The sequence below is a fragment of the Oncorhynchus clarkii genome, chromosome 17 (assembly GCF_045791955.1).
Source record: "Oncorhynchus clarkii lewisi isolate Uvic-CL-2024 chromosome 17, UVic_Ocla_1.0, whole genome shotgun sequence".
In the NCBI taxonomy this organism is placed as follows: domain Eukaryota; kingdom Metazoa; phylum Chordata; class Actinopteri; order Salmoniformes; family Salmonidae; genus Oncorhynchus; species Oncorhynchus clarkii.
Genome location: NC_092163.1, coordinates 28,452,794 through 28,981,289, shown reverse-complemented (window position 1 = coordinate 28,981,289; position 528,496 = coordinate 28,452,794). Strand labels below are relative to the sequence as shown.

The 528,496-nt window shown below is 42.2% G+C and overlaps 7 protein-coding genes and 1 pseudogene across 15 annotated transcripts; 5 read left to right on the top strand and 3 right to left on the bottom strand.

Moving 5' to 3' along the window:
* Positions 1-10,484: 10,484 nt before the first annotated feature.
* Positions 10,485-20,915, bottom strand: LOC139369381 (nuclear factor of activated T-cells, cytoplasmic 2-like; annotated as a pseudogene).
* Positions 20,916-32,091: 11,176 nt separating this feature from the next.
* LOC139370674 (1,25-dihydroxyvitamin D(3) 24-hydroxylase, mitochondrial-like) lies at positions 32,092-44,271 on the top strand. 2 transcript variants are annotated; one of them, XM_071110291.1, is made up of 12 exons: positions 32,092-32,557; positions 32,708-32,898; positions 33,016-33,109; positions 33,198-33,291; positions 33,560-33,651; positions 34,140-34,251; positions 36,604-36,755; positions 37,471-37,637; positions 38,600-38,678; positions 38,786-38,983; positions 40,364-40,475; positions 43,302-44,271. In XM_071110291.1, exons 1-11 carry the CDS (start codon positions 32,297-32,299, stop codon positions 40,472-40,474), a joined length of 1,551 nt encoding a protein of 516 aa, XP_070966392.1. In that variant the 5' UTR covers positions 32,092-32,296; the 3' UTR covers position 40,475; positions 43,302-44,271. The 2 variants fall into 2 exon arrangements, with proteins under 2 accessions (XP_070966392.1, XP_070966393.1); XM_071110292.1 differs by lacking the exon at positions 43,302-44,271 and adding an exon at positions 41,717-41,940 and having other exon boundaries at positions 32,186-32,557.
* A 28,820-nt stretch (positions 44,272-73,091) lies between these two features.
* On the top strand, positions 73,092-374,273 carry LOC139370672 (solute carrier family 12 member 5-like). Of its 2 annotated transcripts, XM_071110290.1 has the most exons (25): positions 73,092-73,544; positions 259,111-259,208; positions 260,114-260,254; positions 271,207-271,353; positions 315,786-315,840; positions 316,495-316,625; positions 321,338-321,585; positions 322,273-322,484; positions 323,071-323,238; positions 323,764-323,862; positions 324,285-324,342; positions 324,635-324,809; positions 325,252-325,370; positions 336,300-336,398; positions 336,756-336,875; positions 337,497-337,601; positions 339,660-339,828; positions 341,798-341,993; positions 342,371-342,540; positions 343,381-343,512; positions 343,825-343,932; positions 346,544-346,675; positions 354,653-354,852; positions 357,127-357,260; positions 374,010-374,273. In XM_071110290.1, the coding sequence occupies exons 1-25, from the start codon at positions 73,394-73,396 to the stop codon at positions 374,099-374,101; spliced, it is 3,459 nt and encodes a 1,152-aa protein (XP_070966391.1). In that variant the 5' UTR covers positions 73,092-73,393; the 3' UTR covers positions 374,102-374,273. The 2 variants fall into 2 exon arrangements, with proteins under 2 accessions (XP_070966391.1, XP_070966390.1); XM_071110289.1 differs by lacking the exon at positions 374,010-374,273 and having other exon boundaries at positions 357,127-359,562.
* A 13,473-nt stretch (positions 374,274-387,746) lies between these two features.
* Positions 387,747-418,972, bottom strand: LOC139370670 (phospholipid transfer protein-like). Of its 3 annotated transcripts, XM_071110288.1 has the most exons (17): positions 418,826-418,916; positions 406,712-407,003; positions 403,487-403,607; positions 403,127-403,226; positions 401,887-402,015; positions 399,569-399,724; positions 399,250-399,313; positions 398,858-398,921; positions 398,619-398,710; positions 398,079-398,255; positions 397,610-397,669; positions 397,333-397,497; positions 396,671-396,738; positions 396,497-396,539; positions 389,249-389,312; positions 389,028-389,104; positions 387,747-388,675 (listed from the first exon to the last, which is right to left on the bottom strand). In XM_071110288.1, the coding sequence occupies exons 3-17, from the start codon at positions 403,596-403,598 to the stop codon at positions 388,580-388,582; spliced, it is 1,467 nt and encodes a 488-aa protein (XP_070966389.1). In that variant the 5' UTR covers positions 403,599-403,607; positions 406,712-407,003; positions 418,826-418,916; the 3' UTR covers positions 387,747-388,579. The 3 variants fall into 3 exon arrangements, with proteins under 3 accessions (XP_070966389.1, XP_070966388.1, XP_070966387.1); XM_071110287.1 differs by lacking the exon at positions 406,712-407,003 and having other exon boundaries at positions 418,826-418,972; XM_071110286.1 differs by lacking the exons at positions 406,712-407,003; positions 418,826-418,916 and adding an exon at positions 404,433-404,783.
* Positions 418,420-469,696, top strand: LOC139370669 (mRNA (2'-O-methyladenosine-N(6)-)-methyltransferase-like). The gene is made up of 16 exons (XM_071110285.1): positions 418,420-418,517; positions 426,628-426,771; positions 429,979-430,103; positions 430,309-430,440; positions 430,710-430,852; positions 439,690-439,844; positions 440,348-440,495; positions 440,940-441,023; positions 441,574-441,673; positions 441,880-442,042; positions 444,804-444,973; positions 447,035-447,121; positions 447,373-447,557; positions 447,899-447,992; positions 459,249-459,424; positions 467,059-469,696. The coding sequence occupies exons 2-16, from the start codon at positions 426,648-426,650 to the stop codon at positions 467,408-467,410; spliced, it is 2,238 nt and encodes a 745-aa protein (XP_070966386.1). The 5' UTR covers positions 418,420-418,517; positions 426,628-426,647; the 3' UTR covers positions 467,411-469,696.
* A 2,433-nt stretch (positions 469,697-472,129) lies between these two features.
* Positions 472,130-486,476, top strand: LOC139370667 (deoxynucleotidyltransferase terminal-interacting protein 1-like). Of its 2 annotated transcripts, none has more exons than XM_071110280.1 (13): positions 472,130-472,523; positions 474,264-474,334; positions 474,565-474,661; positions 475,069-475,167; positions 475,267-475,335; positions 475,758-475,811; positions 475,926-475,987; positions 476,434-476,479; positions 476,704-476,762; positions 476,921-476,981; positions 482,594-482,665; positions 485,384-485,439; positions 485,677-486,476. In XM_071110280.1, the coding sequence occupies exons 1-13, from the start codon at positions 472,446-472,448 to the stop codon at positions 485,789-485,791; spliced, it is 939 nt and encodes a 312-aa protein (XP_070966381.1). In that variant the 5' UTR covers positions 472,130-472,445; the 3' UTR covers positions 485,792-486,476. The 2 variants fall into 2 exon arrangements, with proteins under 2 accessions (XP_070966381.1, XP_070966382.1); XM_071110281.1 differs by lacking the exon at positions 472,130-472,523 and adding an exon at positions 473,265-473,601 and having other exon boundaries at positions 485,677-486,472.
* Positions 486,477-491,236: 4,760 nt separating this feature from the next.
* LOC139369699 (ubiquitin-conjugating enzyme E2 C-like) lies at positions 491,237-493,485 on the top strand. Of its 3 annotated transcripts, none has more exons than XM_071108961.1 (7): positions 491,237-491,434; positions 491,989-492,093; positions 492,285-492,312; positions 492,419-492,505; positions 492,695-492,899; positions 493,096-493,155; positions 493,303-493,485. In XM_071108961.1, the coding sequence occupies exons 2-7, from the start codon at positions 491,993-491,995 to the stop codon at positions 493,338-493,340; spliced, it is 519 nt and encodes a 172-aa protein (XP_070965062.1). In that variant the 5' UTR covers positions 491,237-491,434; positions 491,989-491,992; the 3' UTR covers positions 493,341-493,485. The 3 variants fall into 3 exon arrangements, with proteins under 3 accessions (XP_070965062.1, XP_070965060.1, XP_070965059.1); XM_071108959.1 differs by having other exon boundaries at positions 491,302-491,434; positions 491,986-492,093; positions 493,303-493,481; XM_071108958.1 differs by lacking the exon at positions 491,237-491,434 and adding an exon at positions 491,835-491,856 and having other exon boundaries at positions 491,986-492,093; positions 493,303-493,481.
* Positions 493,486-501,169: 7,684 nt separating this feature from the next.
* LOC139369698 (E3 ubiquitin-protein ligase RNF182-like) lies at positions 501,170-516,583 on the bottom strand. 2 transcript variants are annotated; one of them, XM_071108956.1, is made up of 2 exons: positions 516,568-516,583; positions 501,170-502,976 (listed from the first exon to the last, which is right to left on the bottom strand). In XM_071108956.1, the coding sequence occupies exon 2, from the start codon at positions 501,978-501,980 to the stop codon at positions 501,174-501,176; it is 807 nt and encodes a 268-aa protein (XP_070965057.1). In that variant the 5' UTR covers positions 501,981-502,976; positions 516,568-516,583; the 3' UTR covers positions 501,170-501,173. The 2 variants fall into 2 exon arrangements, with proteins under 2 accessions (XP_070965057.1, XP_070965058.1); XM_071108957.1 differs by lacking the exon at positions 516,568-516,583 and adding an exon at positions 507,936-508,068.
* Positions 516,584-528,496: the final 11,913 nt, after the last annotated feature.

Below are 528,496 nucleotides of genomic sequence, written 5' to 3'. Positions count from 1 at the left end.
ATAGAGAGCCCTTGGTTCTCTATGGTGTTGAGGTCAGAGCGTGACTAGGGGGGTGTTCTAGTTTTCATATTTCTATGTTGGTGTGCTTGGTATGGTTCCCAATTAGAGGCAGCTGGTAATCGTTGCCTCTAATTGGGGATCATATTTAGTTAGCCTTTTTCCCCATCTGTGTTTTGTGGGATATTGTTTGTGTGTGTGCTAGTTGCACCACCTATGTTACATTTCGTTATGTCTTTATTTGTTTTGTTCCAAGTTTCACAAAATAAAATATGTGGAACTCAGAGCACGCTGCGCCTTAGTCCGTCTCTCCTCACGTTCATGACAGTCATAAAGATGGAACACTTCCTAATTTAACTAAGTGGTTGTTGGGCACGAGTACTGCAGGCAATGTGTTGATCAAATCAAATGATGTCACATGCGCTGAATACAACAGGTACCTTACAGTGAAATGCTTACTTACAAGCCCTTAACCAACAATGCAGTTTTAAGAAAAATAAGTGTTAAAGTATTTACTCAAATAAACTAGTAAAAAATTTAAAAATAACAAAATGAAGGAGCAGCAATAAAATAACAGTAGCATGGCTATATACAAGGGGTACCGGCACAATGTGAGGGGGCACATGTTGGTCGAGGTAATTGAGGTAATATGTACATGTAGGTAGAGGTAAAGTGATGATGTTGGAGGCGGCTTATGGTAGAGAAGTTAACATTACATTATCTGGCAACAGCTCTGGTGGACATTTCCTGCAGTCAACGTGCCAATTGCACGCTCCCTCAACTAGAGACATTTGTGGCATTGTGTTGTGTGACAAAACTACACATTTTAGAATGGGCTTTTATTTCCCCCAGCACAAGGTGCACCTGTGTAATGATCATGCCATTCAACCAGCTTCTTGATATGCCACACCTGTCAGGTAGAAATATTATTTTGGTAAAGGAGAAATGCTTACTAACAGGGATGTAAACATTTGCACACAACATTTTAGAGAAATAAGCTTTTTGTACATATGGAACATTTCTGGGATCTTTTATTTCAACTCATGAAACATGGGATAAACATGTTGCGTTTATGTATTTTTTCTCTATACATAAGATTAAATGGAAGCTTTTCTCCTGCATCATTTTGTAAATAGGGTAGAATGCACAGGTTTGTGTTTTCTGACACCTACATTATAAGCTTACCAAGGGCATTGTGTCCTTGTTAATGAACCACATTCTGTAGCAAACTCACTATCAATGTATTATGACATTATCCGCACCGCTTCACAGAATTTTGTTTTTTTCTTGGTTTCTTTGAAATACCGTCCATGTTTCATCTACTGGTATGTTTCATACCATGTTTCATCTACTGTCATTGAGCAAGGCACTTAACCCAAATTGCTCCTGTAAGTCACTCTGGATAAGAGTGTCTGCTAAATGACTAAAATGTAAACATTTGTAAAACATATGGGTTGATGTGCATTTAAAACAGGCTGAATCAATTATACCATAATATATGGCCTTGCCTCTTTTTCTTTATGCTAAATACTGTATGTCAATTTTGTCCAGATCACATGCTCGACTTCATTTATATATATATTTACCTCTGAAAAGCAATGAACCATAAATTAACACACAAGGTAACAGGCATCAGGATTCATCAACACAACACACATATAACACTCAAATTACTAGACGTAATGGAGTGTATAGCCATGATGGAAGCATGCTGAATCATCATTATCTGAATGCCAAAGCACATTTTAAGATTAGGGGGATCTAATTGTACCCATTATGACATGATCAATAGTGTGTACTCTCACTGACCTTTCCAGGCTTAGTGTTGATTCAAACACAGAGATTGGTTGGTGACTATGTAAAGCTTTGACCCACATACTGTCGCTGGATAAGCATGGGAAAGGGAGAATTCACTAAAAAGAGTTACTCTCAATCTCAAGTCAATCCCTACACCCTTTCACCCTACCTTCTAGGTACAGTGGGGTCCAAAATGATTAGATCCCTTGATGAAGAAGAACAAAAAAAACTATACAATAAATACATACTGAGCTATATTTTATGCTCCACATTTTAATTTGATCATTTTATACTGACTCAATTGCTCAGAAAGAGCAAGGTGTCAACATTATTGGACCCCCTGTTTTTAATACTCCAGCGCAGACATAGGATGTCAAGAATCTGGGAAGGTTATGTATGGAGGAATGAGCTGAGTTCCCTCTCATTGTGTCCTCCACTCTCATTAAAAAAATGTTTTAAAGGCTGTGTCGTTATCCTCAAATGGGAAGAGTGCTGGAGTATTGAAAACAGAGAATCCAATAATTTTGACTTAACTTTTTGAGAATACTTGAATAAACAAAATCTATTTCTCTGAGCAATCACATTAGCATAATATATAGAGTATATAGAGCACCAGTCAAAAGTTTGGACACACCTACTCATTCAAGAGTTTCTTTATTTTTACTATTGTCTACATTGTAGAATAATAGTGAAGACATCAAAACTATGAAATAACATATGGAATCATGTAATAACCATGTAATAACCAAATCTGAGATTCTTCAAAGTATGTCAGGTGATTGTGGTGGCCAGGTCATCTGATGCAGCACTCCATCACTCTCCTCCTCACCAGCAAAGCACCCCAACACCTCCTCCTCCATGCTTCATGTGGGAACCGCACATGCGGAGATAATTTGTTCACCTACCCTGCGTCTCACAAAGACACAGCGGTTGGAACAAAATTCTCTTATTTGGACTCATCAGACCAAAGGACAGATTTCCACTGGTCTGATGTCCATTGCTCGTGTTTCTTGACCCAAGCAAGTATTTTCTTCTTCTTGGTGTCCTTTAGTAGTCGTTCCTTTGCAACATTTCGACCATGAAGGCTTGATTCACACAGTCTGTAATGTGTCTTGAACTCTGTAGCATTTATTTGCACTGCAATTTCTGAGGCTGGTATCTCGAATGAACTTATCCTCTGCAGCATAGGTAACTCTGGGTCTTCCTTTCCTGTGGCGGTCCACATGAGAGCCAGTTTCATCACAGCTCTTGATGTTTTTTGTGACTGCACTTGAACAAACTTTCAAAGTTCTTCAAATTTTCCGGATTAACTGACCTTCATGTCTTAAAGTAACGATGAACTGTCGTTTCTCTGCTTTTTTGAGCTGTTCTTGCCATTATATGGGCTTGGTCTTTTACCAAATAGGGCTATCTTCTGTATACCAACCCTACCTTGCCTGGTTGAGAGAATGCCAAGAGTGTGCAAAGCTGTTATCAAGGCAAAGTGTGGCTACTTTGAAGAATCTCAAATATATTTAGATGTTTAAAACTTTTGGGGGTTACTACGTGATTCTATATGTGTTATTTCATAGTTTTGACTTCACTGTTATTATTATTATTATTATAGAAAATAGTAAACATAAAGAAAAGCCCTTGAATGAGTAGGTCTGTCCAAACCTTTAACTGGTACTGTATACAGTTGAATCGGAAGATTACATACACCTTAGCCAAATACATTTAAACTCAGTTTTTTACAATTCCTGACATTTAATCACAGTAAAAATGCCCCGTATTAGGTCAGTTAGGATCACCACTTTACTTTAAGAATGTGAAATGTCAGAATAATAGAGAGAATGATTTATTTCAGCTTTTCTTTCTTTCATCACATTCCCAGTGGGTCAGAAGTTTACATACATATTTGGTAGCATTGCCTTTAAATTGTTTCACTTGGGTCAAACGTTTCGGGTAGCCTTCTACAAGCTTCCCACAATAAGTTTGGTGAATTTAGGCCCATCCCTCCTGACAGAGCTGGGTTAACTGAGGCAGGTTTGTAGGCATCCTTGCTCGCACAGGCTATTTCAGAACTGCCCACAACTTTTCTATAGGATTGAGATAAGGGCTTTGTGATGGCCACTCCAATACCTTGACTTTGTTGTCCTTAAGCCATTTTGCCACATCTTTGGAAGTATCTTTGGGGTCATTGTCCATTTGGAAGACCCATTTGCGACCAAGCTTTAACTTCCTGACTGATGTCTTGAGATGCTGCTTCAATATATCCACATAATTTTCCTACCTCATGATGCCATCTATTTTGTGAAGTGCACAGGTCCCTCCTGCAGCAAAGCACCCCAAAACATGATGCTGCCACCCCCGTACTTCACGGTTGGGACGGTGTCTTCGGCTTTTAAGCCTTCCCCTTTTTCCTCCAAACATAATGGTCATTATGGCCAAACAGTTCTATTTTTGTTTCATCAGACCAGAGGATATTTCTCTAAAAAGTACGATCTTTGTCCCCATGTGCAGTTGCAAACCATAGTCTGGCTTTTTTTATGGCGGTTTTGGAGCAGTGGCTTCTTCCTTGCCGGCCTTTCAGGTTATGTCAATATAGGACTTGTTTTACAGTGGATATAGATTTCCTGCAGCATCTTCACAAGGTCCTTTGCTGTTGTTCTGTGATTGAATTGCACTTTTCGCACCAAGTACGTTCATCTCTAGGAGACAGAACATGTCTCCTTCCTGAGTTATATGATGGCTGTGTGGTCTCATGGTGTTTATACTTGCGTACTATTGTTTGTACAGATGAACGTGGTACCTTCAGGTGTTTGGAAATTGCTCCCAAGGATGAACCAGACTTGGAGGTCTACAATTTTTTTCTGTGGTCTTGGCTGATTAATTTTGATTTTCTCATGATGTCAAGCAAAGAGGCCCTGAGTTTGAAGGTAGGCCTTGAAATACATCCACAAGTATACCTCCAGTTGACTCGAATTATGTCAATAAGCCTATCAGAAGCTTCTAAAGGCATGCCATCAACAGCTTGGAAATTCCAAGCTGTTTAAAGGCACAGTCAACTTAGTGTATGTAAATTTCTGACCCACTGGAATTATGATCCAGTGAATTATAAGTGAAATAACCTGCCTGTAAACAATTTTCGGAAAAATGACTTGTGTCATGCACAAAGTAGATGTCCAAACCGACTTGCCAAAACTATAGTTTGTTAACAAGAAATTTGTGAGTGGTTGAAAAACAAGTTTTAATGACTCCAACATAAGTGTATGAAAACTTCCGACTTGAACTGCATATATATATTTTTAGCATACAATTTAGCTCAGTATTTGTGTTATTTTATACAGGATTTTTTGCTATTCTTTTATCAAGGGATCCAATCATTTTGGACTCCACTCTACTTGTTGATCTGATAGGTTAAGTGTAAGCAACACTGTGGCACGCCATCTTGCCCTCTGATACAAAGTGGAATTGTCACCATATTGCTTATTCCTATTCTATCTTGTAAGATCTCAAAAAGTGGATCTAGTGTTGGGGCTAGGGGTTGATTTGGGATTCAGAGATAAGAGACCAACTCATACGGAGTGTCAGAGTAGAAGTCCATATCACTCCTCTGTCTGGCCCAAAGTGAAGGGGCCAGCAGCTTATTCTGGCAGGCTACTGCTGACAGACATTTGCGTAATGAATACATGCATACATACACACATACATACAGTGGGGCAAAAAAGTATTTAGTCAGCCACCAATTGTGTAAGTTCTCCCACTTGTGGACACCTGTCCACAACCTCAAATCAAATCAAATGTATTTATATAGCCCTTCGTACATCAGCTGATATCTCAAAGTGCTGTACAGAAACCCAGCCTAAAACCCCAAACAGCAAGCAATGCAGGTGTAGAAGCACGGTGGCTAGGAAAAACTCCCTAGAAAGGCCAAAACCTAGGAAGAAACCTAGAGAGGAACCAGGCTATGTGGGGTGGCCAGTCCTCTTCTGGCTGTGCCGGGTGGAGATTATAACAAAACATGGTCAAGATGTTCAAATGTTCATAAATGACCATCATGGTCGAATAATAATAAGGCAGAACAGTTGAAACTGGAGCAGCAGCACAGTCAGGTGGACTGGGGACAGCAAGGAGTCATCATGTCAGGTATTCCTGGGGCATGGTCCTAGGGCTCAGGTCCTCCGAGAGAGAGAAAGAAAGAGAGAATTAGAGAGAGCATATGTGGGATGGCCAGTCCTCTTCTGGCTGTGCCGGGTGGAGATTATAACAGAACATGGCCAAGATGTTCAAATGTTCATAAATGACCAGCATGGTCGAATAATAATAAGGCAGAACAGTTGAAACTGGAGCAGCAGCACAGCCAGGTGGACTGGGGACAGCAAGGAGTCATCATGTCAGGTAGTCCTGGGGCATGGTCCTAGGGCTCAGGTCCTCCGAGAGGGAGAAAGAGAGAAGGAGAGAATTAGAGAGAGCATACTTAGATTCACACAGGACACCGAATAGGACAGGAGAAGTACTCCAGATATAACAAACTGACCCTAGCCCCCCGACACATAAACTACTGCAGCATAAATACTGGAGGCTGAGACAGGAGGGGTCAGGAGACACTGTGGCCCACTCCGAGGACACCCCCGGACAGGGCCAAACAGGAAGGATATAACCCCACCCACTTTGCCAAAGCACAGCCCCCACACCACTAGAGGGATATCTTCAACCACCAACTTACCATCCTGAGACAAGGCTGAGTATAGCCCACAAAGACCTCCGCCACGGCACAACCCAAGGGGGGGGGGGGGGGGGGGGGGGGGGGGGGGGGGGGGGGGGGTGCCAACCCAGACAGGATGACCACATCAGTGACTCAACCCACTCAGGTGACGCACCCCCTCCAGGGACGGCATGAGAGAGCCCCAGTAAGCCAGTGACTCAGCCCCTGTAATAGGGTTAGAGGCAGAGAATCCCAGTGGAAAGAGGGGAACCGGCCAGGCAGAGACAGCAAGGGCGGTTCGTTGCTCCAGAGCCTTTCCGTTCACCCTCCCACTCCTGGGCCAGACTACACTCAATCATATGACCCACTGAAGAGATGAGTCTTCAGTAGAGACTTAAAGGTTGAGACCGAGTTTGCGTCTCTGACATGGGTAGGCAGACCGTTCCATAAAAATGGAGCTCTATAGGAGAAAGCCCTGCCTCCAGCTGTTTGCTTAAAAATTCTAGGGACAATTAGGAGGCCTGCGTCTTGTGACCGTAGCGTACGTGTAGGTATGTACGGCAGGACCAAATCAGAGAGATAGGTAGGAGCAAGCCCATGTAATGCTTTGTAGGTTAGCAGTAAAACCTTGAAATCAGCCCTTGCTTTGACAGGAAGCCAGTGTAGAGAGGCTAGCACTGGAGTAATATGATCAAATTTTTTGGTTCTAGTCAAGATTCTAGCAGCCGTATTTAGCACTAACTGAAGTTTATTTAGTGCTTTATCCGGGTAGCCGGAAAGTAGAGCATTGCAGTAGTCTAACCTAGAAGTGACAAAAGCATGGATTAATTTTTCTGCATCATTTTTGGACAGAAAGTTTCAGATTTTTGCAATGTTACATAGATGGAAAAAGCTGTCCTTGAAATGGTCTTGATATGTTCTTCAAAAGAGAGATCAGGGTCCAGAGTAACGCCAAGTTTTATTTGAGACGACTGTACAACCATTAAGATTAATTGTCAGATTCAACAGAAGATCTCTTTGTTTCTTGGGACCTAGAACAAGCATCTCTGTTTTGTCCGAGTTTAAAAGTAGAAAGTTTGCAGCCATCCACTTCCTTATGTCTGAAACACATTCTTCTAGCAAGGGCAATTTTGGGGCTTCACCATGTTTCATTGAAATGTACAGCTGTGTGTCATCCGCATAGCAGTGAAAGTTAACATTATGTTTTCGAATAACATCCCCAAGAGGTAAAATATATAGTGAAAACAATAGTGGTCCTAAAACGGAACCTTGAGGAACACCAAAATTTACAGTTGATTTGTCAGAGGACAAACCATTCACAGGGACAAACTGATATCTTTCCGACAGATAAGATCTAAACCAGGCCAGAACTTGTCCGTGTAGACCAATTTGGGTTTCCAATCTCTCCAAAAGAATGTGGTGATCGATGGTATCAAAAGCAGCACTAAGGTCTAGGAGCACGAGGACAGATGCAGAGCCTCGGTCCGATGCCATTAAAATGTAATTTACCACCTTCACAAGTGCCGTCTCAGTGCTATGATGGGGTCTAAAACCAGACTGAAGCATTTCGTATACATTGTTTGTCTTCAGGAAGGCAGTGAGTTGTTGCGCAACAGCCTTTTCTAAAATTTTTGAGAGGAATGGAAGATTCGATATAGGCCGATAGTTTTTTATATTTTCTTGGTCAAGGTTTGGCTTTTTCAAGAGAGGCTTTATTACTGCCACTTTTAGTGAGTTTGGTACACATCCGGTGGATAGAGAGCCGTTTATTATGTTCAACATAGGAGGGCCAAGCACAGGAAGCAGCTCTTTCAGTAGTTTAGTTGGAATAGGGTCCAGTATGCAGCTTGAAGGTTTAGAGGCCATGATTATTTTCATCATTGTGTCAAGAGATATAGTACTAAAACACTTGAGCGTATCTCTTGATCCTAGGTCCTGGCAGAGTTGTGCAGACTCAGGACAACTGAGCTTTGAAGGAATACGCAGATTTAAGGAGGAGTCCGTAATTTGCTTTCTAATAATCATAATCTTTTCCTCAAAGAAGTTCATGAATTTATCACTGCTAAAGTGAAAGTCATCCTCTCTTGGGGAATGCTGCTTTTTAGTTAGCTTTGCGACAGTATCAAAAAGGAATTTCGGATTGTTCTTATTTTCCTCAATTAAGTTAGAAAAATAGGATGATCGAGCAGCAGTAAGGGCTCTTCGGTACTGCACAGTACTGTCTTTCCAAGCTAGTCGGAAGACTTCCAGTTTGGTGTGGCGCCATTTCCGTTCCAATTTTCTGGAAGCTTGCTTCAGAGCTCGGGTATTTTCTGTGTACCAGGGAGCTAGTTTCTCAAACAGTCACACTCCAAACTCCACTATCGCCAAGACCAAAGAGCTGTCAAAGGACACCAGAAACAAAATTGTAGACCTGCACCAGGCTGGGAAGACTGAATCTGCAATAGGTAAGCAGCTTGGTTTGAAGAAATCAACTGTGGGAGCAATTATTAGGAAATGGAAGACATACAAGACCACTGATAATCTCCCCCGATCTGGGGCTCCACGCAAGATCTCTCCCCGTGGGGTCAAAATGATCACAAGAACGGTGAGCAAAAATCCCAGAACCACACGGGGGGACCTAGTGAATGACCTGCAGAGAGCTGGGACCAAAGTAACAAAGCTTACCATCAGTAACACACCACGCCGCCAGGGACTCAAATCCTGCAGTGCCAGACGTGTCCTCCTGCTTAAGCCAGTACATGTCCAGGCCCGTCTGAAGTTTGCTAGAGAGCATTTGGATGATCCAGAAGAAGATTGGGAGAATGCCATATGGTCAGATGAAACCAAAATATAACTTTTTGGTAAAAACTCAACTCGTCGTGTTTGGAGGACAAAGAATGCTGAGTTGCATCCAAAGAACACCATACCTACTGTGAAGCATGGGAGTGGAAACATCATGCTTTGGGGCTGTTTTTCTGCAAAGGGACCAGGATGACTGATCCGTGTAAAGGAAAGAATGAATGGGGCCATGTATCCTGAGATTTTGAGTGAAAACCTCCTTCCATCAGCAAGCGCATTGAAGATGAAACATGGCTGGGTCTTTCAGCATGACAATGATCCCAAACACACCGCCCGGGCAACGAAGGAGTGGCTTCGTAAGAAGCATTTCAAGGTCCTGGAGTGGCCTAGCCAGTCTCCAGATCTCAACCCCATAGAACATCTTTGGATGGAGTTGTAAGTCCGTGTTGCCCAGCAACAGCCCCAAAACATTTTATTTTTATTTTATTTAACTAGGCAAGTCAGTTAAGAACAAATTCTTATTTTCAATGACTGCCTAGGAACAGTGGGTTAACTGCCTGTTCAGGGGCAGAATGACAGATTTGTACCTTGTCAGCTCGGGGGTTTGAACTTGCAACCTTCCGGTTACTAGTCCAACACTAGGCTACCCTGCTCTAGAGGAGATCCGCATGGAGGAATGGGCCAAAATACCAGCAACAGTGTGTGAAAACCTTGTGAAGACTTACAGAAAATGTTTGACCTCTGTCATTGCCAACAAAGGGTATTTAACAAAGTATTGAGATAAACTTTTGTTATTGACCAAATACTTATTTTCCACCATAATCTGCAAATTAATTCATTAAAAATCCTACAATGTGATTTTCTGGATTTTTTTCCCTCATTTTGTCTGTCATAGTTGAAGTGTACCTATGATGAAAATTACAGGCCTCTCTCATCTTTTTAAGTGGGAGAACTTGCACAATTGGTGGCTGACTAAATACTTTTTTGCCCCACTGTACATACACATACATATACACACACATGATTTACATGTGCTCTATATTTCCTGTTTATCATCTGTATCTCCTTTGAACAAGCTTAGTGATACGAATAAATGTGTTTCCTCTCTCAAACACATGAGAGTTTCTTTAAAGATGTTGCTGGGTACTGTATAACATTGTTGTGCATCTACATTTCCAGCATCCCCACCAAAATAACAATAACCATTTAACCATAGTCATTCTCACCAATTCAAAACAACAAGTGAGAGGAGCATGGGGTTAGGGTTGGGCAGTATCCAGACTTTCATAGCGTCATACCGTTTCTACCACACCGGAGTATACGGTATTACCGAATGTGCACACAAGGGGCACTATTTCAAAACCATTTCGGCAACAGGGATCTTGATCCAGGAAGGGATTGAATGTCTCTGCTGTAACCAAGACGTTTGATATTGACCACTTAGCTAGCAAGTTAGCAAACCAAATGCATAGCTGGAGCCCTGAGCTGGATATAAATTATTTCACACATCTTAGATTTCGTATAGTTATAAGCAACCCCTGCCCTCAACAAATTAATTTGTATTTATTTTATTTTAAATTAAACTGTATTGAAAATCATACCGTCTGAATCATACCGTTTCAAAATACCCCAGTATACAGTATAAATGGTATATCGCTCAAGACTAAATGGGGTACAGTACATTTCTGCAGTATCCACTATGTTTTTCACTCACCATCATCCAGATAGACTTGGTTCAGGTTTTCTTGCTTGACCATCACCTTCTCCAGGACTGGCCCACTCTTGATCCCCGTTATTGGACCCCTCTGGGCCAGGGTAGGGATATTTCATGGTGGTAGTCGTGGAGACGTGCCCAAGACCGGCACCACCATCTGCATGAAGTTCTGGTCCTGGCCTTCTGATGAACAGGCCTCTGGCGAGGCCCCAACCTTCCATGATGAAGGTGCAGCCCGGTACCCATCACCCACCATGGTGACATGCTGGTGTTGGGCCAATGGGACCGCAATGTTGACAACTCGCTGATTGGTGGCAGAGTGAGAGTGGTTGAAAGGCTGGAGACTAGGGTAGAGTAGTGCTGGCTACCGATATAGGACATCTGAGATGGGGAGCCATAGTGGATCATCACCGGGTGGTGGTGGTTCATATCTTGATACAGAACAGGGCTACTGCCCAAGCTTCTGATTTTACTGGGGTAATAGACAGATGGGTCTTGTTGTTGATAGGCTGACAATCTGACAACGGAGTCGTGGTGGCTCGCCTGCTGGCAGGCTGCTAAGGTTGTCAAGCCAGCCTCGTGGCTATTAGGGGTAAGGTGGCTACTGGGGGTGTCGTGGTAGGACTTGGGTGACACTCCTAGGACCTTGGACACAGTACAACCCAGCTGGCCAAACTGGAAGTCATCTATGGGTTCCGTTTTAATGGCGGGAACTGAAAAGAACAGTAAATCGGAATTAGACTTTGGATTATCTGAGTTTTAAATGACAGTTGGCGCTAAAAACAAGTTAAATGGATAGTTCACACAAATTACAAAATTATATATTGTCGACAGAAAGCCCTCTAGCCTTTTAGGTTTAGGTTGCCTCTGGGCACGTGCCTTGCCTTGACATGGGCTAATTGATTGACTGACATAACGAGATGAAAACTGCTGATGCACAACCACATTTCTAAATTGCACGTTGTGTATTGTACTATGCTATCTCTCAACAGTAAGTTCAGACCCTGACTGACTTCCTACACACAGCACGCTGCTTACTCTGTGTTTAGGCAGAGGCGGCACCGATTGCCAATATGTAATTTTGTAATTTGGGGGAACTATCCCTTTAAATAGTAAGCAATGGGATAGTGATAAAGTTACTGAAATTTAAGGTGTGGCCGTATCCAGTTCTAATAACGACAAAAATATATAAGGCGTATGGATGGACTCACCTGTTAAAGGAGTGTAGGTGAAGTGCTGCGCCTGACTGCGTTTCCTCCTCCCGTTGATCACATAGAAGTTAACTTTAGCCGTGTGATAAATGGTGTGATCTCGATATGGAGGGATCTCGACAAACAGCATGCTCTTGATATAATATGGTACAGTAGAACATCAGTCATTTGTCATAGAATATCACTGGGCGACAGTGTGAACTGTGGATATACCATGTCGCTATACTGAGGCTGTGTGAGATGCACTACAATATCAAAAGTATGTGGACAACAGGTATTCGAAAATCATGGGCATTAATATGGAGTTGGTTCCCCCCCTTTGCTGCTATGAAAGCTTCCTCTTCTGGGAAGGTTTTCTAATAGATGTTTGAACATTGCCGCGGGGACTTGCTTCCAGTCCTGGCTCGCAGTCGGTGTTCCAATTCATCCCAAAGGTGTTTGATGGGGTTGAGGCCCATGGTTCTCTGCAGGCCAGTCAAGATCTTCCACACCGATCTCGAAGGAACCATTTCTGTAAAACCTTGCTTTGCGCACAGGGGCATTGTTATGCTGAAACAGGAAAGGGCCTTCCCCAAACTGTTGGCACAAAGTTAGAAGCACAGAATTGTCTAGAATGTCATTGTATGATGTAGCGTTAAGCTTTCCCTTCATTCGCCAAACCTAGATTCTCCAGATGGTGAAGCGTGAATCATCATTCCAGAGAACGTGTTTCCACTGCTCCAGGGTCCAATGGCGGCGGGCTTTACACCACTCCAGCACCACTCCAGCCGACGCTTGGCATTGCGCATTGCGCATGGTGATCTTAGGCTTGTGTTCGGCTGCTCGGCCATGGAAACCCATTTCATGAAGCTCCTGACGACCTGTTCTTGTGCTGTTCTTGTGCTGACGTTGCTTCAGCACTCGGTGGTCCCGTTCTGTGAGCTTGTGTGGCCTACCACTTTGCGGCTGAACCGTTGTTGCTCCTACACATTTCCACTTCACAATAACAGCACTTACAGTTGACCAGGGCAACTCTAGCAGCACAGAAATTTGACAAATGTACATGTTGGAAAGGTGGCAACCTATGACGGTGCCATGTTCAAAGTCACTGAGCTTTTCAGCAAGGCCATTCTACTGCCAATGTTTGTCTATGTATATTGCATGGCTGTGTGCTCGATTTTATACAACTGTCAGCAATGGGTGTGGCTGAAATAGACAAATTTACTAATTTGAAGGGGTGTCCACATACTTTTGTATATATGTAGAAGAAGAGGAGTTAGGTAGTACTTTATAAAGCCAGTAGTATTTTAATGTCACTGTTCATAAATGTGTTAGGACAGTAACTCACTGATTGGCTTTTGTCTCGGTCTACTGATGCTTCCACTTCCCAAATCTGCAGCCCATCTGAAAGAAACACAATGCAATGCAGTGTACCATTAGCATAAATGGAATAAATTGAATTAAATAATAGGAGTGTAGAAGAGATTGATATGAACAAACTCTAAAAAATAGCAGGGAGGGATGTGAAGGCAGCTAGAGTAGTAAAACTGGAGTGACATTCTTGTATTTATTTAATAAATATTATCTTAAACAGGAGCTAACTAGTGTATTTATAATCAAATGGAACCTTTTGGATCCGACCAAAACACAAATGGCACAAACAAAGTAATGTGGTGGTAGCAACAAACTTAGCAATTACATGTTTTATACTCAGGATGTTAAGAAAGCCTTTGTAAATCTATCAAGGTCATGAGGTTTTATGAAAACCCCCTATCCACCCCCAGTTTCTTCTCAGTAACTGGCACGTAGGCAGTATCAGTAAAGATTCTCTGTCATCTCTGCTCTAGTATATTCCCATCTCAACTTTTACCTACTGCTCACAGCCCACGTTTTGAGTAAAGTGAGACAAAAAAAAAACTTTGCTTGAAGATGATATCTGTGGTTTGTCTAACCACATCCTCTCGCACTAAACCACATGGTAAACAAGAGAGCAGTTTACAAACTCATAATGGTACTTATATTCTGCACCCACACCTTGTTACGTGACACTACAGAGGCATCATAATCCTGTAATGACAATACAATGATGGAAAATAATCATTGCAATATGTAGGCCCTATGTGGCTCAGTTAGTAAGAGCATAGATCTGGCCATGCTAAGATCATGGCTTCAATCCCTACAGGGATCACATACATACACTGTACTGTAAGGTTGCTTTTGACAAAATGGTCTCCTAAATGGCATATGATTGAATATTACAGAACATTTTGATCTAGTCATTTTTTTTCATTTCTGCTGTTATTTGAGCATGTGCAGTGCATCCCTATTTTGTGACTGTTTGAACTTGGGAGTAGTGCGTCACTGTAAACCTGTTATCTAGAGCAAATGTTCTGGGAATTGACTTCTCAATAGGACAACTATTACACAATAGTTATCAACTACTGCTGTACAAAGTCAGTGGCCTTGTGGTTTGAGAGTCAGAGATCAGAAGGTTGGGATTTGATTCCTGGCAGTCATACTAAAGATGCCATTACTAGATACAATGACTTGCTTTTGCTTGCTCTTTGGAGTCTAGACCAGGTTCATGTAAAGCACAACTGCTGATGTAAAAAGGGCTTTGTATATTTGATTGATTGATTGGAAATTCCTCACCGAGTGTATTCTTCGTGAACACCACCTTGGAATAAGAGGTGAAGTTCTGTCCGGTCAGTATCATCTGCTGTCCCCCTAGAACCGAGCAGCGGTCTACGTCCTGACTCTCTACAGTGGGAAGCTGGTGGGCCAACCTCTGGGCTGTGGAACCACAGTAGAATATCATTAGGAGAACGTTAGAAGAACCATAGGAGTACATTATTTACAATCCGGGGGTGACATTTTGCACAGCAAATCGCTGTGAGCAAAATAACTAATATTTCAAAAAGACAGGAAGAACAATAGACAGGAAGGCAGTTTACTAAATTCCAGTCATATAATCCTTATATAACATTACATTACTGAAGAAAAGGTTTGGATTAAATTGCTCTGCAGATTATTATTATTATTATTATTATTTGCAGTAGTTATAAATCAGGTTGCTGGAACAAAAGTTAACTTACAACACTCAATGGGAAGGGAATTGGAATTTCACTTGAAGAGAGACATACTGTCCTCCTGGATGGGGAATATGGACCCGGAATACCAGACGGACACAGGTATTCTTCCTTCCGATGTATGTCTCTCCTGTCCTCAGCTCAATGTCAGCGTTTCTCAGCTTTAGGATCCCAGCACAGTCAATCCTTTACATGGGAAGTGAACATTTATTTGATTAATTATTTTATAACCTAGCTCTGAAAACATCTGTGTGTGCACTGCACTGTCTCTAATGTGGCAGCTCTCCTTACACTGCTCTCATGTTGTTCTTGGGCTCCAGAGGGATCTCCAGGATGTTGGTGCTATTGACCATTATCTCGTTGCTAGGGGTGGTGACGGTTTTCCCTGTGATGCGGTGCACATGGTAGAAGGCATGGAGCTTGAGGAGCCTCTTGTCAGCTGTTCTGATGAACACCAGCAGACCCAGTGGAGCTTTGCCTCTGTACCCATGAAGCTGTCAACAACAAACAAACAGTTTAACCATTAATACTGGAATCTGCCACGTCCGTTTGGGATTGGTTTGACAGAGGGCATAGCGGGATATCTTAAAAGCTTCCTTACTCTAACCCGGAAGCTTATAAGAAATCCCGCTATGCCCTCCGACGAACCATCAAACAGGCAAAGCATCAATACAGGACTAAGATCGAATCATACTACACCGGCTCCGACGCTCGTCGAATGTGGCAGGGCTTGCAAACTATTACAGACTATAAAGGGAAGCACAGGCGAGAGCTGCCCAGTGACACGAGCCTACCAGACGAGCTAAATTACTTTTATGCTCGCTTCGAGGCAAGTAATACTGAAACATGCATGAGAGCGCCAGCTGTTACGGACAACTGTGTGATCACACTCCCCGCAGCTGATGTGATTAAGACCTTTAAACAGGTCAACATTCACAAGGCTGCAGGGCCAGATGGATTACCAGGACGTGTACTCCAAGCATGCGCTGACCAACTGGCAAGTGTCTTCATTGACATTTTCAGCCTTTCCCTTTGAGTCTGTAATACCAACATGTTTCAAGCAGACCACCATAGTCCCTGTGCCCAAGAACACTAAGGTAACCTGCCTAATTAACTACAGACCAGTAGCACTCATGTCTATAGCCATGAAGTGCTTTGAAAGGCTGGTCATGGCTCACATCAACACCATTATCCCAGAAACCGTAGGCCCACACTCAATTTACATACCGCCCAAACAGATCCACAGATGATGGAATCTCTATTGCACTCCGCACTGCTCTTTCCCACCTGGACAAAAGGAACACCTACTGTATGTGAGAATGCTATTCATTGACTACAGCTCAGTGTTCAACACCATAGTTCCCTCAAAGCTCATCACTAAGCTAAGGACCCTGGGACTAAACACCTCCCTCTGCAACTGGATCATGGACTTCCTGATGGGCCACCCCCAGGTGGTAAGGATAGGTAACAACACATCTGCCATGCTGATCCTTAACCTGGGGGCCCCTCAGGGGTGCGTGCTCAGTCCCCTCCTGTACGCCCTGTTCACTCATGACTGCACGGCTAGGCACGACTCCAACACCATCATTAAGTTTGCCGATTACACAACAGTGGTAGGCCTGATCACCAACAATGACGAGACAGCCTATAGGGAAGAGGTCAGATACCTGGCAGTGTAGCGCCAGGACAACAACCTCTCCCTCAATGTGATCAAGACTAAGGAGATGAATGTGGACTACAAGCATAGGAGGACCGAGCACGCCCCCATTCTCATTGACGGGGCTGTAGTGGAGCAGTTGAGAGCTTCAAGTTCCTTGGTGTCCACATCACCAACAAACTAACATGGTCCAAGCACACCAAGACAGTCGTGAAGAGGGCATGAAAGGATTTGGCATGGGTCCTCAGATCCTCAAAAGGTTCCACAGCTGCACCATCAAGAGCATCCTGACTGGTTGCATCACTGCCTGGTATGGCAACTGCTCAGCCTCCGACCACAAGGCACTACAGAGGGTAATGCGTACGGCCCAGTACATCACTGGGGCCAAGCTTCCTGCCATCCACAAGCTTCCTGCCTCCGCACATTGACTCTCTACTGGTACCCCCTGTATATAGCCACGCTATTGTTATTTTACTGCTGCTCTTTAATTATTTGTTACTTTATTTCTTTTTTGGGGTGGTATTTTTCTTAAAACTGTGTTGTTGGTTAAGGGCTTGTAAGTTAGCATTTCACTGTACGGTCTACCCCTGCTGTATTCGGCAAATGTGACAAATAAAATTTGATTTATTAAAACAAAGATGTTACCGCAAACAACGAACACGGTTCTTCCCCCCGCCGACATCATTGCACGCGCGATAGAACAGCAGAATATGTACTGTGTCCTCTGTACTGCACAGCTCTGGCATTCATTAGGCTTTTATACACGAGGGTAAATAATCATATCTCTGACCATTTCTTTTTTCATTTTGAACTGTGCACCACATTCTAATGTGTAATCTACAGTAGCACAATTCATTCTAGACACCTACTCATCAAAAGATGAAATTGTTGAAATCAGAGACATCTATAATTACTTAGGGAACATCGAGGGATAAATACTCAACAATATCACAGTTCTTATCCATTACGTCATGAAGGAAAATTACTTCATTAGGTTACGAAAGGCCAACTCTGACATAATTATTTGCATATGTAGCAGATGGCTGATGATTAGCGGATGGTTAGCGTTGCTACTGTTGCCCTGGACCTAGAAATTCCTTGGCTTTCACGTCACGGAATGAGAAGACCGCTCATTAATTTAGTAACTATACATCAAAACCAACATGGCTTAGTCAATATGTCCCTGAAATATCTTCTACCGGATTTTCCATCAGATGAAAGTTAACCTCGATCCAAGGCTCAATTGCTTGAGAGCCTGCTGGGGATGAGATAAGTTGAAAGGGTTCACCTTTACATCAGTAAAGGATGATTCCAGCAGGTTTTGAGTGTGAGATGCTAGATCACAAATCAACTTACTAAACAGGGAGTCTCCTTTACTTAAGACTCATGTACTCTTCCTCTCAAACTACTTGAATAGAACATTGTACTAAATAACTTATTGTAAAGATGAGTGCATGAGAGTATGGGCGCTTTCACTAATCCCCTGTATGATCTGGATCCAAGAGTGTTTGGTACGCTGATCTGTGCAATAAAGCATGTGTGAGTAGTGAGTCCAAGATCCAAGACCAGAGTACTAGGTATTGTGAGGGGCAGTGCGAATCGCGTGTAACTTTTTTGCTCGTTACAAACAAGCTAGCTTGCTAACGTCATGTAGAATGAGCATCTTGCAAATCCTACCCTGAAACAATTATTGTCAGGTCTTGTAAAAGCTAAACTTATTTTGTATAATTCTCACAAACACTCCAGGAAACCGATTTCATATGTGAAAAAACCCTATGTTGGTTTAACTGTGCTGTGCTGGTTTTGTGGTTGAATGGGTGTAGTCATAATAACGCAGGCTGATACAAGGATGTTCATTTACATATTGCAGCTGGGCACATGAGACAAACAGGGTGACACAATGACAAGGAAACACCACCACAGACACATATTGATACACATGGGAGATCAAGCTGCACTATACATTTACACACTCAAACATCCACACAGGCACATTGTCAAAACCCATCCCCACAAACATACATACCTAGATTAAACACACACCTCCCCTCCCCACACCCAGTACCTGAACCACAGTGTGTCCTCCACCAGGTGCTTTGACTGCTCCCCTGCTGCCCTATGTCTCATAGTGGGCACGGTGCTCCAGACAGAGCTCATATTGGTCTGAGTGACTGGGCAATTGCAAATCTAGAGGGGGCAGAGATGGCACAGGAATGAAGAGAGAGATTTCACTGGTTATAGCGGAGTAATATCATTAGTAACATTACAAGAATTACAAAACACATATCAGAACATGAAATCACAATTTCAAATGCAATAGGATTTTCCTAATACTGCTTCTTTACATAGCCTGTCATTAAAGAGTCATTCTTATGAGGGATCATCATTCCCATAGCACATTATACCTGATTGCTCCGTGGGCTAGTGGAACTGGCCAGACAGATGTAGGGAGGATGTAGGTCTCAGCCCCAGCTTTGCCTCTCCTCCCCTGCTCCATGAGGTGCACATAGCCATCCCCCTGGCTCTCTCTGTACGTGTAGCACTCCTCATTGGGCTGCACCATCGTGGAGGGCACCGCCCTGGGCAGGCTGGAACTGGGGCTGCTCAACACCTCTTCAAAGCTGGGAGTCTGCTCAGGGGCATTGGCCTGGGCCTGGGGTCCTTGGGGGTGGTGGGGCGAGGGGCTGAGGCTCCGGGAGCTCTGCTGCTGGCTGGTGGTCCCCAGGCTGGGGCCGCTGTACTGGTCATAGGTGCGTTTGCCCTGAGGAGAGGCGGAGCGAGAGCGCGGGTGGGTATGGGAGTGGGGGGAGGATGACCGCTGACTCTGCAGTACCAGGAATGTCTCCTCTGTGATGCTGGTGCACGGGGAGGTCCCTGGGGAGGAGTGAGCCATGGACATGTGGATGCCTTGGAGGTGGTCCAAGGTGGTCAAGCCTACCGCCCCCCCATCACCACTGGGAGATACACAAGGAGAGACCCAGGGAGAACAAGACTCGGACAGCCAGCCCGTGGAGGAGTTGCTTCTGGCAGGGCTTGGGCACTGAGGCTCTCGATAGGCTGTATTCTCATAGCCAGACACAGACAGGGCCGTCGATCTGGGGCTGGCATCCAGGGGCTGAGTCTGGTGAGGGTCCCCAGATGGGGTGATCTCAATCCTGGGGCTGGGGGAGGGAGCACCCTCTGGCCTGGAGGGGAGATCCAGCGAGTTAAACCCAGGCCCATACAGGATGTCAGTGACAAGCCCATGGTAGTAGGACTGACTGGAGGTTGTATGGGCACAACTGGAACTGTCCTCACAAGAGTAGGGCACCATAGATGGAGGGTTGTGATCATCGTGAGGGGGAACCCCTGAGTTGTCTGTCAAGAATATGGAAGTATGAAGGGATTACTCATTTAGGCGAGTGCATTGTGGATTGCACCATTTCACGATCAGAATGGAGATTTTTATTCGTTTTACTAATTACCATACGCTTTCCATTTTAGTGACAATATGTTTTGTTCTTACAATTTTTTTTATGGACATCAAGCAATTACACGTAATAATAGGAAACATGTTCCTAAAATAGCATGCATGTCTAATTGATGGAGTGACTCATCATTCACCACTGGTTCAACCTGGCTTAATATAAACTCAGTCACAAAACCATGGATTTGAACAAGCAAGAAAAAGCTAATCGAAATATATTATTTTACATTTCGTTTTGTGACTGTAGCCTTTTCTGAGTAGCGTACAAAATATGATTTATGATAAGGATACTTTTGTTTTGTAAATCCTGAATAAAAATCCACGTTATAAACTTTAACCCCAAAAGATTCGTTCACATGATTGACTGCACTTCTGGAAAATGCTTGCAGCCTTACCTTCATTCCCGCGAAAGTCATCCTCAGATGGGTTGTACAAAAACAGGTAGGAAAAGTCCAACTCCTCTTCACTGTTATCTTGACCAAGACCTTCCACAAGCTCCAAAGAATTTGGATCATTCTCTTCGTAGATGGAAGTCATCCCACGCACGTAAATTGTTTATCAAAATTAAAAGAATGACAAAACACCAATAGTTACATTAAACGTGTTACTTTCCCAACGATATAACCTGCACGTTCTCTCAACCAAATTGCAACATCAAAAGTCAAGGCTAATGGTTCTAATGAAACTTGACAGCGACATTTTTTTTTAAATCTGTCGATATGGCTTCCTGCTTTTAAGCTGTTGCATAGACTAATTGAGGCAGATGATTCAGTGGTGATGCAACGTTGTATCAAATGTTTTGGAATGTTGCTGAATAAAATAAAAGACACTGAAATAGCTACTGCATTTTGCATTTCAGGTGTAACAAAACTCTAGACCTACTTCACTATTAATAGGCCTATTATTTCAGAATCATTTGACACAGTTACCTTTATGTTTTAGATGCGACATGATATGATTGACTGAGCCTAAAAACATCATGTTCCATTTTGGAAGCATTAACATAATAGAACTGACTTGGCTGCTTTCTGTCACAAGTGGAATTGATAAACTTGCAGTATATGTAAAGCTGGTGGCCTATTTCATTCATGACATACAACAAGTTACTAATCCAGTGGGTGGTGCTACTGTTCACATTGGCGATTTTAGCATGTACATCTTGGTGGGGAAAACTCAAAAAAAGAGTTTAGATGCATGCCAGCAAAGACACTATACAACAAACACAACACTAAACAATACAATAATTGCACTATAATGGTGACATACAGTGCCCACAAACTGTTAGGGCCTACATAAAGCTGTCCCAACAGCAGAGGCCCAACAGCATTCCCAAAACCTTACCACTGCTACACCTGGCTATCAGTAGATCTTTGTCTGACAGAGGAACAATTAATTCAGCTTAATTTATTGCCTTTAAAAAAACATAGCTGATTCGGCTGACTTGCTTAAACAACTGTTATTTCTATTGTCAATTGAGACCTACAAACTATGGCATAAGGGGGATTAAAGGCAATCTGTGATTTTGATTAAGACATTAATGAGCGTGCTATATATATTGACGTAGTCAATATAACTATTTGTTCAGCACTTTTGAAATGTACAGCAACAGAATTCAGAACATGGGCCGTTCTTACAGTATTCTCCCTGTACACCAAGTCAGAACCAAATTATAAATAAAGGGGGCATATAAGCAGACAAGGACATTTCTCTAAAACAGGCTATAGGCTACATGTGCACCACCAAGTCAGAACAGTAGGTTAAGTTAAGAGGGGAAAAGGGACAAAATGATAAGGGTTAGGCACATGGGCTACTAAAAGCTTACTACAGAAACATACACTTAGCATTACTTTCTTAGCTACATTATACATATCTACCTGGCATATTGCATAATTTATGCAGCAGCATGCAATACAGTTTTTACTCACCTTGTTGTGCTGTGCTCACTTGAACAGGAAGTTGGAGCGGCGGTCCTTCGTGGGGAAATGTTGTCATCAAAGTCTGGCATTCTCTGGATTTATGGTGCTTTCAAGACAACTGGGAACTTGGAAAAAAAACAAGGTTGATCCATGACGTAGGTCATCTTCAGGTCGGAGCTCTAGAAAGAGGCCCGAGTTCCCAACTTAGAATTCCAAGTTGGATGACCATTCAAAACATATTTTCCCAGTCTAATTCTTTCAGAGTTCCCAGTTGTCTTGAACTCACTGAAGTCTGAGATTTACCAGTTCTGAGTTTCCAGTTGTTTTGAGTGCAGCAGAAGTGATGCTGGATTGACAGCATGGCCAATGTTGAATGTTTATCCTTTTAAACTTGGAAAATAGACCCGTAAACCCAGACTTGGACCACACACCCACTCCACTGAAGGCTAGTGATTGCTTTGCAATGCTTGCAGTTTGCCACTGATTCTCATTAGTGAATTTCTGATTTCCAACTTATTGTGTAATATTTTACCAATGGCCGATGAGCACCGAAGTTTACATACACTTAGGTTGGAGTCTTTAAAACTTGTTTTTCAACCACTCCACAAATTTCTTGTTAACAAACTACAGTTTGGCAAGTCGGTTAGAACATCTACTTTGTGCATGACACAAGTAATTTTTCCAACAATTGTTTACAGACAGATTATTTCACTTAATCACAATTCCAGTGGGTCAGAAGTTTACATACACTAAGTTTAGTGTGCCTTTAAACAGCTTTGAAAATTCCAGAAATTGATGTCATGGCTTTAGAAGCTTCTGATAGGCTAATTGACATAATTTGAGTCAACTGGAGGTGTACCTGTGGATGTATTTCAAGGCCTACCTTCAAACTCAGTGCCTCTTTGCTTGACATCATGGGAACATCAAAATAAGTCAGCCAAGACCACAGAAAACAAAATGTCGAACTCCACAAGTCTGGTTCATCCTTGGGAGCAATTTTCAAACACCTGAAGGTACCACATTCATCTTTCCAACGATAGTACGCAAGTATAAACACCATGGGACCACACAGCCGTCATACTGCTCAGGAAGAAGATGTGTTCTGTCTCCTAGAGATGAACGTACTTTGGTGCAAAAAGTACAAATCAATCCTAGAACAACAGCAAAGGACTTTGTGAAGATGCTCGAGGAAACAGGTACAAAAGTATCTTTATCCACAGTAAAACAAGTCCTATATCGACATAACCTGAAAGGCCACTCAGCAAAGGAAGAAGTCACTGCTCCAAAATCACCATAGAAAAGCTAGACTACGGTTTGCAACTGCACATGGGGACATGTTTCATCAGACCGGAGAACTCTTTGGCAAGCCAAAGAACACCAGCACAACCGTGAAGCACGGGGGTGGCAGCATCATATTGTGTGGGTGCTTTGCTGCAGGAGGGACTGGTGCACTTCACAAAATAGATGGCGTCATGAGGTAGGAAAATTACGTGGATATATTGAAGCAACATCTCAAGACATCAGTCAGGAAGTTAAAGCTTGGTCGCAAATGGGTCTTCCAAATGGACAATGACCCCAAGCATACTTCCAAAGTTGTGGCAAAATGGCTTAAGGACAACAAAGTCAAGGTATTGGAGTGGCCATCACAAAGCCCTAACCTCATTCCTATAGAAAGTTTGTGGGCAGAACTGAAAAAGCGTGTGCGAGCAAGGAGGCCTACAAACCTGCCTCAGTTACACCAGCTCTGTCAGGAGGAATGGGCCAAAGTTCACCCAATTTATTGTGGGAAGCTTGTGGAAGGATACCTGAAACATTTGACCCAAGTCAAACAATTTTAAAGGCAATGCTACCAAATACTTATTGAGTGTATGTACATTTTTGACCCACTGGGAATGTGATGAAATAAATAAAAGCTGAAATATATAATACTCTCTACTATTATTCTGACATTTCACATTGTTAAAATAAAGTGGTGATCCTAACTGATCCTAATTTTTACTAGGATTAATTGTCAGGAAATGTGAAAAACTGAGTTTAAATGTATTTGGCTAAGGTGTATGTAAACTTCCGACTTCAACTGTAAGCATCACAAATAACGTATTATTAGCAACGCTAGCTTGCTTAGCCGGCTAACTAAAATCTCATTGGTTGAAGAGTTGTGCCGAATACAACGGCACTCATGTCATAGTTATGACTTCACCAACCTGGAGACACGAGAGCCAGAGGCTCAAGGGGTCTCAAACTACCGGCCTGCGGGCCAAATGCTTGTCTTAGTAAATTCCGCTCACTGCCTGCATAGTTCCCTTAGAGGTTTCTCAAAGTGAACCCTGTTCTGGTTTGATGTTGCGGCAAGCATGTTGTAATCGTAGCGATTGGCACACAAAGCATAATAGCACTTTCCTATTGGGGAGCACAGAGGATGACTTCTCCTACTCTGGAGATACACCTGGCACCAGCTCTCCCTTATCACAGGTGAGGGGGTTTCAATGCGGGAGGGGATGGGTGTTGTTGTCACATCAATGCAAATGAGGCTAGAGGCCAGGTGTGGAACATATCACAGATGGAGGGGCACAACACCACAGTTTTCCACTCCGTTGGCAGCAAGGTCAAACGGTGCATGTTATCTTACTCACTCACTCACCCTCTTTCTCTCCCTCCCTCTCGCTCTTGTTCGTTAAAGGGTGCAGGAGTTCAGAGCAGGGAACACAAGCACCCTCCTGAACCCGGTGCTTCGCAAGCGCACACACAGGGCCTCATAACAAAGTATTGTCTCCATTACCCCCCTCACCCCCACCCCCATCACCCTCCCCAAGCTTAACTGCGTGGGAAGAGTTGAGCAGATGCAGCCTGCACTTTAAAAAACAACTTGCCATGTCACTGCTAGTTAAAAAAGCATGAAACACATTTTTATCTGATCAACAGAATGACCTAAGGGCTTTCTGTGCCTCTCTGGCCATATCAACACAGCCTTGGCATTGCCTGCTTTCTAGCACCAAAGTCAGACAGGTGTTGTAACTAACCTGTGCTGTGAGTGGTGGGGAGTTTTTTTGGTTGCCAGAGAGGAGATTGTAAACACACATGAATTATGAAAGAAAAACGGGTTGGGGACAATGCCCCACGTGTATATGTGTTTATACTTACATGGAACACACTTCGGTGCACATGTACACACATGCTTCCATGGTGGGTCTCTGAGTGGGGAATATGCATGGCTGGGTTATTGTACTGTCCCAACATGTTTGTCTTCTTTTGTCTGTAAATCTCACTTTCTGAGCATGTGCGTTCCTGAGCATGTGAGTTCCTGAGCATGTGAGTTCCTGAGAATGTGAGTTCTGAGCATGTGCGTTCCTGAGCATGTGAGTTCCTGAGCATGTGAGTTCCTGAGCATGTGCGCTGTAATTATTTACTACCACATTGAGCAACATTTTCCACTCCCCCAATTAAACCTGAGATTGTTACTGTACACACCAAGGAATGTTTTTCACCGAGCGAGTGACAATTGTCCTGCCATATTTGTCCATCTCTGAAAAGTCCCCTTCGTAGTAGTACTTTTCTTTTATCTCTTTATGAATGAGACACCAAATACAGAAGAATCTCAACAAAGCTTAAATGAGAAGTGTAAGCTATGTTACACAGTACACCAGTTGTCATAACACTGTTATCTGAACTTGTCTGTCACAATGAAGTAAACAACCCTCACTTTCCAGCATGCAACATGAAGCTCCTAAGCGCTTTCATCTTTTAATGAGGCGGTCATAAAGAGAGAAAAAAGGACATCTGACAGAGGTGGGCACTGTCACTCTCAGGGTAATACTGTGTTTGTGTGTGTCATGTCAGATGACGTTCTGCACTGGTGCTACATTAAGAATTAACTTCAGTAAATTAGGCATGTGACTTTCAATGGGCCTCTTCTGTCAATTCTCTACGACTCCCTCGAGAAGACCCCAGTCCATGTCAGTAACTGTGTATCTCTTCTCCTCATTGTCACATAACCTCTTCAAAGTGAGAAAGAAAGCACACCTACTCAATGGGTCATTGACCGTGTAGAAAAACAGAGTGGGAAACTGGGAGTGCTTCCAAAACAGCCGAGACAACATGCAGCGTCAAAGCTTGCCACCCGACAAAAGGTTAATGATCCTTGCGGAAAAACAGGTGACAGAGATCTATTTTGTTTCCTCAGTCAGGTGGCGAAATGCCTATTAATAGTGTGTGGAACGACCTCCGATGATGTAGGATGATATCGGAATAAGTGGGACATCTTTTGCATTTCTGTCTTCTGTGACCTCTTTCGACATCTATCCAAAATAGTATCTCAACACATGAAACATTTCTGAAATCCTTAAGATGTTTCCTAATCACACACACAAAAAACAAATGTTTGATATCATATTCACAGGAGGCATGACACACCCATTTGTGTACATATTTTCAGTTTGCATTTGGTAGACTGGGACAGCAGATTAGATAAACTGAGACACCATTATTGTAGTCCTAATTGTACCCCAATGGTAATTTAACGGAACAAAAATATAAACACATGTAGTGTTGGTCCCATGGTTTCATGCGCTAAAATAAAAAAAATCCCAGCAATATTCCATACTCACAAAAAGCTTACTTCTCTCAAATGTAGTGCCCAATTTGTTTACATCCCTGTCAGTGAGCATTTCTCCTTTTCTAAGATAATCCACCCACCTGACAGGTGTGGCATATCAAAAAGCTGATTAAACAGCATGATCATTACACAGGTGCACCTTGCGCTTGGGACTATAAAAGGCCGCTTTAAAATGTGCCGTTTTGTCACAACACAATGCAACAGACGTCTCAAGTTGAGGGAGTGTGCAATTGGCATGCTGACTGCAGGAATCTCCACCAGAGCTGTTGCCAGAGATTTGAATGTTAATTTCTCTACCTTAAGACCCTTCCAACATTGTTTTAAAGAATTTGGCAGTACGTCCAACCAGCTTCACAACCACAGACCATGTGTAACCACGTCAGCCCAGGACCTCCACATCCGGCTTCTTCGTTGGCGGACAAGCTACTTGGACAGCTGATGAAACCGAGGAGTATTTCTGTCTATAATTGTCACGCTGGTATAAAGGATTTGGAAACAGGCGCAGGAATACACAATAGGGGTTTTTAATACACCCAAAACTAACGTGTATACAAAAACACTGGGCTGTACCCAAACACAAGAGTGAGGGTAAACCTTGTTGAACGACCTGGGATACCCATAATACACAATATATAAAGCACGCAGCATAATAGCTGCACCAATGCATAATAGCTGCACCAACGCATAGGTACTCTCACGACCAACGGACATGGGAACAATAACCGACAAAGACAAGAGGGCACATATATAACATACTAATCATGGGAAATGGGAACCAGGTGTGTGTGATCAGACAAGACAGTCCGGGGTTGATGATAATGAATCCCGTTCAGTGAAGCTTAGAAAGCCAGTGACGTAGACCTCCGGGAACTGGTGAACAGAATGAGCAACTGTACCGGAGGGATCTGTGATAATACCATTCTCCCATTCTTCTCTGCGGATCCTCACAAGCTCTGTCAGGTTGGATGGGGAGCGTCGCTGGACAGCTATTTTCAGGTCTGTCCAAAGATGTTCGATTGGGTTCAGAGACAGAGACTTGTCCCGAAGCCACTCCTGTGTTGTCTTGGCTGTGTCCTTAGGTTCGTTGTCTTGTTGGAAGGTGAAACTTTGCCCCAGTCTGAGGTCCTGAGGTTTTCATCAAGCTCACTGTACTTTGCTCCGTTCATAATTCCCTCGATCCCGACTAGTCTCCCAGTCCCTGCCTCTAAAAAACATCCCCAAAGCATGATGCTGCCACCACCATGCTTAACCGTAGGGATGGTGCCAGGTTTCTTCCAGACGTGACGCTTGGCATTCAGACCAAAGAATTCAATCTTGGTTTCATCAGACTAGAGAAACTTGATTCTTATAGTCTGAGAGTCTTTAGGGAACTTTCGGTAAACTCTAAGTGGGCTGTCATGTGCATTTTACTGAGGAGTGGCTTCCGTCTGGCCACTCTACCATAAAGGCCTGATTGGTGGAGTGCTACAGAGATGGTTGTCCTTCTGGAAGGTTCTCCCATCTCCACAGAGGACCTCTGGAGCTCTGTCAAAGTGACCCTCGGGTTCTTGTTCACCTCGTTGACCAAGGCCCTTCTCCCCTGATTGTTCAGTTTGGCTGGACTGCCAGCCCTGGGATGAGTCTTGGTGGTTCAAAACTTCTTCCATTTAAGAATGATGGAGGTCACTGTGTTCTTGGGGACCTTCAATGCTGCAGCAATGTTTCAGTACCCTTCCCCAGATCTGTGCCTTGACACAATCCTGCCTCGGAGCTCTACGGACAATTCCTACGACCTCATGGCTTGGTTTTTGCTCTGAAGCACTGTCAACTAAGGGATCTTAAATGGACAGGTGTGTGCCTTACCACAGGTGGACTCCAATCAAGTTGTGGTCAATGATGGTCAATGGAAGCTCAATTTGGAGCAAAGTGTGTAAATACATATGTAAATAACCTATTTCTGTTTTTTTTTTATACATTTGCAAAAATATCTACAAAACTATTTTCTCTATGTCATTATATGATATTGTGTGCTGATTGTTGAGGGAAAACATTTATTCAATCTATTTTAGAATAAGCGTGTTATGTAACAAAATGTGGAAAAAGTGAAGGGGTCTGAATACTTTCCGAAAGCACCGCATCTACACATGTGGCAGTGTCGGTGGCGACCTGTCATTCAGGGCAGGTGGGGTTTTGCCTGTTTTGCATGTTATTTTGGCATTAATACGTGTCACATATCAGTTTGCAAACTATGTAAAAAATATATATATATAATTGAGTTAATAAAGCCACATACAAAGATGGTCTCTTTTTTGTTTTCTTGAGTAAGGCAGCTCCAAAGTGCAGGTGTTTCAGCCTAGCTCAGTGTTTTCTGTGGTGGTGGGGCAAGCCTGCAGAAAATAGAAGCATTGTGCCTGATTGGCTAAGTGTTCTGTCACTCATGGGAACTCATGGGGACACTAAGTTGCAGGCCAAGTCTAAGTCCTTAGTAAGAGTAGACATTGAACATTTCAGCCCTTTGGTTCCTGTCATATAGTTTTATTATAAGTGCCCTTCCAAGAAGGCTCAAGGTCCATTGGCCACAGATAAAATTATTTCAAATCACCTTATATGTACAGTAGCTTTGATTGGATTGATCATGTCAACATCTTACTTTGAAAATCTTAGCTAACAGTCATCATCATGAATCAAGTGGACAATCTACTGGCAAATCCTATTTAATCCTTGTCATTTGAAGAGAAATAATGAAGATACATTTTTGATAAAACGTATCAGTGCTCATCGGCCATTGGACATGGACCCATTACACAACAAGGTGGAAATCGCTAATTCAACAAGGAATCAGTGGCTAACTGCAAGCACTGCAAAGCAATCACTAGCCTGCTATTCAGTGGAGTGGCTGTGTTTTTTCCCCCCTGAGTTCCCACCATAAATACAGAGAATGCCAGACTTTGATGACAAAGTTTGATGACAAAATTTGCCCACAAAGGACCGCCTCGCCATCTTCCTGTTTAAAACCAATACGGGATCGGTGTCCCTATTTCGGGATGGTTGAGTGGCTGTAAGTAACAGCCAACTTTCCAGGACATAGTCATGTCTTATAAGGGCAGAAAGCTTACATTTTTGTGAATCTAACTGCACTGTCCAATTTACAGTAGCTATTACAGGGAAAAAATGCCATGCTATTGTTTGGGGAGAGTGCACAACAACAAAAAAGAACTGGTTTGTTACATTCACCTCCGAAGGTAAATAATGTACTTACATTCAGTAATCTTGCTCTGATTTGTCATCATGAGGGTCCCAGAGATAAAATGTAGCATAGTTTTGTTTGATAAAATCAATTTTTATATTCAAATGTAGGAACTGGGTTCTACAGTTTGAACCGCTGCTGTCTCTGGCTCCACACTGACCCCGCCCGGCCATCTAGATGTGTGAAAGTGAGTGTATATGTCAAGGCTCAGGAGAAAATGTATCAATTGACCAATTTGGCACATTTGGGCAGACACAATATTGTCCAGTATTACAATGCTTCACTGGATCAATCTGAAACTTTGTGCGCATACTGCGCAAATCCAAATTGCACCTAAACTGCAATATTATATTATGGCCTTTCTCTTGCATTTCAAAGATGATGGAGAAAAAAAATGCAGGTTTTTATGTTTGTATTATCTTTTACCAGATCTAATGTGTTATATTCTCCTACATGAATTTCACATTTCCACAAACTTCAAAGTGTTTCCTTTCAAATGGAATCAAGAATATGCATATCCTTGCTTCAGGTCCTGAGCTACAGGCAGTTAGATTTGGGTATGTCATTTTAGGCAAAAATTAAAGAAATGTTACAATCCTTAAAAAATGTATTGTATGCTGCTGCATAAATGATGTAATATGCCAGGGCGATATGTATTCGATATGTGTAAGAAAGTAATACTAAGTGTATGTTGTGTTGTATGCTGTTAGTAGCCATGTGCCTCACACTAATAATTTGGTCTATTTTCACCAATGCAGTATTGTAAACACATCGTTCATGACCGGTGTGTGATTGTTTGCAGACTTTCTTTTGTACAGCTTTGACAGTCCTACTGATAGTAGTGGTGGCGCTTGGCTTGCATGTGCAAATTCAGCACACACAACATTCTATAATAGAATTGTGTTATTTGACGTGTCAAAATAAAAGCTTATTTAATGAGTCAAATAGTGTTATTTGACGTGTATCTTTTTTGACATCCAAATACCCAAACAGCGTTCAATGTGCCTCACCCGAATCATTTGGTATTTTTTCACCTCTTAAATTCACCTACTGTTCCAACGTGGTGGTGCACATGTAGCCTATAACCTGTTTTAGAGATATGTAGTCATCCAATATTGTAAGAGCTTTCATTGGCTGCTTATTTGCCCCCTTTGTTTATCCTATGGTTCTGGAACACTGTAAGAACGGCCCATGATCTGAATTCTGTTGCTGTACATTTCAAAAGTGCTGAACAAATAGTTATATTGACTACGTCCGTCGTCACGCTCGCATGTAATGTCTTAATCGAAATTACGGAATGTCTCTTATCCGCTCGTCGTCCCCTTATGCCATAGCAAGTACATCTTAATTGTCATTAGAAACCACATTTATTTAAGCAAGTCAGCCATATCAGCTATGTTTTTTTTAAAGCAGGAAACGAGGCTGAATGAACTGTTTCGCTGTCAGACAGGGCTCTGCTGATAACCAGGTGTAGCAGTGGTTAGCAATTAATGTATTGTTTAGTGCTGTGTTGTGTAGTGGCTTTGCTGATGCATCCCACTTTTTTTGTGTGGCCCCACCAAGATTTACATGCTAAAATCGCCACTGGTCAGTGTCATGCATGTGTGTTTGTGTTTTGTGCGCACTATGATTGTACCCATGTGTGTGCTCCTGTGTTAGGGGATTACAAAACCCACATGCTCCCCCTAAGCACTCCAGTAAACATTTCTCAAGGTTCAAGGTTATTACGATGGCAACTGACACTCAGTGAGTAAGCACTTTTATAGGGCAACAACATGGTACTTCAAAACCCCAAAACATGCCATCCTCATCGCTGACATGCTCTCATAGTGTGACTGCTGATGGTTCAAGCGAACTGCGTCACCTTCAGTTTAGGCCGATATGTTTATTTATAAGTGATGAGGCAAGCGCACTTTCTGCGTCTATCTGGGGTCATGCGATCCTCACAATTTGGATCCATAAATGAATGGTGTGGGCTCGCCGGCCACACCATGCAAGCCCAATCCCTGATTGGTTATGAATAAACATTGTCAGAGTATATATATTGTGGTAGGCGTCACAGTTCCAAGAAACGAGAACACTGAAACTTCCAAGTTTCCAACAAAGCAAATACATTCATTCGTGTCCCAGTATTTATTCTTTATTAGCCTATCACAGCACGAGAATGAGGGCACAAATCCAAAAGGTACCACAGATAGTAGAATTGTTAAAAAAGAAAACGGTTGGTTTGCAGCACTTCAAGCCAACATCTTCAGTGTGCGTCCTGGACCCGAAGGATGCTACATTGGTTGCGCCTTGTCGACACAGTCTTCCCTCGCAGACTCAGAGCCTGGACTCGATACCTGGACCCACCAACTGGCCCTTATTTGGCAGTTTGATAGAACTACTACTCAAAGGAGGGCTGCAAAGACAACACAATGCATTGGTAAATTATAACAAAAATATATTATAACGAGAAGAATAATACAAACTAAAAACAATTCGACAGATGTTTTATTTTATTTCATTTTAATAAAGAATTAAGTTGTTTTATTTGTGGATTAAATGTTTTGTGTCTGATATTTCTTCCTTTTAGATTGATTACCATAAGAAATTCGGAAAGATTTTCCGGATGAAACTCGGCTCCTTTGAATCGGTCCATATTGGCGCACCTTGCTTAGTGGAGGCACTCTACAGAAAGGAGAGCGCTTTCCCACAGCGTCTGGAGATCAAACCCTGGAAAGCATACCGAGACTTAAGAGACGAGGCATATGGACTTCTCATTCTGTAATTGGCACTTTTCAGTATTCCTATGATATCATGCTATTTGCTCAACAGAAATACACAGGTATCTATTTTAACAGACGTAGCCTACTAATGAATATATTTCCTGATGATTTTCAGGGAAGGGGAAGACTGGCAGAGGGTGAGAAGCACGTTTCAGCAGAAATTGATGAAACCCACAGAAGTCGCGAAACTTGATGGAAAAATAAACCAGGTTTGTAAGATCATTTATCTGCGTTAAAACTGCAAATTTCAAGGTGAATTTGATCAAATAATGACTTTGTATTGTCTCCGAAATGTAGGTGTTGGCCGATTTCGTTAGTAGAATTGGGCAAGTGACTGACAATGGACAATTTGTGGACTTGTACTTCGAATTGAATAAATGGTCAATGGAGAGTAAGTAGCCTATTGTTTATAATATAAATAACATATTTGTGGCTAGATATACATATTTACAATAAAGATTGTTGCTTATATGTAATGTGGATGTATTAAATCATTTGAATTATTCTAATGATAATTTAATTGTTTTAAAAACAAAATTAAGTAAAAGTCTTATTAGAATGAATGGACATTATAATTGATTTGCTACTGAGGAAAAGTTAAATCAATAACACATTAATGCATGTTGTTGCTCAATTAATGTTTTATTATCTAATTACAGCCATTTGCTTAGTGCTCTACGACAAACGCTTCGGACTTCTGCATGACAATGTCAACGAGGAGGCTATGACCTTTATCACATCCATAAAGACGGTAAGTGGTCATTGATTTTACACATCCAGTTACTATCTGCATATAGTGATTCAGGTATTGTGGGTCCCCTGGCTTGGGGATGATTTTAGTGATCTTTTTGTGACAGAGCTATACTGCGATATCGCTCTGAGCCTATAGATAGAGTGCAGTTCACTTTAGTGAGTGGGTTAATCACCACTGCTACAATTACTGATGAATCAGTAGACTATCTGAAACTGGTCTCAGGGCAGGCAGGAATTTACCGGGGCAAACTAATATCTTCAGCAGCCAGGAGACATGCATGTATTTACAACATCTTTTAAACAACATTTTGTTATAGTAACCATGGTCCTGTGCTATAAGTTGATATTGAAACACTGGAGGTAATATTTGAAAATGACTGGTTGCAACTATAAATTGTTACATTGTCATGTACTGTATGTCTTTATTTGATTGTTACATTTAAAGTCTCTCTCTCTTTCCCTCTCTCTCTCTCTGTGGATGTGTAGATGATGAGCACATTTGGCGCCATGATGGTCACGCCAGTGGAGCTCCACAAAAAACTGAACACCAAAACATGGCAGGACCACACCACGGCATGGGACCGTATATTCAGTACAGGTAAAAACTCCTCCTACTCTCGGTCCCCTCCCCATCCCTCTAAAGAAACCTCCCCTCCATGTCCACTCTCTCACCCTAAAACCTCAATGCCCCCTGATCTCGCTCCCAACCACCGCTAAAGCAACCACATCGCACCCAACCACCGCTAAAGCACCCCCCCCTAGTCACTTCCAACTGCCCTCCCTCTAAGTGACCTCCTCTCCATGTCCTCTCTCCCTCTGATGAAACCTCAATGCCTGCCACATTCACTTCCAACCCCTCTCTTGACACCCCCCAATCCTTCCACCCGGAGCGTGTCCAGATGACGTATTACCCAAGAACCGCTTTGAGCAAATTTCCAGTCAGGTGATAGGAGAGAGAGAGAGAGATATGAACCGGGTGCCTCTGCGATCAGTGGTGCAAAAAAGTACCCAATTGTGATATTTGAGTAAAAGTATTGATACCTTAATAGAAAACTACTCAAGTAAAAGTCACCCAGCAAAATACTACTTGAGTAAAAGTCTAAAAGTATTTGGTTCTAAATATACTTAAGTATCAAAGTAAATGTAATTGCTAAAATATACTTAAGTATCAAAAAGTAAAAGTAATTTCAAATTCCTTATATTAAGCAAAGTAGACAGCACCATTTTCTTGTTTTTACTTTGTACAAATAGCCAGGGCACACTACAACACTCAGACATAATTTACAAATTATGCATTTGTGTTTAGTGAGTCTGCCAGATCAGAGGCAGTAGGGATGAATTGGACCATTTTCCTGTCCTGCTAAGTGTTCGAAATGTAACCAGTACTTTTGGGTGTCACGGAAAATGTATGGAGTAAAAGGTATTTTTATTTTATTTATGAATACACTGAAGTAAAAGTTGTCAAATATAAATTATAAAGTACCGATACTCCAACAATTACTTTAGTAGTGTTTGAGCATGTTTACTTAAGTACTTTACACCACTGTCTGCGATCCATGCACTTGGCTCACCCCCTCTTACTCAACACAATCAGAGTTGTAGTAAACCGGATGACCTAAGGGGGAGAACACTGCCAAATATTTGTAGTAGCGGGAACAGGGATGGAGGGGAGGAGGAGACGTGGGAGTGGAATGTTGGCTCAGGGCCTTGCTACGGATCGTTTGTTGTGCTGCTTGCTTGCCGGTGGCTTGTAGGCACCTGTCCACCCTCTCTTACACACACATATATGTATATACACAGGTGCGGGGGGGGGGCTCTATTTTGTGTGTGTGTGTGTGTGTGGCTTTAAGGCCTAATTGTCAAGACATGTCATTGGAAAAAGGAAAAACACAACCTGTCCTGATGTTTTCATCTGATTGTCAAACAAATCACTTAAAAAAGTAGGCTACCTACGCACATTCAGTCCACCCAAATAATTCCTGCATCCAATCAAAAACACAACGTGTAATGACATTTGGCGATTGTCATTAGAACTTCACTCTTGTAGCCTGGATTAATCGATACTCCTTGGTGACAAAACAACCTTCTTGTAAAAAGAAAAGTCGGGACACATGAAAAGGGACTGAAATACAGGACTGTCACGGGATGACAAGTGCAGTCACAATGGGATTTTTCTTTTTAAACCACAGAGGTGGGCTGTATCGCATTAGTGGATACTCACACTGCTCTCAGGTCAGGTCCGCCAGTTTTGACTTGCAGAAGTGACTTTTCATGGCAGGTTAAGAGTACTTACACAGCAGGTTAGGATAGTTAACATGACAGGTTAGGAGAATTAACGTAGCATGTTAGCAGAATTAGGTTAAGGTTAGATAAAAGGTTAGGGTTAGGTAAAATCCTAAAATTGTCCCCGATGCCAAATCGAACATATCTAGCTACAACCAGGCCTGCCCTGGGAACAGTCTTGGGTTCCACTGATTTGGAAAAAGCTTTTACCATTGTAGCAGTTCAAATAAAAAGGAGAATGGTTCAATTAGCATAATTTTGATTTTTGTTGCATTTAAGGGGGCTCAACGCTCATTCCCCTCCTATACGTCATTGTAATTAAGAATTTGTTCTTAAGTGACTTGCCTAGTTAAATAAAGGTTAAATAAATACAAATAATAAACAGTGGCCGTGTATGTTGTCCTTGTTTTGAAAGTAGCGATAGGGACTGGAAGTGAGAGCATTTTATGGCTTGTTAAATATCGTTTACTTGTTTGTAGAAGTTTACAATTATCATTGTTTATGACTGGTTACAGCCTTTCACAAATGAGAATCCATGTTTTGGTGAATAAAGTTGACCATTTAGAATGGCTTTAAAAATGGACTATATGCAGTCATTGTTACCTAGCTTTAAAAAAAACATCTGTCAGTTAATTATTTTGCGTATGTCTCTTGTTGTTGTCCGCAGCCAAAGTCTACATAGACAAGAAGATAAAGCGCCATGCAGGGGCAACAGGGCCCAGTGACGACTTCCTGTGTGACATCTACCGCCACAGTCACCTGTCCAAGAAAGAGCTGTACGCCGCCATCACAGAGCTCCAGATCGGAGGAGTGGAGACGGTAAGGATCAGTTGACAAATGTAACAGAGATGGTTCGGTGAATCACACTTGCATGATGAGTATCCTTGCTAATAATTTAGCGTCACAACACTGAAGTGTGATAGTCCTCAAATTTTTCCGGTGAACTGTGATGAGTTACATTGCTTGTCACCTGAAGACTTGCTTAATGACTAGGTTTTAGCTTAGCGGGACCCGGATTTGAATCTCGGTCGTACAAACAAGGACAGGGACAGATTTTTCATTCACTTGCACCAGCGCCTATTTTGCTCTGAAAAATAAGAGGGGAAAACATGACACTCCTTTATTGTTGATGACTTTCACCTTACTTCATTTCTTGCTCCCATACATTGTTTTAACTAATTTACTCTACGCTTGAAGTGGTATTCCCTCCCTGTGAGAGAAGAAACAAACAGGTGCAAACTGTAATAGTAGTGGTTCAAAGACTGAGGTAATCTGGTCTGCAGTCCAGATGTGACAGAAACAGCCCTTGAGGAACCCCTCACATTCCTCAGCTCCATCTACTGTAGGACCCCCTCTATGGAATGCAGTATATAGTATCTCTCTGAATGAGTCGTCTGACATCTCTCTCTCTCTCTCTCTCTCTCTCTCTCTCTCTCTCTCTCTCTCTCTCTCTCTCTCTCTCTCTCTCTCTCTCTCTCTCTCTCTCTCTCTCTCTCTCTCTCTCTCTCTCTCTCTCTCTGTTGATGTTTTCTAGACTGCCAACAGCATGCTGTGGGCTATTTTCAACCTCTCCCGTAACCCCTGCGTTCAGAAGAAGCTGCTCCAAGAAATCAGAGAGGTTCTGCCTGCTAGTCAGACTCCCAGTGCCAAGCACCTCCAGAGAATGCCCTACATCAAGGCCTGCCTCAAGGAATCCATGAGGTACAGTAAGACATTCCACTGGGATGTGACGCAAAAATAATAACACTGCAGTCATTGTGTACTGTATGTCATTCAAACCGGTACACAAGTCCAAAACAAATGAGTTGAGGCATGGGCGCTTGACTTTGTCTGAAAGTGGGTGCGCAAAAAAACGATAATAATTTTGAATGAAACACAAAAATAAATAAAACATTGGTTGTTGCAATTTTTAAACCATTTCCTGCAATTCTGCACTGTTTCTTCACAGGGGGAATCCATATTAAATATATTGAACTTGAATACTTTTTATCATAACCATGACAGATAACAAATCCTAATTTCTAAATTGCACAATATATATTCAGTCAATAAAAAAACAAGTGCCATTTAAGACTGATTTATTGAAACCACAAAGTCAACTAGTTATATTATATTGTGGAACACAATCTTCAAAAAGGCAGTAACCTCAGCAGTGGAGCTTGCTTGTAGAAGCCTATTACTGTGCAATGGCATAGCCTTGTTTTGTTAATTTAGCAGACAATACACTTTTATTTCCCAAGCCCTTATCACAGTCAACACACACCTAATTTATAGTAAAACAAACTATGTGATATATCAGAATAAAATAGAACAGAATATTTTTTCGAATGAACAAAAATTGGCAGTGTGAAGTGATGCGCATCTCGCGTCGAGAAAAGAGTGATCATTTGAAACAGGGCTCAATTTGGCGAGTTGAAAGAAAAAAATTTTAGGGTTAATTGGTCTTCTTTTTAATATACAGAAATTTCGATTTACAAGTGTTTTTTGTAGTTTAATGCAGAAACTCACACAGATAATGTCTATGAATTTTGACAAATGAGCTATTTTCCTTTCAACTTGCCTTTAAAAAAAGGTTTGAGTATGTTTAACTGATCCTAAATAGCTTACATGTATCCTCCTGCTTCAAGACTATATTTCCAAACACTTTTTTCAAATTCCTGCAGGTTATCGCCGTCAGTTCCCTTCACGAGTCGGACCTTAGACAAAGACACTGTGTTGGGGGATTACTCCATTCCCAAGGGGGTAAATGGATTACTTCGTTTTCCATCATTTAAGAGCTCATGTTGGGGCGATTACATTCTCGGCTCATTTAACATTTGATTTGATTGATTTTTATTTTTCATTTGCAGACAGTGTTGATGATCAACAGCCATGCTCAGGGTGCCAATGAGGAATACTTCCACGACAGCAGCCGGTTTAAGCCAGAGCGTTGGCTAAAAGAGAGCAGTACCATCAACCCCTTTGCCCATGTGCCGTTTGGTGTTGGGAAGAGGATGTGTATTGGGCGGCGTCTGGCAGAGCTACAGCTGCAGTTGGCACTCTGCTGGGTAAGAACAACCTCCTGTGCCCCCAAAGTGGCCACCAAGTTGCCAACATTGTAGTATTACCACAGGTTGGGCTTAACACCTGTGGGCGATATACAGTATATTACTCCGTCTTCCTGCGTCAGGTTTCAATGTGTACAGTCCCTTTTCACATACGTTGTGGTCTAGCCTGAATTGAAAATGGATTCAATTTATATTTTGTGTCACTAGCCAACATACAATACCCCAATAATTATGTTTTTAGAAATTGTTACAAATTAATTCAAAATCAAAAGCTGAAATGCCTCAATAAGTTTTCAACCCCTTTGTTATGGCAAGCTTAAATAAGTCCAGGAGTAAACCTCTGCTTAACAAGTCACATAATAAGTTGAATGGACTCACTCTGTGTGCAATCATAGTGTTGAACATATTTTTTTTATGACTACCTCATCTGACTACCACATCCTGTTTGCAATAAGGCACTAAAGTAAAACTGCAAAACCTGAGAAAGACATTAACTTTATGTCCTGAATACAAAGCATTATGTTTGGCATAAATCCAACACCACTGAGTACCACTCTTCATATTTTCAAGCATGGTGGTGACTGCGTTATGTTATGAGTATGCTTGCTATCGGCATGGCCTAGAGAGTTGTTTTGGGATAAAAAGTAACAGAATAGAGCTAGGCACAGGTAAAAACCTAGAGAAAAACCTGGTTCAGTGTTCTTTCTAACAGACACAGGGAGACAAATTCACCTTTCAGCAGGACAATAACTTAAAACATAAGGACAAATATACACTGGAGTTGCTTACGAAGATGACATTGAATGTTCTTAAGTGGCCTAGTGACAGTTTTGAGTTAAACCGTCTTGAAAATCTATGGCAAGACTTGAAAATGGCTGTCTAGCAATGATCAACAACCAACTTGACAGAGCTTGAATAATTTTCTAAATAACAATGTGCAAATATTGTACAATACTGGTGTGCAAAACTTGTAGAGACTTACCCAGAAAGACTCACAGCTGTAATTGCTGCCAACGGTGACTCTAACATGTAAACATGTATTGACTTAGGGGTGTGAATACTTATGTAAATGAGATATTTCTGTTGTTAAATTTCAATATATTTGCAAAAATTTCTAAAAACATGTTTTCACTTTGTCATTATATTCATGTTGAATTCAGGCTGTAACACAACAAAATGTGACAAAAGTCAAGGGGTATGAATACTTTCTGAAGGCACTGTATAACTTTAAGTTCCAAGAAGACTTTGTCCTGCAATGTGTGTTAACCTTGAAAAATTGTTTCATGTCACCATGTGAGTCTTACCTCAATTGATACTGGTTGTCATTTTACATGCCCTTCATAATCTAATGATTGCTCCTTTTTCCTGTCTTTCTATCAGGTCATCAGAGATTATGAAATTGTGGCGACAGATAGTGAACCAGTTGAAACGATCCATTCAGGGACGCTTGTTCCCAACCGTGAACTCCCTGTGGCTTTCATTAGACGATGAGGTAAGAATAACATTCACCCTTGAATATACCTCAAAATCATACATATACTGAAACTTACAGTGCCTTCGGAAAGTAGTCAGACCCCTCGACTTTTCCACATTTTGTTACCTTAGTCTTATTCTAAAATGGAATACATGTTTTTAATAATAATCAGAAATCTACACACACTACCCCATAATGACAAAGCAAAAACAGGTTTTTAGACATTTTTGCAAATATATTCAAAATAAAAAACAGAAATACCTTATTTACATAAGTAATCAGACACTTTGCTATGAGACTCAAAATTAAGCTCAGGTGAATCGTGTTTCCATTGATCATCCTTAAGATGTTTCTACAACTTGATTGGAGACCACCTGTGGTCAATTCAATTGATTGGACATCATTTGAAAGGCACACACCTGTCTATATAAGGCTCCACAGTTGACAGTCCATGTCAGAGCAAAAACCAAGCCATGAGGTCGAAGGAATTGTCCGTAGAGCTCCAAGACAGGATTGTGTCGAGGCACAGATCTGTGGAAGGGTGCCAAAATATTTCTGCAGTATTGAAGGTCCCCAAGAACACATTGGCCTACATCATTCTTAAATGGAAGATGTTTGGGACGACCAAGACTCTTCCTAGAGCTGGACGTCAGGCCAAACTGAGCAATCGGGGGAGAAGGACCTTGGTCAGGGAGGTGACCAAGAACCTGATGGTCACTCTGACAGAGCTTTAGAGTTCCTCTGTGGAGATGGGAGAACCTTCCAGAAGTACAACCATCTCTGTAGCACTCCACCAATCAGGCCTTTATGGTAGAGTGGCCAGACGGAAGCCACTCCTCAGTAAAATGCACATGACAGCCCGTTTGGAATTGCTAAAAAGGCACCTAAAGACTCTCAGACCATGAGAAACAAGATTCTCTGGTCTGGTGAAACCAAGATTGAACTCTTTGGCCCGAATGCCAAGCGTCGCCTCTGGAGGAAACCTGGCACCATCCCTACGGTGAAGCATGGTGGTGGCAGCATCTTGCTGTGGGGATGTTTATTAGCGGCGGGGACTGGGAGACTAGTCAGGATCGAGACAAAGATGAACGGAGCAAAGTATAGTGAGATCCTTGATGAAAACATGCTCCAGAGAGCTCAGGACCTCAGGCTGGGGTGAAGGTTCACCTTTCAACAGGACAATAACAATAAGCACACAGCCATGAACACATGAGTGGCTTTGGGAAAAGTCTTTGAATGTCCTTGAGTGGCCCAGCCAGAGCCCGGACATGAACCTGGAAAGACCTGAAAATATCTGTGCTGCAACGTTCCCCAACCAACCTGACAAAGGTTGAGCGGATCTGCAGAGAGGAATGAGAGAAACTCCCCAAATATTAATGTGCCAAGCTTGTAGTGTCATACCCCAACAAAAACTCAAGGCTGTAATCAATGCCAAAGGTGCTTCAACAAAATATTGAGTAAATGGTTTGAACACTTTTGTAAATGTGATATTTGAGTTGTTTTTTTGTAGATTTTTTAAAATGTCCAAAAACCTGTTTTGCTTTGTCATTATGGGGTATTGTGAGTAGATTGATGAGGGGAAAAAATTATTTAATAAATTTTAGAACAAGGCTGTAGCATAATTTGTTTTGGAAAAGTCAAGGGTCTGAATACCTTCCGAATGCACTGTAAATCAGAGTAAAGACAATATATACAGTACCAGTCAAAACATTTGGACACACCTACTTTCTTTATTTTTACTATTTTCTACATTGTAGAATAATAGTGAAGACATCCGAACTATGAAATAACACACATGGAATCATGTAGTAACCAAAAAAATGTTAATCAAATCAAAATATATTTTATATTTGAGATTCTTCATAGTAGCTCCCCTTTGCCTTGATGACAGCTTTGCACACTCTTGGCATTCTCTCAACCAGCTTCATGAGGTAGTCACCTGGAATGCATTTCAATTAACAGCTGTGCCTTGTTAAAGTGAATTTGTGGAATTTCTTTCCTTCTTAATGTGTTTGAACCAATCAATTGTGGTGTGACAAGGTAGTGGTGGTATACAGACGATAGCCCTATTTGGTAAAAGACCAAGTCCATATAATGGCAAGAACAGCTCAAATAAAAAAAGAGAAATGACAGTCCATCATTACTTTAAGACATGAAGTTCAGTCAATCTGGAACGTTTCAAGAACTTTGAAAGTTTCTTCAAGTGCAGTCGCAAAAACCATCAAGCGCTATGATGAAACTGGCTCTCATGAGGACCGCCACAGGAAAGGAAGACCCAGAGTTACCTCTGCTACAGAGGATTACTTCATTAGAGTTACCAGCCTTAGAAATTGCAGCCAAATAAATGCTTTACAGAGTTCAAGAAACAGGTCTCAACATAAACTGTTCAGAGGAGACTGCGTGAATCAGGCCTTCATTGTCGAATTTCTGCAAAGAAACCACTACTAAAGGACACCAATAATAAGAAGAGACTTGGTTGGGCAAAGACACATGAGCATCGGTTTTGATGTTTTCACTATTATTCTACAATGTAGAAAAGAGGAAAAATAAAGAGAAACCCTTTAATGAGTAGGTGTGTCCAAACTTTTGACTGGTACTGTATATTGTATAAATAGATATATATCTCATATCTCAAATTAATATAACACACACACACTTGTGGAATAGACACCAGCTAGAATGTGGTTTTAACCAATCAGCATTCAGGATTAGGCGCACCCGTTGTATAAACACACAATATATAACTATAAAAAGGTACATTCAACTCCACAAAAATAAGAAAACATATATTAGCAGGTTGTGAAATGTTGTATTTGATTCCATGTGTTATTTTCTCCAAAACAGGCTTCAAACACAGATCATTTGGACCTCACTACAGAAAGATAATAGTTCTAGACCTGAATGTCCAGAGACTCCCTTTATTGCTGCTCTGTAAATAACAAAGAGAAAATATCAGATCTAAATATATTTGTATGTAATCCTGTCACATATACCTCAAACTAATATAAATGCATTTAAACTATTAACTATGAGAGTTAGCCTACTTGTTGACCAATAACTTTTAGCTTGTGTTGTAAGACAACTGCACTTTACTGCCCACTAATCTTAAACAACTGTTCTTATGTCGAAAATGTTAAATAAATTATGACTTTTGTATATGTTGTCTTTGTATGTTAAAGTATATACATTACATGTATAAAGGCTACTTGTGTATTTTTTTCCCATTGTGTATGAAGTGCAATAATAGTGTCAACATGATGTACATTTAAAACATTGTAATTCTTAGAGAGAATATATTTCATCCACTTTTTCTTTTTGTTGCAGTATGTTTGAAATTGTAATTACTTTGTGGAATATGGTTTAAGATTAGTACAACTGTATCATAGCCACACACCAAAGCTAAGGACCTAATGATTTATGGCTTTGGCATATCATAGTAATCAAGTGCTATTTGCATGTGAAAATGTCATGGAATGCTCCATGGTAATCTTACCAGCTCTTGTGCTCAGCTCAGGGCTCCTATTCAGTCAAACCTGCATTAGCAATAGCTACTTCAACTATCCACACACCATAGTACGTCTATTCTTGCAACAAAACATATTATAGCCATAAAAGGTAATGTACACTGCACCCCTCTGCCAATCAGTGATCTTCTACAGTTGTCTTTAATATTACAAGTAACTGTAATGGTAATAGACGGGTATAATATGAACCTATTATAATAGACTTCATATGTCTATCTCACTGTAAATGTTAAGGCTTTTTTACTAATCTGGTTTCAATCGTCTGAAATACATGATCTGCTGAAAAGTGATACTATTCTTAATTTCTGCTTTGTGAATTTAGTGTATTTGTGGGAGCATGATATAGCATTTGCATGTATCTTACTGATATATCGTCTTATAAAAAGAGAAGATAGAGGTAGGTAAAGGAATACAGGTATAAACTCCATGCCGCAAGGGGCAATGTGTGATCAAAAGTCGACAGTCGACAAACTGATATAACTCTGTTTTAGAGCCTTATTGATAAGAAGAATATGAATGATATTAAATGGTTTTTCAACCAATTGGCATCCTATAGGGAGAAGGTTTCAGTCTGGAGAATATACTGCATCATAGTCAATTATATTATATTGAATGAATATTATTATTTAATTTCACACACACAAGACATTGATTTGAAATACACCGCTGGGTATTCAAGACAGTGTACTTCTGCCATCTACTGTTCAAAACATATACTTTATGGTAAAGTCGAGATGTCTTGTATCTCAATAAGGAATTTATTTGGACTGGATTACATAATAATGTAATTTCTTATTACATCATTTATGTTGACATTGTGAAAATGAATCTGCAGTAATGTTTCATTTAGTTTTCTTTCGGTATATATGGGAGCTAAAAGCTGAATTGCATGCAACGGGAAATTCAAAAAGACATAGCTAAATCAAATAAAATCACAAACACCGTGTTTAGCAGATGTTATAGCGAAATGTTTGTGTTTCCAGCTCCAACAGTGCAGTAATATCTAACAAAAGTAAAATCTAACAATTTCACAGCATTTCACACAATACACAGAAATCTAAAGTAAAGGAATGGAATTGAGAATATATAAATATTTGGATGAGCAATCAGAGTCAGAGTGACATAGACTAAGATACAGTAGAATAGTATACAGTATGAGATGAGTAATGCAAAATATATTAACATTATTAAGTTGATTAGTGTTCCATTATTAAAGTGGACAGTGATTTCAAGTCTATGTATATAGGGCAGCAGCCTCTAATGTGCTAGTGATGGCTATTTAACAGTCTGATGGCCTTGAGATAGAAGCTGTTTTTAGTCTCTCGGTCGAAGCTTTGATGCACATGAACAGACCTCACCTTCTGGAAGATAGTGGGGGTGAACAGGCAGTGGCTTGGGTGGTTGTTATCCTTGATGATCTTTTTGGCCTTCCTGTGACAATGGGTGCTGTAAGTGTCCTGGAGGGCTTGTAGTTTGCCCCCAATGATGCGTTGGGCAGACCGCACCATCCTCTGGAGAGCCCTGCGGTTGTGGTCGGTGCAGTTGCCATACCAGGCAGTGATACAGCCCGACAGGATGCTCTCAATTGTTCATCTGTAAAGATTTGTAAGAGTTTTAGGTACCAAGCCACATTTCTTCAGCCTCCTGAGGTTGAAGAGGTGCTCTTGCGCCTTCTTCACCACACTGTCTGTGTAGGTGGACCATTTCAGATTGTCATAGATGTGTACGCTGAGGAACTTGAAACTTTCCACCTTCTCCACTGCGGTCCCATCGATGTGGATAGGGGGGTGCTCCCTCTACTGTTTCCTGAAGTCCACGATCAGCTCCTTTGTTTTGTTGATGTTGGGTGAGAGGTTATTTTCCCGGCAGCCTCACCTCCTCCCTGTAGGCTGTCTCATCATTGTTGGTAATCAGGCCTACTACTGTTGTGTCGTCTGCAAACTTGATGATTGAGTTGGAGGCGTGTGTGGCCACGCAGTCATTGATGAACAGGGAGTACAGGAGAGGGCTTAGCACGCACCCTTGTCGAGCCCCAGGGTTGAGGATCAGTGAAGTGGAGGTGTTGTCTCCTACCTTCACCACCTGGGCGGCGGCCCGTCAGGAAGTCCAGGACCCAGTTTCACAGGGCGGGGTTTAGACACAGGGCCTCGAGCTTAATGAAGAGCTTGGAAGGTACTATGGTGTTGAATGCTGAGCTATAGTCAATGAACAGCATTCTTATATACAGTGAGGGAAAAAAGTATTGAATCCCCTGCTGATTTTGTATGTTTGTCCACTGACAAAGAAATGATCCGTCTTTAATTTTAATGGTAGGATCATTTGAACAGTGAGAGACACAATAACAACAACAAAATCCAGAAAAACGCATTTATAACATTTTTTACATGCGCTTTGTCTGGATTTTGTTGTTGTTATTCTGTCTCTCACTGTTCAAATAAAACCTACCATGAAAATTACAGACTGATCATTTCTTTGTCAGTGGGAAAACGTACAAAATCAGCAGGGATTCAAATACTTTTTTCCCTCACTGTAGGTATTCCTCTTGTCCAGATGGTATAGGGCAGTGTGCAGTGTGATAGCGATTGCATCGTCTGTGGATCTATTGGGGCGATAAGCAAATTGAAGTGGGTGTCAGGTAAGGTACAGGTGATATGATCCTTGAGTAGTCTCTCAAAGCACTTCATGAGGACAGAAGTGATTGCAACGGGGCGATAGTAATTTAGTTCAGTTATCTTTGCTGTCTTGGGTACAGGAACAATGTTGGACATCTTGAAGCTTGTGGGAACAGCAGACTGGAATAGGGAGATATTGAAAATGTCCGTCAACAATCCAGCCAGCTGGTCTGCGAATGCTCTGAGGACATGGCTAGGAATGCCGTCTGGGCCGGCAGCTTTGCGAGGGTTAACACGCTTAAATGTCTTAAGTCGGCCATGGAGAACGAGAGCCCATAGTCCTTGGTAGCGGACCACGTTGGTGGCACTGTGTTATCCTCAAAGCTGGCAAAGAAGGTGTTTAGCTTGTTCGGAATCAAGACGTAAGTGTCCACGACGTGGCTGGTTTTCTCTTTGTAGTCCGTGATTGTCTGTAGAACCTGCCACATATGTCTCGTGTCTGAGCCGTTGAATTGCGACTCCACTTTGCCTCTGTACTGACGTTTTGCTTGTTTGATTGCCTTACGGAGGGAATAACTACACTGTTTGTATTCAGCCATATTCAATAAATGTGATACAGGAAAGAAAATTATGTTCTATATATCTAGTAATTATTAAATAGTAAAAATAATTCTGTAGTAATGTATTAGTGTTATCAGTATAATATAGTTAGTTACAGTTGAAGTCGGAAGTTTACATACACTTCAGCCAAATACATATAAACTCAGTTTTTCACAATTCCTGACATTTAATCCTAGTAAAAATTCCCTGTTTTAGGTCAGTTAGGATCACCACTTTATTTTAACAATGTGAAATGTCAGAATAATAGTAGAGAGAATCATTTATTTCAGCTTTTAATTCTTTCATCACATTCCCAGTCTGTCAGAAGTTTACATACACTCAATTAGTATTTGGTAGTATTGCCTTGAAAATTGTTTAACTTGGGTCAACCGTTTTGGGTAGCCTTCTACAAGCTTTACACAATAAGTTGGGTGAATTTTGTCCCATTCCCCGTGACAGAGCTGGTGTAACTGAGTCAGGTTTGTAGGCCTCCTTGCTCACACACGCTTTTTCAGTTCGGCCCGCAAATTTTCTATAGGACTGAAGTCAGGGATTTGTGATGGCCACTCCAATACCTTGACTTTGTTGTCCTTAAGCCATTTTTCCACAACTTTGGAAGTATGCTTGGGGTCATTGTCCAATTGGAAGACCCATTTGCGACCAAGCTTTAACATCCTGACTGATGTCTTGAGATGTTGCTTCAGAATGACCATAATAACCATGGTCATTATGGCCAAAGAGTTCTATTTTTGTTTCATCAGACCAGAGGATATTTCTCAAAAAAGTACAATCTTTGTCCCCATGTGCAGTTGCAAACCGTAGTCTGTCTTTTTTATGGCGATTTTGGAGCAGTGGCTTCTTCCTTGCTGAGTGGCCTTTCAGGTTATGTCAATATAGGTCTCGTTCTTCTGTGGATATAGATACTTTTGTATCTGTTTCCTCCAGCATCTTCACAAGTCCTTTGCTGTTGTTCTGGGATTGATTTGCACTTTTCGCACCAAAGTTTGTTCATCTCTAAGAGACAGGACGTGTCTCCTTCCTGAGTGGTATGACGGCTGCGTGGTCCCATGTGTTTATACGTGTGTACTATTGTTTGTACAGATGAACTTGGTACCTTCAGGTGTTTGGAAATTGCTTCAAAGGATGAACTAGACTTGCAGAGGTCTATATTTTTTTTCTGAGGTCTTGGCTGATTTCTTTTGATTTTCCCAGGATGTCAAGCAAAGAGGCACTGAGTTTGAAAGTAGGCCTTGAAATATATCCACAGGTACACCTCCAATTGACTGAAATGATGTCAATTAGCCTATCAGAAGCTTCTAAAGCTAAGACATAATTTTCTGGAATTTTCCAAGCTGTTTAAAGGCACAGTCAACTTAGTGTATGTAAACTTCTGACCCACTGGAATTGTGATACAGTGAATTATAAGTGAAATAATCTGTAAACAATTGTTGGAAAAATGACTTGTGTCATGCACAAAGTAGATGTCCTAACCGACTTGGCAAAACTATAGTTTGTTAACAAGAAATTTGTGGAGTGGTTGAAAACAAGTTTTAATGACTCCAACCTAAGTGTATGTAAACTTCCGACTTCAACTGTATGTCATTACAGAGCATATCATGTTTTTTCTTCTGCCTTTTTAAGTTGAGTCATAACACATCAAGTGAAAAATGTCTTGTATTTTAATTGGTAAAAAACACATACTGCATTTGATGCATCACACTGTTCAACACTATTTGTGTACCTTATTGATGACCTCTTAAGTTAAGTGTATTCACCTATCATGATATTTAACTAAAGTCCAGTTTTAAGTGGACCAGATCTCCATCAGGGCATATTTAAGGACAAAAAAACATGATTTCCCCTTTGAAAATATCACACTGTGCACACATGTACCATGTTTACCTTCAAACAAGGCCTTTAGAGTATGTGTTTTCCCAAAGGGACTGTCTGTCACCACGTGATTGACAGACTCAATATTATCCTCATGTTTTGGTATTTCAAAAGTTTTGAACTCAAAGCCTTGACGGAAAGCACACAAAAACATTGGCAAGTGTTATAAAACGGGTGAGATTATCTTTACCCTTGGTTTCTCAACATGGTCTTTGCTTTGCACAGCTGCCAAGTGTCATTCACCTGAAATGTGTGTGGAGCTGAACTCAAAACAAATATAATTTGTTGCTTTGCAAGTACAAGGCTATGCATAATAAGAGTATGCTGTATGCAACTGAAAGTGATGTAGATGTAGGCCTAGATTAACTACGCTTGCCTTGCACAATGCACAGGAACAGTTCCAAAAATGCAAGTATAGCCCATTTGACAGTCCAGGCAGGTGCGAGCAAACATGCAAAATTGTTTTAAAAATGTAGAATACTATTTCAACCCAGGTCTTGTCATTATGAAGCAGGTTGGCATTTATTGTCATGACTCATGTACTGGAGGCAGCTCTGCAGAGTGGTCAGTAGCTGGCACAGCCACAAAGTCAGAAAATCACATTTTAAACCTAACCTTAACCCTAACCTTAACCAAACTGCTAACCCTAATTCCTAACCTTAACCTTAAATTAAGACCAAAAATCTCATTTTTGTTTTGAATTTTTTTAAATTAAGATGTAGACAATTTTGACTTTGCAGCTGGCCCATCTAGTGGAAATCGGTCAGTTCTGCCTCCAGGGCAAGATTCATGACAATAAACGTTAACCTATCCAATTAGTGTATTTGAGGGAGCACACTATAGCATTTGCATGTATCTTACTGATATAACATCTTGTAAAATGAGGGGAGAGTGATAGGTAGAGGAATACATATATAAACCCAATGCCACAAGGGGCAATGTGTGATCAAAAGTTTGACAGCACTACCACTAGACCAGACTCCGACACACTGATAAAACTTCTGTTTTAAAGTCTTATTGATAAGAATAATATGAATTATATTCAATGGTTTTTCAACCCATTGGGATCCTATAGGGAGACGTTTCCAGTGTGGAAAAATATGACTATATTAAATTATATTTAATTTCACGGTACACTCTTGGAACCCTTTTGGGTTCCATGTAGAACCTTTTCCACATTGAATTCTACATGGAACCCAAAAGAGTTTGGAAACAAAAAGTATTCTCCTATGGGGACAGCTGAAGAACCCTTTTTGTACCCTTTTCTCTAGAGTGTACTTCAAAATACTTAAGCAAAAAGAATAACCACAAATAAACCATTTGAAATGTCTATCTGATATTCATTGCCCAAAACTGCACTGATTTGTAATCGCAGCTCTTCCACCCCGAAACTACTTCCCATGGCTATAAGTGTGTCTACAAATATGCCGTTCCATCACCTTTATGCGTGAGGAAACGATGAATAAGGTTGCCCAAGTGGAAAAACATACTTTATTTCTTTCCGATTTAAATAACACCAATCTCCATGCACTGTAATTTATAAATTGATAAGAGCTATTGATAAGAGCTAGGTAAACTAGTAATCCGTTTGTATAAGGGGATTGTAAATATAAATTACAATTGTTTTAGATATAATTTACCTTGTGATTGCTAGAGACAAGTGTGAAACCAGTCATATTTCAGCAAACTGATAGCATGTCAACATGACCAAATTGGTCTCAGAGCATTTTAACTTATTCTCTATGTAAATCTGTACACACAATTTAGAATGATATATCACATTTGGTATGGTGTGTATTAATTTGTGGATGTCCATCACCCATTTTGTATGATATGCTATGAAATACATGTTGTATTAAATGTTTCAATTTTTCTAAAAACGTACAATATGTTGCAAATTTGACAAACATAGTATATGTTACGAATTTTCTAAATATATGCAATGTTACGATTTCTAGCTAGGTGGCTAACGTTATCTAGCTGGCTAACGTTAGGTAGGCTAGATGTTAGGGGTTAGGGTTAAGGCTAGACGTTAGGGTTAGGGGTTAGTGTTAAGGTTAGAGTTAAGTTTTGGAGTTAGGTTAAAGGGTTAGGGTTAGCTAAAAGGGTTAGGGTTAGGGTTAGGGGAATGGTTAGCTAAAAGGGTTAAGATTAAGGTTAGTGTTAGCTAACACCTAAGTAGGTGAAAAGTTGCTAATTAGCTAAAATGCTAAAGTTGTCCATGATGAGATCCGAACTAGCCGGCTAATGTTAGCTAGGCTAGGGGTTAGGGTTAAGTTTAGGAGTTAGGTTAAAGGGTTAAGGTTAGGGTTAGGTGAAGGGTTCGATCAAATCAAATCAAATCCAATTTTATTTGTCACATACACATGGTTAGCAGATGTTAATGCGAGTGTAGCGAAATGCTTGAGCTTCTAGTTCCGACAATGCAGTAATAACCAACAAGTAATCTAACCTAACAATTCCACAACTACTACCTTATACACACATGTGTAAAGGGATAAAGAATATGTACATAAAGATATATGAATGAGTGATGGTACAGAACGGCATAGGCAAGATGCAGTAGATGGTATCGAGCACAGTATATACATATGAGATGAGTAATGTAGGGTATGTAAACATAAAAGTGGCTAGTGATACATGTATTACATAAAGATGACAAGATGCAGTAGATTATATAGAGTACAGTATATACATATACATATGAGATGAGTAATGTAGGGTATGTAACCATTATATTAAGTGGCATTGTTTAAAGTGGCTAGTGATACATTTTTTACATCAATTTCCATTATTAAAGTGAGCTGGAGTTGAGTCAGTATGTTGGCAGCAGCCACTCAATGATAGTGGTGGCTGTTTAACAGTCTGATGGCCTTGAGATAAAAGCTGTTTTTTAGTCTCTTAGCCTTATAGATTTGGGCGGCGCAGTTGCCGTACCAGGCGGTGATACAGCCCGACTGGATGCTCTCGATTGTGCATCTGTAGAATTTTGTGATTGCTTTTAGTGACAAGCCAAGTTTTTGCAGCCTTCTGAGGTTGAAGAGACACTGCTGCGCATTCTTCACAACGCTGTCCATGTGGGTGGACCAATTCAGTTTGTCCGTGATGTGTATCCCGAGGAACTTAAAACGTACTACCCTCTCCACTACTGTCCTGTCGATGTGGATAGGGGGGTGCTCCCTCTGCTGTTTCCTGAAGTCCACGATCATCTCCTTTGTTTTGTTGACGTTGAGTGTGAGGTTATTTTCCTGACACCACACTCCAAGAGCCCCCACCTCCCTGTAGGCCATCTCGTCTAAAAGCTAAAAGGGTTAAGGTTAACATTAGGGTAATGGTTAGCTTAAAAGGGGTAAGGTTAGGGTTTGGGGTATTTGCAAAATAGATAAAAAGTAATAAGTATTTGAAAAGTGGCTAATTATCTAAAATGCTAAAGTTGTCCGACATGAGGTTTGGGTTGCTCGATGTTCACATTATACATCAACCCATACACCCCAACTAATGTTCATTTTTGCCTTAAGTAACCGTATATCTAATGTAACCATACCAAATTAACATATACTAATTTAAGTGTCTGGATTTACATTTACTATGTTACATCTAGTCTGAGACCAGGCTGACATGGCACATATTTCGGCCTCTTTTCCACAGTGAAGTATAAATAGCTGTGTCATTATTCAGAATAAAATGTTTAGGCCTATGGCTTCATCATTTGCAGGGCTTAAATTTGGAGACCCAAGCCCATGCTGTAGCCTATGGAAACCCATGCACACTGACAGTAGCACAGAACCTACCGAGTTTGAGCTATGTGCTCTTGAATGTTGCCCAATTTCTATCTTAGTTAATATTATGCACTATCTGTAGCCACCATCAGTAATACCCACATACATAATAACTGTCACTTTAGTGCAGTGACTGTTAGTTTCCTTAAATTTGATGCCTACATTTTGCATCATTCCATTACATTGTTACAGTAGTTGACCTTTTTCCCCCCTCTGTCATCCATGTGGTTATTCCTGAGGGTTGCTAAAAATAGTGTATAATATAAGGCTACGGTATTACAATTTGTGCAATAATTTAGGGCAGGAAGCCTATTTGAATCATTATGGAACACAGACCATGGACCTGGAGCCTGGATCATGGTTCACAACGACTGGACGGTTGTCATCACAGTTCCATGATTAGGGTAGATTTACAGGACTATTGTTCGAATCCTATTGTTATCATCTTTTAATATTTAATCGATGGAACAATTTAATATGGCAACTTTCAGGATGAATCCAACCACTGTATTTTTGATTCGCTAATATATTTTGTGCCTAAAGGCTCTCCAACCATGTTTATGTATGATTCATAAATACTTTCCTAACCTTAAATAATCTCATACAAGATCAGAGTATTTTTGTTATCTACCAATTGGTGCTGATATCCATAGGGAGAGTAGCAGGGGGAGTGGAGAGCAAGTAGCGGACTATTGTTGGTTATTCAGTAGTCTGATGATCTGGGGGTAGAAACTATTGGCCAGTCTTCTGTTTTTTTCCATGATGATGCTGCTGTACTGCCCACGTCTGAGTGATGGAAGCGGGGAGAACAGGACATGGCTCGGCTGCCTGGGGTCCTGATGGTCTTCTTGGCTTTCCTGCAACACGTGATGCTGTAGGTGTCCTGGATGACAGTATCACCCTCTGAAGCAGCTTGTGGTCCATGGTGGTGGAGTTGCCATAACAGGCTGTGATGCAGCCCGGCAGTATGCTCTCAATGGTGCTCCGGTAGAACACTGTGAGGGCCCTCAGGGACAGGACACATTTCTTCAGCATAATGAGGTTGAAAAGTTGTTGCCGTGTCTTCTACACCACGGTGTCCGTGTGATTTGACCATTTTAGCTTCTCTGTGATGTGTATGCCGAGGAATTTTAAGTTATTGACTGTCTCCACAGTGGCCCTGTTGATGAGGATGGGGGCATGTCCAGCCTGGTTCCTCCAGAAGTGCATAATCAGACTCTGTTGTTTTGCTGACATTGAGGGAGAGGTTGTTTACCTGGCACCCCGCCGTCAGAGTGCCCACCTCCTCCCTGTAGGCCATCTTGTCGATGTTGGTTATCAGTCCTACCACTGTCGTGTCGATAGCAAACTTGAAGATGGAGTTTGAACTGTGTGAGGCAACGCAGTCGTGGGAATACAGGGAATACAGGATGGGACTAAGGACGTACCCTTGTGGGGCCCCCGTGTTGACAAAGTAAAGTTGCCTACATTCACCTCATGGGGGTGGCCCGTCAGGAAGTCCAGGACCCAGTTGCATAGGGAGGAGTTCAGACCCAGGGTCGTGAGCTTTGTAATGAGCTTATAGGGCACTAGGGTATTGTAGGCTGAGATGCCTCTCAAAGCACTTCATGATGATGGAAGTTTGGTAGTTCTTCAGTTTGGTATTTTCCCTTTTTGGGGCACAGGGAGGATAGTGGACATCTTAAAGTCCTCAGTGGAGACCGTGAGTATATAGCACACATTGTCATCAGGGGCTCTCCTCGGCAGCTTAGAGTCATTGTACTCGAATCATGAAAAAAAAGGTGTTTCACTCATCCGGTAGGGTGGTGTTGGTGACCACGATGTGGCTGGCTTTCTTTTTATTATCCCTGATTTTCAGGAATCCCTGACACATACACCCTGTGTCTGACTGAATTTCTGCTCCACTTTGTCCCTATACTTGTGTTTCGCCATCTTGATCCATCTGCGTAGGTCATATTTGTACTGTTTAACCAAACTTTTTCAGTTTCCCTACAATGCTGCTATCAATCTACAGTTTCTGATTCTGATATGTTTTGAAAGACAATATCGGTATCATGTCATTTATATACTATTTGTTGAATCCGGTGACTGAGTCAGCGTATTCATTGATGTTATCTGCAGAGGCGACCCGGAACATATTCCAGTACATGTGATCAAAACAGTCGTAAATTCAGCATAAATTCTGATTAGTCAGTCCAACGCTGTACAGTCCTGACCACCGGAATGTCCCTCTTGAGACTTTGTTTGTAGGTGGGGAGAAGCAAGATGGAGTCATGGTCAGATTTGCTGAAAGGAGGACGGGAGAGGGCCTTATATCCGTGTCAAAAAGGCGTGTATCTGTTGTCAAAAGTAGAATTTTGGCAATTTAAACAGTCGATGTGTTGGTAATAATTAGTGAGCATTGAATTAATTTGAAGTAGAGCTCAGGTGCATCCTGTTTCCATTGATCATCCTTCATATGTTTCCACAACTTGATTGGAGTCCACTTGTGGTCAATTCAATTGATTGGACATGATTTGGAAAGGCACACACCTGTCTATAGACAGTGCCTTGCGAAAGTATTCAGCCCCCTTGAACTTTGCGACCTTTTGCCACATTTCAGGCTTCAAACATAAAGATATAAAACTGTATTTTTTTGTGAGGAATCAACAACAAGTGGGACACAATCATGAAGTGGAACGACATTTATTGGATATTTCAAACTTTTTTAACAAATCAAAAACTGAAAAATTGGGCGTGCAAAATTATTACTTTCAGTGCAGCAAACTCTCTCCAGAAGTTCAGTGAGGATCTCTGAATGATCCAATGTTGACCTAAATGACTAATGATGATAAATACAATCCACCTGTGTGTAATCAAGTCCCAGTATAAATGCACCTGCACTGTGATAGTCTCAGAGGTCCGTTAAAAGCGCAGAGAGCATCATGAAGAACAAGGAACACACCAGGCAGGTCCGAGATACTGTTGTGAAGAAGTTTAAAGCCGGATTTGGATACAAAAAGATTTCCCAAGCTTTAAACATCCCAAGGAGCACTGTGCAAGCGATAATATTGAAATGGAAGGAGTATCAGACCACTGCAAATCTACCAAGACCTGGCCGTCCCTCTAAACTTTCAGCTCATACAAGGAGAAGACTGATCAGAGATGCAGCCAAGAGGCCCATGATCACTCTGGATGAACTGCAGAGATCTACAGCTGAGGTGGGAGACTCTGTCCATAGGACAACAATCAGTTGTATATTGCACAAATCTGGCCTTTATGGAAGAGTGGCAAGAAGAAAGCCATTTCTTAAAGATATCCATAAAAAGTGTTGTTTAAAGTTTGCCACAAGCCACCTGGGAGACACACCAAACATGTGGAAGAAGGTGCTCTGGTCAGATGAAACCAAAATTGAACTTTTTGGCAACAATGCAAAACGTTATGTTTGGCGTAAAAGCAACACAGCTTATCACCCTGAACACACCGTCCCCACTGTCAAACATGGTGGTGGCAGCATCATGGTTTGGGCCTGCTTTTCTTCAGCAGCGACAGGGAAGATGGTTAAAATTGATGGGAAGATGGATGGAGCCAAATACAGGACCATTCTGGAAGAACCTGATGGAGTCTGCAAAAGACCTGAGTCTGGGACGGAGATTTGTCTTCCAACAAGACAATGATCCAAAACATAAAGCAAAATCTACAATGGAATGGTTCAAAAATAAACATATCCAGGTGTTAGAATGGCAAGTCAAAGTCCAGACCTGAATCCAATCGAGAATCTGTGGAAAGAACTGAAAACTGCTGTTCACAAATGCTCTCCATCCAACCTCACTGAGCTCGAGCTGTTTTGCAAGGAGGAATGGGAAAAAATTTCAGTCTCTCGATGTGCAAAACTGATAGAGACATACCCCAAGCGACTTACAGCTGTAATCGCAGCAAAAGGTGGCGCTACAAAGTATTAACTTAAGGGGGCTGAATAATTTTGCACGCCCAATTTTTCAGTTTTTGATTTGTTAAAAAAGTTTGAAATATCCAATAAATGTTGTTCCACTTCATGATTGTGTCCCACTTGTTGTTGATTCTTCACAAAAAAATACAGTTTTATATCTTTATGTTTGAAGCCTGAAATGTGGCAAAAGGTCGCAAAGTTCAAGGGGGCCGAATACTTTCGCAAGGCATGAAAGAGCAAAAACCAAGACATGAGGTCGAAGGAATTGCCCATAGATCTCAGACACGGGATTGTGTCGAGGCACAGATCTGGGGAATGGTATCAAAAAAATATCTACAGCATTGAAAGTCCACAAGAACACAGTGGCCTCCATCATTCTTAAATGGAAGAAGTTTGGAACCACCAAGACTGTAAAATTAAAGTGATTAGAACCAACGTGAGGCACTAAGGACTGTCATTCTAAATTTGGGTTGTTTAATTTATCAACATTTATAATTATGATTTGGAAAGGCAAGGCTTCTAGAGACAGAGCTATGACCCCAAAATGTGAGGAGAGCCATTAGATTGTAGCTTGGGCTAATCTTTCCCCAATCTCATTCTTATCAAGGTTGGTGTGAAACTGTCATAACATGTGTTCTCTCTCTTCCCTGTGAAAGTCAATATGCATGTGCCCTAGACCAAATTCGGGAGATCTCTAGAGACTGAGAGAAAATTGGCAATGCTAAAATAATTGTGTAAAATGGCCCTGCAAAACAGAGAGGCTCTTGACTATCTTTTGGCAGGTCAAGGGGGCACTTGTGCAATCATTGGCGATGGATGTTGTACTTTTGTCCCAGATCACTCTTCTAATATGACTGATCTCACCGAATACATTGCCACTGTTGCTAAGAATAATTCCCCACAACCAGAGTGGATGCCTGCAACTTGGTTGGAATCCCTGTTTGGAAGTTAGGGATGCCAAGTTGCCAAATGGGCTGCAGCGTGTTTTTTTCTTAATTTTTTAAAATTGTGTCATTTAACATGCTGTGAATGTGTGTGTATTTTTGATCAATTCACTTACGTTAATAGAAGTATAAACTTTATTATGATGATAGTATTACCATAATAATTAGATTGAAATTATGTATCTGGTTTTATGTGTTGATTTCCCTTACTTTAATAGAAATATGATATGGAAGTTCAAATCTAATGCTTCCTTTAAAATGTAATTATCATTATCACACAAGTGACACATTGTCATGTTAGTAGAGGAGTGGCGAAGGGAGTTCTGAGCGAGCTCCGCCCATGGGACGTACCTCGCCCACTCACCAGGCCGGTCCCGGCAATACGACCGCAGAAACCTATCCACATCCTGGTTTACTCTCTCCACCTACCCATTACTCTCAGGGTGGAAACTCGAGGTTAGGCTGACCGATACCCCCAGCCGTTCCGTGAAAGCCCTCCAAACTCTGAACGTAAACTGGGGACCCAGATCAGAAACGATGTCCTCAGGCACCCCGTCGTACCAGAAGACATGGGTAAACAGAGCCTCCGCAGTCTGCAGGGCAACGAGTTGAGACGGCAGGACTTAGAAAACCGATCCACAACGACCAGGATCGTGGTACTTCCCTGAGACGGGGGAAGGTCGGTGAGAAAGTCCACCGACAAGTGCGACCACGGCCGTTGTGGAACGGGGAGGGGCTGTAACTTCCCTCTAGGCAGGTGTCGAGGAACCTTGCTCTGAGCGCACACTGAGCAGGAGGAGACATAAAACCTCCCGTCCTTAGCCAATGTGGGCCACCAGTACCTCCCCCGAAGACTCCGCACTGTCCTCTCGATGCCAGGATGACCCGAGGAGGGTAGTGTATGGGCCCATCGAATCAACTTATCACGGACACCAAGCGGCACGTACTGCACCCCTGCTGGACACTGAGGGGGTGCAGGTTCCAACCGTGACGCCCTCTCAATCTCCGCGTCCACCTCCCATACCACCGGTGCCATCAGACATGAAGCTGGGCTCGATGGACTGCTCCTCGGTATCATAGAGGCGGGACAGCGCGTCGGCCTTCGTATTTTGGGAGCCTGGCCGATATGAAATCCTGAAACGGAAACGGGTAAAGAACATGGCCCACCTAGTCTGACGCAAATTCAATCTCCTCGCTGCCCGGATAATCTCGAGATTACGATGGTCAGTCCAGATGAGGAAAGGGTGCTTAGCCCCCTCAAGCCAATGTCTCCACACCTTCAGAGCCTTGACTACAGCTAACAACTCCCGGTCCCCCAGACGACTGAAGGCTCTGCCCGCCTACGCTGACCAGCGAAAGTGCGCCGGCCCTCCCTTCAGCAGTGAAGTAATGGGAGCAGCCACCTGACCAAACCCCCGGATAAACCTCCAGTAGTAATTGGCACACCCTAAAAACCGCTGCACCTCCTTTACCGTGGTCGGAGTCGGCCAATTATGCACGGCTGTAACACGGTCTCACTCCATTACCACCCCAGAGGTGGAAATGCGATAACCCAGGAAGGAAACGGCTTGTTTGGAGAACACACATTTCTCAGCCTTGACGTACAGGTCATGCTCCAGCAGTCGCCCAAGTACCTTACGCACCAGAGACACGTGTGCGGCGCGTGTGGCAGAATAGATCAGTATGTCATCGATGTACACTACCACCCCCTGCACGTGCAGGTCTCTGAGAATCTCATCTACGAAAGATTGGAAAACGGCTGGAGCATTCTTCCACCCATACGGCATGACGAGGTACTCATAATGGCCCGATGTGGTACTAAATGCGGTCTTCCACTCATCTCCTCCCTGGATACGCATCAGATTATACACACTCCTAAGGTCCAGTTTTGTGAAGAAACGCGCCCCGTGAAATGATTCCACCGCCGTGGCGATGAGAGGTAGCGGGTACCTAAACCCCACTGTGATGGAATTTAGACCTCTATAATCAATGCACGGACACAGACCTCCCTCCGTCTTCTTCACAAAAAAGAAGCTCGAGGAGACGGGTGACGTGGAGGGCCGAATGTACCCTTGTCCCAGAGATTCAATGATGTATGTCTCCATAGCCACTGTCTCCTCCTGGGACAACGGGTACACGTGACTCCTTGGAAGTGCAGCATTCTCCAGGACGTTTATCGCGCAGTCCCCTCGTCGATGGGGTGGTAATTGGGTTGCCTTCTTCTTACAGAAGGCGATAGACAAATCGGCATATTCAGAGGGAATGGGCACAGTGGAAACCTGGTCTGGACTCTCCACCGTTGTCGCACCGATGGAAACTCCCATGCACCTACCTGAACACTCCTCTGACCACCCTCGAAGAGCCCCCTGTCTCCATTAAATCACCGGATTGTGATGAGCCAGCCAGGGAATTCCCAGCACCACTGGAAACGCAGGTGAATCAATAAGGAAGAGACTAATCTGCTCCTTATGGAACCGTGGCCTCCCTGACCAGCCCTGAACCTAATGGTCTAATGGTCTAACGACCAGGGGAATCCCTAGCCTTGACGTGAGCCCACGATCCATAAAGTTCCCAGCTGCGCCTGAATCGACTAGCGCCTTATGCTGTAGAGAGGGAGAAAAAAACAGAAAAAGAAATTAGCAAAAACATATGGCCGACAGGAAGCTCAGGGTGAGTCTGGTGCTGACTCACCTGGGGTGAACGAGGAGTGCTCTGCCTGCCCCCCCGACTCACAGACGAGCTCCTCCAGCACCGATCGGCAGTGTGTCCTCTCCGACCACACCCGGTGCAAGAGGAGCCTCCTCCTCCGGTCCCCCCTGATGCTCCCCCCCTAACTCCATGAGAATTGGAGCAGGAGGGCCTGGAGGTGGAATCGTCAGGGCCCGTTCTGGACGCCCGCGGGCAGCCAGCAGGTTGTCCAGTCAAATGGACATGTCGATCCGTTCGTTGAGGGGGAGGGTGGTGTCCCGACAAGCTAGCTCCCTGCGATGTCCTTCCGGAGGCTACAATGATAGTGGTCCATCAAGGCCCTATCGTTCCACCCCGCCCCTGCGGCCAAGGTCCGGAACTCCAGTGCAAAGTTCTGCTCGCTCCCCGTCTCCTGTCGCAGGTGGAACAGTCGTTCACCCTCCGCTCGGCCCTCTGGTGGGTGGTCGAAGATGGCCCTGAACCGGCGGGTGAACTCGGGGTAGTGATCTCTCACGCTCTCCTCCCCCGAGGGAGTCGGACGAACGGTAGCCAAGTACAGCTCCAGCTGTAGTAGGAACCCCTGGCACCCAGCCGCCGTCCCATCGTACTCCCTGGGGAGCACCAGACGCAGGGCACCGGATCCGGACGCTAAAGGAGGGGTAGGTGGTGCTGGTGGAAGAGGCGCTGGAGGTGAGGTAGGGGGGCCACTCCTCTCCCATCGGTCCATCCTCTCCATCATCTGGTCCATAGCCGACCCATCGATGGGAGAGGAGGTACGGCTGCTCCTGCTGACTCCATAAAACAGGTACGGAATTCTGTCACGGGTTACTAGGAGTGGTGGGTAGGAGTCAGGCGCAGATAGCAGAGGGTTCAGTGATTTGTAGATTTATTTCTCCGGCACAAAATGGTCACGCCAATTACAGGGCGCATAAACAATGACCAGCCCAAACACAGGGCAAACGATCCGAAGAACAATTAAAACACATCCACAACCGACAGAGAACACAAATAATCCCGCACAAACCTAAGTGGGCCTAACAGGCTTAAATAGACCAAAAATCAAGAAACACAAAAGGAACAGGTGCAACTAAAAGACTAAACTAACAGAAAAGGAAAAAGGGATTGGTGGCGGATAGTAGACTGGCGACGAAGACCGCCGAGCACCGCCCGAACAGGCAGGGGAGCCACCTCCGGTGGGAGTCGTGACACACATTTAACTTTGTGAAGAAACAGTCTTGAAAATGATCATCTCGTATTTGGTGTCATGAACAATCCTTGGTTTCTGCCTGTGCCTGGTAAAGATAGGAGTGGGGGCTGTCATGACCATCTGGCAGAATGCCCAGAATATGTTCTTTAAGTTAAGATAGGAGACGGTGCCAGACACATGCCGAGACGGTGCCAGACACATGCCGGAACCAACCCTATGAACTATGCCTATGTAACGTGTCTGTAACCAATATATAAGGGAACAAACGGGACTGCCTCGTTGGAGCTCCTGATCGGCATGTGTACTTGGTGCATTGAGTTAGTTGTAACCTCTCCAGCATGCTGATATAAACAATGATTCAATTAAGATTGACTTTGAGTTTCCCTGTGTAAGCACGACAATAGTAACAATATGGAACATTTTAAGTGTCCAGATAAAAGATACAAATATTGTATAAATACTTCATAATTATTAAATGATGCTTACCCAGACACACTTGTCTAAATTGATAGATAAATGTGAAATAAATGCTATAACCACCCCCCAGCCACACCAAGATAAGTGGTTGGGTCACTATTGTCTAGACATGTACACATGTTCATGAAATGCAATAAATGGCCCTAATCACCCCAGACACACCTGGCTAACTTGGTGGGTCATGTAATGATCTGGCGAAGTGGAGTCTTTTTTTAGGCATGTTGTTAGCTAGCTAGCTATAACCATAATCCCAACCCATGCTACTAGCAATACAAAATGATTGTCATAGCTAGCCACCATGCATGAAATGCTGTAGTATGAATCTGCAGGTAGCTTAAGCCAACCAACTATGTTCAACGGTAGCTAGCTAGCTAACATTAGGCTATAGCCAGTGGTGAAAGTAAGGCGGTACAGTCCGGTATGGCGTCCTGGCAAAATAAATAGTGGGAGTTCGCCGTACCAGTAAAACTTGAGCCTATCACAATAATGAAAACAAAATGCAGAGAAAACTGAAGGCTAATACAGAACTATTTATCATGACCATAAACGGGTGGTAGGCCTATAGCCAACACTGCTAAATGCAATGTGGTTCAACAAGAACACTGACATTTTGGCAAGGCAGAGATGAGTGGCCGAGGCAACGAACAGCAGTGGAGGCAATAATTCTTTCATAATGACAATCGCCAAATGTCATTACACTTTTTGGTGTTTGTGTAACAGATGTCTCTTTCCATTCGCCACTGTTTAGAGGCTGGAAATACGTTGCGAGTTGATGAATTTGCATGGGTAGCTGAGTAAAGGAGCCCTCTGAAGTGATTGTTTGACAATCAGATGAAAACATCAGGACTGGTTGTGTTACTGCCACAATAAAAGGTAAAACATTTTAAAAGTTAAATGACAAATATTTATGACCAGGCCCACAGAGATGCTAATGAATTAATAGGGATTCTAAATAGAATTAAATGATTAGGCACCATGGCTGGCCCTCTCATTAGATAGGATTAGGCAGCCACCTAGAGCGGAAATTTGATGTGGCATTTCCCGAGCTAATCGGATCAAGACACCTCCATCAACACATAACACCTCACAGTATTCTGCCTAAAAACAATGATAACTTCTCTCACCCAGTGGCATGAGGGCTATTTATGTGAGCGCTGGTGGATCTGTCCTAATACATGTAGTGTCAATGGGTTCAATGACGGTTCTTACTTTAACCACCAGAGGGCAGTGTCACTATTCTGGACACTAATAGGCATGCTACTTGGCAGCTCCCGAACGCTGTGACTGCTAGCAGTGCTTAGCATAAGCAATCTTCTACTGGCGGAAAACAACAGATGATTTACATCATTATATTGAGTTTCATTACGCACGGAACATTTTTCACTTCAACAATGTCCGTAGAAGAAGTTTAATCCCATCCTTATCGCCGCTGTAATATTTGTGTTGTGGAGAAAATGACCAGGCAGGAGATGAGAGTACAGTTTAGTGTGGTTTAGTAAAAACATTTTGTGCCCTACAGCCCCCGGGCCAATAGTGCGCATGTGCAATTCCTATTGGGTGTTGTAAAGTGGCACTGCCCTAATACTTTACTGAATAATATAACGTTAGCCATGGAGAACTGCAAAGACATTGCTGCCCTGAATTTAGCAGGTACTATTGGCAAAGATCAGTTGGAAAAAGTTGTGAAGGACTACTTTCTACACATGGTCAGTGTGAACCAGAGTGACTTGACACAACGCGGGCCAATCAAGCTGTACAAACAAAACTGAGTTACAGCGCAGCAGTGCTGCGTCTCCAACAGCACCCTGCCCCATGATAAGCAGTGCCCACTTTGCCAAAGGCAGGGACGCAAAATATTTAGCTTGTCCATGCCCAGGGTGCTTCTCCAGGGTGCTGTTGTGGTTGCAATGATAATCTACACATACTGAGCAGCTCATGTTATAGACAGAAGCATGATATATGGCAGACCAATCGGAACGCATCTCTCGGCATGTCCAACCCATTCATCACCTCAGCCAAGCTAGCGGGAAACTTCCTGTCTTTTTCTGTGGCTAAACCAACTAGGTTCGTAATTTAACCATTTTATTCGTATTTACTGCTGGCATCCCATTTTTTTAATTATTAAGGCACATGAAAGTTAATGTGTCCCAGAATGCATTTCTGCCCCAAAACGCATTTTTGTTACAAATAAAAAACTAAGTGGAAAAATGCCTCTACTTTGAAGTAGTGCCGTGCGACATATGCTTCCTGATTTCAACTCCTTTGTTGTGGCAAGCCTAAGTATTTTCAGGATTGAAATGTGCTTAAAAAGTCACATAATAAATTGTATGGACTCACTGTGTGCAATAATAGTGTTTAACATGATTTTTGAATGACTAGCTCATCTCTGTACCCCACACATAGAATTATCTGTAAGGTCCCTCAATCGATCAGTGAATTTCAAACAAAAGTGCTCCTATTGGTAGATGGTAAAAATGTAAATTAAAAGCAGACACTGAATGTCCCTTTGAGTATGGTGAAGTCATTAATTACACTTTGGATGGTGTATCAATACACCCAGTCACAACAAAGATACAGGTGTCCTTCCTAACTCAGTTGCCGGAGAGGAAGGAAACCATTCAGGGATTTCACATGAGGCCAATGCTGACTTTAAAACAGTTGCAGAGTTTAATGGCTGTGACAAGAGAAAATTGAGGATGGATCAACAACATTGTAGTGACTCCATAATACTAACCTAAATGAAAGAGTGAAAAGGAGGAAGCCTGTAGAGAATACAGATATTCCAAAACATGCATTCTGTTTGCAATAAGGCACTAAAGTAAAATTGCAAAATATATGGCGAAGAAATTAACTTTGTCTTGAGTACAAAGTGTTATGTTTGGGGCAAATCTAACACAACACATCACTGAGTACCACTCTTCATATTTTCAAGCATGGTGGTGGCTGCATCATGTTATGGGTATAGGATAAAACATTGCTAAGCACAGGCAAATCCTTGAGAAAAAACCTGGTTCAGTTTGCTTTCCAACAGACACAAATTCACCTTTCAGCAGGACAATAACCTAAAACATAAGGACAAATATACACTGCAGCTGCTTACCAAGACAACATTGATTGTTCCTGAGTTGCCTAGTTACAGTTTTAACTTAAATTGGTTTGAAAATCTATGGCAAGACTGAAAAATGGCTGTCTAGAAATGATCAACAACCAAATAGACAGATCTTAAAGAATAAAAAATAAAAATAAATGTTCAAATATTGTACAATCCAGGTCTGCAAAACTCTTAGAGACTTACCCTGAAAGACTTCAACTGCCAAAGTCGATTCTAACATGTATTAACTCAGGTGTATTTCATTTTCAATAAATTTGCTACAATTTGCAAAAACATGTTGCACTTTGTTATTATAATTTCTTTATTTAATATTTTTTGAATTCAAGCTGTAACACAACAAAATGTGGAATAAGTCAAGGGGTACAAATACTTTCTCAAGGCACTGTATATAGTATACGGTACATATTTTGTTTGTCATAAAATTTGGTGGCTCTAGCTCTATCAAACTCTGAGCAAATAGGAATAACATGAAGTGTTACTTCCATCCCGGCTCCCCCCTATGTATGTGTGTGTGTTTATTTGAATGTGTGTGGGTTTTGTGTGGGAGTGTCAATGTAGTGTGTGTGTGTGAGTCAATGTAGTGTGTGTGAATAGTATGTATATAGTGCATACAGTGCCTATTCACCCCCTTGTTATTTTTCCAATTTTGTTGCATTACAACCTGTAATTTAAATGGATTTTTATTTGGATTTCATGTAATGGACATGCACAAATAGTCCAAATTGTTGAAGTGAAATAAAAAAAAATAACTTGTTTACATTTTTTAAAATGTAAAACCGAGAAGTGGTGCGTGCACATGTATTCACCCCCTTTGCTATTAAGCCCCTAAATAAGATCTGGTGCAACCAATTACCTTCAGAAATCACATAATTAGTTAAATAAAGTCCACCTGTGTGCAATCTAAGTGTCACATGATCTGTCACATGATCTCAGTATATATACACCTGTTTTGAAAGGCCCCAGAGTCTGCAACACCACTAAGGAAGGGGCACCACCAAGCAAGCGGCACCATGAAGAACAAGGAGCTCGCCAAACAGGTCAGGGACAAAGTTGTGGAGTACAGATCAGGGTTGGGTTATAAAAAAATATCCAAAACTTTGAACATCCCACAGAGCACCTTTAAATCCATGATTAAAAAATGGAAAGAATATGGCACCACAACAAACATGCCAAGAGAGGGCCGCCTACCAAAACTCATGGACCAAGCAAGGAGGGCATTAATCAGAGGGGCAACAAAGAGACCAAAGATAACACTGAAGGAGCTGCAAAGCGCCACAGCGGAGATTGGAGTATCTGTCCATAGGGCCACTTTAAGCCATACACTCCACAGAGCTGGGCTTTACGGAAGAGTGGCCAGAAAAAAGCCATTGCAAACACGTTTGGTGATCGCCAAAAGCCATGTGCTAGACTCCCCAAACATATGGAAGAAGGTACTCTGGTCAGATGAGACTAAAATGTAGCTTTTTGGGCTATCAAGGAAAACACTATGTCTGGTGCATATCCAACACCTCTCACCACCCCGAGAATATCATCCCCACAGTGAAGCATGGTGGTGGCAGCATCATGCTGTGAGTATGTTTTTTTTTGGCAGGGACTGGGAAATTGGTCAGAATTGAAGGAATGACGAATGGCACTAAATGTAGGGAAATTCTTGAGGGAAACCTGTTTCAGTCTTCAAGAGATTTGAGACTGGGATGGAGGTTCACCTTCCAGCAGGACAATGACCCTAAGCATACTGCTAAAGCAACACTCGAGGGGTTTAAGGGGAAACATTTACATGTCTTGGAATGGCCTAGTCAAAGCCCAGACCTCAATCCAATTGAGAAACTGTGGTATGACTTAAAGATCGGTGAACACCAGAGGAACCAATCCAACTTGAAGGAGCTGGAGCAGTTTTGCATTGAAGAATAGGCAAAACTCCCAGTGGCTAGATGTGCCAAGCTTATAGAGACATACCCCAAGAGGTTTGCAGCTGTAACGTCCACAAAAGGTGTCTCTACAAAGTATTGACTTTGGGGGGGGGGGTCAGTGAAGATAGTCTGGGGAACCATTAATTGACTATTTAGCAGTCTTATGGCTTGGGGGTAGAAGCTGTCTCGGAGCCTGTTGGTCCATGTGCTGGTGCTCTGGTACCATATGATGGATGGTAATAGAGTGAACAGTCTATGGTTTGAGTGACAGGAGGCTTTGGCAATTTTGTGATGTACTTGGCTATCCGCACCTCCCTCTGTAGTGCTTTATGGTCAAGAATGGTACATTTGTCATACCAAACAGTGATGTAGCCAGTCATTATACTCTCGATGGTGCAGTTGTAGAATATACTCTCCATAGCAAATCTTTTTGCTATGGAGGGGGAAGAGGTGCTGCCGTACCCTCTTCACGACTTTGCAGTTGTGTGTGTGTAGACATCTCAAAATGATACAAAAAATTAATTACGCTTTAAGGAAAAACCTTTGGTAACAACATAAATGAAGGCATTGAAAAGATAACATCAACCAACTTGGGCTCGAACCAGGGACCCTCTGAACAAAACAACTTCCTGCCACAAAGCATTACCTCCACAAAAGCCACGGCATTGCAGACAAGGGAAATAACTAAATTTACTTCAAGGTCTCAGAGCGAGTGACGTCACCATTTGAAACACTACTAGCACAGACCACTAACTAGCTAGCCATTTCACACTGGTTACATGTGGACCATGTTAAGTCCTTAAACAAAGCATAAAACAATATTTGAGTGAACCCTCAATACAGAAAGTTAATGGTGAAGTCGCTTCCAGACTCCTCCTCGCCATTTTATCAACCACTGCAGTGGAAGGTGGCAGAGTTACAGCAGTGTTTGTCAGTCCGAACTGTTTGGGCTATAAACTAATATGACCCCTCTATAGTAAAATGAGATTCTCACGAGCAAGAAAGGGAGCACATGTGACAATGGACATCTGTGAGAGAGTGTTGAAGTTTGAAATGCTTATTTGAGCAAATAGACATTTTGCAATGTTTAGGCTATGTAACAACTCTGAAGGTGGAGGAGTGTGTCACGTGTGGTGATGCAAAACCAAGAGATAGACAAGGCAATTCAGCACTCAAATGGGATTTATTTACAAAAAAATGGTACACAGGTAGCTTGGGGAATCTCATGTCCCAAAATAATGTTCTCACAAAGAAATAAGACCAATACTCAAAATCAACAACTGGCCCTTTATGGTAGTACCTAAACGTAACCGTAAATCACTGGGGGAGACAATCTTTAACCCCAAGGCAGAGAGAGCTTTAAACATTTGGCATTGATTGGTTACTTGTCTAATGTTTCAAATCAAACTTTATTTGTTACATGCGCCGAATATAACACGTAGACCTTACTGTGAAATGCTTACTTACAAGCTCGTATCCAACAGTGCAGTTCAAGAAAGATTTAAGAAAATATTGACCAAATAAACAAAAGTAAAAAATTATAAAAAGTAACACAATTTAATAGCAATAATGAGGCCATATACAGGGGGTACCGGTACCGAGTCAATGTGCGTGGGTTCAGGTTAGTCGAGGTAATTTGTACATGTAGGTAGACGTGATGTGACTATGCATAGATAATAAACAGCGAGTATCAGCAGTGTACTTAACAAATGGAGGGGGGGATGTCAATGTAAATAGTCCAGTGGACATTTGATTAATTGTTCAGCAGTTTTATGGCTTGGGAGTAGAAGCTGTTAAGGAGCCTTTTGGTCCTAGACTTGCCGCCCCAGTTCCACTTGCCACGCAGTAGCAGAGAAAAAAGTCTATGACTTGGGTGACTGAAGTCTCTGAATATTTTTGGGGCTTTCCTCTGACACCGCCTAGTATATAGGTATTGGAAGGCAGGAAGCGTGGCCACAGTGATGTACTGGGCCATACGCACTACCCTCTGTAGTACCTTATGGTAAGATGCCGAGCAGTTGGCATACCAGGCAGGGATGCAACCGGTTATGATGCTCTCGATGGTGAAGCTGTAGAAGTTTTGAGGTTCTGGGGACCCATGCCAATTTTTTTTCAGTCTCCTGAGGGGGAAAATGTATTGTTGTGCCCTCTTCACAACTGTCTTGTTGTGTTTGGACCATGATAATTCATTGGCGATGTGGACACCAAGGAACCTGAAACTCTCGACCCGTTCCACCACAGCCCTGTCGATGTAAATGGGGGCCTGTCCTTCCCGTCTTTTCGTGAAGTCCACGATCAACTCCTTTGTCTTGCTCACATTGAGAGAGAGGTTGTTGTCCTGGCACCATACTGCAAGGTCTCTGACTTGCTCCCTATAGGCTGTCTCATCATTGCCGATAATCAGGCCTACCACTGTTGTGTCGTCACCAAACTTAATGATGGTGTTGTAGTCATGTTTGGCCACGCAGTCATTGTTGAACTGGGAGTACAGGAAGGGACTAAGTAGACACCCCTGAGGGGCCCCAGTATTGAGGATCAGCGTGGCGTATGTGTTGTTACCTATCCTTGCCATCCTGGGGCAGCCCGTCAGGAAGTCCAGGATCCAGTTTGAGAGGGAGGTGTTTAGTCCCATGGTCTGTAGCTTATTGATGAGCTTTGTGGACACTATGGTGTTGAACGCTGAGCTGTAGTCAATGAACAGCATACTCACGTAGGTGTTCCTTTTGTCCAGGTGGGAAAGGGCAGTGTGGAGTGCGATTGAGATTGCATCATCTGTGGATCTGCTGGGGCGGTATGCGAATTGGAGTGGGTCTATGGTATTCGGGAGGATGCTGTTGATGTGAGCCATGACCAGCCTTTGGCTGTATACGTGAGTGCTTCGGGGTGGTAATCATTTAGGCAGGTTACCTTTGCTTTCCTGGGCACAGGGACTATAGTGGTCTGTTTAAAACATGTAGGTATTACATACTTGGTCAGGGAGAGGTTGAAAATGTCAGTGAAGACACTTGCCAGTTGGTCCGCGCTTTGAGTACACGTCTGGCCCCACGGTTCTGTGAATGTTGACCTGTTGAAAGGTCTTGCTCACATTGGCTATTGAGAGCGTTATCACACAGTCGTCCAGAACAGCTGGTGCTCTCATGCATGTTTCAGTGTTGCTTGCCTCGAAGCGAACATAATAGGCATTTCACTCATCTGGTAGGCTTGCTTCACTGGGCAGCTCGTGTCTGGTTTCTCTTTGTAGTCCGTAGTAGTTTTCAAGCCCTGCCACATCTGACCAACGTCATAGTAGGATTCAATCTTAATCCTGTATTGACGCTTTGCTTGTTTGATGGTTCATCTGAGGGCATAGCAGGATTTCTAATAAGTGTCCGGATTAGTGTCCCGCTCCTTTAAAGTGGCAGCTCTAGCCTTTAGCTCGATGTGGATGTTGCCTGTAATCCATGGCCTCTGGTTGGGATATGTACGTGTACGGTCACTGTGGGTACGACGTCGTCAATGCATTTATTGATGATGATAATGACTGTGGTGGTATACTCTTCAATGCCTGGAACATATTTCAGTCTGTGCTAGCAAAACAGTCCTGTAGCATCAGTGTCATCTGACCACCCCTGTCCTGCCGATGGATGGAAAATCCCGGCAGCTCTATATTATCCTTGTAGTCGTTCAGCCACGACTCGGTGAAACACAAGATATTACAGTTTTGAATGTCCCATTTGTAGGATAGTTTTGATTTGTATATCATCCATTTAGTTTTCCAATGTTAGTACGTTGGCCAATAGACTGGATGGTAATGAAGGTTTACTCACTCGTCTACGAATTCTCAGAAGGCAGCCCGACCTCGGCCCTCTTTTTCTATTTTTTTTTTGGTCTAACTCTAACAGTTCAGAAAGGAACAACGCTTGGTATTTTTTTGTAGAACAACTCTGAGAAAGTTAGTTCTGGGGTGTGTTCAGTTAAATTAAAATTGAATGCTTGCTACGCTGAGTAACGCCTTACTGAATGACAAATTTCCCTAAAACGTTCTTCAATGTTCTTGAACAGATTTTGAGGTAGCCTACTGTACATTTTCTCCGTTTGGTGGGGTGTGGCTTGAGGCAATGGGTGACGTATTTGAAGTGCAGCGGTGCATTTTCAAATAATCAAATCAAATTTTATTTGTCACATACACATGGTTAGCAGATGTTAATGCGAGTGTAGCGAAATGCTTGTGCTTCAAGTTCCGACAATGCAGTAATAACCAACAAGTAATCTAACTAACAATTCCAAAACTACTGTCTTGTACACAGTGTAAGGGGATAAAGAATATGTACATAAGGATATATGAATGAGTGATGGTACAGAGCAGCATAGGCAAGATACAGTAGATGGTATCGAGTACAGTATATACATATGAGATGAGTATGTAAACAAAGTGGCATAGTTAAAGTGGCTAGTGATACACAATGCCCTTCCCTGTTTTTCAAAGGGTCGTTCAGGAAAGCAGCATTTTCGTTTAATTTTACATTACGCATTTTGTTGTTGTACTAAAAGCAGCCCTTACGCCAAAATTAATTAAAATAAAATCATGGTGACAGCATTCAAATATAATTTCCCTTTTAGAAATGAGCCTAACATATTGGTCCATATTATCAGGCTGGTGTGTTATTTAGTAATAAGCATTATCACCTGTAGCCCAACTGATGCAGTGTAGTGGCTAAAGCATGGGGTTGCCCATCTGTATTTTTGCTAATAATTTGCTAGATCAGTAATTCCCAAACTCTTTCAGTAATGGCCCCTTTTCATCACCGGGGAACATCCTATGTCCACCTCCCTCCTTACCTCCCCCAATTGAACGAACTGCTACTATTGTTACACAAAAATTCATCAAGAAACATACAAACACCAGTACCTGGTTTCCTTTCCATATTGAAATCAAAAACAAAAAATGTATATAGGACAAATAAACAAGTTTACTGCTGTGCAATGTCACATGCATCTCTATCAATAAAGACTAGGGTGGGACAATTTATTTTGTAGATTTTATCAATTGAATAAAAATATAACGGTGGTTGTGGAAGTATTCTTTGTGTGATTTATTAGGTTGCATAAACATGAGGAGTGTTTTAATGCCACAATTGTGGCCTTCACATGTGTTTTCTAAACACAAATAAGGAGGATAGGTTGCTCAGCCTCTGACTGGGGAGAGAAACAGGCTTGCTTGAGCCTTTTGCCTGAGGTTCAGAGAAACAGCCCTTCTCTAATTATGTAGCCTACCAGAAACCAGTTGTTTCTAAGTTTCTAATACTACCAAAGTTGTCTTTGAACTATTGAACTCTCAAGAATGAGCCCAATATAACCATTACCAATTATCACTTGTTTTAAGAAATTACACTCACACTCAAGATGCACAGATTGTCACTTTACAACAACTTTCTCCATTTGAAAAATATCCCTTTCTATACAATTCTTATATGTGCTTATGAATTTACCATGTTAAATGTCCCTGTTCTTCTTTATTTGTTACACGTTAGCTCACAGAATTAAGGGTTTGTTAAGAATAGAGAGAGAGAGAGAGAGAGAGAGAGAGAGAGAAAGAGAGAGAGAGATTAGCTATTGCTCAGTTCCCCTTACACGCCTTGCGCAATTGTTTTTCCCCTTCACAATCCAAGGCCCCCGTGGACCAGTTCCGGAACATCATTTCCATTTAGAGAGACCAATTTGACTTCCTGAATAATATATCATGATGAAATTGATGGATTGGAAATTATTTTCCCACCGTAGCTACTGGCTTTATACTATGTAGTACTACTCTAGCCTTGTTGTATGATTGGATCCCCCCGCCTCCAATTATGGTTTTGGTTTGGCCCGGTGCTCAGCGGGCGAGTGTATTGCCGGCTGCATAGGATGCCTTTGGAACGACTCAATATCGCCATCTGTCGGGCTTTAGGCTACTGTCTATCCTACATCTTTGCTGATGATCCACCGCCTCTAGGATCCGTATGCGTAACCGTTTCCAGACACCGGTTGACATGATAGCATTCTCATCATTCAATATCTCATATCAACGAACAAAACGCCGCAGTTTCCAAATACAAGACAGAGGGAAACTTGTTGTTGCTGGTCAATAATACCAAGGACAATCACTTGAGTCGGTGAACAGCCCTCTTAATAGCTGACAGGAGTGTCTGTCTGCATCTGCATCCTTGGTGAATTCCTCCACCGTGTCGCCGCCAAGGCAGGAGACCCGCCGCTTGTCTCAACGTTGTGAGGTACTGCCGACGACACCATGAGCCAGAGGTTTACAGTGACAGCCTTTTCCAAGAGCGACATGTCAGACATCCAGGGCGAGGTGAACCAACTGTTCGAGGGAGATGAACCCACGCCGAGCTATTCAAATAAAGAGGTGTCTTTCAATACGGAGGTGGTGGTCGTGGAAGGTAGGATGCGCGCTGCTACTGTATTGTATGCTACATGGTAATGCCTGGACTCTTGGTGGTTTGCTGGGTGCCACCATAGTGTCTGTGAACAGATAGAGATGTCTGTGTGTGACTTGAATTTTAAATGACCGTAGGGGCACACGGTCAACAATGTCCTATTTGCAACCATTATCTCAATAGGGTATAAAGCCACAGGTGCATTGCGCAAAATGTCAACCTAATGGCATTTTCTATATACCAATTTTTTTTTTTAAGTTAATTGAAATGACAGAGAAAACAGACAAATGTTTTTTTTTATAGCAAATAACTTCCCCAATAACATAATTTACATGCATTATTATGGAACTGTTTGTTGCACATTAATGATTAGTTGCAATATTGTGCTTTTGGTTTGAAACTATGGTGTCTTAGAATGTTGAGTCACAGCAGCTAAACCATGCAGCTAGACAAGCATGGTATGTTACTTGCTGAGACTCCATGAGTGTGCGTTAATCTTACTGAGATTGTCTGGGTGCATGACAGGTGGATGGTAATTCCAAGCATTGCAATGATCTCCTTCCATTACCATACAAACCCATTCCCTCAAGTTGAAATGAGTAAACCCTTTGTTTTCAAATATCTGTTGATGGTAGTCAATTTTACAACATAATTTAGAACATTATCCATTCAGGATTCTAGCAGTTCACCATTACCAGAGGCACCATGCTATAGATTACAGTTGTTTTCAGGTCCTGTACAGTTCAGTTCATATAAATTATTTCCGAACAGACCAATAGTCGTCATACATACTTTAAGGGCTGGTTCAGGGTAAACACTAAAGATACACATAGATTGCACTTTTTCAAATTCGATTTTGATTGCTCATTCATCACTTCCCAAGGGTGAATTCAATCAGATCTGCATTGCAGTATGAATGCAGTGTGTGTGTGTGCGTGGCATAACATACCTTTTTCCTGTACTTAATGAATCTTAACATGGTTTAGAATGGTTTTGAGTACTCTACAAGTGGTAGGTAGAATGTCCCCTACCAATTTATTCTTCCAGTTTTAATATTAAAACCCTCCTGTATGCAGGAAGTAGACAAACAAATATAGGTCTGCTTACTGCATAAAAATTCAACAATTATTGAATCATGCTGCCATTTGTGACTCGTTTCAGGAAACTAGGCGTATGTCGCACGTCACTACTTCACAGGAGTGATGACGTGAACGTACTCTTAAAAAAAAAAGAAAAAAAAGTTTTTTTGGCAAATGCCTTCTTGAACATGTGAACTTTCATGTGCCTTAATAATAAAATACGAATACAATTGTTAAATTACCAGCCTAGTTGGTTTAGCCACGGAAAAAAGGCAGCAACCTCCCGCTAGCCATGATTGGCTGAGATAATGAGTGGGCTGGACATGCCGAGAGATGAGTTCAGATTGGTCTGCCATGTAGAACGCTTCTGTCTATAACATGAGATGGTCAGTATGTGTAATCCTTTCTAACATTTTTTTTTTTTTTTTTAAGATATCATGTAGTAGAACTGCATAAGTGTTGCTCTTCACTTTCTGGAGGACCGAGTTTTGAAAGAGTATTAGAGTATGATAGCTAAGGAGAAGGAGGAAATTCTGGTGTTTGATTGCAAATATTCAGACAGAGTCAAAAATGGAACACACAAGGCTGTTGTACAAAACACCTGTCTCCGGATTACATCTTCAAACTAAGGGCAACCATGGCATCTGTGACAGAGAGGGAGAAGCGTCCGTCCATGTATACACGGGTAAGATAGTCTAGCTAGCTACATTTTCAGATATTACACATTTCTGACTTTGTCAGGAGGTCATTTTCATTTCAAGTTAAAGTGTACTGTTAGCTAGCTAGCTAGCTAATGTTAGCTGGCTGGGTAGCGAGCTAACGTTACGTGTATGATATGTAGTAATATTATTCATATCTCAGATCCATTTGCATTGCTAGTTATAGCCTAATGTTAGCTAGCTAACATTGAACCTGGTTGGTTAGCTACCTGCCGATTCATGCAGGGTAGAAACATTATGAGTTGGGATTATGGTTAATTCTTTAGTTAGCTAGCTATATGTCTAAACAAAAGACTACACTATGGAAGTAACTATTTCAATAGAATGTTTATGATGTCACTGCGACAACTGCCTAGAAGGCGAGCATCCCGAAGTCGCCTCTTCATGGTTGACGTTGAGACTGGTGTTTTGTGGGTACTATTTAATGACGCTGCCAGTTGAGTACTTGTGAGGCATCTGTTTCTCAAACTAGACACTCCAATGTACTTGTCTTCTTGCTCAGTTGTGCACCGGGGCCTCCCACTCCTCTTTCTATTATGGTTAGAGCCAGTTTGCTCTGTTTTGTGAAGGGATAAGTACACAAGGTGGTACGAGATCTTTCGTTTCTTGGCAATTTTTCGCATGGAATAGCCTTACTTTCTCAGAACAAGAATAGACTGACGAGTTTCAGAAGAAAGGTCTTTGTTTCTGGCCATTTTGAGCCTGTAATCAAACCCACAAATGCTGATGCCCAGATACTGAACTAGTCTAAAGTATGCTAGTTTATTGCTTCTTTAATCAAGACAACAGCTTTCAGCTGTGCTAACAGGATTTTCTAATGATCAATTAGCCTTTTAAAATTATAAATTTGGATTAACTAATACAACGTGCCATTGGAACACAGGAGTGATTGTTGCTGATAATGGGCCTATGTATGCCAATGTAGATATTCCATAAAACATCTGCTGTTTCCAGCTACAATAGTCATTTACAACATAAACAATGTATACACTGTATATCTGATCAATTTGATGTTATTTTAATTGACAAAAAAAAAAAAAAAAAAGACATTTCTAAGTGACCCCAAACTTTTGAACGGTAGTGTATTTAATCCATTTTGAAATCAGGTTGTAACACAACAAAATGTGGAATAAGTCAAGGGGTATGAATACTTTCGGAAGGCACTGTATATCCCCTACTATGTAAACTTAGTATGCAAAATGCCTTCTCAATACTTCAAATTTTTCACTTTGATACACATAGCAGTATTTATTTTGCAATCTCTCTCTTGTCCAGCGCCTGCACTCGCTTAGTCCTCATGAAGCGCGGCGGGTTCACAGTAGGGGTGTCACGAGTAATCGGACAAAACGAGTATCGTAACATGTATGGGCAATTTTCTGGATACGATTATGATCCAAGTATGTTTTGTAATTATCCATGATCAGAAAAAAAAGTTATTTTCGGGTGGGGAGAGGCAAAGGTCGAGAGCCGTGCATCCTCTGAAACACAACCCAACCAAGCCTCACTGCTTCTTGACACAATGCCCACTTAACCCGGAAGCCAGCCGCACTAATGCGCAGAGTCACTAGTGCGAGATAGGACAAAGACATCCCTGCCGGCCAATCTCTCCCCTAACCTGGACGATGCTGGGCCAATTGTGCGCCGCTCCATGGGTCTCCCAGTCACGGCCGGCTGTGACAGATGATCCTGCTTCTCCGATTGGATAAAGTGAAGCTGTATTTCTCCTTCCAGTCGCTTCATAATTTCATCCAACCACTTTTCCTTGCATGTTTTGGGACTAATGATTTAGATTGCTGGTGCCTGCTACTATGATAAATCACGCAGCGATGATGTTTGCTATCAAGCTACACTATATACACAAAAGTATGTGAATGCCCCTTCAAATTAGTGGATTCGGCTACTTCAGCCACACGGGTTGCTGACAGGTGTATAAAATCGAGCACACAGTCATGCAATCTCCATAGAAATTGGCAGTAGAATGGCCTTACTGAAGAGCTCAGTGACTTTCAACGTGGCACCGTCACAGGATGCCACCTTTCCAACAAGTTAGTTTGTCAAATAGAAACGTCTCGGAGCAACAACGGCTTAGCTGCAAAGTGGTAGGCCACACAGGCTCACAGAATGGGACAGCGTAGAGTGTAAAAATTGTCTGTCCTCTGTTGCAAAACTCACTACAAAGTTCCAAACTGCCTCTGGAAGCAATGTCAGCACAAGAACCGTTCGTTGGGAGCTTCTTGAGATGGGTTTCCATGGCCGAGCAGGCGCACACAAGCCTAAGATCACTATGCGCAATGCCAAGTGTCGGACGGAGTGGTGTAAAGCTCGCCGCCATTGGACTCTGGAGCTGTGGAAATGTGCTCTCTGGAGTGATGAATCACGCTTCACTAGCTGGCAGACAGACGGACGAATCTGGGTTTGGCGGATGCCAGGAGAATGCTACCTGCCCGAATGCATAGTGTCAATTGTAAAGTTTGGTGGAGTAGTAATAATGGTCTGGAGCTGTTTTTCATGGTCCGGGCTAGGCCTCTTAGTTCTAGTGAAGGGAAATCTTAATGCTACGGCATACAATGACATTCTAGACGATTCTGTGCTTCCAACTTTGTGGCAACAGTTTGGGGAAGGCCCTTTCCTGTTTCAGCATGACAATGCCTCCGTGCACAAAACGAGGTCCATACAGAAATGGTTTGTCGAGATCGGTGTGGAAGAACTTGACTGGCCTGCACAGAGCCCTGACCGCAAACCCATCGAACACAATTGGGATGAATTGGAATGCCGACTGCGAACCAGGCCTAATTGCCCAACATCACTGCCCAACCTCACTAATGCACTTGTGGCTGAATGGAAGCAAGTACCAGTAGCAATGTTCCAACCACTAGTGGAAAGCCTTCCCAGAAGAGTGGAGGCTGTTGTAGAAACAGAAGCTGGATCAACTCCATATTAATGCCCATGATTTTGGAATGAGATGTTCGCTGAGCAGGTGTCCACATACTTTTGGTCATGTAGTGTATCAATGTGCATATCTAACTATTGGGGCAAGGGTAGGGGAAAAATGTTGAAATGCTAATGCACATTCTGACTGAGTGACAGCAAACTGACCTCTGAAAGTTTTTCCGATCACGAGTATCATCCGATCCGACTATTAACTGTCAATTACGGACACGATTACAAATACGTGTATGGCCATGTTGGCACCCCCCTAGTTCACAGCCTTATGGAGGCTCTTGTCTCAAAGCAACGATAACATGGTTACCATAGCAACATCACCTTTTCATTCTCATATTTCATTACAAATGGTTTTGCAGTGAAGAGAAAAACACTTAAGATAAAGCAAGTGATAAGCTGTATGAAGCCAAGCTTTCTTTCACATTTAAATAGATTTTGATCCATTACTTGTCTGGTAATCAGTTTAATGCCTTTTAAACAACATTTCAGTAAGAATAATATCCCCCTCTGAGTGGGCTCCAAGGTCTGTTCCACGCTTACCCTCGTATGTATGTCCAATCACAGATGAATAGTATTAAGTAGATGACGATTCTGTACTACACATCAATTGAAAAAATGTATATCTTTCTCCTCACTGTTAAACCATTAGTAATGCAATATGAGAATGATAAGGTGCTGTAGCCATGGTAACCATGTTATCGTTGATCCCGAGACAAAAGCATCCATAAGGCTGTGAACCAACAGTGTCTCCTGGCTGACGACTAAGGGAGTCCCTCTATGAAGAGGTTCCTCATTTACAGAGGAAAATGAAAAGATGGCAAGATTAGATCCTACTTGAAATGCAGGCTCTGGCCAAGCGAGTGATTGATACACACGGCAGTATTTATTTTGCAAATTGAAAGCTGAGAAAGCATTTTGCATTCTAATTTTACATAGTTGTGGATATACAGTGCCTTCAGAAAGTATTCATACCCATTGACCCGTGACTTATTACACATTTTGTTGCGTTATAGTCTGAATTCAAAATGGATAAGATTTTTTCTCTCATCCCTCTACACATAATGGCAAAGTGAAAAGATTCTGTAATTTCTAAACAGTTCACCTGATATGGATAAAAATACCCTCAGATTAATGTTGTCAGTCTTTACTTTAACTTCATAGTATTTGTATCTTTTCAAATCCAAAGGGCTGGAGTACAGAGCCAAAACAACAAAATGTGTCACTGTCCCAATAGTTTTGGCGCTCACCATGGTGTTTTAGTGTGTAACAGTCAAAGTTTGAGATACCTCATCTTTCCAAAAACAGTGTATGTATAGTTGAAGTCGGAAGTTTGCATACACCTTAGCCAAATACATTTAAACTCAGTTTTCACAATTCCTGACATTTAATCCTAGTAAAAATTCCCTGTCTTAGGTCTGTTAGGATGACCACTTTATATTAAGAATGTGAAATGTCAGAATAATATTAGAGATAATTATTTATTTCAGCTTTTATTTCTTTCACCACATTCCCAGTGGGTCAGAAGTTTACATACACTCAATTAGTATTTGGTAATTTTGCTCTTAAATTGTTTAACATGGGCAACCGTTTTGGGTAGCCTTCCACAAGCTTCCCCCAATAGGTTGGGTGAATTTTGTCCCATTCCTCCTGACAGAGCTGGTGTAACTGAGGCAGGTTTGTAGGCATCCTTGCTCGCACAGGCTTTTTCAGTTCTGCCCACAACTTTTCTATGGGATTGAGGTCAGGGCTTTGTGATGGCCACTCCAATACCTTGACTTTGTTGTCATTAAGCCATTATGCCAGAACTTTGGAAGTATGTTTGGGGTTATTGTCCATTTGGAAGACCCATTTGCGACCAAGCTTTAACTTCCTGACTGATGTCTTGAGATGTTGCTTCAATATATCCACATAATTTTCCTCCCTCATGATGCCACCTATTTTGTGAAGTGCACCAGTCCCTACCGCAGCAAAGCACCCCAACAAAATGATGCTGCCGCCCCCGTGCTTCACGGTTGGGATGTTGTTCTTCGACTTGCAAGCCTCACCCTTTTTCCTCCAAACATAACAATGGTCATTATGGCCAAAGAGTTTATTTTTGTTTCATCAGACCAGAGGACATTTCTCCAAAAAGTACAATATTTGTCCCCATGTGCAGTTGCAAACCATAGTCTGGCTTTTTTATGTTGGGTTTAGAGAAGTGGCTTCTTCCTTGCCGAGCGGCCTTTACGTTGATATAGGACTTGTTTTACTGTGAATATAGATACAGTGCCTTGCGAAAGTATTCGGCCCCCTTGAACTTTGCGACCTTTTGCCACATTTCAGGCTTCAAACATAAAGATATAAAACTGTATTTGTGAAGAATCAACAACAAGTGGTGCACAATCATGAAGTGGAACGACATTTATTGGATATTTCAAACTTTTTTAACAAATCAAAAACTGAAAAATTGGGCGTGCAAAAGTATTCAGCCCCTTTACTTTCAGTGCAGCAAACTCTCTTCAGAAGTTCAGTGAGGATCTCTGAATGATCCAATGTTGACCTAAATGACTAATGATGATAAATACAATCCACCTGTGTGTAATCAAGTCTCCGTATAAATGCACCTGCACTGTGATAGTCTCAGAGGTCCGTTAAAAGCGCAGAGAGCATCATGAAGAACAAGGAACACACCAGGCAGGTCCGAGATACTGTTGTGAAGAAGTTTAAAGCCGGATTTGGATACAAAAAGATTTCCCAAGCTTTAAACATCCCAAGGAGCACTGTGCAAGCGATAATATTGAAATGGAAGGAGTATCAGACCACTGCAAATCTACCAAGACCTGGCCGTCCCTGATCAGAGATGCAGCCAAGAGGCCCATGATCACTCTGGATGAACTGCAGAGATCTACAGCTGAGGTGGGAGACTCTGTCCATAGGACAACAATCAGTCGTATATTGCACAAATCTGGCCTTTATGGAAGAGTGGCAAGAAGAAAGCCATTTCTTAAAGATATCCATAAAAAGTGTTGTTTAAAGTTTGCCACAAGCCACCTGGGAGACACACCAAACATGTGGAAGAAGGTGCTCTGGTCAGATGAAACCAAAATTGAACTTTTTGGCAACAATGCAAAACGTTATGTTTGGCGTAAAAGCAACACAGCTCATCACCCTGAACACACCATCCCCACTGTCAAACATGGTGGTGGCAGCATCATGGTTTGGGCCTGCTTTTCTTCAGCAGGGACAGGGAAGATGGTTAAAATTGATGGGAAGATGGATGGAGCCAAATACAGGACCATTCTGGAAGAAAACCTGATGGAGTCTGCAAAAGACCTGAGACTGGGACGGAGATTTGTCTTCCAACAAGACAATGATCCAAAACATAAAGCAAAATCTACAAAGGAATGGTTCAAAAATAAACATATCCAGGTGTTAGAATGGCCAAGTCAAAGTCCAGACCTGAATCCAATCGAGAATCTGTGGAAAGAACTGAAAACTGCTGTTCACAAATGCTCTCCATCCAACCTCACTGAGCTCGAGCTGTTTTGCAAGGAGGAATGGGAAAAAATTTCAGTCTCTCGATGTGCAAAACTGATAGAGACATACCCCAAGCGACTTACAGCTGTAATCGCAGCAAAAGGTGGCGCTACAAAGTATTAACTTAAGGGGGCTGAATAATTTTGCACGCCCAATTTTTCAGTTTTTGATTTGTTAAAAAAGTTTGAAATATCCAATAAATGTCGTTCCACTTCATGATTGTGTCCCACTTGTTGTTGATTCTTCACAAAAAAATACAGTTTTATATCTTTATGTTTGAAGCCTGAAATGTGGCAAAAGGTCGCAAAGTTCAAGGGGGCCGAATACTTTCGCAAGGCACAGTACTTTTGTGCCTGTTTCCTCCAGCATTTTCACAAGGTCCTTTGCTGCTGTTCTCTGATTGATTTGCACTTTTCGCACCAAAGTACGTTCATCTCTAGGAGACAGAGCGCGTCTCCTTCCTGAGTGGTATGATGGCTGCGTGGTCCCATGGTGTTTATATACTTGCGTACTATTGTTTGTTTGTACAGATGAACTTGGTATCTTCAGGCATTTGGAAATTGCTCCCAAGGATGAACCAGACTTGTGGGAAAACAATTCTGAGGTCTTGGCTGATTTCTTTTGATTTTCCAATGATGTCAAGCAAAGAGGCACGGAGTATGAAGTTAGGCCTTGAAATACATCCACAGGTACACCTCCAATTGACTCAATCGATGCAAATTAGCCTATCAGAAGCTTCTAAAGCCATTACATCATTTCCTGAATTTTCCAAGCTGTTTAAAGGCACAGTCAACTTAGTGTATGTAAACTTCTGACCCACTGGAATTGTGATACAGTGAATTGTAAATAAAATAATCTGTCTGTAAACAATTGTTGGAAAAATTACTTGTATTATGCACAAAGTAGATGTCTTAACCGACTTGCCAAAACTATAGTTTGTTAACAATACATTTGTGGATTGGTTGAAAAACGAGTTTTAATGACTCAAACCTAAGTGTATATAAACTTCTGACTTCAACTGTATGTGAATAACAGCAAATGTTGAATGATGAAAGCACTCTTTTTGTTTAGATGAGAAAATAGTGAAATAACATTGATCTAGTGGAGGTGTCCCACAATAAGTCTCGGCCTTTGCATCATTTAAATGTGTGATTTCAAGCATATATAAAAATTGCTCAGCCATTATCTGGTTCCAAAAATTCTACCATGCTTTTCTTTCTAATTTCAATTTGTGACAAAATAAGCAATGTATAGTTTAGAGTCATTGTACAATCTAAACTGCTGTGAAATATCTTTCCATTAACAAAAATATAACATTTTAAGTTGTTTGAAACTGGTTTAGAAAACCAAAGTAATGATGCAAAAGCATAACTTATGGACGGAAATGATAGAAATAGTGCACTTAGAACGGATCTACCAATTATCAGACTTGCTTTCAATGAGAATGACAGATAACTCATGTTTCTATGTGAAGTTGGTCAGGTCATCCACAAAGCTACATACTGGACCTGTAGCCCTTTACACTTTTATCCGTATACAGGTTGAAAATGGCAGATTGGAATGCAGTGGCTGTTCTGTAAGACACTATAAATGACATCAGAGCTCAGGCTCTGCACTTCACAGCCAATGATGTATGTAATCCCTGGATTGCTGATGCTATGTATTGGCCATTTAGAGGCTTTGAAGTCACTATTCGGCCATATTGGCACTCCCCAGTAGAAGCAATTCTCCATTGGAATTCATGGTATTCTGCAGTATTTCAATGAAATGTTTAATTACATGTATTTAAGTATGTTTCTGTTGTAGTGGGGACATTATCATTAGTAATCTCAACAACAACAAAAATACTTCAAGGAAAATTTTTCAAATTGTGTTATTTTTATGTTAAGCTCACAAAATGTAATTTAAAAGTATTAAGGTGTCTGTAATATAATAAATTAGGCAATACGAATATAATCAATGACACATTTATATACCTTGTAAAATATTTTCTACAATGGTGGGGGAATGCCAAGTTGGAGGCACGGTGTCTTTAACACAGTGCCCCATAAGTAATCTAGTGTACAGTATATGGGTCTTTCTAGAAATAAATGGGCCAATGTGTGAAATCAAGGTCAACATTTAAAAATGGTTTGATATACATTTAAATATGATTTTCTTTGCAGCTTCACATGTGTAGTTACAGGAATAAGAGTATAGATAGACACAATGAGACCATAACTCCTAGCTACAACAAAACATCTACATCTCATTCAAAATGTCACATGAAACATGGACACTGCATGTTTTTTTGTATTGCCTAGTAGTCAACCTCACTATCCTTTGTAGCCATGCTAAACCTTCCAACAGCATTTCTATATTTTTTAATAGTTGATATAATAATTTTATACAATGGGTTCTGTCAACAAAATCATTGACAATAATAATAACCAATAATGAAATCATTATTATTAGTGAACTCTTCAAGCAGTGTATATTTAGGCAGCCCTCCGCACCTCTCTCATTCAGAGGGGTTGGGTTAAATGCAGAAGACACATTTCAGTCGAATGCATTCAGTTGTACAACTGACTATGTAGCTCCCTTTCCCTTTATGTGTGAACTAGACATCACATTCCTTCTTCCTCTGTCCTTTTTTCTCTACTCCTTGCCTCTCGTTGAAAGTGCATTGAAGCCCGAAGGGAGGAACCTTCTCTCCTCTCCCCCAATGTGCTTTGAGAGGGAGGTGAGGAATGGAGGAAACAAGGCGAGCATCCTTTCAATTGCATTACCTTCATTCCTCACATCCTCTCTCCTCGCTGCATCCTCAAAACCCATTGAATAAGAAGGTGAGAGAAGAGGGACGGACCTCTGATCTTCTCATCCAATGGCTTTTGAGAAGGAGACAAGGAGAGGGGATGCAATGAATCAAGGATTGCATTGCATGCAATTGAGGACAGAGGAAGCAAGTATTTGACAGCTACAAAAAAAAATGTCAGTGCCAGATAGGGCTGTGGTGGTCACGAAATTTTGTCAGCCGGTGATTGTCAAGCAAATAACTACCGGGCTCACGGTAATTGATCGTTAATTAACATAAACACATTTAGCACATCCTGGCTTCCACACATAGCCTACAAGCCTCTGAAGCAGACCTTTGGAACACCTACATTTAAAAGTCTAATAAATCCATATAATATGGCCTAAATCTTCACAATAAATCCATAATTTATTTTAGACTGGTCTAAAGAATAAAACACATGAGCTGGCGCACACCAATAACATTTTTGTGTGTGGAGGTGCTGACTAAGTAAACTATAAAAATAAAGAGAGTCGCACACTCCTTATATAAAGTCATTTATTGGGTAAATCACCAACGTTTCGGCGTCACTGTGCCTTCATTGGCTGTGAAGGCACATTGATAGACAGGTCTAAAGAAACATGAAGTCTATTTCAGAAGAACAGAACAGCAAACTGTGAGTTGTCCTGAGTTGTTATGTCTTCATCTGGCTATACCAAATGTGTAGCTGTGGGCTACACTAGTTCATTTAGCAGACAAGATTTACTTAGAATTCCGTAGCATCATTTTGTAATATTTTATAGTATGAAGAAAACAATTGAACAAAGCTGAATAAAATACAAATAATATTTTCTCCAAATAATTTGAGGGAGTGTACACATGCGGCTATTCTGTTGTGAGCAGCTAACAAATAAATAGGCAGTCCTATATATGTTTAATTTACAGTTATTAATGTAACATTAGTTGTTCTACAAACGTTGGGTTATATGTTTGGATTTTTAATACATTGTAAATTTGTACATTTGAAAAAAGTTGCAGGAAAGGCATGAGCTCTGCTTAGTTTTTTTGCACAGGCTGTACACACTTCATCAGTCTCTCATTCACAATTTGACAAGCACTTGATAATGCCTCGAATTTCCTGGCGGCATCCCTTTGGTGTGGCCGTAATGCCCCTTTTGTGGCCAGTGGTCGTTGTGCCCTTGGGCTGAAGCACCTCTCACTCACATGGCTCTCCATCACGTGATCGGGTCTTTTTCACAGGCTACAAGTTTTTTTATTTATTTAACCAGGCCAGTTGCGAACAAGTTATCATTTACAGCTGCAACCTGGCCAAAATAAAGCAAAGCAGTGAAACAAAAACAACAACACAGAGTTACATATGGGATAAACAAATGTAGAGTCAATAACACAATAGATAAATCTGTATACAGTGTGTGAAAATGAAGTAAGGAGGTAAGGCAATAAGTAGGCCATAGTGGCGAAGTAATTACAATTTAGCAATTTACACTGGAGTGATATATGTGCAGATGAGGATGTGCAAGTAGAAATACTGGTGTACAAAAGAGCAGAAAAACAAAAACAAATAAGGGGATGAGGTAGGTAGTTGGTTGGATGGGCTATTTACAGATAGGCTGTGTACAGATGCAGCAATCAGTAAGCTGCTCTGACAACTTCAGTGATTTTTTGCAATTCGTTCCAGTAATTGGCAGCAGAGAACTGGAAGGAAAGGCGGCCAAAGGAAGAATTGGCTTTGGGGGTGACCAGTGAGATATACCTGCTGGAGCGCATGTTACGGGTGGGTGTTGCTATGGTGACCAGTGAGCTAAGATAAGGCAGAGTTTTACCTAGCAAAGACTTATAGATGACCTGCAGCCAGTGGGTTTGGCGATGAATATGTAGTGAGGACCAGCCAACAAGAGCATACAGGTCACAGTGGTAGGTAGTATATGGTGCTTTGGTGACAAAACGAATGGCACTGTGATAGACTGCATTCAATTTGCTGAGTAGAGTGTTGGAGGCTATTTTGTAAATCGCCAAAGTCAGGGATTGGTAGGATAGTCAGTTTTACGAGGGTATGTTTGGCAGCATGAGTGAAGGAGGCTTTGTTGCGAAATAGAAAGCCGATTCTAGATTTCATTTTGAATTGGAGATGCTTAATGTGAGTCTGGAAGGAAAATTTACAGTCTAGCCAGACAACTGGGTATTTATAGTTGTCCACATTTTCTAAGTCGGAACCGTCCAGAGTAGTGATGCTAGTCGGTCTGGCGGTTGCGGGCAGCAATCGGTTGAAGAGCATGCATTTAATTTTCCTTGCATTTAAGAGCAGTTGGAAGCCACGGAAGGAGTGTTGTATGATGTTGAAGCTCGTTTGGAGGTTTGTTAACACAGTGTCCAAAGAAGAGCCAGATGTATACAGAAGGGTGTTGTCTGCATTGAGGTGGATCAAAGAATCACCCGCAGCTAGAGCGACATCATTGATATATACAGTGAAAAGAGTCGGCCCGAGAATTGAACCCTGTAGCACCCCCATAGAGACTGCCATAGGTCCGGACAACAGGCCCTCCGATTTGACACACTGAACTCTAACTGAGAAGTAGTTAGGGATCCAGGCGAGGCAGTCATTAGAGAAACCAAGGCTGTTGAGTCTGCCGATAAGAATACTGTGATTGACAGAGTCGAAAGCCTTGACCAGGTCAATGAAGATGGCTGCACAGTATTGTCTTTTATCGATGGTGGTTATGATATCATTTAGGACCTTGAGCATTGCTGAGGTGCACCCGTGACCAGATCGGAAACCAGATTGCATAGCAGGGAAGACCGACTATGCATATATTAGCAACTGGGCCTGAGTAGCAGGCAGTTTACTCTGGGCACACTTTTCATCCAAACGTGAAAATGCTGCCCCCTATCCCAAACAGGATAAACAGTACCAGCACCCAAAATGAGTACGGGAACCTATTTCAGTCCAAGTCAAGCACTGATAAGAAGGAATCAGGTAGGCCTATTTTATGAAGTTTCCACTGGATCAGAGCATGCCATTTTTCCCTTTCATGAGTGGTTATCGAAAGGTAGAGAGCTGGGAAGATTTTTCAAATACATTGAGAAACTATGGCTTCCAGGGTGGGCTATTTTAAAAGGCTAATAGTACCCGCAAAACACCAGTCTCAACGTCAAAAGTGAAGAGGCGACTCTGGGATGCTGGCCTTCTAGGCAGAGTTCCTCTGCCCATCTTAATCTTTTCTTTTTATTGGCCAGTCTGAGATGTGGCTTTTTCTTTGCAACTCTGCCTAGAAGGCCAGCCTCCCGGATGTGCCTCTTCACTGTTGACGTTGAGACTGGTGTTTTGCGGGTAGCATTTAATGAAGCTGCCAGTTAAGAACTTGTGAGGCGTCTGTTTCTCAAACAAGACACTCATTTACTTGTCCTCTTGCTGAGTTGTGCATCGCGGCTTCCCACTCCTCTTTCTATTCTGGTTAGGGCCAGTTTGCTCTTTTTTGTGAAGGGAGTAGTACACAGTGTTGTACGAAATCTTCAGTTTCTTGGCAATTTTTCACATGGAATAGCTTTCATTTCGCAGAACAAGTATTCACTGACGAGTTTCAGAAGAAAGTGTTTGTTTCTGGCCATTTTGAGCCTGTAATCGAACCCACAAATGCTGATGCTCCAGATACTGAACTAGTCTAAAGAAGGCCAGTTTAATTGCTTATTTAATGAGCACAACAGTTTTCAGCTGTGCTAACATACGGGTTATCTAATGATCAATCAGCCTTTTAAAATTATCAACTTGGATTAGCTAATATAACGTGCCATTGGAACACAGGAGTGATGTTTGCTGATAATGGACATCTGTACACCTACAGTGGGGAGAACAAGTATTTGATACACTGCTGATTTTGCAGGTTTTCCTACTTACAAAGCATGTAGAGGTCTGTAATTGTTATCATAGGTACACTTCAACTGTGAGAGACAGAATCTAAAACAAAAACCAGAAAATCACATTGTATGATTTTTAAGTAATTCACTTGCATTTTATTGCATGACATAAGTATTTGATACATCACAAAAGCAGAACTTAATATTTGGTACAGAAACCTTTGTTTGCAATTACAGAGATCATACATTTCCTGTAGTTCTTGACCAGGTTTGCACACATACAGACCTTCTCCAGATCCTTCAGGTTTCGGGGCTGTCGCTGGGCAATACGGACTTTCAGCTTCCTCCAAAGATTTTCTGTGAAACAACATATATGGAATCATGTAGTAACCAAAAAAGTGTTAAACAAATCAAAATATATTTTATATTTGAGATTCTTCAAAGTAGCCACCCTCTGCCTTGATGACAGCTTTGCACTCTCTTGGCATTCTCTCAACCAGCTTCATGAGGAATGCTTTTCCAACAGTCTTGAATGAGCTCCCACATATGCTGAGCATTTGTTGGCTGCTTTTCCGTCACTCTGCGGTCCAACTCATCCCAAACCATCTCAATTGGTTTGAGGTCAGATGCTTGTGGAGGCCAGGTCATCTGATGCAGCACTCCATCACTCTCCTTCTTGGTCAAATGTCCTGTTGAAAAACAAATGATTGTCGCACTAAACGAAAACAAGAAGGGATGGCGTATCGCTGCAGAAGGGTGTGGTAACCATGCTGGTTAATTGGGTCTTGAATTCAAAATAAATCACAGACCGTGTCACCAGCAAAGCATCCGCACACCATCACACCTCCTCCTCCATGCTTCACGGTGGGAACCACACATGTGGAGATCATCCGTTCACCTACTCTGCATCTCACAAAGACACTGCGGTTGGAACCAAAACTCTCAAATTTGCACTCATCGGACCAAAGGACAGATTTCCACCAGTGCAATGTCCATTGCTCGTGTGTCTTGGCCCAAACAAGTCTCTTCTTATTATTGGTGTCCTTTAGTAGTGGTTTCCTCTGAACAGTTGATGTTGAGATGTGTCTGTTATTTGAACTTTTTGAAGCAATTATTTTGGGCTGCAGTCTGAGGCTGGTAACTCTAATGAAGATATCCTCTGCAGCAGAGGTAATTTTGGATCTTCCTTTCCTGTGGCGGTACTCATGAGAGCCAGTTTCATCATAGCGCTTGATGGTTTTTGTGACTGCACTTGAAGAAACCTTCAAAGTTCTTGAACTTTTCCAGATTGACTGACCTTCATGTCTTGAAGTAATGATTGGCTGTCATTTTCTCTTTGCTTATCTGAGCTGTTCTTGCCATAATATGCACTCGGTCTTTTACCATATAGGGCTATCTTCTGTATACAACCCCTACAGTGGTTGCTCAATTAAAGGTTTTGAGATTATCCTTCGGGATTTAGAGGTAATATGTGGTTTAGTACGGTACCCTGCGTCACTGCTTCATTGCTCCAGACAAGCGCAAGGGTGAGTTAGAGCACTGATTATGCTTTTGGTTCCGAAGGTGCTACTGTGTCTCTAACTGACAATGAATGGGCGACAAACCAAATAGAAACTAATATTTGTGCACAAAATTGAATTTCAATGAACTGTATGATGAGGATTAAGAAGGGGATTGAATTTAGAACAATAGTGTAAGAATTGTTATTCCTCTGTCCTGCACGCGCACACCTGGAAAAATACACTTATTTTTTTCTTACTGCTCGTCAGTATTACTTACTAAAACTGTTGTTTACTAAGGTTTTATTCTAAGAGAAATGAAAATGTTCAATTATATTCCATGATATTCTTAAGATTTATGTGTTGACTGAATATAAGCAAGAAGTGATGTTTGCTAAATAATCAAGTTGACTGCGCAGTCATATAGCCTCGGCACCTACAGTTGAAGTCGGACGTTTACATACACTTAGGTTGGAGTCATTAAAACTCGTTTTTCATCCACACAAATTTCTTGTTAACAAACAATAGTTTAGGCAAGTCGGTTAGGACATCTACTTTGTGCATGACACAAGTAATTTTTCCAAAAAGTGTTTACAGACACTTATAATTCACTGTATCACAATTCCAGTGGGTCAGAAGATTACATACACAAGTTTAAACAGCTTGGAAAATTCCAGAAAATGATGTCATGGCTTTAGAAGCTTCTGATAGACTAATTTACATAATTTGAGTAAATTGGAGGTGTACCTGTGGATGTATATCAAGGTCTATCTTCAAACTCAATGCCTCTGCTTGACATCATGGGAAAATCAAAAGAAACCAGCCAAGACCTCAGGAAAAAACTTGTAGACCTCTACAAGTCTGGTTCATCCTTGGGAGCAATCGGCTGAAGGTACCACGTTCATCTGTACAAACAATAGTAAGCAAGTATAAACACCATGGGACCACGCAGCCGTCATGTCTCTCAGGAAGGAGACGTGTTCTGTCTTCTAAAGATGAACGTTCTTTGTTGCGAAAAGTGCAAATCAATCCCAGAACAACAGCAAAGGACCGTGTGAAGATTTTGGAGGAAACAGGTACAAAATTATCTATAAGAAAAAAAGAAATGCACACCTATTTAGGCGAGGTGCTGGCTAGCGGAGTAGAACACTTAAAAATAAAGGAGAGCCGCACATTCTAGGAGCTCAGATGCAAAAATTAAATTACCAACGTTTCGACAGCCAAGCTGTCTTCATCAGGGTACAATCACAAACACTGCGGGATGACTCGTTTATATAGTGTCAAGACACACAGGTGTCTGTAATCATGGCCAAGAGTGGCCTAATATCATTGGTTAATTTCTCAAATATTAAAATGGCATAGAAAGAGCAGCATACAAAAAATACAAAGGGATAGCATACGGTCATAGATTCATTTTAGACTACACAAGCTTACAAACAATTACAATGGCAAAGTCACAATAATCACAAGAATGGCTTCAGATCAAAGTCTACGTTGAGACCGAAGGGAGCAAGGGTCTTTAAGTTAAAGATCCATGCAGCTTCTCGTTTTAACAATAAATGATCAAGGTCACCCCCTCTCCTATGGAGGGTGACATGTTCGATGCCAATGTAACGCAGAGACGAAATCGAGTGGCTTGCCTCCAAAAGGTGAGCCGCAACTGGGTAGGTCAAGTTTTTGCACCTAATGGTGCTACGATGCTCTGAGATACGTACTTTTAATTCACGCTTTGTTTTACCCACATAATTTTTACCACAAGGACAAGTTATAAGATAAATAACTGCCTTAGTGGAGCGCGTAGTAACACCTTTGATTGGGATAGATTTCCCTCTTTGTGGGTGTTTGAAGGATCAGCATTTATAAATGCCATGATCTGCATTTATAAGTGCAATTGCATTGAACACAGCCATTACACTTGTAATTTCCATCCAGTTGGGGCGCAAATAGACGTTGTTCATGAATATCTTGGGGTGGTAAATCAGAGTGTACCAATTGGTCTCTGAGATTTCTGCCCCGCGAAAATACGACCAAGGGAAGGTCCGAAAACACATTACCGAGACTATCATCGGATTTTAAAATGTGCCAATGTTTGTGTATGATTCCCTTAATTTGTTCAGAAGTATCTATATCCACAGTAAAACGAGTCCTATATCAACATAACCTGAAAGGCCCCTCAGCAAAGGAAGAAGCCACTGCTCCAAAACCGCCATAAAAAAGCCAGACTACGGTTTGCAACTGCACAAGGGGACAAAGGTTGTACTTTTTGTAGAAATGTCCTCAGGTCTGATGAAACAAAAATAGAACCGTTTGGCCATAATGACCATTGTCATGTTTGGAGGAAAAAGGGGGAGGCTTGCAAGCCGAAGAACACCATCCCAACCGTGAAGCACGCGGGTGGCAGCATCATGTTGTGGGGGTGCTTTGCTGAAGAAGGGACTGATGCACTTCACAAAAGAGATGGCATCATGAGGGTGGAAAATTATGTGGATATATTGAAGCAACATCTCAAGACATCAGTCAGGAAGTTAAAGCTTTGTCACAAATGGGTCTTCCAAATGGACAATGACCCCAAGCATACTTCCAAAGTTGTGGCAAAATGGCCTGTTAGAGATAGGGCTGACTACTGCCCCCTTTGGAGGAATTGCGTGCCCATAGTAAACAGAAAAAAAATCTGTCAAAAATGTATAATATATGCATATAATAATTATTATTGAATAGAAAACACTCTAAAGCTTCTAAAACCGTTAAAATTATGTCTGTATGTAAAGCAGAACTCTCAGGGCAGCCATTCTCCCAAACTCTCTCTTGTCATCATGAAAGTTGGGCCAACTTTGACGTCATCGCCCACACCCTTCCCAACCAGCTACAGATCTGGGAACAGTTTATATATGTTCAGCGCGGTGTCTCCATTCAGTGGGGCCTCTCTTTGTGAGAATCGCGCGCTCCCTCGACTTTTGGCGGGCTGAAACCTTCGGGTCGCGCGAAAATACATGCACTTTCATGCGCGCGTCGGGTCCGGCTCTCTCTTTGTTCCAGGACTGACGTCGGGTTGTCTGTTCGAGCCAAGGATTGTTTTGCACGTCTAGAACATGCTAAAGCTTGATTCTGCACTTAGTTTGACCAGTTTAGTCGACATATAATATGTAATTTTGAAGTTTTGATGCGCGTCCACTAGAATTCTGGCTGCGTTTCAACCGGAATTTGTCGCGTTTGATAACCTAAAGACACAGACTTGAAAACCAAACACATTTTTTGGTAAGTATAACTCCTTCCACGTCTTCTGATCGAAGAACATCAAAGGTAAGGGAATATTTCTGTGGTTATTTTGGGTTTCTGTGGACTCCAAGATAGAGGAGACATAATGCTAATTTCTGAGCGCCGTCTCATATTATAGCCTAGTGAACAAATTCTGTAACGTTAAAAATAAATGTAACACAGCGGTTGCATTAAGAAGAAGTGTATCTTTCTATCTATATGTAGAACATGTATATTTAGTCAAAGTTTATGATGTGTATTGCTTGTTATCTGACGTTATCTGCCGGAGCTATCATAATTTCTCCGGACATCCGAGTAGCATTTTGTGAACATGGCGTCATTGTAAACAGAGATTTATGGATATAAATAGCATATTATTGAAAAAAACATAAATGTACTGTGTAACATGTCCTATTACTGTCATCTGATGAAGATTTTAAAAAGGTTAGTGAATTATATTTATTTTAATCCTGCGTTTGTTGATAGCATGTTTTGGCTATTCAAATTAGCTGTGTCTTTGGTGGTGGTTTGACATAAATATGTACTATGTTTTTGCCGTAAAACATTTTAGAAATCTGACTTGCTGGCTAGATGAACAATGTGTTTATCTTTAATTTGAGCTATTGGACTTGTTAATGTGTGGAGGTTAAATATTTCTAAGAATATTTTTGCATTCCGTGCGCCACCGTTCAAGCAGAACGTGGGAGGGGTTGTTCCCAAAAGGGAACCCTACCCGTCATCAGGTTAAGGACAACAAAGTCAAGGTATTGGAGTGGCAATCACAAGGCCCTGACCTCATATCCTATAGAAACATTGTGGGCAGAACTGAAAAAGCGTGCGTGAGCAAGGAGGCCTACAAACCTGACTCAGTTACACCAGCTTTGTCAGGAGGAATGGGCCAAAATTCACCCAACTTATTGTGGGAAGCTTGTGGAAGGCTACCTGAAACTTTTGACCCAAGTTAAACAATTTAAGGGCAGTGTTACCAAATACTAATTGAGTGTATGTAAACTTCTGACCTACTTGGAATGTGATGAAATAAATAAAAGCTGAAATAAATAATTATCTCTACTATTATTCTGACATTTTACATTTTTAAAAGAAAGTGGTGATCCTAATTTACCTAAGACAGGGCATTTACTAGGATTAAATGTCAGGAATTGTGAAAAACTGAGTTTAAATGTATTTGGCTAACTATACTTAAGCTGAGTGACTCACTCATTCATGGCTTTGGATCAAAATAAATAAGTACCAACATTCTTTCTGATAGTCTTTAATAAAGAAACGTTTTGGTTATCCTGACCTGGACACAATGTATTTTTGTTTGTTTGTTTCTTAAAGGAAAAATATTACCACCATCTCTTGCGCATGTCAATATATTATGGACTATTAGCAGGACAATAGGCTCTTACCAACACCTGTATTTTTATACTTTTTCAAGGTAATTGATCAGCATTAGAAAGTTTGTGGATGGTGCCTCCCGAGTGGCGCAGCGGTGTAAGACACTGCATCGCAGTGCAAACTGCGTTGCTGCAGATGCTGGTTTGATACCTGTGCCAGCTACAACTGGGAGACCCATAAGGCGACACACAGTTGGCCCAGCGTCATCCATGTTAGGGGAGGGTTTGGCTGGCCGGGATGTCCTTGAAAATGAAATAATCTCAATTTGTCCCTAAAAGTTCTACATCAACATCTTCATGCTTTCATTAATAAAACAACGAGATAAAAGATTCAAAATGCAGATGTTTATTTTAACTACATTTTAGTTGCCCTTCACCCCAGCTCCACGTCGGTTAAAACCTTGCTGAGATGATCAATGTATTTTTTGCATTTTTGTATCGTCAATTTCTCAAGCCAAAATGTCCCTGGCAACAGTGAATTATTGTGGAACGCATAGCAGTTCGTGAGGTGTAGGCAAATTTTTTTTATGTACCTTTTGCTTTGTAAATAGCTAAACTTAACATCAAAAATCAAATATGGGCCTGGTCCCTAGTGAAAAATTGGACTCCACAAATGGAGTTTGAGGGGATGCTTGAGACTTGGCTTGCTTGATCTTCTTCCTTTTTTTCTGTAGCAATTTTGAGCAAATTGCTCAAGGGCCACGGTTGATTAGTCTGTGAAGATGGCGTCATTGACTGTCTCGCCAGATTTGATCTATGCCTGGGCCTGCCGGACTCTAAGTTCTTTTTGGAAAATATGCAGCCAAAGTCCAACGAGAGCGGATACAAATACGTTGCTTTAACTAATTATGACAAATGTTAAGAAAATGTTGAGCAATGTAATTAAGAATTGACATTTCAAATAAGTTACCTTACATGTTATGTTGGCTGACAATTTGTTCGCTACTCTATCCTTACGAACTGCATAGCATGTCATTACAGCAGTATTTACTGGTATGTTAGCTAGCTACCTAGCATTTGTTGGCTACTGATACATCGAACTTGCCAGTATATTAACTATATGCTATCTAACCAACTACCCAATGTTTATTGACTTGATTATTAGTCATTGTGCGTTCTCAATTGACTTTCAGGTGCATTTGTAAATTCGCTCTGGCTTTCTACTCCGATTTCAGAGCACTCTTGTCTGAGTGTACCTGTGCCAGAGCACAGAATAACTGATGAATTTATGAACGCTCAACACCAGTTGAATATGGCCGGTGTCAAAACAGCCAAACCAGCTCTGCTAGGGCGAGTAAAATGGTCAGAGTGAGGTGTTCTCTCATTTGTGTCTGACTGCCGTTGTGAGGTCAGAATGCTCGGATCAACCCTACTCCTCAGCCAGAGCGTCCAGTGTGTGCTCTGAATATACAAATTAACAATCTAACAGCGCTCTGAATTTACGAACGTCCAGGGCACACTCCGAGCGCAGTCTAGCACTCCATATTGAATTTAATAACACACCCAAAGTCATAAAATGTCGAGCTAGTAATTTATGCTAACAAGCTAGCAAGAGGTTGCATAGCAACAGCACCCACTTCCGGTAGACAAGTGAAGCGCTAGTACGCTCAACTGAAAGGATAGTTTACAATATACAAAAACTAACTAATAGTATATAGTATAAAGTATGTTAGTATGGGTATTCGTACACAGCTCCAGTGTTCCATTGCATTAGACTCTTCTCTTTGGTCTTGAACAATGACTTGTCCTGGATAGGAAATTCTTGGGCCATACAGTATAAAAAAAATGGGCATGGAGTAATGCATTCAGTGTAAATCTACAATACTTAAACCAGATGGAAAGTTTGTAGAGAAGATAATTGACCTATTTAAAATAATGCAATCTTTGAGACCAAAATAAAAATGAGACAGTATGTGAGAATAGAACAATTCCCCAAATGCAGGATTGCCACATCTTCTACCACTCCAACCACATAAGCCCCTTTTTGATCCAGGAAAAACTCTAGACCAGTTGACTTCTACCAAGGCCACAGTGTGTGGGGTCAGCCTTGTACCCCAGTACCTCAGTGTCCATCACAAGGGGCACGGAAGCCTGGACCAAGCAACAGATAGGCAAAGTGGTAAGAAATGTGTGTATGTGGCTGTGTATATATTTGTGAGGTTACTCTGAATGACAAATGTGTCCTTGAAACTTTTTCTCCATTTATGAGCTGGTCGATGAACCGTGTGTGGTGTGTGTGCATGTGTACGCCTGTGTGGCATACAGCACAGTGCAGCCTTTTGCACCATTCTGCCCTACCTGTCCATTGTGGTCTTTCTCATCTGTGTTGTTGTTTGTCCTGGACTCTCGCCATTGTGGAGCAGATTGAGCTTGGCCATAACATTGATGCTGATTAGAGTAAGGGCTTTGTTTTGTTATTATTATTATTATCCAAATCAGGATGGAACCATTAGCATACTGGGAGCTGTTGATTACGCCTCCTTAACAATGAGTTGTTGACTGTTGCTTTGACATGAGGATGGCTCTAATTATGCTGTTCTGTCTCCGTGCCACCATTGATGATGTGTGTGAATGGAGGGACTCTTTGATTTGGGAATAATACGCTTCCTGTCTAGTGGAGACGCTGATATCATTCTAATGGCCGTGTTCAGCCCTCTATCACTCCGAGACAGCAGTAATGTTCAGAGTCTCTCTGCCCCATTGTATGGCACCCGTGAATGCATTAATAGGTCGATTATTAAGTCAATGTTGCGGAAGCTCCAGCAGTGAGTTGGGACTCAAGGACTGTTGTCTATGGAGTGTAATATTATCTGTATTCTATCCTTCCTGTATTTTCTGTCATAACATTAACTCCATAAAAGCTGAATAGGAATTGTATGTTAATCCAAAGCAGTGTCCTAGTAATGAATGAGTGTCTGTAAATCACATTTCTCCCTCTAAGCATTATTATCTACCAGGTTATGTATCTGTGTCTTTCCAGTGATTTCATATTCTTAAACATTTTTACTTTACCTTTATATAACTAGGCAAGTCAGTTAAGAACAAATTCTTATTTACAATGATGGCCTACCCCGGCCAAACCCTCCCCTAACCCGTACAACGCTGGGCCAATTGTGTGCTGCCCTATGGGACTCCCGATCACAGCCAGTTGTGATACAGCCAGGGATCGAACCCGGGTCTGTAGTGACACCTCTAGCACTGCGACGCAGTGACTTATGCCGCTGCACCACTCAAGGAACCTGTCTCAACACTTCAATACAATTTGATGCTATTCAATACTTCTGGTCAGCAAACACCCTATTTCCAGAATTTAAACACCAGAGATGGGTTGAAAAATTAAGTGGCAAACAACCTCACAAATTGTAGCCTACCCAGATGGTCCTTACAGGGAATAAAACTTGAGGAAGAACAAAAGGTAAAATATACACTAAGTGTAAACAAACTAAAAGGAATAATTCACCTAAATTACACAATCACTCGTATTTGTCCTCGCCTTCAAAGTAGTCTATCAGTAAGGAGAGATTGGCACATTTATAGTTTTCGCTATCTTAAGTGTCAATGATCATCATGGCACAACAAGACAAAATGGACAGTAATTGTATAACCGTGTAATCGACAAATATGGACAATGATGTGAAAATACTAAAATGACTGTCATAACCATTTGAATACATCAATTAGGTAAAACTTTATAATAAGTAATAAACCAAATATAAGACATGTACAGTTTGTTCACCATTTTATTAATCATTACTCCCACACCAAGGCTGGTCATGACGCACATCAACACCATAATCACAGACACCCCGGACCCACTCCAATTCACATACCGCCCCAACAGATCCACAATTGCACTTCACACTGCCCTCTCCCACCTGGACAAGAGGGGAAATAACTATGTGAGAATGCTGTTCAGAGACTACAGCTCAGCGTTCAACACCATAGTCCCCTCCAAGCTCAACCCCAAGCTTCAAATTCCTTGGTGTCCATATCACTAAGGGCTTATGTCACGTTCTGACCTTTATTTCCTTTGTTTTGTCGTTATTTAGTATGGTCAGGGTGTGAGTTGGGGTGGGCAGTCTATGTTTGTTTTTCTATGATTTGGGGATTTCTATGTTTCGGCCTAGTATGGTTCTCAATCAGAGGCAGGTGTCATTAGTTGTCTCTGATTGAGAATCATACTTAGGTAACCTGGGTTTCACTGTTTGTTTGTGGGTGTTTGTTTCCGTGTCTGTTCACCACACGGTACTGTTTTCGGTTTCGGTTATTCACGTTACGTTTACTGTTTTTGTATTTTAGTGTTCAGTTTTGTCTTTAAAATAAACATCATGAACACTTACTACGCCGCATATTGGTCCTCCGATCCTTCTCGCCTCTCCTCTTCAGACAAATAGGAGGAAAACCATTACAGCTTAACAGGATCCACACACACACACCACCACAAACATGAAGAGGGCACGACAGCGCCTCTTTTTTTTAGGGGGTGGATCAGCTTTAATATATTGCGCATAGATTGTTATCTTCCATCAATGTAATTGTCTGCATCATTTCCAATCCTCCATATTTTTTGGGTAAATATATACACTACTGTTCAAAAGTTTGAGGCTACTTAGAAATGTCCTTGTTTTCCATGAAAACATACATGAAATGAGTTGCAAAATGAATAGGAACTATATTCAAGATGTTGACAAGGTTATAAATAATGATTTTTAATTGAAATAGTAATCGTGTCCTTCAAACTTTGCTTTCGTCAAACAATCCTCAATTTTCAGCAATTACAGCCTTGTAGACCTTTGGCATTCTAGTTGTGAATTTGTTGAGGTAATCTGAAGAGATTTCATCCCATGCTTCCTGAAGCACCTCCCACAAATTGGATTGGCTTGATGGGCACTTCTTGCGAATCATACAGTCAAGCTGCTCCCGCAACAGCGGCAACTCCATTATAGACAGAATACCAGCTGACTGCTTCTTCCCTAAATAGTTCTTGCATAGTTTGGAGCTGTGCTTTGGGTCATTGTCCTGCTGTAGGAGGAAATTGGCTCCAATTAAGCGCCGTACGGTATGGTATAGCGTTGCAAAATGGAGTGATAGCCTTCCTTCTTCAAGATCCCTTTTACCCTGTACAAATCTCCCACTTTACCACCAACAAAGCACCCTCAGACCATCACATTCCCTCCACCATGCTTGACAGATAGCGCCAAGCACTCCTCCAGCGTCTTTTTATTTTTTCTGCATCTAACGAATGTTCTTTGTTGATCCGAACACCTCAAACATAGATTCGTCTGTCCATAACACTTTTTTCCAATCTTCCTCTGTCCAGTGGTCTGTGTTCTTTTGCCCATATTAATATTTTATTTTTATTGGCCAGTCTGAGATATGGCTTTTTCTTTGCAACTCTGCCTAGAAGGCCAGCATACCGGAGTCACCTCTTCACTGTTGACGTTGAGACTGGTGTTTTGCGGGTACTATTTAATTGAGTGATGTTGCTGATAATGGGCGAATATGTACGCCTATGTAGATATTCCATTAAAAAAATTATCATTTTCCAGCTACAATGGTCATTTACAACATTAACAATGTCTACACTGTATTCTGATCAATTTGCAATATGATGATATTTTAATGGACAAAAAAATTCCCTTTCTTTTAAAAATAAGGACATTTTTAATTGACCCCAAACTTTTGAATGGTAGTGTATATATACTACCGGTCAAAAGTTTTAGAATACCTAATCATTCAAGGGTTTTTCTTTATTTTTTACTTTGTTCTACATTGTAGAATATTATTGAAGACATCAAAACTATGAAATAACACATATGGAAACATCTAGTAACCAAAAAAGTGTTAAAGAAATCCAAATATAATTTATATTTGAGATTCATCAAATAGCCACCTTTTGCCTAGATGACAGCTTTGCACACTCTTGGCATTCTCTGAACCAGCTTTGTGAGGTAGTCACCTGGAATGCATTTCAATTAACAGGTGTGCCTTCTAAAATGTGAATTTGTGGAATTTCTTTCATTCTTGAGCCAATCAATTGTGTTGTGACATGGTAGGGTTGGTATACAGAAGATTATTTGTTAAAAGACCAAATCCATATTATGTCAAGAACAGCTCAGATAAGCGAAGAGAAACAAACTACAGTCCATCATTACTTTAAGACATGAAGGTCAGTCAATACAGAAATAGTCAAGAACCATTAAGCGCTATGATGAAACTGGCTCTCATGAGTACCGCCACAGGAAGGAAGACCCAGAGTTACCTCTGCTGCAGAGCATAACTTCATTAGAGTTACCAGCCTCAGAAATTACAGCCCAAATAAATGCTTCACAGAGTTCAAGTAACAGACAGATCTCAACATCAACTGTTCAGAGGAGACTGCGTGAATCAGGCCTTCATGGTCAAATTTCTGCAAAGAAACCACTACTAAAGGACCCCCAATAATAATAAGAGAAACATGAGCAAGAAACACAAGCAATGGACATTAGACTGGCTGAAATCTGTCCTTTGGTCTAATGAGTCCAAATGTTGAGATTTTTGGTTCCAACCGTCATGTCTTTGTGAGACGCAGAGTAGTTGAACGGATGATCTCCGCATCTGTGGTTCCCACCGTGAAGCATGGAGGAGGTGTGATGGTGTGGGGGTGCTTTGCTGGTGACACTGTCAGTGATTTATTTTGAATTCAAGGCACACTTAACCAGTATGTCTACCACAGCATTCTGAAGCGATACACCATCCCTTCTGGTTTGCGCTTAGTGGGACATTTGTTTTTCAACAGGACAATGACCTAAAACACACCTCCAGGCTGTGTAAGGGCTATTTGACTAATAAGGCATGATGGAGTGCTGCATCAGAAGACTTGGCCTCCACAATCACCCGACCTCAACCAAATTGAGATGGCTTGGGATGAGATGGACCTTAGAGTGAAGGAAAAGCACCCAACAAGTACTCAGTATATGTGGGAACTCCTTCAAGACTGTTGGAAAAGCATTCCAGGTGAAGCTGGTTGAGAGAATGCCAAGAGTGTGCAAATCTGTCATCAAGGCAAAGGGTGGCTATTTGAAGAATCTCAAATATAAAATATCATTTTTTTGGTTACTACATAATTTCATATGTTATTTCATAGTTTTGATGTCTTCACTATTATTCTACAATGAAGAAAATAGTACAAATAAAGAAAAACTCTTGAGTGAGTAGGTGTGTCCAAACTTTTGACTGGTACTGTATTGGAGTGGGAGTGGTTTCATCTATTTTCTGAGTGTATATAACCAGCTTCTCGGGCTCCATCTCAGTGTGCTTCATTCTTTCTCTAGAGGACTCCTGATATCTATTTTTTTCTACTTTAAGTGCTGCCTGTCATCCCAGTAGCCTACTTGGTGTGTGAACTGCTGACTGCTCATAACTTGCAGATGATTGTTGCCTCGTCAACCAGGTCCAAGGGGCAGGGCAATTTGTGACTCGTTTTAGTTATCAGTGGTTGTATTGGAGGGGGAGGGGTTTCTCCTCTCCTAGGCAATCAGCAATTAGTACAGGGAGGTGTGCTCTCCACCTCTGCTAGGCAGTTAGCTATTATTGTTATTTCTTCAGTCTCCCCTGGTTGCTCAGCAGCAGCTGTGTCAGTGGCGGTTGAGTCACACAAAAAAAGACTGTCTGCGAAACAACAAAGACTGTTCTGCTGAGTTTTTCGAGGAAGGAAAGACAGGAAGGCTCCACACCACTGTCTCACTTGAGTGTCTTACCTAGTTACTTACAAATGATGTAATTTAGCTCTTTTGTAGCTTTGCTAATTATGTGTGTGTTTTCTATACCTGTTCTCACCTCTCCCTGTAGGCTTTACAGGCGCTCCCAACCCCTTGGCTGCAACCCTTCTAATTTAGTGTACCCTGCGCACACCCCATGTGGAATTCATGGTCTCCGGAATGCACTGTTCATCTGAGCCTATGCTGCCCTTCAGTCCCTTGACTTTTTGGCCCTGACAGAGACATGGATCAACCCAGAGTACACTGCTGCTTCAACTGCTCTTTCTTCATCTGACTATGTTATGTCTCATAGTCGTTACGGTAGTGGCACTGGTTTACTAATTTCTCCTAAGTGGACATTTTCTAATTTCTCCCTCTCTCACCTGTGTTCAAATATTCAAAGATATTCAAAGATGTGTATTTACACATCGCAGGGAATTAACGATTAATGGAAATGGTTGTTTTTCTGTAATGGGGAACTGAAGATTAATGGGTGAGGGACAGGTTGTTTTTCAGTTCCACATCTGTTTAGAATATGTGTAGGGGTTCCAGTCTTAGTATCATAGCTACATATGGCAAGTTCTCATTGGTCCAAATTGTCTATACATTGAGCCTGAATCAGGATACTTGGTATTTGGCCATTGGCTAAATTTTACTACAAGGAATTCTAATTGGTCAACCACAAGCTAGGCCTGGGTATAAACTACATCCTGTCTCTTTATTCGTTGGATAAAATACTGAGAACAGGGGAGAATGAACATCTACCATCCACTTTCCAGCATAACATCTATGATTTTGTTCTCTTTGAATAAACATATATTTTTTCCCCCTGATTGGCTTCTCGGTCTATGTTATTGAAGAATAACATCAAATGTTAACACCTGTCCATCTCCTCATTTGAAACCCATGCTGTTACTGTCACTTGTCCACTCAATATTAACATTATTGTCATCCATCACTCACCATGTGCCCTTGGAGAGCTCCTCTATGAGCTTGACGCCTTGATAATCTTATTTGCTGACGTTGGCTCACCGCTCTTCGTACTTGGCGACTTCAACCTTCCGACGTCTGCCTTCGATTAATTTCTTTCCAACTCTGTCATCCCCTCTTTGCCTCTTTTGACCTCACCAATTCCCAATCCCCTCCAACTCACAAGGCAGGCAATACGCTTGACCTCATCTTTACTAGAGGTTGCTCGCCTACTAATCTCACTGCAACCGCCCTCCTGGTCTCTGATCACTACTTTGTTTTCTTTTCTGTCTCCCTTTCCTCCAACCCTAACCACTCAGCCCCTACCCAAGATGGTCATGCAACATCGCAATCTTCGCTCTCTACTTTCCCACTACTCTCTCCTCTTCTATCCTATCATCTCTCCCTTCTTCTAAGTCTTTCTCCCTCCTGTCTCCTTATTCTGCCTCTTTGACCCTACTCTCCTCCCTTTCCGCATCCTATGACTTGCACTGTCCACTTTCCTCCCGACCGGGTCGGCCCTCCCCTCCTGCTCCTTGGCTGAGTGACTAGTTGCGAGCTTTCAGAACAGGGCTGTGGGCAGCTGAGCGAAAATCGAAAATGGAGGAAAACTAAACTCCCGGAGGACCTATCATCCTTTCACTCCCTCCTCTCTACCTTCTCTTCCTCTGTATCCACTGCTAAAGACACTTTCTATCACTCTAAATTTCAAGCGTTTGCCTCTAACCCTAGGAAACTCGTTTCCACCTTATCCTCCCTCCTTAATCCTCCAACCACCCTTGTGCCTTTCTGCGGACAACTTTGTCATGCACTTAGATTTTTTTTGATGACATCCGCTACGCATTCACTCAGCCTATTGAGTCCACTGGTCTCGCTCACACCAAACTACCCTACACCTTAATCTTTCTACCCTCTTTCTCCAAATGACATCCTGCACCTAGTGAGGTCTGGCTGCCTGACAACCTGCCCGCTCGACCCCATCCCCTCTTCCCCTCTCCAAACCATCTCTGGAGACCTTCTCCCATTCTTTCAAAATGGCCCGAGTTTCTCCCCTCCTAAAGAAACCAACACTCAACTTATCTGACGTCAAAACTATAGAACTGTATCCCTTCTTTCTTTTCTTCCAAAATACTTGAGCGTGCTGTCTCAACTTTTTTTGTCTCTCAGAATGATCTTCTTGACCCTAACCAGTCAGGCTTCAAGACGGGTCACTCAACTGAAACTGCTCTTCTCTCTGTCACTGAGGCTCTCCGCATCTCCAAAGCAGACTCTCTCGCCTCTGTTCTAATCTTCCTAGATCTTTGCGCTGCCTTCAACACCATGAACCATCAGATCCCCAGGGCTCGGTTCTAGGCCCTCTCCTCTTCTCACTACTGTATACACCAAGTCACTCGGCTCTGTCATATCGTCACATGGTCTCTATCATTGCTATGCGGATGACACTCAACTACTTTTCTCCTTCCCCCTTCTGACACCCAGGGTGCGACACGCATCTCTACGTGCCTGACAGATATCTTATCTTGGATGTTGGTCCACCACCGCAAGCTCAACAAGATGAAACTGCTCTTCCTCCCGGGGAAGGCCTGCCCGCTCAAAGACCTCTCCATCACAGTTGACAACTCCACAGTGTCACCCTCCCAGAGTGCAAAGAACCATGGCATGACCCTGGACAACACCCTGTCGTTCTCTGCAAACATCAAAGCAGTGACCCGCTCCTGCAGGTTCATGCACTAGAACATCTGTAGAGTACGGCCCTACTTCACATAGGCAGCGGCGCAGGTCCTAAACCAGGCACTTGTCCTCTCCCGTCTGGACTACTGCAACTCGCTGTTGGCTGGGCTCCCCGCTTGTGCCATCAAACCCTTCCAACTTATCCAGCTCCCACAGCCCAGTCCAAGCTCTTCTCTGTCCTGGCACCAAAATTGTGGAACCAGTGTTCGGAATTTTGGATGACTGACATGCCCAAAGTAAACTGCCTGTTACTCAGGCCCAGAAGGATATGCAAATAATTGGTCGCATTGGATAGAAAACACTGACATTTCTAAAACTGTTAAAATAATGTCTGTGAGTATAACAGAACCGATATGGCAGGCGAAAACCTGAGGAAAATCCATCCAGATATTTTTTGAGGTCACAGGCCATTTCAATGCTAGCCTATGGGATACAGTGGGGCAAAAAAGTATTTAGTCAGCCACCAATTGTGCAAGTTCTCCCACTTAAAAATATGAGAGAGGCCTGTAATTTTCATCATAGGTACACTTCAACTATGACAGACAATATGAGAAAAAAAATCCAGAAAATCACATTGTAGGATTTTTAATGAATTTATTTGCAAATTATGGTGGAAAATAAGTATTTGGTCAATAACAAAAGTTTATCTCAATACTTTGTTATATACCCTTTGTTGGCAATGACAGAGGTCAAACGTTTTCTGTAAGTCTTCACAAGGTTTTCACACACTGTTGCTGGTATTTTGGCCCATTCCTCCATGCAGATCTCCTCTAGAGCAGTAATGTTTTGGGGCTGTTGCTGGGCAACATGGACTTTCAACTCCCTCCAAAGATTTTCTATGGGGTTGAGATCTGGAGACTGGCTAGGCCACTCCAGGACCTTGAAATGCTTCTTACGAAGCCAATCCTTCGTTGCCCGGGCGGTGTGTTTGGGATCATTGTCATGCTGAAAGACCCAGCCACGTTTCATCTTCAATGCCCTTGCTGATGGAAGGAGGTTTTCACTCAAAATCTCACGATACATGGCCCCATTCATTCTTTCCTTTACACGGATCAGTCGTCCTGGTCCCTTTGCAGAAAAACAGCCCCAAAGCATGATGTTTCCACCCCCATGCTTCACAGTAGGTATGGTGTTCTTTGGATGCAACTCAGCATTCTCTGTCCTCCAAACACGACGAGTTTAGTTTTTACCAAAAAGTTATATTTTGGTTTCATCTGACCATATGACATTCTCCCAATCTTCTTCTGGATCATCCAAATGCTCTCTAGCAAACTTCAGACGGGCCTGGACATGTACTGGCTTAAGCAGGGGGACACGTCTGGCACTGCAGGATTTGAGTCCCTGGCGGCGTAGTGTGTTACTGATGGTAGGCTTTGTTACTTTGGTCCCAGCTCTCTGCAGGTCATTCACTAGGTCCCCCAGTGTGGTTCTGGGATTTTTGCTCACCGTTCTTGTGATCATTTTGACCCCACGGGGTGAGATCTTGCGTGGAGCCCCAGATCGAGGCAGATTATCAGTGGTCTTGTATGTCTTCCATTTCCTAATAATTGCTCCCACAGTTGATTTCTTCAAACCAAGCTGCTTACCTATTGCAGATTCAGTCTTCCCAGCCTGGTGCAGGTCTACAATTTTGTTTCTGGTGTCCTTTGACAGCTCTTTGGTCTTGGCCATAGTGGAGTTTGGAGTGTGACTGTTTGAGGTTGTTGACAGGTGTCTTTTATACTGATAACAAGTTCAAACAGGTGCCATTAATACAGGTTACGAGTGGAGGACAGAGGAGCCTCTTAAAGTAGAAGTTACAGGTCTGTGATAGCCAGAAATCTTGCTTGTTTGTAGGGGACCAAATACTTATTTTCCACCATAATTTGCAAATAAATTCATAAAAAATCCTACAATGTGATTTTTTGGATTTTTTTTCTCATTTTGTCTGTCATAGTTGAAGTGTACCTATGATGAAAATGCAGGCCTCTCATCTTTTTAAGTGGGAGAACTTGCACAATTGGTGGCTGACTAAATACTTTTTTGCCCCACTGTATACAAATAGATAGAACCCCGATTGCAGTTGCTATGGCTTCTACTAGATGGCAACAGACTTTAGACAGGGTTTCAGGCTTGTTTCTTGAAAAATGAGCAAGTAGTTTTTCCAAGGTATCTCTCATTAGAAAAGTAGTCTTGTTGGCGCGTGAATGAGGTGCGCACTCGTCTTTATTTATCTTCCCTATTGAACATACTATTCTTCGTCTCTAATATTTTCGTTTATTTAGTTATTAGAGTACCTGAGGATTAATTAGAAACATCGTTTGACTTGTTTGGACAAACTTTACCGGTAACTTTTTGGATTTGTTTGTATGCATGTTGAACGAGTGGATTACTGATATCATTGGCGCCAACTAAACATACTTTTTTGGATAAAGAAGGCCTTTGTCGAACAAAACAACCATTCATTGTGTAGCTGGGACCTTCGGGAATGCAAACAGAGGAAGACCTTCAAAGGTAAGTGATTTATTTAATCGCTATTTGTGATTCTGTGACGCCTGTGCTGGTTGAAAAAGTATTTTGATGTGGGGCGCTGTCCTCAGATAATCGCATGGTATGCTTTCGCCGTAAAGCCTTTTTGAAATCTGACAATGCGGTTGGATTAACAAGAAGTTAAGCTTTTAAATGATGTAAAACACTTGTATTTTTATGAATATTTAATATTACGATTTTTGAATTTCGTGCTCTGCAATTTCACTGGATGTTGTCGTAGGTGTCCCGCTAGCGATTCATGCGCCCTAAGGCTAGGACAGCAGAGTCCCTGCCCATCTTCTGAAAACATCTGAAACAGTATATTAAATAATCCCCCCCCCCCCCCCCCCCCCAGCTCTGACTGTACTGATAGCTACGTTATTGGGGGAAAATGTACTTTCTACGCCTGTGCTATGTGGTTGTCCCACCTTGCTAAGATGAATGCACTAACTGAATTAAATAACTACAATGTAAAACAATGTAAATGTAAGTAGGCTACTCAATACATTTTCAGTGACACTGACTCACCCATTGATGAAGAGGAAGCCTAGGCTATTCACTCTTATTATAAGATGCTTTATGAATAAGGGCTGTGGTTCTTTGTTGAAACAGCAGGGGGCAGTTGTGCTCTATATCTCTCTGCTGTGCTGTGCTGCTATTTCATATCTAGTGAATCATGAAGGTACAGTATATGTGTGCGTGTGTGTGAGAGAGAGAGGAGCGAATGCTAGAAAAAGATATTGCATACATGTGCATGCATGCATGAATGCATGTGTTCAGGGTACATATGTGTGACGGTGGAGGTTGTGTGAGGTGCCCAGTCTATGTCCCTTTGTGTGTGTGTATCTGAGTGTACGTGTGCACGTGTGTGTGTGTGATAGATAAGCCCCGCAGGAGGGAGACAGGCAGTTGTCCTTTAGCATAGCCCTCATAGCCTGGTTATATAAGAGTATCTGCACAAAGAAAGGGGGATGGGGGGATTGATAGAAAGAGAATGTGACCAAATCCCACTCACATGAAGGCAATATAGTGAGAAGACATTGCAACACTAGAGGTACAATATACGTATATTTATTTAACAGTTTCTCCCTTTACATTGCTAATAATACATCTATTATAAGGCTCATAGGTTATGAATTATGATGAAGTATTACTGGGATTTAGGTATACGTTAGCTTAGACAACCATTGGAATAGAGATTCTTCCCCTTGTACCCTCTATGTACCTTTGTACATTCACATACAGTATCTGGTACATCTCTTGTTTCTCTTTCCCACAGTTCTACCCGCCAATAGGTATCTGGGGTTATGATCCTATCTGTCATCATCACTTTGAGTCACGGCACTGGTTTCCCCTATCTACTGGAGGAGAAGTAAGATTGGTTTTGTCCCAAATTGCAGCCTATTCCCTATATCAGGGGAACAAGTACTAATTGAGAAAGTCCGGTCGTACAAATTTCCAAGGTGGCAAAGGTCCAGATGGATATTGTCATTTATCGGCGCAGTAACAAACCCTCACCTTGCAACTCATGCAAAAGACCCTATACTCTTCACTGTTCACACCCCTCTTGTTGGCAGACATTTTGGCCTACCCACCTGCAGTCCATATTGACCCTGTTCTGAGTCTGGATCTGGTCCGCCTGTTGAGTATGGATGCCCTAAATAGTACTCTACTTTTGACAAGAGCCATATGGGTACTGGTTAAAAGTAGTGCACTAAATAGGGAATAGGGTGCCAGGCTGAGATTCAGTGAGGTGTACTGGGTGACTGATTTGGGCTGTGATTTGTGACTCCCTGCACCCTCCTTCCTCCTTCTACCCAGTCTGAAATAGGAGCCCTAGCTCATGATAAATCACTTGACAAACCGATGCCAGTTCACTCGAAAAGCAAGCAAAAAGACAGACATAGGTAATAATTCACTGCGGTGAAAAGAAAACCATCGCTCAAAATTGGCGACATTTGAGCTTCTGTTGTTGAACCGAGGCTACTCAAATGGAAATGTAGGACAACAGCAGCAGGAATCAATTTGAATAACAGCCACCGTGACATTAATCAATAATTTAGCAATTCAAAATCGCAAGGGAGAGAATGATGTTGTAGCTTTTTTCCCTACATTCTTTCCGAGTGAAGAAGGCTGCTGTGTTGGAGCTCTCTCTTGTGTTGTTGGAGATTGTTGTGCGTTTCCACTGCTTTCTCCTCGATGTGTCATGGCATTACGTTTAGTTTCATCTTGCGGTATCTGACCTATTGGGAGGGGAATGAAGTACACCCCCTCTGAATCACACACACACACTTTAATTTGCACCGCAACAGTCTAAGCACTGTCACTACAGATGGAGCTGTTGTCTCGAACATGTCACCATTTGTCAACCGACTGACGGTGCTCGCTCTAGAGATAATAATACCCTGTGTCTGTAGGGTAATCTTTATGTCCATGTTTAAGAGCATGAAGGGAATGTAATGACGCCGGAGGGGATGGCTGCTGTATTACGGGCTCCTAACCAACTGTGCTATTTTTCTTTTTTTCCCCGCATTGTTTGTAACTCATTTTGTACATAATGTTGCTGCTACCGTCTCCTATGACCGAAAAGAGCTTCTGGACATCAGAACAGCGAATCCTCACATCGAACTGGACAAAGATTTTTTCTTTAATGAGTCCGACGCGAAGGATATACTGCTTTGTCAAGACAAGGCCCAAATCCCCGTCACCAGCGTGAAGAAAAGACATAGGAAAAGGGGGAGTAGGGCGGGGTGTCTTTGTAAGAATTCACCACTTCACTTTGTCATTATGCGGTATAGTGTGTAGATACATTTTATACAGTTTAGAATAAGGCTGTAGAAGTCAAGGGGTCTGAATACTTTCCGAATGCACTGTATATAATACTTTCCGAATGCACTGTATATAACGTCAATATACGCTGTACAAAAATATAAATGTAACATGCAAAATTTTCACAGATTTTTTCCCATTTTCCCTGGTTTTCTCTTTGTAGGTCATGATTGTCTGTAGACCCTGCCACATACGTCTCATATCTCACTTTGTCTCTGTACTGACATTTTGTTTATTTGATTGCCTTACGGAAGAAAAAACTACATTTTTTTTAATTCGGCCATATTCCCAGTCACCTTGCCATGGTTAAATGCGGTGGTTCGCGCTTTCAGTATTGCACGAATGCTGCCATCTATCCACAGTTTCTGATTTGGGTAGGTTTTAATAGTCACAGTGGGTACAACATCTTCTATACATTTTTGATAAACTCAGTCACCGTATCCGTGTATTCGTCAATGTTATTCTCAGAAGCTACCTGGAACATATTCCAGTACAGATCAAAACAATCTTGAAGCATAGATTCCAATTGGTCAGACCAGCGTAGCACGGTTACTTCTTGTTTTAGGTTCTGCCTATAGGAAGGTAGGAACAAAATGGAGTCGTGATCAGATTTGCCGAATGGAGGGCGGGCCTTGTAGGCATTTGGAAAAGTTGAGTAGCAATGGTCCAATGTTTTACCAGTGCGAGTACTACTGTCAATGTGTTGGTAGACCTTCGGTAGAATTTTCCTCAAATTTGCTTTGTTAAAATCCCCAGCTGTGGTTTCCAGTTTGCATAAAATCCAGTATAGTTCTTTGACGGGCCGTCGTGGTATCGACTTGAGGGGGAATATACACGGCTGTGACTATAACCGAAGAGAATTCTCTTGGGAGGTAATATGGTTGGCATTTGATTGTGAAGGACTTCAGTTTCTGTATGTTATCTCAATCCACTCCGAATACCTCTGGAAGCAGCCTCTGGAAGAAGTTAAATTGCCCTGGGGAGTACAAACAAAGTTAAATTGCCCTGGGGAGTACAAACAAAGCATCTAATTTGGGAAAGTCGTATTCTTGGTCATAATGCTGGCGAGTTACCGCCGCTCTGATATCCAAAAGTTATTTCCGGCTGTAAATAACTTTTGGATATCAGAGCGGCGGTAATGCATCATATCACTCAAAATTCATCAGACAGGGATGATTTCTGTATTTTGAATTGTTATGGGATTGCTAACAAGCAAAACATTGGGGGACTATGTCAACAATGGACTATTGAAACAAATACCTTCAAGTATATTTTAGCAATTACAATTACTTTTGATAATTAAGCATATTTAGAACCAAATAGAACCAAAGACTTTTACTCAAGTAGTATTTTACTGGTTGACTTTCACTTTTGCTTGAGTCATTTTCTTTTAAGGTGTCTGGACTTTTACTCAAGTTTGACAATTAGGTACTTTTCCACCATTGAATAGTACTGAAAATGTGTGATTAATAAGGTTCGGTTTTGCTAATGCTCACTTCCTGGTTTTCAACGATTTTCGAAAACAGGAATCCGATAATGAAAACCACATGATAATTTTACTAAATGGCATTTGTTGACAAGAAAAAATACGTCCCCAAATATTATTTGTTTAATTGTATTTCAAAATTGGTAGTGAACTGCCCAGTTGAGCTGCCCGTTAAAGGATTAAGTCAGATTCTTTACATTGAAGTTCTGTCATATGATTTTTTTGCTTTTAACCCTTTACACAACAGTTCACCTGTCTCATTACTGAATCCAAACATTTCTGTCGATTGTATGTGCATTTTACATTTACTGTACTTTTAGCATCCTTTGATGAAGAACTCAATCTGAAAATACTCTGGATACATTCAGTAACATGATAAGAATAATCGTGTAAAGTTTGGGGTAGGTGCAACATAAGACAAAAAAAATGACAAGGGTGAGTGAGAGGACTAACTTATTTTTTTTGTTCCTACCCTGTCACAATAACTCCTCCCTGGTATTTTAATTTGTTGTCATCTCAAACAACACTGTATTCAAAGTGCCCACTATTATATTCTAACTATAGATTTAGAATGTTCATTCTCTTTCCATGATTCCAACAGTTTTGCTAATTTGCAAGTCAAATCGCAATTGCAACATTTGGTTAAAAATAAATCCTAGATTATTTGCCCATATCGTGCAGCCCTACGTGGTGGCAGTGTGGAAATTATCTCAATTGAGCAGTGGTGTAAAGTACTTAAGTAAAAATACTTTCAAGTACTACTTAATGTAAGGAATTAGAAATTATTTATACTTATTTATACTTACTTATACTTTTGATACTTAAGTACATTTGATCAATTACATTTACTTTTGATACTTAAGTATATTTAAAACTACTGGGTGACTTTTACTTGAGTCATTTTCTATTAACTTATCTTTACTTTTACTCAAGTATGACAATATGGTACTTTTTCCACCACTGCAATTGAGTGCAGGAAATGCAGAAATTATAAAAGTGCTGAAATATGTTTTGATTGAAGTTGAATTGAATAGTATAAAACAATGAGAATGGAGAAAGATTTATTGAAATCACTTAGAGTGTGTTGTCACCCTAGGATCACTCACTACTCATACAGCAAATGTAAAACTTATTATTCAAAAACTAAAAATACCGTTAAATATCGTCATGCCATCCATTTTTTAAAATGTTAAATACAGTGATATATTATTTTGCCGATATCGCCCATAATTTTCACCATAAAAATGCAACTTTATAATGAAAACATTACATGCATAATCACATTTGTGGTCACTTTTGAGGATGTTGTTTTCCTAATAATGGATCATTCACGCTTGTAGCCTACTGCCGTGTGCATATTTCTGAGCTTATAATGTGAAGAAATAGCCTAATAGTTTATCTACATTTTAAGCTAATCGTTCTCATCTGTTGCGTCAGGCTCATTGCTCAAAACAGTTTTTTTTAATGCTAGTGGTTGTATTAATTTGGGATCTATCGCATTCCACAACTCTTCCAGACTATGTTTGGAATATTTATTTATTGCTCAGAATAAAATAGGTCAACTTTTGTACTATGGGGATAGTAGATTGACATAGGCTAGTGCTTTTGCTGTTCGCTAGGCCTACTCATCTTGTTGGCTAACGAAAAGTAAATGTGGACAGTTCTTCCAATATCTTCAATATGCACCTTGGAATTGGATAAGGAGGCACACATTTGCATCCCCGATGTGTCTGTCTTTACTGGTAGCCTGTGACAAAGACCCGATCACCATGTGAGTGAGAGGGGCTTCGTCATGCAGCCTGGAGAAGGGAATTATAATTATTATATTCAGTCCAAGGGCAAAACGGCCACTGGCCGCTAAAGGCATAAAACATTTTTAGGGGGCATTATTATCAAGGCATTATTAATTGCTTGTCAAATTGTGAATGAGAGACTGATGAAGTGTGTACAGCCTGTGCAAAAAAACAAAGCAGAGCTGGTGCCTTTCATGCAACTTTTTTCAAATCATCATTAGAGTCGCATAATGATACCTTAAAATGTATTAAAAATCAAAACATATAGCCCAACATTTGTATCACAACTAAAGTTACATAAATAACTAAATGAAGCATATAGGAGTAGCTGTTTCTTTATTAAGCGCTAAACACAGAATAACCGCATGTGAGCACTCCCTCAAATCCTTTGGAGGAAATAGATTTCCTATTTTATTCAGCTATGTTCAATTGTATTCTTCATACTATAAAATAATGCTACAGAATTCTAAGCAAATCTTGTCTGCTAAATGAACTATTGTAGCCAACAGCCATATGGCATAGCCAGATCAGGGCCTAACATAAGGACAACTCAGAGTATGCAATTCTGTTATTTTCTTCATATAACGTTTCTTTAGACCTGTCTAAAATAAATAATGGATTTATTGTGATGGTGTAGTCTATTTTACATGGATGTATTATACTTTAAATGTAGATACTACATATACTATTATAGTTTAAATGTAGATGTTCCAAAGCTCTGCATCAGTGGCTTGTAGGATATGCTTGGAAGCCAAGAGATGCTAAATGTGTTTATGTTAATTGACGGTACATTACAGTGAGACCGGCAGTTATTTGCTTGACAATCACCGGCTGACAAAATGTAATAACCGCTATAACTTTAGTCATGAGTGCATTCAGATGCGTGGTCCGTTGCATGGGTTAACTGAGAGGTAGTCAGCCAGCATTGTAAAGTATGAGCAGAAGGCATCTGAAACATTTGTAGTTTCAGTCCAGTTTTAGTCCACCTGCCTCATTTTAGTCCAGGGGGGAGGTTGCAGGTGGGTGTAAGGTTACAAGATTTATAGAAATGGCCTGTGTGTCCCTGTAGGGCTGCCTCTTCCACAGCCCACTTCCCTCCACCTCTACCAGGAGCTTGATCAGTGAGCACGGTCCAGGGTTTACACATCCTCCATCACCATTACTACAGATGCCATGACGCTATCGCAATGTCAAAAGGTGACTGCAGTTTTTGTCGTCTTTTCTTTCTGCTTAAGATGCCAAACGTACATCTTTTAGAGGCCAGGTTTAAACTCCAACTACTAGTAGGCATACTACTACACATACTCATGGTAATGTTTTCGGTACATGTATGGATCTGTAGAGAGTATTGTCACGTAAGGTATAGCGTAGGTTTTTTATATACCGTCATATGATATTTGGGCTATATTGCCGAACTAACAACTACTACTACTACACTAAATACTGTATTTGAATGGGTTGATAGCAAACACTGTGTAATACCCCATAATATAAATTCACAATTAATTAAATCATCCTCCCCAGTCCACATCCACCTGCAGTGCATGATGGCAGATTAAGACTGCGGCCCCTCCTCTACTGTAAACTTCAATCCATCAGTGTCTGCCTGCTCTGCTGTACCCAGCGTGGCATACAGCACCCCCCCCCCCCCCCCCCCCGTTTTCTACCATTTGTACCTAGTGAATGAGACCCAGCACTGCATCTTTCCATGACCTTCTCCACCAGTCCTTTACCCCTGACAACCACCTAGTCCTACCCAGAGTCTATACAGACTCGTGGTTCTTTTGACATATTGCTCTCGATTATTTTCTTTGCTCTGCATTTGTTTCTGTCAGTTATCGGAGAGCGTATTCGCATGTGTGTATCTAAATTCTTCCAACTAACACACCACAAACGCCGTTCTCCATCATTGTTTTCTCCCCAAACAGCTTTTTTTCAGTTTCCAAATGTCGCCTTTTCCCGCCTGTCTTCCTGTTGTACAAATCTGGCATGGGGACCGTTTGCTCCAAAATTAATGGACGGAGGGAAGCAACAGTCAGCAAACAAGCATTTGGCCGGCAACATGTCTGGTTAATCTGTTGAATGGGGAATAATGGGTGGAAATGATAGCGAAGGATTGTATGTTATTTTTATGGCAGGATTGTCATTGTGAATGAAGGTGAAAGAACATTTGAAATATTGATATTTTGGGCTTCAGCCATGAACCCTTTACCCCCACCAGTGAAGTGAGCTTAAGCCAGATGGATTGCAAATATATGTATGTATTGTCTTTTCTCTCTCTCTCTCTCTCTCGCTCGCTCTCTCTCTCTCTCTCACTTTCTCCTCTCCAAAGTATCCTTTTCAATCTCTTTCTGTCTCTCTTGCATTACTGCTAGTCTCTCTCTCTGTATCTCTCTCTCTCTCTCTCTTCCCCCCTCTCACTCTCTTACACCCTCTCTCCCCTTGGTTTTGGTGCAATGCAGTGGCTCCACCACATTGAGACACAACAGCTTTGGCATGCCAGGTCTCTCTGTCTCTCTTTTTCTTTTTCTTTCTCACTCTCTCTCTCGCTTCACCCCCTTCTCTGTCTGGCTCTCCCCCTTCTCTCTTTCTCTCTCCCTTCTCTCCCTCCCTCCCCCCTTTCTCTTTCTCCCTCCCTCTCTTTTAATCCAAAGAGGAGTGTGCATTGAAAAACAGAAACAAGCTGTAACCTCCCAATTTACATATCAAAAAGCATGCACAAGATTTAAAAAGGGAACAAACTGGAATCCTTTGCCCTCATTCTGTTAGAAAGAGCTACATATTGCCATACACAGCTGTATAGTTTCAAAAGCCCCTCTTGAAACTGTTCACGAGGCAATCACCTCTTCCATTTACATTTTAGTCATTTAGCAGACACTCTTATCCAGAGCGACTTACAGATAGATAGCTTGGTAGACGACCACATATCACAGTCATAAGTAAAAAATCCACAAAGAAGTTATCAGCAAAGTTAGTGCTAGTAGGAAAAGACAAGTGTTTTATTTTTTTGGGGGGTTGTGGGGGGGTAAGACTGACTGAGGTGTCTTACGATACTCTTCGAAGAGGTAGGTTTTCAGACGTTTTCGGAATATGGGCAGGGACTTAGTGTCCTAGTGTCAAGGGGAAGCTGGTTCCACCACTGGGGTGCCAGGACAGAGGAGAGCTTTGACTGGGCTGAGCGGGAGCTGACCTCCTGTAGGTGTGGGACTGCCAATAAACCAGAGACAGCAGTGTGCTTCATTCTATAGCTAGAGGACTCTCCAGGGGTGATAAGTATACTTTTTGTCTTTATCTGTTGTCTAGTACTGTCTTTTAGCTAGCTAGTGTAACAGTTTAACTTTAGTCCGTCCCCTCGCCCCTACCCGGGCTCGAACCAGGGACTCTCTGCACACAGACAACAGTCACCCACGAAGCATCGTTACCCATCACGCCACAAAAGCCGCAGCCCTTGCAGAGCAAGGGGAACCACTACTTCAAGGTCTCAGATCGAGCGACGTCACCGATCTAAACGCTATTAGCGCGCACCACCGCTAACTAGCTAGCCATTTCACATCGGTTACACTAGGGCCATCTACTTTAAGTGCTACCTGTCTTCCCAGTAGCCTACTTGGTGTGTGTAATACTGACTGCTCATAACTTGCAGATGATTGTTGCCACATCAACCAGGACCAAGGGGCAGGCCAATTTGTCACTTGTTTTAGTAATCAATGGCTGTATTGGAAGGGGAGTGGTTTCTCCTCTCCTAGGTAATCAACATTTAGAACAGGGAGGTGTGCTCTCCACCTCTGTTAGGCAAATAGCAATTAGTGTTATTTCTTCAGTCTCCCCTGGTTTCTCAGCAGCAGCTGTAAGCGGTGGCGGTGGCGGTTGTGTCAGTGGAGGTCTTGTTAGCAAAACTAAGATGGTTCTTCTGAGTTTTTCTGCATTCTTCGCGGAAGGAAAGAGTGGAAGGCTCCACACTCTCACTTGAACATCTTACCTAGTTATTTTCTGATCTAATTTGGCTCTTTTGTAGTTTTGGAAACTTAACTCAGCAAAAAAGGAAACGTCCTCTCACTGTCAACTGCGTTTATTTTCAGCACACTTAACATATGTAAATATTTGTATGAACATAAGATTCAGCAACTGAGACATAAACTGAACAAGTTACACAGACATGTGACTAACAGAAATGGAATGTGTCCCTGAACAAAAGGGGGGTCAAAATCAAAAGTAACAGTCAGTATCTGGTGTGGCCACCAGCTGCATTAAGTACTGCAGTGCATTTCCTCCTCATGGAGTGTACCAGATTTGCCAGTTCTTGCTGTGAGATGTTACCCCACTCTTCCATCAAGGCACCTTGAAGTTCCCAGACATTTCTGGGGTGTATGGCTCTAGGCCTCACCCTCCGATCCAACAGGTCCCAGACATGCTCAATGGGATTGAGATCCGGGCTCTTCACTGGCCATGGCAGAACACTGACATTCCTGTCTTGCAGGAAATCACACACAGAACGAGCAGTATGGCTGGTGGCATTGTCATGCTGGGGGGTCATGTCAGGATGAGCCTGCAGGAAGGGTACCACATGAGGGAGGAGGATGTCTTCTCTGTAATGCACAGCGGTGAGATTGCCTGCAGTGACAACAAGCTCAGTCCGATGATGCTGTGGCACACCACCCCAGACCATGACGGGCTCTCCACCTCCAAATCGATCCCGCTCCAGAATACACGCCTCGGTGTAACGCTCATTCCCTCGACGATAAACGCAAATCCGACCATCACCTCTGGTGAGACAAAACTGCGACTCGTCAGTGAAGAGCACTTTTTGCCAGTCCTTTCTGGTCCAGTGAATGTGGGTTTGTTCCCATAGGTGATGTTGTTGCCGGTGATGTCTGGTGAGGACCTGCCTTACAACAGGCCTACAAGCCCTCAGTCCAGCCTCTCTCAGCCTATTGCAGACAGTCTGAGCACTGATGGAGGGATTGTGCGTTCCTGGTGTAACTCGGGCAGATGTTGTTGCCATCCTGTACCTGTCCCGCAGGTGTGATGTTCAGATGTACCGATCCTGTGCAGGTGTTGTTACATGTGGTCTGCCACTGCGAGGATGGTCGGCTGTCCGTCCTGTCTCCCTGTAGCGCTGTCTTAGGCGTCTCACAGTACGGACATTGCAATTTATTGCCCTGGCCACATCTGCAGTCCTCATGCCTCCTTGCAGCATGCCTAAGGCATGTTCACGCAGATGAGCAGGGACCCTGGGCATCTTTCTTTTTGAGTTTTTCAGAGTCAGTAGAAAGGTCTCTTTAGTGTCTTAAGTTTTCATAACTGTGACCTTAATTGCCTACCGTCTGTAAACTGTTAGTGTCTTAACGACCGTTCCACAGGTGCATGTTCATCAATTTTTTTATGGTTCATTGAACAAACATGGGAAACAGTGTTTAAACCCTTTACAATGAAGATCTGTGAAGTTATTTAGATTTTTACGTATTATCTTTGAAAGACAGGGTCCTGATAAAGGGACTTTTCTTTTTTTGCTGAGTTTGTGTGTATTTTCTATACCTGTTCGCTCCTCTCCCTGTAGGCTTTACAGGCACTCCCCACCCCATGGCTGCAACCCTTCTAATTTTGTGTACTCTGATCGTAAGTTCATCTGAGCCTATGCTTCCCTTCAAACTCTTGACTTTTTGGACCTGACGGAGACATGGATCACCCCAGAGAACACGGATAATCCAGCTGCTCTCTCTTCGTCTGACTACGTTTTCTCTCATAGTCCAAGAGCATCTGTATAAGGGCTCAAGGCGTGACCCAGATGCAGACACAGTAGGGAGATGGTTAGTCCAAGATGTTTATTAACAATCCAAAAGGGGTAGGCAAGAGAATGGTCGTGGACAGGCAAAAGGTCAAAACCAGTTTTGAGTTCCAGAGGTACAGAATGGCAGGCAGGCTTGAGGTCAGGCAGGCGGGAATGGAGTCCAGAAAAACAGGCAAAGTCAATACTGGGAGGACTAGCAAAATAGAAGAGAAAAGCAGGAGCATGGAAAAACGCTCTGGTTGACTTGAACATGCAAGACGAACTGGCACAGAGAGACAGGAAACAGAGGGATAAATACACCAGGGAAAATAAGTGACACCTGGAGGGGGTGGAGACAATCACATGGACAGGTGAAACAGATCAGCGCGTGACAATCTGGTCGTCTCGGTGGTGGCACTCATTTCTTCTAACTGGTGATTTTCTCTTTTTTCCCTCTCTCACATGTCCATCTCCTCATTTGAATTCCATGCTGTCACTGTCACTTGTCCACTCAAGCTTAACATTGTTGTCATCTATCGCCTACCAGGTGCCCTTGGAGAGTGCCTATATGAGCTTGACACCATGATAAGCTAATTTCCTGATGGCTCACTGCTCTTCGTACTTGGCGACTTCAAGCTTCCGACGTCTGCCTACGATTAATTTCTTTCCAACTCTCTCTTTCCCCTCCTTGCCTCTTTTGATCTCACCCTTTCACAATCCCCTCCAACTCACAAGGCAGCCAATATGCTTGACCTCATCTTAACTAGAGGCTATTCGTCTACTCATCTCACTGCAACCCCCCTCCAGGTCTCTGATCACTACTTTGTTTCCTTTTCCATCTCCCTTTCCTCCAACCCTAACCACTCAGCCCCTACCCAGATTGCACCGTCGCAATATTCACTCTCTCTCCCACTACTTTCTCCTATCATCTCGCTCTTCTGCTAAATCCTTCTCCCTCCTGTCTCCTGATTCTGCCTGTTCGACCCTACTCTCCTCCACTTCCGCATCCTATAACATGCACTGTCCCCTTTCCTCCCGGCTTGGCCCTCCCTTCCTGCTCCGTGGCTGGGTGACTCATTGCGAGCTTACAGAACAGGGCCGCGGGCAGCTGAGCAAAAATTGAGAAAAACTAAACTTCCTGAGGACCTATAATCCTTTCACTCCCTCTTCTATACCTTCTCTTCCTCTCTATCCGCTGCTAATGCAACTTTTTAAATTCAAAGTTAATTTAAATTTAAAACCCTAGGAAACTCTTTTCCACCATCTGCCCCCTCCTTAATTTTCCACCTTCTCCCTCTCTGCAGACGACTTTGCCAACCACTTTGAAAAGAATGTTGACGACATTTGCTCCTCATTCACTCAGCCTATTGAGTTCACTGGTCCCACTCATACAAAGCTACCCTACGACCTCTTTCTCCCTTCACTCTCCAGATTAAATTCTGCGACTGGGCGCCCAACAACCTGCCTTCTCGACCCCATTCCCTTCTCCATACCATTTCTGGAGAGCTTCTCCCATTCCTCAATTCCCTCATCAACTCATCCATGACCACTGGCTGCATCCCCTCTGACTTCAAAATGGCTCAAATCGCTCTCCTCCTCCTGAAGAAACCAATACTCGGCTCATCTGACGTTACATTATTTTTTACTTTTATCCCTTTCTTTTCTTTCCAAAACACTTGAGCATACGGTCCTTGATCAACTCTCTTGTTATCTCTCCCAGAACGATCTTCTTGACCCTAACCAGTCAGGCTTCAAGACGGGTCACTCAACCGAGACTGCTCTTCTCTGTCTCAGGAGGCTCATCGCACTGCCAAAGCTGACTCTCTCTCCTCTGTCCTCATCCTAGATCTATCTGCTGCCCTCTCCACCCTCTCAGGGCTGGGCGTCTCATTCTCTGCACACTCTTGGATTGCATCCTATCTGGCAGGCCGCTCCTACCAGGTGATGTGGAGAGGACCACGTACTCTCACTACTGGTTTCCTCCAGGGGTCAGTTATAGGCCCTCTCCTCTTCTCTTTATACACCAAGTGACTTGGCTCTAACAAATCATCATGTTGTCTCCTATCATTGCAATGCTGATGATAATAAACTACTTTTCTCCTTCCCCCCCTTCTGACACCCAGGCAGCGACACGCATCTCTGCGTGTCTGCTCTTGCTCCAGGAGAAGGCCCATCCGCTCAAAGACCTCTCCATCACGGTTGAAAACTCAACAGTGTCACCCTCCCAGAGTGCAAAGAACCTTTGCGTGATCCTGGATAACACCCTGTCGTTCTCTGTGAACATCAAATCAGTGACTCGCTCCTGCAGGTTTATGCTCTACAACATCCATAGAGTATGACCCTACCTCATACAGGAAACGGCACAGGTTCTAATCCAGGCACTTGTCCTATCCTGTCTGGACTACTGTAACTCGCTGTTTGCCTGGCTCCACGCTTGTGGAATCAAACCCCTGCAACTTATTCGGAACACTGCTGCCCACCTGGTTTTCAACCATCTCAAGTTCTCCCATGTCACCCCACTCCTCCGCACACTCCACTGGCTTCCAGTCGAAGCTTGCATCCACTACAATACCATAGTGCTTGCCTACAGAGCAACAAGAGGAGCTGCCCCTCCCTACCGTCAGGCTATTCTCAAACCCTACACCACATCTCGAGCACTCCATTCTGCCACCTCTGGTCTCTTGGCCCTCCCACCCGTATGGGATGTTAGCTTCCGCTCAACCCAGTCCAAGCTCTTCTCTATCTTGGCACCCCAACGGTGGAACAAGCTAGGGAAGCAGAATCCCCCAACAGGGATGGAGAGCCCTGACCTAAAGACAAAACTAATTTGGTACATCATACTTCTGAGCAGTTCTTCAAAAGTCCTGCTGCTGTAGCTTGGTTTCTTGAGGCATTATTGCACGCATCGCCCAGCATGAATCCCACCCCATAATAATCCCAGCTATTTTCACCCAACACTCCCACTCATCAAAATCAAAAGGTACAGCCTCCGATTTAGTATTCCATGCATGGCGTTACATAATGCCTTTGTCTGTCAAGTTTGATCACCAGCCAGGCACAAACATAGTTTATTAATGAAAGGAATGGCATAAGCGAGAGGGGTGACTCATTGTGCACAGTGCACACAATAGGGACTAGGCAGGGAGGCATGGAGACACGGCAGCCCACCCGAGTTGAGGTTTTTTACCAAGCCATGTAAAAAAAAAAAAAAGAGTATGAATTTCATTCAGACGCTTATGATCAAAATGGCCCATTTGCCATACCAAGATTATTCAGCCTCTATGTAGGTGTGTGTCAGAGGGAAAAGAGTGAGGCAGTGTCAGAGAGAGAGAATGTGTGGGGCTTGTCCTTTGGTATCATTCCAGATTGACTGAGCACAATCGTCAGGCTTTGTTTTGTGTGCCCCTCTAATTGAATTGTGGCCAGACCAATTGAATGCCAGAGCTGCCTCCATTGAATTTAAGAAGTTAAGAAGTTAAGATACACCTCTATATCAGGTTGTGTGAAAGGAAGGCCCAGAAAATCGTTAAAGACTCCAGCCAGCCAAGCCATAGACTGTTCTCTATGCTTCCGCATAGCAAGCGATACCGCTGCATCAAGTCTGACACCAACAGGCTCCTGAACAGAGTATATCCCCAAGCCATAAATAGCTAACAAAATGGCTACACAGACCATTTGCGTTGACCTTTAGTATATATACGGTACCAGTCAAAAGTTTGGACACACCTACTCATTCAAGGGTTTTTCTTTATTTTTTCATTTTAGAAAAATAGTGAATACATCAAAACTATGAAATAGCACACTTGGAATCATGTAGTAACCCAAAAATGTGAAACAAATCTAAATATATTTGAGATTTGAGATTCTTCAAATTGCCACCCTTTGCCTTGATGACAGCACTCTTGACATTCTCTCAACCAGTTTCATGAGGTAGTCCCCTGGAATGCATTTCAATTAACAGGTGTGCCTTGTTAGAAGTTAATTTGTGGAATTTCTTTCCTGCTTAATGCATTTGAGCCAGTGAGGTAGTTGTGGTATACAGACGATAGCCCTATTTGGTAAAAGACCAAGTCCATATTATGGCAAGAACACCTCAGATAAGCAAAGAGAAAAGACAGTCCATCATTACTTTAAGCCATGAAGGTCAGTCAATGTGGAAAATTTCAAGAAGTTTCTTCATGTGCAGTCGCAAAAAAAGATCAAGCGCTATGATGAAACTGGCTCTCATGAGGACCACCACAGGAAAGGAAGACCTAGAGTTACCTCTGTTGCAGAGGATAAGTTCATTAGAGTTACCAACCTCAGAAATTACAGCCCAAATAAATGCTTCACATTGTTCAAGTAACAGACACATCTCAACATCAACTTTTCAGAGGAGACTGCGTGAATCAGGCCTTGATGTTCAAATTGCTGCAAAGAAACCACTACTAAAGGACACCAATAAGAAGAACAGACTTTCTTGGGCCAAGAAACACGAACAATGGACTTTAGACCAGTGGAATTCTGTCCTTTTGAGTCCACATTTTCAATAGGACAATTACCTAAAACACACCTCCAGGCTGTGTAAGGGCTATTTGACCAAGAAAGAGAGTGATGGAGTGCAGCCTCCACAATCACCCAACCTCAACCCAATTGAGATGGTTTGGGATGAGTTGGACTGCAGAGTGAAGGAAAAGCACCAAACAAGTGTTCAGCATATGTGGGAACTCCTACAAGACCGTTGGAAAAGCATTCCTCATGAAGCTGGTTGAGAGAATGAGAAAAGCTGTCATCAAGCCAAAGGGTGGCTACTTTGAAGAATCTCAAATAAAAAATATGTTTTGAGTTAACACTTTTTTTGGTTACTACACGATTCTATATGTGTTATTTTATAGTATTGATGTCTCAACTATTATTCTACCATGTAGAAAATAGTAAAAATAAAGATAAACCCTTGAATGAGTAGGTGTCCAAACGTTTGACTGGTGCTGTAAATATTTTGTTGCACTGTCTATGCACACTCACAGTACTCTACATACACACACACTTCATTTGCACACACACACTTCATTTATTCACACACATTTATACTGAATACACACACGCACACACCCTCACATACAATCATTATATACGCTGCTGCTACTCTGTTTATCATATATCCTGATGCCTAATCACCTTACCCCTTATACATATCAACCTCTATCCCTCCCGTATCTCTGCATATTGTAAATATGGTATTGGAACTCACTCTTTATATAGTTTACTTACTTCTCGTGTTATTCTTATTTCTTATTTTTCTACCTTATGTTGTTTTTAGGACTACATTTATATTGATTACTGCATTGTTCGGTTTAAGGGCTTGCAAGGAAGGCATTTCACTGTACTTGTGCACGTGACATTAAAACTGGAAACTTTAAACCTCCGCACGGCACACTCCCGGGGTAGTTTGGTCCTGGAAATATCAATATGACGTAAAAAAAAAGGAGCATATGCCATGAGGAGGTTAAGGTCAGTGCCTTTGTTGCAGCTGAAATAGTATGATGTATTTCAAATATTTATAGTGCCCTCAAATTAGTTTGCACTAATTTGCAAAAAAGGTGACAGGTGGTTGGGGTTTGTATTTTGGGGATTATTCCATTGGTTCCATTATGCAATGCAAGCTAAATCAAGCCAGACCTGGGTTCCAAATAGTGTTGGTTTCCTTTCAGAATACTTTTGAGTGTTTGATTGAGCCAACCTCACTCTTGGGACTGTTCTATTGGTTCCATTGCACCAGGAAAGGTCTAAACAGCAGAGCTAAAGTATTTGAAAGAAAGCAAATAATATTTGAGCCCAGGTCTGAATCAAGCGCATCCAAATTATTTGAAAGAAAGCAATACTGTTTTGTCCCAGGTCTACAGAAAATTCTCCTGTATCCCTAAATTTATAGTAGCTGAATTCCCTCTTTGTCACTGATTTAAAGTGTGGGAGAGGTGGATAATGATTCATCAGCAATCAACATCTTGCAAAAAGCAGTCTGTCTCATAGGGCACCAGTGCTTCACCTAGCTTACACTTCAACTAGCCTCCCGTGTGTGGGATTGCTGTACCTCAGAATATAACATTTTATTATTTGTGTCTAAGTGTGAATCGAATGGCGAACCGAACTGTACTAAAAACAAAGGTGATACAGAGAATATTACAGACAATTTTATCATCCATGTGATTTAAAAAATGCAAAGTGTCAAAGGAAAATCAAATGACACAAATACTGTCTTCTATTTCATGATGTCGGGGTGCTTCATATAGGCCTAGTTCTTTCATAACAGAAGCATAGCAATACCATTTTACCCTGGTGCAAGCTTCCTGTCAACAACTGAAAATGTTGGCTGTATTTATCTCTCCATCAAGCAAATAATGAAATTAATGAGTGAAGGAATAATTGGTGAGGCTAATTAGCATACTGGAAACTTGCATCTCACCGACTCTGTCACTAGTCTCGCTCCCTTTAGATCATTTCAGCTATTTTTCCCCTGTGGAAGCTTATTAATAAGAAGCTTAATCACTCGCTATAGATTGATTTGGAATTCCCCAATGATGCATGCATGTAATCCTGTTGGGTAAATATGATTAACTGTGAAAGCAGAGCTGGACAACACTGTGTTAACGTTGACAGATGTGCCAAATGGCCTCAGTAATCTAAAGGAGTGGTATTCAATCTGTCCACTACTATGGTTTTTCATACGTGTGGGCTAGGGCGCTATTCAATCACAGCCTGTATTGGGAAGTTTCTCAGTCCAATCAAAACTACATTATTTTTCGGCTGCAAGCATGACAAATTTTATTAAATGTTATTTGTCACATGCTTCGTAAACAGCAGGTGTAGACTAATAGTGAAATCCTTACTTAAGGGCCCTTTCCAACAATGCAGAGAGAAAATAAGAATTAATACAAAGATATCACAAGGAATTAATATATATAGAGTAACGATAACTTGGCTATATACAGGTGCACAGGGTACCAGTACCAAGTTGATGTGCAGGGTAATTGAGGTAGATATGTACAGTGCATTCGGAAAGTATTCCGAACCATTGACTTTTTCCACATTTTGTTACGTTACAGCCTTATTCTAAAATGGATAAAAAATATATACACTACCATTCAAAAGTTTGGGGTCACTTAGAAATGTCCTTGTTTTTGAAAGAAAATCTATGTTTTTGTGCATTAAAATAAGAAATACAGAAATACAGTGTAGACATTGTTAATGGTGTAAATGACTATTGTAGCTGGAAACGGCAGATTTTTTTATGGAATATCTACACTCGTGGCCAAAGGTTTTGAGAATGACACAAATATTAATTTTCACAAAGTCTGCTGCCTCAGTTTGTATGATGGCAATTTGCATATACTGTACTCAAGAATGTTATGAAGAGTGATCAGAGGAATTGCAATTAATTGCAAAGTCCCTCTTTGCCATGCAAGTGAACTGAATCCCCCAAAAACATTTCCACTGCATTTCAGCCCTGCCACAAAGGGACCAGCTGACATCATGTCAGTGATTCTCTCGTTAACACAGGTGTGAGTGTTGACGAGGACAAGGCTGGAGATCACTCTGTCATGCTGATTGAGTTCGAATAACAGACTGGATGCTTCAAAAGGAGGGTGGTGCTTGGAATCATTGTTCTTCCTCTGTCAAACATTGTTACCTGCAAGGAAACACGTGCAAGTGTTCACAGGCAAGGATAATGCTGCCAGTAAGATTGCACCTAAATCAACCATTTATCAGATCATCAAGAACTTCAAGGAGAGCGGTTCAATTTTTGTGAAGGCGGCGTCAGGGCGCCCAAGAAAGTCCAGCAAGCGCCAGGACCGTCTCCTAAAGTTGATTCAGCTGCGGGATCGGGGCACCACCAGTACAGAGCTTGCTCAGGAATGGCAGCAGGCAGGTGTGAGTGCATCTGCACGCACAGCGAGGCGAAGACTTTTGGAGGATGGCCTGGTGTCAAGAAGGGCAGCAAGGAAGCCACTTCTCTCCAGGAAAAACATCAGGGACAGACTGATATTCTCCAAAAGGTACAGGGATTGGACTGCTGAGAACTGGGGTAAAGTCATTTTCTCTGATGAATCCCCTTTCCGATTGTTTGGGACATCCGGAAAAATGCTTATCCGGAGAAGACAAGGTGAGAGCAACCATCAGTCCTGTGTCATGCTAACAGTAAAGCATCTTGAGACCATTCATGTGTGGGGTTGCTTAAGTTGCCTAAGAACACAGCCATGAATAAAGAATGGTACCAACACATCCTCCAAGAGCAACTTCTCCCAACCATCCAGGAACAGTTTGGTGAAAAACAATGCCTTTTCCAGCATGATGCAGCACCTTGCCATAAGGCAAAAGTGATAACCAAGTGGCTTTGGGAAGAAACCATCAATATTTTGGGTCCATGACCAGGAAACTCCCCAGACCTTAATCCCATTGAGAACTTGCGGTTTATCATCAAGAGGCAGGTGGACAAACAAAAACCCACGAATTCTGACAAATTCCAAGCATTGATTATATAAGAATGGGCTGCTATGTGGCCCAGAAGTAAGTTGACAGCATGTCAGGGCAGATTGCAGAGGTCTTGAAAAAAAAGGGTCAACACTGCAAATATTGACTCTTTGCATCAACTTCATGTAATTGTCAATAAAAGCCTTTGACACTTATGAAATGGTTGTAATTATACTTCAGTATTCCATAGTAACATGTGACAAAAATATCTAAAGACACTGAGGCAGCAGACTTTGTGAAAATCAATATTTGTGTCATTCTCAAAACTACTGGCCACGACTGTACATAGGCGTACAGAGGCTCATTATCAGCAACCATCACTCATGTGTTCCAATGGCACGTTGTGTTAGCTCATCCACATTTATCATTTTAAAAGGCTAATTGATCATTAGAAAACCTTTTTGAAATTATGTTAGCACAGCTGAAAACTGTTGAACTAATTAAAGTAGCAATAAAACTGGCCTTCTTTAGACTAGTTGAGTATCTGGAGCATCAACATTTGCGGGTTCGATTATAGGCTCAAAAGGGCCAGGAGCAAAGACTTTTCTTCCTACTTCCTTCACAGAATAGTGCAAGCTGGCTCTAACCGGAATAGGAAGAGGAGTGGGAGGCCCCGGTGCACAACTGAGCAAGAGGACAAGTATGCTGCCTAGAAGGCCAGCATCCCGGAGTCTCCTCTTCACTGTTGACGTTGAGACTGGTGTTTTGCGGCTACTATTTAATGAAGCTGCCAGTTGAGGATTTGTGAGGCGTCTGTTAGAATAAGGCTGTAATGTAAAAACATTTTGAAAAAGTCAAGGGGTCTGAATACATTCTGAATGCAATGTACATATGGGTAGAGGTAAAGTGACTAAGCACCATGATAAGCAGTAGAAGGAGCGTATGTGATGAGTCAAAGGAGTTAGTTCAAAGGGGGGTCAACGCAGACTTGGTGCATTGGTACCGCTTGCCATGCAGTAGCAGAGAGAACAGTTTATGACGGGTGGCTGGAGTCTTTAACAATTTATATGGCCTTCCTCTGACACTGCCTGGTATAGAGGTTCTGGATGGCAGGGAGCGTGGCCCAGTGATGTAGTGGGCCATACGCTCTACCCTCTGTAGCGCCAAGTAGTTGCCATACCAAGCAGTGACGCAGCCAGTCAAGATGCTCTCAAGGGTGCAGCTGTAGAACTTTCTGAGGATCTGAGGGCCCATACAACATATTTTCAGTCTTCTGTTTTGGTGTGTGTGGACCATGTTAATTCCTTAGTGATGTGGATACCGAGACACTTGAAGCTTTTGACCCACCCCACTACAGCCTTGTCGATGTGGAAGGGGCGTGCTTGCCCTCCGTTTCCTGTAGTACATGAGCAGCTCCTTTGTCTTGCTGACGTTGAGGGAAAGGCTGCTGTCCTTGCCCCTCACTGCCAGGTCACTGACCTCTTCCCTATGGGCTGTCTCCTCATCATTGGTGATCAGGCTTACCATCATCAAGTCGTCAGCACACTTAATGATGGTGTTGGAGTCGTGCGCGGCCACGCAGTTGTGGGCGAACAGGGAATACAGGAGGGGCCTAAGCATGCACCTTTGAGGGGCCCCCATGTTGAGGGTCAGCATGGCGGATGTGTTGTTGCCTACACTCACCAACTGGGGGCGGCCCATCAGGAAGTCCAGGATCCAGTTACAGAGGGAGCTGTTCAGTCCCGGGTCCTGAGCTTAGTGATGAGCTTGGAGGCATTATGTTGTTGAAGGTTGAGCTGTAGTAAATTAACAACATTCTCACATAGGTGTTGCTCTTATCCAGGTGGGAGAGTGCAGTGTGGAGTGCATTACCTGTGGATCTGTTGCAAATTGGATTGGGTCCAGGGTGTCGTCCTGGAATGATGGTGATGTCCTTGGGTACAGGGACTATGGTGGCCTGCTTGAAACATGTAGGTATTAGAGACATAATCACTGAGAGGTTGAAAAATATCAGTGAAGGCACTTGCTTGGTAATCCATTTGGTAATCCACACGTCCTGGTAATCCATCTGGACATTCAGGTTGGGATTTGCGCGTATGGTCACTGTGGGCACAGCCTTGTCGATGCACGTATTAATGATGACTTATGTGGTAAACTCCTCAATGTTATCGGATGAATCCCTGAACATATACCAGTCTGTGCTAGCAAAGAAGTCCTGTAGCTTAGCATCAGCTTCAACGGACCTCACTGGTACTTACTGTTTGAGTTTTTGCTTGTAAGCAGGAATCAGAAGGATAGAGTTAAAATCAGAGAGTGCGGTGTATAAAGTCATAAAATCTGCTGTCTCAGCCACTTCCTGTCACCAAGTGAGTACCCCAAGGCTCAATCATAGGTCCCACACTCTTCTCAATTTATATCAACAACATAGCTCAGACATTAGGAATCAATCAAATGTAATCAATCAAATGTGTTTATAAAACCCTTCTTACATCAGCTGATGTCTCAAAGTGCTGTACAGAAACCCAGCCTAAAACCCCAAACAGCAAGCTATGCAGGTGTAGAATCATGGTAAAAAATGTAAAGTTGGCAGGTAGCAAAGTAAGGTTAGCAACAAAATGCACAGCAACACGTAAACAAGTCTACAAGTTGTGACCGGAAATGAAGAAGAAGAAATAACAAGCTCTCTCATCCATTTAAATGCAGATGATACAGTCTTATTCTCAGCTGGCCCCTCTCCGGATTTTGTGTTAAATGCTGTCCAACAAGGTTTCTCTACCCTAAACCTTGTCCTGAACACCGCCAAAACAAAGGTCATGTGGTTTGGTAAGAAGAATGCACCTCTTCCCACAGGTGCGATTACTACCTCTGAGGGTTTAGAGCTTGAGGTAGTCACCTCATACAATTACTTGGGAGTATGGCTAGACAGTACACTGTCCTTCTCTCAGCACATATCAAAGTTGCAGGCTAAAGTTAAATCTAGACTTGGTTTCCTCTATCGTGATCGCTCCTCTTTCACCCCAGCTGCCAAAATAACCCTAATTCAGATGACCATCCTACCCATGCTAGATTACGGATACATAATTTATAGATCGGCAGATAAGGGTGCTGTCGAGCGGCTATTTTCCTTACCATTCGGCCATCAGATTTTCCACCAATGCTTCTTATTGGACTTATCACTGCACTCTATACTCCTCTGTAAACTGGTCATCTCTGCATAACAGTTGCAAGGCCCACAGGTTGATGCTTATTTATAAAACTCTCTTAGGCCTCACTCCCCCCTATCTGAGATATCTACTGCAGCCCTCATCCTCCACATACAACACCCATTCTACCAGTCACATTCTGTTAAAGGTCCCCAAAGCACACACATCCGTGGGTCGCTCGTCTTTTCAGTTCGCTGCAGTTAGCAACAAACACTCAAACCGGACAGTTTTATCTCAGCCTCTTCATTCAAAGACTCAATCATTGACACTCTTACTGACAGTTGTGGCTGCTTTGCATGATGTATTGTTGTCGCTACCTTCTTGCCCTTGCTGTTGTCTGTGCCCAATAATGTTTCTACCATGTTTTGTGCTGCTACCATGTTGTGTTGCTACCATGTTGTTGTCATATTGTGTTGCTTCCGTGCTTTGTTGTCATGTGTTGCTGCCTTGCTATGTTGTTGTCTTGGGTCTCTCTTTATGTAGTGTTGTCTCTCTTGTCGTGATGTGTGTTTTGTCCTATATTTATATACATTTTTCATCCCAGCCCCCATCCCCGCAGGAGGCCTTTTGCCTTTTGGTAGGACGTCATTGTAAATAAGAATTTGTTCTTCACTGACTTGCCTAGTTAAATATAGGTAAAAAATTAAAAAATAAAACATCTGCCAAAGGGAGAGCCTTGTATCCTTTTTTCATTTTGAATGTGCTTTTTCATATGGCCCTATACAGTTCATTGAGTGCGGTCTTAGTGCCAGAATCAGTTTGGAGTGGTAAATAGACTACTACGAAAAAATGTTGATACAAAAATGATCTTAGTAAATAGTATGGTCTGCAGCTTTTTATTAGGTATTCTAACTCAGGCAAGCAAAAACTAGAGACTTCCTTGATATTAGAGATTTTAAGAATGCTCACAGTGTAAATGAGTGGTTGCATGCATAGATGGGGGTTATGAGGGGTGTTGGGAGGTGTCAAAACAAACCAAACACAAAATGCCACAACCAAAAATGAATAGTGTGTCTGCGTGGAGAGAGTCTCCTCAATGAATAAAGTACAGTGAAGTCGTGGAAAGTCTTAACCTGTTATGTAAACATAATAAATACACGTAATATTGCAGTGGTGAAATGGCAGCAGTTGTGTGTTGTGAGGTGCAGGAGTCTCGCTGCAATTCATGCAGGTGCACCAGCGAGGTTGTCCGGAGACCCGAGATAGCTCTCCATTACTCCATGATGTCAAAAATCACTCCAGGTAGATGGGAAGCACCTCTCCCCTTTCTTCAAAGGACAGCCCTTGCAATTTAGCCTGGAGTTATGAGAAAGAAAAAGCTACATGAAATTACAGAATGCAGCCAAATGTTGTGTGATATGATTATAATGTTGTGAAACAGGTAAACAATACCACAGGTGAAAGATTTTTTTACTAACCTTCATCTCGGCTAGCCTTTCAGCCCTTTCAAGGTCTTCCTGTCCAATTCTTTCTACAGCCCTGCCTGTGCCTCTGGACGGTCTGCGGCTCTTCGAAACTGGAATCCTACAGAAAAAATATGTACACTTATTAGGATTGTATTGTATTGTTCGCTACATGTAACACCAATAAGGATTTTCATGCAGAAGACTCGAGTATAACACTTCTACAATCCATAAACAACTTCATAGCCATAGTGCTCGAGAAACAAGGGGCCATGCCAGTAATGTTATTAGCTAGCTAGTACAGCTAAGAGTAAGAAGGGCAAAGGATTAAATGCATGCCCAAAGCCAAGGTTATTTTTCATGAATGATAATCAAAATTAGACTTCCACAATCAATACACATTTTCATAGCCATAGCTCTAAACAATCAATTCTGCAGTTATTCACCAGTTAGCTAGCTAGTATAGGAGTCAGAGAAGGGCAATGGACTTGCCAAAGCCAAGGTTATTTTCCATGAATGCAGAGCTTTAATAGTCAAAATGAATTCTTTAACATTGTTCAAATCTAAATAAAAAAATACTGCATTCTTGCCAGAGGGATCTTCAAAAACACCTGTACACACATAGTTACGCTGTGCAGGTTTAACATTTTGCCCCAACTGGATTTTCATCAAACTGACCACCCAGTTTACCCAAAGGATTAAGCCGCAACTTCAGCACTATCCACGGTTGGCGTAAGCAAGTTGTTTAGTTTTTAAATAAGTTTGATGAAAGACTAACACTGTACTTGTGTCAGAAACGGTGTGTGATGCTAAACAAGTCATGTTCTCTGATTCTGACTCGGGTTTTCTTGTCTCAGAGCAGACCTGAGACAGGGCACGATGCGGTTGATTGATATTTGTGCTGACGGTATCAGACCATAGAGGGCAGTGAAGACAAGTGCTGTGTTCTCGCAGCAACCACCTCTTCATGATTAGATTAGTGCCTTAGAAAAAAAGCACCCAAATTGAGAGTCAGAGAAGATGAGAATGTTGTGGGATGTGAAAGTGAATGAGGCAGAAGGTATGTCTAGCAATGTAACTGGTTTAAACAGGTTTTAGTGACCAATAGCGATAGCACCTTCTAATAACTCCACATAATAAAACATTTATAATGATTTAGTAAATAGTTTATTCATCATTTATAAATAATTCCTCCATCCATAAGATGTTTAATATAAGTACATTTACTTACCATTAGCTAAGCCTTTTTCTGTGGCCTCTTCAACATTTTGGGCTATTTATACTGTCATAAATACTTTATAAATGTATTTTTGAGTGACCAGTATAATTTCTTACAAAAATATTGACATGCCATTGGTAGACTATACAGATTATGTTGAAACATATTGCACATTTTATTCCAAAACAGTCACACTGTTGTAATAGTGTGATGAGTTACTTCTATGCTGAGTAAAATAAGGGTTTTCTTCCGGAAACACTAACATGATAGTTTCTTGGCAGTGACTTTTGTACTAAAACCAACGTGTGGATTGCAGTCACTGGTTAGAGCAGTCCACAGACTGCTTACGATGTAAGGAAACAAAAATCTGAAGACATCATTTCACTGAACTATCTCATTACTTTAAAGAGACACTACCTTCAAAGGCCCAGTTAAAGTGCCGCCGAAAGTCCCGAAAACCCACTTAGCACAGACGTCAATTCAACATCTTCCACGTTAGTTCAACATCATTTCATTGATGCGGAAACATCATTGATTCAACCATTGTGTGCCCAGTGGGAATGGTCTGTGGTTAAAAGACTGGAAGCATTTAAAGGTTATACATGTAACATTTCTACCTGCAAATCATACATGTACCAGTTTTACCTCAATCAGATATCAACGATAATGAAGGAATAAAAATCCACTCGAGAAAAATTGGCCCTGTCTTATGATTAGTTTGTGTTCGAGAGGTTGACAACATTAGCAATACATTCACATTGCACCTCTTCTTTATGCCTTTGCAACAGTTTACCAACAGTTTTATTTTTTCTTAAATATCCTGTGTTGTGTGCTTATTCATTTAACAGTGATATGTTCTAGGCTATTTTCAGACCTTATTAAGGGTGATCAGGTACTGCTGAAATGTCGGCCAATGGCATGTTCATCTTTTTCATAGAAATTACACTGGCCACTCAACATTTCTAAAGTATTTCTAAAGTATAAATAGCCCAGACTTTAAGTAAGGCCATGCAAAAAGACTTAACTAATGCTTGGTAAATTGTTTATAAGGACCTATATGAAACATATTATGAATAGAGTAAGGATTGAGGATGAATAAACTATTTATAATCCATTATAAATGGTTTATTAATTGGCGTTATTAGAAAGTGTTACCTCTGTGCCTACTTTAGGGTTAAATTATGAAACTGAAAAAAATAACATGATTAGTATGAGAGGACGCTCTAAAGAGGTCATAAACAATTATTGTCATTTAGTACTAAAACAAACCCAATGTACCAAAAGGAAGGTGAATTAGAACATTTGCGTCCCCCTTCACTGTTAAGTACTACTTCAATGTGAATAGCATGATGGAAATGTCCAATTATTATTATTATTGTATTGCGGTAAAATGTCTATGTATTCAGCTTGTATTATACTGTATTATTTATCATTGACTGCCAGCGGTAGGCCTACACAGCATAAAGGCATCTGCTATGGTGGTATACCATTATGTCTTAGAATTATTACCAATAGACTTTCGTCAAATAGATGTAGAGACTTCCCACAAAAAAACGTTATTGCAACACACATTTAACGATAATGTTTCATTTTAAACTGGTGTTACCGGGAATGTGATATAAAATTATATAGTAACGATGGTTGCTCCAATAACGCAATGCCGTAAAGTGGGAACCTGGTCCGAGATCTGTTTGTGCCCTCTTGCCAACTCCTATGGTCATTGTCACAACTAACTGTTTGACGTGACAATGATGGCACATGGCACATACACATCTCGGACGAGGCTATCAAAGTGGTGCATGTTTCAATGAATCCCAAAGACAACCCAAATGCAATTATTATGTATAACACAACCAACATGTCCCTTATGTTGGATCAAAATGAAAGCCAGCAATTCCCTTCTGTCTGAAAGTGTATCGCATTTTCCTTTAAAACTCATGGCTAAACAAGACTGCCCAGGAGTCACGCACACAGGACCATGCACATATCTTTCAGAGGGCGCCCCCCCCTTTTTTTGTGAAGAATCAACAACAAGTGGGACACAATCATGAAGTGGAACGACATTTATTGGATATTTCAAACTTTTTTAACAAATCAAAAACTGAAAAATTGGGCGTGCAAAATTATTCAGCCCCCTTAAGTTAATACTTTGTAGCGCCACCTTTTGCTGCGATTACAGCTGTAAGTCGCTTGGGGTATGTCTCTATCAGTTTTGCACATCGAGAGACTGACATTTTTCCCACTCCTCCTTGCAAAACAGCTCGAGCTCAGTGAGGTTGGATGGAGAGCATTTGTGAACAGCAGTTTTCAGTTCTTTCCACAGATTCTCGATTGGATTCAGGTCTGGACTTTGACTTGGCCATTCTAACACCTGGATATGTTTATTTTTCAACCATTCCATTGTAGATTTTGCTTTATGTTTTGGATCATTGTCTTGTTGGAAGACAAATCTCCGTCCCAGTCTCAGGTCTTTTGCAGACTCCATCAGGTTTTCTTCCAGAATGGTCCTGTATTTAGCTCCATCCATCTTCCCATCAATTTTAACCATCTTCCCTGTCCCTGCTGAATAAAAGCAGGCCCAACCCATGATGCTGCCACCACCATGTTTGACAGTGGGGATGGTGTGTTCAGCTGTGTTGCTTTTACGCCAAACATAACGTTTTGCATTGTTGCCAAAAAGTTCAATTTTGGTTTCATCTGACCAGAGCACCTTCTTCCACATGTTTGGTGTGTCTCCCAGGTGGCTTGTGGCAAACTTTAAACAACACTTTTTATGGATATCTTTAAGAAATGGCTTTCTTCTTGCCACTCTTCCATAAAGGCCAGATTTGTGCAATATACGACTGATTGTTGTCCTATGGACAGAGTCTCCCACCTCAGCTGTAGATCTCTGCAGTTCATCCAGAGTGATCATGGGCCTCTTGGCTGCATCTCTGATCAGTCTTCTCCTTGTATGAGCTGAAAGTTTAGAGGGACGGCCAGGTCTTGGTAGATTTGCAGTGGTCTGATACTCCTTCCATTTCAATATTATCGCTTGCACAGTGCTCCTTGGGATGTTTAAAGCTTGGGAAATCTTTTTGTATCCAAATCCGGCTTTAAACTTCTTCACAACAGTATCTCGGACCTGCCTGGTGTGTTCCTTGTTCTTCATGATGCTCTCTGCGCTTTTAACGGACCTCTGAGACTATCACAGTGCAGGTGCATTTATACGGAGACTTGATTACACACAGGTGGATTGTATTTATCATCATTAGTCATTTAGGTCAACATTGGATCATTCAGAGATCCTCACTGAACTTCTGGAGAGAGTTTGCTGCACTGAAAGTAAAGGGGCTGAATAATTTTGCACGCCCAATTTTTCAGTTTTTGATTTGTTAAAAAAGTTTGAAACATCCAATAAATGTCGTTCCACTTCATGATTGTGTCCCACTTGTTGTTGATTCTTCACAAAAAAATACAGTTTTATATCTTTATGTTTGAAGCCTAAAATGTGGCAAAAGGTCACAAAGTTCAAGGGGGCCGAATACTTTCGCAAGGCACTGTATGTGTATAGGTGGCAGGGAAGTCAGGCGCAGGAGAGTCAAACGGAGTGTAAAATGGAGTCTTTTAATAAATGTCCAAGTAACATGCTCCATAACACTAAATAGAAAAATGAATATAAACAAATATGGGTACGAAGACCCGTCGCGCACCTATACAAAAAACACTACACTGACAATAAACAATCTCTGACAAAGACATGAGGGGAAACAGAGGGTTAAATACACAACAGGTAATGAATGGGATTGAAAACAGGTGTGTGGGAAGACAAGACAAAACCAATGGAAAATGAAAAATGGGTCAATGATGGCTAGAAGACCGGTGACGTCGAACGCCGAGCACCGCCCGAACAAGGAGAGGCAACGACTTCGGTAGAAGTCGTTGACAGTGGCAGTGCTTACAAACCATTACAGACTACAAAGGGAAGCACAGCCGAGAGCTGCCCAGTGACACAAGCCTTATAGACGAACTAAACTACTTCTATGCTCGCTTTGAGGCAAATAACACTGATGAGAGCACCAGCTGTTCCGGAAGACTGTGTGATCAGGCTATCCGCAGCCGATGTGAGTAAGACCTTTAAACAGGTCAACATTCACAAGGCTGCAGGGCCAGACCGATTACCAGGATGTGTACTGTGAGCATGTGGTGACCAAATTGCAAGTGTCTTCACTGACATTGTCAACCTCTCCCTGTCTTAGTCTGTAATACCAACATGTTTTAAAACCTCTTCGGCATAGGGGGCAGTATTTTCACGTCCGGATGAAAAGCATGCCCAAAGTAAACTGCCATTTTACTCAGGCCCAAAAGCTAGGATATGCATATTATTAGTGGATTTGGATAGAAAACACTCTGAAGTTTCTAAAACTGTTTGAATGATGTCTGTGAGTATAACATAACTTATTTGGCAGGTGAAACCCAGAGGACAAACCATCTAGGATTTTTTTTTGAGGTCACACTCTTTTCAATGAGATTTCAAAGGGAATCTAGAATTCTAAGGCAGTTGCTTGCAGTTCCTATCACTTCCACTATATCAACAGTCTTTAGAAATGTAATGAAGAAGTAGCCAAGGTTCAGAACGAGGGTCGAGTGAAGTGTACTGTTTGTTAGAGATGCGTGACCCGAAAAGCTCGCTCCACTTTGTTTTCTTCCAGGTTTGAACACAGTTTATCCCGTCTTAAATTGTATCTATTATTTACGTTAAAAAATACCCAAAGTTGTATTGGGAAAGTTGTTTGAAATGTTTGGACAAAGATTACAGGTAATTTATGAGATATTTTGTAGTCATGTTGCGCGAGTTGGAACTGGTGTTTTTCTGGATCAAACAAAAATATATGGACATTTTGGATATATAATGACGGAACTAATCAAACAGAAGGACCATTTGTGATGTTTATAGGACATATTGGCATATTGGAGTGCCAACAGAAGAAGTTCGTCAAAGGTAAGGCATGAATTATATCTTTATTTCTGAGTTTCGTGTCGCACCTGGCGGGTTCAAATATGATTGTCTGTATTTGTTTGATGGAGTGCTAGTCTCAGATAATAGCATGGTTTGCTTTCGCAGTGAAGCCTTTTTGAAAGCTTTAATTTGGTGTATTGCATGTGTGATTTCATGAAAGTTAAATATTTATATAACAGGTTTAAGCAGCGCTCAGCATTCAGCAGGCAACATTTTCACAAAAACAAGAAAAGCATTAAAATAAAATAATTTACCTTTGAAGAACTTCGGATGATTTCAATGACGAGACTCTCAGTTAGATAGCAAATGTTCATTTTTTCCAAAAATATTATTTGTGTAGGAGAAATCGCTCCGTTTTGTTCATCACATTTGGCTAAGAAAACCCCCCGAAAATTCAGTCATTACAACGCCGAACTTTTTTCCAAATTAACTCCATAATATCGGCAGAAACATGGCAAACGTTGTTTAGAATCAATCCTCAAGGTGTTTTTCACATATCTATTCGATGATAAATCATTCGTGGTAGTTGGGTTTCTCCTCAGTAGCAAACGGAAAAGTACTGCAGCTGGAGATTACGCAATAATCTCCAATGATATGCCTACAAATACGTCACAATGCTGCAGACACCTTGGGGAAACGACAGAAAGTGTAAGCTCATTCGTGGCCCATTCACAGCCATATAAGGAGACATTGGAACACAGCGCCTTCAAAATCTGGGGCACTTCCTGTTTGAAATTTCATCTGGGTTTCGCCTGTAGCATCAGTTCTGTGGCACTCATAGACAATATCTTTGCAGTTTTGGAAACGTCAGAGTGTTTTCTTTCCAAAGCTGTCAATTATATGCATAGTCAAGCATAGTCGACAAAATATCTTGTTTAAAACGGGAACGTTTTTCATCCAAAAATTAAAATAGCGCCCCCTATATCCAACTAGACTACCTGTGTTCAGTGCTTAATTCGTAAATCGACAGGTGCCAGAAGAAAAAGTGAGCATGAAAGGTGGGTGACCTGCCCGAGGCAGCTTTGAGAGAGCCTACCGGAATACATGAAAAAAAATGCACCTTTATAATAAAGCATTGTATGGATATCATCGCATTTGCGTAGTAGCATAGAGCAGTAGAGTAGACGCGCTTATAAAGGTTGCACACATCAGGAAATGTTTGCCTTTTTCAAAAGCAAGTCATGCAATTCTACATAATTTTACATGACTGGAGTCTGGAGATGTTGGCATAGAGCAGTAGAGTAGAGGTACATAAAGGGGGGAAAAAAAAAATATATATATATATATATTTTTTAGGGGGCAGCATTCCTCCTACTCAGTCCCAGATGCTAATATATGCATATTATTATTAGTATTGGATAGAAAGCACTCTGAAGGTTTTAAAACTGTTTGAATGATGTCTGTGAGTATAACATGGCAGGTGAAAACCTGAGAAAAAATCCAAACAGGAAGTGGAAATCTGAGGTTTGTAGTTTTTAAACTCAGCCCCTATTGAAGTTACAGTGGGATATTGGTTATGTCTTCCCAAGGCTTCCACTAGATGTCAACGGTATTTAGAAACTTGTTTGATGCTTCTACTATGAAGGGGGGCTGAATGAGAGGGGAATGAGTCAGAGTTCTGTCAGCAGTCACGAGCTCAGTCACGCGCATTCACATGAGAGGTAGCTCTCGTTCCATTGCTTTTCTACAGACAATGGATTTCTCCAGTTGGAACATTATTGAACATTTATGATAAAAACACCCTAAAGATTGATTCTATACATAGTTTGATGTGTTTCTACGACCAGTAATATAACTTTTTAGAATTTTCTTCCAACCTTTCTGCTGGAAGTTGCACGCATGCTTCGATTTGTTTACCAAATGCCCTAACAAAAGGAGGTATATGGACATAAATTATTAACTTTATCGAACAAATCAAACATTTATTGTGGAACTGGGATTCCTGGGAGTGCATTCTGATGAAGATCATCAAAGGTAAGTGAATATTTACAATGCTATTTCTGACTAATGTTGACTGCACAACATGGCGGATATTTATTTTGGCTGGTTTGGGCTCTGAGCTCTGTACTCAGATTATTGCATGGTATGCTTTTTCCGTAAAGTTTTTTTAAAATCTGACACAGCATTAAGGAGAAGTTTATCTAAAGTTCCATGCATAACACTTGAATTCACATCAACATTTATAATGATTATTTCTGTGAATTGATGTGGCTCTCTGCAAAATCACCGCATGTTTTGGAAGCAAAACATTACTGAACGTAAGGCGCCAATGCAAAAAGAGATTTTTGGATATAAATATGCACTTTATTGAACAAAACATACATGTATTGTGTAACAGGAAGTCCTATGAGTGTCATCTGATGAAGATCATCAAAGGTTAGCGATTCATTTTATCTCTATTTGTGCTTTTTGTGACTCCTCTCTTTGGCTGAAAAATGGCTGGGTTTTTCTGTGACTTGGTGGTGACCTAACATAATCGTTTGTGGAGCTTTCGCTGTAAAGCATTTTTGAAATCAGACACTGTGGCTGGATTAACGAGAATTGTATCTTTAAAATGGTGCCTAATACCTGTATGTTTGAGAAATTTGATTTATGAGATTTCTGTTGATTTGCATTTGGCGCCCTACAATTTCATTGGCTGTTGGCGAGGGTTTCCGCTAGCGGAACAGTCTTCCCAGACAGGTTTGAACCTTTATTTAACTAGGAAAGTCAATTAAGGACAGATTCTTATTTACAATGACGGTCCAGCCCGGCCAAACCCGAACGACGCTGGGCCAATTGTGCGGCGCCCTATGGGACTCCCAATCACGGCCAGATGTGATACATCTGAACCAGAGACTGTAGTGACGCCTTTTGCACTGAGATGCAGTGCCTTAGAACGCTGTGCCACAGGAAAATTGTGTTTTTTTCAAAAGCATTTCATACAATTCTACAATATTTTCCATGGCTGGAGTCTGGAGATTTTGGCAGAATCTGTTTTAATACCTCACAGATGATAGAAATAACAAACTACTTTGACAAACTGAGAATCTGAGATCAATAAAAATGACCTTGTCTTGAATCAGTCTATAGCCTAGGCCTAGGTGTGTGGAGACACATTGTACAATATGAGGAAATTATAGTCCTTAAAAGCTTTCCAGTTTCACTGACTCACCCAATGATGCTCAGCTAACTTGTTTTACTTAGTTTTTTTTTTACTTTCTTGAACAATGTTCGCTCTCTAGGCCTATTTGGAAGTTGATAAAAAAAAGTATTCTACAGCAGACAGATTAGTCTTCTCTTTTTAGCAGGAGCCATTTGCTTTCCAACCTGTGTTTTCCCAGCGATTGTATTTGAACATTTAGCGAAAAGCCTGTTTATCAGTAGTGCGTTCACGAATTTAGGCCATGACTTATTATTGAGCTACACACAATCCACAGCTAGGCTAAAATAAGATATTGATCCTCTGAGGCTAAATTATAGGCCTACTCATGGTGTAATAGGCTATTTCATTTATTTCTGAACAGACAGCAGTAATTCTATAACTTTGGCACATTAATATCAATTCATCAGGGGTGCTGCATCTCCTCCAGCACCCTTCATGCCGCTATGATTCTATAATGAAATAAATTATGAAGTGTTGCTGTGCGTAGGCTATCAACCAACCAACCAACTAACCAACTGAATATTGATGATGATGTAGCCTAAATCAGGTGATATCACATGTTATGCTGCTGTGGTAGTACTGTTGATATTTAAACTAGGTAGCTTGCTACGCACACTCAACCAGTCACATCTCAAGCAATTCATGTTTGGGTACCTGCCATGTGCAATCTCTGTAGCTTACAGGGCAGACTGGCACAACCAGGCAGGGCAGACCAACGAATAGGGTAGGGGTGAGAGGTGGTGAACTTGACAACATCACGACGTCTTGGTGGCACTGGGTTCAGAACATCAAAGACAAAAACATTTTTTATACCAACACCCAAAAGGACTCATGGCGAGTGAGAGTGTAAATGGGTAGGTGTTCCTGCACAGGAAGCCCCCTATCTGTGCACATGCCTGCCCGCATATTGGGAAATAAATGGAAGCCAAATTCCCATGTTTTCATTCTGTACATTTAAATCAGTCAGCCTCAGGCCTCGATGAGCATGATAACCTAATTCCCTGGCCGCGAGGGCCTCTTAACCAACGCCACACTCAGCATCCCATTCCAGTCACCTGGGTGAGGAGAGTAGCAGAGGAGGGCTGGACTTCCAAAAGAAGAGCATGGTAGAAAAAGGAAGAGAGGGAGAAAAAAGGAAAGCGAGAGAGAGAAAAACGAGACTGGCAGGCCCGCTGCTTGCTATTTTGGAGAGGAGTGCTGTTGCCAAGGCAACCAGCAGCCCCTGATTGGTATTTGGAGCAGCTAGCGGAATTGCTGCAGAGGATTTGATGTTCTGCCCGTAAGTTTAAAAAAAACACGTCAAATTTGCAATTTCACATGTGCTCCCCCATTTCACTTGCAGTTTCACATGTGAAAGTTTTTCACATGTGGAATTGCAAGTTAAAATGTGAAAATCAACCACGTGAAAAAATAAAATTTGCAGGTCCACTTAAAAAAATGGTAAAACATTAGCATATCGCAATAATTAAAACAAAATGTCAATAAAACTGTAGGCTATTACACCACTTTTTTTTTTTACATTGCCGCATGTCAGAGGCATGATCACTGACAATTTGAAAAGGCTGAGATGATTAGGTGATACCAGTGGACGCATAAATTCTGGCCTAATGACAATGCGCAAATGTCATTACACTTTTTGGTGTTTTGTATAACAAATAAATCTTTCCATTCACCAGTGTTTGGAGTCTGGAAATATGTTGTGAGTGGATGAATGTACACAGGTAGCCCAGTAAATGAGCCCTTTAAAGTGATTGTTTGACAATCAGATGAAAACATCAGGACTGGTTGTGTTTATGCCACAATAAAAAGTAATACATTTTAAAAGTTAAACGATTCTATGTGTAATTTTAGACCCATACATTTTTCTACTTTCTCCCCTGTTCACATGTAAGAAAACTTTCACATGTGGAATTGCATATTCACATGTGAAAATAACATTTGCCGTTTCACATGTGAAAAACTTTCACGTGATTGTTTTTCATGTGTAACTGCAATTTAGATTGTTACATGGTAACTCCATCGCTCAGCTTTTTACCGAAACTGTGGTGGGAGGCGCGCTTTGTAAAAGTTTCAATTAAGGATTGCCACTTTAAACACCTTTAATAGAGTATTAGTGTTATTACTGGAGTGAAGTGCGTACTGGCGGCAGAGAAGTCAGGCGCAGGAGAGCGACAACTGATTTACAACGGTGTCATTTAATATCCATAAACCACTGTCAACAGAACAATACAATAAATGGGTCAAACAAAACCCGGTAAATACCAGCATACCATGCATAAGCACTACAAGAAACAATTACCGACAAGGACATGGGGGGAACAAAGGGTTAAATACACAGCATGTATTTGATGGAATTGGAACCAGGTGTGATGGAAGACAAGACAAAACCAATGGAAAATGAAAAGTGGATCAGCGATGGCTAGAAGGTCCGTGACTTCGAACGCCGCCTGAACCAGGAGAGGGACCAATTCGGCAGAAGTCGTGACAATTACAGTGCATTCGGAAAGCATTCAGACCCACTTGACTTTTTCCACATTTTGTTACGTTACAGCCTTATTCTTTTAGAAATTTTTGCAAATGTATTAAAAATAAAAAACTGAAATATTACATTTACATAAGTGTTCAGACCCTTTACTGAGTACTTTGTTGAAGCACCTTTGGCAGCAATTACAGCCGCGAGTGTATGACGCTACAAGCATGGCACACCTGTTTTTGGGGAGTTTCTCCACTTCTTCTCTGCAGATCATCTCAAGCTCTGTCAGGTTGGATGGGGAGTGTCACTGCACAGCTATTTTCAGGTCTCTCCAGAGACGTTTGATCGGGTTCAAGTCCGGGCTCTGGGCCACTCAAGGACATTCAGAGACATTCAGAAGCCTCTTCTGCGTTGTCTTTACTGTGTGCTTAGGGTCGTTGTATTGTTGGAAGGTGTACCTTCACCTCAGTCTGTGGTCGTGAGCGCTCTGGAGCAGGTTTTCATTAAGGATCTCTCTGTACTTTGCTCCGTTCATCTTTCCCTCGAACCTGACTAGTCTCCCAGTTCATTCTGCTGAAAAACATCCCCACAGCATGATGCTGCCACCACCATACTCCACCGTAGGGATGGTGCCAGGTTTCCTCGATGCTTGGCATTCAGGCCAAAGAGTTCAATCTTGGCTTCATCAGTGTCCTTTAGGTGCATTTTGGCAAACTCCAAGTGGGCTGTCATGTGCCTTTTACTGAGTAGAGGCTTCCGTCTGGCCACTCTACCATAAAGGCCTGATTGGTGGAGTGCTGCAGAGATGGTTGTCCTTCTGGAAGGTTCTCCCATCTCCACAGAGGGACTCTGGAGCTCTGTCAGAGTAACCATCAGGTTCTTGATTACCTCCCTGACCAAGGCCCTTCTCCCCAGATTGTTCAGTTTGGCCAGGCGGACAGCTCTAGGAAGAGTCTTGGTGGTTCTTCTTCCATTTAAGAATGATGGAGGCCACTGTGTTCTTGGGGAACTTCAATGATGCAGACATTTTTTGGTACCCTTCCCCAGATCTGTGCCTTGATACAATCCTGTATCAGAGCTGTACGGACAAATCCTTCGACCTCATGGCTTGGTTTTTCCTCTGACAAGCACTGTCAACTGTGGGACCTTATATAGACAGGTGTGTGCCTTTCCAAATCATGTCCAATCAATTGAATTTGCCACAGGTGGACTCCAATCAAGTTGTAGAAACATCTCAAGGATGATCAATGGAAACAGGATGCACCTGATCTCAATTTCGAGTCTCATAGCAAAGGCTCTGAATACTTATGTAAATAAGGTATTTCTAAGGGGGGGGGGGTTATACTTCAGCAAAAATGTATAAAAACCTGTTTGGAGTATTGTGTGTTGATTGATGTGGAACATTTTTTATTTAATCCATTTTTAAATAAGGCTGTAATGTAACAAAAAGGGAAGTGGTTTGCACTGTATATGTATAACGCAATTAAATAAAATGCCTCCATCTTTCCTGCAATTTTCCCTATCTTTGGTTATGTTACCCTGGCCTTTTCATTTGGTGCCTTTTTTCCAGTTACAAGTTCTGGCATATTCATTCAAGTGACATAGCACCCTGCATCCCACTGCTGGTTTGCCTCTGAAGGTAGGTAGGGTGGGTCCTGGTCGGTCCCTGGATCAGAGACCGGATGTAGCTTGAACATGTAATAATAATCCTGTGACAAATAAATGTAATGACAATATCCTGTGACAATATCCTGTGCCACAGATGTCTCCAGTTTTGAGGGAGCGTACAGTTGGCAGGCTGACTGCTGGAATGTCCACCAGAGCTGTTGCCAGAGAATTGAATGTTAATGTCTCTACCATAAGCCTCCTCCAATGTCTTTTTAGGGAATATGGCAGTATGTTCAACCAGCCTCAGAACCACAGACCATGTGTAGCCACGCCAACCCAGGACCTTCACACTTGCGGGATCGTCTGAGAATAGCCACCCGGGCAGCTGATGACACTGTGGGTTTGCACAACTGAAGAAAACAGGTTGCATGCTCATCGTCATCACCAAGGTCTTGCCCTGACTGTAGTTCAGCGTCGTAACCGACTTCAGTGGGCAAATGCTCATCTTCGATGGCCATTGTCACGTTGGAGAAGTGTGCTCTTCACGGAAGAATCAGCGATATCAGCTGTAGCGGGTAGATTGCAGATGGCAGCCAGCATGTATGGTGTCGTGTGGGCGAGCGGTTTGCTGATATCAACATTGTGAACAGAGTGCCCCAGGGTGGCGGTGGGGTTATGGTATGAGCAGACATGAGCTCCGGACAACTTTTATGGATGGCAATTTGAACGCACTGAGAGACCGTGACGAGATCCTGAGGCCCATTGTCGTGCCGTTCATCCGGTGCCTTCACCTCATTTTTCAGCATGATAATGCACTGCCCCATGCTGTAAAGATCTGTACACAATTCCTAGAAGCTGAAAATGTCCCAGTTCTTCCATGGCCTGCATACTCACCAAACATGTCACCCATTGAAAATGTTTTGGATGTTTTGGATGTCTACGACAGCGTGTTCCAGTTCCTGCCAATATCCAGATACTGCGCACAGCCATTGAAGAGGAGTGGGACAACATTCCACTCTATGTGAAGGCGATGTCGCACTGCATTAGGCAAATGGTGGTCACACCAGATACTGACTGGTTTTCTGATCTACGCCCCTTCCTTTTTTTTAAGGTATGTGTGACCAGCAGATGCTTATCTGTATTCCCAATCATGTGAAATACATAGATTAGGGCCTAATTGATTTATTTAAATGTCCTTATATGAAGAGTAACTCAGTAAAATCTTCTAAAATGGTTGCATGTTGCGTGTATATTTTTGTTCAGTGTATATACAGTATGTTCTTTCAATGTGATTTTTTTATGTGTTTTTTGAATTGTGGGGGTCAGCTAATATGGCGTGAGGCTACTCGCGGCACGCCGTACACACAATCCACTGGGCAGGGGGATGGTGGATGTTCGCAATTGGGCACGGCGCCCCCAGCTGTGTGGACCTCTCCATATTCTGATTGGCGTTCATAATGAGACACATTTGTTATGAGCTCGCTAACGACGCGTTAGCGTAGGTGTGTTTGTTTTTAGCACCTAGAGCTTCACGGCATGAACTCTTGAAAGTTTTGCTTATTTTGTCTTTGTACAAATAACAGTAAACAAAGCAATTGTATCTGGCCATTTTTCTAAACTGCTTACATGCTGATAAATTCATCATCCACCCCATGTTTTGGAAGAATGCTAAAGCTATCTATAAATAATAAGTGTGTTGAAAAATTTGCTTGCCTGAATGTCCTCCCCTCCATCTTCCATTCTCCTTGCGAGTGTGTGTGGGTGTTTGTGTGTATGTGTGTGGGTGTGTGTGTCAGATATGTGGTACAGGCGGTTGTGCATGGCTTGATGCCTAACTACAGCCTGGGGGAGGTTAGGAGCACATGCAAATGTGGGGGGGGAGCCTTCTTTCTCTACAGCTCCTTAAAAAGACATCATATTTACATGTACAATTTAAAATGTTCTGGTTTCTTACGGTAGACATTCCCGACAAACTGAACATTCCTACAACGCTAGGTAAAGTTTCCAATAGACATACACTATTGCCATATATGAAAACGTCATAGTCATTTAATGGAAACATCCTGTGCCAAACCTTCAGGGTTAACAGCAACTTTAGAAACATGCAAAACTACCACTGAGATTTGACCGGTGATCCTCAAAGGATAAAATGTATTGCAGAAATAGAAATGGTGCTTCTTGTTGAAAATGATCAATGAATTCAGATCTCCTCTAACCTAAGGGTTAGAAGAGTGTGTAGGGTAGGCTATGATGCTGACGTTTGTAGGTGTCATGATGAGAAGAGTTTGCACCACTCGCCATGAAAGGCCAGACCTTGCCCAGTAATTTGGATGCTAGCAAAGCTAGCCCGTGGGCAAAATGCCACATATTCCTAATTCTAACCAGTTTTGGGCCATATAGTACATAGCAGTGCCAGTGCCAGAACCACATGTGCCACTAAATATTTGGTCTCACTCTCTCTTTCGTTCTATATCTTTCTTTCATTCTCTCTTTTTTTTGTTCTCTCTCTCTCTCTTTTGTCCTCTCTCTCTCTCTCTCTCTCTCTCCACTCGCGCAATACTCCACGCGTGACCCCAGAGAGTTTCAGAGTGAAGCGTTATAGCCTCTCTTGCTGAACAGCAGAGAGGGGGTAGGGGTCGGGCCTCCACTCCCAGGCATTAGAGTGCTCATTACAGTGTTTACCCCAGAGGCTCTCACAGGTGCAGCAAATACATTCTCGACCCGGTCGTAAAAAACCCAGCAGCATTGCAGTTCTTGACACACTCAAACCGGTGCGCCTGGCAACTACTACTATACCCCGTTCAAAGGCATTTAAATCTTTGGTCTTGCCTCTTCACCCTCTGAATGGCACACACACAATGCATGTCTCAATTGTATCAAAGCTTAAAAATACTTATTTAACCTGTCTCCTCCCCTTCATCTACCCTGATTGGATTCACCTGGTCAGTATTTGTCATGGAAAGTTCCTAATGTTTTGTACACTCAGTGTAGGTTGCCATTTTGGACACCGCCATGATCTTTATCTATTACAATGGGGCCTGAGGGGGAAAGAATCTCAATAGCAGCTCACTCAGATCCCCTTACTGAGCCAGTGCTACAGCACCACCACTTATTGACTAGATCAGGTTTAAATTGAGACAAATTCCATACCCGTTGTCATAATATCGGGAAACAATGTTATTGGATAGTGTCTGGCATTGAGTTGTTCTGTAACATTTCAGTATAATTTTACTCAAAGCAAAACAGGTCGAATTTATACGCCAATGTAATTTAAGTGGTAGCAATACATTTTATTTTTCTAAGACCAAGACACTGAAGTACATTGTTGTCATTGAAACTAGAAATTAGAATATATTTTATCTCTAGATTCTCATTTTCTTTTGCCAGTGGGTATTCAAGATGGCTGCTTCGTGCTTCCTCATCGAGAGTGAAGTGGACTGACCACTCATCAAGGAAGGAGCTTACGGGGCCAGAATTCTTTCAAGACATAGCGTATGCTGAGGAAGCATCAGACCAAATGGGACCGTTGCTGTGTGTTATATTTAACAGTCTAAGGGCAAAGCTAAAGCTGAACAATAAAGATGGGTTACACACGTGTCTCCAACTGGGTTTTTAATGCTTGAAGACCATGTAGAGAGGTTTCCTAGTTCCAATTTATGAGAGTGAAAATTTGACCCCGACTAGGTAGCAACGTTACATTGTAACACAACGTAGGCAAGAAGCACGGTCAATGCCACAGACCCAGAAAGGCATGTGCAGAAAGTGGACAGTCTTTTGATAGCAGTAAGTATTTTACACTCATTGCAGATGGCTGTTGTCTCGTGGATGTCGATTAAGGCAGCCCCCCGCACCTCTCTGATTCACACGTTTCAGTTAAAGGCATTCAGTTGTACAACTGACTAGGTATCCCCCTTTCCCTTTCATCCCGATGCCTTTCTGCCCAAACTCCACAACCACTCCGAAGCGTATACAGTATGCCCTGCATACTGTAAATATTTCATAGATGAAAGTGCTTACATCACCCAGCTCTGTGGGAGATACAGGAGCTCCATACTTCTGTCACTTCACTAAGAAGCCACAACCTAAAAAAAAAAGAAGAAAAAAAGAACCCACAATCTAGTCACACACTACTTGGACAGAGATTCCCACATTGCACACAAAATGTCAGTCATTAAGCCGGCATGCCCACTTTTGCACAGTTTTTCAGTCGATTTGGTATGTTGCTGTACTGTGGTATCTGTCCCTTACTTCCATCCCGTGTCCTCCACCACCCCCCCCGTATTATTCATCATGCAGGACTCCTGCCCCGCTTCCCCAAGCTATTTATACCCAGCAGCCCCTGCTCATTTACCTCATCCCTAGTCCCCTGCTGCTCCACACAGCAAGCCTTTATCCATCTGTATCATGGATTACATCCTCTCTCTCTCCCTCTCTCTCTCTCCCTCTCCCTCTCTCTCTCTCCCTCTCTCTCTCCCTCTCCCTCTCTCTCTCTCCCTCTCTCTCTCTCTCTCTCTCACATCTCCCATTTTCTCCCTTGTGATTCGCTTCACTTCTTCTACTCTCTCTTCACATCCTCCTCCTCAATCCCCACTCTCTTCCTCCTTCCATATTAGTTATCCTCAGTCCAAATGTTTATTACTTTTCTATTCAAAGGATAGTTGTTGGCACAGAGTGGTGACCCAAGCCAGGTTGAATAACCAAGCCATATAAATCACTCACTTGTCGACAATACAATTATAGCACGTTTTATTGTTTTCAGTAAAAGCTGCGATATTGAAATAAAGTCACAAGGATAAAACAGCCTCAACCATCCACATTATGGTTACAGCAATTACACACACCATAAACTGTCCCATCCTGATGGGCTCTACCATGACTACACAGATGCTTAGCCTATGGCTGGCAGCAGTATGTTATTAAACATTTATACCCTCTATATATTAGTGTAATTATACAGTATTATAAGATCTCCTTTCCTTTTCTACTTTGTTATTTCTGTCTTCTGTTTTGATCATTCTCTCAGACTCTACAAATCGTTCCCATCTGACTCCCTCCTTCTGAAGTGCATTTATAGTCTTGAGTGTCCACAACATATACTGATAACAATATGAACGCAACATGCAATAATTTCAAAGATTTGACTGAGTTACAGTTCTTATAAGGATATTAGTCAATTGAAATAAACTCGTTAGGCCCTAATTGATGGATTTGACATGACTGGGAATCTGTTGGTCACAGATACCTTAAAAAAAAGTATGGGTGTGGATCAGAAAATAGGTCAGTATATGGTGTGAGCACCATTTGCCTCATGCAGCACGACATCCCCTTCGCAGAGTTGATCAGACTGTGTATTGTGGCATGTGGAATGTTGTCCCACTCCTCTTCAATGGCTGTGCGCAGTTCCTGGATATTGGCGGGAACTGGAACACGCTGTCGTACACGCCGATCCAGAGCATCCCAAACATGCTCTATGAGTGGTGACATGTCTGGTGAGTATGCAGGCCATGGAAGAACTGGGACATTTTCAGCTGAAACATGAGGTGATGGCGGCAGATGAATGGCACGACAATGGGCTTCAGGATATCATCACAGTATGTCTGTGAAATTAACATTAAATTATCTGGCAACAGCTCTGGTGACCATTCCTGTAGTAGTCAGCATGCCAATTGCATGCTCCCTCAAAACTTGAGACATCTGTGGCATTGTGTTTTGTGACAAACTGCGCATTTTAGGGTGTAATGATCATGCTGTTTAATCAGCTTCTTGATATACCACACCTGTCAGGTGGATTGATTATCTTGGCAAAGGAGAAATGCTCACTAACTGGGATAAAAACGAATTTGTGCACAACATTTGAGAGAAATAAGCTTTTTGTTCATATGGAAGTTTTCTGGGATCATTTTTCAGCTCATGAAACATGGGACCAATACTTTACATGTGTTTATATTTTTGTTCAGTGTACATCGGTCATAACTTTGTGTTTTTATGAATTATCAGTTGTATCTTTAAAAGCTTTGCGTTAACCTCTTTACATTCGGTATCCTTTCTCTGGTTCTAGATTGTACTAGATTCATGCTAGATTGTTGAGAAATTCCATTTGCAGATACACAAGTATTAGCAGTAGTCCCTGGCACCCCGAAATGAAAAATGAATAAATAGACATGGAGAGAAAAAGAGGGGAGAGGGGGGCCAAATCCTATATTTCATCACCAGGTCAATCTTATAAGGTTTTCACAACCACAATAGAGACCCAGTCAAGCGTTTCATGTCTTTCGATTCTAATCTTTGTCAACAAAGAAGGCAATGAATGCCATGTTTATGATCCTACGAATATACACATAAACGCTGAGTACTATAGATATACGTGCAGATGAAGTTAGATGTGAGAGGAAAGAGACACAATGACTGCATCACTATTCCCAAAGCTGTCATCAAGGCAAAATATTTACCACATTATTCCACATGTGTTATTTTATAGTTTTGATGTCTTCACTATTATTCTACAATGTAGAAAATAGTAAAAATAAAGAAAAACCCTTGAATGAGTAGATGTCCAAACTTTTGACTGGTACTGTATAGGTTTTATGACAAGATTGGGTCCGATGTATGGTTGTAGGTTCCTAATTTAATAACTTATTTACTTTGAACAACCACGGGCAAAAGGTGACAGTGAAATTCTTCCCCTCAGAGAAAAGAAGGCGTTTTCAATTCTAATACATTTCCACCATCTCCAAAGAAAACATAATTAATTTGGGTCAAAGAGGTATTCCCCAGTTGTTGTTTGGTTGAAATGTATCAACAAATGTGGAATTACATCCATTGGCTTTTCACACACGTCTCCATGTGAGGTGTTAATAGCCAGAGTAAAGAGTAAAACTCACTGGTCTTTATGTAGTCTCTCTGTCTCTCTTTCTCTCCCTCTTCCCCCCTCTCTCTCTCTTTCTCTCTCTCTCTCTCTTTATCTCTCTGACCTGACTCAGTGTCTGGGAGAGAGGATCACAGGTGCTTCTCCTCAATACAGGTAACACTATAGGGGGGCCGTCTAGCTGACCGTCACCGCGTCATTTCCACTCACGCTCACACATCACGAGATTGGCTGTTCCCTCCACCGCGGCTCCTTTCAAGCTTACGTGAGATGAAGCCTTATGGGGGGGGGGGGAATATCGCTAATGAGGCGAAGATCACTGGCTGTCGTTTTGTGTTTGTTTACAATGACATAAGAGGAGCCCAGCTCCTCCTCCTCCTGTATGGTTGGTGGCCAATGGATATAATTATCATGTGGGGGGAAAACAACCTCAGGAAGCTCTGTCAATGTGATGGTTGGATGTGTTTTTGAAGATGCTAGCTAAGGAACGTGCATGCTGCTGGGAGAGAGATGTATACTGTATGATGTGCTAGTTAAGCAACTAATATGGAGTTGTTTGAAGACTTGCCAGTTGGTTGTTTCGTTATAGAAGAGAAATGGGTGTGGAACGATTTGTGGGATATCCATGCCATTGCCACATGTATGATTTGATTGAATGTGGAAATCATTTTGTTTTATGCATTAATAATGAATGGTTTCTCTAGCAATTATCCCTTTGTTAAATGACATGCTTGTGTAGTGTGGCATGTGCTTTGTTGTTCTGTCTGCTCAACACTCTTGGAATACATACTGCTACTTTTCTTTTAAACTTGATTTATAGACTCAGTTTGTAACCCAGCCACATTCAAATCAAATGTTATTGGTCACATACACATGGTTAGCAGATGTTAATGCGAGTGTAGCGAAATGCTTGTGCTTCTAGTTCCGACAGTGCAGTAATATCTAACAAGTAATCTTAACAATTCCACAACAACTACCTAATACACACACATCTAAAGGGATGGAATAAGAATATGGTAGATGGTATAAAATACAGTGTATACATATGAGTTAAGTAATGTAAGATATGTAAACATTATTAAAGTGGCATTATTTAAAGTGACTAGTGATCCATTTATTGACGTGGCCAATGATTCGAGTCTGTATGTAGGCAGCAGCCTTTCTGTGTTAGTGGTGGCTGTTTAAAAGTCTGATGGCCTTGAGATAGAAGCTGTTTTTCAGTCTCAGCTTTGATGCACTTTGACTGACCTCGCCTTCTGGATGTTAGCAGGGTGAACAGGCAGTGGCTTGGGTGGTTGTTGTCCTTGATTAACTTTTTGGCCTTCCTGTGACATCGGGTGCTGTAAGTGTCCTGAACGGCAGGTAGTCGTTGTGGAGGAGGCGTTGTGCAGACCGCACCAGCCTCTGGAGAGCCTTGCGGTTGAGGGTGGTGCAGTTGCTGTACCAGGCGGTGATACAGCCCGACAGGACACTCTCAATTGTGCATCTGTAAAAGTTTGTGAGGGCTTTACATGACAGGCCAAATTTCATCAGCCTCCTGAGGTTGAAGAGGCGCTGTTGCACCTTCTTCACCACACTGTCTGTGTGGGTGGACCATTTCAGTTTGTCCGTGACATGTACGCCGAGGAACTTAAAACTTTCCACCTTCTCCACTGCTGTCCCATCGATGTGGATAGGGGGGTGCTCCCTCTGCTGTTTCCTGAAGTCCACGATCATCTCCTTTGTTTTGTTGACGTTGAGTGAGAGGTTGTTTTCCTGACACCACACTCCGAGTGCCCTCACCTCCTCCCTGTAGGCTGTCTCATTGTTGTGGGTAATCAAGCCCACTACTGTTGGGTCGTCTGCAAACTTGGTGATTGAGATGGAGGCGTGCATGGCCACGCAGTCGTGGGTGAATGGGTAGTACAGGAGGGGGCTGAGCACGCACCCTTGTGGGGCCCCAGTGTTGAGGATAAGCGAAGTGGAGATGTTGTTGTCTGCCTTCACCACCTGGGGGCAGCCTGTCAGAAAGTCCAGGACCCAATTGCACAGGGCGGGGTTGAGACCCAGGGCCTCAAGCTTAATGATGAGCTTGGAGGGTACTATGGTGTTGAATGCTGACCTGTAGTCAATGAACAGCATTCTTACATAGGTATTGCTTTTGTCCAGATGGGATAGGGCAGTGTGTAGTGTGATGGCGATTGTGTTGTCTATGGACCTGTTGGGGCGGTATGCAAACTGAAGTGGGTCTAGAGTGGCAGGTAAGGTGGAGGTGATATGATCCTTGACTAGTCTCTCAAAGCACTTCATGATGACAGAAGTGAGTGCTAGTCATTTAGTTCAGATATCTTTGCCTTCATGGGTACAGGAACAATGGTGGCCATCTTGAAGCATGTGGGGACAGGAGACTGGGATATGGAGAGATTAAATATGTTCCTAAACCCAGCAACCAGCTGGTCTGCGCATGCTCTGAGGACGTGGCTAGGGATGCCATCTGGGTCTGCAGTGTGGCGAGGGTGAACACGTTTAAAGTTCTTACTCACGTTGGCCACGGAGAAGGAGAGTCCTTGGTAGCGGGCTGCTTCAGTGGCACTGTATTATCCTCAAAGCAGGCAAAGAAGGTGTTTAGTTTGTCTGGAAGAAAGACATCGGTGTCCATGAAGTGGCTAGTTTTCTCTTTGTAATCCGTAATTGCCTGTAGACCCTGCCACATACGTCTCGTGTCTGAGCCGTTGAATTGTGACTCCACTTTGTCCCTATACCGACATTCGGCTTGTTTGATTGCCTACACTTTATTTTCAACCATATTCCCAGTCATCGTTCCATGGTTAAATGCAGTGGTTGGCGCTTTCAGTTTTGTGCAAACCACTATGCAAATGCAGTGACTGTCTCACAGTATGAACATACTATAGATGATTGCACAGTAATTAAAGGGATTTTGTCTTTTGATCATTTGTGAGCTGTCATGGGAGGGCATATTCATTTGTTTGTGATACACTTCTATACATAGGCCTATACCTATAGACCAAAATAGATTCCCATCAGCCTAGTTTCACAACTAAATGGTTCATCAAGATGAAATGGGATCTTGTGAGTTTGTGGGAGGCTGCAAAATGTCTCAAATACAATCTCTCTATCCCTCTTTCTCTCTCTTTCTTTCTCTCTCTCTATGGTTTTAGGTTCCTAATTTAATCATATATTTACTTTGAACAACCACAGGCAAAAGGTGACAGTGAAATTCTTCCCCTGAGAGAAAATAAGTTGTTTTCAATTCTAAAACATTTCCACTAGCTCCAGAGACTCTCTCTCAGCCACACTCCCTCTTTTTCTCTCTCTCCTGTCGATGAAGGCTGCAAGGTTTCTCAATTCTCTCTTTCTCTCTTTCTCTCTTTCCCATCAATGCCAGTAGATGCTGTACATGGAGAAGGCAACACTGTAATCCCACATCACAAAGCCCACATAGTGCTGTTATTATGACTCAAACACAGAATGACGAAGGAGTTCAAATTAAGTGTTACCCAACAAAGTAAGAGGCAGTGTTTAATAAAGCATTCCCGTGAGTATCAACCAGTCAAATGTAAGTTAGAGACACACCGTCCGCACGGAATATTAACCACTGACGCTTTTTTTCTTCTCTTTAAAAATGTACACGCCTAAATATTGCATATATTGTACAATTTCATTAATACGGCGTGAGAGTTGAATAATATGGACGCTTCTTATTGTTTGCGCAAAACATCACTCAAACCTGCTTCCTAAACTTTAGTCTATAGGCAAGGCAAAGCGAAACTTTATGGTTTTCCTTACATATAAATTCCCCACAGCTCCCTAGAGTGACACCTTATGCGAATGGGGCCGTCGACCGATTCACTGCTTTCAAAGACAAACCTTTTGTGGAGAAACGAGTAAAGAAAACATCAACAGATAAAACAGGTGCTCCATACGATACCCATCCCAGATATTTCATCTCTCCGGAAATTCATCTTTTAAATTCAGGAGAGGAGAAGTGGATAGATCCTCTCTTTTAGTCCTGTAGCTACACTCAATCTTGAGTTGGGGAGGCTGGGAGAGGTTGGGTTAGGGGAGGCTGAGGGAGGGGAGACTGGGGAGGCTGGAGCCTTTGGCCCTAAGTGTGGGGAGAGCTCTGCTGAACACGTCGGGCCCAATCGCCGCGAGTGAATTTACTGCCGTTCTACTTCCTGCTCTAGTGGGCAGATAAGATTACAGAATTTAGATTCAGCACCAGTACTCTGCCCCCTCAGCACGGCTAACAAACACACATACACACACTCACACACACACACACACACACACACACACACACACACCAACCACACATACAGGGAGAGGAAGGAAGTCCCGGGTAACCATGGTATTTTGCAGCTGCAATACCATGCAATAGGTGGTATGGGTTGATTCACATATTGTAGTAATGAGACAGGCGGATGATTTTGCAATGTAACATACTGTACTTCACCCCGCCAGTATCCCTATGCGGAGTGCGTAGCCTGCATTTGATCAATCAACGTGGAGAAAAAAATTTATTGGACCACCAATTAAACACTTGACATTTTGTTTGGAGAGCCGACTGTTGACAGCTGACAGTTGGTTCGACAGTATACCTCACATACATCCTCACTGAGCCATCTTGTCAGTTCAGGGTGTGCCACATGCTAAACTAATTGCATATGAATAACACATATAACTAAGTTGACAGATGTTTCAAGAGCCAAAATCTATCCAATGAAATGTAGAAACAAAAAACTGTATTCAATTCATATTTTGGGGTGAAATAACATACAGAGATGCAACAATAATAATAATAATAATAATAATAATCCATTTACAAAAAGGTGTATCTACCTCTTTTATGTTGTCCTAATTCAATCAGAGGCGAGGCGCTAATCTCATAATCTGCGGTTAACAGACCGCGGGCGGCGTGCAATGATGATCTCGACAGGACAGATTACCTGTGAATTATCCACTCAGAAAAGGACTATCACTTATCAAGAGGCTGAAGTGTCAATTGATTTGAATCTTCAGTCCCCAATGTGACGTGTCTCTCTCACACCTCTAGTCAATCACAGGCCAGAAAGACAAATGGTTGGTCTAGTTAACCCAACGGTATATGTTCTAATGATGCAGGTTGCATCCACATGCTCCAGGGAGAAGCTCGTTTGACCTTCGCAAAATGGGGGACAATGTTTCATATTATGAGGCATGTCTTACCTTGCTTCAAAGTAGCCTCTAGCCAAAATCACCACCATAGAAATGGGGAGACAATCATTTTATAAAGACTTCTTCATATTGTTCTCCTGTTGTAATAATATTTTCTTTCAACTTGCTGTCATTGTCCAGCAGGCATTATCCTAGTCATATTACCAACCCATGATAGTTGTTAGATCTTTATATCTCCCCTCAAAGGGATATTTCCATCTCTGTCCATGAAACTGCTTGCAGGTGCGTTGCGCATTTTAGAACTGTGTTTTTCCGCCAATTGCATTTTAGAACTGTGTTTTTCCGCCAATTGCATTTTAGAACTGTGTTTTTCCGCCAATTGCATTTTAGAACTGTGTTTTTCCGCCAATTGCATTTTAGAACTGTGTTTTTCCGCCAATTGCATTTTAGAACTGTGTTTTTCCGCCAATTGCATTTAGAACTGTATTTTTCCGCCAATTGCATTTTAGAACTGTGTTTTTCCGCCAATTGCATTTTGGAACATTCGCCTCTTTGCACATTGCGGCGCTTAAAATGTGAAGAAATAATAGTTTGTCAACGTGTTAAGCTAAATGTTCGGATCTGTTCCATCGGCCGTATTAATTGATATGGTGTATAGCTCCACCACGCTACTTTGATACGCAATGTTGGGATCAGGGAGTATACACAATGCCCACTGAAGAATAAGTGGGTATACGGCATATACCTGCACATACCCTTCACTACACCACTGCTCTTGTAAGCCTGTTAAAACACCTTTCACAACGCCACCATCCACAATGTCAGGACCATTGATGATGACACTCTCTTGACACTGTGAAGACACATAATGTGGCCCGAGGTGGGCAGAATACTGAAAATGTATACTTCAGTACTGTTACTTAGATTGTAATTTACTCAAGTCAAAGAAACTATTCAAGTAATAAGAAGAAAACTACTTAAGCACCAGTTGTACATTTAGTTTGGTAATGTTTTACCTTGTGGTAAACTGTGACAGCAAACAAAAAGAACAACAAGTTAGTGGAATTGATTTGACATTAATGATTTATTTAAGCCTGCCAGCACCATCTTGCAGATATCGTCCAGCCCAGGTAGTATCCAATGAAGACTGAATTCAACTAAGTCCTTAGGCTGTTCATTTTCAATATAATCAATTTCATAAAAAGGGAATTGGTGCTCAAGACATTGGAATAATTTCACAATTCACAATTTCAGTAGCATTAAAGCTGCAATTTGTAACTTTTTAGGTGACACAACCAAATTCACATAGAAATGCGTGTTATAGATGTGTCATTGTCATTGAAAGCAAGTTTAAGAAGTGGTAAATCTGTTCTGCGTGCGCTATTTCAATGCTTCCTGTTCTTAAGTTTCGGTTTTGTACACCAACTTCAAACAGCTGGAAATACAATATTTTTGGTTATGGAAAATATATTTCACAGCGGTTTAGATAGTACATTGAGTCTCTACACTATACTTGCCTGTTCTGTCACATAACCTGAAATGAGGTGAACTATTAGAATTTTAGCAACCAGGAAATGGTGGAGCGATTTTTGCAAAGAAAATGCATTTCACAAAATAATTTCAAGTACATGTGATGGTGAATGCGTACTAAAAAGATTTAGATCAAGTATGATGTTTAAATGTTTACTTAATGAAATATCAAGGAGGATCAGGTTAGTGTTACAACAGTCAAACCAGGGCTGCCGGATAACGTGTGGTCAGGTGGCATTTGCCACAGCACTTTTCAATCAGGTGTGGCAGTGCCATGCTTCTTTTGATTTAGTTTAATAAAACATATTGATGCAAAGCTTTAAAAAGAGGGACAAAGTGATTTTTACCGATTTGCCTCATGATTGGTCAACTCCTTCACAATTTCTCTGTCCTTCACGTCGGGGTGCTGCTGCAGGCTCTGTGCATGTCTTGACCAATCAATCGCAGGTTGCGTGGGCCGGACACAACACACAAAGCTCAAGTGCTCTCCACTTTCTTCAGGCATTTATTTAGCAAGGAAAAGGATGGCTACTTTGAAGAATTAGTTTTTTGGGGGGTTACTACATGATTCCATATGTGTTATTTCATAGTTTTGATGTCTTCACTGTTATTCTACAATGTGGAAAATAGTCAAATAAATAAGCCCCTGAATGACTGTCCACACTTTTGACTGGTACTGAATATATATATATCTATATATCTATATATATATATTCAGTACCAGTCAAAAGTGTGGACACTCATTCAAAGGTTTTTCTTTATTTGACTTTATTATGTTGGATATAAAAGACTGTAAAAACACCAGCTCCAAGTGATTTTAAATTAAGAAATCTGTTCCCAAGCATAATGGAGATACACGTGATCGTATACACATGTAAAAAAGGTTGGAAATTATTATGTTTTAGTCAAACCTTATATCTGTTTGGGCTTCTTGCGGTCAATTTGCAGTCTACAAATTATTTGTAATTATGCTCTGGCCCCCCGACCATCCTCTCGAGAAAAAATCGGCCCGCGGCTGAATCTAGTTGATGATCCCTGGTTTAATGGGTCTGTTTTATTGTCATCTGGCATTTATCATTTTCTCACCTGACTTTACATGGCTAGGCCTAATATCATGAGAGGGACAGCTGGTTGCTCGGTCACTTTTGCTAGCTGGAATGTTAAATCATTAAATCACCCAGTGAAACGTCAATTTTTTTTTTTGCGCATTTAAATCAACTTAAATCAACTTAATAAATATTGTCTTTCTTCAGGAGAAACATATCCGCATTTTTGACCACTCTCGCTTAAAAGGAGGGTGGATCAGTCAGTCATATCATTCTAATTTTCATTCTAAAACTAGAGGAGCAGCCATTTTAATTAGTAAGAACATACCGTTCGCAATGTCAAGTGTAGAGGCAGACTCTGCAGGCCGTTTCATTATTGTAGTAGGAAGACTGTGTACTAAACCTGTTATCTTAGCAAACATTTACGCACCAAATTGGGACAACAGTTCATTCTTCACAAATGTACTTTCTCGATTCCCAAATATGGATGCCCATATTAGATGGTGATATGAATTGTGTACTGTTGCCCAATCAGAATCATAGCTCTCCTAGGGCATCATCTCCATCAAAGACTCGCAATTCATCTCTTAAGACATATGACATATGTTATGCTTGGCATTTCCGCAATCCCACAGCTAGGGAGTATTATTTTTTTCTCGCCAGTTCATAAGACCTTCTCACGTTTAGACCATTTTTTCCTGGACAATAGATTTCTGATTACCAAGCTATCGTCATTTCGGATCATTCTCCCCGTACGATGAAGCTAATTATACCAAATACACAGCCTAATTATCATCCTTGGTGGCTTAACTCACTGCTGCTATCAGAAGAAACCTTTGTTTCTTTTATATCATCTCAAATTGAGATGCTTAATCAAACCCCTGGAATGTCTTCTATGACAGTATGGGAATCAATGCAGGCCTATCTATAAGGGGTCAAATTATATCGTACAGCGCAAGATTAAGGAAGTGCAATATTCAACGCCTTGGGGAATTTACAAACAAAATCTTGGATTTGGATATGGCATATTCACAGTCTTCATCCCCAGACCTACTAAAACAAAGTTTGACACTTCAGAGAGAGTTTGATCTTCTTTCAACTCGTCAAGCTGAAAAGCATATTAGTAAATCTTGATACCAAAATTATGAACATGGAGAGAAATTATGGAACATTTTTGCACGTCAAGGATCTGCAAATCAAACCATACCTGAGATAAATGACGAGCTGGGTAATGTATTGATCATTAGAGATCAATTCATGCTTTCATAACTTTTACTCACAATTGTGACAGACTGGCTCAAATTGGTTTTATGTATCAAAATTTGAAATTGTGTTTTTTACATTGAATAAAAGTAGACTGCATTTTTGTGGAACAAAGGGAAAGTAATTATACTTTGAATTTGATAAACTTAAACTTAAATGGCCTTGAATGTTTTTGTACCTACTGGAGAGCTCTCCTTTGTCTACAACCATTCAGCATTGTTCACACCCTCTTAAGCCAGCCCCACCCATCTCTTTAAGGATTCACATGTGAGGTCATGTGCTAAACAGTGAGTAGTGTAGTAAAGATTAAGACTAAAACATGTAAAAGTAGTAACATACAATAAGGAAAAAATCCAGGTAAACAGAAAGATAAAAAGTGTCCAGATAATATATATATTTTTTTGTATATCTATCAATCTATGTCCTTATCAGTATAAAGGAGGAAATGTTGCTCATTTGTTGAGCAAAATCAAAGCTGTGGATGCATTACATTAGCTGTGGATGTTCGAGAAGGCATTTCTGCCCCCAAAAAACATTTTGATAAAAAAAGACAAAATTAAGTTCAAACGGCTCTCCTGTGAAGTCTTGCAAACATACGCCTAGTTTCCTGAAATGGGTCACATTTATACACTTCGTTAAATACACAGGTAACACTACCTTATTCAACACCTTCTTTGAGAATTTAGATATTCCTACAGTTGAACCTAAGATTTGCTGCTGAATTAATGAATTAATGATAATGAACAATTATCTGTAGAAGAGATTGTGTTGGCAATTAAATCTATGCGGTGAGGTAAATCCTCTGGTCCCAATAGATTTCTGAGCAAAGTCTTTAGAATTTTAAAAATAAACTTTCTCCTCTCTTGCTTTCCGTATTTGAGGAATCATTCTCCTCAAACTCTGTACCCTCAACAATGAGACAGGCATGTATTTCACTTATTCTGAAAAATAAAATAAAACTCAGAGTGATGTTGATATTGGCCAGTTTCTAGATACTATACTTTCTAAGATACTTTCCCGCCGTTTTGAATCAGTCCTTCTTCATTCTTCATACTTTTTTCAAGATTTGATGTATTTATAGTATACTTTATAATCCCTCTTCATCTGACACACAATAAATAGTGTCATCACTTGATGCTGAGAAGGCGATTGATCAGGTGGAGTGGGATTTTCTTTTTTAGACTCAAATTATTTGGATTTGGTCCCACTTTTATATCCTGGATCTTGCTATTATATACAGTGCATTCGGAAAGTATTCAGATCCCTTTTTTGTTATGTTACAGCCTTATTCTAAAATTGATTAAATAAATGTTCTCAGAAATCTACACACAATACCCCATAATGACAACGTTTTAAATTTTTTTTTATGAATAAACATTTAGTAAAAATAAAAAACAGAAATTCCTTACTTACATAAGTATTCAGACCCTTTGCTATGAGACTCGAAATTGAGCTCAGGTGCATCCTGTTTCCATTGATCATCGTTGAGATGTTTCTACAACTTGAGTGGAGTCCACCTGTGGCAAATTCAATTGATTGGACGTTATTTGGAAAGGCACAAACCTGTCTATATAAGATCCCACAGTTGACAGTGCATGTCAGAGCAATGAGCCAATGAGCCATGAGGTCTAAAAAAAATTCCGTAGAGCTCCGAGACAGCATTGTGTGGATGCACAGATCTGAGGAAAGGTACCGAAAAATGTCTGCAGCATTGATGGTCCCCAAGAACACAGTGGCCTCCATCATTCTTAAATGGAAGAAGTTTGGAACCACCAAGACTCATCCTAGCTGCCTGGCCAAACTGAGCAAACTGAGCAATCAGAGGAGAAGTACCAAGAACCCTATGGTCACTCTGACAGAGCTCCAGAGTTTATCTGTGGAGATGGGAGAACCTTTCAGAAGGACAACCATCTCTGCAGCACTCCACCAATCAGGCCTTTATGGTAGTGGCCAGATGGAAGCCACTCCTCAGTAAAAGGCACATAACAGCATGGAGTTTTCCGAAAGGTCCTTAAAGGACTTAAGGTGAAGCCAAGATTGAACTCTTTGGCCTGAATGCCAAGCATCATGTCTGGCAGAAGCCTGTCACAATTCCTACGGTGAAGCATGGTGGTGGCAGCATCATGCTGTGGGGATGTTTGTCAGCGACAGGGACTGGGAGACTAGTGAGGATTGAGGGACAGATGAATGGAGCAAAGTACAGAGAGATCCTTGATGAAACCTGCTCCAGAGAGCTCAGGACCTCAGACTGGGGCGAAGGTTCACCTTTCAACAGGACAACGACCCTAAGCACACAGCCAATACAATGCAGGAGTGGCTTCGGGTGTAACGGTCGGCATATGAAGAAGGTGTGGACCAAAGTGCAGCGTGGTAGGTATTCATAATAATTTTAATAAAGATGAATACTGAACAAAAACAACAAACCGACAAACGAACAGTTCTGTAAGGTGCAACAAAAACACTAAACAGAAAATAACTACCCACACCCATAGTGGGAAAACAGTCTGCCTGAGTATGGTTCTCAATCAGAGACAACGATTTCCAGCTTCCTCTGACTGGGAACCATACCAGGCCAAACACATAGAAATAAAAAACATAGAACACAAAACATAGAATGCCCACCCCAACTCACGCCCTGAACAAACTAAAATAGAGACATAAAAAAGGAACTAAGGTCAGGAAGTGACATCGGGACAATTCTCTGAATGTCCTTGAGTGGCCCAGCCAGAGCCTGGACTTGAACCCGAACAAATATTTCTGGAGAGACCTGAAAATAGCTGTGCGGCAACACTCCCATCCAACCTGATGGGAGTGTTGAGAGGATCTTCAGTGAAGGATGGGAGAAACTCCCCAAAAACGGGTGTGTCACGCTTGTAGCGTCAAACCCAAGAAGACTCAAGGCTGTAATCTCTGCCAAAGGTGCTTCAACAAAGTGCTGATTTAAGGATCTTAAGGATTTACTTATGTAAATGTGATATTTCAGTTTTTGTTATTGTTTGCAAAAATGTATAAAAAACGTTTTTTTCTTTGTCATTATGGGGTATTGTGTGTAGATTGATGAGGTAATACATTTTAAAAAATCCACTTTAGAATAAGGCTGTAACGTAAACATTTTTTGGAAAAAACAAGGGTTCTAAATGCTTTACGAAAACACTGTATGTCTGTCGCTTTAACTGATTTTTCAGGATCTACTAAAGACATTTAAAATATCCGGATATGAAAAAGTAAAATATCCGGATATGAAGTTAATCTTCAAAAAATTTAATTGATTCCTGTTAATCCTTCTGACTTGCAAATTTCTTTTAGGAATGTGCCCTTCAGAGTGATTACACAGAAATGTAAATACTTGGAATTTGGGTTACACACGATTTCAAATATCTCTATTAAGCCAATTTCCCTCCCTTAACACTCCCTTGAATGCTGGCTTTGGGCGGAAATATTTACACTGTGAAAATGGATGTATTACCTAAGTTTTTATACTTATTTCAATGTATTCCTATCTTTCTGACAAAATATTTTTTTATCCCTATGAATAATCTGATATCTGCTTTTATCTGGAGCAAGAGATCTTGCCCCCAGGGTGGTCTAGCACTTCCAAACTTTCAATATTATTACTGGGCAGCTAATATAAGAATCATTCTTTATTGGATGACTGAAATCTCTGATGTTGCAGGCCCAAAATGGTTGACTCTACGAGGTTTCATCCTGTGGCCCCACTTCAGCTGCCTTACTCTTATCAAAACTCACATTAGTCCAGGCGATCATTTGCTCTCAGTAATTTTCAACTTCTGCCCCGTTATTAACATTTTATGTGCGTGATGTCAGAATAGACTCACTGTTCCAAAATGTGAATGTTACACAACAGGACAGTTAACCCCTGCTGCCCTCAATTTAAATTATTTTCTAACAAGTTGTATTTTTTGACAACTGTTTGAATTCAGGTGAGTTCAGTCTCCTCATTAATTCACATAGAAGTAGCCCATTTCACTGTTGTGGACCATTTACGTTTGAGGCTTTACTGAACCCGACAAACTTCTCTCTTTGATGAGAGCCCAAGCACCTCCCTAGTGTTTTCCCAGATCAAGTATGCTGACATTTGCGCAGTCTAGCACAAAACTGTTCCCCTTTGTCACATTTTCTGAATGGCGCTCACATTTCCTTCATTGTTGTTTTCCTTACAAATAATAACTTTGGACATGTGTGCGTTCCAGTCAAATTAAGTGTATATCGTGTTGTCGTTTCTACTAACACATTTGGAATTCAACAAATGTCTGTCTTTTTGAGTGGGTGAATAAATGTTGAAATCTTATTGATGTCAACCAAATATTACCCACTTTTCCACATTGAAATGACATCAGTAAGTTTGCTGACGACACAACAGTGGTAGGCCTGATCACAGACAACAATGAGAAAGTCTATAGGGAGGAGGTCAGAGACCTGGCAGTGTGTGCCAGGACAACAACCCCCCCCCCCCCCCCCCCAATGTGAGCAAGACAAAGGAGATGATCGTGGACTACAGGAAAAGGAGGGCAGAACAGGCCCCCATCAACATTGACGGGGCTGTAGTGGAGCGGGTTGAGAGCTTCAAGTTCCTTGGTGTCCACATCACCAACAAACTATCATTGTCCAGGCACACCAAGACAGTCATGAAGAGGGCACGACAACACCTTTTCCCCCTCATGAGACTGAAAAGATTTGGCTTGTCTTCCCAGATCCTCAAAATGTTCTTCAGCTGCACCATCGAGAGCATTGCATCACCGACTGGTATGGCAACTGCTCGGCATCTGACCGAAAGGTGCTACGGAGGGTAGTGTGTACGGCCCAATACATCACTGAGGCCAAGCTTCCTGCTGTCCATGACCTATTTACTAGTCGTGTCAGAGAAAGGTCCAAAAAATTGTCAAAGACTCCAGTCACCCAAGTCAAAGACTGTTCTCTCTGCTACTGCATGACAAGTGGTACCGCAGCGCCAAGTCTCAGTCCAAAATGCTCCTTAACAGCTTCTACCCCAACCTATAAGACTGCTGAACAATTGATCAAATGGCCACCCAGACTATTTACATTGACCCCCTTTGTTTTTACACTGCTGCTACTCACTTTTTATTATCTATGCATAGTCACTTTACCCCTACCTACATGTACAAATTACCTTGACTAACCTGTACCCCCACACATTGACTCGGTACCGGTACCCCCTGTATATAGCCTTGTTATTGTTATGTAATTATGTGTTACTTTTGATTGTATTTTTTACTTTAGTTTATTAAGAAAATATTTTCTTAACTCTATTTCTTGAACTGCATTGTTGGTTAAGGGCTTGTAATTAAGTGTTTCACGGTAAGGTTTACACCTGTTGCATGTGAAAAATAACATTTTATTTGATGTGCCCTGTGGACAACTTTGAAAGCCAATGGACTTCAGAGTTTTGATGACAAGCTATTTGGAATGCATTTCATTGGTTCAAGGGGAACCAATTGTCACGCCCTGACCTGAGTATTCTTTGTTTTCTTTATATATTTTGGTTAGGTCAGGGTGTGACATGGGTGATGTATGTGTTTTGTACTGTCTAGGGGTTTTGTAGGTTTATGGGGTTGTTTACCATCTAGGTGTTTATGTATGTCTATGGTTGCCTAGATTGGTTCCCAATTAGAGGCAGCTGTTTATCGTTGTCTCTGATTGGGAACCATATTTAGGCAGCCATCTTCTTTGGGTATTTCGTGGGTTATTGTCTATGTGATGTTGCATGTTTGCACTCAGTGTTTATAGCGGTCACGTTCGTTTTGATATTCTGTTTTGTTTGTTTAGTGTACTTCGTGTTTGTTTTCAGCTATCATTAAAAGAATGGATTCACATCACGCTGCGCTTTGGTCTCACTACGACGTTGGTGACACCAATAATGTAAAAAAAATAGACAATCTCATAATTTGGAGTTACAAGGTTTTTATCCGACAGCAGCGATATAATAATATAAATCTATGTAACTGAAGTGATTTAGTCAAATGTAATTAGTAAAGTTACTTCCTTCAAGAAAAAAAGTTTACTATTTTATACATTGTAGAGTCATAGCGAAGACATCAAAACTATTAAATAACACATGTAATCATGTAGTCACCAAAAAGATGTTAAATAAATCAAAATATATTTTATATTTCAGATTCTTCAAACTAGCCACCCTTTGCCTTGATGACAGCTTTGCACACTCTTGGTATTATATCAACCATCTTCATGAGGTAGTCACCTGGAATGCATTTCAATTAACAGGTGCGCCTTGTTTAAAAGTTCATTTGTGGAATTTCTTTCCTTTTCAATGCATTTGAGCCAATCAGTTGTGTTGTGACAAGGTAGGGGTGGTATACAGAAGATAGCCCTATTGGGTAAAAGACCAATTCCATATTATGGCAAGAACAGCTCAAATAAGCACAGAGAAACGACAGTCCTTCATTACTTTAAGACATGGCGGTCAGTCAACCCAGAACATTTTAAAAACGTTGACATTTTTTTCAAGTGCAGTCGCAAAAACCATCAAGCACTATGATGAAACTGGCTCTCATGAGGAATGCCACGGGAAGGGAAGACCCAGAATTACCTCTGCTGCAGAGGATAAGTTCATTAGAGTTACCAGCCCAAATAAATGCTTCACATAAATAACAGACACATCTCAACATCAACTGTTCAGGGATAACTGTATGAATCAGGCCTTTGAGGTTGAATTTCTGCGAAGAAACCACTACTAAAGGACACCAATAAGTAGAACAGACTTGCTTGGGCCAAGAAACATGAGCAATGGACATTAGACCGGTGGAAATCTGTCCTTTGGTCTGATGAGTCTAAATTTGAGATTATTGGTTCCAACCGCCATGTCTTTGTGAGATGCAGAGTAGGTGAACGGATGATCTCCGCATGTGTGTTTCCCACCATGAAGCATGGAGGAGGTGTGATGGTGTGGGGGTGCTTTGCTGGTGACACTGCATGTGATTTATTCAGAATTCAAGGCACACTTAACCAGCATGGCAACCACTGCAGCGATACGCCATCCCATCTGGTTTGCGCTTAGTAGGACTATCATTTGTTTTTCAACAGGACAATGACCCAACACACCTCCAAGCTGTGTAAGGGCTATTTGACCAAGAAGGAGAGTGATGGAGTGCTGCATCAGATGACCTGTCCTCCACAATCATCCGACCTCAACCCAATTAAGATAATTTGGGATGAGTTGGACTGCGGTGTGAAGGAAAAGCAGCCAACAAGTGCACAATATATGTAGGAACTCCTCCACTGTTGGAAAATCATTCCGGGTGAAGATGGTTGAGAGACTGCCAAGGGTGTGCAAAGCTGTCTTCAAGGCAGTGTGGCTACTTTGAAGAATATCAAAATAAAATATATTTAGATATGTTTAACACTTTTATGGTAACTACATAATTCTATATGTGTTATTTTATAGTTTTGATGTCTTCACTATTATTATACAATGTAGAAAATAGTGAAAATAAAGAAAAACCCTTGAATGAGTAGGTGTGTGCAAAGTTTTGACTGTGAATGCATATATTTACACACCATGAGGTTGGAATAAAACTGTGAAATGGTGAAAATGATGATCATGCCCTTTTAGTGTAAGAGCTGTTTAAAAATACCTCCTGAAATTTCAGTCTGTTTTTGTGGAATGGAGTTTTATCCTGCCTGGTGTTAACACCAGGTGCTAAATTAGTTAATAGACCGGTAACAAATTGAGTTACAAGCCTCTCCGCAAATAACCACTAGCTTTCAGTTTTCCCCTTCCACCAGACAGTCAGTCCTAGCCAAAGTCTTGCTTGAGAAATTGCTATTTGCTTAGAAGCATTTTTTTCCTCCTTTTTTATTGAAAACAATCCCAGTAAGTTACTTAATTGTTACCCAGAAATGTTTTGATATTGAGATTTATAAAAAGGCTGCTGTGGACATTACTTGTAGTTACTACTCACCTCTGAATGTGGCCAACCAGGCCTGTGTCTTAAGATGGCACACCTACTCTCCACCTCTCCATCTTTCTCCATGCACCTGAACTCAGGTATTGGCTCTGTTGACTGTTCAGATTGAATATATATTTCCTGAAATGTGAAATTGCAGAGTAGAAAAAACAAGAACTGCTTCTTGATCCACTGTAGTACCCAGTGACCAGCTTTCCCACAGTGAGACCAGCCAGCAGTCACATTCCCTTTTGCCCTCATATGAAAAAGTGTCCTTGCAGCTCTGTGGATTTTTTAAACATATTAATAACTTTTTAACACAAGAATTTTCATTTTGACTCAACATAAATATATTTAATCCTTGACTTTTCTTAAATAAATCTATTTAACACACCTATGTTGTAGGGATGGGCGATATATCGAATTAATTATATTAATTTAAATGTATGTTTTTATGTTATTCCAAATGCCAGTATCACAAGAATCAAGGTTTTTTTCTCTAGTTTTTATGAGCTTTTATGTCCGGTTGTTCTCATGTTGTCTTTTTGGTCTCGTCTCCTTCGCTCCTTCTGTGCTGTGCACCTTCCCATTTACACAAGAGATCTGCATATAATGACGAGACGCACATGTCTCCGACCTAACAATGGGAGTTGTTGTCCCAAAGGCAGGAAGGCAGGCAACACGCTTAGGTCCAAAATAAGCCCATAGAAGTGCATTGTTCTCATTTTGGACAGATCTGAGCAAGAATTTTACACACATACACCAAGCCCCTCCCCTTGCCACTCACACCAACAAAGTTGAAAGATCACATTTTCCTCTCTGACAAGCGGTTTCATCTCACTACTGGCATTTGAGGTTTGGTCCAACAGAATAGGTCATATGGACACCAAATTTTACTGTATTAGAGGCGAAGTTAACCTTTCTAATGACAGACTTGTATGTCTCAACTACTCAAAATGTGGGCAGAGCAGACACTACTAAAATGAGAGTATCAATGAACATTGATCCTGGAAAATGAATGCTCAGTTTGTCCCGTGCGGTATTGCGGTACCAAGTACCGCTAGCAACATTTTAGCCAAACACTGTTATTCAAGCTGTCTAGTCTGTTTTATAAATGTGCAATTTAGCATAAACACAATTCTATAAGGAACTGGCAACTGGTTCTCATTCTGAGAGATAAGGTAGGCCACTTGATTACAAAGTGAACAGGCTAACATGCTGTTCAAAGAGTTGAAGGTGGACAAAAGCTGTGTTTATAACGATTAAACTGTTCTGCCTTTTTAGCTACAGTAGCAAATAGATCCAAATTGGCTAAACTTTAAATATAAAGATTAGCTGGCTACTCACTAGCATGTGGGCTTGTGACTGAGAGATTGTTTATGAGACGTGTTCATTTTCTATAGCCTAATGCCTGCTACGAGAAGTAAGTTATTATTAGTGAATGTGCATTATGCATGGTTCTGGTTACATTTGGAACAACAAAGGGCACTTTCATAGACAGACTTGAAAGCCAGATCAGTGATTATTGCAAGAAAAGCAGGCTAAATTATTTTGATAAAATAATACAATTATTAGTGGGTCTTATGGTTGTGGAAAGCTTATATTTAGCCTAGGTGCTGTATAACTTCACAAGCCCTGAATTCATTAGATTTTGCTGACTGTTTGAACTGCGTTGTATCTGATCTTTAATTGGACAACAACGCTTATTTTGAGAAAACATGAGCATGAGGCAACAGTAACAGTAACATAAACGAATAAGACCTTCATGAACACAACCAAAAGAACATACAGTATATGTGAAATATGAAATATATTTATTAGACTGTCAGAAAGTTGGTCCCTCGAGGCCAGGCTTTTCTAGTGTTAATTGTATTTTGATTCTCTTTTCATCTTTACTTATAACGTTACGAATTGAATTTCAGAAAATGTCCCCTCCCCTGCCCTCCCTGACATTTATCTTTTTCCACCCCCCCCCCCCCCCCCCAAAAGGTCTGTGCACGGCCCTGCCAGCCAATGTTTTAAGGCTGTCTGTGCTTGCATTGTTTGCTATAAATGCATCTGGTCGTTCTTGTCAGTAAGTGTTCTGAAATAATCCTGTCTTTATATGTAATATTTGATTTCTGTGGTGTGTAAGTGTGACGTTATTCCCCAGTTGCCTTAAGACAGCTGTGTGATCGGCTCTTACAGTGCCTTGCGAAAGTATTCGGCCCCCTTGAACTTTGCGACCTTTTGCCACATTTCAGGCTTCAAACATAAAGATATAAAACTGTATTTTTTTGTGAAGAATCAACAACAAGTGGGACACAATCATGAAGTGGAATGACGTTTATTGGATATTTCAAACTTTTTTAACAAATCAAAAACTGAAAAATTGGGCGTGCAAAATTATTCAGCCCCCTTAAGTTAATACTTTGTAGCGCCACCTTTTGCTGCGATTACAGCTGTAAGTCGCTTGGGGTATGTCTCTATCAGTTTTGCACATCGAGAGACTGAATTTTTTTCCCATTCCTCCTTGCAAAACAGCTCGAGCTCAGTGAGGTTGGATGGAGAGCATTTGTGAACAGCAGTTTTCAGTTCTTTCCACAGATTCTCGATTGGATTCTGGTCTGGACTTTGACTTGGCCATTCTAACACCTGGATATGTTTATTTTTGAACCATTCCATTGTAGATGTTGCTTTATGTTTTGGATCATTGTCTTGTTGGAAGACAAATCTCCGTCCCAGTCTCAGGTCTTTTGCAGACTCCATCAGGTTTTCTTCCAGAATGGTCCTGTATTTGGCTCCATCCATCTTCCCATCAATTTTAACCATCTTCCCTGTCCCTGCTGAAGAAAAGCAGGCCCAAACCATGATGCTGCCACCACCATGTTTGACAATGGGGATGGTGTGTTCAGGGTGATGAGCTGTGTTGCTTTTACGCCAAACATAACGTTTTGCATTGTTGCCAAAAAGTTCAATTTTGGTTTCATCTGACCAGAGCACCTTCTTCCACATGTTTGGTGTGTCTCCCAGGTGGCTTGTGGCAAACTTTAAACAACACTTTTTATGGATATCTTTAAGAAATGGCTTTCTTCTTGCCACTCTTCCATAAAGGCCAGATTTGTGCAATATACAACTGATTGTTGTCCTATGGACAGAGTCTCCCACCTCAGCTGTAGATCTCTGCAGTTCATCCAGAGTGATCATGGGCCTCTTGGCTGCATCTCTGATCAGTCTTCTCCTTGTATGAGCTGAAAGTTTAGAGGGACGGCCAGGTCTTGGTAGATTTGCAGTGGTCTGATACTCCTTCCATTTCAATATTATCGCTTGCACAGTGCTCCTTGGGATGTTTAAAGCTTGGGAAATCTTTTTGTATCCAAATCCGGCTTTAAACTTCTTCACAACAGTATCTCGGACCTGCCTGGTGTGTTCCTTGTTCTTCATGATGCTCTCTGCGCTTTTAACGGACCTCTGAGACTATCACAGTGTAGGTGCATTTATACGGAGACTTGATTACACACAGGTGGATTGTATTTATCATCATTAGTCATTTAGGTCAACATTGGATCATTCAGAGATCCTCACTGAACTTCTGGAGAGAGTTTGCTGCACTGAAAGTATAGGGGCTGAATAATTTTGCAGTGTTCATATTTTTAATAAAACAACTGAACACATTATTTGAATTTGCCCGCCCTGTCATATCAAGCTAGAACGGGCCATGCATCTCAACCAATAGCCAATGTAGGCTAAATATCACAAGCAATATCACAAGCGAGCCTCCACAGTGCACACACATAGCCTATAGTTCCTCATCATTCTCACCACCGCCAGAGAAGAAAGGGAAGAAACCTAACTCTAGGCTGCTATACATATTTATTTGGTTTGTCATTCTATAGTTTTTCATGGAATGTTTGTGGTAATTAAATACATTTATTTAGAATTTATCAGAATCCATTTTTCACCCTCTACCCTACTGATTTATGGGGCTATTTATTTCTCTAAATTTTACACTTGTATTTTTGTTTTTACTCTTGTTTTCCAAATTGTTATCCTCTATTTCCATATTTTCTCTCTTCTATTTTCTCTCCCTCCCTATTTATGTCCCAACTTTTCCTGTCCCCACTAGCAAAATTCTCTCATCCAAAAATGCTTGCAACCCTCCCAACCCCTTTATGCAGGTGAATTTCCACTGTTGAAGTGATATTTTCCCTCTTTCCTATGCACTGCACCGGAGGAAGACTCTCACCACCTTTTAAAGAGCTGCTGAGTTTCTGTCAAAGATATCTTCGCCTTGCAATGTTGCCCTGCCAGTAGTAAACTACTACAAGGTGAAATCCCTCACATTAAAAGCAGTTTGACCAAAGAACACAGTGGCCGCGTACGAATACCCATACTTGCGTCCTAAATAATAGGCCATTTGAGTATGCGAAAAAATAAAGTTTCATTGTATTTGACATTTAGAAGATTGAGTATACTTTAAATGTCTAGATGTCATACTCATTTTGGCTTTGACAACAGCTGATCAATTAGATATGGAGATGCGCTCCCGAAATCAACGAATAGTGGGAAACAATGCAAACGTGCATGACACGTTCTCAGTATGCGAAAACAGAATGTTTTATAGTATGTGAATTTTCAAAAAATCAAATGATTGCTTCGATCACGTGGACTGGGATATGTTACGGGAAGCCTCAGACAACAACATTGACATATACGCTGACTCGGTGAGCGAGTTTATTAGCAACTGCATCGGTGATGTTGTACCCACTGACTATTAAAACCTTCCCTAACCAGAAACCGTGGATTGATGGTAGCATTCACACCAAACTGAAAGTGCGAACCACCGCTTTTAATCATGGCAAGGCGACTAGAAACCTGACTGAATACAAACAGTGTAGCTATTCCCTCCGCAAGGCAATCAAACAAGCAAAGCTTGTATAGAACAAAGTAGAGTCGCAATTCAATGGCTCAAACACGAGAAGTATGTGGCAGGGTCTACAGTCAATCACTGATTACAAAAAGAAAACCAGCCCCGTCGCGGACATCGATGTCTTGCTCCCAGACAAATTAAACAACTTCTTTGCTCGCTTTGAGGACAATACAGTGCCACTGATACAGCCCTCTACCAAACCTGTGGGCTCTCCTTCACCGTGGCCAACATGAGTAAAACATTTAAACATGTTAACCCTCGCAAGGCTACTGGCCCAGACGGCATCCCTAGCCTCAGAGCATGCGCAGACCAGCTGGCTTGTTTGTTTACGGACATATTCAATCAATCCCTATCCCAGTCTGCTGTTCCCACATGCTTCAAGATGGCCACCATTGTTCCTGTTCCCAAGAAAGCTAAGGTAACTGAACTAAATGACTATTGCACTTCTGTCATCATGAAGTGCTTTGAGAGACTAGTCAAGGATCATATCACCTTCACTCTATCTGATACCCTAGACCCACTCCAATTGTCTTACCGCCCCAATAGGTCCACAGACGACGCAATCACCATCACACTGCACACTGCCCTATCCCATCTGGACAAAAGGAATAACTATGCAAGAATGCTGTTCATCGATTACAGCTCAGCATTTCGCACCATAGGACCCTCCAAACTCGTCCTTAAGCTCGAGACCCTGGGTCTCTACCCCGCCCTGTGCAACTGGGTCCTGGACTTTCCCGACGGGCCGCCCCCAGGTGGTGAGGGAAGGAAACAGCATCTCCACCCTGCTGATCCTCAACACTGGGGCCCCACAAGGGTGCGTTTTCAGCCCTCCTCCTGTACTCCCTGTTCACCCCGCTATCATCCAGAAGGCAAGGTCAGTACAGGTGCATCAAAGCTGGGACCGAGAGACTGAAAACAGCCTCTATCTCAGGGCCATCAGACTGTTAAACAGCCATCACTAACATAGAGTGGCTGCTGCCAACATACAGACTCAAATCTCTGGCCACTTTAATGCATTTTATAAATGGATTTAATAAAGGTTTCACAAGTCACTTTAAATAACGCCACTTTAATAATATCTACATATCCTACATTACTCATCTCATATGCATATACTGTATTCTATACCATCTACTGCATCTTGCCTATGCCGCACGGCCATCGCTCATCCATATATTTCTATGTACATATTCTTATTCATTCCTTTACATTTGTGTGTATAAGGTAGTCGTTTTTAATTTGTTAGATTACTTGTTAGATATGACTGCACTGTCAGAACTAGAAGCACAAACATTTCGCTACACTTGCATTAACATCTGCTAACCATGTGTATGTGACCAATACAATTTGATTTGATTTGATTTTGGCTTTTTGTCTATGTAGAATTCACTGCACACTTTTGGAGTATTTCACAGCCACAATGCATTGGAAAAGGGGGGCTGCGAGTTTTTAAAGTTAGATCTCTACAAGTAAACAACAAAATAACTTGGACGATGACGGATAGCGCTTTTGCGGTGGTGTTCAAATGTAAGTAGCTTTTGTTCTCCTTAAAATGATCACGACTATTTCATCGTAACGTTACATATTTGAAAACAGATCTGCAGCCTACTGCCTGTCGTGCCTTTAGCTAAGTACGTGCTTTAGTAGGACTAGAAGTTAACGATTTGAATAGTGACATTAGCTACAGGGTTACTTACTTTCTGTTGAGCGAAAACTTCATATTTAACATTAGCCTAGTTAGCTAGCTAGCTACTTGTTGTAAATACCAATACTTGTTTTCAAACTGTTACAGGGTCTGATGACAATATCAGGCATTTAATTCAGTGGCGAACAGTGCTGGAGAAATGCCGCAAAAAAGGTTTTGAGTAAGTTATGCGACCATAATTAGCTCTCTTGCCACTGCACTATGCACAGCCACTAGCTATAGCCAACTAACGTTAGTAACGCGGTAGCTTACATTCCTATTTTCCACAGCGGTGATGTTCCCAAAACTTCGATTTTCTTCTAGTTCTCCTGATTTGTTACGTCGTTTTATCTGTGTTAAGTTGGTATGTGTTTATTTTGTAGGTATTTTATTTGTAGCTATTTATTTATTTTCTACTGTTTTTGGTGAAGTCCTTTTTTAAACCCCTGTTTTCTCATTGAAATGTGTTTCTTGTTTGTAATTAACATTTTTATTTGATACCGGTACATCAACTGATGGTGTGTTTTACTTTCAATATTTCAACATTCAAAAATGCACTTACACATCTGAGCTATCTTGTTGCAGGCACATGGTAACAATTAAATACATTGAAAGAAAAAAGAAACCTGCACACTGCTCTTGCTAGTATTACCTTTTTATTGAAGATAACTTATCGTACATACATTTGGAAGCTACGCTCACGGGAATATGAATACTTTGCACATGAATGACTGCTCATTCGGAAAAGAAATGCAATGTATATATTTACGCATATATGTCTTTGTCGTCTCTCTGTTTAACTCAATGGATAAATGGGAAGTGGTTCGATTTGTAGGCTTCTTCTGTCCGGGAGTATTCGTTAGAATAGATACTTCAGGTGTACGACGCGGTGGTAAGAGGGAGCTGTTCTTCCCTCTCATCTTTGGTCAAATGTCCTAGACTACTTTACAGACACAGCTGAGCTGCAGACTGAATGTTTGGTCTAGTCTTCACCCTCTTCAATCGTTGAGAGTTTCTAACCATTTCAACGTGTGGGCCACGGCCTCACGTTCTCTTGTCTTTAATGGTTGATTTTTCAGGGTTCAGCTCCCGACCACTTTACATGCCAGCAGTAAACCGACATGTTTTGGCCTCATGTAAATTTCTTTAGCGAGTCCTTTGAAGCACACTGGCCTTGGAGGGCGTTCCGTCATGTTAACACTGAGCTCTGAGTTCACTTGGGCGTGGCTACTGACTGGGCACAAGTTTGCATGAAAAACATTTCTCATATAGAAGGCTAAAATCACATTTCTATCTTTTCAAAAATAGTTTAATATTTAATCATATAATCTTTACAACATTTAGATGTAAATCTGATATTTACAGTGTGAAAACTCTTAAAGTTACAATGTTTCCGTTTCCGTGTTTATTTTCAGCTAACTTAACATGTAGAAATATTTGTATGAACTTATCAAGATTCAACAACTGAGACATAAACTGAACAAGTTCCACAAACATGTGACTAACAGAAATGGAATGTGTCCCTGAACAAAGGGGGGTCAAAATCAAAAGTAACAGTCAGTGTCTGGTGTGGCCACCAGGTGCATTAAGTACTGCAGTGCATCTCCTCCTCATGGACTGCACCAGATTTGCCAGTTCTTGCTGTGAGATGTTACCCCACTCTTCCATCAAGGCACCTGCATGTTTCCGGACATTTCTGGGGGGAATGTTCCTAGCCCTCACCCTCCGATCCAACAGGTCCCAGACATGCTCAATGGGATTGAGATCCGGGCTCTTCGCTGGCCATGGCAGAACACTGACATTCCTGTCTTGCAGGAAATCATGCACAGAACAAGCAGTATGTTTGGTGGCATTGTCATGCTGGAGGGTCATGTCAGGATGAGCCTGCAGGAATTGGTACCACATGAGGGAGGAGGATGTCTTCCCTGTAAAGCACAGCATTGAGATTGCCTGCAATGACAACAAGCTCAGTCCGATGATGCTGTGACACACCACCCCAGACCATGATGAACCCTCCACCTCCAAATCGATCCCGCTCCAGAGTACAGGCTTCAGTGTAATGCTCATTCCTTCAACGATAAACGTGAATCCGACCATCACCCCTGGTGAGACAAAACCGTGACTCTTCAGTGAAGAGCACTTTTTGCCAGTCCTGTCTGGTCCAGCGACTGTGGGTTTGTGCCCATAAGTGACGTTGTTATCAGTGATGTCTGATGAGGACCTGCCTTACAACAGGTCTACAAACCCTCAGTCCAGCCTCTCTCAGCCTATTGTGGACAATCTGAGCCCTGATGAGGGATTGTGCGTTCCTGGTGTAACTCGGGCAGTTGTTGTTGCCATCCTGTACCTGTCCCGCAGGTGTGATGTTCAGATGTTCGGATGTACCGATCCTGTGCAGGTGTTGATACACGTGGTCTGCCACTGCAAGGACAATCAGCTATCCATCCTGCCTCACTGTAGCACTGTCTTAGGAGTCTCACAGTACGGACATTGCAATTTATTGCCCTGGCCACATCTGCAGTCCTCATGCCTCCCTGCAGTATGCCTAAGGCACGTTCACGCAGATGAGCAGGGACCCTGGGCATCTTTCTTTTGGTGTTTTTCAGAGTCAGTAGAAAGGCCGCTTTAGTGTCCTAAGTTTTCATAACTGTGACCTTCATTTCCTACCGTCTGTAAGCTGTTAGTGTCTTAATGACCGTTCCACAGGTGCATGTTCATTAATTGTGTTTGGGATCATTGTCATGCTGAAAGACCCAGCCACGTTTCATCTTCAATGCCCTTGCTCATGGAAGGAGGTTTTCACTCAAAATCTCACGATACATGGCCCCATTCATTCTTTCCTTTCCTTTCCTCGTCCTGGTCCCTTTGCAGAAAAACAGCCCCAAAGCATGATGTTTCCACCCCCATGCTTCACAGTAGGTATGGTGGTCTTTGGATACAACTCAGCATTCTTTGTCCTCCAAACACGACGAGTTGAGGTTTTACCAAAAAGTTATATTTTGGTTTCATCTGACCATATGACATTCTCCCAATCTTCTTCTGGATCATCCAAATGCTCTCTAGCAAACTTCAGACGGGCCTGGACATATACTGGCTTAAGCAGGGGGACACGTCTGGCACTGCAGGATTTGAGTCCCTGGCGGCGTGGTGTGTTACTACTGATGGTAGGCTTTGTTACTTTGGTTTTTGCTCACCGTTCTTGTGATCATTTTGACCCCACGGGGTGAGATCTTGCGTGTAGCCCCAGATCAAGAGAGATTATCAGTGGTCTTGTATGTTTTCCATTTCCTAATAATTGCTCCCACAGTTGATTTCTTCAAACCAAGCTGCTTACCTATTGCAGATTCAGTCTTCCCAGCCTGGTGCAGGTCTACAATTTTGTTTCTGGTGTCCTTTGACAGCTCTTTGGTCTGGGCCATAGTGGAGTTTGGAGTGTGACTGTTTGAGGTTGTGGACAGGTGCCTTTTATACTGATAACAAGTTCAAACAGGTGCTATTAATACAGGTAATGAGTGGAGGACAGAGGCCTCTTAAAGAAGAAGTTACAGGTCTGTGAGAGCCAGAAATCTTGCTTGTTTGTAGGTGACCAAATACTTATTTTCCACCATAATTTGCAAATAAATTCATTAAAAATTCTACAATGTGATTTTCTGGATTTTTTTCTTATTTTGTCTGTCATAGTTGAAGTGTACCTATGATGAAAATGACAGGCCTCTCTCATCTTTTTAAGTGGGAGAACTTGCACAATTGGTGGCTGACTAAATACTTTTTTGCCCCACTGTACATGCTCGTCTGAAGTTTGCCAATGAACATCTGAATGATTCAGAGGACTACTGGGTGAAAGTGTTGTGGTCAGATGAGACCAAAATGGAGTTCTTTGGCATCAACTCAACTCGCCGTGTTTGGAGGAGGAGGAATGCTGCCTATGACCCCAAGAACACCATCCCCACCGTCAAACATGGAGGTGGAAACATTATGCTTTGGGTGTGTTTTTCTGCTAAGGGGACAGGACATCCTCACCGCATCAAAGGGACGATGGGCGGGGCCATGTACCGTCAAATCTTGGGTGAGAACCTCCTTCCCTCAGCCAGGGCATTGAAAATGGGTCGTGGATGGGTATTCCAGCATGACAATGACCCAAAACACACGGCCAAGGCAACAAAGGAGTGGCTCAAGAAGAAGCACATTAAGGTCCTGGAGTGGCCTAGCCAGACTCCAGACCTTAATCCCATAGAAAATCTGTGGAGGGAGCTGAAGGTTCGAGTTGCCAAACGTCAGCCTCGAAACCTTAATGACTTGGAGAAGATCTGCAAAGAGGAGTGGGACAAAATCCCTCCTGAGATGTGTGTGCAAACCTGGTGGCCAACTACAAGAAACGTCTGACCTCTGTGATTGCCAACAAGGGTTTTGCCACCAAGTACTAAGTCATGTTTTGCAGAGCGGTCAATACTTATTTCCCTCATTAAAATGCAAATCAATTTATAACATTTTCGACCATCACTGTTCAAATAAACCTACCATTAAAATTATAGACGGATAATTTCTTTGTCAGTGGGCATACGTACAAAATCAGCAGGGGATCAAATACTTTTCCCCCTCTCAGGACGTGATACAATCCCAAACACTGATCTGTATTGTGCAGGATGAGTTGGTCAACTCCCATGTTATTCCCTATTTTAATGCCAGAAACCTCCTTACACTAACCCAACCCACCACTCCCCTCCAGCCCCCTCCACCAATGCCTCCAGAGATGCAGCTGGAGAATGTTGATGTCCTATGTGTTTCTCTCCTGCCTGGTTCAAAGGCCGGCTACCATTGAGGGATTAGCACAATATAAAAAGACAACACCCAAGGATGCCCCAACAGGATCTCTATCAGATAACAACCTCCACCACAACCGTGATTAGTACAAACAAAGAGCCCGATGTGTCGGAATATTTGTGCAACAACTTTTATCTGCTGACAGCTTCCTGTCTTGTCAGAGACCACAACTGCGAGGAGTCTTTTACATCTTTGGATGTTGCCTCCAAATCAAAGTGTTGTCAGATGTGGGTGGTTTCCGGACTGTCCGTGCTACTGGGAGATTAATAACTAGACAACCCCTTGGGTGGAAGTTTGGTGACTTACTCTGTCAAGTTATTTAATACCCTGGGCCTACCATAACGACATGTTGATGACTTTCTCAGTGTATGGTCAATTGCTCACATGTAGTGTAGCCATCTAGGGGGTCGAGGGAACACGTTCACAGATTTCAGAGGCGTTAATTGACGGTATCAAATTGATTCGGTCTCACACAGCACTCTCTACATCTCCCTCAAATTGGACACTGTGCATAAGTGTAACATACCGGCAGGAAGATTGCATTTTCTACTTTGTAGTCACAACATGATAGTATATTGTATGTTTTGTAACAGCTGTAAGTATGAAACCCATGATTCGATCTTGTTTGTGAGAGTGAAGGACACATTTCAATGTGGGTCCATTCAATATAGCCAATTTGCACAGCAGATATAACCTTGTTATTTAGTTTGGCAGTGATAGGTAAACCAGCAGAGCACTTTGAATGGAACCTGGCCAAAGGTGTCGAAACCAAAATAACATTCTCATTATCGAGGAAATCCCTCGCTTGGTTGAAGAAAAACAAGGTTACCATGGTGTAGTTTGTGTGTGTTACTGTACTGAACAGTATGAGCCCTGTGAAATTTGGTGAAGGAGGCTTTATCAGATTTACAGCAGAGATGGGAATGAGACACAGGGGGAATCTAATTGGAAATTGCTCATTCTGAGATGTTTATCGTTTGCATTGTAGGACGCTTAAGTGGCTTTACTAAGACATGGCAATATAAAACTTAGTCCACATAAGTATTACATAATGTTTGTTTTAGTTGTTTTCACATATTTCAATTTTGGAATTGCTTCTACGTACAGTGGGCTTAATCATGCAGTCACATCACAACAACATTATTTTAATATAGGCTTAATAAGTGGTGTTGATATTGCAAGATGTAATATTGGCTCTTGTGTATTGTACTCCAACTACAACATTTTTAGACAAGATAGAACGGCCAACAGGGGCGGTGTTGCAATCAAAGATAGCCTGCAGAGTTCTGTCCTACTATCCAGGTCTGTACCCAAACAATTTGAACTTCTACTTTTAAAAATCCACCTCTCTAAAAACATGTTTCTCACCGTTGCCGCCTGCTATAGACCACCCTCTGCCCCCAGCTGTGCTCTGGACACCATATGTGAACTGATTGCCCCTCATCTATCTTCAGAGCTCGTGCTGCTAAGCGACCTAAACTGGAACATGCTTGACACCCCAGCCATCCTACAATTTAAGCTTGATGCCCTCAATCTCACACAAATTATCAATGAACCTACCAGGTACCACCCCAAAGCCGTAAACACGGGCATCCTCATAGATATCATCCTAACCAACTTGCCCTCTAAATACACCTCTGCTGTTTTCAACCAAGATCTCAGCGTTCACTGCCTCATTGCCTGCATCCGTAATGGGTCAGCGGTCAAACGACCTCCACTCATCACTGTCAAACGCTCCCTGAAACACTTCAGCAAGCAGGCCTTTCTAATCGACCTGGCTGGGGTATCCTGAAAGGATATTGATCTCATCCCGTCAGTAGAGGATGCCTGTTTTTTTAAAATGCCTTCCTCACCATCTTAAATAAGCATGCCCCATTCAAGAAATGTAGAAACAGGAACAGATATAGCTCTTGGTTCTCTCCAGACCTGACTGCCCTTAACCAACACAAAACCATCCTGTGGCATTCTGCATTAGCATTGAACAGCCCCCGTGATATGCAACTTTTCAGGGAAGCTAGAAACCAATATACACAGGCAGTTAGGAAAGCTAGCTTTTTCAAGCACGAAATTTGCTTCCTGCAACACACACTGTAAAGTCCATGGAGAATAAGAACACCTCCGCCCAGCTGCCCACTGCACTGAGGATAGGAAACACTGTCACCACTGATAAATCCACTATAATTGAGAATTTCAATAAGAATTTTTCTATGGCTGGCCATGCTTTCCACCTGGCTACCCCGACCCCGGTCAACAGCACTGCACCACCCACAGCAACTCGCCCAAGCCTTCCCCATTTCTCCTTCTCCTAAATTCAGTAAGCTGATGTTCTGAAAGAGCTGCAAAATCTGGACCCCTACAAATCAGCCAGGCTAGACAATCTGGAACCTTTCTTTCTAAATTTATCTGCCGAAATTGTTGCAACCCCTACTACTAGCCTGTTCAACCTCTCTTTTGTGTCGTCTGAGATTCCCAAAGATTGGAAAGCAGCTGCGGTCATCCCCCTCTTCAAAGGGGGGAACACTCTTGAACCAAACTGCTACAGACCTATATCTATCCTACCCTGCCTTTCTAAGGTCTCCGAAAGCCAAGTCAACAAACAGATTTACCGACCATTTCGAATCCCACCGCACCTTCTCCGCTATGCAATCTGGTTTCAGAGCTGGTCATGGGTGCACCTCAGCCACGCTGAAGGTCCTAAACAATATCTTAACCGCCATCGATAAGAAACAATAATGTGCAGCCGTATTCATTGACCTGGCCAAGGCTTTCGACTCTGTCAATCACCACATCCTCATCGGCAGACTCGATAGCCTTGGTTTCTCAAATTATTGCATCGCCTGGTTCACTTCTCTGATAGAGTTCAGTGTGTCAAATCGGAGGGCCTCTGGCAGTCTCTATGGGGGTGCCACAGGGTTCAATTCTTGGACCGACTCTCTTCTCTGTATACATCAATGATGTCGCTCTTGCTGCTGGTGAGTCTCTGATCCACCTCTACGCAGACGACACCATTCTGTATACTTCTGGCCCTTCTTTGGACACTATGTTAACAACCCTCCAGACAAACTTCAAAGCCATACAACTCTCCTTCCGTGGCCTCCAATTGCTCTTAAATACAAGTAAAACTAAATGCATGCTCTTCAACCGATCGCTGCCTGCACCTGCCCGCCCGTCCAACATCACTACTCTGGATGGTTCTGACTTAGAATATGTGGACAACTACAAATACCTAGGTGTCTGGTTAGACTGTAAACTCTCCTTCCAGACTCACATCAAACATCTCCAATCCAAAGTTAAATCTAGAATTGGCTTCCTATTTTGCAACAAAGCATCCACTCATGCTGCCAAACATACCCTTGTAAAACCGGCCATCCTACCGATCCTCGACTTCGGTGATGTCATTTACAAAATAGCCTCCAATACCCTACTCAATAAATTGGATGCAGTCTATCACAGTGCCATCCATTTTGTCACCAAAGTCCCATATACTACCCACCACTGCGACCTGTACGCTCTCGTTGGCTGGCCCTCGCTTCATACTCGTCGCCAAACCCACTGGCTCCAGGTCATCTACAAAACCCTGCTAGGTAAAGTCCCCCCTTATCTCAGCTCGCTGGTCACCACGGCAGCACCCACCTGAGGCACGCGCTCCAGTAGGTATATCTCTCTGGTCACCCCCAAAACCAATTCTTCCTTTGGCTGCCTCTCCTGCCAGTTTCCTGCTGCCAATGACTGGAACAAACTACACAAATCTCTGAAACTGGAAACACTTATCTCCCTCACTAGCTTTAAGCACCAGCTGTCAGAGCAGCTCACAGATTGTTGCACCTGTACATAGCCCATCTATAATGTAGCCCAAACAACTACCTCTCCCCCTACTGTATTTAATTATTTATTTTGCTTCTTTGCAGGCCATTATTTCTATCTCTACCTTGCAAAAATGGTATTTACTTCGCCACCATGGCCTTTTTTTGCCTTTACCTCCCTTATCTCACCTCATTTGCTCACATTGTATATAGACTTATTTTTCTACTGTATTATTGACTGTATGTTTGTTTTACTCCATGTGTAACTCTGTGTTGTTGTATGTGTCGAACTGCTTTGCTTTATCTTGGCCAGGTCGCAATTGTAAACGAGAACTTGTTCTCAACTTGCCTACCTGGTTAAATAAAGGTGAAATAAAATATTAATAAATAAAACTCCCTTTTTGTATATTTGCAGAAATATACATAGAGTGGGTCAAAAAAGTATTTAGTCAGCCACCAATTGTGCAAGTTCTCCCACTTAAAAAGATGAGAGAGGCCTGTAATTTTCATCATAGGTACACTTCAACTATGACAGACAAAATAAGAAAAAAAATCCAGAAAATCACATTGTAGGATTTTTAATGAATTTATTTGCAAATAACAAAAGTTTATCTCAATACTTTGTTATATACCCTTTGTTGGCAAAGACAGAAGTCGTTTTCTGTAACTCTTCACAAGGTTTTCACACACTGTTGCTGGTATTTTGGCCCATTCCTCCATGCAGATCTCCTCTAGAGCAGTGATGTTTTGGGGCTGTTGCTGGGCAACACAGACTTTCAACTCCCTCCAAAGATTTTCTATGGGGTTGAGATCTGGAGACTGGCAGGCCACTCCAGGACCTTGAAATGCTTCTAACGAAGCCACTCCTCCATTGCCCGGACGATGTGTTTGGGATCATTGTCATGCTGAAAGACCCAGCCATGTTTCATCTTCAATGCCCTTGCTGATGGTAGGCTTTGTTACTTTGGTCCCATCTCTCTGCAGGTCATTCACCAGGTCCCCCCGTGTGGTTCTGGGATTTTTGCTCACCGTTCTTGTGATCATTTTGACCCCACGGCGTGAGATCTTGCGTGGAGCCCCAGATCGAGGGAGATTATCAGTGATCTTGTATGTCTTCCATTTCCTAATAATTGCTCCCACAGTTGATTTCTTCAAACCAAGCTGCTTACCTATTGCAGATTCAGTCTTCCCAGCCTGGTGCAGGTCTACAATTTTGTTTCTGGTGTCCTTTGACAGCTCTTTGGTCTTGGCCATAGTGGAGTTTGGAGTGTGACTGTTTGAGGTTGTGGACAGGTGTCTTTTATACTGATAACAAGTTCAAACAGGTCCCATTAATACAGGTAACGAGTGGAGGACAGAGGAGCCTCTTAAAGAAGAAGTTACAGGTCTGTGAGAGCCAGACGTCTTGCTTGTTTGTAGGTGACCGAATACTTATTTTCCACCATCATTTGCAAATAAATTCATAAAAAATCCTACAATGTGATTTTCTGGATTTTCTTTCTCATTTTGTCTGTCATAGTTGAAGTGTAACTATGATGAAAATTACAGGCCTCTCTCATCTTTTTAAGTGGGAGAACTTGCACAAATGGTGGCTGACTAAATACTTTTTTCCCCCACTGTACATGTCAATAGGATTATTTTTTTACAATATACATTTTCCCTAAAGAGAAGATGCATGAGTGGCACACATGTAGTCATGTATTCAGTACATGTACTTCTATGTCTTCACTCTGTATCCACCTTGTGACATTGCATTTAACGACCAACGCATTTACACTTGGCCACAACCCACAACACGTGTCTTCTGGAGGTGGTCAGCCATATCGTAATGATCTTGGTCCTTTCCAAAAAAACAGTACTATTTACATTAGGGATGCACGATATAGCGGTAAACATATCGGAATCGGACGATATTAGCTAAAAATTCCAACATCGACATTTGCCCGATGTCTAGTTTAACGGTGATGTGCAAAACCGATGTCAAAGCTGAGGTGCATACCTACAGTTCAAATCAAATCAAATCAAATGTATTTATATAGCCCTTCGTACATCAGCTGATATCTCAAATTGCTGTACAGAAACCCAGCCTAAAACCCCAAACAGCAAGAAATGCAGGTGTAGAAGCACGGTGGCTAGGAAAAACTCCCTAGAAAGGCCAAAACCTAGGAAGAAACCTAAGAGGAACCAGGCTATGTGGGGTGGCCAGTCCTCTTCTGGCTGTGCCGGGTGGAGATTATAACAGAACATGGCCAAGATGTTCAAATGTTCATAAATGACCAGCATGGTCGAATAATAATAAGGCAGAACAGTTGAAACTGGAGCAGCAGCACGGTCAGGTGGACTGGGGACAGCAAGGAGTCATCATGTCAGGTAGTCCTGGGGCATGGTCCTAGGGCTCAGGTCCTCCGAGAGAGAGAAAGAAAGAGAGAAGGAGAGAATTAGAGAACGCACACTTAGATTCACACAGGACACCGAATAGGACAGAAGAAGTACTCCAGATATAACAAACTGACCCTAGCCCCCTGACACATAAACTACTGCAGCATAAATACTGGAGGCTGAGACAGGAGGGGTCAGGAGACACTGTGGCCCCATCCGAGGACACCCCCGGACAGGGCCAAACAGGAAGGATATAACCCCACCCACTTTGCCAAAGCACAGCCCCCACACCACTAGAGGGGTATCTTCAACCACCAACTTACCATCCTGAGACAAGGCTGAGTATAGCCCACAAAGACCTCCGCCACGGCACCTAAGTCTGAAGTTTACGTTCACCTAAGCCAAATACATTTAAACTCAGTTTTTCACTATTCCTGACATTTAATCCTCGTAAAAATTCCCTGTCTTAGGTCTGTTAGGATCACCACTTTATTTTAACAATGTGAAATGTCAGAATAATAGTAGAGAGTGATTTATTTAAGCTTTTACTTCTTTCATCACATTCCCAGTGTGTCAGAAGTTTACATACACTCAATTAGTATTTGGTAGCATTGCCTTTAAATTGTTCAACTTGGGTCAAACGTTTCGGGTAGCCTTCCACAAGCTTCCCACAATAAGTTGGGTGAATTTTGGCCCATTCCTCCTGACAGAGCTGCTGTAACTGAGTCAGGTTTGTAAGGCCTCCTTGCTCGCACACACTTTTCCAGTTCTGCCCACAAATTTTCTATAGAATTGAGGTCAGGTTTTTGTGATGGCCACTCCAATATCTTCACTTTGTTGTCCTTAAGCCATTTTGCCACAACTTTGGAAGTATGCTTGGGGTCATTGTCTGCTATTAGCTTCACTACTGACATTTGGACCAGTGATATCAGTCTATTGAGCATGCTGAGTCTGACAACACAGTGGGTCATCTAGGATTACATGCTCATGAATGTGCTGGATGTCATACCGCTGCTTCCATTTCAATGGCATTTGAGAGCATTTTTGAAACTTGGAAACACGAAGACACTAGCTAGCTCCATTCGAACATCTGACTCGAGAAATAAGCTCATCAACTGCGCCTGCAGCAGACGTGATACCCTCTGTCATGGCATTGAAACGCCTGCTCAACAAAACTGCAGACACAGGCTGTGAACAAGCGATTCGGTGGTATTCTCTCTTTACTGTTTCACCACCATGCTCGATGCTATGTACAAGGACCGCTACTTCGATGCAGACAAGAAACAGGGTTTATGTGAAATGCTACATACATATCTGGACAAGATGGAAACGGACACAGTGACAGTGCGCACCGAGAAAGAGAGGCTATGGACAGACAGAGCTGAAACTTCACTGCTTGACGTGTATGATGAAATCCTGGTTTAGAATGAAACGACTGTACAAATAAACAACGAAACAGCACAGCAAGTAAGTGAAATAAATAGGTTTTGATTATGTTTTACTGGTAATGGGGACATACGTAAATGCCAACAAAATAACTTTTTGGTCAGTGTAGTGTGTGTGTGTGTCACCTTTATTTAACTAGGTATTATTTACAATGACGGCCTACCCTGGCCAAACCCGGGCGACGGTTATCGGTATCAGTATGTTTTTTTGGGTGGCAAGGAAAATGTCGGATATCGTTATCGGCCAAAAAATGGCATATCGGTGCATCACTAATTTACATCACACATGACAGATCCGATCGCCCTGTCGCGTTGGTACTGTGAGTGAGCAGTAACCATCAATCATTCTTCCCTCAGCCCCACCTACTCCCCTCCATCCCACCCCTCAGTCCATCCCTTCTTTGACCCAACACAAGGTCACCTGTTCCTACTCAGAGTCATAATAAAAATAAATGTATCAATGTCTTGCTGTCGTAGTATTAGGATGCATTTCTCTTCATTACCCAGTGGAGAAGACTTGAGTACCAGGACTGGGTCGATATGACCGCTTCTATTTACAAAAACATTACGCTTCTCATTCCTGCTCGGTTTAGAGCCACACTTTAAGTTCATGACATTTAAATAAGAGCCAAATGCGATGTGGAATTTGAAATGGTGAGTTTGTCTCGAAGGCCCTCTGAGAGGGTTAGAAATGGGTGCTAATTGGGCTTTGGCACTGACATTGAAGATTATGGTGGCTCATGTGGTGGATCACACATGCAAATGCACACACATAACCATGCGCACACACACATGCTCATGTGCAGGGGCGTCATGCACCCATTATATCATCACCTCCTCCCCTAGAAGTTGGATAATTAAGCATTTTTCAAACACTTGAAACCAAGGTTATTATAGTTAAATAAAAATGTGAAATAAAATTGGAAAGACAGTTTAGTAAACTGAAATAAATTAATTAAGAAAACATTTGAAAAACTAAAACTATACTGAAACTATTATATTTGACTGCAAAACAAACTAAAATAAAAACCATCATGATTTATTGTCAGTTTTATTTTGATATATTTTTAACATTTTGGGGGGCAAAAATGAAATGGGGTTTTCAAGCTTTTTTTTATGGGGTTTAGGTTCAAGCTTGTGGTTCTGGCTGGTAAATGCTGCCCGTCGATGGCAATCTTTCTAAAAGGCCTAGCTTGTGCATCACTATCACTAACTATCACCAGAGAGGAAGAGGCAAAGTGAGAGGATTACCTCCACCCAAAATCTGTCCTACGTGGTCAATGAGAGAGTGAGTTTTATTTGATAAAATGACGTGAGGCTTATTTGATCAAATAGACTAATGTTTAGGTGTAGTAGGATTGAATCTTAGTCCTGTATTGATACTTTTTCTGCTTGATGGTTCTTTGGAGGGTGTAGTGGGATCCGGATTTGTGTCCTGCTCCTTAAAAGGCACCATTCCTCTGAAACTACCACTATACCAGGCAGTGGCAGGGGAAGGCTCTCAAAATTGTCAAAGACTCCAGCCATCCAAGTCATAGACTGTTCTCTCTGCTACGTTACTACACACACACACACACACACACACACACACACACACACACGCTTTCACACTTATCTATTATCTGTTTATATGCACATGGACTCTATCACATTTCAGGTAAGACCCAAATGCAAACTGTGTTGAAGTAACAATGTTTATTTCAGCAACAGGGGCTGGCAAACGACAGGTCAAAACAGGCAGAGGTCGATAATCCAGAGTAGTAGGGCAAGGGTACAAGACGGCAGGCAGGCTCAGGGTCAGGTCAGGCAGAGGTCGATAATCCAGAGTAGTATAATCCTTTACTTTCAGTGCAGCAAACTCTCTCCAGAAGTTCAGTGAGGATCTCTGAATGATCCAATGTTGACCTAAATGACTAATGATGATAAATACAATCCACCTGTGTGTAATCAAGTCTCCGTATAAATGCACCTGCACTGTGATAGTCTCAGAGGTCCGTTAAAATCGCAGAGAGCATCATGAAGAACAAGGAACACACCAGGCAGGTCCGAGATACTGTTGTGAAGAAGTTTAAAGCCGGATTTGGATACAAAAAGATTTCCCAAGCTTTAAACATCCCAAGGAGCACTGTGCAAGCGATAATATTGAAATGGAAGGAGTATCAGACCACTGCAAATCTACCAAGACCTGGCCGTCCCTCTAAACTTTCAGCTCATACAAGGAGAAGACTGATCAGAGATGCAGCCAAGACGCCCATGATCACTCTGGATGAACTGCAGAGATCTACAGCTGAGGTGGGAGACTCTGTCCATAGGACAACAATCAGTATATCAGTATATTGCACAAATCTGGCCTTTATGGAAGAGTGGCAAGAAGAAAGCCATTTCTTAAAGATATCCATAAAAAGTGTTGTTTAAAGTTTGCCACAAGCCACCTGGGAGACACACCAAACATGTGGAAGAAGGTGCTCTGGTCAGATGAAACCAAAATTGAACTTTTTGGCAACAATGCAAAACGTTATGTTTGGCGTAAAAGCAACACAGCTGAACACACCATCCCCACTGTCAAACATGGTGGTGGCAGCATCATGGTTTGGGCCTGCTTTTCTTCAGCAGAGACAGGGAAGATGGTTAAAATTGATGGGAAGATGGATGGAGCCAAATACAGGACCATTCTGGAAGAAAACCTGATGGAGTCTGCAAAAGACCTGAGACTGGGACGGAGAGTTGTCTTCCAACAAGACAATGATCCAAAACATAAAGCAAAATCTACAATGGAATGGTTCAAAAATAAACATATCCAGGTGTTAGAATGGCCAAGTCAAAGTCCAGACCTGAATCCAATTGAGAATCTGTGGAAAGAACTGAAAACTGCTGTTCACAAATACTCTCCATCCAACCTCACTGAGCTCGAGCTGTTTTGCAAGGAGGAATGGGAAAAAATTTCAGTCTCTCGATGTGCAAAACTGATAGAGACATACCCCATGCGACTTACAGCTGTAATCGCAGCAAAAGTTGGCGCTACAAAGTATTAACTTAAAGGGGCTGAATAATTTTGCACGCCCAATTTTTCCGCTTTTGATTTGTTAAAAAAGTTTGAAATATCCAATAAATGTCGTTCCACTTCATGATTGTGTCCCACTTGTTGTTGATTCTTCACAAAAAAATACAGTTTTATATCTTTATGTTTGAAGCCTGAAATGTGGCAAAAGGTCGCAAAGTTCAAGGGGGGCGAATACTTTCGCAAGGCACTGTAGTTGTGTTATTGTTATTTTATTGTGTTACTATTTCCTTTTTTAGCTAATTGTCATTTTTAACTCTGCATTGTTGGGAAAGGGCTCGTAAATAAGCATTTCACGATAAACTGTACACCTGTTGTATTTGGCGCAAATAAATCTAGTGAAGTCTGAAAACTATCTGAAACTAAACTGATTTTTTTTTTAAATAGAAAAACGAATAGAAATAAAAACAAATATAAAATCACAAAACTATAACCTTGCCTTTAACCGTTTAGAAAATTACAGCACTTTTTGTACATATTTTAGTGGACCAAAAGTATTAGGACAAATTCACTTATGTGTGTGTGTATTAAAGTAGTCAAAAGTTTAGTATTTGGTCCTATATTCCTAGCACGCAATGATGACATCAGGCTTGGGACTCTACAAACGTGTGGGATGCATTTGCTGTTTGTTTTGGGTTTCAGATTATTTTGTGGCAAATAATGTATTGTGTCATTTTGGCGTCACTGTTACGTCCGTTGTTAGAAGGAGACCAAGGTGAAGTGTGTAGGTACATTATACATTTATTTTAAATGACACCAAAAAACAACAAAATGCAAAACGAACATAAAGTGCAGAAAGCAACTACACACAAACAAGATCCCACAACTGAAGGTGGGAAAAAGGGCTGCCTAAGTATGATTCCCAATCAGAGACAACGATAGACAGCTGCCTCTGATTGGAGCCATACCCGGCCAACAAAGAAATAGACAAATTAGAATGCCAACCTAAATCACACCCTGACCTAACCAAATAGAGAAATAAAAAGGCTCTCTAAGGTCAGGGCGTGACAGTCACTTTTACTGTTACTAAGAATAGAATATGTTGGGGCCTCCCGGGTGGCGTAGTGCCACCAGAGACATCAGCTGTGCCACCAGAGACTCCCAGGCTCTGTCGTAACCGGCCGCAATCGGGAGGTCCGTGGGGCGAAGCACAATTGGCCTAGCGTCGTCCGGGTTAGGGAGGGGTTGGCCGGTAGGGATATCCTTGTCTCATCGCGCACAAGCGACTCTTGTGGTGGGCCGGGCGCAGTGCGCGCTAACCACGGTTGGATGCGCACTGTGTTAAGAAGCAGTGCGGCTTGGTTGGGTTGTGTATCTCCCGAGCCCGTATGGGAGTTGTAGCAATGAGACAAGATAGTAGCTACTAAACAATTGGATACCATGAAAATTGGGGAGAAAGCGGGGTAATTTTTTAAAATTTAAACACACAAAAAAATTATAGAATATGTTTCTAAACACTTCTACGTTAATGTGGATGCTACTGTACCATGATTATGGAAGGTTCTGAATGAATTGTGAATAATTATTAACCCCAAGACATGCTAACCTCTCACCATTACAATAACAGGGGAGGTTAGCATTTTTGTGGGGTATGATATTTGTGTAGCTAGGGAGAATAGTCAGTGTACCGCAAAATAGGGCTGACAGGTCTTTTTTTTAATAGAAATATTAGGATAAAATGTGGACTTCAATTAAGTTTAGTAATTAATTTAACATCTGAAAAATTCAAAAACAGGACAAATCTGAGGGGGCATATGCCTTTTTGCCCCCTATAGGCATGAGGCCACTCCTCATGCACACACATTCTCTCTCACTCTCTGCCTCTCTCTCTCTGTCTCTCTATAACTCTCTGTCTCTCTCTCTCTCCCCCACTCTCTCTCTCTCTCTCTCACACACACACACACACACACACACACACACACACACACACACACACACACACACACACACACACACACACACACACACACACACACACACACACACACACTCTCTCTCACTCTCTCTCTATCACTCTCTGTCCCCCACACACACACACACACACACACACCATGTGCACTTACTCTACACACACACTCAATCACATACAGTACACACACAGCATTTTGCACACACACACTCATTCACACACACGCACGTGCATGCACGCACACAAACACACATGGTCACGCACACACATACATTCACACACACCCACACACATAGACATGCACACAGTGTGTCATGTGTGCCAGGGGAGCATTTAGAGGGGACATTTAGGAGAGACATGAGTTCCCCTAAATGCAACAAAAGTCTAACTTTGTGCGGTCTGTTAAGAATGCTAATTTAACCATTCTCATATTTGTTAAACATGCTAATTGTACTGCAACAGTGGTAAATATAAAGAATAAAAGCGTAATCCAATGGAAAACAATGGTTTCAACCATTTTCTTTCCATGTGGCTGTAGCGGCTGTCTTAATAAGAAACTGAACACTTCAAAAAATACAAAACAACAAAGTGACAACCGAAACAGTTCTATCTGGTGCAGAATAAAGGTCATAACGTGACAGTGGCTCCCTTTGGTGTCTTGACTTTTCTCTTTACAAAAATGGTCCATTTGACAGCAAGTCGCAGCAATTAATTCAGGCTACAAGCGTGTAGGCCTAATGGCATCGCCAAATGTCATTACACTTTTTGGTGTTTTGTAACAGATGTCTCTTTACATTCATCAAATGCCAGGTGCCCGGTGCACTGTTTGGATGCTGGAGTTTTTTGGGGGAGTGGACGAACGTGCGCAGGTAGACTACTTTTCTAAGTGATTTGTTTGACAATCCGATTAAAACATCATGACTGGTTGTGTTCATGCCCCATTAAAAGGTAATACATGTGTACCATTAAATGACATGCCTTTACTATTAGGCCCATACGTTTAGTTTTTTTGCACACATAGGAGGTGCCGTGAAATAATACAGACCCCCGAATGTCACGGTATAATTCGCACTCTGCATGCACATACTGTACACACATAGCCACCCACTCACGCACACTACTACAAACACACATACAATACCGAGTGACTCCTAGGGACTCTTCTGACTCATCCCCCACCGCACTCAGGCGTGCTAAATGTAGAACACAGGTCTCCGTCTGAAAGACAAGCCTCCCATCACTCCCGGGAGCTGGCGTCGACAGCGTTTTAATCCTGCCGCCCGTCTCTCCCCAAACCCAACGCCAAAGCCACAGCGCCGTTAATGCCTAATCAAATCAAATGTTATTTGTCACATGCTTCGTAAACAACAGGTGTAGACTAACAGTGAAATACTTACTTACGGGTCATTTTCCAACAATGCAGAGTTAAAGATAAGGATTTTTTTTTAAAAACCTGTTATGCCCCGTGTTCTACAACTCTGCCTATCGACTGGAGTGCTGGAGTGCCCAAGGGCATGTTACCCAATACTGCGCATCCAGTCTGTGGGGCTTAAGTTGCACATTTCTTCCCCACAACAGTTCATCTGGACCACAAAAACAGAGCTTTGGTACGGTCTCTTGTTTTAGGGGTTGGCTTAATGATGGAAGAAGGTTCTGTTTTTGAACAGGACTGTGGTTGGCTGGGGTTGTCATAAGCCATGAGGACAAGTGGACAAGACGAATGCTATCTAATGGAGTACCTATAGTGCTGAAGGCCATTGAGAATTAATTGGTTTGGGGGGGGTTGGGTGAGAAAGATGATTACATCCATTGGTTTTTACCAGAGAGAGCCAATGATTTGATCCAGTGGGATTTGCTTTGAAAAGCGGAATGTCATCAAAGAGATGGTTCACATACCACCACAATCATTTCAGTTTCCACAGTTGAATTGGTTGCGTGACTCCTCTCTCCTTTATATTATGAAGCATTAACTGATGTGCTATATGCTAAATGGCTTCCAAGTGGGTTGACCAGAAGTTGGTGGTGGATGAAATGAACAATTGTCTGGTTAATAGCCGTTTTGTATGTGTTCTGACTGGTTTCTTATTGTTATTGATACGCATTGTAGCAAATTCGTTCATTGAAAGTTCAGCAATTCATTCAAATCAAATGAAATTGTATTTGTCACATGCGCCGAATACAACAGGTGTTGTAGACCTTACCGTGAAATGCTTACTTATAAGCCCTTAACCAACAATGCAGTTCAATAAATAGAGTAAAAATAAATCAAATAAATAAACTCAATTAAAAAATACAATAAAAAGTATCACAAGAAAATTACATAACAATAACGAGGCTATATACAGGGGGTACTGGTACCGAGTCAATGTGCGGAGGTACAGGTTAGTCAAGATCATTTGTACATGTAGGTAGGGGTAAAGTGACAGGGGTAAAGTGACTATGCAGTGAGTAGCAGCAGTGTAAAAACGAAGGGTTGGTCAATGTAAATAGTCCGGGTGGACCTAGACTTGGTGCTCCAGTACCACTTGCTGTGCGGTAGCAGAGAGAACAGTCTATGACTTGGGTGACTGGAGTCTTTGACAATTTTATGGGCCTTCCTCTGACACTGCCTAGTATATGGATTGCAGGAAGCTTGGCCCCAGTGATGTACTGGGCCGTATGCACTACCCTCTGTAGCTCCTTACAGTCAGATGCCGAGCAGTTGCCATATCAGGCGGTGATGCAACCGGTCAAGATGCTCTCGATGGTGCAGCTGTAGGACTTTTTGAGAGTTCGTTGGTGATGTGGACACAAAGGAACTTGAAACTCTCGACTCGCTACGCTACACCTCTGTCGATGATAATGGGGGCTTGTTCGGCCCTCCTTTTCCTATAGTCCACGATCAGGTCCTTTCCTTTCTATATTTGAAGTATAGAGAATTTAATTGTGCGTATCACAGTTACATAGCCGCTATTGATTAGTTGGGAAGACAATTATGTGCTAAACATTGTATACATGATTCCTATTGAAAACAGTAAAATTCCAATATGTCACAAAGTGTCCCTAAGATACCATATTAGAGATTGTGACAGCGATTCAATAATTATACCTTGAGCTGTAAACCAAGGGACCAACTCAGCAATAGGAGGAAACTCCACCACTACACTAATTATACCTATCCAGACCCCTTAGATCTGCAAACATTGAAGGGTCAGGGCCTAGGGAGTGGGATCAATTGTAGCTGTAGGTTGTTATGGTGTATAACATTGGTTAACCTCCATGGATAGTCAAGCAAGTTTTGTTTTGTTGGCTAGTTGTTCAGTTTTGCAGCCCCATAGGTGTCACGGCCAGTTGTGATACAGCCCAGGATCGAACCAGGGTCTGTATAGTGACGCCTCTAGCACCGAGATGCAGTGCCTTAGACTGCGGCGCCACTCGGGAGCCCTGCTACGCCACTCGGGAGCCCTGCTACTTGTTTATTAATATCTTATTACACTCGTATAACACAGTAACACAAGCAATAAGGGTTTCATAAATGCTTGATAAATGCTGTTTCATTTCATTTTTTGTTTTTTAACCGAGGTACATCCACTCAATAAAATTCACACTGTTTTTGAGGGAGTTCATGGGATCCATAAAAACAATTTAAAAAAACATACACATTACATAATCAAACATGTTGCAGATGAAATGCATACCATGCCGATGGTATGCCTGGAGAGCCATTTTAAATAATGAACCCTCTTTGCTTTGTGATCATTATCTCCCTTGTGTATCCGAATGAGGAGTTCATATAGAAATATGTTGTGTGCATCTGTGCTACCCAGACGCATTACAGTTAAGTGCTAACTTATCTGTGGAGTGGTATCCCAACCTGTGGCACACACACACACACACACACACACACACACACACACACACACACACACACACACACACACACACACACACACACACACACACCGGGCTGAATATGGTTTTGAAAATCAAATGCTTTTCTCATTTTTGTATGAGCCAACACCTCATGAAAGGACAAGATGTTATTTCTGTCTCAACAACTACACACACGACAGTCTTTCCCCGCTCACCATGTACTGTCTATTAGGATGAAATGACTGATGCTGTTTAGGTTGATCGTGATACTTCAACATTGACACCAGTAGCGGTGTGCGGGTAAAATCACTGGGGATGCCAAAGCCAATAAAAAAGCCATATTACAACCTATGTTGTGATATGTGCATTGTTTGCGCTATAACCCATTCGATCATATGCCACCATGATATACAATAAGGCTGAGACAACAAAAAGACAACGGTCACACAGTGGCGGAATAAATTCAACTACACATAGGGTTTTTTTTTCATCACAAAACCGGAGAGCAACATCTGTTCGGTGAAGTCCACAAAGCAAATATTGTGCGTAAAAAACAGTTACAGTATATGACCTGCAGCATAGTCAAGCAAGTTAATGTTTTCAACAGTTTACTAAACAACTACTGATTTAGAACCATGCAGTTACCGCAAGTCAGGACAAAGACAACAGGAGCACTGCCTTCGCTATTCCAGCACCATTTCAACTTAAACTATTAAGGCACAAGGCGAGACCCAAATGCAGACACGGGAGGCAGATGGTTGGAGTCTTACAATGTTTATATCCAAAAGGGGAAGCAAGAGAATGGTCGTGGACAGGCAAAAAGGTCAAAACCAGATCAGAGTCCAGGAGGTACAGAGTAGCAGACAGGCTCGTGGTCAAGGCAGGCAGAATAGTCAGGCAAGCGGGTACAAAGTCCAGGAACAGGCAAGGGTCAAAACCGGGAGGACTAGAAAAAGGAGAATGCAAAAAGCAGAACGGGAAATACGCTGGTTGACTTGGAAACATACAAGACAAACTGGCACAGAAAGACAGGAAACACAGGGACAAATACACCAGGGAATATAAGCAACACCTGGAGGGGGTGAAGACCATCACATGGACAGGTGAAACAGATCAGGGCGTGACATTAAACATTTAACCCATCATCAAATCAACAAGGCTGTATATGCTTAGTTTAATACCCTGAAAACAAACTTAAAGATACCAAAAACAATTCAGTCCAATCAATGTTGCTAAATTTCATGTGGCTGTCCATGGTGCTGATTTGTGTGTGTGTGTGTGTGTGTGAGTGTGTGCGTGCTCAAGTAAAATAAAAAAAAGTTCACTCACCTTACTTCTAGACTAGTTGAACGCCAATGCCATCCTCCTCTCTTTCATTCATGTTGGCAAAAAGGTCTATGGCTCTGTCATACAGTACACTTTTAGTTTTTGTTTTCATAGGCTACCTAGCTAAAATGCTTGCTAGCCTAACTTCCATGGGCTAAAATGAACCAGCAAAGTTAGCTAGCTAGTTAACGTGAGCCTACTAGGCTACATCTTGGCTTCACATTGAACTTCAATCATCTCAGATGAGTGGCACATCACATACATTTATGGTTAGATCAGAATCACCGTCATAATACTTGGCCTGTACAGAGAATTAGGTCAAAACCACAAGTCCAAATCCCAATTACCGTCCATGGTTTAGGAAAGAGACAATATAACAAGCAAGCTACTGCAAGACATCAACACAAGCATACCAGAAACAGACCCGTTTTTCTGAAAATTACGTTTTTGCTTAGGAAGTGATTTGATTGGTCTGAAGCCAAATCCAAACTGACCTCCCTTGGAGGGCGTTTTGCTGCACCTGGACAACCTACAGTTGAGCTCAGCTCAATTCTGATTGCCTAATTATTTTATAATTATTTTATTAATGGAGGGGAAATGCTTGCTAGCATCAATCAATCAAATGCTATGGCAGCAACTATTTTGGTCCAGACAGCATCAGATACATGGGCTACACATACAGAGACAGAGGGGCGCTGTTCCCCTCATGCGGATGATTTCTCTGGTGAGATTCAGCCACTTGCAAATTGACGGAAAATAATGAAAACACAGAGAGATGAACCTGAATATTTAAATGTTTTTATAATTTATATTGTTTTATGAGTGAAATTTTTGGTCGAAGCCTGGCTTCGCTTGGCATCCCTGATTACACGCCACTGATTGACCCATGAATACGGAGTGTATGGTTTCGAGTCCCCCTGGGTGGGTAGAAAGCTCTCTGTATTACCCTTAAAACAGGATCAAAGAGAGAGGATTAAGATAATATCCATGGAGACCCTCAGTTGGCCGTGTGTGTGTGTTCATGCTTCCATGTGTGTGTGTTCATGCTTCCATGTGTGTGTGTTCATGCTTCCATGTGTGTGTGTTCATGCTTCCATGTGTGTGTGTTCATGCTTCCATGTGTGCGTGTTCATGCTTCCATGTGTGCGTGTTCAAGCTTCCATGTGTGCGTGTTCATGCTTCCATGTGTGTGTGTTCATGCTTCCATGTGTGTGTGTTCATGCTTCCATGTGTGTGTGTTCATGCTTCCATGTGTGCGTGTTCATGCTTCCATGTGTGCCTGTTCATGCTTCCATGTGTGTGTGTTCATGCTTCCATGCATGTGTGTTCATGCTTCCATGTGTGTGTGTTCATGCTTCCATGTGTGTGTGTTCATGCTTCCATGTGTGTGTGTTCATGCTTCCATGTGTGTGTGTTCATGCTTCCATGTGTGTGTGTTCATGCTTCCATGTGTGCGTGTTCATGTTTCCATGTGTGTGTGTTCATGCTTCCATGTGTGTGTGCCAGCACGAGCGTGTGTCTTCATTTGCTGTGACTGCGCTTGAACGCAGATGATATTGATTGTGCTTGTTCAAAAAGCCGTAACTTGTGATGGAAACACAATGTGTTATTTGCATTTGACATTAAAGCGACCAGCGCCTGCGAGCAAAAGTTTATTACAAAGGCGACATGAAGAAACTTTGATGCATTTTGCGTCTGGGTTGGACAGGAACACCAAAGTGGAGTGGCAGAGAACTGAGGAAGGTTAGCGCTCGCTCTTCAAACACTGCCGAGTCGTCCCTCTCCAATCACCTTCCCATATGACAACTGTGAAGAGAGGGAGAGTGAGGGAGACAGGGAGGCAAAGAAAGAGGAAGAGAGAGGAAGGGATATGCAATAATACCCTTTGAATGCGTGATCAATTTGGCAAGCAGAATTACACTGATTATGTTGAGGTGACGTTGGTTGTGCAGAAAGAAAGAGAGAGTGTGTGTGTGTGCTTGTCTGTGAGTGAGTGAGTGAGTGAGTGAGTGAGTGAGTGAGTGAGTGAGTGGGAGGGAGGGAGAGATAGTGACTGTGCTGCTTCTAGGCGTTCCATCATCCACTAAACTATTGCAGCCTCCCTCTCTTTTTCCCTCCTCCTCCTGGAGAGAGAGAGCAATAGAGTCACACTTACAAGCCAGTGAGGAGACGACAAGAGGAGGATCTGCAAAGGGGGAGAGAGAGAAAACAAGGACTCGTTCTTGTTCGCCCAACTCTCTTCTCTCCTCTGCTGAGCATCACATAGGACCAGAGGAGAGCATCTCTGGCTTATTTTTCTACTTTGTTTGTTCTGCATTGTTTTGGGAGGAGAAGACAGGAGAAGGGCTGATACTGTTGTAGTATCTCTCCAGTAGAGCTGTTAAAGAGGAGCAAGGATGCTTAACAACCTGACCGACACAGAGGAAGGGGACGGGGGACCCAACAGCCAGGGTGAGTGATTGAATCTGTCTCAAACACACACACAAGCACATGCACACACACGTACACACAAACTCAAAAACACACACATAGGCTAATCAAACACACACACAGTACACACATACATAAGCACATGCTCACGTACGCATACACATTTGTGCGGTGCATACAGACACATCCAGAAGGTAGCGAACAAAAGTACATTTGAGTGTGTCGCTGCGTCATGCATTTGTCTGCCTACTTGCCTGCCTGCTTGGGGTGATGCTTTTCCTCTTACTGCAAGGCTGCTGTGACAGGAATAGTAATGGGTTTCTCCCCATATACGACGGATGGGTGATTACAGTACACAGACATACACACAGAAATACACACACACAGAGATACACACACTGCTCTGGTGCAGCGGTCCCCATACCTCCCAACCACCTTGTCCACCACCACGGCACCTTAAACACTCAAACTGCATATGACGCCCAGTGCCCGGGCAAGCGTGGGCACACGCACACCGCCGCTCGCTAACACAGATGCCAACTTGTCGCTCACTGCCAATCTGCCTGCCCTAGCTGTCAAAACGAGTCCCGTCTCCAATCCTCCTCCTGTCCCTCACATCAGTCACATCCCGCAGCATACAGTAGGTGCTGGGAAAAGTGGGCTTTCTATAAATACCTAAATTACCTATTGTGTCCTTGTGTAGGATTACTTGTTTTATTAATCGTCTGTTTTCACATGCTTGGGGATTAAGCAGGGTTGGGGTTTTAGCTTGCCCTTTGCTCTCACATGTACTTTTTTTGTTTTCTGTGAACAAATCTCCCTTATTTCTGGCTGGGCTCCAACAGATGCGCTGGAGTGCCAGGTTTCATATGAGGAAACAGTCACAGTGCCGCTGCCGCTCGGAGCTTGCACACCTGCGAGGGCTTCATGATAAAAAATAGACTGTGGCAGCTCGAAACATGAATATTTAACTTAATGCGGGCATCTTTTTGGGAGAATTATGACAGGGCATGTGGGGATGGAGGGGGAGTGCGACCCGCTTAAACATGATCGGCACTTCGCTCCTCGTCAAGGGCAGGTTGTTGAGTGCAAGATAAACCCGCATAACAACAGACCCGCTGCGTCAGCCTAATCTGACTGCTCGAGCGCTGTTGCGTGTGTGTGTGTGAGACCGTGTGTGTATGTGTATGTATGTGCGTGTGTATTAATCTAGCTGTTTAACTACAGTGTGTGTGTGTGTGTGTGTGTGTGTGTGTGTGTGTGTGTGTGTGTGTGTGTATGAGCAAGTGTGTGTGTGCAGAAAAACATATGTGGTCATTGACTTTGCTACGTATGTGCCCATATATGGAATTCAGATTGTCTCAGCGGGCAAGCCGTTTCCTTTTATCCACGGAATGTGCACTTGGCTGTGAGGAGATACATAGGGGATATCTCCTGCTCTGTGATGTACACTGAGTCTCCCCCCATTTTCACCTCAGAACAGCCTCAATTTGTCGGGGCATGGACTCTATAAGGTGTTCGAAAGCGTTCCACAGGGATGCTGGCCCATGTTGACTCCGATGCTTCCCACAGTTGTGTCAAGTTGACTGGATGTCCTTTGGGTGGTGGACTATACACGGGAAACTGCTGTGAAAACCCCAGCAGCGTAGCAGTTCATGACACAAACCGGTGCGCCTGGCACCTACTACCATACCCCGTTCAAAGGCACTTTCATCTTTTGTCCCTCTGAATGGCACGCATACATACACAATCCCGGTCTCAATTCTGTCAAGGCTTAAAAATCCTTCATTAGCGTGTCACTTCACCTTCATCTACACTGACTGAAGTGGATTTAACAAGTGCCATCAATAAGGGATCATAGACTGACCAGGTGAAAGCTATGTCGTGGAAAGAGCAGATGTTCCTAATGTTTTGTACACTCAGTGTATGCACCCCCCACTGCAGCAGATAGAAAAGGTCCACTGATCTCAAAATAGGAGCACACATTTCCATTTAGCCAGAGGCTTCAATATGCATCCTGTGCATACAGGAGTCAGTGTGCGGCAAACCTGAATAACTCTGTGTAGTCAATACTACTACTTTGGAAGGCAGAGCGAGAGAGGTTGTTTCAGCAGGAAACGTCACCGTGGTGCTGGTCTGTGGTGCTGAAATCAGCCTCTTGTTGTATCTGGGTGCATTTGCTGCCGCTGTCCAAGGTGCTGATTTATATCCTTCATTACACGGCTGGGTTTCAGGCAGCACTAGGCTATAGTACCAGGAGATGTATTTTCTGCATCTTGTAATCACTCAAGATGAAAGGCATTGGTCGGGAGAGAAGAAATATATTTAATGCAATTTCTGCGTCGTTCATTTGCATATTTATGAGCTGTAATTTTGCATCTGCCTCTATATTGTTAATTATTTGCAGTATTTAAAAAAAATCAAGAATAGAATAAACAAGGGAACCCCGCAAGTGTGTTTGCTCAGTTTTTTCCTGCATCAAGAGACTTTGACTGTAAAGCCTTGTTTTTTTAAGAGCTAGAGGAATCTGTTTTTGTCTGTGGGAAAGGGGGGGAATGGGAGGGGTGGAGGATGTTGCTGCATCAAATGTAGCTGTCCACTCTCATCAAGTGAAGTGTGTAAGGTGCTGTGAACATGCCTGCTCTTGTTTCTGTTGTTTTTAGAGGACATGATGCCTTTGTAAGGAGAAATGCTCACCCTTCAAGAAAGTACATTTTCACATCTATTTTCAGCCTGGCCATGAACTAGGGACATGCATTAGCTATCTGGCTAACAGCTAACACATTTAGGTCTGAGCTAATTCAGAAACATTGATTACTGTGCATCATTAAATTAAACATTTGAGTATATGAACACATTTTGACTGTATAATCTTATTGATGAACTCCATCATACTCTAAATGGACACTGTTCTACAGCTGCACCATCGAGAGCATCCTGACGTCTTGCATCACTGACTGGTATGGCAACTGCTAGGCCTCCCACCGCAAGGCACTACAGAGGGTAGTGCATATGGCCCAGTACATCACCGGGGCCAAGCTTCCTGCCATCCAGGACCTCTATACCAGGCGGTGTCAGAGGAAGGCCCTGGAGTCAAAGACTCCAGTCACCCTAGTCATAGACTGTTCTCTCTGCTACCACACGGTAAGCAGTACCAGAGCTCCAAGTCTAGTTCCAAGAGGCTTCTAAACAGTTTCTACCCCGAAACCATAAGACTCCTGAACATCTAATCAAATGGCTACTCAGAGTATTTGCATTGCCCCCCCCCCCCCCCACACACACTCTTTTATGCTGCTGCTACACTCTGTTATTATATATGCATAGTCACTTTAATAACTCTACCTACATGTACATATTACCTCAATTACCTCAACTAACCGTCAAATTGACTCTGTTGTTTTAGCCTCTCTATTGTTGTTTTACTGCTGCTCTTTAATTATTTGTTACTTTTATTTCATACTTTTTGGGGGTATTTTTCTTAAAACTGAATTGTTGGTTAATGGCTTGTAAGTAAGCATTTCACTGTAAGGTCTACCTGTTGCATTTGGCGCATGTGATTATTTTTTTTTTGATTTGTTTATTTTCCCTAGTTTGAACATTGATTGTGTATTCCGCAGGGGAGACTGGATATGCAAATGAGGCCCTGAGATAGGGTTCTTGTTAGCATGCTAATGGGTCCAGTGCATATAGGACGTGTCCAAAATGGTTCCCTATTCCCTATATAGTGCACTACTTTGTTGAGCTTTGGTCAAAAGTAGTGCACTATGAAGGGAATAGGGCACCATTTGGGATGCATATTTACTGTACAATCAGAAGATGTTTACTTCACTTGCCTGTTTGGAATGTATCCATTTATTCATGTTTGTATTTTTTTTATTTGTGCAATAGCTTCTCCCACTACCTCAAAATAAAAATCCAACCAGCCAAATACTCCAAATGTACTACTTGTATTTCCAAAATGTTGTGTGTTTTAGACTATCTATTGTATTGCAATATGGTGTGTGTCTGCTTTGTGCACTGAAGGTACTTTTCAAAATTATTGCCCCACCCACAGCCCTAAGGGCTAACACATTTTGTCTAGGTGATTTGGAGTGATGTCACAAAATGGAGATGAGGTTTGTATGTTTGGTTCCAAGGGTGAAGACATACAGGTATTGCGCTAATAAGTAGGTGATTTTTCACTAATATGTAGGTGTTTTTGCGCTTAGTAGTGGTAAGGAGGGAAGAAAAACAGATAGACAACTGTTGAAAAGCCTGGGGGCTTTCTGACAGAGGGGTTAACAACTCTCTCTCATCACTCTGGCTTCATCACAGGGTACCATTTGGGACGCAGCCTCTGACGATCCCCATCCATTCAGACTCTTAGCCTACTGCTGCAAACAGGCCCTTTAATGATCTTTTAGTTATGGCTGACTGCGTAATACTGCCAAAAGTCCCCCGAGCATTCTCCAATGGAGGGAGTTTTTTTGTAGAAGGAACGTCATTATTCTCTGTCTGTTGACTAGTGGGAGACCTGCAACAGAAATGCGCAGTTAGAGATAGAGATTGCTAGCCGCGACAGAATCGCAGACGCTTGTTGTCGTGGCAAGGTGGCAGATGTACTGAACCTGTGTCTGGGTACTCAGACACACACACACACATACACATGCTCATGTTCTTTACTTAGGGCCAGCTCTAGCCTTTGGGGGGCCCTAAGCGAGATTTTGTTGGGGACCCCCCCACCAAGCGGGCAAAAGCTTTAAGTGGCCCCCCGGTAGGTAGCCTAGTGGTTAAGATTGGTTGGCCAGTAATCAAAATGTCGCTGGTTAGAATCTCCAAGCTGGCAAGGTGGAAAAATGTGCCATTCTGCCCTTGAGCAAGGCAGTTAACCCCTAACAACAAATTCTTCCCAGGGGCGGATGATTCAGAGGGGTTGGGCAAAACGTGGAAGACATATTTGTTGAATGCATTCAGTTGTGAAACTGACGAGGTGTCCCCTTTCCATCTTGACGGTGGAGAGAACATTTTTCATTTTAAAGTAATTTCCTGCAATTCTACACATTTTGCCATGAGGTGGAAATACAGCTTTGCAGTTTTAAAGCTAATTGCCTGCAATTCTGCACATTTCACCACGACTTATGCCATGTTAATGATACCTGAGTGAGAGTGACTAACAAAGTAAATGGATGCCCCCCGGAGGTCAGGGCCCCTGTACACATGCCCTGCGTGCCTGGTTGGTTTTCGGCCATGATTACTACATGTTTAGATAGCTGGCTAGACTAACTCACTAATCTAAAAATTGTTATCTGACATGGCTAATTGAGTGACTATTAGTGACTAAATTGCTGATGCACAACCAAATTTCAGTTGCATCTTGTGTATTCTTCTATTCTAACTCTCAACAGTAAGTTGAGACCCCCCCCCCAAAAAATGTAAAACACTTATGTCGCTTATACATGGAGCCGGCCCTGACTATTATACACAAACAAATGCATGTTCACACAGACAAATGTGTATACAGTGCAACACACACACACAGTGACTGATTCAGCGGATGCGACTAGGTGCATCGCGGGTCAGCACTTCGACGGTGATGTCACCTCTGTCTCTGTTATCATTAGTACCACATGGGAAAGCCCCAACGATGCACATAATTACCCGAGAATCATTACTAATTTCTCAAAGTCTCAATTTCAGAAAAACAATACAATGGCTCATAAATCATACAAGAGCACATAGAGCATAATTACATGTTGCGTAATTAATCTGAACAAAGGTAATAATGAAATATGGAAACAATCACAGATTTATAAAGATGGGGCAGATGAAGGCTAATTTTGGCTAATTATGCTAACCCACACCAGTTGAAATCCAGATAGAAAGGGGTGTTATTCACAGATCGGTTTCCCAATTAAAACTCTAAATGCAGGAGTGTGTAATTAGTGACGATGGGGCGGCTCTCTGAAAAGACTGTTGACTCATGCAGCACTAATTAACATATCCAACGTAACCAGTCTATCACACACACGGACACACAAACACACACACATGTGCACACACACATACAGTACCAGTCAAAAGTTTGGACACACCTACTCATTCAAGGGTTTTTCTTTATTTTTTACTATTTTCTACATTGTAGAATAATACTGAAGACATCATAACTACTAAATAACACATATGGAATCATGTAGTAACCAAAAAAGTGTTAAATATTTGAGATTCTTAAAAGTAACCACCCTTTGCCTTGATGACAGCTTTGCACACTCTTGGCATTCTCTCAACCAGTTTCACCTTGAATGCTTTTCCAACAGTCTTAAAGGAGTTCCCACATATGCTTAGCACTTGTTGGCTACTTTTCCTTCACTCTGCAGTCCAACTCATCTCAAACCATCATCTCAATTGGGTTGAGGTCGGTTGATTGTGGAGGCCAGGTCATCTGATGCAGCACTCCATTACTATCCTTCTTGGTCAAATAGCCCTTACACAGCCTGGAGGTGTGTTGGATCATTGTCTTGTTGAAAAACAAATGATAGTCCCACTTAGCGCAAACCAGATGGGATTGTGTATCGCTGCAGAAGGCCGTGGTACCGATTTTGGTTAAGTGTGCCTTGAAATCTAAAGGAATCACGAACAGTGTCACCAGCAAAGCACCCCCACACCATCGCTCCTCTTCCATGCTTCACGGTGGGAACAACACATGCAGAGACCATCTGTTCATCTACTCTGCGTCTCACAAGGACACAGCAGTTGAAAAAAAAATCTAAAAGTTGGACTCATCAGACCAAAGGACAGATTTCCACCTTCATCTCCATTGCTCGTGTTTCTTGGTACAAGCAAGTCTCTTCTTCTTATAGTTGTTCTTTAATAGTGGTTTCTTTGCAGCAATTTGACCATGAAGGCCTGATTTTAAACAGTCTCCTCGGAACAGTAGATGTTGAGATGTGTCTGCTACTTGAACTCTGTGAAGCATTTATTTGGGCTGCAATTTCTGAGGCTGGTAACTCTAACGAAGTTATCCTCTGCAGCAGAGGTAACTCTCAGTCTTTCTTTCTTGTGGCGGTCCTCATGAGAGCCAGTGTCATCATAGTGCTTGATGGTTTTTGTGACTTCGCTTGAAGAAACTTTCAAAGATCTTGCCATTTTCCTGATTGACTGACCTTCATATATTAAAGTAATGATGGACTGCCGTTTCTCTTTGCTTATTTGAGCTGTTCTTGCCATTTTCTGGACTTGGTATTTTACCAAATAGGGTCTATTTTCTGTATAGCACCTTATCACAACACAACTGATTGGCTCAAACACATTAAGAAGGAAACAAATTCCACAAATGAACTTTTAACAAGGCACACCTGTTAATTGAAATGCATTCCAGGTGACTACCTCATGAAGCTGGTTGAGAGAATGCCAAGAGTGTGCAAAGCTGTCATCAAGGCAAAGATGCAAGGGTGATTAGACACATTAAGGATTATGTTCTACTCCCCCAGGCTATCCATATCTCGGTTACACCCACCACATCTTATCTATGGAATGCCAGCTGTAGATTTTTAGGCTCCTCTCATTTCACACCGATATTTGATGAGAAAGTACTCATCAAAGCCATTCAATGCATAAACAGTATAACATAATCTTTTCCTCTCACATGTTCACTTAGCAATGCATTTAAGTTCAAATTTAACTTTTGCGGAATTTAGGATCTAGCTAGTTTTATATTTGAATAATCCTCCTAACCTCTTGATCCGACGACCCAGTCTGATTGATGAAGCTAGGTAGGTTACAGTTCCTGGCAGACACAACAGAGTGCATTGGCCAGGTATGTAACATGCGGCTGTGGTCTAAGGCTTTTGAACATCTTGGGAGAAGCTACAGCTGCACTGATTAAGCAACGTCTGGGTGTATCTATGCGCTACTCCTGTTCCTTTGTGTTTTTAATACAGATTATTTTGATACGGCACGTCCTGTACATTTAAATGGGATTCTATCATTATCCACCACAGTGCATTGGCTGCATTGTATGTTTGTTAGTTGTACAAAGCACCCTCTATATAGGGAAGGTAATCAGGAAAATTATGGAGTCCAGGTGAGTCTGATGACACACAGGTGCGTGTAACAATGATGACAGGTGTGCACCATAATGAGCAGCCTGGTGACCTGGACGCCGGTGAGGGCGCACACGTGACAGTACCCCCTCCCAGACGTGCGACGCTGACCAAAATGACGATCCCGGGGATCAGGAGCGGATCGGTCACCTCTGCTGAGGCACGGGAAACCTGTCAATCCGGCTGATACACGGGATTATGGTGACATAGAGCGCCGGAGAGAGCATACGTGACAGTACCCCCTTCGTGACAGTACCCCCTTCGTTTGGCTCCAGCCGCAGGACGCAAACCAAAGGGACGATCCCAGGGATCAGGAGTGGACTGGTCACCCCTGCTAATGCGCGTGAACTTGTCGCCGGCTGGGGCACGGGAACCTGACAGACCGGCTGAGACACGAGAGCCTGACGAGCTGGTGGAAGCTGGAGCCGCGCGTCGGGGAGTGGGTACTGTCACGTATACTCCCTCTCCGGGTGCTAGGTCATCAGGCTGCTGATTATCCATCACACCTGTCACCATCGTCTCGCGCACCTGTACCTCATGACACTCACCTGGACTCTTCCCTATATCTTTCCTATATTTGCCACTCCCATTGGTTCTTTCCTCAGGTGTTATTGACTCTGTTTTCATGTCGGTGCATTGTTTTGTTTTTTTCATTGTTTCTTTTATTTATTAAAACACTCACTCCCTGAACTAGCTTCCCGACTCTCAGTGCACTCGGCATTAGAGGCATTAGAGTCCATAAGTTTTTATGTAGACAGTTACAGCCATTTTTATCAAATAAAGTCATCCATTTCATCGCAAAAATTTAATGGAAAATATATGTATTTCTAGATAATTAGATATCAACATAAGTTTGAATAAACATACTCCACAAGGCAGAGTTCCGTTGACAATTGTAGTTCATTTTGTCAGCTGTCCACAACGTCACGTAGAGCAAACGCTAGAACCACAATGGGCATTTGTTCAGTGCCAGACAAATCTTCCACTGTTATTCATGTGAGCCTGAGAGCCTATTTCCACCATTTCAGTCCCACTCCCAAACACAAACTCTGAGAAATAACACTGAAATCCACACTCCATTACCAACGGACCACCCTGCCTCGTGCCTCGTCCTCCTAAAGCTGTTTTCTCTTTCTCGAGCTAGGAAAACAGCAAAGTGGGTAATGTGCATTACCATGGTTACAGTCCATGCTGTGGGAAGTGTTCCATAGGATCTAAATACCCGGCCTTTCATGAGTGGGCTAACCTTGAGAAATACCACTAGTCCGTCCCATACAGTCTCCCATCATGCATTGACTTTGATAAGCAAATCAATTAATGGAAGAAAGTCGCCCATTAATACACGATTTGACATTTTCCCCAGTGGATTTATCTAATTTGCATTTCACATGATAGTCACGTTTTTCTGTTCTCAAGCTCACAAGCTTCTTTGTCAATGCTCTGCTCTCACTCTCTCTCTCTCTCTAGAAAAGAAAGGAGGCTTTTTTTGACAGAGGTTTTCGTTCCTGCTGCATTTAATTGCTTGGGTAACTCACCGAATGTGTGTTTCTCCTTTCATACGCAGTCAATTAACTGGATTGGGTGTGCTGGATATCTGTGTGTATGGGAGTGTGCTTATGTACGTGTAGCCAGGTGATATTTATAACAAGACCAACATGAATATAGTCATTGACATGCCTCCTCTCCGGAGACGCTGTATTGAAGTAAGCAATATGGGAACTTAGTATTCGTCTGCTTGGGATGCTGGGGGATCAGGAAGCAGCGGTTACAGCCGCAGGAAACCGAGAACATGACACAGCCTGTGTGGGAGGATCCCTCTGTTGTGTACTGCGGGATTCTGGGATTGCCGCATCTCTATACATATAAGAAAGAGCATTAATTGCTGGGGATGAGTGGGCAGAGGAATGAAAGGCGGATCGGCGGTGGATGTTTGAATTCCCCAAAATAGAGCCTTGGAGGGGAATCAAAAGCACAGGGTTGTAATTGGGTTTGGGAGGGAGGGATGTGAGCAGGGATCAGTCCCGCTAGCCTGCATCACTGCCAAGCCTCTCTCTCTCACACACACATACTGGATGTAGCTGGGCTGTGGCTATTGAGACTGAATGGGGCTATAGCTAACTCCATAGCATCTGTACTACTGTGTGAAGAAAGGGAGAAATGGTGGATGGATGGAGGTGTGAATACATGGAGGATGAACAGATTCATTCATAAATAGATGAGAGGATACTGGACAGTTATTCAAATAGGTTGAGAAGGTTTCAGACATACAGTGCCTTCAGAAAGTCTTCATACCCGTTGACTTATTCCCATGTTGTTGTGTTACAGCCTGAATTCAAAGAATGGATTAAAAAAATGTCTCACCCATCTACACACAATGGCCCATAATGACAGTGAAAATATGTTTTTAGAAATGTTTGCAAATGTATTGATAATGAAGTACAGAAATACTGTATCTCATTCACATAAGTATTCACACCCCTGAGTCAATACATGTTAGAATCATCTTGCGCAGCGATTATAGCTGTGAGTCTTTCTGGGTAAGTCTCTAAGAGCTTGACACACCTGGATTATATAATATTTGCAAATTATTATAATAAAAATTCTTGAAATTGTTTGTTGATCATTGCTAGACATCCATTTTCAAGTCTTGCCATAGATTTTCAAGCCGATTTATGTCAAAACTGTAACTAGGCCACTCAGGAAAATTCAATGTCGTCATGGAAAACAACTCCAGTGTATATTTGGCCTTGGTTTTTAGGCTATTATCCTGCTGAAAGATACCCATAACATGATGCAGCCAACACCGTGCTTGAAAATATGAATCATGGTACTCAGTGATGGGTTTTGTTGGGTTTGCTCTAAACTTAACACTTCATATTGAGGACAAAGTTAATTTCTTTGCTAGATTTTTTGCCGTTTTTCCTTATTGCAAACAGGATGCATGTTTTGGAATATTTTGTATTCTGTACAGGCTTCCTTCTTTTCAGTCTGTCATTTAGGTTAGTATTGTGGAGTAACTACAATGTTGTTGATCCATCCTCAGTTTTCTCCTATCACAGCCATTAAACTCTTTAACTGTTTTAATGTCACCACTGGCCTCATGGTGAAATCCCTGAGCGGTTTCCTTCCTATCCGGCAACTGAGTTAGGAAGGATGCCTGTTTCTTTGCATTGACTGGGTGTATTGACACATCATTCAAAGTGTAATTACTAACTTCACCATGCTCAAATGGATAGTCAATTTCTTTCTTTTTTTACCCATCTACCAATAGGTGCCCTCTTTGCGAGGCATTGGAAAACCTCTGTGGTTGAATTTGTGTTTTAAATTCACTGCTCGGCTGAGGGACCTTACAGATAATTGAATATATGAAGTACAGAGATGAGCTAGTCATTCACAAATCATGTTCAACGCTATTACTGCACACAGAGTCCATGCAACTTATTATGTAAAATGTAAAGCAAATTTTTACCCCTGAACATATTTAGGCTTACCATAGCAAAGGGGTTGAATACTTACTTATTGACTCAAGACATTTCAGCTTTTCATTAATTCATACAACAATTCTGAAAACATAATGTTTATGTTATATAATAATACTCGTAGGAAAGATTTATTTTTAGCTCACAATCTGTGGATACTATACAATTAGAAAAGGTAAAAAATTCAATTTTAAACATCACAGCACAATTGAAAAATATATGGCACATGGAAATTGCAAGAGTGGTTACTCTAAAAGGTCTTGTTTGTTGATGTAGGCACGGCACAGTATGCACTGTACCTGCTTTGCTTACCAACAACAAGCAATCACAAGAGGCTGAGTTGCTATCTCTCAGTCTGTGTTCCATAGGGCGCTGGTCAAAAGTAGTGCACTTTAAGGGCGAAGGGCGAGACCCAGATGCAGACACGGGAGGCAGATGGTTTGAGTCTCTGATATTAATTATAATCCAAGGGGCAGGCAAGAGAATGGTCGTGGACAAACAAAAGATTATTAACAAGGTCAGTGTCCAGAAGTTACAGAGTGGCAGGTAGGCTCGAGGGCAGGCAGTATGGTCAGGCAGGAAGGCGGGTTCAGAGTCAAGGAAGGCAAGGGTCAAAACCGGGAGGACTAGCAAAAGAGAGATAAGAAAAAGCATGTGCACAGAAAACCACACTTGTTGACTTGACTTGACAAGACAAACTTCTATCGATACCCAGGGACTAATGGGGAAAATGGGTGACACCTGGAGGTGGGTGGAGACAATCACAAAAACAGGTGAAACAGTTCAGGGCATGACAGTGCACAATGTGGGGAAAAAGGTGCCATTTGGGATGCACGCTCAAGCATTCAAACCTTTTCCACCCATCAAGACACTTATAGAGTGATTATTATGGGGTAGGTAAGTGTTTCCTGTATTTAAAGGAAATAGAACTTTGAAAATAAGCACAGCAGTAAAAAGAATGAGAATTTTAAAATAACCATGGCTAATGTTCTGATTTCATGCATCATAATAAGAGGGAAACACTGAAATGTTCATGAGAATTACTCAATTAGGCGTATTGTGGCAGTAACATAAAGAGCGGGGCTACACTTTCACCATTTCAATGACAGAACCATCAGGGTTGTTGAGTGAAATAGTCATTTATACCAAATAAGAAGATATTTGGTATTTCATTTACCAGCAGTTTTGCCTCAGTTTCATACCTCAACCAAAACTGTCTTAATATCTGCTCTGTAGATTCTAAAAATCTGTCTAGAATCTCTGTGTGTATTTGTTCTAAAATGATGGTCTGTTTCTGCATGGGTTGGCCATTTTCCTGTGCAAATAGGTCAATGTTTGTCATAGTGTTTATCTTCTATTTGATTATGTCTAAGGGTTTGTGGATGCAGGGCAGAGTTTGTGGGCTGCAGAGTGCGAGGGAAGATGAGTGATAAGACTCGTATTGGCAGATAACCTCTGTGGTTACTGCCTTGTCAAAGACACGCACACACACACACACACACACACACAACAGATTCAGTTTCAAACTATAGCAACAGAAGGCAATATAAGGAGTGTTGTTGCAAGACCTCTGGACTCTACAGCACTGTAACTGCATTATTGATGGAGTCTTGATGCTAAGCAGCACCACAGCATAGTTCAGACATCAACACCAGTTTCCCTATTTCACTGATTCAGTAACATGCATTTCAAAAGCCATTTTATTAAACAGACCACAGTTAAGTGGTGATAGCAATGTAAATATAATCACCCAATCAAATATCAATGCCGCGGGATGAAATGCAGACGTCTCTCAGCTGCGTTCTCGCATCTCTTTCCAGGTTACTCAGATCTCTGAAAAAGCCAGTTTGACATGTCTGCATGCTTTCAGCTGCTGAATGTCTCTGCTGTGTGAATAGTATTTCCCATTTCGTCACAGACAGCCTATCAGCATTCTCAGCGAATGGAAATCAACCATCTGTCAAAATGTCCTCTCCAGGAACCAAAGAGTCACAAACTCTTTTTGTCACATTTGGGCCATCAAAAGAAACCCATTTTCCCTACTGCCACACAGAGAAATGGGACAACATTAAAGGGAGTCTTTCGGGTATTTGGTTACACTAGAGTGGCTGTGGTGGCTGTTGGCTTTTTAGTTGGGATTTAGCCCCTGTCTATTCCCATTTATTCCGACTATTACATGTTTCTACGCAAATAAATTATGTTGATGGCTAATCACTCCGTTTTCATTACTAATTCCAGGATTACGGATTCCTTTGCCTTTAATTATATTACTAAATACAGTTTACAATTATAGCAATTCATACTATTGATATAAAAACCATTCACAACAGATTAACTTTATATTAAAGCCTACATATACTGTATATGAATGCCCATCAACGTATTTGTAAAAAGTGTCACCGTAACCACTTCTATTCTCAAAGGGCTTTGGGTTGAAGGACTGAGTATGTGTCCGTCGCGACCGTCGCTTTCACAGGGGTCTGTGAAAGTACTTCACCCTCTGTCCTTAAGGGTTAAGTCCGATTGGACCTTGCGTCCACTGAAAGGGATCCCCTCTGAATCGCCGTCCAGTAATCCCTCGACCTTGGCTCACACATTGCTGATCCGTCCCTTCTCACACCGTCTTCCTGAATTGGAGATTACGAAACCCCAACACTTCCTAATCCCATCATCCTCATTTTCTACACCACTTCCAGATGATTCATCAAACCTCCACTATTTCAGTTTAACACTGCGTAAGACCTTAGCCCCTTTGGTGCACTGGGGCAAAGCACTAGCTGGTGCTGCCTGTCAACGTGAAACAGATATTTTATTATGTGGTTTCTCTGGAAAATAAATCAGTGCGCTTCAAAGAATTGCCCCAAAAATTCCTAATTCTGGAATTTTCCTCCCGCCCTTCTTTCCAGGGAGCCATAGTCCCTCGTTCTTCTCCCTCTCCTCGGCTTTGGCCTCTCCTTGGATGCGATCCCTGCAGCTCGGAGCACATTTGAGTGGGATTTCATTATCAATGCTTTGCAGAGGGAGGGTAAAAAGCCTTTGATATGGAGGCACAATGTGTGGGAAGAAGAGGAGAGACTCATGGGATAGAGGACGCCATCACTGCACACAGGAGGCACACATCAAAGGCCTCATCAGCAGATGTTCCCAAACAAGATCTATGCCAGGTCATCTTAGTCAATTAGACCAGTAATAAGGACAAGTTGATATATTCATGGTGCGCTCTGGACTATGCAGTGGGTTGTCGAGTGCCACCATGTTTTCTCAGATCTTTCCCTAACCCTTTCCTCTCATTGAATCTGACATTTGTTAGATTTTTTTACCTCGAAATTATCTCTGAAAATGGGCATATGGTTATGTAACAGTAATTTTATATTTGGTCACTAGAGGAGTGACTTTCTACCTTTGTGAGGTTACTGAAGCATTTTTGATGTTGAGCAGTGTGAGGAGGTTTTGGAGAAGTGTGCTCATGGCAGGGCTATGTTGGCTTTACGACAGCTGTCAAGTCCGATGTTTCTGAGGGGGAACTGAAACAACACCAAATTATCCATGTTTTGGTATATTTGGAGCCTAAAGGGGTGACAAAACGAATGGTGCATGGGGTGGCCTAAACAATGCCTGACTGAATGGGGGCATCGGATAACACTTTGGTTTTGTGAGAGGAAAACTTCAAAATAGCCCATAAACATGTCTCACTTAGATGATTATTATTAAGTTATTTAGCCTCAAATATTCCATGGTATACGTTTAAACTGTATTTACTGTACAGTTACCATACACAAACAGAAAGACTAGGCTCCTTGGTTGATACTAGTGCCTTGATGCGGCTCTGCTCTGAACTCATAAATATGGACGCATACGGCATCAAACGAAACGTTACGCAAACGTTACAGGTAACCCTCCAAACGTTACAGTAACCCTCCAGGGTTACTAAATCGAAATGTTTGACTCGCTTCGAGGTCCCAAAATCACCCCAGGTTTAATGCAAAATAACCCAACCACACTGCCTGGACAGGTGCAATGAAGCATTCGTTTTTGGTTAACTTTTAAAGTTTGAGATTTTGTGAATCTCCTGCAAGTGTCTGCCTTTTCCTACAGTATAATTCATGAAGACACATGGCCTGCAAAGTGCCATGTATATACACCCTCCCAAAGACACATAAAGGAATGTTAGCATACAGTCCTAACATGGAGTGAGAATAGAATAGAGATGCTGTCGAGAAGAACATAGACATTATTGACACCCCCACTGTCAATATGGGAAATGACAATGTCAAACGGGCAATATGTTTGATCTGTGGTCTATCCACTGTGAGCATAAGGGAGCCGTTCAGATGATTGAGCATTCTCTCCTTGCCTCGTCCCTGGCACGAGAGAGTGAAAGCCTGCCTGTGACTCCAAGCTTTGTCTTTTGGTGCATGGCTAGTTGCTATAGCAACATGACTTTGCATTCCTTTTCACCTGCTGTTTTTTTTTTCAAATCAATAATCCCTCCCCCTCGCTCACCACCCTCCTCCGTCCAACTGCAATAGCGCCACACCACAGCTACCATACTTCTAGACTAAAACCACAGCTCATACCCAGGGCTGTTCTACTATTGCCATTCCACTTCTGATTCTACTCATTTGTACTTTGCAATAATGACACCATGCCCTGACACATTATCACTACCGTGGTACTCCTGCAGTCGTAATACTATTGTATTATGGATTACCATAACTGATATGTACCCCCCCATACTTTCTTTGCCATCTTACAGTACCACTGCCACTCTGTAGTTGGCTACTGCTGTTGTAACCACTGCAGTGCAGCTTTCTCCATGCAATTAATTACAATGTTTCTACAACTAATACACATCAGTCGTCCTGCCAGTTGACCAATTTCTTTCCATTCCTGCTAGGGCAGAAATATCATGACACCACACCTACTGGTTGCATGTCATTACCGTTCCTGGGTTCAAATAGTATACTGTATGTTTCAAATACTTTAGCTGTGCTTGATGGAGCTTGCCTGGTGCTATGGAACTAGTGAAATAGTTCCAAAAGTAAAAAAGCCCACCCATGTGGCACTTCAGTAAAAATACTTGAAAGTACTACTTAAATACTTTACACCACTGCCTATTTTTTTTAAAGTGTTCCAAAAGTGTTATTCTGCTGTCCCCATAGGAGAACTCGTTTGCGTTCCATGTAGAACCCTCTGTGGAAAGGGTTTATATGGAAAGGGTTCTACCTGGAACCAAAACATTTTTTTCTCAAATGGTTCTCATATGGGGACAGTCGAGGAACCCTTTTAGGTTGTAGATAGAACCTTTTTCTTCTTAGAGTCTAGTGCATTACTTTTGTCCAAAGCGCTGTGTGCCCTGGTCAAAAGTAGTGTACTACACAGGGAATAGGTTGCCATACGAGCTATGGAGATGTGTTAGGACTCCTATCATTTGATTCTTTCTTTTCCTGGAACGACAGTCATTCTAATTGTTTTTTTTATTCAGACAGGATTGAAGGGGTCCTAGTTCCTAGTTAATGGTTCCTGTGTAATGGCTGTGTAAATGGAAAGTGACAGTGGGATCTTGCGTGTAAGAGACCAGGCAGGGCAGGGGGGCAGTATTCGGAGCACTGAGGCAGGCTAATCAATCCCATCAATGCCAGCACACACACATACATTTAAACACACAGCACCTACACATATTTGTAAATACATCCATTGTCACATTTGTACCCTGTACTCAAATTATGACCCACATATACTGCACACACGTGTCCATACACGCATACATAAACTAAGAAATACTGTACAGTACATTGAGGCTCAGATGCAAATACACACACACACTTTCTCAACCGTACTCACATACACAGTCACATTTGCGCAATGAAACATGCCCGTTCCATTCGTCATCCAGGCAGTCCAAAGTATGCAAATCAAATCAAATTGTATTTGTCAAATGCGCCGAATACAACAGGTAGTAGACCTTACCGTGAAATGCTTACTTACAAATATGTAAGTGGTAATTAATGGCCCTGGCATGCCATGGACAAATCATGGCTCCCAGATACCAGCTCAGTGATCATTTGACATCCCACTGGGGACAGACGTCAATTCAACGTCTATTCTATGTTGGTTCAATGCAATTTAATTGAAATGATATGGGAACAATGTGACGTGGAAACAATGTTGATTCAACCAGTGTGTGCCCAGTGGGATGTGATGTAGCGGTAGGCACACTGTACCATACTGAACACAGACTTGATTCCACCTGACGTTAGCATTTCAAGTTCAGTTCAAGCTTTATTGACCATCTTTTTGTAATAATTAAAATGTTTATTTGGAATACAGGCATATGGTTTTAGTGCGTCACAGTACACCCAGATAGAAGATACAAGTCATATCACCATATCAGATATCATAATAGCAAATCTATCTCTTTGAATAAGATCTAAACCAGGACTCTCCAACCCTGTTCCTGGAGAGCTACAGTCCTGTAAGTTTTCGCTCCAACCCTAATCTAGCGCACATGATTCTAATAATTTGCTGGTTGATAGGGTTGGAGAGCCCTGGTCTAAACAGACGCACGTACAGTCAAATCCAAAATGAGTGGAATCCTTGATAAAGATGAGCAAAAAGACAGGTATTAAATAAATAATTCAAATACTGAGCTATATTGTGTATTATGTTATACTAATACAATTGCTCAGAGAAAGTAATATTTGTATCTCTTAAAATATACATTACACCTTACGAGGATAATAGCACTGAGCCTTTTTCTAAAATGGTTTATGAGATTGGAGAACACATTGGCAGGGATATTAGGACATTCCTCCTTGCAGAATCTTTCCAGATCCTTGATAACCTTCATCTGCCCTCTTCATTTCAATGGGGTTTAAGTCTGGAGATTGAAAAATGTTGATTTTGTGGTCAATTAACCATTTCTTTGTAGATTTTGATGTGTGCTTGGGGTTATTGTCTTGCTGGAAGCTCCACTTGTGGCCAAGTTTCAGCCTCCTGGCAGAGCCAACCAGGTTTTTGGCTAAAATGTCCTGGTACTGCGTAAAGTTCATGATGCCGTTGCCCCAGGCCCAGTGGAAGTAGAAGTAGAATATCCCCATGACATCAACGATCCACCACCATATTTTACAGTATTAGGTTATTTTCCTGGGGCCCTGGTTAAAGGTCCAATGCAGACATGTTTATGTCAATATCAAATCATTTCTGTGTAACAATTAAGTTACCTTACTGTAATTGTTTTTAAGTAAAATGGTCAAAAATAAATAAAAATAGCTTCTTAGCAAAGAGCAATTTCTTAAGCAAGAATTTTGCTAGGTCTGTATGGGAGTGGAAAACTGAAAACTATCTGTTATTGTCAGAGAGTTTTGGAACTCTATTTCTTATTGGTCTATTAACTAATTTACCGCATGGTGATTTCACCATGGAAAGGCCAAAGCTCCATCCCACCAAAAGAGGCAGAAATTTCAGGTGATCTTTTCAAACAGCTCTTACACTAAAAGGGAATTATCATAAATTTCCCAATTTCACAGTATTATTCCAACCTCATATATATGTATAAAACCCAGGAAAATCACTTTTTTGCCTGTGCTAGGCCTTTAAGGTCAATGGCATCATGAACATTACTCTCTACCAGGACATTTTAGCAGAGAGAGGAAGAGGTGAAGCGAGAGGGTTTACTCCGCCCAAAATCTGTCCAAGGTAATAAGACCACAAAATTGGGATTTTTGTATGGAGGTCAATGAGAGTGTTCGGTAAAATAATGGCTAATTTGCTATGTGAGGTTTATTTTCTAGAATATAAGTTTTGTAATGGTTAGGTTGTTACGAATGCACTAAAATAACTGGATGCACGTGGCATTTTGGCAACTTTGAAAAAAACTACTTTATATCGGAGTTGTGCCTGTTGTTCAGATGCATATCTCCCCTCTCATTGGCTAGAATGGTCCCACCTGATCTTGCCTCCTCCCACCTGCCTTCCGTCTTTGAGGACATTTATTTTCATTGTTAGAGCGGTCACTCGACTATCTTGTCAATAAAATAGAATATCTTTGATTTTAGCCAAAAACCAAGTTGCCTCTGCCAGGAAACTGAAACTTGGCCACAAGTGGATCTTCCAGCAAGAAAATAACCCAAAGAAATGGTTAATTGATGACAAAATTTTTCTTTTGCAATGGCCATCTCAGTCTCCAAAAACATTTTTGTATACAATATAGCTTAGTATTTTTTTTAGATATACTGTATTTTATACAGTATTTTTTGCTCATTTTGGACCTGAATGTATATGCACAATTTGGCAAACTGCCCTAAATTTAACACAAAACATTCCATAACACTGATGTTTTAATTTCTATTCCAACTGCCATACAATTGTGTTTTGTGATACTGCTGGCAACTTTTTAAATCTCAAACGGATATTGCCAAAAACTGTATCCAGGTTTCCCGCACCCAGATTAAGACTAGTCCTGGATTAATCACTATTCTCAATAGAAAATGACAATTGAAAGTGTGTTTTAGTCCAGGACTAGGCTTGATGTGGGTCCAGGTAACCAACCCCATTGTTTCTGTCTAAGGCTGCGTCTACCTTTCTAACATTCTAGGATTCTCTGAGTGGCGTCAGGAAAAGACAGGCTTTCACCATAATCAGTTTCTCCAAAGCCCCCTGTGTTTTCACACCTATCCAACCCATCACTTAATGAGGTTTAACTAATCTGTTAACTCGCAAATGAAGTGGATATGGCATTGTGTGGAAGGCTCACAGGGGGCCGCATGGACTCCCTTTGAGATGATTGAGAAAAGGCCTGATCTTTGGTGCACCACAAGCTCCCTGACTGGATTTGCCTCGACTGAATTTTTCGTGCTTCGCCACGTTAAATCAACAACTACCGTGCGACAAGCTGGCACTAATGTCTCTGCACATTAGCACATTTTTCCTGTTTTGCAATGTTCCCTCTCAGATTGATTGTTGTTTCGGTGGGTAAGTCTGTCAAGTGTGAGTAACAAGCACTGGCACATTGCGCGATGTAGAACATTTGATTCAGCAACATCTCATTCCCTCGCCGACGTGGCTTTTAAAACAACACCTGGGTCTGCAGAATTGATCTGGGCAAGGTATGTAAACACAAATAGAGTCCTTATTTGAGTGTGTGTCTGTGTGTGTGTGTGTGCATGTGTCTTATTGTGTGTTTGTTCGAGAAAGATTTCTCTTCTTCTATTCTTCTATTAAGCTTTATGCTTACAAAGCACATACGTCAATGTTGTTCGACACGTGTCTTGATATTTTGAGGGCAAAAGACAGAGAAAAGGAGGAATTCACTTGCTGTATCTTCAATGTATTAATGAAAAAGCCCTGCACTGAGCTCCAGCACTGGCCCCTTTACTCCCGGCCAGGCTGAGCCCTCCTCTCCTGCTCCGTGGCTGAGTGACTCATTATGAGCTCACAGAACAGGGCCTCGGGAAGCTGAGTGGAAATGGAGGAAAACTTAACTTCGGGAGGACCTATAATATTTTTTATTCTCTACCTTCTCTTGCTCTGGATCCACTGCTACAGTCACTTTCTATCACTCTATATTTCAAGCTTTTCAACCCTAGGAAATTACCTGTATTTTCCACCTTCTCCTCCCTCCTTAATCCTCCACCCCTTCCCTCCTCCCGTTTTGCGGACAACTTTGCCAACCACTTTAAAAGGAAGGATGACGGCAGCCACTTCTCATTCACTCAGCCTATTGATTCCACTGGTCCCACTCACACAGAACTACCACATGCCTTGACCTCTTTCTTCCCTCACTCTCCAGTTAAAATTCTGCGACTAGTGAGTTCCGGATGCCTGAAAATCTGCCCGCTTGACCCCATCCACTCGTCCCTTCTCCAGACCATCCCTGGATATCTTCTGCCATTCACTTCCCTCATCAACTCATCCCTGACCACTGGCTGTGTCCCCTCGGACTTCAAAATGGCCAAAGTTGCTCCCAGACGGGTAATCCTTCCTCTTTTCTTTCGAGAGCCCTCGAGCGTGCCGCCTCTGACTAACTCTCTTGCTATCTCTCTCACCATGACCCTAACAAGTCAGGGTTTCAAGACGGGTCAGTCAACCGAGACTGCTCTCCTCTGTGTCACGGAGGCTCTCCGCACTGCCAAAGCTGGCACTCTCTCTTCTGTTCTCATCATCCTAGATCTATGCGCTGCCTTCGGCAACCTTGAACCATCAGATCCTCCACACCCTTGGATTGCATCCTACCTGGCAGGCCGCTACTACCATGTGATGTGGAGAGGATCTGTGTCTGCACTCTCACTACTGGTGTCCTTCAGGGCTCGGATCTAGGCCCTCTCTTCTTCTTTCTATACACCAAGTCACTCGGTGCCGTCATGTCCTTACATGGTCTCTCCTATCATGGCTATGCGGATGACACTCAACTGCTTTTCTCCTTTCTCCCTTCTAACACCTAGGTGGCGATACCCAGGTGGCGCCGAAGGAGATGGCTGCCGTTTTACGATCCCATAACCTATTGTGCTATTGTGTATGTTTCTTTGCGCTGTTTGTACGTTTCTTTGTACATAATGTTTCTATCACCATGTCTTATGACCGAAAAGAGCTTCAAGATATCAGGACAGAGATTACTCACCCCATACTAGAGGAATACTTTTTCTTCAAATAGTCGGACGGGAAGGATTTACTTCAGATGCCCTACAAGGCCCTGATCCCCGCAGGTATCATGAACGAAGATCCGGGTGCCTTTTTAGGATCCATCGCTGAGAGGGTAATCTACCTTTACCATCGGTCCTCTTAGCCAACGTATAATCAATCAATAATAAAATAGACCAACTATGATCACGTATATCCTACCAACGGGACCTTAAAAACTGTAATATCTTATGTTTCACAGAGTCTTGGCTGAACAACAATATGAATAATGAATATTTGTAAACAACAGCTGGTGCACGAAATCTAAGGAAGTCTCAAAGTTTTGTTCACCTGAGGTGGAGTATCTCATGATAAGCTGTAGACCACAGTATTTACCAAGAGAGTTTTCATCTGTATTTTTTGTAGCTGTCTATTTACCACCACAAATTGATACTGGTACTAAGACCACACTCAATGAGCTGTATACAGCCATAAGAAAACAGGAAAATGCTCACCCAGAGACGGCGCTCTTAGTGGCCGGGGACTTAAGTGCGGGAAAACTCAAATCCGTTTGACCTAATTTCTACCATGTTAAACGTGCAACTAGAGGGGGAAAAAAACTCTAGACCAGCTTTACTCCACATACAGAGACGCATACAAAGCTCTAACTCGCCCTCCATTTGGCAAATCTGACCTTAATTCTATCCTCCTGTTTCCTGCTTACAAAAAAAACTAAAGCTGGAAGCACCAGTGACTCCGTCAATAAGAAAGTAGTCAGATGAAGTAGATGCTAAGCTACAGGACTGTTTCGCTAGCACAGACAGGAATATGTTCCGGGATTCTTCTGATGGCATTAAGGAGTACACCACATCAGTCACTGGCTTCATCAATAAGTGCATTGATGATGTTGTCCCCACAGTGACCATACGTACATACCCCAATCAGAAGCCATGGATTACAGGCAACATCCACACTGAGCTAAAGGTTACAGCTGCCGCTTTAAAGGAGCGGGATTCTAACCCGGAAGCTTATAAGATATCCTGCTATGCCCTCTGACGAACCATCAAACAGGCAAAGTGTCAATACATGACTAAGATTGAATTGTACTACACCGGCTCCAACTCCCGTCAGATGTGGCAGGGCTTGCAAACTATGACAGACTACAAGGGAAAGCAGAGCCGCGAGCTGCCCAGTGACACGAGCTTACCAGACAAACTAAATAACTTCTATGCTCGCTATGAGGCAAGTAACACATAAGCATACATGAGAGCATCAGCTGTTCCGGACGACTGTGTGATCACAATTTGCATACCGCACCAAAATATCTACAGATGATGCAATCTCTATTGTAATCCGCACTGCCCTTTCACACCTGGACAAAAGGTAAACCTACAGTTCAAGTCCGAAGTTTACATACATTTAGGTTGGAGTCATTAAAACGTGTTTTTCAACCACCACAAATTTCTTGTTAACAAACTATAGTTTTGGCAAGTCAGTTATGACATCTACTTTGTGCATGACACAAGCAATTTTTCCAACAATTGTTTACAGACAGATAATTTCACTTATAATTTACTATATCACATTTCCAGTGGGTCAGACGTTTACATACACCTTGTTGACTGTGCCTTTAAACAGCTTGGAAAATATGATGTTATGGCTTTAGAAGCTTCTGATAGGCTAATTGACATCATTTGAGTTAATTGGAGGTGTACCTGTGAATGTATTTCAAGGCCTACCTTCAAACTCAGTGCCTCTTTGCTTGACATCATGGGAAAAACAAAATAGACCTCAGAAAAAAACTGTAGACCTCCACAAGCCTGGTACATCCTTGGGAGCAATTTCCAAACGCCTGAAGGTTCTGTCTCCTAGAGATGAACTTACTTTGGTGCGAAAAGTGCAAATTAATCCCAGAACAACAGCAAAGGACCTTGTGAAGATTCTGGAGGAAACAGGTACAAATGTATCTATATCCACAGTAAAGAGAGTCCTATATCGACATAACCTGAAAGGCCGCTCAGCAAGGAAGAAGCCACTGCTCCAAAACCACCATAAAAAAAGCCAGACTATGGTTTGCAACTGCACATGGGGACGAAGATCATACTCTTTAGAGAAATGTCCTCTGGTCTGATGAAACAAAAATAGAACTGTTTGTCCATAATGACCATTGTTATGTTTGGAGGAAAAAGGGGGAGGCTTGCAAGTCGAAGAGTACCATCCCAACCGTGAAGCACAGGGGTGGCAGCATCATATTGTGGGGGTGCTTTGCTGCAGGAGGGACTGGTGCACTTCACAAAATAGATGGCATCATGAGGCAAGAACATTTTGTGGATATATTGAAGTAACATCTCAAGACATCTGTCAGGAAGTTTAAGCTTGGTCGCAAACAGGTCTTTCAAATGGACAGTGACCCCAAGTATACTTCCAAAGTTGTGGCAAATTGGCTTAAGGACAACAAAGTCAAGGTATTGGTGTGGCCTTGACCAAAGACCTGACCTCAATCCTAAAGAAAATTTGTGGGCAGAACTGAAAAAGCGTGTGCGAGCATGGAGGCCTACAAACCTGACTCAGTTACACCAGCTCTGTCAGGAGGAATGGGCCAAAATTCACCCAACCTTTTGGGGGATGCTTGTGGAAGGCTACCCGAAACATTTGACCCAAGTTAAACAATTTCAAGGCAATGCTACCAAATACTGATTGAGTGTATGTAAACTTCTGACCCACTGGGAATATGATGAAAGAAATAAAAGCTGAAATAAATCATTCTCTCTACTATTATTCTGACAGTCCACATTCTTAAAAAAAAGTGGTGATCCTAACTGACCTAAGACAGGGAATTTTTACTAGGATTAAATGTCAGGAATTGTGAAAAACTGAGTTTAAATGTATTTGGCTATGGTGTAGGTAAACTTCAGACTTCAACTGTATGTGAGAATGCTACTTATTGACTACAGCTCAGCGTTCAACACCATATTGCCCTCAAAACGAATCACTAAGCTAAGGACGCTGGAACTAAGCACCTCCCTCTGCAACTAACTGCATCCTGGACTTCCTGATGGGCCGCCCCAAGGTGGTAAGGGTAACAACACATTCACCACGCTGATCCTCAACACGGGGCCTCCTCAGGGGTGCATGCTCAGTTCCCCCCTGTATAAAGCCTCGCTATTGTTATTTTACTGCTGCTTCTTAATTATTTGTTACTTTTCTTTCTTTTTCTTTTTTTTTCATCTTAAAAATGTATTGTTGGTTGTAAGTAAGGGCGTGTAGATAAGCATTTCACTGTAAGGTATATTGTATTCGTCGCTCATGACTGATAACATTTTGATCTCTGCGTGCCTAGCAGATATTTCATCTTGGATGTCGGCCAACCACCTTAAGCTGCTCTTTCTCCCAGAGAAGGCCTGCCTGCTCTAAGACCTCTCCATCACGGTTGCCAACCCTAAAATGTCCCCCTCCCAAAGTGCAATGAACCTTGGCGTGACCTTGGACAACACCCTGTCATTCTCTGCAAATATCAAAGCAGTGACTTGCTCCTGCAGGTTCATGCTCTACAACATCCGTAGAGTAGGACCCTACCTCACACAGGAAGTGGCGCAGGTCCTAATCCATGCACTTCTAATCTCCCATCTGGACTACGGCAACTTGCTGTTGGCTGGGCTCTTCGGTTGTACTATCAAACCCCTGCAACTTATCCAGAACTCCACAGCCCACCTGGTGTTCAACTTCCCAACTTCTCCCATCGCCCCACTCCTCTGCACACTCCACTGGCTTCCAGTCGAAACTCACATCCACTACAAGACCATGATGGTACATGCATATGGAGTAGCAAGAAGAACTGCTCCTTCCTACCTTCAGGCTATGCTCAAACACTATACACAAACCTGTTCTGTCATCGCTGGTCTTTTTGACCGTCCCACCTTACTGACTACGGCTGTGATATGTGGTTGTTTCCCCCATCTATCTTAAGATGATTGCACTAACTGTAAGTCGCTCTGAATAAGATAAACAGTAAATTATTCAAACGTAAACAGACTGGTCAATGGTGGGACAGTTTCTGGTGAGTTTCCTTTGGCACTGCCCACAACAATGGGAGGGTGCCTGGCTCACTGCGCCAACTCCCTGCCATGCCAGTCAGCAGCATGCTGCTAAGTAGGTCAGACTGCAATCATACAGAAGGAGGAAGAGAGGAGCATGAGGAGGAAGAGAATGAAAATGGGAGAGAAGGAGAGAGAGAAATACGCAAAGTTCTGATGTTGAGTCGATACTGTCATACCTCTGTCATCTCACTTACCACCCCCTAATCCCAACCCCCACTCCAATTCGCCTCATGGTCATGACGAGGAACATTAAAGGTGTGCTGTTCCTTGCCGGGAAGCGAGCACAATTTTTGTCATTCTATTTATACACGAAACAACGTGCAACCCTGCATGATAGATAGATAGATGCTCTCAACCCCAGCAGGCAGAGAGAGTGCTCTTTAGTTTGTTTTCCTGTGAATTTAGCAACACGAGGTGTATAAAATAGTTTTTTTTAATCAATGTGTCGATCTGCACTAGGTGTTTTTTTTGGGGTGAAGAAATGTGACGTTTACCAAGCTATTAATACTTCAGTCGTGTTTTGGCCATTCGACAGAAATTAGCCCACTTCTCAAGTAAATGTGTTTGGGCTTTTTATACATTTTTATTTGTTCATTCAGCTACAGTGTAACACCTATACAGAGATGCTTAAAATAAGGTGTGTAATCAGATTCCAGTTCAGGCAGATATCTGTGCATTTCAATACGTTTGTCACATCCCTTGAAGCCAGGATTCTGTCACTAAGAGATGGAAAACATGTGGGCACTCATTTTAATAATGGAGTGGAGTGAGAGCCTCTGAAGTTTGTCTCTGCTGTGACAGAACTAGACTATGTTAATTCCGTCTAAATCGCCTATTCGGAATAAATATAACATCAAATCCATTAAAATGAGAAAATAAACAAAGATGTGTTTTGACTGGCTGTCAGACCACACAGCCTTTGAAATGAAAGGGATCTCAATATCGTTGTCTATAGGCTATTTAATCCATGAGATAGCTATAGCCATGTATCTCATTAATATATAATTACATTCTAATTACATCATTATTTTCCCGTTAAGTGTTAATTAGCATGAATATTGTTTTGCAAATACGGTGCATCTCAACAAAAACACAGAGTTTCTACTATGCACCATGTTCATCCCAAACATGATTTAAAACAACCAGTTCATTTTCCTGCGTCATTAGTTGGATCAAAACACACACATCACACTCTCTTTCTCACCAAACACCCATCACACACGCTTTCTCTCTTTCTCACCAAACATACATCATACACACTGGTCGTGTCCGAATACCCATACTAGCATACTACATACTCAAACTGCATACTCATTTTGGCATTTGATCTAGTAGAAATTACTCATCTTTTCCGACTCATGTGTTTGACGACAGCTGATAACCAGATAAATTGACGAGCTGTACCAAAACAAATGGCAGGAGTCAATGCAATCGCGCATTAGATGATACATTCAGAGTACTCTTTTTGAAATTTCACACAATTTAACTTTTTTTTTTTGCATTCTACTTAGTGTGCTAGTATGGGTATTCAGACATGGCCACTTACATTCTCTCTCACACACACACTCACACCCTCCTACGAGTCCACACAGGCCCGGGGAGGTAGCACTAACGACCCCTCACTGTACACACACCCCATCTCTGTCATGCCAGGAAGACCATTACTGCAAATGAAACCCTCTTCCTCCATCACTCTCTCCATCACGAGACCCCCTTAGAGGAGCTGGTAGAGCTCGACGGAGGTAGAGACGGCTAAACAGCCCAACTTATTTTATTAATACCTGCGGCCATGTCAATTATCCTTAATGCCAAAGTCAACGGTGTTCAATTGAATTCAAATCAATTCAAATGTTATTTGTCACATGCACTGAATACAACAGGTCTGTAGACCTTACAGTGAAATACTTACTTTACAAGCCCTTAACCAACAATGCAGTTTTAAGAAAAATAAGAAGTAAGAAATGAAAGTATCAAATAATTAAAGAGTCGCAGTAAAATAACAATAGCGAGGCTATATAGAGGGTGTACTGGTACAGAGTCAATGTGCGAGGGCACCGGTTAGTTGAGGTAATTGAGGTAGTATGTAACTGCAGGTAGAGTTATTAAAGTGACTATGCATAGATAATAACAGAGAGTAGCAGTAGAGTAAAAGGGGAGGGGCAATGCAAACAGTCTGGGCAGCCATTTGATTAGATGTTCAGGTGTCTTAAGACTTGGGGGTAGAAACTGTTTAGAAGTCTCTTGGACCTAGACTTGGTGCTCCGGTACCGCTTGTCGTACGGTACCAGAGACAACAGTCTATGACTACGGTGCCTGGAGTCATTGACAATATTTAGGGCCTTCCGCTGACACCACCTAGTGTAGAGGTCTTTGATGGCAGGAAGCTTGGCCCCAGTGATGTACTGGGCCGTACACAGTACCCTCTGTAGTGCCTTGCGGTCGGAGGCAGAGCAGTTGCCATACCATTCAGTGATGCAACCAGTCAGGATGCTCTCGATGGTGCAGCTGTAGAACATTTTGAGGTTCTGAGAACCCATGCCAAATCTTTTCAGTCTCTTGGGGGGGAATAGGTTTTGCCATGCCCTCTTCACTACTGTCTTGGTGTGCTTGGACCATGTTAGCTTGTTGGTGATGTTGACGCTAAGGAACTTGAAGCTCTCAACCTGCTCCACTACAGCCCCGTCGATGAGAATGGGGGCCTGCTCGGTCCTCCTTTTCCTGTAATCCACAATCATCTCCTTTGTCTTGATCACGTTGAGGGAGAGGTTGTTGTCCTTGCACCACATGGTCAGGTCTCTGACCACCTCCCTATAGGCTGTCTCGTCATTGTCTGTGATCAGGACGGCCACTGTTGTGTCATCGGCAAACTTCATTTTATTTTATTTTGATTTCACCTTTATTTAACCAGGTAGGCTAGTTGAGAACAAGTTCTCATTTGCAAATGCGACCAGGTGAAGATAAAGCAAAGCAGTTCGACACATACAACAACACAGAGTTACAAATGGAATAAACAAACATACAATCAATAATACAGTAGAACAATCTATATACAGCATGTGCAAATGAGGTAGGATAAGTGAAGTAAAGGTAATAAATAGGCCATGTGTAACGGTTTTCTATATGAGAAGAAGAGTCGGACCAAAATGCAGCGTGTAGATTTCGATCCATGTTTTAATAAACAAACGTAAAACACGAATCAATACAAACACTACAAAAATAAAGAACGTAATGAACGTAACGAAAACCTAAACAGCCTATCTGGTGAAAACACATAGACAGGAACAATCACCCACAAACACACAGTGAAACCCAGGCTACCTAAATATGGTTCCCAATCAGAGACAATGACGAACACCTGCCTCTGATTGAGAACCATATCAGGCCGAACATAGAACTGGACAAACTAGACATGTAACATAGAATGCCCACTCAGATCACACCCTGACCAACCAAAACATAGAAACATACAAAGTAAACTATGGTCAGGGTGTGACACCATGGTGGCGAAGTAATTACAATATAGCAATTAAACACTGGAATGGTAGAATGGTCGATACTGGGGTGCAAAAGAGCAAGATAAATAAATAAATACAGTATGGGGATGAAGTAGATTGGATGGGCTAATTTACAGATGCGCTATGTACAGGTGCAGAGATCTGTGAACTGCTCTGACAGCTGGTGCTTAAAGCTAGTGAGGGAGATAAGAGTCTCCAGCTTTAGTGATTTTTGCAGTTCGTTCCAGTCACTGGCAGCAGAGAACTGGAAGGAGAGGAGGCCAAAGGAAGAATTGGCTTTGGGGTTGACCAGTGAGATATACCTGCTGGAGCGCGTGTTACAGGTGGGTGTTGCTATGGTGACTAGTGAGCTGAGATAAGGCGGGGATTTACCTAGCAGAGACTTGTAGATGACCTGGAGCCAGTGAATTTGGCGACGAGTATGAAGCGAGGGCCAGCCAACGAGAGCGTACAGGTCGCAGTGGTGGGTAGTATATGGGGCTTTGACCTGCTCTGTTTGTTCACTTGGCTTTTGAAGACCTTAGAAAGGCAGGGTAGAATAGATATAGGTCTGTAGCAGTTTGGGTCTAGAGTGTGTCCCCCTTTGAAGAGGGGGATGACCGCGGCAGCTTTCAAATCTATGGGAATCTCAGACGATACGAAAGAGAGGTTGAACAGGCTAGTAAGTAATAGGGGTTGCAACCATTTCAGCAGATAATTTTAGAAAGAGAGTCCAGATTTTCTAGCCCGGCTTATTTGTAGGGGTCCAGATTTTCTCTCTCTCAGAACATCAGCTATCTGGATTTGGGTGAAGGAGAGGTGGGGGAGGTTTGGGCGTGTTGCTGTGGAGAGTGCAGGGCTGTTGGCCGGGGTAGGGGTAGCCAGGTGAAAAGCATGGCCAGCCAGCATGGATTTATCAGTGGTAACAGTGTTTCCTAGCCTTAGTGCAGTGGGCAGCTGGTAGGAGGTGCTCTTATTCTCCATGGACTTTACAGTGTTCTAGAACTTTTTTGAGTTTGTGCTACAGGATGCACATTTCTGCTTGAAGAAGCTAGCCTTAGCTTTCCTAACTGCCTGTGTATATTTGTTTCTAACTTCCCTGAAAAGTTGAATATCATGGGGGCTGTTCAATGCTAATGCAAAACGCCACAGGATGTTTTTGTGCTGGTCAAGGGCAGTCAGGGCTTGAGAGAACCAAGGGCTATATCTGTTCCTGGTTCTAAATTTTTTGAATGGGGCATGCTTATTTAAGAATGTGAGGAAGGCACTTTTAAAGAATAACCAGGCATCCTCTACTGACGGGATGAGGTCAATATTTCCAGGATACCTGGGCCAGATCGATTAGAAAGGCCTGCTCGCTGAAGTGTTTTAGGGAGCGTTTGACAGTGATGAGGGGTGGTCGTTTGACCGCAGACCCATTACGGATGCAGGAAATGAGGCAGTGATCTGTGAGATCTTGGTTGAAAACAGCAGAGGTGTATTTGAAGGGCAAGTTGGTTAGGATGATATCTATGAGGGTGCCCGTGTTTACAGATTTGGAGTTTAACCTGGTGGGTTCATTGATAATTTGTGTGAGATTGAGGTCATCAAGCTTAGATTGTAGGATGGCCGGGGTGTTAAGCATGTCACAGTTTAGGTCACCTAGCAGCATGAGCTCTGAAGCTAGATGGAGGGCAATCCATTGACATATGGTGTCCAGGGCACACCTGAGGGCAGAGGGTGTTCTATAGCAAGCAGCAACAGTGAGAGACTTGTTTCTGGAAAGATGGAAGTAGAAGTTTCAATTGTTTGGGTACAGATCTGGATAGTAAGACAGAACTCTGCAGGCTATATCTGCAGTAGATTGCAACACCGCCCCCTTTGGCAGTTCTATCTTGTCGGAAATTATTATAGTTAGGGATGGAAATTTCTGAGTTTTTGGTGGACTTCCGGGTTGGCAGAGTGTGCTAAAGCAGAGAATAAAACAAACTTAGGGAGAAGGCTTCTAATGTTAATATGCATGGAACCAAGGCTTTTACGGTTACAGAAGTCTACAAATGAGAGCACCTGGGGAGTAGTAGTGGAGCTAGGCACTGCAGGGCCTGGATTAACCTCTACATCACCAGATGAACAGAGGAGGAGTAGGATGAGGGTACGGCTAAAGGCGATCAGGACTGGTCGTTTACTGCATTCAGAGCAGAAAGTAAAAGGAGCAGGTTTCTGGGCATGAGAGAATAGATTCAAGGCATAATGTACAGACAGAGGTATGGTAGGATGTGAGTACATTGGAGGTAAACCTAGGCATTGAATAATGATGAGAGAGATGTTGTCTATCGAGACGTTTAAACCAGGTGATGTCACCGCATATGTTGGAGTTGGAATTAAATGGTAGGTTAAGGCATATTGAGCAGGGCTCTACAGTGAAATAAGACAATAATAACTAACCAGGACAGTAATGGACAAGGCATATTGATATTAGGGAGAGGCATGCGTAGCCAGTGATCAATAGGGGTCCAGTGAGTGGGTGGGCTGGCTGGAGACACGGCGATTCAGGCAGCTGGGAGGCCGGGGCTAACAAGCTAGCAGACCAGGGCTAGCAAAGCTAGCAGAAGGGCCTTATAGGGACGTCTCAATGGAGGAAAGTCTGTTTTGGCCTCCACGTGCGGTGACGTCGGTAGATCAGTCGTGATGGATTAGTAGGGTTCCGAGTAGCAGAGGGGTCCAAGTCCAATTGGCAAAACAGGTATAGTGGCTCAAGAAATTGGCCGATTGATCTATACAGCTAACAGTCCAATATGCTCTAGACAGCTAGCAGCTAGTGGGCTGCTGCTATCGGATGGGCAATTCGGGGGTGGTCGCGATGTAGAGGCCAGTTCAGTACCCCCTCGAGCAGATTACGTTGTAGTCTAGTCGTGAAGGAAGGGCGGGGTTCCGTGCACTGTGTCGGCAGTAGAAGGGGTCCGGGGATTGTAGCCCAGGAGCGGCTGATGGGCCTCTTATCTAGCCGGGAGAAAGGGCCTAGCATGGGCTAGCTCCAGGCTAATTGGTGCTTGCTCCGGGACCAACGTTAGTCAGTACTCGGATAGCAGCTAGCTAGCTGCGAAGATCCAGGTGTAAATGACCAGAGCTTGCGGTAGGAATCCGGGGATATGGAGAGAAAATATGTCCGGTATGCTCTGGTTTGAGTCGCGTTGTACAAACTGCCAGAACTTTCCGAGATAAAGGTTAGCTGATGACCGCTAGCAGTGGTTAGTTGATTAGTAGCTAATAGCTAGTGAGCTGGCTAGCTTCTGTTGGGGAATTCCGAATACGAGGTGAATAATACTTTAGAAAAAAACAGATCCGCACCACATTGGGTGTAGTGGTTTGCAGGAGAGTGAGGAGAGGACACGACAAGACGAGGACAAAAACACGTCTGACTGCTACGCAATCTTGGATTGGGGAACGATGGTGTTGGAGTCGTGCCTGGCCTTGCAGTCATGTGTGAACAGGGAGTACAGGAGGAGACTGAGCAGTTTCTCTTTCCTCGTCCCCCAAACCATCAAACCGCGCTGTGATCGTTCAGTCCTCCCACTCCCGCAACAGCAGGGGAGGCAGATAGACTGGAGAGCGAGGATGATGAGAGCACACATTTCCATATACAGAAAACTGTGTTCTGGGATAAATATAGTAGGTGTTCTGAACAGCATGTGGTCATGGAGAAACGTCTATGTGTTGCCTGGCGATATACAGAATATAGCACACTGTATTGTTTACACTTCTCAATTTATTTGTTTAATATTGAAGGTATATTTTGGCTGTTGCTACATTATTTTAAAGGCATACATTGGCAGTAGCCACATCAGGGGTCTACAATAGGTCGATCGCAGACCACCTATGTCTAGCTCCCCAATACAATTATGAAGTACATTCAATTTTCACGTGTTCCACCGCAAACTGTCTTAAACAAATCTCACAAGTACGAGACACCGCAAGCTCCCATCTACAGTACCTTGCAAAAGTATTCATTCCACTGGCCGTTTTTCCTATTTTGTTTCATTACAGCCTGTAATTTAAATTGATTTTTATTTGGATTGCATGTAATGGACATACACAAAGTAGTCCAAATTGGTGAAGTGAAATGTAAAAAAATTACTTGTTTCAAAAAATGTTTTAAAAAAAAACAGAAAAGTGATGCGTGCATATGTATTCATCCCCTTTGCTAAGAAGCCCATAAATAAGATCTGGTGCAACCAATTACTTTCAGAAGTCACATAATTAGTTAAATAAAGTCCACCTGTGTGCAATCTAAGTACCACCAAGCAAGCGACACTATGAAGACCAAGGAGCTCTCCAAACAGGTCAAGGACAAAGTTGCTGAGAAGTACAGATCAGGGTTGGGCTATAGAAAATATCTGAAACTTTGAACATGCCACAGAGCACCATATGGCACCACAACAAACCTGCCAATAGAGGGCCGCCCACCAAAGCTCACGGACCAGGCAAGGAGGGCATTAATCAAAGAGGCAACAAAGAGACCAAAGATAACCCTGAAAGAGCTACAAAGCTCCACAGCGGAGATTGGAGTATCTGTCCATAGAACCATTTTAAGCCGTACACTCCACAGAACTGGGCTTTGCGGAAGAGTGGCCAGAAAGAAATAAGCAAGCATGTTTGGTGTTCACCAAAAAGCATGTGGGAGACTCCCCAAACATATGGAAGAAGGTACTCTGTTCAGATGAGACAAAAATTGTGCTTTTTTGCCATCAAGGAAAATGCTATGTCTGGCGCAAACCCAACACCATCCTCACAGTGAAGCATAGTGGTGGCAGCATCATGCTGTGGGGATGTTTTTCCATCGGCAGGGATTGGGAAACTGGTCAGAATTGAAGAAATGATGGATGGTGCTAAGTACAGAGAAATTATTGAGGGAAAGCTTCCAGAGATTTGAGACTGGGGCGGAGGTTCACCTTCCAGCAGGACAATGACCCTAAGCATACTGTTAAAGCAATACTTGAGTGGTTTATGGGGAAACATTTAAATATCTTGGAATGGCCTGGTCAAAACCCAGACCTCAATCCAATTGAGAATCTGTGGTATGACTTAAAGATTGCTGTACACCAGTGGAACCCATCCAACTTGAAGGAGCTGGAGCAGTTTTGCCTTGAAGAATGGGGAAAAATCCCAGTGGCTTGATGTGCCAAGCTTGTAGAGACATACCCTAAGAGACTTGCAGTTGTAGTTTCTGCAAAATGTGGCTCTACAAAGTATTGATTTTCGGGGGGGATAGTTATGCATGCTCAAGTTTTCAGTTTTTTTGTCTTATTTATATATATTATATTTTGCATCTTCAAGGTGGTAGGCATGCTGTGTAAATCAAATGATACAAACTCCCCAAAAATCTATTTTAATTCCAGGTTGTAAGGCAACAAAATAGGAAAGAATGCCAGGGGGGTGAATACTTTCGCAAAAAAGTATTGACGTTGAGTGACAGGTTATTTTCCTGTCACCACACTCCAAGTGCCCTCACCTCCTCCCTGTAGGTCTTTTCATCGTTGTTGGTGATCAAGCCCACTACTGATGTGTCATTTGCAAACTTGATGTTTGAGTTGGAGGTGTGCATTGCCAAGCAGTCATGGGTGAACAGGGAGTACAGGATGGGGCTGAACACGCACCCTTGTGGGGCTCCAGTATTGAGGATCAGTGAAGTAGAGGTGTTGTTTCCTACCTTCACCACCTGGGGGCGTACCATCAGGGAGTCCAGGACCCAATTGCACAGGGCAGGGTGGAGACCCAGGGCCTCAAGCTTAATGATGAGTTTGGAGGCTATTATGGTGTTTAATACTGAGCTATAGTCAATGAACATCGTTCTTACATAGGTATTTTTCTTGTCCAGATGGGATAGGGCAGTGTGCAGTGTGATGACAATTGCATCATCTGTGGACGGTAAGCAAATTGAAGTGGGTCTATGTTGATAGGTAAGGTGGAGGTTATTTGATTCTTGACTAGTCTCAAAGAACATCATGATGACAGAAGTGATGGCTACAGGGGCGATAGTCATTTAGTTCAGTTACCTTTGCCTTCTTAGGTACAGGAACCATGGTGGCCATCTTGAAGCTTGTGGGGACAGCAGACTGGGATAGGGAGAGATGGAATATAGCTGTAAACACACCAGCCAGCTGGTCTGCGCATGCTCTGATGTCTGGTGGATATGCAGGCCAAGGAACAACTGGAACATCTTCAGCTTCCAGGAATTGTGTACAGATCCTTGCGAAATGGGGCTGTGCATTATCTTGCTGAAACATGAGGTGATTGCGACGGATGAATGGCACGTCAATGGGCCTCAGGATCACGTCACAGTATCTATGTACATTCAAATTGCTACCGATAAAATGAAATTGTGTTCGTTGTACTTAACTTATGCCAGCCCAGACCATTACCCCACCGCCACCATGGGGCACTCTGTTCACAACGTTGACATCGGCATACCATTCACCCACACAAAGTCATATACTGTACGCTGTCTGCTATCTGCCCGGTACAGTTGAAACCGGGATTGATTACACGTGGTCTGCTCCTGTGAGGCCTGTTGGACGTACAGCCAAATTCTCTAAAACGATGGTAGAGAAATTAACATCCAATTCTCTGGCACAGCACTGATGGACATTGCTGCAGTCAGCATGCCAATAGTATACCCCCTTAACACTTGACACATCTGTGGCATTCTGTTGTGTAACAAAACTGCACATTTGTGGTATTTTATTGTCCCCAGCTGAAGGTGCACCTGCGTAATGATCATGCTGTTTAATCAGCTCCTTGATATGCCACACCTGTCAGCTGGATGGATTATCTTGGCAAAGGAGAAATGCTCACTAACAGGGATGTAACCAAATATGTGTGCAACATTTGAGAGAAATAAGCTTTATGTGTGTTTGGTAAACTTCTGGGATCTTTTATTTCAGCTCATGAAACATGGGACCAACACTTGAAATGTTTTTGTTAAGTATATTATTATTTCCCTATATTATATATTTTATCATTCAACATCTGTACCTGTAAATACACCCCACCAGTCCCACCTGGGGTGTCGTATGAAAAGCTGTGTATTGATCTGAGTGGATCCTCTCTCCCTCCCATGCTCTCCTAAACGGCTGTGTACAGGAAGCTGTCATCCAAGACAAATAAGCAATTATTCTGTGGTACTGATTGATGACACGTCCAGCTCCGCTTAATGTTGAACAACCCTCGCTGCACCAACAACACACAATATTCTCCACAGCCCTAGCCCCCCTCCCTCGGTTTTTGTCAAGTCCTATTAAATTGCATCTGGCATTAATTTGTTGGAATTGGAGACTCAAGCCCATCAAAATCCTCCTCAAATGCAAACACTTGCAAAGATGACATATTTCGTAAAATACCAGAGGGAATGGGTACAGTGGTGTGTGTGTGTGTGTGTGTGTGTGTGTGTGTGTGTGTGTGTGTGTGTGTGTGTGTGTGTGTGTGTGTGTGTGTGTGTGTGTGTGCTTATGTTTGCATGTGTGTAAGATAGGGGAGCGCTAATGTTGCATGACAGGTAAACCGAGGACTCCTCCTGAAGGTAAGGGAACCAGACGCACACACACAAACAAACACACACACTGCGGTGCACCATTGACACTCTTCCCCACTGACAATTTCACACAAGGATAATACATTCCCGTTACTATTTAAAATCACATTTGCCAATGTACTAAAGGGGCAATCTGCCGTTCAAACAATAACAAAGGGACACCCCGCCACCTTTTTGGGAAACAGTGTTGGGCTCAATATCGGGATTGAATTGAGAATGCCTCATACATTCCAGTTCAATTATTGAATTTTAATTGAAGTAGTAAACAGGATACAGAATTGCAATTAAAGAAAATAGAGTTGAATTCATTAAATGCAAATGCCTCTTCTATTTTATGTTAGGTGTGGTCTATGCAAATATACATAATGTACATACAACATAAAACGTGTTGTTATATGCATATAAAATATTGTTGAAACAATTGTATGTGAATATTCTAAGTTGTTATATTTCATTAACCACTTCATTAATCATGCTTTAGTTTAAGACTCAAGTTGACCATGAAGCTTTCAAAATGAAGCCAAACAAATGAAACGATTGTTGGAAGTATAATTGTCTATTCTAAGCACTAAGGTTAAAAGTGTATATGAACATTGTTTATGGAGAAAAGTGATATATTCTTTGGTATCTTGAAGTGTGACCTGTCAGATTCAATTAAACTTTCATGTTCTATAACTGAGTGGAATTTCTTTGAATTGCACTGAATTAAATTCCCAAACCCAAAATCAGTCCATTAAAATAAGTCATTTTTGTATGGAGGTCAATGAGTGTCGAATTTGGTCATCAGAAGATGTAACTGCTAATTTGCTACTTTATTTGATTGAATATAAGTCTCATAATGGTTTGGTTGTTACGAATTCACTGATATAAGTGGACACACGCCGCATTTCGGCAATAAAATTTCATCACTAAAAATGCCCACTCATTGGTTAGCATGGTCCCAGCTGATCTCACCTCCTCCCCTTGTTAGAGGGGTCACTTGACTATCTTGTCAATATAATAGAACATCTTTGTTACAACTCATGAGTTAAGGGATGGGGCTAGAGAAATGTAACCACTTTTAAACTCATAGACGGGGTGACCATCCATCATAGTTTAAACCAGGCTCCGAAGCTATGCAGTGTTTGTTTACAATTGTTATTTACCAAAACAAAGCATACATTTTGTCTTCTGATGGAGTTAGACAGTTGAACTAAGCTCATGGGGCATTTATAAGTTATATTATTCAATAATCAATGGGTAGATATCATTCATTTAAAAGTCAAAATATGGATGAAGCATTCACAGATTCCAACTCAATGAATGCATTTAATATGTACATTTCCAGTAGGATCTACAGCGCCACACAACATGCACAGCCAACTCACAGTAGGGGGGATTGGTCAGTCCGTGCAGATAGAGAGGGAAGAAGAAAAATAGAGAGAAATTAAAGAGAGAACGTGTTGGAAAACCACTTACAGAAATCAATAGAGATGGAAAGGTGAAGACAGTGAAAAAGGTGAAGACAGTGAACTAGAGATGAGGGAGGAAGCATATATTGCTTTACTTCCACAATAGGTGGTGTCCCAGATGGCACGCTATTCCCTACATAGTGCACTACTTTTAACCAGTGCCCTGTTGAAAAGTAGTGCACTAAATAGGGAATAGTGTGTGAGTGGCATTTTGGATGCAGTGTCACAGTGGGTTAGAGCTTCTGATCACTGCATACACGTGGGTTGCATAACACTTAGTAGGGGGAGAGAGAGGAGGTAGAACTCCATCGAGGGATCAGGCGTTGGTAGTCCAGTGCAGTGAACCACAGAGCGGAACAGATCAGCCTACAGCTTTGAAGTTCTGGCTACACAAGCCCTTTGAACCGCCCAAGCTTAGATTTTCATGTCTGTTGCAGTGCAATAATTAACATTTTACTGGGATCAATTTTCAAAGACAGGAGGCAAAACATAACAGTCCTTCTTATCAATGGGCCGGAAGACAGATAGGTGAAGTTGCTGTATTTAGCCTGTGTGTCTGCTTCTACTTGTCTCGTCCCAAATGGCACCCTTTTCCCTTTATATACAGTGCATTCGGAAAGTATTCAGACCCCTTGACTTTTTACACATTTGTTATGTTACAGCCTTATCCTAAAATTGATTAAATAACCCCCCCCCCCCCACATCAATCTACACAAAATACCTCATAATGACAAAGCAAAAACAGGTTTTCAATAATGTTAGCAAACGTAAAACAAAAAAATGAAATATACCATTTACATAAGTATTTTGCCCCTTTACTTAGTACTTTGTTGTGGCACCTTCGGCAGCGATTACAGTCTCAAGTTTTCTTGGGTATGATGCTACAAGCTTGACACACCTGTATAACCACCCATTCTTCTCTGGAGATCCTCTCAAGCTCTGTCAGGTTGGATGTGGACTGTCGCTGCACAGATATTTTCAGGTCTCTCCAGAGATGTTCAATCGGGTTCAAGTCCGCGCTCTGGCCGGGCCACTCAAGGACATTCAGAGACTTGTCCAGAAGACACTCCTGCGTTGTCTTGGCTTTGTGCTTAGGGTCATTGTCCTGTTGGCAGGTGAACCTTCGCCCCAGTCTGACGTCCTGAGCACTCTGGTTTTCCTCAAGAATCTCTCTGTTTGCTCCGCTCACCTTTTCCCTCGATCCTGACTAGTCTCCCAGTCCCTGCCGCTGAAAAACATCCCCACAGCATGATGCTGCCACCACCATGCTTCATCTTAGGGATGGGCCCAGGTTTGGTCCCAGGTTTCCTTCAGATGTGATGCTTGGCATTCAGGCAAAAGAGTTCAATCTTGGTTTCATCAAACCAAAGATTCTTGTTTCTCATGTTCTGGGAGTCCTTTAGGTGCCTTTTGGCAAACAACAAGTGGGCTGTCATGTGCCTTTTACTGAGGAGTGGCTTCCGTCTGGCCACTCTACCATGAAGGCCTGATTGGTGGAGTGCTGCAGAGATGGTTGTCCCTCTGGAAGGTTTCCCATCTCCACTGAGGAACTCTGGTGCTCTGTCAGAGTGACCATCGGTTCTTGGTCACCTCCCTGACCTAGGCCCTTCATACCCGATTGCTCAGTTTGGAAGAGTCTTGGTGGTTCCATACTTCTTCCATTTAAAATGATGGAGGCCACTGTGTTCTTGGGGGCCTTCAATGCTGCATACGTTTTTTTGGCGCCCTTCCCCATATCTATGCATCAACAAAATCCTGTCTCGGAGCTCTACGGACAATTCAACCTAATTCAGTTTAAAAGATACCAAAAACTATTTAGTTCAATCAACGTCAGCTAAATATGATGTGGCTTTCCATGGTACTGACTTCTCTGTGTGTGTGTGTGTGTGTGTGTGTGTGTGTGTGTGTGTGTGTGTGTGTGTGTGTGTGTGTGTGTGTGTGTGTGTGTGTGTGTGTGTGTGTGTGTGTGTGTGTGTGTGTGTGAGAAGCATGCGTGGGAGCGTATGTGCTTGCAAGTAGAAAAAAACATGTTGTCTCACCCTACTTATAGAGAAACGCCAGCAATGCCATCCTCATCTTTCATGTTGCCTGAACGTTCTATGACAGTCATACAGTACACCCACGTTTCCCAAACTCGGTACTGGGGACCCCAAGGGGTGCACGTTTTGTTTTTTTCCCTAGCACTACACAGCTGTTTCAAATAATGAAGGCTTGATGATGAGTTCATTATTTGAATCAGCTGTGTAGTGTTAGGGCAAAAACCAAAACGTGCACCCCTTGGGGTCTCAAGGACCGAGTTTGGGAAACGCAGCAGTACATGCCTTTAGTTTTTGTTGTCCTAGGCTACCTGGCTAAACTGCTAGCCTAACTTAATTCTGTGGGTCTGCATGTTGAACTTCCATCCTCTCAGGCCAGGGGCACAATGTATAAATGTATGGTTGGATCAGAATTGCTATTATAGTCATTAGCCAGTAAGGAGAATGTCCAAATCCCTATCTCCATCCATGGCTAATTTAGGAATGGGTTGATTTTAGCTAGCTAGCCACCGGAGGACAACAACACAACGAGATGCAACAATGAAATATTTTTCTGTCAATGACGTTTGAATTCTAGTGATGTGATTGGTGTGAAGCCAATTACAAAATGGCTTCCCTTGGCACTTTTTTGGTGAGCAAGAACCATTCACAGCTGAACTCAATCAGTTTAGCTCAATGCAGATTTGCTATTATTTATTTTTTATCAAGAGAGGCCAAATGCCTGCTGGTTTCCGTTGCATTCAATGTTACAGAAACAATGTCATACTGTTTTTGACCAGAACAGCATCAGTTAGATGGGCTACACATTCAGAGACAGAGGGGCATTGTTCCGCTCGCTCGGATGCTTTCTCCGGTGAGATACTTTCAACCTCTTGCGAATAGAAGGAAAATGATGAAACACAGAGACAAATAGATACATTATTTTCTATGTATTTTTTTTTTGGGGGGGGGGGCTTTGAAGGGCTTCAAGGATAAGTATGTGATCCTTCTAACAAAGGCAACAATCTCATTGGTCGAAAAGCTTTTTTTTTTGTGTTACATAATATCTTATTCCCCCAAAAAATCCTAGCATCATTGATTCAGAGAACTGCTGGCTATACATGTTTCTAGAACAAATTGTCCATAAAGTGGTCCAAATGTGTCAAAATTGATTGCAATGTCGTCATGAGGTTTTACTCTGACTATAAAATGACGTTTTGTAAACGTTGGTTTAGCAACTAGAAAAAAACGTATTAATCTGGTTATAAACTGATTAACCAAATAACAACCAAAGTTTGAAATCTTTCCCATTTGCAAATTGGTGTAAAAATCTGTCTTTGAATGTCGGGTTTCCAATAAATACTACAATTTCTACTACTCCCACTACTAGCTCATTCACTGAGTGTGCGATTTCTCCTAAGACAAATATTTAATAACCACCACTGCTTCTATTGTTGTATAAACTCATACAATTGCTTCAGGCAGTCAAATACAAGCCTGTCCTTTCCGTAATCATAGGGTCTATTCTTCCAGTGTTCTCTAGTGACAGTCTATCAGGCATAGAGAAGCTATACATTTAACTCTCTCTATAGTGCAATACAGTACTTAACTCTCCACACATAAGGAGAGGCACACAGAGAGCCAGGTTCTAATCAAGGAAATCAAACCGCACTTGGGCGACACTTGACAACCAGCTGTTCAGAGAAAAAGGAAAGCCTATTGCTTAGCTGACCTTCTGGGCAGCACAGAGCGTATGGATAGACTAACACATAATGTACCATACGCTTCATGCCACGTGACGTCCATGCATTCTATTCATTGTTGTTAATGTCTGCGCCATATGGAAGGGCTTGTCCAGTTCTGTTATCGTAAAGGCAAGCAGACCTTCAGCCATTCATGCAGTGCGCATGAAGCAAAAAAACTGGGTTTGAAGCAATAACAGGCTAAATAAATTAGCTATGTTCAGCATACTGTATGTACTCATCAAATCAAATTTTATTTGTCACATGCTTCATAAGCAGCAGGTGAAATGTTCATTTACGGGCTCTTCTCAACAATACACAGAGAGAAAAAAAGAGAAATAATAGGAAAATAGAAAAATAATAACACAAGGAATAAATACACAATGAATAATGATAATTTGGCTATATACATGGGGTAACAGTACCGAGTCGTGCCCTCTTCACTACTGTGTTGGTGTGTGTGGACCATGATAATTCCTTAGTGATGTGGACACCAAGGAACTTGAAGCTCTAAACCTGCTCCACTACAGCCCCTTCGATCTGGATGGGGGCATGCTCAGCCCTCTGTTTCCTGTAGTCCACGATCAGCTCATTTGTCTTGCTGAAGCTGAGGGAGAGGTTGTTGTCCTGGCACCACACTGCCAGGTCTCTGACCTCCTCCCTGTAGGCTGTCTCATCGCTGTCGGGTAATCAGGCCTACCACTGTAGGAGAAAGGGAGAAAAGGAGGGGACTGAGTACGCACCCCTGAGGGGCCCCTGTGTTGAGGATCAGCATGGTGGATGTGTTGTTGCCTACCCTCACCACCTGGGGGTGGCCCGTCAGGAAGTCCAGGATCCAGTTGCAGAGGGAGGTGATTGGTCCTTAGTTTATTGATGAGCTTTGACGGTACTATGGTGTTGAACGCTGAGCTGTAGTCAATGAATAGCATTCTCACGTAGGTGTTCCTTTTGTCCAGGTGGGAAAGGGCAGTGTGGAGTGCAATAGAGATTGCATCATCCAAGCGTCGGAGCCGGTGTAGTACGATTCAATCTTAGTTCTGTATTGAGAGTCCGCTCCTTGAAAGCGGCAGCTCTACTCTTTAGCTCAGTGTGAATGTTGCCTGTAATCCATGGCTTCTGGTTGGGGTATGTACGTACAGTCACTGTGGGGACGATGTCCTTGATGCACTTGTTGATAAAGCCAGTGACTGATGTGGTATAATTCTCAATTCCATCAGAAGAATCTCAGAACATATTCCTGTCTGTGCTAGCAAAACAGTCCTGTAGTTTGTCATCTGCTTCATCTGACGACTATTTCATAGACCGAGTCACTGGTGCTTCCTGCTTTAATTTTAGCTTGTAAGCAGGAATCAGAAAGACATAATTATGGTCAGATTTGCCAAATATAGGGCGAGGAAGAGCTTTGTATGCGGCTGATATGGAATTTTGTTATCAATGTTCATACATTTCAATTCATCTACTCGGTATGCAACCCAGAGTTTGTTAAGGTTCTAGTTTAAATTAAATAGACTGAATTTCCAGCTTACAATAGTCAAAATGTTTATTCACGAGCGCACTCTCCAGTTCATTATACAAAGACATCCATTTTATACCATGCTCCTTACTTACGCACACACATGCACACGAACATTAGGAGAGTTATCTTCTTCTCCAGAGTTCTCACCACTGTATATCACTACCCAGCCGACAGTTCCATTCCCCCGAGATTAGGGAAACCTGGAGGGGTACTCCATGTCCTATCATACATTTCTCTGAGTTCTAGCCGGGTCGGTTCAAACACAGTTTAATTGTTCTCTGTGTTTTCTTAGGCACACACACACATTCCTCTCTTTCCCAGTCCAGCCTAGTTGGACTTATGTTTAATATTTTAATTATTCCTTATACATGCTACATAACCTATAATCCCTAATGGTTAAGTTTCAGGGTAGAATTATTTAATCATTATCTTTAAACGTATACATTATTTTATCAGCGACTCTGTGTGGAATAAAGGTGATCTATAATTATTTTCCCTCTGGTTGCGCATTTAAAACTGATTTAAGTTTCCCTGCATTAAAGTCCCCGGCCACTAGGAGTGCCGCCTCTGGGTGAGCGGTTTCCTGTTTGCTTATTTCCTTATACAGCTGACTGATTGTGGGCTTAGTGCCAGCATCCGTCTGTGGTTGTAAATAAACAGCCAGGAAAAATATAAATGGAATCTCTCTTGGCAAATAGTGTGGTCTACAGCTTGTTATGAGATACTCTACTTCAGGCGAGCAATATCTAGAGACTTCCTTAGATTTCGTTGCACCAACTGTTGTTTACAAATATACACAGACCGCCCACCTCGTCTTACCAGAGTGTGCTGTTCTATCTAGCCGGTGCAGCGTATACTCCTCAATGCCATCGGAAGAACCCCGGAACATATTTCAGTCTGTGCTAGCAAAGCAGTCCTGTAGTTTAGCATCTGCGTTCAGCCACAACTCGGTGAAACATAAGATATTACAGTTTTTAATGTTCCGTTGGTAGAACATACATGCTTTCAGTTCGTCCCATTTATTTTGCAGCAATTGAACATTAGCTAGCAGGACGGAAGGCAAAGGCAGATTAACCACTCGTTGCCTGATCCTCACATGGCACATGTTTCCCGCTCCAGCGAATGCCGGGGATCTGGGCCTGGGCGGGTGTCTATAGTATCTCCTTCCCGTCCGAGTCATTGAAGAAAAACTCTTCGTTGAGTAATCGCAATTACAGCTCTTTTTCGGTCATAAGAGATTATGTACAAAACAACTTTCGAACAACGTGAAAAAACAACCAAAATAGCATGGTTCGTTAATGAGCCGATAAGACGGCAGCCATCCCCTCTGGCGCCATCTTTATGATTTCATGGCTACAGATCTGAGTTCCAAGGGGCGATAGTCATTTAGACAGGTTACCTTGGTGTTCTTGGGCACATGGGCTATGGTGATCTGCTTGAAACATGTAGGTATTACAGACTGGATCAGGGAGAGGTTGAAAATGTCAGTGACCTCCCGGGTGTTGCATTGGTTAAGGGCGCTGTACTGCAGCGCCAGCTGGGCCATCAGAGACTCTGGGTTCGCGCCCAGGCTCTGTCGTAACCGGCCGCGACCGTGAGGTCCGTGGGGCGATGCACAATTGGCCTAGCGTCGTCCGGGTTAGGGAGGGCTTGGCCGGTAGGGATGTCCTTGTCTCATCGCGCACCAGCGACTCCTGTTGCGGGCCGGGCGCAGTGCGCGCTAACCAAGGTTGCCAGGTGCACGGTGTTTCCTCCGACACATTGGTGTGGCTGGCAGTGCTTGGTTGGGTTGTTTATCGGAGGACGTATGACTTTCAACCTTCTTCTCTCCCGAGCCCGTACGGGAGTTGTAGCGATGAGACAAGATAGTAGCTACTAAAACAATTGGATACCACGAAATTGGGGAGAAAAGGGGGTAAAATTCAACAGCTCATGCTCTGCATATGCATCTTGGCAATTATTCTGGCCCTGCGGCCTTGTGAATGTTGACCTGTTTAAAAGTCTTACTCACATCGTCTACGGAGAGTGTGATCACACAGTCGTCCGGAACAGCTGGTGTTCTCATGCATGGTTCAGTGTTGCTAGCCTCGAAGCGAGCATATAAGGTATTTAGCTCATCTGGTAGGCTCACGTCACTGGACATCTCGTGGCTTGTTTTCCCTTTGTAATCCGTGATAGTTTTTTATATATATGTTATCCTGGAAGGCTTGCTGGGCGCACTAACACACACACACACACACACACACACACACACATGCATACAGACTGTACACACACACGCACACATGCACAAGCATACACATCAGCTGTCACATCAACCACTGCAGGCTTGTCTGCTGACAGGGTGTCTGAAATCATGTTCAGCTCGGCTGTCTCCACCCGCTGTCAGTCAACTAGGCTAAAAAGATCGGGTGTGGACATGCAGAACAAATCACTCACCACTAAAAACAGAGGAACTTAAGATTCAAGACACATCACTATTAGATAATCAAGAACTTAACATTTAGAATACATACACTGCAAAAAGTTGTAAATTCAAACTGTTAACGGTTTTTGACTGTAAGAGTTGGTAAAAAAAAACCTGGTGTTTGTAACTAGTTGATTATGATTGTGTCATTTAAGTTTAAAAAAAAGTCTCACATGCTTCAAATACAACGGGTGTAGACTTAACCGTGAAATGCTTGCTTACAAGCCCAACAATACAGAGTTAAAAAATTATAATAAAACGTCAAATAGTAACACAAGAGGAATAAAATACACAAGAATGCAGCTATATACAGGGAGTACCAGTACCAGATCAATGTGCAGGGGTATGAGGTGTTTGAAGGCAGGACTAGAGGCATCAGAATAGATAATAAGACTACAATACAGAACAGAGTAGAGCAGCATATTATGGGTGTAAAAATGTGTATGTGTGTGTGTTTATGTTGCTGGTCTGGGTGTGTGTGTTATGCTTGTGGATGCATATGTACTGTAGTGTATGTGCAATTTAAGCCAGACAAAAGAAGACACTCTCAGTCCACCAGGGTCCACCAGGACACAACAGCCCCAGACACATAGATACAGCTCTCTGCTCTCAACGAGCAGAACCTCTGTCCTTTCCTGAGACCAACCAGGTATGTGTCCCAAATGGAACCCTTTCCCCTATTTTGTACACTAGGGCTCTGGTCAAAAGTAGCACACTATGTTGTAGGGAATAGGGTCCCGATTTGAACGCAGACCAGGTTTTTCAAATATCCCAATACTAGTCCACCTAGGCTAGGGGCTGCTCCAAGTCTCTCTCTCACAGATTGTAATCAAAAGAAGTAAGGAGTTGGAGAAAACTCCTCACGCTTACTCGCTAGTTAGTTTAACTGTCTCCCTTGTTTCTCACATTGGGTAGATTGGTGCATGTAATGTAACGTAGCAGTAGCCTCGGGTTGAGGAAGTTTCGTTTTCTGGTACTTGTTTCTGTGTTGTACAATGTAATGAGTTTATATGCAATGCTTGATACATTCATAAGCACCCCACAAGTGTGTACTGAATGAAACCACCAAAATAGATATGGAGTTTGCTCTAATGTGGCAGATTGCTGGTACTGAACGTACGGTACAAACAAACGGTCCCTTACAGTGAGCATTTATTTATGAATGCTTAAGTGGTATTTATGCAGTGCTTATGAATGCTTTGCATAGTCATTTTCAACAGTCTTCGTGGCAATGTGTTAAAAGGGGGGAATTGTGGGGGTTTTATAGGTGAATTGGATGTTGTAGCTGACACATGCGCCTTGGTGTTGTATCTGCACCGTTTACTGCAGAACTCCTGACTGTAGTTTCAAGTTTCATTAGTTGTGTGTACAGGATCCACATTGTATACACCGTCCAATTACATGCTTACTTGCAGGTTCCTTCTTGACAATGCAACAACAATAAGAAATAATAAGATAAGATTATGAACATAAAGAAAATGCTCAGTTGTGTCTCCAGAGTGGCCCAGCGGTCTAAGGCACCGCTTCACATTGCTAGCTGCGTTACTACAGATCCTGGTTTGATACCAGGCTGTGTCGCAGCTGGCCACATGCATGCTGACACGGTCGCCAGGTGTACGGTGTTTCCTCCGACACATTGGTACGGCTGACTTCCGTCTTAAGAGTGCATTGTGTAAAGAAGCAGTGCATTGTGTCAAGAAGCTTGGCGGGGTTGTGTTTCGGAGGACACACGGCTCTTGACCTTCGCCTCTCCCTAGTCCATGCTGTAACTACCAATTGGAGGAGAAAAATTGAGGAGAAAAATGGGGTAATTCTTTTATTTTTACTTTTGCTCAGTTGAATAGAATAAACATTTTAGCATAAGTATAATACAGGAAGCCACCATCTGTTGTCCAAATTTACATGTGTTTTGAGGAAAGGGTTCTTGGGTGAACGTTTTTACTCTGTGCAGTATTTAGTAATATGATTCTGGAAGCAGCAGTTGCGATGTGTGTGTAATGTGAATGTGTGTGCTTGTGCGTGTGTGGATGAGTGTATATCTGTATGGGTGTGTGCGTGAGTGAGTGCATGTGTGGTAAGGTGTGGAGAGTCAGTGCAGGTGGTCAGTCCAGTTCTGGTGTTCAGCTGTCTGATGACTTGTAGATAGAAACTGTCTCTGAGCCTGTTGGTATCAGACCTCATGCTGCCCGAGCGAGTGAACATTTTATGGCTGGGGTGTCTGGGGTCCTTGGTGATGCTACAGGCCTTCCTCAGGCACCGTTTCAAGTTGATGTCCTGGATGGGTAGGAGTACAGTCCCAGTGGAGGGACTTGCAATTCCAGTACCAGGCTGTGATGCAACCGGTCAATACATTCTTGATGGTGCAGCGGTAGCATTTGGACAGGACGCGGGGTGGCATGACGAAATTCTTCAGCCGCCTTTGAAGGTAGAAATGATGTTGCGCCCTCTTACACAAGAGTGGTGGTGTTGTTGGTCCATGTCAATCAATCAAGTAAATGTATTTATAAAGCCCTTTTTACATCAGCCGATGTCACAAAGTGCTATACAGAAACCTAGCCTAAAACCCCAAACAGTAAGCAATGCAGATTTAGAAGGGCGGTAGCCCTAGCCTTAACAGGAAGTCAGTGTAAAGAGCCTAGCACTGGAGTAATATGATCAAATTGTTTGGTTCTAGTCAAGATTCTAGCAGTCGTATTTAGCACTAACTGAAGTTTATTTAGTGCTTTGTCCGGGTAGCTGGAAAGTAGAGCATTGCAGTAGTCTAGTCTAGAAGTGACAAAAGCATGGATGAACTTTTCGGCATCAGTTTTGGACAGAAAGTTTCAGAATTTTGCAAAGTTATGAAGATGAAAAAAAGTTGTCCTTAAAATAGTCTTGATATGTTCGTCAAAAGAGAGATCAGGGTCCAAAGTAATGCCAAGGTTTTTCACAGTTTTATTTGAGATGACTGTACAACCATCAATATGAATTGTCAGATTCAACAGAATATCTCTTTGTTTCTTGGGACCTAGACCTAGCATCTCTTTTTTGTCCGAGTTTAAAAATAAAACATTTGCCGCTATCAACATCCTTATCTGTCTGAAACACGGGCATCCAGGGAGGGCAATTTTGGGGCTTCACCATCTTTCATCGAAATGTACAGCTGTGTATTGTCCGCATAGCAGTGAAAGTTAACATTATGTTTCTGAATGACATCACCAAGAGGAAAAATATATAGTGAAAACAATAGTGGTCCTAAAACGGAACCTTGAGGAATACTGAAACTTACAGTTGATTTGTCAGAGGACAAACCATCCACAGAGACAAACTGATGTCTTTGCGACAGATAAGATCTAAACCAGGCCAGAACTTGTCCGTGTAGACCAATTTGGGTTTCCAATCTCTCCAAAAGAATGTGGTGATCGATGGTGTCAAAAGCAGCACTAAGGTCTAGGAGCATGAGGACAGATGCAGAGCCTTAGAAGGTAATTTACCACCTTCATGAGTGCAGTCTCAGTGCTATGATGGAGTCTAAAATCAGACTGAAGCGTTTTGTATACATTTCAGGAAGGCAGTGAGTTGCTGCGCAACAGCTTTTTCAAAAATGTTTGAGGAATGGGAGATTCGATATAGGCCGATAGTTGTTTCTATTTTCTGGTTCAAGGTTTGGCTTTTTCAAGAGAGGCTTTATTACTGCTACTTTTAGTGAGCTTGGTTCACATCCGGTGGATAGAGAGCCGTTTATTATGTTCATCATAGGAGGGCCAAGCACAGGATGCACCTCTTTCAGGTTTAGTTAGAATAGAGTCCAGGATGCAGCTTAAGGGTTTATCTGCCATTACTATTTTCATGAATGTGTCAAAAGATACAGCATAAAACTATTTGAGTGTCTCCCATGATCCTAGGTCCTAGCAGTGTTGTGCAGACTCAGGACAACTGAGCTTTAGAGAAATATGCAGATTTAAAGAGGAGTCCGTAATTTGCTTTCTAATGACCATGATCTTTTCGTCAAAGAAGTTCATGAATTTATCGCTGCTGAAGTGAAAGCCGTCCTCTCTTGGGGAATGCTTTTTAGTTTGCTTTGCGACAGGATCAAAAATACATTTTGGATGGTTCTTATTTACCTCAATTAAGTTGGATAAAATAGGATGATCGAGCAGCGGTGAGGGCTCTATGATATTGCACGGTACTGTCTTTCCATGCTAGTCGGAAGACTTCCAATTTGGTTGTGCCATTTCCATTCCAATTTTCTGGAAGCTTGCTTCAGGGCTCTGATATTTTCTGTATACCACGGAGCTAGTTTCTTATGACAAATGTTTTGTTTTTAGGGGTGCGAGCGACTACATCTAGGGTATTACGCAAGATTAAGTTAAGTTCCTCAGTTAGGTGGTTAACCGATTTTTGTACTCCAACGTCCTTGGGTAGGTGGAGGGAGTCTGGAAGGGCATTTAGGAATCTTTCGGTTGTCCGAGAATTTATAGCAAGGCTTTTGATGATCCTTGGGTCTAAGCAGGTTATTTTTTGCAATTGCAATCGTAAAAAAAATCTGCACTTAAAAATATCTGTACTTATTGGAGGCACAGACGCTGTTTCATCCTTTCCTACACTTAAATTACCCTTGCCTAACGAATGCCCCTGAAGCTGGGCTTGCAGCACGGTTATCCTCGCCATAAGGCGATATTTCTCCTGTATATTATGAGTACAGCTACTGCAGTCAGATGGCATAATATTAATGTTACTACTTATCTTCGACTGGTGGAGGTCCTGCAGAAACATGTCCAGATAAAGCGTCTGAGGTGAAAAAGTTGAATAAAAAAGGAAAAATATAAAACGGTTATTAAAAATTAGAAAGTAAAAACCATAAGGTTGTCAGCTAGCCAGGTAACGTTAGCAACAAACCGTTCAGCAGCACGTAAACAAGTCCACAAGTTGTGACCGGACTGTCAAGTCAAGACTCTTTCTACTGCAGCCCCGTTGATGTGGATCGGGGCATGTTCCCTCCTCTGATTCCTAAAGTCAACATTCAACTCCGTTGTTTTGCTGATGTTGAGGGAGAGGTTGTTGTCTCGTCATTGTTGGTTATTAGGCCTTCAACCGTGGTGTCCTGTATCATTTGGATGTATGCGTTTACATACACATGAGTTCTGATGTTGTTATGTCAACTTTTGGGTTCAGGAAATGTGTGGGAAATAGTGTGCAATCCAAATACATTGCCAAAAAATCAACAGCCTTATACCCTTTTACGATAAGCATGACAGATAATATGCAACTGCCACTTTTTGTGAATACGATGAAACAGGATCATCTTATTTTAAGATTTGTTGTCTCATGCCCGCACACACACACACACACACACACACACACACACACACACACACACACACACACACACACACACACACACACACACACACACACACACACACACACACACACACACACACACACACACACTTCATTGAACATGTCAGGAAACTCAGCCAGTGGTGATGAATGGACCAGTTTAATCTGAATAGTCTGGTAAAGGCAGTTTGGCTACAGTTTCAGGGTCCATAAAAGGGCCCTTTGAAGTGAAGTGGCCTTTGTATTATGAAATGTGCAGTTTACCCATAAACAGAGGGAGAAAATTGGAGCTTTAAGAAGACTAATGGAGCAGGAGCACAAAGGCTTTAACCTTACAGCATCCATGAAGCAACGGTGAAAGGGTGACATTAGACTTCTTTATGTGCCACTGCACATTGACAGCATACACACAAGCATACACATTTACGTGCATGGATGCACACACACACACACACACAAACAAACACATGTGCATGTTCACTCACATAAATGCCCACTCACACACAGAGATCATCAAGACTGAATCACGTGCTCACTAAGCAGTGTATTGCGAAATACAGTGAGAGTCAAGTCAATACCCCATTCAAAATCACCCTTCTGTCAAAAGAAGAACATGGTGATGACAGAGTGTTTGAATTGGAGAATGCTCACATAATAGGCTGGATCTCTCTCTCTTTCTCCTTCACTGTCATGTCTGTCTTGGTATTTAAGTCTTTTGTTTCTATATTTCTCTCAGCCTCTTCAACTTCTTTCTTTCTTTCCCTCGCTCTCTCCCCTCTCTCTCTTCATCTACATGCTCTCTCTCTTTCTCTCTGACCCTTTCCTAGTCCCTACTTCTCTCTCTCCCCACCCTTTCCTCTGGGAGTGATTTCACACCTTTTCCTCCCATCTCTCTTCAGGGTAGGCTATTTTCTCCGGGTTCATGCCGTGAGATGGGTTTTCTCTGTCTGACAGGCAGTACTCTGAGAGCTCTACTTGTTCCCAGCTGTCAACAGAGACAAGGGAAAAGGGCTGTTGACAGTTCGACTGGGAGTGTGTGCTCACTGTCCTGTCATCTGGGCTTTGGGCGAGAATCTGTCTGGGCCAAGGGAGACAAGGGTCAGTCGGCAGGATACGCCTCAGGTGCTAATTTGCGGCGGCAATTCACACCTGCACATATTCCATTAAAATCGGTAGGCGAGATGTCGTCTTCGATCAGACCCGGCAAGTGGATAACTGATCCAGACCGAACGAACCCCTTTCCCCATCAGACCTGGCGTTTGGATCTCTCTCTCGCGCAGTATTCAATTTGAGCCTAGCTCGTTTCTCCTCTGTCAGGAGCACCTTATCCAAAAATGTGCCAAGTGTAATAAAAGTGTGATAGGTTTTGGGTCGGCGTCCTGAATTGGCATCACTTTGGCACCGGTGCGGAAATTTTCCTCCGAGATTGGTTCACTGGCATGTGGGGAGTGAGGGTGAATTTTAAATGTATGACCTCATGAAAATATGTCAATCTCCTCTTCTCTGGCTTTGCTCCTCTCTCCCCCACTCCCCCCTCCACCCTCTTCTTCCCTCCCTATTACAAAGCTTAAAAAAAGGTAAAGGAGTCGAGGTGTGAATCACCTTAGCTCTGCAGGCAATTATTCTACCAGTGTATAAGGAATTGGTTCAATCCCTCTTTCTTCCTCCCTCCCTCTCTCATCCTCCTTTCCCTGTCTCCCTTCTTCCTTCCAGCCCTGTCAAGCTCCACAGCCCACCAATTAATGCAACTCATGGCCCTCTAGGCAGTCACTGTGCAGGAGTGATGTTCCTCTGCCTAGTGGTTACACTGCACAGAACAGGGACTGCTCCTCTCCAAACCATGCCTGCCAGGCTGCCAAGTACCTGGAGGACCATGATCGTGAAGCTCCAATGGGGATGCAGTACACCGCACCCCACTGCGGCGGCTTGCCTGACAGAGTCTGTTTGATGGAGCAGAGAGTCTGGGGAAAGAAGAACGGCCGGTCAAGTAGTGCACTATATAGGGAATAAGGTGCCATTTGGGACACACCTACACTCCACTGTATGGCCACAAAGCTTTTTTAATAAATGTAATACTAATATTAGACACGATACAGAGAGGATTATAAAAAGGGTATAGGTCCAAACCAGATAAGATAAGTCAGTTAAATCATGCAATAGGTATAATGATAGTGTATTGTATCCATTTTGCCCGTGGCGAAAAATTTACACATGAAAATGTCAATATCGGGTCATAAAATGACAAGGAACCTCACAAATTCAAACTGTAATGAAAAACAAAGAATAATATACAAAGCAATGTGTGTTATTCTTAGACCCTATAATATCTGAATCGTCGTTTTCTCTTGCAGTAGCATATCCCACCCTCACCGCCAGAATCTAAAGACAGTAAACAAATGGAGTTTGGAGGGGTCGCCGATTTATATTCAACTTCTTGGTCTTTCATACAAGCATCCTTCTGCCAGGTGTCTGAGGAGAACATTTTTGCATTGCTATCATTGGTAGCATTCTATGTTAATTGGAAATGTGACAATATGACAGTATGACGTGCGTGTGTCAGTGGATGTGTGTGTGTGTGAGCCATAGAGAGAAGAGAGACAGAGATAGAAGGAAGGAAGGAAAGAAAGAAAGAGATCAGCTACATATCTATTTATGGCCCTATGTGGGCATGTGTGGGCATGATTTTATGTGTCCGTTCGTGTGTGTTCAAATAGCCCAGTGCTGGTTTAGTGACAGTGTGGGTTTGCTTTGCTTTCGGTTGGCACCGATCTGACATTTTCGCAGAGCGTAATAGCTAGCACTGATGGCTGCCTTAGAATCACACTCTATAATCTGCACCACATGAGTACTACAGTACAGATTGCATAGCAATGCTGACCGGACATCATTCACCTTATACCTACCGTTGTAGCCGTGTCAGCAAGCTGGGTCACTGCGTCGAGATATCCCACAGCTCAATTATGGCACAAGGATGAGCAGTGAGCAGCACACCTCTGGGCTGAGCCAGAGGGGAGGAGTGCATGAGGTAGCTAATGCACATTAATTAAGTCATTTGGCTATGCACTATGTGGGGGGAAAAAAAATTGGGATACTGCAAATATTAACATGTACCCCAGAAATGGGGGTCAGTTCCATTTCAAATCCTGTCGGTTGAATTGGACATGGCACCTCTTTGTACGAAATACAATTCAATCCCTGAATTGCCTAGGTTTGAGAGGAAATTGACACCGAAACCCAGCAGCAAACACCCGTAAATGGCCTCTACCGTTGTTGGCTTAGCACTCTGAAAGAGTCAACATTCACTCTTGTGGCTCTTCACCTTCAAGGAGACCCCTTAAACTCTGTTCACATTTTGTGGGGTTCTATCTGTGCAAGAGCTGCGCGAAGCTGAAAATATGAGCTTCTGCGCTGCGCTACACTGAGCTTGTGCATTCTACGCAGCACAATCACCCACTGTACAATGGAAAGCTCAGATTTTCAAGGCTTCAGCTAACTTCTGGAGACTGTCAATTGTTCCATTCGTAAACAATAAGAATACCTATCGCAACATCAACGGGTATGACACAAAAATACTTGTTTACTGTTCTTTCTGAATAATCACTACAATGTTCCAAGGCAAATAGCAAGAGAAAAGTAATAAGGAATTTATGAACACATTATATCCTCCTGCTTCTAGCCCAGCATTTGGCTTGTAACAGCGGGGGTTTGTAGGGACCATGTTAGAAACCGGTTTAAAAAAAGCAATAATGCACTTTGGGGGTTTGTGGCATATGGCCAATATCCAGGCACTCTGCTTTGTGTCGTGCATAAGAACCGCCCTTAGCTGTGGTATATTGGCATTGTGCTACACACCCCAAAAATGTCCAAAATGTTAGGAATCCCTCTCTACTCATGGCCACATCATATATATCATTGAAATCTGCTCAAATGTCATTTTACGCCAACTCACAGAACCATTTAACCAAGATGTAGTTAAATAAGCAGCGATGACATTGACTAGCAGCAGGGGGGGTGGAGACGGGAGGACGAAGAGGGATGGGGGGGGGGGGGGGGGGGGGGATTCTCCAGGGGCCTGCAAATGAATGGAAATCTTCAAGAGCCTCCTGCCAGGAACATAACATGCTCTCGAGTGGTGACGCGCCAGATGCCTTGTCACCTTTTGATAAGTAATCATGGGAAAGTCACTCCGCCTACCCGTCTGCTGCATAGCGCTGTCTGTGACGTCATCGTTTTCTGATAATATCAATATATAGGATATACCTTGTACAGTATATGCCTCCTCATATATTTACTTTGTAACTGAGATATGGGGAAAGGGGAGTACACAATCAATGTTATATATACCATACATTCCAAGTTTGGGAATATTGGAATGTTTTTCAATCAAGCACTGTGACATCATATGCATAGAGATTTCAGTATAGGATTTACTGATGATATTATGATACATGATATACCATAGGGCATATGCTGCAGCACCAGTTCATACTGTAACTGACATTTGGAATAGTGAGTACATCATCAACGTTATTACACATCATCTTTGGGACCGTTGATGACATTTTACTTTTGAGAAATGACATTTCAGGTATGTACTAAACACAGACTGTATTCTTCCCCCAGAGTCAAAGCTTGGTTCACAAAGTACTTGCTGACTGCCTCTTTAAGCGATAGTTACAGTTTGCATGGACAAATGAGACGAACGATAAGTAGAGAAGGGTCAAAGAAAAAAAAAGGCAGGATGTCTTTGAGGACCATCACTTATCTTCATACATTCATCATGGTTCCTTTTGATGTTGGAATTCCAATTCATTTACTGTCAGGAGAGATGGGCCGGGGGAGAGATAAAGAATATGAGAGTTGTGTAGACCACTGACTTTTAGGGTGTATTACCCTGTCGAGCACAACACTGCTCAAGTATGACTCAAACTGTCTCTTCTTTGATGATCTAAGGAAGGCTGCCAGGCTGTTCAGCAAAAGATCAAATGACCTGGGCTTTGAATCCTAGGGTCTTACAACAGCCTAAAGCCTTGTGTTCGTATGTGTGTGTGGGCATTGATTTCTTTACAACATAGTAGTGATTCCTGTACATTAATAATCAGTACAGTGCATGTGTGCAGTTTTCTTCTAGAGTACATCTGATATTATTGTCTACGGGTGGAAATATCTGACATGCCCTGAAAAACCCACAACATGTTGGATTAAATGGACAGGCCTACATTTTAATCAGAGCAGGTATTTTTGGTTGGGTGTGGGGCGACGTGAGCTGGAATTGAAGTACCGCCGGTAGCTTTTAATATTCTCCTTCCGCAGCTCTCTGTCTCTTTGCCCCTCTCTCTCTCTCTCTGTTTGTCGGTCTCTCTCAACCTCTGTCTCTCAGTCTCTCATCACCCACTCTCTCCTTCACTTCCCCATAGAGAGTACAGAGGGGGAATGCAGTTAGCGGTACACTACCGTCAACCGCACAGGCTGCGTTTTCACTAAAAATAGCTTGACTCATGGCGCAGTCCAAGACATGACCCCAGGTGAGAGGAGCTTAGAGCGTAAATTAAAATGTGTGTTTCAGGGAAGGTCGTCCTTGCCAGTTCGTTCGACTGACAGGCAAGCGAGTGTGAAACCCTGTGGACTTTTTTTTAAAGTGAGCACTTAACTGGGGCTATCAGACTTGCTCAAAGCCTTGCAGTCCCAAAACATGACATCACATATGTGATGGGTCTCTTGTTTGGGGAATGGAGCTCTGATGGGCAACGGCTTCTGTTTATTCATAAAGACGTGTTGAATCAAAATTACGCATTGCGCTTTTAAGGTATCGAATTATAGAACAGGGAGACGTGAGAAACATTTTACCATTTTAGGTATTGAATAGAATGGGGATGCATTGTATTTCAGCCCATCTGATGATGGTTCTGTGTCTCTTCTGTCAGGTGATGGGAACCCCAAGGAGAGCAGCCCTTTCATCAACAGCAGTGAAGCCACAGAGAAGAGCCAGCAATACGATGGCAAACATATGGCTCTGTTTGAGGTATGTATAGACACACACATGCAGGAACGAATGCACACGGACGGGCAGACGGACAGACGGAGGGCGGACGGACAGACACCTACTCATGCATATGCAACGAAAGCCAACTGTATGATGACCAGAGTATGGTCCTGCCTGTGAGACTGGAATTTGTAGGCAGACACACACAAACACACACACACACACACACATTCACGGATCAGCGAGTGATTGAATAAGGGCCCTGGCATCGATTAATGAGGGTAATTACTGTTTGAAGGGCGAGTGAACACCTCAGGTTAATACAAGCACAGTTCCAAACTGCTACAGAAAATGACTGAGACAAAGCCATTTACCTTTCATAAGCAAAAAGCCAAGTGTATTACATTGTTTCTCAAAGGGATCCTCATTTGAAATGATGAGTGGTTTGCTGCATATACTGTATTAAGTAGCTTGTATTCATATTGCACATTTTATATTTTACACCCCAATTTTGTCATATTGCTTCCCGCTTGCAGGGAATCCATCATGCAGGGAATCCATCATGCAGGGAATCCATCATGCAGGGAATCCATCATGCAGGGATTCCATCATGCAGGGATTCCATCATGCAGGGAATTCATCATGCAGGGAATCCATCATGCAGGGAATCCATCATGCAGGGAATTCATCATGCAGGGAATCCATCATGCAGGGAATCCATCATGCAGGGAATCCATCATGCAGGGAATCCATCATGCAGGGATTCCATCATGCAGGGAATTCATCATGCAGGGATTCCATCATGCAGGGAATTCATCATGCAGGGAATCCATCATGCAGGGAATCCATCTTGTGTCAATGTGCTCACTACTTTGCCTACTGCAGTTTTATTATGGAATTGACCAATTGTTATGTTATCCTGTTTGTGTCAATGTACTTTGCAGGAGGAGATGGAGACCAGTCCCATGGTATCGTCTATGCTCAGTAGTCTGGCCAACTACTCCAATCTCCCCCAGGGCAGCAAGGAGCACGAGGAGGAGGCCGACAATGAGGAGGAAGACAAAAAGAAGAAGAAACCTGTCAAGGTAAGTTGCTGTTGCAACACAGGTCAGTCAGACCAGTAATACAGCACTGGTCAGTCAAACCTGTAACGACACTGGCCAGTCAGACGGCAGGTAGCCTAGTGGTTAGAGTGTTTGACTAGTAACCGAAATGTTGCAAGATCAAATCCCTGAGTTGACAAGGTAAAAATCTGTTGTTCTGCCCCTGAACAAGGCAGTTAACCCACTGTTCCTAGGCTGTCATTGAAAATAAGAATTTGTCCTTAACTGACTTGCCTAGTAAATAAAGGTAAAAAAAAAAGAAAAGACCTGTAACACAGCACTGGTCAGTCAGACCTGTAAAATAGCACAACTCAGTCAGAGCCTGACTCACAGCCTTTTCACCCTGAGTTTTTCCCCATCTATTTCTGTTTGGTTTCATTCTATGTTTGATTCTCAATGTTTTTTCTGGCTCTCTGTTTACCTTCCTCATTTTTGTCAGTCCTTTTTACCTGGACTGTTCCTCTGCATTAGCGTTTTATTTACTTACTTTTACAGTCTTTTCAGTTGCCACTTTCTTTTATCTTCCACTATATCCCTGCACCAACCTCCTACCCACCAGTCCAGGGAAATGGCTGACTAGAGCAGAGAGTTGAGAGATAGATATATCGGACTCAGTACTCCAATGGAAGTGCCGGGCAGCAGAGGCTAATCTTCCGGTCACCTTCCCCGGCCCTTCGATACTTAATTAGCCTGCTTGGTACGCCAAGCAGCTGCTTTTCCAATCAGCAGCCCATTCCAAAGGCAATCTCCCCATCAACAGGAGAGGCTTTTCATTAAGGCAGCCCGATGGCGTTTATCATTCCGACAACGATCCCTTTCTCTCTCCTCTCCTCTTTCCTCTCTCTCCCTTTCATCATCAACCCATTGAGTATGACAGGCCGAGCGTTTTGTACGGCGCAGTGTGAAAAGAGAGATTAAAGGGTTTTCATACCGTGTGACATCAGGGAACAGTCTGGAGGTTGCCGGGGTTAAGATGGACACCGTTCCGCCAATCTGTGGGGGCTGGGTGTTTTTCCCCTGTGAGTTTCTATTGGGAAGAATTATGATGGTGTGGTGAAAAATACTGCATCCCCATCTTTAATGGTGCTTTCCTTCCTGGTCATTCTGTTTTACAATGCCTCTTCATTTTCTCATTAGAAGCCCCAGTCTTGCATTAGTATTCATGCCGGTAGCCCTGCGAAGATTGTATCTTGATTAATGTTGCTTCATGTTATACTACAATTCCGTCTGCAGTTTGACAGTGTTGATAATCGAGCTAAATGGAGATTTCACAGCTTACATATGCCCCTACTTAGCAAACAGAAAGTAGGGTTAAAACTAAACAGTATTCATTGCTATCCTGTAGCAGAATATTCCAGCAAGCCGGAATGACCATTTAGTAATAATTCTGGCCTGCAGCACTTCATGTTCTTCCTATGTACTTGGCTAAATGACACACATGCATATATAGACATAGGCACTTTTTCTACCCATGCACAAACATCCCCCCCTTCCCCCTTTCTCTCTCTCCTCTCCCTTCCCCTCTTTCTCTCTCACACTCACCATAGACATAGAAATACACACACACACACACACACACACACACACACACACACACACACACACACACACACACACACACACACACACAAACCTCTTCTCGCCTCACTCCCTCTCCTCTCCTTCTCTTTTCTACCTCTCCCTGCCTCTGTCTCTCTCCTACACACACACAAACACCACTGACCAGTGTGCAGTGGGTTAATCCACACCTGTAGGCGGACATTTGGAGGGAGATATTTGGTGCCCTCTCTCCTCTCTCTCTCCCCCTCTTTAGTAATTCAGCACACCTGAGCTGAAACGCATTAGCCCTGTCAGCTCCTGTTTGCGCAACAGAGCGCGAAGATGGCATTGCAAGCTCCTAGCCCCCGCTTCCCACACCTCTCGTTGCACCTCAGCACTTGTATTGCTTTAGAAGTCGAGGTACAGCATCTGTGCTCGCTCTGCTTGCTATATTATCACCTCAATTGTACAGTACTGTATACCCTCCAGCTACATCAGCTTTCTTCCAGACAGTTACTGCAGTAGTGAGTTCAAGTCCGCTCTTCTCTTTTCCCCTCAGCAACAGATCTTCTTTCTTCTCCTCTCCTTTCTTCTTTTTTTCCTATTTCCTAATCTCCTCAGCCGTATCTCCCCTCCTCGTTTTTGTCTTGTTCCATCCTCTGCAGTTAGGTCGTCCATTTTACTCTCCTTTCCTCTACCTTTTTTTTCTCTCTTCATCTTTCCTCCTCCCTCACCTCATCTCCTCATTTCTCTTCTCCTCTTCTCTCACCTGACCCCATTTATCTCCTTCTCACCACCCAAAACCAATCTCTTATACCAGGAAAAAGCTGTCCAAATGCCTTAACCAGTCCTCTATATATCCTCTTAAGCTGCCTACACACTACATGACACACAACACTTAACAGAGTTCTAGAAGCACATTTAATGGCTTTCATGATGGCATTTATGCAATGCGTGAGACGATAAATATCAAACGTGTTTTGCTTTTGTTTAGGAGCCTGTACAACATTAGTAGACCATCTGTAGAAAGCGCTCGTAGAACCTTTCACATAACACGAAAGAAGGAAGGCAGCAGTCCCATTCCTTGAGTGCTTTTTCTATATTGGATAGAGACTGTGAGATAGAGAAAGTTGAAAGAGGGTTTGTGTCAGAAGGGTGTGGGCCAGATTAGAATTCAGCGACCCTAACAGCTAAACAACCCCAGGCCATGAAGGGTGCATTTGTAAAGAATCCTTATCGGCCTCCAGTGTTTGTGTATGTGGAGAATAAGAGGGCCCTGTGAGTGGTCTCAGGTGGCTGTGGTGGCTAAGGGTCGAGTGAGGGGGTGATTGAGTAAGGGTTGGCGAGGATGGGGGCACCTGGGTAGCAAGGTGGCAGAGAGCTGGTTCTGAAGCAGCTGTTACGAGCGGAGGGGGGGGGGGGGGGGGGCGGTGTTGGCAGGAGGTGGAGCCTGCTGTGGGACCACCACACCTGAGCCAGATAGCACTGGGCTGACTGCGTATCCCAGGGGGTCGTGGGGCAGCTGTCTCTTCTCAACACCGCGGCGCCAACCCGTAGTGGCAACGCAGTCGCCGCTTTCTTCGTTCTCAACTGTTCCAGCTCCAACGGTCCAGAGGGAAATCATCATGCTGCTAGCTACCAGCCGATTTTCTATTGGGCCTCACTAGTTCTCCCGATTCTAGAAGTCTAGGTCCGGGAATGAAATGCCAATTGAATGTGAATGGAAGTGGAGCTCCCTAAAATAGAGCCATACGGAGTAATTCAATAGAAACAAGTGTCCCATCTGCTGTGGCTACTTCTCAATGTAGACACATTATTTTTTTTGTTTTTCGATAAGTTTTTTTCTTCCCAATCTTGTGGCATTTTGGCCAATCTCAACAAGTGTATTCTTGTTCATTATTATTGTGTAGGCTACAGGACATGCTCACTGTCTATCTGCCTGGTAGCTTTATAATAATCTTACTGAGACCCTGCATGTGTCCCAAATGGCACCCTATTCCCTACATAATGCTCTCAGGTGGCTGCACTCAAGTGGCTGCGCTATCGAGGGAATAAGGTGCCATGTGGGACAGAAAGTTAACAAACAACCCTATGTTGTAAACAGTGTTGAAGCTTGTAAGATAGCAATTTTCACAGCTTTTTTCCAATCTGGGTGTATGTTTCTGCAGGGATATATTGTGTATTGTTAGCCATCGAGACCTCTCCGACAGTAGACTGAGATGCAGGGCTGAGGGTCTTTTGTGTTGCTCTACTGTGTGTGGAAGCGCAGAAAATGACATAATTTGCCATATGGAGAACAACTACGGAGGGCTATCTCTCACTTTGATTGTTGCTGTATTTCCCCTTTGTGAGGTCTTGTTGTGTATGGGTATTTGTCCACCCAGTGTGAATGGTGTTGTTGAGAATAGAGTGTAGATAGAAAGAGCCCATTGATATACACATACAGTAGTTAGGCGACTTCCCAAATGGAACCGTATTCCCTTTATAGTGCACTACTTTTGACAAGGGCCCATACTGCCCTGGTTTGGATATTTTCTTTTCACGTGGTCCTTTCCAGCGCGATTCTAGGAACTATGGTGGATGCCTAACCAGGCCATCACTGTACAGCTCAGCACGGCTCAGCTCAGTAGTGTGAAAAGGGTATTAGAGGGAATAATGACGCAGCTATCAAATGGAATTCACAGTTACACTGTAGATTGTTTTCACTGATTTAAGATGTGCTCCGGTTGAGAGTGTTTGGACACATTAATATGGTGTCCATGTTAGGACAGTCTCAGGATTGTCCTAATATGGACACCATACATAAAGGTCAACTGGGGAAATCAGAAGTTACAAGTACTCTTCAGATCTTTTTTGTAGAGGGGCGCTCTGTTAATTTGACCGGCCTCAAACAGAGTGGTTGTGCAAAAGACAGGAAGTTAGCAAAGCGCTGCATCATTCAACATCGTAGTACCTATAGAAAATACATTTAATCTTGGGCGCCTCTCTCGTGTGATTTGTTACACACTATTGCGTGCTATGTAAATGGAAGGATACAGTGTTGTCACTAGTAACGTACAGTAAATGTTATTAGAATCTGACCCCTATATCAAATCAAATCAAATCAAATCAAATTTATTTATATAGCCCTTCGTACATCAGCTGATATCTAAAAGTGCTGTACAGAAACCCAGCCTAAAACCCCAAACAGCAAGCAATGCAGGTGTAGAAGCACGGTGGCTAGGAAAAACTCCCTAGAAAGGCCAAAACCTAGGAAGAAACCTAGAGAGGAACCAGGCTATGTGGGGTGGCTAGTCCTCTTCTGGCTGTGCCGGGTGGAGATTATAACAAAACATGGTCAAGATGTTCAAATGTTCATAAATGACCAGCATGGTCGAATAATAATAAGGCAGAACAGTTGAAACTGGAGCAGCAGCACAGTCAGGTGGACTGGGGACAGCAAGGAGTCATCATGTCAGGTATTCCTGGGGCATGATCCTAGGGCTCAGGTCCTCCGAGAGAGAGAAAGAAAGAGAGAATTAGAGAGAGCATATGTGGGATGGCCAGTCCTCTTCTGGCTGTGCCGGGTGGAGATTATAACAGAACATGGCCAAGATGTTCAAATGTTCATAAATGACCAGCATGGTCGAATAATATTAAGGCAGAACAGTTGAAACTGGAGCAGCAGCACAGCCAGGTGGACTGGGGACAGCAAGGAGTCATCATGTCAGGTAGTCCTGGGGCATGGTCCTAGGGCCCAGGTCCTCCGAGAGAGAGAAAGAGAGAAGGAGAGAATTAGAGAACGCACACCTAGATTCACACAGGACACCGAATAGGACAGGAGAAGTACTCCAGATATAACAAACTGACCCTAGCCCCCCGACAAATAAACTACTACTGCAGCATAAATACTGGAGGCTGAGACAGGAGGGGTCAGGAGACACTGTGGCCCATTCCGAGGACACCCCCGGACAGGGCCAAACAGGAAGGATATAACCCCACCCACTTTGCCAAAGCACAGCCCCCACACCACTAGAGGGATATCTTCAACCACCAACTTACCATCCTGAGACAAGGCTGAGTATAGCCCACAAAGACCTCCGCCACGGCACAACCCAAGGGGGGGGGGGGGGGGGCGCCAACCCAGACAGGATGACCACATCATTGACTCAACCCACTCAGGTGACGCACCCCCTCCAGGGACGGCATGAGAGAGCCCCAGTAAGCCAGTGACTCAGCCCCTGTAATAGGGTTAGAGGCAGAGAATCCCAGTGGAAAGAGGGGAACCGGCCAGGCAGAGACAGCAAGGGCGGTTCGTTGCTCCAGAGCCTTTCCGTTCACCCTCCCACTCCTGGGCCAGACTACACTCAATCATATGACCCATTGAAGAGATAAGTCCTCAGTAGAGACTTAAAGGTTGAGACCGAGTTTGCGTCTCTGACATGGGTAGGCAGACCGTTCCATAAAAATGGAGCTCTATAGGAGAAAGCCCTGTTTCCAGCTGTTTGCTTAGAAATTCTAGGGACAATTAGGAGGCCTGCGTCTTGTGACCGTAGCGTACGTGTAGGTATGTACGGCAGGACCAAATCAGAGAGATAGGTAGGAGCAAGCCCATGTAATGCTTTGTAGGTTAGCAGTAAAACCTTGAAATCAACCCTTGCTTTGACAGGAAGCCAGTGTAGAGAGGCTAGCACTGGAGTAATATGATCAAATTTGTTGGTTCTAGTCAGGATTCTAGCAGCCGTATTTAGCACTAACTGAAGTTTATTTAGTGCTTTATCCGGGTAGCCGGAAAGTATAGCATTGCAGTAGTCTAACCTAGAAGTGACAAAAGCATGGATTAATTTTTCTGCATCATTTTTGGACAGAAAGTTTCTGATTTTTGCAATGTTACGTAGATGGAAAAAAGCTGTCCTTGAAATGGTCTTGATATGTTCTTCAAAAGAGAGATCAGGGTCCAGAGTAACGCCGAGGTCCTTCACAGTTTTATTTGAGACGACTGTACAACCATTAAGATTAATTGTCAGATTCAACAGAAGATCTCTTTGTTTCTTGGGACCTAGAACAAGCATCTCTGTTTTGTCCGAGTTTAAAAGTAGAAGGTTTGCAGCCATCCACTTCCTTATGTCTGAAACACATTCTTCTAGCAAGGGCAATTTTGGGGCTTCACCATGTTTAATTGAAATGTACAGCTGTGTGTCATCCGCATAGCAGTGAAAGTTAACATTATGTTTTCGAATAACATCCCCAAGAGGTAAAATATATAGTGAAAACAATAGTGGTCCTAAAACGGAACCTTGAGGAACACCGAAATGTACAGTTGATTTGTCAGAGGACAAACTATTCACAGAGACAAACTGATATCTTTCCGACAGATAAGATCTAAGGTTTAGGTTGAAGGTTTAGAGGCCATGATTATTTTCATCATTGTGTCAAGAGATATAGTACTAAAACACTTGAGCGTCTCTCTTGATCCTAGGTCCTGGCAGAGTTGTGCAGACTCAGGACAACTGAGCTTTGAAGGAATACGCAGATTTAAGGAAGAGTCCGTAATTTGCTTTCTAATAATCATAATCTTTTCCTCAAAGAAGTTCATGAATTTATCACTGCTAAAGTGAAAGTCATCCTCTCTTGGGGAATGCTGCTTTTTAGTTAGCTTTGCGACAGTATCAAAAAGGAATTTCGGATTGTTCTTATTTTCCTCAATTAAGTTAGAAAAATAGGATGATCGAGCAGCAGTAAGGGCTCTTCGGTACTGCACAGTACTGTCTTTCCAAGCTAGTCGGAAGACTTCCAGTTTGGTGTGGCGCCATTTCCGTTCCAATTTTCTGGAAGCTTGCTTCAGAGCTCGGGTATTTTCTGTGTACCAGGGAGCTAGTTTCTTATGAGAAATGTTTTTAGTTACTCTGACTATAGTCCCCTGATCATGTTTCTGCAGGGACAGCGATTCACAGCAGTTTTTCAACTCTACACCAAAGTACAGATGGAAGGTGAACTTTCAGCCCACTACACCTGGAGTGTATTGTATATTACATACGCCCCTGAAGCGACTATAGCCCAGCCACTTGTATGGAAGTTCATGGAAATCCTATGCTCTTAATTATAGCCATGTTAAAGAGTGGATGAAAGATGGATGAAAGTGGTGTAAAGTTGGAAAAAACCTGTGGATTTATAATGACAAATGTTGGCTCTCATTTGATTATTTAATATTCTGTGCTTGATAAAAAAAATCCACTTAATTCCTCCTGCATAATTTGTATTTAAAAGAGAATATTTCAGCCATGTGTCATGCATATTTTAATCACATTTTTGTTTAGACCAAACAAACATTCTAGGATCTACCTATCGGTGTATCTTTCACTAATTTAGCATAGGGGAAAGGTCAAAACAAATCCATTAAGCTCATAATAATTCAACCTATTACATAATAACTTAACTTTAAACAGTACCACTGCCCCCATATTGAAATCACTATTAACCATGCAATGTGTATTCATCTAAAAACTGGAGCTGTTTCTGGAAATGTTGTATTGGTGAAATGGAATGTAGCCTATAAAATTTGAAGGAGGCAAAAATTAAAGTATGATAATTGCAAAACCCAGATGCCATTCAATTATTTGAAAAAGCAAATTCCATTCTGACAAAAGTCATGGCACAAAAATCTGACAGCCATCTCTAAATAAGTGGAAGGCCTAGGGAACTTTAGAGTTTGAATTTAGAATAGAAAACAACTTTATTGAGATTCTTGCCGCACACTGCACACTGAAGGGCACAGCCACAGCAGCTCTCTCATTTGCATAAGCCAGACCCCAGGCAAACTGTGAGAGTCATTACCATAAGGAGAGAGAGATGACAAAGATGGACTGATGTTTGTTTTCGCCGCTCCCCTATGGAACGTGAGAATGCGTGGTTTTGATCATTGATTAAAGGTGAACACAATTCCCAGTATAAATCATCCTTTTGGTGTTGCTTGCGGGTGTAAAATAGGATTTCAAAGAATAGATGTTAGGTGAACTGTCAGATAAAAACCAACAGAGAGGAAATTAACAAAAACAGGTCAGCTAAAGTGTCAGCCCCTGAGTACTGTATGGCGTCCCCTAAAGGGCAAAATATTGACAGGGGGAAATAGACTAGAAGAAGAGGTTCCGCAAAACATATGTGGCTGAATCTTACCTTGAGTTACAAAATAAGAATTTGGCCCAGATGAACCATAATTCAGGATTACTCCAGCCTACTTTACTAGAGTACTTTACCACATTGGTGTGGAAGACATATTTGGCTAATACTCTCAGTGGTCAGGTTTGATACAGAACAACATAATATGTTTAACAAACTGGATTCAGACCCGGGTCTCCTGCCTGCCACAAGACTGCACAATCCCGCTCGACTAAACCTAGTCTTCAGGTTTGCAGGCAATGTAACATTGTCTGCACAGTTTCAGCAGCATTTCTCAAGTGATGAGCTTTCTAATTGGAACTCTGCGTGTACACTTGGCTTGTTGTTCCTCTGGAAAATGAGAAAATAATTATGTTTGTGCAACTTTTTAAGACTCTCCAAACAGGCTCTTATTAATATCCGAAGCTCAGCTTTTCAAATCAAATTATATCAGACTCAGAATTTGCACGCTTAATATTCATTTAATGTCAGGAATTCATCAGGATGCCCTTTTTTTTCTCATAGATGATTTCATTAAAAAGTCTACTTTCTCAACTCAACAGCTGCTGCCAGTTCAAGCCCCAGGAATGTTCTCTCGCATTAGTCAGTGCCCCCCAGGCCTGGAAAACTCTTAGAATTGCAGTTAAGAAGCATTAAAGTATCAAAGTTAACATTATGCTCAAGAAACCTCACAACCATCTCGTCCTGTTGTGTTCTCAAGGTATTTTTGTCATCACTTTCAGCTCCATATTGGACAATGACTTCCCTTAAAGCCATTACTGCTTCACAACACTTACAGGTACACACCAGACTGACACAGCAAAAACATTGTCTGTAGATAAGCCTATTTTAAAAGAGTTGTCGGCCAGCCCTCTTCACATCCTCATCAAGCCTATTCATCAGACTAGCAGTGATGTCACCATAGAAATAGAATCACTAGAATAGGCCTTCCTCCTGGGACTACTTCCTGCTTTACTCCTAGATTGAAGATGACAAACATTATGACAACGGGTTTCTGATATCTCATAACTCTTTGCAACAACAGGACCAGCTATGCTATGCAACGGCACTGGTAGCTAGCAACGGTGCTGGTCACAGATTTGTGACGACGCTGTCGTAACCTGTATATTTTCGACCTAGCTGTACTCCTATGGGTACAACCTAAATGGCCACCAGTCCAAGAATTGTGACATCATTGACTTGTTAAGGGACTTCCGTTCTAGTGATTATGGTTCTGTGGATGTCACAGCCATTTAAAATTACAGATTGTGCTGTAATTATATCTATTGAATTGCCTCAATTGAAGTTAACTGTCATGGAGTATGATTTTGAAGTTTGACATTTACAGTGATTTTTACATTATCAAGAGCATATCATAAATTATTATTTCTGCAAGGAAGCTGTGTTCCACCCATTTTGAACTAATTTCCTCACTATTTCCCCCCAGAGACTTTGGTTATGCATTCCAAGTAAAAGTGCTGAGATGCACCCCTAGTCTTTGATTTTAAATCTCATAAGAAATTTCCAGCGAGAGTCTGTTCACTCACTTAGGATCACCACTGGATATTGGGACAATGATGTTTTATTGGACCAAGTTGTCCTTGAGCTGGAAATGAATATGACTCCATTATGCATGCGGGTCAACTGTGGCACACTTCAACTGTAACACACTCACACGTACGCACACACACATGCACACACACAAGCACACACACCTAGCCAACCATGCACGTATGCATACACATAGACACATACAGCCCCACAAGCACACACACACCACATAAAACACATCCCAAAAAACAGGAGGAGAAACTGCCCATTAATAAATCTAGCAAACAACACAGAGCCTCTCCACCCATCTAGTATCAGTAATTGCAGTCCATGGGTTGGCCTTGAAACTCTGTCAATGTGCCATCCAGCTCCTAGACCATTCATTCCCATGGGAGGAAAGAAAATATACAAATACTCTATGGAAAAACAGAATAGTATCAGGGTGATTTTAATAGACTGCCATATTGCACCCGGGGTAAGAATTACTCACTGACTCTTGGTGGTGCTGTAGTCCTAGTGGACTGTGTAGGGTTGTAACTTTCCCAGAATTCCCAGGTTTCCCTGAAATTCTCGTCTGAGAAATCCTTGGCTATGGTTACTTGTCGCGTGGTTCACACATCCATATGTGTTACAAAAGCATATAATAAACCAGTCATTAAAGACCCCATGTCCCTAAAGTGTGTGTCCACTTCCTCTTCCCCTCCAATCAGGCTCCAGCGCTGGGGACCCTGATGGGAGTGTACCTCCCATGCATCCAGAACATCTTCGGGGTGATCCTGTTCCTGCGGATGACCTGGATGGTCGGCATCGGAGGAGTAATTGGCTCCTTCATCATCGTCTTCATGTGCTGTTCCACTGTAAGTACCTGTGTTCGAATCTGAGACACCTACATGCAGGGATGGAAATTAAGCTCGCACGCTAGCCTGTGGCTAGTACTTTTTAGACCAAATTAGTACAAATTGCAGTCTACTAGCCTGGCTGGCCAGTGCCCAAAATCCTTAACTTCCATCCCTGCCTGCATGTAATTAGACTGTGTTAGCTAAAGTCTAGGCATTCTAACCTCTACAGGATGAGTGTCCCCAAACCGGGACGGTTGTTGCTAGCGTGCGCTAATGTGACTAGAATTCCGGGACATAGTCATTCATGTCTGATATGGGCAGAAAACTTACATTCGTGTTAATCTAACTGCAGTGTCCAATTAACAGTAGCTATTACAGTGAAAAAATTCCATGCTATTGTTTGAGGAGAAAAAACTTTTATCACGGCAACTGGTTTGATACATTCACCTCTGAAGGTAAATAATGTACTTACATTCAGTAATCTTGCTCTGATTTGTCATCCCAGAGATAAAATGTAGCATAGTTTTGTTTGATAAAATCCATTCTTATGTTCAAATGTAGGAACTGGGGTCTACAGTTTGACCCCACTGCTGTCTCTGGCTCCACAACCACCCCGCCCGGCCATCTAGATGTGTGAAAGTTAGTGTATAAGCTAATGATCCATCATGTATGACACTCCTGGGAGTGTGTAAGCTTACATTTTTTATTACCATAGTATTTTTGTATGTTCTCTATAGTTATGTACTTGAAAATGTATCAATTGACCAATTTGGCACATTTGGGCAAACTCCTGGCAGACTTGATTCAAAATATTGTGCAGTAATGTAATTCTTCCCTCGATCCGTCTGAAACTTTCCACACACACTGCTGTCATCTGGTGGCCAAAAGCTATATTACACCTAGACTCCTATCTGAAAGAATGGACTTTCTCTTGCATTTCAAAGATGATGGAACAAAAAAACATAAGAAAAAAAGCTGCATGTTTTTTTGTTTGTATTATCTTTTACCAGATCTAATGTGTTATATTCTCCTACATGAATTTCACATTTCCACAAACTTCAAAGTGTTTCCCTTCAAATGGTATCAAGACTATGCATATCCTTGCTTCATTTCAGGTGAAAATTTAAAAAAGGTTACGATCCTTTGTCAATGCCTTCATGTGCTGTTACACTGTAAGTGTCTTTCAAATCAGTGCAGCAATATCTAATAAGTAATCTAACAATTCCACAACAACTACCTAATACACACAAATCTAAGTAAATAAATTGAATAAGAATATATACATATAAATATATGGATGAGCAATGACCGAGCGGCATAGGCAAGATGCAATAGATGGTATAAATTACAGTATATACATATGAGATGAGTAATACAAGATATGTTAACATTATTAAAGTGACTAGTGATCCATTTATTAAAGTGGCAAATGATTTCAAGTCTGTATGTAGGCAGCAGCCTCACTGTGTCTGTGTTACTCATGGGTTTGGGGGGTTGAATTTGGGGGTGGATTGCATGCTAGACTGTATCAGACTGATGATCTAAAGCCTATGCTCCTTTGTTAATGTCTTCATGTGCTGTTTCACCCTAACTACAGTGCCTTCAGAAAGTATGTACACCTCTTGACTTTTTCCACATTTTGTTGAGTTACAGGCTGAATAAAACATGTATTAAATTACAATTTTGTGTCACTGGCCTAACCACAATACCCTATAATGTCAGTGTTTTTTTTATTTATAAATTAAATATAAATGAAAAGCTGAAATGTCTTAAGTCAATAAGTATTCAACCCCTTTACTATGGCAAGCCTAAATAAGTTCAGAAGTACACATTTACTTAACAAGTCACATAATAAATTGCATGGACTGATTTTTGAATGACTACCTCATCTCTGTACCCCACAGGATACAGTTCTGTATCCCACACATCTGTAAGGTCCCTCAGTCGAGCATTACATTTCAAACACAGATTCAACCACAAAGACCAGTGAGGTTTTCCAATGCCTCACAAAGAAGGGCACCTATTGGTAGATGGGTAAAACAAAGCAGACAATGAATATCCCTTTGAGCATGGTGAAGTTATTAATTACACTTTGGATGGTGTATCAATACACCCAGTCACTACTAAGATACAGGCATCCTTCCTAACTCAGTTGCCGAAGAGGAAGGAAACCGCTCAGGGATTTCACCATGAGGCCAATGGTGACTTTAAAACAGTTACAGAGTTTCATGACTGTGATAAGAGATGGATCAAAAACATTGTAGTTACTCCACAATACTAACCTGTATGACAGAGTGAAAAGAAGGAAGCTATTCCAAAACATGCACCCTGTTTTCAATAAGGCACTAAAGTATACAAGAAACAAACTTTATGTCCTGAAATCAAGCGTTATATTTGGGGCAAATACAACACAACACAACATTAGTGAGTACCACTCTCCATATTTTCAAGCATGGTGGAGGCTGCATCATGTCAAGGGTATGCTTGTCATCGGCAAAACTAGGGATTTTGTTTTGGGATAAAAATGAATGGAATAGAGCCAAGCACATGCAAAATCCTAGAGGAAAACCTGGTTCAGTCTGCTCTCCAAAAGACACTGGGAGACAAATTCACCTTTCAGTTGCTTACCAAGATGACATTGAATGTTTCTGAGTGCCCCAGTTACAATTTTGAATTAAATCAGATTTAAAATCTATGTCACGACTTGAAAATAGCTGTCTAGCAATGGTCAAAAACCAACTTGACAGAGCTTGAAGAATTTTGAAAATATTAAAGTGCAAATATTGTACATCAGAGGTGTGCAAAGCTCTTAAAGACTTACCCATAAAGACTCACAGCTGTAATCGCTGCCAAAGGTGATTCTAACATGTATTGACTCGGGTGTGAATATTTATGTAAATTAGATATTTCCGTATTTAATTTTCAGTAAATTTGCTAAAATTTCCTAAAACATGCTTTCAATTTGTCATTATGAGGTATTGTCTGTCGGTGGGTGAGAGAAAAATAATACATTTAATACATTTTGAATTCAGGCTGTAACACAACAAAATGTGGAATAGGACAAGGGGTATGAATACTTTCTGAAGGCACTGTATGTTAATTTACATATATATTAACATAACATGTGCTGTTTCATGAGTTTAAGTAAAAGATCCCAGAAATTTTCCATACGCACAAGAAGCTTATTTATCTCAAATTTTGTGCACAAATTTGTTTACATCCCTGTTAGTAAGCATTTGATCCTTTGTCAAGATAATCTATCCACTTGACAGGTGTGGCATATCACAAAACTGATTAAACAGCATGACTATTACACAGGTGCACCTTGTGCTGGGGACAATAAAGGCCTCTCTAAAATGTGCAGTTTTGCACAATGCCACAGATGTCTCAAGTTTTGGGTGAGCATGCAATTTTTTAATAATGGATTTAATGGTGCTCCGTGCGATGTTCAAAGTTTCTGATATTTTTTTATAACCCAACCCTGTACTTCTCCACAACTTTATCCCTGGCCTATTTGGAGAGCTACTTGGTCTTCATGGTGCCCCTTGCTTAGTGGTTTTGCAAACACTGGTTCCTTTCAGAACAGGTGTGAATATTTTGAGATCATGTGACAGATCATGTGACACTTAGTTAGATTGCACACAGGTGGACTTTATTTAACTATGTGAAGGTAATTGGTTGCACCAGATCTTGTTTAGGGGCTTCATAGCAAAGGGGATGAATACATATGCACACACCGCTTTTCTGTTTAGATTTTTTTTAAACATGTTAAACAAGTTATTTTTTAAATTTCCCTTCACCAACTTGAACTATTTTGTGTATGTCCATTACATGAAATCCAAATAAAAATCCATGTAAATTACATGTTGTTATGCAACAAAATAGGTAAAAAACCAAGGTGGATGAATTATTTTGCAAGGCACTGTATAGTCTAATAGGCAAATAATTCTAAACATTGAGAAATATTAAAATTTCATCAATTACAAATTACATGAACCTTTCCTGGACTAGATTTTAAAATACTAAACCCTCCCGTTTGACTGAAATTGAAAAAACATGACCCTCCCCAATTTCCTCAAAGTAACCATTCTGTCAATGTTGATCATTCCCTATACATGTATTTATAATGTACTTACTTACCCAGGAGCAAGCAAATTAATATAAAGTGAAATGGCATGTTTAATTACTTGGTGCTTACAATGTAACAACCTTTGTAGACAATAGGCTAACCAGGAGAAATAAGGAGACAAGAGAAAATGTGTATCATTTTCAAACCATTCAAATATAATTCCCCATTTCAAACAAGCAATAACTATTTGTAAAATGTACTAACTAGATAGTAAAACGTACTAACACAGGTTGGTAAAGCTAGCTAGCATTTCCCAATTTTACACTAATGTAGCTAAGCACTGCGCAATGTCAACACGTTTTCCAACTCTATCAATAAATGTTACAAAATTGCCATGAAACATAAAACATTTAGTTACCAATGTTATTTCACTATTTTGAGACTTAAGTTGCACTTTTGCACATTACAAACCTTTATAAGCACAACAAATTAAGAGACAGAAATAGCTAAATGAAGATAGGTATTGGAAATTTCTTATCCAATACAAATCCCCAATCACACTTATTGGCGATGTCATGGCGATGTTGGCTAGCTAAGCTCATGTGCAGAAACACGTCATCATCGGGTCTAACAGCCGTCTCACACCGAACTGCTCATGTGGAGGCCGTCAAATCAAGAACAAGTTTTATTGGCACATACACCGGATAGGTACAGTGAAATGTGTTGTTTAACAGGGTCACCCTTAGTTGTATGGTGGCCCTGGAGCAAATTAGGGCACATTGTTAGGTTTTCACCTTGTCAAAGGCACTTGATATAAAGTTATTTTTTACAAAAATGAAAACGTGTCAGTTTGTCACTTTCACAAGGTTGGAGTAAGAACATGTTCAACTACTTAAGACATTGGCTCAAATCTAGGTTGTGCTTAAGATGTCAAGAAAATGAGCAACTAAGGAAGAATTTTTCACTTCTCTCATTGACTTCTCAAACCCCAAACCCCGGCCTGGTCTGCTTGGTTTGTTTCGCAAGTGTTCCCGGAAGTCTTGTGATGTGCCTCTGGGTTTAGAAACTCAGTGGAAATAGCATGTGGCTTCCATTTTGGCTGCAGAGGAGAGTGTGAGAGGTCATTGTGACATCATTTCCTGTGAACTCTCAGATCTCCAAAAACCCAAAAGAAACTCATGAAACATTTTGTGACATTGTATGTTTGCACATTCAAAATAAGAAAATAAGAAGCCAGAAGAATGCTGGACTGTCACCAGGAAATTGTCACACTGACCTCACACCTCTTACACTCTTTTCTGCAGCCAAAATGGAAGCCACATGCCAGTTCAGTCTCTTAATTTGTTGTGTTTATAACAGTTTGTAATGTGCAAAAATGTCATTTAAGTCTCAAAATAGTGAAATAGCATCGATTTTGTAACAACATTGTAATTACAGAGTTGGTTGTTAAAGATTAATACATTTTAAGTACAATTTAACTAACCTATTGTTCTCCTGTCTTCTGGTTAGCCTATTGTCTGCTGCGGTTGTTACATTGTAACTACATTGTAATTATAAAGGTTATACCCTACTGGGTTTCACTTTACAAATACAAGTATATCCAATTTAACTACATTGTTCTTACATTACACCTAATTCAGTATAACCATTGAGCCAGGTCATAACAAAGAAATAAACAAATTGAAAATGATCGGTAGCCATTGCATTACATGTGAATTCGATGGTAGTGGCACCTTGTAGTTTACATGTAACAAGGTCAGATTTTGGTTGCCGTTATTAACATGGTCAGTCAAAGGTGACTTTCAAACATGGAATTACAAAACATTAGTTACATAGTGGAACAAGAAATGTGTAATAACATCAGTAATTACATATGGGGATAACCTTCAGCAAGTGAATGTGTAATCCGTGTTTAATTGTGTAATAACTGATAATGCTACAACATTTTTACCAAGTAATTATATAGTAACACTTATGTAATTACTATGGTGTTACTACATTTATTACAGTTATTACAGTTATTACTGTTACATAGTAACATACAATTCTTACCGGTTCTTAAATTGTTACCAGTTCTTTTCTGCATGTGGATCTTTCTTTTGACACAAAACCCACTACTGGTGTGCGTGGCCAAAGAGCTCTATTTTTGTTATCCTCGCAAGGGGATAACCACATCGACAGGGCTGTTTTGGAACAGGTCAAGAGCTTCAAGTTCATCGGTGTCCACATCACTAAGGAACTAAAATGGTTCACACCTATCAACACAGTCGTGAAGAGGGCACGACAACGCCTCTTCCCCCTCAGGAGGCTGAAAAGATTTGGCATGGGCCCTCAGATCCTCAAGAAGTTCTACAACTGCACCATTGAGATCATCTTGACTGGCTTCATCACCTCTTGGTATGGCAACTGTTTGGTATCCAACCTCAAGGCTCTACATAGGGTATTGTGTCCTGTCCAGTACATCACTGGGCCGAGCTTCCTGCCATCCAGGACCTCTATACCAGGCGGTGTCAGAGGAAAGCCCTAGAAATTGTCAAAGACTCCAGCCACCCAAGTCATATACTGTTCTCTCTGCTACCGCTCGACAAGCGGTACCGATGCACCAAGACTGAAACCAACAGCAACCTGAACAGCTTCTACCCCCAAGCTATAAGAATGAATCCGGAATATCTGCATTGACCATTTTTGCACTAATCAATCAAATTTAAATCAAATTGATTTATAAAGCTCTTCTTACATCAGCTGATGTCACAAAGTGCTGGACAGAAACCCAGCCTAAAACTCCAAACAGCAAGCAATGCAGGTGTAGAAGCACGGTGGCTCGGAAAAACTTCTTACAAATGCAGGAACCTAGTAAGAAACCTAGAGAGAATTAGGGGTGGCCAGTCCTCTTCTGGCTGTGCTGGGTGGAGATTATAACAGAACATGGCCAAAATGTTAAAATGTCAATAGGTGACCAGCAGGGTCAAATAATAATACTCACCGTGGTTGTCAAGGGTGCAACAGGTCAGCACCTCAGGAGTACATGTCAGTTGGCTTTTCATAGCAGATCACTCATAGTATCTCTACCGCACCTGCTGTCTCTAGAGAGTTGAAAACAGCAGGTCTGGGACAAGGTAGCACATCCAGTGAACAGGTCAGGGTTCCATAGCCGCAGGCAGAATAGTTGAAACTGGAGCAGCAGCATGACCAGGTGGACTGGGGATAGCAAGGTGTCATCAGGCCAGGTAGTCACGAGGCATGGTCCTAGGGCTCAGGTCATCTGAGAGAAAGAGAGAGAGCGATAGAGAGAAAGAGACTTTTTTGACTCATCACACACGATGCTGTTACTGTTTATTATCTATCCCGTTGCCTAGTCACTTTATCCCTAAATACGGTGCATTCGTAAAGTATTCAGACCCCTTAAATTTTTCAAGATTTTGTTACGTTACAGTCTTATCCTAAAATTTATTAATTTTATGTTCTTTCTCTTCAATCTACACACAGTAAGTAACCCATAATGACAAAATGAAATATATTAAAAATAAAGAACAGAAATACCTTATTTACAAAAGTATTCAGACCCTTTGCTATGAGACTCGGACTTGAGCTCAGATGCATTCTGTTTCCATTGATCATCCTTGAGATGTTTCTACTTTATTGGAGTCCACCTGTGGTAAATTCAATTGATGGACATGATTTGTAAAGGCACACACCTATCTATATAAGGTTCCACAGTTGAGAGTGCGTTTCAGAGCAAAATCCAAGCCACGAGGTCGCAGGAATTGTCCGTAGAGCTCCGAGACAGGATTGTGTTGAGGCACTGATCTGGGGAAGGGTACCAAAAAATGTCTGCAGCATTGAAGGTCCCCAAAAACACAGTGTCCTCTATCATTCTTAAATGGAAGAAATTTGGAACCTCCAAGACTCTTCCTAGAGCTGGTCACTCAGCCAAACTGAGCAATCGAAAAGAAAGGCCTTGGTCAGGGAGGTGACGAAAAACCCGATGGTGACTCTATAAGAGATCCAGAGTTCCTCTGTGGAGATGGAGAACCTTCCAGAAGGACAACCATCTCTGCAGCACTCCACCAATTAGGCCTTTATGGTAGTGGCCAGAACTCCAAGCCTGCTTGGAATTTGCCAAAAGGCACCTAAAGGACTCTTAGACCCTGAGAAACAAGATTCTCTGGTCTGATGAAACCAAGATTAAACTTTTTGGCCTGAATGCCAAGCGTCACGTCTGGAGGAAACCTGGCACCATCCCTATGGTGAAGCATGGCTGTGGCAGCATCATGCTGTGGGGATGTTTTTCAGTGGCAGGGACTGGGAGATTAGTCAGGATCGAGGGAAAGATGAATGGAGCAAAGTACAGAGACTGGGTCAGAGGTTCAACTTACAACAGGACAATGACCCTAAGCACACAGCCAAAACAACGCAGGAGTGGCTTAGGGACAAGTCTCTGAATGACCTTTAGTGACCCAGCCAGAGCCCAGACTTGAACCCGATCAAAAATCTCTGGAGAGACCTGAAAATAGCGGTGCAGCGACGCTCCACATTAAACCTCACAGAGCTTGAGACAATCTGCAGAGACTAATGGGAGAAACTCCCCAAATACAGGTTTGCCAAGCTTGTAGCGCCATACCCAAGAAGAGTCAAGGCTGTAATCGCTGCCCAAGGTGTTTCAACACAGCACTGAGTAAAGGGTCTGAATACTTATATAAATTATTTATTTTAATAAACTTGCAAAGATTTCTAAAAAACACTTTTTCCTTTGTCATTATGGAGTATTGTGTGTAGATCGGTGAGGGAAAAAATTATGTAATCCATTTTAGAATAAGGCTGTAACGTAACAAAATGTGTAAAAAGTCAAGGGGTCTGAATACTTTCCTAATGCACTGTATAAATGTTATCAAAATTATTAACAGAGGCAATCTAAGTTGGTTCAGTCTGAACATCTCACTGTTGGTTTGGCATTGGTAGCTTAAATGGTGTAGGAGGAGATACACGCCCAAATGTTCACATTTTCCACATGTACTGTGCCTTCAGAAAGTATTCATACCCCTTTACTTTTTCCACATTTTGTAGTGTTACAGCCTGAAATCAAAATGGATTAAAACTATTTCGATTTTCACCCCCCTACACACTATACCTCATAAATTGAAAACATGTTTCGTAATGTTTGCTAATTTATTTTAAATGAAATAGAAAAATATGACATTTACATAAGTCAATACTTTATAGAAGCACATGTGTCAGCAATTCAGAGTTATGGTCTTTCTGGATAAGTCTCTAAGAGCTTTCCAAACCTGGATTGTGCAAAATTTGCCCATTATTCTATTCAAAATTCTTCAAGATCTGTGAAATTGGTTGTTGATCGTTGCTAGACAACCATTTTCATGTCTTGCCAGAGAGTTTCATGTCGGTTTAAGTCAAAACTGTAACATGGCCACTTGGGAATATACAATGTTGTCTTCGTACATTTGGTCTTGATTTTAAGGTTATTGTCCTATTGAAAGGTAAATGTGTCTCCCAGTATCTGAAAAACTCCTCAGTCCTTAATGAGTGCAAGCATACCCATAACATAATGCAGCCACCACTATGCTTGAAAATATTTAGAATGGAACCCAGTAATGTATTGTATTGGATTTGCCCCAAACATAACACTTTGTATTCAGAACAAAAAGTGAATTGCTTTGCCAAAATGTTTTGCTTTATCGCTTTAGTGCCTTGTTGCAAACAGGATGCATGTTTTGGAATATTTCTATTCTATACAGGCATCATTCTTTTCACTCTGTCAATTAGGTTAGTATTGTAGAGTGACTACAATGTTGTTGATCCATCCTCAGTGTTTTATTATCACAGCCACTAAACTCTCTATCTGTTTTAAATTCACCATTGGCCTCATGGTGACATCCCTGAGCAGTTTCCTTCCTCTCTGGCAACTGAGTTGGGAAGGATGCCTGTATCTTTGTAGTGACTGGGTGTATTGGTATACCATCCAAAGTGTAATCAATAACTTCACCATGCTCAAAGGTATATTCAATGTCTGCTTTTTTAAACCTATATATCCAATAGGTGCCCTTCTTTGTGAGGCATTGGAAAACCTCCCTGGTGTTTGTGTTTGAATTGTGTTTGAAATTCACTGCTCGGCTGAGGGACCTTACAGATACAGTGGGGCAAAAAAAGTATTTAGTCAGCCACCAATTGTGCAAGTTCTCCCACTTAAAAAGACGAGAGAGGCCTGTAATTTTCATCATAGGTACACTTCAACTGTGACAGACAAAATCACATTGTAGGATTTTTAATGAATTTATTTCCAAATTATTGTGGAAAATAAGTATTTGGTCAATAACAAAAGTTTCTCTCAATACTTTGTTATATACCCTTTGTTGGTAAGTCTTCACAAGGTTTTCACACACTGTTGCTGGTATTTTGGCCCATTCTTCCATGCAGATCTCCTCTAGAGCAGTGATGTTTTGGGGCTGTTGCTGGGCAACACGGACTTTCAACTCCCTCCAAAGATTTTCTATGGGGTTGAGATCTGGAGACTGGCTTAGGCCACTCCAGGACCTTGAAATGCTTCTTACGAAAACACTCTTTCGTTGCCCGGGCGGTGTGTTTGGAATCATTGTCATGCTGATAGACCCAGCCACGTTTCATCTTCAATGCCCTTGCTGATGGAAGGAGGTTTTCACTCAAAATCTCACGATACATGGCCCCATTCATTCTTTCCTTTACACGGATCATTCGTCCTGGTCCCTTTGCAGAAAAACAGCCCCAAAGCATGATGTTTCCACCCCATGCTTCACAGTAGGTATGATGTTCTTTGGATGCAACTCAGCATTCTTTGTCCTCCAAACACGACGAGTTTAGTTTTTACCAAAATGTTCTATTTTGGTTTCATCTGACCATATGACATTCTCACAATCTTCTTCTGGATCATCCAAATGCTCTCTAGCAAACTTCAGATGGGCCTGGACATGTACTGGCTTAAGCAGGGGGGCTTAAGCAGGGGGATTTGAGTCCCTGGCGGCGTAGTGTGTTACTGATGGTAGGCTTTGTTACTTTGGTCCCAGCTCTCTGCAGGTCATTCACTAGGTCCCCCTGTGTGGTTCTGGGATTTTTGCTCACCGTTCTTGTGATCATTTTGACCCCACGGGGTGAGATCTTTCGTGGAGCCCCAGATCGAGGGAGATTATCAGTGGTCTTGTATGTCTTCCATTTCCTAATAATTGCTCCCACAGTTGATTTCTTCAAACCAAGCTGCTTACCTATTGCAGATTCAGTCTTCCCAGCCTGGTGCAGGTCTACAATTTTGTTTCTGGTGTCCTTTGACAGCTCTTTGGTCTTGGCCATAGCGGAGTTCGGAGTGTGACTGTTTGAGGTTGTGGACAGGTGTCTTTTATACTGATAACAAGTTCAAACAGGTGCCATTAATACAGGTAACGAACGAGTGGAGGATAGAGGAGCCTCTTAAAGAAGAAGTTACAGGTCTGTGAGAGCCAGACATCTTGCTTGTTGGTAGGTGACCAAATACTTATTTTCCACCATAATTTGCAAATAAACTCATTAAAAATCCTACAATGTGATTTTCTGTATTTTTTTAATCATTTTGTCTGTCATAGTTGAAGTGTACCTATGATGAAAATGACAGGCCTCTCTCATATTTTTAAATGGGAGAACTTGCACAATTGGTGGCTGACTAAATACTTTTTTGCCCCACTGTAATTGTATGTGTGGGGTACAGAGATGAAGTAGTCATTCAAAAATCATGTTAAACACTATTATTGCACACAGAGCGAGACCATGTTACTTTGTTAAGCAAAGTTTTACTCCTGAACTTATTTAGGCTTGCCATAACGAAGGGGTTGAATACTTATTGACTCAAGACATTTCAGCTTTTCATTTTCTATTTATTTGTAGAACTTTCGAAAAACAGAATTCCACTTTGACATGGGGTATTGGGTATAAATGAAGGCTGTAAATCAACAAAATGTGGAAAAAGTCAACGTGTGTGAATATTTTTGAAGGCGCTATAAGTCTATGGCAATTGTATTGCTATTGAAATGTATTGGGAGCTCATTTAAATATTGTTGTAGTACAAAAAGTGTAAGTAATATAGCAATCTAAGTTAGTGCAGTCTGCACATTTGGAAGTTGGTTTCGTGTTAAGCTATTAAACAACTTAGTGAGCGGAATAAATTAAATAATGATATGAGGAAGAAAAAAATCTAGAGTTGTTCATTGCTTTGCATGCACACCTAACTAGACGTTGGATGACATCTGTGCCCAGTGGGTGTTGATTGGATAATACATGTTAAATTGACTTTTTCCTCTTGTATTTCCTCCATTAATCCTCCATATTGTTTATGTTTATCAAGGATATATATTCATTTCTATTTAAAATGTGCCATTTCATTTAAAGTATTACATTTGAAAGATAAATATGGGTAATGAAAAAGTATGTTAAAACTCGGATGGTACAAGGACACAAATCCTCTGAGATGTAGATCGAAGCATGTTGAAAAAAGACCTGTGGAAAAGAGAACCCTGAACACACACACACACACACACACACACACACACACACACACACACACACACACACACACACACACACTTTTCCTGTACTGACAGACACACACATATATGTAATGCACGCACACGCAGACTCTCTCTTACACACACCCTATCAGTCACACAGCTCAGTCCTGAGCTCTGGCACGCTGGGGCTTGAGTGTGATCAGTCTCGGAACAGCCCCCTCCTGTCTTTCCCTGAGCCCCTTACATAACTCAGCTAGTCTCTGAGCCTACCACATAGCAGATAAGGCAATGCAGGGGAGAGAGAATGCCACACTACATCAGCCAGGAGAGATTTGGTGTGTGTGTGTGTGTGTGTGTGTTCACACACATTTGTGTGTGGGGGTGTATGTCCATGCATGTGTGCGTGCAATGGTAGTAGGAGCAATCCATCTGAGTGTCTTCCCTCTCCCGTAACAGCCATATAAATAAGCTCTGCGCAGAGCACTCCCTTTACTGGCTGTGTTCTCAAACCAAAATAACTATCCCGCAATTGGTTCTGTTATCGTTTTCAGAACAGGTTGCGGCAAATGTTCTCATAAAACAAAAACTGTCCAGTTGTGCTGATGATTATATATTTGTTTGTGTTAAACATTCGCCTGACGTTGCAAGAACATTCCCAAAACACATTTCTTCTGTTCTTTGATTTGATTTGAATCTCTTTCGGTCTCCATTTGGACAAATCTTCAAAGAGTGCTTTAACATTAAAATACAATTGATAATACACTGCTCAAAAAAAATAAAGGGAACACTAAAATAACACATCCTAGATCTGAATGAATGAAATATTCTTATTAAATACTTTTGTCTTTACATAGTTGAATGTGCTGACAACAAAATCACACAAAAATGATCAATGGAAATCAAATGTATCAACCCATGGAGGTCTGGATTTGGAGTCACACTCAAAATTAAAGTGGAAAACCACACTACAGGCTGATCCAACTTTGATGTAATGTCCTTAAAACATGTCAAAATGAGGCTCAGTAGTGTGTGTGGCCTCCACGTGCCAGTATGACCTCCCTACAATGCCTGGGCATGCTCCTGATGAGGTGGCGGATGGTCTCCTGAGGGATCTCCTCCCAGACCTGGACTAAAGCATCCGCCAACTCCTGGACAGTCTGTGGTGCAACGTGGCGTTGGTGGATGGAGCGAGACATGATGTCCCAGATGTGCTCAATTGGATTCAGGTCTGGGGAACGGGCGGGCCAGTCCATAGCATCAATGCCTTCCTCTTGCAGGAACTGCTGAAACACTCCAGCCACATGAGGTCTAGCATTGTCTTGCATTAGGAGGAACCCAGGGCCAACCGCACCAGCATATGTTCTCACAAGGGGTCTGAGGATCTCATCTCCGTACTTAATGGCAGTCAGGCTACCTCTGGCGAGCACATGGAGGGCTGTGCGGCCCCCCAAAGAAATGCCACCCCACACCATGACTGACCCACCGCCAAACCGGTCATGCTGGAGGATGTTGCAGGCAGCAGAACGTTCTCCACGGCGTCTCCAGACTGTCACGTCTGTCACATGTGCTCAGTGTGAACCTGCTTTCATCTGTGAAGAGCACAGGGCGCCAGTGGCGAATTTGCCAATCTTGGTGTTCTCTGGCAAATGAAAAACGTCCTGCACGGTGTTGGGCTGTAAGCACAACCCCCACCTGTGGACGTCGGGCCCTCATACCACCCTCATGGAGTCTGTTTCTGACCGTTTGAGCAGACACATGCACATTTGTGGCCTGCTGGAGGTCATTTTGCAGGGCTCTGGCAGTGCTCCTCCTCTTGCACAAAGGCGGAGGTATCGGTCCTGCTGCTGGGTTGTTGCCCTCCTACGGCCTCCTCCATGTCTCCTGATGTACTGGCCTGTCTCCTGGTAGTGCCTCCATGCTCTGGACACTACGCTGACAGACACAGCAAACCTTCTTGCCACAGCTCGCATTGATGTGCCATCCTGGATGAGCTGCACTACCTGAGCCACTTGTGTGGGTTGTAGACTCCGTCTCATGCTACCACTAGAGTGAAAGCACCGCCAGCATTCAAAAGTGACCAAAACATCAGCCAGGAAGCATAGGAACTGAGAAGTGGTCTGTGGTCACCATCTGCAGAACCACTCCTTTATAGGGGGTGTCTTGTTAATTGCCTATAATTTCCACCTGTTGTCTATCCCATTTGCACAACAGCATGTGAAATTTATTGTCAATCAGTGTTGCTTCCTAAGTGGACAGTTTGATTTCACAGAAGTGTGATTGACTTGGAGTTACATTGTGTTGTTTAAGTGTTCCCTTTATTTTTTTGAGCAATGTACAATCACATTTTCACATATAACATACTGTTACAAACAACAAACATAATACACTGACATATTGATCAGATAAATACACTGAAATATTGATCAGATAAATACTCTAACAGGCTGAAAAGATACAGTAGATTGGTTCCTTGATCTACCATAGTCATGCACAACCTTCCAATTTATTATATTTAAATGGTTCTAAAGTATTGTTTGAATTTATATATTGAAAGGTTTCCAGTTTGCTCAAAAAAGTATTAAATGTTATTTTGCCTATTCCTCTTTTCTGCTCTTTTCTTTCTGATGTACAATTTATTTCTAGTATTGACTGAATGTCTGTCTCTTACCAACTGAATACTGTTGTGAATAGGCCGTTTTAAATGGTGTACATTGTGAAATTAAATAAACATGTTTTTTTAAATTACAGTGCATTCGCATTCGGAAAGTATTCAGACCCCTTGACTTTTTCCACATTTTGTTATGTTAGTCTTATTCTAAAATTTATGAAATAGTTTTTTTCCCTCATCAATCTACACACAATAGCCCATAATGACAAAGCATAAACAGGTTTAGACATTTTTGCAAATGTATTAAAAATAAAAAGCTGAATTATCACATTTACATAAGTATTCAGACCCTTTACTCAGTTCTTTGTTGAAGCACCTTTGGCAGCAATTACAGCCTCGACACTTCTTGGGTATGACGCTTCAAGCTTGGCACACCTGTATTTGGGGAGTTTCTCCCATTCTTCTCTGCAGATCCTCTCAAGCTCTGTGAGAGATGTTCGATCGGGTTCGGCCTCTGTCTGAGCCACTCAAAGACATTCAGAGACTTGTCCCGAAACCACTCCTGTGTTGTCTTGGCTGTGTGCTTAGGGTTGTGGTCCTATTGGATGGTGAACCTTTGCCTCAGTCTGAGGTCTTGAGCGCTCTGGAGCAGGTTTTCATCAAGGATCTCTCTGTACTTTGCTCCATTCATCTTTCCCTCGATCCTGACTAGTCTCCCAGTCCCTGTCGCTGAAAAACATCCCCACAGCTTGATGCTGCCACCACAATGCTTCACCGTAGAGATGGTGCCAGGTCTCCTCCAGACGTGATGCTTGGCATTCCGGCAGAAGAGTTTAATCTTGGTTCCATCAGACCAGAGAATCTTGTTTCTCGTGGTCTGAGAGTCCTTTAGGTGCCTTTTGGCAAACTCCAAGCGGGCTGTCATGTGCCTTTTAGTGAGGAGTAGCTTCTATCTGGCCACTCTACCATAAAGGTCTGATTGGTGGAGTGCTGCAGAGCGGGTTGAACTTCTGGAAGGTTCTACCATCTACACAGAGGAACTCTGGAGCTCTGTCAGAGTGAACATCAGGTTCTTGGTCACCTCCCTGACCAAGGCCTTTCTCCCCTGATTGCTCAATTTGGCCAGGCGGCCAGCTCTTGGAAGAGTCTTGGTGGTTCTGAACTACTTCCATTTAAGAATGATGGATACCACTGTGTTCTTGGGGACCTTCAATGCTGCAGAAATGTTTTGGTACCTTTCCCCAGATCTGTGCCTCGACACAATCCTGTCTCGGAGCTCTACGTCCAATTCCTTTGACCTCAAGGCTTGTTTTTTTTCTGACATGCAATGTCAACTGTTGGACCCTTTATAGACAACTGTGTGACTTTCCAAATCATTCCCAATCAATTGAATTTACCACAGGTGGACTCCAATCAAGTTGTAGAAACATCTCAAGGATGATCAATGGAAACAGGAAGCACCTGAGCTCAATTTCGAGTCTCATAGCAAAGGGTCTGAATATTTATGGTAATGCGGTATTTCATGGTTATTTTTGCAAAATTTTCTAAAAACCTGTTTTCACTTTGTCCTTATGGGGTATTGTGTGTAGATTGGTGAGGAAAATGTTATATTTAACCAATTTTAGAATAAGGCTGTAGCTTAATAAAGTGTGGAAAAAGGGAAGAGGTCTGAATACTTTCCAAATGCACTGTGTCTTGTTGATTGATGACCACCCAAGACCATTGTGACTTCAACAGAATAATCGTATATCCACCTTAAAACAATCCTTGCCTCCTAATCTCACTTGCTTTTCCCGAGACCACAGCACATTAGTTCACCTGACTCCCAATGAATGTTTGGGTTATTTGTTAATAATTTTTCCCTGTAAATATTTAGCTATCCTTATGATCCTAAAAGCAGTTTTTGTACTTATTTTTTTATATATTAGTTATTTGAGATGACCACGATACGCAGTTGTCTTGCTGCACCCCTAGTAGTTTGGTTTCTGCCATTTCCTCAATTTGTACTCCCCTCATTCTTAATCACATCATATGTTGTGTTGGCCTTTTCCTTGTGGAACAGACCAATATAACCTTGGTTTTCTTGGCGTTCAAAACAAGTTTGTTCCGGCAAACCTACTCTCGGATGTTTCCCAGATCGACTTGTAGAGCTTGCTGTACCAGTTGAACCGATTGTCTTGCTGTATAAATTGTAGTATCATCTGCAAATATAGTATATTGAGTTTCAGATAAGGCATAAGGAAGGTTGTTGGTATATTTTAAGTAAAGAAGTGGCCCAAGGCAGCTGCCCTGCGGTATTCCACAGTTTAAAGCATGAGGGGAAAAAAACAACCCATTTGATATAGGTGGACTGTTTCCTCTCAGTTGGATAGCAAAGCTGCCTCCTTAAACCCATAATGCAATAATTTTGTCAAAAATATTTAATTATCCACTAAATCACATTCTGCACTGAAATATAAAAATAGTAAACCCACAAACCTGCCATTATCCATAGCACTGAGCCACTGGTCAGGCATGTCAACCAATGTAGTGGTAGTGGAATGGTTTTTGCGATATGCATGCTGATTGGCTGTGATCATATCATTATTTTACATGTTATCCCACGTTTGTCTACGCACAATACCCTCCAATATCTTACTGAGTGAAGGGAGTAGGCTGATTGGTCGACTATTGGCAGGAGTAATGGGTTCTTTGCTCTCTTTCTGGATTGGACACAGCTTAGCATGCTTCCATACATTTGGAAATTTCCCCTTTTCCAGTGATCAATTTCATATGTATTTCAGTGAAGCTGCAATCTGGGGAGCAACATAACGAAGTAAAACATTTTCCATAAAATCATATAACCCGTAGATTTACCATTGGGTAATGACTTCAATAGTTTTAACATTTCCTCTACTGACACCAATGGTAGACTAAATGAGCAGTTTTTTTTGCTCATAATATGATCATCAATCCATTGGACAACAGCTTGTTTGGAAGAATGGTGTTACATTATCTCTCAGTAAATGTGTTGTCTTTGTAAAAAATAATCTGGAAAAAAAATTGGCAATATCAGCTACTTTTGTTATTATTCTCCCATCAAGCTGCACACTAGATGGGCATGATGAGACAGATGCACCTTTGAGATAGATGTACCCAGTTAAGTAAGCCCTTAATTATATTCCATACCTTTTTTGAATCATTTTGTACAATCTATAAATGCATTTTTGTTAAAAAAAAATAATGTTTTCATATGATTTAATTTAACTGCATTTTTAGGTAGTGTTCTATAATTCTGTTCATCAATTCCCTGTTTATATTTGGCTGCTAAGACTTTTGCCATATTTATGCCTCACCCAGTTCATCATCAATCCATGGAGATGGACAAGCCTAAACTGTACTCTTTCTTACATGATGGTCCATTACCCCAGTGATTTAAATAATCCTCTGGATAAATCAGCTCCCAGTGTAGAGCAGCCAAATCATTTTGAAATTACTCATGATTAAATGTTAAAAGATTTCTCTTGACCACAATCCTTATGGGTTTCTTTGGAACCTTGGTGTTCATGGTGGTGGTCACAATATTAGGGTCTGTCCAGGCTACTGGCATTGATCTGGCCTTTAAGCATTGCAATGGAATATTACAGAAGATCAGATCAATGCACATTTCTGAACGGTGACCAAACTTAGTTGATAATCTAGTAGTGTCATTAACCATGTGTTTCAAACCACAACTCTCGGCATATCTCATTAATTTAGTTATATTTGAATTATTATGATCCTTCCAATTTATATTGAAATCACCCCAGATAAATACTGTACATCTCTGTTACTATCTGTGGCCTGGTCAAACCCAGTGCATATGTCATCCAGATAAGACACCTTAGAGCTAAGAGGTCTATACACACATCCTACCAATATGGGTGTCTGGTCAGGCAGATCTACTAAAGCCCATAGTGCCTCTACTTGACATACATTAAGGTCATCCCTCCTCTTACAAGGTTATGGTTCTGAATGTACAATGCTACACCAACACCATTCCTATTTCTGTAGTAGGCTATATCCATGAATGTTAATTTGCCCATCATTAACGGATGCATCCAAATGCGTTTCGGTTAAAGCTAAAATATGATTTATGTTGACCAACTTTAAAACCTTATGTATTTTGTTAGGAAGGCTACATAGAGTACATAGCCTGAGCTATATGCAGACCTTTCCTTGTCAAGGGAAGATCAACAGAGCATGTACAGTATTTGTTATAGTTGAAGTTGTCACTTCACTACAACACACAAACTCAGATTTGAACATTGGATTAAAATAGCTAGGGAGTTACTCTAGAGTCCCGATACAGTTGCCCGTTGATGTAAAGTTTATCCATCACCAAGGAGACTTGTTGGTTCAGGCAACGCTTTTCTTTCAGGATGGGATAGTTTTTTTCCCTTTCATTGATCTCCATGGGGAAGTGATCATTAATTCCAAAAGCAGTGTCTCTGAGTTCTCTGCCCCTGCTCTTCACCATTTCCTTTTTCTTAAAATGTTCAAAACATTCAATAATAGCCCAGGGCCTATTCCCAGAGGCCTTACCCATTCTATGGACTTGGGGGAAAGTGACATTACGCATCTGTGGGCAGTTTCAGTTGAGTTGACATTCCCAGGTATCCCTGAGGAGATTGCCCCCCATTGATCGACACTGTACATCAAGCAAGGTTTCTTTAAGTTGTTTGTTCTCACTTTGCACCACCTCCACTTTGCCATGAATAGAGTCTACAGTACCTCTCAGCTCTGTTCTCTTTCCTCAGAGCATCAACCTGACATTGGCTGAATTCTAGACTGGTACATAATGCATTGATGTTTTCTAGTCGTATATCCATGAGATCAAGTTTGACAAGTCTTTAATTGATGGATTTCAGCAAGTCAACATCCATCTCCATGAACCTCTCCCCCATGAACCCTCTTGCTTGGGGATGGTTTGGTGCCATCGTTGATACTGCTTGGCCAACTTGGCTTTGGTTTGTTTTGTTGATTGTATTTGTTGTCTGAAACAGCACTTGAACCTTCCGAAACCTGCAACATGTTTTTTTGAGCTTGTAAGTATCTCTCGTCAATGAATCCTTCAAGCTCTTCAATGGATTCTGAAGCATCCAGCGTATTTGCATGCAGAGTAAAAAAATATATAAAAACAACCATGTGTCTTTCCGGAACTATACAGGCCATCAGTAGATATACCCAATACAAAATTTAAAGGTATCAATTGTGTACTCACTCCTGCCTGTTATATTGAACTATTTGCCACAAACAATTAACTCAAGATCGGACTACAGGAAAATCGGTCTGTATGAACGTTTATAAACCCTGTAATAAGTGAAGTCTCGTCCTGGTAGGACCTGGTTCCCAGAATGTTTCATTAGGTTGTGGGAACAATCAAAAGCTGTCCAGTTGTGCAGATGATTATACAATGTTTCTTTTAGGGAGTAAAAAAAACCTTCACTTGATGATACAAGAACATTCCCAGAACACATTTCTTTATGTTCTTTAATAAAAGTTCCTAACACGTTTCTTTAGGTTGTGGGAATATTGTGGGGATATGACAAGAGATATGTTTCCAAAGGACAGTGAAATAGACACGACAAGCTGCTAATAAAAAACGCTATCGATACACTTGGCTTCTCATTCATTGCAGCTGCGGTGACGAGTGGAAGTATGTTTTGTCATAGTGATGAATAAAAACAGTGTTGACAGTGCTGAAAAACTTACACATGAACTCACTCATAAAAGCATGATCTCTTTGCTGTTTTCTTTGACAGTCTCTCTCTGGCTAGTATCAAACCGGGCTGGGGTCCAGGAAGCCACAGTGATTTGAGGTATCCGGGGCACTCAATTTAGCCACAGATCTCCCAGTCCACAGGGTAGGCAGAGTTGGTCGTTTCAGACAAATTAAACGGGGGAAGAAAATGGGAAAACTTTGGCTACTTGGTGTGCAGGGTTTCTGAATCAAGTACACCTACCGCCATCAGCGCAACACAGAGGCAGAAAAATTGAGCGAATGCCTTTATCGTTGGATTTTCGACATACATGTTTGGTGATTGACTAGTGTTAGGTTCTAAATGAAGCTATTAAAACTCACGGACGCTTAATAAAGCTCAAGCCAAGTTTATTCACCCATTGGGTCGATACAGCTGCATAAGACAAAAGACATATTCACACAAGCACTGATATTTAACCCTTTCTCCTATGCCGAGTCTTCTCCTACACATCTGAACAGCCAATGCATCTCTGTTGCTAGACAGAATCTTTAGTGACATCTCTTCTTCCTCACTTCCTCTAACCGGACCTCTGCCCCAAAGTGCTCACTCCTCCCCAACTCACGGCTGTCATGTTGACTCGTACCAGACTGTCTTTTTTCCTCCCATAGGATCCCTGATGGCTAACAATAACATATCCGGACAGAATGTAAACGTTATACATTCCCGTCTCTCCCTCAGTGACATGAATAAGTATATTTCATATTTTCAGAACCCAACAGTCCCTCCTCTTGAACATTAGCTTCCTACTGTTCAACGTACATAAACTTTGAAATTACTTATAAATGAACAAAAAATTATGACAAACCATGGACAAAAAAACAAACATGATTTACATTGACAGTGAGGTTTACAAACTCAGAGACTTATGGCCTCTGTTCTATAGTCACACCATGCACAATCTTATTTCCATTTATCCTAGAACACTGACAATAACGTGTCCGCTGGAGCTGTTGACTTTTTCCATTTCAACTTTCTCCTTTAGGTTCCTAAGAGAGTGATAGCACAGGACATGAGAAGCAACAAGAAACACAAAACATAACAGTATTAACAATGTGATAAGCTATGCATAATTATATATGCGAAGAAAACCCAAAGTTTGATAACATGACAATTCCCACTCTCTCTTCACCTGATTCTATGTCTACATAATTATTTTCTGCTGGATTCCACAAAAATGAAGGCCCTAGAAAACTTCCTTCTTTAACCCTGTCTTCCCCATCAGGCCACAGGTTATAAGAGGTGTTCCCAAGCCATGTTATTTTCACTTTGTTCCCCATCTCCTTCTTCCTCCACCTGATAGGCACGTCACCTGATAGGCAAGTGCGTAGCCCTAATCAACGCTACATCCTCTTGAGGTAACTCAGCACTGTATATACGTTTTACCTCAATGCCTCTAGAGTGTTGTCCAGTGTACAATTACTCCAACATCTATCCTTTTATATGATGCATTAACCTGTTATGGCTGCAATCCCGATACCGGGATATATATGACAACTACCAGTGAAAATAGAGGGCGCCAAAATTCAAACCACAGAAATATCATAATTACAATTCCTAAAACATACATGTGTTTTATATCATTTTAATGCTATTCTCGTTGTTAATCCCACCAAAGTGTCCGATTTCAGATAGGCTTTTCAGTGAAAGCACTACAAAACGATTATGTTAGGTCTCCACCAAACCACAATAAGCACAGTCATTTTCCAGCAAAATATAGCCTTCACAAAAACCAGAAATAAAGATAAAATTAATCACTAACTTTGAATTATCTTCATCAGATGACACTCATAGGACTTCATGTTACACAATACATGCATGTTTTGTTTGATAAAGTTCATATTTATATAAAGAAAAATCTGAATTTACATTGGCGCGTTAGATTCACTAGTTCCAAAAACATCCAGTGATTTTGCATAGCCACATCGATTCAACAGAAATACTCATTATAAATGTAGATGATAATATAGTTATACACATGGAATTATAGATATACCTCTCCTTAATGCAACCGCTGTGTCAGATTTCAAAAAAACTTTACGGAAAAAGCAAACCATGCAATAATCTGATACAGCGCTCAGAACAATAGTCAAATTAGCCGCCATGTTGGAGTCAACAGAAACTAGAAATTACATGATAAATGTTCCCTTACCTTTGATGATCTGCATCAGAATGCACTCCCAGGAATCCCAGGTCCACAATAAATGTTTGTTTTGTTCGATAATGTCCGTTATTTATGTCCAAATACCTCATTTTGTTAGTGCGTTTGGTATACATATCCAAACGCTCGTTCTGGTCAAGCGTTACTTCGGAAAAAAATTCAAAAAGTTATATTACAGGTCGAAGAATCATTTCAAACTAAGTACAGAATCAATCATTAGGATGTTTTTTATCATATATCTTCAATAAAGTTCCAACCGGAGAATTCCTTTGTGTCTTGAGGAGCAACAGAACGCAGGAAGATATGTGGAATGCGCGTGACCAGAAAATGGCTGACACCTGTTCATTCTGTTCTTATTCAGTCCCACAACACAGTAGAAGCCTCATTCAAATTTTTATAGACGGTTGACACCTAGTGGAAGCCCTAGGAAGTGCAACTTCATTCATATCTCAAGGGGATTTCAATGGGACAAAATTCTGAGCCACATATTTTTCAACTGTATTGAAAACCTACAAACCTCAGATTTCTCACTTCCTGTATGGATTTCTCCTCAGGTTTTTGCCTGCCATATGAGTTATGTTATACTCACAGACGTCATTCAAACAGTTTTAGAAACTCCAGAGTGTTTTCTATCCAATACTAATAATAATATGCATATATTAGTAACTTTATTTTCATCCTTGGGTGTTAACGCAAGACACAGACTATGAGCCTTGTATGCAATGAATTGTACCGTATCATCCAGCAATCTATATGAATTGATGCAATTTACCATAGAAATTCTGATGACATGGTAAACAAAACAACATGGTAAAGACAGGTCTCAATGCATTCTTAGTCTAAATTACTATCAATGTTTCAGTTTGTAGACCTTCCTCAATAAACCTGACACCTCAACTAAACAATTACGGGCACAATCGACCACTCCCCCTTCTCCCGGCTCTTATCCTTCCAGTGTGTCTTCATTGGTACATTCTGGGAAGCATTGTGTTATGCGTCTCTATGTGATGCGTCTCTGGAGCAATGTCCCATTAAACCGTATGTTTAAAGGAGCATCCGACCATTATTAATGTGGTATTTTACTAGAGGAGTAGTGTGCCTGTGTATGTCCCCAGCTCTTAGTGTAGCATAACACATTCCTGTCTATTTTTACTACTGATAATCAATGTAGCCTTGTTGTCACCATGATCAAATTAGCTTTAGTTGTCTGGATGGAAAGTCTGTTGTTTGTTCACCCTATTCATTTCTTCCAGGTCCTGTGTCCCCAGTATAGTTGTTTTTCCTCCCTTCTTCTGCCCTCTGTCCTTCCTCATCTCTCTCTCTCTCTCTCTCTCTCTCTCTCTCTCTCTCTCTCTCACTGTCATCCCTCTCTCTGTACTCTCTCTCTCTCTCTTTCTCTCTCTCTGTTCTTTCTCTCTCTCTCTCTCTCTCTCTCACGGTCATCCCTCTCTGTTCAATCTCTCTCTGTTCTTTCGCTCTCTCTCTCTCTCTCTCTCTCTCTCTCTCTCTCTCTCTCACACACACACTGTCATCCCTCTCTCTGTTCTCTCTCTCTCTGTTCTCTCTCTCTGTGTTCTTTCTTTCTCTCTCTCTCTCTCTCTCTCTCTCTCTCTCTCTCTCTCTCTCTCTCTCTCTCTCTCTCTCCTTTTCCAAAGACTGTTTAGGAGTCTGACTGCGTGGCAAGGTGCTTCCCTAAAGTGTTGAATTCCATGCCGACTGCCAAAATCGAGGCCTTGACAAAATGGTCCCCGGGGCGTGTAGCTGTACAGATTGAATAATAAATCCCCTTCTACTTACAGACCTCATTCATGCAATTTTTCTTAATCTCTCTTCAAGGTTAATAAACTATCATACAATGGATACATTGTTGAAATACAGGGGTTGTTATAACTTTTTGTCACGCCTGCTCCCGCTCTTACCCCCTGGCGCTCAAGGGTGGCAGGCTGCCCTGCATTACGCACTCCTGCCACCATCATTTACCCACACTTGCCTTCAAGCGCTTCAGCGATATTGAACTCACCTTGACTCACTTAATCACCTGTTTGTTACCTCCCCTATATTTGTCAGTTCCCCAGCTCTGTTCCCCTCTGCTGCATTGTTTGTCACATGTCCGTGTTACCTGTGTGCTGACGCTGTTCCTGTCTTGTTCTATGTCTGTTCCCATATACAGTGCCTTGCGAAAGTATTCGGCCCCCTTGAACTTTGCGACCTTTTGCCACATTTCAGGCTTCAAACATAAAGATATAAAACTGTATTTTTTTGTGAAGAATCAACAACAAGTGGGACACAATCATGAAGTGGAACGACATTTATTGGATATTTCAAACTTTTTTAACAAATCAAAAACTGAAGAATTGGACGTGCAAAATTATTCAGCCCCTTTACTTTCAGTGCAGCAAACTCTCTCCAGAAGTTCAGTGAGGATCTCTGAATGATCCAATGTTGACCTAAATGACTAATGATGATAAATACAATCCACCTGTGTGTAATCAAGTCTCCGTATAAATGCACCTGCACTGTGATAGTCTCAGAGGTCCGTTAAAAGCGCAGAGAGCATCATGAAGAACAAGGAACACACCAGGCAGGTCCGAGATACTGTTGTGAAGAAGTTTAAAGCCGGATTTGGATACAAAAAGATTTCCCAAGCTTTAAACATCCCAAGGAGCACTGTGCAAGCGATAATATTGAAATGGAAGGAGTATCAGACCACTGCAAATCTACCAAGACCTGGCCGTCCCTCTAAACTTTCAGCTCATACAAGGAGAAGACTGATCAGAGATGCAGCCAAGAGGCCCATGATCACTCTGGATGAACTGCAGAGATCTACAGCTGAGGTGGGAGACTCTGTCCATAGGACAACAATCAGTCGTATATTGCACAAATCTGGCCTTTATGGAAGAGTGGCAAGAAGAAAGCCATTTCTTAAAGATATCCATAAAAAGTGTTGTTTAAAGTTTGCCACAAGCCACCTGGGAGACACACCAAACATGTGGAAGAAGGTGCTCTGGTCAGATGAAACCAAAATTGAACTTTTTGGCAACAATGCAAGACGTTATGTTTGGCGTAAAAGCAACACAGCTCATCACCCTGAACACACCATCCCCACTGTCAAACATGGTGGTGGCAGCATCCTGGTTTGGGCCTGCTTTTCTTCAGCAGGGACAGGGAAGATGGTTAAAATTGATGGGAAGATGGATGGAGCCAAATACAGGACCATTCTGGAAGAAAACCTGATGGAGTCTGCAAAATACCTGAGACTGGGACGGAGATTTGTCTTCCAACAAGACAATGATCCAAAACATAAAGTAAAATCTACAATGGAATGGTTCAAAAATAAACATATCCAGGTGTTAGAATGGCCAAGTCAAAGTCCAGACCTGAATCCAATCGAGAATCTGTGGAAAGAACTGAAAACTGCTGTTCACAAATGCTCTCCATCCAACCTCACTGAACTCGAGCTGTTTTGCAAGGAGGAATGGGAAAAAATTTCAGTCTCTCGATGTGCAAAACTGATAGAGACATACCCCAAGCGACTTACAGCTGTAATCGCAGCAAAAGGTGGCGCTACAAACTATTAACTTAAGGGGGCTGAATAATTTTGCACGCCCAATTTTTCAGTTTTGATTTGTTAAAAAAGTTTGAAATATCCAATAAATGTCGTTCCACTTCATGATTGTGTCCCACTTGTTGTTGATTCTTCACAAAAAAATACAGTTTTATATCTTTATGTTTGAAGCCTGAAACGTGGCAAAAGGTCGTAAAGTTCAAGGGGGCCGAACACTTTCACAAGGCACTGTAATTGTCTGTACCTGCTTCTCCTGTCTGGCGTCAGCCTTTACACTTTTGTACACTGTTAAACGATACCAACCATACAGTGTTAGTTGCAGTCGAGGCTGGTGGGAGGAGCTATAGGAGGACGGGCTCATTGTAATGGCTGGAATGGAATAAATGGAACCGTAACAAACACATTAAAGATATGGAAACTATGTTTGACTTTGTTGCATTTATTCCATTCCAGCCATTTCAAATAGCCTGTCCTCCTATAGGTCCTCCCCCCAGGCTCCACTGGTTAGTTGAGCTAACAGATCGATTCTTAAAATTTTTGGACAGAGACATACCAGGAACCAAACAGAAGCAAACGTAATGAAGCGGGGAGGGACATACCTGAATTTGTATACTAGAAACTCGTGTTTTTATTTGCAACTATGGTTTGGACTAATGATTACACTACATTCAACAATGACAAAGCAACATTTTCACCCTCTGCCGTTTAAGCTGCATAGGAGAGAAAGGTAGTATTCTTATAACTGAAATATTATTACCAATAATAAACGGGTACATATTGTATGTATGAGTTTATTGGGGGTTTAGGGGGCACACCATCTCTTTCTTTAGTCTTAAAGGTAAATTCAAACACTATGGTGACGGAAGGTACCGAGTGTGTTGTTTTTGGTCACAAAAGGGCCAGCTCCTTGTAATCATATCTTGTACTGACTTGAGGGGCAGTATTGAGTGAGTTTTGCTACAGAAGTCCGACCCTGTGTCTACATCCCATCCCTTCTGGTATAATCACGGAAGAGATGGACGCGCCTCTAGTTCACTGCTACTACTATTCCACTTGCAAGCATCCTTTTTTTTATTTCAACATTTGCGATGTGCAAATTACATATTTGTCCAGTTCTGAGAAGCGAATGTGTGAGGATGTGAGACAATACGATAACCTCTACAGTCCTTAAATTAAGTTGTATTTCGGACAAGAACGCAAAAGATAACAGCTGGAAGGAGATATCACTAAATTTGGGAAACCGATACTCATATCAAAGAAAAATGGAGTACAATTCGGGGCTAGTGTGTTCGCAATCTGAAAAAGGATGAAGGAGAAGGGGAATGGGGCTGCTGCCGTCAGTGTGTGTCCTGCAACTCTGGTTTCCCTGTCTGCCGACATGTTTCTTGGGTCCAGGAAGCTGGTGTACCACCTGTCTTCACTCTCCGGGACGCAGGTCCCCAGTGGGTGTGAAGTGGTCAAGAAACATGGGGTAGATGTGGAGGGCCACGCGGGCCTTCACAAAGGCATCAGCTTTCTCTGGGCCAACCTCAAGGGCTCGTCACAGGATCCTACATGCAGAAAGGATCCCAAAGCAGTTCTCTGAACTTTTTCTGGCTCTTGAATGACGGTAGTTGTAGATTATCTTGGCGATATCAAAACCAGAAGAACCTTTGAATAGAATAAGCGTTTCCATTAGTATTTAACAGGAACATGAAGGCAATCAAATGTGACCCACCACCTGGATTCAGTCCTATGTAGCAACATTTTAATGTATTATTATTATTTTTTTTACATTGGATTATTGTAGAGACTCCTAGATAAGGGTATATCATACACTGCAGTTGAGGAACAATGAGAAAGTAATTCTGCTTTGTAAGTTGATAAACTTGTAACCCCACTTTTGAGAAAATGGCTTTGCGAGAAGATTCCCGCTTCTCCCTCCCTCCATATGAGCCCAAGTAGATCATGGTGAAGCGTTACTTTGCATTGCAGACTGCCATCAGGACCGTTGCGAAAAAGCACTAGTAGTTCTAGTACTTGCTTGTATCTGAATATGTTTTCTGTCGACAGCTCCTGCACAAAACTGATAAATCCAACAATCCCAAAACTCTAGTGATTTCAGGCCATTTTTTTCACAGAGGGATGAGCAACAAAATCCTCCTTCAGGACATGCCAGATAGCCTGGCACACTTCTTTTACAATTGCAGAAAACGGTTGAGATTCCTAGGTTATGTCTCGCAGTGATACATTGCTGTGTGCTGCCACTCGCCAAAAACCAAATGGTCACAGCCAGTCTTACTGCAACACTAACGGACAAGTTGTGAGTTCTCTTGTGCGAGATGTGGCGGGCGAACCGCTGAAGTAAGTCTTCAAATCTGGCAGCTGACATCCGAAAGTATTGAAAATGCCTTTCCTCATCAATGCTTCACATAGGTTGTAGAAGAGACATGTCATTATTTTGTTAATGAACAATAACAGCTTATGGCCCTTTTTGAATAACATTTATACATTTCAAATCAAATCCAATTGTATTCGTCATATGCACCGAATACAACAGATGTAGAACTTACAGTGAAATGCTTACTTACAAGCCCTTAACCAACAATGCAGTTTGAAAAAAGTATTTATGTTAAGAAAGTATTTACTAAAATAAACTGAAGTAAAAAATAAATAAATAAAATAGAAAAATAACAAATAATTATAGAGCAACAATAAAGTAACAGTAATGAGGCTATATACAGAGCGTACCGGAACGGAGTCAATGTGTGGGAGCACAGGTTAGTTGAGGTAATTAAGGTAATATGTACATGTAGGTAAAGTGACTATGCATAGACAATAAACATAGAGTAGAAGCGGCATAAAAATGGGGGTGGCGGGGTCAATGCAAATAGTCCGGGTAGCCATTTGATTAGCTGTTCAGGAGTCTTAGAGCTTGGGGGTAGAAGCTGGTAAAAGAAGCCTTTTGTACCTAGACCTGGTCGCCTAGTGGTTAGAGTGTTGGGCCAGTAACTGAAAGGTTGCTGGATTGAATCCCTGAGCTGACAAGTTGAAAATCTGTTGTTGTGTGCTGCTATTCATTGACTACAGGTCAGCGTGCCCCTAAGCAAGGCAGTTATCCCACTGTGCACCGTGGATGTCTATTCTGGCAGCCCCCCGCACCTCTCTGAATCAGAGGACCCATGCCAAGTCTTTTCAGTCTCCTGGGGGGGAATAGCCATTGTCAAGCCCTATTCACAACTGTCTTGGTGTGTTTGGACCATGATAGTTTGTTGGTGATGTGGACACCAAGGAACTTGAAGCTCTCAACCTGCTCCACTACAGCCCTGTAGTCCATGATCATCTTATTTGTCTTTATCATGTTGAGGTCCTCACAATAGGCTGTCTCATCATTGTCGGTGATCAGGCCTACCACTGTTGTGTCGTCTGCAAACTTAATGATGGAGTCGTGCTTGACCATGCAGTCATGGGTGAACAGTGGGTACAGGAGGGGACTAAGCACGCACCCCTGAGGGGCCCCCATGTTGATGATCAGTGTGGCAAATGTTTTGTTACCTACCCTTACCACCTGGGCTGGCCCGTCAGGAAGTCCAGAATCCAGTTGCAGAGGGAGGTGTTTAGTCCCAGGGTCCTTAGCTTAGTGATGAGCTTTGAGGGCACTATGGTGTTGAACACTGAGCTGTAGTCAATTAATAGCATTCTCACATAGGTGTTCCTTTGGTCTTGGTGGGAAAGGGCAGTGTAGAGTGTAATAGAGATTGCGTCATCTGTGGATCTGTTGGGGCGGTGATGGTCTGCTTGAAACATGTTGGTATTACAGACTCGGTCAGGGAGAGGTTGAAAATGTCAGTGAAAACACTTGCCAGTTGGTCAGCGCATGCTCGAAGTACACGTCCTGGTAATCCATCTGGCCCTGCGGCATTGTGAATGTTGACCTGTTTAAAGGTCTTAGTCACATCGGCTACGGAGAGCGTGATCAAACAGTCGTCACAGCTGGTACTCAGCTGGTGCTCTCATGCATGCTCGTCTGGTATGCTCGTGTCACTGGGCAGCTCGCGGCTGTGCTTTCTTTTGTAGTCCATAATAGTTTGCATGCCCTGCCACATCCGACGAGCGTCAGAGCCGGTGTAGTAGAATTCAATCTTAGTTCTGTATTGACGCTTTGCCTGTTTGATGGTTTGTTAGAGGGCATAGGGGGATTTCTTATAAGCGTCCGGGTTAGAGTCCCGCTCCTTGAAAGTGGCACATCTGCTCTATAGCTCAATGCGGATGCTGCCTGTAATCCAATGCTTCTGGTTGGGGTATGTACGTACGATCACTGTGGGGATGATGTCATCGATGCACTTATTGATAAAGCCAGTGACTGATGTTGTGTACTCCTCAATGCCATCGGAAGAATCCTGGAACATATTCCAGTCTGTGCTAGCAAAACAGTTCTGTAGCTTAGCTTCTGCGTCATCTGACCACTTCCGTATTGAGCGAGTCACTGGTACTTCCTGCTTTAGTTTTTGCTTGTAAGCAGGAATCAGAAGGAATTGTGTCAAACAATTCACATGCAATCTTAAATCTCAAACAGCCAGCACCATATTGTACTTGCTCATTAATTCAATGGTTGTTAGTTTGTTGGAAGGACACATCATGAAATCTGTTTCAGGGGGTTTAGAATTAGGACTGAAATGGCATACAATGGTAACAAAGATTTAATGATATGAGAGCATTACCATTAGCAATATGGCCCCGATCTGGGAAAGCTTGTTAGAGAAAAGTGATGTTGACATGTATCTGTGGAGGCTTATGCGTTTTACATTGACAACATCAAACCTGAGATTAAATGTTGTTGTCTTGAAAAAGATTAGACAGTCTAGTTAGCATTTGGGCTATACAGTAGGTTTGTTCTGTGCTCCTTCTGCGAAATAGATGCAATCTGGGTCAAAAAATAAACATAAAATCAGATTGTTCTTTTAAAATAAGTTTCCCTTCCCATGTTGAAAAGTAAGGATAATAGCTGAAGCAAGTGTTAACTCAATTTCCTCATTTGTCATTTGACTGCATAGTAACTTGGCAGCTCATTGAGGCAAAACTATTTCTGATTTACAAATCGACCCGAAGCCCCTATTCCTTAGTAACTAGATCTTAGAGGATTAGATATGGCAGTATTTCTCACCCAGCCAATTAGAAGAGATCAAATCAAATTGATTAATCAAGCCTTTCTTATATCAGCTGATATCGCAAAGTGCTGTACAGAAACCCAGCCTAAAGCCTCAAACAGCAAGCAATGCAGGTGTAGAAGCACGGTGGCTAGGAAAAAGTCCCTAGAAAGGCCAGAACCTAGGAAGAAACCTAGAGAGGAACCAGGCTATGAGGGGTGGCCAGTCCTTTTCTGACTGTGCAGGGTGGAGATTATAACAGAACATGGCCAAGATGTTCAAATGTTTATAGATGACCAGCAGGGTCAAATAATACAACCCAAGGGGGGGCGCCAACCCAGACAGGAAGATCACATCAGTGACTCAACCCACTCAAGTGACGCACCCCACCTAGGGACAGCATGGAATAGCACCAGTAAGCCAGTGACAGCCCCTGTAATAGGGTTGTAGGCAGAGAATCCCAGTGGAGAGAGGGGAACTGGCCAGGCAGAGACAGCAAGGGCGGTTCGTTGCCTCAGTGCCTTTCCGTAGGACCTACTGAAGAGATGAGTCTTCAATAAAGACTTCAAAGTTGAGACCGAGTCTGCGTCTCTCACATGGGTAGGCAGACCATTCCATAAAAATGGAGCTCTATAGGAAAAAGCCCTGCATATTTTCTGTATACCAGGGAGCTAGTTTCTTATGACAAATGTTTTTGGTTTTTAGGGGTGCGACTGCATCTAGGGTATTGCGCAAGGTTAAATTGAGTTCCTCAGTTAGGTGGTTAACTGATTTTTGTACTCATACGTCCTTGGGTAGGCGCAGGGAGCCTGGAAGGGCATCTAGGAATCTTTGGGGTGTCCGAGAATTTATAGCACAATTTTTGATGATCCTTGGTTGGGGTCTGAGCAGATTATTTGTTGCGATTGCAAACGTAATAAAATGGTCCGATAGTCCAGGATTATGAGGAAAAACATAAAGATCCACAACATTTATTCTATGGCACAAAACTAGGTTCAGAGTATGACTGTGGCAGTGAGTAGGTCCGGAGACATGTTGGACAGAACCCAATGAGTCGATGATGGCTCCGAAAGCCTTTTGGAGTGGGTCTGTGGACTTTTCCATGTGAATATTAATTAAAACCTGTTTAGGACATGGCAGATTTACGCCCCCTTTGGAGAAATTGGGTACCCCTAGAAAACTGAAAAAAAAATTATAAAAAATTGCTAATATATGCATATAATAATTATTATTGGATAGAAAACACTCTAAAGCTTCTAAAACCGTTGGAATTATGTCTGTAAGTATAGCAGAACTCACAGGGCATGCATTCTTCCAAACTAGTTTTTGTGGCCATGAAAGTTGGAGCAACTTTGACGTCATGGCCCCCACCCTTCCCGACCACTTATGGATCTGGGGACACTTTCCATCTCTTCCACTAGATGTCCTCTTTCTTTGGAGCGTTCAATCGTTCAAATCGCGCGAGAATTGGCCCTATAGGAGTGATTGGAGTAAGTGTCGCGATAAAAAAACCTGTGCGTTAGGGCGCGAATTGGTCACAGCCATTCCTTTGTTCCAGTACTCCTGGGAAGAGCAAACGATGCTCGGTTGAATTGAAGTTTGTTTTGCACGTCTAAAACATCATAAAGCTTGCTTCTGCACTTAGTTTGACCTGTTTAGTCGACATATAATGTGTAATTTTGAAGTTTTGATGCGCAACTTATCCGGACCGGAGGACATTTTGGGTGCATTTCAGCTGATGTTATTAGCAGTAGCTAATACAAAGACGCAAGACTTGAAACCAAACGATGTATTGGGTAAGTATGAACCCTTCCAGAACATTCTGAACGAAGACCATCGAAGGTAAGGGAATATTTATGCTTAAATCTGTGTTTCTGTTGACTCCAACATTACGTAGAAATGTAGCTTGGAACTGAGCGCCGTCTCAGATATATTGAATAGTGTGCGATTTCTGTAACGTTAAAAAGAAATGTAACAGAGCGGTTGCATAAAGAAGCAGTGTATCTTTCTAACTATATGTGGAACATGTATATTTAGCCAAAGTTTATGATGTTTATTTACGTTATCTTGCCGTGCTACCTAGATTTCCTGCAGACATTTTTGAGTAATTTCTGAACATGAGTGCATTGTAAATGGACATTTATGGATATATATGGCATATTATTGAAAAAAAAAAATGTACTGTGTAACGTGCCCTATTACTGTCGTCTGATGAAGATTTTCAAAAGGTTAGTGAGCGATTTATTTTTTAATCCTGCTTTTATAATTTTTTATTTTCTGGGACAAAATGGCTGCCGCTTGTCTTGATTTCGGTGGTGGTCTAATATAAATATGTGGTGTGTTTTCGCCGTAAAACATTAAAAAATTCTGACATGCTGGGTAGATGAACAAGGTGTTTATCTTTCATTTGAGCTATTGGACTTGTTAATGTGTGGAGGTTAAATATTTCTAAGAATATTTTTGCGTTCCATGCGCCACGGGTTGAGCTGGACGGGGGGGGGTGGTGTTCCTCGTGAGGAACTCCTGGCTTCAACAGGTTTTAAAGTCACCAAAAATTAGAATATTATCTGACATGACTACAAGGTCCGATAGGAATTCAGGGAACGTAGTATATGGCCCAGGAGGCCTGTAAACAGTAGCTATAAAAAGTGATTGAGTAGGCTGCATAGATTTCATGACTAGAAGCTCAAAAGACGAAAACGTCGGGGGGGGTTTGTAAATTGAAATTTGCTCTCATAAATGTTAGCAACACCTCCACCTCCTGAGGCCTCATTTAACACAGCAAATTAATTTGGCTTAAGCCATGTTTCAGTCAGGCCAATCACATCAAAATTATGATCAGTGATTAGTTAATTGACTATAACTGCCTTGGAAGTGAGGGATCTAACATTAAGTAGCCCTATTTTGAGATGTGAGGTATCACAATCTCTTTCAATAATGAAGGGAATGGAGGAGGTCTTTATCCTAGTGAGATTGCTAAGGCGAACACCGCCATGTTTAGTTTTGCCCAACCCAGGTCGAGGCACAGACACGGTCTCAAAGGGGATAGCTGAGCTGACTACACTGACTGTGCTATTGGCAGACTCCACTAAGCTGGCAGGCTGGCTAACATCCTATCTCATTGTGGAGCTAGGGGAGTTAGAGCCCTGTCTATGTTCGTAGATAAGATGAGAGCACCCCTCCAGCTAGGATAGAGTCCGTCACTCCTCAACAGGCCAGGCTTGGTCCTGTTTGTGGGTGAGTCCCAGAAAGAGGTCCAATTATGTACAAATTCTGTATTTTGGGAAGGGCAGAAAACAGTTTTCAACCAGCGATTGAGTTGTGAGAGTCTCAATTACTATAATGCATAGATATCTATCCAACTCTCAGCTCTACGAGGGTGCTTAGGATGTCGCGGTTAGGGGTTGATTTGGAATTCAGCACACATACATTTGCTAATAAGTCTAAAAACAGAAGACATCTCCATTCACCTTTACTTGACAATGCAGTCAGTAGTAAACCTGCTCCAATAGATTGATGTACAGTATACTCTACAATAGAGACCATGAACTTGCCCTTCTGTGGCATTGAAAAGTCTAGTAAATGTATATAATGATGGCTATAGTTCCCTTTCTCAGGGTAGGTTCGAACCACTTCCTGTCAAAACCAATTTCAGAACAACTTCAGCAAAGTCATTCAAAGGAGTTGTAGTTTCACTTGGACGATACAATCAATCGGAACTCCACTCTATAGGAGTCTGAAGCTAGATCATTTTGACCCTATTGAGGCTAGTGCTTGTGTTCACAAAGCTTCCGGTTCAGAAGACAGAGGCACAAAAACACAAAAAGGCACTCGGCTCCCAATCCAATGGACTTTTCTTGTCGGCAACGCTATAGAATCGATGGCTTAGCTTGTTAGGGACATGTGGATTTGCAATTATTCCGGACTCTCTGTGTACCACTTCCCAGCTCGTCCCATGGTTAATCTCCCTGCTGAGCGGTGTTGTGTTGTGTCTCATCCAGAACCGGCAGATTAAACGGCTGTGTAATTGTAATTTCTAGCGGCTTGTTTATTAGCCAGGGGACGTGTTGGTACTGTGGCGTCTCAGGATGCCAGCAAAGTCTGAGAATCACTCAATAGGACAAGCCCTTTGGAAAGGATATTACCTTAATCTCCTAAAACTGGGACTACAAATGATGGGCAGTGGTTCTTGGTCTGTGGTATTGGAGCTTCATGTCAAATAGTGAAATTACTGTATTCTAAGGCTGCATGATGCAACTCTAATGATAATTTGAAAAAAGTTACATGAAAGGCATTAGCTCTGCTTAGTTTTTTTTTTGCGTAGGCTGTACACACTTCATCAGTCTCTCATTCACATTTTGACAAGCACTTGATAATGTGTTGAATTTCCCGGCGGCATCCCCTTTGTGTGGCTGTAATGCACCCTAAAAAGTGCCATGCCTTTTGCGCCCAGTGACCGTTGTGCCCTTGGGTTGAATATAATAATTATAATTCCCTTCTCCTGGCTGTTTGCCGAAGCACCTCTCACTCACATTACTCTCTGTCATCTGATCGGGTCTTTCTCATAGGCTACAAGTGAAGAAAGACATCCAGCACACGTCCTTATCCAATTACGAGGAGTGTATTGAAGATATGGGAAGAATTGTTCACATTTACTTTTCTTCAGACCAACAAGATGAGTCTGCCAAATAAACAGCAAAAGCACTAGCCTATGTCAATCTACTGTCCCCCATAGTACAAAGTTGACCTATTCTATTCTGTGTGAGAAATAAATATTCCAAACAAAGTCTGGGACAGTTGTGGGATGCAATAGATCCCAAATTATGGCAACCACTAGCATCAAACTGTTTTAAGCAATGAGCCTGACGCAACAGATGAGAACGTTTAGCTTAAAATGTTGCTAAACTATTATGCTATTTCTTTACATTATAAGCGCAGCAATGCGCAGAGGGCAGTAGGCTAGAGCACAAGTGTTCCATTAGCAGGAAAACACCTTTCTCAAAAGTGACAACTAATGTAACGCTTTAAGGTGCATTTTTATGGTGAAAATGATCTTCCCCAAACTTTAAACTCGCGCGGAGTGTATGTATGCCAGTTTGGCTCTACACCCGTTATAAAGCAGATTCATGTGCTTAATTTGAATGAACTATTTGGACACTTTAGTTGTGATACTAACCTTAACAAAACATATACAGTGGGGCAAAAAAGTATTTAGTCAGCCACCAATTGTGCAAGATCTCCCACTTAAAAAGATGAGAAAGGCCTGTAATTTTCATCATACGTACACTTCAACTATGACAGACAAAAAAAATCACGTTGTCGGATTTTCTATGAATTTATTTGCAAATTAGGTGGAAAATAAGTATTTGGTCACCTACAAACAAGCAATATTTCTGGCTCTCACAGACCTGTAACTTCTTCTTTAAGAGGCTCCTCTGTCCTCCACTCATTACCTGTATTAATGGCAACTGTTTGAACTTGTTATCAGTATAAAAGACACCTGTCCACAACCTCAAACAGTCACACAAACTCCACTATGGCCAAGACCAAAGAGCTGTCAAAGGACACCAGAAACAAAATTGTAGACCTGCACCAGGCTGGGAAGACTGAATCTGCAATAGGTAAGCAGCTTGGTTTGAAGAAATCAACTGTGGGAGCAATTATTAGGAAATGGAAGACATACAAGACCACTGATAATCTCCCTCGATCTGGGGCTCCACAAAAGATCTCACCCCGTGGGGTCAAAATGACTCAAATCCTGCAGTGCCAGACGTGTCCCCCTGCTTAAGCCAGTACATGTCCAGGCCCGTCTGAAGTTTGCTAGAGAGCATTTGGATGATCCAGAAGAAGATTGGGAGAATGTCATATGGTCAGATGAAACCAAAATATAACTTTTGGGTAAAAACTCAACTCGTCGTGTTTGGAGGACAAAGAATGCTGAGTTGCATCCAAAGAACACCATACCTACTGTGAAGCATGGGGGTGGAAACATCATGCTTTGGGGCTGTTTTTCTGCAAAGGGACCAGGACTGATCCGTGTAAAGGAAAGATTGAATGGGGCCATGTATCGTGAGATTTTGAGTGAAAACCTCCTTCCATCAGCAAGGGCATTGAAGATGAAACGTGGCTGGGTCTTTCAGCATGACAATGATCCCAAACACACCACCCGGGCAATGAAGGAGTGGCTTTGTAAGAAGCATTTCAAGGTCCTGGAGTGGCCTAGCCAGTCTCCAGATCTCAACCCCATAGAAAATCTTTGGAGGGAGTTGAAAGTCCGTGTTGCCCAGCAACAGCCCCAAAACATTACTGCTCTAGAGGAAATCTGCATGGAGGAATGGGCCAAAATACCAGCAACAGTGTGTGAAAACCTTGTGAAGACTTACAGAAAATGTTTGACCTCTGTCATTGCCAACAAAGGGTATATAACAAAGTATTGAGATAAACTTTTGTTATTGACCAAATACTTATTTTCCACCATAATTTGCAAATAAATTCATTAAAAATCCTACAATGTGATTTTCTGGATTTGTTTTTTCTCATTTTGTCTGTCATAGTTGAATTGTACCTATGATGAAAATTACAGGCCTCTCATCTTTTTAAGTGGGGGAACTTGCACAATTGGTGGCTGACTAAATACTTATTTGCCCCACTGTAGGCCTATGAGCTAGGCTACATGAGGTGTGCGACTATGATTTGAAAAAGTCTCAAAAAAACATGCGCTGTTTCATTCTTAAGCTGGGCATCACTCACAAGTGATAGGCTAATATTGTCACCCATTACACTAATCTTTATTTAATTTTATCTTTACATATACTCAATAATATACAGTGGCTTGCAAAAGTATTCACCCCCCTTGGAATCCTATTTTGTTGCCTTACAACCTGGAATTCAAATTGATTTTGGGGGGGTTGTATCATTTGACTTACACAACATGCCTACCACTTTGAAGATGCAAAATATTTTTTATTGTGAAACAAACAAGAAATAAGTCAAGAAAAACAGAAATCTTGAGCATGCATAACTATTCACCCCCCTCAAAGTCAATACTTTGTAGAGCCACCTTTTGCGGAAATTACAGCTGCAAGTCTCTTGGGGTATGTCTTGGTACATCTAGCCACTGGGATTTTTGCCCATTCTTCAAGGCAAAACTGCTCCAGCTCCTTCAATTTGGATGGATTCTGCTGGTGTACAGCAATCTTTAAGTCATACCACAAATTCTCAATTGGATTGAGGTCTGGGCTTTGACCAGGCCAATCCAAGACATTTAAATGCTTCCCCTTAAACCACTCGAGTGTTGCTTTAGCAGTGTGCTTAGGGTCTTTGTCCTGCTGGAAGGTGAACCTCCATCCCAGTCTCAAATCTCTGGAAGACTGAAACAGGTTTCCCTCAAGAATTTCCCTGTATTTAGCGCCATACATCATTCCTTCAAATCTGACCAGTTTCCTAGTACCTGCCGATGAAAAGCATCCCCACAGCATGATGCTTCCACCACCATGCTTCACTGTGGGAATGTTATTCCCGGGATGATGAGAGGTGTTGGGTTTTTGCCAGACATAGCGTTTTCCTTTATGGCCAAAAAGCTCAATTTTAGTCTCATCTGACCAGAGTACCTTCTTCCATATGTTTGGGGAGTCTCCAACATGCCTTTTGGTGAACACCAAACGTGTTTGCTTATTTTTTTCTTTAAACAGTGGCTTTTTTCTGGTCACTCTTCCATAAAGCCCAGCTCTGTGGAGTGTACGGCTTAAAGTGGTCCTATGGACAGATACTCCAATCTCCACTGTGAAGCTTTGCAGCTCTTTCAGGGTTATCTTTGGTCTCTTTGTTGCCTCTCTGATTAATGCCCTGCTTGCCTGGTCCGTGGGTTTAGGTGGGCTGCCCTTTCTTGGCCTGTTTGTTGTGGTGCCATATTCTTTCTATTTTTTTAATAATGGATTTAATGGTGCTCCGTGGGATATTCAAAGTTTCTGATATTTTTTTAGAACCCAACCCTGATCTGTACTTCTCCACAACTTTGTCCCTGACCTGTTTTGAGAGCACCTTGGTCTTCATGGTGCCGCTTGCTTGGTGGTGCCCCTTGCTTAGTTGTGTTGCACACTCTGGGGCTTTTCAGAACATGTGTATATATACTGAGATCATGTGACAGATCATGTGACACTTGCACGCAGGTGGACTTTATTTAACTAATTGTGACATCTGAAGGTAATTGGTTGAACCAGATCTTATTTAGGGGCTTCATAGCATAGGGGGTGAATACATATGCACACACCAATTTTCCGTTCTTTATTTTTTTTAGCTAGGAATAAAGTGACAGGATATATAATAAACAGTAGCAGCAGCGTATGTGATGAGTCAAAAAAAGTTAGTGCGAAAAGGGTCAATGCAGATAGTCCAGGTAGCTATTTGGTTAACTATTTAACTAGCTATAGTATTTAGCAGTCTTATGGCTTGGGGATAGAAGCTGTTCATGGTCCTGTTAGTTCCAGACTTCTACCGCCATGCGGCAGAAAGAGAACAGTCTATTACTTGGGTGGCTGGAGTCCTTGACAATTTTTGGGCCTTCTTCTGACACTGCCTCGTATAAAGGTCTGGATGGCAGGGAGCTCGGCCCCAGTGATGTACTGGGCCATACACACTACCCTTTGTTGCGCCTTGTTTCCATACCAAGCGGTGATGCAGCCAATGAAGATGCTCTCAATGGTGCAGCTATAGAATATTTTGAGGATCTGAGGGCTCATGCCAAATCTTTCCAGCTCCTGAGGGGAAGAGGCGTTTTCATGCCCTCTTCACGACTGTGTTGGTGTGTGTGGACCATGATGAATCTTTAGTAAACCCACTTAACTAGGAATCCTACTCTAGTTCTTCATTTCTAATAACAGCTCTCTGGGTAGGCTTTGGTTTATGAGCTAATGTCACTGTTATGCAGTCTGTAGGCTTACAACATTAATGTCATTGCTCCAACGATTGTATGTGTAATCCCCATCAATCCGTGTGTCCTTTGGGACTGATAATACCAACCGAACGTCTTCCAAAAGTCCCCCTTTAGTAGTATCCAAACATAAACTGACTATTCTCTTATAAACAAAGCATGAATTTAGTCCTGAAGTCTGTGTCAAAATTCTAATTTGGATCCCTGTTAGCTGTTCCAGTGGGTGGAGCATTTATTTCTGGCTGCTAAATCATGACGTAGTCATGTGACCACTGTGTCACTGGGAGGCAAAGCAATTACACTTGTACATTTACATTTTAGTCATTTAGCAGACGCTCTTATCCACAGCAACTTAGAGTTAGTGCATTCCAGGGCTCTACGGTGCTACCATTTTGGTCGGATATGCTGCTAAATATTTTACTGTAGTACCTGGAATTTTTGTTTGGCCCCTAGGGGGAAAAAAACTATACTACAGTATGCTACAAAATTCTATAGTAAGCACTACACAATCAATGAATACTACAGTGTGTAGTATAGACTGTTCCATACTACAGTGTACTCCAAAATTATATCGTAACTACTACACATGATCAAGGGATAGTACAGTGTGTGGTATAGTATTCTACCCAGCCAACAGAGAGTTGCAGTAGTCCAGACGGGAGATGATAAGTGCCTGGACTAGGGCCTGCACCACTTCCGGCGTGAGGAAAGGTCATACTCTACAGATGTTGTCGAGCAGGGGTATTCAACTCTTACCCTACGAGGTCCGGAGCCTGCTGGTTTTCTGTTCTACCTGATAATTGCACCCACCTGTTGTCCCAGGTCTAAATCCATCCCTGATGAGAAGGGAACAATGAAAAAACACAGTGGAATTGGCTTCGAGGTCCAGAGTTGAGTTGGAGGGTTGTAGACCATGAACCTGTTTGCAGAGATTGAAAGTATGGGTTCATCGTAGAGTTGTCCACCGTGATGGAGAGGTTTGGAGCGGGCAGGCCAAGGAGCTTGAGGTGGTGGGCCGACATCCGAGCTGAGAGGTCTGCCAGGCACGCAGAGATGCATGTCGCCACCTGGGTGTCAGAAGGGGGGGAAGGAGAAAAGTAGTTGAGTGTCAGCCGCATAGCAGCCGAAGTACAATTTAAATGGGGTGACACAGAAAACTGTCCATACTGTCATCTCTGGCAGCTGATCAAAACAAACCAACAGGATGTAGCCTAGCGTATAGCTACAGTATTACACAAAAAACTAAAGGGAATGTTTTCCTTGAAACCCAAGACGCAACAATTACATAGTGAAGAGGAGCTCAGCTACGAGGCTGCTGCAATTGTCACGTGCTGATCAAAATATGTGTAACGATGTGCGCTGAGAGTCGGGAAGCAAGCTCGGGGAGTGAGTGTTTTAATAAAATAAACGGAACATAATACAAAATAAGAAACACTAACAGCACACGGACATGAAACTGAAACAGAAACAATAACGCCTGGGGAAGGAATCAAAAGGAGTGACATATATAGGGAAGGTAATCAGGGAGGTGAGGTGAGTCCAGGTGAGTCTGAAGACACGCAGGTGCGCGTAACGATGGTGACAGGTGTGCGCCATAACTAGCAGCCTGGTGACCTAGAGGCCGGAGAGGGAGCACACTTGACAATATGGGATTTGGAATATGGGCATAATTGTTGCTGTCACTCTGTTCTTCGTCTCTCAGTAAATAATGTCTTTGTTGACCACAAACTAAATAGGAAGCCATTGCAAACTAAAAAGAGTTTCAACACATACTGAGAGAAAGTTTTATGAACACAATCATTCCTAATCCTGATTTATAGCAGACTCAGAATCAGAGAAGAGATTGGGCAACTTCCGTCACCCAGACATATAGGAATAATGCCTTCATCTCATACTTATGCTGTGTTCATGTTTGTTTTGCGTTAGTAACACTTAATTTAAACCCACCAAGACCCATCTTCTAAATGCAGTCAGAAATATGTAATATGACACCTAAAAGCCATAGGCACTAAAAATTATTCAGTGACAAATCATTAGACCATTGCACTGACACGCATAAGAGCAAATAGTTAGTAGTTGGTTAGTATATGTTGCCATGTTTATACCTCTGCAGACATAATCATGTTTGTCTGGATGTTATTTGCAATCCCACCTGGCTTGTTATGTCTGCTGATGGGGTTTGTTATGTCTGCTTCCGGTAGCATCAAAGTCTTTTGAAGTTGACAACAGAGAGTTGAAGTAGTGTTATCGCATGTTTCTCCACGTGAGATGGTCTCTTACTAAAAGCTGCATAATGAATTCTGTTGATTCCCTGAACCGCACACTGTCTGGCCCATGTAGCTCCTCCCTAAAAATGAGGCCCACCCATTTCGTAAAATACATTTCAACAATTTCTGATGACGTTGGCTCCGCTCATTTATATCATCCTGTCATGCTTATACAGTGCAAAGCGTTAAATAAAAAGTAGAAAGCGTTACAATGAAGGGCTCGAGTATTGAGTCCCTCACAGGTTTCCTCAGGTGACACAGTCAGTAAGTGCTCTATCTCCCTCTCATAACGTTCCCATACAACTGTGTCGAGTGATTCACTCGGCCTCAAACTACCTCTTCCTCGTATTTTTCAGCCTGCCCACATCAGATAAACCACTTAAACAATTAGTCTTATCTGCTCTCCTCAGAGAGAGTGAGCCTTACTTCATTATGACCTGATAAGAGAGTAATATGGCACGGTCGAGCAGACTGTTGTTAACCCAGACAGACAGCTGTGTTCACAAGAAACGTTAACAGTCGTCCACCCCCCATCCTCTCACAGGCTAGTTATTACACACACCTCTCTCTCTTTCTGTCCTCTGGGTTATATCTCTTTCTGTCTTTGTCGGTCTGTCTTTGTGTGTGTCTCTCTCTGTGTGTGTGTGTCTCTCTCTCTCTCTCTCTCTCTCTCTGCCTACATAGACGTTAAGGAAGTACACCACGGCTAATTAAATATTATTACTGTTAAAGCCATATTTTTTCTCAGACACACACATATTAATGACTTGATTTATTTTAATCTCATAAATGCCTCTCTAGTTTTCCCTCACTACTCACTCTCTCTTAAACACATGCAAATCACTCACTTTCTCTCTCAGATACACACTCTTCCCCTGTCATATACACACACAAACACACACACACACACACACACTCCCTTTACCTTGCTGCCATACTCTGGGTTCTTTAGTAAATGTCTGCCTACAGTTGATCTTTATTGTTGCATGTCCTAACGGTGCATCTGGTCACATCTCCACTCAAAGCCAAACAGACAGATTGATGTGCTTGGCGGGAGGATGTGCCTTGTCGATCACTTGTTGACTCTTTTGTTTACAGCCCACTGGGTTGTTATTCTATCAAACTTCCAGTCATGAACATTAGACATGAACATTATTCAAATCTAAATTCACTGTTGTCCTTATAAACTAACAAGGTTTTCAACTGAAACTGCACAAGCCGGAACATAGTGTTTATTGGTGTCAGTAAGTACAAAGAAGACCACGGTCCTCTCTAGACAACTTGATTTCCCCCCCATTTGTGTTTCACCTGAAAAACATGTGAAATATCCTGTCAGGTAGGGTGTAACAGATTGAATGTAACACAATACTAACGTCCCGTTTCCCCTCTTTGTTCTCTTCTCTCTACATCTCCCTCTCTTTAGACCATGCTGACTGCAATCTCAATGAGTGCCATTGCTACCAATGGAGTCGTGCCAGGTGGGTGAGCATGCGTTGGCATCCGGGTTCGCTGTTGGGAATAGTACCTCCTCTTCAATTCCCTTTTGGCTCAAAATGCATATTCAGTGCAGTAGCCCTAGCAACGCGATAATATTAGTTACGTCCAGACTCCTGGGTCCAGACATGAACCTTACACAGCTAGGTGAATATGATTAGAGATGGTATCCAATAATCACATCTCACACTGGCTGACTCGCTCCTTGATTGGCAGAGGTGAGAGGAAATTACAGGCTTGAGCTGTTTTATCAGACGGTGCTGCAGCACCCTCAGCACCGTATTTCCCACGGCTATTATGCCTGGACCTGTGCATTAAGAAAAGCAAATGTTTGTTTGCTGTTGCAAAACATTTTGGGGGTTTTCTTTGGCGTGCCCTAATGAACATGACCCTGCTCTGATTTGGGAATAGCAGGGTTTGGGTCATTTATATTTAAACTCAGGGAAATCACGTGAAATATAGTGATGCTTTCAAAGAAGCAATTGTATTTGAAAATTATGGCAATGCTGCAAACTGGCATATATCATTCCAAATCCATATAATTCCAAATCAATTCAGTTGCAGATGCTGTTTGTATACAATATTTCATTAAAAAGTATGTCACTGACAGAATGTTTGGATTTATTTGTTGTCTGTAGCTGGAGGATCCTACTACATGATCTCCCGTTCTCTGGGGCCTGAGTTTGGGGGTGCTGTGGGCATTTGTTTCTACCTCGGGACAACGTTCGCTGGGGCCATGTACATCCTGGGGTCCATCGAACTCTTACTGGTAAGAATCTGGGTGTGAAATACTTATCTTTCTATCCATCTCTGTCTGTGTCGGTCTTTCTCTCACTCTCTCTCTCTCTCTCTCTCTCTCTCTCTCTCTCTCTCTGTCCTCATTCTGCTTTGATGCTATTTCCTTCCTCTCTTCCCCACAATGAATTATAATAAATATAAAGATCTTTCATCTTTGTCTGTCCCCATACTCGCTCCTCACTCTCTTTTTTCATGCTCAATCTTCCTCTCCCTATTCTGCATTAGGGAGAGCTCAAGCATTGGCTAAATAATAAGACCATTCGTTGAAACTGCCGCCACTTCTCAATACGAATTGGAGGAGGTCTGAGGTGTCTCCACTCAGGCTATCTCCTCCCATGCATTTTGACAGAAGTTGCCGGAGAGAGGATGCAATGAATCAAGGAAATACATTTGAGATTCACCCTATATAGGTTTTTCTCCAATGGCTTTGACTGGATCTGTACATTCTGATCTAGCCTAGAGGTTAATTTGGTCTTCTGGGTTAAAGCTGGATTAGTTTCCATTGTGGAATAACAAACCCCTCTGAATTGTGAGGAGAGGATCTGGAGAAGGATGCTTTGAATTTTCGTTTATCCCTCCATATGTAACGGATGTGAAACGGCTAGCTTAGTTAGCGTGGGCGCTAAATAGCGTTTCAATCAGTGACGTCACTTGCTCTGAGACCTTGAAGTAGTAGTTCCCCTTGCTCTGCAAGGGCCGCGGCTTTTGTGGAGCGATGGGTAACGATGCTTCGTGGGTGACTGTTGTTGATGTGTGCAGAAGGTCCCTGGTTCGCGCCCGGGTATGGGCGAGAGGGACGGTCTAAATTTATACTGTTGCATTGATGCTGTTGACCCGGATCACTGGTTGCTGCGGAAAAGGAGGAAGGTCAAAAGGGGGGTGAGTGTAACGGATGTGAAACGGCTAGCTTAGTTAGCGTGGGCGCTAAATAGCGTTTCAATCAGTGACGTCACTTGCTCTGAGACCTTGAAGTAGTAGTTCCCCTTGCTCTGCAAGGGCCGCGGCTTTTGTGGAGCGATGGGTAACGATGCTTCGAGGGTGACTGTTGATGTGTGCAGAAGGTCCCTGGTTCGCGCCCGGGTATGGGCGAGGGGACGGGTTAAATTTATACTGTTACACATAGAAGCACAAAAAGCAGCTATATTTAGAATGACGAAGGGTTCACATTGAAGCTTGAGTTTTGGCCCAATTGTACGTTGCACCACACAATAACTCAACCTCACTAGAGTAATGAACATCCAAGTTATACTGCTCCACTTATTATTTTCCTATTGTCTTAAATTGATTGATTGGTATGAAAGAAGAATACTTTATTGGAATGGCATATCTGACAAAATGTACTATATTATGTATCATAATCCAGGTGGTTTGAGCCCTGAATGCTGATTGGCTGACACCCGTGGTATATCAGACCGTATACCACGCGTATGACAAAACATGTATATTTACTGCTCTAATTACGTTGGTAACCAGTTTATAATAGCAATAAGGCACCTCTGGGGTTTGTGGGTTAACCCTAACCCTAACCCTATATGGCCAATATACCACGGGTAAGGGCTGTATCCATGCACTCCTTGTTGCATTGTGCCTAAGAACAGCCCTTAGCCATGGTGTATTTCCCATTTATAGAACAGATGAGTCTAATCATGAATGCTGATTGGTTAAAACCCCATTCCAGCCGGTGTCTATTCCACAAGTTACCACCGCTAAATCTATGATGTTAAAATGCCTATTTACTCTGTTCCATCTGACTACGCATTCCACTGTCTCATCAGCCCAGCCAAGCAATTTATAAACTTGATCTCCACTATAAAAAGCATCTAGACATTATCTCACATTTATTTTAGACAAACATTTAGTTTTCAACAGCGGAGATTTGTATAAACCTTGTTGTCTGTCTCTCCGACATTTTCTACATTGTTTCAGTATTCAAATTCGATCTCCAGCTGTCCCATAGTAATGAACGTGTCGGGACTTGGTACGAGATTGACTGACAGACAGTGTTTCTCAGCCAGTCGAAATCATGAATCAGCTGGCATCATTTTTATGGCTATTTACAAAGAAATGTAATTTAAAAATGGTCAAATGAAATGAGTCTTTGTGTCAGCTGTGTTGTTGGCTAGCTCTTCTGAACAACAGTGTCCTGAAGAGTGAGCAGAAGTTCTATGCCAGGCGAAATCGCGTCTCATTAGCTCATTGTTATAGACGTATCCAAATAAATGTCACTAGAAAACAGCTTAAACAAATGCAGCTACTTTGCTGTTATTCTGGCTGCACTTTTTGACACCACTGTAAGTTAACCAAAGTTGGCTAGCTTGTAAGCAAGGGATAAGAACGTTGCTTGCCAGTATGGCCATGGAACATTTAGAACGAACAACTGAACAACTGGGTCGCGTCTCTGGCAACTGAACCGATAGAATGAACGACCATCCCCACACAAACCTAGATTTGTGTGGGGACTATATCTTGGGGAAGGATGAAATAGTATGAATAAATTCATCAAATTTTTTTTAATTAAAATATTTATCTTTATTTAACTAGGCAAGTCAGTTAAGAACAAATTCTTATTTTCAATGATGGCCTAGGAAGAGTGGGTTAACTGCCTGTTCAGGGGCAGAATGACAGATTTGTACCTTGTCAGCTTGGGGATATGAACTTGCAACCTTTCGGTTACTAGTCCAACGCTCTAACCACTAGGCTACCCTGCCGCCCCATAATGAAAATATGTCAATCATTATTTTAATATGTTGGTAACCCGTTGTATGAAAGTGATAATACCCTCGAATCCGGTGTTTGGAGGATATATCCTCCAAACACCGGCTTCTCTGGCATTATCACTTAAATTCCACACTGTCTCGGGCCTTATTGCTTCATTATAAAATGGGTTGTTTGGATCCTGGATGCTGATGGTTGATATGCAGGAGTTGTAGGACAACAACTGTCCTGCAGCCCAGGCAGGAAAGTCATTAACTTCATCTCCCTCTGGAAAAAAGCATCTACACATTATTTTTCCATGCTACTAAACTCAGCAAAAAAAAGAAACGTCCTCTCACTGTCAACTGCGTTTATTTTCAGCAAACTTAACGTGTGTAAATATTTGTATGAACATAACAAGATTCAATAACTGAGACATAAACTGAACAAGTTCCACAGACATGTGACTAACATAAATGGAATAATGTGTCCCTGAGCAAAGGGGGGTCAAAATCAAAAGTAGCAGTCAGTATCTGGTGTGGCCACCAGCTGCATTAAGTACTGCAGTGCATCTCCTCCTCATGGACTGCACCAGATTTGCCCGTTCTTGCTATGAGATGTTACCCCACTCTTCCACCAATGCACCTGCAAGTTCCCGGACATTTCTGGTGGGGAATGGCCCTAGCCCTCACCCTCCGATCCAACAGGTCCCAGACGTGCTAAATGGGATTGAGATCCGGGCTCTATGTTTAAACCCTTTACAATGAAGATCTGTGAAGTTATTTGGATTTTTACTAATTATCTTTGAAAGACAGGGTCCTGAAAAAGGGACGTTTCTTTTTTTGCTGAGTTTATTTGGTTTGCAACAGTTGAGGGTTGCATAAGCCTATCTTTCTGCCTCTACAAACTGTACAATAATGTTACATTTTACAAATGTGACCTCTCCCGTGCCAGTAGGCTACCTAGCCCAATAAATAACGAATGCCATTCGTTCATTTACCAGTGCAGTGTGGGCTATGCAAGCCCATTGGATATTTATACAATTATTATTTATTGAAGTTCTTGTCTCTCATCATCATTGAATCTCTGCTAGCTAGGAACACGCCAATGATTTGTTTAGCATAGCAACGTCGAATGAATCGAATTAACGACTGGATCGAAACATGACAAAATAACTAACGACAAGTCCGCTTGGGTAGCAACTTCAGAATACAAAAACAAATGTACTCCTTAAAATAACACGTGTGTTTGTTTGGTTACCACAGCAACTACTGTAGTAAACTTGCTAGCTACTTTAGTGGATGTTGATAACATTTCTATCGGCAAATGTGTTAAATTATAAACTGTGTGGTTCGAGCCCTGAATGCTAATTGGCTGACACCCGTGGTATATCAGACTGTATACCACGGGTATGACAATACATTTATTTTTTCTGCTCTAATTACGTTGGTAACCAGTTTATAACAGCAATAAGGCACCTCTGGGTTTTGTGGTATGTCGCCAATATACCTCAGCTATTGGCTGTATCCAGAATAGCCCTTAACTATGGTATATTGTCCATATACCACACCCCCTCGAGCCTTATTGCTTAATTATAGCCTTGGTATAAAAGGGATAATCAACTCGGGGCTCTATGCGTTCTCTGGAAACCTCTGACCGTCTTTTCTGCAGAGTGACCTTGACAGTACTGTTTGTCACTGTTGGGTCTCTCTTTCTTGCTCATAGGCTTTGTCCTTAAATGCTGTTTCATCCTTAAAATTCCTCAGTCAATAGGGAAAGGACACTATGTTATGAACATAGCCATATACAGACAAGGTTGGCAAACTTGGTTTAAGAGAGAAGAACAGTAGAATTTCAAAAATTTACACCATGTTGGCACAAAGAGCTTCAAGTCAATAATTTCATACAATTGTTAGGACACATTAAATATATGTCCTATGTAACTGTCATCTCTCTCTCTCTCTCTCCCCCCTTTCCCCTCCCTTACAGATCTACATCCTCCCCCAGGCAGCCATTTTTAAGATGGAGGGTCTGGAGGGGGCGGAGGCGGAGGCGGCGATGCTGAACAACATGCGTGTGTACGGCACTATTGTGCTCAGTTTCATGGCCACGGTGGTGTTCGTGGGGGTCAAGTACGTCAACAAGCTGGCCCTGCTTTTTCTAGCCTGCGTCATACTCTCCATCTTGGCCGTGTATGCCGGAGTCATCAAGACAGCCATCGAACCGCCTGACTTCCCGTAAGGGCCCCTACTGTTCAATTAGCCTGCTCCCAGATCTGTTTGTGTCATCTTGTCAAGTCCTATGGTCATTGTCACATGAGAATGACCATAGGAGTTGGAAAGACAGAACAAACAGATGTGGGACCAAGCTACTCTTCAATATTGGAGCTGAGCCAAACTTGAGCAATGTGGGTGTGATATTAATCATGTTTGATGTTATTTATTTATTTATATAATTGTGGCCCATATGGGGGATTTGGGTTTTGAGACTTTTGTTGCAATATAATTTGACCACATGTTCACCCATTTTAAGATGATTTGAAGTATATTGAAAACATAGAAATTATGTTCAATGCACCAAAGCAGATGGGTTAAATACAAATGGAACATATTCAGTAGGGAGGACTCTTCTGTTCAATATGGGGACTGATACCCACAGACTTGTGCTGGCTCTCAAAGCCAATACCTAGTCTTCAACTCAGTCTAAAGTTGTCTGCATGGGCAGTTGGGGTTTGATTCCCGGTCGTCACACTAACACAAGTAATGTGTAGCTTATGTTGTTCTTGTCGATAACTGTTCTGTACTTTGTCGTGTATTTGTACATTTTATGTGGACCCCAGGAAGAGTAGCTACTGCATGTGCAGTGGCTAATGGGTATCCTAATAAACTAAACTAATACACTGACACATCTCCCCTGCTGCGCAGAGTCTGTATGCTCGGGAATCGCCCGCTGATCTCCAAAGGGTTCGATGTGTGCGCCAAAACACTGGAGAGTGGCAACGGCACAGTCACCACCAAGCTGTGGAAGATCTTCTGCGATACTCCCTTCCTCAACGCCACCTGTGACGAGTACTTTGCCAACAACAACGTGTCCTTCATCCAGGGCATCCCTGGGGTCATGAGCGGCATCCTCAAAGGTGACCAAACACAGTTGACTATTGGTCTTCTTCTGGCTCAGTTGGTAGAGCATGCCACTTGCAATGCCAGGATTGTGGGCTCTATTGCTGCCAGAGTCACCAATACATAAAATGCATGCATGTATGATGGTCACTTTGAATAAAAGTGCTTTCTAAAAGGTTAACATAATATTATATTATTATAACTACTATTATTCTGTCTACTTTTTCTTTCCAAACACAGTTACACCTACAGCACAAATAACATGCATTGTTCTGGTCCACCCACACTCTGGTCACTGTACCTACAGTACAGTACACATGCTTGCACACACACATGCAGGAAACATACCAGCGTGCTCTTGCAGGAAGCATACTGCACTTTGTTTATTTGCCACCCCATTGTATGTACCGTACGATGGAACTAAAGGTCAAGCGATTATAAATAATATTCTCCCTCCTCCCTCCCTTTCTCGCTCTCTCTCTCCAAACCCCCTCACTCTATTTCCCTTTATCTCCCTCTCCCTCCTTTTCTCTTTACCATTAAATTGCCCTCTCTCTCCCTCTTTCTCTCTGTTTACTTCTCCCCCCCCCCACACACACACAGAGAACCTATTTGGGAATTACCTGGAGAAGGGCAATCTGGTGGCCAAGATCGGGATTGCGACCGTGGAGGGCCCCGATGATATTCTGACCAACTCCAACCGCTATGTCCTGGCTGACATCACAAGCTTCTTCACCCTTCTGGTCGGCATCTACTTCCCCTCCGTCACAGGTCAGCTGACAGGAAAGGATAATGCAAAGAGGAAGAGACACAGAGCTGAAACTCATTCCTCTCATCCTCAAAGGGTGAATTCACCAAGGGTGGATCTCAAGGAAAAGAGAGGACGCAAGGGATCGAGGGAAAATACTCACCCTTTTTTGTTGTTTTGTGTGGTTATTTTTTTAAATCTATATAGAGGAGATGTGTGTCAATTTATTGAAACATTTTACGATACTGTCAAAGATTCATCTGAAGTCATTTTTTTTTTTTTTTTACACAAAAAGCAGTTGTTTGTCATTAGAAGGATCAATTTGCTGTATTTTTCAGTTGTGGTAATTTGACAAAGGAAAGTAGGTTTCAAATCGACATACACGCGCTATTGTGTGAGTTTCTAAGCCCACCATTTGATTATCTGAGTTTTCTTATAGACCTCTGCCTGTGTTTTGAAAACAATTCTCGGACTGAAACGCAAATGTGCAGAGGTTATTGTGTGAGCAGGAGTTTTTCTAAAGTGGCCTCTCTTCTTGTGGTTCACAGGGATCATGGCCGGATCCAACCGGTCTGGAGACCTGCGTGACGCGCAGAAGTCCATCCCCATCGGCACTATCATGGCCATCACCACTACCTCACTCGTGTGTATCCTTTTACTGCTCCCGTTTCTGGACTCAATGGGCTTTTAGCTGTCGCTCACATGCCATCTACCAACAGTAAACAAGCTTTTATACAAAACATTTTTATTTGACTTTTCAACATAAAATATATATTAGGTTTGTTTGAATTGGGCCTTTAGCCTCAAGCTTGTTATGTTGAAACGATAACTCCACGAAAGCAATTTCAAATAAACCGTGTTGTTCTTTATCTCAAAGTAACCGTTACAGAACAAAAGCAATTCATCATGTACCGCAATGCATTAGACATAACCCAACAGTAACAGTACTGTCGAACTGTGTACTTATATAACTCTCAATGTGCAGACATAGCAGAGATATGTGAGGATATGTCCCTATGTGCTAGCAATGAGCGTGGGTCTGTCTGTTTTCCTTAATGTGACCTTATAGACATGTCTGCTGTGGTCCTGTTCGGTGCCTGTATCGATGGAGTGGTACTAAGAGATAAGTAAGTTATGCATAAAGAGCCAACCTGCATGCAATTGTTTCAACATTTCTCAGTCAAGCTTTTCCAGTGCTCAGGTACTAGATGAGGGACGCTATACCTGGTTCGTATTCAACAGAAAATGTTTTAAAACAAAAAATGGAGCACATTTACTGCAGTTGTAGTCCAGGTAGACCCTCCCTGTTTTAGTCAGTTTTCTTCCGTTTGGTTTCTAATCAATAGGACCCAGGTAATTGTGTCTCCTCCTACCTTTCTTCATGTCTGATTGGCTGGGTGTCATGTCCATCTCCCTCAGGTTTGGAGAGGGAGTCAATGGCAACCTGGTCATTGGCACCTTGGCCTGGCCATCCCCGTGGGTGATTGTAATTGGCTCCTTCTTCTCCACCTGTGGAGCGGGGCTTCAAAGCTTGACGGGCGCCCCACGTCTCATGCAGGCCATCTCCAGGGATGGTGTCGTGCCCATCCTACGGGTCAGTCTCAGTCATTCTGCCAACATTCTAGCATTTTACACTGATCTGGGACTATTTGTTTTCATAATTCTGTCAGTGTTCAGCAATTAGCACTGATCTGGGTACATTTGTTATGATCTATCTGTCAGAATTCAGCAATTAGCACTGATCTGGGTACATTTGTTATGTTGGTTTGTCAACATGTTTCATATCAGTCTCATTGGACTTGCCTGCCCTCTCTCACGAATTCTTTCATTCACATTCAAATTTGATGGTTGGTGTCTGTGTACACTAATGTTAATGTTCAGGTCCCAGGAAAGGGTCAGGTCTCACATGAGCGTGGTTCACTGAAACACCTCTGTTACATCTACAGTACATACAACCTGCCTTGAAATAATGGAATAACTAATGTATGTTGTAACTCTATCCCCTCTAACATCTCAGTGTGTGATGTGTCTGCCAGGTGTTTGGCCATGGGAAGGCCAATGGGGAGCCCACCTGGGCCCTGCTGCTGACCGCCTGTATCTGTGAGATAGGGATCCTCATTGCCTCCCTGGACGCAGTGGCCCCCATCCTCTCCATGTGAGTGTCTATGAGCGGGACCAGGTGTTGTTCCCCACCACAGGACCTTGCCTGGGAAAAACTCTGGGTCCTAGTTACAGCCTATAACTAGGGCCCAGAAAAAACTCCTGGCCCTATTGATGAGTGCTGAAGTCCACTCATCCTGTACCAATATGGACTGTCTAATATACACACTGTAAATATGATATATACTTCAGACAATGGACAAATTAGATCTTAGCACTTAAGATAAAGTTAAACACATACACTGAACAAAAATATAAAAGCAACATGCAACAATTTCGAAGATTTTACAGTTACAGTTCATATTTAAAAGATCTGTCAATTTAAATGAATTCATTAAGCCCTAATCTATGGATTTCACATGACTAGGAATAGAGATATGCATCTGTTGGTCACAGATACATAAAAAAAATAGGGGTGTGGATCAGAAAACCAGTTAGTATCTGGTGCGATCATGATTTGCCTCATACAGCGCGACACAGGCTGTTGATTGTGGCCTGTGCAATGTTGTCCCACTCCTCTTCAATGGCTGTGTGAAGTTGCTGGATATTGGCGGCAACTGGAACACTCTGTCGTGCACGTCGATCCAGAGCATCCAAAACATGCTCCGGTGAGGATGCAGGCCATGGAAGAACTGGGACATTTTCAACTTCCCAGAATTTTGTACAGATCCTTGCGACATGCATTATCATGCTGAAACATGAGGTGATGGTGGCAGATGAATGGCACGACAATGGGCCTCAGGATCTCGTCACGGTATCTCTCTGCACTCTGCATTGTTGTTTTCGTTGTCCTGCCCATACCATAACCCCACTGCCACCATGGGGCACTGTGTTCACAATGTTGACATCAGCAGGTGAGCATTTGCCCACTGAAGTCGGTTACGACACCGAACTGCAGTCAGTTCAAGATCCTGGTGAGGACGACGAGCACGAAGATGAGCTTCCCTGAAACGTTTTTTGATAGTTTGTGCAGAAATTCTTTGGCTGTGCAAACCCACAGTTTCATCAGCTGTCCAGGGGGCTGGTCTCAGACGTTCCCGCAGTTGAAGAAGCTGGGCTGGCGCGATTACACATGGTCTGCGGTTGTGAGGCCGGTTGGACATACTGCCAAAATCTCTAAAACAACGTTGGTAGAGAAATTAACATTCAAAATCTCTGGCAAAAGCTCTGGTGGACATACCTGCAGTCAGCATGCCAATTGCACGCTCCCTCAAAACTTGAGACAAAACATGTGGCATTGTGTGGTGTGACATAACCTGCACATTTTAGAATGACCTGTGTATATGATCATGGTGCTTAATCAACTTCTCGATATGCCTCACCTGTCAGGTGGATGGATTATCTTGGCAAAGGAGAAATGCTCACTAACAGTATAGCTAGAGGACTCCTGATAAATGATCCCGCTTTTAATCACGTTCTGCTTATACAGGCTTCCTAAAGTCTTCATAATGTCTTCATAAGAACCACATAAATGTGTTACAAAGCATCTGTAACAGTAGGTCATGCTTTATAAAGGGTTCATAAATCTGGCATAACTGTGTGACATAATCACCAATGTCAAATGTGACATAACCCACTGTTTCGAATGTGAAATAAACATGTGCTTTATAAAGGGGGACATGTGCTGAAGGATGGAACACGCTCTAAAGTGAAGTCATGTTCGTCACATTACACCTAATCTCATTCCCAGACACTTCTACCCAGATGCACGGGCGGTCTAGTGGACCAACACATAAAACTTGGCCTTCATTAGTTATGGTTAGGTTTAAAATCGAAATGGTGAAGCGTGATTCATCACTCCAGAGAAGGCATTTCCGCTGCTCCAGAGTCCAATGGCGGCGAGCTTTACACCACTCCAGCTGACACCTGGCATTGCACATGGTCATTTTAGGCTTGTGTACAGCTGCTCGGCCATGGAAACCCATTTCATGACGCTCCCGACAAAAAGTTCTTATGTTGACGTTGCTTCCAGAGGCAGTTTGGAACTCAGTAGTGAGTGTTGCAACCGAGGACAAACAATTTTCACATGCTGCTCACTTCAGCACTCTGCGGTCCTGTTCTGTGAGCTTGTGTGGCTTACCACTTCGTGGCTGAGCCGTTGTTGCTCCTAGATTTTTCCACTTCACAATAACAGCACTAACAGTTGACCAGGGCAGCTCTAGTCAGGAAAGGTGGCATCCTATGACAGTGCCACGTTGAAAGTCACAGAACTCCTCAGTAAGGCCATTTTACTGCCAATGTTTGTCTATGGAGATTGCATGGCTGTATGCTCGATTTTATACACCTGCCAGCAGCGGATGTGGCTGAAAAAGCAGAGTCCACAAATTTGAAGGGGTGTCCACATATTTTGGCTATATAGTGTACTTTACTCAGTAAGGTCGCTCCAGATTAATTCTATGATCACTCCGACTAAGGCCAAGTTTGAATGCTTGATATCCCAGGCTTATACGTATGTGCTGTGTGCGCAATAGCCTGGTGACGACGTTAGACCAAGAAACACTAATCTTGATAAGGAAATTGAAAGGGTCTTTCTTCTGGAAGTAAGTTACATGTTCCTCAGTACACAAACACACACACAACAATATAATGAGCCATACCATGCAGTGAAGGGCCTAGGCAGGTTTTTGACACAACAATATAACCAGCCATACCTTGCGGTGCTAAGCCCAGTCAGGTCTTTGACACAACAATATAACAAGCCATACCATGTGGTGCTGGGCCCAGTCAGGTCTTTGACACATTCACCTTCCCCCCCGCTGAAAGATCAGCCACAAAATGTTGGCACCATTGTAACAGGTTGTAGTCAAGCCCTGGTCTCCAGCAGAACAGAAGAGGAATACGAATACTTTGTTTGAAGTGAGACACCTTCAGCCATTCATAACACATCCATAAAGACTCTATATTGCATGACGCTGTAATCACTTTAAAGTCAGACCCCTTTGGTCATTTATAACACATAAATGTCTTGTATCATATGATGCTATACTTATTATGAAGTCAGACACTTTTGGTCATTCATTACATATACAGTGCCAGTCAAAAGTTTGGACACACCTACTCATTCAAGGGTCTTTCTTTATTTTTGCTATTTTCTGCACTGTAGAATAATAGCGACAACAAAACTATGACATAACACATATGGAATCATGTAGTAATGAAAAAAGTGTAAAAAAAAAAAACTAGCCACTCTTTGCACACTCTTGGCATTCTCTCAACCAGATTCACCTTGAAATCTTTTCCAACAGTCTTGAAGGAGTTCCCACATATGTTGAGCGCTTGTTGGCTGCTTTTCCTTCACTCTGCAGTCCAACTCATCCCAAACCATCTCAATTGGGTTGAGGTCGGGTGATTGTGGAGGCCAGGTCATCTGATGCAGCGCTCCATCACTCTCCTTCTTGGTCAAATAGGCCTTATACAGCCTGGAGGTGTGTTGGGTCATTGTCCAGTTGATAAACAAATTATAGTCCCACTGAATTCAAACCAGATGGAATGGTGTATCGCTGCAGAATACTGTGGTAGCCATCCTGGTTAAGTGTGCCTTGAAATCTGAATAAATCACAGACAGTGTCACCAGCAAAGCACCATCACACATGCAGAGAACCAAAAAAACGAAAAGACTAAAATCTCAGATTTGGATAGATTTCCATTTCATGTCCATTGTTGGTGTTTCTTGGCCTAAGCAAGTCTCCTCTTCTTATTGGTGTCTTTTAGTAGTGGTTTCTTTTCAGCAATTCGACCATGAAGGGCTGATTCACAGAGTCTCTTCTGAACAGTTGATGTTGAGATGTTGAGATGTGTCTGTTACTTGAACTCTTATTTCAGCTGCAATTTCAGCTGCAATTTCTGAGGCTGGTAACTTTAATGAGCTTATCCTCTGCAGCAGAGGTAACTCTCGGTCTTCCATTCCTGTGGCGGTCCTCGTGAGAGCCAGTTTCATCATAGCGCTAGATGGTTTTTGCGACTGCACTTGAAGAAACTTTCAAAGTTCTTGTTCATGTCTTAAAGTAATGATGGAGTGTTGTTTCTCTTTGCTTATTTGAGTTGTTCTTGGCATAATATGGACTTGGTCTTTTACCAAATAGGGCTATCTTCTTTATACCACCCCTACCTTGTCACAACACAACTGATTGGCTCAATCGCATTACGAAGGAAAGAAATTCCACAAATTAACTTATACAAGACACACCTGTTAATTGAAATGCATTCCAGGTGACGCTGGTACCTCATGAAGCTGGTTGAGAGAATGCCAAGTGTGTGCAATGCAGTCATCGAGGCAAAGGGTGGCTACTATGAAAAATCTCAAATATAAAATATATTTTGATTTATTTAACACTTTTTGTTTACTACATGATTCCATATGTGTTATTTCATAGTTTTGATGTCTTCACTATTATTCTACAATGTAGAAAATAGTAAAAAATAAAGAAAAACCCTGGAATGAGTAGGTGTGTCCAGAAATGTAGACTGGTACTGTACATAAAGGCTTAATGATGTTGACACAAATGTATTAACAAGTAGGAATTATCACTAACAGCTAAATCAAATAAACATTTAAACCATACATGTCCTTTTATTTTTCTATGTTTAAACAATACACATACATTAAGTTTAAAAAAGTCCAGAAATGCAATTACATTGAACATTACACAGGGCTGTGAACAGTGTAGCTTGTTCTTGAGCTGGTGGAAGATTGGTTCTTGCCTCTCTGCCTAAAAGTTAGCAGGTCTTTTAGGAACTGCCTTTTTCACACCACCTGGATACGGGCATTTCTGTGCTTTGGGGAGATGGGAAACTCCATTTGATTCATATTATTATATTCCTCTTTAATTTACAAATCTCATGACATGACTATGAGATGTTGCTGAATCTAGGGGGATTTATTATTTAGCTGAGACTGCTATCTAGACAAATGTTCTTTAGCTAGCTAGCTAGCAATTGCTGTGAAGTCACTGAAATTATTTAAAATAACGTTGGAGGTAGCTATGTAATCGAACTCAACATTTAACTACTACAAACTAATTTAAATTTCAATGAATATGATGAATGAATAAAGGTTAACTTACTTGTTTTTTTGCTGTCAAGTGGCACCACAAGTGGGCAGTGATTTGCAAACTCATCACATGTGCACTTACTGCTCTGCAGAAACACAGCTAACCAAACAACAGTGAAGGGCATGCACACTGAATTAAAAGGCAACTACACTCAAAAAGGTTTGTTACATTTTTCCCAGACCTCAAACGTTGTCCTCTGATGTGGTTTAAGCATTGTTCTGAACACAGAAAATCAAAGTGTGTGGAAACCAGCATTTTGGGGGGGAATCTAAAACCTGTAAAACCTCAACCGAGAAAACGGAATTTGGGAATTTTAACATATTTTATAAGGCCCTACCTATGTTTTTGAGCTGTGCATGATTGCACTTTAGAGTGTGTGTCATCCTTTAGCACAGCATTTTGTGGAAAGTTGAGGTCTGATCCAATATTGGCAATGCAGTGGAGGAAAAAAGGTTGAGCCATCCTAGAAATATAATATAATATATACAATTTAGCAGACGCTTTTATCCACAGCAACTTACAGTCATGCATGCAAACATGTTTACGTATGGGGTGGTCCCGGGAATATAACCCACTATCCTGGCATTGCAATGCTCTGCCAAGATGCATGACAAGTTTATAAATGCTTTGTGAAGCCTCAATAAAGCCTTTATAAGCCTTTATAAAACACAGCTTTATGTCATATTTGACAAAGTGGGTTTTTTCACATTTGACATCGGTGGTAACAATGGTGCCAGAGAAGAAGGCTGACGTTTACGTGTCCCCAACGATTGTGTTTTTTTGCTAGTTTATTTGTGTTGTTTGTAACTAATTTTTTTACTTATTTTGTACATAATGTTGCCGCTACCGTCTCTTATGACCGAAAATAACTTCTGGACATCAGGACTGCGATTACTCACCACGGACTGGCAGAATCCTTTTTTCCCTTTAACGAGTCTGACAAGCCCGACGCGAATGATATACTGCCTTCTTGGGAACAGGCCCAGATCCCTGGGATTTGCATGAAGAGGAGGCGGAGAAAAAGGGGCCAGAGGGCAGGCTGCCTTCTGAGAATGTGTAGGCGAACGAATAAACCCCCACTTTCTTCCATTCTGCTAGCAAACGTACAATTTTGGAGAATAAAATCGATGACCTATGCGGAAGATTAAACTACCAACGGGACATCCAAAACTAATATCTTATGCTTCACGGAGTCGTGGCTGAACGACAACACTATCAGCTAGCTGGTTATATGCTGGACAGAACAGCGGCGTCTGTAAGACAAGGGGAGGTGGACTATGTATTTTTTCTAAATATCAGCTGGTGCATGATATCTAAGGAAGTCTCGAGCTATTGCTCACCTGAGGTAGAGTATCTCATGATAAGCTGTAGACTACACTATCTAACAAGAGTGTTTATCTGTATTTTCCGTAACTGTTTACATACCACCGCAGTCAGAGGCTGGCACTAAGACAGCATTGAATGAGCTGTATTCCGCCATAAGCAAACAAGAAAACGCTGACCCAGAGGCGGCACTCCTAGTAGCCGGGGACTTTAATGCTGGGAAACTTAAATATGTTTTACCAAATTTCTATCAGCATGTTAAATGTGCAACCAGAGGAAAAAAAAACTCTGGACCACCTTTACTCCACACACAGAGACGCATACAAAGCTCTCCCTCACCCTCCATTTGGCAAATCTGACCATAATTATATCCTCCTGAATCCTGCTTACAAGCAAAAATTAAAGCAGGATGCACCAGTGACTAGATCAATAAAAAAGTGGTCAGATGAAGCAGACACTAAGCTACAGGACTGTTTTGCTAGCACAGACTGGAATATGTTCCGGGATTCCTCCGATGGCATTGAGGAGTACACCACATCAGTCATTGGCTTCATCATTAAGTGCATTGATGACGTTGTCCCCACAGTGACCCTACGTACATACCCCAACCAGAAGCCATGGATTACAGGCAACATTCGCACAGAGTTAAAGGCTAGAGCTGACGCTTTCGAGGAGCGGGACTCTAACCCAGAAGCTTATAAGAAATCCCGCTATGCCCTCTAACAAACCATCAAACAGGCAAAGCGTTAATACAGGACTAAGATCGAATCATACTACATGGCCCGGAGCCTGTAGTGATGATCCATGGCACGAATCCTCCAGTGATGATCCATGGCCCGGAGCCTGTAGCGATGATCCATGGCACGAAGCCTCCAGTGATGATCCATGGCCCGGAGCCTGTAGTGATGATCCATAGCACGAAGCCTCCAGTGATAATCCATGGCACGAAGCCTCCGGTGATGGTCCATGGCCCGGAGCCTGCAGTGAAAATTCAGGGCATGGAGCCTCCAGCGACGGTCCCCAGTCCGGAGCCTCCAACGACGGTCCCCAGTCCGGAGCCTCCAACGACGGTCCCCAATCCGGAGCCTCCAACGACAGTCCCCAGTCCGGAGGCTCCAACGACGATCCCTAGTCCGGAGCCTCCAGCGACAGTCCCCAGTCCGGCGCCTCCAACGACGGTTCCCAGTCCGGAGCCTCCAACGACGATCCCTAGTCCAGAGCCTCCAGCGACAGTCTGCAGTCCGGAGCCTCCAGCGGGGGTTCCCAGTTCAGAGCCTCCGGCGATGATCCACGGTCCGGTTCCTCCGGCAACGATCCACGGTCCAGAGTCTCCTGCGACGATCCATGGTCCGGTTCCATGGAAGTGGAGGGATCAGCATGCGGAACGGGGGCTACGTCCTGAACCGGAGCCGCCACGAGGATAGATGCCCAACCGGACCTTCCCCTATAGAGTCAGGTTTTGCGGCCAGAGTCCACACATTTGGGGGTGGGAGGGGTACTGTCACACCCTGACCTTGTTTTTTGTGAAGTTTTTACTTTATTAATGATGTGGAATTACATGCACGCTGCGCCTTGGCTCATCTATGACAGGGAGTTTGAAGACAGTGAACGTGACACATACTGTCCTACATGTGCTAATTAGAGTTGATTGATTTATGTTCTTCACGTTTTTGTTTTGCATCAATTATCTTATTTTATTTTTATTTACTGTTGTTTTTTATACACCTTGTGGGTGGGGGCAATGGTTAAAAAGTACTAGTATTTGGTAGTTGAATTCCTCATTGTACAGTATATAAGAATATATCACTATGTTGCCAAAAAAGTTCAAGAATGTTATTGTTTCCCTTCAATAAAATGCATTCAAAACTACTTTCTGCACATTTCTGCTACTTTCTTAGGCTATACAAGTGATTTAAAAAAATATGTTTACACCTATGCAGGACCTTTAGCAATAATAACAATAATAATAAACCTCTACTTTAGTCAAGAAAACAATTATCACAGATGTGTTGTAATAAAAACAAGTGGTGTCCACTGATTAAATGCAGACTTTCTGCATTGGGAAGAGGGAAAACCCAGATATTCATAAAGTTTGTGATGAATGACAGGTTGTTCCTTCATGCAAAATAGATTTGGGGTTTAAAATTCAATTAAGCTGCTTTATTTTAGGGGTTTAGTGAAGGCGGGTCATTTTTTACCCTACACAAGGGTTAAGCAGACCACCATAGTGCCTGTGCCCAAGAACATTAAGGTAACCTGCCTAAATGACTACCGACCCATAGCACTGAAGTCTGTAGCCATGAAAAGCTTTGAAAGGCTGGTCATGGCTCACATCAAACCCATTATCCCAGAAACCCTAGACCCACTCCAATTTGCATACCGCCCTCTCTGTTGCACTGCTGCACTGCCCTTTCCCACCTGGACAAAAGGAACACCTATGTGAGAATGCTATTCATTGACTACAGCTCAGCGTTCAACACAGTGCCCTCAAAGCTCATCAATAAGCTAAGGACCCTGGGACTAAAAACCTCCCTCTGTAGCTGGATCCTGGACTTCCTGAATGGCTGCCCCCAGGTGGTAAGGGTAGGCAACAACACATCCGCCACGCTGATCCTCAACACAGGGGCCCCTCTGGGGTGCGTGCTCAGCCCCCTCCTGTACTCCCTGTTCACTCATGACTGCAAGGTCAGGAACGACTCCAAAACCATCATTGTTTGCCAATGACACAACACTGGCCTGATCACTGACAATGACAAGACAGCCTATAGGGAGGAGGTCAGAGACCTGGTGGTGTGGTGCCAGGACAACAACCTCTCCCTCAACGTGATCAAGACAAAGGAGATGACTGTGGACTACATCGACCGGGCTGCAGTGGAGCAGGTTGAGAGCTTCAAGTTCCTTGGTGTCCACATCACCAACAAACTAACATGGTCCAAGCACACCAAGACAATCGTGAAGAGGGCATGACAAAACCTTTTCCTCCCCAGGAGACTGAAAATATTTGGCACGGGTCCTCAGATCCTCAAAAGGTTCTACAGCTGCATCATCGAGAGCATCCTGACTGGTTGCATCACTGCCTGGTATGGCAACCGACCGCAAGGCACTACAGAGTGTAGTGCGAACGGCCCAATACATCATTGTGGCCGAGCTTCCTGTCATCCAGGACCTCTATACCAGGCAGTGTCAGGAAGGCCCTAAAAATTGTCAAAGACTCCAGCCACCCTGGTCATAGACTGTTCTCTGCTACCGCACGGCAAGCGGTACCGGAGCGCCACGTCTAGGTCCAAGAGGCTTCTAAACAGCTTCTAACCCCAAGCCATAAGACTCCTGAACATCTAATCAAAAGGCTACCCAGACTATTTGCATTGCCCCCACTCTTTTACACCACTGCTACTCTCTGTTGTTATCATCTATACATAGTCACTTTAATAACTCTACCTACATGTACACATTACCTCAACAAACTGGATCCTCTGCACATTGACTCTGTACCAGTATCCCCTGTGTATAGTCTCGCTATTGTTATTTTACTGCTGCTCTTTAATTACTTGTTACTTTTATTTCTTATTCTTATCCGTTTTAAACTGCATTGTTGGTTAGGGGCTTGTAAGTAAGCATTTCACTGTAAGGTCTAGCTGTTGTATTCGGCACATGTGACTAATACAATTTGATTTGATTATGTTCACACAGTTATCCCACATTTATGAACCCTTTATAGAGCATGACATAGGGTTATAGATGATTTGTGGTACATTTATGTAATGTTTAGGAAGGCTTTATGAAGGATTTATGAAGCCTTTATAAGCTGCATGTTTTCTAAAGCAGGACCGTGATAAGTATAATTTTTGTCTTTATCTGTTGTCTAGTACTGCCTTTTTGCCCAGCTAGGGCCATATACATTAAGTGCTGCCTGTCTTCCCAGTAGCCTACTTGGTGTGTGAACTGCTTAGCTACATGTTTGTGCTGACTGCTCATAACTTGCAGATGATTGTTGACACATCAACAACGATCAAGGGGCAGGGCGATTTGTGACTTGTTTTTGTGACTTGTTAATCAGTGGCTGTATTGGAGGGGGAGGGGTTTCACCTCTTTGGAAAGTATTTAGACCCTTTGACTTTTTCCACATTTTGTTAGGTTACAGCCTTATTTGAAAATGTATTCACATTTTTCCCCCTCATCAATCTACACACAATACCCAAATACTGACAAAGCAAAAACTGTGTCTGAAAAAAAAAATCTCTCTAATTATATCACATTTACTTAAGTATTCAGACCCCCCCCCCCATTTAAAAAAAATCCTGAACCAACAATTGCACTCTACATTTTGCGTCAGTATGTAACGTCAGTATGTAAGGCTATGATTTACTATAGTAACATCTGAGAATGGTTTTTATTTGGTTAAAAGCTTATAAGCAGCTTATAAGCGAGTAATAAGCGAGTAATTGGTGCCTTATAGACATGTTTCCAAATAAACAGAAAATGTATGTAAGCAACATTGTTGTCTCTCTTGCTTTTTTGCCATGGCTGAAGGCTTTGTTTCTGTTATGTAGGTTCTTTCTGATGTGCTACATGTTTGTGAACCTGGCCTGTGCCTTGCAAACCCTCCTGAGGACGCCTAACTGGAGGCCACGCTTCAAGTTCTATCACTGGTGAGTCCCACAAAATCCCATCAAAGGAACTCATCCTTAGAGATGATACAAGGGCCTTGAACGTGTGTGTGTGTGCACGCACTTCTCACCTCCAGTTCTTGGTGTGCGCCGGCCCTTCGTCCAGCCGCATCAAACTGTATTGATATGCTCTGATGAGGCTGAAGGAGGAGCCAGCGCACACCAAGAATTGGAGTTGAGACGCACGCGCGCACACACACACACACACTCATATACATGCGTGCGTCTGTTTTTATACTGTTTAATGTATATGTATGTCTGCATGTGTATGTGCATGTGTGTGTGTGCATTCGGTACATGTGTGTATCTAATCCTTTCTCTGTTTGTGTCTCTTTACAGGGCCCTGTCCTTCCTGGGCATGAGTCTGTGTCTATCGCTCATGTTCATCTGTTCCTGGTTCTATGCCATTGTTGCCATGGTGATCGCTGGCAGTATCTACAAGTATATTGAGTTCCATGGGTGAGTGTAGCGTGACCCATGAGACAGATTGGATTTGCTGGCTGTGTGTTTGTGTGTGTTTGTGGTGTCTGTGTATTGGGAGGGGGGGGGGGTTAAAATCCTATCAACCATCATTCAGTCAAGCCAGTTAAAGGGGAAATGTGTCGATTGGGGTTTCCACTGTTTGGACAATTTAGTGTTATGGCTTGCTGTGCTGAGACAATGGCTTGGGTTGCAATTACATTACTTGATGGTAAAGCTGGTTGAAAACAGAGCTTGGCCAACAACGACTTAGCATTCTGTCTGTAGGAAGAGATGCTATAAAGCAGACTTTTGCAGCGATGACTGATTTTTAAACACATTTTTAAGCTAAGTTTTTTAAAGACCCATGCTCACACAATTCTTATGACTCCCTAAACCGATAGCCTACCAAACGGTGAAAATAGGTTAGAAATGTAGATGTGTTCGAAGCCTGTGCAGTATAAATAATAATATTATAATATCGTCATTTTAATTTGTAATAGACATGTAATAACACATAGGCCTAGTTATTAGGCTGTTAATGGTGTAACAATAACTATGTAATACCATTAGTTGTGACATGATTGAATGATATAACCCTGGTGTTTGATTGTGTGACAGGGCGGAGAAAGAGTGGGGTGATGGGATACGAGGCATTTCTCTCAGCGCCGCCCGATATGCTCTGATGAGGCTGGACGAGGGGCCGGCGCACACCAAAAACTGGAGGTGGGACGTGCACACTGTCGTGTCTTTGGCTATGCCGGATTAAGTGATATGACATGCTATTCTATAAAATCCTTTCTCCGTAATTAATATTACCTGATTGAGCTAATCATGTAAATGTAATTAACTAGAGAGTCGGGGCACCACTAAATAATATTTATAAAGCTGTTATCTTCCGAATAAACTCTTAAAGACTTAGTAATATTTTACATCAATAACAGTCAATATTAATCGTTGTAAATTCTTGGGTATCTTCACGAACCCTGGCTAACAAGTTGAATCAGCAATTTATTTACTAAATACCTAACAGAATTACATATACAAAGAATGAATCATATCTTGATCACAAATTACGTCATAAAGGAAAACGTCCCTAGCGGGCGGAACAGATGTGATAGCTGGTTACACAAAATAAAAGGGGCTGGGTTTGAGTGAAAGAGCGGGAAGACTGAGGGACAAAGGGAGAAGCTGTGCTATCGTAAATACAGTATCTTATGCATTCTAAATTACCACCCATTTGGAAAAGGAAAATGCAATAAATATTTACTCTGGGCTGCGCTTCGGTAGGTTGGTGGTAGATGGACGGCCTTGTTGCCAAACCGAGTCCTTTGTCCTTTGAAGAATGTCTCTGGTGGTCAATTGGATACGTTGTAGTAACGTCGTTGTAACGCCGTTTTTGCAGCTGCTGTGGCTAACTCAACAGCTAGGAAGTATCACTTCTGTAGTGAAAAAGAGTTCAAAGTTCATACCATTCACAACCAAAGCTCACGCTGAGGTTGGCTTCGTTCTGTAGTTATTATCTGAACCATTCTGACATCGGACCGTCGTCTTCACATCCTAGGAACAGGAGGTTACATTTTCATCAAGGCTTTATATAGTGGAGCGAGAAGGGTGTGTCTGAAAAGATTTATAACCCATGTCTCTTCACAAGGGCGGGCCACTGATTGAGCAGGGCCCTAACCTTATGAAAACCCAAATCTCTCATTTGGAAGCTAAAATTACATTTAATCTCTTCACCAATCATTTTATATTCAAACATTTAAAATAAACAACAATTCCATGTGAATCCGATAACTCTGATGTGTAGACTTTCCACTGTAGAGTTTATGTCATCCTATCATTGATGGGAATGTCTCAGATGACAACCGAACTGACATCATATTCATTAATCCAGTTCAGCGACGCCTAGAAGGCTGGTGACGTAGACCTCCAGAGCTGGTGAACGGAATGAACAGCAGTACCGGGGGGGATTCGTGACAGTGTACATTCATAACTATTTTCAAAAACAAACCAAATAACAATAATAATAACACTAAGTTACAATATTTTTTTGAAAATACTGTCTTTCAAATACTTCCAACAATATGTATTTGAATTAATGGTAACACATACTTTCCAAATAGTGTTTTCAAATACATTCCAATATTCAACTACTTGTCTTTTCAACAGAAGCTTATCTGAATATTTGTTTTGAAATGTAATAAAATGTTATTAAAATACCTAAAATAGTCATTTAACCTAGGTCTGCAGTGTACACAGATAAACCCACACAAATAAGCTACACAGGCCATTTCGTGTCACATATCTAATTAACATTGAAATGAACAACATGTCTGTGCATGTGGAGCGTTCCATTTAATTCATTTTGAGCTACTGTCATGGTACAGACAATAATACTTTTACAGACATTCTCGTCTGTGCACTGATAACCTCAGTGCACTCTTCCTTGCTTTTTTCTCTCTTTTTTTCACTTGTTCTCTACCTTTCTCACCTCTACTCTTACTTCCTCTCTTTCTCTTTGTCACCTTACTCTCCCTTTCAATCTTTCAAATCTCTGTGCTACACTTTAAATTCAACTCAAAATTTAACTCTGGAATGACGGAAGTATACATTTTTGTTTTGCCAAAGCAACACGTTGAAACCCTTTCTCCTATTATTTCCTTCCTTCCTTCCTTCCTTCCTTCCTTCCTTCCTTCCTTCCTTCCTTCCTTCCTTCCTTCCTTCCTTCCTTCCTTCCTTCCTTCCTTCCTCCCTTCCGTGACTCCCTCTGTCTCACTCAAGGCCTCAGCTGCTAGTGTTGGTCAGTACGGACGTGGAGCAGAACGTGGAGCAGCCTCGCCTGCTCTCGCTGACCAATCAGCTGAAAGCGGGCAAAGGGCTGACCATTGTGGGCACTGCCTTGGCAGGCACCTACCTGGAGAACCACCCCCAGGCCCAGCGGGCAGAGCAGGTTAGATACAGTTGAAGTCAGAACTGTACATACACCTTAGCCAAATATATTTCAACTCAGTTTTTCACAATTCCTGACATGTAATCCTAGTAAAAATTCCCTGTCTTTGGTCAGTTAGGATCACCACTTTATTTTAAGAATTTGAAATGTCAGAATAATAGTAGAGAGAATTTATTATTTCAGCTTTTATTTCTTTCATCACATTCCCAGTGGGTCAGAAGTCTCTCAATTAGTATTTTGTAGCATTGCCCTTAAATTGTTTAACTTCGGGCAAATGTTTCAGGTAGCCTTCCACAAGCTTTCCACAGTAAGTTGGGTGTATTTTGGCCCATTTCTCCTGATAGAGCTGGTGTAACTTCGTAAGGTTTCTAGGCCTCCTTGCTCGCACACACTTTTTCAGTTCTGCCCACAAATGTTCTATAGGATTGAGGTCAGGGCTTTATGATGGCCACTCCAATACCTTGTCTTTGTTGTCCTTAAGCCATTTTACCACAACTTTGGAAGTATGCTTGGTGTCATTGTCCATTTGGAAGACCCATTTGCGACCAAGCTTTAACTTCTTGACAGATGTCTGGAGATGTTGCTTCAATATATCCACATAATGTTTCTGCCTCATGATGCCATCTATTTTGTGAAGTGCACCAGTCCCTCCTGCAGCAAAGCACCCCCACAACATGATGCTGCCAACCCTGTGCTTTACAGTTGGGATGGAGTTCTTCAGCTTGTAAGCCTCCCCATTTTCGTCCAAACGTAACAATGGTCATGATGGCCAAACAGTTCTATTTTTGTTTCATCAGACCAGAGGATATTTCTCCAAAAAGTACGATCTTTGTCCCCATGTGCAGTTGCAAACTGTAGTCTGGCTATTTTATGGCGGTTTTGGAGCAGTGGCTTCTTCCTTGCTGAGCGGCCTTTCAGGTTTTGTCAATATCAGACTCGTTTTACTGTGGATATAGATACTTTTGTACCTGTTTCCTCCAGCATCTTCACAAGGTCCTTTGCTGTTGTTCTGGGATTGAGTTGCACTTTTCGCACCAAAGTACATTCATCTCTAGGAGACAGAACGTGTCTTCTTCCTGAGCGATATGGCGGCTGCGTGGTCCCATGGTGTTTATACTTGCGTACTATTGTTTGTACAAATGAAAGTCGTACCTTCAGGCGTTTGGAAATTGCTCCCAAGGATGAACCAGACTTGTGGAGATCTACAATTATTTTTCTGAGGTCTTGGCTAATTTCTTTTGATTTTCCCATAAAGTCAAGCAAAGAGGCACTGAGTTTGAAGGTAGGCCTTGAAATACATCCACAGGTACACATCCAATTGACTCAAAAGATGTCAATTAGCCTATCAGAAGCTTCTAAAGCCATGGCATCATTTTCCAGAATTTTCCAAGCTGTTTAAAGGCACAGTGTATGTGAATTTCTGACCCACTGGAATATAGTGAATTATAAGTGAAATAATCTGTCTGTAAACAATTGTTGAAAAAATGACTTGTGTCATGCACAAAGTAGATGTCCTAACCGACTTGCCAAAACTATAGTTTGTAACAAGAAATTTGGGGAGTGGTTGAAAAACGAGTTTTAATGACTCCAACCTAAGTGTATGCAAACTTCCGACTTCAACTGTACTAGGCAGATCTCATGGCATCCCACTGCATATCACACAAACCTCACTACTCTCCGATCTGGAGTGATTTAGACTTGATCCTGTGACTCTGTACCAATGTTCACACTTGCGTAGCACCTAAAATTAAGTCCTACCAAAATCAGTGTCACCACCGTCCATTTCACCTTCATTTCACCCTTCAACTGCTGGGCAAGGTTTTGACCCTTACTGCCCACTGTGGCTTAGTTGGTTCCCTTACACTGCTCTCACTCTATTTCATCCCCTCTCCTCTCTACTATCCCACCCCCTCTCCCTCCCTCTCTCCTCTGCCCTTCATTCTCTCTCTCACCCCCCCATCCCCTTCAGTCTCTGCGTAAGCTGATGGAGACAGAGAAGGTGAAGGGCTTCTGCCAGGTCACCATCTCGTCCAACATGCGCGACGCCACCTCCCACCTGCTCCAGGCCAGTGGGCTGGGCGGTCTCATGCACAACACGGTGCTGGTCAGCTGGCCACGCAACTGGAAGCAGGCTGACGACCACCAGACCTGGAGGGACTTCATCGGTGGGTCACAAAGGGGGTCAAGGGTGTATGGTCAAGTAGGAAAACCAAACACGTTATTTATCTAGGTTACTACTGTCTTATTACCATGTTACTTTTCTAAGTAAATTCTGGTCATTTTTGCACCGTACACTGAATCAGATCTGTCGGTTGAGCTTTAAATCAGGATCTTTGGGGGAGGTTGTAGACATGTCATGAAAGATAATCCTTATGTTTTGTTTTTTTATACACAACATTATTTCTTTAATCCATATTGTACCTATACAGGATATTACATGAACTATCAGATTTTCACAAGATCTTCCATAAAGGTTATTGAGTGATCATCAGACTCATATTAGATTAAATCCCCTCTCTTCCCTCTCTGTCCTGTCCTGTAGAGCTGGTTAGGGAGACCACAGCCGCTCACCTAGCCTTGCTGGTGCCCAAGAACATCGCTGCCTTCCCGTCCAATGGAGAGCGCTTCTCAGAGGGCCACATTGATGTTTGGTGGATTGTCCATGATGGAGGCATGCTGATGCTGCTGCCTTTCCTTCTGCGCCAGCACAAGGTAGGCTGCCTACCACACGCCCACCCTGAGATATGGATCGCATTGCCAAACTCTATTTATAAACTCAGTGGTTCAATCCCTGGATGCTGATTGGCTGACAGCCATGGCACATCAAACCGTATACATGTATTTTTACTGTTCTAATTATGTTTGTAACCAGTTTATAATAGCAATAAGGCACCTCGGGCGTTTGTGATTTACGGACAATTTACCTCGGCTAAGGGCTGTGTCCAGGCACTCCACGTTGTGTCGTACATAAGAACAGCCCTGTGCAGTGGTATATTGTTCATATTCCACACTTCCTCGTGCCTTATTGCTTAAATATATAGCTGGTCATGCACTCAGTTCTATAGTAAAGTGCAATGTACATTTAAAAAACTATAGTGCAGGGCATTTGTACAATCAGTGCATTAACTAATCAATGTGCATGCTATCGCAGTTTCTACACATCATCATGAAGGTTCTAACCAGAATACTGTATTTTTTTAAATATTTTTTTTATTTAACTAGGCAAGTCAGTTGAGAACAAATTCTTATTTACAATGACGGCATACCCCGGCCAAACCCGGACGATGCTGGGCCAATTGTGCGCCGCCCTATGGGATCCCAATCATGGCCGGTTGTGATACAGCCTAGATTCAAACCAGGAACTGCAGTGACGCCTCTTGCACTGAGATGCAGTGTCTTAGACCGCTGCGCCACTCGGGAGCCCAACCTGTATAACAGGTTATAGATGAGCAAGTTACAATGGTCTTTCCTACCGACAGGTATGGAGGAAGTGCGGATTACTGTATGACGGGTTATAGATGAGCAGGTTCCACTGGTCTTTTCTACTAATAGGTGTGGAGGAAGTGCAGGATGCGCATCTTCACTGTGGCCCAGATGGACGACAACAGCATCCAGATGAAGAAAGACCTGACCACCTTCCTCTACCACCTGCGTATCGATGCCGAGGTTGAAGTGGTGGAAATGGTAAGATGCCATATCTGTCTATGACCGTTTCACATGTGATGAAACATACACAATGGGAGTTTACTTGTTAATTGTTTACTCCAAATTGAGTCTTGAACGTTGACTGTATGGGTCATATTACATAGTTGATATAATATGAATCGTCATTGCATTATGTATGAACGTGTGTTTGCTGTCTCCCATGTCCCTTGCAGTGCTGCTGTCCATCCAGTAGACTGATGACACCAAACACAAAGTTGTCCATATGACATCCATAGGATAGCTGGTGTATCTGTCCATCCTCAATACACTAACCCAGGCCTTCTCTCTCAGCATGACAGCGATATCTCAGCCTACACCTATGAGAAGACCCTGGTAATGGAACAGCGATCGCAGATCCTCAAACAGATCAACCTGACCAAGACGGAGCGAGAGAGAGAGGTAAGGGTTGCAAAGTTACCGGTAATTTACCAAAGTTACTGAAATTGTTGGACATCTATGGCAATCTATGGTAACTTTGGTAATTTATACTTTTAAAAACTGTATTCATATATAGTATTTATTTTGTATATCTGTGTTCAAATTGTCCATGAGTTTCTAGTGGATAGACCATATGGTTCAAGAGAAAATAGACATATTCATGAAAAAAAGTATCTAATCAACAATTGCATTATTTTCTATAAACTCTGCAACACTTCAAACAATTGACTTTTTTCACAACTACCACCAGTTTGGCAACAAATCATTTACAAATAATTTACAACAAAGAGTATATAAATATATATATATATATTATAATCTTCTTTGATTATTTTACATGTGATAAGGCCACACAGAGGGGCAGAGACAATTACAGACACCTGTGATATCTTGTGATAAACAACATAAAATCCTTGAAAGTTACCAAAATTCTGGTTGTATACTTGTAATATACCGTCCCTTTGCAACCCTAGAAAGAGGTACCGCTTTACACAGAATTACTAGAATGGATTAAGCCTTTTGTTTTATTTTTTACATTTAGGCCAGATAAAATTGATTCACTGTTTAATGGATTTTTCCCCCCCCAGAAAAGTGAGCCGAGCGAGCGAAAAAAAAAATATATAATAATAAATAAATAGGTGGATAAGGAATAACAGCACTTTACCACATTGTCCTAGGCTATATGGACATGAACAATAGGCAAATAATTCAATTTCAGACTGATTTTCATTAATACACAAATTAACATTAATGAACATTAGGATGTAGGATATAGATAGAATGCAATATTCTATCATATTCAAAAATTATTGGAAAAAAAGTAATGTATTATTAATTAATGTATTATGAATGTATTATCAAGTCATTAATCTACATATTTGTATAGCCTAACAAATTCAAGAATGATTGACAATAAATAATTGTAATCAAATTAAAATGTTGACACGTAATAATGAGTTCATTACCTGAATGCATCTCTATAGCCTAGGCGTTAACAAAATAGTCATACAAATATGATTAGGCCTCTCATAGACTAGGCCTTATAGTAAGAGGGTCAATCAAGTTAGGTCTGCCAAATGAATGCGGCATTTGAAAAAAATGCAACAAAAAATCCAACAATAGAGTATAACCTTTAATCCTAAAAAAAATGTTGTTTATAACATGCGCAATTAGAAGCATCAATATATATCTTGAGCAAGTATGACTAAATTCGAGACCAGTAACTTTGCTCACTGCATCCTCCTTCAATTGTCTCTTCTGGCTGCCATGAAAAGCCCCCCCTTACTGATCTGCACGAAATGTGTGCGTGCCACTGGCGATGTACTGTACTTTGATGGACATGCTAGCTGTTCTCTGCTGGGCATCATCACAACTTATCGGTTGGCCTACTACTACTGGTAGTACCGGTAAAATGTAAATTATGAATCACAAATCAACATACAGCTGACACACTTCTATTTCATCAATCATTTTGACTTAAATTTGGTTTGCACTGCTTGCACTGCGTCTTTGCTGATGAATGCCCTGATCTTTGGCCAGTCAATTGGTTAAATTACATTGTTGTTTCGTCTATTAATCGCTTCTAACAGATCTCAAAATGGTGCAATAACCTACTGTTTGTTTATAATGAGGGACGTCCCACGTTTAACATGGACACATAAATAGTAGGAATTTGCTCTGGCTTCAGCCATGACGGCATGAGAGAGAAATTAAACATCTGCAAGTCGCCTGCACGAGAGTGTGTGTTTCCCTGTCCAATCCGAGGCTCGAACATGATCTGAGCGCGTGATCTGAGGCTGTTTGGTCTCTTGGGCATCAATTTGGGAAAGCCTCAAGGGAGAGCAGACAGAGCATTATAAACAAAGAGCCGCATATATTGGCCAAAAAATAACACATCAGATTACCTTATTTTTTCAGTGTGTGGAGAAAAGTGAGGCGGGGAATCCATTAAACAGTCATTCAGCTTGGTCTTGCCTTACCATGCCACTACTGCACGTTACCCTTTGCAACACATCAATGGACCATGTCTGAAAAGCCGGTTTGGTTTCATAAAGAGAAAAACAGACACGATATTGACCATGTTGTAATGACATTACCAATCCTCAATGCTTCATTTAACCTGGAGACTATAAAGCCTGTGTGTGTACATCCAATATGTTTCCTGATTCTGGGTAAACCGATCAGGACATAAGATCATAAAGAATTAATCTCACAGTATTGCTGCACCCAAACATAATGCAATTGTCTACATTGACAGACAATGTTCTGAAAATGTCAATGTTTACATCAATGTTCATAACCTTGTTTTGTCTCCATGTAGACAATACCAAATAATAAATGTGTCATGTTGTGATGATATTAGCACTCCAATGTCTAATTCACACTATAGGGCTGACCTGAACAGAAATGTGCTGGTTTGCCTATTTCATTTTTTCCTTGTCTTCTCTAGCACGATTCCAGCAACTACGATGGATGCGAAACCAGGCCAGCCCAGTACAGCTTGGCTTGGCTAAGTTCAGTTTGGCTCAGTAGGGTGAAATGCTTTAATCAGCTCTTTGTCTTCTTTCCGCAGATCCAGAGCATCACAGACTCATCCCGCGGATCCATCCGGCGTAAGAACCCGGCAGCTGCAACCACCCAGATGAGTGTGACCGAGGAACAGCCCGGGGGGAGCAGCAAGGAGGAGGAGAAACCCGAGGAGGAGGTTGGTACTGGTACTGTCCAGTCAACTGAGCCACATTCACTCTAATCAGGGTTGTATCATTAAGAATTAATGCTATGAGGCCAGCGCTGGCAAAGACTTGAAAGCAGAGTAGTCAATTGACTTGTGAGGGATTGTGATGTGATTGTGAAGTACTGGTGTATAAGCATTAGGAGATCAGTGGTTTTGACCCTGGGGTGGTGGTTTTTCAGACTTCCTTAATTTGTTATGCTGTGAAGATAATTGCGGTCAGGCATAGTCAAGGAATGGTTAGGAATGATTAAAGGACTGGTGTTGTGAACCACTGGTGTTGACATTGGGAGGTCAGTGGTTTTTACCCTTACACGGAACCCAAACCGGCTGTGCGCGTGCGCCATCGTATGCTATCGTGCATACATTTATTTTGTCCCCATACACCAAACGAGATCACGACACGCGTGTTAAAATATCAAAACAAAATCTGATTTGGGGACAGGTCGAAAAGCATTAAACATGTATGGCAATTTAGCTAGTTACCTTGCAATTGCTAGCTAATTTGTCCTATTTAGCTTAGCTTGCTGTTGCTAGCTAATTTTATCCTGGGATATAAACATTGAGTTGTTATTTTACCTGAAATGCACAAGCTCCTCTACTCTGCCAATTAATCCACACATAAAACGGTCAACCTAATCGTTTCTAGTCATCTCTCCTCCTTCCAGGCTTTTTCATCTTTGAACTTATATGGTGATTGGCATCTACACTTTCATAGTATTACCACGACAACCGGCAAAACAGTTTGTCTTTCAATTACCCGCGTGGAGGAATAACCAATGAGGAGATGGCACGTGGGTACCTGCTTCTATAAACCAATGAGGAGATGGGAGAGGCAGGACTTTCAGCGCAATCTGCGTCAGAAATAGGAATGACTTCTGTTTTAGCCCTTGGTGTCACAGACGCTCGTTGGCACGCGCGAGCAGAGTGTGGGTGCAATTATTGAATAACATGGATTTCTAAATTTATTTTGCGCCGCTCGCGCACGCAACGTGTCCGGTCTGGTCAGCATGTGAGGTAGTGGTTTTTCAGGTTTCCAACTCATTCTACTGGTGGGTGGGGATTTATGCTTTGAGGACAGTTGCAGTCAAGCACAGTCCAGGAAATAGTGTTTAATGGGCTGGGTCTGTGAATCGCTGGTGTTGACATTAAGAGGTCAGCGACCCCAAGGTAGTTTTTTTTTACACTTCCAACTCACTTTACAGTGGGTTTTTTTTTATTTTTTTTTATTTTTTTAGGCACAGTCAGGGAATGGTTAAGGGATAAGGGAAGACTCACACAGGCTCTCGACTGGTCAGAGTGTTTCTTGCAATTTATTGTTCCACAAATAAGGGGCAAGAAAACTAAAAGCTCAGGAGAGACCAAAGGAATTTCCAGAATCAGCCAACTCTGAGACTGGGTCTGGTAACTCTTATGTCTAAAGATTAGTAATGATGATACAGTTGAAGTCGGAAGTTTACATACACTTAGGTTGGAGTCATTAAAACTCATTTTTCAACCACTCCCCAAATATCTTGTTACAAACTATAGTTTTGGCAAGTCGGTTAGGACATCTACTTTGTGCATGACACAAGTAATTTTTCCAACAATTGTTTACAGACAGATTATTTCACTTATAATTCACCGTATCACAATTCCAGTGGGTCAGAAGTTCACATACACTAAGTTGACTGTGCCTTTAAACAGCTTGGAAAATTCAGGAAAATGATGTTGTGGCTTTGGAAGCTTCTGATAGGCTAATTGACATCATTTGAGTCAATTGGAGGTGTACCTGTGGATGTATTTCAAGGCCTACCTTCCTACTCAGTGCCTCTTTACATGACATAATGGGGAAATCAAAAGAAATCAGCCAAGACCTCAGAAAACAAATTGTAGACCTCCAAAAGTCTGGTTCATCCTAGAGAGCAATTTCCAAAAGCCTGAAGGTACCACGTTCATCTGTACAAACAATAGCACGCAAGTATAAACACCATGGGACCACGCAGCAGTCATACCACTCAGGAAGAAGACACGTTCTGTCTCCTAGAGATGAACGTACTTTGGTGCGAAAAGTGCAAATCAATCCCAGAACAACAGCAAAGGATCTTGTGAAGGTGCTGGAGGAAAAAGGCACAAAAATATCTATATCCACAGTAAAACGAGTCATATGTCGACATAACCTGAAAGACCGCTCAGCAAGGAAGAAGCCACTACTCCAAAACCGCCATAAAAAAAGCCAGACTATGGTTTGCAACTGCACACGGTGACAAAGATCGTACTTTTTGGAGAAATGTCCTCTGGTCTGATGAAACAAAAAATAGAACTGTTTGGCCATCATGACCATCGTTACGTTTGCAGGAAAAATGGGGAGGCTTACAGGCTGAAGAACACCATCACAACCGTGAAGCACAGGGGTGGCAGCATCATGCTGTGGAGGTGCTTTGCTGCAGGAGGAACTGGTGCACTTCACAAAATAGATGGCATCATGAGGTAGAAACATTATGTGGATATATTGAAGCAACATCTCAAGATATCAGTCAGGAAGTTAAACCTTGGTCGCAAATGGGTCTTCCAAATGGACAATGACCCCAAGCATACTTCCAAAGTTGTGGCAAAATGGCTTAAGGACAACAAAGTCAAGGTAGTAGCCATCACAAAGCCCTGTCCTCAATCCTATAGAACATTTGTGGGCAGAACTGAAAAAGTGTGTGTGAGCAAGGAGGCCGACAAACAAACTCAGTTACACCAGCTCTGTCAAGAGGAATGGGCCAAAATTCACCCAACGTATTGTGGGAAGCTTGTGGAAGGCTACCCGAAACATTTGACCCAAGTTACAAATGTTAAGGGCAATGCTACCAAATACTAATTGAGAGAATGTAAACTTCTGACCCACTGGTAATGTGATGAAAGGAACAAAAGCTGAAATAAATCATTCTTTCTACTATTATTCTGACATTTCATATTCTTAAAATAAAGTGGTGATCCTAACTGACCTAAGACAGGGATTTTTACTAGGATTAAATGTCAGGAATTGTGAAAAACTGAGTTTAAATGTATTTGGCTAAGGTGTATGTAAACTTCCGACTTCAACTGTAGGTACAGTGGGACTTTTAGTAAAAGGGCTTTATAAATGAAAACATAGCAATGTATCAACCTATGTGACATCAAAGAGGGCAAACAAACCTTCTGGAAGAGAATGCAGTGATGAGTACTACAATTGTCACCTGTAATAAAGCACAGTGCGCTATGATAAACTGCATCCAAGGGCTTTAATGAAGTGGCAGCTGCATTCATATATATCTAGGAACGTCGACTGAATAATCTGCTTTCTACTATTTAGTAAGACGCAGGACCTTTTTCTATAGAGACGACCAGTTTTATTCTCAGCTACCTAACTAACACATCAATATGCTTTTTAAAAGACAGCTTTTCATCTATCTAGATGCCAAGATATTTGTAGCAGGTACATGATCAATATGGACACCATCCAAAGTACATATGCTTAAATTATCACTTATTTTTTTTGCGCTTTAGAGAACAACATATACTTAGTTTTACCTGCATTCAGTATTAATTTCAGGTCAATAAAGTATTACAGTCTATTCTGTAATAGAATGAAGGCAGACTGTAGTTCAGATAGAGCCTGGTCAACCGTGGGGGCAATATTATACACAACAGTATCGTCGGCATACAAGCGCAGGTAAAAAACTATTGACATACAAGTCGATATTATTAATGTAAACAGTAAAAAGAACAGGACCCAGAATCGACCCCTCTGGGACACCTTTCGTAATATCCAGGAAACTGTATTTAACAGCGTCAGTAGATGGGACATAGTGGTTAGAGCGTTGGGCTGGTTAGAGGTTGCTGGATCGAATCCCCAAGCTGACAAGGTAAACATCTGTCATCTGCCCCTGAGCAAGGCAGTTAACCCACTGTTCCCCGGGCGCCGAAGACGTATATGTCGATTAAGGCAGCCCTCCACAACTCTCTGATTCAGAGGGGTTGGGTTAAATTTCGGAAGACACATTTCAGTTGAATGCATTCAGTTGTACAACTGACTAGGTATCCCCCTTACCCTTACATTGAGTTCTATATGTCAAGTCATTTTTAAACCAGTTGCATGCAGCCTGGTCTAGGCCAATTTAGGAAAGCCTCTGAATTAGCAGTGAGTGATCAACAGTATCGAAAGCCTTTGACAGGTCAATGAAGAGGGCAGCACAATGTTGCCTTTTATCCATACAGTTAACCACACATTTTATGACCAGGGATGCAGCAGAGATAGTGCTATGACTTGGTCTAAAACCCGACTGATGCACATTTAGAATATATTTCCTAGATAAGAAAGATCTTAGCTGAGAATTAATCAAGGATTCTAATATTTTAGCTTGGCAAGAAGGTTTAGAAATAGGCCGATAATTATTTAGGTCACAAGGGTCACCACCTTGGCGATTGTACCAGATATAATCATGAGGTAAAAATATGGGTTAATTATTCAGCATTTAGGGGGGCAGAAAGCTGCAGCAAAAAAATTGATTTTTGATTGAGCATATCAGCTCCAGGGGAGTTTTTACATATATTTTCAGCAAGGAATCTAGCACATCACAGATAGTAAGTTGTTGAAATGAAAAGATTCACTAGAAGTTGACGGGTTAACCATCGAGTCAGCGGAGGGCTTGCAGATTGACTGACCAGGGTCAACGACACCACTGTTTTTCTCAAATAAAAAGCCTGACGAGAAAAATATTGTTAAAACCAGACAGAACTTGCTTAGTCGAGGAAGAAGAGGAATTTGTATGTTGAAGTGCATTTACTGTTTTCCAAAAGTTTGAAGGATCACCAGCCGAGTCAGAGATGGAGCTTAAAAAGTAGCTTGATTTATATTTGTTATTCAAGATAGTACATCTGTTTCTCAATTGTCTGAAAGATTGTCAGTCCACTACAGAGTCAGTTTTTCTTGCTTTGGCCCAGACCTGATTTCTCATCTGAATGAGCTCATATAACTCAAAAGAAAACAAAGAGTTCGATCTATCTTTAACTCTGAATTGTTTAAAATGGGCATGTTTATCTGCCATAGGAATAAATATTGAAGATACATTTTCGAAAGCCAACTCAGGGTCAGGAATACTGCAGAAAGTGGCTAAATCAGAGTGGAACCAGAGTAAATCCCAGCAAGAAATAAATGTATATTCTGGTTTATGGCCACATCTACAACCAGGAGTTCAAATTTCTTGGGAACAGAAATATTTTAAGATTGGAATGCCATGAAATTAGATTAGAAATGTATGCCCACTCCTCATCCTTTCTGTAATCTGTCACATCTAAATACATTAGAATAATTTACTTCAATATCTTTATCAGAGACAGAACCATTTAACCATGTTTCCGGGAGAACCAGAATGTCAGGACATGAGTCCTGTACCCAAATGTCAATTGTGTCAATTTCTGTGACCATTTAGGTGCATTAGCCCAAGACCCCTATGAAATGTAACGTTAGAGGGGGTATTAAGATACTTCCCATCAGAGATAACAGGCATAGGGTCATCTGCAGTAATTTGTTGAGTGAGCTGAGATTTTGCCAAGGTCCCTGTCCGACCATGTGAGAGCAAAGCAGACTGAGCATTTGACAGACCTCCGCCAAGTTGCTGGATGCAAGGGCTGGGGTGAGAACTGGGGAACAGTGTTGACAGAGCTGAGTCCAAATCAAATCAAATGTATTTATATAGCCCTTTGTACATCAGCTGATATCTCAAAGTGCTGTACAGACACCCAGCCTAAAATCCCAAACAGCAAGCATTGCACAGTGGCTAGGAAAAACTCCCTAGAAAGGCCAAAACCTAGGAAGAAACCTAGAGAGGAACAAGGCTATGAAGGGTGGCCAGTCCTCTTCTGGCTGTGCCAGGTGGAGATTATAACAGAACATGGCCAAGATGTTCAAATGTTCATAAATGACCAGCATGGTCAAATAATAATAATCACAGTAGTTGTCAAGGGTGCAGCAAGTCAGCACCTCAGGAGTAAATGTCAGTTGGCTTTTCATAGCCGATCATTAAGAGTATCTCTACCACTCCTGCTGTCTCTAGAGAGTTGAAAACAGCAGGTCTGGGACAGGTAGTACGTCCGGTGAACAGGTCAGGACCAGCCACCATAGCCACAAGGAGTGGAGCTGCTGCAGGGGACCAGAGTGGCTTCCAATGCTCCATTCTGAGTGTGCACGGGAGGTCTTGGTGGGGCTCCTGTTGCAAGGTTGGGGCTGCCATGGGGGGCAGAAGTGTCCCAGGCCTGTCCTGGGGATGGGAGTAGGGAGGGTGACCAAAACTAGCCTGGGAGGGAGGTTGTGGGGGGAAATGAGGAGGGGGTTGTGAAGAAGAGTGTGTCTGGCGAAGCTCCAAACTATCAGCATATGTAGGCTGATGATTTGAATGATACATGGTGTGGACTGCATAATGTGGTGCAGTCCACACCACCTCAACGGTGTTTTGCCAGACCCTATGGTAGTGGTCAGTGCTGTGTAGAACTGGGCTGAGTTGAGGTGGGCCTGGTCTGGTAGAGCTGTGCTGTGCTGTGATGTGTCAGGTCCGGTAGAGATGTGCTGAGGTGGACCGCGTCTGGTTAAGCTGTGCTGTGAAGGGCCGAGTCTGGTAGAGATGTGCTGTGATAGACCGGTCTGGTTGAGCTGTGCTGTGAAGGGCCGAGTCTGGTAGAGATGTGCTGAGGCGGACCGCGTCTGTATAAGCTGTGCTATGAAGGGCCGAGTCTGGTAGAGATGTGCTGAGGCGGACCGCGTCTGGATAAGCTGTGCTGTGAAGGGCCGAGTCTGGTAGAGATGTGCTGAGGCGGACCGCGTCTGGATAAGCTGTGCTGTGAAGGGCCGAGTCTGGTAGAGATGTGCTGAGGCGGACCGCGTCTGGATAAGCTGTGCTGTGAAGGGCCGAGTCTGGTAGAGATGTGCTGTGATAGACCGGTCTGGTTGAGCTGTGCTGTGATGGGAAAGGTCTGGTAGAGCTGTGCTGAGGTGGGCCGGGTCCAGTAGAGCTGTGCTGTGATGGGCCGGGTCTAGTAGAGATGTGCTGTGAAGGGCCGAGTCTAGTAGAGATGTGCTGTGATAGACCGGTCTGGTTGAGCTGTGCTGTGAAGGGCAGAGTCTGGTAGAGATGTGCTGTGATAGACCGGTCTGGTTGAGATGTACTGTGATGGGGCAGGTCTGGTAGAGCTGTGCTGTGCTGTGATGGGCAGGATCTGGTTGAGTTGTACTATGATGGGCCAGGTCTAGTAGAGCTGGTAGCATGAGAGGGAGGTTTTAGGGGGAATTGAAGAGGGTGGTGTGGAGGGCAGTGTGGCTGGCGATGCTCCAAACTCTGTGTGGGGCCTCTTTTATTGCATATGGCTTGGGCATAGCTCAATGTATCTGCATGCAGTTCCTGGGAGAGAAGTGGTGGAGGGTGGTGTGGGGGGCTAGTGTTGCTGGCTGTTCTCCAGTCTCTGTGAAGGGCCACCGGGTGCAGGTCTAGGAGCGTCTGATTTGTCTCAGGGAGTTGGTGGCTGGTCTGCTGCTCCTGTGAGGTGAGGTGGACAGGCCACTAACAGCAACATCTTTTAACATCCTGGTGAAGGTGGGGAAGGTCTCTTTGTACACCTGTACAATGCACTGCAGACCTGTGTTTTTAATGTGTGTAACATTAGGGAAAAAGTCAGTCTGCCTTTGAATTTCTGTCCTCGATGAAAAGTCATAGTAAGGTGAGTAGGCTACAGATGCGTTGATTCAAAAGTTCCTTTTCAGACCTTTTTAATCAGCCCAATTGTATGACTGACCACCAACATCAAGGCCTTCTTGATAATGTCTCTCTCTTTCTCTCTCCTCTGACCCTCACACTCACTCTGTTATTCCACCTCGCCTCATCTCACCTTGTCTCTCCCCACCCTGTCTCGTGATCTCAGTCTGTCTCTGTCGCTGTGTCCCCTCCCCCTCAGGTCCAGCTTATCCATGACAGCACCACCCCGGCCAGTCCCATCAACCCGGCTACTCTGACCCCGGCCACCGAAGGGGGTGCCCAGACCCCAGGGTCTGCCCAGGTCCAGATGACCTGGACGGAAAAGGCCGATGGTGAGCTGGCCAAGCCGCCTGGCGCCTCCACACCGGAGGGCATCAAAGACATCTTCAACATGAAGCCGTGAGTGTGGTTTGGCAAAACTGGTTTATAGGCCCTGATGAAGACCCGAGTGGTCAAAACGTTGTCAATAGTATACAAAGTCTCTTTTCACCTTAAAAAAACTGGCATACTCCCATGTTGGCACCGAAAGTTCTTGAAGAGTAACATTCTGATTGGTGTTCTCTTAATAAAGGGATAGTTCACTCCAAAACGATATTTTAGTATTTTGTTCATTAATCCACTGTTAATACAATCCCATGTCAGCAGTTAAGTTTTCAAAAAAGAGCACTTTCAACAAAATTATGGTGTTCTCTGTATTAATAGTGCTATTTTTTGAAAACTTGACCGTTTGCATTCTCACCTTTAATCTTGTGTTTCTCTCCCTTGTCATGCTGCAGTGAGTGGGAAAACCTGTAAGTATTTCTGTAGCTCAAATGTTGGTGGAGCTTACATAAAACAGTGGTGTAGAAAAAATAGTAATCCTGTGGATTTTGTTTTTTATATATATATACAGTTGAAGTCGGAAGTTTACATACACTTAGGTTGGAGTTATTAAAACTTGTTTTTCAACCACTCCACAAATGTCTTGTTAACAAACTATAGTTTCGGCAAGTCGGTTAGGACATCTACTTTGTGCATGACACAAGTAATTTTTTCAACAATTGTTTACAGGCAGATTATTTAACTTATCAGATTATTTAACTGTATCACAATTCCAGTGGGTCAGAGGTTTACATACACTAAGTTGACTGTGCCTTTAAACAGCTTGGAAGATTCCGGAAAATGGTGACATAGCTTTAGAAGCTTCTGATAGGCTTATTGACATCATTTGAGTCAATTGGTGGTGTACCTGTGGATGTATTTCAAGGCCTACCTTCAAACTCAGTGCCTCGTTGCTTGACATCATGGGGAAAATCAAAAGAAATCAGCCAAGACCTCAGAAAAAAATGGTAGGTCTCCACAAGTCTGGTTCATCATTGGGAGAAATTTCCAAACGCCTGAAGGTACCACGTTCATCTGTACAAACAATAGTACACAAGTATAACCACCATGGGACCACGCAGCCGTCATACCGCTCAGGAAAGAGACCCGTTCTGTCTCCTAGAGATGAACGTACTTTGGTGCGAAAAGTGCAAATCAATCCCAGAACAACAGCAAAGGACCTTGTGAATATGCTGGAGGAAACAAGTACAAGTGTATCGATATCAAGAGTAAAACGAGTCCTATATCGACATAACCTGAAAGGCCGCTCAGCAAGGAAGAAGCCGCTTCTCCAAAACCGCCATAAAAAAGCAAGACTATGGTTTGCAACTGCACATGGGGACAGAGATCGTACTTTTTGGAGAAATGTCCTCAGTTCTGATGAAACAAAAATATGACTGTTTGGCCATAATGACCATCGTTATGTTTGGAGCAAAAAGGGGGAGGTTTGCAAGCCGAAGAACACCATCCAAAACGTGAAGCACGAGGGTGGCAGCATCATGTTGTAGGGGTACTTTGCTGCAGGAGGGACTGGTGCACTTCACAAAATAGATGGCATCATGAGGCAGGAACATTATGTGGATATATTGAAGCAACATCTCAAGACATCAGTCAGGATGTTAAAGCTTAGTCGCAAATGGGTCTTCCAAATGGACAGTGACCCCAAGGATACTTCCGAAGTTGTGGCATAATGGCTTAAGGACAACAAAGTCAAGGTATTGGAGTGGCCATCCGAAAGCCTTGACCTCAATCCTATAGAAAATTTGTGGGCCGAACTGAAAAAGTGTGTGTGAGCAAGGAGGCCTACAAACCTTACTAAGTTACACCAGCTCTGTCAGGAGCAATTTAAAGGCAATGCTACCAAATACTAATTTAGTGTATGTAAACTTCTGACCCACTGGGAATGTGATGAAAGAAATAAAAGCTGAAATAAATTGTTCTGTCTGCTATTATTCTGACATTTCACTTTCTTAAAATTAAGTGGTGATCCTAACTGACCTAAAACAGGGAATTTTTACTAGGATTAAATGTCAGGAATTGTGAAAAACTGAGTTTAAATGTATTTGGCTAAGGTGTATGTAAACTTCCGACTTCAGCTGTACATTTCCTCAAGGATTCCATAGACCAAGTCAGCAAAGCAAAGGTTGCATTGGTGAAGGAATTAATGAGTGAAAGAGTGACCATTTGTTTTAGCTGTTTGTGAATTAGTAGCCTGAAAGGGTATTAGTTTCACTGAATGCCTAAACATAATACTGCATTATGAACAAATTATGTTTTGGAGCTCAGTAGCGGCCATCTTGTTTATTCCAACAGAAACCAGTCCAATGTGAGACGCATGCACACAGCACTGAGGCTGAATGGTGTCATCGTGAAGAAATCCTCAGAGGCCAAGCTGGTGCTCCTTAACATGCCCGGGCCGCCCAAAAACCGAGCGGGCGACGAGAACTGTATCCTTCTTTCTCTATCCCTCTCTCTCACTCTCAGGGAACTTCCAAGGGTGGTCATGTTACAAACATTTATTTTCTCAAGCACAGGGCCGGCTCTAGCCTTTTGGGGGCTCTAAGCAAGATTTGGTTAGGGGTCTCCCCACCTTGATGCAAAACATTTTAATGGCCCCCTGTCTTGGCGACAGAGAGAACATTTTTTGTTTTAAAGTTCATTTCCTGCAATTTCACAATTTTATAACAAATTGAATGCAATTCTACTCATTTTGCCATGGTGTGGAGAGACATTTTTGCAGTTTTAAAGCTAATTTCCAAAATGTTGCACATTTTGCCATGGCTTATTTCATGTTTATATGATATCTGAGTGAGAATGACTAAGAAAATCAATGGGGGCAACTGGAGTTCAGGGCCCCTGTGCCGGTTTGGGATTTGGCCAATTTTAGATAGCTGGCTACCAATCAAAAAATGTACGTGGCAAATTGTAAACTAATTGAGAGACTGACAAAACAAGAGAAAAACTGCTGATGCACAAGCACATTGCACCTGGTGTAAGATAGGTTTAGAGTTTAGGTGAGGGTTAGAGTGAATGGTGGAAATCGGAGTGGTTGTTAGAGAGCGTCTGAAGTTGGACTTGGCGTTGATTTTCACACTGTATGGAGTTATTTGTATTTGTATTTATTATGGACCCCCATTAGCCACTGCCAAGGCAGCATCTACTCTTGCCTGGGGTCCAGCAAAAATTAATACAGTCATATACATTATAGTACAATTTGTAAACATTAAAATATATTTTACAACAGATTTCACAACACATTAAGTGTGTGACCTCTGGCCACTATACTCCAACACACACTCCAGGTGTAGTGTGTATGTTATGTGTGTTTGTATGTGTGTGTTTCAGTGGAATCTGGTGACTTGAAACATTGACGAGGATGGGAGACCCACAGTATAGGCACGGAATGAACAGAGACATTTAGACAAAAGAGCTAAGAATGAGTTAGTCCAAGCAAGGAGTAAAATCATTGATGTGTAATAATGTGATTGTGTTTGTGTGTGTGATTGACGCTACATACAGTAATCAGAGAAAATTGATAGGGGTGCTCACAGTGCTTGGAGAGAAAACATTCAATGTGCCAGTGGATAAGCGGGGCCATGAGACGTGGCTTCATGTCAGAAGGTGTGTGCAGCTGGTGCATAAAGTCAGGCGCAGGAGAGCAGAATGAGTGAGCAATGTACTTTACTCAAAATAAAGGCACAAGGTAAACATATGCTTGACCAACAATAAATGGTAATCAATTACGCACGGGTGTAAACAGCACCCGTTGAAAACCAGCCACAACGTACCGAATTAACATAGAAACAATCACGCACAAAAACATGGGGGAAGCAGAGGGTTAAATACATGAACATGTAATTGGGGAATGAAACCAGGTGTGTAGAAAACAAAGACAAAACAAATGGAAAATGAAATGTGGATCGGCGATGGCTAGAAGACCGGTGACTTCGACCGCCGAATGCCGCCCGAACAAGGAGAGGGACCGACTTCGGCGGAAGTCGTGACACTTCATTTCAAGTCAGGAGAGAGTTGACAATGCTAGTGGAGTGGTCATCACCTCTTAATCAGGGAACAGGATAGCAGATACTTTCCATTACAGCTGCGCCATCGTAGGTTTGGGCAACGAGTTTCTCTATGAAGTTGACACATTAATGTAGCCCAAGAAACGTTCCTGAATAAATCCCTGATCATCCACATACCTGACAATAACTGACCATTTTTCCCCCCTGAGGTCTGGAGTTTTTCCTTATCGTTAAACCTAACCAGGACTCTGGATCCTATAAGGTATGACAGTGATTAATCACGTATAAAAAAGTTGTATATGGACTATGATGGGTCTAGAGCTGTGCCAGCGGTTATTGTCAAGCACATAACTGTCGGTCTCACGGTAATTGACCTTTAAAAAGTGTAATAAATCAATTTAGGAGACACAATTTGGTTAGAATTTCATGCCATTATTTTATATAATTTTATAGTATGAAGAATACAATTGAACAAAGCTGAAAAAAATAGAAAGGATATTTTCTCTAAACGATTTTGGTGAGTGTGCACATTCTGTGTTGAGAGGTTAGGTACTCCTATATATGCTTAATTTAGAGGTATTGTTGTAACTTTAGTGGTTCTACTAGGTTGGGCTATATGTTTACATTTTTAATACATTGTAAGGCTGCATGATGCGACTCTAATGATGATTTGAAAAAAGTATCTTGAAAGGCATGAGCTCTGTGTAGGCTGTACACACTTCAAAAGTCTCTCATTCACAATTTGACAAGCACTTGATAATGCCTCAAATTTCCCGGCGATATCTTCTTTGTGTGGCCGTAACACACCCTAAAAAATCCATGCCTTTTATGGCCAATGGTCGTGCTCTGAAGCACCTCTTACTCACATGGCCCTCCATCACGTGATCGGGTCTTTCTCAGGCTACAAGTAAAGACAGACACTTTGGGGACGCAACTGCATTCGTCCTTATCCAATTCCAAGGTGCATATTGAAGATATTGAAAAAACTTTCCACATTTACTTTTCGTCAGCCAACAACATGAGTAGGCCTAACGAACAGCAAAATAACTAGCCTATGTCAATCTACTATCCCCCATAGTACAAAAGTTGACCTATTCTGTGTGAGAAGTAAATATTCCAACATAGAATGGGACAGTTGTGGGATGCGATAGATCCCAAATTAATACATCCACTAGCATTCCAAAAAATGTTGTTTACTTACGCAATGAGGCGGACGCAACCGATTAGAATGTTCAGCTTAAAATGTGATAAACTATTGGGCTATTTCTTCACATAATACTGTATACTACATTTTCTCCAGATACACAAATGGACTATAAATCCTTAATGTTATCAAAAATCACTCTCTTTAATCTCGTCAAGGCTTTCTGATGGCCACTCCAATTTAATAAAGCATCTTAATGTGCAATTACCTCATTACCTTACCCAAAAATGCAGTGTGTTGAGAACATCCCTGTTTCTTCTCATGACTCAATCACACCTAGTGTTATTGCGCAAAATGGTATACAGCATCATCTGGATATGTGTGCAACAAAAGTTCAACATTCACCTACAGCTACCATTTCTGTCAGACTATGCATGCAGTTTGACCCATACGCTAGATAAATCCAATGTATGCACCACACAGAACCCACTGCAACTTCCTCTGCAACGCAATGCTGCAAGGCAAACGCAGCGTTCCATTGGAAATTAATGTACTTCTGGTGTTCCAAAATGCTGATTGAGTCTTTACTTTCTCATTGTGTTGCGCAGTTTAAATACGCATAACTTCCTCCACATGATCGATGTGTTTTTTTCAGAGAAACTTGAATCTGATGCAGACATTTATATGCTCTGTGCTTTTGTTATGCCTTTTAGCTGAACAATCAATGTTCTTCAGGTCACTGTACCCCCCTTTCACAAGGCTCAGACTTTCCAAAAAGCAGATAAGGCCAGCAACACAGGCGGCTTGATGAAAGGCTCTCTGTTAACCAGCTATACTTTTGATACCAATTGGTACCTCTTCTTTTCATCCTTCTTCATGAAACTGATCTCAAGCAGAGGTCAACCCTCTGTTTAATTTGCACCTTTTCCATTTATCCCAGAGAATGAAACGGGTTTTTCAGCAAAAAGTCAACACAATATTTTTGGTAGAGTTGGCCATTGTGCCATTCTGGTGGTGAAAACTGTACACTCATGCTGGTAGCTAGCTAGCTACTGGCTACTCATAATTACCATATAGGTCTATGGAAGGGGGTAAGGCCAACGAGCCTCCTAGGAAAACGGAAGCTAGCTGTGCTCCGGCTACACCATAGTGCTACCCCAGAGAATGCTGTTGAAGTTACTATAGACCTTATTTGAAAAACAGTGTTTTTTATAAATTATTTGGTGACATATTTTCAAGATATTTTTTTCATTTTTCACTATTTTTATTAAATTTATTTGAGGAAGATGGTCCTCCCCACCCTCCTCAGAGGAGCCTTCACTGGTGTGTTTGTACCAGGGTGTGTGAATCTTCACAGTCCAAGTTGTTTCATTAGGTGTGTTTTTATGTTATTTCAATCTGATGTGGAATAGAGTTCCATGTAGCCATGGATCTATGTAGTATGGTGCGCCTCCTATACTCTGTTCTGGACTTGGGGACTGTGAAGAGACCTCTGGTGGCATGTCTTGTGGGATATGCATGGGTGTCTGAGCTGTGTTCTAATAGTTTAAACAGACAGCTTGGTGCATTCAACATGTCAATACTTCTTACAAAAACAAGAAGTGATGAAGTAAATCTCTCCTCAACATAGGGCCATAAGAGATTGACATGCATATTATTAATGTTAGCTTTAAGTTTATATTTAAGGGCCAGCTGTGCTGCTGTGCCTCTGGGCCAGTTGTAATTTTCCGAATTCCCTCTCTGTGGCACCTGGCCACACGACTGAGCAGTAGTCCAGGTGTGACAAAACTCGAGCCTGTAGGACCTGCCTTGTTTATATTGTTGTTAAGAAGGCAGAGTAATGCTTTATTATGGACAGACCTTTCCCCATCATAGCTACTGTTGCATCAATATGTGTTGACCTTAACAGTTTACAATCCAGGGTTACTCCAAGCAGAATAGTCTCATCAACTCAATTTCCACATTATTCATTACAATAATTTGTTGAGATTTATGGTTTAGTTAATGATTTTCCCCAAATACAATCCATTTAGATTTAGAAATATTTAGGACTAACTTTTTTCTTGCCACCCATTCTGACACTGACTGCAGCTGTTAAGTATTGCAGTGATTTCACTCGATGTAGTATCTGGCGTGTATAGTGTTGAGTCATCCAGATACATAGACACACAGGCTTTACTCAGAGCCAGTGTCAGGTCATTACGTTAGAAAAAATTGAAAAAAGTAAGGGGCCTAGACAGCTGCCCTGGGAAATGCCTGATTCTACCTGGATAATGTTGTTGAGGCTACCATTAAATAACACTGTGTTCTGTTAGACAGGGAACTCTCAATCCACAATAAATGTTTTCAAATGTATAAAATGTTTTAAACAGAATTACCTTATTTAGAGTATTAAGGCCATTTGCTATGAAATTCGAAATTGAGCTCAGGTGCATCCTGTTTCCATTGATCATCCTTGAGATGTTTCTACAACTTGATTGGAGTCCACTTGTGATATATTGATTTCACATGATTTGGAAAGGCTGTCTATATAAAGTCCCACAGTTGACAGTGCATGTCAGAGAAAAAACCAAGCCATGAGGTCGAAGGAATTGTCTGTAGAGCTCTGAACCAGGATTGTGTTGAGGCACAGATCTGAGGAAGGATACCAAAAAATGTCTGCAGCATTGAAGGTCCCCTAGAACACAGTGGCCTCCATCATTCTTAAATGGAAGAAGTTTGTAACCACCAAGGCTCATCCTAGAGCTGGCCGCCCGGCCAAACTGTGCTATCGGGGGAGAAGGACCAAGAACCTGATGGTCACCCTAACAAAGCTTCAGAGTTCTTCTGTGGCGATGGGAGAAACTTCCAGAAGAACAACCATCTCTGCAGCACTCCACCAATCAGGCCTTTATGGTAGAGGGGTCAGACAGAAGCCACTCCTCAGTAAAAGGCACATTACAGCCCATTTGGAGTTTGCCAAAAGGCTCATAAAGAACTCAGACCATGGCCTGAATGGCCTCAAACTATTTGGCCTGAATGCCAAGCGTCACACCATCCCTACGGTGAAGCATGGTGGTGGCAGCATCATGCTGTGGGGATGTTTTTCAGCGACAGGGACTGGGAGACTAGTCAGGATTGAGGCAAATATGAACGTAGCAAAGTACAGAAAGATCCTTGACGAAAATCTTCTCCAAAGTACTTGTGACCTCAGACTGGGGAGACGGTTCACCTTTCAACAGGACAACAACCCTAAGCATACAGCCAAGACAACTCAGGAGTGGCTTCGGGCTTCGGGACATGTCTCTGAATGTCCTTGAGTAGCCCAGACTTGAACCCAATCAAACATCTTTGGAGAGACCTGAAAATAGCTGTGCAGCGATGCTCAAAATGCAACCAGACAGAGCTTAAGAGGATCTGCAAAAAACAATGGAACTTCTCAAATACAGGTGTGCCAAGCTTGTAGAGTCATACCAAGAAGACACTAGGCTGTAATTACTGCCAAAGGTGCTTCAGCAAAGTATTGAGTAAAGGGTCTGAATACTTATGTAAATGTGATATTTCAGTTTATTTTTAATTTTTAATACATTTGCAAGCATTTAAAAAAAACTGCTTTTGCTTATCTATCTTATAGAATAACGTACCTAAATTGAAAAAAGTCAAGGGGTCTGAATACTTTCTGAATGCAATGTATACTTTTTTTGTCAGCAGAATACTATGATGGATAATGTCAAAAGCCTCACTGAAGTCTAACAATACAGCTCTCACAATATTTTTTATTATCAACTTCTTTCAGCCAATCATCAGTCGTTTGTGTAAGTGCGATGCATGTTGAATGCCCTGTCCTGTAAAATAGCATTGTTTCTGGTCAAACATAATTTTTTACTAAAGTTTACTACGGGTTGGTAACAGGCTGATTGGTCAGCTATTTGAGCCAGTAAAGGGTGCTTTACTATTATTGGGTAGAGGAATTAATTCTTGCTTCCCAGGCTTAGATTGAAGAGATGGCAAGTAGGAGCAATATCCGGCCTCCCGGGTAGCACAGTGGTCTTAAGGCAGTACATAGAAGTTGCTAGCTGTGCCACTAGAAATCCTGGTTAGAATCCAGGATCTGTCGCAGCCGGCCGCGACCGGGAGACCCATGGGGCGACGTACAATTGGCCCAGCGTCGTCCGGGTTAGGGGAGGGTTTGGCTGGCAGGGATGTCCTTGTCTCATCACGCTCTAGCGACTCCTGTGGCGGGACAGGCGCATGCACGCTGACACTGTGCTAGGTGTACTGTGTTTCATCCGACACATTATTGTAGCTGGCTTCTAGGTTAAGTGGGCATTGTGGTTGGGTCGTGTTTCGGAGGACACATGGCTCTTGACCAGTCTAGAGTGCCCCTATAATCCCATCCTCCCGAGTTGTAGGTCCAGTGGCCTGGGACGTAGGTGTGGACATTCGCCAGGCTTGAGAGAGGGAGCCCGCACTCCTGAACTGTCCTCCTGAGCGCATCTACATTCCCACAGGGATAAGGGATCAGCTGCTGACCTGGGCACACACAGCTTTCGTCACTGGACATCCAGGTATTTCTCGCACTATCCACTCCATCGCTGAGAAGTTTTGGTGGCCCACCTTGGCGCAGGATGTAACTCGTTATGTAAACTCCTGTTCCGTATGTGCCCAAACTCCAAACTCCAACTCCCAAAGTCCCCCTGGAATGCACCAGTGGGGAAGCTCTTGCCGCTTCCCATGCCTCAGCGACCCTGGTCTCATCTATCCATCGAATTTGTAACTGATCTCTACTCTGACGGTTTCACCACAATTCACCACCACTCTTCCAGCAGGTCTTCCAGCATTATGGCCTTCCGGAGTACATAGTTTCCAACCGTGGCCCCCAATTCACATCACGAGTATGGAGGGCCTTCATGGAGAAGCTCTGGGTCACAGTCAGCCTCACTTCCGGGTTACCATGGAGAGGATGAACCAGGAGCTGGGGAGGTTCCTGAGGAGTCACTCTCAGGACCGGCAGGGTGCGTGGGAACGATTCTTTCCAAGGGCAGAGTATGCCCAGAACTCGCTGTGTCGCTCTTCCACTGGGTTGACGCTCTTCCACTGGGTTGACCCCCTTCCAGTGTGTTCTGGGTTTTCAGCCGGCCCTGGCCTCCAGACCGAAGCTCATGCAATTCATCAGTGGTTCCGCACACGCAGAAGTGTGGAGCGATGAGCATGTTAGACTCCAGCATGCCATCCATCGTCAAAAGGAACAGGCAGACCGCCACCACAGTGAGACCCCTGTTCCACCCTGGGGATCGCATCCACCTGCCCTTCCACCTGCCCTGCAAGAAACTGAGCACCCGGTTTGTGGGGCTGTTCAAGGTTCTCCGTAGGGTCAATGAGGTGACATATAGGTTACAATTGCCTAGTCACTATCGTATCTCATCCTCGTTTCATGTCTCCCTTCTCTCAGGCCTGGTGGTTCCTGGTCCCCTAGCTGATGCTGTCCCCCACGACATCCCACCACCTCCCCTGGACATCGAGGGGAGTACGGCGTATGCTGTCAGATCCGTACTGGACTCACGGCATCATGGGGGGTCAACTCCAGTATCTGGTGGACTGGGAGGGGTATGGCCCAGAGGAGCGGTGTTAGGTTCCGCTGGAAGACATTCTGGATCCCAACATCATCCATGCTTTCAGCTTCTTTGGGGTCGCCACCCTGGTCAACGTCAGCCTGCAGCAGGTGCCGCGCATCAGAGGGGGGGTACTGTCACGTCTGCTCCTCTCCTCCGGCGCGCAATGTTGCCAGAATACTAACAACCGGTCCTGGGATTCATCATTACGCACATCTGACATCATTCATTACGCACACCTGCAAATCATCATGATTCACACCTGGACTCCATTACCTTCCTCATTACCTCCCCTTTATATGTCCCGCCCTTACAGTGGGGCAAAAAAAAGTATTTAGTAAGTTCTCCCACTTAAAAAGATGAGAGAGGCCTGTAATTTTCATCATAGGTACACTTCAACTATGACAGACAAAATGAGAAGAAAAAAATCCAGAAAATCACATTGTAGGATTTTTAATGAATTTATTTGCAAATTATGGTGGAAAATAAGTATTTGGTCAATAACAAAAGTTTATCTCAATACTTTGTTATATACCCTTTGTTGGCAATGACAGAGGTCAAACGTTTTCTGTATATCTTCACAAGGTTTTCACACACTGTTGCTGGTATTTTGGCCCATTCCTCCATGCAGATCTCCTCTAGAGCATGTGTTGGGGCTGTTTGCTGGGCAACACGGACTTTCAACTCCCTCCAAAGATTTTCTATGGGGTTGAGATCTGGAGACTGGCTAGCCAACTCCAGGACCTTGAAATGCTTCTTACGAAGCCACTCCGTTGCCCGGGCGGTGTGTTTGGGATCATTGTCATGCTGAAAGACCCAGCCACGTTTCATCTTCAATGCCCTTGCTGATGGAAGGAGGTTTTCACTCAAAATCTCACGATACATGGCCCCATTTATTCTTTCCTTTACACAGATCAGTTTTCCTGGTCCCTTTGCAGAAAAACAGCGCCAAAGCATGATGTTTCCACTCCCATGCTTCACAGTAGGTATGGTGTTCTTTGGATGCAACTCAGCATTCTTTGTTCTCCAAACACGAGTTGAGTTTTTACCAGAATGTTCTATTTTGGTTTCATCTGACCATATGACATTCTCCCAATCTTCTTCTAGATCATCCAAATGCTCTCTAGCAAACGTCAGACGGGCCTGGACATGTACTGGCTTAAGCAGGGGGACACGTCTGGCACTGCAGGATTTGAGTCCCTGGCGGTGTAGTGTGTTACTGATGGTAGGCTTTGTTACTTTGGTCCCAGCTCTCTGCAGGTCATTCACTAGGTCCCCCCGTGTGGTTCTGGGATTTTTGCTCACCGTTCTTGTGATCATTTTGACTCCACGGGGTGAGATCTTGTGTGGAGCCCCAGATCGAGGGAGATTATCAGTGGTCTTGTATGTCTTCCATTTCCTAATAATTGCTCCCACAGTTGATTTCTTCAAACCAAGCTGCTTACCTATTGCAGATTCAGTCTTCCCAGCCTGGTGCAGGTCTACAATTCTGTTTCTGGTGTCCTTTGACAGCTCTTTGGTCTTGGCCATAGTGGAGTTTGGAGTGTGACTGTTTGAGGTTGTGGACAGGTGTCTTTTATACTGATAACAAGTTCAAACAGGTGCCATTAATACAGGTAACGAGTGGAGGACAGAGGAGCCTCTTAAAAAATAAGTTACAGGTCTGTGAGAGCCAGAAATCTTGCTTGTTTGTAGGTGACCAAATACTTATTTTCCACCATAATTTGCAAATAAATTCATAAAAAATCCTACAATGTGATTTTCTGGATTTTTTTGGTCTGTCATAGTTGAAGTGTACCTATGATGAAAATTACAGGCCTCTCTCAACTTGCACAATTGGTGGCTGACTAAATACTTTTTTGCCCCACTGCATGTTCATTCCTCAGTCGGTATTGTTTCCTGTTTTTACGCTATCTCGCCACTGTTAAGCTGTCTTGTTTCATGTTTGTTGTTTTATTAAACATTTCACCTGTTCTTGACTCAGTGTCATCGCTACTGTTGGCAGGTGGAAAAGCCAGCTTAATATCCACTGTCGATCATCCAGCTCTGGCTCCTCTCTCCCCTTGCTTTCAACAAATTCAAGGATTTGAGGGAGGAGAGAGAGAAATCTTTCCCGAAACTCTTCCACAAGACAGCCATCTCGCCTCACTGTGAAATATCAAGTCACCGTATTCCTCCAGCAACTTGCGTAATTGACAGTGATTCAGTGCCCTGGCAATAATATTGTTCACCATGCACATAACTTACTGCATCACATTCTGTAAGTCACAGTCTTTGAGTTCAGCCACAAGTGCTTCCTGATGAATGAAACGTAAGAAATGTTGAATATCCTGTCCCTTTCTCATCAGGCCCTTCTCCTTCCCTCGCATGTTTGGGTTGCCGTCAGTGCACACAGAAGCCAAATTTCAATATTATTATCAGTCAATATTATTATCAGCAAACAATAGGGCTTTCAGAGTATCCTCACCTCGTGTTTGTACCTGAAGGGGCAGTAAACATAAGTTCCTCTCTGAATGACTCGTTTTGAGGGAAGCGGACCCAAACACATAATTTAGCAATGTCACATACATCTGTGCTTTTGTCAAGCGCAATACTAAAACATGGCACCACGGATATGTCAGTTATCAGTTACTCACCGATGTCCTCACCGATGTCTTGTTATGGTCGAGTCTGAGTTGCAGTCCCTTAAATTGCTTTGAAATAGCTTCCTTGTTTGTGAAAATTGCATACAATATTTCGGCTGAGGCGTCTGTGAAGGCCTTCTTGTTTCTCACGAGTCTCCAAGCAATCTCATATGTTGCCTCTGTCGTTTTCTCTGCAACAGTGCTAGATCTGTCCATTTGTTGTGGTCCTTTGAGCTGTCCTTTAAGCAAATAAGACAAAGTGAGCTAGTCTCATCATGCAGTACAAAAAAAATACTTGCCTGTCCATTTCTCTTGGAACTTTCTGTGTTCTTCTTGAATCGATCGTATCCTTCTCTTAGCCACCAGAGCCAATTTAGCCACGCTAGCTACGTTAGCTATCTGCATTTCCCCGCCGCCATCTTCCTGATTTTCCTGGTTCTCCGGTGGTTGCTCATTCACAGCTTGTTCTCCAGCTCTTCCCCTACATTTCCATTGTCAATAGATGTACGTTTCTTTTTTACAATAAAATGATCCATGTCGACCAGACTGCAAAAATACCTAGTAACAAACTGATATGTGTCGGTCGCTGTAGCTGAGCAGCTGCACTATACTGCCAATTATCTGCCGTCCAGTGAACAATAGATATATTCAATGAAGTGATTCAGGCCTGCAGTAAACACATTGAATTGAAATTGTATCATTGTTATGTATTATGAATGGAAAATAGGAAAATCACTGCGAGCCGCAAATTTAGGGCTCGGCCTGCGGGCTGCACAATGAGTACCATTGATCTAGTATAATGATTAGCCTCATACACATTGTCTATTGGTATCGTATTTAAATTGAGAACATATAGCCCAACAATATGTGAGTTAAGCTATTCTCCGCTTCAGATGCACAATGTCAAGGGTGAATTGCAAATGCCCATATGGCTAATCGCAGGGTTTCCCAAACTCGGCCCTCGGGACTCCAAGGGGTGCACGTTTTGGTTTTTAACCTAGTACTACACATCTGAGCTGATTCAAATAATCATCTAATCAGCAAGCTTATAATAATTTGAATCAGCTGTGTAGTGTTAGGGAGAAGAAAAAAAACATGCACTCCTTTTGGTCCTGAGGACTGAGTTTGGGAAACGCTGGGCTAATGCCATCATACTGTAGGCCAGTGGTTCCCAACTCCGGTCCTCAAGTCTCCCCAACAGTACAGAGTTTTATTGTTATCCCAGAAAAGCACACCTGATTCATCTTGTACACTAATCATCAGGCCCTCAATGAGTTGAATCAGCTATGTCTGTCTGGGGCTGCAACAAAAATGTGCTGTGGGGACTCAATGACTGGAGTTGGGAACCACTGCTGTAGGCTTATGGTTGCATTGGCGTTGCATGCCGTTATCAGCTGCAAAATGGGTTCACATGGCTGATATCCTGATAAAAGAGTGACAATCAAATAAAACTAATTGGAGAGCTTACAACTGAACAAAAATGTAGGTAATGTTCATTTGAGAAAAATAACAGACAAATTCGAGTTAGATTCCCTTACCCTCTTCTATTGCAGGATTGTGAGATGTGATTAATCAAAGTTATCACAATTTCATCTTGAAAAATAGTTAACAATTAAAACAAGTAAACACTTCAGAATCAACACTATTTTAAAAATGTGTATAATAATAAGTAGTCTAACTCGTATGTGAAGGTAAGACATCTTAGTAACAAGTGGGCTATTAGTAAAACATAATTTCAGTTGAACAAAAAAAAGTTAACCTCACTCCACTGATCCCTGATCTACTGGGTGAGCAGACTTCTGTTCCAGCCAAGCAATAGCACACTTGATTATCAACTAATTAGGTTTGATAAATTCAATCAGGTGTTAGTGCTGGGCTAGAACAGAAGCCTGCACATCCAGCTGGGTTGGCCTGCTCCAGTTGTAGTAGGTTTATAAAGTACATTGACTTTTAAACTGTATTTTCGTTTGCAAAATGTGCTAACATAGGTACACATAATTCTTGGTATACAAGGATTTACCCTTATTCTCTTGCAACATTCATTGGGACCTCATCTGCAGACAGGGTTACACAGCTCTCTGTATCTGAGGACAGAAAACATCAAAGAAACAGGCTAACTAACTAGCTAATATGAAGTTAGCTAACTGGTGATATTTAATTCACACGGCTAGCTATACAGTATGTAAAGTTAGTTAGCTACTGTAGCTAGCAAGCTAGCAAACATTATGTTAGCAGCTCATTTGTGTTAGCCTGCACACAAAATTCCTGTAGCTATCATTTTCAAAATATATGTTTTTACTTGAATAGGTTCTCCCACTGCCTCTGTTTTCTGGATCCTTCAAAAAAAGTAAAATAATGGGCAATCTGAAAGCAAAATGCAGCCAGCCATGTGGACAATTGGAGGACTTTCCCCAGACTGACTGATCTTCCAACATGGTGCCTTGTGCGGTTGCTAGGTGATTTGTGATGCAACTGCAAGCCCTCTATACCTCTCTGTTGATATCACATATATTATCAAGCATTTTACACATATTATCCAGATACTGACTGTTAGCGCTTGGTGGTCTATAGCAGATTCATACAAGAATGGGTTTTATGTGGGGCAGATGAACCTGTATCCATATTACTTCAACAGTATTTGACATGAGATCCTCTCTACGCTTAACTGGAATATAAACCACAACACTACCCACCGTTAGCATTTATTTTTGCGTGTTATAACTATGTATTCCTACCACTATACCATCAAAGGTATTATCTAAGTGAGTTTCAGAGATCAGTATATGAATGTCATCTGTTACTAGCAAGTTGTCGATTTCCTTAACCTTGTTTCTTAGGCTACATACAGGATGTTAATGTCGGCTATTTTTAGCATTTTTTGGGGATGCTTGATTGTTTTACTGAGCATCTTATCAGAAGTAGACATGAAAGTTATATTTATATTTGAGCTGATAGCGCAGGGTGAGCTGCACACAGTGAACTTCCTACTAGGGCACACTGCCTCAGTGATAATAGTTTAACTCTGGTTCATAGACATATGATTACTGCATACAATAGCTATAGGATTGACAGAGGCATTCAGGGACTTAGAGGGACATAAATTAGGTTACTTATAAACCTGTTATGGCTAGACATTCTGCTAGCGGAACCCCTCGACAACATCCGGTGAAATGGCAGAGCGCCAAATTCAAATTAAATTACAATAAATATTAAACTTTCATGAAATCACACTTGCAATACACCAAATTAAAGCTAAACTTGTTGTTGATCCAGCCAAAATGTCTGATTTCAAAAAGGCTTTATGGCGAAAGCAAACCATCCTATTATCTGAGGATAGCACCCCATCAAACAAACATAGACAATCATGTTTCAACCCGCCAGGCGCAACACGAAACTCAGAAATAAAGATATAATTCATGCCTTTCCTTTGACGAGCGTCTTCTGTTGGCACTCCAATATGTCCCATAAACATCACAAATGGTCCTTTTGTTCGATTAATTCCGTTGTTATATATCCAAAATGTCCATTTATTTGGCACGTTTGATCCAGAAAAACACTGGTTCCAACTCGCGCAACATGACTACAAAATATCTCATAAGTTACCTGTAATCTTTGTCCAAACGTTTCAAACAACTTTCCTAATGCAACTTTAGGTACATTTTAACATAAATAATCAATACAATTTAAGACGGGATAAACTGTGTTCAATACCGGACGAAAACAATGTGGAGCGTGCTCTCAGGTCACGCGCCTCTAACAAACAGTACACTTCACTCGGCCCTCTTTCTGAACTGCCCTACTTCTTCATTACACAAAGGAAAAACATCAACCAATTTCTAGAGACTGTTGACATCCAGTGGAAGTGATAGGAACTGCAAGCAAGTGCCTTAAAAAAAAATCCTGGATGGTTTGTCCTCTGGGTTTTGCCTGCCAAATAAGTTCTGTTATACTCAAAGACATCATTCAAACAGTTTTAGAAACTTCAGAGTGTTTCCCATCCAAATCTACTAATAATATGCATATATTAGCTTCTGGGTCTGAGTAGCAGACAGTTTACTTTGGGCACGCTTTTCATCCGGACATGAATATACTTGCTCCTAGCCCGAACAGGATTTATATTATGACTTCCAACGTTCATGGGACAATGTACATTTGCTGCAGCACTACGACAACTCAGAGACACAATGGTAGGGATTATCTGAGCAGGGCTTGGTTCATTGATAAGTCATTGTCTAGGAGCCAAGATGATTTGGATGGACTCTGTCATTCCTGTAAAGCGTCTTCTGTTTCCAGAAGGTGACAAAGTTATCTCTAAACGTTATGCCAATGTAATGGGCTTAATACAGTTGTATTCCAGCCACTAGGGGTTACTCAGGTGAAGCCCAAGGGAAATAAATAAATATAGTTTAAGTGAATTGGGGAGAGGAAGAAAGTGCTGTAAACTGCTGTTACATGTATGATTAAATATGATTAAAGTCAAGTAAACAGTACCTTTCGTGGTGTAGTTTATATTATAAGCTCATAGAAAGGGCAACACCAACAAAGCTACAGTAATCCTTTCGCCAGGTGTGTAATGCCAGTAGCCTGCTGATGAATCTTTCACAGGCGCGGTCCAACGATGGTACCTGGCCTGAAATAATTGGCTGCTTTTTTAGAAACTTTCAAAGCTAGAGTTTTTAAAAATCAATTTTCAGCAGTTCCGAGCTAGCCCTCCTAATGTTGTTTGACCCCACATGGACTACAACAGCATCAGCCCCCTGGCTTCCACAGCATCTTTCTGTAGGATCTGTAAATTAACATACTATAGCTTTACTCATGTTAACACTCCCATGGAGTTTACAGAATGGAGTATGTCTTAAGTCATCTTCACACAGCTTATCTGCCCATAGAAGCTGTGTCGTTACAAATAAGTATCTGACTTGTTTTTGTTTTTTAGTTTTTGTTTGCTTTTTTGTGTCCACCACACTGGGGTAGTGGGCTGAAGAGGGCTGAAGAGGTATTCTGGGAGAGGGGTGGAGGGTAGTCTGGTGGAACATGAACCTTACCTCCCACTTCCCCAATGTGGGATGGTTATTTCTAACAGCTGTCGATGGTATTATATGCCTATGATTAAATACTTTTTTTTTAAGAAAGAAAAAAAGAGACAGAACCTTGCAAAAAAATACATTAAAAGGGGACCTTCCGGGTGGCACAGTGGTCTAGGGCTGTGCCACCAGAGACTCTGGGTTCGCGCCCAGGCTCTGTCGCAGCCGGCCGCGCCCGAGAGGTCCATGGGGCGCACAATTGGCCTTGTGTTGTCCGGGTTAGGGAGGGTTTGGCCAGGAGGGATATCCTTGTCTCATTGCGCACTAGCGACTTCTGTGGCGGGCCGGGCGCAGTGCACGCTAACCAGGTCACCAGGTGCGCTGTGTTTCCTCCGACACATTGGTGAGGCTGGCTGGCTTCCGGGATGCGCGCTTGGATGCGCGCTGTGTTAAGAAGCAGTGCGGCTTGGTTGGGTTGTATTTCGGAGGACGCATGAGTTGTAGCGATGAGACAAGATAGTAACTACTAACAATTTGATACCACGAAATTGGGGAGAAAAGGGGGTCAAATAAAAAAAATATATACAAAAAAGTAATTGGAATAAAAAAAATACATTAAAAAACTATTTATAATAAAGAGAGAAATTATTATAAAAAATTGTTGGAGGTAGGTAAACATTTTAATAAAATAAATATTTAAACAAGTAAGTATCTGGCTACTAGTAAAAGTAAGCATAACGCTACAGAGGTGCACCAGTTAGTTGTTTTCCTTATCTTTTGCGCCCTCTCAGACATGGAGTTCCTGGAGGTCCTGACTGAAGGTCTCAACAGGGTTCTCCTGGTTCGCGGTGGCGGTCGTGAGGTCATCACCATCTACTCTTGAGAGAGCAGCCCCCCCCCCCCCCCCAAGTCCCTGATCCCCCCCTTCCATTTGTTTCTGTCAGACACTCCGCTCACACCCAAGCAATACCCCATCTCACCTTGCGTCTCTTCACGCTATCTTCTGTTTGCCTTAAAACACACTCTCACACACACAAACACAGAATCTATTCAGACTAGTACTTTAGAGCCTTTTCCGGTCCTATAAGATGTCAGAGGTAGCCTCTTTTAGCTTCATATCCAGACCACATATCATCTAGAGCAGATCGCTCAGAGACTTCGCCTCACCCTGTCCGTGACCCAAATAACCTACAAAGGAAAGGTTTAGTCCACTTCCAATTCACCCAGCAAGATTATCAATCAGTACTCTGAAATGAAATAGCGTGAAATACTGCCCTCTGCTGATTGCAGGTAGCCATCACTGTCCAGTTCCACACCCTTTGTGCTATTCATAGCTGCCTATTGGTCAATCCACTAGTCACTTGGTTATGGAGTCAAGGATACAGAGGGTTAGGTGAGCTGGGTTGTTCAGTGTGATGTGTGTGTCTGCGTGTGTTTAAGGCTGCGTTTGCACAGGTAGCCCAATTATGATGTTTTCTTCAGTAATTGGTCTTTTGACCAATCAGATAAGCTCTGATATGATTGGTCAAAAGACCAATTATTGGAAAAAATATCAGAATTGGGATGCCTGTGTAGACGCAGCTTAAGTGTCTCATTCATCCAATTGTGGTTTGTTATGAGGGGATGTTTTAGAGTGCCATCGATTTGGAGTCACCTACCTATCAACATGGAGTAGCCTAACGCAAGACTGAACAGTGGTCAGTGGAGAACTGAGGATGTTGACGTTGTGTAGCTAGTCGTGTATATAAGACCCTGCGAAACCACAGCGAAGAGAGAATACGAAAAGACTCCTGTGGGAAACCCTGTTCATTAAGTGCGGAGATGACCACCGTCGAGAAAGACTGCTACCCATGGTCATGGTTGGTGGTTTGAAGAGAACTTGGTCATTCTTTTAATAATCAGGGTAAGTTGTGAACGAAGGAACAAAGTTTGGAGGAAGATGGGAGAGAAACGAACAAGCCTCCGTGATGACATAGATCATGCTCTATGAACTTTGACCTCATCTTGAGTACTCTGCAACATGTCGTCCTCATGCCGCTGTACTTTGTTTTTGCTCTCGCACTGTCATCATATTTATACTTCTCCCTTTTCCCCCTTTCTAAGTGTCTATGTGTCCCGTCTAGATCCAGCCACTGTTAGTGCCAAAAACAACAAGGCTAGCTTGATTTAAGATATTGATACGTTGTTAAACTGTGAGGAGCGTTCTTAGCGGAAAGGTAATCTGACAGAAAAGCAGGGGCTCTTTCTCAATGTTCTTTCCTTGATTCCTACTATCCCCTTTGCTCGCCTCCTTGGACAGAGGTGAGACAAAGAATCGAGGAAAGACAATTGAAAAAGAGCACCTGCTCTTATGTCACATGACCTTTCCACTAAGAACGAGAAACTGAAACGAGACAGGGAAATATTATGAGCAGTGAGTTCATCATTGTCAGACACCCACACCCCTTGACCCCAGTGTGGATCACTGTAAATAGTGTAAAAGCTCTGACGCGTTGTTAATTATGAGTGTAGTATGTTTGTGACTTACTAAAAAGCTTCTAGTGGAGAAAATGTTCCTTCTCTCAACGGGTCGGTTCAAAACTGCTTTTGGATGGCTTAGGCTCCTATCACTATGGTAACTATCACTGTATCCCTGACGAGTACTGCACCTGCACTGTCCCCCACTGTGCAACAGGTGATTTAATGAATTTACCAGTTCATTAAATGAACATTTTTCCACCTAGAAAACAAAATGTTGTTTATGTTTATAGACAAAGGTTATGCATATTTATATAATAGAGATATAATTTTAATTATCGCAAAAAAATACATGTTGTTTTGCCAAATTTAGATATGTTTACATGTGCCATATAAAAAAAATATTTTTTAAATGAAATCGATCTATGAAAGTCTAATATTGATTTAAATTACAGAGTACAAATTGTGCATTAGGTTGAAGGGTTAGTGTGCAATTAAATAGTAATAGATATAAAAAGTGATGGAATGGAAAAGGGTTACACAGCTATGAAACTCACCCCATCCGTAACACTGAACCCTATGCAGTATAATCCAAATATGTGATTTCGTATCCACAAAATTGGCATAGATTTGAGCCAATATGTATGGCCCTGACAATGAATGGATTATTAGCTAATTACAACAAAGACGTATAAAGTGCATTTTGAAAGGAATGTGCAATAGCTGAAATTTGGTCTCACATATTCATGTTATTTATTTTTTTACTCATCTATTTTGTATGTAGATTTCATATGTCTAAGGAATTTATTAATATATCACAATGACAACTATCATCATGTATTTATTTTGTGTTTTGAAAGTCACTTGCACTTGTAGTGGAACTACGAAAAAATATATATAGAATATATATATATATATATAATAGAGGGTTCAAAACAACAAATTATACTAGTTTATAGAGCTGTTGAACCAAGTATTTATGTTTAAAGTGTTGTTTGAAAGTCAGACTCATATGTTGTGAATTCTGCTAGTATTAGAGTTATTTGTAAATGAACACATCTAAAGGAACATACAAAAGATATCAGAAAAAGGGTAGGCATATATAGAAATACATATCAATGCTGGTGGTTTGTCTCCTCCAAGACTTGACCCGGCTTTACCTATTAACTATTGACCTGAGAGTCTTTCTGGACAGGAGTCATTTTCAGCTTTGGAAGAGAACTTTCCTGAATATATTATACAGTATCTTGAGGCAATACTTATACCATTAGGGTGCAATTTGTTTGGGAGTCCGGGGGCAGTCCCCCCCCTCCCCAGTGCTTTTTTATTATTTTTACAAATGGCACTCTTGATTATTCCATCCTCTTCAATCCACATTTAGTCTAGAGAAACTCTTAGCCCAGACTGCAACTTTGAACGTTTTATCAAGTTGAATTGACAACAATCGTGCAATAAAGTGTTGTTAGAACTTAAAGATAGTAAAGTTCTTTGTTTTACATTTTGATTGATGTGTGAAATGTTAACTGCAATTCACTGGCAGTTCTCTGCCAGTTACATCAGATCTCTTACTAGAGCAAACTCTAGCAACTGGTCTAGCCACTGCTAGTTTTTACATATGGCCAATATATGACTACAACCATATGACTCTCTCCTATTATTACACAATTTGATTAATAGACACTCATATCAACTTTCAAAATACTTGGCTATTTTGGAATTTTACTACAACATTGCCTGCATTGACTGAGCCTTTAATCTATTTATAAAGAAAATATCTCAAATGTTGGTGAAAAAAAGGATTTATGGGAAATTAGTTTGTTTGAATTTCCAATGTGTTTTATAATTACTGTTTGCATGGTCTTATGTGGAAATATTTGTTTCAGTGGTATATGGTGTGATGACTTATATGTACAAGGCAAGTGGTTTGGAAGGGGAGTGTCCTCCATCTACACTAGGGCTCCCTTTGGGGGTCTGTGATTAAACTACAAGACGTTGCTTTGGTCACAGAAAAAAGAGCTTGAGAATGATTGCCTCGTGGTTACATAGTTAGACATTGAAAACAAGTATTTTGCAAAAAAAAGTATAAGTTCACAATATTGTTGTCAATCTTGCTAAATTAATGTTGCGTAACGTAATATGAGTTTATGCGTTGAATAGATGGGCCTGAGAGATGTTCCTTTTGCTTTGTATATAACACTGCAGTCAAAAACAGTAGCCTATGGCGATGTTTGTTGTCCTTTGTTGTACACTGTTTTATCACTGTGGACAAAGTCTTAGCGTTTTGTAAGATTATGTGCAATATTGTTTTTTACTTGGGGAATCATTTTTCATTTGGTTGTATAACATTGTTGTTTTTCATTGGAACACATTAACAACTGACAAGTTGGTGGTGTGCTCATTAGAATGTTTAGAGCCAGGTCTTATGGACCATAAAGTTATTTTGTGTTCATCTCCTCTGTGGTGGCTGAGACAGAAAAGCACTTTATCTAGAGCTAACACTTGTTGTGATTGAAGGTTAGAGGACATAATCAGTGTTTAATAAAACTAACTTGCCCAGTTTACACACCGATTCATAGCTTCCTCTGGGTGGTATGAGTGTGTACTGCAGCCAGTTGGAGTAAAATCTGGGTGATAGTGGGATATCTAGATCATATCTTGACATTACTCTGCAGTTTTTCACTGCAATTATATACTAACTTTTCATTTAATTTTCATCCTTTCACTTTAAGTATGTGCAAGGGCAGTTTTGGCGTGCAGTAAAACTATTTGGTTGTTTTTCTTTTCTAAATTTTTTTGGGGAAAAAATCACAGTAGAGGGTTGATTTATAAAAAAAGATACTCTGATCTTGCATATGATTTAGGGTTAGATAAGTATTTATAATAAAATAAACAGGTTTGGAGAGCCTTTAAGCACAAAATATATTCGTGAATAAAAAATTGTGGTTTGATTCATCCTGAAGTTGCCATATTAAATTGTTTAATCCATGAGATATTGCAAGGTGAGAACTGTACAATAGGGGTTGAACAGTAGTGCTATAAATCTACCCTAATAATCCTCACTAATCATGTAACTATGATGACAACGGTCCAGTCGTGACCCACGCGCCACGGTCTAGGTTTAAGCTGCTACGTATGACCTGTGTTCCATAATGATTCATTTCCCAACCAGTGGCGACCCGTCATTCAGAGCAGAGCCCCACCTGTTTGAGACCCATATTTTTTGCAAAACCCCCCCCCCCCAAAAAAAACAGGGCTGTTTTGCATGTTATTTTGCCATTAATACGTGTCACATATCAGTTTGCAAACAATGTAAAAAATATATAGATATCATTGAGTTAATAAAGCTGCGTACTAACATGGTCTCTTTTTTGTTTTCTTGAATAAGGCAGCTCCAAAATGCAGGTGTAGCTCAGTGCTTTCTGTGGTGGTGGGGCAAGCCGGCAGAAAATACGGAGCGTTGCGCCGTGATTGGCTCAGTGTTCTGTCACTCATTGGGACACTATGTCACCGCCAAGTCTAAGGGTAGAGCTAGAAAATTCTAGCCCCTTGGGTGCTGCCATAGAGTTACATTAGAAGTTCCCATCCAAGAAGGCAAATCACGTTATATGTACAGTAGCTTTGATTGGACTGATCATATCAACATCCTACTTTCAAAATCTTAGCTAGCGGCCTCCCAAGTGGCGCAGTGGTCTAAGGCACTGCACAACAGTGCTAGCTGTGCCACTATAGATTCTGGGTTTGAGTCCAGACTCTGTCGCAGCCGGCAGCAACCGGGAGACCCATGGGGTGGCGCACAATTGGCCCAGCATTGTCCGGGTTAGGGGAGGGTTTTGCCGGCAGGGGTGTCCTTGTCCCATCACGCACTAGCGACTCCTGTGGCGGTCCGGACACAGTGCACACTGACACGGTAGTCAGGTGTCTCCTCCGACACATTGGTGCGGCTGACCCGGGTTAAGTGTGCATTGTGTCAAGAAGCAGTGCGGTTTGGTTGGGTTGTGTTTTGGAGGATGCATTGCTCTCGACTTTCGCCTCTCCCGAGTCTGTACAGGAGTTGCAGCGATGAGACAAGACTATAACTACCAATTGGGAAGAAAAAGAGGTAAAACATATACACCGCTCAAAAAAATAAAGGGAAAAATAACACATCCTAGATCCAACTTTGATGTAATGTCCTTAAAACAAGTCAAAATGAGGCTCAGTAGTGTGTGTGGCCTCCATGTGCCTGTATGACCTCCCTACAACGCCTGGTCATGCTCCTGATGAGGTGGCGGATGGTCTCCTGAGGGATCTCCTCCCAGACCTGGACTAAAGCATCCGCCAACTCCTGGACAGTCTGTGGTGCAACGTGGCGTTGGTGGATGGAGCGAGACATGATGTCCCAGATGAGCTCAATTGGATTCAGATCTGGGGAACGGGCGGGCCAGTCCATAGCATCAATGCCTTCCTCTTGCAGGAACTGCTGACACACTCCAGCCACATGAGGTCTAGCATTAGGAGGAACCCAGGGCCAACCGCACCAGCATATGGTCTCACAAGGGGTCTGAGGATCTCATCTCGGTACCTAATGGCAGTCAGGCTATCTCTGGTGAGCGTATGGAGGGCTGTGCGGCCCCCCAAAGAAATGCCACCCCACACCATGACTGACCCACCGCCAAACCGGTCATGCTGGAGGATGTTGCAGGCAGCAGAACGTTCTCCACGGTGTCTCTAGACTGTCACGTCTGTCACGTGCTCAGTGTGAACCTGCTTTCATCTGTGAAGAGCACAGGCGCCAGTGACAAATTTGCCAATCTTGGTGTTCTCTGGCAAATGCCAAACGTCCTGCACGGTGTTGGGCTGTAAGCACAACCCCCACCTGTGGACGTCGGGCCCTCATACCACCCTCATGGAGTCTGTTTCTGACCATTTGAGCAGACACATGAACATTTGTGGCCTGCTGGAGGTCATTTTGCAGGGCTCTGGCAGTGCTCCTCCTGCTCCTCCTTACACAAAGGCGGAGATAGCGGTCCTGCTGCTGGGTTGTTGCCCTCCTACGGCCTCCTCCACGTCTCCTGATGTACTGGCCTGTCTCCTGGTAGTGCCTCCATGCTCTGGACACTACGCTGACAGACACAGCAAACCTTCTTGCCACAGCTCGCATTGATGTGCCATCCTGGATGAGCTGCACTACCTGAGCCACTTGTGTGGGTTGTAGACTCCGTCTCATGCTACCACTAGAGTGAAATCACCGCCAGCATTCAAAAGTGACCAAAACATCAGCCAGGAAGCATAGGAACTGAGAAGTGGTCTGTGGTTATCACCTGCAGAACCACTCCTTTATTGGGGGTGTCTTGCTAATTGCCTATAATTTCCACCTGTTGTCTATTCCATTTGCACAACAGCATGTTAAATTTATTATCAATCAGTGTTGCTTCCTAAAAGTGGACAGTTTGATTTCATAGAAGTGTGATTGACTTGGAGTTACATTGTGTTGTTTAAGTGTTCCCTTTATTTTTTTGAGTAGTGTATTTTCAAGTCACCTCGCACAGCCGCGATCGGTCGTGTGTTTTCCAGTTGCGCCATCAAAGTAGAAGTTCTGATCTTCTTTCGGGATCACGGGGAAAACTGCATTTTCTTTACGACTGAGGCTGAGCATCCCCACAAAGCAGAACAGCCTCCCATGTTTGTTTACTTTTTGTTTTGTCTTCATCAACTGACACATACACTGCAATGGCCAAATTAAACACCAAGATGCGAAATAATACAAATTTGGGTCACCAGAAACTAATAGTAAACAACAAACCAACAACCATCCCAATTTGAGGTGCGGAACCTAACAGTCTACGCAATTTGATACGCGCTAGTATTGCGCTGTCATGGGACCAGCTCATCGCGAAGTCGTTACTAGTTACAACAGCCACAAAGCCATATTTATATCTAAACCCCGCCTATTTGTACACTTTCTCTACTTAAAATCGTATTTTAAGCCTATCGTTAACCACACCGCTAACATTAGTCATAACCCTAAATTAAGACCAACAAACACATTTTTGTTTTCATTGATATAGCCTAGTTTTACTTTGTGGCTGTCGTAACTAGTGACAACCCATCACGAGCTCCAACTAACAAATTATTAACATTGCATGAAATTTTACCCCAAAATGTTTAATTTGGGTTGACCCTGCTGTTGGGAGCGTCGGGGACTATTGGGGCACCTGAAACAGATACAATAAAGTTCATCCCTGGGCTTCAAAAGCAGCCTAACTTCAAACAGTACTCAGGATACTTCAATGTGGCTGACAACAAACCCCCTCACTACTGGTGAGTTGCTAACGTTAGCTGGGGTCATTCCGGCATTGCTGTGCCTTTTCTATCCCCAGGAAATATCACTTCTTACTTAGTGAAAATGTGGATTCCAAAAGACTTTAAATATAAGGTCAGGAGTCCTTTACCTTAAAAACACAAACATGTGCATCTTAAAGGGATATTTTATGCGTTTTGAAAACATTTTCAGTGGATGTAGGCATTTTTCCCATGGCCCCTGATGTTATTCATCAACTTCCATGAGAAATATAAGCCATTATAATAACATTTTAAATCTTCATTATTTTCTAGTTCTATTTACATTTTCTCTTATCAATAACCCTTTATTCATGATTATTGTATTTTATTTAAGATTTATGGTGTGTCCCTGATAACACTTTTTTTATTTTTTTTATTTTTTTATTTCACCTTTATTTAACCAGGTAGGCTAGTTGAGAACAATTTCTCATTTGCAACTGCGACCTGGCCAAGATAAAGCATAGCAGTGTGAACAGACAACACAGAGTTACACATGGAGTAAACAATTAACAAGTCAATAACACAGTAGAAAAAAAGAGAGTCTATATAAATTGTGTGCAAAAGGGGTAGGTGAATAATTACAATTTTGCAGATTAACACTGGAGTGATAAATTATCAGATGGTCATGTACAGGTAGAGATATTGGTGTGTAAAAGAGCAGAAAAGTAAATAAATAAAAACAGTATGGGGATGAGGTAGGTCAAATTGGGTGGGCTATTTACCAATAGACTATGTACAGCTGCAGCGATCAGATAGCAGATGTTTGAAATTGGTGAGGGAGATAAAAGTCTCCAACTTCAGCGATTTTTGCAATTCGTTCCAGTCACAGGCAGCAGAGAACTGGAATGAAAGGCGGCCAAATGAGGTGTTGGCTTTAGGGATGATCAGTGAGATACACCTGTTGGAGCGCGTGCTATGGGTGGGTGTTGCCATCGTGACCAGTGAACTGAGATAAGGCAGAGCTTTACCTAGCATGGACTTGTAGATGACCTGGAGCCAGTGGGTCTGGCGAAGAATATGTAGCGAGGGCCAGCCAACTAGAGCATACAGGTCACAGTGGTGGGTGGTATAAGGTGCTTTAGTAACAAAACGGATGGCACTGTGATAAACTGCATCCAGTTTGCTGAGTAGAGTGTTGGAAGCTATTTTGTAGATGACATCGCCGAAGTCGAGGATAGTCAGTTTTACTAGGGTAAGTTTGGCGGCGTGAGTGAAGGAGGCTTTGTTGCGGAATAGAAAGCCGACTCTAGATTTGATTTTAGATTGGAGATGTTTGATATGAGTCTGGAAGGAGAGTTTACAGTCTAGCCAGACACCTAGGTACTTATAGATGTCCACATATTCTAGGTCGGAACCATCCAGGGTGGTGATGCTAGTCGGGCGTGCGGGTGCAGGCAGCGAGCGGTTGAAAAGCATGCATTTGGTTTTACTAGCATTTAAGAGCAGTTGGAGGCCACGGAAGGAGTGTTGCATGGCATTGAAGCTCGTTTGGAGGTTAGATAGCACAGTGTCCAAGGACGGGCCGGAAGTATACAGAATGGTGTCGTCTGCGTAGAGGTGGATCAGGGAATCGCCCGCAGCAAGAGCAACATCATTGATATATACAGAGAAAAGAGTCGGCCCGAGAATTGAACCCTGTGGCACCCCCATAGAGACTGCCAGAGGACCGGACAGCATGCCCTCCGATTTGACACACTGAACTCTGTCTGCAAAGTAGTTGGTGAACCAGGCAAGGCAGTCATCAGAAAAACCGAGGCTACTGAGTCTGCCGATAAGAATATGGTGATTGACAGAGTCGAAGGCCTTGGCAAGGTCGATGAAGACGGCTGCACAGTACTGTCTTTTATCGATGGCGGTTATGATATCGTTTAGTACCTTGAGCGTGGCTGAGGTGCACCCGTGACCGGCTCGGAAACCAGATTGCACAGCGGAGAAGGTACGGTGAGATTCAAGATGGTCAGTGACCTGTTTGTTGACTTGGCTTTCGAAGACCTTAGATAGGCAGGGCAGGATGGATATAGGTCTGTAACAGTTTGGGTCCAGGGTGTCTCCCCCTTTGAAGATTTAACGTCAATTTGTTGTAATTCTCAATTTAAAGAAAACAACCCTTTCCTACAATGGCATTCAATAAGCTTCATAATTTATTTGGTGGGAAAACATATAAACACTCAGTTGTATCTATTTTCCCGTGTTTTATGTTGTTAGTCTGGGTTCAATCCCTGGCATCTCCACTCCTTTTAGGCGCTCCAGAGTGGCACAGTGGTCTAAGGCACTGCATCTCAGTGCTAGAGGTGTCACTACAAACCCTTGTTCAATTCCAGGCTGTATGGGAAGGCCCATAGGTTGGCGCACAACGGGTTAGGGTTTGGCCGGGGTAGGATGTCATTGTAAATAATAATTTGTTCTTAACTGATTTGCCTAGTAAAATAAAGGTGAAATATATATATTTTTAAATGTCTCACTCATAAATGTCCTCCCTGTTAGGCAACATTAGTTGTATATAAAATGTACAACATTTCAAAATGTTCAAATATCCTGTTCAAGTGTTCATCATTATGAAGCTCAATCTTACTCACTCACAGAGCTATGGTTAATTTATGTTCCAAAAAAATGCACCAAAAAAATTGCAGAGTTTCACAGAGCAACTATCATCATTACTGTCGTTAAGCATGGTGTGTACTTCCAAGAAATGGCTAAATAAAATCAATGATCATTCAGGATACTGTACTGCTGCTGGATCAGCCTACCTGTGCGTGGCAATAATAATGAGTGATTCTTTTGGCGATAACGAATGGTAGATTTGGCTCAAGCGCACTTGGTCAGAAACAATAGATCATTTTTATTTAGACCTTTTTTTGGAAGTACATACCCTGTGTAATGGCAGTAATGACTGTAGTTACTCTGTGAAACTACATATTTTGGTGAGTACCAAATGTATTTTGACATTATAACAATTGCAGAATAATGGGACTTTGAATTGAAGGATTCTGGGCATCAGAGGAGATCTTTTCTCCTGTGTTTGGCGCTGACAGAGATGGACGCCTCGCTTCGCGTTCTTAGGAAACTATGCCTAAGTCTTATTATTATTACATACAGCCGGGGGGAACTATTGGATATAAGAGCAACGTCAACTTACCAACATTACGACCAGGAATACGACTTTCCCGAAGCGGATCCTCTGTTTGGACCACCACTCAAGACAATGGATCGGATCCCAGTAGGCGACCCAAAACAACGGCATCGCAGAAGGGGCAGTCCCGTCGCAGACCACGATGTCTTGCTCCCAGACAAACTAAACAACATCTTTGCTCGCTTTGAGGACAATACAGTGCCACTGACACTTCCCGCTACCAAAACCTGCTGGCTCTCCTTCACTGCAGCCAACGTGAGTAAAATATTTAAACGTGTTAACCCTCACAAGGCTGCAGGCCCAGACGGCATCTCTAGCCGCGTCCTCAGAGCATGTGCAGACCAGCTGGCTGGTGTGTTTACAGACATATTCAATCAATCCTTATCCCAGTCTGCTGTTCCCACATGCTTCAAGAGGGCCACCATTGTTCCTGTTCCCAAGAAAGCTAAGGTAACTGAGCTAAATAACGACCGGACCATATCACCTCCACCCAACCTGACACCCTAGACCCACTCCAATTTGCTTACCGCCCCAATAGGTCCACAGACGATGCAATCGCAATCACACTGCCCTAACCCATCTGGACAAGAGGAATACCTATGTAAGAATGCTGTTCATCGACTACAGCTCAGCATTTAAGACCATAGTACCCTCCAAACTCATCATTAAGCTCGAGACCCTGGGTCTCGACCCCGCCCTGTTCAACTGAGTCCTGGACTTCCTGACGGGTCGCCCCCAGGTGGTGAGGGTAGATAACATCTCCACCCTGCTGATCGTCAACACTGGGGCCCCACAAGGGTGCGTTCTCAGGCCTCTCCTGTACTCCCTGTTCACCCATGACTGCGAGTGTGGTGTCAGGAAAATAACCTCACACTCAATGTCAACAAAACAAAGGAGATGATCGTGGACTTCAGGTAACTGCAGAGGGAGCACCCCCCTATCCACATCAACGGAACAGTAGTGGAGAAGGTGGAAAGTTTTAAGTTCCTCGGCGTACACAAACTGAAATGGTTCACCCACACAGACAGCGTGGTGAAGAAGGCGCAGCAGCGCCTCTTCAACCTCAGGAGGTTGAAGAAATTTGGCTTGTCACCGAAAACATTCACAAACTTTTACAGATGCACAAACGAGAGCATCCTTTCGGGCTGTATCACCGCCTGGTACGGCAACTGCTCCGCCCTCAACCATAAGGCTCTCCAGAGGGTAGTGAGGTCTGAACAACGCATCACCAGGGATAAACTACCTGCCCTCCAGGACACCTACACCACCCGATGTCACAGGAAGGCCAAAAAGATAATCAAGGACAACAACCACCCAAGCCACAGCCTGTTCACCCCGCTATCATCCAGAAGGTGAGGTCAGTATAGGTGCATCAAAGCTGGGACCGAGAGACTGAAAAACAGCATCTATCACAAGGCCATCAAACTGTTAAACAGCCATCACTAACATTGACTGGCTGCTGCCAATATACTGACTCAAATCTCTAGCCACTTTAATAATAAAAAAATGGATGTAATAAATGTATCACTAGTCACTTTAAACAATGCCACTTTATATAATGTTTACATACCCTACATTACTCATCTCATATGTATATACTGTACTCTATACCATCTACTGCATCTTGCCTATGCCGCACGGCCATCGTCTTCCATATATTTATATGTACATATTTTTATTCATGGCTTTACACGTGTGTGCGTATAAGGTAGTTGTTGTGAAATTGTTAGATTACTTGTTAGATATTACTGCACGGTCGGAACTAGAAGCACAAGCATTTCACTACACTCACATTAACATCTGCTAACCATGTGGTTGTGACCAATAACATTTGATTTGAAGCGTTTCGTTAGCCTGATCCCAGATCTGTTTATGCCATTTTGTCAACCATAGGAGTTGGCTGTCTGTACTGCACCAACTGATCTGGGACCAGGGATAGTGTTTTGTTGTCCTAGCCTTGGAGTTTTGTATGGCGTCTGCTTTGGGTGTTTGATCATGCTGTGATAAGACATGCTGCTGTACCCTGCCAGATGAAATTTAAGTATAAAGGCCATTGTGTGATTAGATATTTGTTGATGGGAGAAATACGATCAAGATTTTTCATTCACCATCGCATTGATTCCAGCTTCTGGCATTTGTTGATTGTATGTATTCAGTGTTCGATGGTACACAAGGCAATGGTGTGGTTCATCCACTATGGGGTGAATCCTAACTTGCTCTTAAGTAAAAAAAAATTGTTCGTCTCCCATTGACATCAATGCATAACTACGTGGAAATTCAACTTAAGTGGAAGTTAGGATTTGGCCTTAAGTAATTGCCTTAAATAGCATTCTATGTACTCAAAGGGATCTGTTCACTGTCAGAAATTGTGTTTTGAGAAAGAATGCTTCTAGATGTACAGTAATTAAATTAATAAATAATAAATAAATAATAAATAATAATAATAAACTGCTGTTATGTGCCTCATCACAGAAATTAATTATTAGAACCACTTTGATAAAAAGGGAATGTGTCAATGCTTCAGCTGTATTCACATTGATTCTGTCATGATTTTATAATAAAACTGTTCTTTACCAATAATTCAGGTGAGTGATTTGTCAGAGATTACAAGAAAATGTTGTTTTTGTCTGTTTATGAATTTTGGGATTGATTTATTAAACACATTGTCATACTGAATGTTGTTCGGTTAGGCCCTAGTTACACATGTAAGGAAAGCCTTTCAATCATTGAATAGTCTTTGCAGGTATGAAGCCATATTTACAAAATTAAATTTTTTCTGTTAACATTCCTTAAACATTTAATTTCTCATATAGTACATTTTATTTCTCACCAGCTAGCTCTCCATTTGACTAATGGTAAAGTAAAGAAGGCATTTTTTTTTGTAGAAACACATTTTAAATTAGTTTTAAGTTTAGCATATATTATACAGTTAAGCATTGTCATTTTTAAAAGGATGGTGAAGAGCACACAATTAATTCCTGACATTAGCATGGGCATTGACATGACCATGGGCAATTCTTATGACACGAGGTCAGGTATTGTTTTGAGTAGTACACTCACATACAGTATGTGCCCTTCTGAGGCAAGAATGTTGATGATTTATCTCAATAGACTATTAAAAAATTAGGCAACTATAAAAGTATCTTAAAAACACTTTTCAAAATAGCAATAAATAGGAAAAAAATACTAAAGTTGTGGTATTATTATGGTGATCTTTCTACATAAGCATGATTTGTATTGTCCATTTCGCTCTCATATATATTGGACAGATTGCAGCCTAGCTTATTATTTTGGATTCTTAAAAGATTTTGAATCCGCATGGTTTGGTGAAATTGTTACAGTAGAGTCTGCTCCATGTTGTAGATAAGGCATGTGCCCTTGAGGACATAGAAACACAGGATTGGATGGGTGTTTATCTAAGATATCTTGGTTATTGTTGGTGGATAATTCTCTTTAGATGGCGTTCTCGGCATCAGCCTGGATTTTCCTCTCGATCATCTCCCTTAGGCCCTTGCTGAAATGTAGGTTTGCCCCAATGATGAGGTAACCCTGAAAGGTCAAGTGAAAGGTGAGAGAAGCTGATTTAGCTGCGGTTCATCAACAGGGCCACATTCAGAACACAAACGCTATGTAACGTACTGCATAGAAATAAGGATAGAGCTGAAGTGATTATTTTTTCAATATGGCATAGAGGTGTTCTACATAATATTTATATCTGAACATTCCTCGATGTTGTGCCCTGCTGATTAGCCAAGATGTCAATATTATGTTGTAGGAGGTTATGATTGTCATTAATAATTTTGGACAATTGCCACTCAGATAATACTGAACAAGCTAGAATTTGATTAGTATATCAAATGTGTTGTTCTCGCATAGAAGTAACAGAAGCCTTGAGACTTACGTTATGATACTCCACCACTTCCTCTATGAAGTCCATACCATCTGCAAGAGGGATAGCGACGCCTCTCTTGGTCCAGTCTGAAATTGAATTACGGATGAAGGATTAAAAATACAAGGTCAACAATTTTGAAAAAATATGTTTTTGTTATCTGAGTTACATGTTTTATGTACATTGAGTATTTATTGTGGGGTTAAACTGGTCTGCTTTAAAATGATACTCACTATTGATTATGGGTACTATTGAGATCTGCAGCATAGTCTTGAGGGGGACTTGTAAGGGAATAAGCTATAGAGACAGAACAAAGAGACATTTTTATTTATTTAAATAGGCAAGCCAGTTAAGAACAAATTCTTATTTACAATGACGGCCTACCCCGGTCAACCCCTAACCCGGACAACGCTGGGCCAATTGTGCGCCGCCCTATGGGACTCCCAATCACGGCCATTTGTAATACAGCCTGGAAACGAACCAGGTTCTGTAGTATTGCCTCTAGCACTGAGATGCAGTGCCTTAGACCACTGCGCCACTCGGGAGCCCATACCTGTAAAATATTACTGTAAGGGTTAATGGTAGGGGAGACTGTGGATGGTTCTCTCACAGGTTGGTTGTCAAATGTGTATTTTTAGATTAGGTCATCCACCTGGTCAATTCATGTCTTCATCACAAAGATGAGGGGAATTTTAAAAATGTTTTTCAAAGGTGAAATTAAAAAGGTCTTTGTTAATGTAATAACATATGTTTACAGGACTTCAGATAGGTGTTGAACCCATAGCTATACATACAGTGCCTTGCAAAAGTATTCACCCCCTTGGTATTTTTCCTATTTTGTTGCATTACAACCTGTAATTTAAATTGATTTTTATTTGTAGTTCATGTAATGGACATACACAAAATAGTCCAAATTGGTGAAGTGAAATGAAAAAAAAATTACTTGTTTCAAAAAAATAAACGAAAAAGTGGTGTGTGCATACAGTGGGGCAAAAAAGTATTTAGTCAGCCATTTAGTCAGACACCATTTAGTCAGACACCCCGTGGGGTCAAAATTATCACAAGAACAGTGAGCAAAAATCCCAGAACCACACGGGGGGACCTAGTGAATGACCTGCAGAGAGCTGGGACCAAAGTAACAAAGCCTACCATCAGTAACACACTACACTGCCAGGGACTCAAATCCTGCAGTGCCAGACGTGTCCCCCTGCTTAAGCCAGTACATGTCCAGGCCCGTCTGAAGTTTGCTAGAGAGCATTTGGATGATCCAGAAGAAGATTGGGAGAATGTCAAATGGTCAGATGAAACCAAAATATAACTTTTTGGTAAAAACTCAACTCGTTGTGTTTGGAGGACAAAGAATGCAAAGAATCCAAAGAACACTATACCTACTATGAACCATGGAGGTGGAAACATCATGCTTTGGGGCTGTTTTTCTGCAAAGGGACCAGGACGACTGATCCGTGTAAAGGAAAGAATGAATGGGGCCATGTATTGTGATATTTTCAGTGAAAACCTCCTTCCATCAGCAAGGGGATTGAAGATTAAACGTGGCTGGGTCTTTCCGCATGACAATGATCCCAAACACACGCCCGGGCAACGAAAGAGTGGCTTCGTAAGAAGCATTTCAAGGTCCTGGAGTGGCCTAGCCAGTCTCTAAATCTCAACCCCATAGAACATCTTTGGAGGGAGTTGAAAGTCTGTTTTGCCCAGCAACAGCCCCAAAACATCACTGCTCTAGAGGAGATCTGCATGGAGGAATGGGCCAAAATACCAGCAACTGTGTGTGAAAACCTTGTGAAGACTTACAGAAAGCGTTTGACCTCTTTCATTGCCAACAAAGGGTATATAACAAAGTATTGAGATAAACTTTTGTTATTGACCAAATACTTATTTTCCACCAAAGTTTGCCAATAAATTCATAAAAAATCCTACAATGTGATTTTCTGGATTTTTTTCTTCTCATTTTGTCTGTCATAGTTGAAGTGTACCTAAGATGAAAATTACAGGCCTCTCATCTTTTTAAGTGGGAGAACTTGCACAATTGGTGGCTGACTAAAAACTTTTTTGCCCCACTGTATGTATTCACCCCCTTTGCTATGAAGCCCCTAAATAAGATTTGGTGCAACCAATTACCTTCAGAAGTCACAATTAGTTCAACAAAGTCCACCTGTGTGGACAAGATCTGTCACATGATCTCAGTATATATACACCTGTTCTGAATGGCCCCAGAGTCTGCAACACCACTAAGCAAGGGACACCACCAAGCAAGCGGCACCATGAAGACCAAGGAGCTCTCCAAACAGGTCAGGGACAAAGTTGAAGAGAAGTACAGATCAGGGTTAGGTTATAAAAAAAATATCAGAAACTTTGAACATCCCATGAAGCACCATTAAATCCATTATTAAAAAATTGAAAGAATATGGCACCACAACAAACATGCAAAGGCTGCTCACCAAAACTCACAGACCAGGCAAGGATGGCATTAATCAGAGAGGCAGCAAAGACACCAAAGATAACCCTGAAGGAGCTGCAAAGCTCCACAGCGGAGGATGGAGTATCTGTCCATAGGACCACTTTTAGCCGTACACCCCACATAGCTGGGCTTTATGAAAGAGTGGCCAGAAAAAAAGCCATTGCTTAATGAAAAAAATAAGCAAACACATTTGGTGTTCATCAAAAGGCATGTGGGAGATTCCCCAAACATATGGAAGAAGGTATTCTGGTCAGATGAGACTATAATTGAGCTTTTTGGCCATCAAGGAAAATGCTATGTCTGGTGCAAACCCAACACCTCTCATCACCCCGAGAACACCACAGTGAAGCATGGTGGTGGCAGCATCACGCTGTGGGGATGTTTTTCCATCGGCAGGGACTGGGAAACTGGTCAGAGTTGAATGAATGATGAATGGCACTAAATACAGGGAAATTCTTGAGGGAAACCTGTTTCAGTCTTCCAGAGATTTGAGACTGGGATGGGAGGTTCACCTTCCAGCAGGACAATGACCCTAAACATACTGCTAAAGCAAGACTTGCGTGGTTTAAGAGGAAACATTTAAATGTATTGGAATGGCCTAGTCAAAGCCCAGACCTCAATCCAATTGAGAATCTGTGGTATGTTAAAGATTGCTGTACACCAGTGGAACCCATCCGACTTGAAGGAGCTGGATCAGCTTTGCCTTGAAGAATGGGCAAATATCCCAGTGGCTAGATGTGCCAAGCTTATAGAGACATACCCCAAGAGACTTGCAGCTGTAAATGCTGCAAAAGGTGACTCTACAAGGTTTTGACTTTTGGGGGGGGGGTGAATAGTTATGCATGCTCAAATTTGAAGTTTTTTAGTCTTATTTCTTGTATGTTTCACTTTTTATTTTATTTTGCATCTTCAAGGTGGTAGGCATGTTGTGTAAATCAAATGATACAAACCCCCCAAAAATCTATTTTAATTCCAGGTTGTAAGGCAACAAAATAAGAAAAATGCCAAGGGGGGTGAATACTTTCTCAAGCCACTGTATGTTACAGAGATCAATAGAACACAGACCGTGGGGTAAAGTGCAACGCCAGTGTCATTGGCGGCCATTAAAATAATCTGATCTAACCAAGTGGATATTCGTAAAATACGTCATAATTTATGTGTTCTAAAAGGCCCACAATGTCATTACTAAAATCCTATTTGGATATATTTGGTTGTTTTCGCTGCATAATACTTAGAAGTTGTCCTTTTCAGAATTAGAAAACAAATCTAAATGCTAACTCCAGTTCAATTAAACTGATAGCATAGCTAGCGACTTAGAGTAGTGAGTTCAAACATTTTCTCGTACTATTCCCCGTGGGAAACAAACCCACAACTCTGGCATTGCAAGCACCATTATCTACCAACTGAGCCACACGGGACCAACGTGTTGGGGTTGATAACTATTCAAGGATATATTAGGATTTGTACCACAATATTGTGTGAAATACACAAACAATAGCCTAAATGTAGACACATTTTTATGGGCAGCAATGAAAAGATTCTGAATCTTTCTCCCACGGGCTGACCACCGGGGGGAATGTGTGTGTGGCATTTCCATTGTTTTGGTCAAATTCCATTTACCACATCACCCATAGACATAGTTACACAGTAAATCAAGGAGAATCACAGGGTAAATAAATGTAGAGTTCAATTGACTACTGGAGTTATCTTAACCCTCAACAGAGTGATATGCTGCCTGGAGTTAATGTTAATACGTGGAGTTGTTTGGGACTGAGTACTTTTAACTCCATTAAGAGTAACCAGATACAGCAAAGATGGGGGATAAATGAAGACTCAGGCTGTTTACCATTGAAAAGAATGGTCAGTTCCTGTCTACTTAAGGGGTGGCTCTCCCATATACACCAATGTGATAGCAGCTGAGTCTGGGCTACTTAGTTCATTGACTTCCATTGAAACAGAAAAATGAGGGAGTGTCATTGTCATATTTCCCAGCATGCTCTGTTGCAGGGTGATTTCTAGAATTGTTTGTTTCAATATCTGTGTTTTCACAGATAGAAAAATATCTTATGCTACACATTGATATGGAACATACATTTTCCTAAACTCTAATCTCTAAGTGGTTGGCTTCATTGATTCAGTTAATGACAAGCAGTGGTGGGAAAATTACCCAAATGTCATACTTGAGTAAAAGTGAAGATACCTTAATAGAAAATGACTCAAGTAAAAGTGAAAGTCACCCAGTAAAATACTACTTGAGTAAAAGTGAAAGTATTTGGTTTTAAATATACTTAAGTATCAAAAGTAAATGTAATTGATAAAATGTACTTAAGTATCAAAATAAAGTATATATAAAAAAAATGTCCTCATATGAAGCAAACCAGACGGCACGATGTACTTGTTTTTTAAATGTACGGATAGCCAGGGGCACACCAACACTCAGACATAATTTACAAATGAAGCATTTGTGTTTAGTGAATCTGCCAGATCAGGTAGTAGGGATGACCAGGGGTGTTCTCTTAATATGTGTGTGAATAGGACCATTTTCCTGTCCTGGTAAGCATTCAAAATGTAACAAGTACTTTCGGGTGGCAGGGAAAATGTATGGAGTAAAAAGTACATGATTTTCTTCTGGAATGTAGTGATTGTAAAGTACTTATACAAAAAAATGACTTAAGTAAAAATACTTTAAAGTACTACTTAAGTACTTTACACCACTGCTGACAATTTTAAGTTTTATAAACCAGTTAGGAAAACACTCCCTTTGATATAGAGACGGATCTATATATAGAGACTGATCTCTCTTTTGACGAACATATCAAGACTGTTTCAAGGACAGCTTTTTTCCATCTACGTAACATTGCAAAAATCAGAAACTTTCTGTCCAAAAATGATGCAGAAAAATTAATGCATGCTTTTGTTACTTCTAGGTTAGACTACTGCAATGCTCTCCTAATTGTCCCTAGAATTTCTAAGCAAACAGCTGGAGGCAGGGCTTTCTCCTATAGAGCTCCATTTTTATGGAATGGTCTGCCTACCCATGTGAGAGACGCAAACTCGGTCTCAACCTTTAAGTCTTTACTGAAGACTCATCTCTTCAGTGGGTCATATGATTGAGTGTAGTCTGGCCCAGGAGTGTGAAGGTGAACGGAAAGGCTCTGGAGCAACGAACCGCCCTTGCTGTCTCTGCCTGGCCGGTTCCACTCTTTCCACTGGGATTCTCTGCCTCTAACCCTATTACAGGGGCTGAGTCACTGGCTTACTGGTGCTCTTTCATGCCGTCCCTAGGAGGGGTGCGTCACTTGAGTGGGTTGAGTCACTGATGTGATCTTCCTGTCTGGGTTGGCGCTCCCCCTTGGGTTGTGCCGTGGCGGAGATCTTTGTGGGCTATACTTGGCCTTGTCTCAGGATGGTAAGTTGGTGGTTGAAGATATCCCTCTAGTGGTGTGGGGGCTGTGCTTTGGCAAAGTGGGTGGGGTTATATCCTTCCTGTTTGGCCCTGTCCGGGGGTATCATCGGATGGGGCCACAGTGTCTCCTGACCCCTCCTGTCTCAGCCTCCAGTATTTATGCTGCAGTAGTTCATGTGTCGGGGGGCTAGGGTCAGTTTGTTATATCTGGAGTACTTCTCCTGTCTTATCCGGTGTCCTGTGTGAATTTAAGTATGCTCTCTCTAACGCTCTCTTTGTCTCTTTCTTTCTCTCGGAGGAGGACCTGAGCCCTAGGACCATGCCTCAGGACTACCTGGCATGATGACTCCTTGCTGTCCCCAGTCCACCTGGCCGTGCTGCTGCTCCAGTTTCAACTGTTCTGCCTCCGGCAATGGAATCCTGACCTGTTCACCGGACGTGCTACCTGTCCCAGACCTATTATTTGACCATGCTGATAATTTATGAACATTTGAACATCTTGGCCATGTTCTGTTATAATCTCCACCTGGCACAGCCAGAAGAGGACTGACCACCCCTCATAGCCTGGTTCCTCTCTAGGTTTCTTCCTAGGTTTTGGCCTTTCTAGGGAGTTTTTCCTATCCAACGTGCTTCAACACCTGTATTGCTTGCTGTTTGGGGTTTTAGGCTCGGTTTCCGTACAGCACTTTGAGATATCAGCTGATGTAAGGGCTATATAAATACATTTGATTTGATTTGTTGTGGTTTATGAGTCCAGGGCAGTGGAACAACCTCATTCTACCAGTCAGGGCTTCTATTCTTCTATTCTGCTGGATCCATTTCTGATGCAAGGAGTATAACATAACTGTTGAGGTCAGTAAAGTTCCTGTTTAATGTACAGCCATCCTATGGATTCCGGAGGAGAAGACAACCATGCAGCAGACCACTGCTATGTAGTGTGCTAATGAAGAAAATAACATCTTTCTTCAGACCAATACTAAATCATGGTCCAACTATGGCACCTATCAAGCTAGAGAAACAAATCTTGGCATGCCGGAAGGCCTTTTTTCATCTGATTATGACTGCTGCACAGATGTCCAAAGTTTCATTTCTGAGTTGTATTCTTCCTCCAAAGAGTTTTATTCCTCAATGTTCTCTGAGAACATGTGCTTTCCTCAGAACCACTTTAAGGGTATGTCTATATGCCGTAAGAGATCCCCAAAGGGATCCGTAAGTTTATCCAAATGAAAACGGGATGATTCTGACATGGAAATGCTGGTCAAAAGATACACATTTTGATTCTGGAAGGAGATATTGCTTGATCTCCTTCCAGAATCAAAATGTGTATCTTTTGACCAGCATTTCCATGTCAGAATCATCCCGTTCTCTGAATTAATTAATTTATAAATCCACTTGAAATTAAATATTTGTCATTATGCTTCTTTACTTTTCTCTTGTGGAAACAGGTGTTGTTTCATTGAGTTTCATTATTAGTCTTGATTTGGGTTAAGGCATTTGGTTGAATGTAGTGCACGTGAAATTATATAGGGTCATAATTGTTAGAAAGCGAGAGAGAGAGAGAGAGAGAGAGAGAGAGAGAGAGAGAGAGCAGAATCTTACCGCCAGTGATTCCAAAGCAGACTGGTTGGAGTAGATTTTAAACCTGTCAATAACAACCGAATACACTTAATGAATTTGCCTGTGATGCTATTGTGATATTGTGTGTGTGTTTGTTGAGGTGTGTTTGCATGTGTATATATGAGTGTGTGCGTGTGCGAGTACATGCATGCCTACCTCCTCAAGTCTGCGTGAACAGCCAGTCTCTTGCCCTTCATGGACACCTTGGCATTGAATTTGGCATCCTGCAAGGAACAGAAAGATAAACTTTATCAGTGCGCTGGTCTCTACACTTTTCCTTCCTGCTTACCTTGAGGAAATCACTGATCTGACATGGCTAAACTAGTGAGAGCAATGGGTGGAAACCACATTTTCACCCATCCTCTGACTTACAGATCAGTGATTACCTCAGTGAAAGGAAGAAAGCTTTTTTTTGTGAACAATCTTTTTTATTTGATCATGTCAAAGGCAATACAATCGATAAAAAACAATACAATTTTCCCATATTTTTTAACAACACCCATACCAAACATACCCCTGGCGGCCCCAACCTCAGTCAACACATAATATAAAGGAGCAAAAACATACAGATCAAATAAAAACAACAAACACTCAAATGAAATTAAAAAGTACACACAATGAGACTGTTTACCAATATATCGCCACCAAGAAAGCATTAGGAAGAATGCATTTGAAACAATATGTATCCTTCCTTTCTCAGCTCCTAGAGAGCCAATCCTTAGCCTAACTATCAACTATTCTCATGGTTGTTCTTTTTTGATAAATATCAGTAGCTATTAAATGTAGAACATGAGAAGACAAGACGTCTTCTTTCTCACCATGGTCATGCTGCTGAGCTGAACAGGCGCCTTGCCGGGCGGTAGCACCATCACCGTGACGATGGCAGTGATGGCCACGGTGACCCCGGAGGTCTTGACGGTTGTCTTGGGGGCAGAGTTCAACTCCAGTTGCAGGGAGATAGGGTATTCCACCAGGGCTGGGTTCTGAGAGAGACGCACACACACAGGAGTGGGTGAGTGGAATGCAAAAGTGGAATTCAATGTCTTGACCCTATTTGTGGGGGCATCAGGTCACAATCTCGACATACATACTCACAATCATCATAATGATGCCAAAGTATGTTGTCCTAAGGAGCATCTCCAGATCCTTTGGCATCTGAAAACATATAGTATTCAATAGCTTGTATTAGAAATTACTATATTCATGCCATACTAATACTAGAACAATATTGGTATGCTGTGAAAAAAAGAACAACTCAGAAATTGCATCTGATGCAGACTCCTTTTTCACTAGTATGTATCTTCAGCCTAATGATTGGGCAGATCACCTCATTATGTAAAGAGGTACAGAACCAAGCATGTCTCAGCTGCTTATTAAAATCTGTGTCAACATGTTTGGTAGCACCTCTGATGCAGACACCAATTCTTAAAGGCTATAACAGACAATATGGAATAATTTACACCTCGGAGCTAAGAATTACTTGCGTCATGTCATGTGTAGGCTAAAATGCAGGGGAGAGAGTACGGTTGCAAGACATAATGGGGGACTCAGGCCTCATACTTACGTGCTCGTTGGCGATATTCATTTGGAATACGCCAGCTTTATAATAGGAGTACAACCCACTGTCAAAGAAGTACTCGGACAGAGCCAGGTACACCATGCGGTCGTACTCTCTCACAATTGGGTTGATGGCAGAGTTCATCAAGGTGTTGCTCTCGTTCCCGAGCTCAAAGAACATGCCCTGTGTGACACAGTAAAGAGCGAGGAAGATACAATACTGTAGAGATGAGAGTGAGATACAAAAATAAGTAACACTTTATTTTAGGCGTACCTACATAAAGGCTTCATAAAACAATCATCATCTATAAGCAGTTTGATTATGTCAACAACTGCATGTTGATATTTGCAGTATGAGTGACATTACTGTGACTTAACAAAAAATATCAACTCACTGTTGTATGTAGTGAATGCATAATGTATGGTTCTGGATGTGTTATGAAGTGCTTATGTATGTAGCTTTCAAATAATATGTTACCCAAACATACATACATAATATACACACGGTATGAGACTAATGCACAGCAAGCTAGACTATCTCACTCACCCTGAAATCCATGTCAAGGCTCCTTGAAGTCACCACGGGGTCACTGAGGAGGGAGTAGTCGATCCCCACATAGTTGTCTACTTCTGTTCGCACTGGATGGGTCCAAATTAAAACAAATACAATGATATTTTCTGTGTGGAAAACTTGTGGTCAGAAAAGTTTTTCTTTTATTTCTTTTTTTAATGTTAGTTTTGTTATATAACCAATCTCTCAAGGCATTTTCCAAAGAACTATCTTACCTGGAATTGTCTCCAACAAAGTGTTGATTAGAACCAAACCAGCGTGGTTCATGACAGGGCAGATCTATGAAAAGAACAGACAAATGTTAAAGGAACTGTCCAGTGCCCCATATTTCAATGAAACATAGCCTATAATTAATTACAATATGAGTGAAATAGATGTTCTTCCTAAAATTATAATTCAGTATGTTAAAAAGTAGCTTTTGTGTCTACCCCTACTTGCCCTGTTCATTCAGAGCAGAACGGTGTGGGCTTAACACAGTCATCATAAATATTAATGAGAAGTAAAACAGCTGATTTGCCAGCTCAGCCAATGAAGATTTAATCAGAAGTGTTGATATGTTGTAAGTGTAACCAGTGTTCTAGAATGAAATGAACTGATCTGTCAGCACCTGCTGGTTCAGAAGGAAGCGCATTCCTGTGGTCAAAAAAGTTGCCAGGAAGTCATACACCCTCCTGCAAAGGAGTAAACCAGAGTTGTAAATTATTGAATTTCACCCACTCATGTTAAAAAAATCCAAAAGCTGAAAAATGCTCCAATATTGCTTATAGACACATTATACTTAAATTAGTTTTTTAAATCATAATGAATAAGATTATTATAGACAGGGAGGATCTTAGATCAGTACACCTACTCTGAGACGCTTGATACGTGGTCCCTGGACAAGAAAGCAGCTCAAGTATTTTAAAAAGAATATCAACAGGATTTACCCCAAGGTGCCAGTGAACTTAATTTTCATTTTGGCGATGGAGGCATCGCAGCTGATGTTGGAGATCTTGAGGCGTCCCAACTCATCTCTGGTCGTGTGCAGGACAGTGTGGATGTTCACACCTTCTGCAGAGGCATTGATGGCTCCGGTGTCATAGCTATGAGACCACAGAAAATAAATATTTTCAGACCAGCATCATACATACTCATCAACGTCCTAATCTCAACCATATAAAGTAGCATCAGAAGGTTTGAACTTCCAATACACTCTCGTTGGACATCATCTTTGAAGTTTGATGTCCTCAATCTAGCGTACCACTGCATGACTGGACTCCTCAAGGCTCTACAAGATACCATGGTGAGTATTTAAACACAGGCATTATTTAGCATACAAACATATTCTTTTCTTGATACATTTTATTTGATTTATTTCACCTTTATTTAACCAGATAAGTCAATTGAGAACCAATTCTCAATTAAATTAACGACATAGCCAACAGGCATAACATTGCAACAGTGAACAGAACAACACACAATACGCAAAAAATAAAATACACTATACAGAAATATTCACAATGGGTTAGGGCAGAAAAGTCCAAGGAAACACAGCAGACTTAATAATCAGCAGGTACGTTGATCAGATAGCAGCTCAGTTCATGTTTTTGAAGAAGTGTGATGTTACGAATGTGTCAAATTTTAAGATATTTTGCAGCCCGTTCCAATCGTTGGAGGCGGAAAACTGAAATGAATGGTGGCCAAAGGAAGTGCACGCTTTGGGAATGACCAGTGTGATACAGTGCCTTTGGAAAGTTTTCATACACCCTGACTTATTCCACATTTTGTTATGTTACAGCCTGAATTCAAATGGATTAAATAGTAGTTTTTTTTCTCACCCATTTACACATAATACTCATATAATGAGAAAGTGAAAACATACAGAAGTATTTCATTTACATAAGTATTCACACCCCTGAGTCAATACTTTGTTGAAGCACCTATGGCAGTGATTAGTCTTTCTGGGTAAGTCTCTAAGAGCTTTCCACACCTGGATTGTGCAACATTTGCCCATTATTCTTTTCACAACTCTTCAAGCTCTGTCAAATTGGTAGTTGATCATTGCTAGACAACCATTTTCAGGTCTTGCCATAGATTTTCAAGTATATTTAAGTTTTAAAAAACTAACTCAGCCACATACACTGTCTTCTTGGTAAGCAACTTAAGTGTAGGTTTGGCCTTGTGTTTTAGGTTATTGTCCTGCTGAAAGATGAATTTATCTCCAAGTGTCTAGTGGAAAGCAGACTGATCCAGGTTTTTGCTTGAAAATATGGAGAGTGGTACACAGTGACATGTTGCATTGGATTTGCCCCAAACATAACACTTTGTATTTAGGACAAAAAGTGAATTGCTTTGCCACATTTTTTGCAGTATTACTTAAGTGACTTGTTGCAAACAGGATGCATTTGGAATAGTTGTATGCTGTACAGGCGTCCTTCTTTTCACTGTGCCAATTAGGTTAGTATTGTGGAGTAACTACAATGTTGTTGATCCATCCTTAGTTTTCTCCTATCACATCCATTGGTCTCATGGTGAAATACCTAAGTGGTTTCCTTCCTCTACGGCAACTGAGTTAGGCAGAACACCTGTATCTTTGTACTAACTAGGTGTATTGACACGCCATACAAAGTGTAATTAATAACTTCACCATGCTCAAAGGGATATTCAATGTTTCCTTTTATTTTTATTTTTACCCATCTACCAATAGGTGCCCTTTTTTGTGAGGCTTTGAAAAACCTCCCTGGTCTTTGTGGTTGAATATATGTTTGAAATTACCTGCTCGACTGCGGGACCTTACAGATATTGTATGTGATGGATACAGAGATGAGGTAGTCATTAAATTATAATGTTAAACATTATTATTGCACACAGAGTGAGTCCATGCAACTTAGTATGTGACATGTTAAGCAAATTAACTTATTTAGGCTTGCCATAACAAAGGGGTTGAATACTTATTGACTCAAGACATTTCAGCTTTTCATTTTTGATTTGATTTGTACACATTTCTAAAAACATAACTCCACTTTGACATTATGGGGTACTGTGTGAAGGCGATTGAGATTTTTTTTAAAAATGTAATACATTTTAAATTCAGGCTTTAACCAACAAACTGTGGGAAAATTCAAGAGGTGTGAATACTTTCTAATGGCACTGTATATCTAATAGCAGGTTCCTATTGGTTATGGAGAGGAGTGAGCTGAGGTAGAGGGGTGACTTAAATGCACTAGGCTAGAAATAGAGACAGTAGTGGGTAAAGAGGACTCACAATAACCAGTATAAGATGTGTCTCTGGAAGCTGAGAGCGATGGAGGAGTTCTGCACCTTGAAGAGCAGTCCTAGGCCAGGCTGGAAGGCCAGGTCAGCGTAGGTCAGGTTCAGCTCATTTATCTTCACCCTGACCCACAGGAAGGAAGAGACTCAGATCAGTGCTTGGGCTGATACTCAAAAGTCACAAGAAATCTGACTAGAAATGTACTAGAAGTTCTCTTTTGGTTGCAGAAATCCTGTAGCCTGGTTGCCAATTGGTTGATGTTGGCCAAAACAGAAACAGTGAGTGGGTAGCAATACCCTCTACGTTGGTTTACATGGGTTGATTTTCCAAGAACCCAGATGTCTAGAAGATGACATATAAAGTCAGTTTGGCTGATGGTTTAGCTCACTTCATGTAGTGAGCTAAACCACCTGTCTGGTTTACGAGGCTAGAGCGTCTTTATCCCTTAAAAGAGAATGTCCAGTTGCTAAACTTTATAGGTAATCTTTTAGAAATCCAGGTTCTTGACAAATCACCCAACTCAGACTCTGCCCACAGTTCCATGATACAGTGGTTCTTCCTTTAAAAGTTGCGTCATACTGCAGCACACCTTGCGGGCTGCCGCAGAATTCTATGGAACATTATTTAATTGTCAGCCATTGTTACCATTAATGCTAGTTAGTGCTAGTTTAACCACCAGAGGGCATCTTTGAGAAGCATTTGATAGCCTTCAATATCGGCAGTACTAGAGAATTTAAAACCTTTTTTTGTAAGAACATGGTAAAAAAAAAGGCCATTCTTGAACATGGGGTGAGACATTGTTACTAATTTCTAAATAAAGCCAGTTTGTTATTTAGAATGATTTATTTCAGTTTTTAGAGGGAGAGAAACCAAAAGCCCACCATCGCCTCATGGATCTCTCGGTCACTGCCGGCACTGGTATCGAACCAGCATATGGAACAACACAGTTTGCACTGCGATGCAGTGTCTTAGACCGCTACGCCACTCGGAAGGCCCCATCCACAAAGTTTTTAATGCTGATCAATTGCTTGCACAATATATCAGGGTTAATAATAGTAATAATAATACTTTATCCCCCTTCCACATGTTAAAGGTTCCAATTGATAAAGTTGTTTTATTAATTAGTATATTTGAGTTTAACCACAATATTTGTAGGCACTCAAATGAAAGGGATCTGGAGCAATTCGATGGCAGAAACTTCTGAGCATTAACGTGGGTGGATCCCAGGGCTTACTCTTTGATGGTGTACTGGAAGTGGCCCTCTTTGCCCTTCATCTCTGGCATGGTGATGTTGCTCAGTTCCTCAACCACAAACTTCTGCGTCTCGTACTTCACTAAAATGCAGGTTGAAAGAGTTGAGTTTAGAGTCTAGAACTACCTAGTGAATACCTTAAGCAGACAATCCTGACAACTGAGAGGGGCTAAATGGATGACGGTGCTTTGGAAGAGAAAAATTCAGATAGTTGCAATGCAGCAGAGATGACGTCTTGCTTTGGTCAAGACTGACCATTGAAGACTGTCTGGGACCAATGTAGACTGTTGAAAACTATTAAGATCACATGTACAAGAGCGTTTTTTGGGGTGAATTTCTTACACATTTCGAGCCCCCTGTTAGTGATCCGGATCTTGCAGCCTGGCGGTTCTTCTGCTGACATGGCGGCGATTAGAGGGAACAGGAAGAGGATAGACACCATACAGGAAGCCATCACGAGTGCCTGCAGGGGGGTCAAAACAGAAGAGAGGGAGAGTGGATAAGGACCCAGCCACCTCAAAGCTTAAACACTAACACGTCCGACTCAACCAGGGTTGACTTCGGACCTAAAGAGCCTAAACAGAGTAAGTATTGCCTTACTTGTAGAACTACTCAATACTAGACCTCCAACCGGTCACTCTCAGTCATAAAATGATCCGTTTATCGTTGGTGACCAGCTTTCTGAGGTTGCTTTACTCTTCCTCGAAACTAGGGCGATAACATGATTCATCCAGTTTTTATGAACTTTATTGATGCTTTGTTCAATGAGACACAATATGACCCAAAAGTCAGGTCATCAAACTTTATATCATAAAATAAATGGGTATTAATTTCAAACATAAAATGTCATATTAAAGTCAAAGGTTATTTTTAAAGTCAGGTTATGAATGCCTTTTGGAGAAACTAAGTGCACTGCCTATCTCAATGTTCCTCTTACCCTTTTCCTGTTACAGTGAACAGAATTGAAAACTAAATGTAGAGACATGATTACTAGTCGCTTACAAACAGGTACACTGTACCCCTTTCATTATCAAAAAGATAGGCAATTCAGAGATACTATGGCAGTGTAGTTACAATAACAGATGTTATTGTAGGCTATTCTGTGCATTCATATTGTCAACCTTGCTTACAAATGTTTTGAAAAGAGTCCCTAGATATCATGAGCAACAGCAACGTCAATGGAGTTATTCCTTTCTTCTTGTCCTACCCACCACCCCACATTCTCTCCATCACAAGTTAGAATTCAAAGACTTCTCTTCCCTGAAAAAATCCTCCACCAAAATCTTACCTCAAAGATGGAGGGTCTGTGGAAGGCCAAACAAAAGAGAAAAAGGTAGCTCCACAGTCTGAAATTCAAATGCTGCACTCTGTATCTCTGTCCTGCTGTAGCATGTACAGTTGCTGAGTAAGTGAGTCAGACAGAGAGAGAAAGAGAGAGAGAAAGTGTGTATGTGCGTGTCAAATAGTGTGTATGTGCGTGTCAAAGAGTGTGTGTGTGTGTGTGTGTGTGTGTGTGTAAAGCTGCACAGCCCTTTGTCTCATTCAACAGCAGGGGAAGCAGTGATTGCTCTACTAACCCCCCATGGTGTGGAACTGAAAGGCTTGAAGGAAAGCAGGATGTCTTTTGACCCATAAGATTGACCGAACAACCAACCCCGCCAACCCCATTTAACTTAGACTCTCTACAGTCTAACCCCCCCCCCCCCCCCCCCCCCCCCCCCCCGGGAATGAAACAAATACTTGACAGTAACTCACTAACATGATCCTACACTGTTTTTTAGATCATTTGCCTTATCTGGTCTTATCAGCATGTGTGTGTGGAGTGCGGGAACCGGTTAACTCAACAATTGGAGAGAACAAAACGAGATAGAGCAAAGTTCTTCAAGGGGACTCAAGGAGGTCATTGACCCCCAAGGGGGACATCTCCCCAAAGACATTTCCCATTGATTAGACAATATTTATACAATTTCCTCACCCCTTTCTCAGAATATGTACAGGGGTGAAAGATTGAGGGTTCCCAGAAGGAACTGCTTCAGTGTCTTCTGCACAACAACATTGACCACCACACAAGGATGAATGCATGTGCAGCTGTACGTGTCTCACTTCAGACATATAAACCACCAAGTGTTTAAAACTGCAATATGTCACTTTTTGTATTTGTTTTTATAGTGGTCATCCAATGTGATGCAACAGTAACAATATTGTGCCTCTCCTCTAGCCTTCCTAAGGAGAACCACTGCATTCATTGGTTTTCATTTTCCCTGTCTGGTTGGATTTTCCAGACAGATTTTGGGGAGCACACAATGATTGACGTGTTTTCCGTCGGTGAGGAGGCAGTGTGATAGCTAGCTAGCTGAGCCCACGGCCAGCACTTGGCTAATAGCTAGAGGAAATAGCTAGCTTACAAACATGGCAGACGCGAGGGGCAGAAGACCTGACCCAGCAGCAAATATTATTCCATATAAGCCAAAGAAACAGACACATTTTGAGAGCAGACTGGCAAAAAGGGAAAGTGATAGAGAGCGGGCCAAGACGAGAATAAACCTTGGATTTGCGTTCACACAGTGGAGAGAACTAAGAGAGTTGAAGGGATTGTATTCAATTTGTTTTCTGCTGAAAAGGTAAGTTCTTGATCTGAATGTCCTGTCTTCAGTCAGCTGTTGTACAACACAACATTTTAAATCGTATTCCATCTTTCAGCTGAAGGAGAAACTACAATAACAAGTCTTGAAGGTGAAGTGTCTACACATTGAAAAATACACCGAAATCCCAGAACTTCAGAGAGCAGTGTTGAGAAGACTGGGCTCTCAATTGGGGCCACCAAGGAGTTTGATCCTGAGATCAGATGACCCAAGACTCCCTGAAGTACCACCAATAACAGCTGAGCTGCTACAACTTCGAGGAGACGTCGCCATGCAACACAGCATGCAGTAAGCACACATTTGAGCTGGGAAGGACTGGCGCCTTCCCTGTTGTCAGACTTTGTGGTTCCCAGAAGTGTGAAAAACTACAGAGCATTCAGAATTGTTGTTGAAAGAGGTGGGCTTACAACCAAACATATATATCATATAAATAAGGGAAGTTTGTGGGGGCAACAATAAACCTGTGTGAGAGACAATACTTGTGCCTGTTTTATCTAGCATATAATCATCAGTATTGTGCTTTTGTAATGGTTTAAGAATCATTTACTAAACTGTTCTCTTTTCCTGGATATCTATACTCTTGATGGTTTACACTTAAAATTAGCAGACCTACAGGTGGGTAGATATCTAGAAAAACAGATGGACTACCCTGGTGTAAATACAGTAATAAAAAGTTGGTTCGATTACACAGATCAGGTCAAAAAGTTTTATTAGGGAGATAAACAAGAACACAAGGTTGTCTCTGTAACCTTCCTCAAAATAAAAAAAATACAGTGTAAGGGAAACATTCTGATAAAGTACTGAACTGATATCAACCAGACGAAGGCAAAATTCACACAAAAAAAAATGACGGAGTATTGTTCCTAATTGGGATCCAAATAAAGAATAAAGTACAGTATAGTGTTAACCTGTTATGTAAACATACTTGGTAATAAATAAATTGAATATTGCAGTGGTGAAATGGCAGCAGTTGTGTGTTGTAAGGTGCAGGAGTCTCCCTGTAATTCACGCAGGTGCACCAGCGAGGTTGTCTGGAGACCGTGGGATAGCTCTCCGGTACTCCATGATGTCAAAAATTACTCCAGGTAGATGGTACTACCATCTCGGCCAGCCTCTCTTCTTGCAGTCGAGCAGCCCTTTCAAGGTCTTCCTGTCCAATTCTTTCTGCAGCCCTGCCTGTGCCCCTGGACGGTCTGTGGCTCTTCAAAACTGGAATCCTACAGACAAAAATGTGCACACAACACTTATTAGGATTGTATTGTAATGTTCACTACATGTATAACCAATAAGAATTTTCATGCAGAAGAGTCGAGTATAAAACTTATACAATCAATACACATCTTCATAGTCATAGCTCGACAATCAAGGGGCCATTCCAGTAATGTTATTAGCCAGCTAGTAAAGGAGTCAGAGAAGGGCAAAGGACTTGCTAAGGCCAAGGTAATTTTTTGAGGTTAGGGCTCTGTGCAGGCCGGTCAAGTTCTTCCACACTGATCTCGACAAACAATTCCTGAATGGATCTCGCTTTGTGCACGGGGAAATTGTCATGCTGAAACAGGAAATGGTCTTCCCCAAACTGTTGCCACAAAATTGGAAGCACAGAATCATCTAGAATGTAATTGTGTGATGTACCATTAAGATTTCCCTTCACTAGAACTAAGGGGCCTTGCCCACACCATGAAAAACCCCATACTATTATTCCTCCTCCACTTGTGTGCGGCTGGTCGGCTATGGAAACCTATTTCATGAAGCTCCAGACGACCAGTTTGTGTGCTGATGTTGCTTCCAGAGGCAGTTTGGAACTCGGTATTGAGTGTTGAAACTGAGAACAGACAAATGTTTTATGTGCTGCGCATTTCACACAAGTTCTGTGAGCTTGTGTGGTCTACCATTTTTCGGCTGAGCCATTGTTGCTCCTAGAAGTGTTCATACCCACTACATGGATGAAGTTTCCATACTATGGGTTGTGCATGTAATATGAAAAATGATTAAAGTGTTTTTGTTAAGAGAGGGATGAGATTTGAGAAGCTATAGGATATAATGGTTTTCCATAACTTTGCACAGTGAGTAACCACCGCCCTGGAGTGAGGTCATGGAGTGTGTCAGCCAGCCGGATCGCCCCTTTAGAGCAAAAAAGGTATAAATGATGGGTTAAGAAATTAACACATTCAACCAGAAAAAAGAATGAAGCGGCAGCTAAAATGGTTTGAACTTTGAATTTCATCACGAGGTGGAGATGATAAACCTCCTGGACAATCACTGGTACAACTGATTAGCTGTCCAAGTACAGTGTCCTCGAAAGCGAATTTAAGTAGGACCATCCTGTTACTCTGCTCAAACCATCTTATTACGCTAGTCTCATCACCTCATTGGTGAACCATTGATATGGCTGGCTAGCCTATCTTCAAGAGCGAATGAAAGGAAAATCAACTCTGTAGTTCTGTTCAGGACTACACAAAAAGTCACCGGATAACTACAAAAAAGGACAACAGTAGAAGAGCTGTTGGAAACATTTCGGACAATCAGAGCCTTACAAGCTTGCCGCGAAAAGGCCCAAACCCCTTTCCAAGGCTGCCCCGTTCACTGAGAGATCGCCAGTGAACCCAGGCATTTCACATAAATACATTCACATGTGCATGAATCCTTGCTCATTCATGTGCAAAGTATAAGGTTATTGTAGGTGAGAGTAGTTTCTGAATGTGACAATGTTATTAAGCGTCTCTGTCCCTCTCTCCTTTAACAAGTACCCATGTTGTTGTCATTCTGCTAGGGACCTGTTTACATCGTATTACATCTCCAGTCAATAACCAGTGCAGAGTGCATGTGTTTATCCTGTGTTCACATTTAATTAGCTAGTAGATAAATAATTTATTTTTTACAAATGATTTTCCACTTGTCTTACAAGACTCTAAAATGACTAAGTAGGCTGATGTTTGCACACTCTAAACATCAGCACCAACAGCCAGTGAGCTCACTGAGACTTTTAGCAATGACTTGCAGTCAGTGTAAGAATGGGTAATTAATAATAAACTGGTCTTAAATACAGTTAAAGCCGGAAGTTTACATACACTTAGGTTGGAGTCATTAAAACTAGTTTTTCAACCACTCCACAAATTTCTTGTTAACAAACTACAGTTTTGGCAAGTCAGTTAGGACATCTACTTTGTGCATGACACAAGGAATTTTTCTAACAATTGTTTACAGACAGATTATTTCACTTAGAATTCTCTGTATCACAATTCCAGTCGGTCAGGTTACATACACTAAGTTGACTGGCACAGTTTGGAAAATTCCAGAAAATTATGTAATAGCTTTAGTAGCTTCTAATCGACTAAATGACATAATTTGAGTAAATTGGAGGTGTACCTGTGGATGTATTTCAAGGCCTACCTTCAAACTCAGGGCCCATTTGCTTGACATCATGGGAAAGTCAAAAGAAAGAAGAAAGAAAGAATTGGAGACCTCCACAAGTCTGGTTCAACCTTGGGAGCAATTTCCAAACACCTGAAGGTACCACATTCATCTGTACAAACAATAGTACGCAAGTATAACCACCATGGGAACACGCAGCCATCAGATCAATCCCAGAACAACAGCAAAGGACCTTGTGAAAATGCTGGAGGAAACAGGTACAAAAGTATCTATATCCACAGTAAAACGAGTCCTACATCAACATAACCTGAAAGGCCGCTCAGGAAGGAAGAAGCCACTGCTCCAAAACCGATATAAAAAAGCCAGACTACGGTTTGCAACTGCACATGGGGACAAAGATTCTACTTTTTGGAGAAATGTCCTCTGGTCTGATGAAACAAATATAGAACGATTTAGCCATAATGACCATCGTTATGTTTGGAGGAAAAAGGGGAAGGCTTGCAAGCCGAAGAACACCATCCCAACCGTGAGGCACAGGGGTGACAGAATCATGTTGTGGGAGTGCTTTGCTGAAGGAGGGACTGGTGCACTTCCCAAAATAGATGGCATCATGAGGTAGGAAAATTATGTGGATATATTGAAGCAACATCTCAAGACATCAGTCAGGAAGTTAAAGCTTGGTCGCAAATGGATCTTACAAATGGACAATGACCCCAAGCATACATCCAAAGTTGAGGCAAAATGGCTTATGGTCAACAAAGACAAGGCATTTGGAGTGGCCATCACAAAGCCCTGACCTCAATCCTATAGAACATTTGTGGGAAGAACTGAAAAAGCTTGTGCGAGCAAGGAGGCCTATAAAACCTGACTCAGTTACACCAGCTCTGTCAGGAGGAATGGGCCAAAATTCACCCAACTTATTGTGGGAAGCTTGTGGAATTCTACCCGAAACGTTTCACCCAAGTTAAACAATTTAAAGGCAATGCTACCAAATACTAATTGATTGTATGTAAACTTCTGACCCACTGGGAATGTGATGAAAGAAATTAAAGCTGAAATTAAATCCCTCTACTATTATTCTGACATTTCACATTCTTAAAATAAAGTGGTGATCCTAACTGACCAAAGACAGGGAATTTTTTACTAGGATTAAATGTCAGGAATTGTGAAAAACGGAGTTTAAATGTATTTGGCTAAGGTGTATGTAAACTACCGACTTCAACTGTAGATCTAAAACCAAAAGCTTTGTATTCGGTTCAAAGCATTCTCTTAACCTCAACTGGAGTTGTGTATAAATGATGTGACAATTGAACAAGTTGAAGAAGCTGAACTCCTAGGAGTAACATTGGATGGTCAGTTATCATGGTCAAGTCATATTGACAAAGTTGTTGTGAAGATGTACTCGTTGTTCAGGTTTTGATATTGTCCCATCTTGATTACTGTCCGGTAATATGGTCAGGTACAGCAAAGAAAGACCTAGCAAAGCTGCAGCTGGCTCAAAAAAGCAGCACGCCTTGGCCTTAACTGCACACACACAGAACCAACATCAACAACATGCATGATAGTCTTTCGTGGTGGAGGGTTGAGGAGAAATTGATTACTTCTATTCTAGTAATTTTAAGAAACATTTGTGTTAAAAATGCCTAACACACTTGTATAATCTATTCCCATGAACTTTAAACAGACATACATACCCCACTAGACATGGCACTATGGGTTTCTTCACACTACCAAATCAAAAACAGATTTAATGCGTCGCTCAGTTATGTATAGAGTCATATCATCGTGGAATGCTCTGCCACCAGAGGTTACTCAGGCAAAAAGCAAGTTTAGCTTTAAAAACTAGATACAATGTTTTTTATCACAGCGCCTCTCCTCTTTCTACATATCTAATTTAAATGTACTGCATATAAGAATGTGGATATATGAATGTGTGTAAATAGTATTTTTGTTGTCTTTCCTATATACATAAGTACCTTCGAAAGGTATTCAGAACCCTTGACTTTTTCCACATTCTGTTACGTTACAGCCATATCCTAAAATTGATTAAATAAAATAAAATCCTCACCAATCTACACACAATACCCCATAATGACAAAGTGAAAACAGGTTTTTAGAGTTTTTGCAAACCTTATTTACATAAGTATTCAGACCCTTTACTATGAGACTCAAAATTGAGCTGATGTGCATTCTGTTTCCATGAATCATCCTTGAGATGTTTCTACAACTTGATTGGAGTCCACCTGTGGTAAATTCAATTGATTGGACATGATTTGGAAAGACACACCTGTCCAAACAATGGCAAGAAAAAGTATGTGAACCCTTTGGAATTACCTCAATTTCTGCATAAATTTGTCATAAAATTTGATTGGATCTTCATCTAAGTCACAACAATAGACAAACACTGTCTGCTTAAACTAATAACACACAAACAATTAGACGTTTTCATGTCTTTATTGAACACATCATGTAAAAATTCACAGCGTAGGGTGGAAAAAGTATGTAAACCCTTGCATTTAATAACTAGTTGACCCACCTATGGAAGCAACAACCTCAACCAAACTTTCTGTAGTTGTGGATCAGACCTGCACAATGGTCAGGAGGAATTTTGGACCATTCATCTTCATAAAACTGTTTCAGTTCGACAATATTCTTAGGATGTCTGATGTGAACCACTCTCGAGGTCATGCCACAGCATTTTAAATCAGGTTGAGGTCAGGACTCTGACTGGGCCACTCCAGAAGGACTATTTTCTTCTGTTGAAGCCATTCTGTTATTGATTTACTTCTGTGTTTTGGGTCGATGTCCTGTTGCGTCACCCAACTTCTGTTGAGCTTCAATTGGCAGACAGATAGCCTAACATTCTCTTGCAAAATGTCTTGATAAACGTGGAAATTCATTTTTCAGTCGATGATAGCAAGCTGTCCAGGCCCTGAGGCAGCAAAGCAGCCACAAACCATGATGCTCCCTCCACCATACTTTACAGTTGGGGTGAGTTTTTGATGTTGGTGTGCTGTGCCTTTTTTTTCTCCACACACAGTGTTGTGTGTTCCTTCCAAACAACTCAACTTCAGTTTAATCTGTCCACAGAATATTTTGCCAGAAGCGCTGTGGAACATCCAGGATGCTCTTTTGCGAACTTCAGACGTGCACCAATGTTTTTTTTGTACAGCAGTGGCTTCTTCTGTGGTGTCCTCCCATGAATACCATTCTTGTTTATCGTAGACTTGTCAACAGAGATGTTAGCATGTTCCAGAGATTTATGTAAATCTTTAGCTGACACTCTAGGATTCTTCTTAACCTCTTAGCATTCTGCACTGTGCTCTTGCAGTCATCTTTACAGGATGGCCACTCGTAGGGGGAGTAGCAACAGTGCTGAACTTTCTCCATTTATAGACAATTTGTCTTACTATGGACTGAAACATCAAGGCTTTTAGAGAAACTTTTGTAACCCTTTCCAGCTTTATGCAAGTCAACAATTCCTAATCTTAGGTCTTCTGAGATCTCTTTTGTTCGAGGCATGATTCACATCAGGCAATGCTTCTTGTGAATAGCAAACACAAATATTGTGAGTGTTTTTTTATAGGGCAAGGCAGCTCTAACCAATATCTCCAATCTCGTCTCATTGATTGGACTCCAGGTTAGCCGACTCCTGACTCCAATTAGCTTTTGGAAAAGTCATTAGCCTAGGAGTTCACATACTTTTTCAAACCAACACTGAATGTTTAAATTATGTATTCAATATCGACAAGAAAAATACTATAATCTGTGTTATCAGTTTAAGCACAGTGTGTTCGTCTGTTGTTGTGACTAAGATGAAGATCAGATCAAACTTTGCCTAATTTATGCAGAAATCCAGGTAATTCCAAAGGGTTCGCATACTTTTTTCTTGCCACTATAAGTTCCCACAGTTGACAGTGCATGTCACAGCAAAAACCAAGCCATGAAGTCAAAGGAATTGTTCTTAGAGCTTTGAGACAGGATTGTGTCGAGGCACAGATCTAGGGAAGGGTACAAAAAAAATTCTGCAGAATTGAAGGTCCCCAAGAACACAGTGGCCTCAATCATTCTTAAATGGAAGATGTTTGGAACCACCAATACTCTTCCTAGAGCTGGCTGCCTGGCCAAACTGAGCAATTGGGGGAGAAGGGCCATGAGGTGGGAGGTGACCAAGAACCTAATGGTCACTCTGACAGAGCTCTGGAGTTCCTCTGTGGAGATGGGAGTACTTTTCAGAAGGACACCATCTCTGCAGCACTCCACTAATCAGGCCTTTATGATAGAGTGGTCAGACAGAAGCCACTCCTCAGTAAAAGGCACATGACAGCCCGCTTGGAGTTTTCCAAAAGGCACTTAAAGACTCTCAGACCATGAGAAAGGTCTGATGAAACCAAGATTGAACTCTTTGGATGAAAGGCAAGTATCACGTCTGGAGGAAACCTGGCACCATCCCTACAGTGAAGCATGTTGGTAAGCCTACTCAAGAGTGCTCAGGATCTCTGACTGGGGCGAAGGTTCACCTTTCAACAGGATAATGACCCTAAGCACACAGCCAAGAGAACACGGGAGTGTCTTTGGGACAAGTCTCTGAATGGCTGGTTACTCAAGAACAGAGCCCGGACTTGGACCCGATCGAACATCTCTAGAGACCTGAAAATAGCTGTGCAGCAACGCTCCCCATCCAACCTGACAGATCTTGAGAGGATCTGCCAAGCTTGTAGTCTCATACCCAAGAAGACTCAATGCTGTGATCACTGCCAAAGGTGCTTCAACAAAGTACTGAGTAAAGGGTTTGAAAACTTATGTAAATTATATATTTTCTGTTTTTTACATTTGTATTAAATTAGCAACAATTAAAAAAAAATAAACTGTTTTTGTTTTGTCATTATGGGGTATTCTGCACAGATTGATGTGGGGGGGAAAGCATTTAATCAATTTTAGAATAAGGCTGTAACTTAATGTAACAAATTGTGGAAAAAGTCAAGGGGTCTGAATACTTACCGAATACACTGTATACCTGTTATTATTATTATATATTTATTGATTTAATAAAATATCTTATGTTGTTCTTGTCTGTTACGGTTCTGTACTTTGTCATGTATTTGTATGTTTTATGTGGACCCAAGGAAGAGTAGCTGCTACATGTGCAGTAGCTAATGGGGATCCTAATAAACTATACCATTGAATATCATCCTCCATCCCCCAGTTATGGGAATCTTTCTCCAGATAACTATTTTGGCTGATAGGAAACAAGTGTTTTGCAATGGAGTAGAGTGAGGGTACTCCAGTTTAAACACACATGTGTGCTGTGGTATTCAGGCCATTGACCGATAGAGAACTCGTGAGTGAAGAGATCTGGGAAAAGGGTGTGTTTGTATGAGCTTGTATTGATGCGATCTTGTGTTTAGTAACTCATGAACTCATGTAGTACATAATATATGTAATTTGCAGTGGTACGTAAGGTTTATTATTATGTGTGTGCAAAATCATTTCAATTTTAAATAACAAACATCTCAGGAGACACATAGGTAAGAGTAGCCCCAAAAAAGAGCAGCCCCCCCAAAAACTAAACAACAAACTTGCTAGATACCATGGTTGAGGTCCATTTTGAATTGAGTTGCGAATTGCTCTTTAATTCCAATTCAATTCTTGAATTTGAATTGGCCACAGGAGGCAGAATTTGAATTGAATTTGAATTAAAGGATGTACAATTTAATTCAATGAAATTCAAATGGCTTATTTATTCTACACATCACTATACAAATGTTTATTTTGACATCATGTATGGATACAAATTCCATGTAACATATGGTTGAAACATGTCATTTTAAAAACATTCTCCTGAAACTATATTAACTCATTACAGTGGCATGTTTTACAGTGGCTTATTCTAAGAACATATTGTGAGTTGTCTATAATAATTTATAATTCCCTTAATGTTTTAAATATCAGGAAATATACATTTCCCAGAATGCATTAGATCAAACACTGGAGTATGAAAGGGAACAATGATCTCATGACAATGAAAAATACTGTTAAAAATCTTTAATAAAATGGAATGTGTATACTTTGCATTAATAAGTGTCAGATACAAATCTGATAAAAGATTTGTCAAATGAATGATATGTTTCATGTCTCAGTTGAATTGGTTTGAATTAAATAATATTTCCTTCCATTAAATTTCGATTCAAATTCTGCTTCCTGTGGGGTGTGGCCAACTCAAATTCAATTAAATTCAATGGTTCAATGGAATTAAATTGAGAAATTACGAATTGACCACAACCCTGCTCAATCCCAGTCAAGTAACTAGCAAACTAATGATGTTATGCGTATTGAGGCTTTTTGCATCAAGTTTCCACACTTGATCTCAGAAATAAGATATTATGCAGAGCCACTGCTACATCTCTATATAAATATTTGTCATAGCCTCAGGCCCTATTTCAATAGGCCTATGGCTTAATTTTAGGACCCCAGGGCCTATATTTGCTAGTCAAAGTATTACTTTCATTGAGTGAAGATGAGCTGCAATACTGCCATCTTTGGTTCATTATTTTCATGTGATCACTCTTTTATTCTACTTTCAACGTCTATCTCAAAGTTAGCATTTTATCAGTACTAAAACACAGCACCTTAAATTCCACTGAAAGGTGTCCTCATCAATTAAGCTTTAACTTACACAGTCACACACACCAGTTTGAAACAGAAGAATGTATTGAGATTTGATCAAATCTCTAATCTCAGTGTTGGACTTCATCCAAGTGATATGATCTAACATAATTACAGTAAACACAGGATTTAAATACAGACCGCTTAAACTGTGTACATAAACAGCATTTTCCACATCCACTTAATACCTTTTGAATTGATAATGGTAACAACCCGTTTGTAAACCCCTAATTGGGTGAAGCCTTCCTATAGTTCACTCTGTCGTATCATCCCACATCATAAAACACAAATCCAAACCAGTCTGGAAAAATACATTCTGTACAGCATCTCAGCGCGAATCTTAGCAGGATATTAGTTTCTAACTTTAATTTAATAAACACATTCAACAATACCTGAAAGTCATACACCCATACTCACCTTTGCTTGTGCCATCTGTGGCACAGAAAAATATTTGTCCTCTCAACTCATCAACTCCTGGGAACATTGAATTCTGAGCTGCCTGGTCTGTCTACATCAGTGGTTCTCAACCCTGGTCCTGGGGACCAACAGGGGTGGAACTTTTTGTTTTAGCCCTACACACCTGATTCAAATCATCATGAGTTGATAATTTGAATCAGTTGTGTAGTGCTAGGGCAAAAACAAAAATGTGCACCCCTTTGGGTCCCCAGGACCAGGTTTGAGAACCAGCGGTCTACATCATCTTAATCTCTTTTACTCACATCCCTCATTTCCCTAATTTTGCTTGAGCAGTGAATATAATCGGACATCATACCAATTATAGAATACATGTAAGTGTATATGCAAAATCCCAAATGATGATTCATTTTCAAGACCTGAAACATCCTTGAGGGGCCCAGTTTACAGATAGCTTTATTTGTGGAATTCTGTCTATAATTTGTGAGAGAACCTGTCTTCTCTTAAGAATTAATGTTTTGCTTTTTAAAAGTATGATGATTCAAAGGTTATTTAAGGTACTCCATGCCACAAGGTCAATTAAATAACAGTAGCCTTGACATTTGGAAAACCAGTCTTCTGACAGAGGTAAAATACAAAAACTGGCTAGTACCAAACATTGGATAGATTGTGCTAAACCAGTGGAATGTTAGAACTGTAGCATACTCTTAAGACAGTGAGCATTTCCCAATAAGGTTGCCATTGGAGACCTATATCATATATTTTTTTACCAGTTTTATTGACCTGGTGCAATGTTAGGTAAGTTTGGTGTATGTCATGTTGATTTAGGTCACTTTTATGCCGTCAAGTTCTGTTGCACAAACAACTGAACTGTGCAGGAATGCTGAACAAATTGGGAGCCACAGGGGCAGGGTTGGTTCAGTGTTAAGCTGTTGCCATTTAAGTCTTTGGAGCAAACAGATCCTAATGGTTCCCAGCTCCTCACCACAATGATGGCTCAGCTCACTTCTTTTATGTATATTTTAACATAAAACTGCCATTCTGAGAAGTGGGAGGATATTTAAAATGAGCTAAATGGGGTTCTACATCAATTGTAGGCTACCGCATCAAATTGAATGGTGAATTAAAATGTGCTCAAAAGGGGTCAGACGTAATAGGTTCATCATGTTTAATAATTTTAATGGCCATAGTAGAACAGAACATCCATACACCACCAGATGTCAGTGTTGACAATGTTTGGTGAAAGTGGGACGATTTTTCTCCTGACCTGTATGTCTGGGATAAAATATCAGGGGCGTACTCATTACACTGATTCTGTTGTAAAAACGTTTCTTAAACGGCAAACAGAACGAAACTGGGAGGGCCCTACCTCAATTTGTCCAATTGAAACTCTAATTTTAGTTGTTCGGTTTTGCAACCTTTTGGACTAATGATTACTCCCCAGATGTGCATGCCAACAGTGTTACGTTTCAAACAACCCAGTCACACCTGAGGCACAGTAATCACAGCAATAAAAACGATTTCTTGAGATCATGTGCAGGGAACAGATAGTATAGATTTATTTTTAGAAATGTCTGAAATTCCCCTAGCCTATTACCAGGACTGCAACTTTTTTGACAAATAACCAAAATATGTTATACAGTTTATAATATTTAGCATTCAGTGCACTCATAATGGAACAATACAAAGAAAGAGAGAGAATATCAACATGAATTTAAAGTTGTTAATTTATTAGTCTTATTAATTTATTAGTCAACATAAAGACATGAGTACATACATCTGGTTGACATGGTATCATCACATAGGCATAATGCAACATCTTCTAATAACATTATAATGAATACATAGACTACTGAGCATGTCACTAATAATGAGTTGTATCAATTGAAAATGTAGACACTGCACAAAACAAAACTACACAAAAGTGAATATAATTCGATATTATTTCGTAATCCCAAACATGCCATCGGAGTATTACTGGTTAAATAGTTCAGACGAGTTCGCAAATGTGTTTTGGCCTGACTACTTTCACAAGCAAAGTTCTGAAGAGCTAGCTACTAAGATTCTGCAGTATGTCAACGTTTACAAATGCCCTTCCACATATGGCTACTTCTCAATGACAAACATTGCCTAGAACAACAACTAAACTGGCGCGTGCGCAATACCAAGGCCCGCGTCCCCGAAACAAGATGGCGGAGAATTTGGGGAGGAAGAGGCGGAGGCAGGTCCGGATTGAATAGAGCAAAGGCTATACAAGGTTCCCAACAAACCTCTATAAGGTAAGGGGAATAACCACATTAGCGCTATAGGAAGGCCATGGGAAGGTGGCGGAACATGCAGGGTATCCTATTATCCACTCAAAATATACACGCATTGTCAATGCACGAAATAAAGAAACAATGTTGTCTGTTGCTATGACTCGATATCGCGCGCTATTTTGTCTCAACCAAAGTGCGCGCCTAAATATTTGTATGTGTTTGAAGTAAAAGGGGTTCATAAACGCCTATATTGACAGCATATACCTGGTACCCTTACTAATCCTCGTCATTTATATGTCACACTAAGCCCATTTCGTACAGTATCCTACCGTATTTGATCTGTTTTCCACGTATCTCACTACTTGGGTTCCGAGATACTGCCGTTGCCTTTTATTGTGCAGCGCAGCTACCAGATGTTCTCCCCTCCTTCGTGTTTGTTTTCGGGCGGTGTAGCAGGCGCATGCGTGTCCTTTTGCTAATTTCTGTAATCAACGGTAAAAATAGAACACGCATCTGCAAGATGTCAATTTGAAATGTTATGTTAATCAAAAGGACATCAAATTAATAATGAAACACTAGGTACTAAAATGCATAGGTATAGCTAGACAGTTAACTATATAGCCTCGTGTTTTATACATACATTCATGTTGATTTAGCTAGTAGATAGTTTATCTTCACCAGCGTAATCCCCACTGCTGGTATCACTCTGCTCGTTCGGAGGGATTTGACGCAGATTTTGCCGGTGCACTGTTGCCAATAGCACATTGTGGAAATTCAACATAATCTATCAAACTGCTGTTTACGTTACCTACCTAGAAGCACTAGTCTGGCTAATTACTCTCTTGTGCGCTCGCTACGGGTCTGGATGAATGGGCTCTATCATTCATTCATTGAATGATTACCACTAGTAGGCTACCATTCACTCCAGACTATAACCGCAGACTTGTCAGGACGATCAACAGGTCTTGCTTGTTGAATAGTAACAACAATGAAATTATATGGCCAGGCGAAAATCCTTGGAACGCTGTGATGGCAGCGAGTAGGCTAGTGAGGATGCAGCGGTTGGAGAAGCAACATATGTGCTGTAATGCGATCAATATGGATGATCGTTCTGAGGATATGGTCAAGAACCTGAATAGTCTGTCATGGAAAGTAAGAGCAAAAAAAGAGACCATGCTACTTACTGAAAGCAGTGGCGCTTCTGGTGAAGGGAGTGTAAAGGTATGATGATGTTTGTGACCCCAGGGCCTCATTTACAGGAGTACACCCATTCTTGCCTTAGGGACCTGCAAACCGACGACCCCCGTCATATGCTAGCAAAAACAGGTTTTTAACGTATTGTCATAGGGCGGCGAACAGCGTCGTTAGGGTCTGGCTGGGGTAGGCCCTCATTGTAAATAAGATTTTGTCCTTAAACTGACTTACCTAGTTAAATAAAGGTTCAATAAGAATAACATTTAAAAATCAGGTGAATGACAAGGAAAAGTAATGAACATAATACAATGAATAGATTCAATTGACATTTGTTTTGGTCACTGGTCTACACACACTACCCCAAAATGTCGAAGTGGAATTGTTTTCTTTTTTTTCTCACAAATTAGTAAAAAATGAAAAGCTGAAATGTCTTGAGTCATTACGTATTCAACCCCTTTGTTATCAATCAAATGTATTTATAAAGCCCTTCTTACGTCAGCTGATGTCAACAAAGTGCTGTACAGAAACCCGGCCTAAAACCCCATACGGCAAGGTGTAGAAGCATGGTGGCTAGGAAAAACTCCCTAGGAAGAAACCTAGAGAGGAACCAGGCTATGAGGGGTGGAGATTATAACAGAACCTGGCCAAGATGTTCTTGTGTTCATAGATGACCATCAGGGTCAGATGATGATGATAATAATCAGTAGTTGTATGGCAAGCCTAAATAAATGTGCTTAATACGTCACATAAATTGCATGGACTCACTTTTCGCAATAACAGTGTTTAACATGACATTACTTTTTTAGATGATTACCACATCTCTGTACCCCATAAATCTATGGAAAGACCTGGAAATGGTTGTCTAGCGATGATTAACAACCAATTTGACAGAACTTAAAGAATTTAGAAAATAATAATTGGCAAATGTTGCACAATCCAGGTGTGGAAAGCTCTTAGTCTCACAGCTGCAATCACTGCCAAAGGAGCTAACACAAAGTATTGATTCAGGGGTGTGAATATTTATGTAAATGAGATATTTATGCATTTCATTTTCAATGAATTTGCAAACATTTATAAAAACATATTTTCACTTTGTCATTATGGGGTATTGTGTGGAGATGGGTGAGAGAAATATATATTTAACACATTTTGAATTCAGGCTGTAACGCAAGAAAATGTGGAATAAGTCAAGGGGTATGAATACTTTCTGAAAGCACTGTAATTGGAAGAGGAAGTGTAAACTCTAACAGCCTATTAGATAGTAGTGATGCGGGGGGTCAATTGTTACGTATTGGTATATTATTTTTGACGATGTAGCGTATCGTTTTGACAACATCGCAAAAAATGTTTGCCACCATTTGCTGTAACCTGCAGAAAAACTCCAGTATTTTTCCTTCATAGCTTGTTCTCTATCTTCTTTGTAAATAGGGTGCCGCTTTTTTCCCCAGCACTTTTAATTCGATGACTGATTAACTCATTTTCCCATGATTCTCTTATCCCTCTGCAGCAGACATATAGTGAGCAATATGTTGGGAACATCAAATCGCAATACATTTAGAATTGTGAGAATCGCAGTACACATCGTATCGGCACCTAAGTATCGTGCAGGCCCTCGCAATTCCCAGCCCTATTCGATAGATAGGTAACTCCTTCCTAACACATTTTTGCTAATTGCAGCTGTTTAGCTGGTTTAACTTGTTATGGCTGCAACCCCCCTATGGGGATAAGTGTCATCAACAACCGCTGAATAGCATAGCGCTACATTCAATAAATATTACTACAAATATTTATATTCATGAAATCACAAGTGCAATATAGGAAAACACAGCTTAGCCTTTTGTTAATCCACCTGTCGTGTCAGATTTTGAAGTTATGCTTTACAGCGAAAGCAATCCAAGCGTTTGTGTAAGTTTATCGATCGCACGACAAACGTTAAGTACACTTAGCATCAGGAAGCTTGGTCACGAAAATCAGAAAAGCAATCAAATTAATCGTTTACCTTTGATGATCTTCGGATGTTTTCACTCACGAGACTCCCAGTTACACAACAAATGTTCCATAAAGATTATTTTTATATCCAAAATACCTCCGTTTGTTTGTCGCTTTATCATCAGAAATCCACAGGTAAGAGCGGTAACAACAACGCAGACGAAAATTCCAAATAGTTTCCATAATATCCACAGAAAAATGTCAAACGTTTTTTATAATCAATCCTCAGGTTGTTTTTAAAATATATAATCAATAATATATCAACCGCAAATGTCTTTTACAGTAGGAGAGGGAAAAGCAATACCTATCCAAACTCTGTTGCGCGAGACTGAGGAGTTGGCCGTTTACAATGGGCACCTTTTCATCCAAGCTACTCAATACTGCCCCTGCAGCCATAAAAAGTTAACAAAGGTTAGCCATGTGTTGGCAAACATTTTATTAAGTCAAGGAAGCTTGCCAGCAGCACTTTCTGCGACTGGTACTCGCGGGTGCTTTTTCAAAGCGCATGTCAGATAGTCCAGTGAGTGCAATTAGCTCCAATGAGTCTAATTTGCTCAATATTAGGTGTTGAGAAGTGAAGTTGACATCATTAGAATGAAGATATTCTCCTATTTTTCTACTGTAGGTATGTAATACAAATTAATTTGTTACTAGCTATATTCATAAAAACAAAATGTATAATTTTCTCCCTTTTTGTTTTCTTTGTACATTTTTGCGGACCCCCTCCAGTACCTGAAACCCCGGTTGAATACCCCTGGATTACCCAGTGGCGTAAAGAAAGAAATGGGTGACGTAAAACTAGCCCGGTTCATTGAAAATAATAGACTGTTAATATTCTGTGCTAGCCATGCTCGGCAAGGAAAGATTATTCAAATAGAAACTCTCAATGGGAAGAAGATCGAAAGCCATGTCCCTGGAGCTTATGCAAAGTTGAGGGGTGGTACTTCTGGGGTCCCATAATCTATGTCCATAGATGATATTAAAGAAAATGTGAAGGGAGGCATAGTGATTGAGGCCTAAAGGTTGATCAGTAGGAAATAAAAGTACAGATGGGATTCCTTAGTTTCAATTTCTTAGAATTTGTCCCATTGCCATTGCAGTGTTTTAAATGCCAAAGAATGGGACTTGTAGCTGCCCAGTGTAAAGGAGAGACAACATGTGCCAAATGTGGAAGGGAACATGATTATGGTGACTGTGGGAACAATGTAAAGGCTAAATGTTGTAATTGTGGGTGGGAACACAGTGCAGCATTTGGTGGATGCTAGGTGCAGAGAGAGGCCCAGACATATAGAATCAATGTCTCATATGCAGACGCTGTAAGACTGATTGGTGGAATGACTAGGCGGACTGATGTAGCTACCCCGGCTGCTCCCTTTGTACAGTTCCTTCAGAAAGTTGTGTTACAGCCTGAATTCAAAATGGTTTAATATATTTTTTCCTCACCTATCTACACACACTACCCCATAATGACAAAGTGAAAACAATTTTGTAGAATTTCTTGCGAAATTATCTCTGTCAAGTTGGTTGTTAATCATTTCTAGACAGGCATTTTCAAGTCTTGCCATAGATTTTCAAGTCGGTTTAAGTCAAAACTGCAGCTAGGCCTCACAGGATCATTCAATTTCTTCTTGATAAACATCTCCGAACCAGGTTTTCCTCTATGATTTTGCCTGTGCTTAGCTCTGATAATTTATTTTTAATTTAAAAAAAACTCCCTAGTCCTTGCCGATGACAAGCATACCCGTAACATGATGCAGCCACCACCATGCTTGAAAATATGAAGAGTGGTAGTCAGTGATGTTGTTTTCAATTTGTCTCAAACATAAGGCTTTGTATTCTGGACACATGCATGTTTTGGAATATTTTTTATTCTGTACAGGATTCATTCTTTTCGCTCTGTCATTAAGGTTAGTATTTTGGAGTAACTACAATGTTGTTGATCTATCCTCAGTTTTCTCCAATCACAGCCATTAAACTATAACCGTTTTAGTCACCATTAGCCTCATAGTGAAATCCCTGTGTCAATCCCCCAAGTGACTTGGTGTATTGACACACCATCCAAAGTGTAATTAATAACTTCACCTTGCTCAAAGGGATATTCCGGAACTTTTTTGGTCTTGCTATAACAAAGGGGTTGAATACTTGTTGACTCAACACATTTCAGCTTTTCATTTTGGATCAATTTATAAACATATCTAAAAACAATTTCACTTTGACAGTATGGGTTATTGTGTGTGTAGGCAAGTGACACAAAATCTCAATGAAATCCATTTTAAATTCAGGCTGTAACAAAATGACTACACGGACTATCTGCATTGACCCTTCTATTTTATTAAATGTTTTGCTCTCTATCCACACGTATACTGACACTCCAACACACACACACAACACACACACACATTCATACTGACTCTATACACACACACACACACACACACACAATCATCATACATGCTGCTGCTGCAACTCTGTTTATTATATCTCTTGACGTCTAGTCAACTTACCCTTATATATACCCTACCACTCCAGTATCCCTGCACATTGTAAATATGGTATTGGCACTGACCCTGGATCTAACTAACACTGTTACATAGCTTACTTATTTTCTGGTGTTCTTATTTCTGTTTCTTGTGTGTTTTTGTTCTACTTTTATTTTTAAATGTTTTATTTTTATAGTACTACTGATATTGATTATTGCATTGCTGGGGAAGACCATTAAGAAAGGCATTTCACTGTATTTGTGCAGTGCACTGAGTAAAAACTTAACTTGAAATAAATTTTACTTCATAGCTTTCATTGGAAAGGTTATCAACACTACTCGAATTGTTGAAAGCAGAAATGCCGGCAATAGAGTTTAGGTGTAACAGATGTTCCTGTCAACATTATTTTTTAAAATACTGAATAATCCTAAAACTGGATTGTCTCAGCATGAAAGAATAACATTTTTGATGGGTTTTTCGTTATGGGGGAGGGTTTGTTAGTAGGGATTTTTGTTTTATTTTTTTCTTAGTAATACAGAATTAAGCAAAAAATGATTGATCGCATACTCCAGCACAGCAGGTGACGGCATGCACCTTACAACGATTGTTTGCGGACCACCATTATAGCATAGAAGGTCTTGCTTGATCCCTTGAATTTCGGAAAGCATGTCAAATCACCACCTGGGTACCTTGGAGATTATGGAACATCTTTACATTTTATCACATTTAATAATAGTAAAAAGCTAGATTCTTTGCTCTGTCATTTGAATAGTACACAGTATATTAGTTGAAGTCGGAAGTTTTCATACACTTAGGTTGGTGTCATTAAAACTCGTTTTTCAACCACTCCACAAATTTCTTGTTAACAAACTATAGTTTTGGAAAGTCGGCTAGGACATCTACTTTGTGCGTGACAAGTAATTTTTCCAAGTAATTGTTTACTGACAGATTATTTCACTTAGTTCACTGTATCACAATTCCAGTGGGTCAGAAGTTTACATACACTAAGTTGACTGTGCCTTTTAAACAGCTTGGAAAATTCTAGAAAATGATGTCATGGCTTTAGAAGCTTCTGAAGGCTAATTGACATCATTTGAGTCAACTGGAGGTGTACCTGTGGATGTATTTCAAGGCCTACCTTCAAACTCAGTGTCTCTTTGCTTGACATCATGGGAAAATCAAAAGAAATCAGCCAAGACCTCAGAAAAATAATTGTAGACCTCCACAAGTCTGGTTCATCCTTGGGCGCAATTTCCAAACGTCTGAAGGTACCACGTTCATCTTTACAAACAATAGTACGCAAGTATAAACATCATGGGACCACACAGCCGTCATACCGCTCAGGAAGGAGACACGTTCTGTCTCCTAGAGATGAACGTATTTTGGTGTGAAAAGTGCAAATCAATCCCAGAACAACAGCAAAGGACCTTGTGGAGATGCTGGAGGAAACGGGTACAAAAGTATCTATATCCACAGTAAAACAAGTAATCTATCGACGTAACCTGAAGGCCGCTCAGCAAGGAAGAAGCCACTGCTCCAAAACCGCCATCATAAAGCCAGACTACGGTTTGTAATTGCACATGGGGACAAAGATCGTACTTTTTGGAGAAATGTCCTCTAGTCTGAAAAAATATTACTTTTTTGCCATAATGACCATCGTTATATTTGGAGGAAAAAGGGGAAGGCTTGCAAGCCGAAGAACACCATCCCAACCGTGAAGCACAGGGTAGCAGCATCATGTTGTGGGGGTGCTTTGCTGCAGGAGGGACTGGTGCACTTCACAAAATAGATGGCATAATGAGGAAAGAACAAATTATCCACATAATTTAGCAACATCTCAAGACATCAGTCAGGAAGTTAAAGCTTGGTCGCAAATGGGTCTTCCAAATGACAATGACCCCACGCATACTTCCAAAGTTGTGGCAAAATGGCTTAAGGACAACAAAGTCAAGGTATTGGATTGGCCATCACAAAGCCCTGACCTCAATCATACAGAAAATGTGTGGGCAGAACTGAAAAAGCATGTGCGAGCAAGGAGGCATACAAACCTGACTCAGTTACACCATCTCTGTCAGGAGGAATAGGACAAAATTCACCCAACTTATTGTGGGACGCTTGTGGAAGGCTACCCAAAACGTTTGACCCAAGTTAAACAATTTAAAGGCAATGCTACCAAATACTAATTGAGTGTATGTAAAGTTCTGACCCACTGAGAATGTGATGAAAGAAATAAAAGTTAAAATAAATCATTCTCTCTACTATTATTCTGACATTCACATTTTTTAAATAAAGTGGTGATCCTAACTGACCTAAATCATTTTTACTCTGATTAAATGTCAGGAATTGTGAAACATTTAAACTCAGTTTATTTGGCTAAGGTGTATGTAAACTTTCGACTTCAGCTGTACTTAACAAGGCAAAGTTGAGTGAAAACTCCTTTGCTAATTTGGCACAATCTTTTTTTTCAGGACAGGACAGATGAGGAGAGATGTCAAGTGAGAATCACGGAACAGTGAAGGGGGACACTGCTTTGGTGATGTCTCCAACAGGCTCTGCCACACAGGGGTCTCCGGTCTCACCTTCAACTAACAAGCCCATGCCAGAGTTGGCAGGTAAGATGGCCCTAGTGACATGACATCAAGCGGTGCATATATCCCGTAACTCTGCTCTCCAAGCAGTCAGTGTGAGGTAAAATGACAATGCCGTTGGCCTGTGTGGTCCAATGATTAGAGCCACTGACACCGGCACATGTATGCCAGAGTTGGCATGGGTTCGAATCTGGCGAACTGCGCTTTGACTCACCACCACTATCTTCCCTGTCTTTCCAACCTCTTCACCAGCCCCACTCTTAAAAAAAATACAAATATTATGCCAGTATTTAAATTACCCTCACCATCACAATAGTTTGAAATTAGCTTCCTATTCTGCCATTTTCTTTCTCTACACTGATCAAAAATACAGGATAAGTGAAGCAATATGCCAGAATCCCACTTGCCAAGAGGATTCCCACCTGTACAATTATTTTAAAGCCTAATGTATACCCTTGGTATGCAATGCAAGAAACCTACCCAAAACGGGGATCATGTGTTCTTGCACCAAGTTATGACTTGCAGGGCTGCAAATGTCTTTTGCTATTTTGCGGCGCTACATGTAGTTCTTCCATGCGTACGTACAGTGCCTTCAGAAAGTATTCATATCCCTTGATTTATTCCAGATTTTGTTGTTATAGCCTGAATACAAGGTTGATTAAATATTTTTTTTTAAATATCACATCTACACACAATACCCCATAATACCTAAGTGAAAATATGTTTTTAAAATGTTAGTAATTTATTGAAAATGAAATATAGAAATATCTCATTTACATAAGTATTCACACCGCTGAGTCATTACTTTGCAGAACCGCCTATGGCAGCGATTACAGCTGTCAGTCTTTCAGGATAAGACTCCAAACCTATTTTCAAAATTCTTCAAGCGCTGTCAAATTGGTTGTTGATCATTGCTAGACAACCATTTTCAGGTCTTGCCATAGAATTTCAAGTAGATTTAAGTCAAAACTGTAACTCGGCCACTGTCTTCTTGGTAAGCAACGCCAGTGTAGATTTGACCTTGTGTTTTAGGTTATTGTCCTGCTGAAAGGTGAATTCATCTCCCAGTTCTGGTGGAAAGCACACTGAACCAAGATTTCCTCTAGGATTTTGCCTGTGCTTAGCTCTATTCCATTTATTTTTGTATCCTGAAAAACTCCACAGTCCTTAATGATTACAAGCATACCCATAACATGATGCAGTCACCACTATGCTTGAAAATATGGAGAGTGGTACTCTAATGTGTTGTATTAGATTTGCCCCAAACATGACACTTTTTATTCAGGACAAGAAGTTAATTGCTTTGCCACATTTTCTTTGCTGTATTACTTTAGTGCCTTGTTGCAAATAGGATGCATGTTTTAGAATATGTGTATTCCGTACAGGGTTCCCTCTTTTCACTCTGTCAATTAGGTTGTGGAGCAACTACAGTCTTGATCCATACTCAGTTTTCTCCCATCACAGCCATTACACTTGGTAACGGTTTTAAAATCACCATTGGCCTTGTGAAATCCTTGAGTGGTTTCCTTCCTCTCCGGCAACTGATTATAGAAGGATGCCTGTATCTGGGTGTATTGATACACCATCCAAAGAATAATTCATAACTTCACCATGCTCAAAGGGATATTTAATAGCTGCTTTTTAATAAAACATTTTTTTTACCCAATCTACCAATGGGTGCCCTTCTTTGTGAGGCATTGGAAAACCTCCCTTTGTGGTTGAATCTGTGTTTGAAATTCACTGCTCGACTGAAGGACCTTACAATTATCTGTATGTGTGGGGTACAGAGATGAGGTAGTCATTCATAAATCATCTTAAACACTATTATTGCACACAGAGTGAGTCCATGCTACTTATTTTGTGACTTGTTAAGCACATTTTTACTCCTGAACTTATTTAGGGTTCCCATAACAAAGTGTTTGATTACTTATTGACTCAAGACATTTCAGCTTTTCATTTTGTATTAATTTGAAAAACATTGAAGTGGTGTTGTTAGAGAGGGGTAAAGATAAAGATTTTGTTTGGGAGCCAGACAAGTATTAACCCTGCCGAAAGGAAAAGAGTAGGATAGAGTACCACTACTAGACCCACACACATCAGCAGAAGAGACTGCCTAGAGTGTAGTCTGTTTGCCAGATAGCCAGTGGAGAGAAAAGATGAGACACCATATAAAACACATCACAGCACAGGGGGTACCCAACCAATAATACCTCATACAATAATAATGGCTGAGCAATTTAATGGCAACTTCATAAGAAACAATTTACAAGAAAGAACCCAGTCATCAACATTCGAGGATTTGCAATAATCTGTATTATCTCCCAGTGGAGGAGTGCAGAGGATATGAATTTGGGGGGTGTTCATAGACCAAACAAAGGCCTTAAAATGTCCAAAAACATCTTGGCCACATGTCAATAGTATCACCCCACATCAATACAGTTTAAATAGCAATACACCATAAACTTGCAAGCAACCTCCCATTTACCTACAATGTAAACCCAAATACTTCTGGCAGGGCAATAATAGTCCAGCGACACTGAACATCAAAGGGAAGCGCATAGGAGAAAAAAAAAGTCTGCTGCCGTGTAAAGCACTGGAACGATAGAGGGGAGAGAGAGGGGGGGGGGGGGTCTTGGTGCAACGGCAAGCCTGAAGTCAACAGCTGTCTGTCTGTCTGGTTTTTGTTTGTTTGTATGTCAAAGCTTTGCAACAATGTTGCTACTAATCCATGCGATCAATAGCTGGTGTTAAACACTTTTACAAACTCGGCACGCTGAAAATAAACAAGACTTCTGCAGCATTGCACACCCTGATCAAACTGCCTCGCCAACCGAAAGCTCCCTCCCAGAAAGCCGGAAGAGCTCTCTTTGTTTCCTCCTTTCTGACTGCTGATGCGGTCTTAAAGTGGAAGCACATGGTGGAAGCTATGTGCAGGATTTCGCCCCAACATAATTCCACTTTGACATTTTTGGGGTATTGTGTGTAAGCCAGTGACAAAAAAAAAATCAAAATGTAATCCATTTCAAATATAGGCTGTAACGCAACATAATGTGGAAAATGTCAAGGGGCGTGAATACTTTCTGAAGGCATATAGGTAGGGTATACATGAGCCTTAAGATCAGTGCTTAGGAAGGAAAGGATACTGGCTTTGTCTATGTTGACTTGCTACTTACAAGTGAGAAGAACCAGACTGAAGATAGATGTGACCTTTCTGACGCCTTTCCTGTGCAGACGAGCTCGTCCAGGCCGGCTGGTCGAAATGCTGGAGCAAGCGGGAGAATCGGCCCTACTGGTTCAACCGCTTCACCAATCAGTCGATGTGGGAGATGCCAGTCCTGGGGCAACATGATGTCATTGTGAGTGCAAAATGGTTAAAGCTTCTTGATTTGGGACAGAGGGAAAAATAATTGTTCTCTTTATTTCTGTTCTTAGTACCTCACGCTCTCTTTTTTTTCTTCAGTAACTGTCTCTTGATGGAACTTGGTCTGAACCTTATCAACATCACTCTTCTCCAGCAGTTTTCTAACAGGGCAGCTGCCCTGTTTGTTCCTGTCTTTGTAGTCCGACCCGCTAGGTTTGAATGCTGCCTCGGTGGAGGGGGCAGGTGACGACGGTGTGGGCAACAGGCAGCGCAAGAGACGCCTGTCGGAGGATGCCGCCCAGGGTGGTCTTAACAGCTTCAAGAGGCCCAAGGTGAGTCATTGAGCAGGACACGTTTCTTCGTCAATGCCGCAAAATATTACAAGTGTGACAATTTTCATGCTTCTATACCAGTGATTTTTTTTTTGTGAGCTTATCTACTGGACTACACTGTGCTGTCTCTTATATTTGACAGCAGGAAATGAATGTTTAAACAGAATAATATGGTGTGCCCATTGTCTCTGTAGATTGTTTTAAACTGTTTTTAAATTGGAATATTTCCTCTGTCACTCTAATCCAATATGTGACTGTGTCATTGACAGATTGAGATTGGTATACCTGTAACCCCAACAACCCCCACAGTGCCCATCTCACCCGTTACCCCCAGAGCAAAGCCGTGGAACTCTACCACAGGCACAGAGGACAAGCCAGGTCAGCCGGCATCGGCCCTATACCGTCCCACCATGTGAGTACAGCCACACATCAGTCACTGGAATAGAAATGTAGACATCCCATCGCCCCATGTCCATTTCAACTGATAAAAATGTAAATTAAAATGACTACTACCATGGTGTATGGACTCAGATCTTCATCCCAACAGCTCATTTGCCAGTTTTTGGTACGGTTTCTCGGACACAGGTTGACGTTTATTGGGATGAGTGTTGTCCTTAAGGCAGAACTGAGCAAAAAAAAAGTTTTTCCCCCGCTTGATGGACCAACTGCTATGTCAAAATTGGCTATAATGTAAAAATTCATGAAAACCAACATTATTGTTTTAATTTAAGTTTAGGCATTAGGGTTAGCAGTGTTGTTAGGTTTAAAGTCAGATTGTATGACTTTGTGGCTGTGCCAGCTAGTGACCACTCTGCAGAGCTCCCTCCAGAACAAGATTAATGACGAAAAAAGCTAACCTACTTCTCAAAGTTTAGTAGCCCTGGGTTAAAAAGCTATTTCGATGGTGATTCTCCCTTGACCATGCTTTTTACTACAGGACTAGGAAGAAAAACTGGCCCTTTTATGTCATGTTATGTAGAACGCTACCTGAGGAAGACCTGTTATGTCACAACTGCTATAGCATAAATGCTGATCTGCTTGTGTTTCTATAAATATTTGTGTAGCCTATAGTACACTACAGTCAGAGTGCGAATTACACCGTGACATAACACATTTGTTATGGACATAATAATAAAGACTTAAATTAACAGTAACAATGTATTACCTTTTAATGTGTCATGAACACCACCAGTCATGATGCTTTCATCTGATTGTCAGACAAATAGCTTCAACGCGTAGGCTACCTGTGCATGTTCGTCCACTTCAAAATAATCCAAACAGTGCAATGCATGTATACTCGTGCCATTTGATGAATGGAAATAGACATCTGTTACAAAACACCAAAAGTGTGCCTAATGACATTCAGTGGTTGCTCTTGATTAGGCCTAAATTAATTGATACATCTTCCTGAGAAAGTTACCTTTTTGGTAGTCTGAAATGGGAATAAAACTGTCCCAGGAAAAATGGGATGGTCAATGTTTACTAGACTAGGCTGCAATGTGTAGGTAGGCCTATTACCATGAACTTCAAATAAGCCTACCTGTAGCCAGTGATGTAGTGGTAAAATAAAAAAGTTGGTTGAACTCTGATTACCGGTCACAGTGGAGAAAAAAAAACACTTCCTATACTTTCAATTAGGGTTGGACGGTATCTAGATTTTCATCTAGCATATCTTTCATATACAGTGGGGAGAACAAGTATTTGATACACTGCCGATTTTGCAGGTTTTCCTACTTACATAGCATGTAGAGGTCTGTAATTTTTTATCATAGGTACACTTCAACTGTGAGAGACGGAATCTAAAACAAAAATCCAGAAAATCACATTGTATGATTTTTAAGTAATTAATTAGCATTTTGTTGCATGACATAAGTATTTGATACATCAGAAAAGCAGAATTTAATATTTGGTACAGAAACCTTTGTTTGCAATTACAGAGATCATACGTTTCCTGTAGTTCTTGACCAGGTTTGCTCACACTGCAGCAGGGATTTTGGCCCACTTGTCCATACAGACCTTCTCCAGATCCTTCAGGTTTTGGGGCTGGTGCTGGGCAATACAGACTTTCAGCTCCCTCCAAAGATTTTATATTGGGTTCAGGTCTGGAGACTGGCTAGGCCACTCCAGGACCTTGAGATGCTTCTTACGGAGCCACTCCTTAGTTGCCCTGGCTGTGTGTTTCGGGTCGTTGTCATGCTGGAAGACTCAGCCACGACCCATCTTCAACGCTCTTACGGAGGGAAGGAGGTTGTTGGCCAAGATCTCGCGATACATGGCCCCATCCATCCTCCCCTCAATACGGTGCAGTCATCCTGTCCGCTTTGCAGAAAAGCATCCCCAAAGAATGATGTTTCCACCTCCATGCTTCATGGTTGGGATGGTGTTCTTGGGGTTGTACTCATCCTTCTTCTTCCTCCAAACACGGCGAGTGGAGTTTAGACTAAAAAGCTCTATTTTTGTCTCATCATACCACATGACCTTCTCCCATTCCTCCTCTGGATCATCCAGATGGTCAAACTTCAGACGAGCCTGGGCATGCGCTGGCTTGAGCAGGGAGACCTTGTGTGCGCTGCAGAATTTTAATCCATGACGGCGTAGTGTGTTACTAATGGTTTTCTTTGAGACTGTGGTCCCAGCTCTTCAGGTCATTGACCAGGTCCTGCTGTGTAGTTCTGGAGTGATCCCTCACCTTCCTCATTATCATTGATGCCCCACAAGGTGAGATCTTGCATGGAGCCCCAGACCGAGGGTGATTGACCCTCATCTTGAACTTCTTCCATTTTCTAATAATTGCGCCAACAGTTGTTGCCTTTTCACCACGCTGCTTGCCTATTGTCCTGTAGCCCATCCCATCCTTGTGCAGGTCTACAATTTTATCCCTGATGTCTTTACACAACTCTCTGGTCTTGGCCATTGTGGAGAGGTTGGAGTCTGTTTGATTGAGTGTGTGGACAGGTGTCTTTTATACAGGTAATGAGTTCAAACAGGTGCAGTTAATACAGGTAATGAGTGGAGAACAGGATGGCTTCTTAAAGAAAAGCTAACAGGTCTGTGAGAGCCAGAATTCTTACTGGTTGGTAGGTGATCAAATACTTATGTCATGCAATAAAATGCAAATTAATTACTTAAAAATCATACAATGTGATCTTCTCGATTTTTGTTTTAGATTCCGCCTCTCACAGTTGAAGTATACCTATGATAAAAATGACAGACCTCTACATGCTTTGTAAGTAGGAAACACTGCCGATTTTGCAGGTTATCAAATAATTGTTCTCCCCACTGTATCTTCATTAAGACATGTAACTGGCTACATTCTTTCTATGATAGGCCTAAACATTAGAAATATGATGGCCATGCATCGTTCTTTGCAAAAAAGCTCAGCATTCAACACCATAGTGCCCTCCAAGCTCATCATTAAGCTTGAGCCCCTGGGTCTGAACCCCGCCCTGTGAAACTGGGTCCTGGACTTCCTGAATGGCCGCCCCCAGGGGGTGAGGTAGGAAAAAAAACACCTCCACTTTGCTGATCCTCATCCTTAATAAGGATGCGTGCTCAGCCCCCTCATGTACTCCGGCCTGATTACCAACAATGACGAGACCGCCTATAGGGTGGAGGTGAGGGCCCTGCGAGTGTGTTGCCAGGAAAATAACCTCTCACTCAAGTCAACATACAAAGGAGATGATTGTGGACCCCCCCCTTACACATCGATGGGACCGCAGTGGACAAGGTGGATAGTTTTAAGTTCCTCGGCGTACACAACACTGAGAAACTGAAATGGTCCACCCACACAGACAGTGTGGTGAAGAAAGCGCATCAGCGACTCTTCAACCACAGGAGGCTGAAGAAATTTGGCTTGTCACCTAAAACCCTCACAAACTTTTACAGATGCAGTTGAGAGCATCCTGTTGGGCTGTATCACCGCCTGGTACGGAAACTGCACCACCCACAACCGCAGGACTCTCCAGAGTCACCCTGTGCAGTCTGCCCAACGCATCATTGGGGACAAACTACCTGTCCTCCAGGATACCTACAACACCCGATGTCACAGGAAAGCCAAAAAGATCATCAAGGACAACAACCACCCGAGCCGCTGCTTGTTCACCTCACTATCATCCAGAAGGTGAGGTCAGTACAGGTGCATCAAAGCTGGGACCGAGAAGCTGTTTGCAGTCTATCGCAAGGCCAGACTGTTAAATAGCACATTAGAGGCTGCTGCCCTATATACATGGACTTGAAATCACTGGCCACTTTAATAATGGAACACTAGTCACTTTAATAATGTTTACATATTTTGCATTGCTCATCTCATATGTATATACTGTATTCTATCCTATTCTACTGTATCTTAGTCTATGCCGCTCTGACATTGCTTGTTCATGTATTTAACATATTCTAATTCCTTTACTTTAGATTGTGTGTTTTGTTAACAAACTATGGTTTTGGCTACTTTGTGCATGACACAAGTCATTTTTCCAACAATTGTTTACAGACAGAATATTTCATAATTATAATTCACTATCACAATTCCAGTGGGTCAGAAGTTTACATACACTAAGTTGACTGTGCCTTTAAACAGCTTGGAAAATTCCAGCAAATTATGTAATGGCTTTAGAAGCCTCTGATAGGCTAATTGACATCATTTGAGTCAATTGGAGGTGTATCTGTGGATGTATTTCAAGGCCTACCTTCAAACTCAGTGCCTCTTTGCTTGACATCATGGGAAAATCAAAAGAAATCAGCCAAGACCTCAGAAAAAGAACTGTAGACCTCCACAAGTCTGGTTCATTCTTGGGAGAAATTTCCAAACGCCTGAAGGAACCACATTCATCTGTACAAAAAATAGTACGCAAGTATAAACACTATGGGACCATGCAGCCGTCATACCACTCAGGAAGAAGACATGTTCTGTCTCCTAGAGATGAACGTACTTTGGTGTGAAAAGTGCAAATCAATCCCAGAACAACAGCAAAGGACTTTGTGAAGATGCTGGAGGAAACGGGTACAAAAGTATCTGTATCCAGAGTAAAACGAATCCTATATCAACATAACCTGAAAGGCTGCTCAGCAAGGAAGAAGACACTGCTCCAAAACCGCCATAAAAAAGCCAGACTATGGTTTGCAACTGCACAGGAGGGACTGGTGCACTTCACAAAATAGATGGCATCACGAGAAAGATAAATTGTGGATATATTGAAGCAACATTTCAAGACATCAGTCAGGAAGTTTAAGCTTGGTCGTAAATCGGTCTTCCAAATGGACAATGACCCCAAACATACTTCCAACGTTGTGTCAAAATGGCTTAAGGCCAACAAAGTCAAGGTATTGGATTGGCCATCACAAAGCCCTGACCTCAAATCCCATAGAAAATTTGTGGGCAGAACTGAAAAAGTGTGTGCGAGCAAGGAGGCCTACAAACCTGACTCAGTTACGCCAGTTCTGTCACAACTTATTGTGGGAAGCTTGTGGAAGGCTACCCACAACGTTTGACCCAAGTTAAACAATTCAAAGGCAATGTTACCAAATACTAATTGAGTGTATGTCAGGTTCTGACCCACTGGGAATGTGATGAAAGAAATAAAAGCTGAAATAAATAATTCTCTCTGCTATTATTCTGACATTTCACATTCTTAAAATAAAGTGGTGATCCTAACTGACCTAAGACAAGGTATTTTTACTAGATTAAATGTCAGGAATTGTGAAACACTGAGTTAAAATGTATTTGACTAAGGTGTATGTAAACTTCCGACTTCAACTGTATGTATATGTTAGGTAAGGCTAAATCCGTAAACATGGGCACCCTGATAGACATTATCCTGACCAACTTGCCCTTCAAATACACCTCCGCTGTTTTCAATCAGGATCTCAGCGATCACTGCCTCATTGCCTCATTGCCTGTATCTTCTATGGGTCCGTGGTCAAACGACCACCCCTCATCACTGTCAAACGCTCCCTAAAACACTTCTGCGAGCAGGCCTTTCTAATCGACCTGGCCCTGGTATCCTGGAAGGATATTGACCTCATCCCGTCAGTCGAGGATGCCTGGTCATTCTTTAAAAGTAATTTCCTCACCATCTTAGATAAGCATGCCCCGTTCAAAAATGCAGAACTAAGAACAGATATAGTCCTTGGTTCACTCCAGACCTGACTATCCTTGACCAGCACAAGAACATCCTGTGGTGGACTGCAATAGCATCGAATAGTCCCCACGATATGCAACTGTTCAGGGAAGTCAGGAACCAATACACACAGTCAGTGTGCATAGGCTAGCTTTTTCAAGCAGAAATTCGCATCCTGTAGCTCTAACTCCAAAAAGTCTATGGAGAACAAGAGCACCTCCTCCCAGCTGCCCACTGCACTGAGGCTAGGTAACATGGTCACCACTGATAAATCCACGATAATTGAAAATTTCAATAAGCATTTCTCAACGGCTGGCCATGCCTTCCTCCTGGCTACTCCAACCCCGGCCAACAGTTCCACCCCCCCCCCCCCCTGCAGCTACTCGCCCAAGCCTCCCCAGCTTCTCCTTCACCCATATCCAGACAGCAGATGTTCTGAAAGAGCTGCAAAACCTGGACCCGTACAGGTTTTGCAGACAATCTGGGCTAGGCAATCTGGACCCTCTCTTTCTAAAACTATCCACCACCATTGTTGCAACCCTTATTACCAGCCTGTTCAACCTCTCTTTCGTATCGTCCAAGATCCCTAAAGATTGGAAAGCTGCCGCGGTCATCCCCCTCTTCAAAGGGGGTGACACCCTAGACCCAAACTTTTATAGACCTATATCCATCCTGCTCTGCCTATCTAACGTCTTCAAAAGCCAAGTTAATAAACAGATCACTGACCTTTTAGAATCCCACCGTACCTTCTCCGCTGTGCAATCCGGCTTCCGAGCCGGTCACGGGTGCACCTCAGCCACGCTCAAGGTACAAAACGATATCATAACCGCCATCGATAAAAGACAGTACTGTGCAGCCGTCTTCATCGACCTGGCCAAGGCCTTCGACTCTGTCAATCACAGTATTCTTATCGGCAGACTCAATAGCCTTGGTTTTTCTAACGACTGGCTCGCATGGTTCACCAACTACTTTGCAGACAGTTTTCAGTGTGTCAAATTGGAGGGCATGTTGTCCGGACCTCTGGCAGTCTCTATGGGGGTACCACAGGGTTCAATTCTCGGGCCGACTCTTTTCTCTGTATATATCAATGATTTCGCTCTTGCTGCGGGCGATTCCCTGATCCACCTCTACGTAGACGACACCATTCTGTATACTTCTGGCCCTTCCTTGGACACTGTGCTAACTAACCTCCAAACAAGCTTCAATCCCATACAACACTCCTTCCATGGCCCCCAACTGCTCTTAAACGCTAGTAAAACCAAATGCATGCTTTTCAACCGTTCGCTGCCCGCAACCCGCCCGCCCAACTAGCATCACCACCCTGGACGGTTCCGACCTAGAATATGTGGACAACTATAAATAACTAGGTGTCTGGCTAGACTGTAAACTCTCCTTCCTGACTCATATTAAACATCTCCAATCCAAAATCAAATCTAGAATCAGCTTTCTATTTCGCAACAAAGCCTCCTTCACTCACACTGCCAAACTTACCCTAGTAAAACGGACTATCATACCGATCCTCGACTTCGGCGATGTCATCTACAAAATAGCTTCCAACACTCTACTCAGCAAACTGGATGCAGTCTATCACAGTGCCATCCGTTTTACCAAATCACCGTATACCACCCACCACTGCGACCTGTATGCACTTGTCGGCTGGCCCTCGCTACATATTCGTCGCCAGACCCACTGGCTCCAGGTCATCTAGAAGTCTATGCTAGGTAAAGCTCTGCCTTATCTCAGTTCACTGGTAACGATAACAACACCCACCCGTAGCACACGTTCCAGCAGGTATATCTCACTGATCACCCCCAAAGCCAACACCTTATTTGGCCGCCTTTCCTTCCAGTTCTCTGCTGCCAGTGACTGGAACGAATTGTAAAAATTGCTGAAGTTGGAGACTTTTATTTCCCTCACCAACTTTAAACATCAACTATCTGAGCAGCTAACCAATCACTGCAGCTGTACATAGTCCATCTGAAATAGCCCACCCAATCTACCTACCTCATCCCCATACTGTTTTTATTTGATTTACTTTTCTGCTCTTTTGCACACCGGTATCTCTACTTGCACATCATCATCTGCTCATTTATTACTCCAGTGTTGATCTGCTAAATTGTAATTATTCGCTCCTATGGCCTATTTATTGCCTACCTCATGCCTTTTCACACACTGTATATAGACTTTCTTTTTTCTACTGTGTCATTGACTTGTTTATTGTGTTATTGGCTTATTTATTGTTTACTCCATGTGTAACTGTGTTGTTGTCTGTGTCACACTGCTTTGCTTTGTCTTGGCCAGGTCGCAGTTGCAAATAAGAACTTGTTCTCAACTAACCTACCTGGTTAAATAAAGGTGAAATTTAAAAAAAATAATCAAATAAAAAGGCTGCAGTCAGTTAGTTGTAATTTCGGATAGAGCAAACATTTCCATATATTTTTGTTAACTACACATGACAACTCCGCCTTTCCTATTCATAATATAATTTAACCAAAAATTCATTTAAAAAAAAACATTCCAGAAAGATATATATATGTTTTTATCAATTTGTATGTTTGAGTTTAACCTTAATATTTGTTCTGTCTTTTCTCGGGGATGAAACTGGAATTGCAACCAGCTTTGTTATGGCTTGTTTTTTGCATTTTCATTATATATTTTTTTGAAAATGGTTTGAATAAGGACATTTTTGAACAATGGGTTAGCCATTCTTACTAATCTACTGGAGAACTAGTTTGAGTTTAAGTATATATTTTGTATAACTGATGCTTTTAGTGAGAGGTTTAATGCTTGAATATTTAATCATTTCTGCCCCCCAAACTCATATTCATTATATAAATTAGCACGTTTAATTTTGTTTGGCTTGCCGTTCTTAATAAAGGAAAATGTATTTTTGCTCATATCATTTTATAAACAAATCATTTGGCGAAGGCAGGGCCATAAAATGTGTAAACTGGCATATGACTAAATAATTAATCAGGGTGATTTTTCTACAAATAGACAGGTATTTATCTTTCCATGGTAGTAAGCAAGATCATATCTATTTTTGTCAACTTTCTATTGAAATTTGTTGTGAGTTAATTTATTTCTTTTGGGATATGAATACTGAGTATGTCTGTCATTGTTGCTATTTTAGAATATACTGGGACCTGGACATTCAGACTAACGCAGTGATCAGAGAGCGAGCCCCCGCCAACCATCTACCTCCCCACCCGGAGATTGAGCTCCAACGTGCCCAGCTCACCACCAAGCTACGGCAGCACTACCAAGAGCTCTGCTACCAACGAGAAGGTGAATTACCCACACAACTGGCGTTGTCAAGTCAAACTTAGCTTTAAATGAAAATGATTGCTTTTCTTACCATTTTAATGACTTACTTTTCAAGGTGCCACCCCATTATGCTGTCAGATGTTTGCTTTCTAGATGAGCTTGAGTTGTCTGTCTGAAAACAGTTCTGAGGTGTCACTTTAAAAATAAAAATTATACAACGCTCAGCATTTTGTTAAGCCATTGTTGTCATTCACCACCCCTGGTCCTGGAGTGCCATAGGGTGAGCAAAATTTTACTCCAGCCCAGGGTCATAATAATAATAATTAGGCACCAAACAGAAGACAATGGACTGAAATGGGGGGCCTTGCTGAACTTTTCTAATAAGCAACGCTCATTTCATTTTACGTTGTGAAATGGATTCAAATGTTTTCCCTAATTTATGCCCTGGTGAACACAACTCCGGTATTCCTATACTCGGCTGAAGTCAACCTCGATGATAAGTGGCCTTTCCCCCCCTCTAATAGGTATCGAGCCCCCACGGGAGTCTTTCAACCGCTGGCTGCTGGAGCGCAAGGTGCTGGACAAAGGGCCTGACCACCTACTGCCCAGCGATTGTGACCCCATCATCTCCCAGTCCATGTTCAGAGAGGTCATGAACGACATCCCCATCAGGTCAGTGGGAAAGGGAATCTGTACCCGTCCTGGCTTCAAATCTGTGCTTGATTGATCTTTCCTGGCACAAAGGAACCAATGGAATAGACCCACAACTGCAAACCCCGCCCATCGGACACACCATGCTGGCTCAATCAAACGCTCAAAGTATTTGAAAGATGTCAAATATAATATTTGAACGAAGACCTGTACATACCAATTATACTATATTCTTTAATTAACGTCTGTATGGCTTGATTCAATACAGTAAATTAAGTTGTCTGATGTTGCACAAGGAGCTAGTGAAAAATGAGTGCGTCAGTCTGGTGCAATTTTGTTGCATGTGAAATGTCAATACATTGAAATGTCGTCTTGGCAATTCATTCAATGTATGGTTAATTTAGACAACAGTGTCTCCTCTCAACACTTTTTAATTTACTACTATTTTGTAATTTCTTATGCCAGGTTGTCCCGCATCAAGTACAAAGAGGAGGCCCGAAAGCTCTTATTCAAATACGCTGAAGCTGCCAAGAAAATGATTGACTCGAGGTAGGTGTTTCTGGCACACTAGAATTAATTTTACAAATTCCCTTTTTATATGGCCTGATATTCTTTGATGTCGCTCCCAAGTATGACATTATAGAAGCTGTCTTAAAGAATTTGAGCCACTAATATGTTCTGGCACACCGCTACATAAAGCACCATGACAATTTAGAATGTACTCTATATAGCCGATAAGTTATATAACTCAAGTGATGGCTCAGCATTTTTTTTAAACCACCGCTTTGACTGCTAGATTCAGCTCATAACATGAAAAGCAACACAATGTCTCAGTATTTCGGCATCCTACATAGAAAGCTTTTATAGACCTGAAGCAGAAACCCGCAGCTTCTGGGTTTGCACTTGAATGCTAAACCAAAACCGTCCTTTCTCTTTCCCCAACTGTCTTGACTGAGTGGCAGCTTGGATAGATTGGAGAAAAACTGAAGAGGGAAAAAAGCATTTAAATGGAAGATTGATTGGGCTAGTTGAGTGTCTCTTTTGTTTGAAATGCTTTGTCTTGCTTGGAGAATGAACGGTGTGTTTTATGTCCTGTTAGAAACGCCACACCAGACAGCCGGAAGGTTGTGAAATGGAATGCGGAGGACACCATGAACTGGCTACGGCGAGACCACTCAGCCAGTAAAGAAGACTACATGGTATATGTGTGTATGTGTGTGGTCAAGGAGTAGAGTTTGTGTGTGTGTGTGTAGTTGAGTAGTAGATTGTGTGGTTTAGAAGTGTGGCGAACTGTATGTTTGTGGCAACAACAAAAAAATCCATTGCTGTATAAATTCACCTCAATCGAAAGTACACTGACATGTATCTGTTGAAAAGCAGATCCTAAACCTAATTTTTCCCTCAGGATCGTCTGGAGCACTTGCGGAAACAGTGTGGTCCCCATGTAACGGCAGTAGCCAAAGACTCCGTGGAGGGAATTTGTACAAAGATCTACCACATCTCAGTAGAGTACGTGCGACGTATTCGCCAGGCCCACCAGACCCTGCTGAAGGATTGCAACATCACGGGTGAGACGTGCTAGCTAGCTAAATCGCCTTAGACTCTGCACACTAGGCTAGACGCCATCCATTTAGCCCCACCCACGGTCTCTGTGACACGATATTACAAAAAATGCAGGGGGTGAATATGAAAGTATAATCTATAGCTTTGTAACGATTCACTTATACAAGTGCATTGGTCCGCGGACCCCAAACTGATCCAAATGTAGTATTCGCCTGTCAGAAAAAAGATTCAAACATTACGAATCGCCTGTTCACTACATTGTTTTGTTCATTTTCAATTTTTTTTTACCTTCCTGAAAATACATTTAATCTTTTCTGAAAACTGATAGCTCCTCTCCTTCAGTATCGAACTGCATTGACAGTCATTAATTTTGCATGCTGAACAACCCCAGGCAATATCAGTAGACTAGACATTTCCACAAACTTTCCTTTCCTTTCAAATGGTGTCAAGAATATGCATATCCTTGCTTCAGGTCCAGAGCTACAGGCAGTTAGATTTGGGTATTTCATTTTAGGCGAAAATTGGAAAAAGGGTTCAATACTAACAACTTTTCCCGTGGTGCCCCTGATTACCACTTAATTAATTGTTATATGTTTAATTTAATCGTGTAATAATAGGACATGGTTTGTAATTATTTGATTAAATAAGTCAAACACAACACACCCACACAGAAGTCAGCTCAGACAGATCCAGCTCAGAGTCCCAGCTCATGAGCTCCATCACCAGCAGATTTAAAATACGAATAGAAAATGTATGTGTTAATGCAACAAATGTTAGTGCATTTCAAACTAAAACATACCGTGTCTGAGCCCATTTACAGTGCCTTCAGAAAGTTACAACGATGGGACCTTATATAGACAGATGTGTGCCTTTCCAAATCATGTCCACAGGTGGACTCCAAGTTGTAGAAATCTCAAGGATGATCAATGGAAACCAAGATGCACCTGAGTTCAATTTCGAGTCTCATAGCAAAGGGTCTGAATACTTGTGTAAATAAGGTTTTTCCGTTTTTTATTTTTAATGCATTTGCAAAAATGTCAACCTGTTTTTGCTTCGTCATTATGGGGTATTGTGTGTCGATTGCTGAATAAAATAAAATTGAAGGTCAAGGGGTCTTAATACTTGACGAAGGCACTGTATCTAGATACAGTTGAAGTTGGAAGTTTACATACACTTAGGTTGGAGTCATTAACTTGTTTTTCAACCACTCCACAAATTTCTTGTTAACAAACTATAGTTTTGGCAAGTCAGTTAGGACATCTACTTTGTGCATGACACAAGTAATTTTTCCAGCAATTGTTTAGACAGATTATTTCACTTATAATTCACTGGATCAAAATTCCAGTGGGTCAGAAGTTTAAATACACTAAGTTGACTGTGCTTTTAAACTGCTTGGAAAATTCCAGAAAATTATGTAATGGCTTTAGAAGCTTCTGATAGGCTAATTTACCTAATTTCAGTCAATTGAAGGTGTACCTGTGGATGTATTTCAAGGCCTACCTTCAAACTCAGTGCCTCTTTGCTTGACATCATGGGAAAATCAAAAGAAATCAGCCAAGACCTCAGAAAAAAATTGTGGACCTCCACAAGTCTGGTTCATCCTTAGGAGCAATTTCCAAACACCTGAAGGTACCACGTTCATCTGTACAAACAATAGTACGCAAGTATTAACACCATGGGACCACACAGCCGTCATACTACTCAGGAAGGAGACGCGTTCGGTCTCCTAGAGATGAACGTACTTTGGTGCGAAAAGTGCAAATGAATCCCAGAACAACAGCAAAGGACCTTGTGAAGATGCTGGAGGAAACAAAAGTATCTATATCCAGAGTAAAATGAGTCCTATATCGACATAACCTGAATGGCCGCCCAGCAAGGAAGAAGTCACTGCTCCAAAACCGCCATATAAAAGCCAGACTACGGTTTGCAACTGCACATGGGGACAAAGATTGTACTTTTTGAAGAAATGTTCTCTGGGCGGATTAAACAAAAATATCACTGTTTGGCTATAATGACCATCATTATGTTTGGAGGAAAAACGGGGATGCTTGCAAGCTGAAGAACACCATCCAAACTGTGAAGCATGGGGGTGGCAGCATCATGTTGTGGGGGTGGCAGCATCATGTTGTGGGGGTGCTTTGCTGCAGGAGGGACTGGTGCACTTCACAAAATAGATGACATGAGGAAAGAACATTATATGGACATATTGAAGCAACATCTCAAAACATCAGTCAGGAAGTTAAGGCTTGGTCGCAAATGGGTCTTCCAAATGGACAATGACCCCAAGCATACTTTCAAAGTCGTGGCAAAATGGCTTAAGGACAACAAAGTCAAGGTATGGGAGTGGTCATCACAAAGCCCTGACCTCAATCATATAGAAGATTTGTGGGCAGAACTGAAAAAGCGTGTGAGAGCAAGGAAGCCCACAAACCTGACTCAGTTACACCAGCTCTGTCATGGGGAATGGGCCAAAATTCAACCAATTTATTGTGGGAAGCTTGTGGAAGGCTATCTGTAACGTTTGACCCAAGTTAAACAATTTAAAGGCAATGCTACCTAGTCTTTATTTTTGGTGCTCAAACATAGAAATATATATTGACTCTGAATGGGAATGTCTGTTCTTGTCATTCTATATCTGTGCCCAACAAATTTCGTTACTTGAATATCCAAAATTATTTTTGATTTTACCCCAATTAAAGCCATATGTTGTTGTTTTTTCTTACTTTTGTTTTACGGTTACCCCTTGTTTTCCCTCTCCCTTCTCAGACCCAGAGGCAGCCGATGTGCAGGACAGGCTGGTATACTGCTACCCCGTCCGGCTGGCCCTGCCCTCACCGAACCAGCCCCGCGTTGAGCTGCACTTTGAGAATGACATCTCCTGCCTACGCTACAAGGGAGAGATGGTCAAGGTCAACCGTGGCTACTTCGCCAAGCTGGTGAGGAATATGTTGTAGCAGTGATATTATGTGTAGTATAGTATTATAAATACCAATATATGTTGGTGTAATGGGGTGTCATTGATTGTGCCCCTGAATGTAATAACTATATTACATGAAATCGGTTCTGTGTAGTGGGTAGAGCTGGGCAATATGGTCAAAAAAGTTTAAGGATAAATGTATGACATTAATGTGCATCAGTTTGTCGTGTCTTTGCCATGCCGGATTAAGTGATATGACATGCTAGTTTATAAAATAATTTATTTTATTAATATTACCTGAATAAACTAGTCATATAAATGTAATTAACTAGAAAGTCGGGGCACCACGGAAGAATGTTTATATTGTCTTCCGAATAAACTCTTAAAGACGTCTTAAATAAACTCTTAAAGAATCTTTTATATCAATTATTAATCGTCACCTTTTTCAGTCTCGTCTGAACGCCGTAAAATTCTTGGTTATCTTCACGAACCTTGGCTAACAAGTTGAATCAGCAATATAACATTTGTTTTATATATTTATTTACTAAATACCTAAATAATCGCACAGAATTACATATACACAGGATGAATCATACATTGATTACATTGATCTTGTCATAGAGGAAAACGTCCCTAGCGGACGGAACCGGTTACACAAAGAAAGGGGGTTGGATTTGAATGAAAGCACGAGAATACTGAGGAACAAAAGCATTGGGTCTCTATCGGACCTTATGACAATATGCTATCGTAAATACAGAATCTTATGCATTCTAAATAACCGCCCATTTGGAAAAGGAAAATGCAAGAAATATTTACTCTGAGCTGTGCTTCGATAGATTGGTTGTAGATGGAAGGCTGGGTTGCCCAGCAGAGATCTCCCTGGTCCTTTGAAGAATATTTCTCGTCGTAGAACGGGTAGGGTAGTTGTGGTACCCTGTCTTTCTGAAGAGATTGTCCGTCTTTTCCTAGCCCAAGTCGAGTTAGCAGCAGCTGTAAACGTCTAGGATGTATCACTTCCTTAGTGAATAAGAGTTCAAAGTCCATACCAAGTTGCCATTCTATAAGCGTGTGCTATATTCTGGCTGGTATCGTCGAAATTCATCCTTCCAGCATGTCGATTGTCACCTCCAAGTTGAAATTCTCCAATCTAAATGTATGGACATCAGTCCTCACGTCACCGGGAACACAATGTTAATTTCGTTAGGTTGTAGTCAGTCAACCATTCGCAACCAGAGCTCACTCTGAGGTTGGCTTAGTTCTGTAGTTGATATTAGCCCTTTTAAACGTATGGACAGCAGTCCTCACGTCATCGGGAACACAAGGTTGACTTTCGTCAATGGGCTTTTGTGGTGGTGGAGAGAAGGGCGTGTTTCATAGTTCACAACCAATGTCGTTTCACTTGGGTGGGGCCACTGAGTGAGCATAGTTCACTTATGAAAATAATTCTCTCATATAGAAGCTAAAATTATATTTAATCTTTTCACAAATAGTTTTATATTTAAACATTTAAATTGCACAACAATTCCATGTGAATCTGATAACTAGGATGTGTAGACTTTCCAAGATACAGTTTGTCATCCTATCATCAGTAATAATGTCTCAGACGATAACTGATCTGACAAATTCTTTAAGTACCAACGGATATTTTCAACTGGTTGAATTACCGAAATATGGTTCCGTTCCCCAACCTTTTGATGTTACCAGACTCTCTCTAAGAGTCCAATCTGTAGAGTAGAGAGCGTAAAGAGGCAAAGGTATTTATGGAGGTCATAAACCTCACCAACAGGGAAAACTACTACTATTACTTTGAATGTTGTAGCTATAGATTTCCCCGTTAGAAATTGCCCATATTAGCAGTATTATTTCATTTCAAACTTCACATTTCTTTAATGTATTCTACTTATCGTAATAATCGATATCAGTAAAATGTCCCGAGACGTTAAGTATACACTCACACTCATACCATTTTTAGGTGCTTTGATACTTACACTGTCTGAGAAACTGCCAGGAACTAATCCTGGAAGGTGTGGTGGATATAATTGACTAGCATCTCTGCTTAATTACTCACCTGTCTATCCAGGAGCTCTTATACCGATACAGCTGCATCGATGATCCCAGGTTCGAAAAGTTCCTGTCACGAATATGGTGCCTTATCAAGAGATACCAGGTAAATCGGACTCCCCCTCCCCCTCTTTCTACGACGCCTCTTTCTATTTTTCTTTGTCTTATCCTCTGTTATCACTGCCAAAGTAGTAACATTGTTATGAATCTGTTGGGAGGCGTTGCTCTTATAGTCCACCATCCCCTTCAACTTCTTGTTGCTCTTTCCTCTGCATCTTTTCTGTCTGGCTACATCTGATGTTTGTTGTGCTGATGTCATCGTTTATTGTGCTGATGATGTCACTGTTTTTTGTTCAGGTGATGTTTGGCGCTGGGGTGAATGAGGGGATGGGCTTACAGGGGGCCCTCCCTGTGCCTGTCTTTGAGGTACTCAACAAACAGTTTGGGGTGAGCTTTGAGTGTTTCGCCTCGCCGCTCAACTCCTACTTCAAGCAGTTCTGCTCGGCTTTCCCTGACACCGACGGCTTCTTTGGGTCCAGGGGGTAGGTTTAGGTTTACTTCTCATCACAAACAATACATCATTATATGTGGTCTACGCCAGTGTTTCTCAACCTCCAGTCCATGGTCCTGCACCGGTCCGTGGCATGTTGCTAAACATTCCCAGAGAGTCTAATTCGGTCAGATTTACAATGCTTGTTTCAATATAAGGTCCCTGACACTATAGCATACCAGTTCCTGACACAAAAAAGGATTGAGAAACACTGGTCTACCTCATCTCAACTTAACAGAGACCACCGAGGCATGGGCCGTTTACTTTTAGTAATTTGTTCATCTATGGGTTTCTAGTTTGACTCTGTTCTAAAATATTCTCTTTGCCTCCAAGGCCCTTCCTGAACTTCTCACCGGCTAGTGGCTCCTTCGAGGCCAACCCTCCCTTCTGTGAGGAGCTGATGGATGCCATGGTGACACACTTTGAGGTGCTCCTCCTTAGAAATGTTTTCCTCATCACTAGTTGAAAAGATGGCGCCATACTGGATCTCCGACCTAACATGGCAATTTTTTATTTGTTTTTACTTAATTTTCTTAATGTATCCGCTATCATTTCTTACAACCGACTATAACTTTTGAACAGCTGATCGGCAGTTACTTATCTCAATTCCCGCTTAACCTCGACTCATCTGCCCTGGGCTCCTTCTGTAACTCTGACAAAATTTTCGGGGTACCCAAGAGGAAATGCTGACATTAGAGGCAAGAGAAGGGGGATCCTGGCGAGATAAAGGTGAAGGGAGAACCGACCACCTCTTCCCTCCATTCTACTTGATAATAAGATGGATTACCTCCAATCGCTGCTTTGCTAGCAACGGGACTATCAAAACTGCAATATTCTCAGCTTCTCTGAAACATGGCTCTCGGACAAATGTTCTCCATTCACTGTGCCGACAGGACAGTGGAGTTGGGAAATCGAGGGGGGAAGAGGTTAGCCTCTTCATAAACAACAACTGGTGTGCTGACTCGACCGCGGTAGAAGTCTCAACCCATTGTTCACTCGTCTTGGAATACCTGATGGTCAAATGCTGACCCTTTTGCCTCCTAAGGGAGATTTCTGCTGTTATTTTGACTGTTGAATACATTCCACCTCAGGACTAGAAAAATAACAACCTGGCACTTAACAAACTGTACTAGGCTATAGCCAAGCAGGAAAACTTAAATCCATACATTTACAAGCAGAAGCTCTAATAGGAATTACCATTGGTTCGCTCTGAGAAAATGGTCTCCAGAATCAGAGTTGATGCTACAGACTGGAATATGTTCCGGTACTCCGCTGATAACATCAACAAGCTAACCACCTCCGTCACTGGCTTTATAAGGAAATGCATCTTTGATGTTTTCACAGTTATGGTTCGCTGCTTCCCCAATCAAATGCCCTGAATTAACACGAGGTTGGTGCTAAACTAAAGAATAGGGCTACCGCAAACAACCCTGAGGCTACGGCTGAGGACAGGAACAAGTACAATAAGTCCCGCTATGACCTCCACAGAGTCATCAAACGAGCAAAAGGACAATATAGGAATAAGGTGTCATGTTACACAGGCTCCGACACACACTGCATGTAGCAGGGGCTACCGTCCATTATGGATTACAAAGGGAGACACAGCAGTGATCTCCCCAAAGATGCATCACTCACTACCAGACGAACTCGATGCATTTTATGCACGCTTTGACAATAACATTCTGCCGGGTGTGAGGGCTGCCAACAACACAGAAGATTCGGTGATCTTACTCGCGGAGGCTTATGTAAGTAAAGTATTTAATCAGGTCAAGGCCTAGGGGCCTTTTTATTTGTATTTTTTTATTTCACCTATATTTAACCAGGTAGGCTAGTTGAAAACAAGTTCTCATTTACAACTGCGACCTGGCCACGATAAAGCAAAGCAGTGTAACAGACAACAACACAGAGTTACACATTAAATAAACAAGCGTCAATAACACAATAGAAAAATAAAGTCTATATACAGTGTGTGCAAATGGAGGTAAGGCAATAAATAGGACATAATAGCGAAATAATTACAATTTAGCAAATTAACACATACACTCAATTAGTATTTGGTAGCATTGCCTTTAAATTATTTAACTTAGGTCAAACGTTTCGGGTAGCCTTCCACAAGCTTCCCACAATAAGTTGGGTGAATTTTGGCCCATTCCTCTTGACAGAGCTGGTGTAACTGAGTCAGATTTGTAGGCATCCTTGCTCGCACACGCTTTTTCAGTTCTGCCCACAAATTTTCTATGGGATTGAGGTCAGGGCTTTGTGATGGCCACAATATGTGCACATAATTTTCCTGTCTCATGATGGCATCTATTTTTTTAAATACACCATTCCCTCCTGCAGCAAAACATCCCCGCAACATGATGCTGCCATCCCCATGCGTCACGGTTGGGATGGTGTTCTTCGGCTTGCAAGCCTCCTCCTTTTTTCTCCAAACATAACGATGGTCATTATGGCCAAACAGTTCTGTTTTTGTTTAATCAGACCAGAGGACATTTCTCTAAAAAGTACAATCGTTGACCCCATGTGCAGTTGCAACCCGTAGCCTGGCATTTTTTATGGCGGTTTTGAGCATTGGCTTCTTCCTTGCTGAGCGGCCTTTCAGGTTATGTCGATATAGGACTCGTTTTTACTGTGGATATAGATACTTTTGTACCTGTTTCCTTCAGCATCTTCACAAGGTCCTTTGTTGTTCTGGGATTGATTTGCACTTTTCTCACCAAAGTTTGTTCATCTCTAGGAGACAGAACGCGTCTCCTTCCTAAGTGGTATGACGGCTGCGTGGTCCCATGTTGTTTATACTTGCGTACTATTGTTTGTACAGATGAACGTGGTACCTTCAGGTGTTTGGAAATTGCGCCCATGGATGTACCAGACTTGGGGAGGTCTACAGTTTTTTTTTCTGAGGTCTTGACTGATTTCTTTTGATTTTCCCATGATGTCAAGCAAAGAGGCACTGAGTTTGAAGGTAGGCCTTGAAATACATCCACAGGTACACCTCTAATTGACTCAAATGATGTTAGGTAAATTGGCCTATCAGCCATGACATCATTTTCTAGAATTTTCCAAGCTGTTTAAAGGCACAGTCAACTTAGTATATGTAAACATTCTGACCCACTGGAATTGTGATACAGTGAATTATAAGTGAAATAATCTGTCTTTAAACAATTGTTAGAAAAATTACTTGTGTCATGCACAAAGTAGATGTCCTAACAGACTTGCCAAAACTATAGTTTGTTAACAAGAAATTTGTGGAGTGGTTGAAAAACGAGTTTTAATGACTCCCAACCTAAGTGTATGTAAACTTCCGACTTCAACTGTAGATGTGCAGATGATGATGTGCAAGTAGAAATACTGGTATGCAAAAGAGCAGAAAATAAAATAAAAACAATGGTCTGATGGTATTCCAGGGCTCGTTCTTAGAGCAGAACAGCTGGCAGGTATATTCACAGTATTTTAAACCTCTCCTTGTTCCAGTCTGTGATCCCCACGTTTTAAGATTACCATAATTCCTGTTCCCAAGAATTCTTAATTATTCATGCCACAATAACTACCACCCTGTAGCACTCACATCTGTAATCGTGAAGTGCTTTGAGAGTCTGGTTATAGCACACATCATCCCAGACCCCTAGACCTACTCCATTTTGCATACCGCCCCAACCGATCCAAAGACGACGCAATCTCAATTGCATTCCACACAGACCTCACCCACCTAGATAAGAGGAATACATATGTGAAAATGCTGTTTATTTACTACAGCTCAGCGTTAAACACCTTTTTCCCCTCAAAATTGGACTTCCTGATGGGCCAACCCCAGGTGTGAGGGTAGACAACATCACCTCTGCCTCGCTGACCCTTGACACAGGGTCCCCAGAGGGGTGTGTGCTTAGTCCTCTCCTGTACTCCCTGTTCACCCTAGGGCTGTTGTGGTGACTGTATTACCGCCACACCGGCGGTCATGAAGGCAGTCAAATTCCACGTGACCGTTTAGTCACGGTAACTAGACATTTCTAAGGTCTGATTCTGCTGCTGGTCATTAGTAGCCTGCCAAACGTGCATGGTACTCAGCACTTTGTCACTCTAGTCACTCTGACATAAATGCAAATGTTATCGAAAATCTATTCAAACACTTCATGAGAGCCTATGAGCTCATGTTGCGCAGCATTTCTATAGGCAATGCAATTGCGCAAGAAAACAGTGATGGTATCCACTAACGAGGACAATCCCATCCGCTTTCTATAGGCTATGCCTACTATATTTATTTCTCAATGTTCCTAATATTAAGCACATTGCTTATACACTGCTCAAAAAAATAAAGGGAACACTAAAATAACACATCCTAGATCTGAATGAATGAAATATTCTTATTAAATACTTTTTTCTTTACATAGTTGAATGTGCTGACAACAAAATCACACAAAAATGATCAATGGAAATCAAATTTATCAAGGAGGTCTGGATTTGGAGTGACACTCAAAATTAAAGTGGAAAACACCATTACAGGCTGATCCAACTTTGATGTAATGTCCTTAAAACAAGTCAAAATTAGGCTCAGTAGTGTGTGTGGCCTCCACGTGCCTGTATGACCTCCCTACAACGCCTAGGCATGCTCTTGATGAGGTGGCGGATGGTCTCCTGAAGGATCTCCTCCCAGACCTGGACTAAAGCATCCGCCAACTCCTGGACAGTCTGTGGTGCAACGTGGCGTTGGTGGATGGAGCGAGACATGATGTCCCAGATGTGCTCAATTGGATTCAAGTCTGGGGAACGGGCGGGCCAGTCCATAGCATCAATGCCTTCCTCTTGCAGGAACTGCTGACACGCATGAGGTCTAGCATGGTCTTGCATTAGGAGGAACCCAGGGCCAACCGCACCAGCATATGGTCTCACAAGGGGTCTGAGGATCTCATCTCGGTACCTAATGGCAGTCAGGCTACCTCTGGCGAGCACATGGAGGGCTGTGCGGCCCCCCAAAGAAATGCCACCCCACACCATGACTGACCCACCGCCAAACCGGTCATGCTGGAGGATGTTGCAGGCAGCAGAACGTTCTCCACGGCGTCTCCAGACTGTCACGTCTGTCACGTGTGCTCAGTGTGAATGTGCTCACATGTGCTCATCTGTGAAGAGCACAGGGCGCCAGTGGCGAATTTGCCAATCTTGGTGTTCTCTGGCAAATGCCAAACGTCCTGTACGGTGTTGGGCTGTAAGCACAACCCCCACCTGTGGACTTCGGGCCCTCATACCACCCTCATGGAGTCTGTTTCTGAGCAGACACATGCACATTTGTGGCCTGCTGGAGGTCATTTTGCAGGGCTCTGGCAGTGCTCCTCCTTGCACAAAGGCGGAGGTAGCGGTCCTGCTGCTGGGTTGTTGCCCTCCTACGGCCTCCTCCACGTCTCCTGATGTCCTGGCCTGTCTCCTGGTAGCGCCTCCATGCTCTGGACACTACGCTGACAGACACAGCAAACCTTCTTGCCACAGCTCGCATTGATGTGCCATCCTGGATGAGCTGCACTACCTGAGCCACTTGTGTGGGTTGTAGACTCCGTCTCATGCTACCACTAGACTGAAAGCACCGCCAGCATTCAAAAGTGACCAAAACATCAGGAAGCATAGGAACTGAGAAGTGGTCTGTGGTCACCACATGCAGAACCACTCCTTTATTGGGGATGTCTTGCTAATTGCCTATAATTTCCACCTGTTGTCTATTCCACTTGCACAACAGCATGTGAAATTTATTGTCAATCAGTGTTGCTTCCTAAGTGGACAGTTTGATTTCACAGAAGTGTGATTGACTTGGAGTTACATTGTGTTGTTTAAGTGTTCCCTTTATTTTTTTGAGCAGTGTATTTACAACAGGAGTATAGCCAAACTGGCTGGCATGAAAATGAATGACACGAAAAGCGCCCTCCATTTGCTATTTAAGTGTATAGATGACATGTATTTTTTCCCGCTGCCCCTGTTTTGAGGTTTCCCTGTTACAGGTGCATGATAATGGTCCTATCTAAATCAAAACAAATATCACACATACAGTGGCTTGCGAAAGTATTCACCCCCCCGGTCATTTTTCCTATTTTGTTACCTTACAACCTGGAATAAAACATTTTTTTGTGGGGATTTGTATGATTTGATTTACACAACATTTATTTTTGTGGTACAAACAAGAAATAAGACAAAAACTTGAGCGTGCATAACTATTCATCCCCCCCAAAGTCAATACTTTGTAGAGCCACCTTTTACAGCAATTACAGCTGTAAAGTCTCTTGGAGTATGTCTCTATAAGCTTGGCACATCTAGCCACTGGGATTTTTGCCCATTCTTCAAGACAAAACTGCTCCAGCAATACCTCCTGGTATAGAGATCCTGGATGGCAGGAAGCTTGGCCCCAGTGATGTACTGGGCTGTTTGCACTACCCTCTGTAGAGCTTTTGCGGTCGGAGGCCGAGCAGTAGAATCTTTTGAGGATCTGAGGACCGATGCCAAATATTGTCTCCTGAGGGGGAATAGGTTTTGTCGTGCCCACTTCATGACTGTCATGGTCGCAGACGCAGGCCTCCTAATTGTCCCTAGAATTTCTAAGCAAACAGCTGGAGGCAGGGCTTTCTCCTATAGAGCTCCATTTTTATGGAACGGTCTGCCTACCCATGTCAGAGACGCAAACTCGGTCTCAACCTTTAAGTCTCTACTGAAGACTCATCTCTTCAGTGGGTCATATGATTGAGTGTAGTCTGGCCCAGGAGTAGGAGGGTGAACGGAAAGGCTCTGGAGCAACGAACCGCCCTTGCTGTCTCTGCCTGGCCGGTTCCCCTCTTTCCACTGGGATTCTCTGCCTCTAACCCTATTACAGGGGCTGAGTCACTGGCTTACTGGGGCTCTCTCATGCCGTCCCTGGAGGGGGTGCGTCACCTGAGTGGGTTGAGTCACTGATGTGGTCATCCTGTCTGGGTTGGCGCCCCCCCCCCCCCCTTGGGTTGTGCCGTGGCGGAGGTCTTTGTGGGCTATACTCAGCCTTGTCTCAGGATGGTAAGTTGGTGGTTGAAGATATCCCTCTAGTGGTGTGGGGGCTGTGCTTTGGCAAAGTGGGTGTTCTGTACAGCACTTTGAGATATCAGCTGATGTACGAAGGGCTATATAAATAAATTTGATTTGATGGTGTGCTTGCACCATTTTAGTTTGTTGGTGATGTGGACACCAAGTAACTTGAAGCTCTCAACCTGCTTGTTTCTGGGATGATGGTGTTGATGTGAGCCATGACCAGCCTTTCAAAGCACTTCAGGCTACAGCCGTGAGTGTTATGGGTCGGTAGTCATTTAGACAGGTTACCTTAGTGTTCTTGGGCACAGGCACTATGGTGGTCTGCTTTAAACATGTTGGTATTACAGTCTCGGACAGGGAGAGGTTGAAAATGTCAGTGAAGACACTTGCTAGTTGGTCAGCGCATGCTCACAGTACATGTCCTGGTAATCCGTCTGGCCCTGTGGCCTTGTGAATGTTGACCTGTCTAAAGGTCTTACTCACATCAGCTGTGTGATCACGCTCTCCGCAGTCTTCCGGAACAGCTGGTGCTGTCATGCCTGTTTCAGTGTTATTTGCCTCGACGCGAGCATAGAAGTAGTTTAGCTCGTCCGTTAGGCTCGTGTCACTGGGCAGCTCTCGGCTGTGCTTCCCTCTGTAGTCTGTAATGGTTTGCAGGCCCTGCCACATCCGACGGGCATCAGTGCCGGTGTAGTACGTCTCAGTGTTAGTCCTGTATTGATGCTTTGCCTGTTTAAAGGTTAATCGGAGGGCATAGCGGGATTTCTTATAAGCTCTTGGGTTAGAGTCCCGCTCCTTGAAAGTGGCAGCTCTAGCCTTTAGCTCAGTGCGGATGTTGCCTGTAATCCATGGCTTCTGGTTGGGGTAAGTACGTACGGTCACTGTGGGGACGACATCATCGATGCACTTATTGATGAAGCCAATGACCGATGTGGTGTCTCCTCAATGTCATTGGAGGAATCCCGGAACATATTCCAGTCTGTGCTAGCAAAACAGTCCTGTGGCTTAGCAGCTGCTTCATCTGACCACTTTTTTTATCGATCTAGTCACTGGTGCTTCCTGCTTTCATTTTTGCTTGTAAGCAGGAATCAGGAGGATGGAATTATGGTCAGATTTGACAAATGCAGGGCGAGGGAGAGCTTTGTATGCATATGTGTGTGGAGTATAGGTGGTACGGAGTTCTTTTTCCTCGTTATTTTGTTTTCAAATTATGTTAAATGAGCGAGGAAAAGGCCATTATTGAACATTGGGTGAGACATTGTTACTAATTTGTAAATATAGCCAGTTTGTTATTTAGAATGATTTATTTAGGTTTTTAGAAGGAGAGAATCCAAAACCTACAGGCATCTCATGGGTCTCCAAGTCGAGACCGGCACTGTTATTGAACCATTATCTGTAGCAACACAGCTTGCACTGTGATGCTGTGTCTTGGACCGTTGCACCACTCAGGCGCTGTACAACATGACCGGTCGAGAGTGGGCTACAATACTACATACAGTAAGAGCAGAATAATCCTAACAAAATATATATTTTTTAAACTTAGTGTAACAACCGTTTTAGTAAGTAATACTGAAGTCATGCACAATTATCAGTTTCTATTTAAATGCATATCGCCCATTCGTTGTCAGAGACACAGTAGGATCCAAAAGCATAGTCAGTGCTCTAACTCCCCCTTGCGCTGGTCTGGAGCAATGAAGTTGTGACACAGGGTACCGTACTAAACCACAAATTACGTCTAAGTCCCGCAGCATAATCACTAATCTTTTAGTGGAGCAACCACTGTACATGCATGATTGCATTTGCAGTAACTTTTGAAATTGATGTTTTCCGTCAGTGGAACATTTGAGCTTTTAGCCTACTGCCATGTGCGCAATGCTGCAATTATAATTTGAAGAAATAGCCTAATAGTTTATCAACATTTTAAGCTAAACGTGCTGATCTGTTGCGTCAGCCACATTTCGTAAAAAAGGTATTTTGATGCAAGTGGTTTTATTCATTTTGGATCTATCAACTGTCCCAGACTATGTTTGGAATATTTATTTCTCGCACAGAATAGAATAGGTTGACTTTTGTACTATGGGGGATAGTAGATTGACATAGGCAAGTGCTTTGCTGTTCATTAGGCCTACTCATCTTGTTGGCTGACTCGATCCCATGGTGGAGAGCCATGTGAGTGAGAGGTGATTCGGAGCACTCGGGGAGAAGGGCACAACGGCCACTGGTCACTTTTTTTAGGGTGCATTACGGCCTGATGTAGTGTGTACAGCCTGCGTAAAAAACAAAGCATAGCTCATACCTTTTCAAGCAACTTTTTTCAAAGATTCAGTCGCATCATGCAGCCTTACGATGTATTAAAAATCCAAACCAATAGTCCAACAGTTGAAGAACAACTAAAGTTACATTAATAACTCTAAATTTAGTATATAGTAATAGCTTTTTCTTTGTTAACCGCTCAACACAGAATAGTATGTGCACACTCCCTCATTTCCTTTGGAGAAAATATCCTTTCTATTTTATTCAGCTTTGTTCAATTGTATTCTTCATACTATAAAATAATGCCACGGAATTCTAACCAAATCGTGTCTGCTAAATGAACTGGTGTAGTCCACACCCATATGGCATTGCCAGTTCAGGACCTAACATAAGGACAACTGATTATGCTGTTCTGTTCTTCTGAAATAGACTACATTTTCTTCATATCATGCTTCTTTAGACCGGTCTAAAATAAATAATGGATTTATTGTGAAGGTGTAGGCTATATTATACGGATGTATTAGACTTTAAAATGTAGATGTTCCAAAGGTCTGCATCAGTGGCTTGTAGGCTGTGTGGAAGCCAGGAGATGCTAAATGTATTTAATTGACGGCCAATTACTCTGAGACCGACGGTTATTTGCTTGACAATCACCGGTTTTGTGACTGGCGCAGACGATACAACCTACAGAGAGGTGGTCAGTGACCTGGCAGTGTGGAGCCGGAACAACAACCTCTCCCTCAACATCAGTAAGACCAAGGAGCTGATCGTGGACTACAGGAAAGGGGGGGCGAGCACGCTTCTACCACATCGACGGGACTGCAGTGGAGCAAGTCGAAAGCTTTAAGTTCCTCTGTCCAAATCGCTAAGAACTTAAAATGGCCCACTCGCACAGTCAACTCTCTCAGGAGGTTGAAAAGGTTTGCCATGGGCCCTCAAAGTTCTACAGCTGTACCATCTTGACTAGCTGCATCACTGCTTGGTATGGCAATAGCACTGCCCTCGATCGCATCACTGTGGCTGAGCTCCCTGCCATCCAGGACCTTTATATCAGGCAGTGTGGAAGGAAAGCCCAGAAAATCGTTAGACTCCAACCACCCAAGCCATAGACTGTTCTCTCTGCTTCCACACAGCAAGCGGTACCTGTTCATCAAGTCTGACAACAGGCTCCTGAACAGCTTTTTTATCCCCATGCCATAACATTGCTAAATAGCTAACCAAATGTATACATTGGCTATCTGAGTTGACCTTTTGTGTTTTAGTCTTATTTTTGCACTGTCTCCATGCACACTCACAGGTCCCTGCCCACGACGCACACTAATACTCCAACACACATACAAACATTCACTCCATAATTTGTTCACACACATAATATGCAGATACAAGTATACTGACTCTACACACACCCACTGACATGCAATCATCATATACACTGCAACTACTGTTTATTTTATAAATATAAACACAACATGTAAAGTGTTGGTTTCGTAAGCTGAAATTAAAGATCTCAGAAATGTTCCACATGCACAAAAATATTATTCCTCTCCAATTTTTGGAACAAATTTGTTTACATCGCTGTTAGGGAGCATTCCCCTGACAGGTGTGGCATATCAAGAAGCTGATTAAACAGCACGATCATTACACAGGTGCACCTTGTGCTGGGGACAATAAAAGGCCACTCTAAAATGTGCAGTTTTGTCACACAACACAATGCCACAGATTACTCAAGTTTTGAGGGAGCGTGGAGTTGGCATGCTGACTGCAGGAAGGTCCACCAGAGCTGTTGCCAGAGAATTTTATGTTAATTTCTCTACCATATGCTGCCTCCAACATCTTTTAAAAGAATTTGGCAGTATTTCCAACCGGCCTCATAACCGCAGACCACATTTAACCATGCCAGCCCAGGACCTCCACATCTGACTTCTTCACCTGCGGGATCATCTGAGACCAGCCACCTGGACAGCTGATGAAACTGTGGGTTTGCAAACTTAACCATTTTTACGCAAACTCCCAGAAACCGTCTCAGGGAAGCTCTTCTGCATGCTCATTGTCCTCACAAGGGTCTTGACCTGACTTGATCTTGTTCTTATTTTTAGCTCGTGTATTTTTTGTTCCACCTTGTTTTATGTAGTATTACATTGTTATTGAATGCTGCATTGTTGAAGTTAGCGCTTGTAAGAAAGCTATTTCACTGTGCTTGTGCATGTGACATTAGAACTTGAAACGCATTTAAAGTGAACATTCACCACTCAAAGTTTTCCAATATGTTTCTACTTCAAAAGTGGTCTGAGTCCATGAACCACGCCATCTGTTTAGATCCCACTATGTATAAGGAGAAAATCTGCAGGACTTCCATTTCCAGAGATTTTATTGAATAATGTACTGTGTCCTGTAGGAACTACTGGAGAAGTCCAGTGAGCCCCTATCCTTCATCATATTTGTCCCGGAGTGGCGAGATCCGCTGACCCCGGCCCTCAACCGCATGGAGACCAGCGCCTTCCTCCGCCATCATATGTCGGTGCCCGCCTTTGAGCACGAGTACCGCAGCGGCTCGCAGCACATCTGCAAGAAGTGAGTGTCCAACACCGTAGAGTCACTTCCATTGTTCTGACTAAGGTTGTCAAGATACCAGTATCGTGCTACTTAGAAGTATCATGGCAAGGAAACAAAATATGAAGCAGACTTCATTTCTTGATGAAAACCGTCCTTATGCTGGAAACAAAGTCTTGTGTTGTCACATTTGTTTATTTTCCAACCTATAGCACACAGTATTTGACAAAGAACCAAATGGTGTTGTCTATGCCATGGAAAATCAAGTATAGTTGTATTGTGATACATAAGCTGAAGAACATGCGCACATCCAGGTACTTTTGCAGGTGCTGGAATTGTAGGTGAATTTATACAAATAAAAAGGTAAATACTGCACACTGCTGGTCATGCGGCCACGTGATTTTATTATAACAACATTTCGACCTTCAGGTCTTCATCAGGCATCCATATCCCAGTCGGGGGGAAGGTCCTAATATACAGTAGAAGTCGGACGTTTACATACACTTAGGTTAGAGTCATTAAAACTCGTTTTTCAACCACTCCAAAAATGTCTTGTTTTAACAAACTATAGTTTAGTTCATCTACTTTATAGTTCATCTACTTTGTGCATGACACAAGTAATTTTTCCAACAATTGTTTACAGACAGATTATTTAACTTATAATTCACTGTATCACAATTCCAGTGGGTCAGAAGTTTACATTCACTAAGTGCCTTTAAACAGCTTGGAAAATTCCAGAAAAGTATGTAATGGCTTTAGAAGCTTCTGATAGGCTAATTGATATCATTTGACTCAGTTGGAGGTGTACCTGTGGATGTATTTCAAGGCCTACCTTCAAACTCGGTGCCTCTTTGCTTGACATCATGGGAAAATCCAAATAAATCGGCTAAGACACCAGAAAAATAATTGTAGACCTCCACAAGTCTGGTTCATCCTTGGGAGCAAATTCCAAACGCCTGAAGGTACCACGTTCATCTGTACAAACAATAGTATGCAAGTATAAACACCATGGGACCACGCAGCCGTCATACTGCTCAGGAAGGAGACGTGTTCTGTCTCCTAGAGATGAATGTACTTTGGTGTGAAAAGTGCAAATCAATCCAAGAACAACAGCAAAGGACCTTGTGAAGATGCTGGAGGAAACCGGTACAAAAGTATCTATATCCACAGTAAAACGAGTCCTATATCGACATAACCTGAAAGGTCACTCAGCAAGGAAGAAGCCACTGGTCCAAAACCGCCATTAAAAAAGCCAGACTATAGTTTTCAACTGCACATTTGGAGAAATGTCCTCTGGTCTGATGAAACAAAAATAGAACTGTTTGGCCATAATGATCGTTATGTTTGGTTGAAAAGGGTGAGGCTTGCAAACTGAAGAACAACATCCCAACCGTGATGCATGGGGGTGGAAGCATCATGTTGTGGGGGTGCTTTGCTGTAGCAGGGACTGGTACACTTCACAAAATAGATGACACGAGGAAGGAAAATTGTGGATATATTGAAGCAACATCTCAAGACATCGGTCAGGAAATTAAGACTTGGTCGCAAATGGGTCTTCCAAATGGACAATGACCCCAAGCATACTTCCACAGTTGTGGACAAAATGGCTTTAGGACAACAAAGTCAAGGTATTGGCGTGGCCATCACAAAGCCCTGACCTCAATCCTATAGAAAAATTGTGGGCAGAACTGAAAAAGCGTGTGTGAGCAAGGAGGCCAACAAACCTGACTCAGTTACACCAGCTCTGTCAGAAGGAATGAGACAAAATTCACCCAACTTATTGTGGGAAGCTTGTGGAAGGCTAGCCAAAATGTTTGACCCAAGTTAAACAATTTAAAGGCAATGCTACCAGATACTAATTGAGTGTATGTAAACTTCTTACCCACTGGGAATGTGATGAAAGAAATAAAAGCTGAAATAAATTATTCTCGCTACTATTATTGACATTTCACATTCTTAAAATGAAGTGATCCTAACTGACCTGAGACTGACCTGAATTTTAACTAGGATTAAATGTCAGGAATTGTGAAACCGAGTTTAAATATAGTTGGCGAAGGTCAAATCAAATTTATTTATATAGCCCTTCGTACATCAGCTGATATCTCAAAATGCTGTACAGAAACCCAGCCTAAAACCCCAAACAGCAAGCAATGCAGGTGTAGAAGCACGGTGGCTAGGAAAAACTCCCTAGAAAGGCCAAAACCTTGGAAGAAACCAGGCTATGTGGGGTGGCCAGTCCTCTTCTGGCTGTGTGGGTGGAGATTATAACAGAACATGGCCAAGATTTTCAAATGTTCATAAATGACCAGCATGGTCAAATAATAATAATCACAGGCAGAACAGTTGAAACTGGAGCAGCAGCACAGCCAGCTGGACTGGGGACAGCAAGGAGTCATCATGCCAGGTAGTCCTGAGGCATGGTCCTAGGGCTCAGGTCCTCCGAGAGAGAGAGAGAAAGAGGGAATTAGAGAGTGCATACTTAAATTCACACAGGACACCGGATAGGACAGGAGAAGTACTCCAGATATAACAAACTGACCCTATCCCCCCGACACATAAAATACTGCAGCATAAATACTGGAGGCTGAGACAGGAGGGGTCAGGAGACACTGTGGCCCCATCCGATGACACCCCCAGACACGGCCAAACAGGAAGGATATAACCCCACCCACTTTGCCAAAGCACAGCCCCCACATCACTAGAGGGATATCTTCAACCACCAACTTACCATCATGAGACAAGGCCGAGTATAGCCCACAAAGATCTCCGCCACGGCACAACCCAAGGGGAGGGCGCCAACCCAGACAGGAAGATTGCATCAGTGACTCAACCCACTCAAGTGACGCACCCCTCCTAGGGACGGTATGAAAGAGCCCTAGTAAAGACAGTGACTCAGCCCCTGTAATAGGGTTAGAGGCAGAGAATCCCAGAGGAAAGAGGGGAACCGGCCAGGCAGAGACAGCAAGGGCGGTTTGTTGCTCCAGAGCCTTTCCGTTCACCTTCCCACTCCTGGGCCAGACTACACTCAATCATATGACCCACTGAAGAGATGAGTCTTCAGTAGAGACTTAAAGGTTGAGACCGAGTTTGCGTCTCTGACATGGGTCGGCAGACCGTTCCATAAAAATTGAGCTCTATAGGAGAAAGCCCTGCCTCCAGCTGTTTGCTTAGAAATTCTAGGGACAATTAGGAGGCCTGCGTCTTGTGACCGTAGCGTACGTGTAGGTATGTTTGGCAGGACCAAATCAGAGAGGTAGGAGCAAGCCCATGTAATGCTTTGTAGGTTAGCAGTAAAACCTTGAAATCAGCCCTTGCTTTGACAGGAAGACAGTGTAGAGAGGCTAGCACTGGAGTAATATGATCACATTTTTTGGTTCTAGTCAGGATTCTAGCAGCCGTATTTAGCACTAACTGAAGTTTATTTAGTACTTTATCCAGGTAGCCGGAAAGTAGAGCATTGCAGTAGTCTAACCTAGAAGTGACAAAAGCATGGATTAATTTTTCTGCATCATTTTTGGACAGAAAGTTTCTGATTTTTGCAATGTTACGTAGATGGAAAAAAGCTGTCCTTGAAATGGTCTTGATATGTTCTTCAAAAGAGAGATCAGGGTCCAGAGTAACGCCGAGGTCCTTCACAGTTTTATTTGAGACGACTGTACAACCATTAAGATTAATTGTCAGATTCAACAGAAGATCTCTTTGTTTCTTGGGACCTAGAACAAGCATCTCTGTTTTGTCCGAGTTTAAAAGTAGAAAGTTTGCAGCCATCCACTTCCTTATGTCTGAAACACATGCTTCTAGCAAGGGCAATTTTGGGGCTTCACCATGTTTAATTGAAATGTACAGCTGTGTGTCATCCGCATAGCAGTGAAAGTTAACATTATGTTTTCGAATAACATCCCCAAGAGGTAAAATATATAGTGAAAACAATAGTGGTCCTAAAACGGAACCTTGAGGAACACCGAAATTTACAGTTGATTTGTCAGAGGACAAACCATTCACAGAGACAAACTGATATCTTTCCGACAGATAAGATCTAAACCAGGCCAGAACTTGTCCGTGTAGACCAATTTGGGTTTCCAATCTCTCCAAAAGAATGTGGTGATCGATGGTATCAAAAGCAGCACTAAGGTCTAGGAGCACGAGGACAGATGCAGAGCCTCGGTCCGATGCCATTAAAATGTAATTTACCACCTTCACAAGTGCCGTCTCAGTGCTATGATGGGGTCTAAAACCAGACTGAAGCATTTCGTATACATTGTTTGTCTTCAGAAAGGCAGTGAGTTGTTGTGCAACAGCCTTTTCTAAAATTTTTGAGAGGAATGGAAGATTCGATATAGGCCGATAGTTTTTTTGATATTTTCTGGGTCAAGGTTTGGCTTTTTCAAGAGAGGCTTTATTACTGCCACTTTTAGTGAGTTTGGTACACATCCGGTGGATAGAGAGCCGTTTATTATGTTCAACATAGGAGGGCCAAGCACAGGAAGCAGCTCTTTCAGTAGTTTAGTTGGAATAGGGTCCAGTATGCAGCTTGAAGGTTTAGAGGCCATGATTATTTTCATTATTGTGTCAAGAGATATAGTACTAAAACACTTGAGCGTCTCTCTTGATCCTAGGTCCTGGCAGAGTTGTGCAGACTCAGGACAACTGAGCTTTGAAGGAGTACGCAGATTTAAGGAGGAGTCCGTAATTTGCTTTCTAATAATCATAATCTTTTCCTCAAAGAAGTTCATGAATTTATCACTGCTAAAGTGAAAGTCATCCTCTCTTGGGGAATGCTGCTTTTTAGTTAGCTTTGCGACAGTATCAAAAAGGAATTTCGGATTGTTCTTATTTTCCTCAATTAAGTTAGAAAAATAGGATGATCGAGCAGCAGTAAGGGCTCTTCGGTACTGCACAGTACTGTCTTTCCAAGCTAGTCGGAAGACTTCCAGTTTGGTGTGGCGCCATTTCCGTTCCAATTTTCTGGAAGCTTGCTTCAGAGCTCGGGTATTTTCTGTGTACCAGGGAGCTAGTTTCTTATGAGAAATGTTTTTTGTTTTTAGGGGTGCAACTGCATCTAGGGTATTGCGCAAGGTTAAATTGAGTTCCTCAATTAGGTGGTTAACAGATTTTTGTCCTCTGGCGTCCTTAGGTAGACAGAGGGAATCTGGAAGGACATCAAGGAATCTTTGTGTTGTCTGTGAATTTATAGCACGACTTTTGATGATCCTTGGTTGGGGTCTGAGCAGATTATTTGTTGCAATTGCAAGCGTAATAAAATGGTGGTGCGATAGTCCAGGATTATGAGGAAAAACATTAAGATCCACAACATTTATTCCATGGGACAAAACTAGGTCCAGCGTATGACTGTGACAGTGAGTGGGTCCAGAGACATGTTGGACAAAACCCACTGAGTCGATGATGGCTCCGAAAGCCTTTTGGAGTGGGTCTGTGGACTTTTCCATGTGAATATTAAAGTCACCAAAGATTAGAATATTATCTGCTATGACTACAAGGTCTGATAGGAATTCAGGGAACTCAGTGAGGAACGCTGTATATGGCCCAGGAGGCCTGTAAACAGTAGCTATAAAAAGTGATTGAGTAGGCTGCATAGATTTCATGACTAGAAGCTCAAAAGATGAAAACGTCATCATTTTTTTTTTTTTTTTTGTAAATTTAAATTTGCTATCGTAAATGTTAGCAACACCTCCGCCTTTGCGGGATGCACGGGGGATATGGTCACTAGTGTAGCCAGGAGGTGAGGCCTCATTTAACACAGTAAATTCATCAGGCTTAAGCCATGTTTCAGTCAGGCCAATCACATCAAGATTATGATCAGTGATTAGTTCATTGACTATAATTGCCTTTGAAGTAAGGGATCTAACATTAAGTAGCCCTATTTTGAGATGTGAGGTATCATGATCTCTTTCAATAATGACAGGAATGGAGGTGGTCTTTATCCTAGTGAGATTGCTAAGGCGAACACCGCCATGTTTAGTTTTGCCCAACCTAGGTCGAGGCACAGACACGGTCTCAATGGTGATAGCTGAGCTGACTACACTGACTGTGCTAGTGGCAGACTCCACTATGCTGGCAGGCTGGCTAACAGCCTGCTGCCTGGCCTGCACCCTATTTCATTAGGGAGCTAGAGGAGTTAGAGCCCTGTCTATGTTGGTAGATAAAATGAGAGCACCCCTCCAGCTAGGATGGAGTCCGTCACTCCTCAGCAGGTCAGGCTTGGTCCTGTTTGTGGGTGAGTCCCAGAAAGAGGGCCAATTATCTACAAATTCTATATTTTGGGAGGGGCAGAAAACAGTTTTCAACCAGCGATTGAGTTGTGAGACTCTGCTGTACAGCTCATCACTCCCCCTAACTGGGAGGGGGCCAGAGACAATTACTCGATGCCGACACATCTTTCTAGCTGATTTACACGCAGAAGCTATGTTGCGCTTGGTGATCTCTGACTGTTTCATCCTAACATCTTTGGTGCCGACGTGGATAACAATATCTCTATAACGTAGTGTCCAAAGCATGGAGGCGCTACCAGGAGACAGGCCAGTACATCAGGAGACGTGGAGGAGGCCGTAGGAGGGTAACAACCCAGCAGCATGACCGCTACCTCCGCCTTTGTGCAAGGAGGAGCAGGAGGAGCACTGCCAGAGCCCTGCAAAATGACCTCTAGCAGGCCACAAATGTGCATGTGTCTGCTCAAACGGTCAGAAAGACTCAATGAGGGTGGTATGAGGGCCTGACGTCCACAGGTGGGGGTTGTGCTTACAGCCCAACACCGTGCAGGACGTTTGGCATTTGCCAGAGAACACCAAGATTGGCAAATTTGCCACTGGCGCCCTGTCTTCTTCACAGATGAGAGCAGGTTCCCACTGAGCATATGTGACAGACGTGACAGTCTGGAGACGCCGTGGAGAACGTTCTGCTGCCTGCAACATCCTCCAGCGTGACCGGTTTGGTGGTGGGTCAGTCATCCATGCGCTCACCAGAGGTAGCCTGACTGCCATTAGGTACCAAGATGAGATCCTCAGACCCCTTGTGAGACCATATGCTGGTGCGGTTGGCCCTGGGTTCCTCCTAATGCAAGACAATGCTAGACCTCATGTGGCTGGAGTGTGTCAGCAGTTCCTGCAAGAGGAAGGCATTGATGCTATGGGTATACCTCCATGGGTTGATAAATTTGATTTCCCTTGATCATTTTTGTGTGATTTTGTTGTCAGCACATTCAACTATGTAAAGAAAAAAGTATTTAATAAGAATATTTCATTCATTCAGATCTAGGATGTGTTATTTTAGTGTTCCCTTTATTTTTTTGAGCAGCATATTTTTAAATCAACCAGATTTTTTGTCTCACCTGTCCGTATATTGCTGCAGTGCTCACTGATCCAGGTCTTAAGGCTTCGACGGGTTTCCCCTATGTAACACAGACCGCGGGGACATTTCAACATGTAAAGAACATTGGTGGACATGCAGGTAATCAGGCCTTTGATCTTAAATCGTTGTCCTGTGCTGGGTAAATTAGTCACATTTTATACTTGGCACTGCCCAAGTACCCTTTCGAAAAGGACTCTCCCGGATGCACCCTGAATAGGACACTAGCATAGTTGCAGTCTAATTGCACTGTATGAAGGGAGTTTAAATGTCTTTCTCACTTCCTCTCTCAGGGAGGAGATGTACTACAAGGCAGTTCATGGCACGGTGATCATCTTCCTGCAAAATGACGCCGGCTTCACCAAGTGGGAGCCCACGCCGGAGCGCATCCAGGAGCTGCTGGCAGCCTATCAGGTCTCCCAGCGAACATTGGGCTCCCCAGTTCCCTCCTCCACCTCCTCTGTGCCCACTATGCCCTCCCCAGCCAGTGCGGGGTTGTCGGGCAACAAAGACTCTACTGCCGCCAAGACGGCACCTGAGCGATCGGCCAGTTTGGACACATCACCCGCTAGCCAGGAAAACAGCAGTAGTTCTTGTAGTCCTCTGGAAAATACTACACCACCTTCCGAGGCAGCCAGCCTTTAAAAGCAAGGGAGGGGACATGGGTGAGAGTAAGGTGCGTTTTGGGGATGGGGACCCTACAACTGGTGCTGAGAGAGTGTGGGGTGAGGATTTGGCCCTGGACTACTCGAGGGCTTGGGTAGCCTACAAAGGAGGGCCTCTCCCCTAAAATAGGTTTACTTTCTCTGCCTCGACTATTTAATATTAGTTCTACTAGGTTTTTATGATTCTGGTCGTTATTTACTATAGTGTCTCTCGTTGCTTTTTATCAATGTAGCTAGTGGTAGCGGTTTACTAGGATTTATTTTTCCATCATTGTTGCTGTCATTGTCAGTAATTATTGGGTAATTCTATACCTTGTTCATTGGCCTTTTTCTGTAGAGTGCATCCAAAATGGCACCCTGAGAATAGGGTGCCATTTGGGACATACATTGTGATCTGCTCCCGGACAGCAGGATTTGGTTGTCGGTTTTGACGTGTGGATTTGAAAAGTGGGTCCTTGGAAAATATTTTTGTTTTGTTTGTCCAAAATCCTCTCTATCCCTTAATAGGTACAGAAGGGAGATGTGTCATTGGGTGATAAAGCTATGTTTCTAACCCCCTTAAGCCTACAAATAATTTAGAGGCAATCATTGTACATAGGACAGCCTAGAAGTTAGAGCAGGGTTTCCCAAGCTAGGTTTTTGCCCTAGCAGTACACAGTGATTCAAATAACCAAAGCATGATGAGGAGTTGGATGTTTTAAATCAGCTGTGTAGTGCTAGGGGGAAAACTAAAATGGGCACCCAGGGGGGCCTCAGGATCGAGTTTGGGAAACCCTCAGGGTACTGAACGAGAGAGATTGAGGGCTTTGAAGACATTGCATTTCTTTGTGGACAATTTTTATGCAGGTCACACATACCACAGAGTAGTAGTTGCATATCGGCCAATACACCATTTCCATATCTGCAGTTAGAGGAATTTTGTAAAAAGTAAATAAATACAAAAATCAATAAATGCAAATACAGGCCATTAATACATCTTACAATGGCAAAATGTTGTAAACCATTGGTAAGCGTTGGCTCGAGCAACAGCTGAATTACTATGCCTTTCCCCCTGCGCTGTGTTTGTTGACCTGGCTTGTTGAGCAAAATACAGTACGTCCCTTTGCTTATAACCCTATCCACGTCTCTAAAATATGGTAAAGTACTAAATGTAATAATACCTGATGTAAATTATACCCTCGTTAAACATATTCTGTGATTGTGTTCAACCTGGTTGCGTTATTTTCACATTGTAGTGCGTGGTATGGCATGGAAACATAAAATAGTTATGTTGTTTTTAACCCCTCCAATCTCAATTTTTATATGTTTACACCAGTATGACATTAGAACGCATCACTGGGCAGCACAATGAATGTACATTTTTAAATGACAAAACAGAAGGTCTCAGTGCCATGTGGGACGCATCTATCTTCCCTATGTAGTGCACTACTTTTGACTAGGGCTTATAGGGTTCTGGTCAAAAGTAGTGCACTATATAGGGAATACGGTGCCATTAGGGATGCATCCAAAGCGATGACATTAGGGATGCAGCCAAAGCGACTCACCTCGGCCTCAGTCATCTAGCCGAGAGAATACATGGAGAAATAAACGAGAAGATACAAATGTTTATTATACAATTCGTCATTATATGACTAATTGTCTCTGTCCTTGTAAACTATGATCCTCACGCACTACTATGCCATCTCAGCATATATTATTATCTATAGCCTGAATGCTTGTACAATGGGTTTAGGCATACGTTTCTTACTAGAAATCTTCACTTGCCCTTGCCCCATTTGTATATACTTAGGATTTTGTTTTTTATAGAGAATTAATTAGGCATGGGGCTGGAGGTTAAGGCAAGGTTCTGTTTATGCTGTTGCAAATGTATGATGGTTGTCTTTCTCTTTGAACATAATACTTACTACAGTAAGTCTGGCATCGTGCCCAAGAACCTGGAGACAAACTAGCCATTCATTCTTTGTCATTTGAGCGTCGAGCACCAGTCACATACCCTGATCCTAGTATGTTTCTGTCACCAGCAAAACAAAGTATAGATATTGTACAGAAAATTGGTATGAAGTATGTTATTTTTCTCTGCTACACAATTGTATTGAACTCTGATAGCAAAAATAATAATTGTGCTGTCTGTTTATCCATAATTTTTTTATTTGAGTTAATTTAACATAATTTAAGAAATCTGTTTGTATTATACAGTTTATTACATATAAATTGTTTAAACTAAACCAAAGTGTTATTAAAAGAAATATATATATTGTATGTAAAAGTAGACGTGTCTATGATTGCATTATTAATGCTTACGGTGTAACCAGCAAAATTACTAGAGTTTTATTTTTCTAATTCTCTTTTTTTCTTCTGGTAAGAGCATATTTTATGTTTGGAATTGATTTTGCATGACATTTCTGACGCCTTAAATCATAAGAAATATATTTGTATTCTTAAATCCGTCCATAGACTTTTTACATAAAGGATGAGTATGAATACATTAATTTATCCCTATCGGTTTACCCTTATGGTCATTTATTGTCTGTAGAGCATCTAATACCATAAATGTTTTTCTCAATGTGATTCCTATGGGGAAGAATCAGGAGAATGTAAATGCTGAATTCATTCTTTTTCCTAGTTCCCTCTGAGTAAATGATCAATGTTGTGACATGATCTCCATTGGAACCAGCATAGAGATGCGCCGAATCACATTTTCTCCCAGTAAAATGTGTCAAACCATGTATGTTACTTGGATTTCTAATAAACTAGAACACTGTAGTAAGTTTTCAGGCTCTCTTCAAGATGCTTACTTATCTGCTGACACGACATGTTCTGGGCTTTGAACCATAATTTGAACAGCTCTCACAGACTTTAAAATATTAGATACATTTTGCCATAGTTTTTCCATTCCTCTTACAGTGCATATGGAAAGTAATTCAGACCCCTTTACTTTTTCCACATTTTGTTTGTTACAGCCTTATTCTAAAACTGATTAAATTAATGGTTTTCCTTCCGAGTGGTACAGCGGTCTAAGGCACTGCATCTCCGTGCTAGAGGCGTCACTACAGACCCTGGTTCGATTCTTGGCTCTATCACAACCAGCCGTGATTGGGAGTCCCATATGGTGGCGCACAATTGGTCCAACGTCGTTAGGGTTTGGCTGGGGTAGGCCGTAATTGTAAATAAGAATTTGTTCTTAACTGACTTGCCTAGTTAAATAAAATCGTTCTACACACAATATCCCATAATGACAATGTCAAAACAGTTTTTTAAAAACATTTTTGCAAACATAAAAAAAACTGTTTTAATATAAAATACTTATGCAAATATGTTAAGAAGCTTAAAATTGAGCACAGGTGCATCCTGTTTCCATTGATCATCTTTGAGATTTTTCTACAACTTGATTGGAGTCCACCTGTCTGTCGTAAATTCAATTGATTGGACATGATTTGGAAAGGCACACAGTTGACAGTACATGTCAGAGCAACAAAAAAAACAAGCCATGCGATCGAAGGAATTGTCCGTAGAGCGCATAAACAGAATTGTGTTGAGGAACAGATCTGGGGAAGGGTACCAAAAACTCTGCAGCATTGAAGGAGGGATTGGTCCCCATCATTCTTAAATGGAAGAAGTTTGGAACCACCAAAGCTCTTCCTAGAGCTGCCTGCCTGGCCAAACTGAGCAATCGGGGGGGAGAGAAGGGCCTTGGTCAGGGAGGTGACCAAGAACCCAATATGGTCACTCTGACAGAGCTCCAGAGTTCCTCTGTGGAGATTGGTGGAGTCCTTCTGGAAGAACTCCATCAATCAGGCCTTTATGGTAGAGTGGCCAGACGAAAGCCAGCAAAAGACACAACAGACCGCTTGGAGTTGGCCAAAAGGCACTTAAAGACTGATCATAAGAAACAAGATTTGGTCTAAGGCACTGCATCTCAGAGCAGGAGGCGTCACTACAATCCCTGGTTTGATTCCAGGCTGAACCACATCTGGCCGTGATTGGGAGTCCCGTAGGGCGGCGCACAATTAGCCCAGCGTTGTCCGGGTTTGGCCGGGATGGGCTGTCATTGTAAATAAGAATGTGTTCTTAACTGACTTGCCTAGTTAAATTAATAAAAACGTCTAATTTGCAAAAACGTCTAAAAACCTGTTTTTGCATTTTGGTAGATTGATAAGGGGACCTGAAATCGAACCAGGGTCTGTAGTGATGCCTCATGCAGTGGAATAAGTGCAATAACTCAATCTGGCCTTATACTCCTAAACAACGCAATTTTTACACGTTGGCTAAGGGTAAAGTCAAATTTTAGTTTTAGGAACAGAAAACTGTATTGAGATTCAACGATGAGAAAATGTGCATAGTGTCGGCCAAAATCCGTCTCGCGCGATCTTCTCCCACTGCCGGCCACCGGGCTTCCTCTCATCTCCATATTTGGTGGTGAGTGGAAACGCCAAAGGGATGCTTCATATTTATATATCCGGGGAAACATCTGGCTCATTCTGTGATATAAAAAACGTATACTGTCATGCTAGTAACTACAAGCCAGTATGCTGATAGCAGCGCGGAATAGTCAGTATATTCCAATGTTTGGTGATAGTCAAATTGCTGCTGAAAGCCCCTACAAAGATGGCGGCTGCAATGGTTCATAAGCTTTCGTCACACGGACACGCTTTTACGCGTGCGCTGAATACATTTTGGTACCTCCCGTACAATAGATGGCAGTCATATGTTCGTTTTGGTTTCTAGAAACAACATCGTCTGTCAAAGAACAATTGTGTGGTTAGAAAATGAGACTGTTGCTTTTGATTGCTGGAATATTCTGTAAAGTTACTCAAGGAAGTAATTTGACAGCACGCATTTAGAAAACCAAGTCTTATTTTGTACAAATATATATAAAATAACTATTCGCAATTTGACAATTGCCCACTTCTGCAAAAGCGTCGAGACGGAAAATAGTTTTCCTGGTCGCGAGCTACAGCGAGGATCTATTCAATCATCACATCCCAGACAGTTGTCTTCAAATTAATACTTGCTAAATGGGTGCTCATCGAAGTGAGGGACGGAGGGATTGGCTTCAACAAGATGCTGTTGAACAGCCGCCCATACAAACTATGGTGAGCGCTAAGCATCTACAAATTCCATAACATAATACTTTCTTACGAACTGTGAATGCTTACGAACTGTGATTACACAGTCATGTTACGATAAAGTGCACAACTGATAGTCCTTTTAAATAGTTTTGTATTTGTCAGTGAAAGTGGACAACTGTTAGTCCTTAAATTAGCATATCTCATCTGTCAATGACGGATAGCTATCGCAGATTGACAGTTTGAGCTCATTCCTTAATTTTTGCGTGGAAGCGAGGCAATTGTGTTTTGCGATTGTCATTTCAACAGTCTATAGGCCGGGTGTACGCTATACGTTTTTGACGTCCCAGACGAATTTTCATAATATGGGTGAAATACTATGAATTTGGGCTAGGATCAGTACATCGGGACTAGCGTAGTTTTGAGCGGGTCAAGGACGCACCAATGATGAGTGTTCCGTTCTCCAGACCCTTGTCGGATGTCCCGATAATTTTCTGACATTTCAGAAATGTTGGTCGTGCATCTTGTAGTATGACCAGTGCTACGAAGCGATTGGGAAAGGACTACTGTAGAATTAGGCAATGAGCATTCCGCATGTGAGACCAAAACAATGATGGCGAAGAGGAAGGCATCAACGTGGGTGGAGTTGTGGAGAGAACGCGGCTGCCTTCGCAATGTGCAAGTTCGTTTTACATGGCCCGGTGTCCCTTGTTTAGACCAATGGTTTAGACCATTTCATTGGTCCTTAAGTGAAATCTGTCCTCACTCGGTGCACCGGGCTATGCTAAACTAAATCCTTCAATATTGGCCTACATCTGCGTCCTGCCATGACATAAACCAAAAAGATAATTTCATATTGTTTTTTTTTCTTCATATTAAGTCTGCGTCTCCGTCTCTTTTTAAATATATATATTTTTTTTACAAAAAGTATACATCTGCACATAATGCAGCTCACTGTTTCAGTGTCGGCATATTTTTCCTTACGACAACCAACAAACTCAGGGCAGGAACAACGAGGGAATTAATAATCGTGTAACGTTAGTACCCACGTCCTGTGGTTGAGAATGGACGGAATGAAAGATTTGGATGAAGGAAATCAGAAAATGTGAGCACGTCAAAGTTAAGATTTTAAGTCGTGTAGTGTGTGCACAGCAAAAGTGTTGCAGTAGTTGTTGGTTATCAAATGTATTTATAAACTGGGCGTTCAAGCCCTGAATGCTGATTGTCTGAAAGCTGTTGTATATTTAAGCAATAAGGCACAAGGGGGTGTGGCTGTTCTGAGGCACGACGTAACGCGCGCCTTGTTGCTATTATAAACTGGTTACCAATGTAATTAGAGCAGTAAAAATAATGTTTTGTCATACCCCTTGGTATACAGTCTGATATACCACGGCTGTCAGCCAATCAGCATTCAGGGTTCGAACCACCCAGTTTATAATAGACTATATACCACGGGTATGACAAAACATTTGATTTTTTTTTACTGCTCTAATTACATTGTAACCAGTTTATAATAGCGATAAGACACAACGGGGGTTTGTGGTATATTGACAGCTAAGGGCTGTTCTAATTAAGCAATAAGGCACCTCGGGGATATACCACAAACCCTTGAGGTGCCTTATTGCTTAATTAGAATTCAGTGTTTTGAATTATAACATAACTGAAGCCGGGCGGGCCAGTTGTCCTCTTTGACGCCTCACTCAATTAAAATGTCTCTATTCTGGTGTTTTATTGCTGACTCTGTGCATCCTTTGCCTCTTCTTCCAGAATCCATGGAACATCATGATAAAACACAGACAGGTCCATCGCAGGGGTAGACGCTCACAGATGACCGTGAGGTAAGTTGACTGACTGTTAAAGGGATAGTTCACTCAAACACATCTGAGTATTTTGTTAATTAGTCCACTTTTAATAGTAATACAATACCAAGCATTGTACATGTCAGCAGTCAAGTTTAAGATATAGCATTTTTAGTACAGAGCTGATTTGTTTTGTGAGAATGACTTTCCAGACAGATTTTCCAAAATATGTAATATAGCTTATCTATTCACTATCATTGTTCATCTAGCTACACAGATCCTGTTATATCCATGGACCTCCTCCGAACGGTTCTGCAGCCCAGCTTCAACGAGGACATTATGGGAGTCTTCAGAAAATACATGAAGGTAAGTCTGCTGGATATATTTTCTTCCAAATTCCATGCATTTTAAATGGCAATTATCCCATTGCTATGTGAATATCTCCACACAGTGCATACTCCCAGGACATACATTTGTTTACTCATAACTTCAACTATTGTAATACTCTCGAGGGATTTAATCAAATTTGAAATCCTTACTCAACACAGCTTACAAATTGAACATGCTTTTTATTAGGCATTTTTCATAGTACCTTTTCATATGATTTAATGAGAGCACGGAATGGTTTTACACCCCAAACAAATCTGAAATGTAAACAAATTGTCACTACTTTGCCTTTGATATGCTCATACGTTGGCATTTATTTGTCTCTGAAATGTGACTACTTTCTTCTGTTGAGAGCAGTCTTCGTAGTTTGACTTTCTTTACCGCAGTTCTTTGAGAAAGCAGCCAGCAATGTCAAGGAGAACGTTGGAGACGACGTGCAGACCGACCAGCTGATCCGAGAAGCCTGCAGAAACTGCCTAGAAAATGTAAGAAATCAGCTAAATGTATTTAAGAAGTATCTCTGTGTAGATTGTGTTTAACACAGAGACATCTATGAGTAATGTTCATTTCTTGTCCCTTGTCAGGCCAAACAGATCTTCTCAGATGGGGAGAAAGCGGCAGTGGCAAGACCAGGGCCTGAGCTTCCATTCAAGGTCAAGGAAGATTTTAAATGAGTCTGGAGAACGATGGCTTTTTCTCCATCCGTCTTTCCTCGATTCCTCACCTCAAAGTGCATTAGAGGAGAAGGACTGAGGGGAGGGCCTTGAAACTTCTCCTCCAATATGGTTGAAAGGAGGCGAGGAGACAATATGCGAGATATTGCAGAAGGACTTATCTAGATGGAGCCCAAATCTCATATAAATGAAGTTGTTTTAATGTGAACATGATACACTGATTCACGCTTCCAAACAGTTATGTTGTTATTTGAAAGTGAGGATGCTGGCTGGAAGTATGAATGAGTGATTTACTCATTGCATTAGTCTTATTGCTCCAAAATCATAAATGGAGTTCTTGGAAGGAAAGTAGAGAGAACGCTGTCACTTTCATCTCAGCAACAATGTCTATTTTCTTACAGCGGGTGAAACTGGAGGATGAGTCCAGCCAGAGGGCCAGCCCTGTTCCCAAAAAGGTAAACTAGTCTGCCCTTGTTGAAATAAACTTTTAGACTTCATTAAAAAAATAATAAACGTACCCAAAACCCAGAGTAACTGACAATATGGAAATTATTATTTTTTTTTTACAGCGGAAAGGACGCCCAACCGCTCCTGTCGGTTCTTACGACAAACCTGTTACATATAGCAATGTGTGAGTATGTGCTCTTGTTCGACAAGACATGATTTCACCTTGCTGCCAGTGAAGTTGTTTTCTTTATCAAAACCTATGCAAAATACAAGTTAAAGCACTGATTCATGAATGCTCATACTCAAATTCACATAATAGTGATGGTAATTTTGTGTTTTTATTTAACCTTTATTTAACTAGGCAAGTCAGGTAAGACAAATTCTTATTTACAATGACGGCCTAGGAACAGTGGGTTAACTACCTTGTTCAAGGGCAGAACGGCAGATTTTTACCTTGTCAGCTCGGGGATTTAACCTTTCGGTTACTGACCATATGCGCTAACCTCTAGGCTACCTGTCGCCCTGGATCTCAGCAATGTAAATCTAGCTTAAAATGAATATTCAAACATTTATGCTGTAAAATGCCATGATTCATATGCACGTTCACCCAGTGTTTTCCTCCCTCTGTAGGCCCAAGCCCAAGACATTGGAGTCCGTAAAGCGTGAGGGACCAAAGGTGAGTTTATTGCATTTATTAATTACGTGATAATGTCTAAATACAATAGTCATCGATCGATTACCGTGAAACTATAACTATTTTCCCTCGTGCATTCTAATATTGCAAAAGCACTGTCCTTTTTGGATAACATTAAGATGAAAAGTATGTAGTTTGTTTGCATTATGTCCCATGGATTTGAGTATAATTCATTTTCTCTATACAATACGTTTTATATTATACAGTGGGACCCTTCCAGACTGAATGAAGGAAGCACATTTGTTCTTGGGTCCAGGGCAAACAAGTAAGTGGAAATTAAGGGCAGTATTAACAATGTTCAATTGACTCACAAAAAAATAGAAAGATGATGACATTGAGTTACATGGGAGTGTGGGCCAATGTCCAACTGTATATTTGCCTGCATTGTTTCTAATGAATATCCAAATCCCTGCTTATCTGTAGGGCTTTAGGAATGGGCGGCACCAGAGGAAGGATTTACATCAAACATGCTGAACTCTTCAAGGTAAATCTCTCTCTCTCGTGATGTACATTTGGTTGTATATCAAACATACAGATCTGGCTCCAAATCTAACCTACTGCATGATCCCAAATGTATTTTGGGACAAAATAAGAGCAATGAAAGAAGCATCAACTAAAATATTTTCCAGACTGTTTATTTATAGTACATTCAGAGAACATGACATATGTAAAAATGTTATGATAAATATGTTCTCTGTCTAGAATCAACATCTATGTATATTGGCAGGATCCTCCTTTTTTATTTTTATTTTTACAATAAATGTACTAAGGGATCCTATTATAGATCTCCTATGGTATATAACTCAGAAACCACCCTTTGGACATCTGGGCAGTGGTCCTAATCAAATGAAAAACGGCCATCCAGCAAGCCAAGGTCTACTATCTCTCTTGCTTGATGGGTTATGTAGTTGGACCATTATTTGGTATTGGTCAGAAGAAAGGTGTTCTCTTCTTCATAAGCACACTACATTGCACTTCATAAGCACACTACCATGCAACAGCAGCGGCCTGTTGCATAGTAGAGTCTTCCGGGATCCATAGGATGGCTGTGCATTGAACAGAAACTTTTACTGACCTCAACAGTTACGTTATCCTCCTTGCTGCTTTCATTGGTCAATGCATCAGAAATGGATTCAGTGGAACAGAAGCCCTGGCTTATAGAATGAGTTTGTTCCACTAAGGTGGACTCAACATCTACAACAGTCTCTCCCTCAAAGGGAGTGTTTGCCAAGTTTTTCTCATCCCTTAAGGAGTCATGGACTTTCTGGGGCAGAGTCTTGAGTAGTTTTTGATCACAACTGGTTTATAAAACTCTTCAAATTCAAGATTAAATGTAAAATAACATCACTGATCGGGGTTGTCCACATTAATGCGTTTCAGAATGTGCCCCATTCCCTTGTAAATCAGGATAATCTGGGATTCATCAAAGCATCATTTGTTGTTGTATTTGGACAGTCACAAAATGTTATAGAGGTTGAGTAAAAAACTATTTAGCTTAAATTTGTTGTTGTAGTGAAAACTAAGTTATCAGGAAAGGTAAGAAGACAGTTCTTGCTTAGTTTTACGAATAATAACTGATGTCCTTGGATATGGCAACAGGTTGTTTACTTCAGTTACAGGTATTTCAATACAGTTTAGTAATAGATAAGTCTTTGGCGCAAGATTCAAGTGACACGTTTTTTTTTGCTCTGACTATGCACACACACTGGTCTCTACCCAAACACTCACACATATTTACAATGACACCACAGCACACATTACATACACCCACTCATCTATACTGAAACCACACAGTTTTTAACACTTGCCACATACGCTGCTGCTACAGATCATTGTATTATCTATCCTGTTGCGTAGTCACCCTACTCTACACCATACTCACACTACATAGCTACCTAATTACCTCGTACCCCTTTACATCAGCACGTCACAAAGTGCTGATACAGAAACCCAGCCTAAAACCTCAAAGTGCAAGCAATGGAGATGTAGAAGCATGGTGGCTAGGAAAAACTCACTAGAAAGGTAGGAACCTAGGAAGAAACCTAGAGGAAGCAGGCTCTGAGGGGGTGGTCAGTCCTCTTCTGGCTGTGCCGGGTGGACATTATAACAGTACATGGCCAAGATGTTCTTAGATGACCAGCAGGGTCAAATAATAATTACAATGGTTATAGAGGGTGCAATAGGGTCGACAGGTAGCCTAGTGGTTAGAGCGTTGGACTAGTAACCGAAAGGTTGTACGATCGAATCCCCGAGCTGACATGGTACAAATCTGTCCTTCTGCCCCTGAACAAGGCAGTTAACCCACTGTTCCTAGGCCGTCATTGAAAATAAATGTGTTCTTAACTTGCCTAGTTAAATAAAGGTAAAATAAAAACAGGTCAGCACCTCAGGAGTAAATGTCAGATCTCTTTTCATAGCTGAGCATTCAGAGGTCAAGACTGCGGGTGCGGGAGTAGAGGGAGAGGCTGGGTTGAAACAGCAGGTCTGGGATAAGGTAGCATGTCCAGTGAACAGGTCAGGGTTCCATAGCCGCAGGCAGAACAGCAGAAACTGGATCAGCAGCACGAGCAGGTGGGACAGCCAGGCCAGATAGTCCTGGGGCATGGCCCTAGGGCTCAGGTCTTTCGAGAGGGGAGAAAGTAAGAGAGATGTGGGAGAATTTGAGGGAGCATACTTAAGATCACACAGGACACCAGATAAGACGGGAGAATTGCACCAGGTAGGACAGACTGACCATAGCCCCCCGGCACATAGACTAAACTCAGCAAAAAAAGAAATGTCCTCTCACTGTCAATTGTGTTTATTTTCAGCAAACTTAACGTGTAAATATTTGTATGAACGTATGATTCAACAACTGATACATAAACTGAACAAGTTCCACAGACATGTGACTAACAGAGATGGAATAATGTGTCCCTGAACAAAGGGGGGGATCGAAAGTAACAGTCAGTATCTGGTGTGGCCACCAGCTGCGTTAAGTACTGCAGTGCATGTCCTCCTCATGGACTGCGACATATGCCAGTTCTTGCTGTGAGATGTTACCCCACTCTTCCACCAAGGCACCTGCAAGTTCCCAGACATTTCTGGGGGGAATGGCCCTAGCCCTCAACCTCTGAACCAACAGGTCCCAGACGTGCTTAATGGGATTGAGATCCGGGCTCTTTGCTAGCCAAGGCAGAACACTGACATTCCTGTCTTGCAGGAAATCACACACAGAACAAGCAGTATGGCTGGTGGCGTTGTCATGCTGGAGGGTCATGTCAAGATTGAAACGTCGCTTTTTCACTGTTGCTCCAAGCAGAGGAAACTGCAATTCTGAAATTACATCAAAAAGCGTGAAGACTTCTGCCTGAAGCCCATACACGCAGCAGCGTACATGTTGGACCCCAAGTATGCTGGCAGTAGCATCCTGTCTGGTGCAGAGATCAACAAGGCCTATGGTGTCATCACTCCCGTATCTCGCCACCTTGGCCAGTCTGGCAAAGTACACTTCCAAGCAAGGGCTTTGGGATGGAGATGCAATATGGCAGTCGTGCCAACATATCTCATCAGCCACCTGGTGGAAGGTACTTCTTTCCCCTGTTGCCTCCATCCTCCTCCAAATCCCACCAACATCAGCCGCCTCGGAGCGCAACTGGTCCTTGTTTGGGAACACACACATCAAAGCACGCAACAGACTGACCAATACAAGGTTTGAAAAATTGGTGGCCATCCAGGCAAATTTGAGGCTTTTTGAGGCTGACAACGAGCCATCCTCAACAAGGTTGGAAAGTGACAGTGAAAATGAGGCCTCAGTCTGATGTTCAAGAGGTGGCCATTGAGGAGGTCCAGGGAGAAGACATGGAAGCCTGAGAGGATGACAACCAAAGCTTCATTTTCTAGACTATCATTTTACAGATGTATGTTGAAAACATTTTTGGGAGATGTGATGGATCATTGGTGATTATTCAATATTCTCGTTTTTTTGTTGTTCACTGAAATCATCCAATGTGAAAAGTCAACTCATTTAATTAAAGTTACATTTGTAACTAAATTATTTTTTTATTTCTATTGGAAGGATTTAATAATTTACAATTGTCTACTTCTGATAAGGTAAAATGTGTGTTTGTTTCCATATGATATGGTAAATATATCCAATGCAAAAACAATCTAAATTTTATATGGTATTAATTTTCAAATATTCCCACGGAAATGTTCAACCTCTGAATATTCCCCAAAATGTGCAACCCTACATGAGACAGGGGAGGTCAGGGGACACTGTGGCCCTGTTCAACGATACCCCCAGACAGGGCCAACTAGGCGGGATATAACCCCATCCACTTTTCCAAAGCACAGCCCCCACACCACCAGAGGGATATCAACAAACCACCAACTTACTACCCTGAGACAAGGCGGAGTATAGCCCACGAGGATCTCCCCCACCACACAAGCCCGAGAGGATGCAAAACCAGACAGAAAAATCACGTCAAGTCGAGTATAGCGAAAAGCCTGGCACGACGTGATGCACCCCTCCTAGGGACGGCATGGGAGAGCACTGGCAAGCCAGTGACTCAACCCCCGTCATAGGGTCCGAGAATGAGAGTGGGGAGCCGGCCAGGCAGAGACCGCAAGGGTGGTTCGTCACTACAGTGCCTTGCCGTTCACATTCGCACCCTTGGGCCAGACTACACTCAATCATAGGACCTACTGAAGAGATGAGTCTTTAGTAAAGATTGAGACCGAGTCTGAGTCTCACATGGATCGGCAGACCGTTCCATACAAATTGAGCTCTATAGGCGAAAGCCCTGCCTCCAGCTGTTTGCGTATACATTTTGCTGTTTGCTTATACAGCCATGCAATCTCCATAGACAAACATTGGCAGTAGACTGGCCTTACTGAAGAGTTCAGTGACTTTCAATGTGGCACCGTCATAGGATGCCACCTTTCCAACAAGCCAGCTGGTCAAATGTATTCCCAGCTAGAGCTGGCCCGGTCTAATATAATTGCTGTTATTGTGAAGTGGAAACGTCTTGGAGCAACAACGGCTCAGCCGTGAAGTGGTAGGCCTCACAGAACGGGACTGCAGAGTGCTGAAGCGTGTAAAAATCATCTGTCCTTGGTTGCAACACTCACTACCGAGTTCCAAACTGCCTCTGGAAGCAACATCAGCACAATAACTGCTCGTCAGAGCTTCATGCCAAGTTTCGGCTGGAGTGGTGTAAAGCTTGCCGCTATTGGACTCTGGAGCAGTGGAAACATGTTCTCTGTAATGATGAATCACGCTTCACCGTCTGGCAGTCCGACGGATGAATCTGGGTTTGGCGGATGCCAGGAGAGCTCTACCTGACCGACTGCGTAGTGCCAACTGTAAAGTTTGGTGGAGGATAAATAATGGTCTGGGGCGATTTTTCATGGTTCGAGGTTGGCCCCTTAGTTCCAGTGAAGGGAAATCTTAACAGCATACAATGACATAACAGCATACAATTACATTCTAGATGATTCTGTGCTTCCAACTTTGTGGCAATCGTTTGAAGGTCCTTTACTGTTTCAGCATGATAAGGATAGTGCACAAAGCGAGGTCCATACAGAATTTTGGGGGGGAAATCGGTGTGGAAGAACTTGACTGGCCTGCACAGAGCCCAGACCTCAACCCCATCAAACAACTTTGGGATAAATTGGAACGACCAGCAGAATGTCTATGGTCTATGTCATCATAGAAAGTAATCAACATTCTAATCATGCCTCAACATTCTATTGCTATGATCTCAACCTCGCTCTCGTCCTTTATGCCTATCTTTAGTACTAACAAAAATGTCCACCTATTAGAACCTCCTATAAAAATGACCCTGGCCTCAAGGTTTTGTGACGCTGACATGAATTGACCAAGTGGATGACCTCTTGATTCATGTGTACATTGGGAGCTAAAAAACTGAATTGCAGTAGCACATACAATAACATCTAAAAGTCAAAGATATGGAACAGGAATGGCCATGTGCGATGACAGTTGCATCACTGCTCTGTTATGCTAACCAACCTGTGAGTGAGACAACCAGTATCCCCTACCCATAAACCATCACAAAGCTTACATAAAGTAATAATACTGTGTGTTTTTTTCAGTATGCGGCTGATGCTCAGGACAAACACTGGTTGGCAGAGAGACAGCATATGAGAGCCACAGGTGGAAAGATGGTAAGAGCTCTGTACAAAAACTCTAACCTGGTTGCAGATATCTTTGTGCTTTAGCCAAACTCCTCTGTCATGTTCTTTGTCATGCAAAGTTGGCTGAAGGACAACTTTGTGGACTACCCTACCAAATTCACATCCAAATGTGAGTTATACAGACATACAGTGTCAGTTATACAGTGTGTACAAACCATTAAGGACCTGCTCTTTCTATGACACACTGACCAGGTCAATCCAGGTGAAGGCTATTATCCCTTGTTGACGTCACCAGTTAAATCTACTACAATCGGTGTAAGATGAAGGGGAGGAGACGGGTTAAAGAAGGATTTTTAAGCTTTGATACATGGATTGTGTATGTGTGTCATTGAGGGTGAATGGGCAAGACCAGCGGTTCCCAAACTAGAGGTCGCGACCCTTTTTGAAAATGATTCAACTCTAAAAGATCCATTTCAACCAGAGTGATCATAGGAAAAGGCCGCAGTTGACCATTGCACTTGAATCATTCCTGCGCTATGAAACCACACACTATTGCAGAGACTTTGACATTACCGGCTGCAATTGATATGGTGAAAACAATGTGTAGGGAGGCACAGAAACTCACATTAATTCCTTTGTCAGATAACACTGTTAATCAAAGAATTTATGCTATTGCTAACAATCAAGAGGAAACTGAATGAACGACTCAAACTCCCCAGCTTAAGCTCTCCAAATGCACGTTAGCTGTGAGGGCTGAGATGCCCATGCATTGACTTTTGTTCGCTATACATGTTGGGGAATTCTTTTCACAAAGTCATATTGTTCTTTTTCGCGATTCCCGAGCATGAAATGGCACAGGGGATGTTCAGTGTGCTGTGTGGCTATATTGACCAAAACCTGGTTCTATGGGATTGAATGGTGGGCTTTTGCACAAATGGGGCTCTTATGGCAGGTTGGCAGGCAGTCCTCTGCAATCTAGTTATGAATGTGTCTCCCTTTGCCATATGGACGCGTTGTATAATACACCGAGAGCAACTGATGGCAAAAGAGCTGAGCACAGAACTCTGCGATATACTGCAGCAGGTAACTTCGATTGTAAGCTACATCAAACCACATACACTGCGTGAACGCCTGTTCACAAAACCACATGGAGATATGGGATCAGAGCATGACAATGTTCTGTTTCACCCCGAGGCTTGGTGGTTATCGAGGGGGAGCGTTGGAAAGATGTTTCACATTGAGAGAGGAACTGTCATCATTCACAATGGATGTGTCGTGGAAATTCTTACACAGGGACACTCAAAGTCAAACTTAAATGTATCATCCTTTATTTGTCAGCGTGCTGGAGAGGTTCTAACCAACTCAATGCACCATAGTACATATGTCTATCAGGAGCTCTGCCTGGGCAGCCCCAGCAGTTGTCTGGTATACAGAAAAGGTACATTTGTATGATTTAGCATAATTCATGAATCATTACCATTTTGTTTCATTCGTGTGACAGACCAATATCTCACAATGCTTCTTCTCTCTAAGCTGAGACATTGAAACTGAGATTTATTTTGTTCTTTCTCAAAACAAGGTCTGGGCGTACTGCCAAATTGTAGCTACTGATAGTGAGGATTTTTACAGTCAGCCACTTGCATGAACACAGAAATTGGTTTATAGAACAGCACATGAATAGAACACAGAACTGTGTTAATAAGAAAAGCACAAACAAAAGTTAATTACAGATGTTAAAATACATTTTTAAAAACAGACTTGGTTGACTTTCTGTATAATAAAATAATGTCTCATTGACTATAAGACATACAGGTATTTGGGAAACTGAACGAACTTAATGCAAGCAATCTACATATGTGACCAAATCAGTGGATTCAAAGGAAATCATTATTATTGGAGAAAGGGAACTATGCCACCTTCCCTTGGCTGTGCATGTTTCTAACAGAAAACAGCATCAGTAAGTGTCCCACTCGAGTAATGACTGCTCACCTCCAATGCTTGGAAGAGCAATTTGGGATTTGGGACCTACTTCCAGGATATGGTAGTAGGTGCACTGGTTTGAGTGTGTCAAGAACTGCAACACTGCTGGGTTTATAGTAATTTAGTATGTTAAGATGCTTTTCTGTGCTGGAATGATGTGGGCGTATACACAACCGAATGCTGTGGACGTATACTGGTCATTACAAATATGAATATGAGCAGACTGCTGGTTGGCCCAATCATCCTCCTCTAGACCGCTGATTGGCCAGCTCATCCTCCTCAGGAGTATGACATCATTCTCTATGAGGAAATGGCAAGCATTTTTTTTAAACGGTCTGTGAGATACAAGTTTGAAGTGGGGTATTTAAGTTTTTTTTATATATATATATATATATTTTATTCATTCATTCATTGGCTGCATGAGTATAGCGTGAATCAACAACATTATTTGGGTATGTGTTAACAGAATATGAACATTTAAAAGTGAGATTTTCACAGAACAGTTATTTTAAGCTTCACTTTTCTGCTTTGTAAGCACTAGCTTCAAACAATATTTGTACTTATTGAAAAGTTATTTGTTGTTTAGATTTGTATGATTCTCTACAGTGTTGCTTATTTAGTCACAAACTGAAATGAGGTGAACATGAGAGTATATAGCAACCAGGTAATGGCGGAGCGATTTCTACATATTGTAAGTTTAAAAACAAGTTTGATTTGCTAAATGTATTAACAAATGTAAGCTAATCTGAACATTTTATGATTTAATAGGCCTATCTCCTTATTGAAGAGGACGTCCAGGACCTTTCTCTGAGTGACGATTACAAGTAAGGAAAACATTTTGTTGGTCCCCATGTTATCCAGTAAGTGTCAATCTGTCATTGAACTGAGTATCTCCGATGGCTATTCACTTCTTAAACCAGGCACACCTCACCTGGTCGCCCCAGATGAGTTGGCCATAGCCTACAGCTCAAACAGACTAAATCAAGCCCAATGGGTGTTACACTGGTGTCATGATGAGATTATGATTCTGTTGTGTATTGTTTATTTGATATTTTTTCCAGAGATTGCCCCGACCTAAAAATGACCCCAATTGAATTAAAGCCTTTTACTGTTCCTGGGTGGATGATTGAGAAGATGCAGAAAGCCATGGAGGTCCAGAGTTCGGGGAAGGAATAAAATTGTACTTTGTGTGCAGGGAAGGAATAAAATCCTATTTTGTGTCGCTATGGCACCATATTCCCCATATAGTGCACAACATTTGACCAGAGCAATATACTGTAGGTCATGGTCAAAAGTAGTGCACAACATAGGGAATAGGGTGCCATTTGGGATCCAGGCCTAGAAAACCACAGAAAGAATTCCTGTCATATCAAATCACGAGAGACTGGACAAGAGTGCTAATGTATTTTCTGCCTGTGTAGCTTTGGATGCAGTATCATTGTATACAACTACTGAACAGTGTTCTTTGATAAAGAAATGTGCCCCTTTTTCTATTTCTATCCTTACTGTACTGTAACGTTAAAAGGGGCTCTATGGCAGGCTATGGCCCCTTGGTAATAGAACGGTTCTTGGGGGTGAGGGTGTATTCCCCCCCCATAATGAATATATAAGGAGTTTCCATTGTTCTTGTACAGTGATTTTGTTTTCCCATTTACTAGACTGTATTCTCAATTTTATACAATGTCAGTTGCTTTTGTTTGTCATTTGCTGTGATTTTATTTTTTACTACAAACTTTCAAGAGCAGAATGTATTTAATTTTGTCTTTTCGGATTAGTTGACTATGATTTAAAAAGGATATGGGTGCTTGATCAATTTGTTAGTCATTTCTATGCAAAATAAATGTTTTAATGACTACAGCTATTTTTTGTTTAGTGTTTGTCATGGCATAAACCATGTCCTTTATCTATCAAAAACGTGAATCAACCATCACGTAATATACAGTTGAAGTCGAAAGTTTAGCTTAGCCAAATGCATTTAAACTTAGTTTTTCACAATTCCTGACATTAAATCCTAGTAAAAATTCCCCGTCTTAGGTCAGTTAGGATCACCACTTGATTTTAAGAACGTGAAATGTCAGATTAATAGTAGAGAATGATTTATTTCAGCTTTCATTTCTTTCATCACATTCCCGGTGGGTCAAACGTTTACATACACTAAATTAGTTTTTGGTAGCATTGCCTTAAACAATTTAAACTTGGGTCAAACGTTTCAGGTAGCCTTCCACAAGCTTCCCACAATGAGTTGGGTGAATTTTAGCCCATTCATCCTGACAGCTGGTGTAAGGGTGTCAGGTTTTAGGCCTCCTTGCTAGCACACTCTTTTTCAGTTCTGCCCACAAATGTTCTATAGGATTGAGGTCAGGGCTTTGTGATGGCCACTCCAATACCTTGACTTTGTTGTCCTTGAGCCATTTTGCCACAACTTTGGATGTATACTTGGGGTCATTTGTTAATTTGGAAGACCCATTTGCGACCAAGCTTTAACTTCCTGACTGATGTCTTGATGTTGCTTCAATATATCCACATAATGTTCCTTCCTCATGATGCTGCCACCCCTGTGCTTCACGGTTGGGATGGTGTTCTTCGGCTTGCAAGCCTCCCCCTTTTTCCTCCAAACATAATGATGGTCATTAAGGCCAAACGTTTCGATTTTTGTTTCATCAGACCAGAGGACATTTCTCCAAAAAGTATGATCTTTGGCCCCATGTGCAGTTGCAAACTGTAGTCTGACTTTTTAATGTGGTTTCGGAGCAGTGGCTTCTTCCTTGCTGAGCGACCTTTCAGGTTATGTCGCTATAGAACTTGTTTTACTGTGGATATAGATACTGTAAGGAAGTGCTATTTCTTATGCAGGTGACCAGCCTACTGCTATTACATTGCTATAACTGAGACAACGTATTTTCACAGTAAAACATGTTAGGTCCCATACAGGATAGCTCCCACACCCACACACACAGCACACACACATTACACACACTAACTGCCGAGGACACACAGATAAGACATACACCCACACATTGGGAGGAAGAGACAGCCTTGACTTGCAGAAACCAGCGCACACACCTAATCTCCTTCTTAGCTGAACATTGTGTGACAAGGAACTGCACGACAAGACTCAGAGGGATGACGGACGGCCCAACAGGACCAACCAGAAGACCAGAACTTCTAGACTCAACCTACTTTCTGTACTGTATATAACATACATGCACTCTGTTATCGGGGCTTCTTTTCTGCTGGTTCCTTAAGAACCGAATGAAATGGGCCCGTATACGTTGTACCAGATATCTTTACTCATAATTAAACTGTCACTTGTCATACAATTTACCACCTTGTCTGAATCGATCCTTGACCGGCTCACCCTCCTACATATCCCATCATCAACAATACTTTTGTGTCTGTTTCCTCCAGCATCTTCACAGGGTCCTTTGCTGCTGTTCTGGGATTAATTTGCACTTTTCGCACCAAAGTACGTTAATCTCTAGGAGACAGAACGCGTCTCCTTCCTGAGCGGTATGACAGCTGTGTGGTCCCATGATGTTTATACTTGCATACTATTGTTTGTACAGATGAACGCGGTACCTTCAGGCGTTTGGAAATTGCTCCCAAGGATGAACCAGACTTGTGGAGGTCTACAATTTTTTTTCTGGGGTCTTGGCTGAGTTCTTTTGATTTTTCCATGATGTCAAGCAAAGAGGCACTGAGTTTGAAGGTAGGCCTTGATATACATCCACAAGTACACCTCCAATTGACTCAAATTATGTCAATTAGCCTTATCAAGCTTCTAAAGCCATGACATTTTCTGGAATTTTCCAAGCTGATTAAAGGCACAGTCAACTTAGTGTATGTAAACTTCTGACCCACTGGAATTGTGATACAGTGAAATAATCTATTAACAATTGTTAGAAAAATTACTTGTAGATGTCCATACCGACTTGCCAAAACTATGGTTTGTTAACAAGACATTTGTGGAGTGGTTGAAAAACTAGTTTAAATGACTCTAACCTAAGTGTATATAAACTTCTGACTTCAACTGTATCTTTGTAGATGACTTCATGCACCGTTTGCTGTGTGGAAGCAGAGAGAACGGTGTATGGCTTGGGTGGCTGGAGTCTTTAATCATTTTCCTGGCCTTCCTTTCACATCGCCTGATATAGAGGTCCTGGAGGGCAGGGAGTTAGGCCCCAGTGATGTACTGTAGTGCCATGCAATCGAGGGCGGTTCTGTTGCCATACCAAACAGTGATGCAGCCAGTTAAGATGATCTCAATGATTTAGCTATATAACTTCTTCAGGATTTGAGGGCCCATGCCTAACCTTTTCATTCTCCTGACTGTGCGCGTGTGTGGACCATTTTAAATCCTTTGTGATTTGGATACCGAGGAGCTTGAAACTCTCAACCCGCTTCACTACAGCGCCGTCGATAACTTAGCTGTGATTGAGGGTTATTGCAGCCAAACTGCTTCAAATATAGTGATTAGCCTAAGTAGCTAGCTAGCTAAATGGCAGCCTATTTTATTAGTATCAACTATTTTGCTTAATTCAGAAAGTAGGCTTCACCACAGTTACATCTGTATGTATTAGCTAGCTAGCTTGCAAACTAGCTATTGTGATCTAATGTGAGCTAGCTAGCCAAGATGCGTTGTTTCTGACACATGCCACGATCCTGCTTGCTTTACATCCGACAGACATTTAGCTACCGTAGCTAGCTAGATAATTATTATCTATGAATATTGCAGCTAGCGGTGTAGACACTCACGCAGTAGCTTACCCGGCTTTTCTGACCAACTTCACGCAAATTTCAGCCTACTCCTGTCCAGTGGTTTAGTGCTATTTTTTTTTTAGGTTAGGGAGCACCAACAAATATGTAAATGACAGCACCAGTTCATCTATCAAATTTTGTGTCGACAGATGTAGACTATTGAATAGCCTGTCATTATAGAATGCATAAACTGCATCCTCCAATTGCGACGTCTACGGATGCTTGCTCACACATACTGTCTCAAGAAAATTGTATATTTTCCATATCATCAAACACCAGGTTAGGCATACCTAATTTCAAAAAAGGCCATCACTGTCAATCATGAATGATAATTATTGATGTTTTCCAGGTGAAACGTCCAAACTGCATCTGCATGCCAATCATTTGATCGATCTCAATCAGTTGGGAATATGCTTCCAACTTCCAGATCATATGTATTAGATTCGATTAAATCCATAAACAACCAATCAAAACATATATCCTGCCTAGTGGCACGCTCTTGAGTTTTGGTGCATGAGGGGAAAAAAGCCACTATTCTGCTTCAGCTAACCCTCCTTAAAATCTCATTAGAAATTAGGTGTTTTTGGTGGAACAGTAACGTTATAGGCCTCCTATGGTATGCTATTATATTCGGGTTCTGTTATGTAAAATGCAAATTAATATTTTTTCTTGCAAGACATTGATTCACCTTTGTTCCAACTTTACTATATGAGCACCAGCACCATTGTGAGAAGTGATAATATTCTATTTGTAATAATTATAATAAGTGACAGAGGATCGTGCAATGATGTTAAATCAGTTGAACCAGCCTGTGGTGCTGAAGGACAGCTGAATGATAGCTCTGCCATTCAGCCAGTTCAAGAACAACCAACAATTTGCAGTATAGTCTAATAGGCCTACTACTACGTGGTATAGCTATTTGTTGGCTATAGTCTAATGTAAATACAAATACTTATAGCTTAATATCATTATACTGTTTGCGAGGAGTGCTTTAGTTGCACATGCTAGCAGGTATTTCAGTGTATTGTGTATCATAAATACACTTTGATTTGATTCGCTTAAACACATGGTTGCAATATACCCTATTACAGAATAAAAGAAAACAGAGGTGAACAATCAATTCATATAATTTATTTGCATAAAACATGTTATCAAATCAATTGAACATTGAAAAAAGTGAACATAAATCTTGCCCCACCCTGACATACTAAGCTACTGTAGAACGGGCCCTGCCTCTCAACCAATAGTCAATAAAGGCTAAATATCCAAAGCAGGGCAACAGCAACTTCCAGAGAGAGTCAGGCTCCTTGGGCTTTGCGGTGGCCACTCAGGTTTGGATGTCCCTGGCAGAATAGTGTGGTCGCATATCATTCTGGTTTCCACTGTGCAAGAGGGGTCCATGGAGTTTCATGAACATCAAGGCAAACACACTGTGAATTTGGATCCTAGATCTAAATGGAATAATGATAAAGTTCATGTGGCTAAACCCCCTCCGAGCTGCTATCATGACACTCCGGCAGGCAGGCGGGTACAGAGTCCAGAACAGACAAGGGTCAGAACCAGGAGGACTAGATAAAGGAGAAAAGGCAAAGCAGGGAAAAAACGCTGGTAGGCTTAGACATACTATGAAGCCCAATAAACAAACACTTCGCTGCTTTAAATGAATTATTAATTTAAAACAATTTGACATGGGTGACAGGCGCATGGCCCCCCAGTACGATATACCAGTGGGTAGACAGAGGTTAAGATTAGGGTCGTCCCAAGGATCCCGAATAGCACAGACCTGTACAAATGAATTCGGACCAACCATTTGGCAAATCTGTCACTTCCGAATGATCTTTCACCCAATCACATCGAAGTATTTAGTAGGCGCATTCTTTCAAATGGTTGCTACGGATTTGCTTTGTTTTAAACACGAAGTTGCGATTGGTCATGTTCGCAAACAGAGCGGTGACACGGTTTTGAGAAAAAAAACATTTAAACGGGGGCGGGATCTCTACACAGTTTGAAAATCTCAGTAGCAGAAAAACAGAGTTGGTGAAGACAGAACAGACACATCAGGCAAGTTACATTAGGCAACATTTGAGTCTTATTTTTTTGTTGGAGGCGGGTGGGCTGGTTGTTTTAAGTTGGTTATTTAGCTAACGTTAGCTGGCTAAAGAAGTCATTCAACCTGTTAGCACTGTTATGCTGCAACAAGAAAAAACTCACTCCGCTAACCGTTAGCTGGCTAGCTAATGTAGCTTGCATTTGCGCTGTAAGAATGTTTAACTAGCTAGATAACATTATTAGCAAACATCCTCATGTGTTATTAGTTAACCGTGGTAAATTGTGTTATGCCTAGCCAAGGATATATGTGGGCTACGTTAGCCAATGCAAACATTTCTAACGTTAGCTATGCCCTGCTAGCTGAAATGGCTAACTAGGCACCTTAAAAATCCAGCTAACGTTAGATGGCTAACTAACGTCATGACAACACCCTGGTTAGTTGCTTGCAGGCGCGACGCAAAATGCCGTGCACTTGAGTGTTTAAGTAGCTAATATTTGTTTACTAGCAAGGTAGTTTAGTTTCCAACGTTAACTAATTATCGTCCTCTCGATTGTTCTTCCAGTAGAAGTATGGCCTCTCAAAATATGGACCCTGCAGCCGCCTCGTCCACAGCAGCTCTGAAAGGGACTGAGACCGGTGGGAGTGCAGCAAAGGGCTCAGTCACGAAGAGGTTTGACATTTAGTTTTGTTCATCTAGATTTAAGCTCATCTTAGTTCCCAGCTTTAGTAGGAAAGTAACGTTAACATGTAAGTGGAGGAGCCAAAAAGTATTATGTCATTTGTTTTGTGCCACTATTTGGGCATAGGCTAGTCGGGGTACGAAGTTTGGGCATTTCTGAATCTTCGTTTTTTACACCCTAGACTTCAACAAGAACTGATGACACTAATGGTAAGTGTTCCCCGTGTAGGACCATCTCTTTATAATCACAATTGGATATATAAACATATTTTGTAAAATTGCTATTTCCTTTAGATCTGTTTATTTCTTCATGTAGATGTCTGGAGATAAAGGGATCTCTGCTTTCCCGGAGTCTGACAACCTTTTTAAGTGGATAGGAACGATAGACGGAGCTCAGGGAACAGTAGGTCGTGTTTACTTTCTACTCCAGCGTGAAAAGTACAGCCTCAGTAGTTGCTCAGATTTTAAGAACAGTAACCCTATACCATATGAACAAGGTCTACGGTTTAACTCCTTTGAACATTCAAACGCTTGCTGTGAAATGCATTTGCACAAAAAACAGTAACAAATCTTCCATCGCTCATTCTCTTAGGTTTACGAAGGCCTGAGGTACAAGCTGTCGTTGGAGTTCCCCAGTGGCTACCCGTACAAAGCACCCCGAGTGAAGTTCATCACGCCATGTTTTCACCCCAACGTCGATGATCAGGGCTTCATCTGTCTGGATATCTTGAAAGACAAGTGGTCAGCCCTGTACGACGTACGGTCCATTCTTCTGTCCATCCAGAGTTTATTAGGAGGTAAGGCACTTCCCACAGAATTTAATAAATGGCACTCGGATCATCAAGTTGACTGGAACTCACCCAACCAACTAGGGCTAACAGTGCTCTGCGATCAAATCACTGTCCAAGTTGTCACCCGTTTTATTTATTGTTTGGAGAGTTTGTGTGCCACTGTCCAATTTGTTGTTGACTTTGTACTACACTCTGTCTTCAGAGCCCAACATTGAGAGTCCATTGAACACTGCTGCTGCTGAGCTTTGGGATAACCAGGAAGGTTAGTATATGGACACGTCTGTGTCCCAACATGGTGCACTTCTTCTGACCAGGGCCCATATGTCATTTAATACTTGTGTCATGAGTCAAGTTGTATGATGTTAAACAAACTTGCACTGTATTAAACAAAGGGTTTTGTTTTTTTTAGCCTTCAAAGCCCATTTGAACACAACCTACAAGAACTGACTCGAGCTCCTACAATCCTGCTATGTGTTTTATTTCTATGTGTTTTTCTATGCTTCTAATTATGTACATTTCAATACTGGGTATGTCTCTACAATATTTTTGTTTGTATGACCTCTATGTGAATAAAGATGTCTAGGTATGTTAATTGTGGCTCTATTGGTTACTTTCCACTCAACATTTGGCTTTATTTAATTTAGATATATTTTTCAATTACTAACTTGAATACTTATGACATCACTAAGATGGATATAATGACCATAAACATCTATCCTCTGCATAGTTCATAATGCCTTCAAAGTCTGCTTGTACATTTAGATTGGATATCCATCAGGATTTACCAGTACTCTACACAAAGGTGAGGTGCCTTTTCTCTTCCCCCATCTATGCGGGCTGACACGTCTCACTGGGCCATGGCTTCGGTAGACTTACTCACATTTGGGGCCAAAGCCAAGCCACTGGTACTTTTCAAGATGTCATTTTAAACTTTAACATCTCACAAACCAACTTTTGACCATTCTGGTCTTCACAAGTCACTGTCAGCCCTAGCTATGGAAGCAATTTCCCTTAAGTGTAACATTGGTGTAATGCAGCTTTGACTACCTAAAGACAATTGTCCACCAGTCATTTTATTAGCCAAATGACTTATGCCTGCATGTGTTTATCTCTGCATCACTGACATTCAGTAACCAAGTGCTCAAGATTACACCCCGTCAATTTAAGTTTGGAGGATGATACCATCTTGGGACACCATCTCTTCAGGTCACACTCATTCTGAGACTGGGCACCCTCCACCCAGGCCTCAGTACTCCACTGCTAGCCTTGGGGGGGGGGGGGGGGGGGGGGGGTTGGACTGACGCCACTCTAGCGACACCATCCGAAGACCCTGTTTTCACCAGGGGCCAGTGGTAATTCCTTTGTTTCAAGGGGAAGAGGTCTATTGCAGCACTGGCTTTGACAGGTCCTGTTGGTGTTTCTCTAATCCAGTGAGGATGAGAACCCCCCCCCCCCCCCCCCACCTGTTGATTTTTCTTGTCCAGATTCTCCCTCTGTGTCAGAGGTACCAGCTGCCTGCAAACCTGGATCATGAGACAACATACACATGAATCCCAGAGTGGAATTTGCATATGATGCACACACTATTCAATGCAATTCCAAAGTACACAAATTCTTGCAGTTTCAGTTCCAGATGTAATTGATCTGTTTGAATTGACAGTTCTTTCAATTACATTATTGTACACTTTCTAGACACCAACGGGCTGAAAATGTTGCACTTCAAAAGATATAACCTGAATTTGAATGGAAGGGTTCAGATCTTGAGGTCCATTAAGCATTCAACAGCATTGCAGTGGCCTTACCTGTGCAGATTCTGTAAGCCAGTGCTTTGGTCTCGTCCATCTCAGAAATCTGCCGTCCGAGTTGCTTCCGAAAGAGGTGGCCATTTGTTGGAAACAGGCAGTCACCTTGTTCAGGGCCTGCTGGACAACCTCAAACTCTGTGACCTGCTGCTTCCTAGCCTGGAGCTCATCCACTGACTTCCACCATGATTCATCTGAACCAGGGGAGGACCGCTCATAATGTCTGGAACGGAGCAAATGGAATGGCATCAAACACATGGAAACCATGTGTGTGTGGTGTATTTGATACCCTTCCACCTCTTCCGCTCCAGCCATTATCACTAGCCCGTCACCCCCAAATAAAGAACCTGTGATCTGAACCTGCACAGAGAAACCATACAACAAAATGTAATACAATACTTCCATAATTGGTCCATTTACACAGATATTCTTTATTTTTTGCCGTCTCATTACCCAACCTTATGTAACAGTATTGCTTCCGTCCCTCTCCTCGCCCCTACCTGGGCTCGAACCAGGGACTCTGCACACATCAACAACAGTCACCCACGAGGGATCATTACCCATCACTCCACAAAAGCCACGGCTCTTGCAGAGCAAGGGGAACAACTACTTCAAGTTCTCAGAGTTAACGACGTCACCGATTGAAACGCTATTAGTGCGCACCACCGCTAACTATCTAGCCATTTCACATCGGTTACACACATCTAAAGTGCCTTGCTCAAGTGCACAAAATTAGGTATTAAATGGGATATGGGATACTGAAGCCGTTAACCCTCCAGCTGCCAGCTCACTTCCTGTAGGATCCCTACCAAGCATCTTTGGGATAAAATCAGGCAACCCTCTTGTTACCGGCTCACATCTCTAACCTTAAGGCTATCAAACCATAGCCTATTCATGGTACAGACTAAATAAATGACAGTAATAAATACAAATAATTAAAAAAATCCCACAACTTCACTAAACCAGGGGAATGTATTGTTATTATAAAACCAATATAGCCCTGAATATTGATAGTAATCTCTGATGATTATGATGATTGGCATTTAAGGTTAATTTTAAAAGTATCAGGAAGTTGTGTTTTCTTTAAGGCTTCAAGGCTAGACAGCAAATATCACTCATCCTCTCCCTTTATATTACTATCAGTATTCCAGAATCTACAATCCAAATCTATACTGTGCCACCACTAATAACTCCACAAATTTCCACCAACTTTATCATGACCACATATGAAACACAAAATACAGGAATTTGGAATCAAGAGTTATTAGGTACGTACCAATTTACCAATCATCAAACGTCAACAGACAAATAGCTAACCCACCTCCGTTTTGAAAAGACTCCTCAGGGTCTCATGCTTTCTTATAGCCTATGGGTAAGTTGACAGCCTTCGACACAAGACTGAATACAACTGAGGAACTTCAGGATTAACCCTCAGTACTCGGCTCCTCCTCCACACCCCCCTGCTTAGTCTTTCCTCGCTGGCACTGGCAGGAACTGGTCCCCAGGGAAACACTTTTTAATTAGGCCAACCCAAGCAGCTGAGGCCCATGGAACCATTTGGGCTCTTGCTCTTCTTCCAAAATAAAAGTAGTTTACATCAATTGGGGACAGACAACAACTGAATAGTTTATTTCCAAAATGCTTTATCCACCAATTCTTCCATTTGTATTTTTTAATCAGAAATGATAGCTGTGGGTACTTTCATGTGTGTGTAAAATGTTACAGTTCTAAGATTTTTAATTCATACTGTAGATTTCAAATGTATATGAAAATGTTGTTTTTGCAAATTGCTATATAGTGCAGTGCCTTGCAAAAGTTTTCTGACCCCTTGCATTTCTTCCAATTTTATTGTGTTACAAAGTGGGATTAAAATTGATTTAATTGTAATTTTTTTTGTCAACGATACTCTGTGATGTCAAAGTGGAAGAAAAATTTGATTTAAAAAAAGTTGAATAAGAAATTAAGTAACTAAAATATAGTCGTTGCATAAGTATTCAGCCTTTTTGTTTAGGCAAATTATTTCAGGAGTAAAATTTGGCTTAACAAATAACATAACAAGTTACATGGACTCATTCAGTGTGAAATAATTGGGGCTGACATCCTTTAAATGAAAGGGAATCTGCCTTGCTCAGGGGCATCTGAGAGGGAATCTGCCAGCTCAGAGATTCAACCCAGAAACCTTTTGGTTACTGGCCCAACGCTCTAACCACTAGGCTGACTAACCCTTCTTATGTCCCGCATACATACAACCTCTGTAAGGTCCCTCAGTACTGAATTTCAATGACAGATTCAACTACAAAGACCAGGGAGCTTTTTAAAAGTCTCGTAAAAAAGGGCAGTGATTGGTAGATGGGTAACGATAACAAATCAGACATTGTATATCTCTTAAAGCATGGTCTAGTTAATAATTATGCTGTGCATTATCTATTAAACCACCCAGACACCCCAAATATACAGTTATCCTCCTGAACTGAGCTGCAGGACAAGAATGAAACTTCTCAGGGATGTTACCATGAGGCCATTGTTGATTTTAAAACAGCTATAGGGTTCAATGATTGTGATGGAAGAGAACTAAGGATGGATCAACATCATTGGAGTGAAAATACAAATATTCCAAAACAACAAGGCACTAAATGTCAGAGATATGTGTATAGGTGGCAGGGAAGTCAGGCGCAGGAGAGTCAAACGGAGTGTAAAATGGAGTCTTTTAATAAATGTCCCAGTAACATGCTCCATAACACTAATAAGAAAAATGCATATAAACAAATATGGGTACGAAGACCCGTCGCGCACCTATACAAAAAAAACACTACACTGACAATAAACCATCTCTGACAAAGACATGAGGGGAAACAGAGGGTTAAATACACAACAGGTAATGAATGGGATTGAAAACAGGTGTGTGGGAAGACAAGACAAAACCAATGGAAAATGAAAAATGGATCAATGATGGCTAGAAGACCGGTGACGTCGAACGCCGAGCACCGCCCGAACAAGGAGAGGCAACGACTTCGGCAGAAGTCGTGACACTAAAGTAATAACACAAAAGAAAACATGTCAAAGGAATACACTTGGTCTAAATGCAAAGCCCTATGTTTGTAGCAAATCCAACACAACAACACTGAGTAACTGCTTCCTTATTTTCAAGAATGGTGGTGGTTGCATCATGGTATGGATATGCTTGACATTGGAAAATTACTGGGGAGTTTTCAGGATAAAAAGAAATGGGCACAGGCAAAATCCTAGAGCAAAACCTTCTTCAATCTCCTTTAAACCAGACACTGGAAGATGAATTCACCCTTCAGCACTGGAGTTGCTTACCAAGAAGACAGTGAATGTTCCTAAGTGGCCAAGTTACAGTTTTGACTTAAATCGGCTTGAAATATGGCTGTCTAGCCATGATCCCCAACATCTTGACATAGCTTGAAGAATTTTTCAAGAATAAAAGGAAAATATTTCACAATCCAGGTGTGCAAAGGTTACACTTAACCAGGAAGTTTATCAGCTGTAATTGCTGTTAAATTTGGTTTTTAACATGTATGGTATCTGGGGTGTGAATACATAGGCAACAATTATATTTTATTTATTAAATGTATGTTAATACTAATAAAAAACGATTTCTTCCACTGACATTACTGAGTATTTTGTATAGATTGTTGACCATTTTTTTTACAATTAAAACCATTTTAATCATACTTTGTAACACAACAAAATGTGAAGAAATCTGAATACTTTTTCAAGCCATTGTTAAGCTGGAATGGAATGTTCGTATCCTGTATATTGGACTGTGATACGTGGTTATCTCTCAACAAGCTATCTTAAGATGAATGCGCTTACTTACCAGCAGTACTACTTATTTCACTGAGTGAGGCGGATATATAGCATTTTGCAATAAAACAACATGGTTATTTGTCTCTCTGAAATTAAACCATCAAGTAATAGATTTTAAACAAATACATGTCTGTCATTGAACATGTCTGCCATGCCATGATTAGATAGTAAAAAAACACCAATCTTTAACTAAAAATAGCTAATTTACCAACATTTCTGAAAAACGGATACATAGCGTGGAATGAAACTCTTCGTCTGTTTGCCTCAACTTTAGACAGAGGTTCATTATGCTTCCCTAATCAAATCTAAAATTGTGTTTTTGGAAAGTGTTTAATTGAAATAGTAAAAGGTTGTAACGTAAAGGTAGAAAGATCAAGAAAGGAGAGTAGAAAGGATGGACACGGAGAACGAACCCCGGTCTCCAAGGTTGACATAATCTAAAAGCCTGGGAGTGTTACCACTAGCCCACGGGTTCAGTACAAATTGTGTGGTTCTAGCTAACATTTTTATGGTGGTTGATTAAAGCTATTTCTAAGTTCTAATGCTATGTGAGGTTTCTTATAATTTGATCGTGCCAGACAGGTATTGCTTCAAGTTGCGCTCCAGTGATAGCTAACTAAAAGCTTTGAAGGGCTGAGGTCCTTCGATGCCACAGGGGTGTTTCCATTTGGCAAGGTCACAAAAATTAGCTCATTGAGTTTTGCAAAATGTCAGGAATTTAGCAAAATGTGTCTTTGGGGCTGGAACTGAATCCAGTGTTTCACACATCCCCAAATGGTACACTTTTCACTGGGGGTAATTCTTCTGCATAAACAGCTACATATATTGTGGGATAATATTTGGATTTCTCCAGTCTCCTGATGGTAGTTTAATTAAAGCAATGTATGTCGTCTTCCATGTCTAAATAAATGAAGCAAGAACCAACATATATTGGATCATTGTTCTGTTGCTTTTTACATAATACTTACTTTTAATTACAAGGAATGTGATTGTAGCCTATTAAAACTGCAGGTTGAATAGTTGCCCATGAAGTGTGGGCTATGGGAGAAATGTAAAAAAGAATGGCAAAGATTACAAAAGTGTCTTGAGTCTTTATTGAAATATCTAGTAACAGTTTAGGCGTTAGGCGGTTTGTCCATTCCAAATGCAATAACACAGACAAGTTCAAATTACAACGATAAGTTACTGCAGGGTCACAGACAGACATGCCTCACAAAGGCAACTAGGAACTTCAACAGTATACATGGAGTCTGTGCTGTATGTCTGAATACATCCTTAAAACTATGGGTTTTCATAGTCTGTTGCCCATAGGTCGAGCAGATAGGTATTCTACCACGATAAGGTTAACAGTGTCTGTGCAGTCATTGCCATAGTAGAACATGAGAGGGTCGTATTATTTTTTAACAATACAGTTTAGTGATCGTCACAATAACTAAAACCCATTCTGGTGAGCCGTATGCACACAAACAACAGCAATCTGATGCAGGTTGAGCTGTGTAATTAGAAAACCATTCATCAGGCCGTGGGCGTTGCACAGGTTGGCTTGTCTCAAATGTTCCAGTGGAAAGCCCTACATCCAAATCCAAGTGGTCACTCAGAAATGTTTGTTTTAGTGCTGGTATTATCTGAAGTGGGAAATAAGAAAGAAAGTGGTGGGTAGGGGTGTATTTTACAAAGGAGAGGGGATATACAGTGCAGTGAAAAAGTATTTGCCCCTTTACACTTTTGAATCATCTGTCCATAGAACATTATTCCAAGAGTCTTGATCATCCAAGTGCTTCCAGGTGCTTTTTGGCAAACTTGAGTCAACTATTTGGACGACATGGGTCCAATTATGCCTGGCAAAAACCCAACACTGCATTCCACCGTAAGAACCTCATACCAATGGCCAAGCATGCTAGTGTTAGTGTGATGGTTTGGGGATGCTTTGCTGCGTCAGGACCTGGCCTTAAAAGAAGGAACCATGAATTCTGTTCTGTATCAGATCATTCTACAGGAGAATGTCAGGCCATCTGTCTGTGAGCTGAAGCTGAAGAGCAGCTGGGCCATGGGACAAGACAATGATCCAAAACACACAATCAAATCTACATGAAAATGGCTAAAAGCAATACATTTGAAGTTTTGGAATGACCTAGTCAAAGCCCAGACCTAATCCCAATTTAGATGTGGCAGGACTTGGAAAGAGCAGTTCATGCTAGAAAACCCACATATGTCGCGGAGTTACAGCAGTTCTGCATGGAAGAGTGGGCCAAAATTCCTCCACAGCGATGTGAGAAACTGATCACCAACTACAAGAAGCGTTTGGTTGGAGTCATTGCTGCTAAAGGTGGCACGACCAGTTATTGAGTGTAAAGGGGCAATTACTTTGTTTATGAAATAAATATGTAATTGTTGTGTGGTATTTGTTCACTCAGGTTCCCTTTATGTAGTGTTAGGTTTTGGTTGTAGATCTGATAACATTCAGTATCAAAAATATGCAAAAGTAGGGTTAAATCAGAAAGGGTAAGAAATACTTTTTCACAGCACTGTAGATATGCATCGGTGATTTGGTTTGGTCTATTACAGGTCTCGCTATGTCATGTCCACAGGTAGACATATATTGGTATTAGGGGGTTGAGTAGGGGAGGGGAGTAAAGTGGGGACGTGACTATGTAGCTATGGACTGCATGATCTCATGGCAAAGGCATTGACAGAAGCCGTAGAACACACACAGAACTAGGGTGGAGGGCACCAGGCTGACCAGGATGACGCCCAGGGTGAGCTGCTGGATCATCAGCAGGTAGATGCCCAGCGGCAGCGACGAGAAGAAGACCAGACACAGGACACCGATTAGGAAGCTGGGAAAGTTGCGCGAGGTCCAAGCGCCGCACTTCTGCAAGGGCATGTTGCAGGGCAGCGAGGCCAGGCTTGCGGGCCGGTACAGGCGCACCATATTGAGCATGCTCATGGAGTCCGATGACTGCGATTCGCCCGGCACCTCCATGATGGTGATGACCAGGCAGTCGGAGGAGCTATGCGACTGTTCGCCGGTTGTGACGCAGTCACCCCCAGAATCACCACCACAGCCGTCCCCTCCACCTCCGCTCAGGCTGCTTGGGGTCAGCAGTACCTCCCCGCCAGGGGTGATGGAACCGCCACTCTTCCTGGCCCGGTCCTGATAGGTGAGGATGGCCAGGATGTTGCTGTCGTCCTGCAGCAGCCAGATCTCCTCGTAGGGCACGTGCGTCTCGTGCCGACAGAAGGGGCAGCTGACGATGCTGGGGGACGAGTTCTCCACAATCTTCTTCAGGCATTTGGTGCAGACGCGGTGGAGGCAGCCCAGCACCTTGGGCTTGCGGGAGCGCGTGTCGTAGCGGTTATAGCAAATCTTGCACTCCAGCTCCTCCACGGTGTAGACCAGAGGCTGGCAGCGCTGGTCCGTCTCCAAGTCCAACTTCTCCAAATTCTGGTTCATCCTGAGAGAGGCAAGGGGGGGCGGAATGCCCAGATTGCCAGGAATGCAGATGCTGATGCAGCAGCGCTAGCCAGGAATGGTGAGTCTAAATGTTCCAAGGCGTCACCCTGCACTGATTCAACCGCAGCTGCCCGGTATAGTTTTGTCCCAGATTCAAGACTTGTATGATTTTTTCTCAAGTCTGAAGATAGTTAATCTTATTTTTAGACTGTTATTTGTTATTGTCCACATTATAGCTCACAAGAAGTGGGGTAAAAATAATGATTTAAGACACTGATATGATGGCACAAATATAGTTTTTTTTACACCTTTTCACAGTAAAAATACATTCACATACGGTATTACTTCGCAAATATTGACACCTACGTTGCAAAGAGAACAATCAGGCCCTGATATATATTTTTGTCTGGTCCTGAATACCCTGAATAACTGAGTTCGTACAGTTGAGCATGCTGATTGGTTTTACTTTCACAACGATGTACAGTATAGTGCTAAATTAGTGTTTGAGGGCATAGGATTGGGGAAGACCAGTTTGGACTGGTCCCTACCCTAACGTAGTGCAGGCAGACTTCGGATCAGAGGGCTTCTTTTGCAGTTATCTACTGCTATCATACAATGCATTGCTCTCATGGTTACCCTGCACATACAATGTCTGTCTGCAGATTTGGTACAAATTCAGAACTGCAGATGAGTTTCCAATGACAAAACCATTCCAACAATTTACTGAGAGAACCTACTGGTTTCGAAAGTCCCTGTGATGTGTAAAGTGTGTAAACAGAAAACATACACAAGTGGACAGGGAGCTGGAACCATTTTCAAATTTGTCTGTGCCACTATTGTTTCGATCGGAATATCCAAAATATGGAGGGATGAATTGGATTATATCCGTCAGGAAATCTTGCGTGAGTGGTTGTCGAACGATCAAGCTAGAGAGGAGTAGTGGTATTGCCAGTATTGGTATTCTCAGGACACTGGTACAGCAGCACGGTCACTGCTCTGTGGAAAGAACACAAAGGAATATTTGTCAGTGAACATGTGGGAATCAAAAACAAGTATAAAACCACACAGTAGAGGCCTAGGACAATCTAGCTGTCTAAGCTGTTGCCTGCTGTGCACATAAAGTACCAGTCAAAAGTTTGGACACGGCTACTCATTCAAGGGTTTTTTCTTCCTTTTTTATCAAATTTTTACATTATAGAATAATAGTGAAGACATCCAAACTATGAAATAACATATGGAGTCATGTAGTGACCAAAAAAGTGTGAAACTTCTTCGGGATTGGTGTCCCTTCCACGGGACGGTTGAGCTAACGTAGGCTAATGCGATTAGCATGAGGTTGTAAGTAACAAGAACATTTCCCAGGACATAGACATATCTGATATTGACAGAAAGCTTAAATTCTTGTTAAAACCTCTTGGTGTTAGGGGGCAGTATTTTCATTTTTTGAAAAAAAGAGTTCCCGTTTTAAACGGGATATTTTGTCAGGAAAAGATGCTAGAATATGCATACAGCTTTGGATAGAAAACACTCTAACGTTTCCAAAACTGTAAATATATTGTCTGTGAGTATAACAGAACTGATGTTGCAGGCGAAAGCCTGAGAGAAATCCAATCCGGAAGTGCCCCAGGTTTTGAAAGCTCTGCGTTCCAATGACTCCCTATTCAGCTGTGAATGTACCATCAACGAGCTTAGACTTTCTACGTATTCCCCAAGGTGGCTACAGCATTGTGACGTAGTTTTATGCATTTCTGTTGAAGAATAGCCATAGGCGGCCACATTGCGTAAGTGGTCACATGGTGGCTCCGAGAGAGATTCTCGTGTAAAATACAGAGGTAGCCATTACTCCAATCGGTCAGAGTGAAAAACGAATTGTCCCGACTGATATATTATCGAATAGATATTAGAAAAACACCTTGAGGATGGATTCTAAAACAACGTTTGCCATGTTTCTGTCGATATTATGGAGCTAATTTGGAATATTTGTCGGCGTTGTGGTGACCGCAATTTCCGGGCGATTTCTCAGCCAAACGTGAAGAACAAACAAAGCTATTTCGCCTACAAAAATAATATTTTGGGAAAAAATGAACTTTGGCTGTCTAGTTGGGAGTCTCGTGAGTGAAAACATCCGAAGTTCATCAAAGGTAAACGATTTAATTTGATTGCTTTTCTGATTTCCGTGACAAATTTGCCTGCTGCTAGCAAGGCATAATGCTATGCTAGGCTATGATAAACTTACACAAATGTTTGTCTAGCGTTGGCTGTAAAGTATATTTAGAAAATCTGAGATGACAGGGTGATTAACAAAAGGCTAAGCTGTGTTCCAATAAATTTCACTTGTGATGCTTCTACTGTGAAGTGGGGGCAAATGAGAGAGGAATGAGTCAGAGGTTTGCCAGAATGCCTTGAGCTCGTGCTCGTGAGAGCGAGCTCTGTTCCATTGCATTTCTACAGGCAAAGGAATTCTCTGGCTGGAACATTATTGAAGATTTATGTTAAAAACATCCTAAATGTTGATTCTATACTTCGTTTGACATGTTTCTACGGACTGTAACGGAACTTTTTGATTTTCAACTGCTCCTAGTGAACGCGCTTCGTGAGTTTGGATTTGTGTACCAAACGTGCTAATAAAATGAGCTATTTGGACATAAATGATGGACATTATCGAACAAAACAAACATTTATTGTGGAACTGGGATTCCTGGGAGTGCAATCTGATGAAGATCATCAAAGATAAGTGAATATTTATAATGTTATTTCTGACTTCTGTTGACTGCACAATATGGCGGATATCTTTTTGGCTTGTTTGGGCTCTGAGCGCCGTACTCAGATTATTGCATGTTTTGCTTTTTCCGTAAAGCTTTTTTGAAATCTGACACAGCGGTTGCATTAAGGAGAACTGTATCTAAAGTTCCATGTATAACACTTATATTTTCATCAACGTTTATGATGAGTATTTCTGTAAATTGATGTGGCTCTCTGCAAAATCACCGGATGTTTTTGGAACTAGTGAACATAACGCGCCAATGTATACTGAGATTGTTTTATATAAATATGAACTTTATCGAACAAACATACATGTATCATGTAACATGAAGTCCTATGAGTGTCATCGGATGAAGATCATCAAAGGTTAGTGATTAATTCTATCTCTATTTCTGATTTTTGTGACTCCTCTCTTTGGCTGGAAAAATGGCTGTGTTTTTCTGTGACTTGGCTCTGACCTAACATACTCGTTTGTGGTGCTTTCGCCGTAAAGCCTATTTGAAATCAGACACTGTGGTGGGATTAACAAGAAGTGTATCTTTAAAATGGTGTGAAATACTTGTATGTTTGAGGGATTTCTGTTGTTTTGAATTTGGCGCCCTGCACTTTCACTGGCTGTTTTCATATCGATCCAATTAACAGATGTGCCTTGTTAAAAGTAAATTTGGGGAATTTATTTCCTTCTTAATGTGTTTGAGCCAAACAGTTGTGTTGTGACAAGGTAGGGGTGGTATACAGAAGAGTCAAGTTCCGGACAGTGGCAGCATTCCAGTGGATGAAATGAGCTGGTGCTTCATATGCTATTCAGAAGAGGTCTGCGTGAGGAGATCCAGACCGAACTGGCCTGTCGAGACGACGACCTCACCTTGAAACAAACTCATTGCGATGGTCATCCGTCTGGATAACCCACTTCGTGAGTGTTAGTACATCTCTCCCTCCCTCAGCGAACACTCGGGATCAGAGCCTGAACCCATGGAGGTAGGGGTCACACGCTTCCCCGCGGCGGACCACCGCAGACAGATACAGCTGGGGCTCTGTCTGTACTGTGGGCAAGGAGGGTGTCCGGCACTTCCGATTCTGGGATCCACAAGACCAGAGGGACGGTCACGTGATCTTCCACCCCCTTGGGCAGCACTGAGTATTCCATTTTAATCACTTTCTGCTAGGCTCTTTTTGGTGTCCTTCACACTAGTTGACTGTCCCTCATGTACTATGTCTACAGCATTAGTGGATTCCAGGGAGACACGGCAAACTTTATTGACCAGACCCTTGTCTCCTCTCTTAATATCATCTCATATCCACTCTCCTCTCCTTTTCCGGTTCAAGCCCTCGATAGTTGACCATTAGGATCTGGAACAAATCACACACATCACCCAACCACTCACCCTCACTGTGGAGTCCATTCATCAGGAGAACATCCCCTTCTGCATTACCAGTGCACCAGTTCACAATATCATTCTTAGCCTCCCTTGGCTTCAACGCCATAACCCCTACCATCTTATGGTCGAGTATGAGAATCACAGACTGGTCACCCGAATTCCGGAGCACCTGCTTCCCTGTCCCATGTGGTTCCACGTCGGTTGAGAGTCCTGTGGTTTCCCTTCAGCCCAACATCCTGGAGGTATACCAAGACCTGCGGGAGGTATTCTCAAATACCTGTGCCACCTGTCTTCCTCCTCATTGCCCCTGGGACTGTGCCATCGACCTGCTTGCAGGTTCAGCACCCCTGTGCAGACGCATCTACACTCTGTCGGTGGCTGAGACCCACGCCATGGAGGGTCTCAGCGATGTAATCCAAGAGGGGCTCCAAAAAGGTTTTATCCGCACGACCACTTCTCCTGCATCGGCTGGTTTCGTCTTCGTGGCCATGCATTGACGACAGTGAACTCAATGAGATTATCACAATGTATCGGTACCCTCTCCGGTTGTTGCCAGCAGCCATCGGACAGTTCCGCGGGACCCGGTTTATTACCAAACTGGACCTGCGGAGTGCTTACAATCTCATCCGTATCCGGGAGGGCGATGAGTGGACGACTGCGTTTAGCACGATGTGTGGTCACTACGAGTACTTGGTGATGCCATTTGGCTTAGCCAATGCTCTGTCAGTGTTCCAGGTATTCATTAACCTGTCTGGCACCAGTGGGAGAGTAGCATCCCACCTCGACAACACCAAGTGAAATTGCAGGGCGCCAAATTTAAAACAACAGAAATCCCATAATTTAAATTCCTCAAACAGAAGCATTATACACCATTTAAAGATAAACTTCTTGTAAATCCAACCACAGTGTCCGATTTCAAAAAGGCTTTACGGCGAAAGCACACCACGCGATTATGTTAGGTCAGCGCCTAGTCACAGAAAACCATACAGCCATTTTCCAGCCAAGGAGAGGGCTCACACAAGTCAGAAATAGCGATTAAATGAATCACTTACCTTTGATGATCTTCATCTGGTGGCACTCCCAGGTCTCCATGTTAGACAATAAATGTTTGTTTTGCTCGATAATGTCCCTCTTTATGTCCAAAAACCTCAGTTTTGTGGTGCGTTTAGTTCAGTAATCCAAAGGCACAATGCGCGCTCTCAACAGTCATTTGTCATAAATAATCAATAATATTTCAACCGGACAAAAGCTTCGTCAATAAGAAGAAAGGAGAAACAAGAAAGGCGCAGTCCCGATCACGCACTTGGCTCATGTCTGGGAATTTCCACTGTCCACTCATTGAAAGTGCTGTATCTCCCTCATTTTTCTGAGTAAAAGCCTGAAACAATGCCTAAAGACTGGCCACATGTAGAGGAAGTCATAGAGATCGTGTACGGGGTCCTACGTATTTGTATGGTGGATAGGCTTTCAATGGAAAAACAGCCTTTCAAAATAATAGTACTTCCTGGTTGGATTTTCCTCAGGTTTTCGCCTGCCATATCAGTTATGTTATACTCACATACATTGTTTTAACAGTTTTGGAAACTTTAGAGTGTTCTCTATCCAAATGTACTATTTATATGCATATCTTATCTAGCTTCTGGGCCTGAGTAGCAGGCAGTTTAATTTGGGACGCTTCATCAAAATTCCGAATGCTGCCCCCTACCCTAGTGAAGTTAACAAGGTGTTTAGGGACATGCTCGGACTCCAGGTGGTCATGTATATCGAAGACATCTTGATCTACTCGGCTACCCTGGAGGATCACATCACTCACGTTCGAGCAGTCCTGGAATGCCTCCTGGCTAACCACCTGTAGGTCAAGGCTGAGATGTGCCAATTTCATCAGAGGGCTGTCTCCTTCTTAGGCTACCAAATCAGCCCTCCAGGGAATGAGGATGGACGACAAGAAGGTAGATGCGATCAAGTCATGGCCAGTCCCAAATACCATAAAGGGGTTATCAAGTCAAATCAAATTTTATTTGTCACATACACATGGTTAGCAGATGTTAATGCGAGTGTAGCGAAATGCTTGTGCTTCTAGTTCCGACAATGCAGTAATAACCAACAAGTAATCTAACTAACAATACCAAAACTACTGTCTTATACACAGTGTATGGGGATAAAGAATATGTACATAAGGATATATGAATGAGTGATGGTACAGAGCAGCATAGGCAGGATACAGTAGATGGTATCGAGTACAGTATATACATGAGGTGAGTATGTAAACAAAGTGGCATAGTTAAAGTGGCTAGTGATACATGTATTACATAAGGATACAGTCGATGATATAGAGTACAGTATATACGTATGCATATGAGATGAATAATGTAGGATAAGTAACATTATATAAGGTAGCATTGTTTAAAGTGGCTAGTGATATATTTGCATCATTTCCCATCAATTCCCATTATTAAAGTGGCTGGAGTTGAGTCAGTGTCAGTGTGTTGGCAGCAGCCACTCAATGTTAGTGGTGGCTGTTTAACAGTCTGATGGCCTTGAGATAGAAGCTGTTTTTCAGTCTCTCGGTCCCAGCTTTGATGCACCTGTACTGACCTCGCCTTCTGGATGATAGCGGGGTGAACAGGCAGTGGCTCGGGTGGTTGATGTCCTTGATGATCTTTATGGCCTTCCTGTGACATCGGGTGGTGTAGGTGTCCTGGAGGGCAGGTAGTTTGCCCCCGGTGATGCGTTGTGCAGACCTCACTACCCTCTGGAGAGCCTTACGGTTGAGGGCGGAGCAGTTGCCGTACCAGGCGGTGATACAGCCCGCCAGGATGCTCTCGATTGTGCATCTGTAGAAGTTTGTGAGTGCTTTTGGTGACAAACCGAATTTCTTCAGCCTCCTGAGGTTGAAGAGGAGCTGCTGCGCCTTCTTCACGATGCTGTCTGTGTGAGTGGACCAATTCAGTTTGTCTGTGATGTGTATGCCGAGGAACTTAAAACTTGCTACCCTCTCCACTACTGTTCCATCGATGTGGATAGGGGGGTGTTCCCTCTGCTGTTTCCTGAAGTCCACAATCATCTCCTTAGTTTTGTTGACGTTGAGTGTGAGGTTATTTTCTTGACACCACACTCCGAGGGCCCTCACCTCCTCCCTGTAGGCCGTCTCGTCGTTGTTGGTAATCAAGCCTACCACTGTTGTGTCGTCCGCAAACGTGATGATTGAGTTGGAGGCGTGCGTGGCCACGCAGTCGTGGGTGAACAGGGAGTACAGGAGAGGGCTCAGAACGCACCCTTGTGGGGCCCCAGTGTTGAGGATCAGCGGGGTGGAGATGTTGTTGCCTACCCTCACCACCTGGGGGCGGCCCGTCAGGAAGTCCAGTACCCAGTTGCACAGGGCGGGGTCGAGACCCAGGGTCTCGAGCTTGATGACGAGCTTGGAGGGTACTATGGTGTTGAATGCCGAGGTGTAGTCGATGAACAGCATTCTCACATAGGTATTCCTCTTCTCCAGATGGGTTAGGGCAGTGTGCAGTGTGGTTGAGATTGCATCGTCTGTGGACCTATTTGGGCGGTAAGCAAATTGGAGTGGGTCTAGGGTGTCGGGTAGGGTGGAGGTGATATGGTCCTTGACTAGTCTCTCAAAGCACTTCATGATGACGGAAGTGAGTGCTATGGGGCGGTAGTCGTTTAGCTCAGTTACCTTAGCTTTCTTGGGAACAGGAACAATGGTGGCCCTCTTGAAGCATGTGGGAACAGCAGACTGGTATAGGGATTGATTGAATATGTCCGTAAACACACCGGCCAGCTGGTCTGCGCATGCTCTGAGGGCGCGGCTGGGGATGCCGTCTGGGCCTGCAGCCTTGCGAGGGTTAACACGTTTAAATGTCTTACTCACCTCGGCTGCAGTGAAGGAGAGTCCGCATGTTTTCGTTGCAGGCCGTGTCAGTGGCACTGTATTGTCCTCAAAGCGGGCAAAACAGTTATTTAGTCTGCCTGGGAGCAGGACATCCTGGTCCGTGACTGGGCTGGATTTCTTCTTGTAGTCTGTGATTGACTGTAGACCCTGCCACATGCCTCTTGTGTCTGAGCCGTTGAATTGAGATTCTACTTTGTCTCTGTACTGACGCTTAGCTTGTTTGATTGCCTTGCGGAGGGAATAGCTGTACTGTTTGTATTCGGTCATGTTACCAGTCACCTTGCCCTGATTAAAAGCAGTGGTTCGCACTTTCAGTTTCACGCGAATGCTGCCATCAATCCACGGTTTCTGGTTAGGGAATGTTTTAATCGTTGCTATGGGAACGACATCTTCAACGCACGTTCTAATGAACTCGCACACCGAATCAGCGTATTCGTCAATATTGTTATCTGACGCAATACGAAACATGTCCCAGTCCACGTGATGGAAGCAGTCTTGGAGTGTGGAGTCAGCTTGGTCGGACCAGCGTTGGACAGACCTCAGCGTGGGAGCCTCTTGTTTTAGTTTCTGTCTGTAGGCAGGGATCAACAGTGAGTCGTGGTCAGCTTTTCCGAAAGGAGGGTGGTGGCAGGGCCTTATATGCGTCGCGGAAGTTAGAGTAACAATGATCCAAGGTTTTTCCACCCCTGGTTGCGCAAACGATATGCTGATAAAATTTAGGGAGTCTTGTTTTCAGATTAGCTTTGTTAAAATCCCCAGCTACAATGAATGCAGCCTCCGGATAAATGGATTCCAGTTTGCAAAGAGTCAAATAAAGTTCGTTCAGAGCCATCGATGTGTCTGCTTGGGGGGGGGGGGGGGGGGATATATACGCCTGTGATTATAATCTAAGAGAATTCTCTTGGTAGATAATGCGGTCTACATTTGATTGTGAGGAATTCTAAATCAGGTGAACAGAAGGATTTGAGTTCCTGTATGTTTCTTTCATCACACCATGTCTCGTTAGCCATAAGGCATACGCCCCCGCCCCTCTTCTTACCAGAAAGATGTTTGTTTCTGTCGGCGCGATGCGTGGAGAAACCCGCTGGCTGCACCGCCTCCGATAGCGTCTCTCTAGTGAGCCATGTTTCCGTGAAGCAAAGAACGTTACAGTCTCTGATGTTCCTCTGGAATGCTACCCTTGCTCGGATTTCATCAACCTTGTTGTCAAGAGACTGGACATTGGCGAGAAGAATGCTAGGGAGTGGTGCACAATGTGCCCGTCTCCGGAGTCTGACCAGAAGACTGCCTCGTTTCCCTCTTTTTCGGAGTCGTTTTTTTTGGGTCGCTGCATGGGATCCATTCCGTTGTCCTGGGTGAAAGGCAGAACATAGGATCCGTGTCGCGAAAAACATATTCTTGGTCGTACTGATGGTGAGTTGACGCTGATCTTATATTCAGTAGTTCTTCTCGACTGTATGTAATGAAACCTAAGATGACCTGGGGTACTAATGTAAGAAATAACACGTAAAAAAACAAAACACTGCATAGTTTCCTAGGAACGCGAAGCGAGGCGGCCATCTCTGTCGGCGCCAGAAGTAACAATGGTTTTTGGGGTTTGCCAACTTCTACTGCCATTTCATCAGGAACTTCAGCTCTGTTGCCAGTCCTCTCTCCTTAAGGGAGGCCCCCGTAGGTTGTTGTGGAGACCAGCAGCCGACGAGGACTTCTGTCTACTCAAGGGATGTTCCATCTCCATCCCATTGCTCAAACATCCAAATCCAACGATATCCTTTGTGGTGGAGGTGGACGCTTCAGAGGTAGGCGTGTGGGTAGTTCTGTCTCAACGACAGGATAATCCATAGAAGTTGTACCCGTGTGCTTTTTACTCTAAGAAACTGTCCCCTGCAGAGAGGAATTATGACGTCGGTGATCGTGAGCTCCTGGCGGTGAAGATGGCATTAGAGGAGTGGAGACACTGGCTGGAGGGCACCAAGGAACCATTTGTCATTCACACTGACCATCAGAACCTGGAGGACATACGGACAGCGAGAAGGCTGAATCCACACCAAGCAAGGTGGGCCTTTTTCTTCACAAGGTTTGACTTCACGCTGACCTATCACCCAGGTTCAAAGAACACCAAGGCCGATGCCCTGTCCCGCCTCTACAATTCGGGAGATGGTCCTGTCCAGAATGCGCCTATAATCCCATCCTCCCGAGTTGTAGCTCCTGTGGCCTGGGATGAAGATGTGGACATCCGCCAGGCTCTGGAGAGGGGGCCCGCATCCAACTGTCCTCCCGAGCGCATTTACATTCCTACAGGGATAAGGGTCCGGCTGATGAGGGTCCGGCTGTGGGCTGTGGGCAAACACAGCTGTTGTCGCTGGACATACATGTATTTCTCGCACTATCCAATCCATCTCTGGGAAATACTGGTGGCTCACCTTAGCACAAGATGTCACTTGCTACGTCAACTCCTGTTCCATATGTGCCCAAACCAAATCCCCCGGAACGCTCCAGCAGGGAAGCTCCTTCCCCTTCCTGCACCTCAGCATCCCTGGTCCCATCTATCCATTGACTTTGTTACTGATCTCCCCTCCTCTGATGGTTTCACCACCATTTTGGTGGTTGTGGATAGATTTTCAAAATCATGTCGTTTAACTTCTCTGATCTCCCCATCCCGGATCCGGGATCGTGAATACAGACTCAAGCTCATTACCATAACGCAACGTTAACTATTCATGAAAATCGCAAATGAAATGAAATTAATCTATTTGCTCTCAAGCTTAGCCTTTTGTTAACAACACTGTCATCTCAGATTTTCAAAATATGCTTCTCATCCATTGCAAAACAAGCATTTGTGGAACAGTATTGATGGCTAACGTAGCATTTAGCGTAGCATTTAGCGTTAGCATTCAGCAGGTAACATTTACACAAAAAACCAGAAAAGCATTCAAATAAAATAATTTACCTTTGAAGAACTTCAGATGTTTTCAATGAGGAGACTCTCAGATAGCAAATGTTCAGTTTTTCCTGAAAGATGATTTGTTTAGGACAAATCGCTCCGTTTTCTGCGTCACGTTTAGCTACGAAAAAACCCCTGTATCCAGGATTGTGTAAATCTATCAGCAAGCTCATTGGCATAACACAACGTTAACTATTCATGAAAATCGCAAATGAAATGAAATTAATCTATTTGCTCTCAAGCTTAGCCTTTTGTTAACAACACTGTCATCTCAGATTTTCAAAATATGCTTCTCAACCATTGCAAAACAAGCATTTGTGGAACAGTATTGATGGCTAACGTAGCATTTAGCGTAGCATTTAGCGTTAGCATTCAGCAGGTAACATTTACACAAAAAAACAGAAAAGCATTCAAATAAAATCATTTACCTTTGAAGAACTTCAGATGTTTTCAATGAGGAGACTCTCAGATAGCAAATGTTCAGTTTTTCCTGAAAGATTATTTGTTTAGGACAAATCGCTCCGTTTTCTGCGTCACGTTTAGCTACGAAAAAACCCCTGTATCCAGGATTGTGTAAATCTATCAGCAAGCTCATTAGCATAACACAACGTTAACTATTCATGAAAATGGCAAATTAAATGAAATGAATCTATTTGCTCTCAAGCTTAGCCTTTTGTTAACAACACTGTCATCTCAGATTTTCAAAATATGCTTTTGAACCATAGCTAAACAAGCATTTGTGTAAGAGTATTGATAGCCTAGCATTGCATTAAGCCTAGCATTTAGCATGCAACATTTTCCACAAAAACCATAAAAGCATTCAAATAAAATAATTTACCTTTGAAGAACTTCAGATGTTTTCAATGAGGAGACTCTGTTAGATAGCAAATGTTCCGTTTTTACAAAAAATATTATTTGTGTAGGAGATGTTTGGGTTCATCATGTTTGGGTAAGAAAAAAAAAAAAAGTAATTAAAACGCGAACTTTTTTCCAAATTAACTCCATAATATCGACAGAAACATGGCAAACGATGTTTAGAATCAATCCTCAAGGTGTTTTTCACATATCTATCGACGATAAAATCCATCGTGGCAGTTTACTTTCAATTCTGAAGAAATGGAACGCGCATGGACCTACAGATTACGCACACAGGACACCGGGCGGGACACCGGTAAATGTAGTCTCTTTTGGTCAATCTTCCAATGATATGCCTACAAACACGTCACAATGCTGCAGACACCTCGGGGAATAGACAGAAAGCGCAGGCTCATTCCTGGCGCATTCACAGCCATATAAGGAGACATTGGAACACAGCACCTTCAGAATCCGGGGCATTTCCTGTATGAAACTTCATCTTGGTTTTGCCTGTTGCATTAGTTCTGGGGCACGCACAGATAATATGTTTGCAGTTTTGGAGACGTCAGAGTTGTGTCTTTCCAAGGCTGTCAATTCCATGCATAGTCGAGCATCTTTTCGTGACAAAATATTGCGCTTAAAACGGGCACGTCTTTTTATCCAATAATGACACAGCGCCCCTATAGGTCTTCCTGGTCTTCCTACTGCTCTCCAGGTCACTGAGGCACTCTTCCAGCAGGTCTTCCAGCATTATGGACTTCCCGGAGGACATTGTCTCTGACCGTGGCCCCCAATTCACATCGCGGGTATGGAGTGCCTTCATTGAGAAGCTCTGTGTCACGGTCAGCCTCACTTCTGGGTACCGGCCTCAGTCCAATGGGCAGGTGGCGAGGATGAACCTGGAGCTGGGGAGGTTCCTGAGGAGTCACTGTCAGGACCGGCAGGGAGAGTGGACATGCCCAGAACTCACTATGTCACTCCTCCACTGGGTTGACCCCCTTGCAGTGTGTTCTGGGCCCTTGCACTGTGGACCCCGGACCAAACCGACGTTCCTGCGGTTGATGAGTGGTTCCGGCAAGCAGAAGAAGTGTGGAGCGATGGTCACATGAGAATCCAGCAAGCCGTCCACCATCAAAAGGAACAGGCAGAACGCTATCGCAGTGCGACCCCTGTGTTCCAGCCTGGGGATCGTGTCTGGCTTTCTACCAGGAACCTCCCACTCCGCCTGCCCTGCAAGAAACTGAGCCCCCGGTTTGTGGGACCATTCAAGGTTCTCCAGAGGGTCAACGAGGGGACTACCGTATCTCACCTTCTTTTCATGTCTCCCTTCTCAGGCCGGTGGTTCCTGGTTCCTGAGTGGTGTTGTGTTCCGGTGGAGCATATACTGGATCCCAACATTATCTATGATTTCCACCTTTGCCGCACAGACCGGGCTGCTCCTCATCCTCGGGGTTGTCCCTCTGGCTGGTGTCATCCTGTGGCAGGAGCTGCGCGTCGGTGGGGGGGGTACTGTCACGTCTACTCCTGCTCCTCCCCTCCGGCATTCGACATCGCCGGTATACTAACTACAGGTCCTGATATCCATCATTACGCACACATGGCATCCATCACTACGCGCACCTGCAGATCATCATGATACTCAACTGGACTCCATTACCTTACTGATTTTCTCCCCTATATCTGTCACTCCCTTGGGTTCCTTCCTCAGTCAGTATTTTTCCTGTGTTCATGCGCAAACGCCACTGTTATGTTGTCTTGTTTCATGTTTGTTGTGTTATTAAATGTTTCACCTGCTTCTCGACTCACAGCGTCTCCGTTACACTCATCTTTCACTGATATCGTTATGAATATTGTTCTTGTACATATTATATATATATATTTTTTAAATAGTCACAATATCTTTTTTTGATATTGTACCGTTAACACCTTCTATAGAGACCCATTCAGATGTGGCTTGGGGTTATAGCATTTCTTTCATATGACCCATTCATTTAGACAAGTGTATTTGAGTAAGCGTCATCTAATATTTATTAAATATTTTTATCTGGACACTTGCTGTTTACCTGGAATTTTTCCTGATTGTAGGCTACTACTTTAACCACTTTTAGTCTTCATCTTTACTACTCACTGTTTAGCACATGACCTCACATGTGAATCCTTAACTATCTGATGTGTCTCAAGTATGATTCTGGATGCGCATGCTTCCTGCCCAAGATGCAGTAATTTTGAGAATTATACGTTTTTTGGGACTGACTAAAATGTAGCATAGTGAAAACGAAGTACATGTTTATTTTCTTTCTTCCAGGACTGATGGAATGTCCGCTAACAAGTTATTTTTTACATGTTTACCAATGATTCTGTATCTCTCCCTTTGAAAGGCTTCCTGAGGCAGGTGCCTTAGGAGAAAAGTTATTGAGACTGTATACTATACACTATCTAGGTTCCCGGCTGTTAAGGGAGCGCCCAAATTAAGTAAGGCCATTTTACCATACGTTTTACCTCACACGCCAGCACCCACACACAACCCACCTGTTATGAGTATTTGTTAGTGGCATTAATACTGTGTTTGATTTATTGTGTGGGGTCTTTTATTTTGGTTTTAGTGAGTTTTTCACGGGTTAGAAAGGATGCACCTTCAAGGCTACACAAATGACATTTTCTGAAGTATCTATTGTACAAGTGCTGCCTGCACATATGTCTGCATTACAGGGAAAGAAAAGGGAAATATACTCACTTAATACTCACTTAATGGGGTTGAATGACCCCTGGCCTCTGTTCTGACTTTCTGGTGAAGCCTGATCATCCTCACTAGAAAGGCTAGAGACATTGGGTGAGATTTAAATAATAATAATTAGAAGTTTATAATTTATCAATAGTCCTATCTGTGATTCGGACCACGAGAAGGACAGAGAGAGCCATCTGTCTCTAGTCTATTTCCTTATCGATTTAAGGGTTTATTTGTTATTCTGATTTGTTCATTATTTATTTAATCAGAAGGGTTGTTGTTTTTTTGTAACGCATGAATCATGATGTGAGTCATGTGTCCAAAGGAGGATAAGGAGTTCTATATGCTGTTGTTGTTTTATTTTGTTATTGTCTTGCTTCAATACAAATCTCACCAGATTGGGTCTGCTGGATGGTCGGAATTTCTCCCTAAGGATTAGCCCTCTAACTTCCTGACCCTGTAACTCTGCGGTGAGACCGCCAAGATGATAGGGGAGTATTAGCCAATAAAAAAATGGTTTCAACTGTGTCTTGTTATTCTCTTTGATGTTTGTCTTACAAATCTGTACTAAGAATATTGGTAGAGTAATAGTTTGTCATACAGTGAATCATTTGTCTGGATTTCCTGAATCAGAAATGCCATTAACTCAACTGTTCTGGTCTGTCCTCTCTCGAGGTTATGGTGAAGGTGACCACAGATGGTATCTAGATGCATGGAAGGGTTAATTTGACCAAGAACAGTTTTAGCCTCGCGCCCTCAAACCTGAGTCCGAGCCATTAACCTGTACACAGCATCCAGTCCAAGCTATCAACGGACTTTTCTCTCATGCCATTTCTCTCAGGAGTGCAACATGAGTCCACATGGAGTGAGCATGGAGAGAGATCCCGTACAAACTTCTCTCATGCTGCTAATGTACTGGTCGGAAAATGGACAAGACATGACGGACGGTAAAGGATGGTGGCGATTCAGGTGAGAGATTCATGTGCTTGGGAAAATCAGATTATTCCCCAGATATTGAAATCGGGACATTATCAAAGGCCATCCACTTTGAACATGTGCCTATTTAAACAGTTGACAGTTATTGTATATTCATGACGGTCTTCACCAATAATCAGTTACATGGTTATTCAATTACCATCACACCCCTAGTGCCTAGTCCTATCCGGCAGGACAGACAGGACAGATCGGCAGAGCAGCGATGGGACCAGAAAAGTTGGGATCCAGTCTTTGCGTTGGTCTGGCCAAACTACAGGGGGAGCTGATAGCCAGTGTCACTTTAGAGGATAATGGGGGCCAGGAGGGTGACAGCTCCAGTGCACGTAAAGGGGTTAGGGGCTGCCCCGTGAGGCCAGTCCACAGAGACACAGCAGTCTTGGGCCGCCCCATTTTTTGTGGGAAAGAGTGGCGCAGCAGTCTAAGGCACTGCATCACAGTGCTAGACGCGTCACTACAGACTCAGGTTTGATCCTGGGCTGTGATCAGGAGTCCCATAGGGCGGCGCACAATTAGCCCAGCATCATCCGGGTTAAGGGAGGGTTTAGCCGGGGTAGCCTGTCATTGCAAATAATAATTTGTTCTTAACTGACTTGCCTAGTTAAATAAAAAAATAATTAATTAAAAAACATGCCACGGGGGTGGCAGATTATTCTCAAACTCAGTGTAGGGCCAGTGGGGCGATGAGTACGACGCCGGAGGATGGCCAAGGCTAGAGGTGGTCGCTCGCATGCTGTGGCGGAGGATTGTGGCATGCCGGCCACAACTTTCGTTAGCAGCTCATTGGCTGCTGCTGAGGTTGGTGACTCATTCACCACTGCTGAAAGCGATGGTTCCCATGGTGGTGCAGATGGGGACCCCTGGGCGAGGCTCATCAGAGTTTTGGAGGCAGGGGCCGGCTGGGGCCCAGAGACGAGGTCAGGTGGTTCCCCAGGTGCAAGATCTGGAGTGCAGGAGGCGGGCGGCCCCCCAGAACTGAAGACAGTGGGTCCCCCAGGTCAGGGGGCTGAGGGCCTACCAGTGCAGGAAGCCAAGAGCCTGACTGGGCAGGGGACTTGGAACCTACTACTAAGGCTGTGGACTGCAAGACAGGTATGGCGGGATGCTGCAAACCTAGCTGGGCAGGGAACTTGTAACCCAGCGATGGTATAGCCTCCTGTGATATCAACATTGTGAACACGGTGGCGGTTGGGTTTGTTATGGGCAGCCATATACACTACGAACAACGAACACAATTGCTTTTTAACAAAGGCCATTTGAATGCACAAAGATACCGTGACGAGATACTGAGGCCCATTGTCGTGCCATTCATCCGCTGCCTTCACCTCATGTTTCAACGGATGAATATCTGTGTCAAGGCTCAGGAGCAGACCCAGAAGCAGACAGTTTCTAAGTAACACAAGTTTATTACAAAAGCGGGTGCAGGCAAACGACAGGTCAAAGGCAGGCAGATGTCAGTCATCCAGAGCAGAGTCCGAAATGTACAGAATGGCAGGAAGGCTCAGGGTCAGGGCAGGCAGAGGTCAGTAATCCAGGGTGGTGTGACATGGTACAGAACGGCAGGCAGGGTCAGGGCAGGCAGAATGGTCAAAACCGGGAAAAAAGGAACTAGAGATAGACAGGTGCATGGGGAAAAAAAACACTGGTAGGCTTGACAAAACAAAACAAAACGAACTGGCAACAGATAAACAGAAAACACAGGTATAAATACACTGAGGATAATGGGGGAGATGGGCGACACCTGGAGGGGGGTGGAGACATGCACAAAGACAGGTGAAACAGATCAGGGTGTGACAATCTGCATTCCCAGTCATTTGAAATTCATAGATTAGAACCTAATGAATTCATTTAAATTGACTGATTTCCTTATATGAACTGTAACTCAGTAAAATCTTTGAAATTGTTGCATTTATATTTTTGTTCAGTATAGAACTGAGGGCTGGGAGCCTAGTGCTGATAACTTAGGGCCTGACAGGAAAGCGACTCTGAACCTGACAGGGAAACTGACTGTGAACCTGAGAGGGAGAATGACTCTGGACCTGACAGGGAAACTGGCTCTGGGCCTGACAGGGATACGGGCTCTGGGCCTGACAGGGAAACTGGCTGAGAGTTAGTAGAGTGGTAGAGCTCTGGGCCTACAGGAGGAACTGGTAACTCTGAGCCTAGCCGGGCAGGACCCACCTGGACTAGGGACTGAGGGACGCTTAGTGCTGGAGACAGTAGACCTAGTATAGCTGGAGACTGAGGACCTAGTGCTAGGAACCAAGGGCCTAAGAGGGCTGAGGACTGAGAACCTAGCACATTAAACTTTCCTAGTAGAGCAGGAGGCTGAACGCCTGGCAGGCTAGGGGCTGCAGGTTTACTATGTCTGGAGACAATGAGTCTAGTACAGCAAACTCTGGGCCTAGTAGGGCAGGAGGCCCGATAATCCAGGAGGCCGCAATTGCTTTTAATGCTAGCCTTTTTATGCATTTGTAGTAGACAAAGAAACAGCAAATAATCCGCTAGAACATTTCACACTCGTATGCATTGACTTTTTTCAAATGTTGTTGTGTTACAGCCTGTATTTAAAATGGGTTAAATGTAGTATTTTTTTCACTGGCCTACACACAATACCCCATAAGTATTGTGGAATTATGTTTTTCATATTTTTTTTACACATTTATTAAAAATGAAAAGCTGTCAATAAGTATTCCAGCCCTTTGTTATGGCAAGCCTAAATAAGTTCAAGAGTACAAATTTGCTTAAGTCACAAAAGTTGCATGGACTCACTCTTGTGTGCAATAATAGTGTTTAACATGCTTTTTGAATGACTACCTCTGTACCCCACACATACAATTATCTGTAAGGTCCCTAAGTCGAGCAATGAATTTGAAACACAGATTCAACCACAAAGACTAGGGAGGTTTTCCAATGTCTTTCAAAGAAAAGCACCTATTAGTAGTAATGTAATATCCCTTTGAGCATGGTGAAGTTATTAACTACACTTTTGATGGTGTATTGAATACAACTTGTCACTCCAAAGATATGAGTCTTTCCTAACTCAGCTGCCGGAGAGGAAGGAAACCACTCAGGTATTTCACCATTTGGCCAATGGTGACTTTAAAACAGTGGCTGTGACAGGAGAAAAAAATGGAGATGGATCAAAAACATCGTAGTTACTCCACAATACTAACCTAATTGACAGAGTGAAAATATTACAAAACATGTATCCTGTTAGTAACAAGGTCTAAAGTAATACTGCAAAAAATGTGGCAAAGCAATTAACTTTTTGTCCTCAATACAAAGTGTCTATAAAGATTTTATACCATTGGGCATTGTTTTCTAGGAAATTTAGGATTAGCTAACATATGGAATTGTTTTATATCATTTATCTATTTGATTTAGAGTTTTAGGACCCCTTTAGGTGTAAAAAAATATATATATATAAAAAGTATAAAATATTGAATTTGGCCTTCAGTATTAAGAGTTCCTCTGTCCAGTGTCTGTGTTTTTTTGCCCATCTTCATCTTTTCTTTTTACTAGCCAGTCTGAGATATGGCTTTTTCTTTGCAACGCTGCCTAGAAGGCCAGCATCCCAGAGTCGCCTCTTCTGTTACGGTGAGTGAATGAGGACCCAAAAGCGAACTAACTTAAACAGAGCTTCTTTAATAACCAAACATAGGTAGGCTCAGATAGACCGGCAGATTCCGACAGGACAGGACAAGGTTACAGCAAACATGACGATAGTCTGGCTCAGGCATGAAACACAACAAACAAGAATCCGACAAGGACAGGAACAGAAACAGAGAGAGATATAGGGACCTAATCAGAGGGAAAAAGGGAACAGGTGGGAAACGGGGTGAATGGGTAGTCAGAGGAGACAAGGAACAGCTGGGGGAAAGCGGGGGAGAAAAGGTAACCTAACAACGACCAGCAGAGGGAGACAGGGTGAAGGGAAAGGACAGAGACAAGACACAACATGGCAGTACATGACAGTACCCCCCCACTCACCGAGCGCCTCCTGGCGCACTCGAGGAGGAAACCTGGCGGCAACGGAGGAAATCCTCGATCAGCGCACGGTCCAGCACGTCCCGAGAGGGAACCCAACTCCTCTCCTCAGGACCGTACCCCTCCCAATCTACGAGGTACTGGTGACCACGGCCCCGAGGACGCATGTCCAAAATTCTACGGACCCTGTAGATGGGTGCGCCCTCGACAAGGATGGGGGGGGGGGGGGGGGGGGAAGACGAGCGGGGGCGCGAAGGACGGGCTTGATGCAGGAGACATGGAAGACCGGGTGGACGCGACGAAGGTATCGCGGAAGAAGAAGTCGAACTGCGACAGGATTAATGACCCGAGAAATACGGAACGGACCAATGAACCGCGGGGTCAACTTGCGAGAAGCCGTCTTAAGGGGAAGGTTCTGAGTGGAGAGCCAAACTCTCTGACCGCGACAATATCTAGGACTCTTAGTTCTACGCTTATTAGCAGCCCTCACAGTCTGCGTCCTATAACGGCAAAGTGCAGACCTGACCCTCTTCCAGGTGCGCTCGCAACGTTGGACAAAAGCCTGAGCGGAGGGGACGCTGGACTCGGCGAACTGAGATGAGAACAGCGGAGGCTGGTACCCGAGGCTACTCTGAAAAGGAGATAGCCCGGTCGCAGACGAAGGAAGCGAGTTGTGGGCGTATTCTGCCCAGGGGAGCTGTTCTGACCAAGACGCAGGGTTACGAAAAGAAAGACTGCGTAAGATGCGACCAATAGTCTGATTGGCCCGTTCTGCTTGACCGTTAGACTGGGGGTGAAAGCCGGAAGAGAGACTGACGGAAGCCCCAATCAAACGGCAAAACTCCCTCCAAAATTGAGACGTGAATTGCGGACCTCTGTCCGAAACGACGTCTGACGGAAGGCCATGAATTCTGAAAACATTCTCGATGATGATTTGTGCCGTCTCTTTAGCAGAAGGAAGCTTAGCAAGGGGAATGAAATGAGCCGCCTTAGAGAACCTATCGACAACCGTAAGAATAACAGTCTTCCCCGCTGACGAAGGCAGTCCGGTGACAAAATCTAAGGCGATGTGAGACCACGGTCGAGAGGGAATAGGAAGCGGCCTGAGACGGCCGGCAGGAGGAGAGTTACCGGACTTAGTCTGCGCGCAGACCGAACAAGCAGCCACGAAACGACGCGTGTCATGCTCCCGGGTGGGCCACCAAAAACGCTGGCGAATGGAAGCAAGCGTACCCCGAACGCCAGGGTGGCCAGCTAACTTGGCAGAGTGAGCCCACTGAAGAACGGCCAGACGAGTAGGAACGGGAACGAAAAGAAGGTTCCTAGGACAAGCGCGCGGCGACGGAGTGTGAGTGAGCGCTTGTTTTACCTGCCTCTCAATTCCCCAGACAGTCAACCCGACAACACGCCCCTCAGGGAGAATCCCCTCGGGGTCAGTGGAGGCTACTGAAGAACTGAAGAGACGAGACAAAGCATCAGGCTTGGTGTTCTTAGAGCCCGGACGATAAGAAATCACAAACTCGAAACGAGCGAAAAACAGCGCCCAACGCGCCTGACGCGCATTAAGTCGTTTGGCAGAACGGATGTACTCAAGGTTCCTATGGTCAGTCCAAACGACAAAAGGAACGGTCGCCCCCTCCAACCACTGTCGCCATTCGCCTAGGGCTAACCGGATGGCGAGCAGTTCGCGGTTACCCACATCATAGTTACGTTCCGACGGCGACAGGCGATGAGAAAAATACGCGCATGGGTGGACCTTGTCGTCAGAGAGGGAGCGCTGAGAAAGGATGGCTCCCACGCCCACCTCTGACGCGTCAACCTCGACAACGAACTGTCTAGAGACGTCAGGTGTAACAAGGATAGGAGCGGATGTAAAACGATTCTTGAGGAGATCAAAAGCTCCCTGGGCGGAAACGGACCACTTAAAGCACGTCTTGACAGAAGTAAGGGCTGTGAGAGGAGCTGCCACCTGACCGAAATTACGGATGAAACGACGATAGAAGTTCGCGAAGCCGAGAAAGCGCTGCAGCTCGACGCGTGACTTAGGGACGGGCCAATCAATGACAGCTTGGACCTTAGCGGGATCCATCTTAATGCCTTCAGCGGAAATAACAGAACCGAGAAATGTGACGGAGGAGGCATGAAAAGTGCACTTCTCAGCCTTCACAAAAAGACAATTCTCTAAAAGGCGCTGGAGGACACGTCGAACGTGCTGAACATGAATCTGGAGTGACGGTGAAAAAATCAGGATATCGTCAAGGTAAACGAAAACAAAGATGTTCAGCATGTCTCTCAGGACATCATTGACTAATGCCTGAAAGACAGCTGGAGCGTTAGCGAGGCCGAAAGGAAGAACCCGGTATTCAAAGTGCCCTAACGGAGTGTTAAACGCCGTCTTCCACTCGTCCCCCTCCCTGATGCGCACGAGATGGTAAGCGTTACGAAGGTCCAACTTAGTGAAAAACCTGGCTCCCTGCAGGATCTCGAAGGCTGAAGACATAAGAGGAAGCGGATAACGATTCTTCACTGTTATGTCATTCAGCCCTCGATAATCTATGCAGGGGCGCAGAGACCCGTCCTTCTTCTTGACAAAAAAAAACCCTGCTCCGGCGGGAGAGGAGGAGGGGACTATGGTACCGGCGTCAAGAGCTACAGACAAATAATCTTCGAGAGCCTTACGTTCGGGAGCCGACAGAGAGTATAGTCTACCCCGGGGGGGGGTGGTTCCCGGAAGGAGATCAATACTACAATCATACGACCGGTGTGGAGGAAGAGAGGTGGCCCTGGACCGACTGAACACCGTGCGCAGATCGTGATATTCCTCCGGCACCCCTGTCAAATCACCAGGCTCCTCCTGTGAAGAAGAGACAGAGGAAACAGGAGGGATAGCAGACATTAAACATTTCACATGACAAGAGACGTTCCAGGAGAGGATAGAATTACTAGACCAATTAATGGAAGGATTATGACAAACTAGCCAGGGATGGCCCAAAACAACAGGTGTAAAAGGTGAACGAAAAATTAAAAAAGAAATGGTTTCACTATGATTACCAGAAACAGTGAGGGTTAAAGGTAGCGTCTCACGCTGAATCCTGGGGAGAGGACTACCATCCAGGGCGAACAAGGCCGTGGGCTCCTTTAACTGTCTGAGAGGAATGTCATGTTCCCGAGCCCAGGTCTCGTCCATAAAACAGCCCTCCGCCCCAGAGTCTATTAAGGCACTGCAGGAAGCTGACGAACCGGTCCAGCGTAGATGGACCGACAAGGTAGTGCAGGATCTTGAAGGAGAGACAGGAGTAGTAGCGCTCACCAGTAGCCCTCCGCTTACTGACGAGCTCTGGCCTTTTACTGGACATGAAGTGACAAAATGACCAGCGGAACCGCAATAGAGACAGAGGCGGTTGGTGATTCTCCGTTCCCTCTCCTTAGTCGAGATGTGGATACCTCCCAGCTGCATGGGCTCAGCACCCGAGCCGGCAGAGGAAGATGGTAGTGATGCGGAGAGGGAGGCGACGGAGAGCGCGAGCTCCTTTCCACGAGCTCGGTGACGAAGATCAACCCGTCGCTCAATGCGAATAGCGAGTTCAATCAAGGAATCCACGCTGGAAGGAACCTCCCGGGAGAGAATCTCATCCTTTACCTCTGCGCGGAAACCCTCCAGAAGACGAGCGAGCAAGGCCGGCTCGTTCCAGCCACTGGAGACAGCAAGAGTGCGAAACTCAATAGAGTAGTCTGTTATGGATCGATTGCCTTGACATAGGGAAGACAGGGCCCTGGAAGCCTCCTCCCCAAAAACAGATCGATCAAAAACCCGTATCATCTCCTCCTTAAAGTCCTGATACTGGTTAGTACACTCAGCCCTTGCCTCCCAGATTGCCGTGCCCCACTCACGAGCCCGTCCAATAAGGAGAGATATGACGTAGGCGACACGAGCAGTGCTCCTGGAGTAAGTGTTGGGCTGGAGAGAAAACACAATATCACACTGGGTGAGGAACGAGCGGCATTCAGTGGGCTCCCCAGAGTAACACGGCGGGTTATTGATTCTGGGCTCCGGAGATTCGAAAGCCCTGGAAGTGGCCGGTGGATCGAGGCGGAGATGGTGAACCTGTTCTGTGAGGTTGGAGACTTGGGTGGCCAGGGTCTCAACGGCATGTCGAGCAGCAGACACTTCCTGCTCGTGTCTGCCTAGCATCGCTCCCTGGATCCCGACGGCTGAGTGGAGAGGATCCGAAGTCGCTGGGTCCATTCTTGGTCGGATTCTTCTGTTACGGTGAGTGAATGAGGACCCAAAAGCGAACTAACTTAAACAGAGCTTCTTTAATAACCAAACATAGGTAGGCTCAGATAGACCGGCAGATTCCGACAGGACAGGACAAGGTTACAGCAAACATGACGATAGTCTGGCTCAGGCATGAAACACAACAAACAAGAATCCGACAAGGACAGGAACAGAAACAGAGAGAGATATAGGGACCTAATCAGAGGGAAAAAGGGAACAGGTGGGAAACGGGGTGAATGGGTAGTCAGAGGAGACAAGGAACAGCTGGGGGAAAGCGGGGGAGAAAAGGTAACCTAACAACGACCAGCAGAGGGAGACAGGGTGAAGGGAAAGGACAGAGACAAGACACAACATGGCAGTACATGACATCTTCACTGTTGACATTGAGACTGGTGTTTTGCTGGTACTATTTTATTAAGCTGTTAGTTGAGGACTTGTGAGGCATCTGTTTCTCAAATTAGACACTCTAATGTACTTGTCCTCTTGCTCAGTTTTGCACCAGGGCCTCCCACGCTTTCTATTCTGGTTGGAGACAATTTGTGCTGTTCTGTGAAGGGAGTAGTACGCAGCGCTGTACCAGATCTTCAGTTTATTGGCAATTTCTCGCATGGAATAGCCTTCATTTCTCAGAACAAGAATAGACTGACAAGTTTCAGAAGAAAGTTCTTTGTTTCTGGTAATTTTGAGCCTGTAATCGAACCCACAAATGCTGATGCTCCAGATCCTCAACTAGTCTAAAGAAGGCCAGTTTTATTGCTTCTTTAATCTGGACAACAGTTTTCAGCTGTGCTAACATAATAGCAAAAGGGTTTTCTAATGATCAATTAGCCTTTTAAATTGATAAACTTGGATTAGCTAACACAACGTGCCATTGGAACACAGGAGTGGTGGTTGCTGATAATGGGCTTCTGTACGCGTATGTAGATATTCCATAAAAAACTCTGCCGTTTCCAGCTACAATAGTAATTTATAACATTAACAATGTCTACACTGTATTTCTGATCAATTTGATGTTAATTTAATTGACATAAAATGTGCTTTTCTTTCAAAAATAAGGACATTTCGAGTCATGCATCCTCCGAAACATGACCCAGCAAATCACGCTTCTTAACACCGGAGTGCTTAACCCGGAAGCCAGCTGCACCAATGTGTCGGAGGAAACACTGTTCACCTGACGACCAGGGTCAGTCTGCAGGCGCCCGGCCCGACACAAGAGTCGCTAGAGCGCGATGAGCCAAGTAAAGCACCCCTGGCCAACCCCCCCCTTTATTCGGACGACGCTGGGCCAATTGTGCATCACCCTATGGGACCCCCGATCACAGCCAGTTGTGATACAGCCCTGGATCAATCCCCGGTCTGTAGTGACATCTCTAGCACTGCGATGCAGTGCCTTAGACCGCTGTGCCACTCGGGAGGCCCTTAATATTATCAGCTGAGAAATAAATATCGTAGCAGTAGAAGGCTGGGATCCTCCTCTTTTTAATGGCAACCATCAAAACTCTGCTTTCACACAGGATTGCATATAGGAATGTTTGGGCTTATAAGAACACTTACTTCACTCCATGCATCGACCACTGTTCGAGGAGCATGCAGCATCATGGATAGAAAGTTTGGAGTGTAGCATAAGGTAACCAGTCCATCCAGTATGTATGACACAGTCCACACTCAAAGGCGATTGCTCTACCAAAGACATCTTAAATATAGGTTGTTATTTTTGTAATGTATTATGCGGTAGGCTATTAAAATCAAAATTAAATCACATTTTATTGGTCGCATACACATATTTTGCAGATGTTATCGCAGGTGCAGCGAAATGCTTATGTTTCTAGCTCCAACAACAGTAATACCTAACAATAAAAACAATACACACACATTTTTAAAAAATTAAAGAAAGAAGGCTATGTATAGTATAAATGGGACAATCATTTAATTCAGTTTATTTTGGGGCCTTGGGCTCATATATACTGTAGACCTATGTGTATGCATATGCTCTAATATGCGTATGGGTGTTTTGAAATAACCATCACCTTAGAAAGCGCTGTCCATTTCCTTGTGTTTGGCTTTGAAACAACATTCACAACGACCATGTTTTCCACTCAATTTCAACCTGTTGTTGAACTTCTTTCTTCAAATTGAGGTGAGTTTTAAAAGCATTATACTGTTTGGATGATGTGTTTAATGTGATTTTCGACAGCATTTGCATTGATGTCAGAGTGGTCAGAGGGACCAAAGCGCTGAGTATCATGCCATTAGTGACCTGACGGCTGTTAGCCAGTTGGGTACTACCAGCGCATGTTCAGAGTGCATAAGAGGAGATTACTGTGAATCAACGGTTATGTGGAATGTGACTGCGGTCATGACTTATAACTGGAATGACAATGATATTCTATACCAGGGTCCCGAACTGGTTGAACAAGTTTTCTGAGCAAAAAAGTAAAACAAAAAAACATATATTTTTATTGTTGGACATAAAACACCTCTAAAGTGACTTTACTTTTGGAAATCTGTTCCAAAGTATTCCCACACCTAATAGAGATTGTGTGATTGTATACAAATTAAGTTATATGATCATATAGGCATAGGTTTATAAAAGCCATTTCTGGGACTACAGTATATTAAAAATATTGGTATTACAGTACTGTATAATACGATGGAGCTAATTCACTATGAATGTAAAAATATAGCCC

What these genes read in the sequence shown, in the direction of transcription:
- LOC139369699 (XM_071108958.1), top strand. An exon ending in AAGGGCTCAGTCACGAAGAG is followed by an intron (nt 492,094 to 492,284) that starts GTTTGACATTTA and finishes TTTACACCCTAG; the next exon opens with ACTTCAACAAGAACTGATGA. An exon ending in TAGACGGAGCTCAGGGAACA is followed by an intron (nt 492,506 to 492,694) that starts GTAGGTCGTGTT and finishes TCATTCTCTTAG; the next exon opens with GTTTACGAAGGCCTGAGGTA.
- LOC139370674 (XM_071110291.1), top strand. Translation starts at nt 32,297, where the DNA reads ATGAGGGCACAAATCCAAAAGGTACCACAGATAGTAGAATTGTTAAAA. An exon ending in GCATATGGACTTCTCATTCT is followed by an intron (nt 32,899 to 33,015) that starts GTAATTGGCACT and finishes GATGATTTTCAG; the next exon opens with GGAAGGGGAAGACTGGCAGA. An exon ending in AGATCGGAGGAGTGGAGACG is followed by an intron (nt 36,756 to 37,470) that starts GTAAGGATCAGT and finishes GATGTTTTCTAG; the next exon opens with ACTGCCAACAGCATGCTGTG.
- LOC139369698 (XM_071108956.1), bottom strand. Translation starts at nt 501,980, where the DNA reads ATGAACCAGAATTTGGAGAAGTTGGACTTGGAGACGGACCAGCGCTGC.
- LOC139370669 (XM_071110285.1), top strand. Translation starts at nt 426,648, where the DNA reads ATGTCAAGTGAGAATCACGGAACAGTGAAGGGGGACACTGCTTTGGTG. An exon ending in GCTCTGCTACCAACGAGAAG is followed by an intron (nt 439,845 to 440,347) that starts GTGAATTACCCA and finishes CCCCTCTAATAG; the next exon opens with GTATCGAGCCCCCACGGGAG. An exon ending in GTGGCTACTTCGCCAAGCTG is followed by an intron (nt 444,974 to 447,034) that starts GTGAGGAATATG and finishes CTGTCTATCCAG; the next exon opens with GAGCTCTTATACCGATACAG.
- LOC139370672 (XM_071110289.1), top strand. Translation starts at nt 73,394, where the DNA reads ATGAGCCAGAGGTTTACAGTGACAGCCTTTTCCAAGAGCGACATGTCA. An exon ending in CATGAGCGGCATCCTCAAAG is followed by an intron (nt 322,485 to 323,070) that starts GTGACCAAACAC and finishes ACACACACACAG; the next exon opens with AGAACCTATTTGGGAATTAC. An exon ending in GGAGTGGTACTAAGAGATAA is followed by an intron (nt 324,343 to 324,634) that starts GTAAGTTATGCA and finishes CATCTCCCTCAG; the next exon opens with GTTTGGAGAGGGAGTCAATG.
- LOC139370670 (XM_071110287.1), bottom strand. Translation starts at nt 403,598, where the DNA reads ATGGCTTCCTGTATGGTGTCTATCCTCTTCCTGTTCCCTCTAATCGCC. An exon ending in AGCTCAGCAGCATGACCATG is followed by an intron (nt 396,739 to 397,332) that starts GTGAGAAAGAAG and finishes TGTTCCTTGCAG; the next exon opens with GATGCCAAATTCAATGCCAA. An exon ending in AATAGTACCCATAATCAATA is followed by an intron (nt 389,105 to 389,248) that starts GTGAGTATCATT and finishes ATTCAATTTCAG; the next exon opens with ACTGGACCAAGAGAGGCGTC.
- LOC139370667 (XM_071110280.1), top strand. Translation starts at nt 472,446, where the DNA reads ATGGGTGCTCATCGAAGTGAGGGACGGAGGGATTGGCTTCAACAAGAT. An exon ending in TAAAGCGTGAGGGACCAAAG is followed by an intron (nt 476,480 to 476,703) that starts GTGAGTTTATTG and finishes TATATTATACAG; the next exon opens with TGGGACCCTTCCAGACTGAA. An exon ending in TCTCTGAGTGACGATTACAA is followed by an intron (nt 485,440 to 485,676) that starts GTAAGGAAAACA and finishes TATTTTTTCCAG; the next exon opens with AGATTGCCCCGACCTAAAAA.